This window comes from Meriones unguiculatus, chromosome 9 (genome assembly GCF_030254825.1).
Source record: "Meriones unguiculatus strain TT.TT164.6M chromosome 9, Bangor_MerUng_6.1, whole genome shotgun sequence".
Lineage (NCBI taxonomy): Eukaryota > Metazoa > Chordata > Mammalia > Rodentia > Muridae > Meriones > Meriones unguiculatus.
Genome location: NC_083357.1, coordinates 10,484,661 through 10,972,247, shown reverse-complemented (window position 1 = coordinate 10,972,247; position 487,587 = coordinate 10,484,661). Strand labels below are relative to the sequence as shown.

At 45.7% G+C, this 487,587-nt stretch overlaps 5 protein-coding genes across 8 annotated transcripts; 1 reads left to right on the top strand and 4 right to left on the bottom strand.

Moving 5' to 3' along the window:
• The first annotated feature begins 368 nt into the window (after positions 1 to 368).
• Positions 369 to 229,173, top strand: Wdfy4 (WDFY family member 4). Of its 2 annotated transcripts, none has more exons than XM_021643461.2 (62): positions 369 to 493; positions 19,908 to 20,175; positions 26,335 to 26,449; positions 27,731 to 27,837; positions 29,102 to 29,236; positions 29,996 to 30,185; positions 32,295 to 32,484; positions 35,001 to 35,158; positions 36,332 to 36,784; positions 39,471 to 39,575; positions 41,701 to 41,891; positions 48,232 to 48,809; positions 57,811 to 57,904; positions 81,966 to 82,180; positions 82,995 to 83,089; positions 83,846 to 84,062; positions 84,469 to 84,545; positions 85,949 to 86,170; positions 87,164 to 87,342; positions 87,592 to 87,823; positions 89,034 to 89,179; positions 90,114 to 90,225; positions 90,641 to 90,831; positions 92,467 to 92,619; positions 93,699 to 93,772; positions 95,419 to 95,580; positions 96,152 to 96,243; positions 97,776 to 97,875; positions 100,184 to 100,389; positions 101,321 to 101,490; positions 103,278 to 103,403; positions 107,660 to 107,824; positions 110,954 to 111,157; positions 111,743 to 111,857; positions 113,335 to 113,492; positions 115,389 to 115,627; positions 118,095 to 118,216; positions 120,015 to 120,200; positions 121,723 to 121,859; positions 141,660 to 141,737; positions 146,399 to 146,605; positions 148,006 to 148,057; positions 150,125 to 150,306; positions 160,582 to 160,730; positions 166,248 to 166,368; positions 168,855 to 168,940; positions 170,529 to 170,591; positions 201,325 to 201,367; positions 202,057 to 202,176; positions 203,868 to 203,985; positions 205,011 to 205,120; positions 213,030 to 213,183; positions 215,283 to 215,374; positions 215,823 to 216,035; positions 216,562 to 216,712; positions 217,950 to 218,113; positions 218,813 to 218,971; positions 221,907 to 222,086; positions 222,949 to 223,131; positions 224,412 to 224,496; positions 227,766 to 227,877; positions 228,735 to 229,173. In XM_021643461.2, the coding sequence occupies exons 2-62, from the start codon at positions 19,942 to 19,944 to the stop codon at positions 228,799 to 228,801; spliced, it is 9,534 nt and encodes a 3,177-aa protein (XP_021499136.2). In that variant the 5' UTR covers positions 369 to 493; positions 19,908 to 19,941; the 3' UTR covers positions 228,802 to 229,173. The 2 variants fall into 2 exon arrangements, with proteins under 2 accessions (XP_021499136.2, XP_021499133.2); XM_021643458.2 differs by having other exon boundaries at positions 217,929 to 218,113.
• Lrrc18 (leucine rich repeat containing 18) lies at positions 173,993 to 194,639 on the bottom strand. Its single transcript, XM_060390885.1, has 3 exons — positions 194,513 to 194,639; positions 180,748 to 182,052; positions 173,993 to 176,271 (listed from the first exon to the last, which is right to left on the bottom strand). Exons 2-3 carry the CDS (start codon positions 181,509 to 181,511, stop codon positions 176,250 to 176,252), a joined length of 786 nt encoding a protein of 261 aa, XP_060246868.1. The 5' UTR covers positions 181,512 to 182,052; positions 194,513 to 194,639; the 3' UTR covers positions 173,993 to 176,249.
• Positions 229,174 to 250,431: 21,258 nt separating the features above from the next.
• On the bottom strand, positions 250,432 to 328,315 carry Vstm4 (V-set and transmembrane domain containing 4). The gene is made up of 8 exons (XM_021655040.2): positions 328,158 to 328,315; positions 321,989 to 322,387; positions 303,411 to 303,476; positions 296,185 to 296,292; positions 285,857 to 285,890; positions 272,181 to 272,287; positions 270,831 to 270,892; positions 250,432 to 251,713 (listed from the first exon to the last, which is right to left on the bottom strand). Exons 1-8 carry the CDS (start codon positions 328,210 to 328,212, stop codon positions 251,588 to 251,590), a joined length of 957 nt encoding a protein of 318 aa, XP_021510715.1. The 5' UTR covers positions 328,213 to 328,315; the 3' UTR covers positions 250,432 to 251,587.
• A 15,966-nt stretch (positions 328,316 to 344,281) lies between these two features.
• Fam170b (family with sequence similarity 170 member B) lies at positions 344,282 to 345,726 on the bottom strand. Its single transcript, XM_021655034.2, has one exon. It carries the CDS (start codon positions 345,724 to 345,726, stop codon positions 344,731 to 344,733), a length of 996 nt encoding a protein of 331 aa, XP_021510709.2. The 3' UTR covers positions 344,282 to 344,730.
• A 19,369-nt stretch (positions 345,727 to 365,095) lies between these two features.
• On the bottom strand, positions 365,096 to 395,723 carry Tmem273 (transmembrane protein 273). 3 transcript variants are annotated; one of them, XM_060390883.1, is made up of 5 exons: positions 395,610 to 395,723; positions 376,632 to 376,685; positions 375,676 to 375,813; positions 373,774 to 373,804; positions 365,096 to 365,953 (listed from the first exon to the last, which is right to left on the bottom strand). In XM_060390883.1, the coding sequence occupies exons 1-5, from the start codon at positions 395,653 to 395,655 to the stop codon at positions 365,770 to 365,772; spliced, it is 453 nt and encodes a 150-aa protein (XP_060246866.1). In that variant the 5' UTR covers positions 395,656 to 395,723; the 3' UTR covers positions 365,096 to 365,769. The 3 variants fall into 3 exon arrangements, with proteins under 3 accessions (XP_060246866.1, XP_060246867.1, XP_021510717.1); XM_060390884.1 differs by lacking the exon at positions 395,610 to 395,723 and adding an exon at positions 380,743 to 380,771; XM_021655042.2 differs by having other exon boundaries at positions 365,811 to 366,202.
• Between the last annotated feature and the right edge of the window lie 91,864 nt (positions 395,724 to 487,587).

Here is a 487,587-nt window from a genome sequence, read left to right as displayed (position 1 = left end):
ACCTGCTCCCATACCTTAACCATTTGGTGAAGGGAAGCGGTTTAGATTCCGTTCTAGGGATTTGAAATTGAATGTCAGGGAAGAGAGGGTTGGGACTGGAAGCCACATGGACACACAGCTAGTAAATAGCAGGGACAGAATTCAGGCCTGGGCAACCAGGCTGTACTTTCCCTTCTGTTCCTCAGTCCCACCTGGCTCCGCTTGACACAGTCCCAGGGGACCTTTTTGTGAAACCCAAGTCGCCCTGCTAGTCCTCAGTGAAGCAGCCCTGCCATTGGCTGGGGGCCAGCAGGGCAGGCATCTGCTGACTTCCCACTTCTGCTTTCTCCAGGAAACGAAGAGAAAGCCAGCACAAGTGATTCATAATGAAAGACTGTTGATGGCTGCCATGCGAGCCCAGGTCTTCTCTTCCCCTAAGCAGAGCCATTGGAGGCTGGAGATGGAGGCACCCACACCATGTGACATCAGCAGACTTTGAATGCCACCCTTCCAGGTACGTCTTCCTGCTCTTGGACAAGACAGGTTGGCCTAGTGGGGGCTGTTTGTTGTGGCAGGACACCCCACTACCTCCTACAAAGCCAACCGTGGGGCACATGTGTGACCGACCATCAGTGCTTCTGGGGTGGTAGAGACAAGGAGAGCTGAGTGGCAGGAAGTGAGTGGTGAAGGAAGTCATTGCGATCAGCCCCACTCAGTGCCTGGGTCACTGAGGGCTTTGTCACCAGTGGGCTTTGCTGAGCTGACCAGGCGTCGGCTCCTTCCTTACTCTCGGACCACAGGCTAAGTGGCTTCTCTCTAGGCCCTGCTTCTCTGGGCTCTGCTTCTCTAGGCTTCTTTAGGAGTGGGAGTCTGCCACATCTGGGGAAAACTAGCTCTGGCTTGTGCCGGCTGTCGAGGTATAGAGAGGGGACGTTGGCGGCGACACTCCCTCTCTTAGTGCCTGTGTAGTTTCTGAAGGGTGGCACATCCACCCTGGTCCTCAGGACAGCGGAGCAGACCTGCTCCTGCCCTTGGCTGGCCCCACCCTGGCCTGTCCCAGGATCTGGTAAGTACAAGTCTCTTTAGATCTCATTTCCTCACCTGCGCTGTCACACTCATGAGTGCCAATATTTCTGCATAAGCAGGAATGGCTGGCTCCCCGAGGATTGGTTCTCTTCTCCTTCAGAATCCAACCCTCTAAAACCCAATCCTTTGCCCCAATCTCTCTGGATGTGCTAACTAGAGCATTGTGTCCTACCTTTCTAAAGGATTTTTCAATTTTAATACAATTGTGTGCATTTAAACCCATCTAATTGCTTGGTGGACACTCGAAATTGGTCAAGGGACAATGAACAGACAGGGGCCCGTGGTGCTCGATGCAGTGACATAAAGTGGGTTGGAGGTCAGTGTGCAGGAGGGACAGGGAGGGCTCGTGACTGCTGAGAGGAGACTGAAGGAGCCCAGGCCTGTACTGTGCCTTCTGAGAATTGCTCTTAAAAGGCCTGACCGCTGGAGGTGATTGGGGTGAAAGATGTGCCGGGTACTAGCCAGGGAGGTAGGTGTGGGCTCAAGTGTGGGGAGATCTGCCTGTCCACCCCCACTATTCAGTATGAATGCCTATGGGCCTGAGAGAATTTTATTTTCTCTTTAAACAAGAACATTATTTTACTGTTGTGTGTGTGTAGATGCGTGGCCTGCATGCACATCCGGGCATCCCTGTATGCAGTGCTCACAGAAGTCAGGAGAGGGCATCGGGCACCCTGGCACTGGGGTTACAGATGGTTGTGAGCAACCGTGTGAGTGCTAGGGATCCTACTCCTCTAAAGAGCGGCCGGTGCTCTTAACAGCGGAGCCACTCCTCACCCCCAGGAGCATTTTTAACACTGAACAGAAGGGGGAAACAATCTTTTAAAGGTGCAGGGGGCAGAGGGTTAAGAATAACTAGACCCAATATGCTTTCACCCTAGTTTTGTTATTAAAGATCATCACGTTTTTGAGGTCCTTTGTGCACCAGGCTTTTTCTTCAGAGGCTTTTCTTCTGGTTCCCCAACAGCTCTAAATTGTTTAATTCACGCGGTTTGATTGGGAATGTCCTCCACAGGCTCATATATTCTAATAGTTGGTCCCTGGTTGGTGGAAGTAGGGAAGGATTAGGAGGCGTGGCGTTGCTGGAGAAGGCGAGTTACTCGATGGGCTTTGAGGTTTCGAAAGTCTCTCTGTTTCCAGTGCGGGCGTCTCTCTCCGCTTCCTAGCTGTGTCTTCGGATGTCAGCTCCCAGCTGTTCCTGCCACCATTCCTTTGCTCTGACATCCCGGGTTCTAATCCTCCGAAACTTTTAGCCCCAAATTAAAGGCTTTATTTTATAGTTGTCTTGGTCATGGTGTTTTATCACAGCAACAGAAAAGTAACCAAAACAATGTATGACTTTATTTTCTACATTCTTCAACTTCATTAGCCTGAAGTTAAGCATAGTATGTGAGTGTGTGTGTGAATGTGTGTGTGTGTGTGTGTGTGTGTGTGTGTGTGTTGTACACTGTTTGCATGAATGTGTCTGTATAAGTGTGCAGGTGCCCTTCCTCGCGCATGTACATGTAGTGGGCGGGCTTTGACATCAGGTGTCTCTGTTGCTCTCCATCTTTATCTTTGAGACCAGGCCTCTGGACCTCGGGCATGCCCTTTTGATAGGCTGGCTGACCAGCAAGCCCAGGGGAGCGGCCTATCTCTGTCTCCCAGACCAGGGGTGCTGCTGGGCCAGCCTTACTGTGGGAGCTGGGAAACTCTCCTCAGGTCAGCGTGTTCGCACAGCAGGCAGTTCTGCTCTCTGAGCCATCTGTCTAGCCCGAATGAAATCTTACTGAAGACTTGCTGAATGGTCTCAAAGCTAGCTATGCTTTTGAAATCTTTTTGCATCGCTGCACACCCCTTTAATTTGTTAGTGTCTAATCCTGGGTAACATTCTATTACATGAACATAGTTCCCTGAGATTTCGCTGGGGGGCATGTGAGATAGTTCTAGATTTCCCCCCCATAACAAGCAGTGGTTCCATGAGTATTCTTGTGCATTATGCTAGAGTATAGGTAGGGACTTCTCTAAAGTGTGTATTCCAGAAGCAGAATTGTGTCATAGGCAAACTTCTCATCAGCCTTAGCGTTTACCCTGAAGATTGGTTCCAAAATGCCCCTCACGCTCATCTGCAGATGTTAGAGTCCATCCTACAAACTGGTACAGTGTTTGCATGCTGTCTATCACTCTACTCCTCCATGTGTAGCTGAACCCAAAGGTGTGGGGCCTACAGATCCACATCGTGGATCATTTTACCTGGACCATCAGCAACACAGCTGCTTCTGTTCCACATTTTCACCAACATTTGATAGTAGCAATATTTTTAAAATGCGCTCTAGCCTTTAATTTTTTTAGTCCTTTATCAGGCCGGAAAGCAGCTTTCTCGTGTGCAGTGTGGGTTAAAATATGTTATTTTTGTTTGTTTTTTGTTTTTCAATTTTATTTTTTGCGATTTTTTGTATATGAGCACCATATTTACATTCCTCCCATCTTCCCCTCAAACCCCTTTCCAAAATCTATAGTCTCCTCTCTGTTTGTTATTGACATATGTGTGTGTGTGTGTGTGCACATGTGCACACGTGCACGTGGGTGAACAAACGCATGTATGTATAGTCTACTTAGTTATTTAATGTTCCTCATGGGTACATGTCCAGGTCTGACATCCTATGAGGGAGCTCGTCCTTGGAAGAAACTGTTCTCCCTCTCTCAGAGCCACTGACAATCTACAGCTCTTCTTGTAGGAGTGGAACCATGTGGGACTTTTCCTGTCTATGTTGGCTGGTGCTGCGATCATGCTGGTCTTGTTCAGGCAACCTTATTGTTTAGATTCACGTGCGTGATATTCCTGTCGTGTGGAAAGGGCACTGTCCAGCGCAGGCATCCTGGGCCTCTGGCTCTTCTTCGGTGATTCCCCCTGAGCCTTCAGTGCACGGATTGCATTGTAAATGTGTCATCAACACAGGGGTGGGGCGCTGCACGATCCCTCATCCTCGGCATTTTGACCAGTGGGTTGGATTTCTATGGTGGTCTCTGCCGCAAAAAGAAGCTCCCTCGATGAGGGCGAGAGCTGCATTTTTCTGTGGTGTAAATGTATGTTGTTAGAATATAGTTTGAAAGCGTATTGGCTTCAGAAATGACATTTAGCTCTCTTTCCATAAAATTCCAAAAGTGCAGCGACTCAGTGTCGCGGTGTTGTATCGTTTTCTTCCCGTGTGACATGTAAGGATGCGCTCACTCAGGTCTATTGACACTTTCACCGCCTTCACACCCTGGAGTCCTCCAACCCTCTCAGTGTCCCTCCTCTCCTCAGAGTCTCTCTTCTCTACTTGCACATCACTTACGTTGTCCTGGCATGGAGAGCCAAGGCTCTTAGTCGCATTTGCTATGCAAGAGCTCTGCAGTCCGCTAGATCACCACTCACACATGGCTCTGTTTATGGCTGTTTTGTCAATTTGTCTATCATTCCCATCACGAAGCAACAGTATTTCCTGGAAGCTTATTGTAAATCTTCATATCTGGAAAGGATTTTGCTATTATTAACTTTTTCCAGTACTTCACTCTTCTGTATAAATTTTAGAATCAACATATTGAACTCAACAGAAAAGTGATGCTCATATTCAAATGAAAATAGGATTCAGGGAGAAGTGCTGTCTTCATGCAGATAACTCATCCAGTTCATGAACATGGTTTGTCTCCCTATTTAATAAAGTATTTTAAAATATTCCAATAAAATTTTATGCCTTTTCTCTTAAAGGCAGAATGCATTTTGTCTAGGTTGACTCCTTTATGGCTTTTATGTTATATCATGTCAATGTTACTAAATAAAAATATTTTTGCTGCTGTTGCTGTGTTCTGGTATGTTATAACCCAGTTGTTTTGGCTCATATCTGGAGAAGAGGTTGTGGAAAAAAAAAAAAAAAGCAAGGCTTTGGAGCTTGTGCAATATTGCAGGCTGGGGTGATGGTGGCTTGCCGCAAAGTGATAGGAGGGAGATAGTGTGAGTTGGTTAGATTTTAGACACCGCTTTGAAACTGGGGTTTGAACACATTCTAAGTGTAGACTGTGGGAGAAAAGGCAAGTGGAAGATGAGTTCACAGTGTCAGGGAGACTGGGATTGCCATGTGCAGAGCTGGGTCAAGGGCATAGGTGGAGATTTGGGAGACAGTGGTGGTTCAGGAACATGAGAGTGGAGACAGACATAGATCTGAAAATTGAGCACTTGCCTTCCCCAACCCTAGTAAACAAGTAAACAAGGCAGCTTGGCAAACTGGAGCAGAAGGGATGAGCTTCCAGAGTTCATTGCTGGGACTGCACTCATTTTATTTACAAAAAAATGCAACACTTTTGGATTTTGTATCCCTCCAAGTGTTTCAAAGCACCAGTGTTCAGACAGAATGCTGGCTCCAGACAATACTCGTTGGCTGTTGGTCCCATCTGAAACACCTGAACATGACAAAGTCCAGATCTGTCCTATCAAATACAGGAGACATGACATGTTTGAAATGCGGCCAGTACAAATTGAGATGTGCTGTAAATTTGAGATGCACAAGGATATTATGAATGAATATCAGAATGTGAAGTGTTTCGTTGACACTTAAAAATGCTGGTAAATAATAAACTTGAACTATTTTAGACATGTGATTCTAGAACCAAGCCTCTGCAAGGTTTTAGGATTCACCTCCCATAATCAGAAAGCAAGGGTGCTTAAGTCATTTACATAAAATACCATAATATTTGCATACAACCCAGTCACACCTTTTCATATACTTTAGATGATTTAAAATATCTAACACAATGCAAATGATTTGTAAATAGTTGTACTACATTGATAAGTGAGCAATGACAAGAAAGTCTCTCTCTCTCTCTCTCTCTCTCTCTCTATATATATATATATATATATATATGCCTATTTACAGATGCAAATTTGCATGTACTATTTTCTTTTCCAGATGTAGAGAACCTACTGAGAAATATATTTTTAAATTAATTTAATCTATTTTTAGTTTTTTTTTTTTATGGTGGCTACCAGAAAATACAGATTACACTCTTAGCTTGGGCTTACCAGTTTGCTTTATATTTGTACTGCTTAGTGCCTATGCGATACTGAGTAATTCTTGTCCCATGGCTTCTATGAGGAATGTGATTCAAGAAGGATGAGAAGCCAGAGAAGTGCAAAGCCGCCAGATCCACTTAATTCTAAGTATTGATGCTAAGAATGAAGTTAGAGTCTACAGTAACCAGACAGCAGGTTGGAAATCATCTAAACCCCTGGCTGAGATTAGCTTCACCCCCATTCTACAGAGGCAGAGAGAGAGAGAGAGAGAGGAGAGAGTGACTCTCAGACAGTGACTGCCTTGATCCTAGTCATACCTGATTTCAAAGCCCGTGCACTTTTCGTTGAACAGTGCTACCACCACAAGGTCGTAGGACTAAGATTTTGGGAGGACAGTCGCCTTGCGGCAGAACTGTGGCACTTCTCTGCACTTTGGTCAAATGATTAGCTAGGCCGTCCCCTAAATTCCCGGTCTCAGGTGACGGGAGGGAAACAAAGTCACTGCGGAAGGGGGCTCCCTGACACACAGTTACGACAGTGGTGGTGACACTCGGGGTACCCAGATACTAGGTCATGGAGGAGGCAAGACGGTAAAGGAAGAGGGAGATTCAGCCTGACAGTTTAAGGACAACGACAGCAAAGCTTATGAGATAATGTGGGCAGTTACTCAATTAAGCTATCTTACCTGTCAGTTACACAGTATGCTTGGATGGGGATAGAGAATGCAAAGTACATTTTATCATGTTTCCTATTTTGGCATTGTCAGAAAACTTTCTAAATACATGTTGACTAATTTTTTTTATTCCTTCTCAAGTCTCTGGTGGGGTTGAAGATATATTTCCACAATTAAGCTTAAGTTGTTTAGAATTTAAGAAAATACTTTCATATAGGTAATACCAATAAGGATAAAAGTTAATTTATAGAACTCTAAACTTGTCAAGATAGGATAATCAAATACTTTCTCCTAGGCTGCCAAATGCACATGGACTAGACATTGCACATGTAAATCTTACCCAATAGTTTTCATAAGTTTTATAATTATTATTGTATTAAAAGAAAAGGAGCCTTTTATTGGACTTAAAGGGGGGAAATGTTGGTATAATGTTCTTATGGAATGTGTAGAGTTTACCCTTGTTCATTCAAATGCTGATTTCTCTCCCCCACTATCTGGTTTCAATCTAGACATTGCATTGTGATGATTATTCTAAGCATCACCTGTCTCAAGTTTGTGTAAACATGCCACCATTTGTTCTCAATAAAACAATCAGACAATGCTGTGCAATGGAGAGAATAGGGTGGGACATCCTGGTCTGGCTGGGAGGAGAGGGAAGTGAGTGGGAGGAGAGGAGAGCAGAGAACAGCAGGGGAGGACTTGGAACCGAGAAAAGAGATGAATCGGACCTAAGATATGACTAAAAGCAAGTGTAACGCTGGAGATTCTGAATGGGAGGAAGCTATGTGGGCTTGGAGGTTTAGGATGGAGTAATCATTGTCCAGCATTGTGCTCTAGGTTAATTAAGTTAAAAAAAAAAAAAAAATTGCCCGAATAATACTCTAGTATCAGTTTTTTGTTTTTCTTTAATTTTTGTTAATTACAGTTTATTCACTTTGTATCCCACCTGTAGTCCCCTTCCTGACCCCCTCCTAATCCCACCCTTCCTCTCTCTTCTTCTCATCTGCCCCTCTCCCAGTCCATTGATAGGGGAGGTCCTCCTCCCCTTCCAGCTGACCCTAGTCTATCAGGTCTCATCAGGACTGGCTTCATTGTCTTCCTCTGTGGACTGGAAAGGCTGCTCCCCTCTCAGGTGGAGGTGATCAAAGAGCCAGCCCGTGAGTTCATGTCAGAGACAGTCTCTGTTCCTATTACTGGGGAACCCTCTCCCTATCAGTTTTAAATATATAAAACATCCTTAATTTTAGTTATTCTTCCCCCAGTCCGTCCTCTGCCGTACCCTCCCACCCCTCTCACTACTTAAACCTTCCTCTTCACTATCCATCTTCCCTCTTCATCTTCAGTGTTGTACTATGACCCCCCTTGAGATCCCTCTTTCCTCTCTCCACCATCCACGGTCCATCTCTAGTTTCCTGGATTCCACAAGTGCTTCAAATTAAAAGCACAAATTGAAGGATTTGCCAGTAAGGACCACGAATGAGTTAGAATATATGATGCTTGTCTTTCTGGGTCAGCGTGACCTCACTTAATGTATTGTTTTCTAACTCAACCGTTTACCTGCACATTTCAGAGTTCCATTTTTTATTACATCTGAATAAAATGGTATTGTATATAGACACCGCATTTTCATTATCTAGTCATCAGCTGACAGTCTGCTAGGCTGTTTCCACATCCCCGCTGCCGTGAATAGAGCAGCGATGAACATGGCTGAGCCTGTGTCTCTGTAGCAGGAAACAGTCTTGTCTATAAGCTGGGTCACATGACAGATCTAGGCTAGGTTTTTGGGGAACTTCCACACTGATTTTCATGGTAATGCACAAGTTTGCCCTCCCATCAACAGCGAGTAAGTGTTCCCCTTCCCCCACACCCTCGTCAGCACTTTTCTTTTGCTTTCTTGCTTTTCTCTTTTCTTTTTAAAAACTTTTTACTGATTCTTTGTGAATTTCACATCATGCACCCCAACCCCACTCATCTCCCCCTCCCCTTGTACCTGCCCTCCTACCTTGCAACCAATCCTGACAACAGAAAAGAAGAAATCTCCTTGTAAGCTGCAGTGTGTCACAGTGTGCCCCACAGTGTATACCCCTTGTCCATACTTCTTTGCTTGCAAATGTTCATTGCAATGGCTCATTGGTCTGGTACGAGGCCTCTGGCTTCTCCTCTATCAATACTGGAACCTCACTGGGACTCCTCTCAGAATATTCTGTTGTTGCCCTGTGTCAGAGAGATTCTGTAGGACCTGTCCCTTCCTGCACTCCAGCAGTTCATTGATGTCAGGGTGGGCCAACTCAAAAGCCTGGACCTGGGCCTGAGGGTTGTCTGAGCTGGTCAGCCCACCGGCTCTCCTGCTCTCATGCCCTCGGGCCAGCTCAAGGGCAACCTCTGCAACAGGGGCCAGTTCTACCCTGCTGCCCAGGCAAAGTGCAGGGCTGGTGAGGGACATGGCCAGTTCGCCGGCTCTCATGACTCACCTTTTTGATTGGGGTGAAGCCTCAAAATAAGTTTTATTTTTTATTTCCATGATGGATGGTTAAAGATGGTGGACATTTAAAAATATTTCTCAGCCATTTGTATTTTGTTTGCAAACTCCCCGTTCAGTTCCAGAGCCCACTGCTTAATTTAGTTGTTTGTTTTCTTGTTGTAGAGATGCTTTTATTGTCTATGTACATTCTGGACACGAATCTTCTGTCATGTAGATCTGGCAAAGCTTCTTGCCCACCCTCTTGGCTGTCTCTTCAGTCAGTTAGCTGTTTCTGCTACAGCAGAGTTGTTTAATACTTGCTGATTGCTGGTTCCATTTCCTGGGCAGTTGGGGTCCTATTCAGAAAATCCTCACCGGAACCTACATCCTAAAATGCTCTTTTTAACTCTTTCTTGTAGCGGTTTTAGAGGTTCAGGTCTAACACTGAGACCTATGATCCATTTGGAATTGTTCAGGGTGATAAGTAAGGATCTAGTTTCGTTTTTTTTAAATTTTTTATTAATTACACTTTATTCACTTTGTATCCCCCTGTAGCTCCCTCCCTCCTCCCCTTCCAACCCCTCCCTTCCTCTCCTTTCTCCAAGCATGCCCCTCCCCAAGTCCATTGGTAGGAGATGTCTTCTTTTCCTTCCTTCTGATCGTAATCTATTAGGTCTCATCAGGAGTGGTTGCATTGTCCTCCTCTGTGTCCTGGTAAGGTGCCCCCCGCCTCGGGGGGCAGTGATCAAAGAGCAGGCCAATTAGTTCATGTCAGAGACAGTCCCTGTTCCCATTACTATGGAACCCACTTGGACACTGAACTGCCATGGTCTACATCTGTGCAGGGGTTCTAGGTTATTTCCATGAACGGTCCTTGGTTGGAGTATCAATCACAGGAAAGAACACCTGTGCTCAGATTTTTGGTTCTGTTGCTCTCCTTGTGGAGCTCTTGTCCTCTCCAGATCTTAGTATTTCCCATTTCTTTCCTAAGATTCCCTGCACTCTGCCCAACAGTTGGCCATAAGTCTCAGCGTCTGCTTTGATAGTCTGCAGGGCAGAGCCTTTCTGTGGCAGGCTCCTAACTTGTTCCCTGTTTTCTCTTTCTTCTGATGTTCATCCTCTTTGCCTTTCTGGATGGGGATTGAGCATTTTAGCCAAAGTCCTCCCTCTTTTTTTTCTGCAGGTTAAAATCCAGGTTTCTTACAGCATCATTTGTTGACTGTGTATGTTTGGCTTATTTGCTAAAGATCAGGTATCAGCAGTTACATATATAAACAAACATATCTATGGTGTATGTGTGTGCCAGTACATTGTGCTGTAGAATAACTTGATATCAAGGATTTGTTCAGCAGTGTTTTTATTGCTCAGGTATGTTTGGACTACATAGATCTCTTGTGCTTCCACATGGATTTTAAGATTTCATTAGAGAAATTTCTTTGTGCAGTGGATGGTACTTAATGCAGAAACTCACAGCTGATCACCACGCAGAGCATAAGTGTCTGTGCAGGGTTTAGCCATAAATGGGACATCTCGCTCACACATCCCCATCCCCAAGGCTTAGAAATCACTGAAGAAGAGGGGGAGGAAAGAGTCTAAGAGTCAGAGGCCTGGGAGGACCAGGGTGAACCAGTGTGTTCTGGATACAACAGGACCCCTTCACTCATGAGCTCACAGCAGCCTGTTCAAAATGAAGCCAGTGATCACTAGCATGTAGAGGATGGGATATATAGGACTTGCCACCTACATATATGTATATGTATATGTATATGTATATGTATATGTATATGTATATGTATATGTATATGTATATGTATATGTATATGTATATGTTTTGTCTGTGAGGAGATAACATTCAGGACTTGATACGTAGTAGTGTGTGTGCATGTTTGTGCTGTGTGTTTGTGTGTCTATGCTGTATGTGTCTTGCTGTGTATCTGTGGGGTAAGTGGGGCATGTATGTGGTATGTGTGTGCTACGTGTGTGTATGTGTGTGAATCTGTATGTCTGTGGGGTGAGCAGGGGTGTATGTGTCATGTATGTATATGTGAGTGTCCACAGCTCTGACCCCTGGATACCTATGGCCAGCTTTATGGTTCCTGGGGGAGAAAGAGTCAGTTTTCTTTAAGGGCATGGCTTGTGGGAAGTCTACCACACTCCAGCAGGCAGCCCCACACCCAGGCGTATATGGGCAACATAAATTGAACTGGATGGGTTATAAAAAAAAATAAGAGAAAGGGACAGAAAACTGGAGAAGAATGAGGTGTGCCCATAATCAAAATATATTGTGTGAAATTATCAAAGAATTAACAAAATATTTGCAAAGCTGTTGATATACTTAGTCAACAATGAATAAGAATATATACACATGGGAGAAAAAGAAAATTACATGCTGGAGGCTGGCTAAAATATGTAGCATCAGTAATGTCTACTTGTGTCACAGTATCACAGAGCCCACACCTCTGCCCCTAGCTCCCTGGGCCCATAGTTAGAATCAAGGAGAGAAGCCTCAGGACAGGTTAGGTTAAAGTAACCATGGCAAGGTCGGAGGCTTTGCATCTCTGTCCCCTGTGCCTCTGCCTCGAAAACACAAGCCTTTTAAGAGAAGTAGGACAGCCTTTGGCAGCTTCTGCCAGGGATGCTTGGGAGTGAGGCCTGGCTGAGCACTGTCTTCACCCTCAGGCTTGGGTGGGAGTAGGGGCAGGCAGGAGGGGAGAAGAGGTAGGGAGAAGAGAGGGGTCAGGATCTGTGCCTGAGCAGCAGCTCTGAAGGAAGTGGGTAGGGCCTCCTAGGAAGCAAAAGTGAGAAGAATTACAATTTCAGGGAGAAGAGGTTCTTCAATCAAGGGTGCGCAGGTACAACTTCAGAGCCATTACCCTGCCACCAAAACGAGGGGCTGTTCCTTTCATAACAGGCTGTGACACTAAGTACCCAGGCAGTGCTTGGCAGAGAGGAAGAAAGATCCGTGCCCTCCAGAATGATTGTACCTCTGCACTTGGCAAGAAGGGCATCCTGACCACCTGCCCAAAACAGTGCTTTCATACCAAGAAATGTTCCTTTGCTCACATAATTTAAGATGCCTGAATAGATTGATTTTTGATGGCCTTAATATGATTCATCCCTAAGATATGTTAATGAACCATAGTGGCATTTCATAATTGATAGAAACCTATTTGAGGAAATACAAGCCCTAAAGAGAAATTCTGTTCATGAGTCATGAGAAGTAGAGAAGAAATTGAGGGAGCCCCTGGTTTTACAGTCAGTGTGGCGACTGTAAAGGGACTGGGGAACTGGGGACTGGGGAGGGAGGGGTTACTTCTGGTTTCCAGAGGACTGCTGCTGGCTACGTGAAAGGAGAGGGTCATGATGGGCAGGTTTGAACAGTTTCTTTGCTCAGAACCCACTGGGGATGCAGTGGGAGACTAGACAAGAAAGATAATGGGTCAATATTGCCTTAGGCTTGAAGCTTGGGATTGTCCCTGGAGGATTTGGGGAGCCATGGGTATATCTAAGTGAAGCGGCTCTAGAGGATGGATCCATGTGCCTAAATCTGACAGTGTAGGATGGAGTTTGCCATGGCAAGGTGGAGGAAGGGCTGTGAAGCAGTGATGGACAATATAGCATCTGCCCCTAGCTTCCTAGAGACACCCCAGAGAAATGAGGCACCCAGGCTCCTTCAAATCCACTTGTGTAGCTCTGTATGGGTCCCTTGGCAACTCCCGTTTCTCTTGGGTCCCACTCTCTCACCTCCTGGGCACAAGGAAAAATTAGGTCTGGCATAAGAAATATTCCTAGTACATTAAGAAGTTCTTGTGGGAAAAGAAGAACTAAACATTCTGGCTAAACAAAGATGCAGCTCTCAGAGGAGAAGGCTGAAGTCTGTGAACAGAAGCTTATTTACAAAGCAGACCTGCATGGGCAAACAGCTCCTTAGAGAACATCTATTCAAGCACTGGGGGAGGTGGGTCGGGGCGAGGTTGTGGGTTGGAGGTGATGGTGGGGTGTTACAGGTGGGAAACTGAATCACAGAGGTGGAGAGACTCTGCCCAAAGCTCAGGTCTGATCTTATTTGGCTAGGAATGCATCATGGGTAAAAGTTGGCAATGTGGAAGTTGATACACATACCAAGATACAAAACCAGCCCCTTCTGCAGGATATGGAGAGTTCCTGTATTCAGTTGCTGTTGCAAAAACCACAGAGGTGTGTGCTGGCCTCCAGTGCATCGTGGCCTGGAATCAGAAAAGGGAAGTCTTCAATGTTTAGAAGTTTCTGCAGACCTGCCTGGTTCCTGATAAGGGTGATCCACCTAGTCTTTAGGGGGAATTCCAGAGTGTCTGGAAACAGCCTGAACGGCCTCCCTCTTCTGAGGCCTGTGAAGCAGATTGTAGGACCCTGGCTCTGCTGCTCTCCTCCTAAGGTATGTGTGGCACTTGGCTTGGGTAGGGAGTGGGAAGCCTTGTTCACTGCAGGGGTGTGGGGAGGCACCAAAGGGTTTGATGGGATCTTCTGAGAGGTCAAGTCCTGTGGTGATCTGGCCCTCACCATGTTCCACCTGAGGATTTGGACATTCACAGCCCTTGTGCAGTACCACTGGGGATCCTCTTGCCTTGCTCCCTGACTCTGCTCTTTAGTATGGCCATTTGTTCCATCCCCTGCTGATGTGTTGCCTAATGTAATTCCTAGTCTTTGGGACAGCACTCCCATTCCCAGGTGCTGCTCATTCTCATGATAGTAAATCCTTACATCCAGCCCTGCCTTGGAAAACTCTCAGACTCACTTGTGCACGACTTTGTGACATCATCCAGACCAGTCCTCACTGGGGAAAAAAGACACCATTATCCTGGTCCTTGCTGGGAGAAAACCTGAGATCTGCTGGATCCAGTGGCCAGGCTAGGAGGAAGTGATGTAGGAGAACAGTGGGGTCTTGGGTGGGACCGGGACAGTTCATCTTGCTTTGTGGCTGGACCCTAAAAACTATTCAAATATCACAGTGCAGAATGAGGGAGGGGCTATGTCCTGACTGCTGGTGTTGTGTGAAGGCTGTGGACAAAAAGGAGGGCTGCTTTTTGGACAATGAGTGCATGCTGGGCTTAGGAGCCGATGTCTGGGCTTCACAACAGGGTCTTCCATGGAGCAGAAGAGGCCTGGAGGAAGCTCCTAGGTCAGCATGCAAGCCGAGCATGCTCCTGCAAGCCTAGCAGATAGCTTGGGCTCCAGATAGCACATGCTGCTCTGGGCCCTGGACCGTAATCTACAGGAATTCCAAAGCTCTTGTTGACTCTGCAAATTCTCCTCATGTTCTTCAAACTGCCATTCTCCTATTGTCTGATCTAGTTACTGAGGCTCATTTGTGTGCCCATTTTACTTTAGAGACATCAGTTCTGCCCAGAGTTAATCATTTTTCAATCAGTAATTGATCTCCCATCACCCTTTTGATCCAACGCCTGCCACAGATGTGGCAAATGTTTCTGACTTCTCAGGCTGGAAGAGATTTCATTTCTCTGCAAAGGACTGGGCTTTGTGAGCACACCTTGGGCTGCTGCTTAATGACCCCCTGGCAAAATGACCTCTGTGTCCTCATCTTTACAGAAAGGAAGGGAAGGGCATGCAGTACTGTAGGGAGAATTAAATCATCTGACCATCAAAGCTGGTGACACAGGCCCTGTGTGGAAGAATGAAAAGGAAAGCAGACAGTCACGGCCAGCCCCTCTTCTGTTTTGTAGCTCCTGGTCTAGAGGAGCTTCCTTAGCTCTTGGGAGGCCTGTGATATAGGTGGCAAGCATCTCTATTCCAGGAGCTTTCAAACTGGAAACAGCCACAGGCACAAAAGCGGGGGCAAGATTTTATCTCCTGTTTTATGCAATCAACATTTTATCTCCAGGTGTCGCTCTGCAGTGGAATGAGGCCCAGGGTCCCCTCCAGCAAACCATTGGGGCTGCTCAGATGCCTTCTTGCTCCATACCAGTGGTTCTCAACCTGTAGGTTGCGACCCTCACAGGGGTTGTAGATCAGATATTTATATTACAATTCACAGCAGTAGCAAAATTACAGCAATGAAATAATCTTATGGTTGAGGGTCCCCACAACATGAGGAACTGGATTAAAGGATCGCAGCATTAGGGAGGTTGAGAACCACTTCTCAGGACTATCTCTCTCCTACAGCACCTTCTAGCATCTTAGTGCCAAAGGATGGCAAGTCACATCTCAAGGTCTGCCTGACTGTAACTCAGCAGAATGTCAATAAAACTCAGAACTCAACTCAGGAATGGCAAGAAAATCTCCCTTTCCCTCTTTCCCTGTTTTATGTATATGTTAGTGTGGGTATATGCCCATGTGTGCATGTGCATGAAACCGGTGGTTAACCTTGGGTATTGTAAGTGACGATTAAAACTTACTATTGATCTATCTTTTAGTAAAGCTGCTGTTAATCCTAAACAGCTGTGTAACCAAATCACCACACAGAGACTAGGATTTTTTAATTAACCTAGAACACAATGCTGGGCAATAGTTACTCCATCCTAAACCTTCAAGCTCTCATAGTTTCCTAACATTTAGATTTCCCACATTATATTTGCTTTTTGTGGTATATTAGATCCAGTCCATCTCTCTACCTCGTTCCAAGATCCCTCTCCTGCCTCTGTTCTCCCAGCTCTCATCCATCCCTCTCTCCTCTTCCTCTGCCTCCCACCTTCCTGTCCTCTGGCTCCTCCCTCTCTTCTTGCTTCCTTTCTATTGCTCAACATTGTGGCTAGTTGCTTTATTTTGGCATGTTTACACAAAGTTGAGACAGGTGATGCTTAGAATAAGTATCACAATGCAATTGTGATTGAAACCAGAGAGTCGGGGAGAGAAGTCAGCATTTGAATTCTGGGTAAGGTGTATACGTTTCAAAAGAACATTATACCAACACTTGGGTGTCTTTCTTGACTGCTCTCCACTCTATGTTTTGAGGCTGGATCTCTCACCGAAACTGGAGCTCATGGGTTGGGCTACCAAATGAGCCCCAGAGGTCTGCTTGTCTCCATCTTCCCAGCACTGGGGTTCTAGAAGCGCCCTGCTGCTTCGTCATTTATGTGGGTGCCAGAATGGACCCTGAGGTCCTCCTGCTTGTGTGACAGGCTCTTTACCAGTTGAGGCATCTCCCCAGCCCTCAGAATGTTTCTTTAGCAGGGAAACACCAGCGACTTGAAAGACTTCTTAGGTTCCTGATGTGTCCTTTCAAGATGGCAGCTTGGGGAGAAGAGGCAGGAAATGTAAATGTTTCAGTTTTTAAAAACTGCCTGAGCTTATTATTTCTAGCACCTCTTTAAACATTGCACTTGTTGCACACACACACACACACACACACACACACACACACACACACAGAGAGAGAGAGAGAAAGAGAGAGAGAGAGAGAGAGAGAGAGAGAGAGAGAAAGAGAAATTAAACAAACAAACAAAAATCTTTCAATGTTGTCTGTGGGGCGATTGCCTTGTCCTGACCCTATCTCCAGAGACTCCTTCAGTGGCCTTCACCTTAAACTGATTCCTTTCTCTCAGTAGGAACCAGCGTGGGAGCTTGCCTATGGCACTTGCTCCTCGGTAAAGAGACCATATTAGTGGTTTCTTCTTGATGATTGCTACCCTGACCGACCTCTCTGGTTTTCCTTCCCCTGACAAACAGAACTGAAGTAGATGCAGGTTAGGGTCAGAGGCAGAGGGCTATGGCCACAGCTCTACATCTGAGTCAGAAGCTAATTTCATGGATCCGTATTTGATAGGAACTTCTGTTTCTCAAAAATCTTGGTGTGTTCCTGGGAAGGTGAGTCAAGTGTTTCAGTTCAACAAACCAGCTTCTGCAGCCAGACAGGATAGGCAACATCTGGTGCTTGCCAAACCTCACATCTTACACTCTTTGGCAAGTTTGCTGTTAGACAGGGTCAGTGTTACTTGGTAGTCTTGGCTGCCCTAGAGCATGCTATGTATACCAGAGTGGTCTTAACTCACAGAGATCCTCTTGCCTCTGCCTTCTGAGGGCTGGTTCTAAAGGTGACTGTCATCAGCACACACGTTCTTTTCCAACCTGCTGCCTTGTCTCTCCACTGTTTATTTCTGAGATGGGGTGCTGTTTGGGCTGGTAGGTGGACCCTATGAGTGTGGCCACAGCACGATTGAGCTATGGGGTAGTACACATGCTTCGCAGGGCTGCGTGTTGGGAGGGGGGCTACAGTATGGAGATGGGCCAGCTCTGTAGGACAGCGGTGTGACAGGCACAGAGCGTCTCTCAGTGTTTGGGGAAAGCATGTGGAAATCCTAGAGTGAGGACAATGAGCATGTTCCAAAAGGGACTCAGGAGAGAGAGAGAGAGAGAGAGAGAGAGAGAGAGAGAGAGAGAGAGCATGTGTGTACATGGGCATGCGCGCACATGTGCTGTACAATCAACATGGAAACTGATTCCTTCTTTGGCTCATGTATTCTTTCACGGCATGTGCCCTTGCTAGTGAGGCCATGGAAAGTAGATAGGACCCCCACAAGGAAGCAAGGGGCAAGAACAAACCGGAAACTGACTGCAGAATGGTGTCTATGGAGGGCTCTAAGGAGCAGTCTAGACAGATGGTACCCACGGCTCCTCACTTTGAAATACAACACACAGCTACAAACTACAGGGAGGTGTTTGCTTCATGCCTGTTGTATTTGCAAAATCAGCAGGATTTGAACTAAACTGGGGGTGGCAGGGGAGACAAGAGGAGGTAACAAGAGGGGGAACAAGATCAAAGTGTGCTATGCACGTGTATAAAAATGTCAAAAAATTCAGTATTTTGTAAATGAACGTGAGCTCATAAAACAACTGGGATTATCCAAGACAGTTTGCCTCTGTGCCCAATCCAATGGTGGTGAGAAAAACTCCCAGAAAACATGATCAAGAGCCTTGAAAAATCTGCTACTTTTAGAACTGGCTGTTTTCTTTTAGAAAATTAGAAAAGTATTAATGGTGGTCCTCTGTGCCCTGATTCTTTCATCCAGCATAATAATTTGATATTTATATTTATCAGTTTGTTCATTACATTTTAAATGGGTTAGCAATATTTCACTGCATGGATATACCACAACTTTTTTTTTTTTAATCCATTAAAAAAAAAAAAGGAAAAATGATTTCTGGGAATAAAGTCTGACTTAGCAGTGTCCCGTGGGCACACAGATTTGTGCCTAAGCAAGTTCAGAATGTTTGTGGGGGATAGTTAGTTCTGTCAGGAAATGCAGAGACAACTTGCAGTCCAGTTTTTCCTGCTGTGGTCAGGAGTAACAGACAGGCCTCTGAGTTTGAGATAAGGATATTTGAGAAGGCAATGTTGAGTTTTGGGAGATCTTTGTGCAGGATGCCTAGATTTTACTTCCTAGTTGGAGTGCGTGCCACTCCAGACAAATGACCCACAAGCCAGTGCTGTGCTGTGAACCATCTCTCCTGAGATGTTTGACAATGAAAAGTCAAAGACACAGAGACAAGCGACTTCTGGGTAGGGGCCCCTACAAGGTGAACCAGCTGTAGCTGCTTCCATCTCCAACACTCTTGTTCTTTTGTACCCTGACTTGAGGGTGCTGGCCTTCATAGCTTGATCCTGTATATACATATAGAGGGGCCCCAGCAAGATAAGGGTATCAAGGGTCATTTTGAGGACACAGTCCTCTAAAAACACCAACTACCAAGCAAACAATGAGGAGAGCAAATGAGAAACCTCTCCTTTCAGACTTAAGTGTTAGAAGTTACAATTTAGGTATAAATACATGCCTATTAAAAAGTTTTAAGAATTACGAGTGGCTATGGTTGCATAATTGTTTTCTGTTCACTCCCTCTCTGAGGCCAAATCTTGCTATGGAGTCCAGGCTTCATTATCCAGCTCAGGCTGGCTTTGAATCTGCAATGCTTTTTCCTCACCTTCCCAAGTACTGGGACTGCAGATATGTGCTCCAGGCCATCCTTAGCTATACATATGACATTTAAATACCTAAAAATATGGTTCCAATGCTACATATGGGTATATACACATGCTTATGTGCCAATTGTAGGTTTATATGTAGCATATATATCTTTAACATAGAAATTAATAACTGAATTGTGTGTTGTATGAATTATATCTTAGTTAACACATTTTTTTTTTTTATAAAACACCTAAGACTTTGCAATTTAAAAGATTTATTTATCTTATCCTGGATCCCGGATCCTCTGCAAAAGCAGCGAGTGATCTCAACCTGTGAGCCATATCTCCAGCCCCCGACTTTTTGCTTTTAAAGAACCTCATGCTTCTACTGCTCAAATATTTGCATCTTTTGCATTTCTGCAGTCCTTTAGAAGTAGATAAGCCTGAAGTAGCACCAGGCTTTAGCAACAACCTGATGTACAGTCTCCTCAAGCCTCCTGCCCTGTGGGTTTCCTTAGGAATCCACAGAGAGGATCAGAACACCTGCTCGGCGGCACTGCATCAAAGTGTGTGTAATGAGTCTGCACAGTGCCCGGCACAGGCGGTACTGTTGATTGGATGTGTTAGTCACATCTAAGTCTGAATATTTTTGGGTAATCCTTCCTCATTTGAGTAGGGTTCAGAAACTTAGCTAGGTGCCCTCCCCGAAGCTGAATTGAATAATGTTGGACTTTTCTCCCAATCAGTCATCAGGAAGTGACATAGAAGGATTTTTCGTTTTCAGTTGTTGTTCGGGATTCAGATCTACTTTGCCAAGGATGGAGGCTGAAGATCTTTCAAAGCCTGAGGACAGACCTGAGGACCCAGGTTCCCGAAAGGAAGGCCAGACCCCTGCTGTGAAGCCTGAATTTCCACTAGAAGGGCCGTGTCCTGGACCCACTGTCCTCTGGGATATGCTTGAAAACAAATTTCTGGAATATCAGCAGCTACTGCACAAGAACCCAGAAGAACGCCGGAAGAACTTGCTGAGCCTTCTTCCCCTGTTCCTAAAGGTCAGAATCCAAAATTTGATTTAATTTTTATTTGGCTGTAGAACTATAGCTATTTGCGGGGTACAGCGTGATGTTTTGAAGACCACCTGGTATTTAGTAAGCTGTATTCAGCTTTTGTTTCTAGTGAGGTCATGCACAAGTCACATTTCTAGCTATCTGGAAACACATGCCATTGCTAACATGGAGGCGCCGCTGCTCTTCCGGACCGTAGGCTGACACAGTGCTTTGAGGATACTTGAGGGATGGCTAGAAACAAAGCTGGTTTGACTATCAACATGACTGGTCTCTGATGAGCCCAGAGAAGGCTTGTTCTTGAGTCGTTATAAAGTACCATAAACAGCATGGCTTATAAACAATATGAAAATCACTTTTTAATTTTTTTGAAAAAAAATTGGTGGATATAATAATATCAGGAACTGGACAGTTGAAACTCCCAAAAGTATATAAAAATCCCTGAGTTACTTCATTTGATGGAGGTGGAATGTCTAAACTTGACTCTCATTTTGGGGCTAAGGAAAAATAAGGTGACCTAGAATGTTCTTTGAATGAAGGCAATGTACACACACGAGTTTGAGTTGCACCTGCTTGGAAAGGAATTATTTCCTGAGGTGTGGGGACATGCCTGACTGTCCCCACAGTCAGAATAGCTACTTTGTCAGTCAGACTAATGGAGAAGGGGGTGAGCCTTGTGCAGGTCAGGCTTGGTGAAGGTTAGCACTCACACATGCTTTAACTCAGTGAGTCTCGAGAAGGGCAGAGGAGCCACCAACCGATGCAAGATTTTGGTTATCGTTTTGGTAAGAGGAAGGCCTACGGGGAGTCTGAAGGAGATGGAATTCTGGCAGGGGCAGACCTGAGAGGTGAGTCAGAAATCAAGTTCACAGGCTCTTCCCTGTGGTTGGGCTCATGACTCCTTTGCACATGAAGAAGAGTTCTCAGCCAGGCCAGAGTCAACAATGTCTTAATCCTGACCTAGGGTTTCTCTCTCTCCCCCTCTCTCTCTTTTAATAAAAAGATTCATTTATTTATTATGTATACAATGTTCTGACTGTGTGTACACCTGCATACCAGAAGAGGGCACCAGATCTCATTATAGATGGTTGTGAGCCACCATGTGTTTGGTGGGAATTGAACTCAAGACCTCTGGAAGAGCAAACCAATGTTCTTAACTTCTGAGCCATCTCTCTAGCCCTTTCTTTCTTTTTAGTTTCACCTTGTTCTGTTTAGCACTACTCGAACTACACAAAGATGGCCACTGACTTACCATGGTTTGACTCATGATACTTCAGCTTTATGTGCAAAGTAATATGCGGTCACCCACAACTGGATTTTAGATTTAAAATTCTTACCTTCTCTGAGGCTGGCAGTGTCCTCTCTCACTGTGCTGGACTGAGGCCATTGGTCCCAGCTCTTGATCAGCTGAGGTACCACAGCTGACCACTGATGCAGTGCACGCTCAGCAGGCCTGCTATGTTTGGTGTATTTTTATTTACAGTGGGTTTATTGGGATGCAGACCCCTTGTACGTCTAGGAGCAGAATAGAAACAAAAGGCACCTGAAGGAAAGTGATGCCCCAGGTTCAAGCACTTAGCAGGTGGCAGAAATAAGACCTTCAGGTCGGTGTTGTGATGTCAGATGGACCTAGACAACACTAACCAAGCTCTGTCTGACCCGACACTCAGCTAAGTGTTTACAGTTCGCATCATAAACCCATGGATGCTAATATTGACCAATGTTAATACCAGCTCTGTAAGTGAGGAAATAGAAGTCTGCAGATGTTGAGCAACCAGTCCAAGTTCATCCAGTTGTTATCTGGGAGCAGAGCTGAACTGAAAGTCTGTCTGAAGTCAGCATTGCTAACCACTGGGCTCCCTTGCTCAGTGCTTGAGTTTGTAGGGTGGGGCCTATCTGCTTTCCCTTTTTCTTGGCCCATAATGGCACACGACGCAATGACTTTGTCTGTCTAGGGCCTTACTTTTCTCTTGGTAACAAAACCGTTACTCCCTGTACACACGATGTTTCTGATGCTGACTCCAGGGTGCTGAGGGCAGGAAAGAGGTGTTAATACATCACATAGGAAGCAACACGGGGCCAGTGGCTTCTGCAGCACACACAGCCAGGTTGTCAGGACTGCTGTTCTTCGTCTGAGCAGAACTGTGGCCTTTGGATTTTGACAACTTTCTCCATCAGAGGATCTCATCTTCAGTAGATGGGAAACACTCCAGGTCATTCAAAAACACTGTGATAACAGTTACAGGACCAATGCTGTAGGCCTCACTGATGAAGACTGTTCTTAGCATCTGTGCTTTGAGAAGAGCAGGAAGGAAGGCAGAGAGGGCCCAGAAGTGATTGTAAAATCCCCCAGTGTCTGGAGCTGGGGAGGTACACTGGGGAAAAGGGGGGTCTGTGGATGTCACGCTCTGTGAATGATCTCACACGTAAGAAGGGAGGTCTGCTCTATGGCCATACCACCCTGAACACACCCAATCTCGTCTGATCTCGGAAGCTAAGCAGGGTCAGGCCTGGTCAGTAACTGGACTGAAGATGGAAGAAGGGAGGTCCGTGTTCCTTCTTTTTTTAATATTTCTTTTAACTTGTGAGACTATAATATAGTTGCATCAGTTCCCCTATTCTTTGTCTCCCTGTATACTCTCTCATATACTCTTCCTTGCTGTCTTTCAAATTCACAGCCTCCTTTTTCATTAATTGTTGTTTTACACACACACACACACACACACACACACACACACACACACACACAGCATTTCTTTTTGTTTCAGTAAAAGCTTTGGTATACCACCTTAAAAAAATATAAACACACACACATTCCTAAATACAGAAATATACCCGCTCACTCTGTGTAATGCTACTTCTCTGTATATGTTTGCAGGCCTGGCCATTTGGTATTAGATCACCAATTGGTGTGCTCTTCCTGGGGATGACTGTTGCTCCTAACCTAACATTCTTTAGTTACCTTAGTTCTTTGTTCAGGTTTGGGATCTCTTGGACTTCCCCTTGTCCACATCAGTATATCTATTGCTGTGTCCTTGTTCATCTCGTGCTTAGTGAGCCATGCTGGTGAGACTTCACGAGTGTAGCTTCTGACATTTCTAGAAGACACAATTTCACAGCAAGCTCCCTGATCCTCTAACTCTTTACACTCTTTCTTCCCTTTCTTCCTCAATAATGCCTGAACCTTAGGTGTGGGAGTTGCATTGGAGCTGTATCCGTTAGGACTGGGATCCACAATGCTACCTTTACTGCAATCTTCTTCTCGAATCTAAGTGAGTTTTGGTGGCTTGGCTAAAAGAATAGGGAAGAAAAACATTTATCGGCATAGGCTCGGGAGACTCATGTGGCTACCTCTTGTCACTTGGAATGCTAGACACTTACTTGTAGAGTGTTGCTGCCAAGCAGAGGAAGATTAGACAATCCCGAGTAAACAGCCCTGTGGACAGGAATATGTTCATTCATCTCCCATCTCTCTCTCTGTGTGTGTGGGGGGGTATGCACGCATGTTCACTCTTAACTAACTACTGATTGGCGTTTGTATCATTAAATATGGTCGTTTCAAAATTAGATCTACGACACTTGAATAAAGTAAGTAACACTGAATATAACCACAGAGACAACCAACAGTTATTTTCTAGTGTGATTTCCAGAGGGGACAGGAAAGTCAGCCTCTCTCCTAGCTCACTCCTGAGTCTATTTCTACCTTGCAGTGGAGACCGGCCATGGTTTACTCTCACCTTGGGAGAACTGCAGCTTCGTTGTTTTAGCAGAAGCTTTGCTCTACCTCTTTTACTTCTGTTTTTAATTTACAAATGATGTTGTCCATGGTGTCACACCAAGCAGGAAGCCTTAGGAATTGCCGAAACTCAATGGCAGACCTACCAGACCACAGCTAGAGTAACAGTACCATGGTCAGGCAGGAAACCCAACCACACTGTTTGTCCTGAGATGCTGAGGTTTCCTCCCATCTCTTCATGAGCTTTTGTCTTTGTTTATTTTCCTTTGGAGATCATAGCATCATTTTCTTTGTTGCCTGAGAAGAGAAGGGACAGCCACAAGGCATGATGGTGCAGCTTAGTAAATAAAAGTTTTTTTGTTTTGTTTTGTTTTAAATATTGAGCAATATTCTCTCAGCATGCAAGTCCCAGTTTGGAAAAAAAATTAGGGTCTTTTGGAAGCTGCTTTAACTCTTTGGGGTCTCCATGGTACCATTCAGTGAATGACTGGCTTTGTGCATCAAACTGCACCCTGGCGGCCTGAAAGAGTTAAAGCAGCCTGGAGAAAGCGCCCATCACAGTCCCAGGAAGAAGCTGTGCCTTGGGAGCCCTGGCTCTGAGTACAATTACTGCTCAAGTCACAGTGGTCCTATTTGCTTTATTGTCGCGTGCCTCCAGGATTCCCACTGCTCCCGAGACAATATCCATGCTCCAGAGTCAATGGCCTGAAAATTGGTCTTTGAAGGCTTGGAAATACGGGGAGGAGGTAAGGAGTTTATTTGAAAGTTTGCGCAGCAGAGTTCATGGTCCTGGGGAAGGACAGTATCTTACCTCTGAAATTCCAAGATCAGAGGACTGTTTTCCGTCTAGAGATAACATGTATGAGTGACTGCTGGTTTCCAGCTGTGATAGTTATGGCTATGAAAAGGTTACTTGGTTGGGCTCCTCGTGGGTGAAAGAATTCAACTCCTCCTCTTCCTCTTTCTATTTTCCTTCTCTGTCTTTTTCTCCTCTCATTATCTTTCTTTTTGAACACAGTCTCATTATGTAGCCCAGGCTGGCTTTGAACTTGTTATCCTCAGCCCGTGAGTGCTGGTACCACAGGTATGTACCACCATGCCTGTCTGAAACAACTTAACTCTGGAGGCTGAATTTTAATAGATTCTTTTGCTTAATCCCTCCTTCACTCTATTCTAGTTTCATTTCTATTGCTATGACAAAATGCCCTGACCAAAAGCAACATAGAGGAAGAAAGGGTTTATTTAGCTCATAATCCCAGAATGCAGTCCACCACTGAGGGGAAGTCAAGGCATGATTAAACTCAAAAACTCAAACAATTAGCCACATCACATCTCCTATCAAGGCCAGAAAGAAAAGAAGGCACTCATGATGCCTGCTTGCTTGCACTTGGCTTTATCCTGTCTTCCATGGTTTGAAATCCCTGCCAGGGGAGTGGTGCCGTCTACAAGGGGCCGAGTCTCTATCAGTTAACAACCCAAAGAAATCCCCACAGACATGTGTACAGGCCAACTTGATTAGAAATATTTTCATTCAGGCTTTCTGAGTCAAGGTTGTGGCAAGTTTGACATTTAAAACTAGCCACCACGCTCCATGTGTCTAAAAGTAGCGCCAACTTCAAAGCCTGGTTCGAAGGTTAGTGGAAATAAGACCATGATATTATGCACTTGGGCGTCATTATTATTGTACATTGTGGGTATTGTGATAACACCTGTCAAATGTTTGTTGAAGACAAACTGTGTCCAATAGCCATCAGCAGTTTTGTTGTTTTATCAAAGCTCTGAAGCATTATCATATCTTCTTTCATTTACAATCCTTTGCCAGTTAGGTCGGTATGTATAGACTAGAAAATTTAAAATACAAAACAAAACAAAACAAAATACAGTATTTAGCTCAAAACGTAGCAGAGGAATCCTCACCACCTAGTACATAAGAGATGGAGGGGCTTATTATGGTTTACAGTTCCAGGGCACAGCCCATCAGAGGTCATGGCAGCTGGAATGTGAGGCAGCTGGGCGCATTGCATTTCCAGTCGAGAGAGAGAGAGAGAGAGAGAGAGAGAGAGAGAGAGAGAGAGAGAGAGGAACATTGTTGCTTCATTCCCTTTCTTCTCATTACTCAGTCTGGGCCTAATACACTGAGAGATGATGCCCACATTTATGTGTGTCTTCCCACTTCATTAACCCAGTATAGAAAACTCCTCAACACTCCCACAGAGATGAGATGCCACGATGTCTCCAGATCTTGCCAAGTGACAACCGAGGCCAACCACTGCAGTGGATGATGGGTGGCTTTTTGGTTATACCTGGGGCAGGAAGTGGAGCCTTTGGATGGCTGGAGGCAGGCCAGGTGACTTTGGTGCATGGCTGGTTGCATTGCGCTCTCTAACTGGAGTCTGTTCGTTGCCTTTCAGGCCTGGGAACACTCTGTGGGGATTATCTGCTTTCGCAGTCTCCAAAGGCTGGCAGAAGACGTGTCTGACCAGCTGGCCCAAGAAATACAACAGGCACTTGCGGGAAAGCCCGCAGGTAAAAAAAGAGAGTCTAGAGTGCACGAGCGCACAATGGCGAATAAAGTTGGCTGCAAACCGACCCTCCTCACAAATTCCTTGGCTCTCTTCTGCAAGGAGAGTGGCATGGACCTGGGAAAAGGCAGGGGCACAGGAAGGGGCTGATCCTGTGACACAGGCACATGCAGTCCCAACATAGAGAGTACACATGTGTGTGTATGCACACACACACAGAGAAAGAGAGAAAGTCATGCCAGACACACTCCATCCACAGACACACAGTCACATTGTCACTACATGAGCACACATAGACACATTGCACACATAGACACAAAACATAAAAATTTCACACCGAGATGCTCATAGTCACACACTTAAGGCACACTGTGCACCGCATACATTCTGCATACCACACACAGAGACACTCACACAGATTCTGCATTCAGATATCACACACACTTCCACATGGACACAGTTATGCTGTGTGCTGCATGCATAAACCCCAAACAAAACTGCTTTCCACACACACACACACACACACACACACACACACACACAAACAGCCATCCGAAACACTGTCCGTTCAGACCCTAAACATGTGTGCTCTGCACAAACAGAGACACACTAACAGTCATGCTATGCACGTCGCACACACCGCACCACACGCAGAAACTATACATTTTTTGGATGCACATGCACACAGAAAAATCTCACACACAGAGAAGAAGAGGCTCCCAGGTCATACACAGAAAGTATATGTATGGATACAGAACCTCACATAGAGGCACGCCCAGAGAGCTTGGTCTGGTTAAAACACTGAGGCCAGAGAATGCACATTTTATTTGAGCTCCTGATTAGCATTCTTCCGTCACGTGAGCTGGCCCCTGGAGGCTGGGCAATGTGCCACAGGGCCTGTGGGCTGAGGGACAGGGGAAATTTCAGGTGGATGGAAGCTTGGGCCTGGGATAGATGGCTGGGTCTTCAGCAGTGAAAGGTGTTGGGTGATGAACAAAGTGGGAGTGAAAAGTCTGGACTGTAGAGGTCCAATTGTGGAGGGGCTAAGTTAATACTCATGGCAATAGGGAACTATGGATGACTATTATGGGTAATAAAAGCTGCCCCCTCCAGGGTTATTAATCTTGAGGAGGGTAATGTTTGGGGCATACTCCAGTAGCCTTGAGGTATGTGGGGAAGGAGGCCTGTGCTCTGCAGCAGGACACAGACTCATCTTTGGGGAAGAGGAGGTCCTGGAAGCTGGGGGGAGAGGATGCATCACCAACCAGCTTTTGACATCTTGCAGAGCAAGCCCGGGCTGCAGTTGGGCAGCTACTGCGGTGGAAGAGTGATGTGGATCAGGATGGCTACCTGCTCCTAAAATCAGTGTATGTGCTCACGGGGACAGACTTGGTGAGTTCTGGGCCTCTCAGGTGCCCCCAGGTACCCCTATCTATGGACAGAGAGAGTTAAAGTCCAGCACAGGGCAGTGGCCTGTCTCCTCCCATTGACTTATCCAACTCCCTTCTCCCTTTCTGCTGTCATACATGGACTCCTGGGCCGCAGGTTCAGGCTTGGGCCCTGCTTTCTCAGTGGACAAGCCGTGTGCAACCACAAGCCAACTACTTCACTCCTGCCACTTGGCTGTGCCCTCTTTGTGATCTTAGATGCTGGGTTAGACAGTCCTCTCTCATAGGGTCAGTGTGAGAAAATTTATGGCTGAATTTACCAACAGCTCCCTACCAGTAAGGGCCAGGGTGGGGGTGTCCCATGCATGGGGCCTATTAGTCCTCTGGGGACCCTGAGCTGGATGATGGAGGCACATGGAGAAGACAGGCTTCCTGTGTGGAACCCCAGTGCATCACCCCGGAGCGCCTGCCCTGGGCTCCATGTTCCTTCCCAGCTGGTCCGGCTGGAATGAGGGTCACCTCTCGGCTCTAAGTGTAGTGTGCCCCACGCTGGCCGGGGTTGTGTCCTCTCCTGACGGAGCTGGGTGTCTCAGGCCACCTCTTGAGTGGTTAGTGGGTGAGAGGCTAGTTTCCTCTCAGGAACTCTGGCAGTTGTGATCATCAGTAGAAATGCCCAGAGACCCTTGCAAGATGGGCCAAGAGATGCACAAAGGCAATGGGAGTGAGAATCTGTGTGTAGGGACCATGCAAGGGACCCGTAGACCATGCAAGCTGCTGCTGTGGGGTGCAGCAGCCCTCAGCATGCAGTGTTAGGTAGGTGATTGGATGTCTGTGTGGAGCTGGGCTGGTATAACCTGTCATGGCTGTCTGAGGCAGGTTGACAGCCTTATCATAGATGCTAGCTGTAGGGGGACCCCTGACTTGTACTCAGTGTTTGTCCTTGGGGGTATGTGTCTGCAGTCTAAGCGAGACTTTATGTCCGCAGAAGCAGACAGCCCTGAAGCAGTGAGGGAAGTTAAGAGCTGTCTGTTGAGGAGGACAAGTGTCAGAGGGAGTCAAGAAAAACCAGGGCTCCACTGGTCAAGGGAAGGAATTAGCTTTCAGAGAAGCAGTTCCTATAGGTGGGTCCGTGGTCACCTGCATTTCCCAGTCAAGGACAGCGAAGGCGGAGGTGAGGGGAAGTGGCTTTTCTACAGTTCCACAGATGTGGGGCTCCATGCAGGTGAGAGTTACCTCTGCCCCCAGTGACCTGTGATCTTCCCTTGCAGGAGACTCTGGGCAGAGTGGTGGATTCAGGGCTTCCAGCCCTGCTCCTGCAGTGCCTGTATCTCTTCTTTGCGTTTCCTGTGGAAAAGGATGAGCTTTCGGAGAGCGATGTTCAAGGGCAGAGGATATTTGTGCAGGTGAGTAAGCAGGGCCCTGGCCTCCTCTTGCCCTGAGCTTGCTTTGCAAGGGCCAGGCTCTTGGCTGCTCCCGAGAGGTTTCTGTCTCGGCCTTAGTTTCCAAGCGCCTTGTCTTCTCTGGCACAGCTCTCCCTGTGTCTCCACTCTGCAAAGCCTGGGTGGCCGCAAGATGATTTTCCCTTTTTCTCTTCAGGGCATCTATGTGTCAACATCCTCATTCCCCTCTGCTCCCTGTGAAGAGTGGGGTCCTCCCCCAACTTGGCTCCCCTCACCACCCCAGACTTCCTTCCACCTGTGCTCTCAAGTTCCACCTCCTCCCTGGCGTCTGGAAGGGCCTCTTTTACGGACCTTTCCCCTCAGTCCGACTTGCAAAATAGGAGCCAGCATTTTCTAAAAAAGTCACAGGCACCACTTGATTCATCACTTCTGAGAAGTGAATCACTGAGTGTTGTCATTCAGCACTGCATGAGTATCAGAGAGTAGAGGTGTGCGGGGCTCCGATGGTTCAGGTCAGTCAACCGTGTGACTTCTTGATATGCTCAGGAGGCACATGACTTACAGGAAGCTGTTTTTGTAAGCAGGAGCAGGATGCGTCTTTCCTAGCTGGCTGTGTGCTCAGTGCTGGCTGGGGATAGAGGACGTTCCGGCACACTATCCACCCCCTTCTGCTGAGGAATGGCTGTCAATGCAGCCGAGAAGCCAGGAGCAAACTGCCATCGGAGAGTCCTACCTAACCTCCTTGTTTTGTGTTCCTCCCAGATGCTGCTAAACATTTGCAGCGAGTCTCGGGGTCTGGAGGGACTTCTCTCGGGAAGCGAGCTCCAGTCTCTGCTGATCGCTACCACCTGTCTGCGGGAACACAGCTGCTTCTTCTGGAAAGAGTCTACCTTCTGTGTGCTGCGGGCAATCTCCAAGGCTCAGAGCCCCAGCGTCATCCAATACATGCGATGTAGGTTCCAGGAGACCAGGTGTGGGCTGGGGGGGTCATTCAAGGGGTTCCTTTAGCTCGGAGCAAAGCTCCAGGGCCCACGGGCTCTGTCAACATCGGTGCAGGTTTCTGGAAAGAAGAATCGAATGGCCAACCTGCCCAGGACAAGACCCTAGATGGTGTGACTCCATTTGTGAAAATGTGTGCTGTTCCCCTCTGAGCGTCACTGGAGGAGGGGCGAAGGGGGGACTCATTTACCATGTGCCTACTCCCAGACAGCATGCAGGGCCTGCCCATTACATCAGATGTTGGAGGCAGATGTTGGCATGGGGAAAGTGGCACTCAAGAGTGATAGAAGATCTTGATAAACTGTTTTTAAGCAGGGGCATGTCTGACTCCTGCACCTTAGGGCCTTGTTGGGGGCATGTCTGGGGTGAAGGCTGGAAACTCTGGAACCACAAGCAGGCTAGAAACTCTGCCGAGTGATCTCACGTCCACAATCACGGGAGAGCCCTGCTTGTCTCATCTATAAGGCGGACAGAATGATAGCGTTGATTGCCTTGCACTGTTATGATTTCCAGTGGGTGCTGACATACATGTACCTAGACAGCACATGGCACATTGCCCTCAGCTTCCCATCCGTCACTTGGGTTTTTATTGGAGATGAAATGCTTTGTGAGCCAGTTCCATTAGCTCTCTCAGGGGCCCTCCTTAGCATTCCCTGCCACTGCAGGACCCACATAAGCTCCAGATAAGCATGCAGAACTCTGGGGCTGCACACCTCTAAAAAGGACGCCTCCCACCCCTCTGCTCACCTCCCTCTTCCCAGTGTTTTCTCAGCTCTCCCAGTTGAGCATGGCAGCCATCTTGGAACACAACATTTCTTGGGTTGATCCCGGAAAATGGGCATTTTGGGCAAAGCTGGGTTACTGAGCGGCTAATATCACCTGCATGTTCACAAATATGTGGCCTGTGATTTGCCTTCTCTCTGTAATAAGGAACATCTACTGGTTAGAATTGGGAAAGCCCACCACGCTTTTTTCTTTCTTTTTTTTTTTTTTCTGTAAATCAGTCCTTGGAGGAGATGCCATTGGGTTCAAATCCTTCTGTGAGTTCAGTCTATGCTTATAGTTGAAGCTAAGTTGTGCCTGGACATTTCAGTCTCCTTCACCCTCCCCATGGCTAGAGTCTGAGTGGGCTAAGGAAAGGCTGCAGGCATGGATCACAGGGGTCTCTGACTGTTGTCTTCTGCTGACCAAGCCAAGGCTTCAGAAAGCTTCCTCCCCAGGACCACTACGTCTAGAGGCTTCTTACGGGTATGGGCACTCTCTATAGGCCTGTGGGGCTAGCAGGTGCTTTGAAAGGAGCTGGCCTGCCAGTCTCCACCTCATCAACAGCTACTCTTGGGCCCTTGTTAGGCCCTTGCCACAGGGCCCACGTTAGGCACTTTAGAGTCCTTACAGCTGAGATTCTGATCCTGCATCCTCTCAGTTCCACTTTTGTGACTTTCCTGCCTCTTAGAAGAGTCTCCCACTCATGCAAATGCCACTCTGAGGGCATCTTTCTTCTGACTCAGACCTTCCTGTCACTTCCCACCGCTCCAGGTGCCCAACAAAATCCGTGGCAGGCTCTTCATGGGTAGATCCCACCTCCCCTTTTCCCCACAGCTCACACCTCTGCTTGAATGCCCTGGCTTCTCTCAAGTTTCCGAAACATTCCCTCTCCTTCTGCCACCGTCCGCCTCATGCACTGCTCCTTCCCGGGACTTCTCATCAAGCTGATTTTTGCTCAACTCTCCATGCTTGGCTCTGTGTTGCTTTTTAATGTTTTCCCACAGTGCTCCTGTCTTACATGGCATCTCATTATCTAGGGACTAGGACTCTCTTACAGCTTGGGAAGGAGGAGCTCACAGTCTGGCCCCCCTCCAACCCTGGTGTCAGTTGCTCTCAGGAAGGTCCTTCCCACAGGGAGCCTCTTCTGGAATCCAAGAGCCTGCAGAAAATATTCTCAACTTACTCTCACTCAAGTCTTACTGTATAAGTTGAAGTGGAGGTAGATGGGGGGAGAAGGGAGAGCAGCAGCAAAACCTTATGCTTCCTGGCTCAGCAGGGCGGTGCTTCTCTCCCACAGCTGCTGACTGTGTCCGACTCTCAGTTCAGAACCTCTCCAAGTTGGCAGACACTCTCCCTGCACCCGAGGTGAGCGAGGCTGTGAGCCTCATCCTGAATTTTGTGAAGGACTCCTACCCCATCTCCTCTGCGCTGCTCCTGGAGTTTGAGAGCGGGGAAGGCTACCCTCTGCTACTCAAGGTACTGCTGCGGTAAGTGGCCTGGTGAGCGGGGAGGGAAACGTGACCCACTCGAGCTGTAGTGCTCAGTGTTGTCTTGATGCTTTGGTGGGAGACAAATAGCAAGAGTGTTTCAGCATATCATGGAATTCAAGGCTCCTAAGAGCGTGGTAGGAAGACCTCGTCCTGCAGCAGTAACTCAGCATGCAGAGAGACATGGAAACCATTTCTTTAGGGAATCAGTGAGTGACAGTAACAACCACTTCAGCTAGTCCATTGAATGGCACACAACACCTGCCTGTTGCTGGCCTGACTCCCACCTCTTAGAGCCCATGGGAGTCGCTCAGATGCTTTCTGGGGTCTGCTGAAATATACCCTACCTCAGTGTTTGGAGGGCTGTGTAGGAAGCACGCCATGCCCCACCTTCAGCTCTCCACCACCGTTGGAACGGATGGGTAACTACCCCATAAAGTTGTCCTCTGTACGCTTCCACTCCACGCTCTCACAAACCCCCGGTACAGTCATCCGGGGAGACAATCACTGAGAACGCCTCTCAGTGAGCTTCCTTTCGCTTGCCACCTCACAAGGCCTGTTCCCTGCTTGTTGTTTCTGAGATCAACCCTTAAGTGAAGGCCTTTTCTCCCAGACCTATGAACTGTGGGAAAGGCTTCGTGCATCTGGGGCTGGATCAATTTCTCCACTCTTTGGGTTAGGGTGCCTAGGTGTTAGCATGAGCACTGGATGGAAATAAACAGAAATCCTTCTGTGGCCTGAGCTCTTCCACTGAAGCTGGGGAAGCTGCTTCGGGACAAGGCTGTGTACATTCCTTTGGGCTTGGCTTGGCTTCTCCTCAGTGGAGTGGACCTGAGCAAGGTCTTTGACAGACTTCATGATAGAAGCATGCTTCACATGCACTGGAGGAGATTTGGATGAGAGAGGCTGAACGCTCTCAGTGAAGAATCTCCATCTCTACAAGGCTTCAATAAAGCAAAGCTGTCCTTCAAAGAGATGTTAAGAATAAATGTTTTAGGTATACCATTCCTGCACAGTAAGCAGCCTGGTTAGTGGCCAGATGGCTGTGGACACTGTGGTGCCCTAGATAGCATTTTTTATATGTTTCCTCTGTTCAGTAGCTGGGCAGCTTTTCCTAGGCTTTTTATAGAGGACAGAGGGAAACCAGTGTAAGGAGGTGGCTGCCCAGCTTACTGCCTTCTCGCCCTACCTTTCCAGGAGCCATGTTTCACGTGCTCCTCACTTGTAAAGGGCAGAGCCGGACAGACTCCAGGGGCCCTCCTGCCCTATAAATAGAGAAAGACACCTCCTGACCATTGTCAGGTAAACATGGACGCCATCAGCCATAGGCTGGGCATGAGGAAGACTTCAGAAATCCACATCTTTCCCATGCTGTCTAGGTTTTCTTTTTCCTCCCTGGAAACAGCAAGCCTTCCATTCTGGAGGTGCCCTCTGCTCTGTGAGCCTCTTAAGTTCTTGCCTTTTGGGAATCCAGCCACAGAAAGCAGCCGTTCTCTAAACAGGACTATGCTCCCTCACAGGTTCCTCTGTGTAGCAGTCTTTGCTCACTGACAGAGCTCCAGTGGACATTTTCAGCAATGGATCTTACAGAACCAGACAAATACATGTTTTCTCATCTACATACATACTGATAATCAAGCTGAATCTGTAAATTGTTCACAGTAGGAGGTTAACAATAATTAATAGCAAAATACTATATTTATATGGTAGCCATATTATAACAAGTTAATTTAAAGTATGACATTTTTATTTCTGGAATTCTTAGTTGATCTCTCTCTCTATGTGTGTGTGTGTCTGTGCTTTGAAATTTTATTTTATCTTCTTTTATTTTGATAAGGTCTCATGTAATGCACGCAAATAACTCAGGCTGGTCTCAAGCTTTCGATACTATTAAGGACGATCTTGAATTTCTGATCCTCCTGCCTCCACCTTCCGAATTTCGGGATTATAGGTAAACATCACCACAACTGCCCTTATACAGTGTTAGGGATCAAAACCAGGGCACCATGAATGCTAGGCAAGCACCCTACCAACCGACCTACACCCCAGTTCTAGTTGATGTCTTGAGGCCACAGCTGACTAATGACAATAGCACTGTAGAGTGCAAAGCACAATAAGAGGGAGTCAGAGAGATGGCTCAGTGGTTAAGAGCCCTTCCTTGCTGCTCTTGTGGAGGACCATTTTCAGTTATAAACACCTACACGGTGGCTTACAGCCACCAGTAACTCCAGTTTCGGGGGCGCCGGCATCCTCTTCTGACCTCTGCAGGCACATACAGTGCAAATATATCCGTGCAGGCAAAATACTCATAAAACACTCATAAAACAGAAGTGAATAAATCTGATTGCACTTCACTGGTGGAAGGCTGGAGTTTGCATTGGAGCGATGTTTATCCAGGGCCCTCTCCTCGCCTTTGGTGCTGATTCCTCCCCGAATGGAGACCTTCTGGTCTTTCTGAGGAGGACTGTATGCAATGCAGCCACTCCCTCCAGGAGCTGACCCTGTTTTTCCTGCAGGTATGATGGGCTGACCCAGGGTGAGGTGGAACCCCACCTCGAGGAGCTCATCGAGCTGGTGATGTGGCTGACAACTTGTGGGAGGGCAGAACTGAAGGTGTTTGACAGTGTCACTTATCCTCAGCTTGAAGGCTTCAAGTTCCATCTCGAGGCTTCTGGTGGGTCCTCCTTGCGTCTCCAGGTAACTGGAGAGTCAGTCTTATGTCCCGGAAGGCTCTGCAGGTTTCTGATTCCATTTGCACCTGTCTATCATGCCACATGGTCTGATGCTTCTGTGACCTTCAGAGACATAACCAGACCCATGGACATTAAATCTCCCCTTAACTGACTTTCCACCTGTGAAATTTTAGCTTTGCGACAAAAAGTTCATTTTGTGTAGCAAGTGGAGGAAATATTGCTTAACAGAGGCAAAGCTGCATGGAAGCATTGGCAAATGTTTGACCTCTAGTGGGTCTGTCCGGAAACCCTGCACAGACATCCCACTTAGGAAAATTTGAAGGCTAAGTCTGAGTTGTCTAGGTTGAAAGGAAGGGGAAGAGTTTAATGGCACAAAGTACTGAGCCAGGAAGAAACAGTGGTCTGAAGCAGCTGGGTGGGTCTGGAGATGCAAGCAGGGGCAGGAAGTGACAGGCTGTGAGGAAAGGCTGAAGCCAGTAATGCCGCAAGCGCCAGGTGGAAAAGGGCATTGGGTGGGACTAATGCAGACAAAGAGGATCAGATGTGATTGGCAGGAGAGAGCTCCAAGTTATTAGCGAATTCAAGGCAGAAAGGGGGCTTTGGACCAGAAGTTCTGGGGTGAGAGAGAGTAAATGGGAGGAAAAAGGCCAAGTGGGTAATGAAAGTGCATCCATTTGCCTGTCTAGAGGACAACCTGACATTGTACCGTCATCTCCATCATCTTTTGGTGGTAGTTGGTGGAAACCGAATCTCCAGGCCCGGCTGTGCTCAGTGGAAGTGTGGTGTGGATCGTCACTTTCCCGTGATTTTAAATAGGAAGAAACTGGTTGGATTGCTTCTGATTGATCTACCTCAATAGATCCCCAAATCTCTACCTTAACGTGCATCTGTAGACAGGGCAGTTAATGGGCTCTCATTGCTCGGTTCAGAGTGGCAGGAGCTGCAACACTTAGCTTCTCTTTGGAATAGATACAGCCCTGCAGCCCCTTCCCTACCACGATGGCTGGAGTCTTGAGATTTCCTGCATGTGTACTCACTGGAACTAAAAAAGAGAAATGTCAGATTCTTTGTGCTGCTGAGAACTCAAGCATGCATTTCTAGACAGGCAGGGAGCTAACTTGCAGAACTGTTTTTTTTTTTTTTTCCGCCTCCAGGGGTGACTGTTAAAAATCTCCAGGCCTTCCAGGTCTTGCAGAATGTTTTCCACAGAGCCAGTGACGCTGTCCTTTGCACCCAAGTGCTTTCGGCCATGAAGACCATGTGGGCCTGGAACCCTCGAAATTTCTTTCTGCTGGAGTGGACACTGCAGCCCATCTCCCAGTTTGTGGAGATCGTGCCCCTGAAGCCCACCCCCGTGCAGCTGCGCTTCTTCCAGCTGCTGGAGACGCTGGTGTTCAAGCTCCTCTACGTGCCCCATGAAATCCTGGCGAAGGTGCAGCGTCTGATCAAGGAGAGTCCAGAGCACCCCTGCACCCTTGTGGCCTTGCAGAGCATCCTCAGGATCACCGCCAGTGACCAGCTCTTCACAGACATCTTCCGGGACTCGGGACTACTAGGCCTGCTGCTGGCCCAGCTCCGGAAACAGGCCAAGATCATGAGGAAGTCAGGTGCCTCTTCAGAGGGGTGGGGAAGCAGGCTGAAGTGGTTGTTAGCTAGGCGGGGCCTGCTACGCTGCAGAGTGACAGAGAATGCAGTATGTGCATCGTGCTGTGGTGGACAGAGAGAGGAGCTCCGGGGCACGTAGCTTCGCAAAGAACAGGCAGTCTCTGAGTCTTCCCCAGAGGTGATAGGGACAGACACCATTTTAAGTGAACTCCAGAAACTGACTCAAGGAATTCTCAAGTTATTGTTGAACATACTGGTGAAAATCATCAGGGAGTCTGATCCTTCAGTACGGCAAGGGGATAGTAGAGCCTGTAGTGGCCTGGGCTTTGGGGGCCCTTTTGGGGTCTGCTGGGGTGTGGCCTGTGGTCTCCCACTGAGAGTAGGTTTTCAGAGCCCTGCTGCCCCAGCATGCCTCTTAGTCTTCAGGGGCTACACACCTACTTTGCCATGGCTCATGCTTGCCCCACTGGGGACACTACACATGGAGCTTTGAAATCCTCATCTCCAAGGATTTTCAGACAGGAGCTAGGTACAGCCTCTTTTCTCCATTCCCTTTAGTTTTATCAAATCTTTTACTCCCTGCTGCCCTTGGAAGCCAGCCTGGAGGGGGGTCAGCAGGACACAGGAATCCAGCTGCTCGCTTCTCCCCACCTTTCCCTTCTCTCCATCCCCTTTGCTTCACTGGTGGGATGGGCCCGGGAGCTTCTCCAGCCCCCGCATGCTTTTGGAATTCAGCATCAGACTTTAGTCAAAAGGGCTCAATCTGTCTGTTTTCTGTTTCTTGGGAAAGAGGAAGCTGATGGAGAGTGTGTTAGTGTGGGGACCTGTCAGTCTTGGCGGGAAGCATGGCTGTGGTATAAGCAGGATGATCTTATCCTGTTACCTCACGTCTACGAGGCCATTCTCTCCTCTGTAAAATGCAGTAGCTATGCTATCGGCCTTGTAAGAATTAAAGGGAAAGCACTCAGTGTTATGTGCGGCATGTAAAAGGTGCCAGGAATTCTCACACATGTTGCTGTCCCTGTCGCTTCAGTCTTGCTCTGTAGAAGACGAAACCTAAGCACCTTCAGGAGTCCAGGGAAGAGCTGAGTCCTACCCCAGAATGTTTACAAATAGGATCAGGATGTAAGACAATGTGTTTCCAGGATGCTTCTGTGTGTCTAGGCCTTTAGTGAGACCCAGCCTTGGAAGCATTGTGCCTCTATACTTCTTTCTCTTGCTTGGTAGTTTGGGTCTGTTTTCCGTTACTATAACAAAATGCCATAGACTGGGAAATTTACAAAGATAGTTTATTTGCATTCCGATGATATAGTCTCAATGCTACCTTCCCAAATAGAAGTTTATTTGGCATATGGGTCTGGAATCTGGGGAGTCCAGTATCATGGTGCCAGCGTACGGAGATTTTTTTTTAATTTTAATTTTTTATTTTTATTATTAATTACCTTTTATTAACCCTGTATCCTAGCTGTATCCCATTCCCTCATTCCCTTCCAATCCCACCCTCCCTCCCTCATCTCCTCCCTGCCCCTTTCCAAGTCCACTGATTGGGAAGAACCTCCTCCCCTTCCATCTAACGCTGTTTTATCAGGTATGGGAAGATGTTCTTGCTCTAGTATAACACATAAGGAGCATAGCACAGTGAGATAGATCAGTCCTGCCAGTTTATACAGCCCATCTTCATGACTTCATCCAATGCTAATTACTTCCCAAAGGATGTAGCTCCAAGTACCTTTAAGGGTGAGTGAGAGACCCCCAGCATAGGGCTTTGGGGAACGCCTTCTAACCATAGCTACCTTCTTGCCTTAAGTAGCCTCCTGCATGAAGTTAACACAGCCGCTCCCTCACTTTCCTTGTTGTTTATAGGGAAGGCAGGACACAGTCTCACTGAGTGGCACCCTAGACAGACGATGCCTTTCTAGCAGCTTAAGATCAGATCCTCTTTTCGATCCAACCCCAGACTTACAAACATTCCCAGAAGAGTTTAGCTCCTCCCGGGAGCCAGTGTTTCCAGTCTCAGTGCTTTGCATTTTTAAATGTGACCTATTGATTCTTCTGCACTCCGCGTCTGGTAAATAAATTCTTCTTGTGCTCATTCATTTACTTATTTTGATTCTCCAAATAGAAGCTAAGCTTGCAATTTGTTTCGGTACTTTCCCAGCACTGGGGATCAGCAGTGGCTGAAGAGACCAGGTCTGGTCCTTAGGATCTAATGGCCTGTCTATCTGTTCCATATCCCCTCATGCCGCTTTTTAGCTCAGGCAATGAGCTAGCAACTGTCTCTTCTAGATACGTGTGGCAGGCTGTATGGGGAAGGTCAGGGTGGCAGGGCTTGCTTTGTTATCAAGAGTGGTGTTTCTTGGAGCGTGGTTGCTGCAAGAGATCCATCGGCCTTACCTGGGAGCATGTTAGAAACAAGAATTACGCAGCCTCACTCAAGTCTAGCCCACCAGCTCTGAGGAAGGTACTCAGCATAATCCTTTGACTCTCCAGATTTCCGATATGCTCAAGCTGGAGAGCCACTGAGGTTAGGGTTTCCAGGTTGTATCTTCAGAGTTGGGATGCATCCTCCCTTCTAATGGAAGCACTGCACTCATGTCTCCGTATGAAGGCAGGACACCAAAGGAGGAAGAGGTTGTGGGTTGTGCCGTGGAGACTTCGTACATATTTATTGACTCTTAAATGTGACAGGAAAGAAAGAGTCTAATCCCGGTGTGAAGGATCCAGAGAGGGAACTCACCTGTGTGATGCTGAACACTGTGGTCACACTTCTGCAAGGCTCTGTTCGCAATGCAGGTAATCATAGCTCTAACCTTACCCCGTCAGTCTTCAACAGAACACGAACTATGAGTCACCTATGACAGTTCAAAGGTGATCCAATAGTTGGTAACAGCATGGTGGCTAATGTTCATGTCCTGGTTAGTATTTAGTGATCAGCTGTAAAATATACAACTCTGTTGACTCTTGTTGATATTGTATAGTAAAGTTGGTGGATAAAGAAATGTTGCTTAATATAGCATTTTCTAAATTAATGAGGCTACAAAACTCCTTTCCTTTCTTTTAAAGTAAAATGCAGTGTCACCCTGCTTCATTGAGTAGAGATGCCTTTTATAAACCATAAAGTGAAACACTAAAAACATTAATCCTTCATGTTTTTCTTTAAAAAGAGATTTCTCTCCACAAGGAGAGCAACAGAACCAAAAAATCTGAGCACAGGGGTCTTTCCTGAGACTGATACTCCAACCGAGGACTATGCATGGAGATAACCTAAGACCCCTGCACAGATGTAGCCCATGGCAGTTCAGTATCCAAGTGGGTGCCATTGTAATAGGAACAGGGACTGTCTCTGACATGAACTGATTGGCCTGCTCTTTAATTACCTCCCCCTGAGGGGGAAGCAGCATTACCAGGCCACAGAAGACAATGCAGCCACTCCTGATGACACCTAATTGATTAGGATCAGAAGGAAGGAAAAGAAGACCTCCTCTATCAGTGGACTTGGGGAGGGGCATGCATGCAGAGGGTGGAGGAAGAGAGGGATTAGGATGGGAGGAAGGAGGGAACCATGGGGGGGGATACAAAGTGAATAAAGTGTAATTAATAAAGAATAAAAAAAAAGAAAAAAAAAGAGATTCCTTTTTGTATATCAGTATATGGCACGAAGCAGATACATAGTTCTGCCAACAGATTTGGTGATTTAGATACAAAGGACACTGAGGCCCTTGTAGAGTGACTATGCTACGTGGAAAAGCCTGCTATTCCATTTTAGCACAGGAAAGCCTGCAAAATTGTGCCTCAAGTCCTGGTCAGAATTCACATTTCTGGGCTGACTCTCAGACATTGGATTGGTAGTAGATGGAGGTCAGTCTCAGGAATCTACTTTTGAGCAGGACTCTCAGCATGATTTCCATTTAGAAGGAGTATGGCTATGATTTGAGTGTCATGACTCAGGACCCTAAGGGCATAAATCCACATTAAGCTCTTTGGTCAAGTCAAAACTGAGTCTTTACTCCATGAGAATGAATCCACATGCCAGTCCTTGGCAAGAAAAGCCTGAGATTGCCTGTAATAAAAGAAAAGCATAATTAGATTCCTTTAATTTTCTCCCCAGGAAAAGACATAAGAAATTAAATATGTCCCTAACTTAAATTCTGGTTTGTGTTCTATAAACTTTCGGTAGAAGATAGGATTCCAACCCCAGGAAAGAAGCTATTCTCAATTGATAGCTCCTGGGAAAGGAAAAATCAGTTTTGTTTTCAATGGAGTGACAGCGGGCACATCAAAACACCCTAGGGCAAGCCCCGCGCTCAGGAGTAGTTGGCCAACAATACCGACACAACTCAGACTCCATGTTTTTGGGGGTATTTTTGGATATTTTTTGTGGGTTTTTGTGGGTATTTTTTTTGAGAAAAATATCTAAAATTGGGTAAGTAGGTAGGTAAGTTTAGGAGGGGGAATAATATGATCAAAATATAATATATAGAATTCTCATAGAATAAGCACATTGAAAAAAGAACCTTAGCAGAGAGGATAAAGAAGTGGTTAGGGAATGAAGGTAAATAGATGGGCCACTCAAAGGCTGTATAATACATGGTTATTAACTTTAGTCATTATGTCACACCATGAGTCTTTTGAACTTATTTTATCCTATCTTGAACTTTTGCCCAAGCGAAGATGTTAGCAATTTTTTTTTCTTCCTCAAAATAGAATTTCCACCGATGAAGAATACAGTTTTTCTTCTTAATTCTTCAGCACCAAAGTTTCTCTTTCTAATTAATACATTATGGGTGTTGATAAAACCATTTACCAAAAGAATGAAGTGTAAAGTGCTTGGGAAGTTGAAAGCGAAAGCCTTCTTTGTGATGGAGTTGCAATGCCAGGGTCCACCTTTCCTTAGCCCTGTCCTCTGTCTTGTCCCCAGTTGTCCTTAAAGATCACGGCATGGTGCCCTTCATCAAGATTTTCCTGGATGATGAATGCTACCGAGGGGCCTCACTCAGAATCTTGGAGCAGCTCTCAATCATCAATGCAGAGGAGTACATGAGCATCATTGTGGGGGCTTTGTGTTCGTCTACTCAGGCGGAGCTGCAGCTGAAGCTGGATCTTCTCAAGGTGAGGTCAAGTCCTTTGTAGTTGGCTTTCTCAGGTCCATGCACCAAGTTATTTGCCTTTGTTCATGCACTGGTCCATGGTGTTGGGTAGGTAGATAGTTGTGCCAGGCAATTTTAGCTGCTGTAAGTAATAAGTACCATATGCTTAGCTGCCTGACAAATAAGTTTCTTGAGACAAGGTCTCATGTAGCTCAGGCTGGCATCAGACTCGCTATGTAGTCAAGGATGACCTTGAGCTTCTGATCCTACTGCCTCCACCTCCTTAGTTCTAGGAGTTCAGAAATCTGGCCTTAATTTTTTTTTTTTTTAAATGGAGATTCCACAAGTACTTGGGATTGCAATTCAGGAACAGCTGTCACTCGGGGACTTAACTCAGCTGAAAGATAAGGGGAGACAGGCTAGAGAGAGTGACATAAAACATCTCATTCAGGCTGTGAATTAGCATGCTCTAGCTTCTTTTCAGTTTTCTTTAGACAGACTTTTGAGCAGGACTCTATCAGCTGCAGGGGGTGATGGGAAATGTAGTCCTTGGACAGTCAGCAACTATCCAGCACCACTGTATATCATGAAAGCGGGGTGTGAGTTAGTGGTGGCCTGACAGGTACTCTGTTGACTCTATTTACTGAGCATCAACCAATGATCAGGTCTGGTGAGAGCTCTTGGGACACACACGATGATGAGACATAGCTCTTGCTACTTGGGAGCTTAGGAACCCATGCTCATAGTACATGAGTGCTGATCCAGACCTCAGGGAGGGAGGGGCTCTGCATAGATACTTCGTGTCTATAGGAGGCTGTGTGAAGAGGGTAATGGGAGAGTCTGTTACAGTTTAACCTGGTCCGGGAGCTCATAGGGGAGAGTGTGTAGCTAGAAAGGAAGCTAAAGGGACCCAAAGCTGCAGGGACAGGGGCACAAATGGACTACCAAGTCTGAGTTATCACGTTTGTATGGTACAGAGAAGTATTATTTTTGTAATATTGCCAATAATTATCAAATTATCCTAAAGTAGTCAAGAAATATATACTATGTTAATTTATCATCCTTTTATAATTTTTTGCTTTATTCTTTTGTGCTTTATTTCCTTTATTCTTTTGTGCTTTATGCTTTTTAAACATTTTCTTTGAGAGCTGGTGTGATGGTACATTCCTTTAGTCCCAGCACTCAGCGTGAAGTGGCAAGCAAATCTCTATGAGTTCAAGGCCAATCTGATCTATACAGAGGCCCAGACAAGCCAGAACTATAAACATACTGAGACCCTGTGTTTAAAAAAAGAACAAGAACAAAACAAAATGAAAAACCTTCTATTTATTTCTTGTCTTTTCAGTTGTAAGCCTGAGTCTTTAATGGCTGTGTCATCAATTGCTAGTTAAAAAAACAAAAACCAAAAAACAATTCTCTTTAGTTTTATGCTGTTTGAGTGAAGGGACATAAATGCAAGTATTCCTGTGTAGATTTAAGCAGAACTTGTCACCTCTGTGTATGACACAACCCAAAAGAAACATCTTCTTGTTTCCTGAACTTGTCATATCTGGTTCCTGAGGAACGTTAGGAAAATTATGAAATTGCTCTGACTCCAAACCTAATGGGTTTGGCATTGGTTCTCTCTCCACTATCCTTTCTAATGCATGGAGTGTGGAGTTGGGTCTTTGTCTCCATTTCTCTGCAGAGTCCATGCTAGACATTGAGGGAGTTATTCCTGTTGCCACATGGCCTCACCTGAAGAACTAGGAATAGCCACAGAATCCCAAGAGGCTCCAGGGAGAATGACTCCATGACCATACTTATGAATTTCAAGGATGATAAGAACTCAAGTAGTGATTTAATTACAGTGCAAAAAGTGAGCGAAAGGAAATAATAAACACAAAAGAAAGATGTAGGTCTTTTGAAAGCACATTAATGCCATAATGATGTGAGCTACGACAAAAGTAGTGAATGCTAGAGTGAGGCTTTATGGTAGAGGGTTTACCCAGCAAGCAGGAGGCCTGGAAACCCACTACCTACCACCAGAGAAGGGCAAAGAATTTGTTGAAAAGTAGTGATGGGAAAGACCTGAGATTAATATGGGCTGGTCCTCTCCTGTTTGAAACAGAAGCATGCAGAGGGCTGCAGAGACTACTGTCACTCAAATGATAAGCCTGGCAGCTGAGAATGGGGCAACTGCTCCTTGATGTCAAGCTTCTGTTAGATGGATTTGAGTGTTCTGATAGGAAGCGGGAAGGTAGAACCACAACCGGGACTTTGGTTTTCCACTGGGTAAAAAATTATTTCTGATATGTTCATAGTAAAATCTAGACTGACCCATAGAGAAGAAAGCTACGTTCTGACTCTTCTGGGAAACAGAAAGGAGCTTCCCATCCTTCATGGAGGGCGCTCTGTCTTGTTCAGAGAGAGTTCATCTTGTTTACTCTGCAGCCCAGAGGCGTCTTATTGGAGTGCTAGCCCCTGGGTAATAGGACGGAACTTCTAGAATTAGCAATGCAAAGCCATTATGGTGTTTTACAGATTCAATATAATTTCAGAATTGCAGCACCAAGAGAGTTCATAAGGAATGAGCCTTCTGTGAGCTCATTGAACAAAGTCAGAGCCACAGGCTCCCCTGCCGCCTTCTCACTCCCAGGCTCTGCTGGGCAGTTAGGAGGCCTCAGGAGCTGCCGACACCCTCAATGGACTAGGACTGCTACACACTGCTGTGCGGTGGGAGAGAGGGGTGGGTCCCCAGAGCCTAGCCTGGATTCTGAGTACATGAGTAGTAGCTAGTGAATGTTCCCTGAAATCGGATGTGGGATCTGTGACTGTTTTAAAATCATCTGAGAGATCCTTGCAATTTCGCAAACATCCACGTGAAACAAGCTCTCTTTGGCTGGATCACTACTTCAGACCTTAAAGGCTGGCTGTGCCCATGCATTGGGTTTACATAGAGGGTCAGAGAGAGGATGAGGGGACCCATTATGGAGTGTTGGGGGCCAAGGCAAGGAGGCAGGCGGTGTCCTTCCCAGTGAGGTTTGCAATCTCTGGAGGCCACTCACATCGCACATATGAGGACCACCTCAGAGTCGATGTTTCCAGAACCCAGCGGCACCTCCGCATCAACACCAAAGCTGTGCGACTACACCACCAATTCTGGCAAAGGATAACTAAGTTAAAGGATAATGTAAGCAAATGAATTTCCTCCCTGTGGCCAGGGGGACTGTGATTGGGTTATGCACAAATTCAGATTGATTTGCTAATATACATTTAGCTGTTCAACTCTGAGCTTAATCACATTACCTCACCAGTCTTCCAGCATGACACATGGAAAATTATGAGGAATAACAAATAATAGGATGTGAAATAAATCCTGTTAGCCCTAACACAGTTAGCGCCATGCAGCAGACATCCATTTTATAGATTCAGGCCAGAGGAATACTAACTCAGAGCCGATGACACCATAACTGAGTTAAGGACGAGAAAATGCGCTTAAGGCTGACCTTTCTTGAAATGTGTCAGCCCTATCCTGATTACTTTGACTTCTGTTGATTCAATTTATTCTTTTCTGCAGACTCGGAACCCTGTGTGATACATTATCATGCAAAGTTGAATGACAGTAATGGAGACCCCTCCTCCTAGGGCCCCAGCTCCTGACTAATCATTTCCCGAAGTCCCGAAATATTTATTTTCCTTTATGATAGAAATGTTTCTCTTTAGTTGCTATGAAATTAAGCCTTTGTAATTGGATTTTGGACTCTTTACTTTATGACTCTGCAAATATGAAATTAACCCCATCCCAAGAAATAATAGAGCAGTCTACATTCTAATGAGATTACCCCCATTTTAGATAATGACCCAGAATTTAATAAATCGAACAAAGCAACAATTAAGGGCAGCCATTACTCCTCCCCCTCCCAAACAGAGGGAAGAAAGTAGCCATCTAGGTAGACACCCACTGAGAAGCACAGATCATGGGTAAAGATTACTGTTGGACTGATTATCCTGTAAAATATCTGTTCTTACCACTCATGGAAGGATGGATGGAACTCTTCTTAGCTATGTCTGGCATCAGGTTGGACCACTGAAATTTGCTTCCTGTGGAGACCAGGGGATGTTCCATGGCCATCCAAGTGCTCAGACAAAGAGCTACAATGTGTTAAGGCTTCCGCTTTAATCATTCTTTCCTCTTGCATTTGCTTTGGCCTGTGCCATGTGACAAAAGCTCTTTCTTCATTCCTTTTGCTTGAAGCCTTCCTCCTAGTGGTCATGAGCCACTAGAAGCTCTCATAGAAACTGTTTGATGTCATTACTTATGGGTTTTCTAATGTCTTGGTGACTGACTTATTTTTTTTCATGGCATGTATCGCATGACCAGGCACAAAGTCAGTCTCAGAGAAGTAGACTGATTTGCATGCTCATATGCTGTGTGGATTATCACTTAGAAGGAAGAGGCTAAAACTTATGCCCATTTCATAGTTAGTTTCCTCTTTAGCTGAGGAAATACTTAGTTCATGCACAGAGGGGTTTCTAGAGATAATGGCAGGTAGCTGTGACTGTCTATAAGACAAGGGCCTTGGGCAGTGTGTATCGTGAGCTTTTATATTTCCTGAGCATCGCCCTTCTGGGGTAACCTTGTTCTGACCCATGACACATACTTCTCTTGAAGGACTTGTCTGTGCCTTGTGCTTTTGAGCACAAGATTTCTCTGTCTCTTGACTTTTCACCTATCAGGCTTTGGTTCGTCATCTTAAGCCATGTGATTAAGTCACAGCATTGGCTCTTGGCCCAAAGTGGGAGTCATTTTTTTCATTTTTGGCCTTTGAACTGTATCTTAAGCGTCCAGAGTTGATTCTGAGCTATGTCCCTTTCCTTGATTCAGCACAGCGTTAACTTTTTAAAAGAATAAAGCACTTGAAACCTTGAAATAAAGCACTTGAAATAAACTTGAAATAAAGCACTTTCCAGAGCCTACTACACAAAGGCCATCCGCCATCCAAACGCGTGATGGCCAGTCTCAGATGGGTTCCAGTGCTATCTTTCAGGTCAATGCCCAGGACCATAGGATTAAATATTTGTGTAAAGTTGTGCATACCTATTTCATTCCCCCTCTCCCTATCTTTCCTCTTTTCTTTCTTCTCTTCCATGTGAGGAACATCTATTATGCAACAGGCACTTGTGGGCAGTGAATGTACTTTTCAAGTGTTCTGTGAAGGTTTTATTTTACAGAGAAATAAATTTGCCTGTAGACAGATGTCTCAGCCACCTGGAGGGTGGTGGATCATGTGTGTGCTCTGGCTACTTGAGCTAAATTTCCCACGCAGGGTCTAGCCTGTCTGCTACTCAAGCAACTTGGATATTATGATTTATAACTGTATAATCCTATGATTTATAACAGCAGATAGTTACAGTTAGGAAGTAGCAACAAAATAATTTTATGGTTGAGGGTCACCACAACACGAGGAACTATATTAAAGGGCCACAGCATTAGGAAGATTAGGAACCACTGCTCTAGAATGAGTTTTGACCCTAGCCCACAGGTTTGTCCTGCCTTCTGGAGAGCCTCATCTTTACAACCTGCTTCTGGGCACAGTGCCTTTCCTCTCTCTCCTCATGTGTCAAAGCCCTGCTGCTTGTGTGGAGAAGGAGATGAAGACTAAAAAGCCGAAGCTGTACCATGTCACTGTGTGTCTTCTTTACATTGGAGGGCCAAAACTTGCCTCACTTAGAGAGTTAAATGCAGCTGAGTTCTCCTGGGATAAGTCTACTGTGGCTCCTTATCAAATTGAGTCCCAGTTTGGTAGAGAGCTGAGGCAACTTTCTCTCAGGTGCAGTCGTGTGTGTGTGTGTGTGTGTGTGTGTGTGTGTGTGAAGAGTTTTGTTGTCAGAATGGGTGAGGCCTAACTCTAGAGCAGTGGTCCTCATCCTTTCTAATGCTGCTACCCTTTAATATAGTTCACCATGTTGTGGTGACTCCCAACCATAAAATTACTTCGTTGTTACTTCATAACTGTAATTTTACTACTGTTATAAATCATAATGTAAATATCTGATATGCAAGCTATCTCAATTGTGACCTCCCCTCCCCCCAGAGGAGTCACAACTCATAGGTGGAAAACTGCTGTGAGGGAAACACATTTATGTAAAGATGGTGGCAGGTAAATGGACCTTGAAAGGGTTTTAAGGAAAAGCACACGAGGGCATCCTAAAGTAATAAGAACATGAGCAAGAGTGACATCACAGTGTTTAAGAACTGCCCACCTGGCTTGCCTAGTTTCTGCACGGGGGACAGACAGCACTGCTCCTGGACAGATGTGCTTGTACGTGGTCCCGACTGCCTGCTGGATTTCACTCATTTCCTTTGCTTGCTCTTTCAGTCTCTGCTCCGGATCCTGGAGACCCCCAAGGGCCACGCTGCATTCCGCGTCTCCAGTGGGTTCAATGGACTGCTGTCCCTGCTCTCAGACCTGGAAGGGTCCCTCCAAGTGCCTGCAGCGCCAACATGGGGTGCAGTGTCCCCCAGCCGGACCCTGGAGCTGGTGTTGCACACCCTTTGTGTTATGTCTGCCGCACTGCACTTGGACCCGGTCAACGAGCACTTCTTCAGGAGCAATGGGCTTTTTGAGAAGCTGGCTGAGGACCTCTGTCTGCTGGGCTGTTTTGGGGCCCCAGATGAGGGTGGTGCCCAGCAGCACTCTCCCTCTGACATGCAGAGCAGACCCTTCATGGATTTGCTGAGCTCTGCCTTTTCCTCCAGCTGCCCCTTCCCACCCAGGGTGCAGAGCTGCCTGCAGATCCTCAGCTTCCTAGAGAGCATGGCCAGCGGCACCCTCCACCTGCGCAGGGACCTGACTGAGCCAGCCAGGGCTGTCCACGAGCCTTCTGTGGATGCTCAAAAGGGAGAGGCTGGGGGCCGCCAAGGCAAATCAAAGCAGTGGCCAGACCTGGAGGAGAGGTTAGAGTGGGCAGGCTGCTTCTGTTGTGGGTCACCAGAGTGTCTGTCATTATTTCTTTCTTATACAGATGTCCCTGTGGATTTAATGGGGAGGGAGGTCAAGATACAGACTGCGTGTGCCAGAGAGTTGACAGGCTTTAAGTCACTTGGGAGGCTCCAAGCTCCTCTATCTTGGGAGCTTATAGCAAATTTGACCCAAGTCAGCCTAGGGATGGAAGAGTCTGTGAATTTGGACAAGAGCCTACAAGGCTTCTGGATGCCTGGAAGGCAAGAGCAGGTCTCCATGAAGACAGCCTTTCTCCTCAGGGTCCCTCTGTGCTCCTGGGCATTGTGGTGTTTACGTGGGTCTTCCCGAGTGTCCAGGCTACCTTGGCTTCTGTGGCTTTGTCTCCTTTCAAGAGTGCTGCCAGGGGAGTGGGTGAGCTCTTTCAGCTTGTTAGGACCCAAACACAGGGTTCAACCACAGGGCTCTTCCTTGTCTTTTGTGCTACATCCACTTTTCTTAACATAGACTGCTTTCCTCTTTCCACAAGCAACACTTCTCACTGACTCAGACTTGTGCAAAACAACATTTGACTTTAGAAGAACATAGTTCCACTGCGGGAAGGAATGTGAGATCCATTGCTACCCATTTTGGAGTGGGAGGGGAAATGGGAGATAATTTCTCAGTAGTGGATGTTCTCTTTCATTTCGTACAAGCAACAAAGACCGATGACTTTAACTCTCTGGTGATGTCTATATTTGGAGACACTACAGTTTGTCCTGAGAAGGTCCCCACTTTCCAGAGGCGAGAGTGATGGCTGTTAAATCTCCATATACTGATACAATCATGAGACCTCTTTTGTTTTGTGGATCATTTGGTCTATTGAATTTTCTCTTTCTAATCTTGCATCTTGTCTGTGGTGATACCACCGCGAGCATACCCACTGCCTGACCAGCTGTTCCTGGGAGAAAGTATGCTTTTTACTATGTTGTCCAGGCTAGCCTCAAACTTCTGGGCTCAAGATAACCCCAGCCTTGTGTGTTTCCAGGAATGCGGGTGTGTGTCAGCAGGCCCAGTTGTACTCTTAGCATCTCTCTTCTGCTAGGTTGTCCTGCCTCTCATCTCAAATGACCTGCAGAGTGACTTCCTTGTCTCTCCTTCCTCCGGCATTTCGGCCGAGGTTCATTTTTAATTTGTCATTTGAACGGTGTTTGGCATTTCTTGTTTCTTTGGCCTCAGTGTTCTGTTGCCTTCTGACTTGTCCTTATTATTCTCTCCTTTCGGACTTATTTGGGAATCTTTTTCTTGCCTTGGGTGGTTAGGAGACTTGTCTGTCTTCCTTCAAATCTGTGCGTTTCTCTGCCTTTTGTAGTCCACGTTTGGTACCATCGGTGTTTTGCTGTTACACAGTGTTGTGTTTTCCTGCTTCCCTTGGTGATCTGTGCTTGGTGGCTTTGAACTTGCAGTGTGGTAGACCAGCCTTGCTTACCTTTTGCTGTTCACTGCTACTGTAGGAAGACAAAGCTGACTGGATTGTTCTGTTTATAATTAATTGGCTTTAACTGCACGGACATAAAGGTGGTAAATTTTCATAAATACGCCATATGGGCATGGAAAGAACGCACACCCTCTAATTGTTAGAACAATGTTCAATTTTTGACTATCAAAATTTGTAGTTTTTCCCATGTCATAAAATTGTTAAGTCAGCTTGGCATGTCGTTGTTAAGAAAAACCCATTTAAAACCACCATAAGGAAGAATATGTATCTATTAGTGTTTTAAAATGATTTTTAATTCTCATACGAAATGTTTTTATGGCAATTTCATATACAAGTTGCTTTTGGCTGATTCTCTCTTTCCTATTTCTTTTTCCATCTCCCTGTCCCATCTCTTACTATACCTTTTAATCCTCAGCACCCATTCTACTTTTATATCTCATGTGTTTTACAACTTTCCCCACTCTTCCTGAAACTCTCCTACCCCCCCACAGACTCTTCTAGTTTCCTTGTCTCTACTCACATTTACCACTATATTCATATATATATATATATATATATATATATATATATATATATATATATGAATAAAGAAGTACTGTCTTTTGAGCCTTGGTCACCTCTCCTAACAATGTATTTTCGATCCATTCATTTTCCTGAAAATTTTACTTTTCTTTTTGGCTGAGTAAAGTTCCTTTGTGCACATGTATCACATTGTCGTCATCCATTAATCTGTGAGACCTCGAGACTGATTTCATTTCATTGCTATTGTGAATAAGGCAGTAGTAAACATGGGTGTGACAGTATCTCTTGTGGGACACAATGTCCATTGAGAATATGCCTAAGAATGTCATCACTTGGTCTTAGCTTAGTTCTATTTGTCATGTTTTGATGCCTCCACATTGATTTTTGTAGTAGTTTTACAAGTTTTCATTCTTACCAGTAATGATTAAGACTCCATTTCCTTTCAGATAGTTGCGAGGATTTGTTACCAGTTTTTGTTTGTTTGGCTTGGTTTGTGTGTGTGTGTGGTAGCTATTCTGAATGGAGTGAGATGGAATCTTATGGAAGTTTTAATTTGTATTTCTCTAAAGGTAAAGGATGTTGAACACTACAAAAATACTTATTGGCACTTTGTATTTATCCTTTTTAAGAACTGTCTCTTGGTTAGCTCATTTTGTTGATTGGAAGTTTTCTTTATTTTGTGTGTGTGTGTGTGTGTGTTTTCAGTTCTTCATGTATTGTAGATACCAACCTCTATAAAATAGAGCTGGCAAAGATTTCTCTCCTATTCTGTAGGCTGCTATCTTTTCAGTTTGATGACAGTTCCTTTTGCCATGGATAAATTCTTTAATTTTATATAATCTCTTTTGCCAGTTCTTGGAACTATTTCTTGTGCTACCTAAGTACTGCTCAGAAAGTTCTTGCCTCGACCTATAACACACTTTCCTCTAGCAGTTTTGTATTTAAGGTTCAAATTAAGACATCTTATTTTGAATTGATTATTTTTTAAGGTGAATGATGCAGATCTAAGTTCATTCCTCTTCAAGTGTATATCCAGCTTCCATTTGTTTTGTTAACTTTGCATTTTACCTAGTTTTCCTTTGTATCTGAATAGCTGAATTTTTAATGCAATGTTTTCCATCTATTAGCATTCAGCATATATTTTCTATGCTTGGTCTTCCAGTGTTTGCCATGAAATTTAACAGGCCTTCTCAAAATGTTTAAAGTTAAATCTTAGCTTCGTCTTCTTTTGTATCAATACAGAAACAGCTCTAGAGTTCTCAGCACTGCTACTAACTTGTATTTAACTGTTGATTTGTAGTTAGTTCTACTTCAGTTAACGTCTCAAATCTGTTATCTATTGTTTTTATTTGAGGTTTATTTAGTTTTATCTATGTAAATTCCTATACCTCCTATTTTTCCTTGAACCTACACCTTTTAACTATTATTTTGTTTTTCAGTAGAACACCACTGGAGTGTTTTTTTTTTTTTTAATTTAAGGTTTATTTGTCATACACTCTCTTAAATTTTCTTAGTCCAAAAAAATATTTATTTCCTTCCTAACTGCTGGAAGACAGTTCGCTTGGAGTGCACGTTGGATGAAGAGTGGTTTTCTTGAAACGTGTAAAATGTCCCCTTACCTATTGGTTTCAATAGTGGCTGCTAACTAATTGGCTTTTCTTTAGAAAAATGTTTGTCAGCACCAAAAAAATTAATTTTTCATCTTCTTTTGGATTCTTTGAAGAACTGCACCATTCCTGATTTACAGTTTCACTTCATGTATCTCGGTTTGGATGATTGTAAAGCTTCTTTCTGCCTGATATCCATGGAAATTGTTGTCCATCATCAATTCTGCATGTTTTTATTGCTTTTTTTCTGACCTTTTGTTTTGTTTAGTTTTAATTTTCATTTTTTAATTTTAATTACAGTTTATTCACTTTGTATCCCAGTGGTAGCCTCCTCCCTCATTTCCTCCCAGTCCTACCCTCCCTCCCTCATTTCCTCCCATGCCCCTTCCCAAGTCCACTGTTAGGGAGGCCCTCCTCCCTTTTCATCTGACCCTAGCCTATCAGGTCTCATCAGGACTGGCTTCATTGTCTTCCTCTGTGGCCTGGTAAGGCTGCTCCCCACCACTCAGGGGAAGGTGATCAAAGAACCAGCCCATGAGTTCATATCAGAGACAGTCCCTATTCACATTACTAGGGAACCCATTTGGATACTGAGCTGCCATGGGCTACATCTGTGCAGGAGTTCTAGGTTATCTCCATGCAGGGTCCTTGGTTGGAGTATCAGTCTCAGAAAAGACCCCTGTGCCCAGATTTTTTGGTTCTGTTGCTCTCCTTATGGAGGTCCTGCCCCCTCCAGGTCTTTCTACCTTCTTCTCCTTTCATAAGATTCCTTGCACTCTGCCCAAAGTTTGGTTATGAGCCTCAACATCTGCTTTGATACAGTGTTGGAGAGAGTCTTCCAGAAGCCCTCTGTGGTAGGCTCCTGTCCTGTTTCCTGTTTTCTCCCTCTTCTGATGTCTGTCCCGTTTGCCTTTCTGAGTGAGGATTGATCATCTTACCCAGGTTCTCCTTCTTCTTTAGCTTCTTTAGGTGTACAGATTTTAGTATGTTTATCCTATAATTATACTACTAATATCTACTTATGAATGAGTATATACCATGTGTCTTTCTGCTTCTGGGATACCTCACTCAGGATCTTTTCTAGTTCCCACCACTTACCTGCAAATTTCATGATTTCCTTGATTTTAATTGCTGTGTAGCATTCCATTTTGTAAATGTACCACAATTTCTGTATTTATTCCTCTGTTGAGGGGCATCTGGGTTGTTTCCAGGTTCTTGGTATTATGAATAAAGCTGCCACAAACATGATTGAGTGAATGTCCTTGTTGTGTACTTGAGCATAGTTTGGATATATGCCTAGAAGTGGTATAGCTGGATCTTGAGCAAGTGCTATTCCTAATTGTCTGAGAAAGTGCCAGATTGATTTCTAAAGTGGTTGTACAAGTTTACATTCCCACCAGCAATGGAGGAGGGTTCCCTTTTCTCCATATCCTCTCCAGCATGTGTTGTCACTTGAATTTTTGATCTTAGCCATTCTGATGGGTGTAAGGTGAAATCTCAGGGTCGTTTTGATTTGCATTTTGTATGTTGAGCATTTCTTTAAGTGTTTCTCTGCCATTCAATATTCTTCTACAGAGAATTCTCTGTTTAGCTCTGCACCTCATTTTTTAAATTGGATTACTTGATTTGTTGCTTTTTAACTTCTTGAGTTCTTTATATATTCTGAATATTAGCCCTCTGTCAGATATAGGGTTGGTGTTGTTTTGTTCTCTTGACAGTGCCCTTTGCTTTACAGAAGCTTTTCAGTTTCATGAGGTCCATTTATTGATTGTAGATCTTAGAGCCTGTGCTGTTGCTGTTCTAACTTTTAAAAAATTATGTACTGTAGCTTTTTGGAGCTAAGACAGATTTGTACCTTACTAACCCATCCTGCCCTCCGTGTCTCAGCCACTATGTCTTTTCTTCTCATCATCTCTTGGCACTCTCTCTTTTTCCAGTTTATTTGGTTCTCTTTCCAACGCACTAGAGTCTCCTATTAACTATCTAATCTGATGAATACCAACTAGCTATTTAGGCTTTGTTTCAAAATTTAAAGGATGCACACACACACACACACACACACACACACACGCACACGTACATATGTACGTGCATATGAGTGTTGCTTGGTCTTTTACAAATCAACTTTATGGTCTTATGGTACTTTTCCTTGCCTCACGTTTATGTTCCTTTTATTTCTTCAACCACATGAATCAGAACAATTTTATCTTCTGTGTCTTTTGAGAACCCGCAGCTGTCACTGAAGGTTTCTTGTGTGGGATATGACTTTTAATTTGCTCTTCTAGGGTCTTCATGAAAGTAATCCCTCCCTGGCTCCCTTGAGTTTCTGAAACTATAGAAATGTTGGCTGGAGTTGGTGGCTGTCCTGTATCAGCCAGGCCAAGCCAAACTCCCATGCTCTGCTCTCTTGACCTTGTGTGGGGAAAGGAAGCATGTATTCTCAAGAGATCCAGAACTCCGAGTTCCAGGGAAGCCCTCGGAGGGGACCTCTGCTCCGGTGACCTAATGCCGCATAGGTTAACTTGGTGTCTTGGTCAAGAAGCTTGTTCAGTTTAGTCTACCAGCTCTTGGGGGGTGGGCAGAGTATGTTTGCTAGCATCAGATATCAGTGAGCAAGTGAGGAAAAGTGGTAGAACACTGAAGACTGTCCCTAGGACTGAACTTCAGTGTTTATTTTCATTAAGTTTCCTCCCACATTCTAGAATTCAGTGAGGAAACAGAGCCTGAGAAGGAGGAACACAGCCCAAGGTCATGTCTGAGAGTCAGAATGTGAAACCAGTTGACTTCCAAAGTGTGCGTGCGTGCATGTGTGTGTGTGCGTGTGTGTATGTACACATGCATGCTTTTCGTATGTTTTCTTTCTGCTTTTTTCCTGCTGTTCCCACAATAGAGGTGTTGAATTGCCAAATCAGACTATCACTGTGGCTTGAGAAGCTGGTGTTTAAAGTTCAGGCTCTCTTCTACAGGGTGCACGGCACTGCTTCTTTATAAATAAGATATGTCTGACACCACCCAGCTTAGTGAGTAATTTCAAAATTTGTGAAGAACTAAATATTAAAAATAGAACAGTTTCCGTCAGTAAGACGTATGGTTGGCCTTGACCTTTTTTAGTGTTTAAGAGCAGGAAGTGAAACTCCAGCTCCCTGGAGAGCCATGGGTAGAGGGCAGGGCCATTAGCGGGCTGGGAATCACAGACAGGCTATTGTCTTTGCCCCATACCTGACATGGAATCTTCTGGGGCAGGAGGCCTCTCTGCTCTCTTCTGTAGTGCCAACCATATCTCCAGGGATGAGAGGAGGAGGCTGTGGGAGCTGGAGTCGGGCTGGCTCTGTGCCTTAGTGGTATGTTTCTTGGGATCACTGTTTATGTCTGCCTGTGCCTCACTTTCTGGACTACATGGGTGACCCTGGTGAGGGGAGGGAAGACCACAGAGCGTTAGGGGCAGTACAGCTGATGCTTTCTGAGCATGTCTGTACCATTCACCTCTCTGGTCTTTTCACAGCAAGAGTTCATTTGACCTGTGTAACGTCTACCGTTTAAGGAATCTTTTTCACAAATAGAAAACACAAATTTCCAAAGAGATGAGTGAGCGGGTGAAGGACCTTTCCACCAAACCTTGTGACTTGAGATCAAAAAACAAGCATGCGAATGTATAGATAATAAATAGAAAAATAAAAAAAATTCAAAACTGGAGACAACATGAAATGGAAGCTATGATGGCATCAGTCACTAATTTTTCTTAGACTGCTTGGTGTGGCCTCCCAGTCTCCCTCCCCCTGAACTTCCTCAGTGTCAATTCTTGCTGAGGGGAGAGGGGCTCCTGGACTAGGCTCTGATAAACCACAGGGTCTAACCTTTGGCTGGATTCTCATCTATGGCCCCTACCTTCAAGTGACAAATTTGGTTTCTGATTTCTGCTGCTTTGAGGTCCCTTTCTTCCTCCCTCTCTTTCTCCCTCCTTTCTTCCCTCTCTCCCTTCCTCCTTTCTTTTCCTTTATTCTCTCCCATTACTGACTCTTTTTTCCATCCCCTCTTTTTCTTTCTTTTCTTTGTATCCCCTTCATTGGGACTGAGGCTTTGAGAGCAGCTTGAAAGCCTGCTAGCTGTGTTCACCTTTGTTATTGGGAGGGGACTACCTCACTGTGAATATGGGCAACCAATCAGGTCACAGCATACCATCTTCTTAATGTGCTTCTGAATTTAGCTTGTAGCTCTGTGGAGCATTTTGTGACGGTGTGCAGCTGGGACCTTGGTCTGTAGTTTTGTTGGTGGTGGTGTGCTTATCCAGCTGTGGTATCAGGGTTACACTGACATCATAGAATGAGTTTGTCAATGTCCCTCCCCTTCATGCTTTGTGGAACAGCTTGAGAAACATCAGTATCAGTTCTTCCTTAAAAGTTTGGCAGAATTAAGCTACAAATCTGTCAGTGTAAGCTTTCCTCTTTATTTATTTATTTTTAGAGATTGTAAAATTACATCTATGTCTGTTAATTCACTCATTTAGTGTGGGTCCGAGCTCGTGTACATGCATGTGAGCACACATTCGTGTGGAGATCGCGCTTGTGGGAGCTGGTTCTCTCCTTTTGCCATGTATGTTCTGGAGATGAACCTCAGGTTTTAATGCTTGGTGGCAGCACTTTCGTAAACTGAACCACCATACCAGCGCTGGACTTTTCTTTGTGGGGAGGTCTTTTGTCTCTTCTGTTTAAGTTATCAATACTTTCTTGATTTAATTTGGTAGTTCACGCACACTTAGAAATTTGTCCATTTCTTCAGTGTTTTCAGTTCTTCAGGATGTTTGGTTGCTTGGGTGATTTGGTTCCTTTTTCCACACTGACCTTTAGGAGTTTGCTGTTTGACTGTGTCGGGCACGTAGGCTGTTTGAGCTTAGACTTTATTTCTTGAGTAATGTAAATATTTCACCTGGTGAATCTTCTCAAAGCAATGCTTTGGCAGTATCCCACAGATGTTTCCATGTGTGCCTTTTCCATTTCAGCTTGAAATACCTTTTTTTTTCCCTTGAGATGTTGGGGAGACAGCTCAAGTTGTAAAAGTTCTTGCTTTGCAACTATGTGAACCTGGGTTTAAGCACCAGAACTCATGTGAAGAAACACAAACCAGAGCACTGACCCTGCTCATAATCCTAGCAACAAGGACTTGCGTTGAGAGAGATGTGTCAATGTCCCTAGAAGAAAGACGTGGTACTGTCAGATCCATTTCACAGCTGGGCTATGTTGGGCTCAGATACGTCAGTTCAAGGTCATTCCATCATTACGTGGTACACTGAGAATTTGGACCAAGGTCTGTTTTAGAAAGAAAGGTCTAGAACACTACACAAAAAGAGACCAAAAGAGGTCATGTCAACACGTGCCATTTTCCCGCTCTTCACAGGATGGATGAAGGTGACGTCTCGATCATGCATCCTGGGATCATCTGCATCATGGTGAGACTGCTGCCTCGGTTGTACCTGGACGCCCACCCACAGGTACCTCTTGATGGGCATGTGTGCTTTGTTTCTGTTACCTGGCTGGTCTATGGAGTGCCCACTGCTGTGAGACTTTCTTTGTTCCTGTGTACTGTGATTAGAAGAGCCATCCCTGGGCAGAACCTCTTGAAGGGTGATGTCAGTGTGTCTTGGACCCATGATGGATCTGTGACCACCCTTCGAAGGGCATTCAAAGCAGTCCTTCCTGCGCGCTAGGTTATCTTCTAAAAGCAACAGGTGAAAAAAAAACCCACATAGTTGAAGGTAGTTGGTTCAGCTTTGCTTCATTCATGAGGACATCTGTTTTAGGAAGAAACGACAGCCAGTTAGTGCTCATGCCATCAGAACATAATAGTGACATTGTACAAATTTTGCAGTTCCTCTGAAACTTGAGAGAAATGGAGAGAGAGAGAGAGAGGAAGAGAGAGAGGGAGAGAGAGAGAGAGAGAGAGAGAGAGAGAGAGAGAGAGAGAGTAATCTTACTGGTAGCGATGACTGGTCTTACTAAGAAACAGTAGTGTCTGGTGTAGGAGGTGGAAATAGCCCTTATATGGTCCATGTTTATATATGCCCTGGTGACATCACTTATTTCTGTTCTCCTGGAGAGCAATGACACAGAGATGCAGCATAGTGGCATGAAATGTACTGGATAAATGGACTACAAGGTTAGTAATAACTGTGCCATCACAGTCCCTGGTCATGGGATGATATTCCGTCAGTGACAGACTGCATGTATCAGTGAGTCCTCAGCTTCCACTGCCTGGGGATGGGGAGTCCTCTTAGGTTGTAAGTGCACTTCATGATGTTCATACCGTAAAGGTGGCTTACAGTAAACGGTAAAGGTGGCTTACAGTAAACGGGTGAGTCCCTGCTTTTTTTTTTTTTTTCAATGCAGTTTATTCAGGAACCTTGAACAATCCTCGGACCCTGGGGAAAGCCACAGCTTAAATAGCCTCTGGGTAGCCAACCCAGGCGTGCCACGTGGGCAATGCAGATAGGTCCACATACATGGAAGCAAGCCAGAGCCTCAGCCTTAGCAAAATGTGGAATTGCTCGTGACAGAGAGCACTCACCATCGGGAAGGTGGAAGGCGGAAACCAGCTCCATCTTTAAGGCATAGCATTCCGCAGCTCTCTACAGTTTCCCCTTTTTGTTTTAGACGCATCCAGCAAGAGTAGAGGTCTGATCTCTGATATTAGAAATAAATTGGGACTTTGTACCGATGTTCATTTAGGTGTCATCCACCCAAAGAGCATCAGACCCGTCTGATACCTTTTTCTCAGAGGCGGGACCTGGGGCATCAACCCGCATGCAATCAGACATGCTCTTCTCTGGGTCCAAAGTGGCTGACCCTGAGTGCAGTGCTTAGCCTTGCATCCTGAGCGTAACATTTTAGCTTTTTATGGTATCCAACCATGCTTGGGGAGAATGTCCTGCTTCAATGGCTGTAAAGGCCTGAATGATCATAGCTGCATCACACTGTTGTGAGACTCTAATCTTGCATATATACCACAGGCAAACCAAGGAGACCAACACCAGAAGGCCTGCTAACACTCCCATGCCTGCCCATTCCTTCAGATGATTCATGGCTGCAGCAATCCATGTTGATAATCCTGTGGCTAGTCCTGCGTCCACTCTGGTAGAATTTACCGTGACAATGGCCACTCTCAGCTGCTCCATCGTAGTATCGAATTCTCCAGTCCAATTACCTAAAATATAGCTCGACAATTGTTTAGACAGATTTGCAGCACAGGAAAAATTCTCTAAAGAAACTAAGCAAGAGAGAGGACCCTAACTAAAATGTCCAATCCCCATCCGGAAAGGCAAAGAGGATGGACATCAGAAGAAGAAGAAAACAGGAAACAACCTAGGAGCCTACCACAGAGGGCCTCTGAAAGCCTCTGCCCTTCAGACTATCAAAGCAGATGCTGAGCCTGATGGGCAACTGTTGGGCAGAGTGAATGCTATTTTAGGTAAGAACTGGGAAATAGTAAGAGCTGGAGAGGACAGGGTCTCCACAAGGAGAGCAACAGAACAAGAAAATTTGAACACAGGGAACTTCCCAGAGACTCATACTCCAACCAAGGACTATTCATAGAGATAACCCAGAACCCCTGCACAGATGTAGCCCAGGGCAGTTCAAAGTCCAATTGTGTTACATAGTAATGTGAAGAGGGACTGCCTCTGACATAATCTGATTGGCCTGCTCTTTGATCACCTCCCTCTGGGGGGGAGCAGCTTTACCAGGCCATAGTAGAGGACAATGCAGCCACTTTTGATGTGAACTGACAGACTAAGATCAGAAAGGAGAGGAGAACCTCCCCTATTAATGGACTTGGGGAGTGGCATGCAAGCAGAGGGAGGAGGGAGGGTGGGGTTGGGAGGGGAGGAGGGAGGGGCTTATGGGGGGATGCAGAATGAATGAATGCAGAGTGTAATTGATGAAAATTTAAAAAAAAAGGGAAAAAATAATTTAAGAACCTTAAATGACTTTCAAAAGTGGAGGAAAACATGGAGTTAGTCAATTGGCATGGAGCACATCTCGCCCCTGGGGGCAATGGTCTCCTGAACCTACTCAGACCTTGGACACCACCACTGCTAGTTCTAGAACTGACGCAGGATGTTCCAACGAGGGGGTTAAGGCTTCTCAATATTTCCTATTATCCCACACCTGTTTGTCTATATCCCCCATTTTTATTCATTATTAGCCAGATAGAGCCAAGTAATTGTGGTAATGATACTTGCTTTTTTGCCCAATGCTGGAATGCTAGTAAATTTAGGTATGCCCTGGTTACTCGCATGCCTCACTGGGTGCCTGTGCCCTTTGATGCCCCTCACGCTATAACTCTCTTCAGACAGAAAAGGGATCTTGGAACTACAGCCACCATTGTTACTACCATCTCATTGGCGGCTGTTGGAGCTACCACCGGGGCATTAGCCATGAGTCATACTGGGCAGACTGCTCAGACCCTGAATAATCATTTAGCCAATGTAGCTCATGCCTTAGTTGTACATAAAGGAATTAATGCTCAACTAAAAGGAAGCTTGATGGTGTTCAATCAGAGGATTGACCTCGTGCAGGAGCAAATTGATACCCTATGGCAAATTGCTCAACTTGGCTGTCAATGAAAATATACTGGACTTTGAGTCACTAGCATATAACATGAGTCCCTGCTTTTAAGCATCGCATAATAGCATTTCTCATGACTCTGTGAGTCAGGAGAGATGAAGGGTATTCTCCTCATGGTACTGGCTGGAATGGAAATCCCCACAGTGGTTTCTCCACGAATGGATCCACTACTTTAGAGGGCTAACACATGAAACAAGGGGCCACTGAAGAGCCAGCTCAGCTTGGTTGTCTGTCTGTCTTCTTGTCTCAAGCTGTTATTTTGAGTTTCTGCCAGAAGGACATCTGCATCTGGCCTCTGTCTGTGTCTCTGTGATGGTTCTCAGAAGCTCAGCAGCTCAGGGCTCTCAAAGGCACACAAGGAGAAACTTCTAGAAATTTTTCTGGAAATTCAGGTCTGGACAAGCCAACATTGTAATGTTGTAATGTAATCCACAGAGTTTCATCAGTCCAAGTAAGTCACTCACAGGTCCTGCTTAGCCACAGTGCAGAAGGAAACAGACACCCCTCTGTCGATGTGAGTGCTGTCGCGTGTGCCCAGGAAAGGTGCTCTGGCAGGTTGGGAGACCAGCTTCCTTCAGTATTTAATTGACAGGGTAAAGCATTGTACCCTTAAATTAATGCCTTGTAGCCAATGACTTGCCTGAGGGCTGGAGCTTTCCTTCTTTACCTTCACGCCCAACACATGCTTTTCTTAAGCATACTGGAAACTCACACACCTTGGATACTCCATGCCATGAATGCAATGTTAGCCATCTTCCCACAAGTTCTTAAAAGTTCCTTGCTCCATTCTACAAGTGTTTGAGGCTGGGGAGAGTTGCGTGGCTTCCTAAGGTCATCCGGTTGGTGAGGGAGAAGATCTGAAAGTCACCACAGACTCAACCTTACTACATGCTCAATGATTAGGTTGCTGATCCTTGTAGCTCCGACAGCGTGCAGAAGTACACACTGGCATGGCGCGCCCTTCAGCTGTTTAATACAGAATGTTTTCTGAGAATGGCCATGCCAGGGGTCTGGCTGCCTTGGCAATCACCCCAATGGCTGTGTTCTGCAGAATCCCACTGCAGCGATGGACAGGGAAAGGACAGAGCCGATGGACAGAGGGCTGTCCTGCTGCTATTCAACCCCTCGATGTGGCTGAACCTGGCATTCAGATGTTTTGCTCACTCTGTGATATCAACCCCTCAAATTAAGTATGCAAACAAGAAATCCATTTGGCACGATCCTTTTCTTCTATTCAGGTCAGTAAGTAACTGAGGAAAAGTCCTGATTCATCTTCACTGTTTCTCAAATATGCAAATGAACATAGTGATGCATTTTCTCGGATATTTTCTGCAGATGCCAAATCAGCAGCTATTAAAAGTTGGGTAATTACAGTAATTAATTTCTGAAAGGGGGGAATTGTGGAGGGAAAAATCCTCACACTAACAGATAGAATAGTAAATCAAAGGAGAAATGAAACACACAAGAAACCGCTGAAAGCAAGCTGATTCTAAGCTTCTGCATGCCTCGCTGTAGGGAGAGGAGTGGGACATCTCAGTAGATGGCAGTGTTAGGAAGGGCTGGAGAGCTGCTCTGCTCAGCAGCTGAGGGCCTGCAGGATCCTAACACCCACTCAGCTCTTCATCTTACTCTCCCACTGGCTGAAAAATGGGTGGCACCAGAGGCTCCTGCTTAACAGACTTATGGGTGTTCCGTTCTGGTTTATTTCTGATCACAGTCAGATTAAATTTGTTCTATGTGCAGCCCTCAAAAATGCCAGTACTGCAGGTGACTCGTGGAAATGGATATCCAAGCTCTTTCTTTGCCTCATAGCATTTTTGCCCATACTAAAAATTGGGAGGTAGGAATTTAGTTGGGCAAATGACAAAAGAAAAAAGAAATGGATTTCAAGTCAGTTTCTTGGCCTCAGAAAAAATCCCAGTTCAATTGGGAAGATGCTTTTCTTTCCCATCATTCTCAGCAGCTGCAAGGTTCTGATACTGCGAGGCTGTTGTTGTGGGCTGCAGCTCTGAGCAGCTCAAGTGCCTCCTCATTTCCTCCAGGGCTGTGGCCTTCAGTCAGTTGTTGGCAGAGTGATATTTACTAGTGCACAGGAAAGCTTTTGTTCTGAGAGTGGGAGGTCAGAGGCAACCGGACAGAGTTGTCTGCTGGAGCAACAACTGGGGTGGATTTGCTTCTAAAAGTAACTGGAATCTCCTAGCTTTTACCTCTTGTTATTCAGAGACAAATGGTACCAGAACTCATGCTCTGGGTTTGAGGTTAGAGAGGCAGAGGTCACAGGAGCTAGTGAGACAGTACTGAGCTGGCTATGAGAGAGTTTATCTACAGGCATAGCGAAAAGTATGAGCACTGGTTTTAGGGCTTAAGGAAAAGGCATGCCCAGTCTCATCAGGAGAGTGGGGAGGGGCCCAGACACTGAGACGTACAAAGGAAGAAGCCTATTTGGTTTTGTTCAGCTGACCTAAATGACGTGAGTGGGCCTGGGAAGGTCAGCCATGGTTTCAAGAGCCTTGCCTGCCAAGCTAAGAGATTTGAACCACTGTCAGTTACCAAACATTGTGGCCACCAATCCTTCTAAATTTAATGACCACATACTCTACAAGGGTTATGCAGACAGTAGATCACGGTCAGATCTCTCGTGTCATCCAATGATCACAGACTGTGGGGAAAGTTAGGTAACAACTATGACCTCTTACTCAACAATATCATTATTTTTATGACAGTTATGAAGATGAATGAGTGCCAAGGCTGTTGCCATCTGAGCAGAAAAGACTTTAATCCAATAGGGGAACCAACTTAGCACTAAGACATATTTATGTTTTTGCATTGAGAGAATTTATTTTTTAATAATCATTATTATTTTTATTTTTTATAATTTATTCACTTTATATCCTGATTATACCCCCCCTTGTTTCCTCCCAGTCCCACCCTCCAACCCTATTCCCATCCTCTAGACCACAGAAAGGGGGAGCCCTCCTCTCCTACCATTTGACTCTAGTCCATCAAGTCTCATCAGGACTGCCTGGATCCTCTTCCTCTGTGGACTGGCAAGGCATCCCCACCAGGGGGACATGATCAAAGAGCAGGTAACAGAGTCCATGCCTGAGAAGATCCCTGCTCCCCTTTCTAGGGAAACCACATGAAGACTGAGTTGACTGTAGGCTACAGCTGAGCAGGGGGTCTAGGTCCTCTCCATGCATGGTCCTTGGCTGGTGCATCAGTCTCTGCCCCCCTGGGCCCACATTTGTTGGCTTTGTTGGTCTCCTCATGGAGCTTCTGTCTTCTGAGTCCTTCCATTCCCTCACTCTTTCTGAGACTGCCTGCACTCTGCCCAGAGTTAGGTTGTGAGTGTCAGCATCTGCTTCAATCCGCTGTTGGGTGGAGTCTTTCATAGGACATATGTGTTAGGCTCCTGTCCTGTTACCTCTCTTCAACCTGTTCTATTTGCCCTTCTAAATGAGAATTAAGCATCCTCCCTAGGGTCTTCCTTGATATTTAGCCTCTTTAAGTATGTGGATTTTAGTATGTTTATCCTGTATTATATGTCTAATATCCACTTATAAGTGAGTGTACACCATGTATATCTTTCTGGTTCTTGGCTACCTCACTCAGGATGATCTTTTCTAGTTCCATTCATTTGCCTACAACTTCCAAGATTTCCTTGGTTTTAATAGGTGAGTACTATTCCATTGTGTAAATGTATCACACTTTCATTATCTATTGTTCAGTTGAGGGACATCTAGGTTGTTTCCAGATTCTGGCTATTACAAATAAAACTTCTATGAACATAGTTGAGCAAATGTCCTTCTTGTATGGTAGAGCATCTTTTTGGTATATGCCCAGGAGTGGTATAGCTGGGTCTTAGGGTAGTACTATTCCTAGGTTTCTGAGAAAGTGCCAGATTGATTTCCAAAGTGGTTGCACAAGTTTGCACTCCCACCAGCAATGGAGGAGGGTTCTCCTTTCTCCACAACTGTGCCACGAGCTGCATGTGCTGTCACGTGAGTTTTTGATCTTAGCCATTCTGGTGGTTGTAAGATGGAATCTCAGAGTGATTTTGATGTGCATTTCCCTGATGACAAAGAACATTGAGCATTTCTTTAACTATTTTTTGACCATTTGATATCCCTCTGTTGAAAATTCTCTGTTTAGCTGTTTCCCATTTTTTAATTGGATTACTTGGTTTGTTGCTGTTTAACTTCTTGAGTTCTTAAATATTCTGGATATGAGCCCTCTGTCACATGTAGGGTTGGTGAAGATCTTTTCCCAGTCTGTAGGCTATAGTTTTGTTCTGTTGACAGTATCCTTTGCTTTACAGAAACTTTTCAGTTTCATGAGGTCCCACTTATTAATTGTTGATCTAAGAGCCTAAGCTGTTGGTGTCTGTTCAGGAAGTTGTCTCCTGTGCCAATGAGTTCAAGGCTCTTCCCCACTTTTTCTTCTAACAGATTTAGTGTGTCTAGTTTTATGTGAGGTCTTTGATCCACTTGGTCTTTAGCTTAGTTCAGGGTGATAAATGTGGATCTATTTCCATTTTTTATACATATGGACAATCCAGTTAGACCAGCATCATTTGTTGAAGATGCTATGGCTTTGGCTTCTTTGTCAAAAATAGATGTATGGTTTCGGTTTCTTTGTCAAAAATAAGTGTCCAAAGGTGTATAGGTTTATTTCTGGGTCTTCAAATTGCTTCCATTGATTCACCATTCTGTTTCTATGCCAGTACATGCAGTCTTTATTACTGTTGCTCTACAATACAGCTTGAGATCAGGGATGGTGATGCCTCCAGATCTGTTATTGCATAGGATTGTTTTAGCTATTTTGGTTTTTTTTTTGTTTGTTTGTCTGTTTTTCCATATGAATTTGAGAATTGTTCTTTCAAGGTCTGAAAGAATTGTGTTGCTATTTTGATGGGAATTGCATTGAATCTGTAGACTGCTTTTGGTAAGATGGCCATTTATACTATGTTAATCCTACCAATCCATTAGCATGGGAGATCTTCCCATCTTCTGATATCTTCATAAGTTTCTTTCTTCAGAGACTTGAAGGTTTTTTGGATAAAGTCTTTCACTTGCTTGGTTAGAGTTACAACCACGATAGTTTATGTTTTTTGTGGCTGTTGCAAATGGTATTGTTTCCTAATTTCTTTCTCAGCCTGTTTGTCTTTTTCATACAGGAGGGCTCCTGTTTTTTTTGTTTGTTTGTTTGTTTTTTGAGTTAATTTTGTATCCAGCCACTTTTATGAAAGTGTTTATCAGCTGTAGGAGTTCCTTGGTAAAATTTTTTGGGGTCACTATCATATCATCTGCGAATAGTGATACATTGATTTCTTCCTTTCCAATTTATATCCCCTTGATCTCTTTTAGTTGTGTTATTGCTCTAGATAGAACTTCAAGTACTATATTGAAGAGATATGGAGAGAGTGGGCAGCCTTGCCTTTTCCCTGATTTCAGTGGAACTGATTTAAGTTTCTCTCCATTTAGTTTGATGTTGGCTATAGGTTTGCTGTATATTGCCTTTACTCTGTTTAGGCATATGCCTTGTATCCTTGATCTTGCCAAAACTTTAAATATGAATGGGTGCTGGATTTTGTCAAATGCTTTTTTGGCATCTATGGAGATGATCATGTGCTTTTTTTCTTTCTTTCAGTTTGTTTATATGGTGGATTGCATTGATGGATTTCATGTATTGCACCACCCCTACATGCCTGGGATGAAGCCTACTTGGTCATGGTGGATTATATGTTTGATGTGTTCTTGGATTCAGTCTCCAAGTATTTATTGATTATTTTTTGCATCAATGTTCATAAGAGAAATTGGTCTGTTATTCTCTTTCTTTGTTGGGTCCTTGTGTGGCTTAGGCATCAAGGTGACTGTGGCCTCAGAGAATGGGTTTGGCAATGTTCCTTCTGTTTCTATTTTGTGGAATAGTTTGAGGAGTATTGGTATTAGCTCTTCTTTGAAGGTCTGGCAGAATTCTGCCCTGAAACCATCTGGCTCTAGGTTTTTTTGTTTTTTGGAAGACTTTTGCTGACAGCTCCTATTTCCTTAGGGAATATAGGACTATTTAATTTACTTATCTGGTATTGATTCAACTTTGATAAGTGGAATTGACCAAGAAAATTGTCCATCTCATTTAGATTTTCAACTTTTATAGACTTTTGAAGTAAGACCTAATGATTCTTTGGGTTTCCTCACTGTTTGTTGTTATGTCCCTCTTTTCATTTCTGATTTCGCTGATTTGCATAGTGTCTCTCTGCCCACTAGTCAGTTTGGCTAAGGGTTTTTCTATCTTGTTGATTTTCTCAAAGAACCAACTCTTGGGTTCGTTGGTTTTTTTGAATTATTTTCTTGGTGTATAATTTATTTTTTTCATCCTGAGTTTGATTATTTCCAGCCAGCTACTCCTCTTGGGTGTGTCTTCTTCTTCTTCTTCTTCTTCTTCTTCTTCTTCTTCTTCTTCTTCTTCTTCTTCTTCTTCTTCTTCTTCTTCTTCTTCTTCTTCTTCTTCTCCCCCCCAGGGCTTTCATATGAGCCATAAAGTTGCTTGTATGAAATGTTTCGAATTTCTTCTTGAATGCACTTAGTGCTATGAACTTCCCTCTTAGCACTGCTTTCATTGTGTACCATAAGTTTGTGTATGTTGTGCCTTCATTTTAATTGATTTGGAGAAAGTCTTTAATTCTCTTTTTTTTATTTCTTCCCTGACCCAGTTGTTATTGAGTAGAGAATTGTTCAGTTTCCATGTGTGTGTAGGCCTTTCGCTCTTTCTGTTGTTGTTGAGGTCCAGCTTTAGTCCATGGTGGCCTGATAAGATACAAGGGATTATTTCAATCTTCCTGTGTCTATTGAGGCTTGCTTTGTGACCAACTATATGGTCACAATTTTGGAGAAGTTTCTGTGAGGAAAGGTGTACTTTGTGTTTGGGTGAAAAATTCTGTAGATGTCTGTTAGGTCTATTGGATTCATGACATCTGTTAGTGTCATTATTTCTCAGTTCAGTTTTTGTTTCGTTGACCTGTCCTTTGGTGAGAGTAGAGTCTTGAATTCTTCCACTATTAATGTGTGGGGATTAATGTGTTGTTTCAGTTTTATTAATGTTTATTTTACAAATGTGGTTGCCCTTGTATTTGGGGCATAGATGTTCAGAACTGAGATGTCTTCTTGGTGGAATTTTCCTTAGATGATTATATGAAGTGTCCTTCCTCATCTCTTTTGATTAGTTTTGGTTCAAAGTGTATTTTATTAGACATTAATGGTTACTCCAGCTTGCTTCTTGAGTCCATTTGCTTGGAAAATCTTTTTCCAGCCCTTTACTTTCAAGTAATGCCTATATTTGTGACTGGAGTGTGTTTCTTTTATGCCATTGAGTGTATTTAAATGAAATATAATCATCAGGTTTTAAGTGAGTCATTTGGTGAAGGGATAAAATGTGAAATCCTTGCTTTCTAAGTTAGTGTTTCTAAATGTGAACCCCTATTAGGCATAGAAAGCTAAGCTTTGGTTTTATATCATAAATTTAATACTGACCTAAAGGTTTTAAATAACTCTTCACTCTAACAAATTTTGATATAAACATATTATCTTTAATGTAATATATGTAATGTATCTTTATATTCCACAAACCTTCATACAACATACATTAACTTTTCAGCTTTGTCCTCACCTTTCCTTTATGGAAAGTTACTTACATTAGGAATTTTACTTCACCATTCAAGGTCCTTCCTTATGCAAAAGCATTTAACCTCCTTAACTGATACTTAGAACTGTTGGCATCATTGCTACTTGATGGCTCTTTTGTCTCTTAGTTTTCCTTAAAATCTTAGGAAACTTAAAAAAAAAATAACATCATAGTCTAATAAAAACCCAGGAAGCTGTTGCAGATACACAGGAAAGGAACATTGATGGTCCTGTAGACATTTTTGTTTTTTTCTCTACCAAAAATAATTGAATTAACTGATTGGTTAAATATTTAAAAGTGTTATAACATAACAAGCACTCAGCCATTGCTTTTGCTATAAAGTGTTAAGGCTCCACATGGGCCCACAAGGGAACTTGAAACAGGATGAAGTGTGGCATCTCTTCTTTATTTTGTACCTCTTTTACTTCAAGTCAGACACGTGCCCAACTCAGAACAGACATGCAAATCACTCAAGGCATGACTGCCTGAGTTTATTTCTTCTTTCCTGAAAGCCAAAGACACAGAAATGATTGTTTCAAAGCTTCTGTCACTTTGGACTCCAGGAACCACTGAGATCCCCAGGACAGGCCATCATCCATGTGAGGCAGTTCTCCTTAAGGATGAGACTGTCGCTTGGGGCAGAGCTAGCTTCTCTGCCCAAGAAATGAGGAATCCTTTGGACCACTCTAAAGCACTGTAAACAGTGATCAAGAAGACCTCATTTTTCAGCAAGACTGCACAATTATGAGTATCTCTTCCCTCTTTGCCCAATTCTTTCTCCATTTAACTATAAAGACCAGGTCAGTACCCTGAATATGGGCACCTCATTAGTGAAGCCCTTTTTCTGTTTCCCTCAAAGCATCACATTGAACAAATCTCTATGTCCAACCATCATATGCCTCTTTAGTTGACATATTGTGACCTGTGGCTGAGCCTGACCTGCCATCCAAGTTGACACCTTTGCCCTAAACTCCCTAAACTGTTAAGCCATGAACTACAAGGAATTTGGGTTAATTTAACAACTTCAGTTTATGGGAACACTCATAAGTTTTTGGTTTTATGTGAACAAGGTGTAAACACCCCAAGGACAAGGCTATACATAATGACCATACATTAAAAAACAGGCCACTGCCCCTTAAAGGCATTAAAGCGTTAGAGGCATCGCTTGTCATTTTTAATAAACAACTGATCTGATTATTTCTCCCATAGGATTAAGCAACCCTTAATTCTAAACCTTCACTTCCAAAGGCATGACTCTTAAAAGACCCAAGGAAAAAATTGCATCTCTCTTTGTTTTTAAGAAAAATTGAATTGATTTATTATTTGCATACATTAGCTAGCATGCATATTCTTTACATACCTTACCTACACACGTCAAAGGGAATCTTTTTTATTATAATATTTTATTTTAATTTTTATTAATTACAGTTTATTCTCTTTGTATTCCACCTGTAGCTCCCTCCTTCTTCCCCTCCGAATCCCACCCTCCCTCCCTCTTCTCCACCCATGCCACTCTCCCAATGTACTGATAGGGGAGGTCCTTCTTCCCTTCCATCTGATCCTAGTCTATCAGGTCTCATCAGGAGTGGCTGCATTGTCTTCCTCTGTGGCCTGGTAAGGCTGCACCCCCTTGAGAAGGAGTTGATCAAAGAGCAGGCCAATTAATTTATGTCAGAGACAGCCTCTGTTCCCATTACTAGGAAACCCACTTGAACTGCCATGGGCTACATCTGTGCAGGGGTTCTAGGTTATCTCCATGCATGGTCCATGGTTGGAGTATCAGTCTCAGAAAACACCGTTGTGTCCAGATTATTTTTGGTTCTGTTGCTCTCCTTGTGGAGCTCCTGTTCTCTCCAGGTCTTTCTATATCTCCCTTCTTTGATAAGATTCCCTGCATTCTGCCCAAAGTTTGGCTTTGAGTCTCAGCATCTGCTTTGATACTCTGCAGGGTAGAGTCTTTCAGAGGCCCTCTGTGGTAGGCTCCTGTCCTGTTCCCTGTTTTTCCCCTCTTCTGATGTCCATCCTCTTTGCCTTTCTGAGTGAGGATAGAATATCTTACCCAGAGTCCTCCTTCTTAATTAGCTTCTTTAGGTGTACAGATTTTAGTATGTTTATCCTATATTATATATATAATATTCACATATGATGAGTATATACCCTGTGTGTCTTTCTGCTTTTGGGATACCTCACTCAGGATGATCTTTTCCAGTTCCCACCATTTACCTGCAAATTTCATGATTTCCTTGTTTGTAATTGCTGAGTAGTATTCCATTGTGCAAATATACCACAATTTCTGTATCCATTCTTCAACTGAGGGACATCCGGGTTGTTCCCAGCTTCTGGCTATTACAAATAAACTGCTACAAACATGGTTGAGCAAATGTCCTTGTTGTGTACTTGAGCCTCTTTTGGATAGATGCCTAGGAGTGGTATAGCTGGATCTTGAGGAATCACTATCTCTAATTGCCTGAGAAAGCACCAGATTGTTTTCCAAAGTGGTTGTACAAGTTTACATTCCCACTAGCAATGGAGGAGGGTTCTCCTTGCTTCACATCCTCTCCAGCATGTGTTGTCACTTGAATTTTTGATCTTAGCCATTCTGATGGGTGTAAGGTGAAATCTCAGGGTCGTTTTGATCTACATCTCCCTGATGACTAAAGGCACTGAGCATTTCTTTAAGTGTTTCTCTGCTGTTTGATATTCTTCTACAGAGAATTCTCTGTTTAACTCTGTACCCCATTTTTTAATTGGATTACTTGATTTTTTTTTCTGTTTAACTTCTTACGTTCTTTATATATTCTGGATGTTATCCCTCTGTCAGATACTAGGTTGGTGAAGATCCTTTCCCAATCTGTAGGCTGTTGTTTTGTTCTGGCAACAGTGTCCTTTGCTTTACAGAAGTCTTTTCAGTTTCACAAGGTCCATTTATTGATTGTTGATCTCAGAGCCTGTGCTGTTAAGTGAAAATAAAGAGGTCAATGGAGGTCAACTTCCTCCTATGCGAAGTTAGGTTAAGGTCCCCTGTTTTAGTAGCTAGTCTGAAGAGGGAGGTACCCATTCAAGGGGAAACTTTCAATTCAGTAATAAGTGTTGGAAAGTTCAAGGAGCTCTAAGTCAGCTCAGGGACACCACGATCAGCTTCATCTCAGGGAATGAACAATCTCAGGCTGTCTTGTCTCCTGCTCTATCTTATATAACATCATAACAATCTTTTCCTTTGATACTGAATTTTGTTCTGTTTTGGGTGCTCTAAAGAAATGAGTTCAGGAAAAGTGATAATGCCCGAGGTCAGAGAGGAGGGTGGGATTGAGAAAAATGAGATTCCTTAGAATTTCTCATCGGTCTTCACAAAGCCTCTAAAATTTTCTTACTAGTTTTCCATTTCTTTCTTTGCTAAAGCATCTCTCTTTTAAAATGTTTTCTAATTTCTTGAGATTAGCCATCTCATATTTTTTTTTTGCTTCCAGAGGTTTTAACATTACAATTAAATCTGGTTGCCCATTTTTGGTCTCTACCTAGGACTTCTAGTTCAGTGTGGACAAAACAAAGCAAAAACAATCTGAAATGTCAAATGTCTCATATTTTTTCTCAAACACTCAAATTGTTGAACTATCACTGAACACAGAACCTGCTGGCATCACACTAGTCTTTCTCTGAACATTTACTCCTTCCTTGAATTTCTGTTTCCACTTTTAGCATCTCTCTAAATTTTTCTTTTTTGGAAATTATGGTCTCTCTGCTATCAGGTGTGATGGGAGGAGCTCCCTTGGGCTCTCCTCAAGGTCTGCTCCTCCCACTCTCTGGATTTATTTTACACATTTAGGTGGACATAAAGGGGCCCAAGATGGTGGGGTAGGATTCATTGTCTTGCCTAGGCTGTCTTGTGTCTTGAGGAGTCCCCCAACACCCCCATTCCACTGGGCTGGAGGGAGCAAGTGTTCCTTATTCTTTAGTCTCTTCATGATCAGGCATTTCATGATGGATATTTCTATCTTCTCTCCTTTCATTTTTAGTCTATGTGTACAGGCATTTTGCATGAATGCCTAGCGCCCATGGAGGCTGTTGGATCTCCCTTAACTAGAGTTACAGTTGTTAGCCACTGTATGAGTTCTAGGAATTGAACTGGGTCCTCTGGAAGGAGGGCCAGTGGGCCTAATTGCTGAGCCATCTCTCCAGCCCTTTGGTACTCTGTATTTCTAAATTAAAGTTTCCCTTAGTCAGGAGAGGGAAGCAAGCAGAGTTAGATACTGGGAAAATGGAGGGGAAAGGGGCAGACTGCTAGCTAACAACAGTTCTGAGAAATGCTTTTACAAATAAAAGGATGCTCATCAGTCAGCTTAGGATAAACCACTGAGCTACCATCAAACAGAGAGAGAAGCCCAGGCCTGGGGACATTCACTCACTCAGACAACATGGATGGTTGAACTAGAACCTGTGTTGGTGCCTGTTGCTGATCCAGATGGCTCCTTTTATGAAAATGGCTTGTCTTTGGGCCTCAACCAAGGGTCCCCTCAAAGAAGTAAGAAGTAGTTTATTCTGAACTAAATGTGACTATTGCCTGGGAACACAGAGTCAGTGTTTCTTGAATGACACGTTCCACTATGAATACAACCAGCACTGTGACCATCAGAGCCCACATGCCGTTATCAACACTGTATCTGCCAGATATTTGGGTGAGGATGGCAGGTAGGTGGGTTACAGCAAAGAAAGGAAAACCCTGTATCAGTTTTAGAAGCTATTTGATGACATCCTTAGCTTTTGCGTTGGTGTAAGCTAATGGTCTGATAACTTAATACATTTCATAGGCTTTAGCTGATAGATGAAAGGAGTTAGGTCAGATACAAAGATGGTCAACAAATTGACTTTTAAGGGGATTCAAGGCATCCCAACCAATTTTGGCTCTGGATCTGTAACATTCCAACTCCACAATCATGAATATTTTAATCAGTCAATGAGCCTTGTACATTGTTCAATACAGACATAGCTTTTTACCCCTGGGATCTTCAGACAGCAATTGGAAAAGTTAACATTGTTGCTGAGTGCTGGGTATTTATTCCCAAAGTGAGGCCTGGGCCAACTTGCTGTTGGCCAGGTTGCCCTTTTTGCAAGAGGCGTGGCCATGGGAAAGTATGGAGAGCAGTGACCCACCCAGATCCAGGCGATTTGGAAGACTGTGGTCTATCTGCAGTCTGAAGTATGAGTTAAGACTGAGTTAAGCGTCAAGTGTGTCCCAGAGACCTGGTGGCTCTGAACAAGGCCATAGCTGTGGAGGCTTCCTGCATAGTCCAGGTGGACAGACACAAGGGACATGAGCTGCATTTATTTGTGAACTCATTTGTGCCTAAGTTTGGAAATGGCGTCATTTTTCTGGAAGTTGCTATGAATTTCAAACACTTGAACTAATCATACGGGTTTCAAATAACTAAAATATTGACAGTGCTAAAAGCTATGGACAGCATGACGTGAGGTTGGGTGATCGAAAAGAGCCACTTTCTCCAACAAAGAACTTTGTAGAGATCTGTGTTTGTTACTGTATACTGCAGTTGATATTTTCTGTTTTCTGTCTTTTCCACTGAGCCCAACTTTGAATATTTCCATTATTTTCTGGTGAAAAATTTTAGGCTCTACTCAAAATCCAGGAGGCATCTTGGGGTGATCTATTAAGCAAAGCAAATGCACCCGATTTTACATGGAGATGGCTAGGAAGTCTCAGTGGGCCTGGCTTGATGGGGTAGGTGTTAACATCAGGCAGGATTCATGTGGCCCACATGGCAGCTGATCATTCTTCTAGTTTCTTCAGCTCTCTTACTCTGCCACTTGCTGGTTTTTTTTTTTTTTTTTGCACCTCAAGTTCAGCTACTCAGATTAGGTCTAGGTCATGGAAATTACAGACTCAATTTCTTGGGACCAGGAATCAGGGGAAGGCATGAGACAGGGAATAGAAGTAGGAAGGCCTCTAGCCACGGGAGGTAAACTTACCAGGTAGAGTTTAACTAAGAGGGACAATAAAACAAAAGCAAACTCTCCCTAGCAAACCAGGCACTTCTGTTTGGTCATCTGTTTATGTCTCTTCTGAGGGACCAAGTTCTCTTCGATACAGTGAAGGCAGCATGTACAATGAACATTGACTTCAGAAGACAGCCTGAAATGGCCCTTGTCCTGACATTTGTTATCGTGACCTAAGGAGACTGATGGAAGCATTTCTGGCCTCGGGGCCTTACCTACAAAGTACGTAATGGTTCCCATTGAGAAGAGCAGTGGAGAGGGAATCTGGGAGGCTGTAGCAATGTGCCCTCTATGTACAGGCTCGGTGTGCTCCTCACCCTGAACTTCCGCTCTCACAGCTGGCTCCCAGGAGCTGAGGTCATGGCACACACAATCCTGCCATGTTAATTGGAAGGTAACGCAGCTTAGTCAAACATCAGCCAGCTTACGGCTGGAAGAAGAGTGATGGCCAAGAGGAGAGTGGAAGGTCCCTACCAACCAGAGTGATGAATCAGAATTCAGCAGGGTAGACATCAGTTGCCGGGCCTGCACCTGTGTCTCATAGGCTGCCTTTAGCCATGTGCTGCAAAGAAGCTAGAATGTGGACCATCACATACTTCAAACATAAAATAACTACACTGAGTTTTTTTTTTTTTTTTTTTTTTTTTTGTAACTTAGTTGTGCGGTTTGTGGACACAAACTTGTTACAAGGTAACTTTGTTTTGCAACATCATAGGTTAGATATGGCTGAGGACCTAATGGTTTCACAGCCTTCCAAAACGCACCATCAGTTGTGTGGGAACCAAGAGTTGCAACACAGGAGTCTGTGCAGAACACGGCACATTCAGTCCAGGACAGTTAGAAAAGAAAAACATTTTGTGAATGTGAGATCCTAGGCTTCTGCTTTCAGAAAGCTTGACCTATATTCAGTTGCAGTCTAGAAAGATGGAGGTGAATCCAAGGCTCATTTATTCACAGCTAGCTTGGGTTTAGCGATCAGTCTGTCCAGGTACGGCAGAAAGGACACTTTTGACATGGATTCCGTTAATCCAATAGAAATTATATTCTCACGTGTAGCTCTGTTAGCTTGATAGAACCTAGACTCATCTGGGAAGAGAGTATCAGTGGGAGACTGTCTAGATTAGGTTGCCCTGCGGCATGTTAGTCAGGGGAGTCTCCCGATCATGTTAATTAATGTGGGAAGACAGGCCACTGTGGGTGGCTCCATTCCCTGAGCAGGCGGTCGTGGATTGAACAGCAGAGAAAATGAGCTGAGCACCAGGATATGTGTGTTAATTCATTCCTCTCTGCAGTTCACCTTGCAAGGAAGCAGACCAGTTGCTTTAAGTTAACTGCTGTCTTGATGTCCCGAAAAGGTGGACTGCAACCAGGAAATGTGAGCCAAAAATCCCAAGGGGGAAAAAAAAACAAACTCTTCATCTCTTAATTAGTCTTGTCAGGCTATTTTACCATAGCATCAGAAAAGAAAACTAAGATACACTTAACCCAAGACCACAAACTCCCAAGCTTAGGATGCTATAGGCACACATGAACATGCCGTGCTGGTGGGACTGTAGCAAGATGTCAAATTCATGCCATGGGAAGAAAGAAACAATTCTAAGTAAGCAAATGGGGGTGGAGGGACAAAGCGACTTGCCAAGTACTGTACTTCCGAGGGCCCCGTGCAGCCCTAGCGTCCTTCTTACAACCCTTGGTAACAGCAAGAGTGCATGTAACAGAAAACCTGCTGCCTCCCTCCCCAAATGAGAGATCTCAACCAAGCTGGAGCAAACAGCTAACCTAAACATGGATGACTAAAAAAGCCCCTGGCTCTGGTTCTAGAAGAAGCTGGCTTTGGGCGTAGTGCCTTTACGTCTGTGTCAGTACAGCACTGTGGACCGATGGGCTCAACACGCCCCCCTCCTTGAACATGCTTAGCTGTATCAGCCAGTGTTCCGTGAAAGTAAGAAGGCGAGGGAGGCTTCAGGCTTTGGTAAGGAGAGGAGACCGTAAAGCTTTTGATTGTGGAGATGATTATCTCATCTCTGGTAAGGCCATGTTGGCTGATGGAGGGAAGCATGAGGGAAAGTGAGCCAATGGAAGGAAATTGAGATCCCACAGGAAGTAGGCTAATTCTGTCTGCTGTCCTAACTCCAACGACTCATCAACTTCCCAAGTTCCCTTCTCTTGGAGGTCCTATCACATCTTACGCCACCTTCCTAGGAACCAAGCAAACAGCACATAGTCCCTCAGGGGACAAGCCACGTCTAAATGATGTCACCCTTCCACTGAGACCCAGTTCTTTCTAGACTCTGGGACTTATTAATGTGGACCAGGAAGAAAGTTGGGCAGAAAAAGGGAAATAAAGAAGAAAAAATACTCCAGGAAGGACTTAAGTCTTGACTGTTAAGTGGAGAAAGTAGAAACGGACTTAGGGACACCTCACAATTGCTTTGTGAATTAGCTTTGAGAGTCCAACCGCCAGCCAGCCTGGTGACCCTTCCCCTTACCTTAGTCCTAATTGAACCACCTTCCCCTTTCCTGCGTTGGAAGTATTATGCGTTAGGGAAATCAATCCATTTTCAGAGGGAGAAACCAGACTGGTTTCCTGCTACTGCTCATATTTTCACTAAAACCCCACTTTACTGGAACCAGCATTGAAAAAAGAAACCAGCACATTTTATTCAAAACAAGACAATATTGGTATTGATGGAGCTGCAGTGATCATGAAGACAATCAATTTTGCCTCCTCCATTATGGGGTATCGAGCAGTTTTGGAGTGAACTTGTGGCAACATTAGACAGAATCAGCATTTCCCCTTTGAAAACTTGTTCTTTCTTTTCCTTTTTGCATATTTAGATTGTAATTATACCTCTCTGGTTGGGGGAAGGGAGTGAAAACACACACACATACAAACAAAGTCAAAGTCCCTAAAGCAATAAGTAAATACTTACTGGTAATGAGAAATTGGAGATTGGAGACATTTCTTTTTAATTCTTATTAATAATACATTCTGATATTATTTTTGCATCTTGCTTCATACAGACTGTCTCCCCAACTCTCACCCTAAATTAAAAGTGTGCAGTTACCAAATGACAGCCCATATTCTGGTAGAGACAATGGTCAAGGCAGGAGGAGGCATGGTCCCTCTCTGCTGTCAGGAGCACAGAGAGGAGATGACTTTCACGTGGATGCAGCTAGAGAAAGAGCCTCAGAAGAAAGATGTAGGAAAACGAGTCAGGAAAGCTGATGTGTTTCCACATAGAAGAGGTCTTGGAAGTACCAGCAATGGTTCTGCAGTCATCTTACATACACCATCTTCAGCATCACTGCTTTTAGATCCTGGCCCCTGTTGGGCTAAGCATGGGTATCAGCAAGCTCAGACCACCAGAGATCACATTTAAAGGGAAGCCTGCTATAGTTTAGGAATGGCTTGAATATGCCCCTCAAGGGTTCCTGTGCTGGAAGCTCCATTCCCACTGGGGTGGTGTTGAGGTGGTGGGGCCTGTAAGAGGTGGAGCCTAGGGAGAGGCCACTGGGGACACTGCCTTTGAAAGAAAATAGCCAGCAGGTTGTCTCAAAGAGGAAAATGGGTTATTTTGTCATCTCTGGCTTCCTGTCTCACCTTGTGATCTCCCACCCTTGCTTCTGTCCTTGCCATAGTGCCATCAGAATGTGACGCAGCCAAGTAGGTATGCCATAACCAGAGTCAAGCACAAATCATGGCCTTGACCCTCCAGAAACACAAGCTAGAAATGTGTGTGTGTGTGCGTGTGTGTGTGCGTGTGTGTGTGTGTGTGTGTAGAGTACCAGCAATCTCACTACGATAACAGAAACCAGGCTAATTCTAACCATCTTCTCTCCATGGTGAGATATGTCTTCAGCACCAGCTAACAGTGGTATTGACAAAATAGTGACATTTTTGAATGGCAAACACCCTGCTCAGCAGGGAAATCATTGAAGTCTCTTTGACACGGTTGTATACCTCCAGCTTTTAAGACAGAAGTATTACTAAGGGTAACTTAGACAGGAGACATTGAATGGCTTGAGGGAACTTCAGGGTAAAAGAGCTGGCCACACAAGTCTAAGGGCTCGAATTCCTGTCTCTGTCTCTGTCTCTGTAATCCCAGCATCCCTCCTGCTGGGAGACGGGAGGCAGAAAGAGAGAACCCCTGGATGCTTGTGTGGCGGTGAAAAACACAGCAAAGAGACCCTGTCTTAAGATAGAAGGCGATGACAGATGCTGACGTTGTTCTCTGACCTCCACATACGTGAAGTGGCACGCCGATGTGCTCCTCCAGACACACGAGGGTGCTCTCTCTCTCTCACACACACACACAGACACACTCACACACACCACGCACCACCACACGTAGGGAAGGGAGAGAAAAGAAAGGGGAATTACTGAATGTGTTAAGTTCGAGACAGGAGTTACAGGGGCCAGGCAGGTAAGTCTTGAGGTTGGCTGTGGGAACTATTGTTTTTTTTATATAGCTTGTGCTAGTGGCAAATAACATAAATACATTCTTTCCTTGTTGAAACCCACACGCTGCAAAATCGCAAGCCAGCCGAGTACCAGTGTTAGTCCTTTCTGTCCTTCAATGACAGGAAGATATGCTTGACTGTCTTTTGGCGCAAAGCTACTCAAATGGCTGCATCTGGCAAGAAGATGATGCAGTGAGGTGATTCTGAGAGTGAAGCCCAGTCACTTGCCGTGTGGCTCCGAGTAACTTGCCTTCTCTGAGCTCAGATTTCTCATATGGCATTGTGATTACACAGTCTATTCGTGTTGGAACCCTGAGAACATGTCCTAAACGCCCAGGAGTTACCGATGCCACAGGTAAAATGTGGCCCTTAAAGTAAACATCCTCCCTTCTACCTTTTACAATCCACGAGACGTGTTCAGGGCTATGGGAATCGTCTGCCCTCCCAGACATCGAACCCTGTTATTGCATGTCCACTACTGTGTACCGACCATCTCCCTGGCTTCTCACCCTTGTCACCTTTGGTCCATGAATCTCTTGAGAACAGGCAGTGTCTGCCTTACCAGTATAGGGCCCTTAGTACCTGTTGGAGGAACAAGAGAAAGAAAGGAGTGGGGAGGTTCCAGGAAACCTCTGTAGAGGATGGGAGTAGCAAATGTCTGTGACTTGGGGAGACCAGCTGCCAGTCTCATGAGAGAGGTGACACAGCCGGCCTCTGGATCCGCATATTCCAGGGATAGAAAATGAGGCATGCGTCCTGAGCACGTGGGCTTTGCTTCATGTCATTATTCCCAATTGAGCAGAACTTTGATGGCGCAGCATTTGTACTGTACTGAGTATCCCAAGTCATCTAAAGGCAATTTGAAGGTGCAGGATGATGTTCATGGGGTAAGCGGAAACACCATGATGCTTATATAAAGCACCTGTGGGTTTTGGCATTGGCGGTGGAGTCCTGGAATCCTTCTGTCGTGGGAGGGTTGGAGATGACTGCATTTAGCCTTTGTGGTTCCTCCCAGCTTCACTATGCTCTCCTAATGCCACCTCATTGGCACTGGAGTGGATTTCTTAAACCACAAACTAGAGCAAAGATTTAAAATACAAAAAGGGTGATGACGCCTCGGGTCATTGTACCAGGAAGTGGAGTCTGGGATCAGAACGGGTCTATTGTGAGCTGAGCACTCAGGAGATGGGGGACCGGGACTCACAGTGGTGCAGGGGGAGGGCTGGGTTCTTGCTTGAGCCAAGTGAAGGGCAGTCTGAAAAGGAAATTGCACCAGAGTCTGGAGGATGCTGTCCTCACAAGATATGTTCTGGTGTGCTTGGGTGTGTTCGTGTGTGTGTGTGTGTGTGTATGCACTTGTGTACTGTTATGCATGTGTGTATACACATATGCATGCCTGTGTACATTAGGTGTATACATACATATGTAGGTATGTGTACATATGTGCTCCTGTGCATGTATGCATGAGGGAATCTGTGGGCCCTGGGCAGTTACTGTCTTACAGTGGACACCCATCCAGAGCAGGGGCATTGATAAGCACATTGCTCACAAAAAGTAGAAAGTCCCTTGTAACAAGGTCTAACTGATAATCTTTTCACTTGAAACTTTATCTTCTCAGAGTAGAGACTGTCCTTTTTTATTAAGGAAAATGCAGGCCCCTGGCCCTGGGTCTGTATCACTGGAGGCCTCATGCTTTCATGAAGGAAGGAGATGACAAAAGAACACATTGTCCTCACTCAGATGACTGCTTTGCACACTTTGTGCTCCCTGTGCTTTGAGGGATGCAAAGAAAGTGAAGGATCTTGAGCCTGAAAGAGTAAGATGGGGTGCCATGTCTGTGGAACACAGTGTGCTATGGCTAAGAGAAGGCCAGAGAAAACGCCTTGGTGTGGAGTTTATGACTAGCTGCCATGTCAACCTTCAGGATGGTGTCTGCCAGAGCCGGTAGTGTTGTCCTTATCTCTGTCTCCATCTCCCTGTCTCCTCATTTCTGTGTCTCTATCTCTCTCTGTGTGTGTGTGTGTGTGTGTGTGTGTGTGTGTGTGTGTTTGTATTGACTGTTTTTGGCTCATTCAGCTAGGGTAGATCCTACCTTTTGTACTCAGGGCTACAAACTAAAATGTAGAAATCCAGTGAGTGAATCCAGCGTGGGGATGTGGGTCAGCTTAAGTGGCCACTCTCCAGGACCAGTAGCTTTCCGATAGAAAGCCATAAATCTGTACGACAAGATTTTCCCACCTTTCATAGAAGCTGTGTATTTAGATTTTGATATGAAATCTTCAGATTTTTCAGTGTTAGCAATCAACTCAGAAAGTTTTCCAATTTTTTAAAGATTTATTTATTTATTATGTATATAGTATTCTGCTTGCATGTGTGCCTGTGGCCAGAAAAGGGCAGATCTCATTATAGATCTGCTTATGAGCCACCATGTGATTGCTGGGAATCGAACTGAGGACCTTTGGAAGAATAGGCAGTGCTTTTAACCTCTGAGCCATCTCTCCAGCCCCAAGTTTTCCAATTTTAAATGGTTCCAACCACACATTTCTGAGGACGACCCAGACTCCCTCCTGCCTCTGAGCAGCCCACAGTCTGAGTTGGTGGCTGATCCCAGTGGCTGCCCTTCCTAGCCTGTCATTGCAGGTGAGGCTAGCATTCAGAAGAACAGCTGAGACAGCTGGGGTAGAAGTGGCTGTGGGGGGAGGGGGCACAGGTGGCCTAACGAAGCCACCCAGAGGACATTCTGCTCTCCCAGGCTTACAGCTTGCTTTGGTCACCTCCTAGCTTTCTGAGGAGATCCAGTGCTCTATGGCCAGTCACCTCTTGTCCCTGGTGAAATCGGAGAAGAACCGCCAGGTCATGTGTGAGGCAGGGATGCTCCAGACACTCATGACCTTTTGCCACAGGACCCTCAGGACGAGTGGCAGTGTCCTGCATTCGCTTCTCATCAGGATCTTTGAAAAGCTCGGTTCCCAAGCCATTGAGCCAGATGTGCTAAGGTACTGCATGTGCTAAGCATTAAACACCATAGTGTCCATGGCAGGATGATGGGTACACTGTGGACAACCGAGTCTATGGGCCAGGTATCCCCACTCCCCCTCCTCTCCACTCCAGCACCAGATGTGTATGCACACAGACAGACACAACCTCATCTGGAATGCTCTGGGAAATGGAGGTGTCAAGGATGAAAAGATAGAACTAAGCCTCAAGGCCTGGCCTGGATCCACAGGCCAGATTGCAAAGAGCTGCACTTGCAGTGGCAATGGCAGAAGAAACAGGAAGGGGACCAGAGGCAGGACTCCACTGAATCCTTCAGAGGAAGAATAGAAAAGTCTTGGGAGAAGGGACAAGGGAGGCAGAGAAGGGACATGCATCATGCAAGAAAGGTCAAGTCTCTCAAAACCTTTACTGCCCTGCAGCAGGACAGGGAAGATGGCCCAGGTTCACACTCACCAGACTACTCTTTACAAGGGAGTAGAGGGACAGAGAGTTACCCCTCCAGCTGGGTCTGGAACCCAGGAGCTATGCTCTTTTGGACACTCTCAGCCGGGCTAGACCAGGCCACCAAGCTAAGCACACAGGAACTCTCCTTAGAAACCTGTTAACAGTGTGTAGCATGAGGCCTCTGGCTTGAAGTTCCCAGCTTCACCAACTCTGAGCTGGATAACAAGGCAGGGACACACATTTCTGGGTGGCTTTCAGGAAGCTTATTTCAGGGGTGGGGCCATGAACCCTGGGCGTCCAGGGAAGCCGTCTGGAAAAGTTTGCCTGCAACATATCTTTATCTGCCTCTCTTGATGTTATGATATTCAGACAGTTTCTAGGCTTCGGAATTCATCCACCTCAATCAGCTGCTGGGAAAAGCTTCCATTCATCTCACAGGCATGAAGATGATCCCGGGTGCTCAGGTGAGGAGAAAGAACTGGACAAGTTGAGGGGGTGAAAAGTCAGCATTTTTATTCCTGAGGAGTGATTGTTTATCAGATAGAAAAGTGGGCAGATTTAAAAGGTGACTTTTCCTGCTGTTCAGTGGGGCAGATGAGGTATACTGGAGGTAGGGATCCCTGACCCTTTCCATCCACAATCACAAAACAACTGTCCTATTTCCTCTACAACCCATGGGTACCACATGTGCAGAGGTGAGCAGCAAAGCTTTTCGTAAAGTTCATGGCTTAGGAGCGAAGTACGGTGCCAAGAGAGAAAGCACTGGGATGATGTCCATCTGAAAGCATGCCATACCAGAGAACCAATTTAGAAGAAAGGACGTCGTAGACACCTTGGATATAAGATTGCACAGAGCTCTGAGTCAAGCAAAGGGCAGCTAAGAAGCAAAAATAGAGAAGTGGGCTTGGAGCTGGCAGCCAGAGGCAGGCTGATACAGAGGACAGTCACTGTAAAGCCAGCAAGGGATGCCCAACAGCAGCTGCAAATGCTATTTCAGAAGAAGAAACACGCTGGAATTAAAATGAAAGGTCCCTTAGAGCTGACTATTGCCACCATTCCATGACATCTACATCAGCAGAGTATGGACTGAGGGTCCTTTTGGTTTTGGTGGCATTTGCAGGCTGTTCCGTCAGGCTGTGGCAGGTGCATTCAAGATATTGCCAGAACAGGAGTGAATCACATCAGGCAAGGACACACCTTTTCCTTGTTTTCTGCCTCAGGGTCATGTGCAGACTCAGTTGAGAAACCTACAGATGTCAAACCACCCCTTGGAGGGTCTCAGGATGTCAGGTCCTCATGGACCGCCCAAGATTCAGCCACAGCCCTTCAGACAACACTGAGCCTCATCTCCATGACCTCCCCTCGAAATCTTCAGCCTCAGAGAGCAGCACTGACTCCATCATTTGTGGAATTTGACATGTCTGTGGAAGGTTATGGGTATGGAGGACTCTCATATATTTGGAAAATGACTGATTAGTATCCCAGTACCTCTGATGATCTATAACACCGGCTACAAAATTGTGGCCTCCGCTGATTCTCATTGCTCAGGCAGAGGTGTGTTTAAGGAGTAGATTCCCCTCTCTCTAGTGAGGAAGGGCAAAGTGTCTAGACTTGAAGGACCAGAGCTCTCCTCTTCCCTATTGTATCTGCTTCTAGAATGTTCTCCATCTTGTCCGGTCTCTACTGAGGAGACATTCTCTCTGGGTATTCTTGGAAGCCTGTGGACTAAGAGTGCACATGGCCTCCTAGCAGTAGGATGGAGCAAGGAGTTGTCTCAGGCCAGATGATTGATGCAAGGGATTGGCATGCGGTCCAATGACGTGCAACACTTCCTTATTTCCAGCTGTCTGTTTATTCCAACCGTGTCTACGATCATGGGGACCAGCACAGAGCACTCCATCTCTGGGGGGACTGGATCAGGTAAGCATTTTCCAAGTCTTTGGGTGGCAAGGAATCTGGTTTCAGATTTCTATGCTCTATCTCCAGAAGGCACAAGTCTTCCCTTAGTCCCAACTTTTTGCAGACGAGGCCCCTTCACCCTACTACATCTACTCACAGTCTCTTAAAGCAGGTATCCTACTCATCATTGCACGGGCTCATCCCACAGCCAGGGTCTCAGGTAGCATTGCCAACTATGAAGAGGCTGCATCCAAGTCTGAGCCATTGTATGGGATCCTAGAATAGGCTGAAATGGAGCCTCAGAGGCTGTCAGCTTTTTCTAGAGAGGGTGTAAGTACCTCCATCAGGAGAAGGTCAATCATGGTAGATGGTTGCTTGATATCAGCTTGGAGCCTGGGTAGGATTTTCAAAACATCGCACCAAGCTGACAACATACTGGGGAGGGTATGCAAGTGCTCAGATGTGCCCGAATCCAGCCCTCCCTACTGTCAAAGCCAAGTCCCAGGTTTCAGTGAGAACATGGTTTCTCTAACAATTTAGGACCAACTTCCTTTTTGCGGGTGGTACCAAGTGTGCTAACATGGCTGCAGATGCTGAGCTAGTGGGAACAGCGGCCCCATCAGTACTGCCAACCCTGCTACAACATGAGAAGATATGGGCTTTCCTTGGACTAGGTCATTTCTCTGTCCTGTCCAGCGGGAGTTCAACGGGTTCCTAAGGAGGGGGCGAAAAGAATGGGATAGGAAAAAGAGATGCGAAGGAGAGCAGGTCTATAACCTGATCTCACTCTCGTTTATTTGAAAAATTTCACACAACTTTATAGGGAGAGGGCAGGAAGGGGAAATGTGTCAGCAAAATAGTTTACAAAACATAACAGGGTGATTAATGATGATGCAGAACACCGCAAGAATGTTTACTAAAAGAGATACTACAAGAATGTCAGCTACTATATCTCAAAAAGTCTAGCCTGAAGAACCCATGTCTCATAAGTTCCAGAAACATACATTTCTCACCCACGACCTTGTTGCAGCTGTCTGTAACTTTCCACTAGCTGGTCTTGGCTCCTGGCATTTCTCCACCTTAGGTTTTGCTGAACTAGTCTCCTCACCTCTGTGGGGCCTAAAGCCTGGCTTTCAATCAGTTGCACCAAGTCAGATATTGATAAGCCCCAGGACAGTGACTTCCCTGTCCCCTTGGCAAGAAAGGCTGCGTGGACTCAAGGTCATCAGGAAGACCACAAACTGCCAAGAACCTCTTCTGGCATGAGCAGTGAGAAGCCTCCCATGCCGGGAGTGTGGAGTAGGCCAGACACAGAGCTAGAACCTGGTAGACAGCCCAGCTATGTGGAGTTGGAGCGGCCTGGCATCTCAGCTGGCTTCCTCAGCAGGACAAAGTCTGAAGCTGTGCTTGTGCTCCACCCCCAGGTGCTCCCAGGACATTCCCTCCGCCGGCAGGCCTCACCTTCTCCTGTTGGTTCCTGATCAGCCGTCAGGCCACTGCCATGGAAGGCCACCCCCTGCGCCTTCTAACCCTGGTACGCCACCTGGCCCGGACGGAGCAGCCTTTTGTCTGCTTCTCCGTCAGCCTCTCCATGGACGACTTCTCCTTGGTCGTGTCCACAGAAGAGAAAGAGTTCCAGCCCCTGGGTAAGGCCTGGGGATCCGAAGCTTGTGTGGGCCACAGCTGGGGAAGAGACCTTCTGTGTCTTCATCTTTTGAAACTGCTCCCTTGGCTTCCATGCTCCCTTGGCAGCCAGCTTTTGGCTTGTGGTGACAGGTCTAAGACATGTTTGCCATGTGCCGCTGTGGTCTGGGCCCCATGGCTCTACAACTCATGCTCATTGGCTTTCGAGAAAACTAGTTCTGCCCTGACAGGAGGAATACTGGTGGGACTTGAAGTTTGTCTCACTGGACCACAAACTACATCATTAGAGCCAGGTTTATGAAGAACACACTCAGCTTAGTTGGGGCTGAGGTGGCCCTAGACCTGTCCACAAATGGCCCTAATTCAAAGGGTTGACAGGAACTCTGTGTGGCAAGCTGGTGACTCCTCCTGGCTCTGCCCTTCAGACTTGTGCATATTCCCAAGATTACCTGCCTTATGGCCAAGCCCAGATACCTTCAGTCATTATTCCTGTGTATGGATAAAAGTCACCGGCTCAGAGCTAAGTGTATGGAATGTCCCGAGAATGGCCACATTCTTGGCACACAGCCAGACTGCTTGGCTCCTTCTCTCAGGTCACCTGACACACGCCATCACCCTGGCACTCAGTGGATAGTGCCTGGCTGAAGCCTGCTGGAGCTGACCTTGGGTGATTGGCCTAAGCTCTTTGCCTCAGGGTAGTGAGTGGGAGCAACGACAGCACCGTACCTCACAGGGTTGTAGGCTGGTTAAATGAGGTGATACTATAGCTATGCTCAGCTCATGTCTGGTATGGAGTCTGAGCTCAGCGGCTGATGGTGGCAGCTAATGGTGTAGGCGTTTTTTTTTTTCCTTAATGGAAGGGAGTATAGTCTGGTCTGTATCTCCACAGAGGTAAGGGCCATGTGGACTGACCAGGGATACAATCGTCCCCAGTGCTTTTGGGTCTCTGTAGCATGATGTCTCATGTGAGGTCCAGTGTTTGCTCTCTTTTGCAGATGCCATGGAGCCTGAAGATGAGGCAGAGCCCTCCGCAGGCCGCCAGCTCCAAGTCAGGTGTGGCCAGCTCCTGGCTTGTGGCCAGTGGTATCACCTGGCTGTGGTGGTCAGCAAAGAAATGAAAAGGCATTGCACCGTTACCGCGTATCTGGATGGACAAGCCATTGGCTCAGCCAAGGTCAGTGTCTAAGCCGAGTTGTTGGTGCCTTGATATGATCTGACAATTACTCACTTCCCCATTTTTACTTGTTATTTGTGTGTATGTGTGTGTGTATAGATGTGTGTGTGTGTGTTTGACTTTTTAGACAATAAAGTTTTATTTTGGCGTGAGAAATTTGGCTCATGGTGTTGTGTATGTAATATATCACATATATTACTTCGATCAGCTCAGGGTCAAGCACTCTCTTCCTCTACCCTGTTTTAACAGATGTTGTATATTCAGGCCTTACCAGGGCCTTTCCTTTCAATGGATCCATCTTCATTCGTGGATGTTTATGGCTATATTGGGACCCCTAGAGTTTGGAAACAAAAGTCATCGTTAACCTGGCGTGTTGGGCCTGCGTACCTCTTTGAAGAAGACATATCAGTGGATACTCTAACACTTATTATCAAGCTTGGCCCTCGGTACTGCGGTAACTTTCAAGCTGTGCACCTTCAAGGTATGGAGTGCTTTGATTTATGATGATTCTGCTGCTATCAGTTTTTAAGTGGGCACCCAGTTATTTATAGCATGTTTATAAAGAATAGGCTCAGCGCGGGTCAATCATTAGGGAAGGCCTTAGTAATTGGATCATTATATATTTACAACCCAAGAGAAACTGTCACAGAAGAGGAAATGACAATATCCTTTATGTTTCAACTCCACAGCACCTAATGGAGGAGGGTAGGTGAGTAATACTGTCAGCAGAGAAAGGGAGGGGATTGAGATAAATAAGTTACATTCCTTTTAATGAAGATGCTTTTTAACTAAAGTATACTGTTGTCCTCAATTATTAAACAGGCAGACAGCATCCCCATTTTCCTTATTGATTGTTGGCTGTTCAAGCAGAGAGCTTGCTCTCTGAGCTCTGCCAGGTCCAGGGGGTCAGTTTCCATCTGGAAAGAAAGACAAATGCATCTGGGTTGAAGGCCTTGTGTGCGGCTAAGGGCGATTGAGTGCTGCTGAGTGCTCCCGTTTCCAAGACCAGGTCTTGTGTGAACTTCATTTCCTGTGGCAAACGGCATTGAGCAGAGCAACTAGTCCAGGTCTGGAGCCTGCGTTTCACTGACTCTGTATCGGCACAGGGGTCCTTTATTAGGAGGCTGTTGTCAGTTACCTGGGGCCCAGAGTGCTGATGCTAAGTCGGATATTCACAGTAGCTATGCAGCTCTTAGGTCTGTCAGCCCCAACACCTTTCAGAAAAAGTTACTTAGCAGCTTGGAAGGGAAGAGAGAGATTTGACAGATGTTTCTCCTCTCGTAGTCTCCCACCGAAGCACCTGCACTTTCTGAAAGAGTCAATTGTCAGTCTTGAGAGATTGCCCAAAGTGTTGGTTGCTGTCATTGTTTTGATTTGGTTTTGTCCCTATAGGGTCTCACTATATAAACCAGGCTGGCCTCCTACAGAGATCCATTTGCTTCTGCCCACCAAGGGCTGGAATTAAAGGTTGCGCACCACCACACTGGGTCCTGCCCTGGTTTTTCTATTAAGTATCAGACAAGCATAGGTGGGGTAAAATGTTTCACACACAAATATGCAAAATGTAACAACATGCAGACATTCTTCCAGTGATCCCTCTGCTGCGTGGCAGTGGGTGTTTAAGAGTTGGGGTGTCAATTTCTTTCTCAAGTAAAAAGAGGCTAGAACTGACTAGAAATATGCTGTTGTAGGAGAAGGCCCAGATGGTGAAGCCACGCCCCTCATTGCAGAGGAAAGGGTTTCCTTTGGTCTTCATGTATCCAGCTCTTCTACCACAAGCATCCTGAGCATCAGAAACACCTACAATGAGGTGGACAGCCGTCTGATCGCCAAGGAGGTACAGCTTCCTACATCGCTCACTCTTCCCCACTGCGGCCTTCTTCAGCTTCCATGGCTTCAGTACCTATCCTGTGCTTGCTCATTTGTGGGTGGATACATACACAAATATCACACCTCTAGATTCATTTGCTAAGACACAGCCTGCTTCTCCACCAGGACTCAGCCTTTTCTTTAAAATTGCATAGAAAAGAATATGTGTGCTCTCCCTGGTGAAGAACTTGAAATACTTTTAATATCATTTTGATTTTGGAAACTCAATTACTGGCCTTCCCTTTGGACACTACCACTCTATGAACTCTGAAATGTGGATGGGTGGATGCAGTTTTGTTTTTAAAATGAACTTATAGAGCAACAAACAAATGTATTGCAAAGAAAGATGCTAGGTAGCTTACCATTTCCTAATTCCTGCAGAAATATCTCTTTTGGGTTCAGTGCTGACATACGTTGCTTGGTTTGTTTGTGTGCTCTCCACTCTCATGGACAAAGGGCCCCCGGATCAGAATTGAGGCCCTGGAATGCACCAAATGGCCTTTGTGCCTTCCTGCATATCCCCTGGTACAGGAAGGCAGGATTCCTCTCCTCCTGGGTTTCTGGAATTAGTAGTAGAAGCTGGGCCCCAAAGAGCCTGGACTGAGGAGGTCTTGGTAGTAGTACTTTATCATTGCTGTCATTGAGGTCCTCGTCATTGGCCTCCTCTTTTTGGGGGATGCAGATCGTGTGCTTACTTTACTTACAATTGTACCACAGTTGGGGTGTGAGACAATGATCCCACATTTTAGCTTCAGCCCCCAATATTGTCCACTCTATCATCCACTAATTGTCACATGTCCAATGCCAGCCTTGGGCCTTGGGATGTCTATCCTCCAAGGGCTCCTGAACAGCATTCTCTTTCCCGAGGGTCCCATGGCACTAATTGTTGTGATTTCCTCTAGATGAATATTTCCTCCCGCGATAGTGCCACTCCTGTGTTCTTGCTGAGAAACTGTGCTGGACACCTCTCAGGGTCACTTCGGACTCTTGGTGCTGTCGCTGTGGGCCAGTTAGGTAGGGCAAGCACCAGACTCTGCTTTGGGGAGGAGGGCTTGTGCATCCTAGACCTCTGGGGTGTGGGAGACAAGATGGAATGTCCTGGGGAGGTCTTTCGAGAAGGGCCAGACTTGAGAACAAGCTCAGCCAGAGTGTGAACAAAGAGTGCGGCTAAGTCAGTGTGCTGCATCTGGTTGGTGAGCTCAACCCTTGACCCCATGGTATCCCTGCAGCACAGGGGCTTAGCCCTGGAGCACAGTGTGGCCTGTGAGCAGGAGCCATGTTGTATTTGTTTGTGTAAAGAGCTCCAGTTTCTCTTCCTAACTTATCTCAGTTGCACGGGTCCTCTCTGGCTGTACATGGCATAGACACAGGCTCTACATGGCAGAACTGCTGTAACACACTGACGACATACCCTCTTTGGTTCCCTCAGGGGTGAGGGTGTTCCATTCCAGCCCAGCTGCCAGCAGCCTGGACTACATTGGGGGACCTGCCATCCTCTTGGGCCTCATCTCCCTGGCAACGGATGACCACACCATGTATGCGGCTATGAAAGTCCTGCACTCGGTTCTGACCAGCAATGCCATGTGTGACTACCTGATGCAGCACATCTCTGGGTACCAGGTAACCCAACCCTCTCTGCTTCCTCGGAGCTTCCCAAAGGGGTGTCACCCTCAGCATGAGCTTCTCTCTGCCTGGTAGTATTACTCCAGGTCAGGAGTGGCATCTGGAAAAGTCTCTTAGCAAGCTTTGCATCCCTCACAAACTTGCTCACCCAGAACCGAGGCTGCTCAGCGATCCATGATAGAAGTGCTGCCGCTTACATGGTCATAGCAGAGGAGTGTCTGGTGACAGCCAGCTGCAAGGAGCTCTGTCTGGGCCAGCTAGCTCACCTGTCTGCTACTGCAGCATTCTCCTTGATTCCAGAATCATTTAGGATTACCTCATTCTGCTTTTCTCACAGGGGCTGAGAGTTCAGATTATAGACCCAGACTGCTTTGAAATTCTGCCTCATTTTCTAACTCATTTTTTTTAACTTTAAAAGAATCATTTACATCCCATCAGTCTCCCCATCTGTAAGATCTGGACTTTCATCCCTTCTATCTCTTGTCTTATAGTGAGGATTGAAAGATCTCATACAAATGAAGGGCTCAAATTAAGCCTGACAGGGGTCACTGTTCAGCGAATATTAGCAGCTTTGCATTCTTAGCCTCCTGTCCTGTGTAAAACAGGACTACTAGCAGATGTGCAGATGGGGATGATTGCGTGTCCTGAGGTCCGGCGAACTTAGAAGAGTGTCCACTCACAAAAGTTACTGCAGACAGTTCACTGCCCTGACTATCTGTAGTTGATAAAATGAGATTTGATCTTGCCCTCCAGCAACTTCCTGCCTGGCTGGGTGTGGCTTTGAGAGGAACCACAGAGAGAGGGACCAGAGCTTATTTGGGGGAAGAGGTCAGATTGCAGATGTTGTCAAAAAAAGTGACCAGAATAGGGTGAAAAGATGTCATATCTTTGTTGATTACAGGCAAAGCTTTCAGAGGGCACATAGGAAGAGTAACAGGGGTGTCACCAGGGAGCAGCAACAGAAAGAGTGGGCTTTGTTAGAACCAGGAGGAGGCCGTGTTGTGTACACCATGGTCTGAGTCCCAAAGAGATGGGTGATGGCTCAGATCACAGCAGGTGGCTGGATAGCATGGGTTTTATGTCACCAAGATCACGAGAACACAGAGCTTTCTGAGAAGCATCTTTCTCTGCTCTGAGGTGCATTTTCAGAAACAAAGTGTCTTGTTCGGATCCCAGCGTCTTCGTCCTGGAATAGATGCTGCACCCTGCCTACCTTCTGGCATAATAGAATGACACAGCCAGGGGCTGCAGCCTGAAGCGAGGCTGTGTGATCTGGGTGTGGACATGTGTTGGTTTCCTGGAAATGCTGTAGCAGTGACAAGAGGTTGTGGCAGTGAATGTATAGATCCAGTAAGAGATGAGGAAAGGCCTGGAGAAATGAGGGGTGAGAGCCAGCGTGAAAGAAGAGGTTCTTGCGGGAGGCCACATCGCATAAGCCCATCGAGACAGCCGTAGGAAGGGAAGGTGCCACAGAAATTGGTGTGTGTGTGTCTTGTGAGAATGCAGAACTAACCATGGCGGTCCAGGAGAGCAGGGGTGTGGTCCGAGAGCAGGGGTGCTGTGGGAGCTAGCCGTGACAGAAGAAAGGGGTTCAATGACGCACAAATTCCACTGTGCATCTCACTTTTGCAGATCTTAGCCTTTCTCCTGAGGAAGAAGATGTCCTTCCTAAACCACCGCATTTTCCAGCTGATCCTTTCGGTGGCGGGCACCGCGGAGCTGGGTTTTAGGCCAGCTGCTGTCACTAACACATGTGTCTTCCGGCACGTGCTCTGCAATTTTGAGGTAAACTGGAGCCTGGCACCTGGGCTTTCGGGAGCGTGTGTGTGAGAGAGTAAAACACAATGAAAACACCTGGAGTTTATCCTTCTTTCACAGTCATATTGATAATAGGTGGGAGAAATCACAGTAGCTTTGGAGCTCTGTCCAAGGCTTGGGTTACAGTTTAATCCTGCTGTCTCTGATGTGTGTGGCGTTGGGATGTGTCTGGATTGCTCTGATCCCCCTTACTCTTTTCAGATAGGGTCTTGGTATGTAGCCCAGGCTGGCTTTGAACCCATGATATTCCTGTTTCAGCCTATCTAGTGCTAGGATTCCAAGCAGGCATCACTATGCCCTGATCCTTTATGCGTATTTATGAACCTGAGATCATTTTTTTCTTTGCAAGCTTTCATAGGGGTTAAATCTGATAGTGTCTTGAAAAGATTTTAAGGCTGTGAAGCACTATCTGTATGTGAGGATTAAAGACAATATCTCTATCCCTTTGGATGGTACTTGGCTGTTCCCAGTGTCCTTTTAAAGAATGACCTGGAGGTGCAGGTGGGACCACTGAGGACGAAAGGAAGGATCAACAGGCTGCTGGGTGGACCAGCTCACCCCAACTGTAGCAGCATTTACCAAGTGCCTGGCATGTCTCCTGGATACGCTAGGAGATGCCATGATGTCCAAGACCCAGGCCCTCTTCACTGCCAGAAGGACCAAGAAGACACCTTGCCACCCTTTCCCAGTTCCACAGAGAGGCAGAAATGGCGTTTCCGATGAGTGAAGGGCAGTTAGAGTTTAGGGACCAGGAGTTCTGGGCTATGTTTGCAGAGTTCAATGGAAAAGGCCTTGTCAAATAGAGGGGTTATTTGCAAAGGCTCTAGCATGTGAGCAGCCCAGGGAGAGATGGGTGGTGAAGGTGTTCTTGATTAGCATTCAGACCCACAACGAGGCACCAGGCAGTGGGAGAGATCCTTGGGATTCCCTTTAGAGATGCGCTCTGTGCCTGCTAAGTGCAGGCTTGCAGCCTGACCTCCTCTCAGACTTGCAGCCCCGGCTACAACCACGCTTTGGTCTTAATCACCACCTGCTCTCTCTTCCAGCTCTGGACAAACACTGCAGACAACCTGGAGCTTGCTCTCTTTTCCCATCTCCTGGAGATCCTTCGGTCACCAAGGTTGGCTGGGTTTCAGTAGCCCTAGAGTTACAACTAATATCTCCAAACAAAGAATGGGGCTAAAGGGGCGGGACAAGCAGTGGTACTGTCTGCCACTTCCTAGAATGCTGGTACCCACCTACTCCTGAGGGTGCAGTGGGACAGCTCTCCCTCCTGTGACAGACTTGGACCTCAGGAGACAGATGTTGGGGATTCAGAGGCCTCTAGCCCCAAGGACTAGCCCGGGATTAGATGAATTAGGGCTCAGCAGCTGATGAGTATGACCTGAAGAAGAAATAGTTGCTCTAGGCCACAAATTGCTCTCTGTCCATTGCCTCTCTAACCAGTCACTTAGAGTTGCCAATGGCAGAAATAAAACCGCAACATGCTAAGGAAGGAAGAAGGGATAGAGAGGGAGGAGAAGGGATAGAAGAGGAGGGGCTGGAGGAATTTTGTTAAGGAGTTCATTAGTGTAAGTGAAGGGCACAGATCCTCAAGGCTGCTGGGGTACCACACGAGCACCCCTCTCTGCCCTCCCTACTTTTTTTTCTCTCTGCCTGCTTCACTTGGGCAGGCATTTTATTGTAACAGCCAGGTGGCTGTGGGACACAGGCTTTACTTCATAGTCCTAGGATAGGGTTGAGTTCTGCTGGGCCACTGTGGTCCCATGGCTAGGCCAAGAGCATGGCTTTACCTCTCCTCAGGCTGAAGAGTTTTAGTGAGAACGTACTACCAATACATAAGGGCTGTGAAAGGAGAGAGGAGGCAGCAGAGCCATGAGCTACCCCTTGCCTGCTATCCCAGTAACCGTTAACATCTTCCTTGTTTTCAGTGTTTGTGAATAGATTTTCATTCAGGCTATTACTGGCTATCTATTACTGGGGCCTAGGTGGCCCCAGCTTTTGGGTGGAAAGTCACGGGTCTTTCCTGTCATACAGTTCTATGATCTGTGACTGCCTTGGGTCTGTCCCATTAGTGTGTGGGCTGTAGAACTTTGCAGAACTGAACATGCTAATGTCAACAAGAAAGTTTCAAAGGAGCGATCCCACCCATACCTTCCTACCCTCCCTCTGCCACTCTCCACTTTCTGTACCTGTTGCCTAAGCAACAGACATTACCCTTGTGGCTCTTGTCTTTGGAGGAGTAGAACTTACTGGAAATAAGACCATGATTATCCTGAGGAGGGGGTGTGGGTACTTGAATTCCATCTTTCTCCTCGGCCTCTCCACCGAGTGCTCATCCACTTTGTGGTTTGGGCTGGGCAGGAAGATCACACAGGCAGACGGGCTCTGCAGGCCCGTGCTGCCTTTGCCGCTTGTTGGGAAGTGTTCTTGGGTCACATGTGCGTCTGCTGTCTTTGCTCTGGGTTTTCTGAAGCCAGCATTAGTTCTCCCTGAGGCTCAGACTCCAAGTCAATAATTGGGTTTGTCTTTAAAGGCGGTTTCCGGGGACTGGAAGGGACAAGCAGCGCATGCTCTGGCAACTCTGACACTTGGCAGACACATACCTGAGGGGGTGTCTGATGGCATCTTGACAAGTTGCCAAGAGAACGCTAGTGTCAGAGAGCCATGGAACAAGCCTAGCTTGGAAACCCTTTTTAGAAGAAACACAGTGAATTTGGTTCATTCCAGTAAAAGCTTTTACTGCCTCTCTCCCGGGCTCCCCAGGGAAGGACCCAGAAATGCTGAAATAGCCCATCAGGCACAGCTGGTAACCAAGCTCCTATTCCTCTTCAATGAGCCAAGCCTGGCCCTGTCCAAGGTCTCCACCATCATTGCCATTCTGGGCTGTCAGCTGAAGGGCCACTTTAACATCCAGGACTTACTCAGGTACTTCAACAAGCTCCCGGGGTGAGTGGGGCAGGCGAAAGAGCCTGGGATTATTTTACAAGGGAATATGTCAGCCTCCCCTGCCCGCCCCAGTACTTGAGACCATTCAAAACTTTGTAGAAAATTGTGGTCAGGGGCAAGCATTTGGACAAGAGTGGGTTTGCTTGATTCAGGGTGGAAGATGGCTGGTTTCCTAGCCTCTGGTGCTCAGGCACCTGATCTATGCCTGAGAGTTCACAAACACCCACTCCCATAGTCAGTATTCGTAGCAATATTCCTTTGGCTACCTCCTGCTGGTTTCCCTCAGTGGTCAGCCTGTTCCACATTCCACTCTTTCTCCTTCCTGCCTATCTGGAAATTTGACCTGGAAGAACCAGAGTCAACCTCTTTGATAAATCTTGACAGATTTAGAAGTTTCTAGAAACACGATGTTGATCATGGCAAAACGCCATGTCCCTCAGATTTTCACTTTCTGCCCCACTTGAATGGATCGTGTAGAAAACCCTAAACACAAATGCAGAGGGCACAGCTGAGACCACTGCCTAAGCCCTTCTCATCTTGCTGTACACAGGGTTGGGCTGTTTGTCATATACACCCTCAAGCCTGCATCAGTGAACGAGAGACAGATATGCCTGGATGGAGCCCAGGACCCCTCTGTACCTGGTGAGAGCCTTCTTTTCAGATGTGAGATCAGATGGTTGTCAAGTCACCCAAAAGCACATATTGGGGATACTTTGCATGGAAATAAACTGTGGGAAAAAAAGGGAAATGCCCACAGCTATGATGGCCCAAACAGTGCCGATTCCCCTCCTTCTCTTATAGAGTAGTTGTTTCCAGTCCCACTAGGCTTGATTTCTGACGTCCAAAGGCTTCTCATAATGTACAGTTTGTGATGTGTTTTTGAGCCAGGCTCCTGTTCATGCAAAACAGCTGCCCTGCCTTGCTGAGCCTCGGTTTGCTAGGAGGGCATAGCACAACAACTATAAGCATTTTGTTCTGGGCCCTTGGGATCCTCACTGTCGAAGATGGGACCATTTAAGTGTACAGTTTAACTAATTAGAGGCTGGAGAGACGGCTCAGTCAGTAAAGCACTCAGCACACAAGCGCAAGGATCCGAGCTTGAATCACCAGCATCTACATGATAAGCCAGATACACCAGCCTGTAGGTCTGTAAGCCTAGTGTGGGGGAGGCAGAAACAGCTGATCTGTAGGGTTCTCTGATCAACCAATCTAGCCAAACCAGTGAGCTCCGGAGTTAGTGAGACTCTGACCTTGACCTCTGTCCTCTATCCACATGTACACACATGTGCATGCATACACACATGTGTGTTCATTCACATAAACTCCACTGCATGGAAGTAAAACAGTCTCACCATCGTAGAATAGTCTCTGGGGCATCTTCTTAGGTCAAGCCTCAAAAATGGAAATTGCTATTCTCATCTCTCAGAAGATAGAGCTGAGAAGGTCAGTGAGATTAGGGTCTTAATGAGAGATGGAGCCAGAATCAAATAGGGAGGAATGTGTCTCTTCTCCAAGCTTCTGCTGTAGGGCATGTGTTCTTTGAATGGGCACAATGGGGCACACAACAAGAGCCAGAGAATGAGTGAATGGACAGTCGGTCAAGAGTGATATAGTTGGTCAGACTTCCTGCTCACATGGATTTCGTACTGAAACTTTTATCCCTATATCATTTTTTTTTCTTGAAACAGGGTTTCCCTTTTTCACCCTGATTGGTCTATGTAGAGCAAGGCTACCCATGAACTCACAGGGATTGCCTGCCCATGCTTTCCAAGTGCTCGCATTAACGGTGGGCCTCACCATGCCTGCTAACAGTCTTTAGTTTGAATCTCTGTTAAACATTGTTACTGTGTCCTTTAGAGTTTCTCTGATGCTTGAAGGGTCAAGTTGCTTCTCACTGAAAGATATTCTTTTACTTTATCAGTGTAAAGATTCCCACCTCCAAGAAGTTGTCCCCCAAGTAAAGGGAAACACAGCAACATGTTCCAAAGCTCTTTTTAAGTGTTGCACAGAAGTCTAGAATTCGATGCCAAGATTCTGAGCCCTATCTGTGGCCCAATTCCTGAGTAAACTAAGTATTTGATGAAAACAGTTGCTTGCTGTAGCAAATATTATGCCTCTTTACATCCGTTTTCTCTCAAATCTAAATTTCTTTCTTTTTTTTTTTTTTTCTTTAGCTGGAAGCCAAACATCTGGAAAGACAATCTGGCTTAGAAACCAGCTGCTGGAGATGCTGTTTGGTGTAATATCTTCCCCCCAACTTCATCTGTCCTCTGAGTGAGTTGGCCCGGGTTGCCTCACACAGGGTGGGGTGTTAAAACCTTCTCTTAATGAAAAGCTTAGCATCCCCGAGTCTGCTGGCTGCGGCGTGTCCTGCTCTAGTCAGAACGAGGATAACATTCTCTCCACCCGATAAACCAGACCTTGCCCTGAGATATAGCCTGATGCAAATGTTCAGTGAGCTCAGAGAATGAGAAACAGATTTGCTATCATTTCAATAAATTCTTTTTATCACCGCTGTATCCTGTAATGGCTATTGTTTTGGCAGTTGTGACAACTGCGTCTTTGATGTCTTGTGCTTGGCAGACAACAGAATGGAGCGATGGTTAGCCTAAACAACATCTATCATAGAGAAGGTTTGCCAAATTCCTGTGCTGTTCACTTAGAGCTCTAGTTAGTTCTTCCAACTTGGATCAAAAGAAGTAACTGCCTTCAATTAACTTTCAAAGAAATGTTTAACCACAAAGCTGATTGCATTACTTTTTCCTGCTGTCTACCTGAGACCCTGTATTCATTCACTTAACAACTATTTGTTGAGTACCTACTGTATACCAGACGCTGATCCTGGCTTGTGGGATGCAGCCCTGAGCTAGTGGCTTTGCTCTGTCTGAGTTTATAAGTCAGTACGTAGGTGTGTTAGGTGATGTGGTACGGAGGTACTCCTCAGCAAAGAAACGGCAAATAGTGGCTAATGACTTCCCCGCTGGGGCAGGAGAAGTAACTCTGTGGGTGAAGTGCTTGCTTCGTGAACATGGGGACCTGAGTTTGGATCCTTAGCATTCACATGAAAGTCGGATGTGGTGGTCTATTCTAAGCCCAGTGTTGGGAAGGGTGGTGGAGGTGGATACATCTCAGGAGGTCTCTGGACAGTTAGTTTAGCTGAACTGTGAGCTCCAGGTTGAGTGGAAACCCTGTTACCAAAAATAAGCTGAAGAATGATGAGAAAGACAACTGACATTAATGTCCAGCTTGCACACATGTGCACACATATAAATGTAACATACACACATATAATACACACACAACACACACATATACAGTACACATACAGCACACATACAATACACACATATACAATACACACACACACACATACACATACACACACACACACACACTGTAAGACTTTACATTCCTAGAATCAAAGCACAAACTGGAAGGGGCCTTAGAGGTGAGCGAGCCTAGCCATTTCTCTTTCCATAGCTTTGGAAGAGACTTTATCTGGTGTGTTTCTCAACATCTGAACTCTGAAACCTCAACCTAGGACTAGCATTTTAGCTCTTTCCCCATGGCCCCAAGGAAGTTCTACAAGTTTTGTATGCCTCCTTCTACTCAGTGTGAGACTGAAAATGGTCATTTTCATGGAGGCCTGCGGTGAGAATAAAATGAATTGACAGATGGGTCCGAGAAGGGAGCTTAGGATATCATGAAGATTTGATAAGCTAATCCTCATCACTATCATTACCACCACCATCTCTATCACCGTCACCATTGCTTTAAGCACCGTGACCACCATTGCCATCACCATCATAGTTCCCGCCATTCTATCATCACCATCGTGAAATGGCAGAGCACATTAGGAGCCCTGTCAAAGCCATCCAGTTGTTTAGCACAAAGACAGTACTAAGTGGGAGGCAGTTTCTTCACTTCTAGTCTGGTGTTGACTCATTCCAGCAGCCAGCAGCCAGCAGCCAGCACCTCGGTATGCCTAGTGAGGCAGCTGATGCTGAGAACCTGCTTGGATGCTTCTCTCTGTGACTCTCAAGTGGCGGGGGCTCTTACCCTCTCAACTGTCCTTCCCAGACAGGCTTCTGACCTCCCTGCCACCCAGTTCCCTCCAGCAAATCTAAACTCAGCACTTTAAGTCCATGTTTGAGAGTGACAGTTCACCGTGGCTAACCACTGGACATTTCCAACTAGATCAGTTTTGACTAGATACTTTAAAGACAGAGGTAAATAAATTGATAGTTTAGGTTACTGTGCTGACAGGCCTGAAGTGAGGGGGCGAGCACAAGCAGTAGGGGGTGGGGCTGCAAGGAGCACACATCTCTCCACGCTTGTGCTTGGGTTCCCAACTGCCCTAAGAAGCTCTGGCCTGTTTGCATAGCACTGTTAACGGACGAGCCTATCCGCTGTGCAGTGACCTTGCCAGGCTTTTACTGTGTTCCTTCAAAATACAATCCACATTTCATCTGCAACAGCCAAGCACTGCCTCACTTCCCTGTCTGGGGTGACTTGGTCTTTTTCTGGCCACACCTCTTGCTCATGGAATGAGAGATGACTGCCTGCTCTATTGCCCCTCTAGGTCAAAGGAACAGGTGTTTCTGAGCCTGGGCCCCGACTGGTTCCTGCTGCTCCTACAGGGTCACCTGAATTCCAGCACCACCACGCTGGCGTTGAAGCTGCTGCTGCACTTTCTGTCATACCCTTCCCTTCGTGGGCGATTTAGAGATGGCCTGTCTGCTGGATGCTGGGTGGAGAGCAGCATGGAGGGTGTGGACATTGTGATGGGTGAGTGTGTGTGGTGTCTCCAGGAAACCATCACTCTTTTGTCCTGGGTGGGAGTGATGATCAAGCCCTACCCAACCCTGCCCACTTGGGACCTGTGTAGCCTTGTCCCCTAGGCCTGTACCCACATCAGCCCTTGCCCTCTGGAATGACTCATGGCTGAGTCATTACAGAACCTCATGCTTATTCGCTCAGGCAGGCTGCCTTCCGCCCTCTACTCTTCTTGCCTGTTGGCACACTAGCACATTGGTTCTTCTCCCTGGATGCCCATTCTGATGGATGTAGACTTGTCTTTCATGTCCCAGCTTGCCACTTTCCCCAAGACAGGAGGGGGCCAGCCTAAGTTAGAAGATCGAATCACATCTCTCTGCTTGTAATGGCATCTCTCTAATGTCCATCATAATTCATAAGCACATTTTAACTTATATGAATTGCTTTATGCCTGCCCTTCCCACTTCAATGTCTGTTTCATATGTGCCTAGAACCTGTATGTCTTTTTGAAGTGTGATAGATCTTCTGTCCATACAGGGTTGCCTTGTTGCTTTTTGCATAGATGTTTGTTTTTTTTTTTTGTTTTGTTTTTTTTTTTTTTTTTTTTTTTTTTTTTTTTTTGAGACGGGGGGTTTTTCTGTGTAGTCTTGGCTGTCCTCAACTCACTTTGTAGAGCAGGCCGGTCTCAAACTCACAGCAATCCACCTGCTTCTGCCTTTCTGAGTGCTGGGATTACAGGTGTGTGCCACCATGCTCAGCTTAGTATCTGTCTGTTTGTTTAGTGTCTGTTTTTGATGAATGAGTAGATGTATGGATGAGTGGGTGGATGGATAGATGAGTAGGCAGATGGGTGAATGAATGGATGAACATGTTAAGAATTGGCCAGAAATGATTGTGAAACATTTCATATGCTCCTGTTGTGCCTCTCCTACCTCATCAATAGACAATCTGAAGAGCCGCCCTGCAGTGCCCGACCAGAGTCCCTGCCTACTTCCTGGGTTCCGGGTCTTGGATGAGTTTCTGGCCTCCCATGTTCTTATCCCGGAAGTGTACCTCATCGTGTCCTCCTTCTTCCTCCAGACACCACTTACAGAGCTGACTGACGGGCCCAGAGTATGTTTTGGGTGCACTCCTGGGGAGGGGGGGGGGCACACTTGGCTTTCTGAGTGCATATGATTATGGCTGTTCCCTAAGATTCTCCATCCCTCTACTTCTTCCAACCAGAACAGCCTGACCTGCTTCATCATCTCACATCCTGCACTCCTGGCTAGCTTTTAAACCCTCCCACCTCCCCGTTAGACTTTCTTACCTTCTGTGGTCTCTCCTAGAATACTGACACGGTTAATCTGATCTTCCTCTTTGTGGACATGGTTAGGGAAATCACAGTATGCTAGGACTGCATCACCTTAAGTCTCAGCTCTGTTCATCAGAGGTGCTCTCCCTCCACTGTCACTCGGAGAGGAGGCTTCTGATTTTTCTCATTCCTTAGTGACTCGCAAGCACAGCATTTTCCTCCTTTCCCTTAGCTTCTCTTTTTCCCCTGACTCTTCCCTCACAGACCTTAAGCATGGCCACTCAGACCAGAAGCTGCTCCTTCATCCACACTTTTGGTCTGCTTCCTCCCCAATGCTCTTATGAACTTCTTTGCTAAATTTTCCAAAGAAAAGCCCACACTCGCTGCACCATCTCGCCACGTACCCACTCATACACTCGGTTCAAGCCTTCTTGGGCTTTTATACCTACCAGGTCAGATGCAGACCCCAGCCAGCATCAGGACCCCTTTAATTTGATTGCTTAACTGGCCTTTCAACATACCTGCTCTTCCTACTATAACTCTGCTTTCGTGTCCACGAGAAGACAGCTGCTATGTGCTCACCTGTCACATCTGTCATGAGTCCTTATTCCTTTCTCCCACTGCCACTGGCCACTTCCTGCTGATAGCCCTAGACAATTTCTCTATTGTGCCTCATTGCATCTTACATAGAATCTACACTCTAAGGGATGATGCCTTGTTAAACATTGAGCAAATGGGAGACAGTCTTGACTTTTGACTCCTCTCCCCAGGTACCTGATGAATAACAGAACTGGGAATCATTTCTTAGGTTTTAGTTGTACTGAACTGCATAGGAATAGAAAAAGGCATGGCTAAAACATTCAGCTCATTGCATAGTCCCATATTTTATGGCCTGGATCTACATCTTGATAGATAGAAGCAGAATAGATCACTTCAGCACAAAGTTCTGAGCATGCTGTTCATAGCATTAAGTTCATAGAGACCCAGCGTTTTTATTTCTCTCTGTATTATGGGAAACAAACATCTAAGGGTGTAAGACCTGTAAGAGACACTCTACATATTTTATTTCACTTGATATTTAAACAATCCTGTGGGAGTAGATAATGTGAGTTTTCATTTCATAGAGAATGAAATTGAACAGCCAAGAGGCTAAGTAGCTTCTCTGAGCTATTAAACGGGCAGTGTTGGGCCTTCTGATTCAACACCCAGCTCCTTCTCTGCACTTTCCCTGAACTTTGGAATCCTTGTCTTCTGTCACCTCCTTGATCATACCCACTGGACTGGGTTGGGACATTGAGTACTTTTGAGATTAGAGCTTGGGGCCTTGTGCATGGTAAACAAGTGTTGCCCTCCCCCCCCCCCCCCGCTCTGTACCCGTAGCCCCAGGAACTCTCCATGTTGCAAGTTTCTGGTAGATCTTGAACCTTCTTAGAGGTGTGTGCTTCTAATGCACCATCCAGTGGGCTGAAAGATCGACAAGGGCTAATGAGCTAGTCTGTTTCCGTCTCCTCTTGTTTTTCCGTCTAGGTGCCCCTGGAAAATGTGATGCGCCTTCCTACCTTCCTTTGGTGGGAAGCTCTCCTTACGGTTCTTCTTTCTCCACCAGGAGAGCTTGGATTCGATGCTTCAGTGGCTTCTACAGAAACATCACCAGCAGGAAGTCCTCCAGGCGGGGCTGTGCACAGAAGGCGCCCTGCTGCTCCTGGGAATGCTGAAGGCCATCATAAGCCAGGTGAGACCTGCTCCTTACACAGTCTATGAGGAGGTTCCAGTAGGAAGGAGTATGGATGCTTATTTTGTTCCAGAAACTTCCTAGTAATGCTGCCATATTAGTCCGGTCTCTGTTGTATAGAAAAATGCCTGCTGCTATGTAATTTACAAGGAATTGAGGCTATTTTAGCTCCCAGTTCTGTAGGCTGGGCAGTCTGTGAGCATGACACCAGCATCTGCCTGGCATGTGGTGAGGGACTTCTTGCTGTCTCATAGTGCCGTGATGACATAGAGCAATTTTGCCAGCTTGGGTCACTCTTTTCCTTCTTAAAAGACACAAATGCCACCATGGGAGACACCTAGACGTTCCCAAGGCACTTTATGCACTCCCCACTCCTTTAAGTATGTTTTTCCTCCCTGGTGACATTTCTGAGGAGACAAAGATGTTGATCTTCTTAAGGGGTCATCTGCATAAGCACAGGTGGCCTTGCCCAGGAGATTCTTGTGAGGTAGAGGCCTGCCTCAGTGAAAATGGATGACCTGGCGCAGAGCCTTTTGGCACGGGCACTCTTTGATTTTTGACCTTCAAGGTCCAAGAGCAGTGGGTGGAAGGGATGGTTAGATCATTGAGGCAGCCATGATGGATGTAGGTTATTTTGTTTGGGAACAGGTAAGAGGCAGAGGAAGTCAATTTCATTCTGCAGACACCAAGCCTGATGGGAGCCTTGATTTTGTGAGGAGAAGCCATTGTTCTTGTTAAAATGCTGTATAAGTATTGTCTTTCACATGAAAAAAAAAAAAAACTAGAAACCCAAACCTAAAAATCGTCTGGCACCCCACCCCCACCCCAACCCCAGGTATGGCCACTGTGAGCTACAGTGGAATAACTGGCAGGCAACTTTAGGAGATCATACTGTGTCCTTACAAAGGTGGAGTCTCAAAGGCAATTTCTTTTTATTTCCCCAGTATTTTGTGGACTTCTTTTTTTCATGTCAGTAAAGGAGAAAAATGTCAGACTTGTGTATGTATGAAATACGCATATCTGCAGCAGACACGTATGGTGTTGCTTCATGTATTCGTTGTTATCCAGTATCTGTAGTGCACATCTTTGCTTTGTAGCTTGGTGACGTCTTGGGTTCAAATTCTGTGGTGCGTGTTGGGCATCAAAGCACACCTCATGCCTTTTTGTTTGAATGAACTCCTCAGGAACATTCCAGTAGGCTTTGAATAACCCCCAACCACACAACACGCATCCCCACAGCCAGTGCTCGCTCTAACACTCATTTTGTGCAGAAAGGCTCAGCCCGCTCTCACAGTCTCAGCAACATGGCCACATAGACAATGGTTCCACAGATGAGTTCCTTAGCATTAGGTCAAAACCATATTATTTTACCTTCTACCAGTCTCTCTCTTTCTCTCTCATGCATGCAGATGTAGGTATGTAGAGAAGGCACAGACCCCTCCTCCCGTTGTTTTTTTTTTAACTTAAAATTTATGTGTGTGTATGTGTGTGCATATGTGCAGGCAAGTGCATGCTGTAACATATGTGTGGAGGTTAGAAGATAATGAAGATCTTTCTTGCTGTCCACAACTGCATCTTCCAGACTGACTGGAAGATTGCAGACTGACTCGGAAGCTTCCGGTCTCCTCTCTCTCTGTAGAGTGCTGTACTATAGATGTGTGCCACTGTAGCAGGCTTTTAACATGCACTCGCACACCAAACTCGGGTCAGCAGGTGTGTGCAGCAACTGTCTTTACCTGCTGACGTCTCCCTGACATGCATTTTGTCCTTTTAAAAAATAGCTACTCTTTACTTTTGCCTTAGCCATAGTGTTAAGTGATCATGTGGTTCTGGGTTTTGATCAGTTTCGTGTGATTCTTTGCATGTTTGTAAAGATCTCATTCAACCCTCCTGTTCTTAGTATCAGTGTATTTCCCTGTTCTATTCACAAATTTTCATTTATGGTTTTGTATGAACATTTATAAATGCTGTTGAGCTGAGATTTAATTCCATTGTGTCATTGTGAGGTTTGATATTGGTATTCTACTAGTCTTAAAATAAAATACGGAATTTTCTTTATATTAAAAATGCTAAATTTCCTAGTTCTTATGTTATTTAAATGTAAGTTTCCTGGGTCTATAGCTTTTGACCTGCTTGGAATTTTAGATACTTCTTGACCACTCAGATTGACACTCAAAAAAATAATTTCCCTACTATTCTCTTTCCATAAATGGTTCTGTATAGTCAGCTTTCTCTTACTGTAACAAAACCCCAAGATGATCAACCTACAAAGATAAGACATTTCTTTTGGTTCACATTTTAGAGGCTTCAGCTGGTGAGTAGTTAGTTGCCTTCTTGCCTTGGGGCTGTGAGAATAGTTCACGGTGGGAACGCACGAGGGAGCCAAACTACCCACTTTATGGTCAGGGTACAGAGAAGAACCTGGGGCCCCACAATTCCCTTTCGGGCACATCCCCAATGACTCAAGACAAAGTTTTTAAAGTTTCTAACACCTCCAACAGTGCAAATTTTTAACAAACGGGCTCCACTGGGACATGGCAACTTGTCCCTTCTGATTTATTTCCTGCATGATAGTTTCCACATTCCTACTCTATGGTTTGAGGTTTGTGCTTTCTTTCCACCACAGTTTTTCTATTTTTTAAAAAGAACCTGAAGGCCTGTGGCTTTATTTTAAGAATGCCATCTTGGATATATTGAGCAGTATCCTGATTTATTTATATCACTTTCTAAGACTGTTATATTTGGCATCTTCAATTTTGTTATTTCCCAGAATTCCTGTGGTTACATTTTAAAAGATCTCTTGATTCAGAATCTAAAAGTCCATGTAGCTGAGAATATATATATATATATATATATATATATATATATATATATATTTACATTCTTTATCTTTCCTAAATTATTCATTCTATCTACTGGAGAACTAATATGCAATTAATTTTTAGGATATCTGAGATGTATTTTTTTTACTTGTAGCATAATGAGTCTGTTATCTAACCAATCAATATTATCAAAAATAGAGCAAAAGAAGTGACAACGTAAGTTCATTTAAAACTAAAAAAATGTTGTAAAATATGCTGAAGGAAATGAAAGTATAAGGTTAAACATTATAATGCATTGCAAGCACATTAAATCCACGTGTTACGGATATTAGTTTAACATGCAAATAATGGGGCAAAGCCACTCAATAATTGATCTACTACAACAAACATACCTGTTATGAAGGTGAAATTTGGCAATTTAAGTAGATAATATGCTACACATGGTAAACATTTAGAGGAATGAGAGACAAAGTCTGAAATTTAATCACAAGAAGAACTAACACTTGCCTATGAGTCGTTTGGAGTATGCTGAGTGTCAATTCTGTGAGTTGATATAGCTGTGCAGGGAATGAGCCTAAGCTTGAGGCTGGTCAGTCTGAAGTTCCAGGTGCCTGTTCGGAACAGCGAGAGCTCACACAGTGGCTGAATGTCTTGGCTGGGGTTCTGGTTGACGTCTACATGGGCAGCTGAGTATGTTAGACAAGGGCTGGCTCCAGGAGACGACTGGGGTCACTCAGGACTCAGCAGGAGGAGGCCCAGTTGTGTAGCCTGGACCACAGGAGAGGAGATCACAGTGTGGGAGGAAACTCAAGCCTGGATAGGACACTGCGGATCAACTCCACAGCACAGCGCAGCATAGAGCACAGCACAGCACAGCACAGCACAGCACAATGCATTCCAGGCTCCTGGCTGGCAGGGATAGGCCTCCTCAAGCCCTACTCAGACAAGGTGGGCTCCAGTGTGGTTCAGGGTGGAGTCCCTAGTGGGGAAATTGGCTGTGAGCTGAGGACTGACAGGCACGTTCTGCCCTGAGCCCAGTGTGCTGAGTCCACTAGTGCAGGGATGGTGTAGGGACACAGTGCACTCTCGCAGACCTCCTAGTCTCACTCTCTTTGTCTTTCACCTACTGGGTGTTCTTTGGGAGGGTGAACCTCTCCAGGCCTCTGTGTTTTTAGCTGCAAAACAGAGGTAACTATGAACCTATTCCCTAAGGTTTTAGGGTGAAGGAAGGTGTCTGTGTGTGAAACACTGAGAACAGTGTCTACACCTGTTTTGTGACCAGCCAGCTTAGGCAACTGCCAACAGCATGTCATATGGAGTCTCTGGAAGGTACCGCCCATATTCCAGCTCCTTGACCTCTCAGGAAACCCCTGGTTCTCTGTCAAGCTGCTGTATGCTGTGTCACATGCCATGTCTCACAGAGTGTGCCCTCAGCCCCCTGCAGGCTCGGGAGATAGTGCCTGTGATCAGACAATCCCCAGCAGTATTCTCCAGTTCCTCGGCCTGGTGCACCGCTCCTACCCCCAGGACCCAGCGTGGAGGGCCCCTGACTTCCTCCAGACCTTGGCCATCATCACCTTCCCTCTGGAAAACCAGAAGGTAGGTCTTGTCTTGCTCAGAGATCTCAGGGTGGGCAGCTGTGGACATCATCCTTCCCTGGTGAAGGTCCAATTACCACCCTGCCTCCCAAAGTTAAAACGCACGTTGAGCTGAACACTGAATAAACAACATGGGTAATTTCCTGGATGAGGGGCAGCTCAGGGTCAGTTTCAGCTTCAGAGTCCTGTTTTGTTTTTTGTTGTTGTTGTTGTTTGTTTTTTGAGACAGCATTTCTCTGTGTAGCATTGGCTGTCCTGGAGCTCACTCTGTAGACCAGGCTAGCCTCGGACTCACAGAGATCCACCTGCCTCTGCCTCCCAGGTGCTGGGATTATTGGTTTATGCCACCACCACCCAGCCCAGAGTCCAGTTTTTGTTTGTTTGTCTGTTTGATTTGGATGTTAGAAATCTTATAATGAGATACTTGATGATAGTTCAAGTTCAACACCACCCCTGTGTTAAAAACAAAACAAAACAACTAGTATCCCATGCAGGGGCCTCCTGCCCCTGTGCTATGAACAGAGAACAGGTGGTGCCATTGTCTTTCTTTCCACCTTTTGTTCTTAGTACCTTGCTATCTTCAGGCCTCTTGGACTAGATACAGGTCTTTTCTGGGCAGTGGGTTTGTGAGGGCCCAGCTCAGAGCCAGATGGACCAAGAAGAAAAAGGAAGCAAGGATCCACCTGGGTCTAGAAGACGAGATCTTGAATCTTGACTGCGGGAAGGTTAGAGCAGAGGCTTTGAGGCAGGGAACCAGTCCCAGAAGATCAAAGGTGGGTGAGTCAGCTGTGTGGGCTCCGGTGGCTCCAGGGCATTGGCCAGCTGAATGAAGGCAGGAGGGTGAGACCTGAGGCAGGGGATCAAATGCAGGAAGAAGGGCAGAAATCTATGTTTCCATCCTCACTGTGGTGGATCAGGAAGCAGAGACCCAGAGGGGGCCGTGATGTTTGTTTGCAGTTTGTAACTTTAGCCAGAAGAGCATGTGAGAAGCAGGACCTCTGACCCCTGACCTTTACAGAACTGAGCATGGAGTCGCTGCTCATCACCACATGCTAAAATTGTAGTGGGTGAGTGAGGTGCCCTGAAAGCTCCTTGCAGGGCTGTGTACAACACAGCAGTGCCCATGCTGAGCCTCCCGGGGTACAGGCCTGAATCTGGTGCTTTGCGGAACCCAAGTACCAGATGAAGGCAGTGACAAGAGATTCAGAGAACCAAGTGTCCCTCTGTGTCCCGGGGCTGAGTGCTGGGGTCCTGAGGCCCATCTGGGCAAAGGTTGGCAAGACTGAGGAATGCCACCTCTCCCAGGATTAAAAGGGGAAGTCCTCCAAACCTGTCTCCTCCCCGTTACGGTCAGCTTAAAACAAACAGCTGTCTAGCACCGAGGAGGCCAGCCAGTGCTCCGTATCCGTGGGCTCTGTGTTTGGGAGTGTTACCAGCCTCAGACAGACAGAAATACCTTCAGACACTAACATGTTTCTGTCTGTCCCCAACATGTGCAGATTTTTTTCATTATTATTCCATAAACAATACATGGTAATAGCATTGATGTTACATTAAGCTCTGCCACTCATGTGGCGATGATGAAATTTCAGGGGTGGGGGTGGGGATTTGGGCAGGAACTATGCAAATGTGCTTCCATTTTGTATAACAAGAGTTGAGCATCTGGGGAGTTTGGTATCTTCAGGGGTTCCTAGAATCAATATCCCACAGATGCAAAGGGACAGGATAATTTCGTTTAAATAAAGAGATTAAACATTTTTAAAGAGATTATAAAGACTAGAAGAGGAAAAATGAGAGAGTGATCGCACAATGGTTTGACCAACTCACATAAACTCAAGCAACTCACTAGAAAAGACTGAAAAAGCTGAAAAGACTCAAAGAAGGCACAGCTGGCTGCAGCTGGGTGATACCCACATGCAGGGGCCTAGTGAGATGTGCCAAGCAGGGAGAAGAGTCCTTCAGGCTGCTCCTACCCTTCTCAGTGGGTCTTAGGCAGGGAGCCAGGCCCCTAAAGCCCGTGGCCTGACACTGTGACCCCGGAGCTACCTCAGCCTGTGTCTTGGCCAGGTTTGGCGTCTGCTGAGTTGGGGGATTTTAGCCAAGTGCACTCTGATTCAAGGGGCTTCCTTCACACAGTCGCCTGCTATCCTTGGGGGAAGAGAAGGAGGGAAGGAATGTCACTCCCTCTACAAAGTCATCTCTTCAGACAAGCATCCCAGTGGGCCAAGGACAAGCCATCTTAGCGCTTCTGCTCTAGTTTTGAAGTGCTCTTCATCGTACCTCTCGTCTCAACCCTGCCAGGCCTTTGTTGCACAGACAATTCAACAGAACCTCTTGCAGGTGGCCGGTGGCCAAAAACCTTCCATTTGCTGTGAATTTATATGGCATCTTTCCAGTCGAGGCCGCACGGAGCTAATTAATGCAGTCACCACCTCCCTAGGTGCCATTAAATTCATTTTATGGCTTAATTAAGAATGGCTGCATTAATTTTATGAATGAGCAAAGGGAGGTGCCAACAGACGAAGGCACATGAAAAGTTCACGGGTGGGAGTCAAGAGTCCCTGGCCATGTGTCCTTGGGTTTACTGTTTGGCCTCTTGGCATCCCCATGTTGTCCTGGGCTATCTAGAGGAATGAACCATGCATGTTTTTTTGTTTTTGTTTTTGTTTTGGTTTTTTTTTTTTTTTTTTTTTTTTACAAATCTTTAGTGAGAACCAAAGTGCCAGATGGCTTTGGAGATCTGGGAGAGGGAGATCTTGGAGAGATCCTCTAGCACTGCCTCCCTGTCCTTCTCCAAGGGTGCCGCCTGTCAGCATTAGCAGGGTTGGGACAGGTGGAGGGCTGGGGACTCAGGACAGGAGCTGAATCCCTGAGCTAGAATCGCCATGCCCAGTATGGCATTATAGACCTCCTTGCTGGTTTCTGACTCTGTGGCTCTCAAAGTGAATCTCAGACATCTGTGGCCACCTTACAAGCGGTTTGTCTCCAGGCCAGTCTCATGCCTCAGCAGCAGAGGTATCCACGCTGGAGTGGGGTAGACTGGAAGAGGGTCCTCTCACACTGAATGGTGATATGTGGACAAAGGCTTCCACGCAGGGCCAACCACGCTGCGGTGTCAAATGTCTTCCAGGAGATGATGTCGGAGTCCTCTAGAAACACCAGCAGTCCTGGGGACAATGCTGAAGCCAGCAGTGCTGCTGAGGGGCTCCAGGCTTCTTTCAAATCACATCCGGTTCGGAGGCAGCTGAGAGACTTCATGCAAGTCCTCCTGAGGGAGCTGCTGCTTGGAGTGTCCAGCCCCAAGCAGTGGCTGCCCTTGGAAGTGCTCCTGGAGGTAACTTAGAAGGGCTGTGGGTGGGTGGTGGGAAGTTGGAAGAGACAGACCCTCAGGAGCAGGGAGTGACCAGATGGCACTCCTGGTACAAGCTGGCTATTGAGAGATTGGCCATTACTACTACAGTGACCTGGTGTGGGGCCTGTGAACCTCAGGCCTTGGTGGAGCAACAGATGGATAGATGTGAGGTCCTTAGATGCAGAACCTGAGGCGAGGATTTTGTGGAAGTGATTTGTAAGTGTGTTTTCAGAAGAAGAGGAAGAGAAGGCAGAATTCTGGGACAGAAGCTTGTTTAGAGATGGTCTCAGTTCAGAGATGGTCTCAGTTCTGGTCCCTAGGGGCAATGGCATGCTGTGTCCCAGAGACACATGCCAGGTGGCCATTGGCTGTGAACTCCTCGGACTTGCTTCTTCACCCTGGGAGAAGGGTCACCTCCTGGGTCATCAGAGGACAATGCCTCAGTGCCTCAGAGAAAGGCAGCTCTGGCCAGTCAGCAGCCCATCTTCACCAGTCGGCGAAGAGATTTGGTCACGAGGGGACACGATGACTTAGTGGCTGCCATCTCAGTCCTGGACCATTTTTTAGGCTTCTCCGGATGGCGCCACCAGCCAGCAAAAACGAGACTTCCAGTCTGAAGTCCTGCTTTCCACCATGGACATATTCTATGTCACAAGTGCGGGTAGAATTCCAAACCTAAGGGGTAAGTGGCTTCTGAACTCTTCTCTCTTCCCAATGTTGGGCAGCTCACTGGGACAGCAAGATCTGAGTGTCACCTGGGATGTACGCTTCTGCATGGCTCTTAAGCAAGAGTCTGTTGAAGTTGGAGGGAGAGGGATGACAGTTGCTATTTTTCATGACCAGTCTGTCATAGTTGGGCCATTATGAGTTAGAGATTCTTTCTGTTTTCTGAACCCAAATGAGTGTTCTCTGACTTCATCAGAAACCCAACTCATTTCTTTGGGAATATGATTCTCTGATAACTCTTACCATAGCTCATGACAGAGTCACTGTCCAGCAAACATTTCTTTAATGAAAGGCCTGGATAAAGATGCTGCTGCCATCCTTCAACACTTTAAATCCTCATTCCAGGATAGTTGAGGCTTCTTCTCAAAATCAAGCCCATGTCCCACCAGTGTTTTCTGAGTCACAGACTCCCATGTGACGAAGCTGGCCTCTAGGGTTTTCCCATGCCACACCTTGTGGAAACCTAATTGGTGTCTATCTCTTTGTATCTGGCACAGAGGAGAGGAGGGGACAGTGTAGGCAGAGCGTTGACATGGCAACCCAGTGTTCATCCTGCCTCTGTCTCTGGAAGGCAGTGTGCCTGGGCTGGGGACCTGGGCTGTGCACAGAACAGTCTTAGCTAACTCAGGATGATTCTAGGGATCATCTGAGATCTCCACACAACGAGGTCAACATGCAGCCTGCTGTGTAAATGAGTTTGTCTGTCTGGTTTATATTATGGCTTTTTCCTCAGTTGTCCTAGTTTGCTTTCTCTGCTGGGATAAAAGATTGTGGCCAAAAGCAACTCGAGGAGGAAAAGGTTTGTTTGCCTTACACATCCTGATCACAGTCCATCACCGAAGGAAGTCAAGACACGAACGCAAAAAGCGATATGGAAGAACGCTGCTTACTGGCTTACTCTTCATGGATTTCTCAGTTTGCTTTCTAATGCAGCCCAGGACCTACCACTCTCAGTGGTCTGGGCACTCTCACACCAATCATTAATCAAGAAAACACCCCACTGACTGGCCTATGTGCCAATTTTATGGAACCAATTCCACGATTCATGTTCTCTCATCCCAGATGATTCTAGCTGTGTCAACTTATCTAAAGACTAACCTACACATCAGTCCAACATGACAGGATGGCCTTGGGTCCCTTCTCATCTGCCTTGAACATCCCACTCTCTCATTTTCATGTCAAAGAATCCTCAGAAGAGACATTCTCTTGCTTGACTTCTCATTTCCCCCGATTTATATCACTAACTGGCTTAATTAAGATCAGTTTGCTTTGAATAAGTATGTGTTCTCTGTGTAACCACTAGAGACTCCATCTGCAGAACACTGGGGTATACACATGTCATCAAGGACATGGTCACCTCAAGGGAGTTGTAGACTGTGGGGTGGAGAAGTCCACCAGACTCTAATCGCAGTCTGTCTCTTTACCCCACCCAGGCAGTAAGGAGCCCCAGCCAAACACAGAAGCTGCTACTGTTCCTTCCCTTGCAAACATCTCCTACTTCACCCAGAAGCTGGTCGAGAAGCTGCATAGTGGGATGTTCTCATCAGACCCCAGGCACATCCTTCTCTTCATCATAGAGCACATCATGGTGGTAAGAAGCCATGTCCCAGGGTGGTAAGAAACTTCCTGCTGATGGACTGGGAGTCTTCCTAGTTCAGCTGGATCTTCTGTCCAATAGTTGAAATAGAATCCAAGAGAGATAGAAAAAAAAGGTGGCTCTTTAAAGGGCAGGGCATGCTTGGTAGTCACTGCGTACTGTGGACACACAGTCCTGCTTTCCTGCCTTCTGCATTCCGCACCCACAGCTTTTAGCTGTAGTTTGAGAGGTGCAGATAGGACAATGATGAAAACACAAACCCTAACCATCAGCAGTCTATAAGCAAATGGAGCTCAGCAGAGAAATATGACACTAGCTGTTCTGCTCCAAGGGAACCCATCTAATGAGCTATCCTGACAGAATGAAAAGCTATTCATAATTGACTGGGTCCTGTTGAGCCAAATGGACCTGTGGAGCTAGCTACCTGTGCTAAGGCTCCGTACTCAGGCCCTCTGCAGCCTCCCCTGACTTGTTCATGAAGTAAATAAAGTCCATTGGTTTCCACTCTTTTAGGAAGAGAAAGGCAAAGCCCAGGTCTTCCAGGTGGGCTTGACCCTTGCTGACCCCTAACCACTCTGATCTCAGACTCTCCTCCCTAACGTGAGGTCATCTAATAGTCCTACTTTATGATGTCATGCCATTGAAATGGAGTGGTACATTTAAGTATATAGTGTATATAACATTTAACAATTGATATAATATTTAACAATATGGGACTGTTGTTAACTACTCTTGTAATTAATAATATTGTTGTAATTATTAATAATGTACCTGTTTTAAAACATAGATGTTAACAGCATATTTTCATATACTGGATGTCAGCCACATCACCAGTGTTTCAGAAACCTGAGATTATTGAATCCATTTTCCAAAATGTGGCTGTGGTCAGCTCTTAGCTTCCTCTTCTTTACATGAGTTTCTTCTTGAATTCTGCAAATTGCCTTTATTGATACTTCTCTTCAGTAGAGGCTCAAGGGTGTAGAGATCTAGTAATAGTTCAGATTGTGCCATTTAAGAATATATTCACTCACACTTCCACGCATTTTTTCCAACAAAATCCTCCCAACTATCCTTTCTCCTTTCCTACTCTCCTACTGAATTTTTTCCTCTTTCCATATCCCCCTACTAATTTCATCTCTCTTTTCTTTGTAGCCCACTTTATTTAATTATAGTTCACGTGCATGAGGTCATGGACTACTGAGGAATGTGGCTCCTCATCTCTCAGCAGCAACTGACTGTCTAGACTTCCTCTGGCAGAGATGGGAGCCTTTCAGAGTCCCCCCCCCATCTATGATGGGTGTATGCGGGCCCAGCTTGTGCAGGCCCTGTGCTAGGAGCCACAGCTGCTTTGAGTTCTCATGAGAGATACTCATCATGTCCAGAAGACGTTTCACAGAACTGCCCATCCTCCAGCAGCCTTACAGACTTCCTTTCCCCCTTGTGCTGTTTCCTGTGCCTTTGGAGGGTTGAGCACTCAGTTGCCATGTAGTCTCCTCATACTGATCAGTTGTGAGTCTCTCTGCATTAACTGTTGCTTAGTATACATGCAAGCTTCTCTGACTGTGTAACTATTTCCTCTTCCTCTTCCTCTTCCTCTTCTTCTTCTTCTTCTTCTTCTTCTTCTTCTTCTTCTTCTCCTCCTTCTCCTTCTTTGTTTATTTTATTCAAGATAGGGTTTCTCTGTGTAGCCTTGGCTGTCCTGGACTAGCTTTGTAGACCAGGCTGGCCTCAAACTCACAGAGATCCTCCTGCCTCTGCCTCCCTGAGGCATGCATCACCTTGCCCAGCTTCAGCGTAACTTCTCGATAGCATTGTTTCTGTGGTAAACTGGGTCAGTGTGTAAAACTGAACTGTTCGTGAGTATGTGCGTGTCTTATTTTGGTGGTGCAGGTCATCGAGAACCCATCTTCCCAAAAGGACACTGTCATGAGTGCGTTGTACAGCGGTTTGAACAAAGTGATCCTGCACTGCCTCTCCAAGCCCCAGCAGTCCCTGTCTGAGTGCCTCGGCCTCCTCAGCATCCTGGACTTCCTCCAGGAGCACTGGGACATCATCTTTGCCACTTTCAATTCCAATGTCAACTTCCTCCTGTGCCTCATGCATTGTCTTTTGCTGTTGAACTCGAGGAGGTAAGAAGGAGGCCTCCTGCTCTGTGCCAGCGGTCAGTGCAGAAAAGCAAGTCACAGAAGGGAAGGCTATATGGTGGAGGGCAATTTTTGTGAAAGAAGCTTTCTGTTTAGCTGGATAGCTGCAGTTGTGTGTGGGGCTTGATAGCCAAGCCCTCCCCAAGTCCATGTGACTGAGCAACTAGAGGCACCAAAAAAATAATAATAATTTACCTCATTTCCACAATTCTAAGACATTTAATTGATTTCATTTTTTTTGAGGCAGAAGATGCAAACATTAAGTGTAAACATTGATTTTTTTATATAGCCATATTTCAGAAACATTAATATTTGATAAATGCAACCTTAGTGTGGAAAAAAATCATAATTCAATGTACCATAGAAGTGAGGAATAATTTTCTTCACAGAAAACTATACACAAATATGTATGGAGTTCAGAATACCAACAAACACGCTTGTCTAGGAAACACTGACCAACTGCTGCTGAATAAGCCCCTGTTCTGGAAACCCCATTGAATCTATGGGGCTTGACCTTTTGTGTGTTCGGCTCATCTTCCTGCCCATTTAGGTTGAAGGCATCTATTCTTTCACCGGAAGTGCTTGGGACCAGATGTGTTTTATATTTTGGATTCTTAAAAATTTTTGTAGTATTTGTATATCTGTCTATCTATATCTACACACACACACACACACACACACACACACACACACACGCACACGCACACGCACACGCACACACACACAGGCTATACATGTATATGAAAATGAAATATATTGAGGTTAGTTCCTAGAAGTAAACATCACGCTTATTTATTTCAAATATACCTTACATGTATGGCCTGAAGTAATTTTGTCCACTATGTCTAATGCATGTTTGTTTCTCTTGGTAACCACACATGGGGTCAAGTAGGGAGTTTTCCACTCACAGTGTCATTTTGTTTTGAAAAGCTTCAGATTCTGGAATCTTTTGAACCCCGACTTCCAGGCTAGGGATGCTTGGCTATACTGTGCTTGTGTATGGGCCTTCTCATCAAGAGAGCAGCGTTGAGAAAGAAGACAGTAGGATGTTTGAGACTTCCTCCTGTCTGTTGAGACAGGATCTCTCGATGTAGAACAGCTACCTCACACTCACAGCAATCCTCCTGCTCCAACCTCTAGAGTACTATATTGACACCAGTAATGCCTAGTTTCCCACTCTTTCTCCCTGTCTGAGGTTTATTTTTGAGAAGTAGCTTAGTCTGACCTCAAACTTGCTATGTGGCTGAGGTTGGCCTTGAACTCCTGATCTTGTTGCCTCTACCGCTAGGGTCCTGTGATTATTTGCATCAACCACCATGACCAAGGTGACCTTTCTTGATCATATTTATACCAATATAAATTATAAGTTTAATTATTTGAATAAAAAGATCTCTGTAAATCCTGAAGCTATTCTTGTTGAACATCAGTTATCACTGGTGCTGATTCAGCTTAACACTCTCTAGAAAGCCAATCATATGCAAGGTTATTGTGCCAGTCCTCAGGAGGTTAAAGCAGCAAGATCATGAGTTCAAGGCCAGCAAGGATGAAATAAAGGTCTTGGGAAGCCCAGGAGAAGCTTCCCCTCCAGAGCAGACACTTATCCCTCCATTTTTTTTAATTTGAAAAACATCCATTTTCAGCATATGGTTAAGTCTAGAAGCTTTCCCTTGTCTCTTTATGTGGTAGCCCAAGTGAGAGGACCAGAATTCCCTTTTGCATATTGAAAATGGCATCCTCTTCAGGACTCTCTATAGAACATTTTATTCTCTAAATTTCAGCAATGGTCTTTTTTGTATGTAGGACAATTTTTATTTCTATGTTTGCTATTTTAGATTTTATCTACAGGTTGTAATTATTTTTTTTTCCACTCAGAAGGCTGAGCAGAGCCTCTGGAGAAAAACATGTGGCACTAATGTGAATGGGGCTACCACAGCCTATGGCTGCTGGAGAGTCCAGTCTATGAACCACTGGGCTCCCTTTAGAACTGGATGTATCTAGTGTGGGTCCCTGACAAAATTAAAATATGAAACGTGCATTTAAGACTGTCTGCTGTTTTCAAGATGCTAATAACAGAGTCATTCACAGTGTAGGACCCTGTGTAGTTACATGCCCTGGAAACTAGCCCTGGCTATGGGATGACATCAAGGTCCAATAGAGGGCCAGTGCTGATGACATGGCAGAGACACTAAGAGATGAGTCATTAGCTCTGCTGGAGGTGCAAGTAGGATTTCACAAGCTAGGGCAACCTATAATGATAAGGCATTTTTTTTTCCTGCTTCCTGGAAAACCGTTGTTCAGTATCATCCATGGACTCCATCATGGTGTGTGTCCTTTAAAATGACTCTGCATACTTTTCTATGTTGCTATGTCCTGAGTTTAAGGGGTGGCTTCTTACAAAAAGAACAGTCCTGAGGAAACTTGCATTTACAGTGGAGTTGTTCTTGTTTTCTAGTTATCCTGAAGGTTTTGGGCTGGAGCCCAAGCCCAGAATTACTCCTTATCATCAAGTCTTCCTTTCTCCAGTTGAAGAAGTGAAAGATAAGAAGGAAGAAGATCTCCCAAGTTTGAGTGATGGTACATTCTGCTAGGTTCCTGTGTGGGGTTGGGGCAGAAAGCAACAGCTGCAGTATTGCATTCTTCTGTTGATCTTTCCCAAGTGACGTAAGCAATTAATGTGAAGGAAAATCCCAGAGGTCAGGAGCAACTGTAGAACATTCTAGAAGGGGGTGGGAAAGCACAGCAAACTGAGACGAGAGGCAAGTGATCTATATAGGCTTGAGACAGGATCGAAAGGAATGTATGAGGGGATACATATATAACTGGAGGGTGGAGGCATGGATGAGAGGATGGAGGAGTGGGTGGGAGGACGGATGGGGTGATGGAGGTAAACAAGGTAAGATAGAAGAATGGATAAAACGACGGAGAAAAACCTTGTCTTACTTCAATCCCTTGGATCCTCACTCTTAAGTTGAAACATACATGCCATCTCAATTAGTTCAAACCAGTACCAGTACTGTCAGCTTTGTTCCACAGAATTTTCAGTTTATATAAAACACACACACACACACACACACACTAATGCACTCACTCACACCAATCTCATCCATGTGTTTAAGGACTGCAATCTATCTTGATTGAGAGGTCCAAGCTTCTGCTGCTTGATATGAAGTCTGTTCCAACTTGACACCTTGTGATATAAAATATCAGGATGAGCACATCTGGGCTACAGTCAGAGAGACTCCTAAGCCTTTCCAATTTCAGAAGTCTGTGGCTTTAAACTCCATACTGAAACAGGGTCATTTATAGCATGCATAGCCATACTCTCGAATTTGGTAGAGGTGGGAAAGTTGCCCATCCATGTAGGATAGCAAAAAAGACCCTAGGCCTGGATAGGAGCTCTGTCAGCAACATGCTTACTGAATAAGCACAAGGATATGAGTTCTGATCCCTACTGATCATGTACAAAGCAGACCACAGTGGCAAACACCTGGATCCCAGCATGGGGGAGGGACACACGAGGATCCGGGAGCTCATTGGCTAACCAGTCTAGCCAAGCCAGTAAGCGGATTCAGGGTCAGCCAAAGTAAGGTAGATAGTGATAAAAAGACATCTAATACTGGTCCCTGGCCTCCACATATTCATATGTCTGGATATACCTGTACACATGCTCACAGAGAGGGACAGGGAGGAAAAGGGAGAGAAAGAGGGAAGAGAAGAAAAGGGAGAGGGAGAGGGAGAGGGAGAGATAGAGGGCGAGGAAGAGAGAGATACTCTAGCTTATCTTCAAAGAGGAGCCAGTAACTTAAGACTGGAGGAAGTTCAGACAGTTCAAGGGACTGGAGACTTTGGTGTCCCAGACAGAGCTAGCTGGCCTGTATATGTGTCTAGGTAACCCAGGGCACTAGAAGGGCAGAGTCTGAGAAGCAGATTCACTGTGAGGAAAGATAACTGGTCCACCTGGGCATAACCTTGCGTTTGGGCTCCATTCTCCACTGAGACCAGCATGTCTAGGAAGGTTGGGAGGCATTTCTTAAAATAACCCTTTAGCTACTGAGGAGTCACAGAAGGGATGCCAATAGTATCAGACAAAATTGGGGATTGGAAAGAGACTCCTTGATCCCTTGATCTCATTTTCTAGATTTGTGCATGAAAGGCAGGTAGGACTTAGTGGGGGGGTTAGTTAGACATGGGAAAAAGGAAGAAGCCATCTTACATGGATGTTGGTAGCTTTGGCTCTACACATACTGACTTCTGGGGGAGCAAGCAAGGTTGAGGTGATCATGAAGACATCAAGAGTGTCTTGTGTCTTGTGGCCCTCTCGACCCTGTGTGGGGAAGGCCACCTTCACAGCGTTGTGTACTCTTTTTGTTAGTCCAGCACAACATCCAGAAGTCGGCGCGGACACTCTGGCAGCAGCTGGTGGCACAGAGGCGACAGACACTGGAGGATGCCTTCAAGATTGATCTCTCTGTGAAGGCTGGGGAAAGTGAAGTGAAGATGGAAGAGATTACCCCTCTCTGGGAGGAGACGATGCTCAGAGCCTGGCAGCATTACTTAGGTCTCTGTCCACTCAAATCAATGAAAACTCAAAGAATGAAAACTCCTGGGTCTTATAAAACCAGATCTTCCAAGGGTCCATTCAGGGCCGGCACCCTTTCTCCTCAGGGTTTTATCCAGAGACAGGGCCTTTTCTGTTTCATACCTTTTGCGGGTATGGTTTTCATCACTGACAGATTTCTTCTTGGTTCTCACAAAGAATGTGTGCTGTGTTTGCCTGCTGGGGAGAAGGAAGGCTGGAAGTACCAGACAAGCTGGCAGCTTGCAACAGTCTCTCAGAGGGACTATTGGTCACTTGTTCAGGGCTCTGGCTACGGCTTGAAAGATTGGAGCACTAGCTCTGGCCCTGATGATCACCTGTCAGCTTTGAAATTTTGCCCCCAGCTACACAGCAGCCTGGAGCCTCAGTCTATGTGCTGTCACCTCATGAAATGAATGACCGTTCTTAAAGTATTAGCATAGGAGTGACCAAATATTTCACTTTCATAGTTAGCAGCTCAGCAATGAGATCTTAATTTTGCTTGTAGGGGATTGACATTCAAAATTAATATCCTTTTTCAAAGCCTTTCCACATGACAAAAGTTTACAGCATCTCAAGTGATAGGTGTTTGCATGTCTGTTCTCTTATTGTCCTTATCTAACTGGCTTTCCAAATCGTCCTGGAAGATATGTGTGCATATGTCTGTCTTAGTCCATTTGTGCTTCTTGAATAAAAAGTATAAGTTTAATAGAAGTTCAGTTTTGTAGAGTTCTAAAAAGTAGGAAATCCAAGATCTGGGTGTCTGGTAAGGGATCTGTCCGCTTTCAAGTCAGGCCTTATTGTGATCCTCCAAGGCATGGAAGGACAGAGAAAGCTTGAGCCAGTTTCCTTCAGCCCCTTTATTGGGCATGAATCCATCCACAAGGACAAAGCCTTATGACTTTGTCGCTTCCCCAAAGACCCTTCCTAGCATCACAGTAGGGATATTACAACATGAATTTTGGAGGGGACATACTCAACCTGTAGCAGCACATTCACATCTAATTTGGAGTCACAATATCACGCCAGCGAGAAGCGCAATGAGGTAAAACACTTATGCCCATGCAGATATAAAGGGATACAATGCCGAGATTGACTCTGAAGCTCTCTTTGGATAGCAGTCATGTACTGAACACTTTAAATGTTCCAGGTCCTTTAAGTACATTATTTTAGGCCGCTCTGATGACACCCAGTGGGTCTGAATTCTTCCATCTCCATTTCATACTATGAGAACACTGAAGTTTGGTAGCTCTGGGAAGTAACCATATGTCCTTATGTCTTATGGAGTCAGGAGTTTGGACTGAGTCTAGGGTCCCACAGGCCATATACATTTCTTAGTAGAAGGAACATCTAAAGATGCCAGTGTGAGCCTATAGCATGAGCTGCTTCTCTTTGGCAGAAGACATGCAGCATCCAGTCCCTACAGAGTCCTTTGCCAGCTGTGGAAATGGCGTGTGCTCTTCTGTCAACTTCAGTTTTGACAGTTTCCTATTTCCTCCCACAGCATCTGAGAAGAAGTCACTGGCCAGTCGCTCAGGTATCACATACCAAAGCAAAGGGACCCGGTGGAGTGGGAGTCTGTCCTCAGCCATGAGACTGATGCCAGGGCGGCAGGCCAAGGACCCTGAGTACAGAGCAGAGGTGAGTCTAGACGCCTTGTCCTGGGAGAGGTCTCAGGCATCTCCAACCCCAGTTGTGATGTCACCTCTCTGCTCTCTGCCACTGGGTATCAAATTCCACGATCTCTGAGTGCTTGAGGATGGGCATGTGGCTTTCCAGTTGGGGCTATGTGTAAAAAAGCCAAGTCTAAAGCTGGTTTTAACTGGCAACAAGATGAGGTGTTCTTGGCACACCTACATTTTAAAAACGAAATTCATTTTAAAACAAGGAGAACAGGTTTCAAATTTTGAAATCAAGTACACTTTCTTACACTGCTCGCCCAGTTGGAATAGGCACAGAACGAGCCACAGGCACCGATACTAAAGAATGGGCATGGAAGGTTCTGGAAGGAGGGAATAGACGGCTCCCCCATTTCACACTGCATTGAAACTCAGCAGCCTTCAGACCCCACATCCATCACTCATCTCCACGAGCTGCCTTTGTCATTACCAGAAGGCACGGTTCTCAGGTACATATGTACACTGTGATGTCATAAGATAAGAGCATCAACTATTTGCCCTGGGGTCTGTTTAATTATTTTTAAAAATTAATTTTGATTATTACAGCTGATTACACCTCAGTGAGCAATGTAATTGATATTTTCTAATGTATCCCAAGGAACATTTTGTATAACACGCTTTTTGTTGTTGAAGGTTAAAGACTCCGTTATTGGTTTTTCCCTAAATATGCCCACATCATTAGTCCCTCCAGTGAGGAGGTCGCCATCTGGAAAAAGCAGCATGGAGATATTATTCAGGCACGAGTGCATGAAATTGGTGTTTTCGCATCTTCTGTCTCTCTTCTGGAAAGAAGAGGCTTGTAATTAAAGGAGTTGGTACTGAAGGAAGCATTATTCATTCGGTGTTGTTCCTTATCATGTCAGTGCTGACAGCTCTATAGCACTGATAAATTGTTCCTGGGAGTGAGACATATGAGGTAGAATTCATCATTTCTCGTACCTCTTTCCCTCTTCAGGAGAATATGTGCTCTTCCTGACATGGAAGCTGAGATTTGAGTCCAGGCTGGTTTCATAGATGTCACTTATTTTGATAGATGTTATTTCTTCCCCCTGGGCCCATCACAGTCCCTTTTGGGATCCAATCAGGGTGTCATCATTTCTAGCATGGTGAAGGCCTTGAGAGTTGGATAGAGTCTAGAGACTTGGCACAACCAAGTCACTGGACCCCCAAGAGTCAGCTCAGGGTATTCTGGAAGCCACTTAATCGTGTCCACTGTCTGCTTGGAGAATTTTGGGTGATATTCTGGTCAGCCATTTTTCTCCACAGCAGGGGATATTGCTTTCCTGCCCACTTGACTTCAGATGTCCTTGTTTCAGCTGAGAAGCTGCCTTTCCACCTGGCATAAGAAAGATTCATTTTGGTTGGTGGTTTCCAAGAGTTCATCCCATGGTGCTTTGGTCCATATGCTTAGGCAGAACACCATGGTAGGCAAGGATGTGAGACAAGGATAGACTTCATCTCCTAAAGTTTCTAAAACTTCCTTAAATAATGACACCAGCTGACGACCAAGCACTTGCCACAGTGAGCCTACGAGGGACAGTTTGTGTTCAAACTTCATCAGTAAACAAATACCACTCTTTTTTTTTTGGCAGATGCACTGTCATGGCATATAGCATTCATTTATATCATGGGAAGTCAGGTGAGGGTCAGGTAAACAGGAATGCTCTGTATTGTCTCCACAGTTCTAGAGATCTAAAGTTATTCCAAGATACACAGCAAAACACCATCTACAGACATACATGGAAAGAAAAGCATTGGGAAGTGGAAAAGCACCCTGGACCCTGGGAGACACTGGGGATGCGTGCAAGGGAGGTTACTTTAGGTTGGATGCAAGAAGGAGAGAGGCTTGGCAGGCAGTGTAGGGCAGAAGCACCAGGCAGCAAAAGCCCAAGGGTACTAGCAGGAGCAAGACAGGGACCAGTGTCAGATAAGGTGCAAACGATCATGCTGGATGTATCCATATGTGCAAGGTTGAACAAGGGTGTGTGGTGGGGTCTTGTTCATGCACAGGTTAAGGGTGATGGTTCCAAGGCAAGAGGGTGTCCAGGGGGTGTCCATTGTTTAAGTAGGAAAGGACACAGCAGCAGTGGTTGAAGTATCCAACGTCAAAGAATGCAGGAAACTTCTGCTACCCAAGGCTGAAGACAAAGCCTGCCAAGGCCAGAGGAAATAACGGAGAAGAGAGAAAGTCTGGCATGTGAAAGGAGTGAGTACAGCTTAGAAGAATCTGTTGGCAGTGAGAAAGGTGACAGTCAGAGGATGGGAGGGGTCCTTAAAGAGGCTGGAGTTCATCTGAATACATACATCTACCAATTCATGTCTTTTTGGGTGGACTATGAGCAGGACTTCACCTTGCTTGTCTCTGGGAAACCACACACACTGTCTACCTGTGCATAGGTACCTGTGCAAGCATCCACCAGCCCTGTAGAAGGAAGGAGACCATCTTCTAGTTTCCCGTCAACGCTCTAGCAGGAGAAGGGCGCTCCACAAAGTGCTGACCCTGTGCCTACCACATTTCCACTGAGACACAGCTGCCCCCACTTCTAGTTGCTGTTTTCAATAGCATAGTGAATGCTGAAACCGACTTGTGTAGGGAAAGACGGGCTGTGTGAAGTTTTCACCGGAGTTGCTAAAATACCAAAGATGAGCTTTTTTGTGCAACATTCATACATGTGCTTTGCCACGACCAGAAGAGCATTTGAATTTGCTCTAAGTGCATTCAGGGTCCTCTAAAGATTGTCCTTGTCCACATATGCCACTTGTATCAGGATCCCCACAAACATCACCAGTAGCCGTTCTTGGGGGCCTTGGATAATCTGCCACTCAGAGTGCATCTCCTATCATCTCTGTCCCTGATCCGTAGATAATGTCTCCCTTGGAGCAGCCTTACCTATAACCAAGGACAAGATGCAGCAACCTCACCCCCCCAAAATCAGTGGCAGCTCCATTGAGGGACACTCTTGCTAATGTCCTTAGCAAAGGAAATGACACTCGTGATGATCTATCTACTCTAAACACTTTCCTCCTCACTTCTTCATGGAAAACTTCAAACATTCACACAAGCAAAGGGAACAATGCTAATGAGTCTCTGGCCTCAATCCATCACTTCTAGCTCTTTCTCCTCCCTGCCACCCCACTTTCCCTACATTTTAAAATGTTTGTGTGCACTTACCTTCTCCTTAAAGAAGTCACGAAACTAAAAAAGTAGTTGTGGAAGAGAGAGTGGGTGAACAGAACTGGAGGGTGTGAAGGTGTGGCTCATGGGTTCCTTGCTGTCATATTTATTCTCGTGCCCTCCTGATCAGGGCTGAGGACTCTCCTGCTGAGGCTGAGCATGAAGGAGGAATGCAGTCTGCTGGTGACAGCTCAATCTTCTAGGTTAAAGCCTCGGCACCTCTGTAGCTAGGAGAGAAAGTACTGGAGGCAAGCCTCAGTCTTCAAACTTCTGATCTCGAGAGTCCAGGGTTAGACCAGATTTCTCAAAAACAGCTAGAATGGGCTTTGAAATAAAGTGCATTATAGTGTAGGGAGTAAAGCTGAGAAGGAAAAGGCAATTAGCAGAGCAAGTCAGTGCTTTCAGATGTTCAGTGTGTAAAGAGCCAGAGGCAGAGGTGTTGAAGAGCTTGATGAAAAAATTGCGAGAACTGGAAACCCACAGGGCTGTCCCAGTGAGAACTGGAAACCCACAGGGCTGTCCCACCGAATAGTATTACGTATATCAAACATAGAGCAAATGCAGTCTAAGGGTTGTGGACAAGTTAGGATTTCCACAAAACGCAAGCATGACTTGATGGATGTTTTCTTGGAGCAGGTAGTCTAAAGTTGGGAGAAAATTAAAACACACCAGGACTTCTAAAGTGGAGGTGCAGAAGATCTAGAGAGAGAGGTGACTTTGGTGACAAGTGCTCACTGGAATGTAGAAGAGGAAATGCTCACGCTGTGCCCACAAGTCAGGAGATGTGTAGGATACTGGAAGCCAGAGAACAGCCATTGAAAACTTGAACATACAGATGCTCTGAGGAATGACTGGAAAACTTGGTTGTGGGGGAAAACATTGAGAGCATGCAATTAAATAGGGCTATCTGTTAAGGAGTAAAACCATCCACAAAGAAATGTGTGTTGTTTTTTTGTTTGTTTGTTTGTTTGTTTGTTTGTTTTTGATGTTTTAGTGGTATAAACACCATTACTAAGACCTGGCAAATGGGATCTTGGTTTCCTTAATTGTGGTGGGCAGCACTGTCGAGGATTCATTCTGATAGCAGATGGTAGGACCTGCTGTCATGGAGACAGTACATATGAGACCAAGTCATCTCACGAACAAGACAAGGAAATTTCATTTATGGGGACTTGAACCAAAGAAACCCAGAAATGGCCAGAGGTGGCCCGGCTGCTCTTTTGAACAAAGAAACGGAAAGCTTTTAGTTGATTTGAGGGTGAGGCTAAAATTTGGTAATTTTCCAGTGGTCGTGGGCATATTTTCAAAAGGTTTGGCTTGGTATGTGTGTGAGTGCATGCATGTGTGTGTGTGTGTTTGTGTGTGTGTGTGTATGTGTGTGTGTGTGTAGGTATAGCATACTGACCTTAGGGGTTGTAAGCTTCTTTGCAATGCCTTCACCTAGAACTTTGGAGTCTCTCCTGTTGGTAGTGTGGGCACCTTACAGGGACACCCTTATAAAGCCCAACAAGAATACAGGACGTTCAGTGCTTGTGTCCAGGACTACAGATACCGCCGAGTCCCTGAGTCCCCTCTGTTGCCAATGTAGCCATCTTGCATAAATGTGCTGGTCTGGACCTTGCCATATGACTGAGCAACTGTAGGTGTCTGAGCTGAGAAAGAACAAGTGTAGAAGAAGCAAGTGCCAGATCCAACAGGGGAACAGACTAAGCTCCCTCTGTGTGGAAATGGGTGACTTGTTTCTTAGATGCACGGCAGGCTGCAGGTTGTTGCTGGTGTGGCCCAGCACACTGTTTGCAGACCACTTTCCCCGAGGAGATGGAGTGCATGAGCAGTGATGCAGTTGCCTATGGCCATGATCAAGGAGCTTGCATGTACAGGTGCTGGGCTTTTCAGGACTGACAGCTCAGGGGTTCACGCCAGCATCAGCACCAGCGTGCACAGGCTGTGGTGCCGTGGCATCAGGATGACTACGATGCCTCTAGACAATGGGGATCTGGCTGTTCCATTATCATTTTACAACCAATGTCCTACCCGGAGTCGTTTTACTCTAGCACACATCTGTAGCTGTAGTTTATTACAACAGACCTCTGTCAACAGCGGCAGCAGCCCCACCATGGTGTCAGCACCCAGAATACTGGGAAGATCAACAGTAGGCTGAGCGACGGCGCTGACTGGCCTCTTTCCTCCCCATTTTAAGTTTTACTTGTCACCGTTTATCATAAGCCGGTTACAGGAATTTGAAAAATAGGCGTAAATGAACAAAAGCAAACACTGATACCTTTAATGATGTTTCTTCACTGAGTACATCATTTGTGAGACATCTTTATCTTCATAATAGAAGGATAATTAACATCACTAATTATCTAATTAAGTTCATTAAGCATCCACCAACAGTGCACCGTGAAGTTGACATTATGCTCCACTGTCAACAAATGCCTTTGATTTCTTAGGAAGTAATTAAAATGTAAATTAGCATGCAATTATATGCACAGGGGAAGTTTTGAATCAGATCTTCATTTCAAAACTGCTTAGAGCAACATCGTTTTTATTTTTTTCTTCTTCTTCAATAAAAAGAATCATTTTGCTATTAGCAGTGAGTATTAAGGCTGCTGTTGTGCTGTTCCATGTTTGAATTACAGCAAGGACCGTGCACCATGACACTCGGCTATGTGTTGAGAGATTTATTCTGTGCACAGCGATTTTTTTTGAGGGGGGAGTCATTTCATTTAACGTATTTGCTTATCGTTGCGCTCTTGATGCTAAAAATATTACAACTGATTCTTTTCTTGAAAAATGTCCATAATTCGTATTCTAAATTCTCTAACCAAGCTTAGTTTTTGAAGACATTTTCGGGCCAACATGTATTTTAAAAGATTTATTTCTTGTATTTTAAGCGCCTGAGTGTACATATGTGAGTACAATATGAGTGTGCAGAAAGCATGGAAGCCAGAAGAGGGTGTGGGATCCCCTGCAACTGTAGTTACAGGCGCCTTGTTAGCTGCCCACGATGGGTACTGAGAACCCAAGTCAGGTCCTCTTTATAGGCAGCAAATGCTCTTAACATCTGAGACGTCTTTTTAATCCTATTTTTACGTATCCTTTCTGTCAGTTATGTTTGGGGACTGTAACTAGTGTTTGGAGGAAAGCAGGCTACAATAGTTCTTCTGCCTACTCAGGGACAAGAGAGTACACTCATGAAACATGTGATCCGGTGGTTCTTGGTTCCGAGCTTACATTCTCCTGCTTTCTTTGGGTAGCCTGTGGTTTCCAGTGCAATATTAGAACGGAAAAGAGCTGACGGTAGGACTGAAATCAGAAACCTCCTGAGATTTCTGAACCATCATGGTGTCCCAGACACCTGATGGAGGAAAAGCTCCCCAAGAAAGAAACCTCTTTATCCAAAACGCCAAAACTTTCATCATTGGGGTGATTGACATTAGATCCTGGAATGTCTATCTCCTAATACAGCAGAAGGTCCAGGGTACCTGATATCCTCTCTGTTATCTTTGTACACGAATTTCTGTACCATTTGAGGATTCAGTTGAAGCCATCGGATTCATTGGTGTGGAGTCTCTCATTCTGATATTAGATTGCTTCGACCTCTTCTTGGATGATGACGATTCCAAAGCTGGATATGCTGGATTCAGACCTTTCCATTTTAAGTGGATTTCAGATGAAGGCACAGAGCACAGGGGCCTGAGGCTGTTTTGTTCCCATAAAAGGTTCAAGGCCATGGCATGGCTGTGACTAGAGCCCACTGAAGCACTGACTGCCCATCACTGTGTGTGTAGACCTGGTAGTTGAAGCAGAGTGGCTGGTTTTCTAGTGTTCATGGTGTCATTAAATGCATATTGAATGACAGCGACCCTGACATGGCTGGCCAGCATGAACAAAGAGCATCACTGTCCAGGGTTCTGATCTGCATCCAAGGGTTCCACAGAGACAAGATGCAGTCTATCTCTGGCACATGTTCTGACTTCTCCCTGCACTCTGCAGAAAGCTGTGAGCTATGCGCTACCTACCATGCACTTAATGAAGGATGGCTTACTTTCATATATCCATTCAAGGCAGATTCTCCTTAGCTCATTCATTAAGCAGACATTGATTAGCCAGCAAGACTCAAAACTGACCAGGGAATTTGCAGCCAAAATCAGATAATGCCGATCTGATGTGCTTACCCAATATGACTTTATGTACCATGATTTTGTCTTGATTTACTCTTAAAACTTCTCTTCCTATACCCTGTCTCATTCACCATGTAAGCTTGTAAACTTCACCAACTAAATAATCAGCATTAGCGTAGCTTCCCCGGTAACAACTGCTTGCCGTCTTCTTCGTGGTTGCTCATATTCACCCTTGTCTGGTCTGTATCTTTGCTCAGATAACTGTCATGGTACCCCATGGACTCTGAAGGAACTCATCTCTTCGGGTATTCTCTCAATCATTAGCCTTTCACAAACACAGGGCAAGAGTGCAAAGCCATTAAAGGGAGCAGGCACAAAGGCAATGCATTAGTCAGTGGCTCGTTCTCTACCTGCAGACATCACTGCGTATTGAAGAGTGTATCCTTTCTAAATCATCCTTGTAGTAAGATTTTGAAAATCAAAATACTTGAAATTATTTGGTCTTACCATGCCTAAAATCCTTTTGAAAACTGAATGCGGCCCTTGAAAGGATAATCAGTACCAGAGATCGCTCTAAGGTTCTGAAGTTTGCACATGAACTTCCTTATAACCTTAAAACCTGAAAACTGGAGTTATGTTTGGAGCTAAGTGACCTCATCCGAGGAAATTAGGCTTTATGAATTTTGGGGTGGGGTGACATACATTTTTGTTGATTTCTCTAAATTCAAATTTTCAAAACTTAAATGTATTCATCAAAGCAAAAAAAAAAAAAAGCTTTATTGTTCCCAAAGACAGAAGTGTCCCCAACTATATAAATGATAGAGCGGCAGATGGTCGTGGAGTGGAGAATCAGGCTGAGGCCCTCCTGAGGCGTTGCTGCCATTCACAACCCGCTAGACGCCCCGCTAGCAGCCCGGCCGCTGGGGCGCCTGTCGCGTGAGTTACAGCGGCGTTCTCGCCCTGGGACCCATCTATTATGAGAAACCATTTTGGTTAATTAAAAAAGTCTTTCAAAGTCTCAGAACGGGAAGTTCGGAAAATTTCTTCTTTGCCGTTGTTGATGGGGGTTGGTGAAAACTTAGCTTGTTGGCCTGACAAAGAAGAAAGGAGAGGGTGAACACAGAGGACAATATGGGGAGAGGAATAAAAAGCCTTTAAGTCTGGTCTTGAGTGGGCTGAGTGTTTTGAGACTCGGGGGTCTATGGGTACAGTCTCCCACCTGGTCCTAACAGAGACCATTAAGGCAGTGGCTGAGAGCACTGAGTAAAAGGAACAATGCAAGCGAACAAGCTTGGGTTGGACTCATTTTGATTCATAGACTTTAACATTAGGGAACTCAGTCTACAGACTGGTGACAATGGAGCAAAAGAGAAAGGAACTTTTTCTCCAAGGGGAGTCAGACTGAAAGCCAAAGGGAATGAATGGTTAAGAAGTTACAGTAGAATAAAATAACCTGAGGAGAAATGTATGCTCTGTCAGAGAGTTCTAGAAGGCTTCTCAGGAAAGTGACAACGGCAAAGAGAAAAGAGCTAGTGGCAAGGTTTTAGGGTGAGAAGGAGATTGTATGTTGGGGATGTAAGCAGGCCTCTTTGGCTGAGTGTAGACATGGGGTGGAGGTGTGGACAAGGAGGAGAGTGAAAGGAACCAATGGCCAAGAATCATCTCCAAGTTCTCCAGGGTCAGAGAGGGACATATTTACCTGTGGGTCCTTTTACTTCTATGTCTCTACCTCCATCCATCTCTAGCTGCCATTGCTCTTCTCCGTTAGTCCTTCCTCCAGCCTTCTACACACATTCATTGGTTTCCGACTGTGCTTCAGACTCTTGGTTAAGGCTGCGGAATGCTAAGAGCAACAACAAAGCGTAGTCCCTGATGGTAGAGGCCCCACCTTTTAGTTAGGTAAAATCACTGTGGCATGATAGGGGGTTTTGTAAGAAAACTAGGGCCTAAGCAGGGTCAGGAAGAACTCAGCCTGAGACTTGGAGGAGGAAGAGGGTGTGAATGCAGATTGGCGAAAAGACAGTGGCCCCTAAGCGACAGTTACGACCATCTGCCTATGGGCCGGCTGCCAGTTTGGAATGACCCAAGTACCGTGTCTACTTTTATGTATTTATTTATATTTTGACTCACTCTCTAAGGTATTTATGATACATTTAGATGAAGATGCATTCAACAAAGAAATGAGTTTAGAAAACATAACAGGAGAATGGCTTCTGAGCAATCTTGATCATAACTACGTGGTCTATAATGACTTAAGTCAAGCTTCGACCTGGGCCCAGCTTCCTGGGAATCATTGCATGCCGGGAGGTTGGAAAGTCCCCTAACTATACTCCTACTAAGATGCCGGGCCTTGGCTTGAGGCTAGGGGAACAGCAAGAACACAGCAGATGGTCCCTGCCTAGCAGCTTAGCCCTGCCCAGCTCACCTTTACTCCCCTGCTGTGACTTTTTAAAGTTCATATCCTTTGGTTGTCCTGTCACTTACCAAAAACCATCCTGAGGTCTCATGAGGTTTGGAATAGACGCAGATCCAGAAGCATTGGGGGAGAACCCCGGTGCAGCTAGCTTTTACCACATTTCTCACAATTCCAAGTTTATCTTAAGCCCCGCACAGTTTTTGCTCCTGTTAGATCCTCCCCTTGGTGCAATAATCCACTTTCTTCCCTTGGGCATTTGTGGTCCTCCCTACCTGGAGCCTTCTTCTATTGGCCAATACTCTTTCCCATGCTTAAAGAGCACTGCTACTTCTGACAGCCCGCCAAACCTTGTCTAGACTGACCACGACTCTAGGCTGCTTCGTCTTAGTCTTATTTACTTTTCTCAGAAGAGTTTCAAGCCCATTTAGAAAACTGTTGTGCCCTGCTCATCCCTAAGGCTCTGGAGTCAGCACAAGGCCCAGATCCAGAGAGGCTCTTGATTACGCATTCTTTCACCACAATGGCTGCCCCTGTGAGGACCCAGACAAAGGGAAAGGAAAGCTGGTTGCTGACTAGGTGACTTGGACATCTGGAGTGAATCAACAGTGGGCATTTACTAGCAAGCCCTGGTGTGGGTCTCAAGAAGGCCAGGGTGAGCAATTTTGCTGAGGGTCCTATGGGTAGGGTTGTGCCTGCGTGTGTGTGTGTGTGTGTGTGTGTGTGTGTGTGTGTGTGTGTGTATGTATGTATCTGTAAATGTTGCTCAGAAAGCTCCATCTGGAGCCCTAGGTGGCAGCCAGTGCTATCTTGAGAATTCAGAGCAAAGGTCTACGCTGAGGGTGGAAGCAACTGGCAGGCATGACTAAGGGTCCTTGGTAAGTGGAAACAGGCATCTTCTGCAGGAATTCCAGCCCCCGCTTTCTTCCTGTCTGTGAAATGTCAGCAATGGTGTTCAGTGCTTCAGAGTCAGGTGTTACTTGGAGAGAAAGCGCCTCCCTCCACAACCCAAACATCCAAGTCCCCAGTCCTTGACCTTCTGAGCACCGACATTGCTCCCTAAGTGGGGGACTTCACCCCTGACTCCCTTTGACAGGTTGTAGCCCCCACATAGGTGCACTGAAAATACATCAACCCACGAGGCTATGGCTCACGGGAGCATAAATCAGTCTGTGGTTCATAGGCATCAATTACCCACAACGAAGGACCTGCAAACCCGCTAAAATCTGCCAGACTCAATAACTGTTTACATTTGTATGAAGGGTGTACACACAGCTCAGGCCATCATAAGAAAATGCCCTGTGTGGAGCAGCCTCGGCTACACATAATTACTGTATCACTGGCCTGGGAGCTTAGCAGAGGTCCGTTTGTTTTCCTTGGGAGCTTTCTCCTGTGCACTTGGTGTCTCTTCAGCTCATAAGTAATTTGAGGACCCAGGGATCAGGACACTGTTCAGTCCCTTTCAGTGTCTTAAGCCTCAGGACATGTTTCCTTGAGTTGCAAATTCCCGGGCAGACCCGATGTTCATCTTTCACTTGGGTCCCTTCTTAAAATTCCTAAATGTCTGCTCCTCTCTGAGGAGGAGTCTTGTGAGTTGTGACTTCAAAGACACAGAGAAAACAGGCTGGTAGGGATAGGCCAACCTTGTCACATTTCCCAATTCTTTGAGCCACACACAGGCTCTGACACCCTGAGGAGGAGGAAGAGGAGGAAGAGAAGGAGGAGAAGGAGGAGGAGGAAGAGAAGTTTGGCCTACTTCCTCAAGGAACCTTGCTTCTTGCAATTTTGAAGCCTTTATTCTTGGCTACACTAGAGTGCTTTTTTCCAAGTAGTCATTCTCCACGTACTCAGGATGATTGAATTTAATAAAAACATCACAGTTCAAAAAAAAAAGACAAATTAGAACCCACTGTTCATCTTAGAAATTAATATGAGAGTGAGTTTAACAAGAGATGAATTGCGCTGTGGTGAGTCAGTCCCTCTCCACCCACTCCGGGCCCCAGTTGTTTGTCATTATTGCTGGAAATATGATTATTACTCTGGTATTGCTTGACATTTATTAAGAATCCAGGGGCTGAGCCTCCACAGCAGAGAAAAGTGCAATTATCTGGCCACTCAGGGTAAGAAACTCTCTTGGCCTACATCATCCAAATAGAGGTCCCCCCAAAGACCCTCAGCCATAACTGGCTGCTGCAGAGCCCAGGCTGCTCCTGTCATCTTCACATTGGGCAGCTAAGTGCACACAGACAGAAAGTGCACTTGATTTGTCAACGAACGGGGGAAACGTTACATGAAAATTTTTTCTTTCTCATTAATTGCTTCTATTATTTACCCTCATCCAGACTGTTCTAAGGACTTACAATCCAAGGTAACTATGTCAGCTTTATTTGCAAGATGTGAAATATACAGCCATCCCCTTCGTCCATGGTTTTGCTTTTTGGGGTTTCAATTACCTGTGGTCTAAAAATGTTGGATGGAAAATTCTAGAGGTGATTCTGAAGTTTGAAGTTCCACACGGCTAGAGTCGGTGGCATTTGTGTGATGAAGACCTTCCCATGCCTTTCTGTCCTGCCCAGGGTGTAAATCCCCCCTTAGTCTGACATCCCCGTGCTGTTCACACTTTCTTGCCAGCTACAGAGTAGCCTCCGTGGTCATTTGATTTCTTTGTTAAGTTCAGCCGTCTCTGGACCTCAGCGATCAAACAGACCACTGAGCCATACACTGCTTGTGTTTAAGTAACTTTCAACTTTGCTTGTGAACAAGCCTTCAACACTGGCCAGTGGGGCTGGTGACTCACATTGCCAGAGAGGCCGATAAAGTGAAAGTTAAAATTCACCCGTGCTCACACACATCTACCTGTGAGATGGCGAAGAGGTGAAGGTTTGTCTGTAGCCATCTGTCAAGGTCAAGAGTCTAACATTGAGACATTGCTACTGACTAACCCCAGCTTCAATCTGTCTTCTCCATTTTACTATTAATCCACGGTCACCAAGGAGCCTTGTATATATATGTAAAAATATACATATATGTGTCTTCATTATATATATTATGTTTTCATTTTCTTTTCCATGTGGATGTAATTATTATTGTTTTAATTGTAATTTCCTGTTTTCTATTCTCACTAAAAAAATCTCAACATGGCAGGAGTATAGTCCCATGTCACTAAACCTTTATACACACACACACACACACACACACACACACACGAGCTGCAGTGAACCATTGTGTAGAGCATCTGGTTAGGGTGATAAACGGAAGCTTTAGTATAGCCTTAGCTGCGGAGACTTGTGATAGTCTGTTATATGAACAGTCCTCAATGGCTGCATAGTATTCTGTGGTGAGGATAAAGCATCCCTCTATGTGGACATATGTAAATTGCTTCATTTTCTGCTTCTATAAATAGGTTAGTAAAAAAAAATATGCCCACTGAGTGTTTGTGCCGATATATGATGATATCCTTGGAATATGGACTATGAAAAGAGTGGTCAGAATATTAAAAGATAGCATGACGCTCAGCTGCGAAAAGCCAGGGCTCATAACAGTAGCTCTGCACCAAGAGTCTGAGTTTTGGACCTCAGCTGTCAGCCTTTCCCTTTGTGAGGCCAAATGTGATTAGAGGACTAATGACCCTTTGCACCAGCAAGCACAATGACTCCTCAGTGGAGAGTGGGTGTTTTCCGTTTGGACAGTAGTGTCATGTCACTAGCAACTGGCTGGGCCCAGGGGTTCCCCTGGCAGAGTGACATCATCCAGCTGTGGCCAGTGACTTAAAAATGATTTCTAGGTGGGATATAATCCATTCCCCATATCAAAATCAGGCCTGTCTCCTGGAGCATGTGCTTCCCTAAGGAGACACAGAGAAAGCAGGGCCCTGGGTTCCTTCTTTGTCCCTCCTAAAGCCTCAGACAGCCTTTGGGGGCCCTTTGTTCTGCTTCAGAGGCTCTTGAGCTCTTTAACAGACTGACAGTTGCTAAGCAAAGGCTATTCAGTTGCAATAAGTGACACAAAACTCCGCTTTGAATTTGTCCCTAATCAATGCGCCCATCCACTGTTGTCCAGGCAGATGGGCCTCTGCCCTTGAATTGACCCAAATCTCCTTACTCTTGTCCCTGCAGCCTGTGGATAACAACTTTCCAGGTCACAGAAGGACCTGAGGTCACAGACACTTGATTTCCGTTTAGGGCTGAGGAGATGCAGCAGGTGGAGGTGTACATGGGGAGATGTTTGTGATGACAGAGTCCAGAACTCATCTTTATTTTCCACTCTGCCTGCAGTCACTCATCCTCACTTTGCCTCAGTGTCCAGCTCAGCTGATGGGAGTAATAACACAGGCTTATGAGGAAGATCTGCACACGCGGACCCTTTTATCAGCTGTAAAGTTCTATGTGCCTGTCAGTAGAGAGGACAGACAGCGTTTGGCTTCTCCACACCCTTAGACAAATCACTGATGTGCTCCTGCTTAGTGCCCTCCCATTTGCGGTTCTACTCGCTACTCCTTCTCAGCTTTCATGGAGAAAGCAGAGCCACCATACTTCCCTCTCTGTACGGGAGAAGGAAACTATCAGGTAGGAACCCTCTCACTCTCCAGGTGACACTAACATCTACTCCATATATATATGCACTGTACCCCTTCCCTCTAGTATCCAGACAAGAGGAACCTCTCTTTGCCATTGCTCATATCCTGTGCTGCCGGGGACCTTCCTTTCGCCTTGGCTTTTTGGCCTTGTCCTTTCTATCGCCATGTTCCCCTCTGCCTACTAACAGACTAATATAAACAAAACAAAGTATAGAACACATCTCATCATGGAAGCTGTAGTGTGTCACAGTGTGTCCCACAGTGTACACTTTTGTCCACACATCTTTACTTGCAAATGTTCATTGCAATGAGTCATTGGTCTGGTTTGAGGCCTCTGGCTTCTGCTGTGCTCTCAGTACTGGATCCTCACTGGCATTCCTCTTGGGTAAAGATGAAGACAACTACCAACGAATGTCAGAATTTTCCACGAGTGTAACTTTGAAGAGAGTAGCTACATCTATTGGTCCCCACAACTGAACTTCTTCACAGTTCTAGCATTTTGCACCCGCATGTGTCTTTGGGTGACAGCTTTGAAAGTACTTCCACTCCACAGTCCCATTTCAGCTTCATGCCACCTTAGCGGGCACACCACGGAGACGCTGGCAACTTTGTGTAACACAAGATGGATTCAGTGTTAGAAAGATTGATCCATTCATGTAGTGTGGCTGCCAAAGGCCAGAAACCAAGGTGTCTTAATTCCCTGCTTTCTGTCCCCACACTCACATCCTGCAATACCAGGCTAACTTTTCTGTCCTCTTGCTGAAGTGGGTCTGCCTGGGCCTGTCCCTTCCTCATAAGCCCAGAGCAGTCGGGCAAGGTCCTGCTCTTTCTGACAGGTCGCACAGTTGCTATCAGAAGACATCTGCCTTAGCTCAAGGGTCTCTGAGGGTACACAATTCCTAGTTCCTATTCCTCAAGCACCGTGTTTGGAGGAGGTCTGGGTTCTCGCTTGGATGCAGCAGCTGTCAGTTATTCGGTTCTTACGTTGCTTGTATTGCTCATGAGCATTGGTTCACTTAGAAACGCACACAAATGAGGTAGCCGAAATATTGAGGAACATTTCCCAAACAAAATTAAAAAGAAAGAAAGAAAGAAATCACCCTACACTCATTACTCCAGAATTGGGTTTAAAAATTATATTGTTTTTCTACTTTGCCAACAAACACTTTCTATTTTATTGAAACATAATATACATGGAAAATGCTCAAATGACAAGTATGCAAAGTAAGTATTTTAACAAAGAGAACATACAGTTGCCACCCAGATCAAAAGCACAAGGTTAGTAGCTCTCAGGGCACCCATGTCCCATTCCAGCTAGCAGCCCCTCAGCCCCAAATACTGTTTCTCTTCTGATAATGAATATCATATAGTACTTTCCCACATTTAAAGTTTTTATATTAATTAAGTGGCAATGTGTATATTCTTTTGTATGTTTCTTTCATTTTGAATTATATCTATAAGATTTAATGACATTATTGCATGCAGCTGCAATTAATTTTCTTTGCGGTAAATGGATTCTCAATTTCTTTGGTCTCAGAAATGCCTCACTTTCTTAAAAAATATTGAAAATCAAGTAAAAAAATCTTTGTTTACATAGGCATTTATTGCAATGGAAATTAAACCAGAATTTTTTTAAATGGTGTAATTAATTCGAAACACTAACAGAAAACCTATTGCCTTTAAACATGAAAAATATCTTGAGTGAATAATTATAACTTTCAAAATAAAAGGACTGAGAAAAATTGTTATTTTATATTTTAATAAACACTTCTCATGTCTAACTGTGTAGTTGAGAAGGAAGGAAAAATTTACCAACCTTTTTAGAAAATATAGGCATTTTTCTTTGATAGTACACCAAGACACAATAAATAGAAATGTTTTTAAAGCTCACCTGAAATCTTAGTCAGTGAAATAGTTCCACTTTGTAACATTAAATTGCTCTGGTCTGCCTGGCACGTACAATAATCTATATTGTGTTTTGGAACATGCGTTATAGTATGTGTGTCACATACATTTGAAATATTGGTCTCCCGAGTTGTGTCTGGCACTCGTTGAGACATTTCATTAAGTAGTGTTGCCAGCAGGATTTTGTCAACTCAACACAAAACCTAGACATATCTGGGAGGAAACCTCAATTGAAAATAAAAAAAAACCAAACCACCTCTAAGTGGAAAGAGTGTAAGACTCAGACATGGTGATGGAGGACACAAAGAAAACAAGGCCCTCTAAATTAACATAATCAGATCACATACAAACTCACAGAGACTGAGGCAGCGTGCACAGAGCCAGCACTGCTCTTCACTGGGTCCTTTACAAATATATTATGACTTGCAGTTTAGTGTTTTTATAGGATTCCCGAGTATGTGAACAGGTGGGTCTTTGTTTCTTGTGCCTTCCCCTGGGCTCCTTTCCTTCTGTTTGTTTTGTCTACTTCCAATGCGTAGCTTTTGTTTTATCTTATTTTATTTTATTATTATCATCCCTTTGAAGCCCGTTTGTCTTCTAATAAGAGACAGAAAGAGATGAATCCAGATGGGAGGGGAAGTGAGGGGAAACTGGGAGGAGTAGAGGGAGGGAAGCCATAATGATATATTGTGTGAGGAAAAGTAATCTATTTTCAATATAAGAAAAAAATGAGATGAAAAAAGGAAAGAAAGGAAGTCAGGCATCGAAAGAGAGAGAGAGAGATGAAGGAAGAAAGGTCCAGGTTGAAACCTTGGCAGAAAGGGATTTTGCAAGAGATTATTTACAATGGAACCATGAGGAAAATGTTGTGTCAGAACCAGAAAAACAGGCTGCTCAACACTGCTGGCTCTAAAATAAATAAAATCCAGATTTAGACTATTTTAAAAAAACACCTCCATAATGTTGGTCTGTAAGTACATCTATAGTACATTTTCTTGACTAATGATCAGTATGGAAGGGCCTAGCTCACTGCGGACACTGTCACCCCAGGGCAGGTGTTTCTGGGTGCTGTAAGAAAGCTGGGTGTGCAAGTCGTAGGCAAACAGGCCAGTAAACAGCACTTTGCTGTGGTCTGTGCTTCAGTTCCAGCCTCTAGGTTTCTGTCTTGAGTTCTTCCTGCCCTGACTTACCTCAGTGATGGAGAGTTTTAAGGTGAAATAGACTTAAGAGTTGTAAAGTGAAATAAACCCCTTCCGTCCAGGTTGATTTTTGTCATGGTGTTTTATCACAGCAATAAAGAACTCATAAGACACACAGTATGGAAAAGGCATGCTCAAGTCACCAGCCATCTAATCAGAAAAACCTTTGGCTGTTGAGAAACGGCAGCATTCACAGGGACAGATGCAAGTTTTCAAGTGTGCTGATACTTAACGTCTCAGGTTTGATCACATTCAGTAACAAATGCCGCCACTTGTTTTGCTGGAGATGGCTTGTTCGATCGGATCATTTCTAAGAGCATAGCTGCCAAATACTAAATGGTAAATAACTGTGGTTTTGTCCATCGGTCATTCGTTCAAGTATTAACAGTGCTGTTCTGTGTCAGAAGCTCACAAGCATGCTAGCAGCATAATCACTACTTCCTGAAACAGCCATCAGCTGTTTTGGTGTCCAGTCATGCTTTATGTTGACTTCCCATTTTAACACATGGGCTAGTAAACCAGTGGGCTTGAGAGTGGAAATTTTACAGAAAACCCACCTTTAAGTCTTCATCCTACAGATGTCTCAAAAATGAGGTTGTAAGAGCCTTTACTCATCTTCTCAGCTTCTCCATCTTGTTATCAGCTGCCGAAAGAGGTCAGGAATACAGAAAGCTGGGTGTAATTCTTTTTTTCTTTCTGCCCTGTTTCCTGGATCTTGATTCTTTTTTTTTCTCTTTTTTTTTAATTTATTTTTTAATTCTTTATTAATTATACTTTATTCACTTTGTATCTCCCCTGTGGTTCCCTCCCTCCTCCAGTCCCAATCCCTCCCTTCCTCCACCCTCTGCATGCATGCCCTGCCCCAAGTCCACTGATAAGGGAGGTCTTTTTTTCCTTCCTTCTGATCCTAGTCAATTAGGTCTCATCAGGAGTGGCTGCATTGTCTTCTTCTGTGGCCTGGTAATGCTGCTCCCTCCTCAGGAGGAGGTAATTAAAGAGCAGGCCAATCAGTTCATGTCAGAGACAGTCCCTGTTCCTATTACAATGGCACCCACTTGGATACTGAACTGCCATGGGCTACATCTGTGCAGGGGTCTTAGATTATCTCCATGCATAGTCCTTGGTTGTGGAGTATCAGTCTCAGGAAAGACCCTTGTGCTCAGATTTTTTGGTTCTGTTGCTCTCCTTGTGGAGCTCCTGTCATCTCCAGATCTTACTGTTTCCCACTTCTTTCCTAAGATTCCTTGCACTCTGCCCAAAGGTTGCCCATCACTTGTACAACCACTCTGGAAAGCAATCTGGCACATTCACAGACAACTAGGAATAGTGCTTCCTCAAGATCAGCTATTCCACTCCTAGGCATATACCCAAAAGAGGCTTGAGTACACAATAAGGACATTTGCTCAACCATGTTTGTAGCAGCCTTATTTGTAATAGCCAGAAGCTGGAAACAGCCCAGATGCCCCTCAGTGGAGGAATGGATGCACAAATTGTGGTATATCTGCACAATGGAATATTACTCAGCAATAAAAAACAAGGAAATCATGAAATTTGCAGGTAAATGGTGGGATCTGGAAAAAATCATCCTGAGTGAGCTATCCCTGAAGCAGAAAGATGCACACGATATATACTCACTCACATACACATATAATATAGGATAAATGTACTAAAATATGTACACCTGAAGAAACTAATCAAGAGGGAGGACTCTTGCTAAAATGCTGAATTCCTATCCAGAAAGGCAAAGAGGATGGACATCAGAAGAAGGAGAAAAGAGGGAACAAGTCAGGAGCCTGACAGAGGACCTCTGAAAGGCTCTGCCCTGCAGACTATCAATGCAGATGCTGGGCTCTTGATTCTTTATGCTTTGGACACCTTGGTGGACTTAGAGAACAGCTCTCCAGCGCCCCGACCACCCTGCCACCCCCATATAGCCATAAGCCCGACTAAACTCAGCTATTTAGAGGCTACTTTCTGGTTAGCAGCCAAAGCTCCAGTTCTATTTAAAAACATGCAAAGGTCTCAAGGCAAAAAGCAAAAGCGTTAATATTAAGCAATCCTTGATAAGTTTTCTTTCTGTGGATCAAGTCTTACCTCTCTTGGCTGTATCTCTCCAGGTTACTTAAGAAACATAAATTTTGGTAATTATTCTAAAGAGGAAGGCTGAGCCTACCACAGTTTAAAAAGAAAGGCACACCCAAGCGTGAACACGAATGTATTGTGTTAGCGGATCAGCAGAGGCAAAATCACTGTTCACAAGCTTGTGAGTGGTTCTGCCCGTGGAGCCTGTGGCAGCTGGCAGAGTGGAGGCATGGATCCCAGTCTCTCACCATCACTAAGCTGCGATTGCCTTTCTCTCTTCTCCAGGATTTTGTGTCCTGTATAGAGAATTACAGAAGAAAAGGACAGGAGGTGTATGCATCGCTGTACAAAGACTACATGCAGGTAAGAAACAGAGTGTATCTTCTCTCTACACAGCATCCTTGCAGCCACCTTAGGTTAGGGAAAGGAGGGGAGAAAGAGAATGGAGAATCAGAGGGCCTTTGTTTTAAGCCTTAGAGAGCAAAAGTCAACAGCTGATCATCAATGATGGGTTCACCTTTCTGGGCTCACACAGTGGGCACAGCACCCACAGCTCAGCAGCAGAGAGGCTGGCACCTCTTCCTGTTCACACTTGTGCTCAGTCACCAGGCCACTGTGGGTGGATGCTGGGAGCCCATGGTGCCTTGAAACGGGATGTGAGCTGAAGGCGTGATGACAGAATGCAGAGCTGGGTCTCCTGTTTGGATGGCTTCACTACCGGGGGAACTTTCATATTAAATAACTTCACAACTCAGTAGCTACCTATAACGTATCCTGGGGATTTAGCAAGGAAATAAGTGACTTTAACAAAGGATAGAATTTAATTTGGGCTACTCAGATGTTTTATTTGAGTAAGGGAACATTTAAGCTGAGACCTGTAGAGAAAGCTATGGGCTGAAATATTTTAGGAAACACAGTTTTGGCCAGAGAAAAATGCATGTGAGGATCCTGAGCGAGGAAGTCACCAGGTGCCCTTGATTAACCAGAAGAGCCTGTGCTAGGAGACACAGAGTGACTATGAAGAGGGGGCCGAAACACAGAAGGTTCCTGTCACATTAGGGTTTCAGTCCTAAATGCAGAGAGCTATTACCAATAGGGGCAGGTTTAGACACAGCATAAGCACCAGGAGTCATTTCTGTGAGTGCCCCAGAACACTCTTAGGCCAGTCAGAGCACTGTATGAACCCCAGGCTTTCCCTTTCCTAGGTATTTCATAACCATGAGAACTGAAAGAGCAAGGGTTATGCCGTCAGCCAACAACTGGTAAACAATAGATATTCTACATATGGTTATATAATGGCTAAGAAGTGGGGCTTTAGTTGATATTAAACATAGAACATCTTAAATGAGCAATGACATGCAATATTAAAAGTTATCAAGCTCTTAGTTTCAGAGGACTGTGCCTCTGTCAAAGCCTTTGCCTGTGCTGAAAATACAGCATTTACAATGCCGTCACTCTGCCTTGAAGGTGACAAGGCTCAAACTGTTATGTTCTTCCTTGAGAGCACAATGGGTGAAAGAAATCATTAGCACATATGCTAATCATGCAGTGGTGGAGTGGGGGAGTCTCAAAGGTTGAAACAAGGTGCCCAGGTGCTGGGAGCCAGCATAGCACTGATCTCCTGGCCTACGTCTCAGGGTTGGGAGCCCAGGTCTGCCTTGGCATTTCTGGAGCTGTGCAGCCTACACCCAGCTTACCCAGACATCAGGCCCCTCAGGGTCCCTTAGAAGCTGTCACAGGGATCAGCCAGAACAGCTGGTACTTGAGCCAAGGCTTTATCATGAGCACTTACCTTGCCCCAAGATTGCAGAGTGTGTTACATTGCTAGAGGATGCCTAGGTAACATTTGGGTACTATCTGTGGCTGTGGGACAGACTCTTGAACATCATCAGTTTATCCTCTGAACGGACTTGCTGATTTTGTCGCTGCTAAAATATTCAGTTATCACTGAAAGGGAAAATACACAAATTTAGGTTGCATCTTTTATTTTTTTAATTTTTTTAAAGAAAACCCTCTTTACACTTGGATGATTTTGAGGGGAAAAAAAATCAGTACCTCACCAAGAGCCATAACTATCTGTCCATTTATCTTGGTGAGATACTGATTAAAATTTTGTATGCATGTATATACACATATGTATATGTAAACACATACACACACACACACACACACACACACATCTCAAGAACCTGGGCCACTAATTTCTATCTAGGAGAGAGAGAGCTTTCTAAGTCTGGGGTTTCTAAGTTCCTGCTGATTCTGCAAAATCGAAAGTTCCTGTGGTCCGGACGGGGACTCAACAGAGGTGCCAGCCAAGAAAGGAGGCACCACTCTCCTGAAATGCCAACCTGGCTCAGTTTCATAAGTGGGACCTGCCTAGAGTTCATAAAGTACTTGAAAATTTTGTGTGATTTACTGTTGGTTAGGATTTTTCTTTAAAAAAAAAAAATCAGCATTATTTGAAGGTATTTCATGTTTCCAAGTCTTTAAATATTTAAAATGCTTCAATATTTAGAGGAATGCAGATGGAATCGCTGTCTGCTGGAGATAATGGGGTCTGGAGCACTCACCCCACTTTTCTGAGGGCCAGCACACTTTTTCAGCTCATATCATGTCCATAAAAGTCATCCTGAAACTCTAGTCTGTTCATTTTGAGATACAGTCTTGCTCTGTAGCCCTGCCTGGCCTGGAACTCCTTATGAAGACCACAGCAGGGCATGGTAAGCTCACAGAGATCCACCTTCATCTACTTCCCCAGTGCTGGGATTAGAGGCATGAGCCACCGCTCCTGGGATAAACTTGAACCGTGACACAAGTCAGTGTTTTGAAATCTGATGGCTACTCATGGTCAGCTTCTGCTAAGTCAGTGGTTCTCAACTTGTGGGTCATGATCCCTTCAGAGGCTGAACGACCCTTTCAAGGGGTCTCATATCAGATATCCTGAATATCAGATACTTATATTATGATTCATAGCAGTAGCAAAATTACTGTTATGAAGTAGCAATGAAATAATTTTATAGTTGGGGATAACCACATGAGGAACTGTATTAAAGGGTTGCAGCATTAGGAATGTTGAGAACCATTGTACTAATGAACCCAAGGAGACCCTCTCCTAAGGAGTGGACAGTAAAGTCAGGGGACAGTGAAGTCAGGGGACCTCAGTGCAGAGCTTCCAATAACAAGACTTCTCCATCCTTCCCTTTACCCTCCACTTAGAGGTCCCCAGAGATGGATGGAGCCCAGAGCATTCCTGCGTATCCCATCCAGTGCCCGGAGGCCATCCCAGCATTGGTCATATCCATAGATACTGCTCTATCACATCTCTGCTGGCATTCCTTCCTCCTCTCTGACTTGTTCACTTGCCCCTCTCCTTTGTCCAAGCCCTGTCCATTATCTTCCCTGCACAAGCTTGTCTTCCTGATCTGTGCCTGGACCATGATGTGATGGACAGATGTGCTTCAGCCTGCCTTTGCTTCCTTCAGCTCTTTGTGAGATGCTGGTCACCCCCAAATGCCCAGGCTCCTCATTTGTGAGGAGCTCCTCATATGTGCTCTCCTTTGGGCTACATGGGGACTGACAGGCTGTTTCATTTCTATCCCAGTCTCTGCCTCTTGACGTCTTTGTATAGCTTCTTCAGGAGCCAGGGTGAGGGCATCATCTCTAACTGGCTTATAAAACTGATAAAATGATGAAGAACTCAGGAGAAAGGTAGGCTTCAAGCAGAGCCTGATCCACATGGCCAGCATCCATCCCCTCCCTCCTTTCCAACTACTTCTTCCTTTCCTCTTCTTCTCCACAATTCCTCTTTCCCTTTCTCCTTCCCCTCTTGAACCTTTCACTCTACCACCCCTCCCCCACTTTATTTCTCTCACACATTTTTTTCTTTCATACATATACACACAAATGTGTGAGATTGCTGATGAGTTTGAAGCTCAAGGACATAAGGATAAAAGGGAAGGTGTCTGGTAAGCTCACTTGCTCATCAAGCCTCATCCTGAAATGAGATCACTTTCTAGTTTGTCCAAAGCTACCCTCAGTGTCAAATCACATGTCTGTAGGGCTGTCCATGCCCAGGGAAAATGCCCTGTGGAGACAGAGGGCCAAAGACACTCCCTCTGCTTGGGCTTCAGAGAGCACCATGCCAAAAGCTTGGATTAACACGTGGGTGCCTTTCCTTTCTGTTTATGTTAAGTTTTTGAAACATCTGTTGCTTCCATTATAATATTTACCGGCCTGTTTTCTGAAAAATGAACATTTGGGATAAATGCTATCAAATATTTGAACACCTACAGAAGTTCATTTGAAGCTGACCCTGCTGCTCAAACTGTTTCTTTTCTAGGTGTGGTATGAATCTTAGTAGGACTTACAGAAACAGTGAGGGCTGTTATTGTGCCCTTCAAAAGCCTTAAACTTACACAGCAGTAGATGATAGGGAAGTAAAAAACCATACACTCAAACCAAGGATTACATGAATATCAGAATATTTGCATGTACACTCGAGGTTTCTTTTCTTTGACTGTTCTAGAACCCTTACACACCCAAGAATCATATGACATTAGTATGTAAAGGTTCTCACACACCATGCAGGCCAAATGTGTCACCTAATCACTGTGGATTCTGAAGTCCAGAGATGAGAATGACTGGCTCAAGTCAGCAGCCATCACGGGACTGTTGGTCCTCACTCTGCCAGCAGTTTGGGTCTCCTGGAGGAGCAAGCATTATTTCAGAATACAAAGGCTATGGAAATCCCACATCCATGGAACCCACTGCTGCCTGCCCTCTCCCAACCGTCTGGTGACTTAGAAGACCAAAGGCTGCACAGTTTTCTCCTTCCCCACCGAATCTGAATGATCTTGAAGATGAGAAATAACTTTTTTCTCTTGGCCTGGTCCAGAGAGGATGTGAATAAGCCTGAGGCCTACCTGGAGGGCCATCTTTCTCCACTAACAACCACAAGAGCTTTGGGGCAGGCCTACAAGGGTAATGAATGTGTCTAAGTGTGGTGTTGTATTTCTTCTTTGCAGAGGTGGAAGAGCAGCAGCATCAAGGCAGCCACAGCCTGGGCCAGGATGCGAGAACAGCTCTTTGGGGAGCTGGGATTATGGGGCCAAATGTCAAAATCCACACCCTGTGCCCAGTGGGAACTGGACAGAAGGGAAGGACCAGCTCGCATGAGGAAACGTATCAGACGTTTGTTTTCATGGGAAGCGCTGAACCTTGGAGGGCACAAGGTATGTGCTCGGTATGATGGGAAGTATGCAGGGAAGGAGCTATGTGTCATTAGAACCCCCAACCCTTCCCAAGAAGACAGACTATACCTAGATAGGTTAGGGAAGTCCTCAATCTTATTCTTGAAGTAATTTAGCTGCAGTTGGGGACAGGCACTAAATAACTGGCCCCATCTGGAGCCTGAATGAATGGGTAGATGAGTGGGTGGGTCACACTTGTTCAGCCCTGACCCATCACCACAAGGCAACCCATAGAACTCCTGGCCTGGCGGTGCCATTGTCTTCTCACATGAGTCTTTCGTCATTGAACACTTGGTGTCTGTACTGCTGGTAGTTATTGCACAAACAAATCCTGTAATAAGTTTCACAATGAAAAATCTCTCAAGCTCAGCAGTTCTGTAAGCTCAAGCCAATGGCTCCTTTAGCACCCAAGCTGTATTGGCTTTCCAGGCAAAGGAATCTGGGCAGTCTCTAGGGGTTGGCTCTTCTGAAGCTTATATAACTAGATCATCAGATATATACATACATACACACACACACATGTATACACACATATATATATGTGTGTGTGTGTATACATGTATATATGTGTGTGTGTTTGTGTGTGTGTGTGTGTGTGTGTGTGTGTGTGTGTGTGTGTATTGCATTTTAAGGGCTAGAAGACATTTGGCTTTATTTAATAGTAGAAAGGAAAAAAAACTAGCAACAATTTTTCATGTTCTCATGGAACATTAGTAATTTAAAATAGCTTGAAAGGCAGCCTTCTGGACACTGGGATGCTGGATATCCTGCCCCCTCATGCATTCTAAGATGTGGTATTATTTTTGTTCTCCAGTCTACTACCCCAGCATCTTTATCTGTACTCAGCCCCCAGAAAATGTAATGAGAAAATTATATTTAATTGATTCAGTAGATACTTGTATTTTAACTGTCATCATTGACTGGTGGCATGTAGTTTTGGTTTTTTTTTCCTCAAAACATTTTTTTTTTTTTAGGATTTGGGGGAAGGAGAAAAGGCATCTTGCTCACAATGTGGGCGACAATGCCAAGGCTTGGCTCTGTAACTTGGTCACTTGTCCCTGTGGCTGACCAGCCCAGATCCTCTTCATAGTGACCCCACACGCAGACATCCAGCGTGCTGTCCAATCCCACCCCGGCACCTCCTTCAGTCATTGCCATCAGTCCTACTTAAAGGAAGACTGCAGTTTCCACTCTCACTCAGAAACGATCAACACGTGCATTTTACATGATCCTGTAGGATTTGGCATAATCTTCCTTTGTACCTGAGTCTAGAGTAACTGGAGGGGACTGTACACATTGACATCTATCTGTGTATCTGTGGAAAGGCAGAAGCACAAACAATGTCTGGGATTTATTTTGTCTTCTCCCTGGTTCTATTTCAGGAGAGCCAAGACAGAAAGGGTGATGTTTCTCAGACAAATGCTGAAAACCAAGGTATCACGTTTTTAAGTCTATCTTGTTCTCTTCAATAATTACACCTACTGCTGATTTTATTTAATACCTCACCATAGATATTACTCTGTGTGTGTGTGTGTGTGTGTGTGTGTGTGTGTGTGTGTGTGAGAGAGAGAGAGAGAGAGAGAGAGAGAGAGAGAGAGAGAAGGAGGGAGGGAGAGAGAATGCTGAGAAACAGGAGTAGTTTGCACACAAGCCTTTCAAGACTGCGTTTCAGAATGAAGGGAATTTACTCCAGACCCAGACCTGTGTGAGAGGGAGAGTTGTTAGTAGCTTAGAATAGTAACTATGGGTGCCTCTACCCTATCTATATTGGGTAGACTTTAACAGTGCCGTAAATCAATTCAAATACATGTTTAATGTGTGATCAAACATGTAGAAGGATAACAATATGTATTAGAATAAAAGTGGATGGTATTTGAACTCTTCTAATACAAAACACAACCTACATGATAGTCATCATTTACCTCAGGCTTAAAGACAGTGTTGTAGAGTCATTTCTGATTTGCTGAAAATCTAGGGCATCTAACACACACACACACACACACACACACACACACACACACACACACACACACAAGAGAGAGAGAGAGAGAGAGAGAGAGAGAGAGAGTTTCAATTTTGTGTTTTCACTTATGACTCCGTCTTTTGATCAGTAAAGTCATATCTTTTGAATTCATACACGCAGCCTGTGAGTTCTTGGATCTTGGGGATGGACAGTGGCTACTCCTCACGTGGGGGCAGCGTCTCTGCATGGATAAGCCTGGCTTGCCTGCTGCCTGCCAGCCAGCGGTAACAAAAGCCCAGAACTGAGAAGCTCAGGTTCCGTTCAGAGGGCGAAGCTGGTGAGGACTAGCTCTGAGAGCAGCAGGCGTCTTCATCCTTCCAGATGTGAGGTTCCCAGGTTGGGAGGTTGTCAAAGAGCTGAGCTTTGGCACAAAGAAAATGGCTAATAGCTTTGCAGTTATGAGAGACATGCCTCCTCCAGACATGTGCTCATCTGCGACTTGAGTAGAGAAGGCGCAGGATGAGAGTATCCATGCTGTCATCTGCTTAGCTTAGATCCAGATGTCCTGGCTCTGGACAAACAAATCTAGAAGTGAGCAGAAAGGACATAAAATAGCATATTTTTTGTTGCTCAAGCCATCAAGTCTCTAAAGAGCAGGGGAAGGACTAGTTGATTATGAAATAGCCACACAGCAGATATCACTCAATACCATTTAAGTTGTTGAAAAAGCTTTAAAATGGATTGGGAAAGTACTTATGACACAGTCTTGAATGAAACTTTGTAAATGTAACATTATTCTTATGTTAACAATCACACGTACACACACGTTCAGAAAAGACTCTGGAAGCGGTTTAGTTACTTTGTGAACAGTGAGGGTGAACACACTGAGGCAGGAAAGACCTTTCACGGTACTCAGGAAGACCTGCTTTACATCCCCTCTACTCCAATAGTCATATGGCCGTGGGCAAAGTCCCAAGCCTTATTCAGATTTTTTTTTTCATTTGCAAACTAAGATGAGATACTACAGCCGAGACAGGACTATATAGAAAAATGGCACCAAAACGTCCCCGAGTACCTACTGGAAACTGACACTCTAGGACATACATGTGTTTTTCTTTTCTGTTTATTAGAGCCTCATGGCATTTCAAACTCCTTCAAATAAGATGTTAGAAATTCTGTTGTTTAGAAATATCAATGACACTCTTGTAGAAGAGAGAATGAACAGGTTCAGAAGGAGCAAATCCTAGACAGACCTAAAAAGAGATGTTCCATTGATCATTGAGGATGGACTTTAAAATGTTGCCTTGAATCAGTTTGATAGCCATAGAGCAGCCAGGCTTGCCATACCCTGTTGACCAGCTTGCAGGAGTGTAGCCTATAACACAGGTCAAGTGGCTGTATTCGTTCTCAGGAACAACGGAAGGGCACACTGACTGCTTCTACTCCAGGGCCTGACAGTTCCTCTCAGCGGCAAAGGCTTATGCTGTTTGGGCCCCCATTACGATGCCATATTGCTCACACCAAGACAATGTGTCCAGTTTTCACTAGTGCAGATGAGCTGACTCCAGAGGAAGCTGAGAGCAGGCCGGACGAAGTGGGAGTGGATTGCACACAATTGACCTTCTTTCCTGCTTTGCATGAAAGCCTGCACTCAGAAGATTTCTTGGAATTATGCCGGGAAAGACAAGTCATTTTACAAGAGCTGCTAGATGGAGAAAAGGTAACACATGGGCAGAGCCACAGTAATTCATTGAGACTGTCTGACAAGACAGAACTGGATATCATCACTCATCTAGGAAATCCCCAATAATGTTCACACCTGTCTACTACATAAAAGATGAGCAGAGGCAACAGGCTCCTAATTTCTATGGCCTCCCATGTGCCCCATGTCAAAACATCTACCAGATGAGATTCAAGCTAACAAACTATTGTATAAAATGTCTTCTAAACATTTCCGTTGACTTCATAGTAGTTCCTGGTCCTCCCATCAAAATCTGGCTGCCCTGAAGGGCCAACCTACACCTGGAGGGGTACTATGCTTTGACAGGTCCACCAGTATGTCCCTTGGACATCACTGAGGCCCAGGAGTGAGTGGGGATTAAATTGTGCACAGTGTTGTGCATCTTTCAAAGGACTGTATGGTGACAGGCCGGAGCTGATGGGCAGAAAATTTTGGGTCCTAGCAGGTGGTATTTGAGCAACCCAAAGTATTACACAAGTCCCTGGCAGGGCCAGAGGAATGTGTATTAACTTCAGATTGCTACAAAGAAATGATTAAGAAAGGTTACTTCCAAGCACAAAAAGTTGTTTAGGCTCAGAGTTCTACAAGCTCTGGAGTGAAATCTGCTGGGGCCTGCAGCATGGTGGGAAAGTGTGCTGACATCTGGAGCCAAGAGAGGAAGGGACGAAGGAAGAGAGGGAGGGAGGAAGGAAGAGAGAAATATACACACTGAAGTCCCATTAGGCCCTTCCTGGGTACAGCCCCAATAATGTATGTACCTCCCACTGGGCCTTACCTCTTAAAAGCATGTTAGCATCTCCTAATATTGCCACCCCTAGGGACCAAACCTTGAGACCCGAACCTTTGATAGATACTCATCCAAACTATACCAAGCAGCCATCGGGGACAAAATAAAGCTGGGGTCTCAGGAAAGGGTCCTTTTACACAAGTCTAAAACCAGAATGGAAGATGAAGCACATGTCTTAGAATAAACCAGACACAAGTTCAAATCTCTGCTGGCCACATGCTGAACGGTGCCCAGCTAACCGCTGTGGACCTGCTTTCTCATTTTCCCCTGGAGCTGTTAACGTGCATGTCATACAGTTCTGGCCAGGTTTAGATGGTGTCACAGAAGAAACTAATTGAGAATGGTGCACACAGGAGAAACTCAATAAAGACTATTCTCTTTTTGAGTAGAAACTACATTCTCCCATGGGGTGGCATAGGCAAAGGAGATAATCCAACCAAACACGAGGAGACAAGGTGGAGCCAGCAAACCTTGTGAGGACAGCAAGGAAATAAATGCATGAGACTGGTATCCAGACTTCCCCTGAGCTGGGGAGGGTAGACCTAATTGGGGCCTGCTGAGTGAGTAGGCTGAGTTTCTGGGAACTCAATCCAGAGGGCAGCCATGGGCATGGGCATGGACATTTCTTATGAACAGCCTTGCAAGGACTCCTAGTGGTGGTAAAGCTGGATTGCTCTTTCCCAGAGTTGGATAAGAGGGCTGGTTTGGAATGCCTGGCCACCAGACCCAGGATGTTTCTGTGTTCATTGTAGCAAGCTACTGGCTTTGATCATCATAAGGGCATATTTTCCTGTAGCACTCTACCTACCTGATCCTTGCACTTGATACTCCACCTAATCTCATCTGCTCCCTGTTCTAAAACCTGAGAACTCTCTCTATTGCCTCCTGCATTAACTGCCACCATTGCTACTACTGACACCCAAAAGTACCTTCATCTGCCTACCTCTGTCATTGCTGATTCTCATGACCCCAGGTACCTGACACACACACACACACACACACTCACCATGACCCTTAGCTGAAGACTAATTGCTAGCAGTTGGCGTCTATCAACATAGAGCAAGCTCACAAAGCTAAATGAAGTTTAGGTGAACACCTAGTCAATTATCAGTGCTAAGAGACCCGTGTTTTCTGAAGAAGCATCCTTTTGTCTTACCTCCTTAAGGGACTGATTATAGAAAGCAGCAATTTGCTGAGAGAGGGGTAAATGTCCTCCCCAAGGGATATTTTCCAATGCCTGGAGACAGTTTTGTTGTCATGACAGGGGCCTGGGATTTGCTACCAACCCCTGGAGGTCAGAGGCCAGGAATGCTGCCCCACCCCATGCGTATGGTGAGGAGACACTGGGGGATGAAAGGAGCATATGGGATGGAAAGCAAGTGCCAGCTGCCCCCTGCTTTCATCACGGGAAAGGGAGGTTGGCTTCACACTCTCCATCTTGATTCTTCTCAATGCTTTGACAAGAGGAGAATCACGCAGCTGGGGGTGGTAACACAGACTCCTAACTCCAGCACCTGAGAAAGAAAATATATAATAAAAAGTGAAACAAAATAAATAAAAATAAAGCTGAACAATAAATAAATGGGAAAGCTGCCTTGCAATGCTTTGTATTAGTTTTCCATTGATAACAAATGGATACGAACTTAGTGACTTGAAATGGTGCACATTTCCTCCCTCAGGAGTCCAGCTGTGGGGATGCTGGTAGAGTCTCACGGTAATGGGGTACTGACACTGGCTGCAGAGCCTTCTGGGGGCTCTGGGAATGCATTCCTTTCCAGGCTCATTCAGATGCTGTCAGACTTTGGTCCATGCCTCTGTATGTCTGGGGTCTGATGGCTGTTCTTGACAAAGGCCTGCATCCCTTGCCCTGTGGCCCCCTCTCTCCGTCTTCCCAGTTGACAACCAGGGTAGGTCAAAGCTTTCTTAGCGGTGGATCTCTGCTTCTGCCTCACCAGCCTCTGCCTTCTCTTCTGTTGCTATTCTCGACTGGACTCTTACGCTGCTGGAATCAGGGCTCACCTTGGTCTTACCAGATGATCCAGGAAGCTCTCCAGAAGTCAGCCTCTCTCTGAGCAGATGTCTAGCCTAGTTGACGTATTGGGATCTCTCAGGAGATGTCTTTGGATTACAGCCTGCTGCACTGGGTATTCCCAGTGCACACTATTCAACTAATGCTCATATTCAGCTTCTGGGAAAACTCTATAGATACCCAAGTGTCCTTAGTCTCCCAAGACCAACAGGGTAGTGGTGGTCATCAGCTCTTCCTGGGCACAACTCTGGTCAAGCAATGAGGTTTCTTGGCCTAGCCCAGAGGAGTCCCAGCTCCAGCCTCTTGCAGCCAACAGAAATCCTTGACACATTCCATGTGTGAGAGAGTCTTGCTTTTGCTGTTGTAAGGTTTTCTCAGGCACATGCATCACCCAGTGACAGCTTTCTTGGGGTCTCATCGTGTAGACTAGGATCTGGAACACACAAGTGACTTCCTTTCCCAAATAGATGGCAAGCAGCAGGGACTTCGTCCTCCCTGGGGTTTTACTTAAGCTTCAGTCTTTCTTGGCCTCCCAGTCATCCAGCAGGAAGCTGTCACAGTGCCATTGGCTGCAGCAGCAGGGGTCCCCAGAATGTGCTTGTATCCCAGCAGGGGTAGAAATGAGTGAGGGAGCCTAAACCGCTAGCTCCCACTTAGTGCTTTGTGGGTGGGGGAGAGTGAAATCCAATATCAGCAACCTGGAACTGGAAGCAGACATCTGTACAAGATGGTTTTCATCCAGGCTGAGCATCGGTGCTTTGCAAGTGGTACTTGGATTTGTTTTATTAGTTGTGCTTGATGCCTACTGCATAGATCACATTCCTGGTCTCCAAGACATAGTTCCTGGTCTATGGTGGCCATAGCTGTGATCTATGGTGACCTCACCCCTGGTGTACCACTTATCTGAGAACTTACTGAGCGTAGTCTTACCCCTAGTCCACCATGGCCATAGGCTTGGTTTGTTGTGGCTTTATCTGTGGTCCGCCACAGCCTGATCCTTGGGCACTTCTGTTCTTTTATGGTCTTATCCCTGGGCCACTGTGACACTGCTCTTGGTTGGTCCACCACTGCTTTTGTCAAACATGGAACTAGAGTTTGAGGAAGGCTGAGTGGGTGCAGGGATCTTTGAAATATGAACACACTCCAGCAAATATAAACGGAGTTTATCCATGTCTTCACAAGACACCAGGCCTCCCACATTTTAAAATTTCTAAATCAATGCCTCCTTGGACAAAGCATGACAGGATATTCATGTTTGCACCTCAAACTACTCGTTCTTCCTTCCCTCTGCTCCCTCAAGACCCTATTTTTACTCCTGGAGACCCCAGGGCACAACTTTTTTCTAGTGAACCTGGTGGTTTGTCTCTGCCGAGACCTTTGGAGTTGCAGGATCTGTCCCAGACCCAGGGAAGTCACCGCCCTGGGATTCCAGGGCGGCTTCAGCAGAATTCATTTCCTTGTGTGATCAACGGGGCCCTAGTAGCCTCCAGCAATACCTGAGAAGGTAATTATTCTGTTACTCAGCACTGCCTTTGCATCATTGATTAATGATTCCCAGAACCACAGCACACTTCCCTGCAAACAGCTCCATTTGTCGTTTGTGTGGTGGATTTAATGCATGTTAATTGTGGGCCTGTCAGTCACTGAATTCTGAGCATAGCATCTCATACTTTCCATTCAGCTTCTGGATCCATCTAGATTCAGAATTCCAAGGGTTGCTTTCTTTTTGCTGTTTTGTTACTCTCTTTAATTACAAGACAACCTAAACAACTGAATGTTGTTGTTTTTCTCTTTAACATACAAACTAAAAGTAAAATGTGACTTTGACCATGGTAACCAGCGGAAAGGGGATGCTTTTGTTCTGGACAGCACCTCTCACATGCTCTCCCCAGGTATTTTTAACTAAAGCTGCTTGCAGGACGTTATCTAAGAGTATTAACTTTGGTGTATTCAAACTTCTTGTTTTGGTGAATCATCCGGACTTGGTAAAAAGCACAGTTGCCCATGTCATCTCTGATAAATGTTCTCTGAGGCCTTCTATCACATACATTTTACACAAGATGATTCTTGAGTTGAGCTGTATCTTGCCTTCCTCATTTCTGTATATGCATAAGCTCGCATACATGCACACATACATATATTTACATACCTGCATACATATGGCCGGCCTTTTACCTAATTATTCAGAAGTGCTTCTTACACACACACACACACACACACACACACACACACACACACACACACTACCCTTCATAGAGCCTTGGGGTCTCCTCCTTGTGAATTCCTTTCTCCCAGGCAGCCTTTGCAAAGACACCTTTCACTGCATTTTCCAAAGCCTGTCATTTCCTACCCTTGCCGTACAGCAGGCTCATTTAAACCATAAACCTCTTGAAGGCATGATTCTATTCCTTCTGTGTCTCCAGTAGGTGGGGCACTTGCTAATCCTGCTTTGTAAAAATGATTGAAGGTACAAGTAGACAAGTGTAACCCAAGCAATATGCTTAAATCAGATGAAACAGTTTGTTCTCTGCCTAGTTGGTATCTGTGGCTCACCTTCAGAATGTGTGCTCTTCAGATCATCTGCACCGGAATCTTTTAGGTGTGTTCTCAGAATGCTATTTCTAAGCCCCAAGCCTGCACCTTCAGAAAGGAACTTTCAGGAATGCAGCCTGGAAATATGGAATTGGTGCAGAAAGCTTGGTGACTCTTGCATGAGCTACTCTTCTTGTAAATGTCTATTGGTTAGCTTTTTGTCACCCTGCCAAAACACTTGAGGAAAACAACTAAAGAGAAGAAAGGTTTGTTTTAGCTTAGAATGCCCAGAGGTTTGGGCTCTGCTGCCTTGGGTCTGAGTTAAGGGCTGAAGCATGTGGCAGGGATTGATCTCTCACTGTTTGGTGAGTAGGAAGCTGAGAGAGAACGTGAGCAGCCAGGGCAAGCTATGCTGTTCAAGGAAAGGCCCAAAGTGACTTACTTTCTCCAGAAGGCAGGAAGTGGCAAATGTATTGGTGGACTAATACATTCCTTAGGTCCGAGCCCTCATAGTCCAGTTGCCTCTCAGCCATTGCATCAGCCAGATGGCCACCAAGCCTTTCACACACAAACCTTTGGAGCATTTCGGATCTCAATAGACCCTCAAGCCCACGTTCATATCACTCAGAGATCCTGGCCAGACACACTGTCAGTCAAGTGCCAATAAGCTCATCCTTAGTGACGACGATGGTGGGCACTGGGCTTTGACATGTCTTTGGACTAGTGGTATGTTTCACAGTCTACTGGAGCAGGGGACAGTGTCAAAGTCAAAGTCACTCTTTCCACCTGGTCCTAGAGCCTGCCGAGAAAGGAGGGAGGCTTGACTCAGCTGCTTACCGTGGGAATGGCACAGCCTGGCAGGCAGAGGGCGTTCCTGCTCCTTGTCTCAGAGAGAGACGCTCTTAAAGAGACCCGGCACTGTGCCTCTGTGTGTTTGCTGTGTTGATGCAATCAAACAAGCAGAACGTCCACATTGCCTTAGGATTCTCTTTTCTCCCTGCTGGCGTGACTGATGATGTAGGTACCTGTCGCGCACTTGGAGAAAGTAGATACCAGGGTTCACGGCAGTCAACACAAATAGGAGTTTTGCAGCCTGTTCCCTTTTTGGGAGTTTTAATTTAGTTTTTTTTTCCTCAGCAATCTTTTTTTTTAAAATCGGCTATATAATCAAACTCTCATACCTTCAGTTGCTGTGTCAATGAATTAAACAACCACCTGTGAATTAAAAACAATTTTTTAAAGCACTGTCTGTACTAAGCTTTTGCAGGCTCCAATCCCTCCATTCTTCCTTAGACATTATAGTGCAGCAGTGCAGACAGTTTTGGCATTATATTAAGTATTATAAATCACCTAAAGAAGCTTTAAATCAATAGGGGAGATGGAAAGGACTCAAGTGTCTGTGGAACTTGGTAGCAGTGGACAGAGGTTGTGGAAGCATCTCCAAGGTTGCCAAGGGAGGATTGTACCTGATCCATTTGCTAGTCCTAATAGCATGTGCTGAGAACTCAAGAAGGGGTCACACACAGAAGAGAGAGAGTAGACACATGGGCAGCTCCGGTGACAGCTGCCTCCAGGGACCTCTCCAGGCCTCGGCTTTCCACCTAGGAACTTGAGTGTGACAGCAGACGAACGGTGCCACAGGCAGATCCCAAAGATGTGTGGTCGACCTTGCCCTTCCTAGACACACCTCTGAGGCCTTGTTCCGGGGCCATGTGCTCTAGTGAGCTGCCACTCAGTGACTCCTGCTGCTGTTGTCCTTCGCAGTTCATCTCTAGGCTCTCTAGCTTTCCAGACAACCTGTTGGTCGTGGTCCGCAGCTGGAGGTGTATTTACTTTTTTAGTTATCCACCCACTGGGAATGGCCATATATCTTCTAGCAGGTCTTTAAAAAGTTCTCCTGGATAAGCAAAAGTTCCCTTGTCTGGAGTGATCAATAGCATCAAGGCATGAGGGACTTCTCAGTCATGAGTAAACACGGATGGGGCCCTCCCAGGGCTCATTTAAATGGAAGAGCAGGTAATAGTTCACTTGGGCTCATTTTCTAGTTTTTAAAATGCCATTTCTTTTCTAGCAGGATCAATTTTTAAGCTATTAACCCACTCTCTTTACATTTTTCTTGTGGTTTGGTTTATTCTAGTTGTTACTTAAGCCTCCCCAAAGGGAAGCATCAGATCAGATCTTGGCATGTGCCCCACTGCAAGAAGTGTGGAGGTTTTAATGGAGGTGGTACTGAGGGGAGGGGAAGAGATTCTGGGATTGCCTAGGCCAGCCTTGGTACTGTGGCTTTGCATATCACCTTATGAACTTGAGGATGGAACCTCTGATTTTCAACTGTAAAAGATACAAGAAAAATAGTTTAAATGGTTTGGAGTAACTCTCTGCTATCTGTTTGTATTGCGATACTATACCAAAGGACTTGAGGCTTGGTTGCTTTATAAAGAAAAGAGGTTTCTTTAGGATTATGGTTAGCACCCTCCTAACAATGCTGGAAAGGCATAAATTTAGTGCCGTTCTGCAAGGGAGCAATTGGCAATAGCTGTGAGAATTGAAAACACACCCACCCTGGGCCTCCAGTCTTCCTAGGACTTTATTCCTCAGCTGTATCTGTCAATTCAAAGTGACATGTGTAGCAGGAGGGTGGAGGTGGCTGTCAAAGCACTGTGCATGTCAAGCATTCGAAAGCAAGTGACTCCATGAAAGACTGGTCAAACACACTGCGTGGGACCTGTCTGCAGCCATTAGTGAAAGTCAGACAAGTCGACAAGAGGCAGTTAGGAGGGGCTCTGCAGTGGGCTGCTCAGGGAGAAGACTAGCCTTAGCAAGGTAACTGGAAATATGGTGCTTGTGTAAAGACAAGGCATTCAGAAGACCATCAGGGGTAACAGGCATTCCCTGATTCCTGCCCTGGTTCCCCTCTCGTCCTTATAAACACACTGTAGGATGAAACACCCTCACACCACAGTGCACTGAATCCACCAAACAGCAAACTGATTTGGTCTATTATAAAGCCAGACCTGCCTTTCCCAGAGGCCTCACCAACTCAGGCTGTGACGGCTGAACTGAGCCTCAGCTTGGGTTTGGCTGAGACGGACCACAATGCTGGTGATTGTGGTGAGACTTTTACTTACTTCTCTAGTTTTGGAGATATGGTTTTCATTTGCGGTCCAGGCTGGCTTCAAACAATCCTCTCAGCTAATTCTCCTGGCTTAGCTTCTCAAGTAGCTGGGAGTATAGGTGCATGCCTCATTCAGCCCTTAGATCACCCTTACACTCCCCCCACACACACACTTACACACACATGCAGACAAACACACACACGTCCCTTCCTTGCCCCTGACTTTAGCACTGGCATTTATAGGTATGTGCCACATTCAGCCTTTGGGTCCATCTCTCTCAGCCACTCCTGCTCCTTCACACTTGAGTGCTGGCATTACAAGCCTGTGCCACCACTGCCTATCAGTTCTGCATTTGAAAGGATGAAATATCTTGAGAAAATATCGACCTTGGCCTTATTCTTAGTCTCTTTAGTTTTCATTCATCAGTTATCCATTCATCCTGGAATCTGAGTCATTGTCACAGGTCAGAATCGTTAGAAAACCAGCTAGGATCTCCCCGTAGATATGTTCTCAGGAAGTGTTGAGGAGTGGGAAAGTCAGAGCTGGCTTGGTACAGTTGTGATACAAAGCTGATTACACCCAAGCAGTGGCTCTGAGTGGAGGCAAAAGGCTCCTAGCCTCCTAACTCCATGCTGACCTGTGACTAAAGGCAAGTTGTCACTGGGGAAGGATATGATCCTGACCCAGGTGCTGCCTGTCAGTGAAGGAATGTGGGCATTGGTCCAGGAGCAAGAGTCAGTATGGACAACAAGTACCCTGTACCCACACTTGCCTTGGCTTTACAGTGAGAGCAGTACCAGGCTTGCATTTGTTCTGAACACACCTGTGCTCAGCTACTTGTTGACCATTACCAGCTGATCCCTGAAAAAAAAACTTGTCTCGTTATGAACCGGGGTGCTTTGTTTGTTATGGAGCTTTGTAATGGGAGGGAAGGACTTGGACATGCTTAGGACTGATACATCATGTACATGCTTATACATCAGTTGGGACTGATCACATCGGTCAGTCCCAACTGATGTATAAAACACTTTCCAGCATAGGGCTTAGGGAGCACGGCAGAAGAAGGGGGCAGAGAGACTGCCAGATCCAGGACATTTGTTGTGAGATGTATCTCCTAGAAATACTGGAGGCTATCCCCAGAAAGTTCATCAGCATGACCACCCAGACACGAGCTGAACAAAGACAAGAGCAATAGACACACTGATGTGGATAGGAAAAGTGCAAGAGGACTTATTCCTACACAAAGAACTGCAGGCAACTAACTAAGAAGTGCTAGAGCAGGAGAAATCGTCTTCCCAGGGAAGAGCACAGCAACTGGTTATCCAATACCAAATGGTCAGCCCCGAAAACATACATACGAGTGACATTATACGGACAGAGTGTGCGCTTATGTGTCTCTGTGTCTGTGTGTGACAACAATTAATGGCAACAGAAGGTTTGAATTAAAAAAAAAAGCAAGGAGGGATATATCAGAGGATTTGGAGGGAGGAAAAGAAAGGGAGAGATGTTATAATTTTCATCTCAAAAGATCTCTATATATTTTTTTAAAATGTCATCCAGATGGTTTGATCAAGGTGGTTGTGTCCACGGGTAGATTCAAAACTACACAGGGTGTAACTGAGCCACATGGGTTGTGGTTGGGACAATGTGGCCTGTCATTCTTGCAAGTCACTACCACCGTCGCTTCTAAATGTCCCATGAGTGGCTGGTCCTTGGCCCTGTCCTTCACAAGAACCCAGGGCACGTTTCCCACGCATAGGGTCTGACTCTGGCACCCTGTGTTCCTCCAGGTGTCTCAGAAGCTCCCCCTGGTGATCGTGCAGGGGCACCTGGTCTCAGAAGGAATCCTGCTCTTCGGCCAGCAGCACTTCTATATCTGTGAGAACTTTACTCTTTCCCCCACAGGCGATGTCTACTGCACCCGCCACTGCCTATCCAAGTGAGTTCTCCTTTCCCCCAGGGATTCCTCCAAGCCCTGCCCCCTTCCCGTTCCCTCTCTTCCCCTGCCTACTGTTTACTGTGGGCTTAGAACCACGGGATGAAAGAGAAGCCATGGCTGTGGCTCTCCAAAGCCAGCCTCCGGGCTGGGTAAAACATGGCCGCTCTGAATGTCTTCCTACCAGGCATTGTGCCACAGCACTTGGGGACCTGCCCTCAGGTTATTTGGATAACAGGGTACACATTCAACAACCGAGACAGTGGCTGCTGCCCATAGGCAATACAGACAGGCTTCTTGGAAAAGAGGTTGGAACACACTACCATTCTAGAACAAAATATATATGATGGGTGGGGGGTGGAGGGCACTTTCGTGACCAACGTTGGGAGACATCCTGACATTGATGTGATAAGGGAGAGCTGCCTGAGGATGTGGCTAAGCTCTCACAATGAGCGAGATTTGGATTGCACTTTCTGAGCCACTATCCGGCTCGGGTGGCACATGTGTTACACCAACACTCAGGAGGCTGAGGCAGAAAGATGGCAACCTGGAGGCCAGCAAGGGCTATAGGTTAGAATCTTATCTCAAGAAAACAATGCAAAAACAACCAAATGAGGAAAGACGCCGGGTTTCCTACCTTTACCCCAACTAGTAGCAGACATCATCAACAGGAAATCTTAAGGCCACTCTGTAGTGACGAATGTTTGGTATTTGGGGGTTCAGCTATCTCCTACTGACTACTCTGTGCTCATGAAGGACAACCACTCAAAGTCAAACTTACGGCTTTTTGAAATTTGTCCAGTTGTGTGTTTCCTCATGCTCCTTGCTCTTAAGAGATGGAGAGTTTTGTTGTTGTTGTTGTTTTCACTGTGGTCTGCAAAGGTTCCTGGGTTGACAAAGCAACTTCTTAGCCTGGTGACTTTTAAAGTGGCTTACTCCAGGTCACCCAGAGGGATCATTAGAACACAGACTTCTGGGCTCTGTCCTCTCTCTGGTTCCTAATACAGTAGGTCTGGGAGTGTCTGATATTTTGCCAGCTCCTGGCTCAGGCTGATTCTACTAGTCACCAGGGACCAGACTTTGAAAACCCTTGTTTTTGGATGTTGGCAAAGCAGTCAGTCTTGACCTCTCAATAGCAAGAACTGTAACTCCCAGCCGTCGTGATTCCCAGCTTGTGTCAGGAAGCCAGAGCTAAAGGGTATGCAGAAGAGTGCATGCCAGCCCACCCTGTTTACATTAGTGCTAAAATTTGCTTTTTTATACTTACTAACGTCCTCTCTGATAATTTCCATCTTTTATTCATACCAAAACCTCTCCCATTGCTCCAAGTCTTTGATGATTTTCCAAAGCTGGAGGAGCATAATTAATACTTGGCACACTCATCTCATCTTCTTGCTCATGTTTTATTGATAGTGATCAATACGGACAGTGGGTCTGCAGGCTGGCCTCTCTATGCTGATGGAAGCTCTCTGCTCTTTCTAGTTGCTCAGCATGCCCATGTAATGACATGCACAACCCATCGCTTCAGGCTTCACCTAGGCTTGGATTGAACTGGCCTTAGATAAGATACTATTGATCAGTTACACTTTGTTTTCATCATCAAGTTGTCTGTCTCTGTGCTTGTAATAGAAGCCCCGTGGTCGGGCATTTGATTTCTAGTGGCAAGAGTGACTTCCCATGTCTGGAAACATACTTTTCTAGACTGCATGTAGAGTGCAAACAATTTGGGGTGTTTGCAGGGAATTGCCGAGGTATTTTTAGTCACCCCAAGAACGCCCAGTACCACCACCACTGCCCCAGGTCTCGTCTATGGCCTGAGAAAATGCTGTTACTACTAGGAAAGCAGCTCTCCCAGCCAGGCTCACAGATCATGTCAGATCAATGGGGATTAGGCCTTATTTTGACCATGGAGACTAAGGAAGATACATAAATAAGCCTGTTAAAAATAAAGCAGGGTCAAACTTGAAATGCTTCTTTAAAAGCCATCAAGTTGAGCACAGCAGGGCATTAGACCTTGGAAGAGGCTCACTGATGCACCACAAAAATATCTCCCAATAAAGCCCCAGAACACTGTGGATGCCCCGTCAGTGACTGGACTCAGGCATGTTCTGCTAAGGTGAAGAAGCTCTGAGAGGCTGGGCTCCTTGTTATACTGGTTTCCCTTCGGAATGGTTAGTGGCTGCATTCATTTATCTGGGCTGTCAAGAATTAGGTGACCCAAAAGAACCACAGAATTTTATAGCTAAGCAGCCTTATAATCTAAAAGGATGAATCAAGGTGTCAGCAGGAACCCACTGTCTCAGCTGCTCAAGAAGGAAGACCTCCTCTCCCCTTAGCTTCTGTTGTCTGGGCAATCTTTGGAACTCCTTGAATTGTACATAGACATATTGCTCCAACTACAAAGCTGTCTTTTGCCTCATGTCTTCACAGATCTCCCCTTTTATGAAGTCATCAGTTGTATTGGATTAGGACCCACTCTGGTGACTTGGACTTGATGGCTTCTATAAATGTCCCATGTTTAAACAAAGTCCCACTCTGACATAAACATAACACTTTAGGAAGTCATAATTTTACCTTAAACAGTATCATCCACTGGAACCTTCCAGGTCATGTATGGAACCCGTTACTCTTTCCATGTCTGTGAGCAGAGTTGGGCATCATTTCTCTGTTGAATTCAATTCTGCAAAGTCACTAAACACCCATAGTGTGTGGGCATCGCGGTGGCTCCACAGAAACAAAGATATAAGATTTATGAAGAGTATAGATCCCCGAGATTGCTGTCGCAAAGTTTCAGCATCATTCTGACAAAATTTAGTGACCTCAAATAGGGGCAAACTGGAGTATATTTTATTTTGAAACCTACCTCAGCTGTCAAAGAGCAAGCCAGTCAGTGTCACAACCATCATTTACCTGACATAGTGGATTTCTCTAATGTAACTATTAAAAGCTATACCGAGGTCACTCTAGCCAATTTAATATGTCAAGATGGCTGCTTGACATATGACATATGAAGTAGAACTCTGAACAGCATCCTGTGAACTGTAACAACAGGTCCACCTAACGATAAACAGAGACCAATCTGTTCCTTTCTTCCCGTTCACCCTGGATGTCTCAGCATTGATTTATTGAGCATGATATGTAAGATGCATGGTTGTCCAAAGCATCCAGTGACACCTATATGAACACTGCATGTGACTGACCTCAACCTGGACTTCTAGCAGTGAACTCAACAATGGACATACTTTAACTTTTCTGAGGATCCGTGTCTGCCCATTCTGTCCTATATAAATGGTTACGCAGCTCCTACAAGCATGAGGGAAATGTTTGTTTCTTTTCTCCCCATGTCCCCAAGTTCCAGGACACTTTTCTTCAGGTTGCCGACATTTCACGGGTGTCAGTTATAGAATCTATAGCATGGGGTAAGCTGAAGGAGGGAAGCTATGGAGGAGCTCTGCAAACACTCTGAGGTGGCCTTGCTGTGTCCAAGGACACTGCCGAATGAGCATGGGTTTAAGAGCCAAGAGGACCTGGGTTTGAATGCAGTAACAAAATGTAACCTTGGGGGAAGTGTCACCTCCCAAAAGCAGCTTCCAGGTTTGTAACTGGAAAAGACCATGGTGTATGTTCAGGGGAGACTCATCTAGGATCAGAACAAACACCGGGCAGGGAAGTACTGAGCAGCTAGGGTGCATGACAATCACTTAACAAGCATGCACGGGGCTGAGGGGCAGATGAGGACACAGAAGCTGTGAGCAAAGGCCTCTACTTTTGTCAGTGCTGCACAGGAGATGCTGACCAGCTCTGTGGTGGAGCTAAGGTGCAGAGTGTTTTCTGTGGGTTTCATATCGGGGGTCTATGGGGCACAAAAAAGATTAACAGCTGTCATTCCCACCAGAGCTTCGTCTAGATGATGTTTGGCTTAAGCAAAGGGTGGGAGGTATGGTTATCACCCTTGCCTCTCTGAAAGTCAGAAATATTTAGAAACAGCTCAACTTAGACCCAGCAGCGGCTTTAGTAGTGCACAAGGAGTCTCGGTCAGAAATAGCTTCCTGGCCCAGGCTTCCAAAACAAAAACCACATTTTCTTTTTGTTTAGCTCTACAGCAGTGTGGCTCTGAGCAGAGGGTCCAGGAAGGCTGCTCTGAGGAGGGCCAGGAGGGGTTGCAAAGAGCCTGAGTTTGCATCTTTAAAGATAACTGCATAAGGGGTACCCAAAGAGTCCTGAGTTCCATCCTGTCCTACAGGGACCTTCAACTAGACATGAAGGTTTAAGCTCTTCGTAATATGGAACCTGGACTACCACTGGCTAGAGGGGAAACTCCCACTGGGTGTGTGACAGCCTGACTGCTCTCAGCTACAGAACTGTTGCATAGGGATCTCATGGGTTCCTCTAGAAGCTAGCATCAGGAGGTTCCCCCCATATCTCCACCTTGGCCAGGGTTCCTTCACCTCTGGCCTCACTAGGCCTGTGATCAGAACATGACTTCCTTTAGCATTGATGTGTTGGGGCAGGTATCATTTATCTTAAAGGGAAATTTTGTCAGAATGGTCAGAGAGTTTGTGGCGGTCTACACACAGTTTAAGATCAAAATAAAATCTAAATAAATGCAAATAACCTGGCCCTGTGGCCTAGCTGTTCAGAAATGGAGCTGGCTACGAGGGAAGTTCATTTTATTTCACATCCAAGTGGGTGCTGAAAGCACCCAGCTCACCTCAAGCTGCGCTGGTGACTCAAGCACACAGAATGGTCACTATTTCGAGAAGTGTTTGTACAGATCTGAGGTTCTCTTCCCTCTCTACTTGCTTCAAAATAGGCAGGCTCATTCTGAACCTTTCCGTGGAAAGCCTCCTGAGATCCCTGTGTGATCCCATTCCTGGGCTGCCTTTTGCCTCCTAAAGGCTCCATGTCACATGGGGTGGTGCTCCAGTCGCATGTGTCATGGCTCTGCTCTTTGGCAGGATGCTGCTTGGCCCTCTAAGGCCTAGCTTTTGAGAATTTAGGAGGCTATCAATCCCTTTATCTCAACAAAGCCTGTACCTTGCAAACCAAGTGAGTCCCAACATCCAGGGAGTTCTTTCTGAGATGTCTTATACCATGTCTTTATCGGTGGATCTCTATCTTATGACACATTCAACAACTCTGGGCGGTCTATCTGAAGAGCTCCCAGGGTCACTACTGATGTAAGATTGGGGAGAAATGGGTCTAAGGTACCAAATAGCCATGTGATGTAACAAATTTTTAGACCTCTGAGCCCAGGGAGTTTTCTCATATCCACAGCTCTGCACCCTGGATCAACATGACTCTACCCCAATGGCACTAGTACTCTGCCTACTCTTCAAGGGCAGAGGAGAGTAGGTGTGGAGAAGCACTCAGCCTTTCAGATCATCAGAGGCCAACAGAACAGTTGGCACAACTGTAGCCCTCCTCCAGTGTACCCCTGAAACTGTGGGGCCAGGAGAGGAGCCTATCAGCACTTTCTCCTATGGGTGTCCACATGGGTGTATCTTGTTTCCTTTTCAGCATCAGCGATCCCTTCATTTTCAACATGTGCAGCAAAGACAGGTCCACTGACCATTACTCCTGCCAGCGCCATGCCTACAGCGACCTCAGAGAGCTCCGGCAGGCACGCTTTCTCTTGCAGGTTAGTTGAGGGGCTCTGACCTCACCCAGGGTGTAAGGAGAGGGTTGATTATCATGACACAGGTGAACCAGGTGTCATCAGAGGCACCTCTCTGTGATCCCTCATGTCTGCTACATACAGCCCAGGACTCTTGTGGAGAAACAATGAGCATCACTTCCCTGGGCATCCTCCAGCAACCTCAACAGGCTCCCTGCCCAGACCATTAACTGCTGGGCTGTTCTTGCTCACTGGCTCTTCTAAGAATCAGCATCTTCTCCCCATTCCTTACAGAAATACACTAATATGGATAATGCTTCTAATCAGGTTTAAGAAGAATGTCAAAACATGATTTTAAGAATTTGGGACATCACGAATGCTGATGATCCAGAAGCATCCTGAATACATGTCAGCAGTCCCCACTCCTGACTTCCCCCGGAACTTGCCTAGCTCTGAACTTATTATCTCCCAGGTCAAGTGATTTAGGGACCCGATGACTGTTCCCTCTGATACATCTTCCAGAACCTCCCCACTGCCCACAAAGGCTTCCTATGTGCTAAACAGAGATGGGAGCTGCTGTAAGAGAGTGAGTTCAGCCATGATCTCCTGCGCCACTTTCTGCATAGATTCAAAAGTGTCACCTGCAGCATGAGCGGGAGGAAGAGCTCTGGGCCCCAGTGGCCTACACCCCAACTTATCTCGGTCAGTCTGACTTCACCGAGGGCAAGGCTGCTGCACTAAGGCCTTCAAGGCAGCTTCAGGACACAGGGAGATGAGAGCCTAGAACAAGGAGGCGGCCAGGGTTCGTCCCTCTCTGCAGGTTCTGCGATAGTTCCCAAGGACAGAAAGGGGCACTGTTTAACTTGGAAGAATCTACTAAGGAATCCTTGGATTTGTGGCTTCATTTGCGGGTGTGTGGAACACTTCAATTCCTCATGTAATCCTCCTGCAGCAACGTCATTATTCTCTAAATCTAAAGCTCAGAGAGACCTTTGAAGGGAGTAAATTCTAGGGAGTTCCAGCTACCCTGCAGACCATGGTCTACTCAGTCCTTTTCCTCCATCATTGCTACTTTTGCCTGATATTTTGATTCTTATTTTCCTGACTCTGATCTCTCTTCAAAAGGAGAGAACGGAGTGAGACAGGGAATGGAAGAATTCCCCTCCAGGAAGATTCCAGGCAAGGTGGCTGCTCCACGGCTTCATCCCCGTTATGTTTCCCTTGATCATTTCTCCAGGCCACCTTACCCTCTAGTCCCAGGCAGCCGTGCCTACCCCTTCCTACACTGTACATACAGCACTGAGCACATGTCAGGCGCACAGTCTGTGCCTGGTCCTTTCCTAGGCTCTCATGCTTGTCCTGCAGCTTATACATACAGTTTGGTGTCATCCTGAATGTGTTTCCTTCTTCCCAGGAATTAGTGGTTACTGCCAGGTGGTTGTCTTTTGGATGGTGTGGAAGTCAGAAGTGGGAGAGCATCTGTGTCTCCAAGAGGCAGGGTGTCTGAGGGAGAAACATTTATTATCCAGTTCTGGGTTCTCCCAGGAGAGTTAGAGCCTGCCACTGAGGGGATCTGGGTAAGCTGGGTAAACTCTAGGGACTGGATTCTGCTGCCTCATCATTCTCTCTGCAGAGAAAAGCAACTCATATTCTTGTAGGTCTTGGTAGAAAAGGACTTAAGGTGCCCACGTAAATATCCCTCCTGCCAGGATAACCAGGCTGGGAGAACTTGCTGATCTCCAGGAGAAGCAGGTTGTACTTGGGGCTGGTTGCATAACCCCGGACCCACCCAAGTCTGACGCTTGACCCTTTATGTCCAGGCTTCTGTCACCCTGGCTTTCTCTTCAGTCCTGGGAATTCTCCCCCTGCCCTGATGTCATGTCATCCCTATGGCTCATCCCACATCGGGAATTGTGGTATCTCTTATTCCAAGTCTGTTATATGAGTAGCTTGGAATAGACGGAAGGGAGAGAGAGAGAGAGAGAGGAGAAAGAAAAGGAAACAACCAAAGAAAAGCAAGAAAACCATGTAGAGTTTATTCAGGCTTTATAGTGTGTGGCCACATCAGGGTGTCTCAGCAACATGCGTTTGGGGAACACCTCAGTGTTCTATGTCTACAGATGAATATGCCATGGTGGTAGGTGGAGAGTCATCCCTACACCATAATTTCTGGTGAGGTGATCCTTACTTTAGGAAACCAAGCCCATGACCAAGAAATGTCATGCAACTCGAGTGTGCAACTCAGCATGTCTCCCTTTGCCTGCACTTCACCCATCCCGCAAATGAAGCCTTCACTTCCTGTCTCCCCTGCAGATGTCATCTGTGGCAGCATCCACTGACCAGAGCCCCACTCACCCCTCACCCTAGGTTCGGCTAGAGAGAGGTTTACACTAACCACAAAGGCTTCCTACCACAGTGACCCCCCTTGGGAAGCAGCCACCCACGCCCTCACCCAGGGGCGCCTCTGTTCTGGGAGGCATCATTCATAATGACGTATTTTCTCTATACAGGATATTGCCCTGGAGATCTTCTTCCAGAATGGGTATTCCTGGCTCCTCGTCTTCTACAACAATGACCGGAGTAAAGCTTTCAAAACGTAAGGACTGAGAAATTCTCATTTCAAATAAATGTTCTTAAACCCTTAACACAGAGAGAGATATTTCCCAGCTCTACTCTGAGGAAAAGTGTTTGCACAACCCATAGCAAGCAGAACTTAGGTGAAATACAGGAAGAACTTTCAGACTTTGGGGACAATGTACAAACAAAAACAGAGGAACCTCCTTGAGTGACTGAAGGGAGAAAGCCACTCTGAGGCAGGCTCTTTAAGAAGCTGGTATGTAATGGACCTGCCAGAATATTTTGGCTGTATTTCCTAACTTTCCAAGTCTTTTTTTTTTTTTTTTTTTGGCTTAATCTTTCTTTTGGATTCCAATTGCCAATTTTAGGCATCCCAATTTCACATTTCAGTGGAAAGAACTCCAAGCCCAAGTGTCTTTTCTAAGAGAAGCCTGCTGTTTCACTTCAGCCCCTTCTCCGAGTAGATGAATCAATCTCAGCAACGACAGTCAGTGTCTGAATTTTTAATATGCAAAGTTATTTATTTCTATTGTTACTGAAGCCGCAGAGAAATGGACAGATGTGTGGAAAAACTAGGCAGAGACAAGGGCAGAGTCTTGGTCACCAGCCGAGCCCCCAGAGGTGGAGGAGCAGGTGACCTCTGACCCCCTGAACTAGGGAGCATCTAGCTTTACTTTTCTGATTCAGTAAGTGACCCCAGGGCTAGTTGCCACATTCAGGACTAAGGACTTGGAGGAAAATGGTGCACAGGCTTGTGTCTGCCAAGGACACTTCCATTTAAATCATGTAACTCCTGTTGTCTGAATGGGTTGAGCAGACACTCAGTGCTCAAGTTGCCTCATGTCCCCCCTCTGTACTGTGGCATTTCCCTTCTGCTACTCTAATGGCATGTTTGAGATAACCAGTTTATAGGAAGTAGTTTATCTGATGTCACCTGTTGGAGGTCTCAGTACTCAACCAGTTGATGTCATTACTCTGCGCCTGTTGTCAAACAGTGCATGATGCTAACAGCATGTGCCAAAGATATCACCCCATGGCAGGGAAGCAAATGGGAGCCAAAGGAGGCAGTGTGGGACCCACAGTCCCCGAATAGGACCAACAATGACCTACAGGCCTTCATTTCATCTAATCTCCCCACCGTCCCATTCCAATAGCAGCACCCTGGGAACCATGCCTTTCTACAGGGTCTTTGAGGCACATGTACATTTCCAACATTAACTGAGCAGGTGCTCTAATGCAGACTGTGTGCTCTAGGAGACTTAAGATAACCTTTGAGCCCACAGTGATACACAGGAAGGTGCAAAAGTAGTTGTCAAATTGGTCACTGAAAGGTAAGGTGGCTAGGCCCCCAAAAGGACCTTCAAACCCTTTGATTCAGTAACAATTGTTTTCTGCCATTGTTATTAACGGATCTAGCTTGTGTGATGCAAGAGGCTGCCAAAGGTGTAGGTACCTTATAGGCACCTGAGGCCCAGTGACCAGGAATGCAGGGCAGGATGGAATGAGGGGCATGATGGGGCAAGCAGAACTACCAGTTCTGACATTGTTTCTCCTGCTGGCGGGAGGGCTGTGACTCTGCTGATGAAACTATTTCCTTTTTTCTTTAGCTTTTGCACTTTCCAACCAAGCTTGAAAGGGAAAGGCAATGCAGAGGACCTCTTCGACCTAAGGTAATGTTGGGGCACAGAGCATGCTTTGTCTTCATTCTCCCACTCTGGAGCCATGCAAAGGGCACAGTCATTTGTTTGCAATTTTTTTTTTCCAATATACACAGGCTTGAATGGCAAGTATACCCTACCCTAGAAGGGTGAGACTTAGGTCCCAGACCTAAGACACTTCATTATGTGTATGTAAATATTCAAAATTCCTTAACTACCTGAAATTCGAACATTTCTGATTCTAAGGATTTTGGATAAGGGATACTCAATATAATGAGGATTATTGTGTGGTCATTATTATTATGTGGGTCATCTTGCTCTGGAGAATGGTTTTCTTCTCCCAAACTTAGCAGCACCTCTTCTGTAAGGACCCGGCTCCTTGGAAGGCCAATCTAAGATCAATAGGTTTTTTTCTTTCTGTTGAGAATGAGAATAAGAAGGTGGGGACTGGTTTTATCCAGATGTACAGGCAGTCTGTTGTCATCCCAGAAATAGTATTCAGAAAATTGTATTAAGAATGGACGGTTTGATCAATTTATTCAAAATATTGATAGCTTGTGATATGATATCTGGTACTCAACAAAGTGACAAGCAAAACCACCCCAGACTCCTTTATCCTTGTTGAGTTAATTGTATTCTCAAAAGGATACACATCTCAGTTTAGTCTGAGAAACACAATTGGGAGTGGTGAGGGAAGGCTTAGTCAGGAAAAATAAACAAATGAAGCTTGGTCAATGATGGATCCATCATACAGGGGGCCAGGAGGGAAACTTTCTGGAATTTGGGGGTGGAAGTGAAGCCCTAAGGGAGCTCGGCTAGCCTGGCAAAGGCTGCTGCATATGGCATGTAAGAATCTACTGAAAACAGATAAGCTTAATGGTGAGTTTGTGAACTTTTTTGGACCGGAATCTTTGTAATGATGTTATTTTTATGAATAACCGGGGTCAGGTTCAACAGAGGAAGGAAGGACCTGACTTGTCTTTGAGAAGAATTACCTTGGCAATTGGGTCAGGAATAGAGTATAGTAGGTCAAGGGCAAAAGTAGAGATTGCCTTGGAGCCACTGCAGAGACCCAGGAGACCAGTGCTGACAGTGGTCATACTGTGGACATGTGCTGATGGTGCATGATGGGATTTGATGACATTAGTGAGGGGTTCATGAGACAGAAGGAAGACTCAGAGGAGGAAGGTTTAGTACTGAGTAGTTAGGAAACATTGCGGGGACAGCCAGAATGAGCTTCAGAGGGTGCTACGTATTGCAAGCTTTATCTGGTACATGTGAATTTAGAGATGCCTGCCACACTTTCAGGAGGGGGCCAAGGCTCATCATGTAGACCATCAGAAATGACAAACTGCGAGTTTAAGGAGAAGGTCCTGATGAGACATAATTTGTAGTATTTAAACCAGGAGAGTGAAATCAGCACGTGAATGCATGCATGTGGAGAAGAAGTGGAAAGCTCTGCCTTGGACACACAGGGGATGGCAGGGAGGAAGCCCATAGGGATGATCCCACTAGGGGTGGAGAAGGAAGAGACAGAGAGTAGTCCAGACTGAAGGTGTGGGGAAGCTCCTAGAAGCCTTTTGGGTGCTTCAAGGTAGGAGTGGTCAGACATTATCAACAGACCAAACAGGATAAGAACTGAGGCGTGACCTCCGATCTTGGCAACATGGAGTCACTGACAGCGTTAATGACTACTGGCAGAGGCAGGAAGGACATTAGTTCTTTCACTAGCCGAGTGGGAAGTCAAGGAGAGTCAGGGCACTGTGCAGGACACTGCTGTGGGTCAACGGTGATGAGGTGGCTGCTGGCCAACTCTAAGGGACATGGTCCAATAGCTGATGAAGCTAAGCCTGAAGTGTTCGGGTCCACTGATATCACTCTTGGACATCTTACACTGTTCTCATGAAAGGCATATTGTCTTCACTTAGAGCTCTCAGGTCATTTCATGGTAAGCCACCCATATAAATGAATAGAAGCAAAAACAAGGACCCATTACCTCATGTGCCTGAAGAAAACAAAACAAAAAACCAGCTCATCATGTGTGGATGCCTCTCTGAGCTCTGAGTCAGCTGGAGGCTTGGCTGTTCTCCAAGCGAGGACTTCCCTTGGACCGGTTCTATTCTAGACAGGATTTAAGAACACTTTCGCATCTATGCTTTCAGCACTTTATGACCAAAGGAAGTCCACTTCAGACCACACACCATATACTGATTATTTTAGCAAACCATCCACAATTTTTTCATTTTCTTAACTTACGTTACATGCTCATCTGCGAACCAATCAAATTATTTCATTGGTCATATCAGGGCAGCATGCTCTTAGAAAGGTATCATATGAAGCATTAGTTCTTAGGCTACTGTCCTCAGACTCTTAAAGGGCTCTACCCCAGCAATGCAAACCCTCTACCTGTCTTAGTTTCTAGACCAGTTAGAGAGAAGGCAGACAGAGAAGGGGTAGGCAGAAAAATATAAAGGATGAACGGGCTGTGCCCACCAGCCAGTTGGGGATCCCTACAGAGCAGGCTGTCAGGTAGTAAGATGACAGTTCTCTGTAATGGGTCAAATGTTCAGAAACTTCTCGCTGGACCTTGTACTGGCACCTGTATGGAACAGCTGCTTTTAGTTCCACTGCGATAATTTTTCACATTATGGCAGGATCTGCCTGGGTCATTCTGTGTCATGTCTGGCATAGCCCCAAGCACGAAGACTTCTGTAGAAACCTTCTGTTGTCCACTGGGAACAGTTTATGGTGCTCTAGAGTTTATAATAAAACTCATTTTAAACACAATGTTCTATCACTGAAGGGTTTTTCTTCGTTTCCTTTATAAATTCTTCTTGAAAATAATAAAAGACAAGGAACTTGGAATATTAGTGATAAGAAGTTATGTAATTCCTACAAAATGGTGATCTTCTGTGACCAGTTATGGTGCAAAGGGACAATCTTAGCAGCCTGGAGCTAAACATCAAGTTCCCTTCTCATCCCACTTCCACCTTGAGTTTCCCTCCTCAGAGATCAGTGGAACTGACTGGCTCAGGGGCTAATATCTGTAATATACACGATTATTTTAGTGAAGCTCATTTCAGCTTCTCCCTGAATGTAGCAATATGGTTTCTGGGTTTCTTGATGATATGAAGCCCCAAGAGGTCCATGATGGAAGATGAAGCAATCCATCCCTCTCAGCCCAGGGAACAACAGTTGTAACCAGAAGTAAAACAAATGCTGACACAAACTCAAAATGAGTGTAACAACCAATACTCCCGCATTCAGGAGCTTCCAACACATTCTTGCAACTCCATGGAATTGGGGAACAGATGTGTGAAGGTCCAGGAATGGTGGGAAGCAGCCTACTGATTTATTTACCCCAGATGGTACCAGTGCCCAAAAAAACCTAGAACACAGACACAGAAGCCATGTATATTTTTAATCAAATGTCTTAGGATCTGCAAGGATACAATAAACAATGAGTATTGGAATTCACTGGGCTGAAGGTAAAGTGCTTTCCTGCTTTAAATGTGGTGTGGCTGAAGAATTAGAGCTCAGGGCTTACTGGGTATGCTAGAGTCAGATATTAACCATGCTACAGGGACTTGTAAGTTTGTACTAGGAAGATGTACAAAGATCTGCCTATTATTGAGTCTAAGTTGCACACTTTTTTTTAAAGGAATATCCTTAACTTGTTCATTTTTATTTTTTTACAATTTACTTATTATATGTCCTGATTGAAGCCCCCCTCCCTCAACTACTCCCAGTCCCATCCTCCCTCCCTCCCCCATCCCTTTCCCCTAGTCCAATGAAAGGTGGAGTTCTCCTCCTCTGCCATCTGCCCATAGCTTATCAAGTCTCCTCAGGACTGCCTTGATCCTCTTCCTCTTTGGCCTGGCAAGGCTGCATCACCAGAGACAAGTGATCAAAGAGCAGGCAACTGAGTTCATGACAGAGGCAGCCTCTGCTCCCCTTACTCGGGAACTTGCATGGAGAATGAGCTGCCAATCGGCTACATCTAGCAAGGGGTGTCTAGGTCCTCTCCATGCATGGTCTTTGGTTGGTGCATCAGTGTCTGCAGGACGCCCTAGGCTCAGAATTTTTTTAGCATTTTTGGTCTCCTTGTAGGGCTCCAGTCCTCTCTGTGTCCTTCTATCCCTCCCTTCTTCCATAAGATTCCCTGCACTCTGCCCAAAGTTTGGCTGTGAGTCTCAACATCTGCTTCAATCCCCTGTTGTCTGTAGCCTTTCAGAGGACCCTCTATAATAGGCTCCCATCCTGTTCTCTGTCCTAGATTCACAGGAAGATGCAAAACAGTAGTTACATGCTTCATTTATGCCCCACCCATGGAAGCAGGCAGTTTAACCACTGAAATATTAAAGCCAGGACTATTGCATGTCTACACCTTTTTTCACTGTGTTCAGATTCATGTAAGTGTCACTGCAATCCTCAGACACAATCCCTTGATCATTACAAAGACAGCTCTTGTACTGCCACTTCACTATCAGACCCACTCCTGAAATGTCTGCCTTTATTGGCTACTGGCAACTTCTGACCTGCATTTCACCAATTTCATTTTATCATTTAAAGACAGTTCTAAGTTTTTATTTATTTCTTTATTACAATTTATTCACTTTGTATCCCAGCTGTAGCCCCCTCCCTTATCCCTTCCCAATCCCATCCTCCCTCCCTCTTCTTCTATGCTCCTTCCCCAGTCCACTGATAAGGGAGGTCCTCCTCCCTTCCATCTGACCCTAGTCTCATCAGGACTGGCTGCATTGTCTTCCTCTCTCAGGGGGAGGTGATCAAAGAGCCAGCCCCTGAATTCATGTCAGAGACAGTCCCGGTTCCCATTACTAGGGAAGCCACTTGGACACTGAGCTGCCATGGGCTACATCTGTGCAGGGATTCTAGGTCATGACGTGTGCAGTATTTGGAGACTGGCCCTATAAAGCCTAAAATAGTGCCAGTAATATGTGTCCAAGTTGTTGCATGTTCACATAGTATGTTTCTTTTTAGTGCTGGCCGACACTTCATGTATGATGTCATACCAGAGTTTGTTCAGCCATTTGATTGTTCTAGTTTGAAACTACTACAAATAAAATTGACCATTTACATTTAGTGTAATGTAAGAATACAAGTTGGCCATTTTAATTTTTGTCTGTGTTTTCCTTGTTTAGTTCTGATTTTTTGTTTTGTTTTTGCTGCCTTTTTGTGTACAACTAAGTGAATAGTTAAATTCTACTTTGATTTGTCAATAGTGTGAGTTTATTTCTCTATGTGTATATATTTTTGTTTTATATCCTTTATGTATATAACTATAATGCATGTATTTTTCACAAGTTACTGGAGATGAGATTGTACCATTTTGAGTGACATGTGGGGACCGAAAGACTTTTAAGTCTTGTCTATTAATGTATATCTATACTTTTCTTAAGTATTCTCTTTACACGCATGCAGAAAACCACATTAAATATCTTTCAAAGTCATTTCACAAATAGATAGCCTAAAACCAAGAGAAACAAAGTAAAAGTTATAAAGTAATTTAGTGACTAGGACACTACCGGAGAAGCCTGTCTTCCAGAATGTTCACTGTGCCACTCTGTCTTCTAATCTGGGACTTTTCCTCTTCCGAATCGCTTATTTCTCTTAGCTGATTGGTCTTCATATGTTTTGCCATAAGCTACTCTAGGAGATGCTTGAGCGCAACCTGAGGAATGGAGACACAAGAGACTAAGGCAACTGCTCCAGGCCACCAGGGCAAAACACAGGTCATACTGAGGTCAAACCAGGGTCACCCAGGCTGTACCTGGCTCTCAGAAATGGGCACTACTGTCATTGAGGATAATTTCTGTTCTCCTTGAAGAAACAGAAACCCATGGCTTTGTGTCAAGTATTTCTAGGCTTAGTGCAACTTCCAGGGAATAAACATGGCAGTGGCATTTCACAGCAGGAAAGAACATCAATATTAAATAAGATGCAGAAGATGACTGTTAAGAGCTCCATCTCTCCAGTCTGTCCTCTGTCTGGTAGCCAGCATTTCCTAGCTAAAAATGGGTCTAACTGGAGTGCCTTGCCAGATAAATTAAAGATGTCTGCCTGCTTGGTTTTCAATCCTGAAGAAGTCCAGTGTACTTAAACCCTTTTCTAAGACACAGGAAAAAGCAAAAGTGTAGGAGGCACCTAGAGTAAGGATGGAAAGAAGTGTCATTGTGTATGCCAGCCAGTCAGAAGGCTGTCAATCTGGGAGGTGGTTCTGAGGATCAGAGATGAGCATGCTGAGAGGGCTAGCTTGAGTGGGGATGAAGACAACAGAGAGAGCAGAGGGAGGAATCAAGACACAGACCCTTTCTGGCATGGGCTGTGGCTGCAATGTTTTCCTTAACTTCTTTTCTTTGCTGACTTCTATGGATGCCTAGAAAATGTTAATACACATTCTACAGGGAAGGTGCTTGAGGAGGAGCAGCTCAAGTACACAGCACCCACAGAATGGCTGCTGCTCTCTCTAGGTCTTGTGAGGACCCTGAAATGCCTGCCTCAGAGAGGAAGAGCCTGTAGTCGTGAGCCTGGCTCCCTAATGGACTTGTCTAGGAGTCCACACACTAACTGGGGTACTAGAGGTTGAGATCCCTGTAGAAATCCTCATGCTTAGAATGAAAATGGTATGTCCTGAAAGCCTTGGCTAAAACACTGAATTCACCCAAGACCTCAGAAAGGTACGAGACAAGTAGCTCACAGACTCCAACCAGCCACTTCTAGAACACAGGTGCATCATCAGGTGCACTTTCAATTGCATGCGCCATTCAGTTCCACAAGTGTGAAGTAATTATCCACAGTTCTCCAGTGAGCTCAGAAGAAAATTGACATTTTGGGTTCTCCTGCAGGCCACAACAAAGATGTCCTAACACCAGACCTCTTCTGTCTTTGCATACTAGCATCAAAAACACAAATAACAATGACAAAAAAATTCAAATTTCCTTGTCAAGCATTTTCAAGAAGAACCCCAGATTTGGGTTCAAAAAAGAACTACAGAAGCCTCACAAGGGGATCTCAAAATGGCTAAAAACCACAATGGAGGAAGGAGCAAAAGAATGAAACCCCAGTGAGCACAGGTGTGAAAAAACTATGTCTGTCATTTCCAAAACATTCCCTTTTAAAATTTGGATTAATTAATCTTGCTTTTTAATTTTGGCTGCCATCTAATTCAGCAACCCTCCTGCCTTCGTCTCTCAAGTCCTGGGACTGCAGAAATGCTCAGCTTTTTCCATTTTATCACAAGCTAGGCAAAAAAGTGGTGTCGATGCTGACTAAAGGGAAAGAAAGGAAAAAAGAAAGGAAGTGAGGGAGGAAGGATGGAAGAAGGGAGAGAGAGAGAGAGAGAGAGAGAGAGAGAGAGAGAGAGGAAGAGAGGGAGAGGGGAAGAAAGCAAACAGGAACTGTCCTCATCTCTGCTTTCACCTATGGCCACTGAGCTACACACGGCAGCCTTAGAAGCTTCCCATCTGAAAAGCAGAACCATATGCTCTTCCTGTGAGGTCTGACAAATTTGTTACCAGACCTACCAACAATAGATAAGACCTGGTTAGTGAATTTATTTAGAGTTGTGCCTAAAACATGGAAAAGAGAATTCTAAGTGTCTTTCTTCCCCATGGCGGAGTTAGGACTTGTAGAGAAAAAGAAACAGCTTGGGGTGGGTGCCCTTAATCCAAGCACTTGATGGGGGGTGGGGAGGCAGGCTGATCTCTGCCAGAAGACTGTCCTTGATAAAAGACAGAAAGGACAAATCTAATTAGGAGAGGGCACCACACGGTGATCCCTGATGGTGCGGGTATTAGGAGTCAGGGTGTCAACAACAGCAGCCCACAGCAGAGCTCAACATCTTCAGACATCAGTTCTCCAGATGTTAGAGGTGCAGGGCTGGACTAAAGGATGCCCAGTGCTTCTTGCTGCCTTATTCTCTGGCTATTGTCCCGGTCTACACAGAGAATTCCTAGCCAGCCTAGGCTACACAGTAAATCCTTGTCTAGGAAAAGAGGAGAGAAAAGAAAACAAAACACAGGAAATACATCCATACAGACTTAGCTGTGGGCCCCATCAGCAGACCTGAGACTATCTTTCTCATGAGATCAAGGCTGCTTGATTGAGCATTTCCACTCCTGACAGATATTTCCTGTAGGGATCCTCCTGCCTAGGGCCCTGCTACAGTCATACACATCTCAGATACGAGACTAGCCTCATCTTTAGACGGGCTTAATAAATCACCTGCCATCTTAAAGGAAGAGAAGGATATAAAGAGAAGTAGCCACATTGAAAAGGATGTGGTGAGTGGATTCTGTGATATATCTTGCAGGTAGATATAGACTGTACACTCTACTTGATGGCATGTGTCACAAATATTTTAAAACAGACCCTTGAACACACTATTTTCAGTGATTGAGGGACTGCCAGAAAATAATCTGAACTGTGTGACAATTTGTTAGTCATCCAGATGCTCATCACAGATCTACTTCCATTAGTACAAAATTGGAAACAATTTGAATGCCCAGAGGAATGTACAGCTATGCATATCATGAGAACAACTGTCTTGAAGATGTTTACAATGTTGGCTCTAAAGACCATGTGACAACATGGGTTTCAAAAGAGGGTAGAAATGACATGAATACTCTAATTTTAGCCATGTGGAAACATACACAGAGAAAAATAACTAGGAAGAAAACATGCCACTGGCTTATACCATAGAACGGTAGACATGGTAAGCTACTTTATTTAAAACTAGGCTGTGCTTTGGTTTCTTTTGTAATGAAAAAATATTTAATAACTGGGGGAAACTACAATGGAGATCTTGAATCTAGATTATTCTGAAATTTTAGAAGTGTAATATGGAACGTTACAAGCTAAACGCCATGAAATGAACATGAGGAGCTAGAAGATAAAAGGCGCTGCTGGCTGTCATTTATAGTGTGAGGAAAAATCGAGCCAGTCCCCCACACGGAGGCCTCCAGGAGCTGCTCACTGGCCACTGGCTGCATAGCTTACCACCCTCTCAGCCAAGTCAGGAGAAAGGCCTATGGAGGTGTGAGTGAAAGGGACACTATAGGTGTGAGGGCTGCTTTGCAGTGACGGGAACATGGTCTCCACCATTGCTACTTCTAGTCTGATTCCTGACTCTGTGCACCAGGCTCACCTTCCTGGAGGAACCAATATCTTCTGAGTGACTATTCCCTGCTGCCTGGCTCAGACACCCACAGGTTCTAGCATTCAGCTTTTCCAGATGAAGAAAACAGACAGAAAGGAGCAAGGAACCCCAGGGAGGTAGCAAGAGAGGCAGAGTTGCCATCAGCCTTCCTCTGTCCAATTCCAGAATTTTTGGATTTTTACCTATGCCAGCCCAGCTCTGTGAAAGCAAATGCCCAAGAGCAAATTCCCTGAGAATGACTGTCTTGTAAAGTTCCTGACTTCTAACTTCCTTGGGTCAGAATGTCCTGCCCATCTTCTTTCAGTTTGACCTCTCTTCCAGCTTGCACAATGCCAGCCAAGCTTTTCTTCTCTGCACATGATCCCTGCGCCTACCGCGATGATATCCTCTCTCTTCCTAAGGGTCTCAAAAGGTACTGGGCATGCTCACAATCAATCAGGGTCTTTCAGGAAAACTCCTGGAGCAACAGTGCAAATGTAGCTGAAAGCGCTGCTTCTGGCTACTTCCTGATGATAGTGGTAACACCTTTCCGTCTCTGGGCTCTTACTGTCCTACAAACCCATGCTCTCAGATTGCTGCCTCTAAGGCCTAGATCCAAAATTTTTCCATAGAATGAGTACTACATTTGGGAGCTGCCAGTGACAGAAAGAGTATGTTGGTAGCATTAGTCTCCTGGGCCATGGTGGGCACCAGGAGAGTTCAGGACAGAAATGAGAAGGACAGATAGATGAGGGTCCTTTCTTGGTTCCCTGTGCTTGCATGTACGGGGATGTGCATTCAGAAAAGAAGTGAACTGTGTAGAACAAAATGGCAAGAAGCCAAAGCCCTACAATCAACCAAACCATAGTCCAAGAAGTACAGAATGCTGTTTTATGGCTTGGATGGAAAAGTTCTTACAGTAACACAGGAACCCTCTCTTTTCGGTGTAACCCACCTTCCTTCTCCTCCCTCATTTCCCCCTCCTGCCTCAGGGTCAGGGTCCCAGGTCACCTCCATTCTTCCTGGGAATCCTTGGCCATTGAGTTAGGTGAAACCAAATTGGAAAAGATGGCCTTTCTTGGTGCAGAGGGAGCCATGCTCCTGATTTTGTTCAACTTGTCCCTGGCATATTGGCATTTATGCAGGCAAGATGCACACAGGTCCTTCTCTTCCACCAGATAGAGGTTTTCTAGCCTTTTGATGGAGTCTACGAATACTTCTGATTCACCTCCCTTTGGGAAAGGGTTCCTCTTTATGTTGAGCTTCTTCAGCTTGGGGAGCTTGGTGATTCCGGCAGGGATGGAACTAAGCAGGTTGTCATGTAGCCCTACCTCATGGAGATCCTTCAGTGCCCCCAGCGTGGTGGGCACGCTGTCCAGGTGGTTGAGACCCAGGTTGATGGTGCGGATGTTCTTGAGCTGGTTCAGCTCCACAGGCAGCCCATTGGTGGTCAGCTTGTTGTTGCTGACGTTGAGGTAGAGCAGGGTGGTCATCTGGCCAATGGATTCTGGGAGCTTGTCAATGTAGTTGCTGTGCAGGTCTAGCCATCGTAGGTTCTGGAACTTGGAGATGGAGTCAGGGATTTTCCTAATCATATTCCGGCTAAGGTCTAGCTCGTCTATCTCAGTGAGGCGTAAGATACACTTGGGGAAGGTGGTGATTCCCATCTTGCTCAGATCGAGGCGTTTTCTCCCATCAAATGTCATTTTGATGCAATTCTTGGCCACACTGAGGGTGATCTTTTTGCCCTTGGGGCCTTTCCCGCCCTTGGCCATGGTCTCTTAAGTGTGGGAATGTATTTGAAGAATGTTTTTCAGAGTCGATGTTGATGAACTTGAGGAAGAAGTCACAAGAAACTGCTAGAAGGGAGGTTCTGATATGAACAGAAGAGACAACTCTAGTTCGCAGAGGGCGGCACACTACACTGTGATCCCTGATAGTCTAGAGGGAAACAAGACAAAACAGGGTGGCAGAGGGGAGTCAGGGCAGCTGGACTATCAGCCACACCTGAGGTCTTCAACAGTTCTCATCTCTTCAGAAAGTCATTTCCCAGATGTTAGAGGTGCAGGGCTGATGGATGCTCAGTGCTTCGCTCACTGGCTCATTCTCTGGCTACTGTCCTGGGAATTAGCCTTCCGACTCCAGGTTGTGTGTGTATGTGTGGGTGCACATGTGTGTGCCTGCATGAGTGCACACACACCCATGTATGTGTACATGTACTTGGTTATGTGTGACTTCACAGACTCTCACATCTAGAGTCTCCTTAGCATTGTCAAAAGACCATCCTGGGGAGGGAGGGGCTGCTGTTGTCAGAGCCTGGATGGAGGAAATAGAACGAGTGTTAAAAACGACTATCACATCGCTTTCACGTTTGGGACCCAGAAGAGCTCTAGCAGGCCTTGGTCACTCTAACTACGCAGTGATGAGAACAGTACAGGGCTTATCTTCACAGCAGTGCTCAGAATTCCGTTCCTCTCCCCAGGTGTGGGGAAGCCAGGGTGCACCTGGCAAACTTCTGGGGAATGCCCTTTCCTCTCCCCTGCCCCCCAGCCTCTCCCACTTCCCTCATGCTGACATCAACTATAAACTGTGCTACATGAACAGATACGGTGACAGGCACAAAGAGCACCACACAGAGCCCTAAAATGTAGACGGTGACAAAAGATTCTGGCCCCTGCATGCTTGTCTTAGAAGTCTAGTTCTGCAGAGAGCAATTTTCTTAAACTCTCTGCCTCAGTCTCCCTATTTGCGGAAACAGCAGTTTTATGGAGCACCCTCTGCGGTGTAGACCATTTAACACTGCATAGTGCTCGTGACGCGGGTTTGTAAACATTAGTTACTAAGAACCTATAGTGTTTCCACTCTTCAACAGCCCCAGTGCAGTCCCTGCTGTTCAGAGAGGGAGACTGAAGCTTGGAAGTGAGGAGGTCTACAGCTAGGAAGAAGCAGGCTCTGGAGCAGTGGCTCTCAGTCATCCCAAAGCTGCGGCCCACTGACACAGCTCCTCATGTTGTTGTGACCCCCAACCATAAACTTATTTTCTTGCTACTTCATAACTGTAGTTTTGTTACTGTTGTGAATAGTAATGTAAGTATCTGACAGGCAGAGTATTTGGTATGCGACCCCAAAGGGCTTGAGACCCACAGGTTGAGAACCAGTGCTCTAGTCAGCAATGGAACAGCACATGCACAGATAATTCACAGTCTGAACAAAAGCGAAAGCAAACCAACACCTGTGGCATGAAAGCAAAATAGTGAATCAAGGCAAATTTGCAGCCTTATGTTCTCTTGTTAGGAAGAAAAACCGGGGCAGGCAGAGAGACTGCTCAGCTCTTAAGAGCCTTTCCTGCTACAGCCTGCACAGGTTCAGCTCTCAGTACCAACTTTAGGCAACTTACAACCCCCTATAATCCTAGCTCCAGGATCCAGTGCCCTCTTCTGACCTCCACACTGAGGTGTACACACAGCCATAGACACACGCACATAATTTAAGTCAAGCATTGTCTTAAAAACAAAAGCAGAACAGAATTCCATCTTGACCCGAGGTATATGAATAAGGCAGAAGTTTGAGTGTACCTATCGGTATAATGTTGTAAATTGTAGGCAGTGAAATAATGCAAGCAAAAAAAGGCAGGTGATTAGAAAAGAACGAAGTGAAGACGTCTGTATGCACAGGTGACCTGACTGTCCACACAGAGACTATCTCAAAAGTTTTAGACCATTCTTTAAGCTGATAACTGACATTAACAAGATTAAACATAAGATTACATATACAAGATTATATAAACATGATTACATATGCATAAACATACAACCCCCCAACACACACACACACACACACACACACACACACGTCTACAAGTAATGACTGGAAGCTAAAACTTGAAAAAAATTCCCAAAAGGAAAATGCATGCATATTTTAGATATCTAATAATAAAGACTTCTATGATGAAAATTATGATACACCGACTTAAAACTAATATCTAAAGAAATGGGAAAACATAGCACACATGAATTAGAACACCCAATATGGTTTCTCCTGAAATTGGTCAAAATACCATGATTATCTTTTTGTGCTTAATGGTTTAATCCACAGAGCAAAATTTTTAATTTTTCAAGCCCATTTTTAAAAACATTATCATTTGAAGAAATGTACTTTTGCCAAACTACAGGTCATAAAATTTTTCTCTAGTTTCTTCTAAAAGTTTTATAGCTTACATTCATATCCTTGATCTACTTTAAGTTAATATTAGTTATTTTCATTAAGTTGTTAATGGTTTATTTAGTTTTGTTTTTAAACATATGGATGCTCTGCGGACAAATCATTAAGCACAAGAAGATAAAACCGAGAATGGAGGAAAATGTTTATCAGTCATGTAGGCAAGAAGGCATCAGAATAGACCAAGGCCTGTAATGAAAAAACGCAAAACCAACAGCACAAAGAAGGAGAGAGCATCCAGCATCGTGGAATGCATGGTAGTGAAACCCCAGAACACTTCTGCTATACCTTGTAAAATTAACCACCTCTCATCAGAAGATGGTTAGTCTCCTCCAGCAGGTTGTTTACTCCAGGGGAAAAAAAACTTACGTTCATATGAAAGCTTATTCTGGCGTTTATCAGTGCTCCATTCAGAACTATCCCAAAGGGGAAGGTACATCCTTCAGGAGATGGATTCCTTACACTAGACTACTGCTGAGCATAAAGAGATTGGTTGTGCTTACTACCTCTGTCTGTCTGTTATACTTTGTGTTTGCACTGAAATGGCATACCTCATCCCACAAATACCTACACTCAGTGACAAATAAAAATGCAACTTGTAATAAAATTTTGTAAAAAGAGCACATTTGCTCATGTACAACCACAGAAGTGACTCCTAAGAGCTGCCTGCCTAGAAGAAGTCACTAGAATGGTCTGCATGATGAGTGAATCCATTTATGTAGCTTCAGAAAACAGATCCGCCGTTTTCTGGGAGGGAGCATGGGCTGGGAACCCTAAGTTACCAGGAAGAAGTGTGTGTTTTTTCTGAAGATGGCGGAACTGTCTGGACCCTGCCTTGGGGACAGTTACATGGGTCTATATATATAAAGCCCAGAGACTCGCATCCCTGAAGGGGAGATGCTATGGTAGCTACATTTTAAGATGATTCTTTTTGAACTTGAAACTAATTGAAACTCTCTGGTCAGTCTCTGACTTTCTCCCTGTATCTGCTTGTTCAGCCTAGGTTGGGCATCTAGCACAGTTTCATGTGTGTGTGCAACAGCCCCGTTCTGGTCCTCAAAGAGCAGATGGCTGCGCAGCATCTGGGATTTTCTGTGAACGTAGAGAAGAGGTGTTCGCTTGAGTGAAAGGAAAAAAGTTGAATTCAACTCAGGAAACCCTATATACTTAGGATCACCTGTTTATCCATGTCTCTCCATGCTAGAGTGCCCAGATATACAGCAAATAGAATGAAGAGTTACTAGTAAAACTCAAGTTTTAGGCAAACAGGGGATAAATGTTAATTCGAATGTCTCAACTCTTGTGCAGTCTTGTAGTCGGAAGCCATTGCCCAGGGCCTGAACGAGTAGTAAATAAGATTGCCTTTGTGTGAGGACCAAGTTAAACCAGGTCCCTTTGTTTGTTCTTGCCTGAACCCATCTGTTTACTCACTAGTGTACGGGGCCTGCCCAGTGGCCTCTGAATGGCACAGGTCATAAACGAGCCTGCTCCTCAAGTCTAACCAGCTAGAATCCAGAGGTTACTAACCCTGGCCACCAGACTGCCCTGCATACTCAAAGGTTACCTGCCATTTGGTTTTCTTCTATTTCAGATAAATTCAAGCATGGGTTAGAGGGCTTCTGGATGGGAAAGGATGCTTCCATTAGATTGAGATCCAGTGAGACCAGCTGAACCTGTTCCCACAGCCCACCCATGCTGTGAGAAGAAGCCCTACCAGGTCTGAGTAGTGGAAGCAAAGAAACACCAAGGAACTGGCTATAGCACACTGTTCCATTAAGGTGCCTTTCCCCAGTGGGCCCTTTGGCTCTGCGCCTGATCATTAATCAACTTAAGGCAGAGTAGGGGGTTGGCTGGGCTAATGCACTTTGCCACCTCCCCAGTGAGCCTGGATCCCCAGATAGATCAAGCTGGGTGGGAGCATGAGGAATCCCCTTCCCTTAATGCATCTCCTCAAGGTCACCCTTCAGTAGCTGGGATCATCACTTGTGGAAGGACTGGCGAGCTGTGTTGATCAGAAACCCTTTTGATCGCCTAAGCTGCTTAGCACCACTAAAATCAGGCAGTGCCATGGCTCTACTTTAGAAGCAGAGAAATCAGGGACCTCTTCTCTAATGGGTAGATGGCATACCCATGGAATAGGAGAATAAACACTGACAGTAGAAAAGTAAAACAGATGCTCTTTCCACACAATCAAAACTTATCAATTAGACTGTTCTTATAAATTCATAGAAGCCTTCAAATATCATAGTGTGCAACTCACACAAGAGAAGCCCACAGTCATAGGGAGAAATATATATATATATATATATATATATATATATATATATATATAACAGATAGACATGCTATGGATGGGGGAGATGGAGGGAGGGAGAAATGGATATGTCATAGATTTCATTGCACCTGCATGGACTGGAAATCCCAGTATAAGAGGGTTCCGAGTCCTGTTTTCTTGTCCTCAATAGTTGTGCTTTCTACTTGGGGGAAAAGTGGGGCAGTTGGTCTCATTTTAATTTCTGAATAATTTTTCTATCCAGTCATTGTGAATGAAACAGCATGGAAGGACACCCCATGGATATCTAAATTAAAAATGTAATGGCAACCTATATTTTAATACCATCAAAACATTTGTGTCTTCAGCTCTAAGATCCTTATAGTTGCCATAATGCTAGTGCATGTCTGGTGCTTCACATTGCATTAGTCTTTGACTTCATTTTTAAGTAACACTGACTGTTTTTACAGGTTTCACATGTCTGAATAACTTCCTAGCATAGTATCACAGTAATTACTTCATTCTTTGGTTGATATATTAGATGTATGATAAACACATAATTGAACTGGACCCTCCAAATTACCACTGTTTCTCAGCCGTTGTTTGGAGGAAACCACATCACATGAATGAGATATGCCCTTGGCTTATGGGCTGTCTCTTAGGCAATGACAAGAACTTCCCTGAGAAATCCATTAATTCCAAAGTACAGATGCTTATCAACATGGCATAATGTTATTTCCCAAAAATCCCCTCCCCACTTATAAGAGAACAATGCATTGACTCTACCCAATCTCCCAAACATCCCAGCTCAGCCACACAGCACCTGTAGAGTGCTGGTGGTAGCTGTCCACCACTGAGAGCAAGAGGATCCTATGTCACACTGTCAGAGTGGGAAAACAATACAAATCAAAACTTCCATGTTCATGTTACTTTTAGTCCACTTGGAAGTCAAGAAGTCACAGATCTAATTGTCACACGTTGAGCACCCTTGGCACGGCATTTGTTCTTTTCCAATCACATTTACTGAGCAGGGAACAAGCTGGCTTACCTCCTTGTGTAGTCCCTCACATGGCTGCAAAGCACTCCCTTTGTTCTCAATCCCTTCCTTCAATAGGCCTACTCCAAAAAGGGGCTTTAGTCACTTAGGAGGTAGAGACACGGGGGTCACTGAGTCCCTTCTGCGCAGAACATGTTTCTGGGACTCCTCACAGATCTCCCCCAAATCAGCCCTGATTTCTGACTTAGGCACAGTCTGCTCTGGGGGAAAGAATTCCATTTGTCCAGCTCCCATTCTGGACCAGGGTTATGCGCTGTTTGTGAGCGTAACTGTGAAGTGCTCCGCTCTTCCTGCTAACTGCCTCCACCTTGGACAGCTGTAGACAGTGTGGATAGATCTTGCAGGGCCATGATCTCGGGGGTTCCTTATGTCTGTTGTGGAAGTACTTCCACGGGTCAGGAGTCATACACCATCACTGACTAGATGAGATGTGCTGAGGTCCTCGCTGTGAACACGCTACCAGGACCTCCTGCACCTCCAGTCTCCATAGCCATTACACCCAAGAGCAGCCCTGTGTATCCAGTGAAAGGAACTGAGACTCGGACCATCAAGTGGCCTGCCTCAGGTCGCACAGGGCACAGTCAAAGTCAATTCTAGATGATTCTGACAGCTGGATTTAAACACGAAGTTCCATTGCAACCTGCTGCCCCTCAACCTCCTTTGTGTTACCTGTGCTACAATGGTGGCAAATGTCCCCTTCAGGGCCATGATGCTGGCTCCCATTGACTCCACAATGAGGAGGATATTCTGGAATCCTAGAACTCCCAGAATGTAAACCCCTACCTAGCTCTCCGAAGCACATTAAGGCCATGCTACAACCCAAGAAGGTGAATTCTTACTAGTAGGTTCCATAACAGTGAGACCCAAGAGTTGTTAAGGGCCTCCAGATTCTGTGTTAAGGTCCTTAGACTCCATATGTATATGCATATGTATGTGTGTGTGTTTATATATGTGTGTGTGCTTATATACGTGTGTGCATGTGAACATATATGGTGTAAACTTTAGTAGTGTTTAATAGCATCAAGGGGGTAGTTTAACTGTTAAAAGCAAATTAGAGAAAGAGCTTTTAGAAGTCACACACAAATACAGCAGCTCAATAACTATGTGTACTTGCTTGCCTATGTGGGCAGTGATGAAGACAGGGATCTTGTCCATCAGCTCCTTCTGTACCCATGAACATCTTTTTATACTGAATGAGCTGAGAATGTAAAGAGAAGATTTTTAACAGGCACACCCTGGGAGAAGAAGCTAACGTCCTTCCCTGTCCCTGCCTGAGCAGCTGCACTCTTGCCCTGGAGAGTGCTGGGTGATTTTCTTCACACTAAAAGCTAGCCCTTCTGCTAGAAATGGTGGAGTATGCCTGCAAGTCCATCCTAAGAGGCAGAGACAGAGAGGATCATCACAAGTTTAAGGTCAGCCTGGGCTGCATAGTGAGAGGAGACCTCTTCTCATAAACACACACGCACGCGCACACACACCAAGAGGTTGGAGACAGACAGACAGACAGAGAGACAGAGCCTTCTGAGAAGTACCTCCAACCAGAGCCTATGGCCTAAGGCAGGCAGCAAGCTGTGTGCACACATCATCGTCATCTGCCGTCATCTGTCAGTTGATGCTCCCTGCCGCCCTGTTAATCTCTGCTAGTGCCATGTAGCCAAAGCAGCCCCATCTATGCTCGCTCTTTTCTCTGCTGGGGCTGTTCTCTTTGTCTTTCCTTCCATCCTTACACCTCGCCTCAGAATCAGGTCCATTTCTCAGATTCTTCAGGGAGGGTGCTAGGGAGTTGATGGGGTGGGGATGAGCGATCTGTCTCACACTGAGACTTGTTCTAGAATTGGAGAGGAGGAAATCTGCTTCCCATCCCATCCCAGAAACCTCTCCTAGTCTGGAAAATAGCAGTATCTACATGTGATTATCATCCATTGATTCGGCAGTTCTCTGGTTAATCTGGTAATGCTCTTCTGGGGCTCTTGCTGGGACCTTCCCCGTTTACAGCCCTGCCTGCCCACCCTCTATTATTTACTCCTCTCGGTGCACCAGCATGGCTTGGCATACGTGCTGCCTGGAAGCCACTATCTGTCAAGCTGCCCTCTTCCCCCTGGTGGGTAATAAGAATTCAACTTTTATTTGGAGCAAAAGTTCCCCAGGGGTCACATGGCCCCATAACGAAAGATTATGATTTCTTATTGGTTTAATAGCATCTATTTTGTAATTCTGGATGTACTCCGTTTTAATTGGATTTGTTAAAGGAACAAAAGGGAATAGGTGCCTTACAATTAAAATAAAATGTTAAGATTATTAGTTTAACAGACTAGAAAGGCCTTGTTCATCAACCACAAGTTCCAAACACACAAACCAGCCTGAACACAAGCAGAGGACAAAGGACCTATGTTAGACAGGGCTATCAGTCCCTGATGAGTGAGCTTCGGCGCCATTTCAGCCCAGTGCTTGATGCTCCACTGGCAGAAGTCCTTCCTTCTTTCTTTCACAGCCACTGTTCCCTGGTGGACCAGACAACTGGGGGTTCAGAGAAGCAGTATGGCAGAGTGGGTGGGTGCACAGAGCTGTTAGGCCAGGGGCTGACCACCTGGTCCCCACTCACCATCCAAGGGAGGCTGGAAGACTTGAGCCCCATGCACCTCGGCTTCCAAAGCTGGTAATAGAGAACACAGAGGCTCATCCCAACGGTGGGCTGAGATGCAGGGGAAGAGCATGGCAGCCTTGTGAGGAGTGGGCAGAAGAGCCTGGTCACTAGGTAAAAACTGCCAACGGTAGACCTATGACTCCAGGGTCCGTGCCAAGTTGAACCCTCCATAAACTGCAGCCTCCAGACACCCTCATGTATCATACTCGTTCTCAACCTTCCCAACACGGAGACCCTTTACTATAGTTCCCTGTGTTGTGGTGACGCCCCTCCAACCATAATATTGTTTCATCTCCATTTCATAACTGTAATTTTGTTGCCGTTATGAACTGGAATGTCAGTATCTTAGATGCAGGATATATGATATGCAACGCCTGTGAAAGGGTTGGTCGAACCTCCAAGGGGTTGCGACACACACAGGCTGAAACCGCCTCCTAGGCTTTATTTCATCCTGGAAGACAACGGACACGTGGACCCTTCAAGGTACACAGGGCCTCGGTGTCATGTGGGGAAGTGTGCAATCCATGCATTTGTGTATGCATTACCCAACACCTGCTTGGCCCTGGTACAACTAGCTTGAGTCATTCTGTTCTATCTATGTTAAAACGATTTCTAGAATACTAAATTAAAAAAAAAAGTTTTGTTGGTGGAAGGAGACTAGGCATGCCAATGTTTGTTTGATCACTGAATGTGATGGCCAGCCTCGGGTACGTCACTCAAGGTCAGGAATGCTTTTAGTTTAAAAAAGTTACAGATTTTTAAATTTGTGTGTGTGTTGTGTGTGCACCAGACACAGACATAGGCATAGATGCAGATGCACACACACACACACACACACACACACACACACTCCACATCCTGGTGGAGACTGAGGTAGGTGTTAGATCCTTAGACCTGGAGTTACAGATGGCTGGCCTACCTACCCTACATGGATGCTTGGAATCACACCTGAGTCTTCTGAAAGCAAGTGTTCCTGATCAGCGAGCCACCTCTCCAGCCTTTGGTGGCATGTGTAGGGACAACAGTGACTGTGCTGGCTTGGTAGCATCATAATTGGAACTGTTTTAATTGAGTTAAACCTAGAAGAGAAGGAAAAGCATCCAAGAGGGAGAAATGGTCTAGGGTGGATGCAGGAGGTTGGGATAGAGCAAAGAAATGATGCTGAGAACGGAAGATATGCACCCAGCTGTTGGGAATGCAGGGAGCTGTTTCTAAGACTCTTTAGGAAACAAAGACGAAACTCTCTGCATATAAAATAGAAGCAGTTAATATGTTAAATAAAAGATGATTGAATAATTATTGTATAGTCACAGAATTCATGAAATATACAACAAAACAAAACCTTTTTTTCTAAAAGTGCAAAAAGGTAAGCTGTTTTCGCTGTTAACAAGGAAGTATTAGATGCCCACATGAGTCCCGTGTACACATACAGATTACGCATACACAGATGCAGCAACAGTAAGAGCATGCAAGCAGCAACAATCGTACCCTCTGGAGATGACAGTGTTGGCTGTTGGCAGTTTACAGGTTCTCTGCAGTGTATATGCAATTGCACACACATTCACAGACACTCACACAAATGATACTTTTTATGTTGCACAAATCCTGGTGACTTTTGCTACTGTTTAAAGTATGTGTGCTCGTGTGTGTGTGTGTGTGTGTGTGTGTGTGTGTGTGTGTGTGGTGTAAGAGCAAGACTCTAAGATGTTAAACATATAAGAGGTAGACATGACTGTTACCAATAATGAGATGAGATGAACTATTACTACTGTGTTTAAGACAAATTTTCCGATCTCTCAGATTAGCCATGTTGGAGGCATCTGGTCTGTGCTTTTCCCGGTGTGTATGAAAGGACTATAGAGTAAGTAGCACCGACTGTCTTTGTCAGCCTGTTATGTGAGATATAACATGTCTGGGCTCAGTTTACTTATCTGCAAAATAGATGAGTACATTGTACTTTGTTAAAAAGAATAAATGAGGTGATTAATATATACTAAGGGGAGGGATGGGTACAGCGATGCCAACACCTGTGGACTGAGATTAACCTGGCAGCACCATACACCATTTTCTCCCTCCCACCAACGCTGCTGGACACTGCCCACTGGTCTCTTATGTCAAATGTAGGCCTGGGAAACATTCTTTGCAGACTCCTCAGCACTGCAACCTTTAAACACACACTGTTAATATCAACAACAATAGAATGTAAAAGCAGTTTACGGATGTAGTCACCTGCGGCTAAGCTCTAGAGTTTCTCTGTGGTTTGAGCTAATTATTCACTCATTCATTCACTGGTTCATCCATCCATTCATTCGTCAGTTTTCACTGGGGTTGTACTCTAGGTCAGGTGACGGCAGTGAATGACTAGGGCAAGCAGTGTTGTGGTTTTCATGGGAACACTTGCTGAGCAAGCAAATCAAGACAGCAGGGGCCGTTTCCTGTGGGGTAAAGGCTCTGCATTTACAGAGCGCTGAAGTCAGGGAGCAGCTCCTGGTGTGTGGGCGTGGCTAACTGCAGAGGTGGGATGCGGAATTCCTCTCTAGGAAGGTGGCATTTGCACTGTTACTCAAGTGCTTAGATGTCATATGAGAAGACTGGAGGGAAAACAGTTCCGCAAGGGATGGGAAACTGTCTCAAAGACAGATGTCCTGAGGGTGGGAAGAAACTTGGGGTGTTTGAGATGGGAGACCATCTGGAACAGAGAGAATGAAGAGAGGGGAAAACAGGATGTGGGCAGGACCTGACGCATGGAGGCAAAATGTCTAGGATTATGGCCCTGGCTACCCACTTCCTGCTAGCAAGTGACTTTGGCAGCAAGGGACTGCCTTTTCTTGACTCAATTTCTTCAGGTATACCAAGGTCTCAGGTTTATACAAAAGACATGTGGTATGAAAGGTGCTTAGTGAGAGGCGGCCACCTGGTCATGGGGCAGGTCTGTGTGTCTGGCTAGGAACAGCTGCATGCTAGGGAGACAAGGAAAGGGGGAAAGGGGAAAAGATAAAAACAGAGCAGGGCACCTCCCCTGTCAGGGCTGCCTTGCCTAGCAACAGTGGAAGAGGATGCACTCAGTCCTGATATAACTTGATGCTGGAGTGGGTTGGTGGGAAGTAGGGAGTTCCCTTTCTCTGAGGGGGAAGAAGGGGAAGAAGGAAGGAGGTGAGGCTGGGAAGAGAGAAAGGAGAAGGCTGTGATTGGGATGTAAAGTAAACAAATAAACAGAGCAGGGTGGCAGGAGAGAAAGCTAGTGCGTACCCAGAAGTAGGTTTGCTATCTGTCATATGAGTAGTTGATGGAGCCTCCTAGACTGTAAGCCAGACAGAGAAAACTACAAACCAGGCTGGAAAGTTCAGTGGCCTTGGCATTTCTACTCATTTCCCCTCCCTTCAGTGTGGTATAGCTTATGTCTCAATGCTTTGCAAGACTCATCTCAGTTAACCCAGGCACCTAACTTCCCAGAACAAACTCAGGGCCTTGACAGCCTCTATCAGGTCACACACTACTGACTTAGAGCCAGCATCTCTTGTTTCCACGTGCTGTGAATGTAGCTGCCATTTTGTTTTCCCATGGAAGTTTGACTTTACAGTGTCCTGCAATGCATTTGGCTTTCTGGGCCAAGAAGCAAACTCCTGATTCATCACTTTCTCCAGGAACTGGAGGGAGTTGAGCTATGTCCTGTGGGAATGTTTCCTGTTCAGGCCATCTTCTAGCCTCACGGCTCATCCTGGACTAAAAGGAGGCAGGTGTGGGCCACAGACCCTGCTATGGTATTAAGATGAGCCTGATCATCTGAGACGGGTAGAGAGCTGGGAAATGACAGCTGGGGGTGGATCAAATCAGTGACAAGGTGAGGTGGCTGCTGAAGTAGGTCACCTGTCAGGATGAGGGGTGGTTTCAGTTACACACCTTGGGTTTTGTAAGCACAGGCACAAGGAACCTGGAAAGATCACCTGGCTTTCTCTTTCCTACTACTCCCAACAACAGAATGGGGCAGTGTAAGAAGACTCCTCCTCCCAGCCCCAGGGGACCCTGTGGAGACCCACAAAGAAGCAAGTGACACTTAGCACCAGCACTGAAAAATTGCCAGGAGAGAAGCTTGGCCTTTCCAGAGCTTGTAGCAGACAGTGGCTACCTCAGCCCTTCCTTTCCTTCTGCTCTGGAGGCTGACACACAAACCCAGAGGACAATGTGTCTTTCTAGTCTGGAGGCCAGTCACTGCTCCCTACCTCCCCACGTGTGACTTTGTATGACTCTCTTGGCCTTTCTGAGCCTGCATTTTACCTCCCCCTGCAACGGGCCAGCAAAAGAGAAAACCAGCTTTTAGTCATGACCCCCATGTACTCACTGGTCAAATATCTCCCTTGCCAAGCTTGCTCAGGAACCTGAAGACCAGCCTGTGTCCCCAGCCAGCTGTCCTGACCAGGGCTCAGGGTGTGTAGACTCCTCTTCTAAATAATACATTAGCTGGTATCTGGGCTTTGTAAATGAGGCAGCCAGGAGAGCAGGCCTTTTGTGAGCTGCTTCCTCAGAGGAGAAGGAGAAGCAAGTTTGAAGCAGAACAATAGGCAGCCACCAGGGAGCAAAACCTTACCTGCACTTGGTTCTGAAGCTCCTGCTCTGTGAAACTTTGTCACCAGGCAACCAGCGTCTTGGGACATGGAGTTAATTAGCATAATCTTGCCACCAGCCTACAAAGCGAAAAGGACACAAGGCTGAAAGTCTCCAGGATACTGGTCTCCTGGGAAGTGGAAATCTAATGTGATCCAAACCTGTGACCCCCTACAGCTGGGTGTCCTCTCAGCTTCAAGCAGCAGGGTGGGGAAAGAGGGTGAGAGTTTCCAACCAAGAACCTTTCCAAGGCAACCACCCCGTAGACACCGAAAAGTCCGTGTAGCACTCTTGAAGGGACCTCCTCTTTAGTAGCATTCAGCTCCAGGACTGATCATTTCTTGTTTCTCATGTGTTTGTTGGGATTTTCTGTTCTTCCTTTGTGGGGAGGGCTGTCTTTGATGTGTTTATTTACTTTAATCTATTTAGTCTTTCTTGCAGTTTTGTTTTCCTTTTCACCTTACGGGATCACAGCAGCCACAGTGCTCATGAGGTCACATAAGTCTGCAGTCACTGACTGTTGTTAGTGACTGTTGCTGTGCTGTCTCTGGGATCTGCGTCTTAACTCAGGCCCCGGTCAAGCATGGCCTTTCTTGCTGGTGCCAGGGGGACACCATTAGGGAAGTAATGCTGCAGTTTCTGCGTGCATTTCCTTCAGCTCAGTGATTCTCAACCTTCCTAAGGCTCAGACCTTCTAACACAGTTCCTCACGTTGCCGTGACCCACAACCATAAAATTATTTCATTGCTGCTTCGTAACTACAATTTTGTTACTGTGAATTGTAATGTAAATACCTATGTTTTCTGATGATCGTAGACAACCCTTGTGAAAACGTCATTCGACGACCAAAAAAGTCATGGCCCACTGGTTGATATCCACTGCTTTATATTAAGTTCCAGGACTTAAGAAAACTAGCCAAACAAGTATTATCTTTATTCTGCGAATAAGAAACTTTGGGGAGAGCACAGGGAGTCTTATGGAAGAAGAGGGTAGGAGATAGAAGGACATGGAGGGGACAGGGGCCCTTGCAAGGACACCAAAAGAGCTAAAAATCTGAGCCCAGGGGATCCTTCAGAGACTGATGCACCAATCAAGGACCACACAAAGAAAGACTTAGATCCCCTGCTCAGATGTAGGCGATTGGCAGCTCAGTCTCCATGCGGGTCCCTGAATAAGGGGAGCAGGAGATGCCTCTGTCATGAACTTGATTGCCTGCTCTTTGATCACTTGCCCCTGGTGATGTGACCTTGCCAGGCCACAGAGGAAGAGGATGAAGGCAGTCCTGAGGAGACTTGATAAGCTATGGGCAGATGGCAGAGGAGGAAAACTCCCTCTTTCAGTGGACTAGGGGAAGAGAACGGGGAGAAGAGTAAGGGAGGGTGGGACTGGGATGAGTTGAGAGAGTGGGCTTCAATCGGGATATATAATGAATAAATTGTGAAAAAATAAAAAATTAAAAAAGAAGATGCTGTAAAAGTGACATGTGTAGAAATAGAAACATTGTAAATTTCTCTAACTGAACATATATTAGAAAAGCAATAGAATGGCTATCAATTAAGTAACTATTTTAAATCCATAATTAATCTGAGCAATAAAAATTTTGGAAAGTATAGAAAAGCAAAATGATCTAATTTTAATTTTAAAATATAAAGAAAATTCACTATTAAATAAAGATCTTGACGGCATGATACCACTACTATTTTATGTTTCAGTCTAAAGACAAAATGCATTGCTACATTTGTATAATACATGATTTAACTGAATTAACAAATATAAGTAGAAAAATTTTAAATATTCAAAAATTTACTACAGGGTATATTTATAATTAGAATATATGTATATGTGTGTGTGTGTGTCTGTGTGTGTAATTTAAGTGAGAAAAAATTGAAAAGTCATAAAATTAAGTCAAAACATAAAATCAGTACTTTTCATAATAGGAAATATGCAAGAAGAAAACATCTTCAAAGTACAGATACGTAAAGTCTTAAGGAAAGGAAAGCCAGGTGGAACCCTGGCAGCTGGATGTAGTCGAAGATGCAGTGAAATAAGTAGCTGCTATCCTTACACGAGGAGGAAACAGGCCTTAGTGAAAATCGAACAAAAATGAGATTTCCACACAATCTTCACCAGTCATCTTCCACGTAATCTAGACAGTCATCAGATTCTATTATTAGGTCTAGAACTGTATGCTAGGTGTTCAGGCTAGGGAGGGGCCCGAGGAAGCCATGAGAGAAAGATCAACAGTCTACCAATCCAAGGGAAAGTCTCTAGTTTGGAAGACTATACCTGTGTTTTTGTGGATATTTTTTTCTTCTTCTTTCTTCTCTATTACTTTTTTAAGGCAGGGTCTAACTCTGTAGCCCAGAATAGCCTGAAACTGTGATGTTCCTGCGTCTGCCTTCCCTGTAGGAGGTTTACATGTGTGAGCCACTATGCCTAGCTCGCCTCATTGATTTCTGTTGATCTGTTACCTGATTCTGAAAACTGGGGTTCAGGTTAACCTGTTAGCTTCTGAGGCTCAAACAAGGCAACGTGAAGAGTAGGTTTCCAATGCCAGCCTCTTGGCTTCTTGGTAGGTGACTACTCCTGTCAGACACTGTCCCAGCATCGCTTAGCATGTTCTTTCCTTATCCAGAGGACCTTATCAGGCCCAGAGTTGTGCAAGACACAGGCTTCCTTGTCCTGAGATGTGCAACAAACCCACCAGCAGAGATAGGGTTCCAGTTTGTTGACTTAGCACATTTTCTTCATTGTGAATTTGTGCTTTTTTGAAATGACTTATATCTTGAGAATCAGACCTCTCAGGTACCTACTGACCAGGTCTATCGTGTCTTTACCAATTTCGTGAGAGACAAAATTGTATGAGAGAAGTTGGAGAGTTGGGGGTGGGCATGGAGATGCTTCTTCTCTGACTCAGAAGCCAATGTTAAACTTGGGTCCCTTGTTGAATGTCTTCCAAGTTGGAGCTAGACCCAGCCTCCTAGTCCCTGAGGCAGGGGCTGGGAAAGAGACCCCAGATTCCCTCCTGGGTGGGGAGGATACAGATTCCAGGTACCCAGCAGAAAACTCTTGGTCTGGGGACTAACCCAACATCTCCAAAAGCCCAACTCTAGGTATCTGTTGAATCCTCTGGGAAAGATGTGAGTTCCTGGAACACAGCTGGGATTCTGCCCACTAACCCCTCCAGAAGACTGGTTTCCAAATGGTGTTGGGACGTTGGTCTTGTGGTGCTGTCTCAAGCATGCAGAGTCAAAGCAATACTGTAAAACAACCCTAGAACGTTTGATTGACCTACATACTTGGGGTCTGGAAGACCCCAACATTCCCTTAACGTGGAATGATCACAAATGGAAAAGCCTTGGTGAGAAGTCCCTCTGAATGAAGAAGGGAGGAGAAGCTGAAGGGGATCCAGCATGTAGTTCTTAAAAGATTGTCTTCTCATCTTTCAAAGTCATGTAGAAGAGAGTGAATAATAATGTCTAGGGACGGAGAAGAAATGAATTGGATATGTCTTCCATGAGTGCCAAGCTGGGCTACCTTCAGGCTAGACACGGTCACATTCCCTCATCTTCAACAGCTTCATTTGAGTCCTTTTATCCTTCTAAACCCAGCTCCAAGTTGTCCATGGGCCCAGAATCATGCCTCATAGACTCCTTGTAAACTATGACAGAGGTGGTTATAAATTATTCAAAAATCATCCAGAAAGTTATCAGCAGAACTGATACCTTCATCAGAAAGCAGTTCTCCACTCTTGCCACCACACTTTCCTTCCTTCTGGAGTAGATAGTCAACCTGCTGTGCTTGACCAATGCCAGGATCCATTTTCATATCACCTATGAGGAAGCCCGTGCCCCCACACCTGCTCCAGCCTTCTTCACACAGTAACACTTGCTCTCCATACTCATATGCAAGTGTGGCTCGTGTGTTCTAAGTGTGAACTAAGAAAGGCTCAGGCAGTCCTGGTGTCCCTGCTGTGTCCCTTAGTCAAACGGTGTCAATCAAGGTGAGTCCAGGTTTTCTCAACTCCAAACCCACAGGTTTTTCCACCACTGCCTCTCCCAAAACTCAGGAAGACTTTAGAAAGTCAAGAGAAACCTCTGACATTGTGTTCAATCTCAAACACACTTTATTATGATGGAAAATGCAGTTTATTGGTTAAATGATTTTTTTATTAATCACCAGGTATGTATAACAGTCCCATGAACTATTTCAAGACATAAGACTTACTTTACAAAGATATGATCGAGAAATAATAACACGTCAAAAAATAGGACTCACTTTTCATTGGATGTCTTTTCACCATTGGTAACTGTGTTCCTCTCTGCTGGTGGCAGAAATGATGGATCTTCCTTGAAGCTCATAGCCAATGTTCTTGGAAGTAGAAGAGGAAAGGATTTTCTCTCCCCAGCGCCATTATGCCAGAGAGAAACCTCACAGATGGCCACAGGCAGAGTTCTAGAATGCTTTTGGAAAGGAACAGTAGCAGAGTCACTTTTATTTCCTGAACTCTGAAAAGCCACATCCTGCCCCAAATACTCGTCTTTCACATTCTAAGATAAGTAAACTTAGAAAGCTTCAGCTTCCAGGCTCACATGCTCAGAGCACTGGAAGGCTTAGAACGTCCAGGGTTTTTCCTGACGGTTCCAAGCAGCAACTGCCACCAGTCAGGCTATTAGCTATCCATGATGACTCTGGCAATCCTCAAGAGTTGGAGGTTTTTTAAACTTTTTAAAACCAGGTCCTTCCTGCCTGAGGAACTCCAGCAGCCAGGCCCCTCCCCCAGACCTCTCTGTCATCTCTGGACACTGTAACTGTTACAAAGGTCATTTCCAGCTCCTCAATAGGACTCTTCCCAGATTATGCTAATTTAGGTGAAAAGTCTGATCAAAAAAGCCACCAATCCCTGAGCTTCTCACAGAAATATACCAATCCCAGAGCTTGAAAACCCACCAATGTCTGAACAAGAAAACCCAGCAATCCATGAGCCTTCCAAGCTCAGGACTTGAAATTCTCACCCTTGAAATCTCTGCCATAGAAAACTCCACCCCTTAAGAAATCCTATATAAAGGTTGTGTCTGCTCAGTTCCCTGCTGCCTTCTCCTAGGAACAGGGGCAGACAATCCTGGATTTGTCTCTCCACACTGTGGATTCTCCCAACAAATCTCCTTTATGAGATTTGCTGCCTGTTGTGACTCTCTCATCAGAAGAAGCCAAGAAGCAATGAAAAGCGGCAAATAAGTGGATCAAGGCTGAGGCTCCTGAGTGCCTCAGCTCAGCTGGGGCTAGCCTTCTCTGGAAGCTGCAATGCCTCTGCTGAGGAGGCTTCCTCTCAGAGATGTGTGCTTCCCGGACTCCCAGGACACTTTTCCATGCAAGCAGGAAGGCCAACACTGGCTCTGCCAGTGTTTTTATAGCCATCAGGACAGCCTGTCCCCCAGGACTATAGTGAGGACAGGACCAGAAATAGAACATGACACCCAAAAGAGAGTTGCTCCCTTGTAGAAAATCTATCAAGAAAACAAAACAACAGCAACAAAACTGAATGTGGAGGGTTGGATACTGATGGCAGATGATGTGTTGAGGATCTAATGGGAAAACAAGCTGCTGCCTCTGCCAGGGCACTTGTTGGCATCCAGGCTTGTTCCAGCTGAGGTATGGAGGATTCTAGAAGGCTTAGCATGGTGGGTGGCATGTGTGTAGGGTTGGATTTATGAACAGTTGATGAGAGAATGGGCAGTCAGAGGAGATGTGATATGGTTTGGCTTGATGGAGCAGAGATTTGAGAGTGGAATGGAACCCTCAAGGAGGTTGCAGGGAGGAAAACAGGTGGCAAAAGACAGCCCTGAAGCTGAAGAGTTGAGCTCTACAGATCCTTGCTCCATGGCAGGGGACAGGGCTCCTTCCCCACAGCCTTTCCAATGCTGTGTTTTGGTGCACTTTTCAATGCATTCTTCCAGTTAGACCAACCATTGCTGTCTCCTTGCTCTGCTTCGTACGCCTTAACTGCAGGAGTGTAAGATGGTGCAGTCTCTCAAGAGAATTATTTGACCATGAGATCATTTCAAAACTGAAAATCTTCCTTACTCTAACCTAGTGGTGCCACAGATAGAAACACACCCACATGGCACAGTCTTAAGGCTGTGACACAAACTCGGGGCAACGTGAGCTGGCCTCTGGGAGCCTGCTGAAGAAATGAGGTGGGCGGACCTGTGCATGTGACCTGAGTACATGTAAGATAATTAAAAGCAAAGTAACACAAGCATATGGACGTATGTATGGGAAAAGGTTTTCTGTACCAACACACCTAGAAACTTTAATTACGCTTATTGAGTTCAAGCACTCATTTATAGACCTATGCTGTATAGTTCCCCTCATGGTGTTTGCATTTTTTTCTGAATCACATATTTATATCTGGTGTCCAAAAAGTCATATGAGGCAAAGGAGGCTTAAGTAAGTTGGAGCAATGAGAATCCAGGAGGGGGTATGAAGGAGGTCCATGACCCCATTCTGCATGCTCTGGGGACATCTCCACAGGTCACACTTAGGACAACAGTATGTTATTGAAATGTGTTTAATGATGGTGGCTGTGAAGAACTAACCTTCGGCAGGGTCTCAGGAAAGAAGAGCCTAGACAGTGACTGTCTGTGCTGGCCTCTGAAAGCTGTTACATGTTTGTGGAAGTCTTGGGATTTCCAGAATGCCCTGTCCCCTCAAATCCTCTAGAAGCCCTATCTCCTGTATTTATGTTCATGTCTTGGGATATTTGGCCACACTATGTTTTTTCTGCGTTAACAGGAGACACCCAGGCTTTGACAGGACCATGCTGCAGAAGTGGCAGGTACAGTTGTTTGCTGCTGGTGCTGGGGTGCCAGGCAGGTGTAAGGAAGTTAGACCCAGCAGGAGGAAGTATGGCACATCCCCAAGAAGGAAGTCTAGGTTTTATAATTTGCTCTGACAAGCTCTTAAGGGTGGAAGATTTGTCTTTGAGCACTGGCGTAGGAAGTGGAGGATGAGTGGAGCCTCTTTGTGTACTCATGCTCCAGTCCCCGAGGGTGTGTACACAGAGAGCCCCAAGAGAATTAAACAAATACAGACCAACAGGGAAAAATCCTTTCCCAGAGCATCAGAGGGAGGGTGGTGAGGGCTCCTTTCTCAGTGACTACTCTCTTTCGGCTCGTTTTTCTAACAGTGAAAGGGTCAGCAATGAGTTCACTCCCAGCATTTGTGCTAACATGCAATCAGCATTTGAGTGTCACTCTTGGGGGTTAAGATCAAAGAAAGCTGTGCCCTTCACTTTGGATTGCTGGTCTACTTCTTTGGCTAACATAGCTTCCAAGATATGCTTCCTCCTTGGTGGTGGTAGCATTGGTGATGGCTCCTGCACAAAATGTGGACAAATAGCTTAGGTGCCACCTGCTTGCTCTTGTCCTGGAGTCTAGTTACCCTGGAGGACTGAGGGTTAGGTCCCCATGGACTCAGAAGGGTATCAGGTGTATTTAGCTTGTCTCTTTGTGTCTCTTCTGGCAGAAAAGGGAGATCAGCAATTTCGAATACCTCATGTACCTCAATACCCTGGCTGGAAGGACCTACAATGACTACATGCAGTATCCTGTGTTTCCCTGGGTCCTCGCTGACTACACCTCAGAGGTAAGGTGTTCCCCAGGACATGCTACAGGGTTTCTAAGGATCTGTCCCTATCGTGAGACACAGATCCTTGCTGTGAGGTTCAGCTCCCTGGGCCTAAAGCTGCTTGGTTCTCCCGAAGACATGGCAGTCTTTACCTGGTTCCTACCCCAGATCTACCAGTGGAGGGATCAGTACACCTGTGGTTACGTCAGTCAACATGTGGCTGACAGGAGCCTCTGAGGGTTCCCTGTCACCCTGAAGGAAACCGTTGCCCATCTGCTGAAATGCTGCTGGGGTTCAGCTGGGTCATGGAGTAGGTCTGGACCCTGATGCTATGGTTATCAGGGGATATGTTGGGCAGGGTTTAAGCACAAGTTCATGAGTTGATGGGTCAGAACGTGTAAGCCAAGGCCTTACAAATGTGAGCCTTCAAAATCGAAGGATCAACACACACTTTCAAAGTGGCGGTTACTATATAAACATTCCTGTTTAACACACACCTTGTATTTAAAATTGTGGTTACTTTCTTGTATAGAAATTGGGAAATTTGGAGGGGGAGCATGGAGATAGTTCAGTGGATTAGAGCACTTTCTGCATAAGCTTGAGTGTCTGAGTTTGGATCCTTAGTACCCATTTACAAAACGGCATGGCGATATGTCCTATAATTGTAGTAGTTGGGGCAGAGATGGGAATCCCAGGAACCTGTTAGCTAGCCAGCTTTGCCAAAGCAGTGAACTTTTGGTCCATCGAAGACCCTTCCTCTACCCTCCACCTGCACATACGATGGCACGGGCACCTGAACCCTTGCATGCCTGTACCACATACATGTAACCATCCCAACTCCCCAACCCTCACACACACGATTGGGAGAATCCTCCTGAACATCTGGGGATTGGGGGGAAATGAGGAGCTCTGGCAGCTATTATCCATCCTGACCTGACAGGAGCATCAGAAGCTGAGAAGGTGTTGTTACAAGCTTCTCCATCCCCTGGAAACTCAGGAGGACTACATCCCTTTGGTCTTGGACTGCTTTCTGCCAGCCTTTGAGGTGGTTACAGCACTGACCCTCGATCAAGAGGCTGTGACTCAGTGCTAGTGAAAAGAGAGCTTTATGAAGAAACAGCCCCTCATAGTGATGCAAGCCCCATGGATAGTCAGGGTGCCTCAACCCCCCCCAACACACTGAGCACATCTCTGAAGTGCTGCCAATCCCCACGAGGTGAATTCTCAAGGGCAGGAGCAGGACTAGCGTTATGTCTTAATTATCCAAAAGAGAGTGGACTCGGGAAAAAACGAGCATTTTCTTCTCACCCCCTGCCATCCCAAATAAATGATCTCTCAAAGCAGGCCCTTGAACTAGTGCAGTGAATTATGTAGTAAGAGCAAAGCAACAGTTAAAAGTCATATAGGCAATGGGAATCCTTTTGGAAGTCCCTTTTCGGTGCCTGGTGGTCATGTACTGATTTGGGTCAACTTGGAACAGGCCCAGCTTGAACTCAATCTTTCCTCCTCTTACTTCTCATCTCTCCCCTATTAAGTCTTTGTGAATCACTGGCTTCAGGGCCATAAAACTCCTGGTAGCCAGCTAATCACGACAGGGGTTCAGACCAAATGACAATAAACCAATAAAGGGAGCTATAAAACTAAAGAGCGTGGCTCTTGGGGCACCAAGGGTCTGGGGGAGTTAACTCAGCTGCACATCTGCCTTCTAGACATTGAACTTGACAAACCCCAAGACTTTCCGGGATCTTTCAAAGCCAATGGGAGCTCAAACCAAGGAAAGGAAGTTGAAATTTACCCAGAGGTTTAAAGATGTTGAAAAGATTGAAGGTGGGTGCATACCTACTTGATGTTTTTTATTACTAATTAATCCCACTTGATATTTGACTGATGTGTGCGTGTGTGTGTGTGCGTGTGTGTGCATGCGTGCATACATTCCCATACAAATCTACAGAAGTGTGTGCAGTGCCGTTCTCAACTTCTTAAAAAAAATAAGTAATGACCTAGTTGGTCACCCAGTCTACCAATGATTGTGCTTGAAGAATTCTCAAATCCAGCAGTTGGCATTGTGATTGGCATGAGAGCACCGCCTGGAAGACCTAGTCAGCAGTACTAAAGCCCAGGTGTCACCTTTACAAATCAACTAAGGGAGCAATGGCTCACCCGTTAAGAGTACATCCTGCTCTTGCCAATTTGGTTCCCAAACACCCTCATAGCTATTTATAACTATCTGTAACTCCAGATCCATGGTATATAATGTCCTGGTCTCTGTGGACATTTATGTGGTTCACTTAAATGAAGGCAAAACACTCATAGGTATCTTAAAGAAATCTTAAAAAAAAAATCTGTGGTAAGGTACACCCTGGGTGATTTTAATGGCCATCCTGGATGGAAACGAGTATGCTGAGAGGGGCCACTTCATATCTAGCCGTAGGAAGATAGAGGAGGTGAACTCTAGTGTTTCTGTATGACATGGTCCTTTCCATAGGGCATGGAAAGGAAACTGAGTTTAAGCAGCTTAACCTTTAAGCTATATAGTCTACCTTTGACTTGCTTTAGAACTCAGTCCTCAAACTTTGCACATCACACTTTTTGCCATATTTGTATGCCATCTGATCTATTAGTGCCTTAATGTTTTTCTTTATGTCTACTTGCTTCCTGGAGTTTTAAAATACTATTCTCAAGCACAGGGAAGCCTGTCTGCTGCCTTCTCGGTGTGTGTGTGTGTGTGTGTGTGTGTGTGTGTGTGTGTGTGTTTGTGTGTGTGTGTGTGTGTGTATGTGTGTGTGTTTGTGTGTGTGCACACAGCAGCAACAGCAGCAGCAGCAGCTCTTAAACCTATCCTTTCGTTGTAGGAGACATGACTGTCCAGTGCCACTACTACACTCATTATTCCTCAGCCATCATTGTTGCCTCCTACTTGGTCCGGATCCCACCCTTCACCCAGGCCTTCTGCTCCCTACAGGTGAGCTGCTGTCATTTCTCTGAATGCTGGCACATGCATAAACACAAGTCCCAGGATTGGATAAGGAGGGCATCTCCTCTCACAAAACTCACCCCTTAAATTGATGTTGGTGCCTATACTTGTAGCCAAGCTTTTCTTTATCATTAGTACTTGCACATCCACCCGGTTCACATAAAATAAATAAATAAATAAATAAATAAATAAATAAATAAATAAATTCCCTGGGAAAAAGTAATACAATTAAAAAGGAAGGAGAGTAGAAACTATTGAGACTGAAAAGATCACGGTCAAAGATGAGGAAAGAAAAGGGGCAATGAACATCAGAATGCATAGATCTATGCTAAGTAAAACCGAAAGGCTCCAGAGGACAAGTAAATTATTTGAAATAAGAAAGAAATCTAACCCAGGAAAAGAAACTGGTCATCTTATCCATCCATACACTACCAAATCATTATCTTGTCAGCCGAGGGGATGTTTGGGTTCTGGATAAATGACGGTTTCCACTCAAGCAAGAACAAACTGGAAAGTTATCTGCTGCTTAGCCCAAATTTGTGTCGTTTGATCTGGCAGGCCTGAAGGAGCTGGAGACAAGCCAGTGCTAGAGTACTGGATGTGCAGGATTTCTAAGCGAGAGTCCCTCGTGGCCAGCACTGGGACAATGCTGAGATGCTCGTTGTCTCTCTCCTCTATGAAATCCTCCACTGGAATCCTGAACTCAAGAAGTCCTTTCAGAGGCAGAGCTTGAAATGTGAAAAGCTGTCAGGTATCCCAGCCCAAACCAGCTCGCTGAGCTCACTGCAGAGTGAGTACACTACAGGGCTGAGTTCATGGCTGTTGTGATCACCACCTTACAATGGTCCTATGAGAGGAAGCCATGGGCCTCACGATCAGGGGCACCCTGAGCACACATGGCCTATCTCTAACAACTGAGCCCTATCGCAGAGAAGTTTCAGTGTCCCAGAAATTGTGAGCTTTGGTCACTCAGAAAACATTGACCCTGAGAGACAAGAGCCACCCTCAGTTGGCACTAAACGCTCTCCCAAAGGCAAGGTCGGGCATCTTCTCCAGGAAGGAGTGAACCCCCTCACATCTTTTGTTTCTTGGCACAGATTCCCTTTTCCTTGGCTATGTAGCTTGTCTAGACTTTGTTTAACCCCTTCTCTCTGGAAATTCACTCAAGAATAATAAGTGTGCTTCCCTTGGGTCTCTCTCAGGCAACAAGCATTTTAAGTAAGTTTAGTTTGGAGAATGAATGGTCCCAGAGCTGTATCCCATGCCAGGAATCTCATACAGATGTTGCTCATTAATCCATAAGAAATGATGATCACTGTTGCTGATGATAATGATGGATTTCGCTGCTGCTCCCCAGACAGAGAGCTGAAATAGTCAAATGTTCAGGATGCCTTCCCAGCTCCCCCTTGGCCCTCTCGCCAGATGCCTTAAAGTCAGGGGTCTCAGCTCTACTTGTTGTTAAGGGTCTTTCCATAAGGGAAAAAGATGGAGTAGAAAAGAGACAGGCTGTGCTGTGAGATTTGCAACCCAGCCCTGCCACTTAACAGATACAAATATCCCGTATGTTATGTTACCTCTGGAAATGAGGGTTGGCTATGCACAGACCACTGGGTCATCCAAAGAGCAAATGAAAAAAGTTGGAAGAAGCTCTTAGTTCTGGTCATCAACCACAATTACTTATCCTCTTTCCTCTGTGACAAACTGGATTGGATCTGAATAGATTTTAACTTGTTCAAGCAGGTCTCCTCTGGGCTAAACCATGTTAAGGCAGCCTGGACTACAATAAAGTACCTCAGAGCAGAATGAACCAGATTAAACACATCCTGGATTAAACACATCTAAGAATATTTGGATACTGCCTACTCTACCTCTAATCATTAGTGTAAGCTTATTTTAGCCTGTTTGTTCCACTAATAACTAGTTCAAGCTGGTTTGGGATGGTCTAACCCAGGGAGAGATTTTTTATGCATTTAGGGGGCACCTGTATTGTTAGTGTGACCGCACTGGGAATCTCAAATGTGGCTTAAGTTTGTCTTTGGCTGACTGGCCATTCAAGTTGGAATCATCTGTGATCTCTGTGTAACTCCTCTGCCCCGTACCAATCTGTCTTACCTTCTGACTTCTCCAGTTGATCATCACTGGCCTAAAGAACCAGCCATCTTCTGCCTTTTCCTAGAACAAAATAATAACTACAACCATTTTAGTTCTTAAGGGAGTCCTGGGTCCCACCAGATCTCCTAAGGAATGTTCTGGCATCTTTGTCTGAATTCATCTGCCTCCTAAGGGCAGGCCTGTTTCTTTGCCTGCCCTCCTCCACGGTGACAACAATTGCCTCTCCTTGTTGTCTCGTCCACCTGAGGGTCTGACTTCTAAGCTAGATGTGGATGGGTTGGGGGGTGGGAGGCTGGAGAGGTTCCAGGATACCTGCAGTGAGGCCTTGAGCATTTTCAGGAGACTGCAGCCAGTGTCTTCTGAGTGTTAGCATGCTCCCCATTCTGAGCCCAGCAGTCCCTGCCGTTCACCCTCCAAGGTGAGTTCAGTTAGAGTGAGGACGTGTGTGCTTCTGGCTGGGGCCTTAGGGCCCCCGTGTCCTCGGTTCCGCTATCTGATGTTGAGTAGACTATTTCATTTCTCTGGGATTTGCTTTTCGTATTCAGGAGATAAAGATGGGGGTGAGATGCACAGAGGTCGGTGGTATGAAGTACTGGAGTGACATGCCAGTGTGTGTCTGTGGATCTACCTCAGAGCACCGTTGCTGCCTCACACTGTGTGCTTGTGTGGCACAACTGGTGTGGCCTGCTGAGCTGCTAACAGGCTGGCATGGAGCCCTCTGGGCACTAAGGCTGGCCGAGCATGTGCCGGGCCCAGTGGTGTGGACAGCACCAGGATTTTCACGCACTCTCAGGACCTCAGTGTGCTGTGCCCTGGCTTTGTGTAAGGGGCTTTTTACACGCCCATGGTTAAATGCAACTACATTTAGGCTGTTTTAAGAACTGATGCTCCCTTAATATTGATGTGTTTATCTTCCTGTCCAAACTTGTCAATAAAAGGATAGATTTTTATAGTCTATCAAATACGGAATAATTGCTCATTCACAGGATTCGTTCCAGGACCCCTCTCCAAAACTGAAATCAGAGGATGCTCAGGCGACTTATATAAACTGCCACCGTATTTGCATAGAACCTATACATCCCCGCCATACTTTAAACGATCTCTAGATTACTTGTAATTTCCACTCCAGTGTAAATGTTTTGTAAACAGCTGTAATACTGTATGGCTCAGTAAACTGTGAGAAGACTTAAAGGTATTACAAACTTGAGACAAATATCTATTAAAATATTTCCAGTCTATGGTTGCATGTTTGAATGTGGATCCCTCAGATATGGAGTAGGAATACCAACTGTACATGTGTGTGTTAACTGTGGTCTGGGCAGGTAGAATACATGCAAAATGTGACCAGGCTTGTGTCAGTTGTATGCTTTGTTGTTCCTATACCTTTTTCTGGGAGGAGTGAACTACTGTATTCAGGGCAATGATAAGCCAAGCATTCTATAGTTCTCATGAGCTCTGCCTATAGGGATCTGGGAGCCTCCTGAAAGCTGAGTCACTGTGAGGCCACACCCCTGCTGTGGGACAGCCTTGGCTGTGTTTCTGTCCTAGCAAAAAGCAGCATCTATTCACAGGCCTGAGATGGGATCCAGCCTGGGTGGCGCCCGGCATGGCAGCCTGTTCCCAGCAAGGACGCAGTGCGGCGGCAGCTGCTGTGTTTAATAAGGAGTGGAAATAAAGCACTGTGCTAATTAAGTCCCACCCCTGCGAAGTCAGCCGTTACCAGCAGCGTGGAAGGGCTTTTCAAACTACCTGAGGCGAGCTGTCTGGGCTTGGTGCTAGGCAGATGCTAGCTGCAGGGAACTGAGAACCCTGGAGTAGGCTTAGCCTGTGCTGTTCCCTGCAAGCTTTCAGTAGGTATCAGGGTCACAGTAATAGGAGGAAGATAAAGAGCCCGAGTCAGCGGACATACCTCTGTGGACCCTACCTGATGTCATTACAGCTCACAGCTGGGCTACTGCCTCTGAGCCAAGTTCCTTGCCCTTGCTACCTAATACTGATTGGATGGTTAGGACATGGCTCGACCAGAAAACCTCCAGTCACCTCTGAAGGTGTTGCCAGGACATGGGGTCTTCTGGCCTGACAAGAATCCTTCAGGGTCTCTATGTGGTTTAATTTTGATGATGTGACTTTAGCTAGGAGTATTGGGAAGGCACCTGTGTCAGCACCTGACTGCCCCAGATAAGCTGGCCCTGACTTTTTCCTTGGTGGTTGTGTAACTGAGCTGCTGTTTCCCACCCTTTTCAGCCCCCTGACTGAGTGATGAGGATGAAAACTTGGCTGACTGGACTCCTTATCATTTGTTTGCTCACAGCAAAAAGTATGGTTGTCGGCACGCTTTAGAGGTTACTTGCTTAAGGGAAACTTCACGATGTGTGCAAAGGAGAGTGGAGGCTGCTCTGCGTCATACCAATCCCTACTGAGACCACGGCTGACTGGGGCCTGGGCTTCCCAAATGTCACCCATATAAATGTCATTATATTTTGGAATAGGATGTTGAGATGGGCTGTTAGCTGAGGCTCATGGGATGCACACCCAGTTTTCTGTTACCTGCACACCGTTTCCTCTTTAGCTGGTGCTCTGAGCTACCCTGACAGTGCCCTGACGCCTCTTACTTCCTGTCCCCATCCTAAAGACGCTTAACCTTTGCTACCTTCCTCTGTCCCTGTCCCAGGCACTGCAAGACCCTGTCCCCCAACACTCTCCCTTTTGTTTTCGATGATTTCCACTCCATTTCTCTTTATCCTTTCAGAGAACCTCTGGTTTTCTACCGTATTTCCTAAGACTAGGATCATCCCCTAGTCCCTGGAGTATACAGGATAAAAGATATAAGGCTAGGACTGGAGAGATGACTCAGCAGTCAAAAGCACAGGCTGCTCTTTTGGAGGACCTAGATTCGAGTCCCAGCACCCACAGGGTGCCTCACAACCTTTTGTAACTTCGGTTCCAGGGGGATCCATATCTGTGCCCTTTTTTGGCCTTCGTGAGTACTGCATTTATGGTGCATATACATATACAGGCAGACCAAAAAACTCATGCAGGTAATTTAATTTTTAAACATTCTAAAAAAAAAAAAAACAGAAAAAAGAAGAAGAAAAGAAAAAAGAAAGAGAGAGAGATTCAGAGCTCATGGATTTGGTACCGCTTTCTTTATGCCTAGCATGTCACCTGAGGGTCTATCTTGCTCTCTCTGCACATATCCACTTGGACATACACATTATTGATCTCACAGCCAAAATAATCACTGGAATTTCAGGAATGGAGGGGAGAAGGGACTAAAGAGATTTTTTTTCAAAAAATGTTTTCATCCTACAAGTAAGCCGTGAAATTCTCACCTGAGTCAGCACAGTGCTCTCTACCATGGCACACTGCCCGATGGGCAGGTAGTAGCTTAGGTCGGTGACACAAGCCAGCAAGTGCACGCTGCTGCGACACGCTTCTACACTATTAGGAGAAGTGCCTACAGAGCTAGGAGGCCATCAACGTGCTCATGGGACCAATTCAACTCTTTAGCTAGACTTGAGCGAACAGAACTGCATCAGTCCCTCTTGGAAGGGTTTCAGTATGAGAATATCTGGGGGCTGAGGAGATGGCTGGACAGTGTTGAGGGGGCACTGTTGTTGCAGGGGGCCTGAGTTTGACTCCTAACACCCAGGCTGGGCTGTTCACAACTGCTTGCAATTCCAATTCCAGCAGAATCTGTTACCTCTGACCTCCATTGGCATGAGCATTTGTGTGCGTAGACACACACACACATGATTAAAAAATAAACTTAAATAAGTTAATACATTAAATTAAAAATAAAGTTGATAAAAAAACTGACGTCTATGTAGTCATATGTCCTTGAACACATGTAAACCCTGAGTTTCTTTGGAGGATGTGCCTAAAATTAAATGTTTTTCCCCTGACTTCCTCTCCCTGCCCATGCTAAAGAGGGCTTTAGGAATGCCATGATTAAGGGCTTATCCAGGGACAGTGGCAAAGTACGGCATACACAAAAGGAGTGTGATCTTTAGTAAAGCGCATTATTTCTCAGGCCACGTCAGTTACAATCTACACACTTGCAAGAACCAACATTCCCCCTCTTTTAACTCAATGTCCAGAAACTGCCCTTGGCATGTCCTTGCCTCTCCAGCGCTTTGCTTGCAATTTTGATTTGTGTCTTTCACTATTGCTGGGTACTTTTTAACATTATAAATGAGCAAGTTGCCTTGGATTGTCTTCTGATTCCTACCATAGCCAAAATACATTTCCGTTTTCTCTCCATGCACATGTCTTGTGTGTGGGCCTTTTGTCTCTGAGCTCTGCAGCCTCTGTTTGGCTCCAGTGCCTCCTAGCTTTGACTGGCACACAGGAAATCATCCACCACTGAGAAGCTGTGACATCATTGGCCTTCGTGCCTTGTTTGCACTGGCCACTTGGATACACCTCATTCATGACACGCAAGCATAGCTGCAGGATGGACACAAGGACATATCTCAGAGGGGAGCTCCTGCCCATTACCATTTTTCTCCCCATCTCCACACGGCATTTTGCTGTTGTTTATCCATTTGGCAGCAGCCTTTCCTCCTGTGGTCACTCCCTAAGGCCAGACCACGCAGCTCCGTGACTCTGTGTCTTGACTTTTCCTCTGTCACTCTGCCTCCTTTGCTAGGAATCAAGTTCTGGCTAGGACTGACTGCATGTCAGCCCACACACTCACAATACAACAAAGCAACTCCACTTTTTCTTCCAGGGAATTTGGTGGGGTTCCTTTTTGTATTGCAGAAGTGAGAAAACCCATTAATTTTGAAACAAATGTATGCAAATACATTTATTAATATAGGAAATAGGAAAATCAGTTATTGCTTCCTTTATAAATAATACAGGCTTAAGTTTTAAAGATATTACTTTTGCTAAAATGCATTAGACAGCTGTGAAAAAAATAACATTTTTCTTTGTGGTAATATCTTTAACCAGATTTGTAGCACTAACAATATTTCCTATGTATATATTATTTTTATTTAATACAGGTAATCTTTTTATTACCAAATCATATTGTTTCTCAAGAGATTACCATCAGCACTTATAAAAGCTCCAAAGGAAAAATGGGACCAGGAAAAGACATCAATCTCTTACGATGTGAGGTTCAGGCTGCAGATTAAATACACAAAGCTCTTAATACATTTCAATGAGCGACTCTTTAGGTGCAGATTTATTTAGATTTCCCCCACTTCATTTCCATTTGATGCTGGACAGCGACTTCTAATCTTAACACAGAGCAAAGTGACCTGGGAGGGGCCACATCTTCAAGCTATGCATTATGGTTGAGACCTCATGGGGACCAGGGTATCTTAGTGTTCCTGTCCCAAGGCAGAAAATGACCTGTGGCTTACAATGGATCAACACCTCTAGCTCAGGAAATGAGCCACCCAGTCCTTGTCTGCTGGGTTGCCCAGGGGCGACACAGCTTAGCTCTCTACCAGGTCCACCTCACCCAGAAATTGCTGAGTTCTCTTCAGCCATCAGCCTCAACACAGTAGGCCCAGTTTGTACCAGTTCCAGAGATTTCCTTAGGACCTGGCAGGGGCAAAGCATGCCCTTTGCAGTTGCACCCATGAGTCGGCCCCAGCCTGGCATTCACTGCTTTGATAGCCTTGGGAAAATCAGTGCACCTTGAGCGTCAGTTTTCTGGTCTGCAGCATGGAAGTGCCAGCTCATTCCTGACTTCAGAACGCGTTCCTCCGAGACTGAATGGCTAGAGGGCGACACACAAGTGTGGCTGAACATGTCGCTCTTTCTCGCACAGGGTGGAAGCTTTGATGTGGCTGATAGAATGTTCCACAGTGTAAAGAGCACGTGGGAGTCTGCCTCCAAAGAAAACATGAGTGATGTCAGGGAGCTGACGCCCGAATTCTTCTACCTGCCCGAATTTTTAACCAACTGTAATGCGGTAGAATTTGGTGAGTAGAGACCTTGGGAAGACCTGATGAGCCTGGGGCCAGAGAGCTTGGGATTTCTCCTGTCGGCCTCCAGGGAAACACTGATTTCATCAGTCTTTTTTGCTGTAAAACTCATGTGGCCTTTCATAAATACAGTTCAGAGGAGGTGGAAATCCCTGTTGGGAGACAGAACATTGTTGCAAAAGTGGCTTCCGAGGAAGGAAGCTGGGTCCAGGCTCCCAGGAGAGCACCAAATACTACCTTGGGCAAGCGCCTTTTCCCTGGGATGCCACGGTTCCATGTGTAGTTAGATGGCACCCTGCTACCTAGAACTCTTTCTGACCATGTAGGGTTGCCTACCTTGGGGGTCCTAACCTTGTGACCCACCAGCCCCATTTCTGGAGTGTTTGACTGCTGGTGGCACATCCTCCCCTACCTCGCAGCCCAGGATGAATCAGGCCTCCTTTCTGCTTCAGAGAAGAGAAGGCACAGAGGTTTACAGGGGCCTGGTGGGAACCTCTGGAGACTGTGCCTGTACCAGCCTCTCCTGGAAATGGCTGTGAGGGTAAAGTGGAGCAACGTGCTGAGGGGATGTGTGGGGAAACACAGAGCTGGAGCCAGGTGTAGGCTAGCTCTCTAGCCAGGTCAGGAGATGCTGTGGGTGCTGTGGAAAGCACCTGGAGGCTGATAACAACATCCTTCAGGCCCATCCTTCCTTGCCCTCCCCCCTTTCCTTCAAGCCAGGCCATGTGAGAGCGTTTCCCGCAAAGCCTAACATGGCTGCCAGCCCTGGGCGTGAGGCCACAGTGCTGTGAAGCGCTTGAAGTCTCTCCAATCCTGGTTCAGCCTGATCAGGGTCCTTGGTGAACTTGGCAGTATTCAGGTTCTCCGATGCCTTGTGACAGGCACTGGGCAGAACTGGATAGACACAGAGGACAATTCCCAGAGGGCATTGTGAGGCTCAGGATGGGAGGTAAGTCAGGGGTGGGGGGAGTAGATGCTGAGAGGACAAGTATGACAAGGCTGAGGTGGAATACCATGCAGAGCTTACCTCTGCCTAGGAATTACAGCTGTGCTCTCCAAGGGAGATGTGACAGGCTTAGATGAAGTAATGGCAGGATCAGAGACAATCAGGTATCACTGAAGACAAGTGACCAGGTGGCACCTACTGTGTGTAGGCAGCTAGGGTAGATGTGGCTTGTCCCAAAGACAGGTTCTACGTGAGGAAGCAGTGTGTAGATTTAAGCTGAAAACAAATAAAGAAGTGGAACACTGCCAGGTACTGCGAGGTCCTGTGAAGAAAACAGTCAGGACCATAGTTTGGGAGTGAATTGGAGAGAACTGTTAGTCTCCTCCCCCAGGAATTGCTGGAGCTGAGCCGAGTGATGAGAAAAAGAGGCACAGCACAGCCAGAAAGCTTGAGACTAGAGGGAGATGTTATTTTATGTGTTCCATAAGTGCTCTAGAGAGTTCAAGCAAGGCCATAGCAGCACTGCTGAGCGCTGGTCGTGACTGGTATCATTTTGTCCATGTTGTATGCTTGCTCTTCTCACCTCATGCCAGCCCTGCATGGCTGTGTCAGCATCTTCACTCTTACAAGTGGAGAAACTGAGTCCCATAGAGGTCATGTAGCTTGTTCAATGTTGGCAGCTGGTGGTCAGGGGAGACTTGGGCTGGGATCCAAGCTCCTCCTCATGCTGTCTGTGGACTATCCATCTAAAACCCCAATATAATAGGTTAAAGACTTAGATGATATGCGCCTAGCATAGACCTGGGTGATGATGTGCTTGGATTATCATCAGCGCCTTCTGTTGTTTCAGTCCCCAGGGGAAAGCATTGTTAGCAATGGGGAAGATTGACCAATAGTGATAATAGTAAGACCATGACTTGGAGATCTACCACTGGAGTTGCCTGGGAAGCCAGGAGGCCCTCCTGAAGGATGCCAACTGTGGGGCCCAGCTCAGGAGGGCTGGGGCTCTAAGATAGAAGAGGCAGGAAGTGTTGTGGTTGGTAGGGCCCAGCTCACATTCTAACCTGCAAGGAGCTGGCAGGTTTTGATGTTCTTTGCTTTGGAAGCCAGCATGGCCTCCCTTATGCCTATTGTTTCCCTTAACACTCAGGTTGCATGCAGGATGGAACAACTATGGGGGACGTGCAGCTCCCTCCCTGGGCTGATGGGGACCCGAGGAAATTCATCAGCTTGCACAGACAGGTGAGACACCCCAGTCAACCCTGATGTGTACCTACATACCCCCCCGTGTCCACCAACTTTTCTGTCTCACTGGTGGAGACCACCTTGAGGCTTTGCTATCTGGAGAAGGCAGAGAACGGACAGGGCCAGGGATGCTTGTGTTCCCAGATGTTTGAAGAACACCAGTTTGCTCTACGACTGTACTAGGCTGCCATGAAGTGGGCCTGCTGTTTCTCTGGTGGCATGTCATTGTCCTCAGCAGCTCGCTGGCAGGGCCACTCCACAGACCTGCAGTTGTCCTCTGGCCTCTATATGTATGTATGTTTGTATATGTATGTGTAAATATATGTGTATGTATGTATACCTATGAGCACATCACACCCCCTCACACACACAGTGGCTTGACTTTGGAGAGCTGATGTTTTTAAACATGACTTAGTATTTCACATCCTTTGGGCTTTGATTTCAGGCGCTGGAAAGCGACTTCGTCAGTAGCAGCCTCCACCACTGGATAGACCTCATTTTTGGGTATAAGCAGCAGGGACCAGCTGCTGTCGAGGCAGTGAACACTTTCCACCCCTACTTCTATGGCGACAGGCTAAACCTCAGCAGCATTAGTGACCCCCTGATCAAGAGCACCATTCTCGGGTTCATCAGCAACTTTGGACAGGTGCCTAAGCAGGTAGGTATGGCATTCATCTTGCTTTATCAGGAGTGTGGGGAGCATACGCTTGGAAAGAGAACAAAGGTGTTCTATCCCGTTAGGAGTGAAGGTGGTGGTGGGAAGGGACCTACCCATTTACCTCCTGAAGAGGGAAAGTGGCACATTAACCTGGGACAAGTGCGATGCTTTCTGTGGCATGTATGATGCTCTGGCATTATTTTTATTTACTCTTGTTATTCCTAATAAGTTGAGACATCAAGTACCTGAAAGTGCTCTCCTAAGGACCTCCTTAACAGAGGCAGCTTTTGCCCGGGCAGCTTGAGAGAGAGGAGAGTTGGCAACCAGAGAGCTTGTTTCATGACTTGGAGCCCCAGGCCCTCCATCTGTAACATCTGAGGACCCTGTAGAACCTTAAGTTCTGTTGGAGGAAGGCCAGCCCTGATAGCGCCCAGAGTAAGGTTACAGCTGTGCTGCACATGATGACAGCGCATCCCTAAGGCGTCTGCCTCCTAATGACCCGTGTGGTGTCTTGATATATCTCCAGATCTTCACTAAACCTCACCCATCCAGGAACAACACAGGAAAACCACCAGCGCCTGGAAAGGATACCTCCACCCCCACAGGCCTTCCAGGCCACTCACTGTCCTGCCTCCACAGTCTACCAGCACTGAGACCCTCTCAAGTCACAGTCAAAGGTGAGCGCCTGGGCTTGCATTGTCTCAGGTATTTTTCTTTAGGGACTGGGTTCCTCTAGGACAGTGGGTTCTCAAACTTCTTAATGTTGAGACCCTTAAATACAGTTCCTCATGCTGTGGTAACCCACAACCACAAAATTATTTTGTGGCTGCTTCATAACTGTAATTTTGCTACAGTTATGACTTGTACTATAAATATCTGATACACAGGACAGATGACAGGTGACCCCTGTGAAAGGGTTGCTTGATCACCTCCACTCTGAGAAGTGGTGACCCTCATGTTGAGAACTGCTGCTCTAGGAATTGAAGGGTTCAGGCTAGGGAAGAAGTGGTTTTGCAATAGCTATGTCTCCAAACTCAATGGGCACTGGAGGGTGCTCTGGAGGTGTCTAGGACTTAGAAGACCCACAGTCCTGTTTGTTTGTCTGTCTGTCTGTCTCTCTCACACACATCCTTCTCTCTTGCATATATATACAAGGACACATTCTATATACCCTCCCTACAAATACAGACGACAGCCTCTGCACCTCTCTTGCTCTCAAGCACCCAGATGCATGTTTGCATAGAGATGATAGCTGAGAACACGTGCCTTGGTGTGGGCGCCTGTGAATCCCAGCCCTACCACTTCATAGCTGTGTGAATTGTAGAGCTCTGGAAGAGGGTGGCTTTCTCATAACAGCTTGCACAGGGAGAGAGGGGCATTGGCCAGTAGGATGGAGGGAAGGTCCCATGAACACAGTCTTCAGCAAGGAAGAGGTAGACTTCCCTGGGAGATCAGGCTCGGGATATCAGCTGCTCATCAGCAAGCTGAATTGAGTTAGATTCTAGTGGGGGCTGGGAATGGCTTCCTGAGTTGAGCTGGTGAAACCATGGCAGGAGCTAGACCACGCGCCTGGGGTTTCTCCAAGGTAGTGCAGGAAGGGTAGGTGGACAGGGTCACCAAGCTTTATGGCTTTGGATCATCCGTTCCAACAGACTGTCTGGGCTTCTTCTGGTTGTATAAGAGCCACTGAAACCTGTGGGTCCCAGTTAGAGGAGGAGCTGGAAAAGGTGTGCTTAGGCTACTCCTAAGTGAGATGCAGCAGAGCCTCAGTGAGTGGCTCCAGGCTGGGCCATGTGCTTGGTGAAACTCCTCATTCTCAGCGTCTTCTCAGTGGGTCCAGTGAAAGCAGGTGCTTGTCCTCACTGCATACACCACAATACTCACTGGGAGCAGATATGTACCTTTTCTCTCTAGGGTCAGAGTCCCCAAAAGGGGCCATCGGCCACATTGTCCCTACTGAGAAGACTATCCTGGCGGTGGAGAAGAACAAGATGCTGCTGCCTCCTCTCTGGAACAGGACTTTCAGCTGGGGCTTTGACGACTTCAGTTGCTGCTTGGGGAACTATGGCTCTGACAAGGTGAGGGCTCGTGGTGGTGGGCAAGAGCAGCAGGGTTTAGAGGGCTTGGCCCTCTCCTCCATGGACTTCAGACCTGCAGAGCACGCTGTCACCTTGGCAGCCAACTCTGGTCACAGGGCTACACGAGGCTCCAGATGTGCATGCATTCTGGGTAGGAGTTCCTGGGATCCCCTGACCCCAGGTACTCATAAGAGAATGGCTCAGGCTGAACAGCTTGCAAGAAGCTTGCAAGAAGAAAATTTCTCTCTCTCTCTCTCTCTCTCTCTCTCTCTCTCTCTCTCTCTCTGCTGGATGTTCCCACATACCTTTCCAGTTGTCTCTGCCTTTTTCACAGACACCACCATCACTCAAACCCCTCTCGTACCCTCGTGCCCTGTTGTATAACCCCATGTTTCTAGGCCTTCTCTTTATAACCTTGCTCCACCAGCTGCTGGAGCCAACCAGCAAAACTAAGCTCCCAATTTCTCTTTCCCACCCTAACACTGTCTCAGGCTGAGCTGCACCCCACCCCCTCTCACCACACTCCAAGGGTTTTTACTGGCTGGGGACGGGTCTGGGATGGATACCTGAGCCTGGCTGTAGAGCCTAGAACATGGCCCCCATTCCCTGGGCACCCCAGGCTCACCTATGTACTCCCTGTTTCTCTGACCTGGCTTTCTCTGTATCTGCCGTGTCGGCTTCTTTTTCCATCTCTCACAGATCTTGATGACGTTTGAGAACCTGGCTGCCTGGGGCCCGTGTCTGTGTGCTGTATGCCCATCCCCTACAATAATCATCACATCCGGGGCCAGTACAGTGGTGTGTGTGTGGGACCTCAGCCTGGTCAAAGGCCGCCCGAGAGGCTTGCAACTCCGAAAGGTATGTGCCTCTCACAGGTGTCGTGTCTCCGGTAGCCACAGTGCCGAAGCACACCCAGACTTACTGCTAGAGAAAAGTCTTGTCTGTCTCAGAGCATGGGACAGAGGAGCAGACGGCAGTCCACGGCTCTGTCGTTTGGGAATGGTTTCAATCCCTGGGTAGACCTGCTGAGCAGACAGAATGGCGCCTCCATGGAGGCCCCACCACCATGCCGGGCGTGGTTCTGGGTATCTGCAGCTGCTTCCATATACCTCAGGGCTGGAGCCATCAGTCTCCTGGGCCAGGCGGTGCTGCAGGGCGTTTGCTCCCGATGGCTGTCTACATCGCTTTCACAAGCACCACCTCACTTCACCTTCTAACAGCCCAGGAAAGGAGAACCATTACCACCCCCACAGCCTTGGTTAAAATCAAAAAGGTTACAAAGAGACTAAGTGGCTCCTCCAAATTCATAGCTCCAGAAAATGGAACTTTTCAGAACGAAGCTGATACCACAGAGGTCCATAGCAGCCTGGGACCAGAGACTCCAGCTGCCCCTCAGAAAGGGTCTGTCCTTGACCTGTATTCCTAAAGGTCATCATGAAATAGGTTCAAAACAGTTCACAGTGTGTTTATTTTTAAAGATGTGAAACATTAAACACAATTTAAAATTCACTTTAAAATAATAAATTCTCTGCTTTCGTTATAAAAAAATTATTTCTGCATACTACCCACCCCTATATGCATATTTATACCTTTCTGAGTTTTATACAGACATTTTTGTTCCATTTCAGCCAGCTTATCAAATTGTTTTCATTTTTCTACAGCCTCTATAATTTGCATTTCAATTGTTCCAGATGATTCCATTTCCATAAAATTACATTTCAATTGTTATGTCAGTGTTCCATGGTTTAATAAACCATTTCTTCTAAAACTAGACAATTAGGTTATTTCCAACTTTTAACCACTTTCAACAGTGCCACAGAAAACATGTTATATATACGTATGCTATTTGCTTCTGACTAATTGTTTCCTTACGATGTGTTTTGAGGAGAATTACTGAGCAATGACACAAAGTTTTCTGAAATTATGAAATTCTATAGTTCTCCAATGCCATCAGCAATTAATTGAGACTCACCACAGCAGGCAATCAGGGAGAATTATTTTGAGAGGTTTTATTTTATTGTGTTGTATTTATATTTTGCCAGATATGAGATGATATAACAAAATTAATTGACATGCATTCTACAAAGAAAAGAAAGGAAAGAAGGAAGGAAGGAAGAAAAAGAAAGAAAGAAAAAAGATCCCGTTGGGTGCTCATTTAGAATTGCTCGGCTCTGCCTTGATTTTCCTGCCTTTCCAGATGATAGGGCACTAGGTGCCTCCTGACATTGCAGTTTCTGGGCCAATGGGCTACAGCAAACCATGCCTATATTGGCAGCACCATGGCCCTCTCTGTACAACTTGATTCCATAATGCAGCCTGTATTGCCATTCAGGCTCAAAGCCATTCTCTCTGAGGCCCCTGACATAGGGTTTAGCTGTGTCCTTTGGAGCTGTTATGTCAGTGGTCAGAACCTAATCATCATATTCAGGTCATTCTGGAAGATCGATGAATTCTTATCAGCCTCTCTCTCTTTCTGCTTATTTTTATGCTTTTGAGACTACTCAAATCTTCTTTAATGGGTTGTGTCTAGGTATTTACTACCACCATCTGGATGGTGTCACATTAGGATCCATTGAGGACGAACGGAAACTTGTGGCAAAATTTTTAATAGCTGTAGACAGGCAAAATGACAACTTTGAAAATGGTGCTCAGTTTCATTGACCCAAGTAAGAAGTTTGTCTCAGCAAGGACCGAAGCTCTATCCATGGTTGAGCCAGGCCAGTCCCTTTCAGGGTGCCCACCTCTGCACCCCTCTCATTGATCACAGGGAATGGCAGGCATATTCAGACAAAGGACCACCTTAGGCTTTCTGGGCACCCTCTGGGATGCTCAGGATGAAATCTTCACCATAGCCAGGAGCACTGAACCCTTTAAGATGTCGAAAGAACTGCCTTCACACCCACCCATGATTCAAGGTTGAAGGCCAAGAACAAGTGCCCAAGACACCAAGGTCATGCGCTCATATCCACAGGTCTCAAACAGTCATGTTTTATGTGCAAGAGATAACTCAGGAGGTAAAGGTGCTCGTTGCCAAGCCTGTCACCTGAATCTAATCGAGATCTCTCATCAGACCCGGTGGCTCATGCTGATAATGCTAGCATTGTAATCCCAGTTTGGGCAGGGGGCTCATGAGTTCAAGGATGGCCTAGGCTATATTGTCAAAAGCCCTTTCTCAGTACAAAACAACAAAAGGTTTTCCATCATGACCCACTTGCAGTCTTTCTTCCCAGTCTGGTGCAAGAGCTGCTTGGTTTCTGAGTCTCCCTCCCGTAGTGTAATACACTTCCAGCTTCAGTGTGCAGGAGACTTCTTGGGTGGGGTGGTGGTGAAAATGCAGATTCCAAGGCGCCAGATCCAGAGCTTCTGATTTAGCAGACTAGCCGCATATCCACTAAGGCCCCCAGATCTGCTGAGGCTGCTGGCCTGGACATGTACTTGGCCGTTTGAAAGCTTTGCATACTAACAGTGCTAAGGGGCGGCTTCAGATCTGAGAATAACAGAAGGAGAGGACAAAGAATAAGGACACTCTGGGCCCCTGGCTGGAGTACTACAGAGGGACTAACTATTCTCTCCAGACAGACCTCAGAATCTAGAGGTGGGTGCCTCAAGAGGCAGCACATAATTGCCCCCTGTTACCACACACATACACACACACACACACATACTTGTCTGTAAAATCACTGATGCACTCTGATCTCTGGTCCCTCATCTGGTGCCCGGAAACAAAGGCCGCCTGCCAGCAGCCATACTGGGAGTGCCCCTTACTACCCCCGGTTATGTCTCTTGTTCCTAGGCCCTGTATGGACACACCCAGGCTGTCACATGTCTGGCAGCCTCGGTCACCTTCAGCCTCCTGATGAGTGGCTCCCAAGATCGCACCTGTATCCTGTGGGACCTGGACAACCTCTCTCGTGTGGCCTGCTTGCCTGTGCACCGGGAAGGCATCTCAGCTGTTGCCATCAGTGATGTCTCGGTGAGACCGGCTTCATTTTCCCATCTCTGGGCCCACTTACTGTGTCTCTGAGCCTGCACAGCAGTATGTTGAACAGTGCTGCAAAAGAGAATTCAGGGGCAGACATATGTTGCTCACTCCCAAATGTGGCCTGAGGACCTATGTGTGCTTACCATCCCCTGCCAAAAGAAAGCAGGGCACGAGGAGGCCTTTGCTCTGGTATTTGCACAGCAAGGGTGGGACATTCTGAAAGGACATTGCAGAGTTCTATGAGCCACTTGCTGTCACTGGCACCTCTTATGCTGTCATCCTCCTGATGGAATCCAAATGTCTTCATGGAAGCAGTGTTGTGGGCAGCCAGTTGAAGTTTCCTTACCCAGAGACAGGGAAAGTCTTTAAACTGTGTCTTCTCTGGAAGCCAAGATATCATTAAAGATCAGGATCATGGAGAAGCCCAAAGCCTGGGCCAGTGTCTTAAAGCACAGACTTATCTTGGCTAAGCATTTCAGAAGTTTCAGTCTCTGCTCAAGTGACTCCATTGCCAGGGACCCGAGTCAAGGCAGAAAACACAAAGAAGGGGCATGATGGGGCAGAGCTGCTTAGGTCTCCAGGAAAAGAGAGTACTCATAGAGGGCAGAGCCAAGATACACCCTTAAAAGGTGTGCCCCCATTGACCTGTTTCTTCCAACCTGGACAAACCTAGTTTCCACCAAGTCTCAACAATACCATCAAACTATGAATGTACAGGTAGGGTGATGAGATTAGAAGCCCTGTAGAAGATATGAAATTGGGGTGCTTGGTGAGCAGACTGGGTGACGGAGCATGTGCCAGGTAAGCCACTGGTGAGTGTTGCATGGAATCACGCTGGCCCTCACTGTTGCAGGGAACCATTGTCTCCTGCGCCGGGGCCCATCTGTCGCTGTGGAATGTCAATGGACAACCTCTGGCCAGCATTACCACAGCTTGGGGCCCAGAAGGAACCATAACATGCTGCTGCATCCTAGAGGGGCCGGTGTGGGATGCAAGCCACGTCATTGTCACAGGCAGTAAGGATGGCATGGTTCGGGTAAGTGTGTTTGGGGGCAGAATGAGTGCACAGCATGATAACAGTGTTATCTTATTTCTTCAGTTCCTCCATGTGCCAAGTACTGTATGTGGAATTTGAAAATATCCCGTGCCAGATACCCTCGAGCAAATCAGGGGAAAGGTGGTGTTTTTTAATGAAAACAAGAAAATGAGAGAGGAGGCATGTTACATACACATATAAACAGAGAAGCCCTGCCTCAAAAAACCAAATATAATAATAATAATAATAATAATAATATAAAAATAAAAGAATGGGGTGGCATTAATTAACTCAGTGATGATATCATAGATGAACTGTGGGGTTTAAGGCTTAGGAGGAATTAGAGAGATGGCTTAATGGCTTAAATACTTGTTGCTCGGGCTTGAAGACCTGAATTCAGATCTCTAGCAGTAAAATCTGGTTATTTTTCTTAAGTGGTTTGTGTGTGAAATCCAGGCATTAGGAGGCGGTAACAGGAGCTTGCTAATGAGCCAGTCTAGATGAAATAGTAACTGCTTCAGTGAGAGATCCTGTAACCAAACGTAGGATGGAGAATGAAAATTAGACGCTTGAATTTGACCTCTGACCTCCACATGCTTGCGCATGGGTGCCTCCACCCACGAATGCACACTCACATGCATGCAGCATGCACGCGCAAACACACACACGAAGAATTGATAAAGGGTTATATAAGCGGGAAGGAGGAGATCCACCTAGGAGACTCAGGGAACGAGGGGTGCAGTGGCAGTGGCTCACTCCTTTAATCCCAGCACTCAGGGAAACAGAAGCAGGTAGATCTCTGTGAGCTCAAGGCCAGCCTGGTCTACAAAGTGAGTCCAGGACAGCCAAGGCTACAAAGGGAAACCCTGTCTTGAAAGACAAAACAAAATAAAAGTCTCAGGGAAGAGAATGAAGCCTTCTAAATTGCAATTGTTTTTTTTTAATTTAATTTTATTTTATTAATTACACTTTATTCACTTTGTACCCCCCCCATAAGCCCCTTCCTCCTCCCTTCCCGGTTCCACCCTCCTCCTTCTTCATGGCATGCCTGTCCCCAAGTCCACTGATAGGGGACTTTTTGTTATAGCCTGAAACACCACTAGGGGAGCTGAAACCTAAACACCCTTTTCCTTATGATAACAGCAGAAATGAATGCTCAGGGCCTCTCCACATCCACCAGCGTCCCCCCCCCCAAGGTGTGAGCAAATAGGCATGGACCACCCTGACCCTGAAGACAGGGTAATTCAAATAGGCCATGACATGTTCTCTTTTCTGGACAGATTTGGAAGACAGAGGACGTGAAGATGTCTGTTCCCAGGCAGGCGGTCACAGAGGAGCCCTCCACTGAGCCCCTAAGCCCCAGAGGTACCTGCCTGAGGAGCTTGATTCACGCAGCCCCCTGTCCTCCTCTCTCCCTACCTCGGCACCAGGGCTGCAGCTCCACCCAGACATCAGAGCTCAGAGAAGAGCCTGAAGCTCTGTCAGGATGGGAACTGTATTTGTTACTTTTGCATTCTGTGGCCCCATACCGGGCAGGAAGCACCGCTCAGGGGCAGGAAGGCTGACTGTGGCTCCTGGTTCCAGACCCTTCAGCATGGAGTCGGGAGTGACTCCATCCGTGACAGCGGAAGTGTGACATGGCAGGTGTTCCCATGCATCAGAGCAGGGAGCAGAGGACTAGACCAGGACCAGAGTTGTGTGACACTGGCAGATGCACTCCTCATGACATGTTTCTGTCAAACAGTCCCCACCCCTTCCAGGCTCCATAGCCTTTAAAACAATGCCACAGGCTGGAGTCAGGGCATTATAAATAAGCCAACTCCAGACCATGACAGGGACCATCACAATATAGTTTGTGTCCTGCAAGTATCGGGTACCCTAGGAAGCAGTTCTGTAGAGTCCTTCACTGGGCTCTGTAGTGTTCATTAGACAAGTAGAATTCAGTGGGTGTCAGGGACCCAGGGCTTTAGGAGGTATAGATGCCTTCATGTTCTCCTTTGGTGCTCTCCGATGGTCCTCCCACAACCCAGGACCTGAATACAGCTGGCTAATTACCTGGGCAGCCAGCAGAAGAGAGGGGATGCTCCCCCAGGGAGGAGGAGGGAGATCTAGAATTCCTCAGATATTATCCCTCATTATGCCACTCAGTGAGGGGCTTACTCTAAAGGTACTCCCCCACCCTGAGACTCATCCCAACCCACTGAAAAAGCTCAGAGTGCCTGGGCTGGACTGTCACATACATTCCCAGGTGATAGGCACAAACCCAATAAGACCACCGTACCATGGCAAAGCCCTCTTCTCCTGTGGCCGGTGAGAGCAAAGTGCAAAATCCTCCTGCCATCTCCACAACCAGGCTGTCACAGGGCTAAGATGTCTGAGAGCAGGAGACACTTGGCCGAAACCCTTCTCGTGCATCCCTCCATTCTCACTGCAATCCGGAACAGGAAAGTTTACTAAGGTGCCCATCTTAGAGATGAGGAAACCAAGGCACAGAGACTCAGTAACTCAGCTAACCAAAGCTTGCCACCATGTTTGCTCCTGCCACGGCAGCAGCTACAGTGATCCTGCAAGTACAATCACATGACCACTCTCCCCAGCCTCTCTGCTACAAACATGGTGCTACAAACAAAAAAGCAACCCCAGAGGGATGCTTTGGGCATGTAGTGGCCATTAACAATTAGCTTACCTCTTTTGCATGTTTTGTCTGCTGAGGCTCTACTGTGTCCTGCATTCAGTTTATACGGAGAATCCCTGCCTTCAGCACTTCCAGGAATTTATCAATAATCTGGGTTGAGTCGGAGCCTAAGCACCACAAGCCAAGAACAGTGTTCAGCCCGGTGTCCTGGTGCCTCGGAGTGCTTGGAGGCCACGAGGAGTCAGTCCATCTCAGTGTGAAGGAGTTCAGGACTGTGCACTGCAGAGTTCCACAGAGAGCAGCAGCCACACCCTCACTCCCACCCCCGGTTCTGTCCCCTGGGAGGATCCAGCTCAGGGACCCTTTTCCCTTGGCTAACACATACACAACACTAAGTGTCATGATGGTCTCAGGATCAACTTCATATCCAAAGGGATGAACTCAGCCCCTGACTTACAGATCCCAGTGCAGGGCAATGGACCCCCAGCTTCTGTTTGACACCAGCAGTAGTGGCCACGTGGTCTGTAGACCCAACTCCACCCCCACAGCTAGTGTGGCCCTGTTTCTTTTCTGCTTCATGAGAATACTTCTGTGAGAAATAACAGACAAGAATCCACTCCACGGAATTCATTCCTCAGACTCCCCAAAAATTCTTCTCTTGGAACACAGCGTTGATGACATTAGGGAAATTACAAGATGCTTTCTGACTGACAGGGAGTCCCAGGATCCACACCCGTCTCCTGCTGTCTGTCCTGACCTGAGGTTACTACGGCCCTGCAGAACTGACAGTCAGGAGCAGGGTTACCATTAGGATGAAATGAAAAGGTAGTACATAAATAGTTAAAAAAAAAATGGGATCGAGCCTCTCTTAAAGTCAATGAATCTGAGAGCAGGTTTGTGAACATAAGCCACCGGAGGGCTCTAAGAAGAAGCATGATGCCCTAGTCGTGCTGCTCAAAGCTGTTTTGTTGGAAAGGGATCAGAATTAGGCATGACACATGAATATTTGCATATGTGTCCTATTGGTGGGTGTGTTATTACACCCGCTCCCATGTCTTAAGGGGCAAGGAAGGAGGTCTGTAAACATACTGAGGATATGCATTGCAGGCGGTTGTAATCTAATTTCTGCCTGGAACTCATTTATTCATCATTTGTGGTGAGAACTGGCCCACTGGCGCATGGCTTGCTTCAGAAAGCAGCCCCTAGGTTCGGACCCAGGAAAAGCGTGATGTTTGGAGCTGTGCTAGGATTTCCAAGTGCCTGTCTGCATCTGTGAGCCACACTGTTCTCTCCTCATATCCTCAAGAGTTCCCTGGTGCACTGGAGCTTCTGCACCCGTAGGTGGCCACCTCAACGCCATTGGGGTGTACAAGAGCACTCAGGTTCCCAGACAACGAAGCAGTTGTCTCGCAGGGACACGGCCACTTTCTGTCTCTCCATCTCACCCTTCACATTGAAGGAATTACTGTCTGTCTCCAAACGCAGTCATTAGAATGAGTGAGGTAACAATCATTGAGTTATATTTTTTTGAGAAAATTCTCTCAGCATTTAATTATTGGTTGGGCGTGAGAGGATTTAGCTAAGTTGATAATGCAGACTTTATGTAATTTATTTTTACTAGGCAATTACAGCCTGCATTACACCCTGGCAGCAAGGTATTGTGGGGCATCTTATTAAGCATAAAGCCAGTAAACACTGATGAACAATTTTGCTGAACTAGGCATGCAATTTAGAAAGCAATAATACACAAATCCAATTTGGTACACAATGGATACCGCGGCACGTCAGCACATGTAACTATCACAGCCTGCAAATTAAATTGGGACGGCCCTTTTTGCAACAGCACAGGCCAAGATTAAATATATTTTCCCCCTCAATTTAACAAGTTGCTGACCACAAATATAAATGTTTGTATCTGTGTGGTCCTATGTATGGGAGCACCCAGGCTGGTGCTGAAGCCACTGGGTGCTCTCACTTTTCGCTCTCATGCTTTCCGCAGGTCACAAGTGGGCCAAGAACCTTGCCTTGAGCCGAGAGCTGGACGTCAGTGTTGCTTTGAGTGGCAAGCCCAGCAAGGCGAGCCCTGCCGTGACAGCTTTGGCTGTAACGAGGTAAGAGCAGCCCGCTTCCTCCAGGACTCCAGCAGAGGGCACTACAGCCGATTTAGCTAAGTCCCAGCGTTTCCAGCTGCGTTCAGATGATCAGACCCAGGAAAGTTGCAATGCTAAGGGGACCCAGGCAGACCTAGTCTTGTTCTTAATCCCCATAAGCTCTTGCTCTCTATCTCATGAATATTCATAGATTCATGAAGAAACGAAAATGGGAGGGTCCCGCCAGTGATAGTAATGTGCTGATGATGACATCATTCATGAACAGAAAACGCTCTTTGAAGTCATTTAGTCAATGCAAAGTAGTCTCAAAGATGACACTGGGTTCTTATTATTATAGTTGTCATGGTGGCCCAGTTAAGCCTTCTAGGGAGCTGCAGTTGCAAGAGCAGCTGACTTTTTACTCTTCTTACCCCTCTCACTGGCCTACAGTAGCCCTCTGAAGACCCTGGTGTAGGAAGTGCACAGTGTTCTGGATGCCAGGCTGGCCTATGTGGGATGGCATGGGGGTGGGGCGGGAGGCAACCTGAGCTCTTTCCTGGAGCACATGCCAATTGCTGGGCCTGGGCTGTGGCTGCAGCCCTCCTGGAGAGATGCTCTCCCAGAGCATCGGGAGAGATGGAGGAGGGCCTCAGCCAACTCCTCAGCACCCAGTGATTCAGGACCTGCAGTAGTCACCGTGAAAACCCCCCTCCCCACCCTCAGGTCCACACAGAGTTCATCTCTTGCACTCCCTCCTTCCCTCCGCTTCATAGGGGACAGGACATGGACAGTTGCACTGATTTCCCGAATGCTGGCAGGGATATTTGGGTTTCCTGCCAGAGCCTCCAATGCTCTTATCTTTTCTTTTTCTTCTCAAGGAACCAGACCAAGCTCTTGGTTGGCGACGAGAAGGGGAGAATCTTCTGCTGGTCAGCTGAAGCGTAGGAGGAAGCAAGTGCTAGAGGTACCGGCATCAAAGCTGAGTGCCCTGGGGTGGACAGCAACAGGCCACAGGCATTAAAGGATGCATAGCCAGAGCAGGCTTTTGGGGGCTCCCTTCCCCACAGTTCTCAAGGAGTCCCTGCTAATTTGCTGTGTGTACCCCAAACATCTCTGTGCTTCACAAGACTTCTGTATAAAGGATCCTGGGAGACACTGCTGCTGGAAACTGACCGGCTGATGACAAGCCACCCAAAAAAAAATGTACACGTGACTCATCTTACCAAAGCTCATTGCACTGGAAAAGCAAAGGGGTTGGGTATTGGCTCATGAAAACCACTCTGTTATCTTTATTTTATTAAAATATCGTTTTCCAAATGGAAGGCTGCTTGACCGTCACCTTGCCCAGTTTCATCTGAATTCTTACAAGTCAGCAAGGCCACACAGAGTGGGCGGTATTGCTGAGCAGCCTGCTCGCCTACTTGACGGTCAACCTAGCACAGACACAGGAGAATCAGGTAGGGCCATACACCAGGCCTGGGGTTTCTCACATCCCAAATTTACAATAAAAGCAGGTGGTGGTTCCCAGCCAGGTCCTGCCTTGGTCCACTTGTCCCACTGTTCATTGCTACCTGGAGATCAAATGTCCCCATCCGTCATGTTGATTTTTAGGTGTTTCTCATCTTGAGTTTCATTCATAGAATGAAACTCAGGTAGCTGCAGATTATGTAACCCCTCAGCTCCAGTCCCCTGAAATTTACCCTCTAGTGTCCAAGTAGGGATGTGATGCTTCCTCGTGTTTCTCCAAGCCTGACAAGGCTCTGGAGGCTCTGTCCTCATTCTGCTCAACCCAGGCCTAGGGGTGGTAGGAAAATGAGCTTGGTGTCTGATGCCCCTGGATCACTTCACTCTAAAGGACTAGTGAGTTGACTTAAAGATAAATACGAAGGAAGGAGAAACAGTATGTGGTCAAGTCAAAAGGGCATAAGAAAAAGATCATAGTTAGAGCATCCTGATTTGTCTGAGAACTTCTAGGCTTAGCGAAGAAGCTGAGGGAGGAGCCAGTTCTTGGGTCCAGGACACCCCTCCCTGCAAGGGAAGGGCTCTTGTCTGACCTTTGGGGTCAAGGATCATGCCACCTCCCACATCATCTGCATTTACTATTAGCAGACAGTCCATTTGCAACCTCTTGTCCGGCTCGGACTGCGCTGGAGGGCTATAAATATGATAGCAGAGAGCACTGCTCCCCAGGAAGGCCAAGAAGCATGCCATAAATATCAGGGCTGGACCGGCTGTCATTTTTCAAAACACAATCTATAGCATTTATTCAGGGCGGAAAGGCCTGCTTGTCAAAAGTCTGCCTTCAGTTCACTCATTCCATAAGAGGTTTTTTTTTTTTTTTTTTTTTTTTTCTTTTTCCTTTCATTTGCCCAATATCAAATGGTCCTGGGCTTTACAGCCTCTTGCTGAGTCTACACTCCAAGAGGAAAATGAGGAGACAAGTTTGGGTCTTCATGCTAGAATCTAAGAGCTGAGCTCTGAATGCAAACAAATGGGAATTGAGGTGAATGAGAGAAGAAAAGATATCTGATACCACAGGGTAGGCACAGATGACATTCTGGCTTCCTGTTTGCTCAGGACTCTATAAGAGTACCACACACTGGGTGGCTGAACTGTCAGAAATTTATTTCATAATTCTTGGGGTTGGAAGCCAAAGACCAAGGTAGAAACAGGCCCAGTTCCTTCTGGGCCTCTCTGTTTGGCTTAGAGATGGCTCTTTTTCCTGTGTCCTGCATTCTTCTGTGGCCTTCCCACTATGTGTCTGCACCTTGTTATAGTCTTAAAACTATATCAGTTATAATCTATTAGTCCCTTGCAAAGGCCCCAGGCATGTTGGACTGCAGGAAGGAAGAACCAATGGACCAAAGCAGAAGCTGGTACTCTGATCCAGGGGATGGGGGTTAGTGAAAGGCAGCATGAGTGAGAGTGAAGGGCTAAGATGGCCATATTCCCCAGGGAGCAGACCCCCCAAGAGTCAGCTAGGCAATGATTATGAGGCAAGTGGGTGGACCATGGTAGCAGCTGGTCCAGAGTTGTGGCCCCAATAGTGACAATAGTGACCTGCCGTCAGCAGGTCCTGCCATGTGTGTTGGAGGAGACCTGTGGGAGTGTCACGTGCAGGACTAGGATGTGGCCAGGGGAGGATGGATGCTGAGGCATCCAGGAGCTGATGGAGGTACCGTAAGGTCAGGGACAGGCTGCAGGTGGAGAGAGCACTGTGGAGGAGAATGGAACAGGATGGACAAACTGGCCACTGCCGTGTTTGGTGACACATGACAATGGGGTCTTGTGTGCATGTTACTGCTTTGTACTCGCCCAGAAGAGGACACACGTGTCCCTGAACTGTGGAAGATGAACTGTTTGCACTGCAGGCCCTTGAGGCTTCAGCAGCAGAGCCTGCTGGGTTAAGGTCGGGGCTACAAATAGCACAGCAGAGCTGGGAATAGGCAGAGAATCCCTGATCCAGTAGAGGCTGAGACCAGGCATTTACAACAGCTTTGGCTGGAGGCTCTGCTGGCCTCTGGAACTCAGTCATTAAGCCAGATGGTGCTAGGGGCCTTGGCCTGATGGAGGGAAGACAGGGAAGAGGCCTAGGAATGGATGAGAGGGAGCTGATTTGGCATCACATCCACAACTGCGGGACAGATGTTTCTGGCAGGGCAGAAACATCAGCTGCCGGGGACAAGGAGAGAGGACCACACAGATTCCTGGTGCCGTGCAAGGGCTTGGGCAGGGTCCAAAACAAACCTTTAGGCAAGGGTGGTACTTGAGCCTGAGATAGAAAGGTAGGTCTATTAAGCAAGTGGGTGACAGAAACTGGGATCATTTATTCCTAGTCTCTACTTCCTGCCAACTTCAGCTTGTTTCTGTATCTGTAAAACAGGACCCTGGGGTCTGTCTTGGGACTTGTCATGAGATTGAAATAGTTCTCAGTGTATAATAAAATGATAGAATATAGAGTAAGGCATATTATATGATATATTATTTATCATAAATATAATGAAATGCTAGGGGATGGAGCCAACCCAGGCTGACGTCCATGGCATGGTGCAAGCTTTCACTTTATCACGTGTCCTTTCACTTACTAGTGTGTCTTGCTGAGCCAGGCCCTGTGCTGTAGTTCCAGGGATGGAGCTCTGGGACAGTGCTGAGGAGAGGCACAGGAGGCAGGAGGCAACGGGGTGAGGAAAGCAAGTAGGCTGACTCCCCACGTTGCCTCTCAGGCAGCTGCAGCACTGCACACTGGACATTGCTGCTCCCAGAAGCACTCTGGGATGTAAGCCAGGCTCTCTTGGTTCCTGGCACTGGGCACAGAGGCCTCCCCTTCAAATAATGAGAAAACATGATAGGATGGGTGGAAGAGACAGTCACCTCTGCCACCCAGCTAGCCAGCTGGCTTATGGTTCCAAAGCCTCTGAGGTCAGGGACCCCACATTTCACTAACTGTAATCTGCTCAGCTATGGAACAGCAGCCATGTTGGCTCTCGCACAGCTTAGCCACTTTGCATCAGAACTTCCTAAAACTATGACACCAGCTATAGACCAGTGGCCCTCACCACAGTGATTGCAAGGCTCCTACCCATCCCACCAAGAGCCTCTGTTCTCCAGGGAAGGGTCGTCTCTGGTCACCTTCCCAGCAATTTGTTAGAGAATGCATACCCTGGGCATCATTGCATCATTGAGTCTGCTACATTCTGGGAGGAATGAGCAAAGGCAAGCTGTGCAGTTGGACTCATTCTAACTATAGTGCTAGGAGAGCAGGGCTCACTGTAAAAGCAGGAGGTCAGCATGATGGTGGGCACATGAGTCCTGGGAGCTGGCTTCCCCCAAAGGCTTAGGCCAACCCCTTCCCTGCATCTGGACAGTCCTGGTTTTACCTGAGACGAACACATAGCAATCAAGAATTTCTCATACTTGGGAGATTCTGTTTTAATCAGGCATCTTGTGTATTTGTAAATGAAGTTTTTGCCTGGACGGGGAGATGGCTATCAGGACTCTATCGGTGACAAATGAATTGCCTGTATAGAGAAGACTGGCATTTAATGGCGGAAACTCAGAAAGGGCCCATGAGATCTTGGTGCCATCAAACTACAGAGACTTCCAGGTTCTTCTGGCAATCTTTCGAGGGCCACAGCCTCCTGATCTACACTGGCCCTATCTTTTGTTTCTTTATGCTCCAGATGAGAAGCTCAGTCCCTGGAAGGGACAATTACTGCCTGTACCAAGTCAGCAGCAGGAACCAGTGTGGAGAACCCAGTCGTGGTGACTGCAAAGAACTCAGAGATTAGATTTACCCATATTAGAATGCAGCAAGGCAGGGCACATTTGGGGAGGGAGACGCTCCAGATGAAAATTGCTTAGCATAAAAATCAAATCTCTCTGAACCCAGATCAGCTTTCTGTCAGTAAGTTCTTGGATATATCACATGTCAGACCAAGGTAGCGGTGTGTTTGTGCAGGGGTGTGTGTACTCATCTGCATGTTTGTGTGTGTGTATGTGTGTGTGTGTGCGCATGTGTGTGTGTGTGTGTGTGTGCATGCATTATTTTCAATTTCTCTCTTATGAAATGTTGCCTGAAGCACTTTATTAACCTCCATAGTAAACAGCAGGATACTACAAATTACCTCCTACCCCCAAGTTCCTGGAGGTTCGGAGAACACTTGTGTTTGCCTTGAGCTGAGATCTGATGGCCCCCAAATTATTGTACTTTGTGACACCCCTTGTCTAAGACTCTTTGCTGCCTTTTGCCAGGAATGCATCCCAGTAGCTTTCCCAAGTACACAGTGACAGGAAAGGGCAATGAGCCACCCCACCCGTGCCATAAAGTGATGCTTTGCAGCCTGAGATCTGCACAGCATTAGCCACTGAGAGGTCCTCATTGACACAGTGATGATGTTACCACCCACTGAAGCACTTGGTAAGCCATTCAGTCATATGCTCACCTGTCTTGCACAGGGTCCATTGAGTAGATAGTCTATGCCAAGCTGAGAGACTAAAGAGAAAGGGCCGAGTCCAGGCACAGATGCCTGACACACAGCTCCTCAAAATCTGTGGCTGTTGTGGGTCACGCCAAACCTCTAGCTTTGTCACTTCACACATGGAGAAGCACACGCAGAGAAGGACAGGCCTTGCTTAAGGTTAGCCCACAGGACTAACACAGGACTAGACAGTGACCGAACTGGCTGAGTCACAAGCCCACCATGCCTCCTGCGGAAGTCACAGACCACGAGTAGAGGGAAATCCAAAATTCACCTAGATTCCAGAGCCTCAGCACTGCATCAAGAATGGCTGTCCCTCTTTTGCCCACTTTGGGGACCCTTGTCATCCTACTTGGTTCCCTCTTTCAACCTTGATATGATGGGAAGTGCTTAGTCTTATTGCAACTTGCTATGCCATGTTTGGTAGAGATCCCTGGGAGGCCTGCCCTTCTGAAGAGAAAGAGAGGAGGAGTGGGTGGGGAAGGGGAAGAGGAGAGGGTACTGAGAGAAGATGGAGGGAGGGCAAACTGGGACCAGGGTGTAATATATGAGAGAATAAATTAATACAATAAAATAAAATAAAAAAAAGAATGGCTGTCTCCCAAACAAAGTGGTTACGAGGCTTTTGGCTGATGATAAAAATAAATGAATAAAGAGCCAGAACTTTCATATCAGAGAAGAACAGGAGAGCTCAGTGCTGTAGCAGGCAGGCTCCGTGGTGGTGAGGGTGGTCCTCACTGACCACGGGTGTCACGTCCCTCCTCCACTCAAGCAGGGATTTCTCCTTCTCTCTCCAGACAACCCCTTCTCCTGCACCCAGGGCCCCTGCCAGGAGGCTTCATGCTTTCTGCCTCAGCTGTCCTTCTGGTGTATCATTTTACGGCATAGAAATAACAAGTATGACCTCCGGGTTGCTCTGATAGTTAAATGAGATAACTTTCTGAAGCTCCTAGCACAGAGCCTAGGAAACAATAACAGCTATGAGAGCGGGTGCAATCTCCATACAGGATCTGAGAGGAGAATAATGCCTTGGCTCTCCTTTCCTCTCTCCCCTTCTAGATGTGTCTTCATTGTCACTCATTTTCTCACTTTTGACACAAACTTCCTTTAAGCTTCAATTGTCTGTGAAACCACAGGCTGGATGAAGTCAATTGCTTTCTAACCTCACAAAGACAGATGGAAAGGACAGCCTTGTCTATGCAGCCACGTGTTCCTGGGCCCCTGGTGACCTTCTGAAATGCTCTGTCCTCACCAGGGTCCTAAGGAAGATACTGAATTTTATATAGAGAGAAGATACCCCAGAAGAAGCCCTGAGCACATTCTCCCAAGCCAGTATAGCAGAGAAAATACTTGCAAATAGCTTGTCTTGCCAAAGACATCTATCCAGATTGCAATGAGAAATTTCTGAATTTTTAGCTTTTCCTTCTGTCTCGGGGTCCTTACACCCCATACATGTGGGTTCCTTGAGACAGGGCACATGGCAGTGGGTCTTAACAAATTGGGAGGCCCACTCCCAGGCTCCTCCCTGAGCTATCTGGAGTCAGCCCTCCCTCCAAGGGCTCTGCCAGCGTCACTCTCAGGCAACAGCTGCCTGCCCTGGGGGAGACATCCCTATGAACGGAGGCTAAGCTGAGCTAAGAGCTGTGCTAGAGGACAGCTGTGAAAAATAACACAGACGGTCAGCTGCGCCATTTCCTGTACAACACATAATTAGGTTAGATAAGAAACTAGCTGCGTCTAAGTGCTATAAATGTCTATATTAAGCTATTTTGAAAGTGCCGAGCACTTTGACATTTGAGAGTTCAGAGTAATTGAGGTATTGAAATAAAATTGCTTCTGTTATTTAAAAGGTCATTATCGTCTTCAGCTAGATATATGAGGACTATTTTCCACTCTAGTGAGCTGTTCTCTCTGGCACAATTAGTGTCGCTTGAGTAGAGGCCTGCCAGGGAGACTCCCACCCAGCAGCCCCCACCAGATGCCCAAGGTAGCTGATCAGATATGTGGAGCAGGAGGGAAGAAAGGAGAAGCCCCTGACACCCCAAATCCATGGACTCAGCACCTGTTGATGCCTGTCCCCAAACAGGCACATGTTGTTCAACACTGACTGATCCTCTCAGTCATCCCCAAGGATGCCACCATAGTCAGAACAGTGCAGGCAGAAAAATCTGAGTGTCCATGTTGGCCACCAATGGGGAGGAGAAGGGGTATGGCTTGTGGGAGCAGGGAGAGACCAGAGCAGACCACTGCGAACCTAGCAATGAAAAAGCTGTGGGTTGTGCCTGTTGTGTGAGGATTATCACGAGCCCATGCGGAACCCCTCCTCTCTATTCCCTGAGAGGAAAAAGACAAGACACAGGTTGGGAAACTAGACACCGCAAGAGGGTGGCTGAATGCTAGAAGATACCAGGGCTGGCTCCCCTGCTCTCCCCTTTAAAGCTCCAACAGTTCTTTGTGTCCCTTTCTACTCTATCCCCAGCCTAAGTCCTTGTGCTTTCAGCATTCCTTCCACTAAAGCATGGAAGACGGAGCGGCATCTGTTGGGATGCAGTTTGTGGGGGATTCAAAGCAATGGTTCCTGGGAGGGAGATCAGAGGGCAGGATTGCTGGCTCCAAGGACATTCAGAGGCTGGCACGCCAGGCCCTGGCAGACTCTTGGTCACCAGCCTGAGGCACAGCAGCTCTTCCATGCCCATCAGTGTCCCTGTAATCCTGAGGCTCTAAGCAAATCTAGATCTCCAGCTATGTCCTACAAATGTAGTTGCTGGTAAATGGTAAATAGTTCTGGTAAATGGAAAGTTTTACCAGAAACGCTAGATGCCACAGCTTTTTAAAGGTCTCACTCAAGCATCTCAGCTCTCCATGCCTCCAATAACTGAGTTAAGTAAATAGGTGCTTTAAGCATTATTATCTATTAGAATACCAAGGTAACTCCTGTCTTCTTCCAGACTGGTTATTTCACCCAAGAAAATACACTACTTTACTTCCAAATTTTAAACAATTATTGGCAGCAGCTGAGGATGGCACCCAGGGCTTCGCGCATGCCAGACAAGGGCTGTACTGCTGAACAGCAGCACCCTGCTCCCTGGCCAACTTATGAAACAAACCCAAGAAGTACACATTGGTTTGTAAGTAGATTCCAAAACTATATATCTTAAGAAGTGTGGACATTTCCTCCAGACCTAAGAGTCTAACTGTAGTTTCTTTTTTTTCTGTTTTGAATTTTTAATTAAATTTTTATTTTTTATATTAATTACAATTTATTTACTTTGTATCCTAGCTGTAGACCCCTATCTTCTCCTCTCCCAATCCCAACCTCCCTAATCTCCTCCTATGCCCCTCTCCAAGTCCACCGATAGGGGAGGTCCTCCTCCCCTTCCATCTGACCCTAGCTTATCTGGTCTCATCTGAACTGGCTGCATTGTCCTCCTCTGTGGCTTGGCAAGGCTGCTCCCCATCCAAGGGAGGCAGTCAAAGAGCCAGCCACTGAGTTCAGGTCAGAGACAGTCCCTGTTCACCTTACTAGGGAACCCACTTGGATACTGAGCTGCCATGGGCTATATCTGAGCAGGGGTTCTAGATCATATCCATGAATGGTCCTTGGTTTTTTGACAGATGTTTCCAATGCTGTTGGGAAGTTCTGAGTCTATGGGGTTGGCCCTGACCATCCTTGTGACCTAGAGGTCTTGTGTTTCACAGGAAAGAATCTACCACCTCCTTCTTGCTTCACAGAAGAGGAACTCAGAGTGCATACACCCAAGATTTCTATCCCAGACACAAGTCTGAGGGTGGCAAATGGGGCCTACAAGCCCACGCAGCCTGTTGCCACCCCAAGGCAAATGTGTTATTCCAGGCTGCTCTCTCATGGAAACTGGCAGTGAGTTTGCCAATAGACTAAATATAGCAGTGTCTTTCTGCTGAGTATGGAAGCCCTGGTCACTGCGGTTTGGGCAGAAGGCTTAGATGATGGCTTCAGAGAGAAACAGAATCTACAGGGAGGAAAAAAGACCTCCTCCCGTCTCTCTCCTCAAGTTTTCACTCCAAAGAGCATTCACATTCCTTTTGCATGGGTTCTTGAGTTTCTAAGGACTGAGAGGACACACCCTGTGTCTGTCAGTAGGGTCATGTGACGACAAAGCAGACAGGGACCTGTCTCCAGAGAGCTTGCTTTTCCAGCAGAGAAGAAAGCTGAGTTTCATAACCCTATCCCAAAGGGAGGACAGCAAGCTAGGGAAGAAATGCAAGGACCTGGGGTCATTGTCCTGGGTCCGGGAAGGTCAGCAGGGGCTGAGCTTGTCAGAGTATCCTCTGTGCCTGGCACAGCACTTTGTGTGTTCTCAAGATGTAGAACTGGAGCAGGGAATTTTCTCTCCAGCTCCAATGAGGGTGAGCTGATAGGGGGATTCGGCTCTCCAGTAGTTCTCTCAGCATGACCACTCTCCATCCTGGGCTCATGGGCAGCTTGACTCTGGGTTGCAACAAGAAGCAGCCCAGCTTCTTGTCCCTACCCGAAGTATCCTACACACATCCCTGTTCCTATAAGACTGGCATCACCCTGGAGTTGTGCTTGCATCTCCACAGGGAATCAGAGAGGTGAAGCAGCCTCTCAAATACAGAGAGAGACCCAGTTCTCATCATACTAAAAGAGCTGTTCGTGCTACTGAGTAAGAAATGCCAGGACAGCTGCAAACAAAAGCATTCACGGAGAGGTAATACCAGACATTGAGCCCTACTAGGGTTCTAATCCCAAGTCTGGTGACTAAGCCAGAAAAAAAGCTGTTTGCACACAGTATGTCAGTCCTTAGCGTGTGATGGCTGCAAATAAAGAGCGGAGAGGGAAGGGAAGGGAGAAGACAGAATAAAACATGAATAAATTAAAAGGCATATTTGAACTAAAGTTAGATTAAGAAGAGAATGTATGGGAATGTTTAAAAAGGGGGGGGTTCGATAGAATTAAGCTTAGAAGAGATGGGAGGGGGCCGTATGCCAGGGAGGTCTGCAAGCCAAAGAAGGGCCAGCAGGGGATGGTGCTAACATCACATAGCGTATCTGCTGCCCAGAGTCCACAGAGGTGGGGGAGACACGGGCAAGGAGCGTTCTGGGCTAGGCCCCATGAGAAGGACAAGAACACAGTACGCATCTTCACAGCCATGTCCACTAAGCTGGGAGTCCCCTGTTTACACACGGATATGCTCCCCGACATCTGCTCCACCCGCTCACATCCTGGCAATGGACAGAAGGAGTTTATGCATTAGTAATGCAGATACTTGGAATAGCATGTAGACAGTAATAAACTGAATTATGTCCTAATCTTCAAAAATATAAAAAGAGTTAAAATTAACCACCTACGAAGCTGGGGATGATTATGTGATGATTCTAGAACATAGAGGTTTTAAAGAATCCACTTATGAATCCACTAATGCACCTCTCCACCCCCACTACCTTGCTCTGTGGCCCTGTGAGCGTACCATAGCATCCTTTTCATGCAGACATTTATCTCGCCTTCCAAAAGGCCTCTTTTCCCATCAAAGAAGGCAGTCTCATGAGTCACAGCCAGGAAAATCAGTATTCAGCAGCAGTCTTTTCTTGCTCAATATTGGGGGTCTCCGGTAAAACCCTATGGCCCAGATCATTTTGTAGGCAGCCTCTAGTCTCGGCTCTCACTCTATACTCCAGTCCACCAGAGGGAGCTACAGAGGAGCCTGACACTTCTGCTCTCTGGAAGCCATTTTTTCCCCCATTGGATGTATGAGTCCCTCTGGGCTGCTCCTTGCCCCTTCCTGGGGTCTCCCTCAGCTGGACACTCACTCTCCAGAAATGTTTGTTCTGAACTTTTCCTTCGAATTCCCTGGGCACTTTGGTACTAGCCCATAACTGGAAAAGTAACATATTTTTGGTGTTGGGTAACTCAGCTTACCAGCTCTTCAGCTTGAGGAATGGCATTGGGAAAGTCACTTATGAAGACTCTACACTCCCTTTCTTACACTCACAAAGCAGTGCCAACATCATCTCCTTTTCACGGCAGCTGTGAAACTCTAGGACCACAGATGGCACAAAGCAAGCACTCTTACCAGGAACTGGTCTTGACTACCAGTTCTACTGCTCTATGACTAACTGAAGATGGGTGAACTTGGGAGGAGCTTGGGAGAGACTCACGGAGCTGGACCTTCACCACTGAAAGCTGTCTTGCAGTGAGCTTATAGTACATGCTGACCCCAGCCCACTGCAGAGCTGACTCCAACTCAAGTCAATGGGAGGCTGCCCAATGGCCACCAGCCACTGGATACTGTCACTCTGTCTTCTCGTTGAGACTGGGCACTACCACAGCCTTGGGCTGGAGGGGAGGCCTGGACAAGAGAGGGTGAAGGAGCATGACAAGATACAGAGGTGACCTGACTTCTGATCCTGATGACCAGAGGCTCTGTGACCTCAGTATCCCTTTAAGTAAATATCTTATGTGTCAAACGGCAGGAAGTGAAAGGGGGCATGAAATAAGGACGCTTAGTTAAAACATTCTATACTGAGGCCATGTTGCCAAATGTTATGGTTTGGATGAGTCCTCTGAAAGCCCGTGTGGGTGGATCCTGGGTACTGATACTATGAGGCAAAGCCACTACTGGTAGACAGTGGGCCCAGCAGGGAGTCATTAGTCCCCAGGAGGGGAAATGGTCTCATATTCTCTCTGTCTCCTGGCTAAATAAGGATGTAAGCCCCTGCTATGATGTGCATTCCTCGCCAGAGGCATGAAGCCACAGGATAGCTGAATCTTGCATTGGAAACTCCAGAATCTAAGACAAAAACACACCTTTCCCTCTCTGTAGGATAACTGGTTCCTGTGTTTTTGTCATTGTGATGGAAACCTGAATATTACACCAAGCTATTTTTCTGCTACAGATGGGGTAGGCCAGCACCTTAGAAGAGAAGTAAACCTGCCATGCTCTTGAAGTCCCAGCTCCAGAGTAAGATCAGGCTTTGTCTCTTCATTTGGTGTTCCCCAGTGACATGTCAAGACGTGACTGTTGTACCAACCAAGGACTATGCATGCAGAGGACCTAGGTCCCCTTCTCAGATGTAGCAGACAGGCAGCTCAGTCTTTGTGGGGGCTCCTTAATAAGGGGAGGAGGGGCTGTTTCTGACATGGACTCTGCTGTTTGCTCCTCGATCATTTCTTCCTGGTGAGGTGGCCTTGCCAGGTCACAGAGGAAGAGGATGCAGCCAGTCCTGATGAAACTTTGATAGGCTGGGGTCAGTTGGTGGGGGAGGAGGGCTCCCCATTTCTGGGGACTAGGGGAAGGGGAGGGGGAAAGAAAGAGGGAGAGGGAAACTGGAATGAAATAAGGGAGGGGCTACAACATCAGGATGTAAACTAAATAATTTTTTTTTAATTTTTAAATTTAAAAAATCCCTAGAATACCCTATCTGTGGTATCACTGTCAGTCCTCATTTGGTGTAGACAAACCTGAATCACCTGAGGGCTTGAGTTCTCCTTGTTCCACTGCCTCCAGTCATTCAAGAACCTACCAAGACTAGGATATTAGTGATGCTGTCACCCAAACTAGCAATTGTAACTGTGACAATGGGTGGCACAAGGCCTTGCCAGGACATCCAGATCCTCAGGCTCCTATTCTAGATGGTGAAAATCACAAAGCCATAACTATGTAATTGACAGCCCCACAAGGCACATGGAAGTCCAGAGTCCTGGGCTCAGCTCATTACATACTCCAGCAATGGCAGCTGCTGAACACCAGCCCATAGCCAGGACAGCAGTCCCATTTGTATTGATGGATCTTGTCTGCCTTTCTGTGGGGTTGCCCTGTGACCTAAGAGCCAAGAAGTAGGATTTCAGGTGAGATGGAAGATAACTTAGCCAAGCTGCACTTCAGGGCCAGCCTCTGGCATTAGTACAAGTTATATGGTGGAGGGCAGGTCAAGGGTAAGTGTGGTGGCCTATGAGAGCTGATTCTACCTGATGGGAAGCAGAAAGCCTATGAATGGAGAGGATGGAAGAGCAGTGGCAATGCAAGGGAGAAATACAGGACATATCATGGCTCTAGTTCTGTCATCTGGGGATAGACATCCGAGTGTTCCATATCTCAGCATCTTAGTCTGCTGGTCAGGATAGAATTGCACTAGCTTAGTGAGACGAGACCAGGTGTCCAACTCAGCACTTTCCAATAAAAGTCAGTATTAATTCTTACATCTCCAGAGATGCTGGATTCGCCCTACTCAGTAGCAGACCCCTTAACCAGAATTGCAGGGAAGCAGTAACTGGACCCTAAGGAAGCAAAAGAGATGCTGAGGGTGAAAGGCCAGTGGGCAGTTACAGAGCTCAGGAGGGTGGACCACCCTGAGCATAGTCCTCAAAGTCACTAGGCTGTAGCTGAAGCATGGTCAGAAACAAGGGTGTGAATGAGACAGAAGGAACTGATGGTCAAGGTGTAGAAATCCCTCTGTGGATGGCTGGGTAGGGGAATGAGCACCAAGAAAGAAGGTAAGTGGTGTCCCAAGCAAAACTGGAAGAGTTGTTTCAAAGATAATCAGAGAATTGACTGTCAAGAGGAAAAGTTCCCTTTGTGCATGAGAGTGCAGAGCCTATCCCCATCCTTAGACCACACTCTCAGCAATGACTCTAGAAGCTGCTGCTCAGAGCTGACAGCATGGGTGGAAGCCTGTCCTGGGGAAAGGTACTTGTCAATTTGGAGACTGGGAGAGAAGTTGAAGATGAAAGATAAGAGCAGAGATGCTCCCTTCAAAGAAGACTACTAAAAGAACAGGAAGTGGAATCCTGAAGGAGAAGAGGAAGAAGAAGAGGAAGAAGGAGAAGGAGAAGAGGCAGAGGAGGAGGAGGAGGAGGAGGAAAAGGAGGAGGAGGAGGAGGAGGAGGAGGAGGAGGAGGAGGAGGAGGAGGAGGAGGAGGAGGAGGAGGAGGCGAAGAAGGAAGAATGGGGCATGAATGCCAAACTGACCACATGGCAGCCTGAAGTGGAGGCCACGGTTCTGGGGTGACTGGGACAATCTGGGGAGACTTGAAACTTGCCTAGGCTGAGGAAGGAATGGAACAGCGGAGATCTTGCTAAAACGATGATGGGCCCTCGACCTTAGCTGAACCAAGTACAGTTCAGGAAAAAACAAAAACAAAAACAAAAAACTGTACCAGGCAGGCAGAGTACAAGGAGTGGATGGTTTCCTGGAGCCAGAGTTTGGTTACAGAGTGTGGGTTATTGTCTATGGGAACTACAGTGGTGTATGCATGTATGAAAATGTCATGATGAAGTAACTAAAATAAATGAGTAATAAAATGAAAATGTGTGGGAAGGCCACAAGACTGAGAGTCAAAAGCGCAGGTCCAATTGGCTGTCCCTTCTCTTCTTAGCTTTCGCACTTTATCATAGCAATGATAAAAGTCCCACATCTTATAGATGACAGTTCCATTTAGAAAACTAAAGAGAAAGAAATTCAAAGGCTTAGACACAACCCAGACATGTGCCCAGGAAGACCAGGCTACCGGTGGATCCTCTAAGACAACCCTAAGCCCAGGAGTCCAAGTTTCTCATCCTCATGCAACATCTGGATGACTTCCACCCAGCCATCTGCAGCGGCTGCAACCTGCAAAGAGGAAGCATCTGCATCTCCTTCAGCAGCTGAGCAGCCTCCGCACAGACGGAGGCTAATGAGCTTTTCTCCTGTTTGCTGACGGAGGACACTCACCATAAAGTTTAATGTGGAAGAACAAGGTGCCTATAACCGAAGCTGTAAACACCTCTAATTCCATTTAAAGCTATAAGGTTTGCTGCGTGAACATTTAACAACCAGACAGACACCGACTCGGTGTGGCACTAATTGAGCTGCATTTATTAAAAAGCAGGTACCATGTCATCCTCGCCAGCGACAACAGAAAGGGTAGCCACGCCACCTCTCACATCCAGCCTCATGCGTTCATTAAGAGTCCCGTCCAAATCGTGATGCAAAATGATGCAGATGGCGCCGGGAAAGAAACACTAGGTAAGCCAGACACAGCTCTGTGTCAAAGCCTTGTGCATCTATAGAAATTATCCCCCTGGGGCAACACATTTGAAAATAAAAAGAGAGAGAATTGTTCAGAATGAGCCAAGACACAAGCCCCACTCCACTTTGTCTGGAGTTCCCACCACTGAGCCCGTCTGAGAAGAGGAATTCGGAGTCTCCTGGCTCTGCCCTGTCCTCTGCTTGTTCACTCATACCCATCTCCTCTGGCTTCCTCACCTGCCCTGGACCTGTCATGCCAGACACTTTTCACCATTCAGGTGTGGCCACCTTTCTTCTTCATTGGGTGGCATCTCCCTGAGGATTGTGCCCCACGGTCTGAGTGCCAGCTTTGTCTTAACACTGTGGGGACACCTCAACCCCCAAGGAGCTCAGGATCCACTTTCCTATTTCACAAACTTAACATCCTTGTTACTCAGTGTGGCCTTGGGCTCAATAGCTCTTGGATATACTGAGAGACTCAGAATCTCAGGTCCCATTTCAGAACTCCCAAACCAGGATCTGCGGTTTACCAAGGCTGCAAGGGACTGTGCACTCTATAGAGTGTTGACCTAAGGCCCAACCACCTGCACATCCTGCCATAGAAGAAGATCAATGAAACCACACTGAATGCAGACCTTGACCCAGGGCTGTAAATCTCTGCTTTCTTTGCTCTTACAAGGAACAGCTTCTGCTCCACACATGAGGGTTAGGGTATGGGTAGGCTAGGGTCATCATCCCTGCCATGTCATCACCTGGCCTTGAAAAAGGGCTGGCCCCAAGGGACAGAGCTGGTTACCTAAGTTGCCTAAGTCAGGAGGACTGGAAAAGCATCTGATTTTAAAGGAACCATCTTAAAAGTCAGAGCCAACAGATAAAGTGTCCTCCAATACTCCTGACCTAGTGCATTTAAGTCAACTCCTCAGTACTGTTCCAGACGTGGCATCCCTACTCTAAACCCGAGGGTCCCTTCCTTAGGGAGAACATTAGTGCTGAGATTCTCCATGAAAAGGATGTCACCTAAAAGGCAGGGGACAAAGAACAGTGGAAGTTCACAGTTACAAGGACAGCCTACCTTCCACACCCATACATGATTCAGCCACTTATGGATTGAAACAATTTTTAAAAATGTTGGTGCTGCGCCTACAGATTGGGAAAGAATCTTCACCAACCCTTTATCTGACAGAGGACTCATATCAAGTATATATAAAGAACTAAAGAAGCTGAAAAGCAGCAAACCAAGTAACCCACTTAAAAAATGGGGAACAGAGCTACAGAGAATTCTCTGTAGAGGAATACTGAAGGGCACAGAAGCACTTAAAGAAATGCTCAACCTCACTAGCCATTAGGGAAATGCAAATCAAAACAACCCTGAGATTTCACCTTACACCCATGAGAATGGCCAAGATCAAAAACTCAAGTGACAACACATGCTGGAGAGGTTGTGGAGAAAGAGGAACCCTTCTCCACTGCTGGTGGGAATGTAAACTTGTACAACCACTCTGGAAATCAATCTGGCGTTTTCTCAGACAACTAGGAATAGTGCTTCCCCAAGATCCAGCCATACCACTCTTAGGCATATATCCAAAAGAGGCTCAAGCACACAAAAAGAAATTTGCTCAACCATGTTTGTAGCAGCTTTATTTGTAATAGCCAGAAGCTGGAAACAACCCAGATGCCCCTCAACTGAAGAATGGATGCAGAAATTGTGGTACATCTACACAATGGAATATTACTCGGCAATGAAAAATAAGGAAATCATGAAATTTGCAGGTAAATGGTGGGATCTGGAAAGGATCATCCTGAGTGAGTTGTCCCAGAAGCAAAAAGACACACATGGTATATACTCACTCATATAGACATACAACATAGGACAAACCCACTAAAACCTGTGCATCTAAAGAAACTAAGCAAGAGAGAGGACCCCAACTAAAATGTCCAATCCCCATCCGGAAAGGCAAAGAGGATGGACATCAGAAGAAGAAGAAAACAGGAAACAACCTAGGAACCTACCACAGAGGGCCTCTGAAAGCCTCTGCCCTACAGACTATCAAAGCAGATGCTGAGCCTGATGGGCAACTGTTGGGCAGAGTGAATGGAATTTTAGGTAAGAACTGGGAAATAGTAAGAGCTGGAGAGGACAGGGTCTCCACAAGGAGAGCAACAGAACAAGAAAATTTGAACACAGGGAACTTCCCAGAGACTCATACACCAACCAAGGACTACTCATAGAGATAACCCAGAACCCCTGCACAGATGTAGCCCAGGGCAGTTCAGAGTCCAATTGGGTTACATAGTAATGTGAAGAGGGACTGCCTCTGACATAATCTGATTGGCCTGCTCTTTGATCACCTCCCTCTGGGGGGGAGCAGCCTTACCAGGCCATAGTAGAGGACAATGCAGCCACTTTTGATGTGAACTGATGGACTAAGATCAGAAAGGAGAGGAGAACCTCCCCTATCAGTGGAATTGAGGAGTGGCATGCAAGCAGAGGGAGGAGGGAGGGTGGGATTGGGAGGGGAGGAGGGAGGGGCTTATGGGGGGAATGCAGAATGAATAAAGTGTAATTGATGAATTTTTTTTTTTAAAAAAGGGAAAAAATAATTTAAGAACCTTAAATGACTTTCAAAAGTGGAGGAAAACATGGAGTTAGTCAATTTACATGGAGCACGTCTCGCCTCTAGGGGCAATGGTCTCCTGAACCTACTCAGACCTCGGACACCACCACTGCTAGTTCTAGAACTGATGCAGGATGTTCCAACGAAGGGGTTAAGGCTTCTCATAATATTTCCTATAAGCCCACACCTGTTTGTTTATATCCCCCATTTCTATTCATTATTAGCCAGATAGAGCCAAGTAATTGTGGTAATGATACTTGCTTTTTTGCCCAATGCTGGAATGCTAGTAAATTTACTAGCTGGTTACTCGCATGCCTCACTGGGTGCCTGTGCCCATTGATGCCCCTCACGCTATGACTCTCTTCAGACAGAAAAGGGATCTTGGAATTACAGCTGCCATTGTTACTGCCATCTCATTGGCGGCTGTTGGAGCTACCACTCCGGCATTAGCCAGGAGTCATACTGTGCAGACTGCTCAGACCCTGAATAATCTTTTAGCCAATGTAGCTCATGCCTTAGATGTACAAAAAGGAATTAATGCTCAACTAAAAGGAGGCTTGATGGTGTTCACTCAGAGGATTGACCTCGTGCAGGAGCAAATTGATACCCTATGGCAAATCGCTCAACTTGGCTGTCAATGAAAGTATGCTGGACTTTGAGTCACTAGCATACAACATGAGAATTTTCCCTGTGCTGCAAATCTGTCTAAACAATTGTCTAGCTATATTTTAGGTAATTGGACTGGAGAATTCGATACTATGATGGAGCAGCCATTGTCACGGTAAATTCTACCAGAGTGGACGCAGGACTAGCCACAGGATTATCATCATGGATTGCTGCAGCCATGAATCATCTGAAGGAATGGGCAGGCATGGGAGCGTTAGCAGGCCTTCTGGTGTTGGTCTCCTTGGTTTGCCTGTGGTATATATGAAAGATTAGAGTCTCACAACAGTATAATGCAGCCATGACCATTCAGGCCTTTACAGCCATTGAAGCAGGACAGTCTCCCCAAGCATGGTTGGCTACCATAAAAAGCTAAAATGTTACGCTCAGGATGCGAGGCACTCAGGGTCAGCACTAAGCACTGCACTCAGGGTCAGCCGCTTTGGACCCAGAGAAGAGCATGTCTGATTGCATGCGGGTTGATGCCCCAGGTCCCGCCTCTGAGAAAAAGGTATCGGACGGGTCTGATGCTCTTTGGGTGGATGACACCTAAATGAACATCAGTACAAAGTCCCAATTTATTTCTAATATCAGAGATCAGACCTCTACTCTTGCCTGATGCGTCTAAAACAAAAAGGGGGAACTGTAGAGAGCTGCGTAATGCCGTGCCTTAAAGATGGAGCTGGTTTCTGCCTTCCACCTTCCCGATGGTGAGTGCTCTCTGTCACAAACAACTCCACATTTGGCTAAGGCTGAGGATCTGGCTTGCTTCCATGTATGTGGACCTATCTGCATTGCCCACATGGCATGCTGGGGCTGGCTACCCAGGGTCAGATGATTGTTAAATAGCCTACCCAGGCTATTAAAGCTGTGGGCTGGCTTTCCCCAGGGTCAGATGATTGTTCAAGGTTCCTGAATAAACTGCATTGAAAAAAAAATGTTGGTGCTGAATATGCATGCTCTTTTTTTTCTGGTCATTATTCCCTACGTGAATTTTTTTTTTAGCATTTATACTGTATTAGGAGCTATAGGTAATCTAGAAATGATTTCAGTATTCACTGGATGTGAATAGGCTATGTGCAGGTGTTATATTTTTTATGTTTTATATAAAGGACAAACAGTGTCACTTTGGATAGCCATCGGGGTCCTAGAAACAACCTGAAGAATAAAGGATGGCTGTACCGCCATTGGGTGAGAGAGGTAACAGGGCTCTTTGAGGAAGGGCGTGCCTTGTATTTTTCTGTCTTCCTGATCTGAAGGAAAGTGTGACCCACGCAACTTTTCAGAATTATTTCCATTGCTATGTGTCTAGACAGAGCAGAATGTGGATTCAAATAGTAGAGTGATAAGGCACTTTGTGTTTAAAAGAAAAAAGAGAAAGGTCTGGGGGATTTAGGTGACCCGAGTAAGATCGTGTGCTTAGAGAACATTTTTACCCCTTTTACTCTCAGCCTCCATGGACCTCAGTCTGTTATCCTCAAAAGGAAAAGACAGTTTCTTTCTCACAAGGACTGGCTGGCTGAGATGGAGCATGTATACCCTTTGGACCATATTTATGGGCAGAGGCAGGAGCCCCATTCTTGGCCCATGAAGGTATGGTCATGCAGATCAGAGTGATAAAAATGACCATGAATAATCTTTAAAAGTCAGTCTTTGGCCAACCAACATAATTATGCGTTAAAAACTAGAAGTATCCTATGTCCTTTTCATGCCTATCAAGAGGTGACAGGCCTAGCGTGGGTGTGTGTTCCCTGAGAACTGAAGTACTTCAGTGCCGTGGTGAAGAGGGGACCCTAACGGAACCCCAGCTCTCCCCATGCCAGTACTGACTCAGCTCAGGGCTGGTGGCTTTGACTGCAACACTTTTTCATGTGAGCTTCACTTTGCTCCCCTTTCAGGCTGCCTATAAAGATTCCTTGTCATCTGTGGCCTAGGCCAAAATTCATCCCTAAATCTGAGCCTATCTGCACTGCATCTCTGAGAAGCCATTGCTCCCAAACAATGGTCCATGTTTGCTTTAATTTCATTGAATGTGGAAGCAACTGTTTTTTTTTGGGGGGGGGAGATTACTCAGTGATTACATCATTGCTCCTATTGATGCCTTGTAGCAAGAACTCTGCACTTTCTAGTTAATGGATGTTTTCCCTCACTTAGCTTTAGAAATGTCAATTCATGGTTAGTGGCCTATTTGGTAGAGGATGAGTGACTAGACCCATTTTCTAAGCAAGAATGCCAAAATATGTCACTTCAAATAAGCACCAGGTGCAAATAGCTCATTTCTACTGCTCTGAGAGTGCTGTGCGGTCTCCTTGGGGAAAGGCAGACAAAAAAGGATGCGGTGAGGCTTCTGCTCCCCTAAAGGAAAATGTTCAGTAAGTACCCCATTCCCACAACTTAGTGTGGACCAGAACTTGAGAGGCAACTGCGAAGGTGAAGCTGTAAAAGTTACAGCTTCTAGATGGTTCTTAAAAGCATGTACTGTTCTCAGTGGAATGTGTTCATGTGTGATGGCTCTAAGCCCCACTCTCTACTCCTAACTGGCACCTCAGTGTCCTTGTCTACCTATATGGCTATGTGTGCAAATCAGGAAATCACTGTATCCTTAAAACATTACACGTCCACCTGCTAGAACCCTGTTGTGATAAAATACAGTATTATCTAGGGTAATCATGGTATCAGTGATGTGCTATTTGTGGTTTTCACCTTCCAAAGAAGATGCTCTGGAAAGTTCTAGTACCTTACCCTAAGTGGACTTTCTTCTTCAAAAGCCATGTTCAGGCACAGAAAGAAGAGCAAGGCGCAGGTGTTATCAAAGAAGGTAGACTTCCACACCAGTTTTTATAGGAAAAAAAATAGCTGCTCCCTTTGGACACTGTACAATAAACACAAGAAATATTGACAAGGAACCCTGGGTAAGTGTGAATGTTATTGCTATAGGACTAAGTTTGCAGGTAAAAAGTTGCTTGTAAAAGCTGCTACAGGCTTAGGAACACAGCTTAGAGGTAGAGGGCCCGCTAGACCATGTGCAAAGCCCGGGGTTCAAACCCACACACTGCAAATATAAAGTTTGCTTGCTTCATTGGTTTTAAAGTGCAAAGTGGCTTTAGCATGAATGTCAAGAGAGATTGTTTGTGAACTGGCTTATAGTTTCCAGAATCTTGCAATGCTTATTGTCCCATTTAACCTTCAAGAATCCTAGGAGGGACTTTTTTTTTTTCTTTTTTTATCACATACAGAAAATCCAAGGTGATTAGGGGTTAAGAAACTCAATATAAGTCCCACAGGGACATAGAAGGGACAACACACACCCCAGCTGTGTTTAAAATAGATAATTTATCATATATACACGGTAAATTACATAGCCAAACAACGTTTATAGAGTGTAGTAAGTGGCGACCAGGGTACACGGAAGTCAACAAGCATCCTCAACGGCACTGCGGATGCCAGGGTGTCTCTCTGTCTCTCACAGAGTGGGGCTACTTTCATGAAGTCCGACGACATCTCTGTACATTGTGTGGGTCCACAGAGCAACTTCTCCGTGGACTTATGCCCCACAGTCCTCTGACATCTACCCGAGACCATCAGAGTTAGCATCCGAGGCTGAGATGGACAAAGCAGTTGTCAGGAGCTGAGTTCTCCTGAACAGTTTTCCGGCATGGCTCATACTTCCATTCCTATGTTGAGGGAATGGCGAAAGGCTGTCTTCCCTTGAGCAAGAGTTGACTGAGCTTGGCACACTTTGTTCACTTACATGATGTACCCACTGGAACCACACTCCAGTCTTTAGAGAAGAAAAACAATGTTTTCCTACCTCTCTGCCAAAAGAGGATAAGCACTTTACAATGGTGCTCTTTGTGGACCCACAGCCCCCCCGGGAAGGATGGGTCTAAAGAGAAGTACTACAATTTTCTGAGACAGACCTTAGACACCAGCTCTCCTGACGTTACGTGGTCAGCTTCAGAGCATCTATTAAAAACGATGTTTGCCACCCTAAGTGGCTGCTTGCCATCACCATCAGGGGCTTGCTGTGCTCTGGGCGCCCCAGCATTACCATTTGAACCTCAGAGAACCGCCTCTCTCTGTGGCCTCGATAGGCATTTCTTGTGTCTATAAATGGAGTGCTTGATGTTTTAGACACGGCGTGGGTAGCTGATCAAAATTAAGATTTAATTTTTTTCCTAACAAATTAAGACTCAAGAAGAGGAGAAGAAGGTGATAGGGTTGGCTCAGCAGATACCCTCCGAAGCAGGGTCCTCGTACCCCCTGATCAGTCCAGGGACCTCTTGTCTTAGGAGACATGGCAAGAGCTTCTTTCATGGGGAGTGTGTACCTCTTAGAAGACATCCGAATGCTGTGGGAAGGGCCTCCCCACCATGCCGAAGGCACAGGTGAAAATACAAAAATAGGGCGTTTGTTTCTGAGTATCATAAATAACCAGGAGCACAGGTGACCACCAGAGAGGAGGTGTCACTACAGCTGGTTCTCCTCGAAGAGGATCTGTGCGTAGACGGTGTTGGTGGGGACGCCTTTGGCAGCCCGGTGTGGTTTGATGAGCTCCAGCTCAGCGTAGGTCAAGTTTTCCTCGGTGATCTTTGGCTATAACAGAAACACAAAAACAAAAGCAAGACACAATTCAAGCTGACCACAGCCAATTATTCACCATTTACCAAGCACATGCTTTTCACAGTACTTATAGGGTAATAAAGGAAATGTGTAGGCAAAGATGAATAAAAGCATATGTACAAGTGAGTAACTTAAGAAGATGCAGCTCACTGCCCCACGTGTAACACCGTGCTCTGCCAGAGACGCTGCAGTGAATGTTGATGTTGGCATCAAGTACTCACAAAAGCCGAGGACAGCTCACAGAGAACACCTAATTCCGAGAAGCAAAACAGACTAATAACACTGATCAGAAGGAAATGTACAGGACACAGAAACAAGCTTACCGACAATTAATGACAAGCTTAGAAAATTTGTGATGGTGTAATTACATAACTAAAAATTCAGAGTATCTAGAAAATAGTAATGAAGAAGGAACGTATTTCTTGCTACATGCTAAAGAGTACATAGAGAGGAGCAGTCATGAAGAATCCTAGTTTAAGTGCTTTATTATTTAATAACACAAAGAGGGTCGAGCACTGTCTAAGTTTGAGTTTCTATTGCTGTGAAGAGACACCATGACCTTGGCAAGCTTCTTACGGAAACCATTTACTTGGGGCTGGCTTACAATTTCAGAGGGTTAGTCCATTATTGTAGTGGTGAGAAGCGTGGTGGCTTGCAGGCATGGTGCTGGAGAAGCAGCTGAGAGTTCTACCTCTTGATCCACTGGCAGCAGAAGTGACTGTGAGCTACACTGGGTATAGACTGAGCATATAAGACCCCCAAGCCCAACCTCATAGGGACACACTTCTGCCAACGAGGCCATACTTACTCCAACAAGGCCACATCTCCTAATAAATAATAGCACTCCCAAACAGAAGCCATACCTATTCAAACCACCACAAGCATCAAATTCAAAACGTTAGGAAATGAACAAAATAAGAAACAATAATGACAAAAAAAAAATATCCCCAAACAAAATAATAAGGACAAAGGCAGCAAAAACAAGAAAACAAACAAAAATTTCTAAAATCAGGTGCTGGGAAAGTACCCATCATGTGCATAGACTGAAAAACTGATCACTATAAAAAAGAAAAAATATAAGAAGCAAGAACTAGTAAAACAAGAAGCAAAAAAAGGTAACCAGATATAAATGAAGGAAATTTTACACACCGGTAAACTGCTTGGCTCAACATACTGAAAACACAAATTGAAACACAGGGTAAGATGATAATGTCCCAGAAAAATAAAAATGACAAATGCTAAGTGTAGGAAATATGAATTTTCTAAATGCCCTCAAAGGGGCAGCAAGGAAGGGCTGTGTCTTGCAGCAGCAGGAGAGCTGTTGGCAGCGCACTTCTGAAGGAAGAGCCAAGGAACATCATTGGAATTAAGCTAATCAGAGAACAAGAAGGAAGAAAACCTTGATGGGTTTTAGAACAAACCTTGTGTTCATACCTATTTTAATTCAGATTTATTCAGGAGGATGAAGAGGTATGTAAATGATAGGTAATCATACTCAAGGGAATTTTATTCTGGACACAAATATGGTTCAGTACTTTTGAATGATTTATAACAGTAAAAGATCAAAAGAAAGAAACCTCATGATTACCCCTATATATGCTGGGAAGGCATTTGATTACATTGAAAAACCACTGTTGACAAGATCATTCTTTGTATGTCATAGTCACAGCTGCATGTTTTCTTAATATGGCCAAGAGATGTTAAAATAATGAGTAATTGGCAATCCAAGTCTGGTGATATTAAAATTATTCAACTGACCTAATATAAATACGGTAATGTTGGCAGATGAGCAGACAAGTGTATCAGTGGGGCTGGCTAGAGACGACAGCCATTAACTGAGGTATCATCTTTCAGTAATGCTATTGGAATATTTGGAAAAAAATAAAATAAAATCCCACCCTATGTCGCCCCAAATAAGATATGTAAACTCCTAACACTATTGAAAAAAAAAAACATTTGGAGAAGTTTTAGGAAAATGATCTTAGGAGTAAGATGGTTTTTACAAATGGTGCATTGTTCTATTCTAGATGGCGAAATCTTCTCTGAGTGAAAGGCCAACCCAGAACAGCAAGATGTTTGCAGCTCATGCCTAAGGGGCTTACTGTTCAGCAAAGATCCAGACCAACAACCCACTAGGAAACAATGCCGAGGATGGTAGAGGGCGCCAGTGGCTCCGGGAGAGGAAGCACAGCAGCTCTTGCACAGACGAAGTGAAACAAGCTCGCCCATGCCAAGAGACCCATAGTTTTGTTTGTCCTTAGTTCCGAGAACTCCGTACAAGGTGTTTTCTCACAGTCACCCCACCTCAACTCCTCCCTGATCCCCCTCTTCACTACCTACCCAACTTTGTGGGTTTTGTTTTTGTTTTTGTTTTTAACCTCCATCAAGTCCCATTTGTTCTTGGATGTGTGGCCTTTCAGTGGAGTGTGGTCAAACTGTAAGTGACAATGTTCTTCAAACTCACTGTCCCCTTTCCAGCAGCTGTCAATTGCCAAAAGCTCCCTGCCTAGGGGAGTAACTTCATGCTCACCTCCTCTCTTCATGCTTAGGTTTGGTCTGGCTTGCATGGGGCTTATGCATGCTGGCACAATCACTGTTACTGAAAGTCAAAATTGTAATTCACTCTTAAGCGTCAATTTTTTTGTTGTTGTTTGTCTTTGTTTGTTTGAGACAGTGTTTCTCTGTGGAGCCTTGGCTGTCCTGGACTTGCTTTTAAGACCAGGCTGACATTGAACTCACAGAGATCTGCCTGCCTCTGTTTCCCTGGGTGCTGGGATTACAATCATGCTAAGTGTAACTTTTTGTCTTTAAATTTCCAAACTCTTTCTTTTAAGTTGCCCAAAGTATCATATCCTCTCATCTATTCCTGATGAGATTATTCTTTGGGACAAGGGAGAGAGGGAAGGAGGGAGAAAGAGACAGAAAAGAGAGGGGGTGAGGGGAGGGGAGGGGAGGGGACATTAGAAGAAGGGGAGAGGAGAGGAGAGGAGAGGGGAGGGGAGGAGAGGGGAGGGGAGGGGAGGGGAGGGGAGGGGAGGGGAGGGGAGGAGAGGAGAGGAGAGGAGAGGAGAGGAGAGGAGAGGAGAGGAGAGGAGAGGAGAGGAGAGGAGAGGAGAGGAGAGCAGAGCAGAGCAGAGCAGAGCAGAGCAGAGCAGAGCAGAGCAGAGCTTCAAGTTCTTCAGTAGAAGCCTGAGCATTTGTAGAAGGGAACATACCATGGTACACGCTTAGACATCCATAGAGCTAGGGTCTGGGGTGTAGCTCAGCCATAGACTTGTTTGCCAAGTATGTGCAAGACCTGGGGTTTGTTTTGACCCAGATATCAAAAATCATTCAAAACCAATGGAGCTGCACATGGTCTGTATGAAGTGTCATTTGTGAAAATATGCGTGCTTGCATATATGTATGCACGTGTGTGTATGTGCTATCCTTGGAATCAGCAACTGGAGAACTCAAAAGCCATGGATTCCAGGAAAGTAACCTGGGTTGCTAGGTGACTCATACTTCATCATATAGTCTTTGCTTAGTACCTTTTGGGGGTTACAATAGGCATACCTGATTAATTTAGACACACTGATTAATTTAAATTTATAATTAGATAAGTAAAGTAGTCACTAATTCAGAGTCATATCACTGTTTTCATTTCAGCAACTCAGTGTTTCTAACCTAGGTGTTAGATTGGAGGTTTGGGTTTTCAGCTTTTGTTTTGTTGTTATTTTTATATTACAGTCTTTAAAAACAAACAAACAAAGCCTATATGCCTCTATCTTTTTTATCTTATGGAAGTCCAGGATAAAAAAAATGTTGACAAGGAATGAAGTTTCTCAAAGCAGAAAGCCTCTGTTCTTTTGAGACAGAACACCAAGAGGACTGGAAGCAAGAGGCCAAAGGGCGGACGAAGAACTCAATGCTGGCATATCCCGCCCAGGGCACTTGTAATTTATCTGCACAAGTGTTTAACCATTTCTCAAGTTCAAGGTTAAGCGCATTTGTAGGGATGGAATCTCTGCTTGCCTTTTGACACCAAAAGTTTTTACATTGCTTCTTAGTCATCCATATCTGACCAGCCAACAAAGCCCGATGTATGTTCTCTCCTTCTGGCTTAATTACATTTCACATTGTTACGATTCCATTTAGAAACACCACGTGTCTCCCAATAAGTACTCAAAACCCAACTCATGTAAATTTTAGAACCCAGGTTTATGAAATCATATTGTCCAGTTGTTTTATTGCATTACTTTGAAACCGCATTGTTTTCTAGCACAGATTATCTGTTTATTCTTAAGTTATTTCATTACGTTTGGATATGAAAAATAACACCAGCTTTCTCAATACAGGTCACCAGGCTGGCTTGGCTGATGTGTCGTTTTCATACATTTTTATGATGTTCCTATAGTAAACATAATTTAATAAAGCCAAAGCACACTAAATAAATAATTGCATCTAGAAAAGCAATAAAAACAAATAAAATTAGTACTTTCATAAGTGGAAAAGGTACTTCAATTACTGCTACAAGCAACAACCCACCATAAAATGTGTACAATCATTTCCCTTATGCATATTTCTGGAGTGTAATAATTTGATTGAAAATATGAGGCAGCACACAGGAGGCTCAGGAGTGTGGAGTGTATACAGTTTACAACAGAAGATGGGTAATATAGAGTGCCTGGCACCTTTAAAGAACCTACTGTTTTTCTGGCAGGCACAGTTGGCTGGAACCATCAAACATGAGCTAAACTACACTCCCTAGCTTGATGAACTGGAAATAAAGTCCTAACAGCCAAGGAGAGCGGGCAAAGGCATCCTTCTCTCTAGTTTTCATCAACCTGCCTTTGTTTGCACTGATGCCTCAGTAAAGCTCAAGGTCTACCTAAGAAGTAGCGCAGAGATGGTTTCTGGCTTCTCGGAAGACTAGGGCACAGCTAATAAAGCCAGGAGCCAGGAACACAGTGTGGTGTAACCATCCCAGCTGTCAAGGGCTTGCCATGGGACAGAACCAGGTAAGGGACCTGTCGCAAGGCCTCAGATACTCTCACTGTCATCTTGGCTAGGCAAACCCAACTTTCCTCAGCTGAGATACTGTTCCCCAGGTCTACAGTAATTCTAGTCCAAGACAGAAGTGCTGGGTCTCTGAGGGTGGACCAGGAAACACTGTTCTTTCACCACAGGCTCCAAAAAGGCACTCTTATGACCTGTGGTACTCTTTGGATGCTGGAGAGATAGAATTACAGGTAGTCCTCTCTATCTGTGAGTTCTGCAACCAGCTGCTGGTTAAAAGTGTTGGCGCATGGGGGGGGGGGGGGCGTTGCATCTGTACTAAATGTGTGGATTTCCCCCTGTCAAACAACACAGCACATGGACTATTTATACAGCATCATATTTAGTATGGCACGTCATTTAGGGACAGTCTCAGAAACACAGGAGGACACAGGAGGCCACACTGTGATACAGATATGCACTCTTTTATACAAAGGCTTTGCCTTGTGGTTTTCATGGGGAATTCTAGAAGCATTTCCCCAAAGAATCAGAGGGGTGCCTATACACAGGCATCATGCTTAAAGGGAAGCAGAATGCTTCAGTCCATCTAACCCTATGTTTCCAGGCCTGCGGGAAGCCTTAGGCTGCAGTGAAAGCATAACAGGAACTTCCAAAGAAGGACTCACAGGCCTCTGACAAAGCCTTTCATTATATACAGATGCTGCTGAATTTACTGGAAACAGGCAGTGGAGCTTTCTAAACGGGTCAGAAGTACCTTCCAGAGCAGTCTGGCTTTTTTATTTCTCCCATTTCCTTCCTTCCTTCCTTCCTTCCTTCCTTCCTTCCTTCCTTCCTTCCTTCCTTTCTTTCTTTTCCCCCTCCTCCTCTTCTCTTCCTCCTCCTCTTTCTCCTCTTGCTTGTCTGCTTGCTTGTGTTTCAAGACAGGGTTTCTCTGTGAAGCCTTGGATTCCCTGGAACTCACTCTGTAGACCGGGCTGGCCTTGAACTCACAGAGATCTGCCTGCCTTTGACTCCTGAGTGCTGGGATTACAGGTGCACATCATACCTTTACCTTCTTTTGCCTTTTACCCAAGCCACAGAAACAGATCGGGTTCTCCCCCTATCCCTTAGAGCTACTGGATGTTAATACCTTGAAATCCACAAGGTTTACACAGGTACCAACATCCTCAGATGTTCAAGGCCCTTATATAAAAGTGTTTGTATACACATGCTCTTGTACACTTTAAGTGGTCCTAGATGAATTATAACAGAAGCTACAATGTAAATTCTCTGTAAATAGTTGCTACACTGTATCATTTGAGGAATAATAAGACCCAAAAAGTGAAAGTGTGTCCAAGTTCAGTACAGATGCAATTTCCCCCAAATATCTTCAGCCTGTAGCTGGTTGAGCCTACAAGATGCAGAATATGCCATCTGTGTGCAACTGCCAGGATTGAATACACTGCCAGCCCTTTGCCCTTTGATCTCCTCTTCATACATTTTTAAATTAATAATATAGGCTCCTTCCTACAGTTGGAGGGTGGTTAGCTAATCAGGTGACAGAGGAGAAGATGCACTAAGGCATCTTCTATCCAAGGCAGCAGACTCTTCTTCAGTGAGTCACAGTGGTCATGTTCATGGGGAGGGGAAGAGAGCTCTGGCATGGCCCTCACCTGCCTGCAGAACTGAGGGGTAGGAGGAATTTGGACCCAGTTCAAACGCCAGCTCCTCGACTTTGGGCAGTTCTACCGTCGGTGCACAGGAACAGTAGTAACTAGCTACTTAGTCAGTTACAAGAGTGTAAGCGAGAGGCACATGAGTGTTTTGACACAGCCCCTGCCCCACAGAAGGTGCTAAATACGTGTTATTGAGTCAACATTCTGGCTTCCTCACTTTCCATCTGGCCATGCATCTACCTCTGTACACTTTGAATCCTTCACACATCAGCAACAACTGTATGGACCATGTAGGCCAGGATATTTTTTGACAGGAAGAGAGTCTGGGAAATGACTTATGGGTTGAATTATGCCCCCAGCCCGGCCAAACTCCTATGTTTTTTTACACGATAGTCTCTCAGAATGTGACTGGGTTTGGAGATGTGGTCTTTAAAGTAATGATTGGGTTAAGGTGAGGTTGGTAGAGCGAATGTTGATACAACACGGCTACTTCTTTACAGCAAGAGACTAGTACGCAGAGCACTTAGAGGGATGACACTGTGCAGACACTGGCCATATAAGCTATGGAGAGAGGAATCAGGGGAAATCAGGCTTGCGGCCATGTTGATCTTAGACTTGAAGCCTTGGGGAAAACAATACCTCTGGTGTATAAGTTACTTGATTCATGAAATTTAATTATGGCAGCTCTAGCATACTAGTCTACTGGTCACAGCATAGAGGAAGAAGAAATACTTTATTTGGGAAAAAGAAGAGATAAACCACCTTCCTAGGGACGAGCATACACTAGGACATTGCTGTGTCAACAGCAGATGGGAGAGAAGGAAGAATCTGAGGTCTGGTGCTATTCAGTGAGGAAGCAAATGGAAATGGAGCTGGAAACAGGAGGCTCTAGAACAGAGACTCCTCCCAGACACATCCATCCCTGCCCGTCCTGTCCTCTACAGCAATGGTCTGAGAGCCAAGAGAAACATAAGCGTCTGTGTGCTGCCTGGGAGGAGGATGCTGAGCTCCATCGTGAGGGAGGAATGAATGACCGTGGCAACAAAGGCCAAGTGAACTGCTTCCCCCCAAGGTAGAAGCTTGGCTTCCAGGTGACCTGCACCCCAGTCTGGGGCAGGAGCTGACTCCTACGTCATTCTCCCCTTTCTGACTGAACACCTATGCTCCCAGAGAGACGTTTACTGGCAGATGTTTTCTGCCTACTTGCCCACTTGCCATCCACGGCTCAACAAGGCCACTTTTTGTTATTGTTGTTGGCTCTCTTCCCTTCGTGCTGAGGACACAGGAAGCAGCAGGATGGTTGCAGAGACATTGCCCTTCAGGAAAAGCTGTGGCTGAAGTATGAAGCAGGCAAAGCTCATGTCAAAAGGCAGAGAAATCCTACAGAAAAAAACGGTTCCTTTCCCGGAGGAGGGACTCTGTACATCTGTATGCTCAGATCTCTTAGGTGACCTCTCTCTCTCTCTCTCTCTCTCTCTCTCTCTCTCTCTCTCTCCCTCTCTCTCTCTCTCTCTCTCTCTCTCTCTCTCTAAAAAAATGGATGAAGAGGATCTGGAGCCACTGAAGCAGTAAGAATGAAAACTGAAGCCAATGTGTTCAGGATGGAAGTAGGAAGTAAAGGCAGCGCCTGGTCTCTGGCCTCAGGAAAACCCTGAACCAGTCAGGGATCTACATGGCTGGGCCATAGCAGGTGCCACTATAAACATGCATTGTTCATCTTTTGTGGGTTTTTCCTGTATCTCTAGAGTAAATATCTCATAGTGGGATAGCTGGGTCAAATGATAAATGTATGTTTAGCTCTTAAGAAACAGCCAGCCACAGCGTGGGTGCCGGGAACTGAACCTGTGTCCTCTGAAAGAGCACTCCACCAGTGCCTGAGCCATCCACCAGTGCCTCTGACCCCCAAGTATTATTCTGTCATTGTTGTTCTTTGTCTTTTGTTTACACAGGTCTCACTATGTAACCCTGGCTGGCCTCAAACTCATCCCATGATCTACCTGCCTCTCCCTTCTGAATACTGGAATTGAAGGCGTGTGGCACCACAGCTGTTGCCAAGTACGATTTTTGCATCCCTTCTTTCATGTTTATTTCACTTAGTACTCTAATAAATAAATACATTTAAAAAAAAAAAGAAAAGAAACTGCCATCCATCCAGAGGGTACCATTTGCCCTCCCACCTGAGAAGTATGTCTTTCAACAGCTCCATTTCCTTAGTGTCACTTGGTTCTTCCCTTCCTCACTTTAGTAGGTGTCAGGAGCACATTAGCCCCCCATCCTGGGGAACCCACTAACCCTGGACTTAAACTCAGGTTGTCATTGATGGCCAAGTTAAATTCTCTCCCACAGCATGACTTTCTTTGATCACACAGGCTACAGTCTGAATGCAGCAGGAAAGTTTGCTTTCTAGGAGTAAGAGTTAATGAAAACTTCAGAGCCTCCGATAGCCTGCCGAGCCTCATCCTGCTGCTCCGCCAGTGGTGGGGTGCTGAGAACACAGATACCAGCCTAGACTGCCTCTCTCAGCTCTAAGGTAATCCTTTCTCTGCCCCAGTTTAGGGCGATGGTTATGGATAGTACCCCCGGGCTGAAGGAATGGCCTGACCCTGCTGACACCAGGAAAACTGATCTCAAGAGATTCGTACGCACCTCTCACATACTTCAAACTCCTGATGGGCACATTCTGAGGGTTTTGTCTTGTGGGTGGGTTTCCGTGGAGTCAACTGAAAGTTACCCCTTCCTGGGCGAGCAGGGATTTAATGATCTCTTATGCAGACTCCTGCAAATCCATGCTTTATCGTAGAGATTGCAGCTGGGTGTGCTTGCTGAATTAAGTTTGCAGGAATAAGAGAGAAGCGCAATTGCAGTGGCGGCCCGCTGCCAATGTGAAGAGTTCAGTCGGGTAATACCATTACCACGGCAGCAGATCAATACCCAGGACATGGGAGCTTTGCGCTCACGTCACCTCAGAGCTCCAACCCGGGCTTGCATTTCCACAGAGTTGCAGTATCAGGAATCTGTTTCCCCGAGAGACCGCGAGAATTGTCAGGGGCAGACTTCCTCTCCTGCCTTCAAGGTAAGTGCTCATTTTTTATTCAACAGAGAAGAAACTGGTAAAACAAAGTCTCCCTGAAGTCCTTGCAAACACAGCCATGGCCACCGAGAATGCTGCAGCTAAGCATGCAACACGTTCTGCCTCCCCCACCCAGGGCCTCCGTGGTCTCTAAACATTCATACTCAGGAGGGAAAAGTATGCCCTAGGCCCCTTGACCATGCTGCAAGCAAAATGCCTTGGGCATGAACTTGGCTTTGTTGAGTTGCATGGATCGCCTCCAGGCACATATATCGCTATTTATGAAAAGAGGATTTAGAGTTTTCCGCTATGATACTCAATAAAGATAAAGGAGGAAAACCAACTTGGTCCTTTTGAGAGCAGAATTCAGCACACTGACAAGTAACTTTTACCCTCCCATTGGGTTCTCACACCTGCCCAGTGAGGTGAAGTCAACGATCACACAGGAAATGTTATGTGTGTTGCCTACTGTTACTATCAGGGCCGTCACTTTTAAAACAGTTTATAAGCAAGTGTTGTCTTCACAGTTGCTTCCTTGGATATACTCAGAAGCAGAGAGAAAAGTGCATTTGGTGAACTGGAAACACTGTGTGCTAAGAGCAACGGACCTCCAAGGCCTCAATCAGTACCAAAGAAAGCTAGTTGGGGTTTTGTTTCTGAGTGAGTCTGTGTGTTTTAGTAGTGTGTGGCAGAACATTGATAAGTAACAAGTTAAAGCACTGCCTCGACCAGGCTCTCCAGAGGTGACCTGTAACACTCACAATAAGACTAAGTGTTCTTATCAGCCTCTTAGGAACTTGTCCTGTGCCTCTCCTAAGTTCACTCTATGTGTCCTCTTGCAGACTAGAGAGTTCTAGCCATGCTAGTCTTTGTGCATTTCTTAGACACACATGGGCAGCTCTCCTTGCACAGAGATGACCTCGGGGCCTTTGGTCATGTCATTCTCTCTGTCTGGAAGAATCTCCCCTACACCCCAGTGAACATTGCTTCCTCATGTTATCAAGCCTTTGCTCTGCTGTGGCGTCTTCCTTATCAAACACAGTCCCTCCTTGACCCCAACCTGACTCTACCGTTGTCACATCATATACTGCTCCTGGACACCATAAAGTCTCATCCTTTATCTTCTGTTTTCTTCCACTAGGATACGACAATAGCACCTGATAGCTCCTTGGTGTGATGACAACTCTATGTAGAGGGTATTACAGTCATCTTCATTCTACAAGGGCAGAAGTGAAGACAAATGGCCTGCTTGTGACCAGTGCCAGTAAGTAGCAAACTCGGTCCTTGAGCCCGGCCTCTGGTGACTTCTTCAAGTCCATTCAGAGCCGCTCCAGTAAGTGTTCAGCCACAGGACAAAATGAAACAGGCCCGGAAGGGTAGTGTCAACCAGAGACAAAATCCCACCATGGCTGACTCTAAGCTGCCAGAGACATCTGCTCTCTTTGGTAATTAGGAGTGGGCTGGAGCACACACTGACTTTGTACTGACCTTCAGAAAGACACACGGTTCAGGCGATCCTGATACATGTGTGTGCCTGTGTGTGGTGGTGATGCAAATGTTTGAGTGTGTGCATGTACATGTGTGTGAAGGCCAGAGGTTAACAATTTGATCTTCCTTGATCGATCAGTGTTTCAGTTTTTGAGACAGGGTCTCTTAGTGAACCCAGAGTTCACTGATTTGGTTAGACTGGCTGCCCGGTGAGCTTCAGGGATCCGTTTGTCTCTGCCTCGCAACCCCCTCAAACTGTGAGTGCATGTGTTTGTGGTGAAGCCATGTGCGCGTGTAGTGTTTGTGTGTGCACATCCCTATCAGGTACACATGAAGGCCCGAGACTGACAGCAGGAGCCTTCACTGCTGTTCTATACATTCCCCCTTTGAGACAAGTTCTCTCACTGAATCAGAGCTCACCACTTGATTAAACTGGCTGGCCAGCACTGGGGAGTCTGCCCATCTCTATCCTGCCTGGCCCCCAAGGCTTGGGTTACAAGTGTGTGCGACCACATTTGGCTTCTGTGTAAATTTCTGGGACTTGAACTCAAGTCTTAATGGCTTTCAATAACAAATCCATCTCCCCGGCCCAGAATATGCATTTAATTGTGTGAACTGAATAAAACAAGTCTATCATTATTAAAAATACTTCCAGAGATATCTCTGACCTTAGGAAGAGGTCCTGGAAGTGTCCCTCATGACCTCCTTTTTCTCTTTCCACACCTTCAGGAACTCTAGTATAACACAGAACTGAGGTCTAAGCTTTGAGTAAAACATAGGCACATGGCTTTAAGGTTTAAAAGACAATCAAGATAGAGGATAGACAGATGTATGATTAGATAGATAGATAGATAGATAGATAGATAGATAGATAGATAATAGATATCCAACACTGAAGATAAGAGAGGAAACAATCATCCACATCCTTTGTTAGCTGCAGAATAAAATAGTGTAAGGTTTTTGGAAGTGATTGGATAGACTCCATCAAAGTAAGAGGTATATATCACACAATAACTTCAATCTTAAAAAATGTCTCCCACAGAAATGCACTAAATAATGGAATGTGTGCAAGGACATTTTCACCAGAACACCCTTCTTAAAAAGTGGAAAATCAGTACAATATATATGGCCAAGAGTTGGGAAACCAAATGACCCCCAGCAGTCGTCAAAAGACAGGGTGGAACTCCAGGAATGGTAGGAGAGCTGTGCTGGCGAAAGTCCATGAAGAACATTTCAGCTGAGGGACACTGTGCAAGAAACAGTCAATCTTCAGAAGTGGAGTCGTCCTCTCCCACAGCCATGACCCACAACAATGGTTAGATAGTCATAATGTACGCTAGGAACACAAGCAAGGATATGGGTAGGCTCTTCTGTGTGCGTGGACAACACTTAGAAGCATATAACCAAGACGATGCCAGAGAAATAAGAACCTAGGAAAGGAACTGCATTTTGTTTTAACATGTGAAGATTCGAAATTGCCAGAATAGTCCTACCTGCCCAATGAGGTCTGGACAGAAAATGATGTCCTAGAAACCAACGGCCTTGACTGAGTGTTTTTGACAAAAGGAGTGGGGTCACGGTGGAGCAAAATAGGAACTTGTCACCAAACACCTGATTGGATCAGGTGTGACATGTGCCAGCAGGAGAACATGCCACTACCTCACCACATCTGTGCAATGGAGACAATAAGGGGATTGTCCCAGAACTAATGTGTATTAGAACAAGGTCTAAACATGGAAAGGGTCACTGAACCATCATCACTCTAACCATCACCACCACCGCTACCACTATCATCACCAGTTCCACCATCAGGACCATCCTCACATTACCACCGACATCATCACCTTCATTACCATTTTATCATCACCACTACCATTACCATCACCATTATCACCATTGCTGCCATCATTATAATCATCACCATGACAGTAGGACTGTCATGGTGTACAGGGCATGAACTAATTAAGTGATAAGGTCAAATCTAAAATGGCAATGGGGACACCTGATCATTTGTAAAATTTACATTGTATGTAATGTGGGCAATGAGTGCATACACTACATTAATTGTTTGCATTCTTCCTCATTATGCACATTCCAAGCATCAAGTCCTAAAGCTATATTCAACTGGGTTTTGGTCATCGTGCATATTTATTGATGATCTATCAATTTAGGGGTTGAGAATTTAACTCATTGGTAAAGCCCAAGCCTGCCTTATAAACAAAAAGTCCTGCGTTCAGTCCTCAGCACTGAAGAAAAAGAAAGACAAAATAAATTTATCTTTAGACATGTATAATAATAAATGATAATTTAATCTGGTCAGAGGAGGAGCAGCCTTCAGATGGGCCACGGTTTGGTTGTGAGCTCAGAAGCCTGCACAGATTTTCTTCCTGATTCTCTGGATGCATGTCTTAGATGTGCCGAGGGTTTGTTTTCTTTCTTTCCAAAAATGGCACTTCATTTCTAGTATTCTCCGTTTGAGATTGAAAAAGTCTTTTAATAACAACTCTAAAGCACTCTGTGTTCAAAACTGAGCATTTAAATGAAAGAGGCTTAAAAACATCAAATGTGAGCAGAAATGATATTGTTTCATGAGATTACAAAACCAAAATAGAGCAAAAAAAAAAAAAGTTTCTTAAAAAAATTTCCCAGCAGTGCAATGATCTTAGAAATGAAGTGCCCAATAAAGGCGGCAAATCAGCTAAGCTGAGATGGAAAACAAGCCAGGGCTCTTCAGGGAGGGACAGTCCCCACGGACACAGGGGACAGGCTGCCTGGAATGAGGCCCCACTTGACTCCTGGGTGCAGGGTGGGCTAGGCACAGGAGAGGCCATCTGTGAGCAGAACCATCAGGCCTGCCGCCCACCCGGGGCTGGTCTGCAGTCTAGTTCAGCGCCTTTACCCTGTGGCTCCACAGCTCAGGCTCTGTTCCTCCCAGCACCTTGCGCACTGCCTGTCAGCTTTCAGTGAACACTGGGGAGAGCGAGGGCAGGGGCGGAAAGGGAGATCTGAATGAGGCAGCTGTGCAGCCTCTGACCTGGCTGGTGGGTATGGATACTGCCCTGTGGCTGAATGTTCTTGCATGGAAATGACAGCCCCATGTCCCCTAAGCACAGGACGCTCTCTTTTCCACTTGCTCCTGATCACTTCCGGTTTCTGGAAGCCCCAGCGCCTGCTCTCTCTGGAGGAGAGGCCCATGAAACCAAATGACTTCTGTTTTCCTCGGCTCTCATCCCTTTCAAAGCTTCGGCATCGATTCTCCCTCCAGTCGACATACATAACTCCCTGTGACAATAATGGGAAGTGCATGGGCACCAAGGGGGGCATAGAATTTTTATCTCTGTAAAAATGGTGCTAGCATGGTACGAGCAAAGTTTTTGTGTTTTTCCCAAGGCTTTTACTTGGGGCAATATATTGTACATGTGGTTGTGGGTTTTTTTCCTTCTTTTTAATTTTAAATTGAGATTATGAACATATTTTATGCAGGTTAATATATCCTTTTCATGTAAAATTTAGCTGAAACCAGTTCTAGCACATTAACGACAACAAGAGAAATTCTCTGGCTTATTATAAACATCCTTCAAGAAACCTGAAAAGCATGTCCTCTGGAAATAATTTTGTTGGGATCTGGAATATTATTAAAATCCTCTCAGAATTCTATCACTGGTGCCCAATGGGCCTCAGCCCTTTTTTTACTACTGATCAGAGGAAACAGCCCTTTGGCCTTGGCACTATGTTCTGCACGGTGAAAACAGGGCTGGAGGCAGGGGTTAGGTAAGCCACAGGGGCCCTGGCCCTGGCTGATCACACCATGATTTTCAACCAGGCAGAGAGAAGCCGACTTCTTTTGGAATGAATGATTGTTTTCTCATCACTGAGCATTCTGAGTTTACCAAAGTCAATGGAATGGGTAAAGCCACTGCCAGACTACCGATATAATGTGTATTTAGTGGACAGAACATACAAAACACTCCCGCCCAGCGAACGTGAGTACCAGTGCGCACGCCTGCAAGCCAGTCAAATATATCCAACAGGATCCAAAATTAAAGTCGTGGGTGGACCCAGATTCGTGGAGGAGTGTGAGCTAGGAGCAGGGGGCCTCAAGGACAACCTTGTGGGGAGCAAAGCATGCTCTGTGGGAGGATGAGGAGAGCAGCAGCAAATGCAGGGCAGAGAGCCCAGACCAAACAGGGTCTCAGGGTTCCTAGCGGTGGGGTTGGGACAGGACCTAGGAAGCGGTGACAGATGATGATGGCCCTGTGCCCTCCACTCACAGGAAGCCATGTTTCATGCCAGAGGCAAGGGGGAGCCATCGGAATATTCTAGTCAGGGAAATGACAGGGTTGGAGCAGTTTGAGGAAAGCCCCAGGCAGCAATGCAGTGGATGGATCGGAGGGAGTGAGACAGGCTCCGTGAGATCCACTGGGAAACTCGTGGTAATTAAGCCCACTGTGTTCCTGATTTTTCTGTCTTCCAGCTCTTGCTCACAAGAACTCATTTTCTCTTTGGAGAGTAAGGCCTGACCCTTCAGCAACCCTGGCACAGGGGCTTAATTACAGAGAGGAAGGTCTCGTGGGCGAATGTAGAGGAGGACCGGATGCTGACTGGGGCAGAGTGGACATCAAATCCATTTAACCCTAAGAATGATTCTCACTTTGTTTCTCATTAATTTGTGGTGCTGCTAACTCCCCCCGCTTCCTGATGCTTTTTTCTCTTTAAACTTGCTTTGTTTCCACATCAGACACTCCCTCCCCCCCAACACACACACACACACACACACACACACTCAGCCTCTAAATCAATAAACTGGACTAATGCAAAAAAAAAAAAAAAAAAAAAAAAAAAGCCAGACACACTTCTGTAGCTCTCCTATTACCCTGAAACAAGGAAGTAGTTACGGTTTTTCCTGAAAGTCTGGGAATTGTTTCCACAGACTTCCAAGGCAATACCAAGAGGGTACTTGACCAGGACGAGGATACTGGGGGGTAAGGGTAGGGGAAGCCCAGAGGTTTCAGGGAGCTTTCAAGTCTGTAACCCAATTTACAAAACAAGCAAACAAACAAACTGGTGTATCTGTTTCCAGAATGTCCTGAGAGCCTAGAGTTTTGGTGTTTGTTTGTTTGCTTGTTTTCTTTTGATCTTACTGTTTTGTGCTGGTAAGGAGACTGGGGACCTAGGCCTGCTAGGTCGGTGCTCCAGGCCACACTTTTACTTCTTTGAGTGTGTTCTCTCACTCTGACTGTCAATGTTCGGATGAAGACTCACTGCAAACGTGTGCAGACTCACAGACAACCTGTGCTGTCAGACAGCCAGGAAGAAACAGCGTGACAGGGACTCCCTGTCCAGTTAGCAGAACTTGGAAACAGATTGCCGAGTTTGGTGTTGTTTAAATAAGGGATGGGGAGTATAGTTTTGCTACCTTGACTATAAAATGCCTCTCTGTAGTTTTTTTTTTCTTGTTTATCATTTACAAAACTAACAACAAAAACTTGGCAAATGCTGTTAATCTCTAAATTATGCATTTCTCATAAACTATCCTGTTGTCTTAGAAACATTAAAAGGATATTGCAACCTCCTAATCTCTGAGTCTTGCAAACACTAAGAATCATGTGTGTCATCTGGTTGCCACTATAATCTAGATAAGTGACAAGAATCATAAGACATCTAGAAGAGAAGCTGGTATACAGTAGGTGGTCAATAAATGAGTGGCCAGCCTTAGCTCTTCTTCTCAAAGGAGAGGGTAAATGAGTTTCTAGAAAGAAGGGTTGTAGGGTACTGTAGCCTAGGACCTGGCCAGGATGCACCATTTTATGGTGTATGGCAAACTGAACAACAATAAATTTAAATACCTAACTGGTAGGAACATATACATACACACATGCATATTCATAAATACATACATACATATGCACACATACACATTGTGTAATATATATATACATATATACATATATATACATATATACATATACATATATATCATATATATAGTGTGAGTGTGTGCTCGTGTGTGTCCAAGCTATTATCTAAATTATCCATTAAGGTCTGTCTAAGTCAACAAGTAGCTATTGACTTGAGTTTCAGCTACCATCAAGACTTATTGATCTGAGAAATACATATCGATCAAATTGAGACTGAGGTCAATGGGGCAATAAATTTTAATATTCATCCAACTCTGCAGATACAAGCCTAATAATTTTGGATCTAAAATATTGGTTACACATAGGCCTGGTTTGGGTCAGCTCTCTCTTCTCCTTCTCCTCCTCCTTTTTCTGTGAGTTGTCATTGGTGGAAACTAGCATCAAAATTAACTTGATTCTATGCGACTTTGGTATAAACCTTTTAATTTCTTTACATCCTAAATGACTGAAATATACTTTTGTATTTAAAGAATTATCATTATTAAGGACTCTCTCACTGAAGCTAAAGAGACGGCTCAGAGGTTAGGAGCACCTGTCGCCCTTGCAGGGAACCCAGTTTCCGTTTGCAGCATCACGATCATCTGCCACTCTAGCGGCAGGGGATCTGACAGCCCCTCTGACCTCCACAGGTAACACACGCACACACACACACACACACACACAGAGAGAGAGAGAGAGAGAGAGAGAGAGAGAGAGAGAGAGAGATACATAAAATAAAATAAAAAGGGAGAACAATTTAATTAAACCAGCAATAATTTTGAGATATGAATAACCACTTTGATCTACTTTTTGTGAAAAGAGCTTCCTATGCCGAGCTTTTACGAATATTTTATTTCATAGCTTACTTTACATCTTTTCATATTCACATAGAATATTTTTTCTATGATTTTTATGTCAATAAGGAAGCCTTAGGGATGGAGAGAGGGCTTATCAGTTAAGAGCACTGGCTGCTCTTCCAGGGGCCCTTGGGTACAATTCCCAGAACCTACAAGGCAGCGCACAACCACCTGTAACTCCAGTTCCAAAGGATTGGACTCCCTCTTCTGCATTGCATGCATGTGGTGGACAGACAGATGCAGGCAAAACACCCATACACTAAAATAAAAATTTTTTAAAACACATATAATGAAACCTTTAGTTGAAATGCTTGTTGAAATAAGTTTTGTTTTTAATTTCCTGTGTCCATCCATTTGAAAATCTTAATGGGAAAATTCCAGAATTAAATACGTTGTAAGTTTTTAAATAATCGTTTTAAGTAAATCTTACTACCAGCATGTTATAATTGCTCCATGCTACATGAAGCATTGCTACTTTCCTGTGTCTACTTTTAGAAATTAAACACTATCAGGGTCGTGTGTGAAGAAAATGGAGTATGAATTTGTAGGCTTTGACACGACCTACAGTTTCAGGCATCCAACGTGGGTGAAAAGATGTATCTAAAGTGGGCAACCAGCAGAAATGCTATCTGGGCCTACACTGATGTTAACACCTTGAGCAAACACCCCAGCTACAGAAGATGTCAACAGTAGGAGGTGAAGGACATAGCAAAACTCTGACAGCTCACACATGACTTCCGTAAATTTAAAGTTACTTCAAAATAAAAAGATTTGACATTTTTTTCCCCGGGAAAGATCCTCAGTAACCTCTCTGAGGAAGTTATCTGGTAAATTGACACAAGCAAGTCCACTCTCTGTTTTATACCCTTCTGATTCTGACGTGTTTGCTCTTGTTCTCAAAAGGTAGCATGTATAGTGAAAGATAATTTGATTTGAATTTTCTTGAAAGGTCACTCTGAGAAATGAAGGTGGAGAAAAACTGACTCAAAATCTGATCTGAGAAGAGAGGATGCCTTTGGGAACAGAGGTAACAGAACTTTAAACATGTTTAGAGGCAGTGGATATTTGGCTCTTGCACTGTTTCTTGTGTTAGAGGGACCACAACAACTGAGAGCAGTTACTCACCAGGGCAACTTTCCTCTGTGGCTTCAGCAGCTTTGGTTTGTGGAAAGTGGTGACTATCGGAGCTGTGGAAGGACACCAAGTTTTAGTGTGAAATTCCTCTAAGGCCTCCTAATGCCCACCTTCTGTGGGCCTCACAGACACCCTGTGTGCAGACTGGAAGAGCCTTCTCGCTCTGAGGAAGGGCTCAAGCTTCTGGAGCAGGTATCCTTGGGTACCACTAAGTGAAGGTTAAATCATTCCCTCATCTTTAGGTATGTCACTGTCTCCCTTAGCTATGTATTAGTCATTGCTACCTGCACAGAAGTCAAATGTCTGGGAGACAACCAGGAGCCCTTGGTTGAGGTTGAGGTAGGACTTTTCCCTGGAGACCCCAAGGACAATAGCTGACCCTCACCCTGCCCTGTGAGTTCAAGGAGGGGTTTACTGTCCCAGTTTAACAGAAGCAAGCTGAGGCCCTCTTTTCAGTGTCATAACTAGTCTTGACTGACTTGATTTGAGCTTGGAGTTGAACCCAGTTCTGAGACTTAGTTCTCCAAGTGCTATTTGTTTCCTTTGTACCTAGGATGGTATCTACTCTGCATTGACTGACACAGTACAGAGGCATGGACCCTGGCTGAGGGCGGTTCATCTCTGCGCCATCCCTCCCAAGGTCTTACACCACCCAACTTTCCTTCTTGACTCTCAGCTATGCCTCTTCTGGCTTCTTGCACAAGGCTCAGTGAGATACCGGTACACTACACATAAGGGATAAAATGCATCTTGTCAAGTTAAGGTTTTCTCATACCTCTATATTTCAAATTTGTTGAGGGATCAACATCTAGATAGGCCCATCTATCTATCTAAATAGGGTTTATCTGAAGACATTTTGGTTCTGCTAAGATTCATGCCTTTTTTCCTTTAAAAAAACCACATCTTTCTCATTCCTATTGCTCTAAATAAAAACACCAATCACAGAATAACCAATCACAGACTGTGAATTTTGTCAGCAGAGTAAGTCTGAAATGTACTTGCATACATCTTTAAAATGCCAGAGGCGTTCTTTCCCTTTAAGAATCACTATGACATAGCCAGCCCCTGCCTCACTTCACCATTTAAGATCCACAGTAAATTCAGGATGGCCTTTCCTGTGGATGTTGACTTATCTCGATGCCAATGGCCAAACCTATCTGTTGCCCACCTTGTCCCAGTTTGTTATGTCTAGAATCTAGGTGGGACTGTTTAAACCACAGCAGCACTGAATGGCAAGGCTCCATCCATCTAGCCCTCTGTCCTGGTTCCCCACTTGACTCCTGGTCTAGGCCTGCAACAATCACAGTGGTTTCCACTTAGAAAATCGCAGGTCAGTCTTACCTTTGGCAGGGACCGCAGGTGGAACATCTGCCCGCTCCTTCCGCCTCTTGCCCTTCTGTGGCTGCAGTGGAGCCAAGCTGGTCACGCTGGTGACAGTTTCCCCTGAGCTGTAGAAGAAAAAGTCCCAGATGAAGCCAAAGTCTATTCATTGCTGAAAACCATAACGGAAAGGAACCAGTGGCTCTCAGGAGCTTTTGAAGGCTCCCTAAGCAAGTGTTCAAAGAAAGGCTACCTCACAGAGACAGGGAGTGGTCTATATTGTCTCCAAAGATGCCAGCAAGTTTGCCATTCTCCCTTGACCAAGATAAAGATGATGAAGTGATCTAGTTTGAGACTTAGGATGATGTGCTACTCAAAATTCAAATTCCCTAGAGGAACCAAGGACCAGCTTGCTCACATTATTTAAAAACTGACTGCTTGTACCTACATTAACTGGGCACAGTCCATCTTGGCTACTATCCATATGATTGGCCACCAATGATGTCACCAAAAATGTACATATACTTGAGATAGCTCTCCTAGAGCCAACAGGTTTTGTCCATGTGTTTGTCTTCCTCAATTCCAAAACCAAGTGCCTCTCAACCAAATAAGAAGGGACTCAAGGGAGCTCCACCTGGCAGGCTTCAGGGTCCACTATAAGTACAAGAAGCTGGCCTGTAAGATGCCTTCACCTTTAGGACAGGCATGCTTCTAGTCAGCTTATCCTACGGGGCCACCCAGTATCTGTTTCTCTCTATGTGATGTCCATGATAAAGCAATGTGACGTGGATGACAAGCCTTGTATTAAAGAAAGCCAAGGCCCATGGACCTAACCTGTTAACAAGCACTGAAGGTGTGAGCTAAGCTATTCTTGCCTCTTACATTAGTCACTTAACTTTCTGCTGATGAAGGCAATACAAGGAAGAAAGGGTTCAGTTTGGCTACGAGTTTGAGGCCCTCATCCTTGTGGCTGGGAAGTCGTGGCAGCATCAGTGTGAGGCAGCTGGGCACACTGCATCCATAGTCAGGAAGCAGAGAGGGCTGGATGCTGGGTGTTCAGCTTATATTCTCTATTCATTCGGTCCAACACGCTAGCCCAGAGGATGGTGCTGCCACACTTAAGATAAATTGCCACCTCAGTTAAAGGTCTCCACAGACGTGTCAGAGGCATGCTTCTTTGTTGATTCTGAATCCCTTCAAGTTGACAATGAAGGGTATCTATCATGGCCTCCTGTCTTCTGACCTTGTCTGTATGTGTTGAGGTTCAGAGACATCTCTGAATGTTCATTCAGTCTTGTTTTCAAGCTTTCCTGTTGGCTCCAGAAACTCACAAGGAAGCTCCCTGTAGAATCTTCTGTTCCCAGGAACCTTGCTAGACATGGTTCCCAAGAGAGTCTGTCTCCCAAGGCCATGGATCATCTCTGAGGTGTGGAATACCTCGACCAATGGCCCAATCATCAAAACAAAGAGTCAGGAGAAGGGTAATTAGCATCCCTTAGAGCCTCACATATGTAAACATGCTAAATTCCTCATGACAAGGTAAAAAGAGGGCACTTTCTTTCCTTTCCTCCCAGAATGGCAACAATCAGATCTGAGTTGGCACTCTTGGCAAGCACGCGGATCTTCTCCAAGAACAGACATTCCCTGATGAAAAACAACTTGGCAACATCTACCAAAATGACAGAGCCTCGGACTCTTTGGCACAGCAGTCTCACTTCTGAAAATGCCTTGCACGAACATCACTGTGTGTGCATGAAATGGTATGTGCATGAGACTTAGGCTTATAGCACTGTGCAAAATTCAAGTGGACGTCAGAAGAACCCAACACTCACCAGTAGCCAGTTAAGTAAATTCTGGTTATTCTTACACTGGGTCTGCAATAAGGCATAAAGCAGTGAGTGACCTTTGCACTGATGGATTGTTAAGAGAAAATTCCAGGTTTTAGATACATCCTAAGAGAAAAATCTACTGTGAAACACCCCACACTTCATATAAAAAAGGAGAGACAGGATAAAAAAGCTAGAATGAGCTTACCTATGTGTAAAGAAACTTTAGAAATAGTCAAGGGTCTTGACAAGAGAGATGCTGGGAAAATTACACAGATTGGAGCCAGGACAGAGCTGCTGGATACATCTACAATTGTGCACAAATAAATGTATACATATGGTTACAGGCTCTTGCAATGATACCCTAAATACTTGGGAACAAGTAAGTGAAGACTCACACAGTGTGGGAAAAAGGCCAAGTGTTTTTCCTAAGATTCCCCAAGGACGGCTTATTTTCTTTGGAAGCAAATAGGCTAAGTGGTCATAGCTCTCGAGTGCAGGGCCCGCTGTGTAAACTCACAAATAGCTAAAAGGAATGTGAATTTACAAAACTCTGACCACCAAGAGCAAACAAGGGATTGCTTAAATAGACAAACACACAAACAGCTTGGTTCTGTAGCCTTTTAAACTCTTGACATGTTTATTTTTTTTTTCTTTTCAAATAAAATCGGTCAGGTTCGTGGATTAAATGGTAATTATAGGCATGGAAATGAAAGAAAATAAGCCTGTCATGACCAAAACATGAATTTTGTAAATATTTCCACAACCTTCTTTCCTTCCAAAAAAAAAACACCATCAACAAAAACCCAACTATTTTTAGAGCAGTTTTAGGTTCACAGAAGAGTTGAGAAGGGACCGAGATTTTTTTTTCCCCCAGCACTCCCATGCTCTACACAGGCCCAGCTTTCTCCATTTATCAACTCCTCCCACCAAAATAATTCATCAGTTACCGACTGGAGATCCTATGCAGACTCCTCAGGAATATGCCCAGTCTATGGGCAACATTAGAGTTCACTCTCACATGTCTGGGGTTTGGACAAATACATTATGGTGTCTGCAGGATTATAAAATTATACAGAGAGGCTTCGCAGTGCTAAGAGCCTTCCGTGCTTTGCCTGTTCGCACCCTCCAGGTTCCGGAAACCACTGATCTTTGCTCTGACTGGCTCCATCTTCTGCCAGCTCCAGGACATTGTAGGCTTGGAAGCATGTTTTATGTAGTCTGTTCATACTGGCTCTTTTTAACTTGACAGCAGACATTTAAAATTTCTTTCTCCGTCTTTTCCTGGTTTGGTGGCTCATTTTTTTTAACAGCATCAAATAATATTCCATTGGCTGGCTGCCATATAGCTTATTCATCTAGTCACCTAAATACTGATTGTTTCTCAGTTTGGGGAATTAGGAATGAAGCTGACATAAACAGGTTTTTATATGACTGAAAGATTTAACGCTATATTTTATATATCTTTTTTAAAGTGTTAAATTTGAATACGACACCTTTATTTTTATTTGGCCTATATTTTTCAAGTTTGTACCCTTTTCCAATGAGAAGATAAGGTATAGTTTCATAGCCAGTCTTTAGTATATGCACAACTGATCCGCTTCTAGTATATTTGTCAGGAAAGTTTCCCATTCTTAAGCTTTCATTTCTTAAGTTTGAACCTGAGAACTAGAATTACCATGTCAGAGAGGACCCTCTTCAAGGCTCTTCAAGGCTGTTGTCAAAGCAATTGCCAACAAGTTAGTGCCACTTTATGGCTGTCTTGTCAGTGAAGAACTGTACTCATGCCACTGTCCTTCCCATTAAGTTTATCAGTCAAAGAAGGCTTGGGATGTAAAGTGAATATGTAAATTAAAAAGGGTTTGTTTTTTTTTTAAAGAAGAAACATATGACCTTCTTTTGTTTTACGTCTTTGATTGCCCCAGAGGATGGTAATGGCCTGTGTCTGTCTGCCTGCTTCCTCATGCTTCTTATTGACTCAAGGCCTTACACTTTTTGTATAGCTTTGCATAGATCTCTTCCACCAAGCTGACACATTTACTGCAAAAAAATTTCCAATCCCCGTTTAATCCTGGACTTATACTAAGAGCACAGGTTTCTTCCGTTTCTGCTGAAGTCTCTGATAGTCTTCTTTCTTTGTGCTTCTGAACCTGATAGTCCCCCAGTATATCTCACACACTGGAGAATTACATGTTTCCACTTTCTCTGCTTTGTACTTGGACCTAATCCTTTAGCTCTTTCATACACAGTGGAAGTTTCTGGAACATAATGCCACTATGCCCAGGAATTTCAGAAGGCTGAAAAAGATCTGTCTTGTTATCACCATTTCCCTCCAACACAGTAAGGCTTAGTCCCACTAAATTTAGTTCTAATTCATAGTTCAGCAAGACTTCAAGTATACAGTGAGTCACCACGCTGACATGTGGTCCACGCTTTCCTCTCCAAATCCCATTGTCCCATAGAGCCAAGCTTTGGAAAGGTTTTCCAATTAAGAAAACCCACCTTATGATTAACTTACAAGAAAAGTTATGCTACATCTTGAATCAGAACAGGGTTATAGTTTGTCTTTGACACAGAATGTGAGTGTTGCTGGTGGCAGTCAAAACCAAAAAAAGACGGAAAAACAGGCCCGGAAACTCCCTCTAAATTAGAGAGCAGTGCAACCAGAGAGACGTGCTGTTTGTGGGGTGCTTGTTGAAGAATGGGGCTTTTTCTGGCTCCCGCATGGGCAAGGCAGGAGACGGCACATGTGGTAATGGGTCTCTTGTAAGAAGTACCATAGTCCCTCCCTGATCACTTCCTAAAGTCCCTGAAGACCCCACAACGGCTCAGGACCACTGCTCTAAAACCAGCAGAAGCTTGACTTAGTGAACAGATGTTGGAAGTGGGACAACAGATGAGACTGAAGCTGCAGAGGTTGTTCTAGATAAGTTATTTGTGTCCATGGGCTTCCAACCTTTAGTCAGTAAGTTGGGTGACTGGCCCTTGCTAGCTATCTCATGGAGCTCCTATGATGTCAGATGGATTCAATAAGATGGGACATTGTATCAATTTCTTTTCTGGTTGTGACAGAAATTTGAAAGAGATTTGTTTTGACTCAAGGATCAAACAGTCCACTCCAAATGGGCCAGGAAGCAGGGGTAAGGGATGGGGGGGTGGCTGTGCTCAGCTCTCCTTTGCTCCCTTTTATTCAGTCCAGAACCCCAGACCATAGGATGGTGATGTGCACACTCGTGACCAGTCTCTCCCCTCAGCTAGGCACCCCATCCTGGAAGCACTGTCATGGACACAGGCAGAGATATGCTTCAACAATCTCCCAGCTGATTCTAAATTTGGTCAAGCGGACAAGTAAAATTAACCGTCACAGCCATACAAGGGCTACGTAACTCAAACAGGAATCTCGTATAAGCAAATCATGTGGACATCTCCTGGCACCTCACTGGAAACATGGTGTTGCCACTAGGGGATGTACGTCATGGTGCTCGTGTTTCAGCCTCGAGGGAAGGACTCAAGTTTCTACTCGAACCCCAGTCAAAAACTTCTGCCCTGCTCTAACACGTACCACAGGCACGGCGGTGTTCAGCCACACGCAACGTAGGGCAAACCTGGTAGGTAATAGGGGAGAAAGACTGACCCCCTGACTAGTGCTTTGTCTCCCCATGATGCCAAGAAGTCATGTGACCTGGATTTTGCAGGGCTGTGAACAAATTCCCATTGAACTTTATTTTTCTTTTCAGAATTAGTAGTAATTGCCATGTTTGAGTCTGTTTGGTGAAAGCGACTGGGTTAAGGACATGGGACCTGTAATCTCCATACCTCTCAGGTAAGACAACACTCTTTACAAAGGCCCAGGCCCTTCCCAAGAATGAGATGTGGAATTCGGTCCAGGTTGCCCTGATTCATTAACCCTCAACAATGACCTTAGGACTAGTCTGGATAACAAAGACCTAGAAAACTAATACACAGGATTGCCATTAGAGCCAGTTTAGAACATTTGCTCTGGGCAAAAGCCAGCTTTTTAAAGAGATGATACCAGAAAGTGGCATAAACATTCTAGTGTATTTTATGTTTGTACTAAATACACTGAGTATGGCTGCTCAGACTCCTTCTCTGGTAGAAGAAGGGTGGATCAACACAAGTGCTGGAGTCTTGAGGGCTGGAACTGTGCCTGGTACCCAAGACCAAAAGTTGTTCTGGCCCAAGAGTAGGCAGAGGAGGACAGCATGTTCCTGAAAATTGTCCGGAATGAGTGATGTCAACTACCCAAATAGCATACATGGTGGGCCAGATGTGGAAATTCTGTGTCTCTGCTTGACAGCTAGGAGCATTTGTGAGAACAGAAAGAAAGGTGGGGGAGAAGCCTACCATACCCCAAGCTGATGCTACCAGAGAACATAATTACAACTCTGCCTTCTACACCCAACCACAACCTTCCTTGCTAACTAAATGTGACATCCAATCAAAATCTTGATCCATAGCATGCATGGGTCCCATTAAGTTGCCCTGGCCACCAAATGGTCATGCTGATAGCAGCCTCTAGCAGCAGGAGCTGAGGAGCTTCATCCATGGAACCACACTGCAGGGGCCTAGTGTTGTCCTTGGCCCAAGACCATCTTCCTGGAGCACCTGACCCTTGTGAAGCACACGATCCTTGAGGTCTGTCATGTCTAGTCTTCACTGAATGAGCAGGGGTTTCTCATGCCTGGGCAGAGACGTCTGTCACATGTTACATGGAGATTTCTTATAGTCTGAAATAAGACATCTAGAGACCAAAGATCTGGAGAGAGAGACCTAAGCAAGGGAGGCTCAAGGAGCCATGCAGCCTGGGTTCGCTGGCATCCTTCTGGGGCTCCTGAGTGCTTCTTATTCCACAGCACTGTAGCAGGCCTTACTTTAACTGGTGTGTCTTACTTCCAGAAATGTCCATTGTTGGGATAATCTTTTTGTGCACTGCGTAAAGGTTGTCTTTGATTTATTCAGATGTTGATTTCTGTACTAGCAGGGAGCTGAGTCCTGTCCAGACTTCGGTATTGTTATTTTTATAAGTATCACCTACCTTAGTATTCTGTAAACATACACCTCCAACACCTTCTGATTGGTTTAATCAAAAGCTGATGCCTATAGCTAGGCAGGAGAGGAAAGAAGGGACTTCCAGCCAGAGACACAACCAGTGGGGAAAATTGAGAGGTGGGGATTCACCAGCCAGACACAGAGGAAGTCAGACTGAGGAGGGATAATGGCCATGCAGCAGACACAGGCTATAATAAACAAGTTAATTAAGGTATGTGAGCTAGTTGGGAAATAGCCTAAGCTATAATAAATAAATATAAGTCTCTGTGTCATGATTTGGAGACTGAGGGTCAAGACAGTCTGGCAATAGTCAATAACCTCCATTTCTTGTTCTGACGAGGTGAGTGCCCGACTTGTATCATTAGAAGGATCTATCTGTTTCTTTTCAGCTGGCTCCCTGATCACCTCCTCAGGGTTTTCTGCAGCCCACAGATCCCTCATGTACCATCTGCCATGAAATCTTTACTGCAGAGTCTTAAAGAATTACTAGTTTCTGCAGCTACAGTGGCAACTCTCTTGTTACTTCTAGAACAGTAAGGGTTAGTAAGCACAGGCACTCCTCTCCCCAGCGTCAGCTACCACCGATAAAGTCCAAGAGCTTATACAAATGGGGAGACATTCCACATGTCTCACCCCAGGCTCCAGAGCCCTCAACTGCCATTAGAATACACAAGGTCAGTTGACATTACGTGTCAGGAGCTACTTAGAGGCTGCATCACTCCACTTTTGAGGTAGGTGAAAAGTGACACCTGCCATGGTCTTATACCATGACAGTTATTAAATGACTGTAGCATCTTTTACTGTGCTGGGCTCAGGACAACTTAACAATCATCACCCATGACTATCTTACAGTAGCATCATCCTAACTACGTAGTTGGTCTGGAATCTCTTCTGAATGCTTGAGTTGAGAGTAAGGCAAGTTGTGTTCTGTATGTGATAAGCTGCAGCCAGTGTCTCTAGAAAGGACTGTCAGGGTCTGGCAGCCAGAGAACACTGGTTTTTGTTGTGTCTGCCCTCTCTGTGACGGTTTTTTGAGCACCGGGATAAAATCTGCTCCTTTGTGAGGTAGTTGCTGAAGCATTTCCCCACACCTTTCCCATGACCATTCATGTGTGGGTCACACCTCCCAAGTTCGCTGCTAGCCCTGCATACAAAGTGATCCTGTGGCCACTGAGGCTGACTCACTCTCTGTCAGCTCTTCTAGCACCAGTTCATGAATACTACAGCATTGGCTTCATCAAAGTAATATTTTTTTTTGTTTGACTTTAAAATGTCTGAATGCTAACTTGTACCATCCTAGAGTCTCTGAAATTGCATCTCTGCCTTCACTGATTCTGGCATGTCACTTATTGATTAAACCCTCTGCTTCCATTGTCACAGGATTTTTTTTTAAATATCTGATGGTCTGGAGAAATATGGAAAATGCATTAAATGAAGCTCAAAAATAACCTTGGACTGTGCCTCTAATACATCCTGAAAAATAGTGCCCAGATACCAGTTTGCCAAGAGACAGTGTGCATCACATGCTCGAAGAAAAGCTGGCTCAGGAAACATGATGCCACTTTCCTCTGTCTCTTTTGTGACCACATATAGTCTTATGCCCAGGAGATGGCTGAGCTGGGAACTGCCTTTTCTGTATTCCCAACCCTCTCTCTTAACAGCTTTTTAAAATTTGGCCAGCACCCAGGAAGTGTCATAACTCTGAGTAACTGTGAAATTTTGTTTTAAAGCTGTTTTTCAGAAACTGTTTAGAGCCATTTCATATGAGCTGAAATGCTCTTCTTGCTGACCCTTAAAGGGAAGTCTGATGAAAAGCCCCAGAGAGCCTTGAAATGCCTTCTCCATTCTGGGACATCTGCTTCCAAGGACAATTGGTCAGGGCAAAGGAAGAATCTCAGTTCTAAAGGCCAAGGACACACCTCCTAGACCATGGCAGCTTCTTGCCTCAGGACAGGACACAGTCATGATAAGCTTTACTTTTCTTCTTTGAACTTTTCTTAGCAAGTCATGGAACTCCCTAGAGTCTCCTTCTTGCCCCGGTCATTTGGCAAGGTCCCTATGACCACAGTGTCCTTAGCACAAGCATGTGGCCTCTTTCAGCGGGTCCCTCCCTGCCTAAGGGTTTCCTTTCCTGGCTTCCGGCCCTGGTCCTGTGATTTCTGCCCTTTTCCCTTTAGAAGGAAGTGATCCAGGACAAAGAAGGACACTGACCAAGAATAGAGCTTGAGACTCAGGGCCCAGTTCCCATAGCAGCAACCAAAGAGGGTGCCAGGACCCAGATTTCTATCATGAAAAGGATGGGCTTAAGTGGGTAGGCTACAAGCCCAGGACACAGGCAGGTCAAGGCGAAGGTGATAGAAAGAACTGAGTTGTCTTTCAGCTAGGCAATGCAGGAGGGGTCAGGACAACATGAGGTCACATGAGGCTCTGGTAGAGGGTGAGTGCTTCCCTGCAGACCTATGGCCAGGCTTGGCCCACCATGGTCTCAGGTTAAGAAAGGAAAATAATTTTACAGACTTATGTGTTCAGCAGGGAGCATTCCATCATGAAAACTTGAGCTAGACACCCCTTTACATCACTAGCAGCCCCCAGTGTGGCTGGTACAGAGGCAGAAATGACATTTAGGTAAAACTCTATGACTAGTCTTTTTGAATGAAGATGGCCCCATAGGCTCATAGGAACTGGTACTATTGGGGAGGTGTAGCCTTGTTGGCATAGGTGTGGTTTTGTTGGAGGAAGTGTGTCACCGGGGGTGGGCTTTGAGGTTTCAGATGCTCAGGCTAGGCTGAGGTGTCGCAGTTTCTTCCTGTTGCCTGTGGATCGATATGTAAACTTTCAGGTATCATGTCTGCCAGGCTTCCCACCAAGATGACAATGGACTAAGCCTCTAATTTATAAGCCAAACCCAATTAAATGTTTTCTTTCTAAGAGTTGCCTTGGTCATGGTGTCTCTTCACAACAATACAAACCCTAACTAAGACAATGACCCTGACCTTTGGGTTATAGTTTGGATCTTAAATGTCCTCTAAAGACCATGAATTAAGTCTTGGTCATAAGTCTATCAAGATGTGGTGAAACCTCATCCTCAGCAAGGTACCATCATGTTGTAGTGAAACCTTTGAGAAATAGACCTAATGGAAAGAAATTAGGTCATTGGGAGCACACCCATGAAGAGGACATTGAGATATTGTCATGGCTTAAATATAAAAACGAGTTTCACAGCCTACATGTTTGAACATTTTGTTTCCATCTGGTGGCTCTGCTCAAGAAGGTTTTGGAACCTTTAGAAGGTGGGACCTTGCTGGAGAATGCACATCAATGGAGACGGGCTTTGAGGTTTTATAGCCTGGCTCAACTTTCTCTTCTCTCTCCGCCTTTGGATTGCTGATCCAATGCGACAGGCTGGCGTCATGGTTCTGCCACCATACTTTCCCCAGTAGGACCGTGTCGTCTCTAGACTGTAGACCAAAGCAAACACTTTGTCCTCTAAGTTGCTCTTGTTGGGGCATTTTCTCAAAGCAAAACAAACAAATAAACTGGGACTACCCCTACTCCTCTCTATTCTCTCTTTGTTTCTTTGCCACCCTAGGATGAGTAGGTTTGCTCTGCCAATGTCTCCTGCCACGATATGTTGCCTTGCCATAGACTCCAAAGCCATGGTACAAAAAATAATCCTTTACGATTCTAAGTTGATTTTTCTCAAGTATTTTGTCACAGCAATGGAAATATGACTAACAGACTTGTATATTCCACAGCTAGGGGAGACCAAACTCCAATGTCCACCAAGCTAGGGTGACATCCTTGCTGTACTTCTTGATGTACTAGTTACCAGCCATAGAGTGTGACAGCTGTAAGGGGGGTGGTGAAGAATAGGGGGAAGGACCCAAGACAGGAGTTGCTGCAAACTCTCCATGAATCAGAGCCTGGTATCAAGAGAGGTTGAGAGGCTGGCTTTTTGACAACCATGACTACCCCAGCTATGACCCTCCCTCCAAATGACACACCTGCTTCACCCCAGTCCTAGGAGGAGAGAGGGCATAGTATTAAGAAGGAAACAAGCAGCTTTGTTGCGGCATAATTAAATTAATGTCTAGTATAATTTGTAGCACATAATAAACAATTCGGTGGAGTTTTATAGCTCTACAAAGTTGTGCAATCATCAGTACAATGCACTTTTAGGACATTGCGATCAAAGCCCCCCAAAGTCCCACATTTAGTCCATACCACATTAATCACATCCACAATTAATCCCCATGCTCAACCTCAGCTATAAGCAACCATTACTCTATCTTTTTCTCTCTTACTCTCTCTTATCTCAGCATTTCATTAAAATAGCCCACAACTGTAAATTTTGCACCTGGTTTCTCTCACTTTGTGCTGTTTTGAGAATGGTCTATCTCTAGTGTGTTCCGTTGCCAAGCAGACCTTTTATTGGACAGATCTGCTAAATTTTGTTTCCTTCTCAGCAGCTGATAAACCTCTCTGGATCATCTCCAGTTTCTGGCTATTTTGAATAGAGCAGTTGTAAACAGTGCCACCCAGATCTCTGTGCAGGTGGACACGTTCATTCCATTTGTGTAGATCCCTCCAAGTACAGTTTGTGTGTCATGTTATTAAGAGCCACACCTTAAGAAGCTACCAAGCTTTGTTCCCCAGTGGCTGCTGCATTCAGCAGTGTACAACGATCCAGTTTCTCCACATGCATGCCAACACTTGGCATCATCCGTCTCTTAGATTGCAGGCATTATGGTTGGGGTTTGCTGGAATCACATTGTTATTTAATTTGCATTTTCCTAATTAATGACTAAAGATATTGGGCATGTTTCCACATACTTATGAGCCACTGGTACATCTTCTTTAGGGAAATACCTGTTCAAATCGCTCTTGCCTATTTTAATTGTGCTATTTGTCATCTTATTATCCAGTTGGAAGAGCTCTATATGTGGAAACATGTTCATCACTTATCTGATTTGCAAACATTTTCTCTTCTTTAGTGGCTTGCCTTTTCATTTCTGTAGTTGTGGCTTTGGAACTGCAATGCTTCTAAATTTTTATCAGTCTCTCATTTATTAATCTTGCACATTGTCACTTTACCAAGTCCAAGGACACAACAATTTTGTTCTCTTGTTTTGAGAAATTTTACAGTTGTAGCTTTCATATTTAGGACAAAGACTCTTTAATTATGTTGATGCAGTAATTAAATTTAATTATGTTGATGCTGCTGCTGTAATAAAAGGGGTGTCAGTTCAAGTTTCTGTCTGTGAATGTCTACGGAACACACACCGCTCAATGAAAAGTACGTGCCTTCTATTTAGAAATGTCCTGGACCATATCAGAGCTCAGCATGTCAGTTTACACATGGAGGATTTCTTCTAGATCCCGTGTATCCTCTGATCTCTGTGCCGCACATGCTCCTTTGCTCTACCTGTGTTTACACTGGTCCCTTGCTGTTGAAACTCTGTTTGTAACTTTGAACAAAATGAATGATGCTTCATTTTTCCATGGTTAGAAATTGCTGTTGTTTCACTGTTGCTTTCAACTTTGATTCACTTTAGTCAAAGATTATAGTGTATGATTTCAATTCTTCTAAATTTGTCGAGGTTTGTCTCATAGCCTAAGATATATCTTGGTGAATGTTTACTGGGGTCATTTAAAAAAAAAGTGTTCTTCCATAGGCTGATTGATCCAGATGGATCAACTGGGTCCTGCTGGTTGACACTGCTATGTATGTCTTCAGTGACCTTGTGGATTGGGACCTTGTGAACCTAAGTCAAACCTATTAGCTGCTAAAAATCACCGTGGATTTTTCTGTCTCCCCTCAGCTCTCCAGTTTTGGCTATTTGAGTTCTGTGTCTCTGCTGTTTGATGCACATACAAATTTGGACCTTTGTTTTCCTGACGGTTTGCTCCTTTCATCATCTAATGTCCCATTCAACCCCTACTGGTTTTCTTTTGTTCAAGTTTATGAGGTATTTGATATAATCACAGACTGTTTAATGCATGGGTATTTCTTCCATCCATTTGTTTTCACCCTACATGTGTCATCTGTATAAAGTGAGTTTCTTATAAACAGAATATAGTTAGGACACATATTCATCTATAGTCAGGCTCTGTGATTCAACTGATGTATTTAGACCAACTTAAGATAGACATATGAAAGTATTTTGTTATTTATTTTCTTCTCCTTTCCTGTGATTCTTGTTATTCTATTTCATTATGTGACTTGAATATATTTAAGGATTATCTTGATTTTTATGCAGTATTTTTTAGTGTTTGGGGTTTGGAATTCCAATATGTGTATGTGTGACGGCAGCCTGGCAGCCTACTTTCTACTTTTGAAAATAACCTATATTGGTTGGATGCAGTTTTTATTTATTGTTTGCTTTCAATGAATTTGAACATCTTAAAACCACAGTATTCCCAAGGAGCCCTGTTAGCAGGTAAAGAAGAGCACAGGCCAAGTCTGTACTCATGGAAAAGGGTTAGAAGTATTAGTGGTGAGAAGGGGTTAAGGTGGCTCAGATCAGTCATAAATTCCCACAGGGCACTACAGAATGCTTTTCAAGCTCCTCAGTGATACAAGTTGGACCAACATGAGCTGCATGCCATCTGGACCATGTGGGGAATCATGACTGGTGTGTGGACTATTCACACATGCGAACATATGCAGAACATACATTGTTTGGGCTCGTGACCAACATCTTTTAGTAAGAATATATATTTAACCAGTTTCTTGATAGCATAAAAAGAACATAAAATATCAAAGTGTTTTATTTGAAATAACAAAGAAAATATTCCTACCTGTTCTGAGGGCATTTCACCAAATAATGTCTCACTGTGAAAGAAAAAAGAATAATAGTTGGTAAATACAGGCTAGTTTGGCATTACCTGAAAGGTGGGGACCTAGATCTTGCTCAGGTATTGGGGCCGTACCAGCCAACTCTCAGGGTTTCTTGCCTATGAATTTTGGGGGGAAACCACAGCAGGGACATCAGAGGGCACATCAGTGATTTGCTATTATTTCAGCTCTGGTCTGTACAAGGTATGAAGCCATATGCACCAGACATTATAATGTTTGTCTTTGGCCAGAATAAGTTGAGTTGCATTCTACCCGGAAGAGACCTGGAATGGTGAAGCTCCACCTGAGTTGTGAGAGCAGCCTTGGGACCAGAAGGGACAGGCCATCTCTCTTTAGAATCTGCTCATTGTGAAATGGGCTTGCATTCTCTGGTTGATGCTCTTTATGGTCTCAAAAGAGCTTCTTAGTCAGATGTGATGGTACCACACTTGGAGGGCTGAGGCAGGATGATCTCAAGATCAAGACTAGCCTCGGGCTATTAACTGTGATTCTTGTTTCACACAAACATAAAACAACAAAAAGAGGTCCTTAAGGAGCAAGCTATCTTTCTACAATGGTTCTCTTTGAGGTAAACTTATAGCTATAGTAGAAAATTAGAATACAGGGGTACCTAGCCCAGAACATGTCTAGTCAAAGACTTGAAGTTGAGGTCACTTCAATAGAGGAAAGCTGAAACAGCCAGGGAAATCCTGAATTGTGTGAAAAATGTTTAGATGCCAAGCCCCAGTGAATCCCACCTTCTCATCTGTTCATACCTGCATGTAACACCTCCTGCCTCATGCTAACTAGAACTTGGTGGCCTGACTTGCCTAGATCCAAGGAACATTAGCCAACATGCCATAAGCAAAGGCATAAAAAGTACTGTGCCTGAGGCCTGTGGCAGGCAGCTTTTCTGTGGTCAGTTATTCTGTGGGCCTATTGGAAGATGATTCTCCACAGAGAAGGCAGTAAACGTTGTAGCTGAGATCCTCGAGCAGCCAGCCCCAACAGATCCACCATCAGGCTGCAGCTGCATGAGTGACTCTAGCTGAGAGTGGCAGCAGCACCACTCAGCTGTGCCCGCGGCCACTGCTGCAGAGCTAACAATGCAGAAAAACTGGCTCCATGCTAATGTCTAAACCCTTCCTGAAATCCATTTACCAAGCACCTACTGTGGACTAGATGGTTTACGGATACAGCAACAGCAATCATAATATATATGGAACAATTCATATTTATGACAGCATTTTAAACTTCATATGGGTCAATAGACTTTAGAATTTGGTTTGTTCATCCTGGGACATTCTTGAAACAGTTTATAGGCATCAATTTCTGGGTTCTCTTGCAATGTGACTGAGATCTGACTATATTCCTTTTCTTCTCTGTTTATAACATCACCTTTTCTATGTCACAAAGCCAAGGCACGCTGTCTACTCATTGGGACTTATACCATAGAGACCTATCCTAGGAAGTACCACTCATGGGCTGACACAAAGCATTAGTATCCACTGAGACTTCGTATAGCTCACAGCTCAGTAGCAAAACTCATGAGGATGAAATTTCCAATATTTTGCTTCCAACAAAGATTGAATAGTCTAGGTATCAGCTGACAGCATGTTAGACAGCATCTTTGATGATAGATCATTATTTAACTCTTAACATATATAATTCAAAAGCTGTGCATGGTAGTGAGTAGTGTAAGAAGACTCCCTCTATTCTTGCCTTCTTTTGTATTAAAGGTGAAATTCCCAAGCTCATACCTATTATCAAAACAGAAATGAGGCTGATGGAGAACTATATCCCTAGAAAAATTCTGAGTTCTTATCTTCACATTTACATGTGAGGATACATAATGTAAAAACAAAAATCTATTTCAATAGAAATGCACTTCCAATAAAATTTTACTTTATGCTTATAATTATTTACCTAAATAAATAATCCATTTATGTCATTGTTAACTTTATAGTAATCTTTCAAAATGCCATTAATTGTGAAGTGTTGGTAATTTGGTCTTATAACAATACTTTAACACCTAGACACAGAGATGGGGAATGGAGAAGTTATTAGCTCAAATGTGTGTGTATGTACACATGCATGCAGGTAAGCTTGATTGTCACTCAGCACGACAGCTGTGTGAGAAAAGGTTAAAATTCTGTGGGAGAAGTAGATGAGAAACAGAAGGAAAAGGGCAGAATGACATTCCTGACAGCTGAGGCTTCCCCTCGCCCCACTTCATGGGGTGTTTTCCTTCCTTTGTGGGGCTCTTTGAAAAATAGCGATGGTGATCAAAATCAAGAATCAAAAGGGCATGACATAGTCATATCATTTTAAGATATCTATGCAGTGCTCTGTAAAGTGCGTCCTTTGAAGCAACTTATATTTGTAATGAAAAATTAAGGCGCCAACCACATATAAAATAAAAGACCAAGGTCAAGGAGTCTGTGCAAAAGTATTTTAAGAACTATTAGGAATGAGTTTTAATTCAAGAAAGCTGGTATCTTTAGAATAAAGGGGACCAGGTCACAAATGCAGACAGAAGGCCAGAGGAACCATAAGAAGAAGCCAAAGAGAGAAGCCCCAGGAGAAACCGGCCTTGACACTATAGCTTCTCCCTCTCAGAGCTTCATGTCCGCTGCGAGGCCAAAGAAGTCTGCAGTTCAGCTCAGTCTGTCCTGTGCTACTGGACCCCGAGAGCTTTGTGCTTCCAGGTCACACCGGCAGAGTGACCTGACTGTGAGCCCTCGGTGTCCAGCCAGAGACACTGAGAGCTAGTGCTATCTACACACAGACAGCCATGTCCCCCAGAACATATGGCCTGTGCTGTGCGCTGTGCTGCAGCTGCAGCTGGCGGAGCAGGGCTCGAGATCCAACTTAATACCAGGCGCTTCGTGTGTGGGGAGGTGCAGTCCAGGTGCAGGGAAAGGAACAGGGTAGATGGAGACCGGGAGTAGACAGGAGAAAAGCCGGGGTTGGGGAACTTGCTAAGGAGGGCAACCAGCCTGGTGGGACATGCCAGTGGTATGTTTTGGCAGGTGAACGTGAGGTCTGTGTTGGGGGAATACAGGGCCAACATACCCACCAATGAAGAGGGACCACCCAAGACTGAGCATAAGTTGGACAACTGTACGCTCATCTCCAGGCGTAGCAGCATGCCAACCACATCAGGGCGGCCCTAGCTTAACATGGACTCTGTGGAGGTGGAGCCCACAACAAGGGTTCAGAAGAGTGTGGAAGGCTACCCAGTGAGACAGGAGGTCTCACTATGGTACTAGCTCTGGAGGTTAGGTGCCCAGGAGGAGAAGAAGCCCATCAGGGAAGAATGACAGAACAACCTCCATCACCGCCTGCCTCCTGGCGCCCAGTGTAGGGCATTTGTTCTCAGAGACAAAAACACAAGACATATGGTCTTGTTCTGGGTGATCTTGGAAGGTTCTGGAAGGAAAGCTAGTGTCTGTCACCCCTTCTGACAAGACACTCCAGTTGTAGCTCCTTCCTCCTCCCCCCTCCCTCATTTTCAGCTAGCTAGGTCCTCATTGCTCAAAGCCACCACCCATGTGTCAACCCTAAAGGCTGTGACTTCCCCAGCTGGGCCTATCACTGTCACCACTTCCACTAAAAGCAGGAAGACAGGCTGATGGAACCACATCCCCACCACAGCAGCTCCATTGCACTGCCAGGACCTCCAGGGTGTAACACACACACACACACACACACACATTTCCTGGGCCTTTCAGAGCCCCTAGGTAGGCCTGAGGATGTTTACGCTCCAGTCACAAGGGCTTTCTCTCCTCTCACTGTAGGAGCTCCAAAATGGGATCTTCACAACACCCAGGATCGTGTTTGCAGAGAGCTCTCCCCACCCACTCAAGTCCCCAGGTCAGGGAGCCCCACAGCCTGGGAAAACACTGCCTAACTGAGAGGCTCAATCCACAGTCCTGCCCACATTTCCTAGGAGTCGGGGCCCATCACAACACTGTCTTCTCACCATGTGGAACCCGAGATCCCACATCCAGGAAGCAGACCTGCTCAGACAAGCCCTCCAGCCCAGCACAGCCACTAGGATGACGTCACCCACTCCCGTCACACAGGAGGAGCTGAGAAGCAAGCAGAAACTTGGTACCAGGAGCCACTGAGCAGCACACTCAGTGGACGAGAAGCATCACACATAAAGCTGCCTGTCTGTGCTGGTCAGCAGCCCCAGGTGGCTATGAAGCCATCAAAATGGAAAAAGCCAAAAACAAGGTGTGAGGCCTTGACCGGTCTCACATCTCAGTGTGCAAAATGCAGTTCAGCCTCACTCATTCTCTCCTTAGAAACTGTACTTTTGAACTCTTATAAATTGTAGTTTGAACATAATAGATTGATACCAATTTTTTTTTACCTGCTTTTGTTTTAAAACTTTTGTAATGAGACAACAGTTCTATCTGCAGTTCACATATGTCCACCAACAGTGTGTGTCAGCCTTAGCAGTAGGATGGTCAGCATGGAAATGGAAGCATGTGACCAGGGAAGGTAAGGCCCTCACCTGCGAAGGTGCTTGCTTAAAGCTGTATCTGAAATGTTCCCACAGCCTCATGCATTGAAAGCTTGGGCATTGTCTTAGTCAGCTTTAGAAGTTGTCTTGACACAACCTAGGGTGACCTGGAAGGGAATTCACTGAAGGGTTGCCTAGATTAGACTGATCAGTGAACATGTCTATGGGAGAGGGTCTTGATTTATTTTTAATTGATGTAGAAGGATCTACATGATTGGCTGCACCATTCCCTGGGCAGGTGGTCGTGTGCTGTATGAAAAAAGCAGATGAGCATGAACCTGTGATCCAGCTAGCAAGCATACCCCTCCATGGTTCCCTCTGTCTTTGACCATGAAGTAAGGTTCCTGGTTGCAGGTATTGCTGTGTGAAATATCAGGCAGCCCTGTCTTGAGGTCCCTGCCTTGAATTAACCCCTTAACTTCCCTCAGCGATAGACTGTGGCCTGGAATAGTAAGCCAAATAAACCCTTTATCCTCCAAAGCTGCTTTTGGCTGGGGTATTTGTCACAGCAACAGAAATGAAACTGAACGGTCACCAACACAGGGATGTTTTGAGGTGAGGCTTTGGGGGATGATTGGACCATAAAGATTCTGACCTATCAGTGGATCGATCTGCTAACTGGTTCATGATTTGGCAATGAGCTACTGTGAGGTGATGGAAACTTAATGGTAGAACATAGTTGTGGTGAGTGGGTCTTGGAAGCCATGTCTTATTCTGGGCTCCCTTCCCCCTTTCTGCTTCTATGACACCATGAGATGAGGTGCTTTGTTCACTGCATGCTCCCTGCTCTGAGGGCCAAAGCAATGGGGCCAAGTGATCATAACCCAAAACCTCTGAACCCATGAGCCACAATAAACCTTTCCTCCTCTAAGCTGACTTCCTCCAGTATTCTTTAGTCACGTAAGGCTGGCTAACAGGATGCCTGTTCTGCCCACACCCGGGACTAGGACTCCCACAGTCCTGATAGGTAAGCTAAATACCCCCACACACACACTTTACAGTCTGGGGATTTGGTGGCCCAAATATAATTTCTTTGTAGTTTCTGATTTGTAGATAAAAGAACTTGAGTCTAGGCACTAAGTCCAGAACTCTTGAGAAGCCAACAAGGGGGCCCATAAGCCCCACAAAGGAAAGATGGCCTCTTTCCCATCAGCCTCAGTGGGCCTGCAAAGAACCAGTAGGACCCAGCACAGCCTGTGGGGCTTTCTGTCACAGGACAAAGGATGATGTTGACCTTGGGGCTACCAGGTGTCTCTAACTGCAGGCTGCCGAGCCCTTTGGCCCCCTCAGGTCATCCTTCTGTTCTCTGTCACCCCAGCTACCCATTCTGTCCTTTTTGCTCTCTTCTCCCACCTCAATCTGGCTGTGAGTGGGACACAGTCCCTAATTCCCTCTTCCTTGTACTTCTGGAGGAAAAGTCCATAAGCCCTTTGATTCTTCCTCACAGCAAGATGGGCAGGGGAGCAATAGGTTGTAATGAGCCTTGGACTGTCCAGTCTCTGGTCTTAGAAGACAGACTGAAAAGTGGGAAGAAATCAGAGCTCACAGTGAAGAGTATTGGTAAGAAAAGGCCACCCCAATTCCTGCCTGGTCCCAAGGTGCCTTACAAACACCTCACAGTAGCTCATCACCAAATCACCTCCATTTGGAAGCTCAGGCAGAGAGGGATGGGAGATCATTGGAGATCCCTGGACCAGCATGAGCTGATGGGCTCCTGAAAAGCAGTGGCCTTGGAAACCAGTGTCCTGAGAAACCCGCAGAATTCAGAGTTCAGTCCTAGACCCCAGTGCTGGTATTCTCCAGGAGAGACTCAGCTGAAAAAGTCCCAGGATGAGACTGGGCATTGCAGGCACTAACAGAGCAGGGACAGCGATTTGTGCTGGAAGCCAAGAGGAATGTGCTTGTGCTGGGCTGGAACACATGGGTACAATTAGCTTTGCTCATAGACCAGCTGGGTGTCCTGGAAACATAGCCTCTATGGCTAAGGCAGAACAGCAGCCAAGAAAGCTGGCCTGCTGCTTTTGGCTTTGGAAGAACCAAGGGTATTTCAGGGTCCTTAGGACTGGGTTATCTACTCTGATGTTTCTCTGACCAGATGTTGCTGCAGGAACCAAGAACCACTGTTGGGTAGAAACGGCCTGCAAAACTCAGTGCTCTGTGGCCCCTACAGGAGAGGCTGGCTTCCCCTAACATGCACACAAAAGGTTCAAGCACTCTGAGGGGAAAAGCCTAAACACAAACAGGCTTGGAGTAGGCAAAACTGGAAATACACTGCTCGAAGGCTTTGGTATTCAAAGGGAATCTAATAACTGCAGACAATTTGGATTTCTCGGGGAATAATTTCATCTGTGGTACTGATGAGCATTATACCTGGCAGGCAGAGGACAGGGATGCTGGACAAGTGGTAATAATACAGTCCACAAATGAGCTGTTCCAGTTCAATGACCCTCTGGAGTTCATACTGAGGAGGAAGAAACCCATTGATAAGAACCTAGAACCCAACCTTGTTTAATGTAAGTATAGGGTCTGTAAGCATGATTTTGCTTCATTTAATATATAATGTTATGAGGGCATAAAGAGCAAATGTGTGTGCTTTGTTTTGTGCTTTCCTAGAAACTCATAAGTTGGGGCTCATGAGCAGTCCTACTCCAAGATTTTAGAGTCTATCTGCATCCATCCATACTTGTTTCTGTCACATATATGTCATGTGTATATTGACTTTTATGTAGCTGTGACCAAAACAGCTGGAAGAACACTTAAAATGGGAGAGGGGAGTTCCTTGCTCCTAGCCTGCAGAAGCCCAGCCCATAGATGTTTGGCTCATGTGCTCAGGCAGAACACCGTGGAAGGGGCAGCAATTGACTGGGATTGTGCATTAGCTCTTGGTGGACAATGAGCAGAGAACAAAACAGAACAAGTGACAAGAAAACCCAAAGAACCCAATCCTAGTGACTTACTTCCTCCAGCTAAGTGCCACCTTGTGACGTTCCCAGGACCACCCAAAATAGTCCCATCAGCTTGGGACCCAATCTCAAACACGTGAGCCTGTGGTGGGATCATCTTATGCTCAAACCATAACACCATGTCTTCAGGCACATCCTTTAAGAGTCACCAATAAAAGGTTATTGCCCTCTCTGAAACTCAGACATCTCAAAAGATGTATCCCGGGACCACAGAAGCCAGACGGATCTGCTCTGGAAGAACCTCATCAACTCAACAACCTCCATGGGAAGCTGGAGGAAAGTTCCTTCACAGAGATCACCAGCAGATGTCTGAGGGTTTGCTAGAATAGAAAACCAGGACGTTTGGGATACAGCTAGAGCCCTTGCCTTGCCTGTGTTTAGGGATGTTAACATGCACTGTTTCGTGGGAACCATGCAGGCTACACAGGACGTTGAGAAGTAGAGCCATATGCCTGGTCTATAACAGGTGCTCAGACAATGATCTTGACAGCTGGGTTGGGCTTTAGATGCTGAGCACAAGCACCCTGAAGCCCATCCTGGCAGGGGAAGGTGACAAGCCTGCTATAATCTCCATTCTTGAAGTCTCTCTGGGAGGCCTGGAGGAAGATGCCATGTGCCCGTGTCCACTGTGCCTGTCTTTGCATTTCTTTGATTCCTGGGTCCTGCCTCAAGTCCCATGGAGTCTGCAGCTCCAGTCTGGCCTTTGGGGCTGCCCTTAGCACACACCCAACCTGGAGACTGCTAGTGTCTTTTAAGCTCCAACAGCTGGGAGCAGAGCAGCTGGGAAGCAAATCTATTTGTTCATCATTTGTGGAGCATCTGTCATGAGCCAAATTCCAAGGAGGATCTGTCACATGCATGGTCTCTGCCTCACACAGAGTTCTCTTGGAAGGGAGGCAGAGGGCCAACACCCATGGGCAACATTTGCCACAAGCTCAGAGAAGCAGCTGAGGTCTGTGAACTAGGGAAATGCTAGGATATCGTGAAAGGGTGGCAGATGCCACGGAGGAAGGTACCCAAGGGCAGCAGCACAGTGAAACACAAGGCCGGAGGGAAACACTTGGGCTCTAGTGGAGAAAAGTCTGGCCTGTACCTCTGGCTCCATTTCCAGGGCTGCATGTGCTAGTCTCTGCTTCCTGTTAACTGTGTCCAGGCCCTAGAAACTGTTGATGGCCCTTTTGTCTTCCACACTTACTGGCTTTGGTTTAACTTCAAGAGGAAGAAACATCCAGGGACTCCTGTGCTGGAGAAGGGAGGCTTTGTTTTTTTGTTTGTTTGTTTTTGTTTTTTTGGTTTTTTGTTTTTTTGTTTGTTTTTTTTGCAGGATCCTTGAGCCCTCTTGTTGCCCCAGCCGGACACTGGCTGGACTGCTCTTCTGTTCCATCTCTCCCACAACAGCAGTTTCTTTTTATTTTATTTCATATGTAAGTGTTTTGCCTGCACATATACCTGCGCACCATGTTCATACCTGGTGCTGGAAGAGGCCCTAAGAGGGTGTCAGATCCCCCGGGAGTAGAGTTAATGATGACTGTAAGCCGTCATGTTGGTGGTGAGGACTGAACCCAGGTTCTCTGGAAGAGCAGCCAGTGCTCTTACCTGCTGAGCCCATGACAACAACAGCTCTTATGGAACCTTTCCTCCTCACTCCTTGAGTTCTCCACAGGTGTCAGTCCCTGGATGCGCATCCTCCCTTCCTGGTTTCCTAAGTCTCGCTCATACCCCTGGGGAATGGCCCCTTTGTAGCTGTCATTCAGTTTCCCAGTTTAAAGGTTCCTATGAACATAAACAAAAGCTAACTCTTCCTAGATCCACAACCTCAGCCTAATAATAACAGTGATGTGTCTTACTCCCATGTCACCATAAGTGTGTTCACTGATTTGACTGTCTCTTCTTTCACAGCTCTCAAGACAGGTGCACTCTCACCCCAAGTCTCCGTGAAGAAGGAGAGGGACAGAGACTGATCCTTGGCTGTTCAGTGAGGAAGTGTCATTGAACCTGGGCTCAGTCTGCCTGGGTATCTCTGAGAGCAACTGTGTCCCCCAACTGCTTTTGGAGATTCTGGGGGAGGGTGTACATGAGGAATACTCAGGAGGGCTTTAAACAAAGGGAAGCTCAAGCAAGCCCTGAGGAGGCAGCCAACACCCAGGAAGAAAATCCACTGAGCTATCTTTGGAGAACAGAACAGAGCCAGGCAGCTGGGCAGATTATTAGAACTTCTTGACTTGGGAAACTGACCCCAGTAAGAGATACGGACTGGCATTAGAATGGGCAGTGTTCCTAGGGAGATAGAAGTCATGGACTGCAATGCCTGAGAGAGAAAGCAGAGGAAGAGGGAGGACTAAGGAAATCAGAGAATTAGGGACTCTGACAAGAAAGGATGAGGTACCAGACAGGAAAAAAACAGAGGGTGACATTTGAGGTCCCACTTACCTGCCAAGAAGACATCTGCAAGCCCCTTGGTTTGACAACTTAGTACCAAAACTCACTCTTAAGAGGGTGAGCCAAAATGCAACTCCAGGCTGCTCTAGCCACAGCTTCCTCAGGATGAAGAACATGATAGGAGCTAAGGAACCCAACGCCCCAGGACTGAAGAAATGTGAGGAAAGGGAGTTCAGCTGGCATGACAGTGGTCAGCAACACCTATGAGAAGCGAGTCTTCCCACTTTTCTGGCTCCAGATAAACAGCTACTAGCCAGCATGCCTTCCCACCAAGGTGATACTTTGCCCAAAACCATCCGCCTGTGTGTGGGTGGGCGGCTTTCCATCCCAGACATGATCTTATCTGTTCTCTCACCTCTAGATTTCCTCTTGTGAAGCACAGACTGGCAGGCAATGACCAGGGTGAAGAGCAGAACGCTGAGGATCCCCACGCAACACACAAGGACGGCATACATATACAGATCTGAAAGGCACGTAATTATAAACAGTAACTCAAAATGAACTGGCAAAAATGCACAAGAGGAAAACCTCCAGATCTAAATCTAGGAGGCAGAGTTGCCAGACTTATCATCAGAGACATGCTCCCCATGAGTAAACCTTGAGGGCCAGGGACACCTGGCTCAGAGGCAGGACGCCCACCTAGCACACATACTCAGTCATTGGAAAAGGTAAATTTGCTTAGTCATACATAATTGAGAACTTTTCACTCTGTCAACAACTGGATGAAGAGGGTGAAAAGTCAAGCTGCAGGTTGGGAGAAGGCATTTAAAACCAGATATCCAAACAGGGAGTCCTATCTAGAATATGTCCAGAACGCTCAGAAGTCAATGGTGAGGAGTAAGCAAAGAATCTGACCTGATAAGGATGCAGCTAGATTAGGTCGCGCCAACTGGCCCGGTAGTGACTGAAAATGGAAGAGCTAGTTTGGAAAACTTCTAAAAAATGAAAATACTCAACTCTTTTTAAAGATGTTTGTTTGTGTGTATATATGTGTATGAGTGTGTGTGTGTGTGTGTGTGTGTGTTTGTGTGTGCATATGCTCCCGAAGGTGCAGGTATCCACACATGCACACACACACATGTGTGCATACAAGTACCTTAGAGGCTAGATAACATCAGATCTCCTAGAGTTACAGGTGGCTGTGAGCCATTGGATGTGGGTGCTAGGAGCTAAACTCTGTCCTTTGCAATGGGAGCAAGGGTCCTTAACCACTGATCCATCTCTCCAGCCCCCTACTTGATTGTTCAAATCATCTACCATTGACTAATCATTCTTTCTACCTATTTTCATCATAACAAAAAAGTCTAGGATGAACATTCAAAAATGTGAATCTTAATTCATCTCACACTGTGTCCCAAGGTTTGAGTTTCCATCAGAACCTCTGAGTCTAAAGGAATGCTGCCTGGCCAGAGCCCTAGGGAAGCCTGGTGCAGACTCTGTGCCTGAAGTCAGTAAGTTGTTTTCACGTTCATGGAGCTGCTCCACATTTTTGTCTACGCTAGACTGAGTTGATTTCTGTTCCCAGCTATTTAGATGTTTGAACTAAAAATAACACATAGTTGTTTCTCTGTCTACAGTTTCCACATCCACAAATTCAACTGTGGATTCAAACTATTTCAAAAAACAAAAAACAAAACCAAAAACCTTGAGGGCTAGAGAAGTGGTTCTGTGGCTAAAAGCACTTGTTGCTCTTTCAGAGGACTCGGGTTTGGCTCCCAGCACCCACATGGTGGTCCATAACGACTGGTAACTCTAGTTCTAGAGGAGCCAGCACTCTCTACTGGCCTTGAAGGCACTGTACACACGTGGTGCATAGATGGACATGAAGGGAAACATCTGTATACACAAAATAAACATAAATACATAATACGGGGAGGTTTGAATGAGAATGGACCCTAAAGGCTCACATATTTGAGTGACTGGTGTGGTCCACAGTTGCTGGAACTGTTTAGGAAGGATGAGGAGGTGTGGATTTTTTTGAGGAAGTGTGTCACAAGAATGGGCTTTGTGGTTTCAAAAGTCCACACCATTTCCAGTCATCACTCACTGCCTTGTGCTTATGGATGAAGATGTGAGCTCTCAGCTATGGCTCCAATGCCAGGCCTGTGAGCCTGCTTCCATACCCCCTACCACGATGGTCTTGGGCTCTATCCTTCTAGAACCATAAGCCCCCAGATTGAATAATTTCTTTTCTAAGTTGCCTTAGTCATTTCTTTTTGTCACAGAAACAGAAAAATAGCAAAGGCAACAAATCTTTTAAAAACTGATTGTGCTGAATGAACAGACATTTTTCTTGTCACGCTTGCCTAAATAACACAAGACTAAAGCTATTTGTGTAGCACAGACATCGCACTAAGTATTGTAAGTCATCTAGAGATGAAGACATCCACAGGTTATATGCAAATACTGCAATATTTCTTGTAAGGTATTTGTATACTCATGGATCTTGGTATCTTTGGGTTGGAAAGTCATGGTCATAATCCCCATGGACACTGAGGGAAGGGTGTAAGTGAGAAGCTCCCCAGGACAGGGAGCAACACTTTTTAAAAAATAAGACAGGGGACTCTCTATGTGGCCCTGCCTATCCTGGGTCTCATATGTAGATGAGATGACTTTTATTAATAGTTAAAGTCAGCAGATGGATGGGCTGAAGGAAGAGTCTCTCATGAGGATCCTGGAGCTATAGGGGAAGCAGACAGGAGCTGGAGGGAGAGTTCTAAACGCAAGAGTGAAGCACTGTGGGAAGGTTCCTTGATGCATCAAATGCTGTTCATAAGCAATCATGGGGTCTTCCCACCTACAGTACTGGGAAAGTCGAGGTAGAAGCCAGATTACAGAGAGAGGAAAGTCATGGGGTGTTAGGAGCTCTAATTGGAAATAAAGTGGCTTTTCCCTGGTAACAAAGTTCAACCTGCTTCTGTTCAGGGGCACATGTGTCCTTGTGTATGGCTTTATAGGCTAATAGCATGGAATGGTTAGAGAGGACAGAGGCTTGTGCCTCCATTTCAACAATGTGAAACTCAACAACGGGATTCGTGGATTCTAAGAGCGACAAGTCATGATAAACTGAGGTCATAGACCCAGACTGAGGAAGGACACAAGGATACAGGACAGTCCAAATCCTGTGACTTCCCACGGCCAGTGCTGATTTATTTATTGTTGAGACAATTATTCCAGGAATAATTGACTGGGACGAAATAAAAAGTGGTAAATAACCCAGTTGCCTTGCTGGGTCACACTGAACTGGAGCAGATGGAGACAAAGCCTGTCTCTAAAGGACTCAAATGTCAGCCCTGATAAAAAGACAGGGTAATTTGGCTTCTGTTTCCTTCTTGGATGGGAGGAGAAAACTGTCTATCCAAAGTTTCTACGCCCCAAGATAAAAGCATCCTCACCCATCTGTCTGTTCATTCTCTCTATGATTTCTAGGCTGAAGGGACCACGGAGGAACAAGGTGAGCTCTGAGGTTTGTCATTCTCGTCAGCTGTCCCTCTAACACACTACACACAGCTGGGGCCTGCTCTATCCTGGGGTAGTTGTGGTTTCTGATCTCAGCCTAGACGTGGCAAGAGGAAACAGGCTCTCTTCGGGCAGCAGTGGCTGCAGAAACACAGGGCCTCTGGCCAGGCTGTAATGCTCTGCTGCTCCACCAAGCACACAGCCCCAGGGGTGATGCAGACCCACCAGTGGTCACCGCCCACCCACACGTGGGTTACAGGGGATGTTCTCTGCTCTGATCTTGGAGCTACAGGGGCCTTAAATGTGTCGCTTCACAGGAAGCAGAAAAACTGCACATGCAATCTCCCTCGATCAGGCAGCCATCAATACTGAGAAGTCCTCACTCTGTCTCCTGTGCCAAGCATTTCTTTTACTATGTAGCGGGGGGCAAACCCGTTTAAGAAAACGGTGACTCTTCCCCTGAGCCCAGTTTTCTTTATAAACAAAGGCTGACCCAAAGCCAGGGTCTCAAAATCAGGAGACTCGGGGGTCACCATTTCACAGTGACAGCTCAGGCAAGTTTCCCTATGCTCCAGAGATTGCTCTCAGGAGTGCATTCTGGCCTGATGTCACCCTAACTTCACACTCGATCTATCTCTAAAGAAGTTTCAGAACTCAAGCCTAGCCAAATAACATTGTTTGAAGACTGAAACTGAACCTTCAGACCCAAACTCAACAAAACTTCTGCACTTAGCCAAATCCAAAACTAGCTTTTAAATACCACATGGGAGGGAGGCTGGAGTATTTATGGTAGAGTGCTCATAGAATGCATGAGCTGGCATCAAAATAAATGAATAAATGAATGAATGAATGAATGACCACACAGGACCGGGGATTTAATTCCTTGGTAAAGTACAAGCACAGACTGTATAAAGCACTGGGTTTAATTCTGTAAAATAAATAATAAGATGAATGAATAAATGCAAAATAAATGCAAAATATAAATAAAAAAATAAAATACTATTTATACCTACACATTCGATAACAATAGTAAATATCATGTTCTAATCCCTAAATGTGTTTGTGAGTTTTCCTTTTGCCACTGAACTACTAAAGACACTACTGGCACTTTTCGACAAGCTGAGAAAAGCAAGGAAGGAAGGAAAGAAAGAAAGCAAGAAAGAAAAAAGGGAAGGAAGGAAGGAAGAAAGAAAGAAAGAAAGAAAGAAAGAAAGAAAGAAAGAAAGAAAGAAAGAGGAAAGAAACAAGTCTCCCCAAAGCAGACAAGCAGACTGCAGTGTGTACACACAGGGTGACAAAGTTGCTGTGACAGCTCCTGCCCGTTCTCCCAGACTGCCAACCAAGCCAGGCAGGACAAAGGCATCTATTGCCTGGCAACCAACAAAGTATTCAGTGCTGCTTTGAAACTGTGTGACCCCAGCATTCCTTAGCACAACCAAGTGGTCACACACACAGACAGACAGACAAACACACCGCACACACACACACACACACACACACACACACACACACACACACACACCTGCCACCACAGCAGTCAAGAAAGCCAGGGTCAGTATTCTACATTTTCAGTTCAAAGGCAAGAGCCTAGGGAATAGCTGTTCCGGCAATAAAACTCTGTACTTCCACTATTTTTTTAATGCAGCCTGTAATACCGTCTTGCTCAGGGCAAAATATCTGAGTGATAGCCCCAGGGGATTTTAACTCACTCCAATATCTCATCAAGAGCCCTGACAATCAATGCTTGTTTTGTTGGGCAGGCACACAGCCAGACCTAGCGAAGCCCCAGGAGAAAGGATATCTGTCCACATCCACACTGAAGCTCTTCCAATCAGGAACAAGAGGCCAAAAGGCCTGAGATCCTGTGCCAGAGAGTTTCAACTATACCCTTGACCTTGCAAAAGCTGTGACAGGTTAAAAAAGCAGAACACAGGGACGCTGCTACTGAGGTGGCGGCAGAGGCGGTATTAGCGATGGCAGCTATCACCAGTGCCATAACCACTGCAACACAGGGGAAGAAAGCATAAAAACAGCTGCCCTGGGGCATGCATGCTGCGTGGGGGCAGTGCCAACTTCCAGACTTCAATAGGACTTGACCGTCTCCATTGAGAATGAAGTCCATGCTGGGCCACAGATGGTACTTACAATTAAGTTGGAAGTTAAGCTTATGATCTACATCTGTAGAATTATAAAAAGTTGCCAATTACACAAAGTGTCTTAGAGGCTCAAACCATGCTGCAAAGACTGATTTCTACAGTCCTCCCAAATGCGTAAGGTCTTTTTTTTTTCCTGTAGCATTGCAGTCTTAAAATACGGTCTTTAGATCACTCCCACCGCGACCACCTCACCCTCCTGAGAACTTGTGATTCCTAATGTGGTGTAAGCCTTGCAGAGGTGGAGCCAGGGCTCCCTCTGGCAGACTCTTCAGTGACCTTCCTCAGTGGATCCTGCAGCCACTTCCAGCATTCCACCCAACCACAGCGCCACACTTAGGATGGTCTCAGAGGCACGGGGTAGTGCTCACCCAGACTGCCCCAGGTTTACTCAGTTGCCAGGAGAAGACAAAACCTTGCTTCTTTTCCCCACAACTTCCCTCAATTTGAAGAAAGCCACTTTTATCTCTGCCTACAAGGAAGCTAAATGAGAGACACAGGGAGGGAGCTAGGGACTGCTTTGCTAGAAGAGAGTTATCAGCTAAAGAAAAGGGGATTATGAAGTGTAGAAGAAAAGTCCAGAAATACAAGGATTCGTTATTGGATAAAATGTGATCTGAGAGGGAAAAAATGACTTCCAACTATAAAATTAAACAAGTCCTGGCAAGCTGAGTAGTTATGGCAACGTGTGTGGTTTGCTAACATGTTTACAGTTAGAGTCGAATTCTTCAAAGAAATGTGGTGTCTTTCTAACAGGCTACTGGAAAAGGTGGCTTTGAATCCCATGCTTTCCCTATAAGGCTGGTTCCCTCTTCTGCTACATGCTCTCTTGTCGGTCTCACAGTGGGTAGAGGGGCAAGAGACATGCCTCTTCTTAGATACTTTGACCAGCTCATTCCTCCTCAGTTCACAAGATGGCATCCTTCCAAAGGTCCTGCTTGACAATGGCATTAGCCGCTGTTCCCTGATCAAAGACTCTGCCTGAGAACTTACGAGAGCATGCTGTTACTGCTGATGGTCACTATCTTCAGTTATTTTGTGATGACTATTTTTCCACTATCCTTTCTCCGAGGCAGGGACCTGTAACCTCACATTGGAGGCAAAATCCTCAGATGTGAGGACTGTCTTGTGCATCATCTCTATCCTCAAGTTGTTAGTGGCATTCCCACACTTGAGGCAACCCAAACTGTCTCCTGAAACCCGCAAATGTCCCCTACAAGGCAAAAGCACAGTTGAGAACACCACACCAAGACTCATGCTTGAACGGATGCCAGAGGTTTGCGTTATACAAGTGTCTTAGGAAGCACGCTACAGAGTGTGTCAAGACTGGATGCGGCAGTCCTTTCAAGTGCATAGGGCAGCACCTCAGAGGTCAGCCTGCATAGCAAGCCCCTGGGAGGGGCAGCTGCTGGGAACTGATAGGCTGCGGCTCCTAGCTTGCTGCATGCTGGAATCAAATGAAGACGTATTCACAAGTTTCAACTAAATCACTATCTCTGGGGAGGGCCAAGCTTTTCTGTGTTTAAAGCTCTCTGAGTGGTTCTAACATGGGATGAAAACCACCTGCGTACAGATTTCAAACTCTTTAGAACCCCAAACTTCTGAAAATTAAAGGTAGCTTCGGCAGATGTATTCTTTAAGTTCACATCCCTTGGCAGCCCCCTCCTTGGTATCACATAGGAGAGGTATGGGGTGAGTAAAACAAACTGAAAAACAAAACAAATAAACAAACAAATAAAATTGGGCACAATGAGGCTTTCACCACCACTTTGTCCACTGTGGATGAGACCACCAATGATTCCTAGTTCACTCCTGCAAGAATCAGTCTAGAAACATAACTTAATGCTGTGAAAATACTAAGAAACTCTCTCTCTCTCTCTCTCTCTTTCTCTCTCTCTCTCTTTCTCTCTTTTTAATGCCTTTCTTACTGCCTAGAAATGAGGCTGCTGCATCAAGATGCCAGTCTTACCTTCAAAAAATGCCCAGGTCACTTTCTTTTTCTCCAAAGAATCTTCAGCAGCTTTGAGAGAGATCACTGTGAACACAAAGAGACAGGACAGCATGACACACCACAGCTTAGAGCCCTGGCCCCCACTGTAACCCCAAGTGGCACTACATGGCACTGATGTCACTTCAATTTATAATGTCCATATTAACAAAACTTCCTTAAGTCATCACAATCCAGATGCCAAGGAGAAACACAAGGGCTCCCATTAAAACTGAGAAACCTGGCCCCAGGAGAGGCAAAGAAAGCTGCCCATGTTTAAAAGCCAGTAAATGGCAAAACGGAGGCACAGCCTAATGTGCCTGCCCCACATACTTTCAAATATAAAAAAGTTTCCTGATGGGGGCCAAAACCAAACAACCATTTCCTTGGTGATTTTAGTGTCTTCTACGGTGCAGTGCTGGGTATTATTTCTAGACAGAAGCGCCTGGAGTCATGCAACGGTAGGAACGGGCCCTGAGACCACTCTGTATGCAAGACACTACTCTTGGTATTATTTTGTCTCCTTCTATTTTGTGGTTGGTCATTGGATTTATTCTTTCAGTAGAAATAGTTGAGTTATGATGTGTAAAACCTTGACTGTCGTGCTAGGGCGTTAAATAGGCAACAACAACAAAACACATACAACATCAGGGACTGAGCTGATTGTTCAACAGAACTTTCTGTGTCAACAGAAGTTTCCCATGTGAGCATTGCCCAGGTCGACAGCTATGGCCCTATTGGCTACTGAGCCCCTAAAATGTGGATAGTCTCACCAAGACAGCATGCCTTTAATCCCAGCACGTGGGAAACAAATCCAGACAGATCTCTGTGAGTTTGAGGTACCTCCCATATGTTTCTGAATTATTGTTGTCATAGATTTCACTTCTTAAGTTTTTATCCTTTTGTCTTTTGAGGCATTTTTCAGAGATTAGCTTTTGAGGTGTTTTCTAGACAGCCAGTCTTCTCCTTGTGTCTAACCTGCCCCAAAGCCTCTTTATTTTCTTTTCATGCATGGCCTCCTTCAGCTCAGGATTATACATCTGATTCTTCTTCACATGCCCCAGTTCTCCAATGAACCTTCCAGTTTCTAATTTCCTAATTAATGATAAACTTCAACAGCCGTGCCTGAAAACTTCCACGGCAATGTGACCCACGGATGTGTTTCTCCCATCTGGTTTTGACATTGTCTCAGTGTGCCTGAGAACTCTCCCAAAGAGACTGTCAGTCAGACATCACTGGAAGAATCACGAAGTCTCCAGAAAAGTCTTGGGTTTCCTGAGAGTGAGGTGAAGGTTGGCATCCACCTTAATCCACTCGAGGTTTGAACTGCTTAGGAACTATATCTTTAAAGTCTGGTCTGTTTCTTGCTTTGGGTTTAGTCCTTCAGGGTTCTACAGCAGGAAGCTTACACCCCTAACTCTTTTGCCTTCAAAACACCCTGGCTGTCACTTTCTCTGTCGCTCCAGTTGTGCAGTTCCAGATGAACTTCTGGAAGGTCAGGGGTTCCAGATGAACTTCCAGAAGGCTCGTGTGTCTCCTTCACTGCCCCTCTCTGCAACCTCCTAGCCTATCTAAGAACAAGTATGAGAGCTGAAGTATGTAAGCTTACAAATAACTCTGTCTGTGGCTGAAAAAAGGACACAGTGGTTAAGAGCACTGACTGATCTTCCAGAGGAACCTGACTCAATTTCCAGCACACATATGTAGGTAAACAACCTTCTGTAACTCCAGTTTCAATCTAACACACTCTTCCAGCCTCTGCGGAAATCAGCCATGACATGTCACAGAGCTATAACTTACAGGCAAAATACTCACATACATAAAATTAAAAATAAATAAGTAAATGTGCAATTGGGGAACACATGAAGATGCTATTCAGAAGGCAGAAATTCAGAGATTTCTTTCCCCTCTCCTAAAGGAAACTCCTGTTGCCTTCACGTGAGATTCTCCTGGAAGTTGGCAAGTTGTGTGTGTGTGTGTGTGTGTGTGTGTGTGTGTGTGTGTGTGTGACAGAAAGTAGCCTGGCTCTCCAAGAATGAACTCTCATTGTATAGATGGTCTTGTGTGTGTATATATTAAATATGTCATCCAAACCCGACTTCCCCTTCCTGCTTTATTTGTCTTAATCCAGAACTGCCATACTCTACTACAGACAGAAGAACCAAGATTCCAGAACTTAAAACAGTAAGTGTGTGGTTATCGTGGGATGTGGTGAAGTCTGAAGGGGCTGGTGTCTTTTAAGTGAGGCAGCCATGTTGGAAAATGTTGGTGGGGAGCAGATTGGAGTGAAGGAAAGAAGCGTAGAGAGGAATGTACAGGAGAGACTTGAGCATGAGGCTCAAGGTCCAAAGAAGCCTGATGTGTTGTCTCCTCTGCTCTTTATCCATGTACTGTGTCCTCTAAAACCATCTGTCCATTTCCTGAAGTACCCCGAATAATCTTCACAACCTCAATCTTCAGACTACGGAGCCCGGGAAAGGATGATACCACAAAATCCTGATGAAGGCAGCATAGAGCAGATGTTAAGCACCCTCTGAATAACTTAGCTTCAGGAGGTGAAAGTTAGCCATCATGGTCCAAAGACGACCACTCCAGTGTGGTCCAGCAGTCATCAACAGCAGCAGCACCTAAGAAGTTGTCACAAGTGCAGAACTACAGTCCCTCTACCGGGCCCAGAGTCAACTGAGAGCCTAGGAAGTCACCTGCAGAACATGAAGGAGGCTCTGAGGAAGGCAGCAGAATAATAAAGTAGCTGGTGTGCAGGCACAGGACCAGAGTTTGGATCTCCATTGCCATCACTCTGTTAACCGGAAATACTAATAAACTGCCCCCGACCCAAATTCTCATCTTTACACCCAGAGATCAGTGCATCTCTCGGCCCTCTTCAGAAAAGCTTTTTTGGGCAGTACGGGGTGATTAGTTCAGAGAAGCACAACTGGTCACATGCAGAGAATAAGAGACCATGCCGTGCTCAGCTCTCAGTGGCCCGTCTATAGCATATCCCTCCCCCAAAGGCTCGGGGGTTACTGTAGAAGAGGAAATAGATAACTGTAGCAAATAATATTTTCCAGAAAGGACAGGACCATTGAACATAATAATTCACAGTGGCTGTGAGTGCATGCACAAGACCTATACAGGATCAAGCCAGCCGAGGTCCCGGGTGGGGGTGGGTCTCACAAAGTCCCGCCCCTGTCTGAGAGCCTGCTGCTAATTGGTGGGAGGAAGAGTCCGTTTTCTTTAGGGAGGTGGCCCTTGAGAAGCCTCCAGGCTCCAGTAGATGGTCCCACATCCATGGACATCTAGGCAGCACTAAAGCCTCAGTTCAAATGACTGCATGAAGCTGGCATGGGAAAGTATGGAGGGATGTACAGTGGGAATTAGAGGCGAGAGGATGGGTAGGTTAGCGTCATCAAAAGATTTGAACCATTTTAAAAAGCAGGCGGGGAGGATGTCTGGGCACGCCAAAGCATGCTTGTAACCCCAGTGATGGGGGGGGGGGGGGATGAAGACCTGGGGGACTTCATTGGCCAGCCAGTCTAGATGAATCAAAGGTCTTCATGTGCAGTGACAGACGGCTTCAAAAACTAAAGGCGGAAAGTAATCAAAAGACATTCAACACTGGCCTGTCCTCTGGCACTGCATACATGGGTATATGGACTCACACTAATGAGTACAAAGGTCATAAACACATACACACAATTTATGAGAAAGGAAAAAGGATGCGGTGAGCTCATGCACACTAGCTCAAAGTGCTTAACTGCTACTTGCTGGGTGTGGGCACCCAGGCAAGCTGCTGACATGCTCGATGCCTTTGTTTTTAAAATGAGGCTGATCCGTGCCAGTGACAGATCAGGTGAGGGTGACATAGCTTAGAGTGTGTGGCATGCTTCCAGCTGCGTCTGGACATCATGGATATCTCTACCTTCAGGCAGTTTGCCCCTTAAGCATGAATGTACTTTCACTGACTGCTATGACTCCAGTGCCTAGAAAGGTTCTGTGCCTCAGAATCCTTCACATGGGGCGAATGGCCAGTTGTCCCAATGGCCAAAATGAAGGGATTCTCCATCCCTGTGACTAGCCCTCCAACTGGAAAAGGTTGTCATCCCCTCAGCCAAAGCAGCTGCACAGAGATCACCACATACATCTTCCAGGGAAAGAACCTACAGTTCTGATTTAATCCAGGTTCAGATCTGTCTACCTCAGGCATGATGACAGGTAACCAATTCCACTATATACAACATGGAGACACAGCCTAAGAAATCTCATAACTGGGGATTTCTAAACTATGGAGACTCTCACCTGCCTTCATCGTCCAGGCAATTTTATGGGAAAGAACAGACATTTTGCTTGGTGCCTGAAGATTAGCAACACTTATCTGCTCCTACAAGAAAGAAAAATTGCACAGGGACCCTGCCAGGGTTTCAGGAATTTCCCCAAAGTTCTGTTGTCCCTATCTTATTTCAGCTGCTAATCCTGTGCTATCTCAAGTGAATTTGACACAATGTCAAACTCTGTGTCTGAGAACAGAATGTAAGAAAACCCAGCCCTCTGATACAGCCCATCCACAGCCAGGGCTTTGTAGTGGAGCAGCCATGGCTCTGTTCCCTGCATTGCCACCCCTCCCTCTGTGGCACCAAGCCGACACAAGCTGACCTTGGCCAATCTGTCCTGTAGGCAGAAAGTGAAAGAGGCTTCTCCAGGGTGGACGGGCTGAAAGAGAATTCAGATACTTCTAGGAAGCATTTTTGCTGGAGGCTGGCTATAGCTCAGTCAGTGGTCAAGTACATCTCAGCATGTGCGAAGCCCTGGGTTTGATTCTTAATACCACAAAACACAGGGACCCAAAGAAAATGTCACACATTTTCCAATCACAGATTATTCATGTTGGCCCAAGACATTCTGAAATAAAAGGCAAATTTTTGCAAAATTCACTTCCAGTCACCCAGCTAGCCATCAGGAGACTACAGGCTCTTTAACAGAAGCCAACAAGTCTGTATAGTTTGGCTACTGGCATCCTCTTCTTATAAACCAGCTATACAGTCAGACAGTAGGGGAGGGACAGCAAACAGCCCTCATGCCCAAACTGCTGCAATTTCTGGAACTTGACAGCCACTGGCAGGTTGCTCTGTAGACAGAGGCTGGGGCTGCTAGGTGGGGCAGAGGCTATGCCTGCCTCAGGAAGTGAGCTTCTGCAAATGAATGGCTGTTGCCCTCCCCACACTGTAATTATTGATGTACTGTTTTCTCTTCCAGCGTGCCTGTATCCAGGAAAGTCAGGTGTAGGACCCAACCTCCTGTTGGCTACAGAATTTAGAGCCTCTATTTCCTCTTTGGGCCTGCAGGGAAAGAGAGGGAGATAGGGACTATTACTGAACAGAGAGGCAGAAAGAAGCATTCTCAGCGTAGCTGCATCAGCAATAGAGACCACTTGACCTGCTTGACCACTGTGCCTGGTCAGTTGTTTCCCAGGTCACAGTGCGGGGAGAGGAATAAAGGTTGCTCGTACCCCAGTCAACCCCTGCCTGCTGGCTTCTTCATCATTACCTTGGGACCTGGCTCCAGGAGACAGGCTCTGTGTCTTCTCAAGGAGGCAATGGCCCAGACAACAAGGCTGCCAGCTATTCTAAACCCTCCCCAGGAGAGCAGAACAGGAAAAAAAAAATCTAGTAAGTTGTGAGCTCCACCATGCTGCTGCCTCTCTGGGAGCTGCCAGCTGAAGGTGAGCACAGGATCGAGAAAGAAGGCTGCAGCCCAGAGGACTCAGACAAACCAACTTTTTCTAGAAGGAGCGGGAAGTAGGCTGCAAAGAAAGAGTCTCCAGCACATCCTCTGATGGGTCTTAGGGAACCCACCCTTAGACAGGGGCATCAAGGGCTGTGAATCCTAACTTGAAAAGAAAGCCCCAGAGATGTCCCTGGGAACAGGGTCTTTCACAGCTGTGACTAGGTTCACATACAGGCCCTGTGCTAATGTCCTCACTGAGAGACTTCAGTGCTTTCCTGGTCCTTCACAGACACCAACACCAGCCATCTGGACTGATTATTCCCAGTCACCTATGTTAGAGATGGTCACAAATTTTAAAAGAATCCATTTGTCTTAAAAATTCTCTCCCCGCTCTGCTCACCCATGCCCTCAACTTCTTTAACAAAGAATTCAACTATTAGAGAAGCTTGAAAGACAGGTGTAGGTTACATCCAAGGACCAAAAACAAGGCAAAGGTTGAGGCTGAATTGGGGAGACCCACCTCAGCCTTTTTGTCTCTGCTTTGGCCAAGCTGGCTAAAGCATTCATCTGGATTCTGTATACCTTGATCTCAGCGGAAGCTGCCTGGTGCCTGTTAGGCCCCAAGGAGAAACACTGGACATGCAGGACAACCAATTGTCTCTTGTCAAAATGAAGGTTCTCTGGCAGTGGCCTTGAGTTTTTTCAGACGGAGTGAGGGGAGGAAGAATTTGCCTGATTAGGGGACACCTCTCAGGAGGGCCAGAAGCTCCAGGTCCCAGGACCCCACATAGAGGAGCTCATGAAAGCCTTGCGCCTTGGCCTCATGTCCAGGCCAGGGCAGGTTTAGAATTCAAGAAGAACAATCCAGACAATACCTCCTTCAGAATGACCTTCAGTCTAGGGGAAACAAGAGTGAGCCTGTGACAGCAGTGTGTTCCCAAGGATTCCGAAACTCATGAAGCACATGTCATCACAGAAAACATGCATGGAAGAGCTCTAAGGAAAGTTAGCCAAAAGCGCTGGATGGGGATCTTCAAAGGCCAGATACATGTCTCTTGGGTAAACTTTCCCTGGGTGAAGTGAATGTAGGTTTACTATCCCCGAGTGGGGCACCAAGGACCAACTCTACCCAGGAATTCATTGGGATTACTCCTATAAGGATGCATGGAGGGCATCAAATAGTCACAGCACAGAAAAGTCTCCTCCTAGCATGGATGACAGCTTCCCCCACAGTTTTATAAATGGGGTTTATTCAGCTAACTCTCCCCTTAGATACTTAACCTCCTAAGAGCACTTGTATTTGAGGTACAAGTACATACACCTAGGGGGAAAGTATAGGAGTAGGTGGTCAGAACCTCAGACAAGGGGCTAACGACCCTCTCCATCCTTCCTCCTATGAGAAAACACATCGGACTGAGTATGTAGGGTCTCCTGTGGCAGTAACAGCTGTCGGGTGAAGAGCATAATGGCTGCTCTGCTAGGAGGACAGCGGTCCACAGTCTCTGAGAGAACAACTTTCAGAACAGTCTTCAGACCTTTGGTGGCAACTTGCATCGGAGAAGCCTTCCTCTAGGACTATGCAGCGTCTCGGCCTCTCACTCCCTGCTAAACACGCTGCCTTAGACTGCACCTCCGCCTTCACAGTGTGTTCTGGGCAGCACTGTCCCTTGTATTACCCGCATCTATGTCTTGCTCCTTCACTTTCTAGGCTTCTCCTTGGTCCATAGGTCAAGGCATATTTACTTCACAGGAGTGAAGTGGTTCTGGAAGTATATGCCTGTAATCCTTGGCTAGGGCAGGAGGCTCCCGGAGCACAGGAGTTAGAAGCAAGGCAGTGTAACAAGACTGTGTCTCAGCAGAAACAAGAGGCATGAATGGATCAATAGGTCAGTCTATGGTATGGCATGTCATAGCATGGCATGGTATGGTGGGACATGCTAGGGAAGCAGGCTACTCAAAAGGCAATGGAAACAGGACCAGCTACATGCTAGAAGCTTTGGACGAGGCCAGGGACGTGAGTCCTCTCCCTTCCAGGCCCCCCTTTCTCTCCAAAGCCTCAGAAGCCATGTGGACACAGTGGCCCACCAGCCACAGCGCTCACGGCTCCTGCATGTGCTGTCCCTGGACATGCAGTGCATGAGGTCCCTTTACAGCCTCTCCACAGGAAGGAAGCAGGACTCCTTACGCAGCGGATGATTCCTAGCTTCCGTCAAGAAGGGCTCCTTGGCATGTGAGCCTGGCTAATTTGTGCCCAGGGAGAATAGATACCACTCTGCCTCCATTTCCTCAGGCTCCATACTGCTCAGATCCATGTACAAAAATATGTGTAAGGTGATCAGAAAATAAAATAAGAAGTCAGCAACCCCTGCGTTCCTAATTGAAAGCCAAGAGGCTCGCTATCCTGCCTTATTCAAGGACCAGACAACTCCCAAGGGGAAAAGTTAAAATGTAGCTGTGTTCCCACCATATCTATTTAGATCCACAAGTCAGAGGAGAAACTGTAGGCACAGAGACCTCTTTCTGCTCTAGGGCTTGCTTGTCACTTCCTTTCCCCCTTGCCTCTCCAAGACTCAGGTCAAAGGCAGCCTCTCTTGAGGCTGAGTCAGAGCTGCCTATGTCAGAAATGCCCCTCGTGACCTGCCCAGAGCAACTTCTGACAAACACTGAGGCTCTAGCTTCATTCAGTTTAAGCCACTCTTGCCTTTTTTACTCAGGCTAAGGAAAATTCTAGAAAACAAAGCAAACAAAGCAAAGGATTACAAAGAGATAAATTTCCCAGGGTGCCTGGAAGTCCACATTCCTCAAGGGAGCCTTTATAGAACACAAGGGTTAGGGTCCTGCGGTTAGGGAGCACTCACAAGGGTCAGATTTCTGCGCCTAGGGAGCACTAAAGCCCAGGACTTCGCCTCATTTAGCATCTCCCTTTCTGTCTCTGCCATTTCAATTGGGCAGTTTACCCAAGAATTTAACTCACTCAGTCACCTTTTACAATAAAATATCTCCTGGACCCTCCTCTGTGTCCATGCACTGAGTCATAGCTGAGAGACATCAAAGCAAAAACTGGCAGGGTGCTGAAATCTCTGGCCAGGTCACCTCTCCAGCCTGTCATCGGCCCACCTTCTGGCCCACAGAGTCAACCTCCATGCCCTCAATTCTTTGAATTTCTCCTCCTCTCGCTTAGGCCTGAGCTGCCTTTGGCTCTGACGGGGCAGGGCCCATCATTCCTGTTGAAGCCCAACTGTGATCCAAGCTCACTAAAGTGACCTTTCATCTGCCTCCCAGAGCTGTACCCTTTTCCCTGCCTTCCTCTCTTGTCAAAGGACACCTGCTGTCTAGTACTGTCTTTGCATGTTCTCTTCTCAGGCTCCATCCCGGAACAGGAGGTCCAAGGTCAGCAGGGTGCGAGCTCTCTACCTCCTGCCTCTTTGGGGACAGTGTCCCAAGGACAACTTCATAAATGAAAGCTTCCTGTGTGTTCGGGAGTTTAAGTTTTTAATCTCCTGATGTTTTTTCAGGACTCGTTGCTGGCTTGTGGTTTGGTCTGATGAAGGATGTGTCTGAGTGTTGTTTAGAATTAAACTCTGGTTGTCAATTTGTTCCTTCTGAGTGTCTGGACCTGTTGACACTGTAAACACGATGGTGTGTGCTTGCTTAATTAAGCACTAGCGCTGAATGCTTAGTAAATCTCATCCCTAATTATCTGTTCCACGTCTCTAGGGAAAAGGGATTTAGTTAACTTCTTCCATTGAAACCTGAAATTTCTATTCCCTGTGGTATTAATGCCAAAACTAATTATTCAGTCCCCTCTCACATTTTAGGGTCAAATGCTCAGATGATAAATTATATTCTGATTTCATCTTTGCCCCGAAACATTTTACATTTTTCTTATAAATTGTACCCATGCTCTCTCTTCTTTCTGTCTCTCTTCTCTTTCTCCTCCCTCTCTCCCTGCTCCCCAGCCTGTCTGTCTGTCTGTCTGTCTGTCTCTCTGTGTGTGTGTGTGTGTGTGTGTGTGTGTGTGTGTGTGTGTGTGTGATGTGTCTGGGCATGATACATTCATGCGTTCACATGTGAGCACATACATGTGAATTTATGAGAGCTTATGTGAAGGTTAGAGGAAGACCTGGGTTACAGTCTCTCACTCGCTGTCTTCTTTGAGGTGGGCTCACTTGTTTGCCCTGGGAGCTGTCAGAAACCTTTCAGGATTCCCCTGACTCCACCTCTCATCTCCCCAGAGATGCTCTGGAATGGCAGATACCCCAAAGGATGCAGTTTTCAGGTAAATTCTGAGAACGGAACTCATGTTCTCACATTTGCCCGACAATTGTTTCACACTTTGAGCCATCTTGCCAGCTCTGCCACCAGACTTTTACGGTAACGGCATTTTTCCATTTGCTTCATCTGCTCACCACATTGAAGGCTGACTTATATAACCTTAAATCAAACAACAGTCTGGCTCGTTCAACTGTGCTGTTTGTGGTTACAGTAAAACCCTGGTGAAACTGCAGGAGTCTGCAGGTTGCTGCTGTCCTGAGCATTTCACTGTTGATGAAGGGAGCTCCCTCCAAACATGCGGCAAGGGGCGGGGGCAGGGTATTTTGTCTCAAAATGTTTGAATGCTTCTGGTCCCACAGGCTGCAGAACTTGGCTGAAAAACCACTGAAGATCTTCTTTTTTCCACAAACTCCTGAGGAGCAAAGCTGTTGCAACTCTCATAGCTTAAGCTTAAAGTAGAAGGCAATGCCTCACTCACAGGGGGCCATCAGGATGAGCCCTGTAAACTAGCCTATCTCAGCTGGAGATCCCAGGATCGTGGTACCAAGACTGAGGGGAGGCCTCCTCTTGGTCAGAACCTCATGGACACTCCGACTTCATTCCTGAAACACCACTGAGCACAGCTGAAGAAGCAGCGAGGCTTTGGGATCTTACTCTGGCCAGCACCATGCTAACCAGTCAAGCTATGGAATCTGCCATTCTTGGGATGGATCTTGCCAGGTCAATGCCCTATAGGGACAACAAGTGAGGGGTCATGGAACACACCACAGATGAGTCACAAAGTGGGAGAGACTCTCAAAGCTTAGAGAGATCAAACTGGTCAAAGGAGGAAAAGGAATTTCTTCAGAGAGCAGTGAACAGAAGACAATCACAATGGACATGGGGCAGAGAGGGAGGGGAAGAGCTCGCTGAGACTCAGCTGGGATTCTGACCCTCCAACACAGGAAGACAGCTGCTTGAGTTGCAAATTGCCATGCCCCATGTATCAGTCAGCACTACATGGGAAATGCAGATGGATTTGGTCAAGACCTTCATATCCATAGGGATAACAGAAAATATCATACCCCTGGGAGGAAGCTTTCAACCATCCCCTCTTGTCCAGCTTCACCCCACAAGGAGTGTTCCCAAAGATCTCTCTCTTAATCACACCCACTATTAAAGGTTTCTCACTTGGCATCTTAGTATCTCTTTTCCTTTCACCAAGTTTAATGCGGTATCATTTCAGTCCTTTGAACTACAAAAGACAGTCTCCTCCCCTGTCATCTGGTTCTTCAAACCCACGGTTCAGTCAGCCAGCAGGCAGATCCACTGTAAGCTATGGGATGGATTATTACAGTTTTCCATAGCCGAAATCACTGACTGAGCGGTCAGATCTATTCCAGAGCTCACAGACCAGACCTGCATGCAAATGCTTGGGAATCCACACCCCAATAAGGGCCCCAATAAATACAAAAATATCAGGCAAAGTTGGGAACATTGCCCTGCAACATCCACTGGAAATCCCTTAATGTGCTGTTCAGCCTCCTTCATGATCCAGTGTGTGACCCCCAGTATCCACACCCCCTCGTGAGCTGTCAGTGTCGGCTCCAGCACTGCCCTCTCCTCTGGCTAGTCAGGGGTCCCTCTACACATCTCCGCGGTGTTCTGTGTATGTCTCTACCACTGCGCTCCCAATCGGCTGTCCCTCCTGCTGAAGCATCCGCCCACATATCCCCAGATTCCCATCATTTCAATGGCTTAGTAAGCAACTTCACTGATACTGCTAGGATCTGATGGTGTCCCCCAAAAGATCTTGCGTTGGCAACTTGGTAATCAAGACAGCAATGTGGAGAGGTGGGACCTTTGAAAGGTGACTGGACAGGACACTCCCAAATCCATTTGTGGATTAAGGACGGCTCTGTGATAAAAGCGAGCTCTCTGCCCCTTGCTCTCCCCTGAGCCACACTGATAAGCAGGAACCCTCAACCTCAACAGTGCCAGCAACATGTTCTTGACTTCTTAGCCTCTTGAACTGGGAAGTAAGACTCACACCCACTAAGGGGAGGAATACGTGAATCCGCTTAGCACCAGAAGGTGTTTCTCCAGGACAACTTCTTCACTGAGCCAACCATAGCTTCTGAGACTAGAAGAGCGGACTCTCTCCCTGGGGCTGTGGTTCATTTCCTTACATTTGTCTTCCTTTGGGGGATTGTATCTGTGTTTCTGGAATTGTATTCTCAGAGTTGATTACATGGTCACCCATACAGTGCATGGCACAGGAGCCTGCCTTCTTCAGGGTGTCAGGCTGATCCCTGCTCACACAGAAATGACAGCAGCTGATACACTACAGTATCGCATTCCCCAGATCATCTAATCACTTTCCATTATCCCTTCTCAGAGACCGGCTCCTGGGGACGATCCTACGGTGCTGAAGATTCACGCACCCCTGGTATACTCCTCTGCCTGCCTTCAAATTGAATCTCATTTTGTTATTTCCTGCCTGTGCTCTGGAAACATGTTTATTGTGCTGTACTCTTGGCCGATGTTAAGAACATTTCCCGATTTTGTATTTTCTGAAAGTTTGTTAGGGTGATATGAGCACCCTTTTCAATGTCATTGATAAAATGATTAAGTACACTCAGACCAAGCATTGACCCTGATGAGCGAGCCTTAGTGGTACTCTGATGCCACGCACAGGACTCTTTAGTCTCTGTTCTTCTATGCAGGGCTCTTACCCAGCACGTGGCATGGGGGTGCCTTGTACTTTGCCTTTCTTTTTAACCTTCACATGAGCAAGTCTTCACTGAAAAGCTCACCTGCTATGACAGATACTCCACAAAAAGCTGAGCCCGACCTCACAGTCCTCAGGGGGCTCAAGCCTTCACTCATCATTTCCGCCTATGGATTTGTCTCACATCACACCAGCAACCTTCCGTGCACCCAGCACTTGCCAAAACCCAACACATGATTTGCTGACAGTCCCCAATGTCTATTTTCCCATGCTTCAAAATCCCGATCTCTGTCCTAGCTTAATAATTTCCTGCTGAAAATGTAAAACAGCAGCCCCAAGCACAGGATTTACCCCACCCAACCTCTGCTTATTCCATGTACACAAGCTCCGAGGCATGGGCAGCCTTAGGGGAAAAGATCGTGGGTATATACACAGACCTAAGTTAGGCAAGGGTGATGCAGCTATTGGGGTGTGTTGATTGTTGGTTTGGATCATGAGCGTCTCATTGTTGTTGCTCCCATTTTTTATTGTGCACGACGTCCATAATGCATTTGACGAGTATGTGGTTCTCCATCCACAGGATGTAGCTCGGGTGTGACAGGGTGAGACTATGCACAGCCTGTCCCTGTATACCAGCTCTTTCCCTCGCTCTCCCACACCAGAAAGCAAAGCACAGTGGTGTCAACAGTGCCATGACATCAGCCCTAACTCTGCTGTGATAGTGTGACACTTTGAATCCTCCCTGAGAGTACTACACCACAGTCATGAACTTTGGTTGTGTTGCCCCAATGATGTCCATGGCTTCCATCTACCCAACAGCCTGGTGTGAGCTTTCTAACAACAACTTTTTGCAGACAGACAACTTGCCGTTCCCCTTCCTCCCCTTCCAAGGGAAAAAGCTCTGGCCTTTCTGTGGGATGACCACTCGCAGGCCCAGAAGTAATCACAGCTAAGGAAGATGGAAATTCCTAGAAAAGAGTAAGAGTGCCGGGTGGCTAGAGGCATGGGGTGTCATTATAAGCTGGTGGCTCCTCTGTCTGTCTGTCTGTCTGTCTGTCTCTCTGTCTCTCTCTCTCTGACAGATGTAGCATGGATGTCTAACTAGGGGCTTTAGAAGCTCCAAAGGGGAATGTTCTCCAGGACAATCCCAAAGGCCTTTCTGGTTAGTTGATTAGACGAGACCATGGATATCTCAAATCTAGCTTTTACTTAAGTCTTGAACAGGAACTACAGAGAGTAAATGGAAAATGTGATCAGGATGAAAACCCAAACAGTGAAGCTAAATTCACAGCAGAATCGTACAAAATAGTTTAAAAGTACTGGCCACTAGGACATGACCAAAACAAAGCAAAACAAAACAAAACACACACACAACATGGAAGGTCACAGACATTAAGAGGGAGGGGTTGATTTTAATTACAACAACAAAATATTGAGAAATAAATAAAATAAAAGTTATATGCAGATATATTTTTATATGATATTTTAAAAAACGGAATAGATGAAGGAAGAGAGGACTCCCGGATCAAGTAGCAAAAATATGCAAACTGTGACTATGATTATGTTTTTTTCCCTCCAAGAATTCATGTGCTGGAGACCTCATCCCCAATGAGTGCCTTTCAGAGGTTTTAGAAGCTTGAAGAAGTGAGCCAGTTTGGTAGGTTATTGGGGTGCTGCCCTCAGAAGGGATTAATGGGGTTTTTGTTTTGTTTGTAGACCTCAGTTAGTTTTTTTTTTAAGTTGACTGCTACAGAAAGAGCAAACATGGCTTTGAAGTTCCCCCTGGCTTCCGGTCTCACCATGTAATCACCCTTTCTTTCACATGCTCCTATCACGATGCCTGTTGTCATATTTTGTTGCAGCCAAGATCTCTCTCATCAGAGCCAAGCAGATGAAGCCACCTAATCTTCAACTCTTAGACTCTAAAGTTGTGAATTATATAAACACATTTTTCTTATTGAAACCCAACCTCAGACATTTTTTTCATAACCACATAAAACACAAAATATATAAATGTATATATAAACACAATGGTAATTTTTAAAGTCAATATACCAACCAAAACCTAACACAATAGCCAGAAAACTGGGTAAGTTGTTTCTCAAGATTAACTTAAAGGAAAACAAATCATATAAAAATAATAAAATAACATTTGAAATATCTGAAACACTGATAAGGGAGGTACTTCTCTAACAATTAGAATAGTTGGAAACAAAAATAAATTATCTTCATAGAAAATGGATTTCAAAGAGGTAAGAATGTAGTTTTTAACATTTAAAGTATGAGAGAAAATTATGAGGACTTAAAAAAACTTTTTACTGATTCTTTGTGAATTTCACATTACGAACTCCAATCCCACTCATCTCTCTGTCCCTTTGCAGCTGCCCTACAAATGCTTTTCTAAGCATGTCGGCATGTGGTTGGAAATACTTTCCAAGATTCGACACCCAAAGGTACTCTGTGTAGTTCACCAAGTATAAATTACACCTAAGTAAAAGCAACTTCTGAAAAAGGAATACCACAATAGAAAAGGACGGCAGTCAGACTACACAAATCACCACGAAATGGGAAGCATCTGTAGAGTGTAGCATAGAGCTTGAAGTTCTGGCTAGAGAGTAATAAGACAAAAAAAAGTATACAAATAGGAAAAGAGGAAGTCAATGTATTCCTATCCTCATATGGCTTGATTCTATACATAAGAGACCTTAAAGATTCCAACAAAAATGCTGATACTTTCAGCAAAGTGAGAGGATACAAAATTAACATATGCAAAACATATAACATATATTTTGTATATATGTTATATATATAATATGTATAGTTTATATATACATATATATAAAATCAGGAAAACAATTCCATTCACAAAAGTCATAAAAGACCAGGGAATAAGTATAACTAAGGAAACAAAACAATGCACCTGTATAATGAAAACTTTAACACACTGAAGAAAGAAATCAAGGAAGACACCAGAAGATGAAAAGAACCTCCCAGTTCATAGGTCAGCAGAATGAATACTGTTAAAATGGTCACCCTACTTGTGGTTTGAATGAGAATAGCCCCCATAGGGTGAGATATTTGAATACGTAGTCACCTGTTAGCAGAACACTTTGAGGAAGATTAGGAACTGAGGTCTTGTTGCAGTATGCTGGCCTTGTTGGAGAAGGTGTGTCACTGAGAATGGGCTTTGAGCTTTCAAAAGCCCATGCGTACCAGGCCCAGCGCCTCTGTCTGCCCACTTGCCTGTAGATCACGATGTAAAACTCTCAGCTACTGCTTCAGTGCCATGTCCGTCTAATCTCACCATGATGGCTAACTTTCTAAAACTGTGAGCAAGCCCCCAGCTAAATATTTCTTTTATAAGAGCTGCCTTGCTCACAGTGACCCTCCACAGCACGTGAACAGTAACTAAGACACTACCAACAGCATTCTGCAGATGAGGTTCAACACAATCTCTATCAAAATGCCAGTTCCTCTCTCCACAGACAGAAGAAAAATGACCTCAGCATGGATGTGGAAACACAAAAGAACAGGCCGAGGCAATGCTGAACAAAAACGGGGTGTCACCATGCCTGATTTCAACTTACACTATAGACCCATAGTGTAAGTTGAGAACAGCATGGCGCAGACACAGAACAGACAAGTAGATCAACGGAGCAGAACAGAGGAGCCATATATAGTCTATGGGACTATAGCTTACTTGACCTTTGACAAAGACACACACACACACACACACACACACACACACACTGGGAAAAAGGCAGAGCCTTTAACAAACAAACAATACTGAGAAAAAGGACTCAACATACAGGGGGGAAGAGCTATATCTTTATCACTTACCCTGTACAAAACTCGCCTCCAAAATGATAAAGGACCTCAATATAAGACCTGATACCTAAAACCCGTCAGGAAAAAAAGTAGGGAACATGCATACGTAAGGACCTTGCGAGTAGGACTCTAGCTGTGCAGGAAGGAAGACCAACAAATGACGAATGAGACCTCAAGAAACTAAAGGCCTGCTGCCCAGCAAAGGAAAGAGTCAACTAAACAAGGAGACCGCCTGCAGAATGGAAGAAAATCTGTGCAGCTACACAGAGGATCAGTGTCTAGGCTACACAAAGAACTCAAAGAACTAAACACCAAGGAAACAACGCCACTGGAAAAAAAAGGGCAGTGGAACCGAACAGAAAGTTCCCAGTAGAACACAAATGGCTAGTAAACACTTTCAGGTATTCAAGTCCCTTAGACATCAAGAACATGCAGATTAAAACCACATTAAAGACTCCATCACACCCCAATCGGAATGGCCACCAGAAACACATATAACAGCAAATAATACTTGCATGGATGTGGAGAAAAGGGAGTGCTTATACAGTGTTGGTGGAAGGGTAAAGGGATGTGGCCACTTCGGAAACCAATACTGAGGTTTCTCAAAAACCTTCCCATATGGTGTTTGGTAGCCAAAATATTTGGGAACTGCAAACTCATCTCCTATCTGCCGGCAAGAAGGGAGGGCTACCCCGGGGCCTTTGCCCTTCCTCACAAACTTCACAGTTAGCTGAGACCCAAGCCAGCAGCAGATCAGGAACACAAGGCTGTCCCATTTATAGGGCTGCTAAGTTTATATCAGACCTGCCCACCACATACCCGTCTGGGGGTATGAGGCAACCCCAGGTAAGGTGGTCATGAAGATACAGACCTGAACAATTGGCTGAGAATTGTCAAAGTTTTGTTCCCTAACCAAATTCTAGTTTAGTTCCTTGGGGATGTCTTAAGGAGTCTCAACCTTGGCCCAGGAACAGTTGAACAGGCACAGTAGCTAGAGTTCAAGGCCATGTATGTGCCTGTAATCATGCACTTGGCATGCAGTGCCCACCTGAGAAAACTCAAGGTGTCCAAAGATCACCCTCTTCCTCCTCATAGCTGATGACACGTCATCTTGCAGCCTCTGTGAGGAGGAAGGATTCTGCTTCTGGAAGCTTCTTATATACTGAGACATTTCCCTATGGGCCAAAGACACATTTGCTTTTCAGTATCATTATCCTTTGGATCTGAAATGTCCCCCAGGTGCTGAAAGTGCAGTCCCTCGCCGTTGGTGCTAATTGAGCTAGTAGACACTGTGGGCGGTAGAACCTAGCTGGAGAAAGTGAGTCCCTGGAGGTGTATCATCCCCATGCTCTTCCTGTCGTGCCCTTGGCTTTGTGTTGGCTATGAGCAGCTGGCCTCCACCACCACATCCCATGTTGCCATGACAACCTGACCTGCCGCATGGGGCCAAGCGGCTGCATCCTGAACACTGAAAAATAAACCATGAGAAATCTTTCCTTGGATGATTTCTGTCTGGTATTGGACACGGCACCAAGAAAGGTAACAAAGACCATTGCTCTCTGAGGCATATATAGTTCCCTGAGTCAGTGTACTATGTCCCATGCTGTGGCCTTCCCCCATTTCCTCCACTCTCTCTTAGAACCATGAAGTCCCAGTACTAGTCCAAAGAAGGTGCAGTTCAGGCCGTAGTCTTAACAGGCCTCTGACCGCTAAGCAGGGTCCAACTTTCTTTATCTGACAGCACACAAAGATCACTACTTCCAGCAGGACGTGACTAGCATGGAGGTAGTCACTCATTCCTCTGGCCTTCCCTCCATATCTACATTCCACATCAGCCACAGTGTCCAAGATCTGTCCTCATCCTCACGACCTGACTCACAGGCCTGTGGCCCACAGAGGCCAAAAGGCTTGTGCTGTATTAGCAGAGTTGATGAGTCACACCAGCATTTGTGTAACGACAGAAGCCGGGACCCCTGATCTGCTACACGCTGCACCTCCTCAGGGACCCCAGCCACACTCTCACCTCTCATTTCCGTCGCCGAGGAGCCGTTAGACCAGGCTGTCCACTTGTTCCTGTGCTTGCTGATTTCTTGCACTCTGCAGACATACTGCCCTTGATCTGCTGGCCGGAGTGTCAGGACGGACAGCCTGTACAGCACTCCTCGACGCTCCTCGAGCAGGCGCAGCCTCTGTTGGTTGGCAGTACGGCTGAAGTTCCCATAGTACTGAATCACCCGGAGCTTCGTCATCTTCACCATCAAGGCCTCCTGGGAGCCATGAGGGGCGAAGAACCAGCGCACTGCCAGCAAGCTGTCCTTCCGTCTCTTCTGGGAGACGTGGCAGAGGAGAGTGGCATTTTCCCCTTCCAAGTAGTCAACTACAGGTCCTGGGGACACAGTGACATTGAGAGCGCCACACACTTCTGCAAAGAAAAAGGGGGAAACCATGAATGAAGGCCACAGCCTGAGTTCACGAAGCCATGCCATTGCCAGGAGCTAGGGACGGGTTGCATACTGCTGGTCTCTGGATGTCTGCAGAGCCAGAGAGGCAGTGGTCTCAGTACTGTCTATGCTCACTCCCCAGTCCCACTATGGCTCTTCTATGGACCCCATGGGCTCTCACATTCCTATGGCTCTCATTCACATGGTATGCCAAACCCTGGCCATCTGAACAGGCATGTTCTCCAGAATGTTCTAATCTGCCACGAAAACCGAGACTACAGGTATGAATCAGGACTTGAAGAATCTCTTGAAAACTCAACTCACTCCCATCTTCTCTACTAGCCTCCCCAATGTGTGTTTTTAGTCTGTGTTGACAGGGCTGTGGTCAGAGCCGCCTAAGGCAGGCCTGAGATGCATCCTGTGATGGCTCATCAACCAGGAACCTGAAGCTGTCTACCTTCCTCCTTGTTCACTCTCTTAGTGTCAGTGAGTCCAGCTCTAGGCAGTAATGGTCAAGCAGAACGCTACACTAGCACTAGTGTGCTGGACTGACACGGGATTCTCCATGGCTTTGGACTCAGGAACTGAAGTACACAAACAAGCTAAAGTGAAAAATGAAGGAAGGCGCCTCTAGAAGCAGGAAGGATATGGCACTCTCCCAATGCCCCCAAAAGATGTTTCAGAATTCCAGGCCCTTTCCACTAAAACCTGCCCTTTGACTCCTTAGTTGAAACCACTCTAGGGGTAGTCCACACATAGCTACCGTTCTGCTCCTGAGTTTCGGTGAAGCACCGCAATACCCACCCGAGCATCCAGACTAGCTGAAGCTGGAGAAGCCAGACACTGGTACCTGTCCCATGAAGCACATGTGACAGTACACCATGGTGGATGCAGCACAGCTATGCTGCCCAGAAGCTCAAGGGAGGGGCCCTTTCACCATGCACTTGTCCCAGAAACATTCTAAACCACAGCTTTCTGCAAGAGTCCCAGGGTAGCCCAGGCCATCACATGTCAAGACCGGGGTGTTCGAGGGACCTAGTCAAATGCGTTTTGCAAAATACCCGTTCCGATAGTAACAGTCATTGATTGAATGAACGGATTCATCCATTCATGAAGACAGAGTCCTGACCACCTCTTAAAGGCTTCATCTCTTAGGATCTCACAGTGGAGATCAAATTCCAACCTGAGTTTCTGAGGAGATAAGCCACATTCAAACCACAGCAGTCATGCTCTCAGTTATTTTAACTAAGTTATCATTTGAAAGGCTATGTTCTAAGGATCAATCTTCTATCCTTTGCCCTTCTTAGACAATGCATGCTAAACTCAGAACCCTACAGAAAAATGTAACAACTTTAACTCAGTTTAAATCAGTCCCTTTCCTTGTGTAAGGTAGCATTCGCCAGGGGGAGATTGCTCAGCACTCCACAGCTTGACAGCCTTTGGTTGGTTGATGTAATGAAAGGCTGGATACTATGCCCCTGTGTGAGGTCCCAAATCTTCTCTTTCCAGGAATGAGGGGCAAAACCAGGCCAGGTGACACATGGAAAATACAGGTCCACAGGCCTCTGAGAAGTCCTTCCTCAGACCTAGGGACCTTAAGTGTCACTTTACATGGCAAAAGGCATCTGCACTGATTAGGTCAAATCTCTTGGGTTATCTGGGAGTGCCCTGTGGGCTGCTCTCTGCTTTCCCCAGGAGTGATGCCATTGCTACCAGAAGTCAACCAGAAAGACACAGAAGTGTCCCACATCTTCCGTGCATCACACCCACCTGGCTGGCACCTGGCCCATGTGGACAGCACTTCCTCCTGATGGCTGAGGCTCATCTCAAATGCAGACAGCCTCCTGTGGGAGTTCCACGGGGAATAAGGAGGCGGCTGGGACCCCTGGATGACCTCCACTGCATTAGCCAGTGAGAAGTGGACAGAAGAGAGAGCGCCAAAACGCAGCAGCTGGCTTACAGCATCCAAGGCCAGCCTGACCCACCCCCAAAGGCTCCCCAGTGGAGCCAGAGGGGCTGGGAAGAGAGGAAATGGAAACAACATGGGTGGGATGATAGCAGACTGAACCCTATGCTCCAGGCTCCTCCTGCTAACTCTGCGTGAATCGGGAATTATTTATAGTGACTGAAACTAAGAGAATGTGCCAAGTGTTCCAGTCCCCATGGGAGGCCAGATTCCATCCTGGAGGCAAGCTAGCAGTCCTCCCCATCCTGTCGTCCTGTGGCTCAGGCTCAAAGCCCTATCCCCAGCTTCAGAAAGCAAAGGGGCTGAGCTAACTTCCTCAGAGAGCACCCTTTTCTCTCTAGCAGCATGCCTTCCTTCCACCTCATGTTTTCTTACAGATGGTCCAAACATCGGTGTCTCCCATAGGAGTGCAAAGGCATTCATCAGGGGCTGCACTGCATACCCCAGGCTACATGCATACACCATACATCAGAGTACTAACCCCTAGTACCTTCACATGTGGGTGTATTTGGAGGTAAAGCCTAGGCTAAGTGAGATCCTTAATGTGGACCCCCTTGGGGCGTGGGAGAACCAGCCCCCACACCACCAAACATCTTGATCTCAGATATTACCACTTGTTTGTTGTGAAAGCCACTTGTGGCAACAGGCAAATGAATACAATCCTGTTGATGAAGGCTCACCACAACCCTTCACTTACCACCCTCCTCCTCAACATGCACACACACACACACACACAAGTTCAGAGTCAGGGACCCTGAGGGCAGCATGGCTTTCAGTTCCTGGATCTGGGCACAGGCTGTGAGCTGGGGTCTGCCTAGAGGAAGTGGATCCCTGGGGGCAAGCCTGCTTCTTAGCCAAGTCTCACATCTTGCCCTCCTCTGCTTCCTGGCTGCCTATTCAGGGTGGCCAGCTGTCTCGTGTGTGTGTGTGTGTGTGTGTGTGTGTGTGTGTGTGTGTAGACATTGAACCTGAGATAGCTAGGCACCTCAGAAAAGCTTTGCTGAAAGTCCCTGTCAACTCCAGGTGCCATGGGCATCACCCTCCAGCACTGAAGTGGAGGCTCCTTATGCCAAGCATATATACATGGAGGCTCGGTTGACGTGCAGACAGCTGGAGCTCAGGCCCAGCCCAGAAAGTACAGGGGGGTGAGGTGGGGGGGCGCTGACAAGCATAGACAAAGATTAAGTACTTATTTCAATACTTGTGGAGAGAAGGTTGACAGTTGCTGCTCAACCATGGTCATTGTGTCCCTTGTGGCTCAGCAGAAGGGGGGCAGGGTAAGCAACAGGAGGCAAGACAGTGGGAAGTGGGCACACAGGCCAGACCAACTGAAAGGCAAAGCATGCCCCATCTGAAGGCAGGGAGGTATGCTGAGTGCATGCTGGCTCAGCATGCGGGACCACACAGGATAGATGTCACTAACCCCTCCTCCTCCAGCTGACATAACGTAGCAGCTAGGCAGGGCTGACCCTTACTCCCTGACCTAAAAAACTGTCACATCAGCTTGAAGCAGAAGGGAAATGTTTGTTTTATGAGTATGCACTGCAAAGAATTAAGGTGAGAGGTAGGCTCCCTCATACCTCCTCATTTGGCTTGACTCCACTGTCTCTGTTGACCTTATGGAGCTAAGAGGCTAGCAGGTGAGACAGCTTGTCCTCAGGACAAAGGAGAGAGAATGCAACTATGGTGTCAACGGCGTCCTCACCTGAACAGTGGGAACGTGGTGTCTTTCATGGCTAGTGCAAGAATTGCACTGTTGCAAGCTCTAAGTCTGCATGTGTGAACTGTGGGCAAAGAGCAGTAGAAGGTGACCCCACACTGCCCCGGAACAGGGTGGGCTCCCTGGGTGCAAGAGCTGCAGGCTACTGGCTTTAGCCTTTACTGATCATTGCTTGAAAGTTTTGAGGAAGATCCCCTAAACTTTTGTTTTGCACAGGGTCCCAGAAGTTACACTGCTGTTCGTGCTTCTGCGTGAACCTCAGGTTCCTGGGGCTGAGATTCTGAGTCTAACCCCTACCTTGTGATTTGGTGATGTCATGAAAAGGACAAACACAGCTCTCTGAGAGAACTGTCGTGGAGCCCCAGAGGGCACTGTCTTCTCCAGAAGCAGCAGCCCCAGCTACAGGGAGCAAAGGCTTCTCCCCGGATGCAGAAGTAGATACGGCTCCAAGCCAGCCACGGAGGTGGGCATGGCACTACGGCCTTCTTTCATCCCTGCCTAAAGATGTGCTCCACTCACTTCCAGGAGCCAGGAGCTTCTAAGTGGCAGCGGAGTGGTGTGTGATTCACAACAGCCAATCTCTGCATCACAAGACCTTGCTTGCGTGGTTTGCAGCATCAGGGGCTTCTGAGGAGGAGCAAAAAGCAGAGGGGGCTCCAGAGCTAGCCCACAAGTTATTGCTGTGAACCCTCACCTAAAAACACCTCCAGTCCAGGGCAAACACTGCCTTGCCCACTGACAGAGGTGGACATCTGCTCAAGGGTGCTTCAGGCCAAGCACGGTCCTAAGGCAACTAGATATATTTTCTCAGTTTATCCATGTTAGCTGCTAATTCTCATTTTACAGCCGAGACTGAGGCCCAGGGAAGCCAAACAACCTGTTGAAGCTCACAGAACAAATTGCAGAGATGAAATTCAAATCTAGGACTTCTGACATCAAAGACAACTCAAAACCACCAGCCTCTACCATAGTTTGGCTTTTAGTAAGTACTTGGACTGAGAGTTTCCTTTTCTGTGAGATGAATGGTGGGACTGTGGGACCCATAAACTCCCAATCTCTCCCCAAATGGAGGTGGGAATGAGGGTTTATACTTCAAATGGATATGCTGGGCTTTATCTTGCAAATGAGGTGAAGAGTTGTGGAGGAGGCATTTCAAAGAGTGGATGACGGGCCCAAGGTGAGGGGCACACAAGCAGAGGCTGTGGAGTGGCCCTGAGTACATCCAGGACAGGATATAAAGCATTCCGCCCTTCAGGCCTGTACCTCCGTTTCTTTATTATTTTTTTAAATGGGGGTAAAACTGCACTGCCCTCAGAGGTTGGTAGGCCGACAAACTGAGCCAATGTTTTGAGAAGTACTTGAATCAATACATACTTGATGCTCTTGCTTTGAAACACTACTGAGATTAAGTGAGGTAATGTACGCCTGTCACAGGTAGTCACGGGGAAAGGAGAGGCACTAGTGTATCCATTGCTATTTTTCTAGCCAGCGTGGTCCTGGGGAACCAAGAGGAGAAGGTTCTGCAGTGACTAGACGTGGGAGCCACAAAGCTCCGTGCAAGCTAGCAGACGTGACCCCCACAGGAGTGTTCGTGGAAAAGGAGCCTGCTGCATGAGGTCAAGCCGAGGACACCTTTTCTAAACTGATCTGACCATCTCAGAAGACTCACGAGTAAGTCCTCAGTGTTCACCCGACTGGGAAGGTCCAGTCCTTCCTGGCCTCATTTTCGGAGCGTCTCCAAAGATAAAGGGAAGTTGGTGCTGGCAGCAGCTGCGGGTCCTGACTGCTGCAGAAGACAGAAAGAAGCCGCCAACTTAGGGCTCCCATCAGGCTTTCTTCGACCTAAGCTCCGCGGCCTGCGGCTCAAAGGGGACCCGGAGCTGTCCCGGGAGCAAGTTCCCACCGCGGGACGCCAGCAGGACCAGGGAACCGCTGACCTGAGTTGGCGCCGTTGCGCCGCCGCGATTGCCGGGAGGAGTGCGCCGCCAGGACCCCGCGCAGCCCTGGCCTCCCCTCCCGCTGGAGCCCCGGCCTCCCGCGCAGCCGCCCGCCGAGCCGCGCTTACCCGGGGCCGGACCCAGCAGCACAGCCACCACCAGCACCAGGAGCCGCAGCCGCATCTTCCCGCAGCCGCCCGGCGCTGTGACTCGGGAAAGCGCCGCCGCCAGGCCGGCCCGCCCCGCCCCTCGGCCTTCAGCTCCGGCAGGCGCTGCTAGGTCCCTGGGTCTGGGCCGAGCTAGGGGGAGGAGGAGTGGCCTCTCCAGGCGCTAGCTAGGCCAGCCCATGGTGTCCCCTTTCACCACGCCCATGTCTCAGATGAGAAAACTGAGGTGACCCTGGAGAGTCACATCATACAGAGCCGGGGCTGCCAGGAGGACGTTGTGGTCTCCCTGGGTCCTTCAGATCTCCTTGTCCCCAAGTTGGTTATTTTCCAAGAGGGGTCCAGGTGCCTAGGCACTGGATTCATCTACAAACCCTGACCCTGGACCTCCCATGCTCACTCCTTAGGCACTCCTACTCACAGCAGCCGAGAAACAGCTTTCCACTGCTGCCTTGGAGAAGGAGATGGAGCTGGGTGAGGATCCTTGGAAAGTTAAAGGGCTCACACAGAAGAGTTCAAAATACGTGGAAACTATGGGCAGAAAGAGCCATCTGGGGCTCTGCTTCCTTCGGTCTGCCTTGCAGGTGTTAAGGCACTTCCGGAGTAAGAGCCTGGAACAGGTCTGTAACTCATGTGCCTCGGAGTCTTCAGTCTGTTGCTGTGTTGCAAGACAATGGTCTCATCCTTCCTGGGGTGTTCACAAATCAGGCTGAAGCACCCAGTGCCGGATAGTGAACATCAACAACCATTTGGTGCATTTTATTTGGGGCTCCGTGTGTGTGTGTGTGTGTGTGTGTGTGTGTGTGTGTGTGTGTGTGTGTGTTGTGAGGGATGTCTCAGAAAAGAAGAGCAATGGCCAAGTAGGTCCTAGTTGAAAGTGGGTCCCTGGAAGCCAGCAGAGGAGAGGAGAAGGAGGAGTAGGCATGAGAGTGAGACGAGAAGAAGAAGGGGAGAGAGGGGGAAGTGGAGGGGAGTGAGGAAGGAAAAGAGAAAGCAGAAAGCCCTGCATCCTTCCGATTCAAGGGACTGAGGAAGACCAGGGGAGGCATGGAGCAAAGCAAGAGGGGTGCTGCCAGTCAGTGGGTAATGACCCAACCAGTAATACTGACCTTAGGGGAGCTCCAAGATGGACTGTCCATTCTTTCTGATCGTGCCAGTGGGCTTTGTCCTTTGGGACCCAGGAGACCCTCCCATGGAGCAGAGCTTCCGGGGACTGGATTGATCACGAAGAAAGCCAGGATGGAAATAGCAGCTTCCCCAGTGAGACAAGCCTGTGGAAGCCCAGTAGGCCCTGATGTGATGGGGAGACAGCGCTGCTGGGTCGGGCACCAGGGCAAGAAGTGAGGCAAGCAGCTCTAAGGGCATGCTGGCCATCCCAACTACAGGGGCAGCTGAGGCAACGTAACAAGACTTCACCTCCTTTGAGCCCCACCCCAAAAAGAGTGTGTGTGCCACTCATTGGTATACTGTTTGCCAAGCATGCGTAGGGCCTTGAGTTTGATCCTCAGCAACACACGTGCATGTGCATAGGTGGGCACATACACACACACACACACTCATGAATGCATAAATAGGAACACACACACACACAGGGCAAGGGGAGGGAGAGAGCAAAGTTCAGGGTCAGACTGAGACCCACAGTCCAAGAATGGAAACATTCCTCCAAGGCTTCCATAAAACTACTTTTTGCATACAAGCCCAGAAACTACTCTTTGCATACATGCATGAGCCAGCGATCTATTCCGTCCCATCTGTAAGGCCCCCCGTGAGTAAACTGAGGTTCAAAGTGGACCCAAAACATGTCCAGGGTTCTATGGAGCACGTGACTTCCTTTCTTTGTGTATGCAGTATGTGTGTGCTACATGCATGTGACTCTATGTGTGTGTGCATGTGCCCACGCATTCATATGCAGAGACCAGGGCATTAACGTAACCTGGCAAAATAGGGCCACCAGCTGAGACCTAGGCTTCAACACATCCCTGTGGGGGACATTTCATACTCAAGCTATATCATCGCCCTTAGCAGTAAGTGTCACTTTGGTGCCAAGGATTCTGCAGGCTGACTGGACACCAACAACCTGGGCTGATTCCCAGGAGGCAGAAGAAGGGAGCCTTAGAGTCAGCAGGCTCTAGAGGGAGGGGCTTAGATAAAGCATGGAGGACGGGAGCAGGCCACCTAAGGGACCTCAGGCCTGTCCTTGCACTTTCGGTGAATAAAACACTCTCTGAGCAGAAAGATGCAGGCGCTGCACAAAATAGAGGCAGATAAAAAGACTCAGGGTACGGCAGACCTGAAAATAATTGTTAAAAATGGTATCACTGGTCATGCTGGGGAAATTTGTACACAGACAGATCATACTGACATGAGCTGAACTTCCTAGATGTGGGTCCAAATATGACACTTGTGCCAAGTGGAAATTGGCACTTGGAGTTTGCTGTTAGCAGACACGAGGCTGACAGCCTACTCTTAAATAAACAGGTGTGTGAAACAAAAATAATAATATCCATTGCATTTTCTTTAAAGTATCTGTAAAGAGGCACAGGGAAAGAAGGGCCCAGGGAGATGAGACACTAGGTGAAGAGCACAGACTTTACTGTACAGTCACTGAAACTTTTATGGTGTTTTGAAATAAAATCTAGAAATGAACATTTGTTTATGGCTAGTATGGTGGCATGTGCTTGTGGTCCCAGCTCCTGGGAAGCTGAGTCAGGAGGATTGCTTGAATATATTAGTTCAAGGACAGCCTGGACAATAGCAGATCTCAACTAAAAAAATAAAAAAAAGATGTTTGAGCTGGGAGGGTAGGGGAACTTAAGGGCTGAAATACTGATTTCTAAAACCCATGTAAAAGCTGACAATCTCAGTCTAAGGGAGGTAGAGACAGGAAATCCTTGGGGCAAGCCAGACAAAAAGATATGGTAGAAAAGATGAACTTCAGATTCGGCACAAGGCCTGCCTCAACATACAACAGAGACAGAGACTGAGGAAGACAGTGGATGTCACCCTTGATCCTCCACTCACATATCTACATACATACATGTCACCCTCATATACGTGTGACACACGAATGCAAAACACACTCACACATGCAGACATATACATACACACAAAAAATATTTATAGACCATTTTAGATATTCTCACCTTTATTTGGTTATAAGCATCCTATAGTTATCTAAGATTCCATGCAAATATTCCTAAGTTTATTCTAACTTATAGTAACTATTATAAGTTGCCACTGAGCACATATTCCTCCCTCCAATTTCAGAGATGTCATCACACAGTACATCACTTAGGCTTTGTACATCTATAGTGAGGACTTGGCTATCAGAAAGTTCCCATGTTAGCCTCCTGATAACTTGGAAGTAGAAAACTGAGACATCTCCCCATGTCTTCCACAGAGGTGCACACTTACTGAGGCTGAATTATGAGTATTTCCACGCACAAGCAAATGCTACCAACTTGGAGTAATTCCAGACCAAAAGGCTTATGGAAGCAACAGAGGTCAAAGAAAGCCAGGATGGCCAACAGAGTTGTGCAGGGAAAACCCATCAGCTCCCTGCTGGGAGTGACTGCCTCCGAATCCAGAACTCACCACTAATCCAGACACTCTCAGCCATGCTTGACCCTAAACTCAAGTAAGATGCAACTGGGCTTCACAAGCTAGCAGATAAAATTAATGTTGTTAGTTTGGACTTATTATCATTGTAATTGTGTGTACTTAATGTGTAAATGGTTGGTTTAAAGTTGTAAGGCAATTATAAACTCGGTGTGTAGGCTTGTGTTGCTTAAATCACCTCAGCAGCAGTAGCTTGAGTCAGCAGAGTTTCAGTGAGCATGCTCTCAGCTCTAAGAAAGGGCAATTCATTCAACATGGCTCTGTGCAATCCTAACAGACCCCTTGTGCTTCTCTCCTGGGACTGACAGTGCCTTGTTTGCACAGAAAGCCCTGCAGAGAATGTCAACACTCCCGGGGTCCGTCTGTGGACCTTGCGTAGGTCTGTGCTCCGCTCCAAGCTACGTTAGTGTCCATGCAGAGTGGCAGGATGCCGTGCAATTATGTGAACACTCTCGAATCCACCCCACAGGCTTTCATGCACACACATTCTCACACCTACTGACACAGGCACACACGGACTTGTGCGCGCGCGCACGCACACACACACACACACACACACACACACACACACACCCTCACACCCTCACACCTACAAACGTATGTACAATGTGGTCTTGCCGGGCTTTGGGATCTAGACAGGACACTTTGACAAACCTCCTTGCGCCATTATCCTTTCAGCTCAGCACAACCCCCTCAACCCTGTGCCCCACTATGTTCCCTGTGGGGTTTCCTCGTCAGTCTCGCCAGAAAGGAACCTGAGCAGTGGGCTTAAGGTGTCACCATGCACCAAGTCTTCCTGCAAATGCTTGCCCTAGACTTGAGGCCACTCAGAACCAAACTTCGTCTGCTGATTCCTTGGAGTTTATGTGACCTCTAATGCCTACAACCACAAACAAGACGGGGCATGTGCTTTATGCTTGCCCTGAGGATTCTCAACCAGGAAAGCTCTCTCCCTGTTGGGAACCTCAGTCATTCCTGGCTGCCGTGCCATGTGCTGGCTTCTCCATCTCAGATTCAGTCACTTGGGATGTCACAAAGAGCCACACTCAGGACATGTAAAAGAACATAAGTGCATTGTCTCACAGACCTGAAGGTCAGAAGTCTGAATGCAAGGTGTAAGTCTCAGGACTTGCTCACCCAACGTTGGTGCTAAGTCTCAACCCCAGGACAAATGGCTGAGGTGTCTGCTTAATGTATCAAAGTGGACCTGGCCTCCAGGTTCTCCCAGCATCCCTCAGTCCTTGCCTGTTACAGGGTGTGGCTGGCATACCCGCTTTCCACACCAAACTCTGTAGCCCAGGGCCTGGGCTGCCCTTCCCCAAGAGGCTCTTCCCTATATAATCCAGACATTTTGGTTCCCTGTCCCTTTTTGTACCTTTGGCCTCTTGGCTGGTGCACACGGTGTCCTCTCTTCCCTTTCCTTCCTCCCACATGGTCACATCCCCTGTGTACTCTCCCAGATGTCCCTGTTCATGCCTCTACCTATGCTCTCCCTACAATAAACTTTCTCCTCTATTATACCTAGGAGCAGCCATGTCCTTTCCTTTCCTTTTCTTTTTCTTTTTCTTTTTTTTTCCCCCTTTCTTCTGGTGCCAAAACCCTGGAGTAGCTTAAATGAGTTCCCTTCCAAGGAATTCAGCTGCTCTGAACCATGCTGCTGATCTGACTGTGCTTAAGTATGTATTTGCTTCTGCCGGCTTTTACCATCCACCAAATTTGACGGTAGAGTCTCCCTCTTCAGCTGCTTCTTCCCTCTGCTTTATCTCTCCTCACCTACTCGGTAAGTGTCCTCTCTCTAAGCTACATCCTTTTGGGTCACCCACCACGTGCTATTCTCTTTGGGGTCCCCGCCACTTGGGCAATTCTACTTGCTAAGATACTTGGATTGCTGCAGCTGTTTTCACCTCTACCTGCTCTAACCACTTGTCTGTCCCCTTCCACTGGGTAAGTGTCCCTATGGAGTGCCCTGCTTTGTTTACTTAGACTCTGAAAACCACATCCGTGTGCCAGGAAGCTTCCTCTTGCCCTACCAGGCCCTCATTATGTGGAAAAGGATGTCTCTCTTCTGTGATTTGGGGGATTTTTCTCCTTCGAGTAGCTGAATCCTCTTGAGGACGCTCCAGATTGAAATTCTCGTTACCATGACACTTACACATCTGCTCCCTCATGCTTCCTCTCAGCTCCTTCCGGGAACTTCCTCGCCCCCCCCCCCCCAGGAGCTGCCAACACATTCCAGGGTCTGCAGCCCTTTCCTTGCCCCATCCCCTCGGAGCTACCTGCCCTGCCTCTCTTTGTGCCCTCCTTGGCCCATACGTTGCAAGTTTCCTTCCCTGACCCTAAGTCCTGTAGCTTCTCTGTGCCCTGTTGCTACTGAAAACCTCCCCAGGGTGGAGGCTCCTGCTTCTTCCTCCTTGTCCCTCATGGCAATCAAATGACTGGTGGCCATCTGTTTATTAAGGTTAAAGAAAGGGGACAGACCATGTGACTTCACCAGCAAGTCTCAAATGTTTGGATTGGTATGGACTTCTGTGTAATGATAGAAATTTATAGTTGCTACAACATGCTGTATATGTGATTCAATTCTGGTTTAGAATATACTGCATATGATGATGAACTTTTAAGATTTTAAAGCTCTATTCAGGTTAACAAAAGCTGATTGAAGGTGTATGTCTAACTACTTATGTCTTTGATAGCTGTTCAGTGTGTGTTTGATAGCTTCTAAAATATTAGATAAGTAACAATATATGTTTGATAAATAAGGTGTATCTGATATCGAGGTTTATAAATTCCTAAGATCTACTCACAGTAGTATTTGTCTAGCTCCTCTGTCTTTGTTTGCTTTGTTAAGCTTTAACTATTTGGGTAAACAAAGTCATACAAAAGCTGTAATGGTCTATAACTGTGTGCTCTGAGTTTCCAGTCTCTCTTCGGACTGAATCTGTGATTAAAAGTTTCACTTTGATACTAAAAGAGCTTCAGTTAACAAATTGTTATTTTTAAGGCTAAACCTAGCATGGATTGACTAACGTGCTAGTCTTATAAAAGCTGCTAACTTATTGTAAACTGATAAGAATAATTAAGCAATGCAAGTTAATGGTCAGTCACCTAATAAATAATCAAATTCTTTAATGTGTTCAAAACTATACTTGTAGTCATGCTAAGTACCAATATAATTAATTACAGAAATAAGGTTCACTTAGCCTCGTGCATATGTTCTCAAAGGTAAGCCGAAAACAAGTGACTAGAACCTAGCAAAGTTTGTCTAGTTTATATATACTTAATAAATGACCCTCAAACTCTTCAGAGATCTTCTGAATATGGTATTGAAAATGCTTCATAAAAAGCTTTTTGTGAGAAGTGCTAGCTCCTGGCTGGAACCCTAAGATCTCCCCTAAAGAGGATAATGGGGCACAGCACCACAGCCGAAGCTTGCTGTGTGCCAAGGCTGTCCACTGCGTGAAAAACTGCCTTCACTTCAACTGCTTCCAGGACCTTGTCCAAACTGTGGACAAGCAGGACCCTGGGGTGTTGATGGCCCCACCTTGCCTAGACAAGGCAGGTTGGTCCCCCCAAGTTCCTACTCCATAGGAAAGTCTGTGGGATCTTCTGGGCCTAGCAGCTGAAGACTGTTGCTCCCAGCAACCACGGAGGCACGTAGGGTGCCTGTCCAGGTAGCCGGGGAGTCTCTGTCACTTTTAATATACTCGGAAGCTGCTTGGTCTGCTCTTGCTGCTTACTCAAGTGTATTCTTCTCAGGTCTCTGACAGTGTTGGCAACTAGGCTACTGATAAATTTGTCAGTTTAGCATCAGCACCAAGGCTTCAGATGCTTCTCAGTCTTCCTCATATGTAAAAATCAGGCCTCAAGCCTCACTTTCTTAAGCCTCCAACCAAAAAAGACAGTCTACTTTACTACCAGACTCCAAAAAGAGATAAACTCACAAAACCGGTTTCAAAGTAACTCTTCTACTATTCATTTATTTAAAGGAGCTCACTTTACAATGACTTTTCAGTGAGCAACCATCTGTGTCTCATGGTAAATAACTGGGTTTAAAAAAAGTGATTTAAGGTATATTAAAAATGTAAAATGCTTCAGATTTCTTTCCCTCACTTTGCTGTTGTTATACTAAGACTTCAAAAGTTCAGAGTTTTAACGTTAATCAGTGGAGTTTTGATAAACTATTAATCTAGCTCTGGTAAACACTGTCTGCTACTATCATAGTCACAAGCTCAAGATTTTTAGATTCCCTTTGGCTCTTTTGTAAGTATAGAATTAACAGTGTTTCTTATTGTGCTAAAAAAAAAAAAAAAAACAAAAAAAAACAAAAAAAAAACGTATGCTCCTAGCCTTCTGGATAGAGAAAAGAGTGTTTGTTAATGCTTTTAACCAAAATCAGTGTTGGGTTCCCAAGCTTTTACTATGACTCAGGAGTGTGAGTCTGCTCCTTCTACAGTGTGGATTTCAGTAAAGATTATAAACAGTGGTCATGCTGACGTATCCAAAACTTGGCTCTTTTATATACTTACAAATTCTTATAAGCTTCAGAGAATTGACTTGGATACTCCTTCCCTGGTCTTGGGCTTCCCTCCCCCAGGTACCTGGACCATGGCCCTATAAAATTTTCAAATGTAACCCCCCCAAAAAAAATTTCTCCCTAAACTTCTTAACTTTTCTTCTGCTCCTAATATGCATCTGTTCCAGCAGATTTCCAATCAATTAAAGACTACAAAGTGCTTCAACTGCTACTTGCATGTGCCTAGTCCCAGATGGCCCTTCAGAGCCTGGACAGTGAGTGAAGCAGCCTGCTCTTCCCAGACTTGGCCAATATTTCAGCTGTTTGGGTCCCCAACAACGATGCCCCAATGTTAGCAGGAAGTAGTCATAGAAGGTTATGTCAACCTTATAATTTATTATCAACAAAAAGGCTAGGATGTTGTTTCAAACCCAGGACAAATGGCTGAGGTGTCTATTTAACATAATAAAGAGGACCTGACTTCCGGGTTCTCCCAGCATCCCTCAGTCCCTACCTGTTACAGAGTGTGGCTGGCGTATCCTGCTCTTCACTCTGAACTCTCCAGCCAAGAGCCTGGGTGCTTTTCTCCCAGAGGCTCTTCCCTATATAATCCACACATTTTGGTTCTCTGTCCCTCTTTGTACCTTTGGCCTCTTGGCTCTGTGCCTGGTGTCCTTTCTTCCCCCTCCCTTCCTCTTTCTCCATATTGCCCAGCTCAGCCTGGTCAGTCCTACTGTGGACTCTCCCTTTTATGCTCTCCTTTTTATCTACAGTAAACTTTCTCCTCAATCATACTTAGAAACAGTCATGCTTTTTCCTTTCCTTTTTATTTCTTTTTGTCATTCAGTTGGTTTCTTCTGAGGCCTGCCTTCTCCCTGGGCTATGGATGGCCTTTATAGTAGTTTGAATGAACATGGCCCCATAGCTCAGAGACTGGCACTATTGGGAGATGTGGCCTTGTTGGAGTAGGTGTTGTTGGAGTGGGTGTTGTAGCCCTTGTTGGAAGAAGTGTGTCACTGTGGATAGGCTTTGAGGTAGCAGAAGCTCAAGCCAGGCCTACTTTGTCTCATTCTGTTCCTGCTGCCTTTAGATCCAGATGTAGAACTCTCAGCTACCTCTCCAGCACCATGTCTGCCTGCATGCCACCATGCTTCCCACCATGACAATAACAGACTAAAACTCTGAACTGTAAGACAGCCACAATTAATTATTCTCCTTTATAAGAGTTGTAGTGGTCATGGTGTCTCTTCACAGCAATAGAAACTCCAACTAAGACAAACATTATCTTCTATAGTGTAGACTTTACATGATTGTGCGAGGCCATTGTAAGGTGATGGAACCTTTAAGAGGTGGGTCCTATAATACTGGAAGTAGTATATAGTGCTTTCAATGCCATCTTAGCACTCTGATTTTGACCCTCAACATTCTTGTGAAAAGCTCAGCATGGTAGTATAAACTTGAGATCACATGATTCAGGAGCCTTGTAAGAGACTCTGCCTCAAAAACAAAACAACAAACAAGATGGGGGGCTCCTGAGGAAAGTCATCTATGGTTGACCTCTGACCTCCACAACCACATCCACCCACACACACACATATACTCACAAACATGCACACCAACCACCCACACATACATACATACATACATACATGCATACATACATACACAGAAAGAAGAGGGGCTTTAATTTAGAGTCTTAAATGTGGTTGTGGGGCCTGGTCTCTTCCTTCCTTTCCCTCTTTCCTACCCAATTACCAGGTAAACAAGCTCCTTCTGCTATATGTCCACACCAGCATAGTGATCTACCCCAGCATAGGCCCAAAAGCAACAAAACCAATATAATGAGTGGGCTGAACTCTCCAGAACTGTGAGCCAAAGCAAGCCTTTTGCAGATATTTGTTATAGAAAGCTAACAACACTCCCTTTCTGAGCAGGGGACAAGCTGACTTAACACATATGGCCTTTTTCCATGCAGCTTTATGCTTTCACCTTCTCTTGCAAGTTCACAAGTTACACTGAATTCAGGCCAATCGCTGGCCCACAGTGGTGCTTTTGTTTATTAACCTTTTTATTAAGATATGGATCATATGCCATAACGTTCAAGTGTTTCAAGTGTACATACGGTTGAGTTCCTTGTTACAGTTAGAAAGCTTTGTACCCATTACTGATCTCAGAATGTACTTGTCACTCCAGGAAGAAGCGCCATTGAGGCATGTGCCTCCCATGCCTCCCCCTGGCAGACTGCTTGACAATCTAATATGCTTACTGTCTCGTAAATTCACATATTTGGATATTTAACATATCAGGATTACACCTGAGGCAGCCTTTTATGGCTGGTTTCTTTCCCATTGCACAGATTTTTCAAGTTTCATTCATGTGTAATGTAGATCAGTGCACATTTTATAGCTGAATTATATCCAGTTGTGCAAATGTATATATGTTTTATCTGTTCACCATTTAGTGGAGATGCAGATTATTTTCACATTTTTATAGTATGTGGACAAATTTTCATGTCTCAAATTTTATACCTATTGTTCTCTGAGTTTTATAGTTTTACCATACATGTTATCTTGTCATTCTAAGTCTGTGGTGTATGTGTGTGTGTGTGTGTGTTTATATGTGTGTACATATCTATGTAGGACGTGATAGAGATCCAGTTCCATTCTTTAAAAAGACTTATTTTTATGTGCATGTCTGTGTATCTGACTATATGTATTTGCACTATGTGTGTTCAGATGCCCAGGGAGACCGGAAGAGAGTGTCAGGTTCCCTGGAGTTACAGGTGGTTGTAAGCTGTCATGAGAGTGCTGAGAACTGACCCTGGGTCCTCTCCATGAACAGCAGGTGTTCGTAGCCACTAAACCATCTCTCGAGCCCCTCGATGCCACCGTTTGCCTGCAGATATCCCGATGTCTGGTGGCAATTGCTGGAGAGATAATTGCACTATCTCACTTGGTACCTGTATCAGCAAAGCAATTGATCACAAATATATTCTGGGTTTACTTCTGTTTATTTCTTATAATGTTTTTATCTTACATTTTTGTAGTAATTCTGAGGTTTAGCAGGAAAGGATTTAAAATAGATTTAAGCACAGGCATTATGAGGAAGGGAGAGGCACATGAAGGAGCACAGTATTTCATGTCCTAGAGTGGGTGTGGGCTCTCTAGAGTTACTTATCAAGTCTTTTTCATATTTATTGAGAGAATCATGTAATTGTTCTTTCACTACTAATTATTTCCAGATGTAATATTTTTTAACTGTCCTTAGTCAAGAGATAACCCGAACTCAGTCAAGGTGAATTATACCTTTTATACTTGGTTAAATTTGATGGTCGTGTGTATGTATGAGATTAATACATCATTTGATTTTTAGTACCATCCTTGCCAGGCTTTGTTATCAGCTTTATGTAAGTTTTGGGAGATGAGCTCTATTTCCCCCTATGGCTTAGGAAAATAGTTTAAGGTGGTTTATCATCTCAAATGTTTGTGGTCCCTTGAAGACTCTAGAAGGGTCCCCCTCTCTGGTAGTAGTCTGGTGTGGGGGTCTCAGATATCTGCAAGGTGATCTGTTTAAACCACAAATGAAGATCTAACACTGTTGAGTTAAAGATGTTTTAGGAGCCAGTCACTGTGCATAATTTTATCCTCTCCCCGCTGCACATCATCTAAAGCGCTCCTTTCGATATTGCTTACCTGAGAATCCCATCCTTTGTCTGACATTGCCTTCATCTCTTTTCCAGCTTCTGCTATTTAAAGCCAGCACAGCCTGTGGGGCTGGGCATATATGTTTTCCTAGACATCATCTGTCTCCCCACTCAAGCTGGAGTCTTGGTGTCGTGGCTAGAGTCCAGTTTGGAGCCAAGCTGCTGGGTGCGGAGCCTTACTCTGCCACACACAGCCATGTGACCTTGATGAAGTCTCAAGTCACTCACCAATAAAAAAAAAAATAAGAGTAGGAGCTATATATTGTGGGGTTGTTGAGAATGTACATGATTTAATATGAACAAAGCAATGAAAACAATGCAAAGCCTTTAGAATATCAGAGGTAAACACATGCAAATATGTTTTTTAAAAGCTGGAACTCTGGTGTTGGCTACTGTGTCTGACCTTAGTTTCTTTGCCTACTGAATTTCACATAAAAATAGTTCCTCTCATTAGTGTTTCCAGCTCAGCAGTCTCCTCTTTCCTTGGACTGTCCTTGGATTCTTCCTGAGTTCTCCCCTATGCGAATAGCTTTTCTATGACTCAGACAATATAGATCCTCTAGCGTCTTTTAAAGCACATTTAAAGCCTTTTAGAACTGATAAGATCCTCATGGCTGGTTCTCTGGAACCAACAGAGGAAATACATCCTACATGAGGCCCATGGGGCACATCACGGTCTCAGTTAGCCAAACATGCGTAGGTGATCACAAATCATCTCCACTCTTAAGTGGCACACCCTTCCACATCCTTTCACACCAGCTCCCTCTAGGTGCTTCTCAAACTTACCATCCAGCATCCTAACTCATCTCCTTTTCCAACTCCCACTCTATTCTTTTAGCTCTAACATTTACCACCCGCCTCCCCCAGAGAAAAATCCCAGGTCAGCCCCCTCAGTGGACACCAGCTAGACTCCATAGTCACCATGTTCTGAATTTCCCTCGAATTTCTCCAGCTGCCAGATCACATGGACCCCTTGTCCCCAGCCATGCTATTCTATCCTTTGCTTTGTTCATCAATATCTTTCACAAGTTTAGTCTGATTTGCCTAACATTCAAGAGCTCCTTGATATATCCAAGGGTTAGGAACTCGGGTTTCATGAGTTGCACTGTCAAGCCCTACTTAACCTAGCATGCAACAGGACACAAAACTGATCATTTTCAGGTCTTTTTTTCTCTCTCTCTTTTTCCTTTCCTTCTTGTCTGGGTCTTGGATTTCCCTGGCTTTGTCTTGCATTTCTCCTTCTCTTCTCCATTGGGATTTTCATTAGCACACACACTTGTTTCTGTTCTCAGTTTCTTTCTGATCCATCATTGCCTGGCCGTCATGGTGGTTCAAGCTTACCACTAAAGATTTGTCTCATGCCTAAACCTGACCAGTGCCCACCCTACCTCTGCTCTTCTTAGCCACTGAGCCTGCTTCATAAAACCCAAAGGAAATAAAAACAGCTTAGTCCTCAGCTCATTCAACTGCACCCCTGGTGGTTTACCACTTCTGAAAGCAGTATTTCCTTATATCATCAGTTGGCTCAGGAAATAAAAAATCCTATGAAGCACCCCCTCCCCATTTCTTGACCTTTTGCGTATAAGATGAACTGTCTCTCCAGCCTCACCTACCCAGTTCTATTTCCCACCCCACACTATCCAACTCCACTCCAGCTCCCTAGAGTCCCATCCACTGCTGTTGGGTGTCTGTTAGCATCCTCATTTCAGTGGAGCCAGGCTTGTCTGCTGGTTTAACTGTCTAACTCAGAAACTATGTCACACCTCTACTTGAACTCGCCCTTAGCATTTAGAATTCACATGTTCCAGATGACCGCTCTCTCAGAACTATGTCCACATGTAGACCCAGACACGATCACATAAGGCACATGTGCATGCTCGCAAACATGTTCACACACCACACGTCCCCACATGTCCACATCGACACACTCCGATCTTCCACCAAAGCCTCCCAAATCAGCCAGCAAGCATTATTTCCTGCTTTCAGCTAGATATTCCACCTTGGCATGCCCTTTCCTTAGTCTCCAAATACTTGATTCCCCAAATATGTCTTGAATGACCCCATTGCTTTTTCCTATCCAAATCATCACTATCCTTGGCCTAGACTCCTGCACTACATTGCAAATCTCCCACCTCTCACTTTCTCCTTTTGTTACCATCCCACTTCTTTTGCTGGTTTTGGTTTTGGTTTGTTTGTTTTTCCAAACAGGGTTTGTTGGTATAATGTTCTTTTGAAATGTATACAGTTTATCCTTGTTCATTCAAATGCTGATTTCTCTACCTCACTACCTGGTTTCAATCTGGACATTGCATTGTGATGCTTATTCAAAGCATCACCTGTCTCAAGTTTGTGTAAACATGCCACCATTTGTTCTCTATATTGTCAGTTAAACAACCAGCCCCAATGCTGTGCAATGGAGAGGATAGGGTAGGACATCCTGGTCTTGAGGGAAAAGAGAGAGGAAGAGGAGGAAAGAAGAAGAATCTGCAGAGAGGTCTTGGAACTATGTGGAGAAATGAACCAGACCTAAGATATGACTAAAAGCAAGTATAATGGGTGAAATATGAATGGTAGGAATCTATGCGGGCTTGGAGGTTTAGGATGGAATAATCATTGCCCGGCATTGTGCTCTAGGTTAATTAAATAAATCCCAGACTCTGTGTGGTGATTTGGGTATACAGCTGGTTTAGGAATAATGGCAGCTTAGCTAAAAGATATATCAATTGTAAATATTAATACCCACAACAAGGGTTTCTGTGTAGCCTTGGCTGTTACAGAGCTTACTCTATAGACTAGGCTCACCTTGCACTCAGAGAGATCCTCCTGCCTCTGCCTCCCAAGTGCTGGGATTAAAGGGGTGCACCATCACTGTCCAACTACTGTCCCAATTCTTACACTCTACAGTGTGCCTTTAAACCCATGGGCCTGATCCTGTCACTTGTCTTCTTAAGTGACACAGAATGAGGAAGCTAAGGTGACATGGTTGAGAAAATCCCAGAGAGCAGCAACGCGTTGGCCACAAGACAGGGAAGGACCATACCCTCCATGAGTGCGTGTGCCAAGGCTCTGAGGCTTGATATCGTAGGCTCTTTAAGATAGTCCAGGTGTGGCTAGAGCCTAGCAAGAGAAGCAGATCATGCAGAAGCAGGGCCCAGAGGTCAGGGGAAAGTGCTTTTGCAATTATTTTTAATTCACTCACTGGCCGTATGATCCTCAAAACAGTGCCCACATGTTTTCATTCCTTTTATCCCCTTCTTGCTCCTGTGCCTAGTTGGTATCTGCCACATGGTAGGTGCTGCATCTTCATTGAAAGGGTGGAGAGCAATGTCTTCAGCCTGCTGCTAGCATGAGTGGCTGGCAGTTCTCTGAATGCACCGAGTAATGACTCCCAAGGTCCTCATTTTGCCTAACTCATTCTTAACCAGGAGCAGTTTTACCTCTATGGCACTATCTGGTTACTACCTGGGTGTATTTTTAATTGTCACAAGAACACCCCAGCCTCCACAAAGAACCATTTAGCTCACAGTGTTGGCCATGCTGTCTTTGTACAACCTTTCTTACACAGTACTCACCCTGTCTTATCCTGTGTATGAGCACCTTCTGATAAAACAGCTTGTCTTATGGCCCCTCCTCTTGGGTCCTTGAACCTTGAGATTAACCCTTTGCTTTGAAACTGTCTTTGTTATAGGCATCATGGAGCTCATATACAGGTTGAGTGTCCCCAATCCCAGAAACACAAATGCAAATCATGAATGACATTCCCAGTTTGAAGCTTTCTGAGCACCGAAATGATGGCGTAAGTGGAAGATTTCACCTTTGACCCTACGTGATTAAGCAGTGAAAAACAGGTACAATACAGATGTTGAGACTCCTTCTGGGTAAATATATAAGGTGTTCATGAGATAGTCCCATTCCCAAGATATTTCATTATGTATATGCAAATAGTCTAACTTCTGGAAGTGTGTGTAATGGCTGGACACCAGGCATTTCTAGTGAGAGTTACTCAACCAACATAGGCTCCATCACCCTTATACCTAACACAGCAGCCCTGACTGGTGTTTTTGTTTCTCTCTGGCTAGGAAGGAGGGCATAGACCAGTTTCACGGTGACATTTGTAAAGTCAGAAGGACTTCACAAGCACCAGCTTCTGTAATGATGTATGTCTCCTCACATCTGCCAGCTGGTCACCTAGACAAACAGCCATTCATGTGCCCATCTCGGTAACATGGTTCACTCAGTCACTGCGTACCACTTTGTTTTATTCAAGTTTAATATCAACAACATAAGACATAGAATTAGGGCATATGACAGATTCTTAACAATGAAAAAAATAGGGCTGAAGTTTCATTTGCAGTTGGCTCCCCGTGAGTCACCTGTACCTGAACAGCAAGTGTGGACCGATGCTGGCCCTTCAGCAAAAATAGAAATCCCCAGCCACATGTTTACTGCTCGCTCCCATCTTGCATCCACCATCAGGAACTCTTGAAGCCTTCTTTGGATTTGGGTTCGGAAATGGATGCTAGTGGAAATGCTGCTTTGGGGGAAGGCTCCTACCCCTCCCACCTTTGCTGCTCACATGGACGGCTTTCCCCACCACCACCCTGGTCCTCTCCCCCTGCTCTGGTGGCTCTGGAAAAGACTGCTGTCTGGAAAAGGAACAGCAACCCATGATACTGGAGGGAGGGTGGGCAGCTCACCAATCTCTACTCCCCCAGTGGCTGCTGTGGCTGCTGTGGCTGCTGTGGCTCCTGTGGCGGCTGTGGCGGCAGTGGCTCCTGTGGCGGCGGCTGTGGCTGCTGTGGCTGCTGTGGCTGCTGTGGCTGCTGTGGCGGCTGTGGCGGCTGTGGCGGCTGTGGCGGCTGTGGCGGCTGTGGCGGCTGTGGCGGCTGTGGCGGCTGTGGCGGCTGTGGCTGTGGCGGCTGTGGCGGCTGTGGCTGCTGCTGCTCTTGCTGCTGCTTTTGCAGCTGTGGCTGTGACTGTGGCTGCTGCTGGTAAAGCACCTTGGTGTAAGGCTGGGTATATTCACTGTCAGAAGGGCACTGCTCCTCCTCTACAGGCTGTTGGTCCTGCTTTTGATCCCGGGCCCGCTTCCTTTCCAACATCTCCTCGTAAAATATCTGGCAGCTGAAGCCATCGCGGATGCCGTGCTGGGCGTGGTCCAGCAGCGCCTCCAGCGTGGGGAAGACCCTGCAGCAGGCCACGCAGCGCAGGCCGTGGTTGGTGGTGACCAGCCAGTCTGGCGGTGCTCGCAGCTCCTGCAAGCAGCAGTCCGCAGCCTCCTCCGGCTCCGGGCAGCGATGCTTGCAGGCTTCCAGATCCCAGCGCAGGTCTGTGTTGGAGGCCATCTCGAAGGAGGATCCTTTCCGCCGCTGACGCTTGATGAACTCGGCCTCGCGGATGAGGGGCTTCCTGGTGACCGGCTCGAAGCCGTCGTCAGTCTCCCAAGCCACTGCCACGCCATGCACAGTCTGCACATGGGTGTACAGGGCACACACGCTCTCGGGTGGGGCCTCCTGTTCCTCCTCCTGTTTCCTGGAGGCCCAAGACTGGTACTGAGAATAGGACTGGTACTCTGAGGACGACTGGGATGACGGAGAGCTGCTCCAGCCCAGCACTTTGTGTGCTCGGGCTGCCAAGCAGAGGTCGTCCTCGGGGAGGAAGGCGGTCCCTGGCTGCGGAGATGACTCATTCCTCCTCATGGTCCCTGGGAATTGCAAGTACAGTTTCATCAGTGCGCTCACAAGGTTCCACGCATAACTTTCCTGAGAAACCGCAAACAGGCTCTGGCAGGTTTGGGGAAAGTGCTTGTTATCCGTCAGAGAGGACCATAATACTATCTCATAGGAAGATAAGGATAAAAGAGTGTGCGAATGTTATCAACCGAGGTGTGAAAGGCCAGTAATTGGTAAGGTGAAAAGCAGATTGTGGTACAACCACAGAATTCAAGTGGACTCATGGGTAAGGCAAATGAACCAGGAATGTGTGCACAACAGACACAACGGATAATCACCTCCTAAACCAAAGAAGCCACCATGTGATTCCACTTAGAAGACATTCAAGAAAAAGCAAATCTGTAGAGACAGAACAGTTACCAAGAGCTGGAGGGGTGGACAGCATATAAATGTGCCTTGGAGCATACTTGGGGGTCGTGATGCTATTCTGTGCTATCGCTGTGGCTGCCACACCACAGTGTCACCGTTCTTCCCACTGTGCACATAATGTATCCAGAGACCAGTTCAATAAAACACACCCGAAGATCAAGACTAGATCTGTGATGCAGAGCAGGGAGGCCCCAGCTTCTCCTCCTCTCTTTGTAACTCATCTTTGCCTCAGGGGACCTCTCCTCCACTTCTTGGACACACGCTGTGCCCCCTGTCACCATGTAACTGTGAATCATGTCTTTATTCCTGTGAGATTCAAAACAAGCCTAGGAAATCTCCACTATCGTGATTTTCATCCCACAGAGAAGGAAACGAATGCAGAGGATTTACATGTCGGGCAGAGCCACTGGGATCCAAGAGCAGATCTTATTCTAAAGTGCTGCCTTCAGACATGTCCTGGTGGCCATTGAATTGGCATTCTAGACTAACTTGTATCCATGTACTATAAAGAAATGTTTCTGTTATTACAGGTCTTACAGGATTAATTTTTTTTCCTTCAAACACACATCAAAATCAATACATAAAGGTAAACAGTTACATTCTCATCTACATATCTCCTGAAACAGGTGTACAACAGCATAAGAAATACCAGCTTCAGCCTGGCACGGTGGCACATGCCTGTAATCCCAGCACTTAGGGAGGCAGAAGCAGGAGTATTTCTGTGAGTTCAAGGCCAGCCTGGTCTGCAAAGCAAGTACAGGACAGCCAAGGCTACACAGAAAAACAAAACAAAACGTCTTGAAAAAAACATCAAACAAACAAACAAAAAGAAATACCCGTTTCACCTAAAGACCGCTTCCTCACTGCCCTTCCCCCAGCTGCTTTTTATGATCAACACATTCCGGTAACAACATCAGGGACCAACCTGCCCCTTCCCCATCTATTGGCCATCTAGGCAACACGCTCCTGTGCTCTTCTCTGTGGACTCTGGGCTGGCCATGCTGATGGTGGTCCCACTGATTGGAGTCTGTTTTCCCCTGTGCTCCATGAGATGGCGTTTATGACTTCAAACCCAGAATCTCAGTGAGAGCTGGTGTGGGCTGTGCTGAAGCCCCCCAGCCAGCCCCAGGCTGAGTGGCCACATGGTCACTAGGATCCTGGCTTTATTCTGTGATGTCATCAGTGACACAGCTCTGTTCTATGACCCTTGGCAAGGCTAAAGTCCCTGCCAGGTTACCAGGAAAGGGCCTCAGTGTGAGCTCATTTCCTTCTGTGATCTTTTCTGCCCAGTCTGTTCTCAGGAACTCAAACACAAAATGCAATCACATGTTCTCAAGAATATGTACAAACATAAAAACTCAAACACAGGGTTGAGAGAGATGGCTCAGAGGCAAAGAGCAATGGCTAGTCTCCCAGAGCTCATAGATTTGACTCCCAACACCCATATGACGCCGTGTGTACTTCCAGTCCCAAGGAATGCAATGCTCTCTTCTGGCCTTTGCAGGTACTGCACTCATGAGGTGCAGACACCTGTAACAGCTATGCACATAAAAGGGATTTTTTTTTAATTCAGATAAATACTTACACACATAAAGGGAATGTCCATGTACATAATCACTCAGATACTCATGCTAAAACATACAAACAGTACATTAGTATATCTTCACAACATTCATACCTACAACACACACATAAGCATATGAAGCATGTCGACTCACTCAGCCACACATGCATCCATGCACAGGATCTCACGCCACCCAAACTGAATCCTAGAAATGCTCACAAATGGACAGGCAGCAGCGACCATCGACATGACCTAACTTCACAGTAGAGAAACAGTTTGTTGGAATGCTTGTCTCGAAAGCACTCCCCTGGCCTGGGTAGGCTACCCCGGCACTCTGAGCCACTCTGGCTCTTCCTGCATGCTTTGCCCAGTTCCTGCAGCTTCACCTCCACTTGGGTGCCAGCACAAGCTGGACCCTCCCCTTTTGGGCTCAGAGCTCTTGACCTTGTCTTCCCTGTCTATCCCAGAGTCTTTGTTTTTCTTGATGACATTAGCCATACACATGCACACACACTTATCGCTCCTGTTTGTTTTTGGAGACAGGATCTCCACATGTAGCTGAGATTAACCTTGCACCAGCCACAACTAGTATCAAATTACCCCCTATCTATCATCCCACCTTAAGATCCCGAGTTGTGGAGTCACTGCCACACTGGCCTCTCTTCAAATGCAAACCCTAAGAGAGTAGCGCTATCCTTCATCTTTCTCATTATATGGCTCATACATGAGCAATGTCCAACACGTTAACAAGCACTGGAGAAGTACTTGGCAAATTAGTGAGTAAACAATGAATGCATTGGGCTGACAAGGCCATAAGTCACCTCCTGCAGCTGACTGCTCTCTAACCCCCAAAGCCCCGTAGTACCCAGACATTGCTAGTCCCTCTCACGTAAGAGCAATCACCTTCTCCTCCAATTATACAAGCCGCCTATCGCAAGTCCTGCCTGCCACCTCTCTCCCTTCCAGTACATCCTAGCATTTGCGTGCATTTCCTGCAGCAAGCCCACCCACTGCTCAGCCTCAGCAGCTTTAGTCCCTTGAAGTGTAAATTCTCAACAGTTATGAAAGGTGATGATTTACGAGAACCCCAAAGTTCCCAAAGCAATCCTCACACCACCCACACAGCCAGCCTCTTCCTGTCAATACTTCCCTCAGAAGCACAAAGACCTACACTGGGGAGATCTACTGAGCCATGGGAAGTCACACCTGCAGCAACAGAGAGCCACGTTCACAGCTGGAAGAGGAAACTGGGTGTACTTTCTTTCTGTATAAGCAGGAAGGCATGCCTTATGGAAAACAAACAAACAAACAAACAAAAGCAAGGGTGCCGGTACAACATTTGAATTGATGGTACAGGAAAGTTAAAATGTTTAAGGGGATAATGAAAATAACAACTGTCTGGGGAGAAAAGAATACTCGGCCAGTAAATTATGCTGGTAATGTGCATTCGTCACTCTAAAAAAATAAACTTTGGTCTCACCTCACGTGAAACAACTAGAATGTTTTTCTACAGCTCAAGACTGTGTAGAGAGGAAAATAAGTTATCTGTAATTTTAGGGTGGCTTCACTAAGTGGCATGTGCCCACACGAGCACTAGGCGCCCTTTTTATTTTAAAATTTTATTACACTCTGTTTGCTTATCTTGTGTTGCAAGTGGAGAGCAGAAAAAGGAGTACACAGTGCTAAGCCGTGTGCTGAAGTCACAGGACACCTTGCAGAAATCAGTTCTCGCCTTCTACCCAGTGCGCCCCAGGAATTAAACGTAGGTTGTCAGGCCTAGTGTCCATCTTGATAGTGCCTTTCAGGGTCTTTGTCATCACGTCAGTGTTATATCAAATCTCACATTCTAGTCACAGCGGTAAGTGGTACCTACCTCGAGCCCCAGCACTTGAGAGACAGTTGGGAAAATCTTAAGTTGAAGACTCACCTGGGCTACACCATGAAATCCTGTCTCAAAAAATAAAAAGTTTCAATTTATGCTTGCATTTTTCTGCCTTAGTGAAATGAAACAAACAAAAAAAAAAGGTCAAAGAAATTAATGGGCATTCCCCCCAGAATTAATGAAATAGCTAAGAGATCTCTGAGAAGACATTCCATGTAGCCATTCATGAGAACTGCTCTTAAAGGCTCACTTGTCTGTTGCATCAGTCTCCACTTACAAGAGAGGCAAAAGTGAGAACGATGAAAGAGAGCAGGTGCTGGTGAAGAAGCAGGAGCAACTCTCTCACATGCTCACTAACAGACAAGCTTACGCTTCTCACAAAAGTTCACCCACACCAGCCGCAGTGCTCAGTGCGTGGCAGGAGGCATGCTCCACTCTGTTCATGCTGCCTTCATCTCTTTCCTGGGAAAGAACCAAGTCTGCATTACGTAAAACAGCACACAGATAAATCCTGATTCCATCTTTGGCTAGTGATAGAAAACAGGACACTTTCAGAGAGCCATCAAAAGAAAAAAAAAAAAAAAAAAGGTCAAATAAATGGAAACCCGACCAAACTGGTATAATGCCATTCCATAACGAGAGCCACACTTACTAGCAATCAAGCGTGGTAATGATCTCACTCGTGTAAAATCTAAATGTATGCCCATCTCCGTATTGAACATAAATAAAGGCACAAAGAGGATTTGAAAACAATATACCCAATTATTCAGAAAAGAATAATTAGTTGAACTGTGAGCGCCTGATTGTCCCACAGGGAGTGGACTAGTGACTTCTCTGTTGCTATGATAAAATTCCATGACCAAAAGAAACTTAGGGAAGAAAGGATTTGTTTTGGTGTATAGTCGCAGGGGGTCTGAGTCCATTGGACTGAAGACACAGCATCAGGTACAGCAGGTGCAGTAGCTGGCTGATCACATTTTTATACACACAGGTGAAGTAAACAAAAAGAGCAGGAAATAGATCAAGTCTGTAAATGTCCCAGACATTTACATGCTCTCTTCCTCCAGCAGGGCTCCACCTCTGTGCTGGCTAGTTTTCTGTCAACTTGGCCAAAAGGGAACCATAAGTGAGAAAACGCCTCCCTAAGATTGGCCTGTAGACAAGTTGTGGAGTGTTGCTTTGTTGATGATGGACGTGGGAGGGCCATCCCACAGAGGGCAGTGCTACCCCTGGACAGGTGGTCCTGAGCTGTAGAAGGAAGTGGGCTGGTGGAGGCATGAGGAACAAGCTAGTGAGCAGTGTTTCTCTGTGGTCTCTACTTCAGCTCCTGCCTTGAGTTCCTGCCCTGATGTGTCCTCATGATGGACTGTGATATGGTAGAGTAAGCAAAATGAACTCTTCCCTTTCCAAGCTGCTTATGGTCATGGTGTTTATCAGAGCAATAGAAAGTCTAAGACAACCTCTTTAAGGTTCCATCATCTCCCCCAAAGAGCTCTACCAACTGGGGCCAAGTGTTTGAATACACGAGCCTACAGAAAACATTTTTCATTCCAAGCACCAGTTTCAGCCTTCACGCTCTTCTTGCAGAGTGTGACAGGGTCCTGCATCCTGGGTCAGGATAGATTCTGTAATTGTCTCAGACAGTACAGTATGGAGGAGAGGAGCTTCCCAGCTGCCAGTGCTGGGCTAGCGAAGGTGCTTTCTCTCCACACTCACCAGTCTCCTTTCCAGTCATCCACCATGCTTTAAGAGCACCCAGACCGCCTGGAAAGGCCACACGGACATAGTCCAGAGAGCAGCCTCTGTGGGTCTTTGCCATCCACTAGATTCAAGAGCCAGACAGTGTCTTCAGATGACCTTGCTGCCCAGCTGTGGAGTGGTTCAGATGGGGCCCTGGACATATTCTCCTTGCCCTGCATGAATTCTCCACCCTCAGAAAGTGGGCATATTTGTTGTGCTTTATAGTAGAGGCCAATATGTTGACCAGTGTTTGAATAGGTGTAGCCCCCATAGACTCATGTATGTGAATGCTTGGCCCAGAGGGAATCACATTATTAGGAGGTGTGGCTTTGTTTAAGGAAGTGTGTCAATGCGAAGGTGGGCTTTAAGGTCTCATATATATGCTCAAGCTACCCCCACTGTTGAGACAGTCTCCTTCTGCTGCCTTCAGATCAAATTGTAGAACTCTCAGCTTCTTCTCCAGCACCATGTCTGTCTGCACACTACCACGATGATAATGGACTGAACCTCTGAAACTGTAAGCCAGCTCCAATTAAATATTTTCCTTTATATGAGTTGCTGTGGAAGGACACTGTCGTCAGAACAAAAAGACTGACTACAGATTGGGAAAGGATCTTTACCAACCCTGTATCTGACAGAGCTAATATCCAGAATATATAAAGAACTCAAGAACTTAAACAGCAACAAATCAGTTAATCCAATTTAAAAAATGGGGTACGGAGCTAAACAGAGAATCCTTAATAGAAGAATATCGAATGGCAAGAAACACTTAGAGCAATGTTCAACATCCTTAGTCATCAGGGAAATGCAAATCAAAACGACCCTGAGATTTCACCTTACACCCATCAGAATAGCTAAGATCAAAAACTCAAGTGACAACACATGCTGGAGAGGATGTGGAGACAGGGGAATCCTATTCCACTGCTGGTGGGAATGTAACCTTGTACAACCACTGTGGAAATCAATCTGGTGCTTTGTCAGAAAATTAGAAATGCTACCTCAAGATCCAGCTATACCACTACTGGGCATATATCCAAAAGATGCTCAAGTGTACAAGAACATTTGCTCAGCCATGTTCATAGCAGCTTTATTTGTAATAGCTAGAATCGGGAAACAACCTATATGTCCCTCAATGGAGGAATGGATACAGAAATTGTGGTCCATCTACACAATGGAATATTACTCAGCAATAAAAAACAAGGAAATCATGAAATTTGCTGGCAAATGGTGGGAACTGGAAAAGGTCATTCTGAATGAGGAATCCCAGAAACAGAAAGACACACAGGGTAGACTCACTCATAAGTGGATATTAGATATATAATATAGGATAAACATACTAAAATCTCTATACCTAAAGAATCTAATCAAGAAGGAGGACTCTAGCTAAGATGCTCAATCCCCATTCAGAAAGGCAAAAAGGATGGACATCAGAATAGGGAGAAAACAGGGAACAGGACAGGAGCCTACCACAGAGGGCCTCTGAAAGGCTCTGCCCTGCAGGGTATCAGAGCAGATGCTGAGACTTATAGCCAAACTTTGGGTGGAATTCAGGGAATCTTATGAAAGAAGGAAGAGATAGAAAGACCTGGAGAGGACAGGATCTCCACAAGGAGAGCAACAGAACCAAAAAATCTGGGCACAGGGGTCTTTTCTGAGACTGATACTCCAGCCAAGGACCATGCATGGGGATAACCTAGAACCCCTGCTTAATTGTAGCCCACAGCAGCTCAGTATCCAACTGGGTTCCCTAGTAGGGGGAACAGGGACTATCTCTGACATGAACTGATTGATCTGCTCTTTGATCACCTCCCCCTGAGGGGGGAGCAGCCTTACCAGGTCACAGAGGAAGACAATGCAGCCACTCCTGATGAGACCTGAGAGACTAGGATCAGAAGGAAGGGGAGGAAGACCTCTCTCATCAATGGACTTGGGGAAGGACATGGGTGGAGAAGGGAGAGAGAGGGTGGGATTGGGAGGGAAGGAGAGATGGAGCTACAGGGGAGATACAAAGTGAATAAACTGTAATTAGTAAAAAAAATAAAAAAAAAAAACATGTTTATAAATACCCATAGTATTTGAGGAAGTAGGACCTTGGGCACTTTGCTAATGGTAAGCTGTTACAGCTGAGACCCTCATTTAATCTGTAACTTTCTTTCGTGAATGGGTAATTGTGAAAAATTACCTGCTGCGAGATAAAGGGAAAAGATGAGAATGATTGCTTTTCTTAGCTGGGGTGGTGGTAGAGGGTCATATGTCCTGGTGAAAAATCAAGACTACAGACTTGCCCTCTAAGCTCCACTGTGGTGACCCAAGTTCCTCTGCCACAGCCACTGTCACTCCGTGAAGTGCCAGAGCGAGGAATGGACTTGGGGAGAAAGTTAGGTTCATTAAAAAAAAAGAAAGAAAGAAAGAAAAAGAAAAAAGAGTTGCTGTGGTCATGGTATCGCCTCACAGCAGTACAATCCTAACAAGACACCCGGCTACAAAGATACAGTAGGTATTTGTTTTCCCTGTAGTGTTTGTATGTGTCTGGACGAGAAGGCTCACTGTCCAGCATCTGGCTCTGGGGCATCCCTAACCCCAGATCAGCCTGGGAGGACGCTTCTGCCACCCAGCACTGGGCCTTTTTGTTCAGACCCAGTGTCCTGTCAGCAACTTCAGCACCATTGACCCCATCTCATAGGAAACGACCAACTGGATGACGTGATTTATAGATATTTGGTTTTACCCTCAGCCTCCCAGTTTCTAGTCAAAAGAATGTTTTCCAGACTTTCTGGTCAGATCCCCTCCTCCTCCCAGAATCTCCATGTGGCCTTTGAAATCCTGTTCCTAGTCCCAGCAGGTAGGCTCTGTTCACATTCCCTGTGTATGAGAAGGTTGAGGCACAGGTAGGACGGCTGCAAAAGGGTTGTGAGCCCCTGCTGTGTAAGGCAAAGCTGCTTTGCCAGGTTGTCCAAGAGTGGCTGCTTCCTACAAATAGCATGCAATCGTCCTTCACCGTCACAGGGCCTCTGGATTGTTTCTGTCCGTGGGAAGGGCCTTCCACTTACTCAACACAGACACTGAGCAGAGATCGCCCGAAAGAGCTCTGCTCAGCCCTCTCCAGTCCCATCCCTACCCCCCACCTCGGCTCCACAGATTTCCAGCTGGTTCTTTGGTCTTGCCAGGAACCTCCTTGCTTCTCTGAGGCAGCCAGGAGGGGTGGTGTGCAAAACCCCAAAAGGCCCAGCACAGCATTTTCTTGGAGCTCTGGCCGTCTCTTGGCCAACGCTCAGCACACATTGCATGTGAGCCCTAAGCCTTGTCCAGAAAGTCTGCAGTATTTTCCAAGCCTCCTTTCTTCCAAACCCTGCTTCTCCCTGCCTCGGGTCTTCTCAGCAGAGGAAGAAACAGGAAACAAAGCAGCCTTAGCCGTGCAGGAAGCAGAGACACCACACTTGCCTTGCCTTGGCTGCTAATTCCAGGGAGGTTTATGCTATGAAATAGGCTTTGGGAGCGTCAGATCACCCATCCCACACAACCCCAGCCAGAAATAGCCTGTCCAAGCCTGGCATGGCCCGCCTATGTGCAGGCTGTAGTTTGGGAACTTCTGTGGCCACATTGTAAAGGTGTATCAGTGGTGAGGGACCCTTTCTTCCCACTGGAAGGAAAACACCTCCTCAGCAGCGATGACTTCTGGGCCCCCTCCTCAAGGGAAACAGACCCAACACCCAAGGAAGGGAGGGAAGGGGCAGCAGCCTCAGAAGCTGGGCCAGGTATGGACAGGGCAGAGCTGGGGAAGCAGTGTCATGCAGTGAAGGGACCAGAGCTGGCGGTGTCCTTGTGTCACGTGGACAAAGAAAGTGCCAGGGTGATCAGACAACTTGAGGGTCTGGCAGAGAAATATTGCTCTTGGAGCTGTTGTCTACTGCTGCTTGTTTTTTTTTTTTTTTTTTTTTTTTAGCAAGTTAGTAGACCCACATGGAAAAACCCAGTCACTCAGCAGTGCAGCAGCAAGTTGGGCCCCAGCAAAGGCAAGCGTAAGCAGAGGGGCACGAAGGTTAGTTCCTTTCCGTCAGCTCTTGTAACAGGCTGCTCCTTGAACACAGTTTGTCTTGAGCTTTTGCCCTCCACCTTTGGGTATCTGAACAAACAGCCTAGGCTTTCTCTGTCTAGGAGCAGGGAGGGGCTGAGCCCTCAGGCACAAGAAGTCCAGCCAAGAGCGTCAGATCACCCATCCCTGCCTGCCTCCCTCCTGCTCAGCTGGAGCTCAGCGGAGCTCTGTTGTCCTACGAGGCCGCTGTGTGTGTCTCCCTCTGACAGCTGGACTCCCGGCGCACCCCACAGCTGACCACACCCACTCTGTGTTCTTAGAGAGTCACACAGGAAGCTCTAGGATAGAACTGTGTCTTCCCTTTCATCCAGGCCTCTAGCTCCCAGCGACAATTGCTAAATTAACTGGAATGCTCTTGGGCTTGGACTTGACCGCCTTGATGGCTGACATGGTTAACTTCCATGTTCTTAGCGCCCCTGTGCGTTGTTCTGTGCCCTTGACTCACGTCCATGGCATATGGGTGGCTTTGCGGGAAAATGACCTGAAGTTATAGTTTGCCCCCACACTCCCAGCCGCCAGAATCATGAGCCAAACCCTCTGCTTAAATAGCACTTTCAAAGACCTGCATTAAGGCCAACCTAAAAAACCACCATTCTGCAGAGAGTTGATGCAGTAGCTTAATGTATGGGAGAGGGGTCCCACAATTCTGTTCCATCTCCAACATAAAACCCCAAGCCTCAGAAATAAAGCAGGATTGAGTGGGGGCTTCTGGAAAGGCTGGATCGTGTCATGTGACATGTCCACAGAAAGTTCTCAAGAAAGGGAGTCAAAACCAAGGCTAAGAGTAGAGCATGAAGCAGGGCTTTCAGGCCAGCCCATTGCCAACTGACTGCATCTCCTCGAGTGTGATGGAACTGTCTGGGCATTGGGCATAGGCACTGCAGACTAGCCCAGGGACCTGTGAACTCTGCTCTTAGGGAGTCTGTTTCTAGGGCCTATTAGTTGCTACAGGTGCTCAGCATGTTTCCAGGGCAACCTCACAGTCAGGGAAGTGGCTTCAGATTAGTAAAACTGGGATCTCACACATCTGAAGCAACAGGACGGGCAGGAGAGAGCAGATCAGCCCCCCGGCCCCCAATCTGCCTGTGTCACCGGTGCCAACCAGCACCATTTAAAGAAGAAAGAACCCTTGTCAGTGTTGTAGAAATTCAGCTTTGGTCACATGGGAAAAGATAGCTGCTCAGGCCATTTTGTATTGCTGCAAACACCAGAAGCAAAGGAGGCTTATTTGACTCATGAGTCTAGTAGCTGAAGTCTGGGCAGTTTGTAGCTACCATGTGGTAAGGACATGTCCATCCGAATGCCATAAAGGGGCAGAAGGAGAAACAGCCTACCACAGGCTGGTAGCCTCACTTTTAAAGAACTCTGGTTTTGTTATGCTTTGAGAATTCTATTCATGCATATGGCATGTTTTGATGAAACCCACCCTCATTCCCTCTGCTTCAGTTCTCCTACTATGCCCCCCTCCAATATTTCCTTTTGATTTCATGTGCTTCCTTTTCTTTTGTCTTTTGTCTTTCTTTCTTTCTTTCTTTCTTTCTTTCTTTCTTTCTTTCTTTCTTTCTTTCTCTCCAACTGTGTCCACCTGATGCTGCCAGTGTAGGCATGGGTGTGGTAGGACCATCTGATAGAGCATGGGGAGAGGTCTCTCAGGGCCTGTGTCCCTGAAGAAAACCGACTCTCCCTGTCCCATTCACCATTGATCGCCAATACTCAGCTGGAGATAGACTGCATGATCATCCCCCACCTCATGCATGCTGAGATTTTGGCTGACTTGGTCTTGGAAGGTCAGGGGACAACTTAGCTTCAGTTTGGGGGCCCTGGTGGTGATTGGAACTCATCGGGGGATGCATTTTACTTTGGGTTGTTTCTGATTTCTGCCTGGTATAGGTGCCTCATCCTAAACAATGGCCCGGCGTTGTAAATGTTTGTAAACATAAGAAAAACAACATTAAATTACTTCTGCTTTATTTAAATGCTAATGAGATTGGGGGAAAGATAGAAGCTCATGAGTAAGAGATACAAAGCCTCCTGTGAGACCCTGATCTACCTGAGGCCCAGCACTAGCTCCTCACAGAGGTACCTCATCAGCACCAGACCCTGAGATCAAGAACAGCTTCCACCCACGGATACAGCTAAGGGAGTTGGGCTTAGGAGACCTTCCCCAGCCACAAAGGGTTAAAACCTAACAGGCAAGTATAGCGCCCTGTGGGAAAGCCTTGACATGCATTTGCCAGAAAACATAAACAAGGACAAATGAAGACAACATGTGGCTGGGGAAAGCCTGATGGAAGCCAGCTGGGCTGCATGAAGAGCCACGCCCAGGGGTAGGCTTGGCCAAGTAGGCTCTGGAGGTCAGAGCAGCCTCTCCAGTTGTGTGGACTCTGCAGAGCTTGGCCTCGAACTCAGCACTGCCTGGGAGGTTGGGCATGATGGGTTCAGACACCTGAGGGTTGGTTGTTCTGGCTCCTGAGAGGACAGCCCACCTAGACCTCCTCACCCTCACAAGGCAGCAAAGCTGCAGCCCACATCTACCACCAAGTGGGCCCTTGGATAATTGAATCTGGGTGGCACCGTTGCCTGGGTTTGGGTGCTGCCCTGTGGAGAGTGGCAAACATGGGCTGGGTGGTAAAAGCGGGCTGGGTGGTGGGGGCATACATGCAGCTCATCCTCTTTGCTCTGGCTGTGGATGTGACCTGCTGTTTCAAGATACTGCCTCGACGTCCTGCAGTGATGGACTGGAACCTGGGAGTGGGAGCTGAAGTAAACCCTTTCTTCCGTAAGTTATCTTTGTAAAGGTATTTCACCGCAGCAGCAGAAAGGAAAATAGGTCATGTGCCTTGCGCACACGTGACAGTCCCCGCTGTCAGCATTGCAATAAGTCATCTTGCTGCCAGGGGCTTTCCAGCACCTGTCTGTCCCTCTCCAGACACAGCACCCACCCCAAACACTCTCTCTACCCACTCCAGGGCACAGGAGTCTCCAGAAGAGCTGGGCTAAAGCCAGACGTGGTACTGCTGGCAGCCCAGCCTAGATGCTTTGACTCACACTTGCATGACCTTACAGTGGAGAAAAGCAAAGCCTAGCCTGGGCCTCCTCTGAAGTTGGGCGGCCAGGGGAAGTACAATCCCCCAGACCTCGGTGGGTGACTGAGCTGGCATATGTCCTGCCAGGAACACTAAACGCACCTGTGACTTCATGGCATTTGCATTTTTTCAGTGCATTTTATTGGCTCGTAACCTCACATAAGTGGGAAATCTCTGTTTCCAGCCTAAAATGCTAGAGCCATATTATGGTGTTTATCTAAAAATGCTCTAGACAGTGTTGTGAATTACTGGTAGTTGAGGGGACATTTCCTCCTGGGAGATGACTACCCAGAGACACTGGAGCACAGTGACTGAAGCGCTTGCCTATTTTCCCACGTGCCTGGGCCAGAATGCACTCTTCTGGATGCTCCCCTCTCTGCACACGGAGGCAATTCAGACACAGGTTCTCACACAGAATGGTGGGAGAGGGCTGAGGAGCTTCGATTTAGCTCCAGAGGCCTTCTGAGGCAGTGATAGCCCCCTGCAGTCACCTCCTGTGTCCATCCTCAGATGGTTGCTACTTTCTCTCCCTTGCCCTTCCACCCCCTCTCCTCCCTGGCCTCAGTTACTAATACTCAATCCTTATGAAGTCACTGACTGGGGGACCCTTCCCACCCTGCTTGTCTCCCCTGGCATCTTTTGACAGACACTAAGGATTTCACACTGGGAAACTTCCCGCAGGTGCTCTGTAGACATTATTTCTTCCCTAAAATGTGTTATTCTTGTGGAATGTATAAAAAGTCTTAGGGGAATAGGTGTCCCTTGCTGTCAGGTCTCATTCCGCCCCCCCCTTAGGAGAACTGGATTTTATCACTTCCCATTTCACAAATTCACTACTGTGTCCCCACCACCCCCTGCCTCTCAGGAGCACACTGTACTGGGTTGAGGATTGGACTGGTGGAGATTTATGGCCACCAGGAAGATCAGAGCCTACCCCATCTCAGTGCCTGGACCCTGAGCCCAGAGAGTCCTGTATGGATCTCAGCTACGCTCATGCCTGCTGATCTAACCAATGAGAACAAAGCCATCACCAAGTTAGCTGCTCCTGAGGAAGGAGAGCAAAGGATGAACTTCTGCTGTCCTTGGAGTCAAACCTGAGCTCTAAACTCGAAGACCAGTGAGGAGGCTGCTTCTGTTCCAGTGCTGGCTGCGGAAGCTGTGGAGCCCATGCTCTCTGTAACCAAGGAAAGACTTTTGTAAGTCAATGAATGATGGCAGATGCCTGAAAGTCAGAAAGCATCTGTGACCATGTGGAAAGGGTACCACAGGCTTATTGTTCTGGGTAAGGGGATGGCGGAATGCAGACTCAGCCATGAAGACTGAAGCACTGGCTGCTTCATTTTTACCTTCAGTTCTGCTGTGGTAATTGCATTGCTTCCAACTTCTTTTTGAATCAACTGTAGTCATTTAAATTTTCCCTCCTGTACCCTCTCACCAGTGTCCTGTGCATGACTCAATGTGTGCTTTTCTCTTATAGGCAATAATTCTTCAGTGACATCAAACTCTGTAGTGTCATTCTGTCTGTCGTCTTCACACGTTAATACCTTGACACAGGCCATTGGTCTGTCAAGTGAAATCATTGAAAAATTGCCATTATTCTGGTTGCAGGCTTGTTGGCCTGTTTCTGTTTTGTTTCCAGCCTGTTCCGGTTTTGAATAGGAAGCCTCCTGTGCTTTTTAAGTGTATCAGGACTCCAAGAAACAGAACACCAGGGGGTGTGTATAGAAAGAGGATTGGCTTAAACAAAAACGGAGGTTAAGCAAGTACTAAATCCACATAGTGGTCTAGACAAGCCTGAAGGAGCTGAGATATAGTTCACAGCTGAGGCCATCTACTGTGGAATTTCTTCTTGCTCAAGACAGGTCACCTTTTATCTGTATTCAGGCCTTCAACTTATTGGATGAGGCACACACACATAAGTGGAGGGAAATCTGCTTTACTCAAAGACCACTAATTTAAAAGGAAATATCATTCACTAACAAACCCATGGGATCATCCAAAGTAACTAAGCCATATATCTAGGTACACATAAAATTAACTATAACACTAAATCCCTCTAACATGTCAGGATTTGAACTCATGCTCTCCTATAAGCTGCAGGGCAGCCACTGAGCTCTTTACTCCGAGTCCTGGGTATTTCACCTATGCACTGAGGCATAGGGGGTCAGCCAAGGACTGAAGGGAGTTTTAAAGCAGACGAACTCCATCCTTTAGTCAGCTTCCTTTCTGGGTTTGTTCCCCAAATGCTGTGTTGTTTTTAATAAAAAACCCAAACATTTAATGAAGACTCAAGAGCCAGATGCTGTGTTGAAAGCCTGCTAACTTAGAGAGACAGAGAAAGTACCCAGCTGCCCTTCCTACTCTACAGAAAGAAAATGGCCTTTCTACTCAGCCCATATCCCAAAGGAAAAGGCCAAAAGCCAAAAGCTAAAAAGCTAAAAGCCCTTTCATCCCCAAGCTGTCTTAAAAACCCTACTCTCAATGTTTCTCCTTTTTGTTTAACCCTTGTCATCTGGATTCTTGCTTTGTCTCTTGACCTAGGCTTGTCTTTATTTAGATCTTGGATTAAAGGTGTTGTGCCAAGACCCGGTTTTTATAGTTCACAATCTTGGAATTCACAATGGGATCAAACGTCCTGTAACAGCTAAGAGCTGTGATGGCGGGGCATCAAGATCCAACTCCCACCTTGCATGCACGCATGGAATAGACTCAGGTTAGCCTAATAGGAGGCACAGGGGCTGGAGACTGACCCTGGCTTCCAAAAGCTGATGGAGGTGGGAGACATATATTATTCTATGCAGAGGAGGGGTGTCTTCTTAGAGTCCATGGACCAATGCCCCTGGAAAAGAGCTTGCTGGCCACAGGCACAGATCTGGTAACTGTAAACACCCTATCAGGAAGCACTTGGGTGGCTCTCGGCCATGGCTTCACACTCTTCCTGTTGTTCAGCCTCTGTGATAGACTCACAACTTGCTGTTGCCTCTTGATGTAAACACACACAGGAGAATCAAAGTCACATTGTAGAGAATTGCGCTATAAACGCCTCCCAGTGAGACTCTTTTTGTGGAGAAAAGTCAGGGACAGCCCTGGTCCACTTTCCCAGATGGCTCGATAGCCTCCAGTGCCCACACGTGGAGTGAAGAAGCCGGTCTTTTCTTGGTGAGAGAACAACATTCTCTTACTCAGCTGAGGCTCTGACCTCTCCCTGATCCCTCTTGATCCCTAAAGTTCACGGCGGCCTTCTCTGGTAAGGAGAGCAGTCCTTCACCCAGGCTTGCTTGTGTCCCGCCTTACCGTGTGCACATATTATTGGGGTCCTGGGAGTTTAACCCAAGACCTCACACCTGCAAAGCACTTCTTCGGCATGAGCCAGCCTCCCAGCCCCTGTTTTGCTTTGATTCAATAATTAAGCTTTTCTTTTGTTGAGCCTACCCAGCTCAAATATAAGCCAGGCTTGTTAACTTCCTGGGTAATTTTATGTACTTCAGAAATAATAAGATCAATGAACAGGGTTTTTTTTTGTTTGTTTGTTTGGTTTGGTTTTGCATGATTCCATTCAATTTTCCTTCCAACTTAGCTTTAAAGAAGTTTACATTAGGGCCACAGGAATACAAGCTTTCTCAGCAGGTAAAGATGCCTACTGCCAGCTAGATGACCTCAGTCCCTGCTCCAGAACCCACCCACACAGTGAAAATTGCCCTTTGATCTGCACAAACGCATTGTGGCATGTCTGAACACATGTGCACACACAGACAGACATACACACAGACACACAGAGGACTGCACAAAAGGAATGAATAAGAATGTAATCCTACTTTTAAAAATGTATCTTCATGAAAAAAAATCAGATAAATTCTAGCTGAAGAACAGTCTGCGCAATTCTTTTCTGGTCTTCAAAGCTGTCCAGATCATCAAACATGTTCTGAGAATCTTCTGCAGCCGAGGGGACTTGAGGAGACACCATGACTAAATGCCACACAAGAATCCGGACAGAGTCCCTGGGCAGGAAGAGACTATCAAGTGAAAGTCAAGGACATAAAATGTTTGGGTTGCAGTTTGCAGTGATATACCTAATCAGTTCATTCTGTGTGTGTGTGTCTCTCTCTCCCTCTCTCTGTCTCTGTCTGTCTCTCTCTCTCTCACACACACACACACATACAGCATTGGCTGAAACTCAGGATCAAGAGTGCTTGGACTCATCAAACACAGTGAACAGCAAGGCTGGCCTGATGAACCTCAGTGGGAACCCTTCCCTCTGCTCTCATGGCCTGAAGATATGCCACTTGTCATCTGATAGCAATATGCTTGTGGAAAGCCTACTTTTGAAGGTTGATTAATTAGTATGACAAGTCTGAGATTGTGACAAATGACCCAGGAGGAAAAGAATCAGTTCTTAGGCTGTGCTCTGAGCAGCCCAGCCCCCACCCATCCCCCTTTCAGACTTGCTGTCACCAGCCACTTCTCTCTGTTCATGTCATGGCTCTGCTAGGCTCAGCACCCTGCTGTCTCTGCCTCCTTCATCTCCTCCAGTCTGCTTCTCCCCTCTCCCTATCTCACTGACCCTCCCAGGAATCTCTAAACATACTCCAGAATAAACATCCGCACATGGGTTTTTAACCCTAGTTCTCAGGCACAGTCTCCATAGGAACTCCTGCAATACCCCTGTGGGAAATGTGAGGTTCACTTTGTTGAAATGTAGCCAGCCCATCCTGGCTCCCAAACATCGGTTTAAAAATCCAGAACTCAGCTGCAGACCCTTCCTAGCAGGTGTGTCTAGTCCAAGCCAGTGCCTGCTGACCCAGGGAGTGGGGCTAAGTCTCCCTCTTTTTCCTCCTTCTCATTCTTCCCCAACCTATCCGTCCTCACCATCATCGCTGCCTTATTTCAGCCACAACTACACTGCCCTCCTGCTTGGATGGGCAAGAACACAAAGGGTGTGCGACCCTGCTGGTAAGGACAAAGTCTGGCATTTCCGGACGGCTTCTGAGCTTGGTCCTTACAATGGACCCCCTTCCTAGTGGGGTTCTCTCTTTGCCTGGGAACCCCAGATCCCACAAGGAGTGTCACCATAGCCCTAAGGGAAGATTACAGGTCCAACCCTTTTCTGATAAGAAACCTGCTTAGCGAGCACCTGGGGATTCCTGGAGGTACCCACCAATGACCTTTAACTATACATGGACAGGACAATTAAGTTCTGCTTTTCCCCTCTTATGATAGGGTTGTTTCATTACTTGTAAATCAAGTATCCCTGGCACCCCTAGCCCCATCGAATCAAACACACTCACCGTGAACTCCTTCCACTGAGGTTTATAAGTCTTTGATTCACAAAATAAATCTCTCTTGTTCTAGTTCCCACTATGGCCACCCTCAAGATTCATTATTTATTCTGGAAAAGAGAGGGCTCCCCTCCTCCCTGGAAATTCACCACTGAACCCCTGGGGCTTGGCTGCCAGCCAGGCCAGCTGGAGCCTGCCTGACTGCCTTCCAAAGGCGAAGTACCTGCAGGGCCTGTATCTCACCAGACCAGTCTTCCAGCCCACTGAGACAACTAGGCGCTGGCTTTCCTTGACACCCCAGCCATTAATACAGTGTCTTAGCCAAAAAGCTGTAACATTTCAGTTTCCATTGCCGTCTGATATCCAAAATCTCATCTTAAAAGAGCTAACTGTAACACCAGGGGAAAACTTATTTCCACCTCTCCTGGTGAGACCAGGAGCCTTGCCTAGCACATGTGCTTTGCCTTGCTCTTTAAGTATGGCGCTCTTGGTGTTCTTGGGAGCTATTGGGGAGACTACATGTGATGTGGGGCTCCATGGTCTCCAAGGCCAGAAAAATAAAATTTATCTCATCTCTGGCCTCTGTTACAAAGCTCCCAAATGAGATAACCAAGACAGTGTCTCAATGTGGTTGACCCCAAGTATCTCTAAGAGCTACTGTCCTCTGGGGTCCCCTCCCTGGAAGCTTCTTTTGAGAAGGGGAGCTGCCAAGAGTACTGTCCTCTAGAGTCCAATCTCTGGGAGCAGCTCTCAAGAAAGGCCTGGGGGTTTTCCAGTGAAACCACAAGGACTTCCAGAAGGAAGCCATGAACTTGAGTTTGAGGAATAAGCCAGGAAGGTCTCATTGCCGATGATTCCCCATCCACGGCATCAGCTCCCTTATTCCTGGGGAGAGGATACTAGTCGGCCAAGAACAGGGCAATGACATTTCAGTCAAGAGCGGACAGTATGTGTGACAGTGTGCCTCGAGGCTCCATCACCTAGCGACCACATCGCCATCTTAAAGTGCCTTACACAGATCACTCTCCTCTTGCTCACCTAAGGTTGGAAGCACAGCGCGATGACCTCCTCAAAGTTTCCCCATCATTAAGCGTCCCGTGATTGCGATTCTCTCTATTAAACTTTATGTGGGGCGAGGAGAAACACCCAACTCATGTCTGGAAAATATGTCACAAGGTGCAATGGTGGGGCAGGACCCCACTGTGTGTGTAGAAAATGTGAAGCAAGGACTGAGAATCCAAAGCCATTCACCTTCACTCACAAGCAATTCTGCCATTCACGAAACCAGGTATGTTAATTAAAATGCTGCTAAAAGAAACAAATCAATTTTCCAGCCCCAGTACATGATGATTTATTCTATCTCACACACGAAAGATTGCTTATGAGGATCATGTTTCTGCTTCAGGTGATCATTTAACAAAAGCTGTTAATGAGTAGCACTTCTATCAAGTCAGACAAAAGACACCCTGGGACTCCAGACATTATTATAACGCAGCACTTGGTTTTGAAAAATAGCTCCTCCTTCAGCACAGCATGTGAAAGGTAACCTGTGTGGGTGAGACCCAGTCCACACAGCCACCTGTCTTCTCGCAGAATGGAAAAGCAGAGTCTTCCAAGACAGAAGTTATTCAGTTGTGAGGGAATGTTCACAGAGTCTGTGCCCCGACTCTCGACTTGATGACAAGAGCAGCAGGATGTGGCTTTCCTGAGGCCTTTTGTACAAATGCTATGTACACTGCAACCATCACCACAAAATCATGTGAGGGTAAAAATGATAGTAGCTCTCTGTGGCACAGTGGTCCGGCTTCCTCTTGATCCCCCTCCTTTATTTGAAGAACTGCGGCACCAAGGCCCTTCCCAGGACTGTCAATGTCCTTCCTCTCTCTCCAGCCTAGGCTGTCCTCTCTTCTCTTAAAAGGTCGGTTTTCCATTGACAGCACTGGATACTGGCTGGTCGGCTCCACAATCCGAGGCAAGTTTGTATTTAAAGCCAGAATCTCCTAGAAGCCAAGACTATGAGACCGGGAGTTCTGAAAGTGAGCCTGAATGGTTAAAGCCCCACAGTGCTGAGGAAGCTGTCTCGGGTTTTTTCCCATTTTCACAAGCCACGTTGGGGTGGGGTTCCATTGATGTGGGTACAGTGTTGTCATGGAAGTTTGCGCAGCTCCTACATGGGCACCTAGGCTGAGAAATGCAGATTTAGGGTTTCCCTTTTCCCTGCTGCTGATTCATGTACTTCCCCTGTACAGTCTTGCAGAACAGGACTGGCATCATCCCTCAGGACAGAGGTGCTGCCAGGTGCAGTCCTTTATCTCCTATGCCCGTACTGCGCCCGTGCAATGATCCGTCAGCAGCCTTGGGTATTCAGACTCAAAACACCCAAAAGCCCCTTCTGATGTGGCTGCCGCTCACAGCTCTATCACCTGGGCATCTCTAGAAAGGGACAGAAAAGCGGAAGACTCCCAGTTAGAGTGATGGTGTCCTTACGGTTTGCAATGAGCAGGTGCAAGGAGCTCACCAGCAGATGTCAACACCAGGGGGCACCTTCTCCAGTGACACGGAAAGATGCCCTTAGCCCGTGCTGAGCCAGATATCAACCATGAGGTTGCTGCTGCCTGCCAAAGCCAAGGTTTCGCCCACATCCATACAGTAGTGTCATTCCTCAAGGTTAATCAGAATATTTGGGGAAAGTGTCGCTGTCTGTATATGGAGAACATGTCCCGATCTGGGCAGATGCTAAGAGAAATAAGGTAGGGAGGCCTATGGGATATAATAAAAATGATGACTTCAACTCTAGATCACAGGTTGTTAGCATCTATGCCAGCTCAGACATGAGGGAAGGCACCATCCATGAATTTTTTAGGAAGAGGAAAACAGAAGAAAAGGTTGAAGTCACCAAGCCAAGCCCTGCCACAGCTCCTGGAGCTGGAGGTTGGGGCACAAAGCTCTGAGCTACGGGACATCGTCATGGAGATCACCAGCATCTTCGTGAAGGAGACAGAATTTGCACCGACACCACAGTTTCCCATAAGCATTATCTGTCCCGACAACAGGATGGCACATTTATGCTCGCACTGACTGCTCCCTAATTGTAAATGCCATCTGTTGGGCCTGGTTGGCAATGATCTCTTGGCATCTGACATCTCATCACAGGTGTAGAAGGAGCCACAGCAGGAAGACGACAGAATGGAGCATGCACGGGGCAAGTCAAGTCAGCAACCATAAAACAGCATATCTCCACCCAGCCTGTGGCTGAGGACTAAGCGCACAAGTGAAGCCCAAGCTTCCAGAGATTACCACCAGGAGAACCAACAAGGCAATGAGCAGGCTAAAGACAAGAATGGCATGGTGGCAGACAGAGTAATGGGAGTTGAGCCACTTAGGTCCTTGTCAGCTTGACATAAATGGTAGACATCTGGGAGGAGGAAAGCTCAGGTAAGAAAATACCTCCATCCCGTAGGCAAGTCTGTGGGGGCATTTTCTTCATTTGGGAGGGCCCTGCCCATGGTAGTTGGTGCCAGCTCTCTGCAGGTTGTTGTGTGATGAGCCTAGACAGCAAGTCAGCAGCCTTCCTCTGTGGCCTCTGCTTCAGGTGCCACGCCCAGGCTCCTGTCTCTCAAGTTCCTTCCCTGACTTCCCTCTGAGGATGGACTGTGAGCTATAGGATGAAATAAACTCTTTCCTCCCCAAGCTGCTTTTGGTCATGGTCGTCATCACAGCAATAGAAACCAAACTAGGACAAAGGGTGATTTGATCAAAATACACTGTAAAGCTAATGAGAGCCTAATAATAAAACATTTAAAAAGAAGATCCGATAAAGGAAGTGGAGACAAGAGAAGAAGAAAATCTAAGAGAAAGCTTTTAATGCTGTCAAATGCTAGTATGTTTCCCTAAAAAAAAAAAAAAAAAAAAAAAGATAATGGTCAAAAAGAACATGGAGTTTGTGGGGGGCTGATCTGGGCAGGCAGAGCCTGAGCATGGAGTCCATGCCTTCTGTTGACTCACAGCCCCGAGTTTAAAAGCCCATTCGGGGCTGAGGAGAGTTCTTCATGTGTCTGCACCTACTCAGAACATGTGCTGAAGAGATGGATGACCAAAGGGGACAACCGACCGGATGTGGCAGTCCTGAGCTCAAGAAGCACCTCCGGGACAAAGTCAGCCTCTCACAGGAGACACAATTCCCTTAGCGCAGATGTCAACAGCCTCCTGAGAGCCAGACACAGCCTGTAGTAAAAGGCAAGCTAGGCAAAGGAGGGGATGACATAAACTGTCTGAGTGAGTAGCTGAATTTGATGGCCCAGCCATAGGTGTGTAAAGAAAATTAAAAAAAGACATTTTGGACCCAATACACTTAGAGTGACAATTAAGCCAAATTATTTTACCATATCCTTCAAGAAGGAAAAACAAAGAGATAAATAAAATCAGTACATGCTTCTGTATCCAGTGAGCCAAAGAGAGCCTCGGAGCATTTTGAAAATAGGAATGGGGTCTTGGAATGCATCAGAAATGTTTCACTGGTGAGGAAGTGGCCCACTAAATGTTGTGGGTAAAGTCCTTCTCTGTCGGCTTCTTGTTGAGTGGATGATGAGTGGATTTTCCACCAAGATCAGGCACAAGGCATGGAGTGCTCTATGTCTCCTGTCGCCTAACACTGGCAGCTTAAGATGTGGCAGAGAAGAGGGAACGAGTAGCCCTGTAAGAACTGGGAGAGAAGGGGTGTGCTTTGGCAGGGCGTCATGAAAACTCAGAGGGACCAAAGAGAAAATGAGCCAAATGATACAAGCATCCATGAGGACAGCCAGTGTAATACATACTCAAAGGTCAGGTCGGAGGCAAAGACCTTAAACACACAAGATGTTCAAAATACTGAGGATTAAACTTGCCAAGAAAGGTGAGAACTTTATGAATAAAACCCAAGGGCTTTCATGAAACACACGAGAATAGACGTTGAACATCTTTATAACAAATCCGTGGTGTTCATTCACAGGGAACGCAGCCATAGAGAACAAGGAAAACCTGTGATGGGTGGGAGCACAAGCAGAGCTGGAGGGCATCGTGTTAAGTGAAGTGAGCTAGACAGAGAAAACTGTTGTGTGCTCTTGAACACCCATGGATGTTAAGAGAGACGTTAACCTGAGTATACACTATCGATAATGAGGGGTGGGGATAAAGCAGGGCAGCGTTTGCCTCGTGTCCGGAGGAGGCATGACCTGAGACAGCACACTAAACCCCACCAATATGCGTGATTAATGCATTTGCTAATCAAAAATAAAATAGATCCCCCACCTGGATTTCTGGTTAATGTCACAATGAAGTTAATCAACTTCAACCTAATGTATAAAGATAATAAATCTCCCAAAGAAATTCCAAGACATTTGTTTTCATAGCAAAATTCCAAAGCTAACTGGAAAGCCTTGCCTCAGAACTAATCTAGCAAATGTCTCCCTGAGGAAGAAGCGCAGTGTGGGTGTGCTGGGGTGGGAGAAAACAGCCTTCCAGATGGTGAAGCGGTATCCGGGATCCCTCACTAGTCACGGTGTGGTATCTGCCCGTTGCTGACCACAGGTGTGCAAGTCCAGAAACATCAGAGCAAGCATGGGAACGGAGAGCAAATCGGGCAACGGAAAAGAGGGTGGGGCCAGCACTGCCCATTTGTTCCCTGGTTTGCTCTGTTCATTTCTTTATTTTGTGGGGCAGGACGTGTATATGTGTATGCGCACGAGCACATGTGTGTGCGTCTTTGGAGTTACAGGTAGGTGTGAACCACTGGACATGGGTGCTGGCAGCCGAACTCGGGCCCTCTGAAAGGGCTGCAGGCCCTTCAGCACTGAGCCATCTCTCCAGCACTGATCATTTGTTTCTGAGGAGGACTCACTGTGTAGTTCAGGCTGGTCTCTAATTGGCAACCCTGCCAGCCCTGGAATTATAGGCATGGCCTGACTCTACTTAACCGGTGTTTTTAATGAGGTTGCCATTTATATAAACGAACAAATTCTATCTATAGATAATATCACTCACCAGAATGAATGCAAATGAATCTGATTTAAAAAAAATTTAAATACCACAAAATATATCTGTGAAGGTATGGATAGGTATAAAATTATAACTGTTTATATGTAAATGTTTGAAGTTCAATACATTTTTTGTGAAAGGGGCAGGGGCAGGGGTTCAGGCAGGCAGGAGTCACTGAGATGGTGACCTCAAGGCGGAGAAATATCAACAGTATAGAGAGAAATAATTCTCTGCGTTTATGTTTGACTCGTCCCATATTTGGCCTTTGTTCCTATTTTATATGTTCAAATATAAAATTAAGAGTTTGAAATAAAACATTGAAGTAGCCTAGTCTCTGAGACCTAGGAATTACTACCTCTAATATTGTATCAAATTGGTAGCATTAACCACATAGAAAAAAACAATATTATTTAAGTTGAACACATCACTCTGGTTGTGTGCACATGGCAAGTGCTGCAGAACCGTCTTTGTGCTCACTGGGCAGGCTGTCAGAGCATGCTGTGATTCAGGAAGCATCGTGTGTGGTCATTGGGATCAAGCAAAAAGAGGAAATCCTGCTGTGTTAGACAACCGGGATCTCCATTTCAGAGGAGGCAAGACACACGCGCAAAGGAGGACGCTTCAGAGATCTCAGAAGATTGGCATTCCTGTTTACATGTATACACTGAATGAACTTAGGAAAAAAAAATGACATGGTGGTGGCCATGAGTGTGACACATGCTGTCCAAATCTGGATTTCTAACACTCAGATCCCATAAAAGCAGAGGGAAATCTGAGGAAAAGGGTGAGGGGTGACCCTGGATGAGGGCAATGCAGAGGGAACCTGAGATACTGTGTGTATGTGTGTGTTGTGTGATTGAATGTGTATATATGTGTTGTGTGTATATGTGTGTACGTGTCTGTGTATGTGTGTTTGTGTGTATGTGTGTTTTGCATGTGTGTGTGTGTTTGGTCTGAGAGGTTCTCCCACATAGTAGGGTGTTGTCACAGGGGCTCACTTGTCATCAAAAAATACCTTACACTGACTCAACTTGGGACTCTTCGAGCACCAAAGGATTATGACAGTGATATATTAAAATGCATTGAGTCTACAATAGCAATAATCAGTCAAAAAATTAAAAAGGAGAAGAGAGAAGTATAAAAAGTCAAAAAAGAGAAAAGAGTGACCTTTGTTAGATGCAGAAGAGGTACCAGAATTGGACATTTAATATTTCTGTAACCACCAACCGCCACAGCTGGCTCAGACGAGGATTATGAATGGATGAAAGCCATGGGTGAGGAATGGCTGGGCCAGTCTATATTCACAAAGCCGCAGTCTTCAGAATATTTGCTGCTGACAAAAAACATGGCGATCTCCAGAGTGCAGACAGCAAATGTTGGCTTCCCTAGCCAAGCTATCAAAAGAAGCAGGGAGACTGGGGGGAATTAGGTATGTGCATGCTGACAGAGGGTAACGCCTAAGCCAGATAGGCAGTGTTGCCTCCCTCCTTGGTAATTTTTACACTGAACCCCCCCCCAAAAAAAATAATGAACGAAAAAAATGGGTCATTGTACAATTTTCTGCTTAGGTAGTTTAAAATGAACAGTGCTGTGTGAATAAAAAAAAGAGAGATGCAGAGAACATATATATTTTGTTTGCAACTTTTCAGCTTTTCTGCAGATTTCAAGATTAATTTTCTCAAACAGCAAGAGGGCGAGAGAGAAGATGGGACACGATTCTAGACCTAGAGCAGCCTTCCTAGCCAGCTGGCGAGTTATCACTCTGGGTACAGCCCATGAGCTGAGCAGGAGACCAGATGTGAGTCGGAGAACAGCGGTCTTGCTATCGCGTGTGAGGAAACCAGAGGACAAGTTCAACCAGGATCTGGGGGTCCTGCCCCCCAAGCATCTGTTCCTACTGTAAAAGCTTTTCCCGAGCCTCGCAAAGCAGCATGGGAGACAAATGGTCACACACACTGAAGTCTGTTAAGTGTGGTGTTTTCGATTTTGTTTTCATTAAATGGGCTACATTAGCTACAAGATTGGCCACTGTCAAAAAAAAAAAAAAAAAGACTGTGGGAAAACTGGACTCTCCTCTTAAAGCTGGAGGGGGGGTGGCTGGCTCCTTGTGCTCAGCTGCTTCCTGGGATCCCCAGCCTCATCTAGTGTTAGTCTGGGAAACCTGACCACCTGCCTCCGCTGCATTTGCTGCTTCCCTTCCTTCACCGCCCTTGGTCGTTGCGTTTGACGGTTCATTGTTGGATAGCTATTGCAGCCCTCTTGCCTCCCGTAGCCCCCATGCCTCAAAGAATCCAGAACATTCTCACTGTTGTGTTCTTTCTGCAGCCTCTTGGTTGCAATCCGGCAGGTGTTCCAAGAGAGAATGACCTCTGAAGGGCTCGTCCAGAGGAGTTCCCATTGGCATAGGCCCTCCTCCTGGCCCCATGAGGATGATTGTGACCAGCCCACTCCCACCCTTCTCCCTCCCTGAGTCCTGGTGCTCGCCTGGAAGTTTCAGGGTCCACAGTCATTCACCCCAGGGAGCTGAAACCCCTTCTCTTCCACACCTTCCCTCTCTACACCATAGGGAGAAGCATCTGATCTCATTATCAGGCTCTTTCACTGGCCAAACGTTCACCAAATTCTTCCTTCCCAGGGTTCCTATGCTTGTATGGATTCCTGTTTGCTTTCTATCTGCACAATCCACTGACACAATCCACTCCCTACTGGGTTTGCAGCCCTTGGCACCTCCACGGTGCCACAGGATCACATGGACCGCTCCTGTCTCCCCATTGTCGGATGGCTGTCATCTGTGAACCCTGTAACTAAAGGGAGCTTGTCTTCTCTCTCTTGCCATCCATCACCTTTCTCACGGTCTCATGTCCACTCATCCATCCATCCATCCATCCATCCATCCATCCATCCCTCAATCCATCCATTTATCACAGACAAAGGCTCACACTCTGTTCTAGGCACTGGGCTACCTGCTAGGGCTACAAAGATGGAAAGAAAAACCCGCTTTCACGGAGGTTACATTTTAAGGAGGGAAATGAACAACAACAACAACAAGCCCCAGAATTTAATGACATGTGATGTAACTATGGAAAAGAGCTATAGAGAAAAATAAAGCCAGGGCTTGGGAGACGGCTCAGTCAGAAAAGTTTTGTCAGCAAGTATGAAATGCTGAGTTTGCTCCCCAGCACCCATGCAAAAACTAGGGCACAGACCTGTAGCCCAGCACTAGGCAGGAAGTAGCAGGGGGATCCCTGCTCCTTGCTGCTTGCCAGCCTAACCAAATCAGCAAGCTTCAGGTTCAGTAAGAGACCTCGCCTCAAAAAATAAGGTGGAAAATGATTGAGGAAGACACCCAACATAGTAAGCCTCTGGTATCCACATGTATGCACATACATACATGTGTACAAGCCTGGAACATACAAACACACCCACATGCACACACGAAAAAGAAAGAGAAGGGCAGTGTGGGTGCTCCTCCTTAAAGCAGGCCATCTAAAAATCAAACGCTAGCACTAATGCAGAGGTGTCAAGGAAATGAGGTGAAGGCTTGCAACGACGTGAGCAAAGAGCATCTCTGTGTTAGAAGGCAGTGAGTGCAAATGTCTCTGGGGCAGGCTGACCGAAGAAGACATAGTTGCAGAAAAGCAAGACTTCTGGATGCTAGGGGGCCAATCTAACCCAGAGCAAACTCTGGTCATGGAGGGGCTGTGGGCTTTAGTCTAAGTGTACTACTCGTGGATGGTTCTGAGCGAGGTGTTTGGGGAGGAGTCTAACCCAAGGTGCAATGACAGTGCTGAGCCCCTTTGGCTATCGTACTAATGGCCACTGCTCTCATGACCCCCCCCCCCCCGACCAGTCCAAAGAAGGGAAGAGCAGCAGGCAGGACCTATGGGGAACATTTCAGTCCTCTAGAGAAAGCCGGTGACAGAAGAGCTGAGGTAGGGGAGGGGGTGGAGTTAGGGGACCGTCCCCCACTGACCAGTTTGCAGCAACCTTACCTGGGGCTTCTCTTCCTCAACGTAATGGTGTCTAAAGAGAGAAAACAGAGCATTAGCAGGGTAGGCCCATGACTCTTTTGCCCAGCGGGCAGGGGTGAGGGCTCAAAGCCAGCAGAGAGGAGATGCTCCAGAGTGGGCCACTCCCTGGAAAGTCATTCTGGGTACATCTTAGTGCTGGTGGAACCTCTCTGTGCATGACCAGTCCCTGAGCCCCTTGGCTGGCACACAGGTGTGACCAAGTGTTCATTCCCATACCACCCAAGGCCTACAACCCCTCAGCTTGCTGCCCGAGTCTCCCAAAGGGGCTGAAGTTCTCAGGAGAAGGGAGGATGGGGACTGTGTGATGAAGAGACAGCTTCTTCTACTCTTACGGCTAGGGAAACAAAAGGAAAGAGAAGCCAGTGCTTGTAACCAGGGATGCCCACTTCTGGAAGCTCCCTCAGGGCCCACACCATCCTTTCCCATGTATCTTTACAGGCCATGGCCACGTTTTCTAAGAGAAGAGGGGATCCTTCCTCCTTGTCCTCAGATCTACCTCAAAGAAAGTACACCATCATCATCTCCACTGTCTACGGGTCTGCTTTGCCAGTGTCGTCCAGAGAGCATGGCGCGAATCACTGTTGCATTCTGTTACATCATGCACAGAGAAACTGCTCAGACCCTACAGGGAGACCCTCCCACACACCACACAGATTGTGCACTGCTCTGTTCTGGGTCTGACCTGCCCATCAGCCAGCTGAGCTCAGGACCTCAGAGCCTCCTGATTTTATCTGATCATTATCAACGGGACTAGAATACAGAAGTCTTGTTTTGAAACTGACTTCAGATCTTCCCATCTTTCTCCGGAACCATAATTCTCAGGAATAACAGAATCAACTGAATGCAGAGGTACACAGTGACAGTGAGACAGGCAGGGAGACACAGCAGGAAGAGAGTTTCAGGGACACTCCATTTATAATCCGTGGAAGTTCCTGGGCTGTGGGCTTGTGGGTTTGTTCTGTCTTTTGCCACAGAGTTTCCCGTAGAGCTTCACATTAGGTCACCGTTTTCTCTAGCTTGGGTCTAGAATGTTCTCCAAAGGCACATTTGTTAAAGGCTTATTTCCCAGCCCATAGTGCTCTTGGGAAGTGGGACACCTTTAAAAGGTGGGACTTACTGGGAGATCTTAGTCCTTGTGGGGCATGTCCTTGAGGAGGATTGTAGAGCTCCAGTTTCTTCTCTCTGAGAGGAACCAGCTTCCTCCTCCACACATGCATGGTTTATTGTATCACCACAAGTCCCAAACCAAGAAGATCAATAAAGCACGGTTAGTGCAAGTTTTGGTTTGTTCAAAAACTCAGTCATGTTATGTGAATATGTTTTTGTTTTAATCCCAAGTGGGGATATGGGACTGCCTTAGTTTATCCACAGCTGATAATTGCTTTGTGTGGCTCAGAGAGGAGCAGGGTTTTTGCCAGCTGGAGATAGTTTAATTCTGAGGAATTGGAGAAGCCGTGAATACGAGAGCCCAGAGAGGGAAGGGGAGAAATTCAAAAGACAGACAGAGAAAGAAGGCTGCTTGACTGCTGGATATCCTGACTACGAGATTGGTATTTCCCCCAAAGAATCCAATGACCCTAATCAGCAGGAACTAAGTCTAAAGAGGTCTATGTCCCCTGTCCCTTCTAACCTTCTTTCTCTCCTACTTAGTGTTAGGGGGTTGGTGGAAGGAAGGTAGAGGCATAAGGACCCCAAATAAAGTAGAGTTTAAAAACAGCACACCAACAGCATGGACCAAAATTCCAAAACTGTGATTCCAAACCCTTTCCTATCTTTATGTTGATTGCCTCACGTGTTTTGTCCTAGCAACACACAAGGCCAACAGACAGTCCTTTCTTCTTCTGTTTGTTGTCGGTCGCTTACCCTGGGGTGCGTTCTTCAGGTCTGCAGGGTTATTGTCATTATTAGACAAGTGTCTCCGGATCATGCATATCTTCAGGGCAAGGAAAGCTGCACATATGGCTACTCCCAATGCCATACCAATGATGGCGTATTTGAAGTCTGTAGCACAGGGAAGAATTGAGCTCATGACTTGGCTGCCAGCCTGCAGGGGCCTTCCATAGCTCTAGATAACGCTGGACCTAAACATCCCGCATGTCAACCTGCTATGCTAGCCTTATTTTCTACTCTCCACTCCCAGCCCCTCCCCAGCCCTCGGAGCCCTAGCCCTGGTCTCCCCAGCTGTCAGAACTGTTCCCATCTTCAAGGGTCCTTCAAGTTCCACAGGACCTGGCCACACGAGTTCTAGTGGTAGGCAGCTTGCTCCTCTGGCTTCATGTGATGCTACCTCATTTATTCCCTAATTCATTCATTGACTCATCCATCAAAATCATTGCTATGTGATGAACCTGAAAGCTAACGGGAAAGGGCCTGCCCTATCTTAGAGGAGCCTCGAGTCTGTGAGAAAGGCTCATGGTAATATCACAGGACGGGTAGTCTGGAGGGGTTGGGGAGTCATGGGGTCCAGGGCCTCCTTAGAGGAGGTGATGTGTGGATCACTCATTGCTAGTAAAGGCAAGCCTCTATCTGGGGAGGAGTAGGCACTGCAGAAAGAGGACAGATGAACATAGGTGAGGACTGGGGAGAATGGCCGAACCTGCTGTCAAGGGCCTGTAGATACAGGATAAGGCATTAGGGGAACAAGGGCTGCTGGTCAGAGACAGCACACAACCTGGGTGGGGCTTGTGTACTCTCACCAATAAATGTGCCTGCAGGCAAGATGTGTGCTGGCTAGCAAGAACGCACACCAGCATGTACCTGCATTCTTTGTAGGGTCTCACGCCAACTCTGTACACAGAACAGACATGGAGGCCACATACCAATCTCGGTCTCAGCGGACCTGCCTGTTGCCAGCACTCGTGCTCCTCCAACACCTGTGAAGAAAGCACCCCAAGCCTTGTTAGAGACCCACAGCCAGGGCTGGGGGATTACTCCGTGGAAAGAGAACTTGAGACACAGGCGTGGGGAGCCAAGTTCAAGCCCCAGCATCTACATTTTTAAAAGGTGGGGGAGGCGTGGTCACACATGTGCCTGTGACCTCAGTGCTGGAGCAGAGCAGAGACGGGGGGGGGGGGGGGGGCTATTGGGGCATACTGGCCACCAGCACAGCTCTAGGTGAGAAACCCTGCCGCAGGAAATAGGTAGAGAGTGATAGAGCAGAGCATCCAATGTCCTCCCTCCCCTGGCCTTCACATAAATATGCACAGATGCGCACACGAGAGAGAGAGAGAGAGAGAGAGAGAGAGAGAGAGAGACTGACAAACACAGAGAGACACAGACTCACATATACATCACACACTAAAAATAACAAAAAGAAGCACAACACTGGTTGGAACCGAGGCCCGAGCTCCAGCTGAGAGGTTGTTGGATCGGCCACCCACGCTCAGGAACTCAGCAGGTTTCTGATGTCACGGAGTCTCAGGGCTTTGCTGAGGTGCTAAATCTTCCCTCAAGGCCCAGACAGGGAGCCAAGTCCTGTTGGGCTCAGCACCCTATTCCCAGGCAATTTTCTAAGAGCCTCTGCTGATCCCAGCCTGCATCCTGCTGGCCCTCACCACCCCTTGAAGACTGTGGGCCCTGGAGACTGTTGGCAGTCCTCAGCCGCTTATTCTGAGTCAGATGTTGTGTGCAGTCCAGTCGGTGATGTATTTGACACAGCAATCATTTGGTGACAGGGGCCCGGTGATCATTACCGTTTTATGAATGAGGAACCAGAGATACTGAGAACTTAATAATGTGCCCAAAGAATGAGTAAAGAAGAAGTTGGCAGGGCTGGGGTTCCGGAAGCCATGCATCATATCTGTGGGAAACGCAGCTCACGACTCACCACAGACACCTGAAAACAGAGCCCCAAACCCTATGTACACCTTCTCTCCCTCATATACACACCTAGACAGACACACACACACACACAAATATTTACAATGGCTACTCCTAAAGCAGAGTGATTGTGATGTTATACTATAAAAAGTTATTGGAAATGTATGAAGTGTTTATTTCAGAAATCTTTCTATTTAGCTTGCCAACCATGATAGAATACATTTGACTGAAACTCCAGAGAATGAAACTAGCAACCATGGGGACATAATTCCATACCACCCAGGCCAGCGGCCAAGTGGGCCTCAGCCTCCTCTCATGCGCCTCAGTGGGTCTTCCATGGGAGAGAGCAGGTGCTCCCAGAGATGAAAGGGACAGAGCCTCTGCCTGTCCAATCAGCAAAGAGCTTTCCCACTCCCCTATGATCACTGACCACCCTCAGTGACACTCAGCACAGTGCGCTAAGCTAACACTACACAAAGAACAACCGTGTTCTCTGCTCGGTGAGGAGGAGATTCAGGTCAGGATTTGTTTGTTTATTCACTTCCCATCCTGATTGCAGCCTCCCTCCTCCCACTCCCACCTTGTAATTCCTCCTCGCATTCTCCCCTCTCCTTCTCCTCTGAGAAAAGGGAGGTCTCCAGGGGTACCAACCCACCCTGGCACATGAAGTCGCTGCAGGATCAGGAGCATCCTCTCCCACTGAGGCCAGACAAGACAGCCAGCCCAGTCAGGGGAAAGGGATCCAAAGACAGGCATCAGAGTCAGAGAGGATCCCCACTCCAGATGTTGGGGAAGCTACATGATGACCAAGCTACACATCTGCTATATATGTGCAGGAGGCCTAGGACCAGTCTATGAATGCTCTTTGGTTGGTGGTTCAGTCTCTGTGAGTCTCCATGTGTCCAGGTTAGCTGACTCTGTAGGGCTTCTTGTGGAGTCCTTGACCCCTCTGGCTCCCTCAGTCATTCTTCCCAACTCTTCCATAGGACTCCCTGAGCTCTGTCTAATGTTTGACTGTGGGTCTCTGCGTCTCTTTCCATCAGCTGCTGGGTGAAGCCTCTCAGAGGAGTTAGGCTAGGTTCCTGTATCCAGGCAGGCTTTCCAGTGAAGGGATACTGACACTAACCTACCCACAAAACCTTCTACACCTACAAAGATATGCAGGGATAAATATAGAGCAAAAAAAATGAGGGAACGGTCAACCAAAGACTGGCTCTACTTGAGACCCACGCATGGGAAAGAACCAATCCCTGGCGCTGTTAATGTTACTCTGGTCTTGTAGTCAGGATTTATTTTTAAAGATTTATTTCCCTTTCGATGGTGTGAATATGTATGTGTCTGCTCAGGGACAAGTGCATGTGTAAGTGGACACGGCTAAGGAGTCCAGGAGGTGTGAGGCACCCTGGGGCTGTGTGCGGCATTTATGAGCAGCTGGATTTGGTGCCGAGAACAAAACAGCCCCTTTGGAAGAACAGCGAGTGACCTCAACCACTGATCACCTCCCCAGCTCCTGGTCTGGAAGTTTTATCTGACCCACTTGATGGGTGAATGCAGCCTGGAGATTCTGAAGCAAAGTCTCACAGCCTTGTTCTGACTGCAGCTCCTTCTGGAGACACGCAGACGTCTCTTTCCTACAGACGTCAAGCCTACCACACACACACACACACACACGTGCATGCACACACTTACCACTGTACACAACGACCTGGATTTTCTCTAATGGATGAAGCCACCATTGGACTCCACTGTGTTAACATTAACGTCAACTAAGCCTGCTGCCCCCACTAGACTGAACCACTCGTAGACCAAGGGAAGACCCCAAACTGCACTGAAGCTCTGTGCATGAGAGCAGGGTTCCAGGCTGATTCTAGCCTCAGAAGCACTGTGCTCATGTTCTGCCTGAACCACGCCCTTTGCTGACAGATAGGCCTCTTTCCGTCTGTGCTGGACAGAAGGGAGGAGCCAGGGAGGGCATCCCGGCCCCTAGGGTTCAGCCTGCCTTTGGCCCCCACTAATTTCTGGCTCTTCCAGTTTGGGGATGTCCTCCTTTCTGTCCGTAACAAGTGGATGGAGACAAACCTAGTCAAAGTATGGAGCAATAATTCCTGCTAGCCAGCCCTCTGGCCACTCGGCGGCAGCCTTTCCCCTCCTCAGGGAGAAAAGAATCCTCCCATCTGCCCTAGCTCCTTTGCTCTCACTCTCTCACTGGGAGCTCTAACTCTGCTCTCTAATGAACCCCTGGGTGAGGATCCATCCTCTAGGCGACCTGCCTCCTGCCAGGGTCACCAGCTGGGGGAGGCCCTCTCGGGCTGTAGACCCTCCACAAGCCCCCAGATCTGCAAAGTAGCTGGAGAATGGATGGCCCTAGCAGGGCTTGTCTGCCAGTACAGTCTCAGGACTGCAGGGTGCTTTGGTCTGCACTGGGACGTGTGAGACCCCAGGAGGAAGCCCGAGCAAAGCCAGCAGGAGCTTCTGTGCACACACTCTGTAGGACTTCCTGCAATGCTGGGGCAGGGCTCAGAACCAAACACAGGCTCTAAGACCCTGTGCAGTCCAGAGAGCCTGGACCTGGATGAGTGGCCATCACTGCTGAGGCAAATCCCCCCACTCCCATCTCTCTCTCTCTCTCTCTCTCTCTCTCTCTCTCTCACACACACACACACACACACACACACACACGCAAACAGGCACGCACATACGCATGCACATGTACACCGTGTTCCAGCACTGTCCCTGATGAGCTGGGTGCGGAGATCGAGCATAGCCTCTGCTGCTGCCTTCTACCTGGACTTGCCGAGACCCTGGAGCTTTCCGGAGATGCGGTCCCCACCGCCCCAAGTGTGGATAGGGGGCACTCTGCACACAGAAGCTCTCCTTCGGAGGAACTTGTATCAAGGCACTCAAGGGTCTTGCCACACCCCTATTTGGGCCTGATGCTCTGCCCTCCTTATGAAAGCAGCTTCACACACATTTGATGAGGTACGAACACAGCAGTCTCTCTCCATAGCCCTTCGGCCTGGGGCCTGCTCTGCAGTGGCTTCCAATCCTGCAAGATTCCATGGCTCTTGAGAGAAGGGTATGGTATGGGTAATTTGGTAGCAGAGCACTTACACAGCATACACCAAGTCCCATGGTTTCTTGCCAGCGCTGAAAAGGGGGAGGAGAAGAGAGTAAATGCTCCTAACTAGCAGCCTAGCCTCTTCTCCAGCGGAAGAGGGCAGGGCCGCCTCAGGGGAGCTAAGAAGATTGAGCCCGAGGTACAGTTTGGACTTGCCCATCTCTGTTGGAATCCGACCCGCTAAAAGACCATCCCTGGCACCCAGGCCTCTTTGTGCTGTCCACCTGTTGGGCCCACCCTCACTGAGGGCTAACATTCCCTGCCACCTTATTTGGGCAGAATCAGGGTGTGTGGTTCCCAGTTGTGCGCTAGTCGGCATGTGTCATTCTATAAGTATCTGAACTAAAATTAGGCGTGGCCACCCCAAGTGTTTGTCAACCCATGCCTGGCCACATTCATCTTCGGTACTTAAACATTGGGGGGTGGAGGGTGGGCGGTGGGTCCTAACTTTAGATCTCCTGAATTCTGACAGTCCCAGCTAAAGGAAATAGGCCTCAAAATGTCAGGGCCAGCATCCACCCTGTCGTTAAATAGTCCACACACACAAAAGGAACCTGCAGCAGGGTAATCCAAAGTGCTCTGAGATCAGGAGCTGCCGAAGGGTGACAAAGGGAGACTGCGGTGAAAGTCTGCTACCATCCTGGAGCCCTTGTCTGCTAGTCGCATTGTCATGTGCCTCTGGGGAGCCACTCAGGCGATTCTTGCTGGGAAGGGCTGGCTCCAGGATGGCCTTGAGAACCATACTGATCACTGACTGATGGGATAGTCCAGACACAGCATTGTGGAAAATCAGGCTTTCGAGTGAGGTGGGAATGAAGAATACTGGATGAAACGGGGAACTATTTAGGACAGCTGCAGATAAACATGGTTAGAGCTTGGAAACAGAGCAAGCTCTGATACCCCTGGGCCATTGCAGGAGCTGTGACCTTGCTACATCGCTTTCCTGTGCCCTGACGTTCCTCGCCACCTTTAAGAATTAGCCCAAGAGCCACCTCTGGGTCCTCTGCAGGTCTCCCAGCAGCTACTCAGTCTGAACCCAGACATAGCTTGAAGCCTTGAAGCGATAAGATCAAGTTTATAAAACGCCAAGTAGAGTTCAGCCACAGAGACGAATGAGCGATAGCATTGCCGTGTGACTTGGATCCTGGAAACAGCTACTGAGAACACCTGCTTCATTGCAGTGAGCTGGGCATTCTCAGGAACCTGCCGTAGGCTGGTATAGGGCTGGAACCACGCAGCGCTTGGGAGAGGCTCAGAAAGGACCCTGGGCATGCAGAATCAAAGGGACATTCGGCCAGGCTTCACACCACTTGTGTTTCTCCTGGGAGAATGGGCACATGAAACCCTGGTATGTAAGAAGTGCTCACCAGAGACGCCACTTCCTCTCTGGCTGACCTTGAAGTCAGGGCAGGGCACTCGTTTTTAGATCTGCCTGTTTGGGTAGTGTGGGTGTGGTAGCTTCTTCCCTTCCTGGCTGCTTATGAGGGGGTGGACATCTAAGAAAACCAAGGCCAGCAGCCCTGTACCATTTAGGCCTCCCTGGGGCTGTCTGAACGGAGCCTGACTGTGACACATGTCAGACATTATGTGGTATGCCTCAGCCTTTGACCCAGTAGGACACTGAGGACAGACTATCTGGTCTTGGTTTTGTGGTCTGTTTACTCCCACTGTCTGTGTGGCTTCCACTGGGGTCTAGAACCTTCTGTGACTTACAGAAAACTCAGGTGTCCTATCACAAGCCCCAAAACTGCTAGAAACAGTTTCTCCTAGGTCATCCTCTTTTTCTCTCATCACGGCCTGACCTTAGCAGCCAAATTTTAAGTAAACAGCATATCCCCTCCATCCCCCCATGGCTGTTTGTGCCCCAGCCTATCTCTGAAAGGACCTAGATTAGAGACAGAGCTGTATGGGTCAGAGCAAGAAAAAACAGTAGGAAGAAAAGGGGCAAGGAAAGAGGGCTCCAGGCAGCAAGGGGCACAATGACTGCCCTCTGGTGCCCAGAGAGCCCTACCCATGGAAAAAGAGTCCTCAAGGATGCAGAGCCGTGTCTTGATCCACACACCTATCCAAGCCCTTGGATTTGACACCCAGGAAGATGGGCAGATATGCTTTTTTGCTCAGTTTTTCATTTGAGCTTTAAATTCTAGGGACTCTTCCTTATGCTCCTTTACTCATGCTCCTGCATAAGAGCATTCTCTTTTAGTTTAATACACTCAATATCTTATTTTAGTATTTAATGGTATCATTGTTTGAATAATGCTTTCATCCCCAAGTCTATTTTCTGTTCCAAATAGGCTTCTTTCACTATTTCCTTCGGCTTCTATACTTTTTAGTTTTCTTCAGCGGGTTTATAATCTTGAGTTGCCTATTCATATTTAAGAATTTGAAATAAGTTAGAAAAAGGTGAATAAAGGTTAGTGGAGCAGGAGGAAAATATCTATTGCCACATACAGGAAGCCTCTGTCCACACATTCACGGTGATTGGCTAGCAAAGGGAGTCAAATCCTGCCTGGGGTGTTAGGAAACTTCTACAAGTTTATAATTTAGTTGGCATCAGGAAGGCTAATACAAGCCTGTAGAGGGATGAAAGGAGTAAGAAGGGCAGAGGAGGAGGCAGGCATGGGGGTCGGGAGGCCTAAGAAGAGAAGAGCATAAGAATTAAAGAGGCAGCTCAACAGGATAGAGCTGCCAGAGCACTGACATAGAAGCTATCCTGAGCGTTCTCAAACAAGTATGGGGACAGTCCCACAGGTGACCTTGATGGTCCTATTGCTAAGCTGACCTAAAGCAGGACTGGAGGGCATGGTCTTATCCATGTTTTATCCAGCCAGGACACAGCTGCCCTGGGCAGGAGTGAGAAGCAGGAAGCCACAGAAGGCCACCAGACCGATGAAAAGGCCAAGGGAAGACATGAGACACGAGCAAGTACCTCTACCTTCTAGAAATAGCACCGTAATTAAGAGGAGAATGGTAACAGTGGGTGACCAGACAGCATCAAAACTTGGGCCCATATTGTTTTCCCGAGCAATCTTTGCTAATTAATTCTTAAAGATTCACACACTGCGATCCAAACACTCAGCTTCCAGAAGCCAAAGCAATCGATACCTTCTCAGACTAATGGAGAGGCTGGAGGTGGGAGCTGTCTTGGGTCTGGAGGGGTGCCCCAAGCATGAGAATGTTTGCAAAAATAGGGACTTCTAGTGGTGGGGGTCTGGGTTCCTTCTCACCAGAAGGTAGACACAAGTGCCAAGGCATACGTGGCAAGGAAGTGGGTGCAAATGTGGGGGAGATAGATACTGAAAGAAGAGGAGCCCAGCGAGTGCTAGCAAGGTGGGTGATACCCCACAAGGACTTCTGGCCCCCACCAGGCCTACACTCATTAGGGAGAAAGTCTGTTACATCTCCCAGGGCATCACCGAGTACCTGAAAGCCTTCCTGTGACCTAGGGAGAGAAGGCCACAAGAAGAGAAGGGCACGTGGAGGACACTCAGAACCAGGAGTTCCCATTCTGTCACCCATCGCTGAGTGACTTTGGCTTGAGTATGGTGGTATGCTGAGCTCAGTGCCACTGGCAGATGCAGCCCCTGGGTGTGTGGGCCCTGGATGAAAGGCAGGCAACAGCTGTCTTTGCACTTGTAAACATCTGTTTTCCTGGTGGGAGAACTGGGGCCTCTCAAGGGGGTGCTCAGATCAGGAAGAGAGGTCCTCCCAGCAAGGGCAAAGTTGACCAGTCTCTACGAGGAGAAAGGTCTGAAACCCCGTCTTGGAGCTTCAGTTCAGAGTAGGCCTGTTCTCTAGAGTAAACCTCAACCCAGAGCTGCCTTTGTTGGGGTTGTCTTGGCAGTAAGCAGGGAGGCAGGCTCAGTACAGAATAACTAATTAATGATGGTAAAGTATCAGGAAAGAGGGAAGCGTTGTATAACCGCTAAGTGGTGGGGTTATTATTATTCATGCAATATTCATACTGTGCTCTTCAGCCTTGGGAAGCTTTGCTTAGAGTCCTGAGGGACCAGCTGAGGGAAGCACGTGCCCAGGCAGCTGAGCTGGGGGATGACAGCTGGCCCGGCCCGCGCGAAGGAGCCATGACATTGCAGAGAGAAGGCAGCAGCAAGCAGCCCAGGGTGAGGGCGCCAGCTAGCCACCTGCCTCTGTTTACCAAGAGAGGCTGCTGAGCGAGGGCTGCTTTGCCCTGGACACCTTCCTCTAACTATGTTTTTAAAGGCAGCTCCTTACATTTGCAGGGCCTAGGGTGTGTCACATACTTAAATATTTAAACCACAAGTCAAGCCTGCCTCACCCTACCCCATCACTCAGAAACCCACAGTCCCCTTCTGAAGAGAGAAGCTTTGCTATAACAACTTCTTCCATCATGGGCAGAGCAGGAAGAAATCAGGCTTGGTCCTAATTGGAGTGCCCAGACATTCAGGACTGGAGATGGTGCCTACTGCTGGCAGATCCCTTGCAGAGTCTCTTACCTGAGCTTTGGTTTCCCCCTAGACTTCTGGATGGTGCGAATTCATGTTCCATACCATCATTTGGAGAGAGGAGGCCCCATCCTCTGGGTATTTGGTTTGCTATAATAGCTGGAAATTGAAGCATTCTCCCCCCCCCTCTCTCCTCTCTCTCCTCTCTCCCTCTCTCTGCTCTCTCCCTCTCTCCAGGGCAGCCACTCCTCTGAGGTATCTCCTATCTTAACACATGCCTTTGCTTTCATCTGGGCTTCCCATGCCCACACATGCCCTTCCCACAACTGAGCGCTGACCTAATTCCTGAACTTTGCAAAACTTTACTGGCAAGATCAAGAGGAGCAAGCACCCTTGTATTGTGCATGTCTGTGTGTGTGTGTGTGTGTGTGTGTGTGTGTGTGTGTGTGTGTCCACAGGAACTGGGGGCTTGAAACAGAGTCCTCCCTGAGGTGACACGAACTGTTCAGGCTTACGTGCTTAGATATGAGTGATCTTGGGTTTGAACCTGGGTCAGCCTGGCTCTGCAAATGTCTCCTGCCAGCACTGGGAGTGCATCACCACTAGGAGTCGGCCTGTCTTCAGGGGTCATGGCTTGTCAGTGTTGTCCAATGCCCCAGAGCAGCTCAGGACTCTTCACCAAGTCCCTCCAAGGCCCTTCCTAGGCCTGTTTAGCTGCCCATGGCTGCTGCCGCACAACACCGTGCCTTTCCTGCCCAACATTATCTGCCAGTGGGGCTATGCCTGGACTGACCCTCAGCTTTGACGGAAGTTGCTGCTCAGCCACACACTCGGCTTTGGCCTGCACAATACTTCCTGTGGGCGAGCATGAAGGAAGAACGCCACTGTGCTGCTGGCTCCGCGCAGCCCTGGCCAGTCTTGGAGCGGGTGCAGCTAGATGCCAGGCAGACCCATACAAGTGAGCAAATCTAGCCTTCCTTGCTGAGAAACATTGGCCAGTATCTAATGGATTCAAATTTAATAAAAAGAGCAGTTGAAGCAATTGTGGCAGATAAATGAGGGCCTGGATGTGAGATTAGGGGGAAGTGCAGACAGTTTAATTTGGGAGCTGGTGAGAAAGCTGACTGATCCATTCAGTCTGCTTTATGCCTCTCAGCCATTTTTTAAACCCCCCCCCTTTTTTTCTTCCCTTTGGGATCCTCAGGGATCAAGAATGGATATCTGACAGATATTTGGTAGCACCAACCCCCTCCAGGAGAGCATTGCTCCAAAGAAGCCATCCAAGGGCCCTCTTCCAAGGCCCGGGAAATGAAACATTCTTATTTATTCATGTTCCTCACAATAAAAATATCTAAAATCCCTGTATACCATACTTTAAAACAAACATAAGTGGTTCAGGTAGAGAGAAGGCAGGCTGCTCGGGGCCCCCAAGATGTTAGGAATAAGCAAAAAGTTAGTTCCTTTGGATTTCTCCTTGCATTGTGTATCTCAGACTAGATGCCAGTGAAGCTACAGTAGTGGGTATTTTCATTGTCAGGTTGGCAGGGTTTAAAATTTCCCTGGACATGTACTCATGGGTGTGTCTGTGATGGTATTTCCACAGAAGGATCATATAAGATGGAAGGTCCACCCTGGAGTGGGAGGCACACCATTGGATTAGGAGCCCAGACAGAAGAAGAAGAAGAAGAAGAAGAAGAAGAAGAAGAAGAAGAAGAAGAAGAAGAAGAAGAAGAAGAAGAAAGGGTAATGTTATATGAGAGAGGGCACATCCCTCCTGCGTGGTCAGTCACGTGATCCCACCACCATGACCTCTGCCATGCCTTCCCTGCCGTGACAGACACATCCTAGCAAAGCACATCCTTTCACTCGTAAGTTGCTCTTTGTGGGCATTAGCCATGGTGCCAATACACCTAGCGGCCTAGAAACACCAAGAAGCACGTGTGCAGGAGTGCCTGTAAAAAATAAAAAATAAAAATAATACTAATTAAAAAAGCCAGTTCTCAGCCAGGCATGGTGACATCGTCCTGTAATTCCATTTATTAGCTAAGATGGAAGGACTTGAAGGTTGAGGCCAGCCTGAATCATAACTCTGAGGACAAGCTGGACTACATGCTAAGACCTGCATGCAGAAAACAAATATGAAGAAAGGAAGGAGAGAATCAACTAGAAACTACGAAGAGTAGGCCAGTGGGGCATGCGCAATCGTAAGCGCTAATAAAACTTGTGGATCAAAAGAAAGTCTCAAAGAAATAAAATGTTTATTAACTCACTGAAAATTGTCCATACTAAAACATGTTGACCACAGCTACCAATGCCCCGAGAGAGAGAATCACATCACTAAATTCTTGGAAAAGAAAGGCTTTAGTCCATAATCTAAGATATCACGTCAAGAAGCTCAAAGACAAACAGCAAAATATACTTAAAACAAGCAGAAGAAAGGAAGACATAGGGTTGTGATCAGAAATCAATTGAATTGAAAACAGAAAAACATCATTGGAAATCAATGAAACAAAGAATTGTTTCTTTGAAAATAAGATCCAGTTGAAAAATCCTGACAAGACTGACAAAGGAAACTTGGCAGTTAACAATATGAGGGACAAATCAGGACTGGCACTCCAGAGACTGAAGCACCAAAGATGATGTTGATGGTCATAACTGACAGTAACAATAATTAATAACAACGACAAGAAGAAAATGTTATGAAATGCTCTACATATAAAAATTTGCCAGTTTGTAAAAATGAATTAATTTCTCAAAACTCACAAGCCACCAAACTCATCATGAACTATATATCCTAAATATATAGTTTAATTAAGAGTAATTGAGGAAATTGGAGTTACTTTGTAAACTCCTCCAGAAGGAACATGTAGCTTCATACTGTTTTCATGGGATAAGTGTAGCAGAAGTTTAAAGGTTTTCCGGCAAGGCTGTATCATTTTTTTTTTTTCTGAAAATGGAAGAGACAGGAATGCCTCCATTCACCTTACTATTAAGCCCAGCAAAGGCAACCCAGCAGCAGGACAGGTGATCAAAAAGCTCTGCCGATTATCAAGGATTCAGCCACATGTACAAATTAAACAGCATGGCTAAGTCCAGAACATAGACTGAATCAATATTTGAACATCCGCCAGTGTCACATGCTATGCCAGCAGACTACAGAAATGAGTCACATGACCATGTAAGCAGTGCGGTAAACACACTTGATCACATTGCATGATACGACACTCATCCATGACAAAAACCTCTCTTAAAACCAGAGATGGAAGGAATCCTTCACCGTCACAGAGACCATCTGTTACGTTGTGCAGGCAATTCAACTGGCCTGCCTTTACGGTCCTGACAACATCTTATGTCAGTACCTGCATTCTATGACATCATCTAGGCCAGGTACTTAGTGGCCAGTAAGCCACTCTCCCTCTCTCTTGCTCTCTCCTCTCTCTCTGATGGGGTGCTCCCTCCCCCACCACATCTGTCTCTCTCTTTCTCTCTCTCTCTCCTTCCCTCTCTCCATCTCCATCCAATAAATATCTTTCATATTTGTTGTATATGTGTGGCATCATTTTTTAAATACTAACACCATCTGCAAACCTACTTTGAGCTGACATCGCCCTTAATCAGCAGTTCTCAACCTGTGGGTCATGACCCCTTTAAGGTCATCTATGAGCTATCCTCCACACCAGATATTTACATTACAATTCTTCACAGTAACAAAATTAAATTACAGTTATGAAGTAGCAATGAAATAAATAACTTATGGGTGGGAGTCACCCCCACATGAGGACCTGTATTAAAGGGTCGCAGCATCAGGAAGGTGAAGAACCCTAATCTTACTGGTAAGAAACAGGTATTTTCCCACTTGGATCAGGAACAATGTGTGTTGGGGGGGGCGGTTGTCACTACTTCTTTTCAATTCAGTACAAGATTTCCTCACCACGCCACCAAGACAAGAATAGGGAATAAATGCAACAGAGCTCAGAATAGGGTGGGATCCTCATTTGCATTATAAATGTTGGTCTGAGAAGAAAATCCTTAGTAATCAAACAATAACTCCTAGAGTTCAACAAGGTGGTGGAACTCAGATCTACAGACACAAACCAGCAGGGCTTCTCTACATTCATTATGCAGAGAAGGAAAGACTGGAAAGACAATATAATTCCTTATCACTTGAAGACCCTCAGTATAATCATACATACGCAGACATAGACCAGAACTCCACAGCACTGAAGGGAGAACTCAAGAATATCAGGAAATGAAAAGACACTGAGCTCCTAGGAGATACATTCATAATAAAGATACCCCATCTCTCCCAATTGCTCCACACCTTTAAGCAAATCATTTCCATATAGCCTAGTAAGTTTTTCTGCTGTATGCAAAGGCATTTTCAGATTTACAAGGCTAGAATTGTTGTTGTTTTTTTAATGTTTTGAAAAAAAAGGGTAAAGTAGGAGGGACTGCTGTACAAACCTGAGACGTCCCGTAGCTCAGGACTCAAGGCTGACCCATGGCAGAGAGACAAGCGTGTCTGAACAGAAAGGAGAGCCAAAATTGTTTCCATGAGTACAAGCCATCTGCTTTTTGACACAGCAACGGAGATCATTGGAGGAAGGATGGTTTTTCAACCGACTGAGCTGAGGCAGTCAGAGACGTGTAGGATAAAAAGCGATAACAACAGAATACAATCACAAATACAATAGAGTACACCTAGACATACATCCTTACACACAACAGCTCAAAGTACGTCATAGTGAGCCGGGGTGGGGACGTCGTGTACAGAGTGACTGTCTGCAAGCACGGAGGCCTGAACTCAGACCCCGGCACCCACATCAAAAGCTGGGCACAACAACACACGCCTGGCATTCCAGAGCTGGGGAAACAGAGGCAGGAAGATGCCTGGAGCTCACTGGCTGGCTAATCTAGCTGAACTGGTGAGTTTCAGGTTCAGTAAGAGACCCAATGCCAAAAAAATAAGGTAGAAGGTGACAGGGGAAGACACCTAATGTTACAGTGTCCTCTACAGATTCATGCCTATAACCGGCACACCTGCACACACATGCATATATACACATATGAGCATATATGTACAAAACACCCACATACACAAAACATATCACAGATCTGAATGCAGAGCATGAAAGTATACAAGACTTGGAAGCCAAATCTTCAGGCTTGGTGAAAACTTCCATACCTCATAGCAAAAGAAGATCCTGTCAAAAAAAAGTAAACCAGTTCATTAAACTTCTCAGACATTAACTACGTTTGGACTAGAGGGATAGTTCAATGACCGAAGCCCATTGCTGCACTTCCAGAGGACTCCAGATTGGTTCCAGGCACCATGTCATATGGCTTACAACCTCCTGTAACTCCAGCCCCTACGGGACCTGAAGTCCCCTTATGGCCTCTGCAGGAAACATACGTGTGGCATACACATGTGTAGACACACACAGAGACACACAAATAAAATCAAAACAACAACAAAGCCAGATATGGTACTGCTTTTGATCTCAGTCTTTGGAAGGCAGAGGCTTACAGTGAATTGAGGCTATCCTAGTCTACCTAGTGGGTTTTAGGCCAGCTAAGGCTACATACTGAGACCCTGTCTCAAAACTGTATTTACTCTAATTAAGAAATGAGTGTTTAAAGTATTAAATATGTTTTCAGCAACAGATTTGACAGAGGGCACTCACACACCTGGATGATACAAAGAACCCCTGAAAGTCAACAGGGAAGCCCAGTAACCAACTGCAGAGAAAAAAAAAAAAAAAAAACCTGAAGCCAGGAAGTAACTCAGTTAGAAAAAGGGATGAATCCCTGAAGCTAGTCCTGCTGTCCTGCTATATGGATACGCTGGCCATGCCCACAGTCCCGGCTTCTTCCCTTGCCACCTGCCCACCAGCTAAGAGGCCCTGTTGGATGATTTCCTTTTGTCTCCCAATGAGCTGGTAGGCAGCAAAAAAAAAAAGAACGAACACACCAATTCTTTCTCACACCCATCTCCTCACCACATAATCTAAAGTATTGTCTTGGCAAGAAACTGGAACAGGGGAAAAGCTGTCAGGAAAGATTCATACAAAGATCTCAGGGACTAAGAGCCAAGGAAGAAAGTGATGACTTTGACTTCGTAAGATAAAAACGAATTTAATTCTCTTTACCCCGGCCTCTGCCATCTTTTCATTATAAATTAAGGCAGGAAAAAAAAGCCTCTCTCTTTCAATAACACTGGCTCTTTCAGTGAAAGATGTTTTAGGCCCTGGAACGTAATTAAAGTGATATTGTATTCCTTTTATTCTCACGATTGTAATGATACATAGAATTCAGCAGATGCTTTCCAACACTATTAAAACCAAGACAGATGGCTCATGTTTCTGCTGGAATTCAAGTCCACGGAAGCGTTTCTCATGGCAGCACATTCAGGAGGAGAGATGGACCTCTAATAACATGCCAAGGAATTTTACTAGATACTACCAATTAGATCAGATATTCTGGTATTTATGCAGAAGGTTTAATGACTGCAATCCAAGACCTAGTTTTAAGTATTTTATCATAAGGTCAACAGTGCTTCAGCCTTTCTCTTGCAATCTGCACCTCCACACATAAAGCTGAAGATGACAGCGATGGCCATGTTGCTTTTTGGTAGAAAAATGGATCACTTTGGTGTAACATTAGGAAGCATCAGGGGACCCCTAAATAAGGATTGCTGTGGCAGCATGGGACTTGTCAGAAAGCTGTGCTCTTCAAAATCATCACTTGGCTGAGTAACCAAGGCCATGCATGCCACAGCCTCCAGAAGGCTAAAGTGTCCTGGTCACCCCAGGCAGCGCCTGCCCCTATATCAAGGTGGCCACAACTGCTGTGGGAAATATTGGAATGTGATTCACATACGCTAGGAAAGCATTTTATTAGTGCTATAGTTCCTAAGGCTGGTGAGTGTGCTATAGTTATGTAAGGGAACTGTTGTGATCATTCCTCATTTTCAATCGAAACATCCTGTTTGCACATATTTAAGGGTAACAGTATAACGATTCAAATGGTCAGAGAGGGAGAACTGGCGGTTTCATCCCCTCAAACACTTGTTATGTCCCTGTGCAGGAAAACAAACACTCTCCTTGCCATTGTAAAACACTCCACAAATTGCTGCAGATTGGAGTCGGCCTGCTGCATCTCAGAACACCACAGACAGGCAGAGACAGGCAGAGACAAGCACACACAGGCACACACAGGCACACACAGGCACACACAGACACACACAGGCACAGCGCCTCTTCTCCAGCCCCTCTCTAACCTCCTCTTTCCGCTGCTCTGCTCTTTATGCAGACTCTTCCAGACCCTCCAGGTTTGACCAGAGGTATCCAGTCTTTGTGCCCATCATTCTTCAGGTCATGTGATATCCCTCCCACTTCGTTTATGCTGCTGAGCCTGTCCCTAGTCTGGGTAAACACACAGGGATATGTTAGGGGTTATACAGTCTGGCTCCAAATGATTTCCATGCTAAGACACACAGAAAGAAACACAGATAAAGAAAGGGGGAGTGAACTGTCCTTAAAATCAGCTCTCTGATTACATGAATACTCCTTATTGCCATGCTTTTTGAGATTTGGAAATGGCAATATGAACAGAGCAGTTTAAAAACCGTGAGAGTGTGTTCATGGTGACACCCCTTTCCATCCTCAGCTGAGAGGCGCTTTTCTGCTGGCTTTGAAAGTACAGCTTTGTGGCATCAAAATGCCCCATTTGAATCTGAGCACAGCCACTTACCTGCTCTGTGTTCTCCGAGAGGCTGCTTCAGCCTAGCAGCCTCACTTTCCTTATCTGTCCAAATGGGCATAATTACAGGAACATCCCATTTTGAGCCATTTCTGAGAGGTGAATGAGGCCTGTGGGATGGTTCTGAGGGAAGCATCACACGGGTCAGCTCTCAAGAAGAGGGCTTCCCCATGCTTTGGAGGAAAAGTCCCAGCGAGAGAGGAAGCAATGCCCAGAGTCAAGAAGATTCTAACAGCAACTAACAAAAAGTACAATCTTACTGAGAAATGACAAGGATTCATAAGCTATTAAATCAGCAAGACGGTATTCAAATATAGTCAGATCCAGAACCATGGCCCAGAACAGGCAGCTCATATGTCTATTAAGTGGGGACTGAATGGAAGCAGCATTGCAGACAGGTTCTAAATTAAAGACTCTAAAGCAAATGTTAGGAGTGTTTTATATTACATATAGAAAAATTAAACTAGACGCTTTCATCTAGGCACACACACAGACACATTTCAAATGCTACTCTTGAATAATGCGACCCATTTAAAGGTGGGTTTTAAAATGCTTCTTAGACCATGTTCTAGTGTGCTTCGCTGTTGATGTGATGACCACCACAGCCAAAACCAACTTTTTATCAAGTTTCTTACTAGCTAGCTTCTACCTCCTGCAAGGTCAGCTTTCAGATACAACCTAGATCACCTGCTCAGGAACAGCATCACCCACAGTAAGCTGAGGCCTCCTACATCAACCAACAACCAAAACAATTACCCACAGACGTGAACCCCGACCAGCCTGATCTGGGCAATCCTTTACTTGAGATTCCTTCCATACCGAGTAGGATCCTGTTAAACACTTGGGGAAGCTTTTTACCCTATTATTTCATTAGAGTAAATTCTTTGACACGGGATTTCTGTGACGAAAGTTGTGAGCAGCTTCCCTTTATCTTAAATGGACTCTGTGAGGTTGAATCAGTAAGCTCCCTCATGCCAGATCCTGAGTCAGACACTGCATCAAGAGAACAGAATGTGGTAACAAGTTTAATTCCCTCAACCATCATAGGAAGCAGGACAGATCACTAGCCTTAACTGACAGACCATGAAAGTCAGCTCGGAGGAGGTAACTGATTGTCTTAGTTCTCTGTGCCTGCAAAGGGCAGAGCAAAGGGTAACACCTGGAGGTCTAGAACTTTCCCCACGGTCCTCCCCACGTTCTGCCTCCCTGTGAAAGCTTTGAAGAGATGGATGCCTGGGCCACGGAGTTTAAAAGGCACCCAGAGATCACAGTGCCAGAGGTGTCTTTCCATGAAGCTGTGGGACTGACGGAGCCAAGGTAAACTTTAGACAGTACTTTGCACCTCAGGAGGACCCAGAAATGCCACATGCTATTATTTTTTTTTAGGGTTTGTCGGTCTGAGCACCTCCCAGACATACTGTCTGCAATTCTTCAATGAAAAATTCTGTTTGTATAATTTTACTTCATTCTTGGTTTTCTTAAATTCAGCCCCCTCCCCCAGATTCCCCAGGATACACTGGTCTGTATTTCTGTCAGCCCAAAGCAGAAATAGAAGTTAGAAACTCTGCTGGCTTCAGAACCTTAGCTTGGCAGGAACACTGAGTTCTGCTGTCCTGAGCACCTTCAGTCACTGCTCACTGGTTCCTGCTATCTGATTGTCGCCATTAGGGACCCTCATTCACATGTAGATGAGAGGTATCCGCCTTGACATGCTAATTCCTGAGACCCAGTCTGTGCTGCCTCTGCCTGGTGCCTGGCACAGGGGCACATGGAGGCGGGCTATGGGAATCATCTTGTCTGTGTACAGGATTCAGGCCACGCTTCTAGACACAGGAAACTGTTAGGAGGACGACTGCTTGCCTTTCAGTTCTGTTCGGTTGTCTGGAAAAGGCATCTTAGAGCAAATGGTTGCTGCCTTCCAAAGAAACAACAGCTGAGACCCAAGCGGACTTTGCAAAGTAGCAGTTCCCCCCATCGCTGCCGCCTGCATCTTTGCAAATTTCTAGCCATCTTGCTGAAGCTCTCTCCAATTTGCCACATTTCCTCCTCCCTAAGATGCTTCTCTAATTTTTTTTTCTTTCTAGTCAGCACCACATTACTCCTGCTTCTCTCCTTCCTTACACCTTTCAGTGCTTAGCCAAAAAAAGTGACTTAAAAAAAAAAAAGATTCTGCTGGGTCCACTCTACTGCCCACTCCACTGCCCTCCGCACAGTGACAAGGAACGGGGCAGCATCAGCTGCCTATCTCTTCTTTGCAATTATCTTGATTTGGCTCGCTTAAGTTTAACTCAATTCTCTCATAAGCTTATGAAGTAAACATTATTATCTTTCATCTCATTAGGTTAGGAACTGAAACTCAGAGTGTCAGAGTCAAGCTCCATTGTGTGAGGACTGAAGCCATGGTCGAAGCAGATTGTTCTTAGATGCCAAGCCTGAAGCTCTTCCTCTGGGCCCCCTCCTCCCTCAGCCCAGCATGTGTTTATAATTAGCATCTGAAATGAAACAGGGGCCTTGCTCACCATCCCACCCAAATCAGCAAGGCCATCTACCCTGAGGGATGTGGCCAGAGTCAGAGGTGAAACCCATGGGTGTCCAGTCTGCAGTTTAAGCTCGCTAGGTTCCCAGGCTGCCAAAGGTTAACGCCCACCCCAGTTCTGCCACCTGCCTTCACTTACCCAAGAGGAAGAGAAGGGCTCTCAGTAATGGGACCCCTGAGCTCATAGCGGTATTCTGTCCTGGCTCCTGTGAGAGCAAGCAAATGAGCTCTATGACCCCAGGTTCCGGGGATGGGAGCCAAGCCCCACGTGACTGACAAGGAAGGAAGCTACAGCCACAGCCAAAGGCTGTGGGTTCCTCTTGGCCCTTTGCCGGCAGGGTCGAGGGAAGTCCCTGTTATTTGGCCTCTGCCTGCTGATGGGTGGGAGGGAGTTAGTGTCTGCCTGTGAGGATCCACCAGGAAGGCTACAGGCAACCATAAGTTCTCATCTAGCCTCCTCCTCACAGCTCTAAGACTGAAGTATCACTTCAGGTCAATTCCTTGCCCAAAGACCTCTGCTGGTAGTTCTTAAAGGAAGAGATCGCCTGACCTATTGCGTCCAGAAAACCAGACTTTAGAGTAGCCTTTCAGGCCTGGGGCTGTAACCATAATTCTCTCCACCTTGACTTCCCTGACAACTTCACTCTATTACACCATGGGTGCTTCTGAACCTGGAGAGGCCTATTATTCTCTTCTCAGAATGACAGGCTTGCTTGCTGCTTTCTTGTGCTGCTAGGCTCAAACCCGGACCCCTGGGCATGTGAGACAAAAGGCTGTAACTCTGGGCCACATCCTTGACTCCTGCTTTTTCCCAGACTCCTGCTTTTTCATTGTGAAGCCTAGGTTGGACTTAGATTCTTGATCACCTGCTGAAGCCTTTTTCATGCTGTGATTATAGATGTGCGAAACCAGGCCCCTCCGAATAAGTGTCAGACGGCTGCATTAAGGTTGACAAGGATTATAAAATAAGTCAGAACCATTGAAACGTGGGCATCAGAACAACCTGTGATAAAGAAGAATGTGTGTTTCTTGCCCCATAGCAACAGCAGGATCTGTTCATAGATAAAACGGCGCTTGCCACCTCCACACTTTCAAAGGATATCCAGCTGTCTGCAACAGCAGGAGTATGAACAAAAATCCCATGCTCAGTGCAGCCACGGGATAACACCTCTGCAGTTTGTGTCCTGCACACCTCTGGAAGCAAGTGCTAGGCTTCCTTTCGAGGTCAGAGAACGCTGTTGTAATTCTTCCCATTCAGGTTCCCAGAGCTCAAGTCCCGCTGCCTCCCCTGGCTCAGCTAGCTGACTTGAGGCTCCAAGTACAGTAGGTAAGCAATGCTACTTCTTAAATGTTCAGTCCACATAATGACAAGTCTAGAGTCTCTAACTGAGCTGGCCAAACATGAGCCATCCACTGGGCTCCCGTGTCAGACCTCTCAGCGACAGCCAACTATGGCAGCACTTTCTCCTGTGCCTGGTGTTCTCTGAGGACCTGACAGTACTTGACCCTCACCACACTTCCTGTGTTGACTATTAATACTGACCAGACTATGACAGAGGGAGAAACCAAACCACAGTCTATACAGAGGTAGGTGTGAAGCCTGGGCTTGAACCACTCACCCAGCAGCCCATGCCACCGTCCTGTCAGCCTTTGACAAATATCAGAGGCCCATCTGTCAAACAGAGGTAGTCAGATTACCATGGATGGCAGAGGACCATTGGACCCTTTGGCGTGGTCACTTCTGCCCCCTCTGGACATGAAAGAAAAGGAGGTCGCATCATAAGCAATATAATTTGCAACATTTTCATGTCGTCAGACTATTCTCTCCTTCCACCTCCACACATATCGGTACATTTACATAGTCTTCATATATAGTTCAATGTGATATTACTTGGAGGTTAGAAAGTTTCAGGCCACCTCTGTGGTGAGACTCCACCTACACACACACACACACACACACACACACACACACACACACAGACACACAGAGCTGAGTATGAAGCCAGGTGGTAGACCTTTTGCCTGACATGCCCAAGGCCCTGGATTGACCCTAGCACCACTCATGCTTGTTTACTTAACACACATGAACCTAAAAATAATGATGTGTAGAAATGCTTCACCTGCTCGGAGAATGCTGTAAGAAGCTGTAGGAGGGACTTGAAAGACTTGGTGGTTAACAGTCCTACTACCCATGCAAACGACCCAGGTTCAGCATGAACATGGTGGCCCACAACTACCTACAACTGCTGTTTCAGGAGACCTGGCTTCCAGACAGATCAAGCACTTCTTTCTTTCTTTCTTTCTTTCTTTCTTTCTTTCTTTCTTTCTTTCTTTCTTTCTTTCTTTCTGGTTTTTCGAGACAGGGTTTCTCTGTGTAACCTTGGCTGTCCTAGAATTTGCTCTGTAGACCAAGCTGGCTTCGAATTCAGAGATCCACCTGCCTCTGCCTCCCAAGCGCTGGGATTAAGGGCATGCACCACCTCCCCACTTTTGCAAGTGCCTTTACCCACTAAGCCATTTCGCCGGCCCAGATCAGGCGGTTCTATGTTAATGTAAACACACTCGTTTCCCAGTATTGGCAACCAATTTTCAAGTGTTTCCATATGGCAAGTAAACACAGAGAGCAGCCTGCTGACTGCTCTAGGGCGTCTTGAGACCTCCATCCGGGACATGACCTCTCCATACTACCCAGAAAGGGAAGAAGCTTCAGAAACTTCTGCTTCTCACCTGCCATCACTTCCTGAGCTGGAAAATTGAAGCCTGCTGGCTGCTAGACTGGAGAATAAAGAGGATCTCAGAGCTCAAAGATGCCTTCTAGGCTAGAGGCTACAAAGGTTGCTTGACACCGCCAGAGATGGAGCCTTTTCCCTTCTGGAGTGGCATGCTGCTAGCGTGAGCAGGTACCCAATCCCATGTGCCTTCCATGAACAACCTGTGGCTGTAGCTGTCACAGGTATCATGATGGCTCCCACTTCAGTAGCTGGTGAGTGTGCGAGGGCCATAGTCAGAACCTTACCTGGTGCCCTACACAGATTGAGCTCAGACTCACAACTGCTTAACAGAGGAATCGGATCCCGGCCAGCTAGCACAGCATCTCATAGGATCATCAGGTAGGAATAAGATAGAGCATACCTGAGGGTAGAGAGGTCACCTCACGGGGGTCGGCAGAGAGGGCCCTGCTTCTGCAGCAATGACGACCTGCCCTGCAGCCAAGCTGCTGCTTCACCTCCAACTCAGGCACGCCAGGGAATCTCCTGTCCTCCTCATGTGCTCCCAGCCCTGCCCCCAAATGCCTTCAGTGCAAGATGGGTGGAGCCATCAAGCTGCCAGCACTGTGGGATATTTGCAAAAAGTAAAGATAAGGAAGATTTGACACACAAGTGGGCTATTAGATTGACCTAGAACTCATCATCCAGTGATTAGAAACATCCAAGTCACATTCAGTTCTAACCACCCAAAATGGCCATACACGGGCTACAAGGTAAAGCCTAAAAATGTCAAAGAAGGATGTGTCACATACGGGTCATTTTTCTTAGCACAGTACAACTGGGCCTTGACAGAGACAGTAACAGACAGCTTAAGTTCAGCAGAGTTGGACATTTTAAAACATTTTTTAAGTGACACAGGGGTCAGAGACAAAATTACAGAGAATCGAAAGCAGCTGGAGTAGAATGGTAATGAAAATGTTACATAGCAGACTTCTAGAACGTCAGGGGTAACAGTTAGAAGAAAACGCGTCAGTGCAAACACTAAAAAGAACGGCAAGAGACTGCATGGTAGTACATACCTATAATTCCAGCACTCAGGGCTCAGGGACAGGAGCGTCACAAATAACAAACCATCCAAGGCTATACCGCAGGATGCTATCTCAGAAGATCGAAACAGACAAAAAAAAAAAAAAAGGAAAAGAAGGCAGAAAAAAGAAAAAGCTACATAGATGGTGTTTCATACAAAGTGGTGAAAACTAAGAGTGTACTCTTTCTCTCCCCACCGCCCCCTCAAAACAATGAAGAGCAAATAAAAATATGAAAACATAAACAATAAGCCAGAGATGAAAGACTCAGCAGGAAGGACCAACAAAGATCTAAAGTCTCTTTTTCTGAAAAAACTACTAATATGACAAACTTCTCAAAGAATGGATTAAAAGAGAAAACAGATTTTTAAAAACATAGAGCATCAAGAATAAATGAGAACATGGATACAGAAAAGGCTGACCATACAATAATGGCAATATTAACAATCTTAGGCCAATAAATTTAAAAGACTGGGGGAAGTGAACACAACCTTAAGAAAACACAACTTCCTGAAGCTCACAAGAGAAAGAGGAAGCAGGAAGAGCCCATCACCTCCCAACACGTGGAACCAAGTACTTGCTAATGAACCAAGAAGGGAGGGAAGTACGGGTTGCCTTAGATAACTTTAAGAAAGCATTGGAAATTTTTAGGAGTAGAAAACTGCACAGTTGATAGAATATCATAAAAGTATTTTCTAAGGAATGTTCTCTGGCTAGTTTCAAGAGGCCAGCCTAACTTCGGCAAAACCAGAGGACCGAGTGAACAACAACCCCACAGCTGGTGAGCTCTGGACCAGCAGAGAGGGACAAGTCAGGAGCACACTGACACACAATTCGGCCTCATCAAAATGGCCGACATGATTATTTTTGGTCAACATAGGTTAGCATCCCGATTTCTACAGAAATCTTTCTGTTGAAAAATAATTTTGGGAAACAGAAACACTGAATTTCATTTGATATTACTTGTCACATGGAACAAAGAACACATATTAAAAAAATAATTTGGGTGAGCACTAGGTCAACATTGTAAAAACCAGTTGCATTTCTATTCACCAGTAAAAGAGAATACATACTTTTTAAAATTTAAAGCATAAAACCAGCATTTCATGATGTATATGTATTTCAAAACACCATGTAATGTTAGGCCCAGCACGAGCCTAATATCTAGAAGGGATGAAGAGAACTCAGGAGACTGAGTCTCATCGATGCAAAATTGCAAGAGGTTTATTTTAACCATTGCACGATGGGGTCATCCCTGCTGGTCAGCAAGGAGTGGCACCGAGAGACAAAGGCCTTGGGTTTTTGAAGGACAAGGCGCAGGAATTTTGAGGGGTTGCAGTCTTGGCAATTCAGGATTGGATGAGGAAGCTATAAAGTAAGATAATTGGTTAGTCTTAAGTGCTCAAGCTTGGTCAGTCCTGCCAAGTGTGGATGCGGCTGCAATTAAAGGTGTGGGTGGGGGTGATTAGTTCATCCTTGAAGATCGGGGCTGCGGGCTTTTGGCCGGAGGTCAGGGGCTACTCAGAAGAAGGATTGAGGCTATCTGGGTTGGTTGCTAAGAAACGCTATCTCAAAGACAAGGGTCTGGTCATTCTTTTTGCTGAGTGAAGGTCATTGCTTGCTTGTTTTTTTATATCTGTCTTCAAAGATGGCCAGGGTCACATTCCTCCGTTCTCTGGAAAGGTACTACGAGGCTTTAGCTTAACCTGGGCCTAAAACTCAAAACTATAGGCTTCAGAAGACATATAGGTTACAAAGTTAGTCTGATCCTTTCAGTAGTACCTGATAAACAATATAATTTTGCCAATTAAGTAAAAAACTAAAATTAGATCATTATCACCAACAACCATATATATGCACACATTCACACACACACACATACATAATACATTTATCAGAGCAATGATATATGTATGATGATCCAAAAATGGCTACCCTGGATTCATGTCAAGAAAATTTTGGTGTGCAGCATTAAGAAAGACCTAAATAAATGAAAAGCATATCCTCAAAGAAGGAGAGACACCTCAAAAAAAAAAAAAATCACAAAGACGCTGACTGTTCAAGTCAATTGCAGTGCCAGTGAAGGTGGACATGAAATCCAGGAGCACCCTGAGGTGCTATTTTACATATTCTTTTACCTCCAACAATATCTTTAGGTAATGCTCAGTTTAACTGAGAAGGTAATACAAGATGCTATACATCTTTGGAAACAATTTTCTAATTCTCATGGATGTGACTATCAGCACATACCACAGACACAGACACTCTTCCAGACATGGTCCAAGGGACTCTTACCTGGGCATTAAAAGATGTGGGAAAGAACGCTTACAGAGCACCTCACCTCAGAAGAATGGCAAAAACTAACAGTGGAAGAAAAGATTGGAATGACATTTAGCTATAAAAATGAACACATGATAGCCACATAGGACTTGGAGGGCAAATCTCAGAAACAAAAAAAAATGATTTTAGAAAAGAATCAAATTATAAAGATGATAAAACGATCTCATTTTCAAAGCACAGAAGTAAGCAAGCTAGACAATGAAGAGTCCAGAAACAGTTCTTTGATTAATTTAACTGTATGGGGGGTTTTTGTTTTGTTTTGGTTTGGTTTTGGTTTTTGGTTTTTTGGTTTTTTGTTTTTGTTTTTTAAGGGGTTGGGGAGAGTCCTTAATATAGGGACTGGTAGACTCAGAACTGGAGAGAGATTCCCCTCTTGGAGTGAGGAGGAGACAGAGAAGGCATACAAGAACACAGGCTGCTGAAGTGTTACTCTGTCCTTTTACTCTGCTTTCTTAACAGGAGGCATGCTGTTTCCTGACCAGCCCTGCTACATGATCGTTGGCTTAGTGGAACTTAGCAGCCCACTTCACTTCCAAAATTTTGACCAAGGGCTGACTTTGGTTAAGAAATTATTTGGCGTAACATACACGTGCTGTGACCTTGGCTATGCTTAGCAGTAGTAATAGGGTGAAATAAAGATGCGAGTGCACTAGGGAGCAGCCTCAAGGGAATCTTACACATAAATGTGCTCCCGATTTACTATAAGTACGTGTACATGTGTTGTGGTTTTATTATTACTTCCTGATTATAAAAATTATATTTATGCCTTTACATATTCATGGCTTAATTTCTTTCCCTATCCCTCATGGCTATACACACTTTTTGTTGCTGACCCAAGAATAATATTGTAATTCTAAATTTTCTCAAATACGGCCAGGTCGTGATAAAGCATGCAGTCCAGTGAGGTATTAATGCAAGATTCATTATTAAAGTCATCAATCCTGGAATAATGAAAGCACCAAAATCCAAAAGCTACTTTCACCTCAATTTTTTGCGGGTGACCAGTGAGAGCTAACGAGCTGGTCGTCCACTGATGACACTTTCAGGGAGCTGTGGACCCAAACACATTCAGTGGTAGAAAGGGCTACATCCGAGCAGATGTGGAATGGTGCTCCAGGGCAGGGCCTTCTGTGAGCTCAATGCAAAGGGAGGCTCAGAGAGCAGGGCAGCGCTCTCAAGGCCGTGTATCCAGACTGTCATACTTGGCCATGTTTTAGAAAAAGAATTAGTATTCTGGTTGAATCAGTGTCTCTCTCTCTCTGTATACCTATATGTGTGTGTGCAGTTATATACATATATAATATATAGATAGATTCATATACATGTGTATGTACATTTATATACATATATAAATATATAAAGAGATAGATTCAATTCATATACATATTTGTGTATACATTTATATATAAATATATACATATATGGACAGATTCACATATATTTGTGTGCATTTATATGTGTATATAATTATATACATATGTAGTTTTGTATATTTATATAAATACATAAATATACACGTATATAGATGATTCATATATTAAAGAGATTCATATCTACAGATATCAGGATTGGCTCATTGATTCAAAAGACAAACTGAAGGAGTCAGACGCCCTTTACCTTGCATTGCTTCATGCCTTAGTTTTTTCCATCTGTAAAGAGGGAAATTGTACTCATAGAGGTGATATGAGAAAATTAATCACCAACAAACCTCCTAAGCAACAACCGGCAGACTGTAAGTCAAGGCACAAGCCACCCATGCTGTCTCTTATCAGCGTTTCTTGCAATGTTGACTTAAAGAAATGAACTCACTTTTACTATATAAAATGACTATTACCATCTGCTATGTACTGGAAGACATACTAGGTGACTTTAACAGAGCAGTGCTCCTGGAGAGATGAATGCAGGTCGAGCAGCACAGGGCCTCTAGCAGGGAAGAGGAAAGATCTTTGGATCTCAGACTAAACTGAAACTATGAGAAACCCTCATGGATCACAATGTTTGGGTTTCAACATGCTTGCCCGTAGCCTGAGCTGAACAGGCCGAGGTACCATGGGCTAATTGTAGAGAGCCCTCTACTTGCTGTCTTGACTCAGCTGCTTAACTGAAGCAAAAGATGGTCAGAGCCAGCCCAATGGTTGGAGAAGATCTTGAGCTCACAGCAGGGAGACCCGAAGCGGAAAGGACAAATACTGACAGGTGGATGCCGTCTGGCCTTCCCCCCAGCATTTGCTCGTGTGTCTCACCCTCCACATCCCACCGCTCCCATCTCTGAAGCATGGCTCCCTCTAAAGACAAACACTGGGACAATGGTTTGGCTATGGCTTTGCCCCCCAAATACCATGATGAAATTTGCTTGCCAGTGTAGTGGTATTAGGAGGTGCGGTGCTTAGAGGGGATTAGTGTCTTTGTTGTAAGAGTTATTCGTTTTTGCAGAATGGCTTGGTCCTGTGAGACTGGACTGCTAGAGAGTGGAGCATACACGAGGAACTCTGCCCATGATTGCTCTCACCACTCTGGGGTGCAGTATGAAGCCCTAATTGATGCAACCGTGGAGCTTGAACTCTGCTACCTTCAGATCATGAATTAAACCTATTTTACTTGTAAATTATGCAGTATCATCAAAAAGAAATCCCCTCCTCTATAAGGCCCCTCCCACTCCATAGCATGGAATCCACTCAGAGTATTGCAAACCCACTCATAAACTCATGACAGAGGAGGTCAGAACCTGGGGTGGGGGTGGAGGGACTCTGTTGTTTAGTTAAATAGCATCAAACCTCTTCTATCAAACCTCTTTATCAAATCTCCTTTGTTTGTGCCTGCAGCACTTTTCAGCCTGTAATGGAGAAGGCTTGCTTTCCATTGAACTGTGATGAGCAGAGACCCATGTCTACACAGGGCACTGAGACTGACTACTGAGAGTCTGGCCCTAAACAAGACCTTGGTGCCATCTCTGTGAGGTTCAGAGAAGATGGCAAAGGGACCAAAAGACTCTAATAGAAAAAAAGATAGCGAGGAGGACAGCAAAATACCATCTTCTGGACAATGAACAACCAGTGCAGCCACAAACGCTCAGCCGCTATAGATGACTGTTCTTGGGCTGCACAAAAATGGGCCCATAGGCAGCCATGCAAGGACAGAGGAAGGACTGAGGTGGCCCTGCCCCTCACTGCTTAACTGCTTCCTGAAGATACATTCAGGGAAATGAAGAATTCTTACTTTCACCTGTGAACCCACTGGCGGCCCTATCAGGCTCCAAGTTGTCATTCCTAATCCAGCGGTCACACAAGTGGCCCTGGTTAAACTAAATGGGTCATGATACAAAATTCAAGAGCCAGAAATCTGGAAATGAGACAAACAGGGAGGCCTGAGAGCTGGTAGTATGGGAGGGAGAGATGGGAGGTAGGGAGAAAGCCATCAGAATGTGTTACATATGTGCACGGAATTGTCAAGGAACTAACTTAATGAAAAAATAGGGACTCAAAAATGGAGCTTCTGGGAATGTAAACAAGGAGCGTTTCTGAGGAGAAAAATAAAAGATTGAACACGGCAGGAAAATTAATTAGCTTTGGAGGAATGAGTCTCTTGTTCTTCCAGAACATATCAGCTAGAAGGAACGGCTGTAGAAAGGAAAAATAAGTGTGGAGAAACTTGGGATAAAGTGTCAGTGCCGATATGACTCAGTATTAGAAAAATTAAAAGTTATGAGAAGAAAGAAATATTTGCAGAAATGATACATGACATTTCTCAATAATAAAAATGAAAGGTTGCAAACAAAATAGCTAAAGGACATGATGGGAGGACAAATTTAATTCCATCACAGAATAGGAAAACTCAAGAAGTTTTAAGAGAGAAAATGAATATTGCTGATAAAACATAGGATAAAACTTAGATTGATAGAATCCCCGCACAGATGTAGCCCATGGCAGCTCAGTCTCCAAGTGGGTTCCAAAGTAATGGGAAGAGGGACTGTCTCTGACATGAACTGATTGGCCTGCTCTTTGATCACCTCCCCCTGAGGGGGGAGCAGCCTTACCAGGCCACAGAGGAAGACAACGCAGCCACTCCTGATGAGACCTAATAGACTAGGATCAGGAGGAAGGAGAGGGGGACCTCCCCTATCAGTGGACTTGGGGAGGGGCATGTGTGGAGAAGGGGGAGGAAAGGTGGGATTGGGAGGGGAGGTGGGAGGGGTTTATGGGGGGATACAAAGTGAATAAAGTGTAATTAATAAAAATTAAAATGAAAAATATTAGATTAAAAAAACAACTTAGGTTGGACATTGCTGATAAAACTTAAGTTGACTGAAGCCTCAGGGATAGCTATGAACCTGTAGTTGGAGCAGAGCCTGAAGGTAGGGCTTCATACCCAGGCAAATTTACACACAGACACACACACACACACACACACACAGTCTCAGTGTGTGAAGCATCTGAAGAAAAAAAAAATTTTTAAATCCCACTAAAGAGAAGTTCAGGAAACCAAAGAAGGATATTGGAATTCAGTGTTGCTATTTTAAAGCGACTTTAAAAGGCGACCAGTTACCAAAGGAAGGAAGAAAATAAATATACATTTCTTTTTTAAAAATCTTTTTTTTTTTTTTGCCAGGGGAGATTGTGTACCAAAATGGATATAGCAGGATAAATAACAAGTCATTGATATACAACCATAGTATAAAAATAAAGGATTTTGGATTAATTTAGCAGACTGCAGACATGAAAAGAAACTAATTTCCAGTCCTATAGGGGACATTTCCTATGAGTATGTAGTTGGACTTAACAGAGCTTCAGGATAGAGTCATATCTCTGTACCTTCATTAAAACATATATTTCCTATTTTTCTTTAAAATTTCTTTATATAAATTTATTATTTTTATTTTAAAAATGTTTACAAATACCCCTATTTTCAGAATTAATATTCTCTGTGGTGTAGGACACTGGGATGGCATCAGGTGGGAGTTAGCATATGCTAAAGTGATTTCCTTATTCCAAGAAAGACACGGGTACTGATCTGCTCAAGAATCTGACAAGAAGAAAGTCATATGAGGAGACATGGTAGGCTAGGGATAAACATCAGAATCACAAGACCCAACTGCCTAAATTTACAATCAACTGAAGAAAACCTATCCAATAAAAGCCCTAGACTCCCCCTCAAAAGAGAAAAAGACAAGCAAAAACTAGTAAAAGGAAAGGGAATCTGAAAGAAATAGCTACAAAGTAAGTTCAATAAATATAAAGTAAAATAATATATTGTGTCTTCGGCAATCGTCATTTGTATTTATTGTAAAGGAAGAAATGGAGAAATTGCATTCCACTGAAATTAAGAACGTCTGTGCATCAAAAGACACGGCTCAGCTGTCAAGAGCACTTGCTGTTATTCTAGGGTGCTGGGATCCAGTTCCTAACATCTGTACCAGGCACCTCACAACTGTCTGTAACTCCAGCTCCAAGATATCAGAAGCCCCCTTCTGCCTTCCCAGGCTCCCGCAGTAATGCTCACACAAGCACCACAGGAGCTGCGTGCGCATGCTTGCTGAGACGCCCGCCTGCCTCTGCTTCTTTGCCCTGTTCAGTTGCTCTCCTTCCCTTTGAGAAGCCCTGGTCTCTTCTACCGGGGTTCTCTTTGGAAGAGTGCACCCTTTGCTCTCCGGACTCTCCTCCAGCACCCGGCCACACAGAGGCCGCTTCTGATCTGTCATTTACCCGGAAGTCTTCTTCTCACTTATTTGAAAACCTGACACACTAGACAACTAAATTCTAACCAAAGAATTTTAAAATGGTTTGAAAGTAGAAAAAAAAAATCTGTAAATATAATTCACTGTATTAGTTGATCAACGGAGAAAAATGTGCAGTAATCTAAATAAAAGAACAATTCTTTATGTCATTAAAAACAAAACAAAAAATTATTTGTCTTGGGGCTGTGAAGAAGATATAAAGTGTAATTATTTCTATACCAATTGATTATCAACAAGATTAATGCATAAAAACAAAAATTAATACACCAAAGCAAAAAATTGGGGATCTCAATAATTGAATACAAATCACAGAATAAACACTAATTTCCCTTTGTAAAATCAAATTCAAAACTACATTCAAGTTTTTAGATCCCATTCACAACAAATAGCAACCTAAGAGTCTAAGAAATGTCTTTCATGGAAATAGCTCAGTTACGCCCCCTGGTGGTTTAGAAGCTAAGCTTAGTACTCTCCCTGCTGTGCCGGGGGTTCAATTCCTGATCCTTGAAGTCTTTGCTCCAAGCTGAACATGGTGGCCCACACCTGCGATCCCAGCACTCTCCAGGTAGAGATAGCATGATCCTGGGTTCAAGGTTAGTCTTGGCCACACAGAAAGTTCCAATTCAGGTTGAGCTACAAGATGTTTTGTTTGTCAAATTTTTAAAAAGGGAAAAAATATCATTTATAGAGACACATAAATCTTCCATGCTGACATTAAAGAAAGTCTCAACAAGTGCAATTACCATCATATCTATGAATTTAGTGCTTGACAGAGATGGCAGTTTTCTGAAGGGCTCAAAACACTGACAAGGGTGATTCATAAGGCCTCTGTGCCCTGATCTTAAACCCTGTGTAAAAAACAGAACTCAGGAAGACCTAAGAGAGTGTTTTGAAGGAGGGTGGGATAGGGACATGCCTTGCTGCTGAACTGCCCTAGCTGTGGAAACTGTGGAAAGCCTTTCCTCTGCCACAATATAGTTGTACAGGTAGCGATCACAGTCACTCTCTCCAGGGCCTGGTTTTTATTTTTCATGAGTCCCTGACACTGGAAAAGTTATACATGCAAAGAAGCTTGAAGCCTGGGGTCACATTGACTTTCTCTCACTACATCTGTGTGGCTTTTATAGTCTTCTGCGTCTTCCTCGCAAGGCTCCAACATCTAAACAGAGTTTACAGAGTATGATCAATTAACTGAACTTTGCCCTATTGAAAGACTTCATGGTCACCATTTCTGCTTGGGACTTTCCCTTTGGCATCCTGACCTGAAAATAAGCTTGTGGCCAAACAAGTTCTGAATGACGACCCTTTCCAGCTACCCACTCCTTTCCTTTCCTCCCAACGTCTCCCCACCTCTTCTGACATTTCTTCATAGGTCTTCCTATGCAAGAAAACCTATCCAATTTAAGACTCATTTGTTTATTTCTCCTTGCAGGTAGAATTCCTGCCCTTCCTTGCTTTAACAGGTCTCTGATACCTTCAAACCGGTGTTCTGTGTCTAGTTCCTTTAGCCGCTCTTAATGAGGACGAAAGAACAAATGCTACAGTGCGTGCTTCTAGAAAACCAAAGTCAGATTTGTTGCAGTAGATGTCAATACTGAGATCGTGGCCCCATCTTCCCAGCTCTCTGTGCATGGAGAGACAGATCACAAACAGAAGCATTCACGAAATTACCAAACAGCTGCTGAAGCACTCTGAAAGTCTCATTATTTGTAGGAATCTCAGTTGATCCAGTCATTGAACCCTTTCAAACTAGAAATCCCAGCCACTACGGCTCACCAATCTACTGATGATAATACCTTCTCCAATCTCTGGAAGAATAAGCTAAGATTCCCGAAGCCCAGCAGCACATGGAATGCACACCCAGCCCCTGAGCTCTGCCTAGACTTTGGGTGATGATGGTGGGCAGTGTTCCTGTATCAGGAGATCCCACCCTTGAAGCACACCCACCCAGCTTCTGTCCTGCATCAGGGGACATCAGCCCATATGCTTTCCTCTCCTGAGCTCCCTCCTCACCTATCCATTGCAGCTCAGGATATATACACTTAATTAATTCCGTTTTCACCTCCAACCTGTGAAGAGTGGGAGAAGCTTCAGATTTATATGGCGGATAAATAACAGTGGTTTCCCCAGAGACTCTATCCCGGTGAAAGAGGGTAACTGTAATTTTCAGCCGTGAGTAATTGTACATAATATAATCCTAAATGATTTTTCTTCTGTAATTTCATTAGAGTTTAGAAATTTAATTAGATTTTGAATCACTCTGAAATAAAGTAGCCAAATACCGAGAGACAGAGAGCAGTGGTTATTCTGTCCTTGGAGGCCACATTCTTGGTCTCAAATTGGCATGTCTTCATTAGGAGGAAGTTTGCAGAACTTCTTGATATATTATTGTCTTTCCGAATGGACTCTGAATAGGTCTTCAGAGGGTATTACAAGAGTACACAATTATTATGTACACTCTTCTTGAGGTTTAAGATCATCTGCCTTGCATATACTTAATAAAAATATGTCTCTGAAGTTGTTTAAGAAACTGTGGAGACAGGGAAGCGGCTCTTTGAACGCCCCAACGCTGTTCCTGGATTATTAGCAACTACCTGTACGTTATGATGCAGTGCGGGGCTGTTTGCTTAACTTTAATGATTATGTAAGGTTTATGGTTATTTTTATTGCTACAACATATGAACTGTCATGGTGGCTGTAATTAGAGGGAAGCTAAAGTGTTACTGTTACAGTCTTCTGGGAATGAGGAAAGCTACTTCCTCCTTATCAACTTTGCTTCTGTGCAAAAGTTGGGATTGGGGGGAGGTTGGAGAATCAAACGGAATGAATAGTCCCTGCCTCAAAACAGGTTATGACAGAAAAGAACCAAAAACATGTTAAAACTTTAGTCCAACAGCTTGCACCTAATGAAGCTGCAAGGAAGCAATCTTCTGTCCCTGGAAATACCCAGGTGTTGGGTGCTCTCAAGGGCATTCTCCTTTTCTCTAACACCATGTGAGCCACAAAGCAATGGTGGAGATGATCCTCAGGGGCTAAGTGCTTTGTTTTGTTGCTGCATCAAGGCAGACACCCTCTGTGTGCATCCTTTGCTGGAGGCAACAGAATGACCAAGACAGCCGTCCCTGAGCTTCAAGAGAGAGAGGGGGAAAACAGAACAGAAGCTCTGAGAGAAGAGATGGGGCAGGCAATTCAACATCACTGCCAGTCTGAAGATGCTTGCATGGCTAGGTAGGGAGGATGGGACATTATGCTGGACCCAGAAGAGCTGAACACCCTGTGGCAGGCAAGAGGATAGTGGTCAGGGTTTCTGCACCAAGATGAAGCTTTGAGGTGTGTCCTTAGAAGCACTGTGACTAGAAAACAAGAATCCGGGCCTCACAGAGTGGGACCCTGTGTCCACAAGGGCTGCCTAGAAAACCTTGCAATGGTTTCTTTTACATCCACTTTGCCCAGTCATTCCCCTTCTTGCAGACAGAGGGGTCTGTGTGGAGCAGGAATTTACTTACTCTTTCTTTTCTTTTTCTCTTTCTTTCTTCTTTCTTTTTCTTTCTTTCTTCTTCCTTCCTTCCTTCCTTCCTTCCTTCCTTCCTTCCTTCCTTTCTCTTTCTCTCTATTTTGACAGTCTGACCAAATTTCTCAGACTCACTATATAGCTCAGGCTAGCCTCAAACTCATGGTCATCCTCTGGCATCAATTTCCCCACACCCAAGCCAACTGTTCATTTTTGTTTCCACTGCACCTGGTACAAAGAGGAGGTCCAAAGGATTCTGAACGAATGAATGTGAGAAGGGCAGAGGAGGGAGAGAGAGAATAGAGCAAAGAGAAGCCAAACCCAACACTGAAAAGTAGGCTCTGTTTTAAGGCTTCATGATAGTCCATGGACAGTGTATTAGTTACCTTCTCATTTCTATTTCTTAAAGTACCTGACAACAGTGATGTAAGGACAATTACTTTGACTCACAGTGTGACTATGCTGTCATCATTATGAGGAAGGCACAGTGGCAGGAGCAGGAGGGAGCTGCTCACTGTGACTCCACCATCAGGGAGCAGAGAGCGAGGGGTTCACTCTCCTCTTTTAACTCAGCCTGGGACCTGGACTCACATCTTCAATAGGTCTTCTCTCTTTAGTTTATTAGGCCTTTGGTTTATTAAGCCTTTCCATAGCAAATCTAATTGCCATCAAGTTGACCACTGCAGACACTGTCAGCAGGCAGGCCGGGCTGCTGGGAGCCAAAGCCAGCTAGTGAAAAGTTACTGACAGCTGCACCAGGACCTTTAAGGTCATGGGTGAGAGATTTATGTTCCAGGAACTTGTGAGACATCTGTTCATTAGGCTAGAGCATCTTGAGATATCTTAGCTAACATCCTTGTGGTATCTCTCTTAGCAAACATTCTTGTAGTATTTTGCACCATAAACCACCCTACTATCTCTTTAACCACAAACTACCCTGCTGACGCATTTTCCCTTCATGCCTTTTCCCTATAAAGTTGTGTGAAAATTTTCAAATAAATGAGAGCTTGATCAGATTTTAGACTTGCTCTCCTCTTTTGTGCCTTTTGTCCTTTCAATCATTCACCCCTCCTCAGGTACCCGTTGAATTCCCCACGGGCCGGGACACCGGGCAGCCATTATTAACAAGTAGGGATGCTCTTTGGCATGCAAAATTTACTTCTGGAGGAGTCTTTTCCAACAAGATGTACGAGCATCAATATAAAATGGTGAAAACTTATTATAAAATTATAAAATGGTGATTATTTTAAGCTGGGCACAGAGGTGCATGCATACAAGACTGTAGAGTTGGCATTGATTGCTCCAAGGTTTCTGGCTTCTTACTCAGGAATTGAAATGAAGCCACACATTGATTTACAAAAATTCTAAGGAAACTTTATCTAAAGCAAGACAATAGAAAATACCAAAGGACAGTATAAAGGAGCAACAAGCCACATGTGAAAAAACTGAGCTATGTGAAAATACTGAAGAGGCCCAACTATTGTTTGGGAATTTCTTTTAAGGGGCTTAAGGGAAGGAGGTTACTATAGTGACAGGTTGAGTCACACAATAATTTTCCTACCGCACATAATATACCTGATTTTCATTGTATGCATGCCCAATTGGGCATAGACCTAACAAAGCAATAGAGGATTTTCCCAAACACTTACTTGAGGGCACAGTTTTTCCTTACCAAGAAGGCCCAAAACGGTTTCACCTGGATCAGCCTTTCTATTTTTTTGTACCTGGGGACACTGGGAGTATATTTGAAAAGAAACTTTCTGAGTGTTATTGTTAGGAGTGGTAAAGCTTATCCCATTGTCCAGAGGGGGCTGTAGATATAGCCCAATGCAAGCGCAAGTCCAAACTTGCCAGATACATTGGGAAAGCGATCCGTTGTGCATAGTCTATCAAGGCGAAAGAGCTAGGCTGCCGAGTGCGTTGTGCTGAGAGTTGGGGGTGGGAGCTGTGTATAAGCCAGTCCCATCGAGTCCAGGAAAGCAAAACTATTCCTGCTGCTTGCCTGCCTCAGTCCAGGCAATAAGAAAGCTGAGTCAGAAGGGTTGAAAAAGTGTAAGGCAAGCTTGGAGCATATAAATAACTCAAGGCTAGCCTGAGGACATGGTAAGATTGTCTCAGAAACAAAAGGAATGAGCAAATTGAAATAACACAGCTGCTCAAAGACTCATATACACACAGCATATAGTACAACTAATAAAGTAACTTTTAGAAAATTATAACATAATCAAAGACCTTTTATAGGTAAAATAGTGTGCGAAGCTTGTTAACATATCATTTCAAATATACATTTTCTTAAAAGAGACAGTGATTTATTATAAAATTACGAAATTATGAAAATTTAAGCTGGACATGGAGGTGCATGCTTACAAGACTATTGGGTCTTGAAATAAAGCTATGTCCATCACTGGATTGTTCTGTGAGTCTATGGAGATGCTGACATCATCTCTTTCCTTCCCCAAATTTGCTGTATTTTTTTTCATACTCTTTCTGTGCATCATTGGTCTCACTGGTAAAAGAGCCCATGGCACAGTCTCTTTCAGTCCTAGCCAGTGGTGTTATCCATAGGTCTGATTGTCCTTTGGACTGGCTGGTCCTGGGAACAATTTTCTAGAACTATCTCTGGCTTTAGCCCATTTGTGACTTCTGCCTACTAAAGCACATTCCTCGAAAATGGCAGTGATTCTAAGGCACAGAGTCAAGCTAAGCTCTGTATGGTTGTCCCTGGCTTTCGAGATTGTATCCCATTTTGCCAAATACAAGTTTTCAAGGCTCCATTTGTGTCAAACTTCTGCCTTAGGTTCTCTCTGGGACCGTTATCTTCCACTGATCTGCATCCTGCTGTCCTATCTCTTGGAATCGAGTCCTTCCATCATATCCTGCTCTGAGTGTTGCCTGCTCTGACAAGTTGCGCACAGCTTTTATCAAACGTCAAGTGACACCTCCTAGCTCTTCTGACCTTGTGACTCTGGGTTCAGAGTTATCCCTCAGTGTCCCCAAAGCTCCTCTGGCTAATTACTTGAGCTCAAAGCTACAGAGCCCTCTTTGGTCATCTTCTCGAGAAGCTGAGAGACAAGAGTACCCAAGCCTAGGGGAGCCAGTTGGCAGAATGAGCTCATGAACCGATCATAAGCTCTAATTAAAGTTGGGGGTGGGGTGTTATGGGAGAACACGGAGCCCGGGATGAAAAATAAACAGGCAGGAGGAAGCGAGTAGCATTGACCTGGAGGGGCAGCCTCCTAAAAGAGTGAGAAGCTAGGCTCTGCCCTAAGCTCCTGGCTCACACACCAGGGATCTGGGCCTATACTTGAGGCCTAAAGCAAGATTCTAAGTTTTGGAGTCTTAAAATGTGGCCTGTGAGTCCTGGCTCCATTCCTGGCCAGCTGCGTGTGGGATCTGCGTGGCTCATTTTGAAGTAGGGTAGGACAGGGGTCTACTACAGTACTGTCCTCAGCTGTCCCAGCACACCAATGGGACATGTGCACAAGGCTAGGAGCTCCATCCCAGAGCCAAGCTTCTCAGGTCCCACATACCTATGCTGCTGATTGGCTTAAAGCTCATCATGAGAACTCCCTGGGCCTCACTTTCCTCAGGATGAGAAGAGCTGTTTGGCACCAACTACGGTGACATGCCTGCAAGGTGACTGGGGCCCTGGGTGCCACACGTGTAGTGCCTATAGGTGTATATGAAGGAGATCCACATCGATGCTCCCTGGCCTCAGACAGACTGACTTCCCAAGCACCTCAGAAGCAACAAACCCTTGCCCTTCTCCCATGGTTCCTCCTGGCCCCAGTGCAGCTGTCTCTGATTTGACTCACTCTCGTGCCACCTCCTTCCAAGATGAGGCCTGTAGCTCAGGAATGTTCACCTGGAGCTGCCTGCCCTGCTTCTTGTCTCCCATTTCCCTTCACTTCATGGGGCAGGGATGGGGGTCCATGGAGCTCTGCACCAAGCTGGCTGTGGCCTTAGCACACACAGGCTCCTCTTTAGACACTGAGAAGGATACACTAGCAACACAAAGTTAGTTTACTAGTAACCAGGGCCCAGTTAACACACACACACACACACACACACACACACACACACACAGTTACCACACCTGAACCCCATGGCAAAGTTTACAGTCATAGCATCTCATGGGGCTTGCAGCTGGCTCCACACGGCCATCCCATCCTCAGACAACAGAAGAACACGGCTGTTACTAGTCTTTCCTCCACTTTGTCATCTAGGAAGATGCTCTGTGCATCACCATGACGCACATGTCATTCTACCGTGTATGCAAGTGTTGGGCCAGGTAAGGCATGGAATTCAAGGATACACAGGCCTTGTCCCAAAGCTCAGCACGAAAATGCCAAGATTTGTTCTACTGGGAGGTGCTGAAGCTTCCCTTAGGATCCCATACTTTCATGGGCTTTGTTACTGCCTCAAACATCATGTACATCATAATGAACACATCAAGCAAAGACCCTGGAGACTGAAAGACCTTCTTCAGAAAAAGAAACTGGCTTCAAGACACCTTAGTTGGATTACTATTGATATGATGAAACAATCTGAGGAGGAAATGATTTATTTGGCTCAAGTTTCCGCATCCATAGTCCATCACTGAAGGAAGTCAAGACAGGAACTCAAACAAGATGGTAACCTGGCAGCAGGAGCTGATGCAGAGGTCATGGATCGGTGCTTCTCACTAGCCTCCTCCTCATGGCTTCCTCAGCCTGCTTTCTTATAGAATCCAGGACCATCAGCCTAGGGATGACCCTGCCCACATTGGGCTGGGCCCTCCCATATTAATCACTGATTAAGAAAATGCTCTATGGGCTTGCCTATGGCCAAATCTCCCAGAGGCATTTCCTCGGTTGGGGTTCCCTCTTCTCAGATGACTCTAGCCTATATAAAATTGGCATAATATTAGCCAGTATACAAGGTGATAAGCAGTTTGTCCAGGGTCAATGCACCTAAAAACTGAGATTCTCACATCCATTTTCTTCTCGTTAGAAATTATCATACATTGCTCAAGGGGAGCTTTGGAGTTATTCACAACCAGATCCAGGGATTATAAAAACCTGCCAGTGCCATTTAGCCACTTTGGCTAAAGTTTGGTATCTACATGCTGTTTAGGGGATGGAAATGGCCTTTGGAATTTGCCTCACAACTTACCCTGACTCCCATCCCTAAGCTGAAATAACTAAAAATTGTGTGGCTTTCTTGCCAGCTCTGCAGACATACCCATTCTCCTCTGCACAGAAACATCCGGGTTTCCCTAGTATTGAATTCTTTGCTCCGCCCACTGTGAAAAACCTAGGTAACAGTGTTCTCTTGATGTTCTGAAGAAAACCCCATTTATTTGTCTTCTGTGAAGCTCATTTATCCTAAGTCTGAGGGAAATGTCCCTAATCAGGTAGAGGGAGCATACAATACTTGTGGAGACACACAAAGGTACTATGTAGCCATCAGCAATCAGAGTTACTGTCCTCATTGCTGTGACCAAATACCTGACAACTCAAGGGAGGAGGAGTTTGTTGTGGCTTACAGTGTAGGAAGGAATTCTGACCACCATAGTGGAGAAAGCATGGTGACAAGAACGGAAGGTGTCTGATCATATCCCATTAGCAGTCAGGAATCAGAGAACAGACAGGAAGTGGAGCCAAGCTATTAAAGTTCCCAGTAACCCACTTCCTCCAATCAGACTCTGTCTCCTTTAGGTTCCACAACCTTTCGTGACTGTGTCACTAGCCGAGTACCAAATGATCAAACACGTGAGCCTACGGAAAAGATGTTTCACATTTTCACCACAACAACCAGGGAGTATCCTGGCATGCACACACCATCTATCTACCAGGCTCTCATGGAGGAAAAGTCTCCTTGAACCTATCAGTGTTAGTACAACGTTCAGGTCTTCTGTAGATGACACTTCCCTGAAAAGAAAGTGGGAGACGACATAACTGTTGCGGCAGTTCTCCTGATCACCTGTGTACCTCACAGGGCCTGAAGCCATTCACCTGTAATCTGGCCTTACGTTAGAAGTGTTCCATATAGACTTTTCCTGGCCTTTTTCCTGAGATGGTTGTCATACAGAGGCAAGGGCTATGAATCCCATCCCAAGCGTGAAGGTGGCGGTCACTGGCTCAGTTTAGCCCAATCATCAGCTAGTGTGTTACTTAATAGCCTTTGAGTCAAGTTTGTAAAAACTTATTTCCATTTCAAACACAACTTGGTCTTCATTCAGTTTGGACTTCAGCCAAGCAAGGAGTTGTCTTGGGCAAGAAAACTAAAAACCTGAATATTCAATCAAAAGATTGGAAGTTGAACATGACCTCATCCCCTCTCAGGAAAATCAATTTTCCCTATTACAAAGAAACTGTTAACAGTTTCAGGATGGATCTCATGTAAGGCACTGCCCAAGAAGGTTTAATTTAATCAGTATTTTTCAGAATATGGAAAATTATACATATGGAAAAAAGAAAATTATCCAAAAAGAATTAAGTGTGGGCCAGTTTAGTATTGCTTTTGGCCAAAAACATATATGATTTAGACTAAAAAGCAAAGAGCTCTAATTGTCCCAATAGCTCAGGGTTATAGAGATCAAATGGTTTTTGGAGTCTGAATAGAAATATATTTAGCATTTCAATAGACATTCATAAAAGGATTCAGCACAGATCTACCATATTGATTTATGTGGGCTGCTGGAAACCTCTTTAGTCTCTTGTTTTATTTTCTGAAGAACCACCACTCTCTGTGGTCCAGAAGCTGCCTATGACTGCATCAGCAGTTAGGAACCAGCCTGCTGTTCTGCCTACTGTGAGCACTGTTGTGAACAAGGTCTCCAGGATAAGAAAGCGTCAGAGGCTCCATCCTGTTCCTTTTATAATGGGCACAATAGTTGCTCGACTCTTGAGGCAGAGAAAAAAAATCCTGACAGTTCAACATGCCCTTCCTGTGGCACCAAGAGCATAGCCTCCTAAAATTTGTTTTCCACTGTACTCACATGGCTCCTCTGTCCTTCCTCATACCCAAACTCACTCACCTGAAGCAGATAAGCTGCCAGGGGGTGGAAAGGACCCATTTATGGCTTATTGCCACTCACTGGTCCTGATCAAGTACCACTGTTATAAGTGTGGATCAGAGTCTACACCTGCTGAGATGTACATATTCTTGTGTCCTGGAACAAAGAATAGGACCGGGGACATATTAATAGTGTAGAAATAAAGGCATTTCATCAAGGAAGAGAAAGGCACTCCTGAGAACAAAAGTGGGTGGGCTAGATAGTCAAAATAAGTCAAAGAGTCCTGGTCACAAGCATCCTAGTTTTTTACAGGTCATTTACAGAGAGCTTGTGGCTTCTCCTGATGAAGAGATTTCAGAGCTTTTCTCATACATGCTGTTTTGTTTATTTGTAGCCATCGGTTGGGGAAGCTCCCAGGCTTTCTCTACCAACTAAGTCAGATTCCTTCATTCCTTTTGTTGTTTCTTTCAGGCCTTGATGCTTTTCCTCTTAAAGCCACTTTCTCCCCACTCTATTCTCCTGTGGCATCACTCCTCTTAGCCCATGTCTTATCAACCCTATGGCTGAGTGGGTTCCCCAACTTTTGCTCAAAGAAACCAGATTTCTGTCTTCTTAAAGTGAATCATTTGTGTGTGTTGGGGCAGAGGGAGAGGGAGGATAGCAAGTGTTTGCTTAGAGCCATCCTTAAAAAAATTAGTTGAGATCTACAGTAAAATGAAAACCAGTTAAAGAATCTTTCCTACAATTCCCCTGTGCTCAGTTTACTCCACTAAAGTTCATTTCTGCAGAAGTCTCACTCAGCAACTGCTTTTTTGCATCAAATTTGCCCTTTATCCATCTGGTCTACCTCTCAGGATTCATTGGTGTTGAGAAACTGTACTCTTTCTCTGCTTTCTATCAAAAATCCTGATTTTATTTTCTATTTGTTTTCTGACCCTAAATATTACAAGCTTAATTGGGAGAGATGAACAGGACTTACTTACTTACTTATTTGCAAATAAGCAGATAGTATCTTGGTGGAACTTGGTTCTCTAATCTTTCACCAATGAGTGTGTATCTAATTCCCGGACACAACAACTGCCAATGTAAGAACTGGGACTGAGCTTTGTTCAGTTCTTATGTTGATCAAATCCAAGCTGAAGTTGTGAGAGAAAGTTATTTAAAATCAGATGTTCTTTGCTAGAATCCTGGATCCACTGGCATCTTGGGATGCAGAATCAGCAAAAGGAAGACTAAGGATGTGGAATGGAGAGAGGGATGAAGATGTGCTGAGTTCCTTCAAGGTGCCAGGCCTTATGAGGCAGATGCTGTAAATTATCTCACTCCCTGTCAACTTGGACAGCTCCAGTTTAAACCACAGGGAGATAGTTTTTCCCATTCAACCCAGACAAAGAGGGCTGAATCCTCCAGCTCCTGAAGGAAATTCTGTATAGCTCTTCTCAGAGGTTTCTGAGATCCACCTCTGTAGTCTGATGAGCTGGGTTTTTTGTTTGTTTGTTTGTTTGTTTGTTTGTTTGTTTTTCTAATAAATATCTGAGGGCCTTTCCCATGCATTGCCCTACTGCTGTGTGGTTCCAGTTCCCAAGGAACATTTTTGCATCCAAGGATGTTTTCTGGTGAATTCCTGGGATATCAGAATCCAGGTTTTCCTGGCAGGTAGGGTAAGAGCTAGGCCATTAGCCTTGATCTTTGGGGTCACTGAATCTCTCTTTGCAGTATGACTCATCTGAAGTTCTGCTCTAGGCTGAAAGGCTCAGACACAGATTTCAGGGTGTGGGTGCACAGTACTGGCCCAGGTTAACAAAAGAGGAAACTAAGACAAACATGGGGGAAAATATGTCCTTAAAATCTGTGCTTTTCACAATGTCTTGATGCTTACTTGGAGATGTTATGAAGGAAGTATGTGAAAGAGTTAACCTGAGAACGCTGTGTCTGAGTGTTTCGGGAAGGGCAGCTGGGATGGAGTAGCATTTCCATGTTGTATTTCCAAGCATGCTGCTAACGATTTGGCCACTTTAGCTCTTCGTGGTCCCTGAAATAGCTCTTGATGCCTCCTCTATTAATTGCTGGTCGGGAAAACGAGAGCTGGAGCATCTGACAAATGCAGAAATGAAGCCAGATGGCTGGTGAGACTTGATTAGTGCTGAGACAGTGAGGAGCTCGTATCTCTGATCTTGTGAACTTTCTTGAGCTAAACAGAATCCTCTTTCCTTTAAAGTGAGTCACCAGCATACCTGGAAGGTGGTCTCAGGGGTCTGGCTCTGCATGCATGTCATATATGTGTGTGTGTGTGTGTGTGTGTGTGTGTGTGTGTGTGTATGTATATATATATACATATACACACACACACACACACACACACACACCAGGTTACTGAATCTTGTGTTTCCTGTCATTACCATGTCAGTGACATGCCCCCCAATGACCTAAGCACCTCCCACTAGGTCCTACCTCTTAAAGCTACCAAAGCCTCTCCCAATAACATCATTCTAGAGACCACACCTTTAACAGATGGGCCTTTGAGAGATATATATGCAAGCCATAGCTCTTCCTCCAGTCACACAGCTAAAGAAGGAAAAGATGGTGGCTCTGGGCTATAGATCCAGTCAATCTGATCTAAATGCTTCCTCTTTTCTCAGTTAGCTCTAAGTAGGGGTACCAACCAGTGATGGGTAGTGTTGTGTTGATGCCATTCTTACCAGCCTGAGAATGGTGTTTGTCCACTGAAGCAACTTATTAATTTGGGCAACTAGAACACAGCACCACAGACCACATGGTGGTAAACAACATACACCCGTTTCTTCTAGCTCTGGAGGTTAAGAAATTCAAAATCGAGCTACCGGCTGATGTAGAGCTAGTGGGGGACTCACTGCCTTATTCACAGACAGCTGTCTTCTTGTTTTATCAACATGTGCTAAAATGAAGAAAGGTGGCTCTCTGGGGTGACTTTGTAAGGACACTAATCCTATCCATGAGGTATCCATCTCTTCCAAGGGACCACCCAATACTTTCACTTAAGGAATATCATTTGAACATAGGAAGAGAGGCACAGATATGAAACTTAGCCCCAAACAGTGTCAAATCTGATAAATGACTTACTCTTTCCACTGTCCAGGGATAAGAGGAGGGGGTGGACAAGTGGCTACATGAGATTGAAGTCCACCAGGGCCCTGGAGGGACATTTGCTTCTGTTGCTGCAGATCAGAGAGTTCTTATCCAAAGTCCATAGGCCTAGGTGACCACCAGCCATTTTTGATCTGTGCTGTGTATTGGCTTCTCAGTCTCTAGATTGGAGCAAGGACAGGCCTAAAGGGGGTCATTTGAATAGGATGAATACTAAGAAAATGGCAGTCACATACATCTATGTAAATCTGTGGGGGAATAAAAAAATAAAATAAGTTAGAAAGTGTTTTAAAGAAGCTAGAGGAGAAGAAAGGCATCTCACCTGTGAGAGCACATCTGTGTAGCCACATGTGGACTTACGACAAAAAATGATGGGATGATGGAATTGCATCTTCAGTGTGCTAAGGGACAGCCACCTGCAGCCCTAGTATGTCTAAAGACACATCTAAAGAAAAAAGCCCATTACTTTGAAAATCACAACAAAATGAAGACATTGTGAAGCAAACAAAATTAGAGAATATCACTATCAAGAAGGATTACCAAAGGAAATGCGGGTTTTTCTGTAGATGGACGAACATGATTCCAGAGAGAAGCAGAAATACAGAAAGAATGATAAGCACCAGAAAGGGGAAATGTGCATCAATGTGTAAAGCAGTAATAATAATGCTACATGTATTGAAATACGCAGAGAATTGAAATGCATGGCAATAAGAGTGCATAAGACAAGAGGGGTTGATGGAACCGATGAATAACATCTTAAGTTATACAGGAAGTGATTAGGAGATTAATCCATATCAGGCACTGATAAGTCAGTGATAGATGTACTCGCTAGAGGATCCATTACCATCAATAAGATAATATATGAGAATTTACTAATAAAGGAAAAGGTAGACTCATTTTTGGAAAACAAAAATCTAAGAAAATGGTGAAAAGGGAATAGCAAATTGGTAGTTACAAACCTAAATTGATTTGTAAATGTTGTAAGTATAACTACAGTAAATATTTCTGTAAAGGTACAGATCATTAGACTAAAGGATGAAAATCTGCCTATAGGAGATAAGGTATGATAGAACTCTAAATGAATTTTACTAAGTGAAAGAAACCAGTCTATGAAGGCGACATGCTGTCCGAGTCCAATGACATGACATTCTGAAAAGGTCACAATAATGAATACGATAAAAGAGACCCGTGTGGTTGCCAGGGTGAAGTGTGGTCTTTCAGGGCAAAGACACTGTTCTGTGATTCTCTCCTGTTAGGTATGCATCATTATAAATTTGTCAAGATGCACAGACCGGCAATGACAAGAGCGACTCCTATTGAGAACAATAGACTGACATGGTGATGCTGTTCAACCTCCACCTGGCCCAGGAATGGAGTCCCTACTCAGCCCGTGGAGGTGACTACATGTACCAAAACATGGTTACACCCCTTACCAAACATGTGATATGATCCCTGTCTAGTGCATGATGTAACCACCCTCCTGAGATCCTACACCCGTATTGTCTATATATTATCAGAGGTAGGCCCGAATGTACAAATGTGGCATAAGGCCTCTTCACACCCCAACCCACGCTTTCTTGGGAGAATGCAAAGAGAGGTACACTCCCTACCTGGCTTCTTCCACCTCAATCTCTCTTCCTCACCTCAGAGTCTCTTCAGAATCCTAGGGATGGGGCCAGAAGTGTGAGAGACCAGATTATAACTGTCTCTTCCATTTGGACAGCAGCTCTCAGATCCAGGGACTGCCATCTTGGTTCTCTGGTTCCACTGATCAAGCCTCACTATGGTGTAAGGCAACCTTATATTTCCTGGATATCAAACAGAAGGGAAAAAAGACACTGAAGAATGACTCCCCGTGCCCACCCCAACACACAACAGCATGGCTCGTGTAGGGATTTGGGGACTAGGCTAGTGTGCTGCTCTGTCCCTGGGTGTTTGTGACATTTCTGAGCCTCTCTTGCTGTTAACGTCTAATTTTATTCTACTCTGGTCTGATAACATGTAAGGAATAATCTCACCTTTTTATTTGTTACAGCTTGCCTTGTGGTCCATGATGTGATCAACTTTAGAGAAAGTTATATGAGCTACTGAAAAAAAAAAATTCTCTATCTGATAAGTGGAATATTCTGGAGATATTTCTTAAATATAGTTGACCTGTAGTATACTTGTCCAACGAAGCTGGTATTATTATCCTAATAACAAACTGATCAAAAAATGTAACAAAATAGACAATAACAAATTTTCCTAATGAACACAGATGCAAATTTTTTCATTAGAATTCTTACAAACTGAATTCAAGAAAACATAAAAAAAAATCATATGCAGGGCTGGAAAGATGGCTCAGCTGTTAAGAGCACTGGCTTCTATTCTAGAGGTTCTGAGTTCAATTCCCAGCAACCACATGGTGGCTCACAGCCATCTATAATGGGATCTGATTCCACATGAAAATATTTTTTAAAAGAGAAAGAAAGAAAGAAAGAAAGAAAGAAAGAAAGAAAGAAAGAAAGAAAGAAAGAAAGAAAGAAAGAAAGAAAGAAAATCATATGCCATACCCAAGTTGGTTTCATCCCAGGAATAAAAGGTTGGATCAAATCTATAAATTTCATGTGCCATTTAAATAAGCTTAAGGATAGAAATCACATGGCCTTCACGATATTTGTTGGAAAAGCATTAAAGTCCTGAAGAGATGGGTATGCAGTCTGGGTATGTAGATGGATGGGTGGTCTGGGTGTGTATATAAGTGGGTAGGTAGTCTGGTTATGTTTATAAATAAGTACATAGTCTCAGTATGTATATAGGTGGTTATGCATTCTGGGTACGTATATAGATGAGTACATAAAGTGAGCTTTGACTTCATCTCTCTTAAATTCCCAGGACTGAAAATAAACAGGCACACAACAAAAACCCCTCGCACACTTACTTCGGGCCAGCAAAAACAATTCCACAGATAAAGGTAATGCTGTGTGTGTGGTGATCCATGGGTTTCTGTTGCTTCCCTATATTCTGACATTGCCAGCTTGTAAAAGTCTCTGATACAGCCATGCACAGAAGTCCTTAGGAGAGTTTTTGTGAACATACTGCTGAACCTCAGAGCCCCCCTCTGCCTCTTTTTCAGTCCTAGGCAACACCTTCTAGGTGATGCTTTGGTTTCCTACAGAAGGCTGCAGAGGGGCACTGGTGTAGTTTGGGCTGGCAGCCAATAGATTCACTATGACCAGCTCACACAGATTAGAAAAATTCACAGCCCAGGTCTTTGGTGCTCTGTGGGTCAGGGGGAGAGATGGAGTCTTCTCTCTATAGGTCAATAAACAGGGGCTAGGCCACCAGTCAGGTTAACAGTGGACTGACTTGAGTGTGAGCCTTCCTGCTATGAACAAGGTTATATCAGTCTTACCTATGTTGGTCTGATTTTAGTACAAGGGCTGCCAAAATAGGCCTTAGACAGTCAGTATCTAGAAGGTAATTTGCAGAGTGTTTAAGGTAAGATATGCCATATTAAGACACTCCTTTTCAAAGAACAACAGTCAGAACACACTCATCTTCTATGCATTGTTGCCTCTCTTTCTTCAGGGACTCCACACCTGTGGATTCATTCAACCAAGCACTAAAAAACCAGCTGTGTCGTCCCACTTACGCTTAGGGTTATATATGCAGTCAGCCCTCAACTGCCTCCATTCCTGTGGAATTCACTAAATTTGAGTGGAAAATATTTGAGGAAAATACATTTGGACTGAGCACACTCAGACTTTTTTGTTGTTGGTGATGTTCCCTTAATAATGCTTCACAGCAACCACTGATGTAGTATTTACACGGTACAGGTATGAGAAGTAGATCTTCTACAGATGGTTTGAGGTACATGGAAGGATGTAGTTTCTCTGTAGCACCAGGCAGTTTTATAGAAGGGATTTGAGCATTCTCATATTTTAGTATCCTTGGAAGATTCTGGAACCAGTCCTCTGTGCACGATGAGAAGAGCTAGAAGAGACAGAGAAATGCACCTTAGGGAGGGAGAGAGGGCATTGGCACAGTGATGAAGATATGCAAAGTGGGCAGGAGAGTGAGGCTTGATCTGTGGCAAGATGAGGAGAATACCCTCTCATCAGGACTCTGTTACTGAAGAAGGACCTACTAGGCCAGATCAGGTCAGCTCCTTCCAGAAGGAGTAAGAGATGTGAAGCCTTGTGGAATGCGAATACAAGAGGTCCCACAGGGTGCATGTCCAACCCCTTTGTCAAGTGGCACAATGGTCCAAATGGCAACATCTTTAAGAACCTGAGAAAGGCCAGCTGCAACAGCACGCATATGTAGTCAGCACTCGGGGAGGCAGAGGCAGGCGGATCTCTGTGAGTTTGAGGTAAGCATGGTCTACAAAGCAAGTCCGGGGCAGAGAAATCCTATCTCAAAAACCAAAAATCTGAGAAGGTCCTTGACCAGCAAACCTAGGCTCAGGGGCTTGTGCTTCAGGAGAAGATTGTGGAACTCCTCTGCTAAGTGTTTGCTAACCCAGTACTTTGCAGCCATCTGCTCCCAGGGGAGGCTGCCATATGAAAAGGAAAGAGACTTACCCGAGGGCTTAGTTCACAGGAGAGCCCAGGTTATCGGTAACCAAGCGAATTGTTGGAACCCTCCTTCTAAGCTAAGTTGCCCCACCCCAGTTCCGGTCCTCCACTGGGCTTTCTCATCTGTCCCACAAGAAGCATCTTTCCGGGTGGCAAAGCAGTTTTCCAGTAGGTCTGGAGTGCCAGGTAGCATGAATCAACCTGCTGGGCTGCTGGGGAGGAACAGCAGCTTCCGTTCCCAGAGCAAAGCCATTTGGTTTAAAATTCTCATAAAAGCAGCAATGTTCATTTCCTATATTAGGTTGTATTTCCTAATTACTGTCCCCAAGGAGAACCTAGGGAGGAGGAGAGAGGAAGAAGCTAGTGCCGCAGCCTTCGTTTGTACATTTAAATAAAGTGTGATTAAAAAGCACACCCTTTGCGTTTCCTGAAGTACTTACCTTCCATCGGTGGCCATTGCTCGTGAACACAAAATGGAATGGCTTGAAAAAAAATTATTAGTTCAGCTTGAAAGTAATTGCCACTTATTTTGTTTATAAGACAGACTCTGCTGGTGACATCAGATTAGACTTAACTGCATCCTGTTTTGATGGTAACTAATATTTGCCCTAATACTAAGCATAAATAAGTAGGAATTTCTCCTGAGACACCACAGATAATACATCTTTAATGGGACCTAATAGTCAGAGGCAAGCCAATTGCCCTGCTGTGGGATTATAATTATGTGCGCTCTTTTTTCCCCCTTTTAAATTTCACGAAAAGAAAAGAGTACTAGAAGCCATTAAGCTTTCTCCAGAAATATGGGGTAAAAATAAAACCGGCCGTGTGCAAACTCCACTGTCATCCACCCTGGAAGGTGGAGGCAGCAGACACGCCATCATGCCCTCAGATGCATTACCTTCTCCAAGTCTTCCTGGTACCAGGCTGGTGCCACCAGCCCTGGAAGGAGGTAGCAGCTGGAAGCGCGCCCTCCCCGCTGGGGCCAGCAGTCTGATCATCCGTTCAAGATGTGTTCTGTCACTTTATTGGTGCCTCTGTCCTTGAACCACTGGTGTGCAGGGGAAGTTTCCTCACACATATCAGGAATTGCACACATGGGGGGGGGTGCTGGTGGTGAGGATCCAGAAATCCAAACTCAAAAGATAGTCAAACTACCTGAATAAATAATACAGAGCCCTGAGATCCTGTGCAGGTTCCTCACTGAGTCTATCTTTCAGCCCTGCCCTACCAAGCTGCTACGGGCCTGGGGCCCAGAGACCAGAAATAATGAACCCTTGAGAAAAAGAAAATCACATAAAGCAGCAGTCCTCAACCTTTCTGATGCTGCCAACCTTAATACAGTTCCTCATGTTGTGGTGACCCCAACCGTAAAATTATTATGTTGCTACTTCCCAACCGTAGTTTTGCTACTGTCGTGAATCATAATGTAAATGTCTGATATGCAGGATATCTGGTACATGACCCTGTGGCGGTTACAACCCACAGGTTGAGAGCTACTGACATAAAGGAAGCTGAGAGCTGACAGACATCACTCCAAGACAGCAGAAGCAGACGATGTGATGTAGAGAAGTACTCGTCCGTCAGCCCCAGAAGGTCTCACCTCAAACCTGAGGAGCAGTGCCCCTAGAGGACAGCGTATGCCAGCCTGACAGATTGGAATTTGGGCAGGAAGGTCACAGCAAAGCAAGGACTCCGACTCCCCAGAACACCTTGCCTTCAGACCTATTCCACACAGACAGTGTCTGGGGACAGTGAGCAGTCCTGAGATGAGCCACAGGGCCACCCAAACAGGTGCCTGGGGCCAGCAGGAGGGAAGCAGAGGATGGTGCTGGTGTCTGCTCCTTTCTCTCTGTGGCTTGAGTCCCTGCGGCAGCTTGGAAGTGGCTCCAGAGGGAACTCTTTTGACAGCCAAGAACAAGCTTCCATCTGCCTTAATAAAGATTCCTGGAAAATGGCCTCTTCTCACCCCTACACTGTGCTGTACCTGAGCAGCCCAGAGAACCCTACTTTCCTCACTATCTGGGTCCGTGGGAACCTAAACAGTAAGGGAGCCCATTTCCAACCAGGGCCTGGTAGATGAGACTGTTAGCCTTTTCCTGGTTCTCTTTCACCAGGCCTCCATCAGACGAGGCTCCGGTTAATTCCTCAGCTCAGTCTGTCACCAGCATCGAGGAGTTTGGTGAACAGTAACTGTTGTTGAGTTATCAATACTAGGGATGGAAGATGCGTGGACACCTGGAGAATCATCCATGACACGGGCATCTATTCAGAAGGGAGACTGATTCCTAAGGTGGAGGCAGGCTCAAAGTATGGCAAAGGGTGAAGGAGAAAAGCTCGTCAGGAACAAAGGCCAGGGCTTGGAGTGGGACTCAGTGGCACAAGCTCAGTGTACACGAGCACTGCAAAAAGCAAGCAAAAAAGAACAGCAAAGACCAAGGGAGGCTCAGTAATAAGAACAAGATGGGTTTAGGAAATACCCTGTAAACAGTCCGACTCTCCAAAGAGGTTCTTGTTCGGAAGGTAAAGGCAGAAGAACGGTGGGGAGAAGGACGGTAGAACGAGGGTTGGGGAAGACTCCCTCAGCTCTTTGAAGCCTAGACCTAGGAAGTGACCTCGAAGTGCCTTTGCCCTGACAGGAACAGAAGTGGCTGGGTGTTGAGGAAGGCTGACTGGAATCTCATGCAGTGTGGGGAGGTGGAGACAGGGTGGCCAGTGAGCAGGGAAGAGGTGCTCAGGGCTGGCGACTCTGCCTGTTAGGGCCTGGGCTTTGCTGCTGAACAAAGCACAGTTCAGATTGGTTCAGTCAGAAGATGGGCTTGCATCAATGTAGCCGCAGGCCACCAGAGCTGACTCCTTCCTAGGCTTGTCCCCACCCAGTGAGACCGGTGAGACCTGCAGGTTCTTAAGAGGCTGCTGAGAGCTGCTGTTCCCTAAGGAGCCTGCTGTGTACATCTTTTCTCACAAATGTTTTAGCATTTTGCTGTAAGTAAAGTATAATCCCTATTATTTTACAATGTTCGGAGTTTCAAAATATGGAAAATCACAAGAAACAACACTCACAGTTCAGACCCCAGAACCAACCTCTGTTGGCATAATTTCCCCATCTGCTTTTGTGCTCATCTGTGCCTTTTAAAATTTGCACAGGTAATATTTTAAGTCGATGAGAGAAAGTTTCCGCTAAAATAAAGTCCCTTTATCCTCACCTCAACTCAATAGTCATCTCTCTTTATGAGTTCTGTCTTGCCATTAACTCGTGTTTATAGTTATATAAGAACCAAGAGCTTCGTATCTACTCAACTAACCGCAGTTGGGAAGTAATTGGACACATACAGATTTATTTTCTTTTCGCTATTCCCTGTACGGTACAGTAGAGCAATTATTTCCATAGCCGGCACTGTGCTGGGCATTACAGGTCCTGCAGACCATGCAAAGCGTATGGGAAGATGCTCGCGAGCCGGTGCAAACTCGGCACTATTTTAGACAGGGAGCTTGAACCACGAGGGATCATGCTCGGAACCAGTCCCCCACTGATACTGCGGGCTAACTGCGTAGAACGGTACCGAAGTATCAGTTAGCACATTCGCGTCTTTACACCTGGCCTGCAAATGAGTTCTCTGCACCCAGATGTTTATTTTTCAGCCAACGCCAGGCTGTTCACATGTATGCTTTGACTCTGGAAGCCTCGGACTCCTCCCTTTTGCCTGCTCTACAGTGTGCCTGTGTTCCCAAGGATTATGTTGCTTTCGTCCTTCCCCACCCAGGCTGCCTGCTGGGTGTTGCAGCTTACTGTCACAGGAGTGGTGCTATGCACGTCCTGAGCATCTTCTCTCTTGCCTAGTGTGCCCGATTGGTTCTGCCTTCAGAGCTATGAAAGCCGCTACCCTGAGAAAGATAGCAGTTCCGCAGGAGCTGATACCTAAAGCGAAATTGTTGAGTGACTTGGATACATGCGTTTTTAAATCCCTTCTCTCCTGTGAAGAGATTAAACTGGCCACACACATTCCCAAAATAACCCCCTCAGTGTTTAGAAACTAGCTGTGCTCTCAAGAGGAGTTAGTCAAGAGGCTATCTGGGAAACTAGATTAAAAATCTTGCACAAGGATAAAGCCATTTGGCCTGTGCTTACTGCTGCTGTGGGCATGAGAGTTCGCTCTTACACATTTATACTTTTAATTGCAAGTACAGTATAATACTTGATCAAGTGTGGGAAGAGATGAAACAGCATCCACATAGAATTGGAAAATCATAGATTTGCTGTATCAAGGCAATGAGTCTTCTTTTTAAATTAACTTGTTTTAAATTGACACCCAGAAAGTCTCCACATTTATGAGGTACAGGGTAGCATTTTGATACAAGTACATAACGTGTAATAGGAAAGGTACATCAAGTGAACAGAAAAAAGAAACATGAAAAATTTAAAACACAGCTTAAAGACAAATCAAATGTATAGAAAACCAGGAAAATTTGAACACAGAGTGTTCACAGTGATGTTTAGAAATTCTCGTACTAGCCGACATCATAATTGTGACTAAATCCAAATTTCAACACAACAAGAAAGAAAGAAAGAAAGAAAGAAAGAAAGAAAGAAAGAAAGAAAGAAAGAAAGAAAGAAAGAGAAAAATAAAACCTAATTAGCTGATTGACTGGTTGACATATGACTCAACGGGTTATTACCTACTCGTGCTATTGTTTTCCCGGATGTTTAATCATTTCAGATTATGAGAGCAGTAAGACAAAGAAAATTACACAAGACTCATGCCCCTTAAAATTAAAGACAGAAAACACCCAAAAATAAATGACTTGATAGGACAACAAAACAAATCACTGTGGGTAACAAAACTACATGCGTTATGACCAGAAAAGAGAAAGATACAAATAGGAAAGGTGGCGATGTTGGGACTCGGCTCAAGATGGAAGTGGTCCCTCAGGAGCCTGAGACACCCACCTAGGTTTCGGTGGAGATGCTTAGGAGGATGGACCTGCAGAGTGCACAGTAACCCCAGAACAACTGAAGGAAAGAAGAAAAAGCAGGACTTTGGGGAAGATGCTTTCAAAAAACACTTTCATGGAATTGGGAAAACAGATGATGCAAAGGAGCGGTGTGCACAGGGGTGAGAAGTGAGGCTAGAGGAGGCCGCTGCTGCATCTAGAGAGACTCGCTCACCCTGCTGGGGGGGGGGGGCGGGGTGCCGGGAGGTGTGCAGCGGCCTGGTGCTCCCACCAGTACTGCCCCGGAATGTGCTGTCAAACCCCACAATCACCCTGACGCTCAGCAACAAGATATCCACGATGAAAGTTTCATTTTCTGGCTCCTCAAGGCACCTTTGTGATGTGCTGCCTCTGGAGGCCACAGCGGTATCTGTGGTTGCCACAGGCCGCGTTGACGTCCGTGATCCGTGCTGCCTGCAGAAACTATGTTGACGCTTGTAGTCTATGTGGCCACAGGAGGCTGGGCTGACGTCTGTGATCTGCACTGCAGCTGAAATGGTGTCGATGGTGCCAGTAGAGGCTGTGGAAGGCTGTGATCCACTTTGCTGCCTGCTGCTATGGCCAAGGAAGGTTCCTTTGCAGTGGTATACATGACTGCAGATTCATAACTGAGGAAGAGACATTGCAGACTTCTGGGATACACACCCTCGCCAAAGGAAAACAAAACAAAAAAAGAACACCAGTCAGGAAGCCATAGAAGAGAGATCTTAAAAATTGTGATATAGATGCTAAAGTGTAGCTTCTGCAGGTTGATGGCTTGGACATGGACAGGGGACAGGGGACAGGGGACAGGACACTACAGTCTTCTTTAAGGGGCTGGCCACTGGGAGTTTGACCATGCTCTGATGAATATATAGGCAACACAAATTGGACTTGGTGTATTTTTCTTTGGGGAGGGCATTGCAAGGGTGGGGAGATGCACCGGAAGGAATGGGAATCAAGTGTGATCAAGGTGCACTGTATGAGCCTCACAAACAATTCATAACAATATTATGTTGGGGAGAAAGGGGTAGGGAAGGGGGGAAGGGTAACTGAGCCCTACAGTATGAAATAGAACTAGTTAGAGGCACCAGCGTAAGCTTAGAGTTACCTATTTCCTACATAAATGAGATGGCTAAGAAAATACAGAGACTTGCTCCTCTGCGGGTGGGTGTGTACCTCGGCATCACGTGGAATGGAAGCAACAAGAGCCTCGTAGAAACGGCTACACCGGGACCCACACCCTAACATCCACACACCGCCACTGCTTACAGAACTAAGTGAGCACTGTTTAGCAAAGGAGTTGATTCCAAGCGTGTGAACGCACACGATGAGACTGGGACATTGTCGGCTGGAAAGTGCACCAAGCAAGCACAGCGATCTCTCTAAGAGACACTGGGGTAAGCGTGATCGGCTCTTACTGGTGTCATAATCTGAAAGGATTAAACATCCAAGAAAATAGCACTGATAGATAATAGCCTGGTAAGTCATATGTCAGTCAATCAATCAGCCCAAGTGTTGGAAGAGAAAACTCTTAAAGTAGAAAGACAACAAGTGTAATGATCATAAACAACAATAATGAAGAAATGAAAAGCAATTGATAAAAGTAGGAGACATTTTGAAATTAGAAAAGACATCAGTTGTCAATCTTCATAATTCATCAGGCAGAATCTATATATCAACTGACACTAGAATCTAATGGGTAAAACAGAAATGACAAGATATTTAGATAGTCAGTGTAATTGGCGGGGAGGGTGGATAATATTTGACAGATTCCTGACCAATTAAAGTCTTAATGACACAAATTCAGATTGTGTCTTTTGATACAAAACACTAAGAAAAACACACAAGCCACTTCCACAATAATCCTATGAAATACGCTTCACCCAAATACCGTAATGAGGAAATATCAGAAGGCCCAAATTGAGGCACATTCTCCTATACTCTTCAAGATTGTCAACAATGTCACAGAAGACACAGGGAGACTGGGGAAGCATCACTAACTAGCTGGAAAAGCCAAATATTGAATGTAACATGATTTTGAGTTTTCTCTAAAATAAATGCAAACAGGGCCAGACAGTGAATTGGTCCAGCTACTTTGGCAATCGGTAGGAACAGTCCTCAAAAACTGAAAATAAAGCCTGAGGAGACAGCTCAGGGGGCAAAGTGCCTGTTATATAAGCATAAGGATCTAAGTTCTCACCCCCAACACTAACCCAAAAAGCAGGGCACAGCAATGTGCCTGTGACGCCAGTGCTGGGAGGCCTGTTGGCCTGCTTGTCTGGTCAATCCGTGAGCTCTGTGTTCAGTGAGAAACCTTCTCTCGAAAATTAACACATTGAGGAATCAAGGAACAAAACTGATGTCAACCTCCGACCTTCGTGAACACATATGAACACATGCGCGCACACACACACATACAATAAACACATAAATAAAAATGGGACTTCCATGACTACGCTTCTGGGTGATTCCTGAGGAGCCTAAGTACAATACAGCAATACCTGCATGCCCATGTTTTTGTTCAGCTACTAAGAATGGTCAACACAAGGAACCATCCTAGATGCCATCAACAGATGAATGGATTTTAAAATGTATATAAATGGTGATGGTGATCTTGACGTAAACTGAGGTTACTTGGAACCTCTTAGGGAACAAGTCTGTAGGTGAGAGCTTTTCCAGAGATGATAGACTGAACAGAAAGCTCCATATGGGGTGGCACCACCGGAAGCTGGGGCCCTGCAATGAAGAGCAAGGACAAAGCAAGAAAACACCCGCATCCACCTCTCTCCTCTCTCTCTTCTTCTTGGCTGCAGACGCAGCATGACCACTGCCACAGCAATGGCTGCCCTTCCTCATGCTCAGCTCTCTGATGGACTACACTCTCACACTGAGCCAAAACAGACCTTTCCTTATTAACACCGCTTTTGCAGAACATTGTGTCACAGCAACATGAAAATTAACTGACAGATATCTATAAGGAATTTTTAAATTAAATTCGTATTTTTTATATTAGTTACAGTTTATTAACTTTGTATCCCAGCTATAGCCCCCTCCCTCATCCCTTCCCAATCCCACCCTCTCTCTCTCATCTCCTCCCTGCCCCTCTCTATGTCCACTGATAGGGGAGGTCCTCCTCCTCTTCCATCTGACCCTAGCTTATCAGGTCTCATCAGAATTGGCTGCAATGTACTCCTCTGTGGCCTAACAAGGCTGCTCCTCCCTCGGTGGTGGGGGGAATGTCAAAGAGCCAGCCACTGAGTTTATGTCAGAGATAGTCCCTGTTCCCCTTATTAGAGAACCCACTTGGATATTGAGCTGCCATGGGCCACATCTGAGCAGAGGTTCTAGGTTATATCCATGCATGGTCCTTGGTTGGAGAATCAGTCTCAGAAAAGACCCCCGTTCCCAGATATGTTTGGTCCTTGTGGAGCTCCTGTCCTCTCCAGGTCTATTAACTCCCCTTCTTTCATATGATTCCCTGCACTCTGTCCAAGATTTGGTTATGAGTCTAAGCATGTGCTTTGATCTAACTAAAAAAAAAAAAAAAAGAGATGCCCATAAACATACAAGAGGCCTACAGAACACCAAATAGACTAGACCAGAAAAGAAACTCTTCACATCATGTCATAGTGGGAAAATGGCCAAGTAACATATAAAGGTAGACCTATCAGAATCACACCAGACTTCTCATCAGAAACTATGAAAGCCAGGAGGCCTGGGCAGATGTCATGAAGACTTTAAGGAATTTTTATTCAGTTATTAAAAAAAAAAGAATAAAATTTTGGGCATTTTGCAGTAGAATGAACTAGAGAGCATCATGTTAAATGAGAATAAGCCAAGGTTACAGAGACAAACATCACATGTTTGGTGTGTATGTGTGTTTGGTATACTCTAAGAAGAACATGTGTATACTCTAGGGAAGAACATGAAATTAAAAGTAGTTTTAGAAATATGGAACAGGGATAAATGATAATAAGGGAGGACAGAGGGGAAGAGTGTGACTAAAGTACATTGTATTGATGTATAGGCATGTATAAAAATGTCAAAATGAGGCCCAGCATGATGGATCAACATATAAAAACACTTGCTGCCAAGCCTCACAAACTACTTTGGATGCCTAGAATGCTATTAACACAACAGAAAGAGAAAATTGACTTCTACAGGTTGTTTTTTACTTCCACATGCACAGGACAGCACATGCATGCCTACACACACACACACACACACACACACACACAGAAAGAGAGAGAGAGAGAGAGAGAGAGAGAGAGAGAGAGAGAGAGTAGGTGTAAAGAAATAGAAATGCCATTAATGAGACCCCTTAAATTGTACAGCCCTTTTGTTTGTTTTAATTTTTTTAGATAATTTACTGCATGTGTCTGAGTGCTTGCCTGCATATACATATGTGCATCACATGTATTCCAGGGAGATCAGAAGAGGAGTTAGATCCCTTGGAATTGGAATTAAAGCAGTCATATGAATGCTGGCACCAAACCTGGGTCTTTTGTGATAACAGCAAATATTGGACTACCAATCCATTTCTCAGGATCCCTGTTTGTTTATTCTTTGAGACAGGAAGTTCTAGCTGGCCTAGAACTCAATCTGTAGCTCAGACTGGCCTTCAGTTTTTCAGCAATTCTCCTGCCTCTGCTTCTCAAGGGCTGAGATTACAGGTGTGCACCATATGCCAGGTTTTAAGTATATCAAACCCAGAATTTCATTTAGGTGAAGCAAGAACTCCACCAACGAACTACATCCTCAGCAAAAAAGAAAAAAAAAGTCATCAAGTAAAGTCTGATTAAAGACTATATATTAAATAATTGCATTATGACCTGGCCAGCTGAGTTATCTCTAGGGCCTGAGGTGAAATGAAAATATGAGCCTCTTCTTTAAAAATAATTAAAAATTTCAAAGTGTTAACAACAGAGCATTAAGTCAGACACAGAGTCCTTTTGAGTGACAAGGCATGTATCACTGTGCAGGTCATATGACCATGATTGTACAGTGTTAACTTTCTGGTTGTTACCTGTGGACTGAAGCTATGCAAGAGATTGGCTTCATTCTGTGAAAATACATGATGTAGAATTTAGGGGTTTAGAGAAGGTCCAAGATGGCAGCACTGATCACACAATGTGTCTGATCAGGAGGGCAGCAGTGACTGCAAAGCAACCAAAAGAACAAACTGTTGGCCCTAAAACACCATTGACCATGTTTCCCAGTGAGAAGAAACAATTGGGTCCGACCTCAGGTCACCAGCTAATCCCCAGAAAAGTTCCAGGGTTCCTGCTACTCGTGCCTAGCCACATGGCCTGTGAGCTGTGCTCATCAGCAAGTGAATATTTTCTGGGTAACACACAGCTCCAATACAGGCTCCAACTTCAGGCCTCCCGACACCTGGGAGCCAGGGAAACAGCCCCAGAAGCTGCTCCAAAGCATCTCCCTGAGGAGACTGACAAAACCTCTGGGCTTGCTGGTTCTTCAAGATGACTGTGCCCAACAAATACAGCATTTGAGCACAGCATTTGGGCACCTAGCTCATTAACTTCAGAGCAAGAAAGTCAGTGTGTGTGGTCAGGGGAGCTGTCTCAGGGACTTTCCCTGGTGAGAGAAGAGCCACTGGGCCCCTGAGGAATCTACTTAGTCCACAGGATCATATACGTAATGAGAGCCTCCACAATTCCAAGAACCACCTTCCAGTCCACAACCATACCCACCAATCTGAGGAGTGCTCCTTTGGGAACATCCAGCTTCCTGCCCAGGCCCGAACTGACCTGTCTTCTTTCCCCATCCCACCCCCACCCCCAACCCCCATCACCAGTATGCACAAGAAACTACCAGCCAATGCCAGAGACAACCAGATGGGTAAAGGCCAGTGTAAAAATACAATCAACAAAAGCCAAAACAATATGGCATCTCCAAAACCCAGTTACACAAAGAAGCCCTGGATATCCTAACACAGATGAAATTCAAGAAAATGATCTTAAATCTATGATTAGGAAAATGATAACAGAAGAAAGGAAAAACATCTGTAAAGAAATACAGGAAGATACAGTCAAGCAAATAGTGGCCTTTAGAGAGAAAATAATTAAATCACTGAAATAAATAGAGGAAAGTTCAAACAAGCAGGTGAAGGAAATCAACAAAATGGTTCAAGATCTGAAGGTGAAAATAGAAACATTAAAGAAAACACAAACTGAAGAAATCCTGGAGAGGGAGAACTTAGGGAAGAAAACAAGAACTACAGAGCATCTCCAACAGAATACAAACGATGGAGGAAAAAATTTCAAGTGTGGAAGATACAATGGATGAAATTGATGCATCCATCAAAGAAAATGTTAAATCTAAAAATATCCTGACACAAAACATTCAAGAAATCAAGGACACCATAAAAAGATGAAACCTAAGAATAATATGTATAGAGAAAAAAAGAAGATTCTCTTCTCCAAGGTCCAGAAAATATTTTCAACAAAATCATTAAAAAAAAAAATCCCAATTTAAAGAGATGCCTATAAGCATACAAAAGGTCTTCAGAACATCTAATAGATTAGACCAGAAAAGAAAATCCACATGATAATCAAAACACTAAATGTACAGAAAAAAGAAAAAATATTAAAAGCTGCAAGGGAAAAAGGCCAAGTAAGCTATAACGGCAAACTCATCAAAATCACACTTGACTTCTCAACAGAGACTATGAAAGCCAGAAGGACCTGGAGAAATATCATGCAGGCCCTAAGATAACACAGATGTCAGCCCAAATTACTATACTCAGCAAAACTCTCAATCATCACAGCTGGAGAAAACAAGATATTTCATGGAAAAAATAAAATAAAACAGTACCTATCCATAAATCCAATCCTATAGAAGATACTAGAAGGGAAAAGTACAATCCAAGAAAGCTAACTACACACAGGAAAATATGTGAAATAAGTAAGTTCAGTACAGCAAAACTAAAAGTCGACAAGTAGACAAGCACACCAACATACTACCACAACCAACATCAAAATAAAAGGAACTAACAGTCATTGATCAATAATCTCTCTCAACATCAATGGACTCCACTCTCTAATAAAAAGACACAGACTAACAACATGGATGAATAAACAGGACCCAACATTTTGCTGCATACAAGAAACACACCTCAGCTACAAAGATAGACATTACCTGAGAGCAAATGGCTGAAAAAAAGGTTTTCCAAGCAAACAGACCCAAGAAGCAAGCAGGAGTAGCCATTCTAATATCTAACAAAATAGACTTTCAACCAAAATTAATCAAAAGAAATGAGGAAGGACACTTTAAACTCATCAAAAGAAGATTCCAGCAAGATGACATCTCAGTCCTGAACATCTGTGCCCTAAATACAAAGGCACCCACATTTTAAAAGAAACATTAACAAAGGGCAAACCACACATTAATAGTAGGAGACTTCAACACCCCACTCTCACCAAAGGACAGATCAATGAAATAGAAGTTAAACTGAAAGATGATGTCAGTAACAGATGTCATGAATTAAATGGACCTAATGGACATCTACAGAACTTTCACCCAAACACAAAAGAATATACCTTCGTCTCAGAAACTCACAGAACCTTCTCAAAACTGACCATATGGTAGGTCACAAATCAAGCATCAACAAATATAAGAAGATTGATATAATCCCTTGTACCCTGTCAGACCACCATGGACCTCAACAACAATAGAAATAGCAAAAACCCTACACACACATGGAAACTGAACAACTCCCTAAAACTCCGTACTCAATGACATCTGGGTCAGGGAAGAAATAAAGAAAGAAATTAAGGACTTCCTAAAATTCAATGAAATTGAAGGCACAACATACCCAAACTTATGGGACACAATGAAAGCAGTGCTAAGAGGAAAGTTCATAGCACTAAGTGCCTTCATGAAGAGAATGGAGACATTCCCATACAAGCAACTTAGTGGCACACGTGAAAGCCCCAGGGGAAAAAAAAAAAAAGAAGCAGATGCACCCAAGAGGAGTAGACTTCTGGAAATACTCAAACTTAGGGCTGAAATCAATAAATTAGAAACAAAGAGAACAATACAAAGAATCAATAAAACCAAAAGCTGGTTATTTGAGAAAATCAGCAAGATAGACAATCCCTTAGCCAAACTAACTAAAAGACAGAGAGACATTATCAAAATTAAAAAAAAGTCAGAAATGAAAAGGGAGAGATAACAACAGACATTGAGAAAATCCAAACAATCATTAGATCTTATTTCAAAAGCCTATATGCCACAAAACTTGAAAATCTAAATGAAATGGACAATTTTCTTCATAGATTCCACCTACCAAAGTTGAATCAAGATCAGGTAAACAAAATAAATAGTCCTATATCCCCTAAGGAAATAGAAGCAGTCATCAAAAACTCTCCCAACTAAAAAAGAAAAAAAAAAAGCAGATACTTAACTAAGTTTGGGTTCTGGATAAATAGCAACTTTCACTCAAGCAAGAACAAACTGGAAAGTTATGTGCTGCTTAGCCAAAATTTGTGTCGTTTGATCTGGCAGGACTGAAGGAGCTGGAGACAAGCCAGTGCTAGAGTACTGGATGTGCAGGATTTCTAAGCGAGAGTCCCTCGTGGCCAGCACTGGCACACTGCTGAGATGCTCGTTGTCTCTCTTCTCTATGAAATCCTTCACTGGAATCCTGAACTCAAGAAGCCCGTTCAGAGGCAGAGCTTGAAATGTGAAAAGCTGTCAGGTATCCCAGCCCGAACCAGCTCGCTGAGCTCACTGCAGAGTGAGTGCACTACAGGGCTGAGTTCATGGCTGTTGTGATCACCACCTTACAATGGTCCTATGAGAGGAAGCCATGGGCCTCACGATCAGGGGCACCCTGAGCACACATGGCCTATCTCTAACAACTGAGCCCTATCTCAGAGAAGTTTCAGTGTCCCAGAAATTGTGAGCTTTGGTCACTCAGGGCCAGATGGTTTCAGTGCAGAATTCTACCAGGCTTTCAAAGAGCTAATACCATACTCTTCAAACTATTCCACAAAATAGAAATAAAAGGAACATAACCAAACTCATTCTATGAGGCCTTCATCACCTTGATACCTAAACTAGACAAAGACCCGACAGAGAAAAAGAACTTCAAACCAATCTCTCTTATGAACACTGACACAAAAATACTAACTGAAATACTCACAAACCAAATCGAAGAACACATCAAAAATATCCATCCATGACCAAGTAGGTTTCATCCCAGGCATGCGAGGGTGGTTCAATATACAGAAATCCATCAATATAATCCACCATATAAACAAACTAAGAAACAAAAGCTACATGATCATCCCTTCAGATGCCATAAAAGAATTTGACCAAATCCAACATTCATTCGTGTTTTACATCATAGAGAGATCAGGAATACAAAGCACATACCTAAACATAATAAAGGCATTATACAGCAAGCCTATAAGCCAACATCAAACTAATCAGAGAGAAACTTTAATCAATTCCACTGAAATCAGGAACACGACAAGGCTGCCCTCTCTTTCCATATCTCTTCTCTATAGTACTTAAAGTCCTAGCCAGAGCAATAAGACAACTAAAGGAGATCAAGGAGATATACATTGGAAAGGAAGGAGTCAAAGTATCACTTCACAGATGGTATGATAGTATACACAAGTGACCCCAAAAATTCTACAAGGGAATTCCTACAGCTGATAAACACTTTCAGAAAACTGCTGGATACAAAATTAACTCAAAAAAATCAGTAGCTTTCTTATATACAAATGGCCTGAGAAAGAAATTAGGGAAAACAACACCCTTCACAATAGCCACAAAAAAACATAAAATATCTTGATGTTACCCTAACCAAACAAGTGAAAGACTTGTATGAAAAAAAAAAAAAACTTCAAGTCTATGAAGAAATTGAAGAAGATATCAGAAGATGGAAAGATCTCCCATGCTCATAGATAGGTAAGATCAACATAGTAAAAATGGCCATCTTACCAAAAGCAATCTACAGATTCAATGCAATCCCCATCCAATTATAACTTTTTTTACAGACCTTGAAAGAACAATTCTCAACTTCATATGTAAAACAACAACAACAACAAAAATAGAATAGCTAACACAACCCTGTATGATAAAAGATCTTCAGGAGGTATCTCCACCCCTGATCTCAAGCTGTACTATAGAGCAAGGTTAATAAAAACTGCACATAGTAACAGACTGGCATAGTAACAGACTGGTGGATCAATAAAATCAAACTGAAGACGCAGAAATAAACCCACACACCTACAGACACTTGATTTTTGACAAATCAAAACCATCTGATAGAAAAAATATTTATAGCATCTTCAACAAATGGTTCTGGTCTAACTGGATGTCCACGTGTAGAAAATGCAAATTGATCCATATTTATCATCTTGCACTAAACTAACGTCCAAGTGGATCAAAGACTGCAACATAAAACCAGACACACTAAATCTGTTAGAAGAAAAAGTGCTCAAGAGCCTTAATCTCATTGGCACAGGCAATAACTTCCTGAACAGAACACCCAGAGCTCAGGCTCTGAGATCAACAATTAATAAATGGGACCTCATGAAACTGAAAAGCTTCTGTAAAGCAAAGGATACTATCAACAGAAACAAACAACAGTCTAAAGACTAGGAAAAGATTTCACCAACCCTATATCCAACAGAGGGCTAAAATCTAAAATATATAAAGAACTCATGAAATTAAATGTCAACAAAACAAATAATCCAATTAAAAATAGGGTACAGAGATAAACAGAATTATCAACAGAGAAATCTCAAATGGCAGAGAAACATTTAAAGAAATGCTCAACATCCTTAGTTATCAGTGAAATGCAAATCAAAATGACTCTGCGATTCCATCTTATACCCATCAGAATAGCTAAGATCAAAAAATCAAGTGACAACACATGCTGCTGAAGATGTGCAGTCCTCCTCCTCCCCGTCCTCCCAACCCTCCTCCCCATTGCTGGTGGGAGTGCAAACTTGTACAACCACTTTGGAAATCAATCTGGCACTTTCTCAGACAATTGGGAATAGTGCTACATCAAGACCCAGCTATACCACTCCTGGGCATAAACTCAAAAAATTCTCCACCATACAAGGAAATTTACTCAACTATACTCACAGAAGCTTTATTCATAATAGCCAGAATCTGGAAACAACCTAGATGTCCCTCAACTGAAGAATGGATACAGAAATTGTGGTACATTTACACAATGGAATACTACTCAGCTAATAAAAGAACTCATGAAATGTGCAGGCAAATAGATCACCCTGAGTGAGGTAACCCAGAGCAGAAAGAGATGCATAGAATACTGAAGTTGAAGTCTCAGTTCTGTCATGTAATGTTTTGCTGCAAGCTGGACACGTAATATTTTGCTGTGAATCCTCTCATGTGATGTTAGCCAGCTGAGAACATCTCTGGGTGGACCCTGAGGAGAGGAGATTTATAGAGGCCCATGCACAGTGAGGCTTTGCTTTCTGGATTGACATCACTGTGCTGATCTTCATGCTTCAACACTTGACTGTGAAGAGAGGAACAATCCAGAGAACTTCTCAGGGCAATCCAACTGAGTCTTGCTGATTTGCTGACTCGTAGTGCTGATTTATATTGCTGCTTGGTGTTGGCCTTTGGACTGGAATACTGGTATCCTGAGGACTGAGTTTGGTTATCCCCTAAAGTCCCATTGATGCTAATCAGCAGGTAGTAGGTAAAAGAGTTCTATATCCTGTTTCCCTACTAATCTCCTACCTAAAGTGGGGGAGTTGAAAGGGAGGTAAACGTGTTTAAGAATCTTAAATAAAGTAGGTTTGGTGAAAAGTCAAAGCCTACAGAATATACTCACTTGTAAGTGGTATTAGCCATTTAATACAGAATAACCATACCACAATTCACAGACCTAAAGAAGCTAAGTAACAAGGAGGACCCTAGGAAGGATGCTTGATTCTCTTTCAGAAGGGTAAATAGAATAGATATGGGAAGTGGTTGAAGAGAGGGAACAGGATGGAAGCCTACCAAAAATGTCCTCTGAAAGACTCCACCAGAGTCTTTCCTCCAGCAGAGGATCAAAGCAGATGCTAAGACTCACAGCCAAGCTTTGGGCAGAGCGGAGGGAGTTGTAGGAAAAAGTGTGGAAACAGAAGGACCCAGAGTGGACAGGAGCTCTATAAGAAGACCAACAGAGCCAACAAATCTGGGCCCATGGGGATCTGCAGATACTGATGCACCAACCAAGGACCATGCATGAAGAGAACCTAGACCCGCTGCTCCGATGTAGCCAGTAGGCAACTCAGTCTCCATGTGGGCTCCCTAATAAGGGGAGCAGGGGCTGTCTCTGACATGGACTCTGTTGACTGCTCTTTGATCACTTCCCCCTGTTTCCACTATTCTCTAACTTTTCTGTATGTCTGGAATCACAGAAAACATTTTTTAAAAGACTCATACATGAAAAAAATATTCATTTTGCTAACTGTGACTATGGTGTGTCTGCTGTGAGTTTTTAAATGTCAGTAACTATTAGGTCTTTTATATACACATGAAGCAAATGTTGCGTAGGTTCTCGATTCTGCAGTCTCATCAGTGGTTGGGGGTTCACTTATCTTCTCTGCTTCTCTATGTGTTTGAAATGTCTCATAATACTAATGTTTCAAGCCATTCTTAATTCCACCTGGCTATCATTTTCTGGATTCCTTTTCAGTCCTTGGAGTGATGTACATATTTTATGTTGTATCTACTGATTAAATCTTGCCTGTTCTGCTTTTGATGTTGCCAGGCTTCATAATTGGCTCTTCAAAGTCTGTATATTAGTTCATTAGCCAGTGTCCCAAACCATCCTTTCGTTGTTGCAACCGTAGCTCGCATATGTGGTACATTCAGACACACAATGTCTTCTTTCCCCTCTGTACAATCTCCTCTGAAGAAAGATTACCAGGTATAAAGTCTCTCGAACATAGACACGATCCTCTTTATGAATCTTGAAGCAGTTTGCCAAATTGCTTTCCAGAAAGGGGTACCAATTCACACCATATGAGACTTGGAGTTAGCATTAATTTTTCAGCTGGAGCTGGAGTTTGCTGCGTGTGCACCCTCCTGCTTCCTCTTTTGAGCATTGTTCTATCTCCCTGCCTCTGGCATGAGGCTGATGCACTTTCAAATCCACACCAGCTCGTTAAGTGATAAAGATATTACAAAGGCTGTTAAGTCTGCCTCCCACATTTATCCTGAAAACTCACTTCTACAGAAGGAGAGTGCAGTGAAAACACAGGGAATCCTTTACGCACATCGCCTCTCACGAGCTGAGAGCAGCTTCATAGCCTAGCGAGGCTAGCATGTGTCTAGAGAGCATTCTACTTATCTTGAACATAGAATATTATAAAAACAATCTCTTGAGGGAATTTCCCAAAGATGAAAAAGCAGACTAGATGCCCTGGCTATGTCTTCATCAAATGCCAAAAATCATCAGCATTTTAAATGGATGGTGTCTGGTCTTCCCACTACTTTGTTTCAATCAAGTCAGAAGGTCTCATGACCAGAAAAATAAAGAGTCATTATGATAGTCTAATGAGGTTAATCCATAGAGGAAGATGATGTCTTCTGTTTCTCCAGGGGAAAGGTCCAGATGTGATACTCTGGGGTGGATGGATGTCTAAGTCCCCCAAGCAGGAACCAAGAGTATAGACACGGGCTCTGGCATCCACAGGACTTCAGAAAGTAGTGGAGATTGGCCAAGTATGCAACATATACCTAAGCCACAGAACTTGATGACCAGCTCTCCTCTGGCACATAGATCTGCACCCCAGGGGCCCCTCCTCTTCCTCACTTCTTATCTCCACAATGCTTACTAGGCAACTATGTACTGGTGTGTGGCAGAGTGTTGGTGAGGGATGCAAAGCTCTCGTCTGTCTGAAGCCTTTGATGAGCAGATGGAGGCCTTCTCCAGACCAACAGTTCCTGCTACATCCCAAGCAATAGCAGGGCTTTCTAAAGACCATCCACCTTCTGCCACTTGGACAAAAATGTCACTTTTATTTAGTCAGATGGCTGTTGTGTTAGTTGTCTGAGTGTCACTGATGAGACTGGGTAACACTCCATGCTAGGAACTCTCTCACTGGCTGCTCAAGGCACAGGGACTCTCTGCCATGAGGACGCAAAGCACATCTCCATGCTCATCAGAAAGATGTTTTGTGATGCACACGGAAGCAGTTTACAGCCCAGCATGTGAAACCTCTGTCCGTGGGGACAATTCGCTTTTCTCCCAATCCACTCCACATTCTACCCTCCAGGGTCAGCAGTCCTGGTCACCTGTTTTCCTGGGTTCAACAACACTCATATGTACGTTATCTGGGGCTTCTGGTGAGCTACAGCTTAGAGACGAGCAGGAAAATTACATAGCCTCTACCTTAAAAGATTTATTGCCTGACCCCTTGAGATAATGTGTCAACCTTGGCTCTAAATGTTCCCTGACAGAGGTTCTACTTTCTAAACTTTCCACCAGACCACTCCACTTGTCATCGCTCAATTACCAAGAAAGCAATTGACTGTCTTCCAGTGTCTGGCTTTAAACGTACCCACTCAGAGTCAGTCCTGTGTTCAAACCTGTGGAAGTCCTTACACTGAGCAGGATGGCAGTGCACTCACCAAGCAAAGAACTGTGTCAGCAAACCCCGCATTCTTGGAAGGCAGCAGAGAGGGGACAGGTAGAATAAAGAGACATTTTAATTGGCTGTCACATACAGCATTGTATACCATCTGTTTAGAAGAGTGTTCTGCCAATACTCACAGGACCTTTAAGGTGTGATGAAAGGGGATTTAACCTCTGAACTCCCTCCCCTCAGCCTTCTAGATACCAGCAGAGGGGCTCTAGCTGCCCTCACTTGGAAAGAGATGTGAAGAGGTCAAGCTGGAGTGCAGGAGAGAAAAAAAATCCCAAAACTAGTAGAAGAAATAACCTGGAGGTGATAACTGTGTAGCTCTTGCAAGCTCTGAGGAGTCCAGCTACATGAATGAAGGTTCTAGACATGTGATCTCTAAGGGAAAACAGTGAAGGGAAACCTATCTCATATGCTTGACTATCCTAGCAAAGATGAGCAGGGTTTGACCTCGGCCAAATACAGCCTACCAGATGGAATTCCAAAATGCCTGAAAGCATGCTTGACATCACTAGCCACCACGGAAATGCAAGTCCACAGTGAGACACTGTGTCGAGCTCACTGGGATGGCTGCAAGTCAGATAACAACAGGTGCTTGTGTGAGTATGGACAATGTGGGGCCCCTGGTACTGTGCTGGTGGGAATGCTAAGTGATACAGCCACCTTGGAGAACAGACCGGAAGTTTCTCAGAAAAACATGCATGTAGTGATGATGAGGGTCAGCAATTATACTCCGAAATATCTACCAATGAAAAGTGAAAAAGTATGTGTATGTTCACACACACATAAAAAAGCCTTGTGCAAAAACATTCATAGAAACATTATTCGAAATAACCCAAAGTGGAAAGAACTAAAATATCCAACAACTAATGAATAAACAAACAAAATCTGCTATGTTCATATGATGGACTATTATTCAGCCATGAAATATTGAAACCTGCTGCTACAAGAGGTACCGTGGCCAATTTCATAAATGTGACCTTCCTTCTCCCTTCTCCTGTTCTGTTGAGTCCCATAGGCCAGAAACTGTATTCCCTAGGCTCATTGGTAGATGAAGTTTCACATATTACTTCGTAGTCACCAAACTGCTTCGATTCTTCAAGATTTGGGAAAAGAAGGGAGCGCAGAGTCCCTGGCTGCACACGTCTTGTTCAGAGAGCCTCTGGGCTCTTCTCAGCAGCGGATGTGGCTTCGGAGTGCCTTGATGGCATGGGTGTGGAACAGTGGGTGGTCACAGCAGTGGTAGTTGGCTAGAAAAGCTACATGTTGCTTGGGCAATTTTCCTGGCTGTGTAGCAGCCAAGGTTTATTCCCTGGCTTCCCTGGAGATTCTAGAAGCAAATGAATATGATTTTTAAATCTGCTTTCTGATTAAGCCAACTAGTATGGATTCTGCCGTCTGCTCATAAAAAGCCTGTCCAAACAGGTGGGGAGCCCAGGGCATGAAGAGTTCCTACAGATGAAAGTACCTCAAAAATATCATCCCCTTCAAGCATACTCTCTGAATCCAAGCCAAGTAAGTTTATAGGCATCTTGCTGAGGCTGTGAGAAAGAGATACCAAGTTTCCAGAGGAGACAGGATGGTAAATGAAATTAATTATATGCCTCCTACTATCACAAATTTATAATGTATAAGAGGCCAATGATTTTTGTCTCCACTTCACTGTATTAAAGATTTTTTTAATGTATAAATAAGCAAGTGCCTTATAGGTTCATTTATAACCTTAGTCCTCACCTCAATTTTTCTTTAAAGCTTCTCAACAAGGGAGTTTCAAGAAAATCACTGCAAGTACTGGACAAAGATTCCAGGCTATATGTTGTTAAAATGGCATGCCCAGGATTTTAGCTGAACATGGCACAATGGTAGCACAGTTGTCTTGAGCCACTGTGAGAGAAAATCTGGAAATGGATTCAGCCATAGCATTTTGCAACTCTAGAAATATACAATATAAGCTCTTCCTTGAAATGTAATTTTTCCCAGCAGAGTACCATTCTTTCCCAGCCATATCTTTCCTTCTTTTTTTCCTTTTATTTATTTATTTATTTTACTATTAGTTACATTTATTAACTTGTATCCCAGCTGTATCCTGCTCTCTCATTCCCTCCCAAACCCTCCCTCCATCTCTCATCTCCTCCCTGCCCCTTTCCAAGTCCACTGATTAGGGAGGACCTCCTCCACTTTCATCTGACCCTGTTTTATCAGGTATCTTCAGGACTGGCTGCAAAGTCCTCCTCTGAGGCCTAGCAGGACTGCTCCTCCCTTGGGGGGGTGGGGAGGTCTATCTTTCCCTCTTTATAGCTTCCAGATTTCTGCACACTGTCTATGATCTAAGGTCTTATAAGAGCTGAGGACAGGGATCTAGGACCTGGGGTGCCTTACACAGTCCTAGAATGAGCTCAGACAATAGAATGAGCTCATACAATATAAACAGTTTCCCCAGAAAGTAGAGAGATTAAAAAGTGGGATAGCCCTCCACCACCACCCTGTGAGTAAATTTCACAAGGAAAATTTAGAGGAAAAAGAGGAAGAGGAAGAAAAGGAGGAGGGAGAGGAGGAGGAGGAGAAGAGGGAGGAGGACGAAGAGGAGGAGGAGGAGAAGGAGGAGGAAGAGGAAGAAGGAGAAGGAGGAGGAGAAGGACGAGGAGGAGGAGGAGAAGGAGAAGGAGGAGGAGGAAGAGAAGGAGGAGGAGGAGTAGGGGGAGGAGAAGGAGAAGGAGGAGAAGGAGAAGGAGAAGGAGAAGGAGAAGGAGAAGGAGAAGGAGAAGGAGAAGGAGAAGGAGAAGGAGAAGGAGAAGGAGAAGGAGAAGGAGAAGGAGAAGGAGAAGGAGAAGGAGAAGGAGTGAGCTGCTTAATGAGGAGAAGCCCATGGTCCTACCTGCCCCATAGTCTGAGGAGGCAAAGCAGGTTCCCAGCACTGATGTATAGCCATGGAACCTTGCTGTGGACGTTTTGGTTTATGATATGTAAACATGTTTTTGTTAAATTTTCAAGTTGGGGGTTTTAGTTTGTCCACACCTGTTAAGTGTCTTGTGCAGAACACGGTTTTTGCCAGGTGAAATTAGTTGGATTCTGAGGACTTTGAGGGTATAAATATGACATCCCAGAGGCAGAAGGCACTTGCTGCTGGTTCGATCTCCTGCTGCATTTGCTGTTTGCTGATTTGCTGGTTACCTGGACTTCTGGATTTCTGGATGACTGATATTTGTATTGCCCCCCAAAAGAATCCTACGACCCTACCCAGCGAGAAGTAGCAGAGAGAATCCCACCCCTATCTCCACTATAACCTTCTTTCCCGCCTACCCATTGTAGGGGGCTTGGAAGGGAGGTAGAAGCCCTAAATAACCATAAATAAAGTAGGCTTGTTAAAGAATCAAGGTCAACAGAACCCCTCCCAGTCACTCCCTTTGTTATGTTGCGTTTTTATGAGAATAGCTAACAAGAGACCATGGGTGTGACTTGGAACAGGTCACCCAGGAGCAAATGGCTGATTCACGGCTACACGGGGCTGAGAAGCTGTCCACCCGGGGACTTCTCTGAGCAATCCTTGCTGGTGCTGTATACTACACATAACGTGCCTACCCTGAGGAAAGTCACTTTTGGTTTCTTGAACTCAAGACAAGCATGTGCCAACACAGCGGGATCTCAGGCTCAGCTACTGCAGGGCCACGGGAGAGACCACAACACAGCACCTAACATGGGAAACGCAATCCTTCAGCCTCACTTTGGCCTGGAGCAATTGACGTGAGCTGCTCTGGGCATCAGAACCCGGCTCCCTGTTTCCATGTTTCTTCCCTCATGCCAGCCACAGTGATCTTCCCTCAGCTCCTTCGAGATTCTCAAGCCTTACCTCCCTTGGGCGTTTACACTTAAACTTCCTCCCACCTCTCTGCCTATTATCTAATCAGCTGCTTCACTTTCTTTAGGTTTCTGCCCATAGCAACCCAAATGTTCATCTCTTTTGTTCACTACCAAATTCATTGCTCCTAAAGTTATGCCTGTTAATCAAGGAAAGCGTGAAAAGGAAAATGTGGACAATATGACAGAGAAGAGTGGATTCTCACTAGTGTAGTTTGTTAACATATTAGTCTTTCTTGTGTCATTGTGACCAAAATACCTGGCCAAGACAGCTTAGAGGAGTGAAAATTTACCTGTTCTGGCTCACAGTTCCATCAACAGGTGGTTAGGAGAGACATGGCAGAGTCCATGAGATGGGAGAATGTGGGAGGCTTTTCATTTCACCTACATCACAGCCAGCCAGGACCAGGCCCCAGGCTGTAATAGTCGAAAGGCCACTCTTCAGGATCTATTATATTTAGCTAGGTCCCACCCCTTACACTCCACTGCTTCCCCAAATAGTGTCACCAGCACAGAAAACATGGGATTGTGGGGGAGATTTCAATGTCAAGCCATGACACCACTTAAGGGAAATTGTGGTGGGTTTAGCCCTTTTCTTCTTCATTTCATTCTGCTGACCACAGGCACGCTCAGGTCTTCTTTGGAGCTAAAGTAGTCCAGACCATTGCAAGTAATCATAGATCAGGGTGTGGAGCCAAACTGGCTCCTTTTGAGTTCCTTCAAAGCCTCACAGCAGCCTTGCTCACCCTGTCTTCCCAGTTGATTGTGGAGAACCAGTGTTCCAGGACATTAAAAAATCTGCTGAGTGTCTTATCTCCTATAAACTGTACAGCTAGGTCTGGACTCTAAAACTGGTGCTCAGTCCTTCATGCCCCAGCAGCTAATAACTCCGAGATGCTCCTGGAATGTTGCCCAGGCCCTGGTGACAGCACCCCTTATAGGGTGCCTTCCTGGAAGACCCCATAAGAAATGAACTCTGCAGTTAGTTCACAGGTCCAGGCAGAGCCAGCGACTCAGACCCATAGGTCCGGACCTAATCCCGAACCACCAAACCAGCATCACCTTGGGTTAGACCACTGTCTCCCCTCGTCCCAGCAATCTCATTTCCAGGAGGGAGGAGATGGCAACTGAAGTCTGCTGACAGCTCCAGAGTGCTGGGAGAATTAACTAATAAATGATTGGGAAAGCACTCAGCAATGTAAAGTGCTATATAAATGCTTAATAGTAGCAACCACCCTGTCAGAAGTCCAGGGCTGCTTCTGAGCTCTGTGGTCCCTGTGTAATGATACCGAACCCTATAAAGTGCTTTAAGAACAGTGAATAATTCATTCTCAGGGCACCCCAGGGAAGAGAGAAAGTACTCCTCTTACTTCAGAAGAGTTCAGATCCAATATTTCCTGGGGATACTCAGCTAGGGAGCCTTGCTAAGCCAAGTTTGGATCTTTGTGGCCTCTGGGTTAGGCCAGACTGGGCCCAGCTGCTTCAAGTTAGGAGGGCCAAGAGCAAACCTGGGAGGGAGTCAAAGCTCCCCGGGAACAAACCTATGTTCACTGGGGCTCTGGTCAGCAATTGGAGCTAATGGCTGTGGCCTGGAAGAATGCAAAGCGTGAGAAATGAACGAAGGTAGCCTGGAAACAGAACAGGCACACTGGCCTCCTGTTGGCCAGATATGTAGTCTCCAGGCAAGATGGGTACATCCAGGGCCTTGCAGGAGACAGCAGTCAAGGTGAAGAGACTGAAGAATGAGATGGCCAGGGGGAAATAGAAAGACTTCAGCCACCTCTCATCTAAGGTCTTGGGGGTTTCCTCCCTATTAGGCACAGACCTCGAATGTCCCTGGCCTAACTACAAACTAATCTTGGTCAGAGTGACAGAGCTTGGGGCAACAGGAGAGGTTCAGCTCTGCAGTGCCAGGACAAAAACTCAGGCCACAAAGAGGCAGCCAAACAGCAGGCAGATCCCATGGTCCGAGGTCATTGGTGGCTTAGACAGAAAAGCTGAATAGAGCCTGATCTGAAGGCCCAAGGAACTTAGGCTCTAGAGCCCTTTGTCTCAAAAAAGTCAAGAATTCTGCTTGGATTCCTTTGCTCTAAAATTGGGGGTCAAGACATCCACCCACCTCCTTCTCCGGAAGTAGGAAAATACTCATAGCTGCTGGGTCAGATGGGGCTGAGATCTTCCCACCATCCAAGATGCTGAAGATACAGACAAGGGATCTTAGACCAGAGCATGCCAAGCGTCCCTAAAGCAGGGCCCTGGGTTAACTGAAGGTATTAATAACTGCTTCCCTGCCCGACCCCTGCAGCATGTGGGCTGGGAGAGCTTCTCAGCCTTCCTCTCAACAGTAAAACAAGCGTAGCCACTGCTGTCCTGTTGTCGCCCCTGCAGGCGGCAAATGCCCTGACATGCTGTGAGTCACAATGTCCTAGTGTCAGATCAGGCCCTGGTTCTAGGGCAGACCTTCTTCCCAGGTCCAGCTGTCACATCTAACATCCAGCAATCCTAAAACCTCAGGCCCACCCACGGCCTGTTAACAGTATTCTAGCAGATGGTATTTTTATTGTTGTCCTTGCCTATGGGACAGGACTGGAAAGCAGCCAGGGGAATGGGACACAGGCTCAGTCTCACAAGCATGACCTCACTTTTCCTCACAGACACGAGGAAGTGGGTGGACAAGTGGGCTGCTAGCCCCAGGGTTGCTCAGCTGGCTAGACTCTATTCTAAGCCCGAGGCTGCTTCTGCTCTGCCCTGTGCCTGGAAGGGCAGGGAAGCAATGAAAGAACAGGCCAGCCAGAAGTGGGCTCAACAGAATATGGACTGCCTCACCTAGAATAGAAGGCAAGACAAAAATGGAGTTTGTAGGCCCTCTCCTCTGTCAGAAGCCAGGAAGGGCAGAATAATGTTGTGTTTGTTTGTTTGTTTGTTATTTAATAGATCAAATGAAGTTCAAAGCCAGGTGGGGTGATACCTGTAATCCTAGCACTCCTGAGTCCAGAGCCAGCCGGGGCTACACAGCCAGTTCCTGTCTCAAAAGCATAACGAGACAAAAAAAAAAAAAAAAAAAAAAAAAGGAAAAATATTTACCCTGTCCATTGACTATCTATTTATTGAATGCTGTGTATGTGTCAGGGGCTGGAGTGGTTATGGGGTTGGCACACAGGAGAGAATGGTGATCAAGCGAACAGACCCTGCACCAGACAGAGAAAGAATAACATTAAAGAACTAGATCAGAAGACGCTCCTCCAGCCCGGGAAGGTAGGTTAACTGCAGGTCTTCACCTCTCCATTTTCCCCTCCAAGTCTAATCCCCCAGTCTCACCCCCATCTCTGTAGCAGACCACCTTTGCCAGCCTCCCTCCTCTCTGCCCTCATCTCCAGCAGATCACACAGATCTTCTCCTCCAACCTTCCTCCCCACTCGTCCTCCTATCCCCACCCCCAACTCCAGCAGGCTTTCTCTGGGAACTCTCCAACCAAGCCTGACAGAGAAGCAACGGGGCCAGTGAAGCAAGTAGGCCAGCTTCGTATCTTCGCTCTCCCTCCTCTCTTCCTTATACAATCTTTCAGTCTCATCCCAATCTCGGAAACAGACTACCTGCTGTGGCCTCTCCTCACGGCCTGCCCCTATTCCCAGGTGACTAAGCAAATACTGGTGGAACAGCCTGTTTTACTCCCTTCTGTGGACCCTCTCAGCCCCACCTCCTACTCCTAGCTTATTCCCATTCCTAAGTGTCAGTACCAATTACCTAAGAACACACTTTGTCAGAACCCCCAGTGCCCATAACCTTAAAGAAATTTATGAAAACACAAACAGTGGGAAAAAAATGAATAAAACAGTTCAAGACTTGAAAGTGGAAATAGAATCAATAGGAAACCCAAGAACGGAAACGTGAAAAAGAAAAATTTAGGAACTCAAACAGGAACCTCAAGGGCAAGGCTCACCAACAGAATACAAGAAATGGAAGAGAAAACTTCAGGCATTGAAGACGTGATAGGAAAAATGGATACGTCAGTAAAAGAAAATGTTAAATATTAAAAAAGTCCTGCCACAAAACATTCAGGAAATCTGGAACAGTGTGAAAAGACCAAATCAAAAAATGAAATAGAGGAAGAAGAAAAAAAAAAACTCAGTCCAAAGGCACAAAAAATTTTCAACAACATCATAGAAGAAGATTTTCCTAGCCTAAAAAGGAAGGTGCTAATCAAGATAGAAACAGCACACAAAACACCAAATAGACTGGACAAGAAAAGGAATTCCCATAGGCACATAATAATCAAGACACTAAATGTACATAATAAAGAAAGAGTATTAAAGGCTGCAAAGAAAAAAAATACCAAGCAACAAATAAAAGAGACTAACACCTGACTTCTCAACAGAGACTCTAAAAGCCAGAAGGGCCTGAACAGATGTGTTTGCAGATTCTAAGAGACCAAAGATTTTAGTCCAGAATACTATACTCAGCAAAACTTTTGACCACCACAGATGGAGAAAATAAGACATTCCACAATAAAACCAAATTTAAGCAATATCTATCTACCAAACCAGCCCCACAGAAGTTGCTAGAAGAAAAACTCCAAACTACAGAGGTTAACCATACTCAAGAAAACACAAGATATAATCAATCCCAGACCAGCAAAGCAAAAGAAGGCCCTCCCTCTCTCTCTCTCTCTCCACACACACGCACACACACACACACACACACACACACACACACTCATACACTCATCACCACCACAACAACAAAATAACAATCATCAATAAACACTGCTCATTGAGATCTTTCAACATCAATGGTCTCAATTCTCCGATAAATAAACACAGACTAAGACATTGGCTATGAAAACAGGATTCATCTATCTGCTGCATGGAAGAAGTACACCTTAACACCCAAGTATACACATCACCTCAGGGTAAAGCAATGAAAACAAACATTCCAAACAAATGGAGCTATAAAGCAAACTGGTGTGGCCATTTTAATAATATCTGGTGAAATATATTTCAAGCCAAAACTAATCAGAAGAGATGGGAGAAAATCATAGAAGAAAAACATTTCTAACCTAAAGAAGGATCTTACTCTCAAGCTACAAACAGCACACAAAGCACCAAATACTAGACAAGAAAATAAATTCCCATAGGCGCATAATAATCAAAACACTAAATGTACATACTCATCAAAGGAAAAATAGACTAAGAGGACATTTCAATTCTTAACATCTATGCACTCAAGTTTATAAAACAAACACTACTACAACTTAAATTATATACTGACATTCACTGATAATGGGAGACTTCAACACCCCATTCTTACCAATAGACAGGTAACCTAGACCAAAACTAGGCAGAAAAATGCTGAGGTAACTGATGTTATGATCCAAATAGCGTAACAGATACTTAAAGAACATTTCACCCAAACGCATACACACACACACACACACACACACATACACACAAAACAAACAAACAAACAAAAAACCCTTCTTCTCAGCACTTCATGGAACTCTCCCCAAAACTGACAACATACTCAAAGCAAGTCTCAACAGATTAAAATACAAAAACAAAAGAAAACAAACAAACAAAAACTCAAATAACATTCTGCATCCTATATCAGCAAAACAAATTAAAGCTGGGTAGCAACAACAGACAAAAGAGAAAGTTTGCAGAAACAGAATAGACAGTTATGGATGGATGGGGTTGGTGTGCTCGTTTTTAAACTATTTATTTAGGGTATTTAAGCCTCTATCTCCCTTCCACTAACCCTTTAGCCCTAGGAAAGAGAAAGAAGGTTAGGGAAGAGATGGGGTACAGATCCCTTTACTTCTGGCGTTTAGGGTCAATGGGTTCTTTGGGGTCAACAGCAAATGCAGCAAGCAGTCTCCTCCAAGCTGCTCTGTTGAAATGTTTCTCTCTGTTTCCTCCAGGCCATCACACCATCCGTCTCTGGTCTCTCCAAAATGCCTCACCTTCCCTTTCTGGGCTCTCATATTTATATTCCTCAGAGTCTAGGCCACACGCCTCTCCGTGCTGCACGAGGCAAAGAACCACACCCTGCAGGAGGCAGTTATCAGCTGTGGACAAACTAAAGCCCAGACTGAAATTCCACACTTGGGATTAAAACAAAAACATTTACATAACACAATTGAGTTTTTTAAGAACCCAAAACTTCCATTATACGGGGATGTGGAGACTGAAATGGGAGAATCAAGTGGAGAGGGCAAGGGAAGAGGTAGACTAAGGAGGAAATATAAGGAGACAACTAAATTAAAAGCCATTTGAGGGGTAGTATGGAAACCTAACGTAGTAGATGCTTCCTAAAATATATTCATATATGAAGGTTATCTAAATGAAATTGCTAAATAATGAGGGAGACAGAGACCCAAAAGGCCATCTCTTGACACCAAATGAAGCTTCCAGTAACAGGATTGGGTTACATATGGTTGATTTGTTGGCCAAAGGGGTCCCATGGGAACCCGCAAACAACCTCGGGCTATTGCTAAGACTATAGGTTGTTTCCACAAACTGACAGCCAGGCCGTATTGTTGAAGACAACATCTACACAACTCACGGAGCATGGAGAAGTTGAGCAGGTGCCAATCTAAAGCTTTCACCCCTACGTACTGGTGTCTTTGCTATAGGAAGTTACCCTATAGTTACCCTAAGTTACATCTCCAAAGGAGAAACATAAACACCAAAATAGCCAAAGCCCTTTGACCTTCAAGGATGTCCTGCCTTCAAGATATGCTAGTGCAATGGTGGCACAAAGTTTGTGGGAGGAAGCAAACACCATCCGATTCAACTGAAGGCTCACGACATGAGATGGGATCTATCCCTGATACTGCTTCCACCCGAGAACCTGAAACTAGCCCACAGACCTAAGATAAAACCCTGTTCTTTTAAAAAAAAAATCATGTTATGACTCTTAATGACATTTTTCTGTATTCATAGATCAGTGCGTTGCTCGGCCATCAGCAGAGAAGCTTCTTCCTGCAACAAATGGGAATAAATGCAGAGAGCCACAGCCAGATACTATTCCCAACGTGAGAGACATCGGAATACTAAGCCCTAAAGGGATGTTTTCATTATTTCCTACCTTCAGGGTTCAGGGAAACCTGTGGAATAGGAGGCAGAAAGAGTGTAAGAGCCAGAGGGCATAGAAATCAAGAAATCAAGGCCCTCTAAATCAACATTATTGATGCACAAATGACCTCACAAAGGCTGAGGTAGCAGGAACAGGGCCTGCAGGGGTCTCCACCATTAGGGTCCCAGAGCTAAAAGGAGAGGTGGACTCATGCCCCCATACCTAACCTAGAAGCAATCTCTAATTGATAACCACTTGCAAATGATAAACTAAATGAAGGGAACTATACACTGTGAGAACAGTTAATCAGGTTGAATCAACAGGTGAATCCTGGGCTTTATGCTAAACATAAAATACTCTTACTTACCAAGCATCTTGGAACACTTATATAAGAAACACAAAAACCTACATGGTAGATTCTATGCATTCAAGGTTACAAAATATAGTAAAAAGAGAAACTGTTAATGTAACGTATGTTAAAAAGTTAGTAGGGATGTCTTAACTGATTTGTGAATCATTGAAATCAGATTTGTAACTATAGATTCTTAGGGAGAAACAGAACATGGAATTTCAGAGATCACGCATAGAAGCAGAAACAATCATTATAATCTTTCCTTCTAGCCTTATGTTCATTTATTTTCTGTTCTGTGATAAAATACATTGGCAAAAGCAACCAAGGAAAAAAGAGTTGTTTTGGCTTCAGTGTCAAAGAAGTAGAGTTGATCGTGGTGGGAAGACAGGCAAACAAGGGAGGCGAGATAGCAGGACCAGATGCTGGGTGATCATGTTGCGTCCATACTTAGGAAGCCGAAAATGAACAGGAAGGCCAGCTCTATACCCTCGAGGCCGACCCCTAGTGACTCACTTTTTTTTGGCAAGGTTCTACCTACTAAAAGCTTACCACCTTTCCAAACAGCACCACCAGCTGTTTATGGGGGACAAATTATGTCCAAATCACAAGAATTCTTTTTCTAATTGTCTGTTAGAGAGGAAGGAAGGGAAGGGGGGTCCTCCCTTGTTGTTTCTGCCACACTGCATACTCTAGGCCAGCTTACCTGCAATCTTCCAGGCAGTACTCCTGTCTCCTCCCATGTGCCTTGAGCTCCAGGGATGGAAATCAGGTCATTGGGCTTTTTCAGCAAGCATTTTATCCTTTGAGCTATCATACAGGCTTTCAACAATCCTTTTATATAACCGCTTTAATTATGTACTTTAAAAATGAAAGCTAGGTCATACGTTCAATGCACATCCCATCTGTCTTTCTAAACGAGGATTGATCATCTTACCCCATGTCCGCTCAATTGATTATCTTTTTTAGGTGTATAGATTTCATTATGTTTATCATATCTTATAGGTCTATATAAGTGAGTATATCCCATGTTTGTCTTTCTCCTTCTGGGATATTTCACTCAGAATGATCTTTTCTAGATCCCACCATTTGCCTGCAAATTTCATGATTTCCTCCTTTTTGATTGCTGAGTAGTATTCCATTGTATAAAAATACCACAATTTCTGTACCCATTCCACCGTTGATGGACATCTGGGTCTACTGAGCGCATCTGAAAGACTCTAACTAGCAGTGTTTTCAAAGCAAAGACTCATGACCAAACCTTTGGCAGAGTACAGGGAATCATAAGAAAGAAGGGGAGTTAGTCTGATGGGGAAAGGATAGGAGCTCCACAAGGACCAAATATATCTAGGCACAGGGTCTTTTCTGAGACTGACATTCAACCAAGGACCATGTATGGATATAACCTAGAACCTCCACTCAGATTTAGCCTGTGGTAGCTCAGTAACCAATTGGTTTCCCAAAGTGAGGGGAACAAGGACTATTTCTAACAGGAACTCAATGACTGGCTCTTTGGTCTCCCCACCCCCGAAGGGAGGAGCAGTCCTGTTAGGCCACAGAGGAGGGCTTTGCAGCCAGTCCTGAAGATACCTGATAAAACAGGGTCAGATGAATGGGGAGGAGGTCCCCCCTATCAGTGGACTTGGAAAGGGGCACGGTGGAGATGAGGGAGGGAGGGAGGGACTGGGAGGGAATGAGGGATCGGGACACGGCTGGGATACAGAGTTAATAAAATGTAACTGATAAAAAAAATAATAAAAAAAAAAATGAAAGCTAGGAAGCCAGAGAGATGGCTGAGTGGCTAAAAGCTCGAGCAAAAACCCCGAATTCAACTTCAAGGACACACCTGGTTGGCTCTCAAACACCTGTTACCCCAGCTCCAGGGGGCTAGCACTTCTACCTTCCAGGAGCAATTGCACCCGTGTGCGCACACCCACACATAAACGCACACATACGGAATTTTAAAAATCGGAGACCAATGTTAACCAAAAGCATGACTAACAAACAAAGATCCTAGGAGGAGTTAAAGTAGAAACTGTCAGAATAAAGCATATATCAGTGCCACAAGCATAACGAAGAGGCAGAAAAGAGCAGGCTAACAGAGAAAAGGCGGCAGGCCCGCCTCAGGAAATCTCTAGGAAGGCTGAGGAAGAAGAGAGAGAATCACGATTGAATCAGCGCTGTTCAATGAGATGTCCTGAGGGCGGGTCATTACAGCTGTGAAATTTCACATGGAAACTAACCACAGCAAGTCAAACCATGCATACAGAGTCAGCAAATTTTCTGAAGAAAACAAAACCTAAATATTAAAAACCATCTTTAGAAAATTAGGAACCCCAGGTGATAATGATATTCATGTTGAAATTTTTATGATTTTTTTTTCAGAATAACTTTTCAAGAAGGCCATCCTCAGATAGCCAAGATTACATGCTCCTTGCATGCTTCCCAGGAATAATTAGTCTCCTTGTCAAGTAAACTCTACTGGAGCGTGGAAAAGGCACTGTATTCATTTTTTTAATTAACATAAACTTGAAATTAAAACTTGACCAACAGCACCTATAGGATAACTTCAATGTTGGTATAGATACAAAGAAGCCAGGCCCAACTGAGAAAGCCTGGCTAAATAAGCCTAACCAATTCCATGACAGGCTTCACTTTTTTTTGCTAGACAGAACAGGCCTGGGAGTTACAAAAGAAAAAGAAAAAAAAAAAACTGAGAAAAAGGGCATCTCATCAGAAACAGCTAAGACACCTGGCCTGGGGAAGATAAGGTTACTTAACTACAAGTTTGAAAAGCACCTGAGTCCTGGCCAGAGTCACATAGCCTCCACGGGCACCAGCCAATCTCAACCGACATTATACAGCCACAGTAGGAATTCCCCTTTCTGGCTTTAAAAGAGGCCTTCCAGCTCCCCTCCAGGTTGCCACCATGTTGTGAAGGTGGTGACCCCAGCATGCTGGACTTCTGCAGAAGAAATGCCCTTTTTGCTTGCATGCTACTCTGGGGTCGTTCTTTCAGCGTATTCCAAACCTTACCATTCCTTCTTACCCTGTGCAGAGACACAGATGGGCTCTGTGCTTGGTTTAATCTCTGATGTTACCACCTTGAACGATGTTCGAAAGTCACACTTGTTAAACATCTCTTCCCAAGAAATTTTATATGACCTTGATTATACAAATATATAAAACATGTACACAAAATGTACATTTACCAAGGAGAAGTTTTCCTGCTCTATTGCCCTGTCCAGACCTGATATGAGGGCTTTTGCCCTGTCTTACTGTATCTTGTTTTGTCCTGTTTGGCTGTTGTCTCTTGTAGACAAGAGGCCTGCTCTCTTCCTGTCAGGGTCCAGAATATGCTGAGTTGGATTAAATGTTGATATCAACAGAAACTAAATAGGCATGGTTGAAAGTAAACACAGAACTGGCTTTCTTACAGATTTAAAATTTGAATAAGTGGGTGGGGGGTTCCAGTCAGGAGGGTGCTTGCCTGCTATGCAACCATGAGGACTTGGGTTCGCTGCCCCGGCACACAGAAGGTGTGGCCAAGCAGGGTAGCACGAGCCTTTAATCCCAGCCCTCCAAAGGCAGAGGCAGGAGAATCTCTCTGAATTTGAGGCCATTCTGATCTACATAATGAGCTCCAGGACAGCCACCACTACATAGAGAAACTTTGTCTCAAACAACAAAACAAAACAAAAATAACAATAAAAGGTGAGTATCTCCTGCGGTTGTCGTCTGACTTCCATGAACCTGCACACAGGCACACACACACACACACACACACACACACACACACACACACACTTGAATGAAACATTCTGGACTGGTTTAAGAAGAAAAAAAAAACAAAACAAAAAAAAACACAAAGAACCTTAATACAAAATAACTCATTAGTAGAGAGCTTTGTTACTTTTAAAAATGAAACATAGTCCCAGCTATGGAGAGGCTGGGCAGGGAGATCATGTGAGTCCAAATGCTAAAAACTTTAAAGAAAGCTTAAGCAACATAGCAAAACTCAGTCTCAAAAAATGAAATGGGGGGGGGGGGGCAGGAAAAAAATGGTTTAGTGGGTATAGAGCCTGCCAAGCAAGCTTGAGGTCCTGAGTTCAGGTAACTTGAACCTACATACAAAAATGGGCAGCTGTATCCCTAATGCTGAGGGGGAGAAAGAGACGGATGCCTGCCGCTCACTGGCCAGCCAGCCTGGTCACAGCAGTGAGCATCAGGCTGACTGATAGATTCTGTCTCAAAAAGTAAAAGAGGAACACAAATGAGGGCAGACCTTTAGCTCCAGAAGCAGGCATGCACACAGCCACACTAACAAATGCATGCATCACACACACACAGAGAGAGAGAGAGAGAGAGAGAGACAGAGAGAGAGACAGAGACAGAGAGACAGAGAGACAGAGAGAAAGAGAGAGAAAAAATGAAAGAAAGTGAAAAGAAGCCTTTGCCACCATTGTGAGGGAGCGCAAATGTGTGCTCCAGGCTGGCACGGTATGACCTGGGGAACAGAAGCAGACTACTTCCAGGGGACAAGCTAAGCACTATGTCATTACAGCAGACATAATTATAAACTACCAAGGTTCAGCAAGACTGGACAGTAAATTTTAAATCAATAAGAATGTTGGATTCAAGAAGAATAAACATAAACGAAGATTGTCATAAACACAAACAATAATTACTTAAAAGACACGTACATTAGAGTTTTCGTAGCTGTGACAAAATTCAAGAGGAAAAACAATTTAAAGAGAGGAAGGGTCTGTTTGGGGACATTTTCAGAAACTTCGTGGCTTCGTTTATTTTGTGCCATTGGTGACCAGCACCGTGGAAGTGTATGACAGAGGCTTTGTGTTACACGGAGGATCAGAGCCGTAAAACCATCATAACAAAGAAATGACCACCTCATACTAGACTAATAGATTTTGGCTTTGGTGTTGTTGTTGTTTGTTTGTTGTTTGCTTTCAAGCCCTGCCCAAGTTGCCCCAGAACTCTCTCTGTCTTCCTACTTCAGCCTCCCAATTGCTGAGATACTGACTGGTGCCATCATAACTAGTTTCAGAATAAGTTTTTAAAGCAGAAAAAATTGCCACAGCGCATTGTGTCAGCAACACAAACTGACAAAAGTCAGCAGAATCTATAAAATAATATTTTAATATATGAAGAAAAGAAATTGCAAGTATATTGCAAAATTGCCATAGAGTCTCGTTACTAGACGCCAATAGATGAAAAAATGAGTGAATGCTCACTGCTCTCCAATTTCACAGTATTCTACCAAGTACCAGTGGAACATTTTAATGAAACAAGTATTTATAAAATAATTCTAAGCTTAAAAAAATAAACAAGTGAGAAAGGTTGGGGGAAAAAAACTTTCAAAAGCAGGGGGAGTTGCTCTGCCAAATTTGAAAGTGTCTGTGAAGTTCCAACAATTAAGTGTTTTATTGGCAGGAGAATGTGCAAACAGATCAATAGAACAGGCTAAGCGTGCAGAGAAAGAATGTCGAAAATATGTAAGACTGGAGGATGATAAAGAGAACATCACACCCAAGGGGGAAGGAGTGGCTGAATCATCAAAAGTATTTTTATTTATAAAGGAAACCTCACGGAGGGGGGAATAAACACATGTCAATAATTACTGCTACTGGGGGGGGTGGCCATCCTTGCAAAATCAACAACAGAAACAGAACACAGGAAAACACTGGCAAACTAAACCATGGAACCTACATAGATTGTGTACAGGTAAGTATCAAAAATACCTCACTTCAATAAAGGCGAGAACATGGGTCCGAGGGTGTGGGTCAGTAATGCAACAGGGGTTTAGCACGCAGATGGCCTTGGCCTTGGAGGTTCAATTTCTATCACCCAAACAAACAAAAAGCATAAAAATGAAAGTGAAAGTCCAGACAGGACGTGTTGGAAAGAAATAATCTCAATAAACACACAAAAAAAGAGTAAAATTATCATACTATTTAAAGAACTCTCCCAAGTCAGACAAGAACTAAGCAAGAATCTAGACAGCCATAGACATGAGGGCTAGATCTGAAGCGCAGCCAGTACACTGTGAGTGGACTGCAAAATGCCACTGTCCACCTGTGCTGCAGGGACAATGAGGACAGAGTTTCCTTTGTTCTTGGTTTTAAGGTTGAATACAACAATTCAGTAAAGCAGGCCCTTGTAGGGTGTGGTAGCACATGTCTTTTGATCCCACCCATCACTCAGGGGGAAAGAAGGGGATATAGAGCTTTCCAGGCCAGCCAGGGCTACATGGTATGACCCTGTCCAAAAAACATTTTTTTAATAAAAAATAAAAGTTCTAATGAGTACACAAATTTAGGAGCCTCTCCACATGTCTCTCAACCTAATCATTCCATTTCTTCACATCCAAGCTCTAAAACTGTGAGTGCAGCCCAGAAATATGAGAATCTGCCCGCAGATAGCCCAGCCCTGTCATAGTGTACAGACACCTCCACTGGTGACTGACCGAGTCAGTCCCACCCCTACTGTAGACTGACTCAGTCCTTTGGCCAAGGGCTTGGTTTTTGTTATTTGTTTTTAATGTTCAGAAAATTGAGATTCAATGCAATGACAAGATACAATGCGGAGGAGTCCCTGGATCCAACTGGGCAGCAGACATGCGGACATGCAACAGATTAAGAGGAAAGCTGTGGGGAGAAAACTGGTATGATGCGGGAACTCTAACACAGTAGTTGTGACAGTCAGCTTTCCTGACGATCAAAGGACGATGCTTTGAAGCTTTCTCACCTGAGCCCCTGCCCCTCCAGCCAGTGGGCTGGGCCTCTCCTTACGCCAGAGCCTGAGAGCAAGGCGGGGAGCCTCTGCTCCAAAGCTGCTGTGCTTCATCACCAAGACAACTCCGCAAACAAGGAGAGGCCTCCAAGACGCTCAGTGCTCAGTACGTGGCAAGCTACCGTGCATGGCGAACAGTCCCCTAAGGTGTCAGAGGAGCAGGCTGCTCCCTTGCCTTGCTCACCTAACAAAGCCAGGGTGGACAGGCTCCGAAGCCAGCTCAAACTAAAAGCTCCTGAAGAGCCAGCACGAAAGTTGCAAGGATGCAGATTCCAAAACAAAATGAAATGAAAGCAAAAATCCCACAAACAAAACAGCAGTAACAAAACGTGGACTTCATTTTCTGTTGGCCAACTACTCCTAGGCATGGAGCCCACCCTGGAGTGTAGCTGATATGCCCAGTGACATTCCACAGAAGAAGAACATGGAGCTGGGGGTGGGGGAATCTTGAAGGAGTTCGGAGAGGAGAAACACACAATCAAAATATATTGGGTGAAAAAAATTAATTAAAAAGAGCAGATTCCCAGACCTGGTTTTCTGAAGGTGTGGTTCCTGGGTGTGTGACCCAGACAGGTCTGCCAGAAGCTGTTTCATGACCACACTTAAGAGCACTGCTTGGAGCCCAGGAACACACCCCACCCTACTAACACACTCCAGTCAGGCAAACTGTTTCAGGACTGGAGGAGTTTGGGTGTTTCACAAAATGATGGATTCACTCTCTGACAAAGTTAACTTCTGACATCTTTAGGGCCATGATGCAAGAGGCTGACTGGGATACGAAAGACTCTATGCATCACTGCTTGGTCCATTCCGCCAGGAAGACTCCTTTCAGCCACTAACTTTCTCTAGGATTGAATCTTTGTGTCTAAAGACAAGATTGCCACTGTTTAGTTTTAATTATATTTTTATGCTTCTTTACTAAAGTAGAATGGATATTTGGCTGAGTGTGACAGGAAGAATGGTGAGGGCAAAAAATAAAATAGAATAATTTTAAATTTTAAAAGTAGATTGGCTATTGCCAGGTTCCCGACAGGCCATTTTTCTTGGGAAGGCTGAGTGAGATAGATGGCTCTTTTCTTCTTGGACTAAATCAGATAGAACAAGCTCTTTCCAGATGATTGTGATGGACATTGTGTTTTCAGGAAAAATGGTGTGTGAAGGGATCTGGCAACTTCCTTGAAGTTGCAGCTCAGTTACATGGAGCTTGGCATGGGGAACTCCATGTTGATCTGTCCCATTGGGGCCTGGTACAGGAGCTCGGTTCACAGCAGTGCTCCCGTAACTTGTTTAGCAGCAGAGTGGAATGGCAACGAATCACCCATCTGAATCACATGTGCCTTGCTGTTCTTACTAAGTCACCGGGAAAGGATACCGAGACTATTTTCTGATTCCTCGCTTTCCCGTACTATGACAACTTTGATCCAAGGAGCCTACCATGCCCACAACAGTTCTAATGGGCCTGCTGTAGTTCACAATACTAGCAGAACTCAGCGCTGCACACTGGTCACTAATTCTCTCAACAGTCCTACAGGGTAAGTGCTGCCATCTCCACTCAGCAGATGAGGAAATTAAGTATAAATGTTATTGTCTTTCAGGGCTTGAAACCAGGACTCAACCAACCTGCCCCACTTGTATTCTATTCTTCTGCCTCTTCTAGGAGGCCCTTCCCTCCAACCCTAGTCTTCTCATCATGACCAGCACCAGCAGACTCTGCCACCCCAGGACCCAGCTGAGCACATCTGGAGCTCCACACTTTGAAAGCCACACAGCTCCTGGGTTGGAAGCAGATGGCGGCAGAGGTGCTGAGTCCGTTCAGCAGAATGCCTGTCTTGACGTGCTGGCCAAACACTAGACAGAAGCCTCTCTGAGAAGATACCCACTTCCTCCTAGAGCCCCTACCATCAGTGTGTAAGCCCTCTGTACGTCATTGCTCCTTGAACAAGAACTTGAGTGTTCAGTGACGGGCCAGGCATGGTTTGTCCTATGGTAGACACAGCGGTTGTCTCCACCCACATCCATTCTCCTTTTCTCTCTAGTCCCTAGGTTTTACAGTCAAGAGAAAAGGGAATGTTGAGCATCCCTGGCTCCTCTCCCTTGCACTTAAATGGTAGCCATGTAACTGACTGACCTGAAGTAAACTGTTCTGTGGGAATGCTGGGAAGTCTGTATCCATCCAGAAGAGCAGCTATGGTTCCCGCCATCTACCTCCTTCCTTCTGCCAAACCTGGAAGGCAGACTTGATGGCTGGATCTTTGTCATCCAACTTGAACCATAGTATGACCCCTGAGTAAAGCTACTTGAGGGTGCAAAGAAAGGGGGCTTCTCCACAATGCCACCATCAGATTTTCCATTGCTGGGCTGCCTGACCCAGACTTCTCTAAATCACTAAAATGTTCCATTTTTCTTTTATCATAGAGGAGGCTGACCCCAAATTCTGCAGCCTTCTTGATGGTCACCTGAGAAGTGGTGGCAAGTTGTGGAACTTCCTATTCTCCTAGCACTGTGGCTCTGGGGGACTTTGGTAGGTAGGGAAAATCTTTAGGCACTGTAAACCAACCCCCAAAAGCCCTGGGCATGTGGTCTTCCTCAAGCCGTGAGAATGATGGTTGATGTCTGAAAACACTGAGTGATGCCCCAAGAATCTGTAGTTCTTCTCCCTCCACCTGCTACCCATGAGAATAAAAAGACAAGAGTTACTAAGTCTCGTGAGTGTGTGACTTTGTGTGTCTGTGTGTGTTATGTCTGTGTGTTTGCATGTGTGTCTATGTGCGTATGTGTCTGTGTGTGTGCTGATAACTTGCAAGGCCAGCACTCTCTCACTGAACTACATTCCCAGCCTCTAAGCTTAATCTTGAAGTGAAAGAGAAAAGAAATTTAAATAGTTCTTCTGCTACTGCTTTAAGTTACAGAAGAATTGGCTACCATTAATTATGATAGTGATAATTATGCAATACATAAAATATACTATGCAGATCAAACATGCAATTAAATAGTTACCATATTTATAAGCTTTTATGGAATAATGAGCAAGGTTAACTGCAGAGGGAGATGGAAGCTGGTGTTTTGTGCTTTCTTCTTTTTATTCCGGTCAGGACCCAGCCTATGGGCTGGTGCCACCCACACTCAAGAGGGGCCATCCACCTCAGTTAAACCTCTCTAAAACTAACTCTCCAGATGTGTCCACAGGTTTGTCTTCTGGATGTGAGCCTGCATCTTTTCAAGTTGCACACATGGATTAACCATCTACGCTGTTTAGTTTTTGTCAGCTTAACACAAGCCAGGGTTTTCTGAAAAGAAACCTCAACTGAGAAAATGTCTCTGTCAGATCGGACTGTAGGCAAGTATGTGGAGCGTTGTCTTGACTGACAGTTGATGTGGGAGGGCACAGTCCAGTAGGGGTAGGGGTTCTGGGTTGTACACAAGAGCAGGCTGAGAAAGCCATGGGAAGCAAATCAGTAAGCAGTGTTCCTTCAGGGCCTCTGCTCTGATCTAGCCTCCATGTGTCGACCTGAGTTCCTGCCCTGTCTTCCCTTCATGGTGAGCTGTGATCAGGACATACAAGCTAAAATAAATCCTTTTCCCCTCAAGCTTTTGATCATGGTCTTTAGAAAGTAAACTAAGACATTATCACGGTCAGCGTCCCATTACTATTACAAACACCAAAGATGAGTCTATTTATAAAAAGGAAAGATCTGCCCGTGGTAGGGCACATTCATGGTGTTTGGGCCTCCAATAGGGATGTGGGATCTACACTTGGTGCTGGGATCATGTGGTGTTGCAAAACTATTCACTACATGGGTAGAAGGCCAAGAGAAGGAGAGGGGAAGACAAAGAGAGATAGACAGACACACAGAGAGATAGACAGATAGACAGAGACAGACAGAGTGGGAGGGAGAGAGAATAAGGACTGGGACTTCAAGGGCTAGAAGCCCTCCAGTTGTGCTCCACGTCTTATGGAGTTTCTGCTCACACACCCACAACAAGGCCAAGCTAGAGAGCAAGCCTTTAACACACAGGGAGTGTTCCATCCCCAAACTGTGCGTGCACTCCAATGAGGGATGAGTCTCCAGAGCCTGGGCTTCCGAGGGCCTATAGTGCTGTTCTGGTAGAAATAAAGCCACTTCTTCTGGGGCATGTGATTTGACTTGACTGTCTGCAGTGTTTGCCTCGGAGCAGGCATGTTTCTGCCTCCTTTTTCAGCTCTCTGGCTCTGTTTTCTTCCACCACTCAAAACAGTATTTCTAGAGCAAAGGAACTTAAGCAATATGTCCAACCTTCCACAGATCACGGCACACATAGGGCACACTGCTAAACAAAGAATTTACTTATGGTTTGAGGTGACCTTAGAGGACTCTAAGGTGTCAGCCACAGACTTGTACCAGATCAGCACCCAAGGACAGTGGCCAGTGGTCCCCACAGCCTGGTCTCCATTATCTAGGTGCTCATACTAAGGTGGTCCTCTTTGTCATGGTTCTGGAGTTGCTTGACCTCCAAGCCTACTAGAGCTACAAGAAGAAAGACTACAGGTAGATGGATGACCTGGCCAAGGCCATATACACAGGCTCAGAGATGCGAGGGCCTCTCAGGAGGCCTCAGAGGGTTAGTCCTCTTCCACAGCCATCCATTTCATCTCTGAGACCAGAAAAAGTACTTCCAGATCCTTTAGGTGTAGTTTTGAAGCCATGCTAGATGCTCGGGCATATTTAGTCACTGTCAGATCAACTGCAAAATCATGAAATCATTGCTGAATTTCCATATTTATATTTGTAAATGATCATGCCTCCAAGAACGCTGCCAGGGGTGCAGCAGAGAGGCTAGTGGGGTTATGGGCCTCTTGGCTCTTTCAATCCTGACCAGAATTAAAGCAGTGACTTCTCTCAAAAATAAACAAATATCTGAGTACTTTGCTAGCGTCAAGGAAGACTGTGATGACCAAAACTTCAAGGGAGAGGATGGCGTGCCACTGGGAGTTCCCATTGAGGAAGAACCTGCTGACCGGGTATTTGGGATGCTGTTGGTGAGTGACCTATATGCTGCCAAGGCCCTGCCCTTTTGGAGGCAGCTCCCATCATTGACTGATGAAAGCCAGAGGGTGAAGAACTGGCTACCCCCATCCAACCCAAGACACTCTGCAGTCCCCTGTGTGGCTGAGTCTCCCCCAATTAGATCATAGCTGATTTCTCCTTCTGGCCACATCTGCCCCTTACCCCCTCCTGACACAAGGCAGGAGTGTGGTTCCAAAAGGCTTCCTTAATCCACCTCAGTATCTGAAGTCAGAGAGAGATAATAAAACTTTTTAAAAATTCCCATAGAACTAGAGAATTCTTAGAGTATATTTTTAATTGATTAGGAATTTGCATATGCATATAATATGTTTTGATCAAGTCCACCCCCATTCCCTCTCCTCCAACTCCTCCTTTACACTAACTACCATGACTTCATGCCAACTTTGTGTGTCCTCAGGACCACTGAGGAAGCAAATGAGACAGAGCACACAGCAATATGTCAGTGGAAAGAACACGGTCGAATAACGGGTCACTTCCACTGCAAGTGGTTTGGAATGAGTCACACCACTTGGAGGGGAGCCTGCTGGCTCCTTTCCTGCCCCAGCCACAAAGTGTATCCTCAGCAGCCTGAAGAGGTGCCTACCCCAGACAGAAGCCGAGGCCCCTGGGAGGAGAAAGGGTAAGAGAACTTCAGAACTATCTCCAGACTCCTGTCTACCGGTGTCTATCACTGGTGCACAAGTGCAGAGCCCTGACAAGGCTCCAAGTTACCCTACGCTCTCACAGACTTTGCAGAACTCTTTGCTCCAAACCACTAATGAACTCCTCCCAGCTCCAGGTTTAATTAGTTTTCATTGCAATATTAATGATCCCAGCAAACCATTTCCACTTTGCTGGTGCACAGCTGGAATTCCTTTATTTGGCATTTGGTCTCCTTATAAGAGAATCCCAGGCGCCTCCTCCTCTCCCCTTGTCCCATCAAGGGGGAATAAGATCACACTCTTACTTTGCTTATCCCTTGGCCAGCCCAGGGACAGTCGCTTTAATAATTCTGAAGCTGGGAGCATTAAACACATCAAAAACTGCCATACAAATAACATATAATGTAACTCCAGGATTTTAATTACAGTGACTAATATATGTACCAACCCTGAAATCTCTATGGTACCATTAGGCCACATGCATGGACATTATTGGGAGGCTTAAAATGTGCACAAGGTATGCCATTAGTTGATCCAAGACCTTCCAGGTCTAGAGTTCTCGCCTGGGACTCAAAATTCATTTCTTGGGCAGTTTGAACCACCCAGCCAAAGGCAGTGTTTCTTTCATTAGTGGCGATGAAAAATGATTAAACTTTGCCTCCAGCTCAGGTCAGCTTATGTTCAACATGTCTGGGTTGCATGGCAGAACAGTAAGGCATTGTAGGTAAGTTCCTCTGACTCTTTAAAACAGTGGCAAACTGATATGAGACTGTGCCCGGCCCCAGAAATGCGCCAGCCTTGATGGAAAGCGATCTGCACTTCTGTGAGAATTCACCCGATGTTCAGTGTGGCACCTTTCCAGATATATGGATAGAGATGTTGGATGATGTCTGCCAGGAGCTGAATTAGTCACTGAATTAGTCCATTTGGTATTGCTGAAATAAAATGCCTGAGGCTGGGTATTTTGTAAAGCAAAGGAGTTTATTCAGCTCACATTTTAGAAGCTGAATGTCCAAGAAAGAGTGACTCCATGTTTGGGCTCAGGTGAGGGCCCCTCTGAGTATTGTCGAATGGTAGAAAAGTAGAAAGAGAGGCAGCAGCATGTAAGCATGCAGAAGGGGCAAAGAATGCAGGTGGCCTCACTAGTAACAATAAACTCTGATGCTAACTGGCTCTCTCCTTGAAACTAGAACCAGTTTTTCCAAGGCTGGAGCCCTAGGGCCTAATGACTGTGCACCAGGCCCATCTCTGAAGGGCTCAGCCACTTCTCAGCACCACCACCCTGGGGAACAAGTGTCCAGCACAGACACCATATCCAAACCACAGCAGGCCCCACTGGGCCTTCCCAGCAAGAGGCCAGCAGCCTCAGCTCAAAGTCTTAAGAACTGAGGGAACTCTGGTTCAGCATAGCCAACATCAGGACCAGAAGCCATGCTGTGGGGTCAGCAGTAAGAAGATCATAGTGATGGTACAAGTTTAGAGGTGTAATCACTGAAAGTAGGTACCAGCCAGTGCCTGAAAAGGATATCAGAGCAAGGGGGATCATTGCCAGCAATGAAAAGAGCTTCCCCCACTCTCCCAGTAGTAGAAAAGCTTATTACCCACAGCTTGGGGCACAATTCCCATCAAGATCATTGACATGGCAACCATTGGCATGGCAATCATTGACATGGAGACCACTGAGATGGCCTCCATAGTAAGAAGCTTCCATGACAAGTCATCCAGGCAGACTATGGAAGTGACAAGCCTCCAAGCCAGTGTCTCTGCATCCCCTATCCTCAGAGGAACACACACTCACTAGGGCCAAGTTTTCTCTAAAACATGACCTTCCCTGCAACCTCTCGAGACCCACTCGAAAGGACACCCTGGCTCCAGAAACCATTGCAAGAGTTTTTATCTCACTTTCCAGGTCTTGAAAACGGTTCCTTGCTCCCAACAAGGTTGCAATAACAGGTCACAAAATGAAGAGGATTAATGGACCCATGTACAAAGTGTTATAAGTATGTATACATAAAATACATGAAATGTGCAATACCTAAATTATTATTTTTATAATAAAGTTATAAAATAAATAGAATAAAGTTACTAAATAAATAAAGTTATTAAAGTTATTTATCTGTTTCATGTGTGGGTGTGGTTTGCTTGCATATGGTGGTCTACGCATCATGTGGCATGCCTGGTGTCTGTAGTGACCAGAAAAGGGTGTTTGATTCTCTGGAACTGGAGTTACAGATAATTGTGAATCCCCATGAGGGTGCTGGGAATTGAACCTGGATCCTCTGAAGGAGCAGCCATTGCTCTAAACCACAGACATCCAAGGAAAGAGAAACCTACTCAGCGGCTTGGAAAAACAAGCCAAAGCTAAACAGAGATTTAAATGATGAACCAAAACCATAAATATCCATAGACTAGGATGAAATCTCAACCTCGGCAGGCAATGTTTGACTTGATCCCTAAAGTACCATCCATAAGAAGAAAAAAGATGATACCGTAAGCAATATCAAAACTGAAGTCTGCCTGCAAATAGCCTTACAAGAATAAACAGGCCTACAGAAAGCATGCATACGAGTAAGAAAAAACTTCAAACTAATAAGTAAGGAGTTTTCCACACTCACTGAGGAACTCACTGAGGAACTCAAGGATGGACAGATGCACACACAGTTATTTTAACAAGAGGAATGCTCCTGTAGACCTGCCAATAAAGTCATGAGAAGAGATTTGACTCCAGATTCACGGGGGGTATGCAAAGGAAAACCAGTGCACACTATCTGAAGGACTGAGACAACGCGTTCTGTAGAAAGTGGAGGAGAGGATTGGGTCTCTCACATGCTGCCAGAGAGCATGGGAAGTGATGCGGTCATTTTGAAGCTTCTTCAAAAACTGACTGTCTTCTATGGACATTCACACAGAATAGAAACTGAGGTCAAGGCAGCCAATGCACAGGCGTGGGTAATAGAGAAGCTGAGCAGTACCAAAGGGGGGTGACAAAGGAGAGGCACTGCCGAGCTCTGCTGAGAAGGAAGGTACAAGCTTTACATCCACCACATCCGTTCCTTGTCTGTTTCTATTGCTCAAGATGCTGCTGCCCGGATCTGTGACAGTTAAGTTTCACCTGCTGCAGGAAATTTGAGTCCCCTGTTGGGTCCTCCTAGGGGCCTCTGACTCCCTCTCTGAGATAGTTTCTGGTTCCAGGACACCTGGCCACACCCGTGAGGCCCCAGTGAGCATCCAGACTAGGCAGTCCCAAAATACATGGGCTTTAATATCCAGGGCCACCCTTGACCTATGGAAGGATGAGATTCAAATGGTAACCCAGCCTCATCTAAGCTCCGCCCTTGGGGGGGGGCAATATTAAATGGTACATCAAGAAGCTATTAGGAGATTTGTGCCAGATAGCATAGTGTTCCTACATAATAGCTACAGAAACCCCCCCAACTGCAACCTTGAACTTCTGCACACCTCTCATCTTAAATGCTGCCTCCCTGGACTTTCTCCCAAATGCACTGCCTGCCTCGTGCCTTTATCTTTGGCTCTGATAAAGGTACCCAAGACTAGGTGCTTCAAAAGATTTAACGGGCTCTCCTGTTCCCTCCCACCTTGTGGTAGAATGAGTCCCCTTGGAGCTACCGGGACCAAAGTGAGGAAATAATGGTAGAGTCAGTGCGGTGGGAAGGTGCAGTCTGGAATCTGAGCCTGGCCAGGGAGAATGTAAAATTTAAGTAAGAGATCAGAGTCCAGATAGGAAACGACCTTCCAAGAGCCAAGTCAAGGTCAACCCTCAGGTGGGTGGCAGGTAAAATAACAGAATCGAGGAATGTACAGGAACTTACAGGAGCACTTCTCTGGAAGCCAGGGTATGACTAGCTTCCTAGCAAAGGTCTCTGACCAAGCTGGCCCACCCCAGGGTGCCACTGGACTTAAATGATTGGCATTGGACAGGCTGGCACCTAGCATCCAGGGGCCCTGTAGCCCATAAGAGAAATAAGATGTTGAGAACACAGGTGGTATTTTTGCTTTGAGGAAGAAGAAGAAGAAGATAAAGAAGAAGAAGAGGAAGAGGAAGAAGAAAAAGAAGAAGAAGGAGAAGGAGAAGGAGAAGGAGAAGGAGAAGGAGAAGGAGAAGGAGAAGGAGAAGGAGAAGGAGAAGGAGAAGGAGAAGGAGAAGAAGCCTCAGCTGTGATTGCTGGTTGTTTTGTAAGTGAGGATATGAGCTGGCATGAAGGCAGTCATTCCAGAGCCAAAAGGATCTCTCACAAAGACATGGAGTTTAGTCAGGCTATGGCCTTCCCAATCCAACAGGCTGGAATTTTATATTAGTTTTTTTTTTCCTTAGAAATAAACTTTCATGGTCTGGAGAGATGGCTCAGAGGTTAAGAGCACTGGCTGTTCTTCCAGAGGTCCTAAGTTCAATTCCCAGCAACCACATGGTGGCTCCCAAACATCTATAATGAGATCTACTGCCCTCTTCTGGCTTAGAGGTGTACATGCAAAAAGAACATTATATGCGTAATAAGTAAATCTCTTTTTTTTATTTGTTTGTTTACTTATTATACAGTGTTCTGCCTGCAGGTATGCCTGCTCACCAGAAGAGGGCACCAGATCTCACTATAGATGGTTGTGAGCCACCATGTGGTTGCTGGGAATTGAACTCAGGACCCTTGGAAGAGCAGCCAGTGCTCTTAACCTCTGAGCCATCTCTCCAGCCCCCAAGTAAATCTTTTTTAAAAATTTTATTTATTACACTTTATTCACTTTGTATGCAAACTGTAGTCTCCTCCCTCACCCCCTCTCAATCCTGCCTTCCCTCCCATGCCACTCCCCCAGTCCACTATAGGGGAGGTCCTCCTCCCATCTGACCCTAGCCTATCTGGTCTCATCAGGACTGTCTGCATTCTCTTCCTCTGTGGCCTGGTAAGGCTGCCCATCCCCATTAGGGGGCGGTGCAAAGAGCCAGCCACTGAGTTCATGTCAGAGACAGTCCCTGTTCCCACTACTAGGGAACATACTTGGACACTGAGCTGCCATGGGCTACATCTGTGCAGAGGTTCTAGGTTATCTCCATGCATGATCCTTGGTTGGAGTATCAGTCTCAGAAAAGACCCCTGTGCCCAAATTTTTTTATTCTTCTGCTCTCCTTGTGGAGCACCTGTTCCCTCCAGGCCTTTCTATCTCCCCCTTCTTTCATAAGATTCCCTGCACTTTACCCAAAATTTGGCTATGCATCTCAGCGTCTGCTTTAATACCCTCCTGGGTAGAGTCTTTCAGAGGCCCTCTGTGGTTAGGCTCCTGTCTTGTTCATTGTTTTCACCCTCTCCTGATGTCTATCCCATTTGCCTTTCTAAATAAGGACTGAGCATCTTACCCAGGGTCCTCCTTCTTTCTTAGCTTCTTTAGGTGTACAGATTATAGAATGATTAACCTATAGTATATGTCTAATATCCACTTATAAGTGAGCATATACCATGTGTATCTTTCTGCTTCTGGGATACATCACTCAGGATGATCTTTTCTAGTTCCCACCATTTGCCTGCAAATTTCATGATTTCCTTGTTTTTAATAGCTGAGTAGTATTCCATTGTGTAAAAGGGCCACAATTTCTGTATCCATTCCTCCATTGAGGGACATGTAGGTTGTTTCCAGATTCTGGCTATTACAAATAAAGCTGCTACAAACATGGCTGAGCAAATGTCCTTGTTGTATACTTGAGCATATTTTGGATATATGCCTAGGAGTGGTATAGCTGGATCTTGAGGTAGCATTATTCCTAAATGTCTGAGAAAGTACCAGATTGATCTCCAAAGTGGTTATCCAAGTTTACATTCCCACCAGCGATGGAAGAGGGTTCCCCTTTCTCCACATACTCTCCAGCATGTGTTGTCACTTGAGTTTTTGATCTTAGCTATTGGTGAAACCTCAGGGTCATTTTCATATGCATCTCCCTGATGGCTAAAGATGTTGAGCATTTCTTTTAAGTGTTTCTCTGCCATTCGCTATTCCTCCGTTGAGAATTCTCTGTTTGGCTCTGTACCCCATTTTTAATTGTATTACTTGATTTGTTGCTGTTTAACTGCTTGAGTTCTTTATATATTCTGGATATTAGCCCTCTGTCAGATGTAGGGTTGGTGCAGATACTTTCCCAGTCTGTAGGCTGTCATTTTGTTCTGACAACAGTGTCCTTTGCTTTACAGATCTTTTACAGTTTCATGAGGTCCTATTTATTGATTGTTGATCTTAGAGCCTGTGCTGTTGGTGTTCTATTCCAGAAGTTGTCTCCTGTGCCAATGAGTTCCAGGCTCTTCCCCACTTTTTCTTCTAACAGGTTTGGTGTGTCTGGTTTTATGTTGAAGTCTTTGATCCACTTGGACTTTAGTTTTGTGCAGGGTGATAAGTATGAATATATTTGCATTTTTCTACATGTAGATATCCAGTTAGACCAGCACCATTTGTTGAAGATGGTATTTTTTTTTCCATTGTATGGTTTTGGCATCTTTGTCAAGAATTAGGTGTCCATAAGTGTGTGGGTTTATTTCTGGGTCTTCTATTCGATTCCATTGATCCACCAGCCTGTTTCTATGCCAGTACCATTCAGTTTTTATTACCGTTGCTCTATAGTACAGCTTGAGATCAGGGATGGAGATACCTCTAGAAGATCTTTTATTGTAGAGTACTGTTTTAGCGATTTAGGGTTTCTTGCTACTCCACATGAAATTGAGAATTTTACCAACACAATTCTTTACAGACCTTGAAAGAAAAATTCTCAATTTAATAAATAAATCGTTTTTAAAAAGAAAAAAGAAACAAACTTCCATTAGAAAGAAACTTCTAGAAACTTTGTATAGCCTATTGCACAAGCTGAAACATCATGTGCAAAAATTTAAGTGCTAGCAAACAAAACAAAACAAAACAAAAACCTAGCCCATGGATTTAAATCAGGGCAGGAACCTTCCATCACATTTTATGAGTAACATAGAAAGTCTGAATGAAATCCAATGACCACTAGTCCATCAACCTTCCATATCTACCCATTCACCTGTCTATTCTTACCATCCCATTTGTCCATCTTCAGCTGTGGCCACCCATCTGACCACCCACTTGTATCCATCCATCCATCTGTTTTTTTATCGACAGCCATTTTCAGTGTTCCCCATTGATCTGTCCATCCATCCATCTATCCATCCATCTTTGTCCTTCTATTGATTTACCCATTCCTTCATTCAGCAGGCCTTTGTGGTGTTTCCCAGCCAGCCAGCCAGCCATGACAGGTTGACGCACACAGTAGTGCTATCTTCGAACTCTCGGCATGGATTAATGCACAGCTACCTGACTAAGTAGAAACTACAGAGCTGGGGGTGGGATGGGGAGAAAGTGGGACCCAGAGATGAGACAATTTACCCAACATCACATAGACACTCAACCTAAATACTTATGCGCTCAACCATGACTTTGTTGTCTTTTAGGAGAACAGACTGGGGCTCTGTTTACTGCGGAGAAAGGTTTTCAGAACCTCGAGTAGCATCGGGCCATCCAGAGCCTCCGCAATGTGATTATGGGAGGCCAGTCAAGTCTTACAAATGAGTGCAAGATAGGTCGGGAGGAGGTGGTGTCCACAGACTGACATCAGGGCAGAGGAAGACAGTGGCTAGAGGGGAGCAAAAAGGGAAGAAGAGAGGGAGAGCAGGGGCAGGGGAGGGAGGGATTGAAGCCTGATGCCTGGAGTGAACAGCTTGAAAGAGGATCAGGTAGGACCAGGATACTGGGGAGAGCTGAATCTGTAGGCTGGGGAGGTGACAGATAGAAAGCCCCCCCAGCTCCTAAAGGACCTGGGTGAGGCCACTGGTGGGGAAGGGTCAATACATGTGATTTAAAGGGGGAGGGGACCCACACGAAGCCAGAGCAACCACTGCCTACATCCTCCTGTGTGTGCCCACTGTATGCCACACTGGCCCAGGGGAATCCAGCCTGCTGTCCCCAGATACTGCTGTCAGGCAGGCATGCTCCTTCTTGTTTCACCGGAAAGGAAACCGAGACTTTCCAAGTGTGCACAGACAACAGTGATGGAGGAGCTCCAGCGAGCTCCAGGCACCATAGCAGGTGACAGACACCCAGGTCACCTGCACTCTGGGAAGAACAGGACACAGTGACAGCTGATCAACTCTGTGAGCATCGTGGTGGCAGAGCGCCAAGCTACAAATCATGCCACATCGTCAAGAGAGCCAGAGTCACCAGCAGGCGCCTCTGTGCAGCCTGCTGACTCCAGCTGTCTTAGCTCAAACGGATCTATTGACCATTCCCTAATCCAGCCGATAGCTGGGCAGCTGATTCACAGGCTCCACCACTGCCCAGCCCAAGGTGACACCCAGCCTCCTCCCTAGCCCTGGATCAGATGGTGTTAGTCACCATTAAAGAGCTGTCTTAAGAATCGGCACTACCTAGGCAGCCTGGGGCACCGCAGACGACAGGACCCAGGAGACCTCAGGCCAGAGCCCAGCACCCTGCATTCTGGATGAATCTAAATCTCGTGCTGCTTTCCTCAGCCTCCCTGGTTTGACTCACCTGTCAATGACCATCTCAGAAAACTTTCCTTCTGACATGCTACAGTGAATTGAATGGTGACCCCACGCCCTCCGAAAACATGTCCACAGCCTAGGGCCCAGACTCGGGGACTGTGACCTTATTTGGAGAAGGAGTCTCTGCAGGTGTGATTAAGATACTGACACCCCAGCCCTAAGCCCAGCGACAGGTGCATGTCCATAAGGAGGGGCATGGGGACATTTGAGAGAGGCAGAAAGGAAGAGGCACCTTGACAAGGGGCCAGAGGTTGAAGGGACAGTGGGACCACCAGCACTGGGAGAAGTAAGGAGGAGTCCTTGCATGGAGTCATGTGACCTTGCTTGATTTCCAGCTGCTACCATCCACAATGCAAGGAATACAAGCTTTGAGGCGGCTGTGTGAGGTCATTTATGGCAGCCACGGGATGGCTATCACACATGGCTGGTGGCATCTGACCGAGCGAGATGCTATTTGCAGGAGGACCTGCGGGAGCTGGCTGGGTCCTGCTATGTCTGCCCTTGGCTGGGAAGGGAATCCTGAGGTTGCAGATGCCAGGGTGTGGAGCCCAGGGCAGGGGCAGGATGAGAAGTGGGCCTATTTATAAATGAATGGAGCCAGAGGGAGGGCTCAGGGTCAAGAAAGGGCTTCACCAAGGTCAGGGGCCTGGTCCCAGGAGACAGGGAACTTGGCAGGAATGAGCCAAGCCTGAGAGGAAGGCAGGGGGCGGAGTCAGGGTACTCTGTGCCTCTCAGAGTGATGGGACATGGTCCCTTTCCAAACAAGAATGTCCAGCCAAGCTTTCAAGCGGTATCTGGTGCTGGACAAAAGGCAGGGCTCTGCCGGGCTGGGCGTGAGCAGATTCTTTCCTGCTGTCTCATTTTCCTCCGGGAAAGGAAGCAAGAGTGCCCAAGAGAGCGGCCCTCTATGCCCGGTCTGTGGGCCCTTGTTCCTGCCCAGCTTCTGCCATTTTGAGGTGATCACCGTCACGGTGAGTGGACCACTATGTCCTTAGAGTGAAGGGATTTCGTGACAGGGGTGGTGTTCAGTTTGGGGCCACTGCACAAACCAGGCAGCTTTGCCCAACCCTAGGCAGATGTGAGCTGGGAGATGTTCGGCTCTCAGGCTCCAGGATTCCTAATAGCTGGCTGCAGCCTCTGGCCAGCTAGGAGTCTGGATTGGCTTTCAAGGAGAGCTTCTATCCTGGAAGCACTTCTCCCTATAGCAGCCCAGGCGGGAAGAACTGTGGTGCCGACTTACCTGCCCCGACTCAGGGATGCTAGGGTTAACTAACGAATCTCAAATTCTAGATCAGTCCTTTTCTCAGCTGTGTGACCCACAGCAAGTCACTCAGTCTCTTTGAGTCTACTTTTCTTGTCTGAAAAGTGGGGCTAACTGGCCAACTTCACTGAGCTTGTGGGAGGGGTAGATGGGACTGCAGGGATTACCAAAGCTCTAACGTCATTAGAGGACATCTTTGGACAACTTATTTTCTGTTTAATCTTTCTTGCTGAGAAAGTGTGCTAGGGCTGCCAAGGTCCACCCCACAGAGACCTCAGCAGTCCCAGATGTGCCTCTGGGGCTAGTAGGTGGAGGAGTTTGGAGGGGCACTCATGACTCTGGACCAACCCTAGCTGGTCATAGTCTGGACATGAAACCAAGTTGCACCTTCATCTATCAGTGTCCACAATGTCCTCTGTAGAATGTCGTCCTGAACTAGACACAGAGTGTACATGTGGCAGGGGCCACCTATGGAAAGGAATGTCACTGGGAGAGACAGGGTGCTGCTTCTAGCCTCTTACAGTCTTGGACAGGACCAAGAACCATTATGTCATCACACACCCATTACACTACTGAGCCAGTAATAGGTCCCTTCCCAAAACACACGCAAACAGGCGCATGTTTAGACTCATCTCCTCAGACAGGCCCCCTTCCACATCTATACACACTCACACACATTCACAAGTGACTCAGACACACTGACACACAGGGACACATCTCCTCAGCAGTTAGAGGGGAAAGCAGAAGGGAGGGCCTGTAGCCGTTCCATGTCAGGAAGGGCTGAGTGGAGTAGCCAGTGCACATGAGGAGGGGCTGAAAAAGGAAGCTTGTGTGGGTGGTGCTGTCTCCAGCTGCTGTGTGGATCACCTGAGCATGAGGCTGGGGCTTATGACAGCTAGGTAAGATACAGTGAAGGTTCTGCTGCTCGAGTTAACCTTGAACTGTTGCCTGAGTGCTACTCAGCCTGGGGGGATGGGGGGACACTCCATGGAGGCTCGCAGAATCTTGCCACCAAGGAGGCTCTGGAAGAGGAATGGCACTGGGCAGGATGGGAGAATACCCCTACTGAGCTCTGTCCACAAGCCTCACTCTTTGGACCAACAGTGAGAGGACCCTTACAGAGAAGCAAATTCTTAGGCCTTACTCCCATCCAACCTATCACCAACTCCAGCAAATTGAAACGCCACGTCGCCATGTCAACAAGCCTCCCTTCCTCACGACAGGTTCTGTCCAAGGTGAAAGCCCCTGCCTGACTGCCATCATCGTACATGGCTGTCATCACAGGCTGTCATCTCTGAACTGATCCATCAGGCATTGAAAACAGCGTCCTGCAGTGCTGCTGCCAAGGAAGCAAAGCTTGGAGTCAGGTCTCTGCTGTCACCCATGTGGCCTCTGAACTCCTGGCTCTGACACTGACATTGCAGGATTAGAACCTGGACCTCTATGCAGATATACACTGCCCATGAGTTGAGGATAACCAAGAATTGTCATGGAAACTCTCAGTCCTTACAGTCAGGACTAAGGCTGCAGCAGCCAGCCAGACCTTCACACATTCACCTCCAGGAAAGACAGCGACCAGCCTGAGCTCTTCAGATCTGCGGAACAGTAGAAGGAGCTCTGTCACTCTAGGAAATGGAACTGTCAGGATGCACAGAGCCACTGTCTCTCTGGCACCCTGTATCTCCCAGAAACTCTGGTCTCAACGGGAGATCATGTACGGTAGAGGCCATGGAAATAACACCTCATGGCCATGGTAGGTGAGGAAGCAGGCAGCTGTCCCCAGGAGCTCAGGAACTCTTTTGCAAAGAGAAGCCTGAAGCGGGCAGGGCGAAGCTGGGGCAGGTGTTCTTGATACAAGTGCATCATTCTAGTCAGTGGGTGATGGACATGAGCGGCAGGAATCGGAGGGGCTGTAAGTATCAGCACCCCAGTAGGACTGAATCAGTTGGTGGAGCATGAGGATTGCAGGGCCAGCCTCAAAGAACAGGTAGGAGGGAGCCAGTGCCCTTCAACAGTATGTCGAAGCCGCTTACGAACCAATGATGCCCATGAACATGTAAGAGTTTTGGACAAATTAGACATCCTGACACCAGGTTGGGCTTTACCACCTTCATCCTTTTGAACTTGATCAGAAAGCCTGCTTTCCCGGTTGATAGGGGCCAAATGGTGGCTAAAAGATGCGCCCCAATTCCGCACCCCCAATTCCTGGGTGAGCACTCATGCAGGGAAGGGAAGGCTCAGTTGTCCTTACATCAGGACACTTGAAATGAGTGACATAATGATTGAGGGTGAGGGTGTGGTAGACACTAAATGGAGTGGCACTAACCTTAGGAAAGGCACAGAGAGAAGGAAAACACCAGGAAGAAGCCACGTGCACATAGATACCTAAGTGGTGTGACGCTTCCTGCCTCAGAGCCTTTGGGGGTGCATGGCCCTGAGGACAATTTGGTTTCAGACTTCTGGCCTCCAGCACTACGAAGAAATAAACTGCTGTTCCTTTCAGCCTCCTAGCTTTGGCAATTGTTATAGCAGCCACCAGAGACCCATACATCATCAACAATGGAGAACCAAACATATTTCCTTGGTGTTTTCTCTGTTTCCAAGCTCTTCTCAATGAGCGTGTTACTTTTATTACGGGGGTCGAGTGGGGGAGAGTTGTTCCTTCAAGGGACATCTTCCTGGGGCTGTAAAGACGTGTAGAAGCCCCATTTCTTCCCATCTGGGCTCTCTACCCTCCAGCACCCTCACGGGGAGGTCTTGCTGCTCTCCTGTGTCAAAGGTGAATCAGAGGACTCCATGAGGCAGCTCATCTGAGGACAGGCCTGGACATGAAACACAGCCTGCCTGCCCTGGAGCCCAGAGGAGGAGGCCGCATCCTCCAACCAGCAGACAGGCTGCTCTGCAGATGCTGTCCCCCCCTTCCCTCCTGGCCACGCCCAGTGCCTGGGTGTCCTTCAAGTCAGATGGTAGGTAAATGTCTCAAGTGCCCTCCAGGCAGAGATAAATATCAGAGGACGGGATCCTGGAATTCAGTTTCCTATTTTTAAATGAAATGAAGGATAAATCATTTCTGCTGCCTGTTTTTACCTGGCTGCAGGAAATGATGCATCGCCATTTTTTAAAAGAAAATTAAGCCTTTAATTCCATGACATGTGTAATAAAATGGTACTTCAGCTCCCTGCACTGAATATATGGCCCATCGCGTCCTAATTTACTATTCTGACACTACCTAAAATGTTCTGAAGTTATTAATGTGGCAATATATTCAAGCACAAAACCCAGCCTTCAAACGCTGTTGAAGCACTTAATTAACGCAATGGATGGCTGTGTGGGGGCAGAACGGGGTAACAGCAAGAGACGCTGGGCACCTTCCAGCCCTGTCTTTGATGCCGAGATCAGCTGGAGCCTTATTCGGGAAGGCAGAGGTGATGACACCTAATGGCCCTAATGGACACCTTAATGGCTGTCCTCAGGCCCAAGACACCATCATCTATCTCTCTTTCTCCACTAAGAATGCCCTTATGCCGACTCCTTCTGACAAGGAATGCAACTTTGTCTTCTCCTGCTAGTTTATAAGATTGACTAGTGTGGCCGGAAGCAAAAACAACTAACCTCACAATCCTCCCTGCCCCTTAGCAATGCAACACCCACCGCATGGCCACCTCCGGATGTATCCACGGGATCACTTGAAGTGACAGCCCTCCTCTTCTGCCAAATCTCTGAACAGCCTCACAGATACCGCTACGCTCTCCAAGGTCGAGAGCGCCAACTCTGCCACAGACAAAGCAAAGTCCCATCCCATGCCATCCAAAGGTCAAGAGACTGGAATGGCTGATTTAGCTTTTAGAAGACTCACACAGAGATTTGAAAACACGCTCGTGTTATAGCCTTAGCAACAGGCGTGAGCAAGGTTCCTGCTGGTAAGCAGGGTCAGTGGCCCGAGAAGAGGACAATAGCTACTGCCAAGGCTAGCTTTCCCCAGGAGACACGATGCCTACCTTATTGGCTGGGTGGCCTTCAGCAAATTCCGTAGTTAGCAATAGCATCTCCCTCATGGGGCGGCTATTCAAACTCTCCGGTAGACTCAAACCCACACCTGACGCAGACATAGTCACAGCCTGTCAGCTGGGGAGTGTCCCCACACATTAAAGAGTGGCTTCCGGAATTCACCCAGCATTTGAGTGACTTCCCGTGCGCCACACAGTCGAGAGAGTGCCCAGCATTCTAAGGCTCATGTGTGCCTGCACTTCCTTGTCCCTCACGTTCAAGCCTTCGGCCAATGCACACTCACTGAGGACAGTTTTACTCCCCGTGCCCCCTTCACTCCCTTCCTTCTGCTTCACCCAGATCTCAATAGCTGCCCTGCCCTGCTGTCAGAGGTTGTGTTTCATTTCTCTCTCTCTCTCTCTTTGTATCCCAGCCGTAGCCCCCTCCCTCATTCCCTCCCAATCCCACACTCCTTCCCTCATCTCCTCCCTGCCCCTTTCCAAGTGTGTGTGTGTGTGTGTGTGTGTGTGTGTGTGTGTGTGTCTGTGTCTGTGTCTGTGTTTGTCTGTGTCTGTGTTAAGGCCCTAGGTTGTATAAGGCCTTGTTTAAATCTACCATCTGCTTCCTGTGAAACTAAATAAATGCCTTAGCCTTTAAGACTCCAAGAGATCCGGTCCTATCTGCCCCCAATTCTCCCTCAAATCAAGTTCAGACCTTGAATTTAAGTTCCATGAAATCAAGGACTCTGCCTGTCTCCTTGGCTGTCTGTGGTAGTTAGAAAACAAATGCTTTTTAGAAATAACCATGTATGGATATAACCTAGAACCCCTGCCTGGATATAGCCTATGGTAGCTCAGTATCCAAGTGGGTTCTCTATTAAGGGGAACAGGAACTATTTCTGGCATGAACTCAATGGCGAGCTCTTCGACCCCCCGGGAGGGGGGAGCCTTGCTAGGCCACAGAAGAGGACATTGCAGCCAGTCCTGAAGAGACCTGATAAGCTAGGGTCAGATGGAAGAGGAGGAAGTCCTCCCCTATCAGTGGACTTGGAAAGGGACAGGGAGGAGATGAGGGAAAGAGGGTGGGATTAGGAGGGAATGAGGGAGGGGGCTACGGCTGGGATACAAAGTAAATAACCTGTGATTAATATAAAAAATAAAAATAAATAAATAAATAACGAATGATCAGATCCCTGAAATCTACACCTACACCCCATACACTACTGAACAGTGGGAAAACATGCTAAAAAAAATGCATCACTTTAATTAACTTTACTCATATCAATCCCTGCACTAAGCCTATGAGCAAGTAGAAATCAGAAAGGAAAGTATTTGGTGCAAGCCGAGGCTTCATATCTAAGAACCAGAATGACCCTGGGAAGCACATTGCATTTGGCTGCACAGGCTCTAGGCTGCATACTTTCAGGAGGATCTTCATATGAACACTATCAAACTTTTAGATAGGGCAGTACACAGGGCTGGGTCCCCAGCCTGTGCCATCAGGGTGAGCCTCTACCAAGCAAGCCTCCTTTGGGGGTCCTGCCCAGACTTGGCTTCAACTGGTTTCTTCCTTAAGAATGCTCAGACCAATAACCAGAAAGCATAGTTGACTGTCACATGTTGAGGGAGGAGAATGGAATGCAGACAGGAAGAGAGGGTGCTTTGGTGCCACCAAGTGCAGCTTTAAGCCCTATCTCTGCTGTTCACTGGCTGTGTGTCTTTGAACCACCATGTTTTTTAGAGTCTTACATTTCCAGGACTTAGAGGCCTTAAAACGTTTGGCCTGAATTCAACTATATATCTGCAGGGATGGCTGATAGGAATATCCTTAAGCAGGTCCTTGTGCTGACTGAGTGTGTGTGAACTCTAGCTGCAGGAGGTTCTCCACTCCACGGACAACAACCTGCCCGGGCTTCCCTTCCTTTACCATAGTGGGAAGCGTAAAATGCCACTATTCCTCCCTGCACATGAAGCCAAAGAGGCTCAGTGTCTGCCCATAGTCCTTTGCTGGTGTGGGTGTGGGTGGGTAAGGAGGTAGATGGACAGGTCCTGCAGCTCCTGCTAGGAGGCTGGTGGGAGCAGAAGAGCCAAGTGCTCAGATCTTCAAGACGGCCAAAACACTGTAGCCCATCCCCAAGCTAATGCTGCCCTTCCTCATCTCTGACTCTCTCCCTAGTCTCACCTGCTTTTGTGGGGTCTGAGGAGATATGATTACTAAGAACAAATCCCCACCCCATGACTGGGCTTGGCTGTTAAGCCAAAGGCTGCCATAACACTAAGACCAAAACCTGGGACAGTACTGCTGACAGCCCCGATGACAGCCCAGCCGGGAGGACAGCTATATTTAGCACATGCTTGACCTAAGATGCTATCTACCAGGAGCAGAAGCACAGCAAGGGGCCAGAGGGGAGTGGAGGAGAGGCCGAGGCCCCCATACACCCACAGGGCCCCAGCCATGGAGCCTCAATCAGCTACTCAGGCAAGTATCCGCTTTCCAAACACAATTTTGTTTGAAGGGTTAGAGAGGCCTTATGACTTGCCGAGAGTCCTGAGAGAAGTCACCAGGCATGGTGACCTTGTTAGGAGTGGAAGCTAAAAACAGCTGGCTCTGTCTGCAGGAGGGGTAGTTTCACAACGGAGTTGATCAATTTGCTGGCTCTGGTTCACAAAATCAGCTTCCTTCGACACCTGGAGAGATCAAACAGAGGGTTCCAAGCGAGCTGGCCTTGACTGAGTTCTTTAGAAGAGAATTAGGAACTGCCAATCTTTCAAGTGAGTGGTTCTGGATCCATCCCCATTCGGCAGACAAAGGTACAGAAAGTGTCTTGCGGAAATTTCACCAAGGCTCTCAGCAATACCGGTGCTGAAGACATATTAATATCTCCCACCTCTGAAGGTGACCCAGAAAAATCAAGGCTTGGGTAGGGGCCTCGCTTCCCAGAAGCAATCTTACCTCTGCCCTTTGAAGTGCCTGGAATTGACCTGAGAGTGCCCCTGTCAGCACCTTGCAGACGGCTGCTGAAAGCACTGTTGGCACCTGAGTAAAAAGGAGGCGCGTCTCCCAGCCTGCATCTCATCCCAAAGACAAGGAGTCCTGGGTTGCTCACCCTGCACACTCACCCCACAAAGAACCCAGGGGCCTGGCCTCGCCTGCTTAGGGGTACCCTAAACTACCCCAAGGCAGGACACTTGGAGCTGCCCTGAGACAAACAGGATTGCCACTGAGACCTTACTACATACTTAGCTTCTCACTTCTGTGACTAAACACCCAAGAAAAGGAGGAAGGATTTGCTCTGGCCGATGGCTTCACAGAATCAAGTTCATGGTCAGTTGGAAAAGACAATTGACATTCAAGTGGCCCATGGGCCACTTTATTCATCAGGCTGGGAACATGGCTCAGTCAACAAAATGCTTGCTGTTGGGCATAAAGATCTGAGTTTGATTCCCAGTACACACATGAAAGCCATGTGGAGGTGCATCTGTATTCCCAGTACTGGAAAGGAGACATGTGGATCTCTAGCTCACTGACCATCAGCTTAGCTGGCTGGTGATCTTCAGGTCCAGTAATGAAAGGGTTACAATGACTGAGGAAGATACCTGATAACCTCTGGCCTACACACATACATACGCACATACATGCACGCACACACACAAAGGATTTTTATTTATCTTTTTCTAAGTAGGTATTTTTAGAGTAGTTTTAGGCTTGTGGGACAACTGAACAGAAGGATTACAGCCGACCCTGTAGACCCCTACCCCGCACATACATAGCCTTCCATCTCCAGCATCCCAGAGGCTGCCCACCTTTCATCCACTTAAGCATGTAAATTCATTTGCCTGTCCACACACCACCATGGAGGAGAGACCATTTCAATGCTTTCTCAACCGACAATCCTAGCTTGCCCCATGGGCAGAATGCATCCTGTCTACCTGCTCTGGTAGCTGAGGTCATAAAAGGGCGTGCCCCACCCAATTGTGCTGCTAGGACAAAAATGCCAGGATTGGAGCCTCCCTCATACACGTCAGATAACCTAAGAAGGGGTGTCTCCACTCAGGCATAGGAATGATGAGGCAGGACGGTCTGTCTAGACCCACCCTCAGTGATAGCCTATGACCCGAATAGATAATAAACCCCCAATATCAAAAAACTTCCAAAACAGAAGATAGTCTCAAGGGTTCACTTTACACTTCGTGGCATTTATGATAAAATCCACAGCTAATTCAAGGGAAGAGCCTTAATGGATTAGTCTTTCCACAAAACCAAAATTCCTTAGCTTTTCTCTGTGATAATGCAAAGTCTGTGCCACTAACCTCTCACATCTCATACACACACGCTCACACACCTGTGCACATTTCCACCCAACCCCAGCCCTATAGATACCCATGGGCAGTGTCCAAGAATGGCATCACTCTTCAGATCTTAAAAAGGGTACCATGACACTAGGGTCTCAGCTAAGAGGAAATAGCGTTGGCAAAGAAAGGCAACCAGCTCTGAGCTGGGGTTTGAAATAGATCATAGAGGACCTGGTGTGGTGCTTGCGGTCACAATAGTTGGTCCATGGGGCAGGAGGATCAGGAATTCAGCATCATCCCTGGCTACATAGGAAACTTGAGACCAGACAGTCTCTACCGCAAAAACAAAAACATCACAGGCTGCTGATTTAGGCAGCTTGAATGGTGGCATGTTCACTGGAGGCAAAAAGATTCCATTTCCTGTTGCAAAAACCACCTGTCTACACTCAAATAGGCAATATCTGACAGGCAAAACAAAATAAAATAAAACCCGCCTTCTTCAGGTAGCACATCACTCTCTAACAAAGGTTGCT

Excerpts from the sequence above, each read along its gene's own strand:
- Vstm4 (XM_021655040.2), bottom strand. The coding sequence starts at position 328,212 with ATGCGGCTGCGGCTCCTGGTGCTGGTGGTGGCTGTGCTGCTGGGTCCG. Across the intron at positions 272,288-285,856 it reads GTGAAATGCCCTCAGAACAG|CTCAGGGGAAACTGTCACCA; the intron begins GTAGGAATATTT and ends TTTCTTCTACAG. Across the intron at positions 251,714-270,830 it reads CACAGAGGAAAGTTGCCCTG|CCAAAGATCACCGAGGAAAA; the intron begins GTGAGTAACTGC and ends TTTCTGTTATAG.
- Lrrc18 (XM_060390885.1), bottom strand. The coding sequence starts at position 181,511 with ATGGCCAAGGGCGGGAAAGGCCCCAAGGGCAAAAAGATCACCCTCAGT. Across the intron at positions 176,272-180,747 it reads GATTCCCAGGAAGAATGGAG|GTTGCGCTCAAGCATCTCCT; the intron begins GTGACCTGGGAC and ends TCCATTCCTCAG.
- Wdfy4 (XM_021643458.2), top strand. The coding sequence starts at position 19,942 with ATGGAGGCTGAAGATCTTTCAAAGCCTGAGGACAGACCTGAGGACCCA. Across the intron at positions 84,546-85,948 it reads CTCTGGGGGGACTGGATCAG|GTGCTCCCAGGACATTCCCT; the intron begins GTAAGCATTTTC and ends CTCCACCCCCAG. Across the intron at positions 93,773-95,418 it reads GAGATCCTTCGGTCACCAAG|GGAAGGACCCAGAAATGCTG; the intron begins GTTGGCTGGGTT and ends CGGGCTCCCCAG.
- Fam170b (XM_021655034.2), bottom strand. The coding sequence starts at position 345,726 with ATGAGGAGGAATGAGTCATCTCCGCAGCCAGGGACCGCCTTCCTCCCC.
- Tmem273 (XM_060390883.1), bottom strand. The coding sequence starts at position 395,655 with ATGAGCTCAGGGGTCCCATTACTGAGAGCCCTTCTCTTCCTCTTGG. Across the intron at positions 376,686-395,609 it reads AGCCCTTCTCTTCCTCTTGG|GTGTTGGAGGAGCACGAGTG; the intron begins GTAAGTGAAGGC and ends CTTTCTTCACAG. Across the intron at positions 373,805-375,675 it reads CCTGAAGAACGCACCCCAGG|ACACCATTACGTTGAGGAAG; the intron begins GTAAGCGACCGA and ends TTCTCTCTTTAG.